Source organism: Syngnathoides biaculeatus, chromosome 4 (assembly GCF_019802595.1).
Source record: "Syngnathoides biaculeatus isolate LvHL_M chromosome 4, ASM1980259v1, whole genome shotgun sequence".
NCBI lineage: Eukaryota > Metazoa > Chordata > Actinopteri > Syngnathiformes > Syngnathidae > Syngnathoides > Syngnathoides biaculeatus.
This window is the reverse complement of record NC_084643.1, coordinates 34,710,352-35,254,393: the sequence shown is the minus strand read 5'-3', so window position 1 is coordinate 35,254,393 and position 544,042 is coordinate 34,710,352. Positions and strand designations below refer to the sequence as shown.

General features: G+C 41.0%; 5 protein-coding genes, 5 long non-coding RNA genes and 2 pseudogenes across 15 annotated transcripts in view; 6 read left to right on the top strand and 6 right to left on the bottom strand.

Annotated features, from left to right (window-relative positions):
- Positions 1–140,257: 140,257 nt before the first annotated feature.
- On the bottom strand, positions 140,258–143,502 carry LOC133500007 (uncharacterized). The gene is made up of 3 exons (XR_009794817.1): positions 143,288–143,502; positions 141,497–141,571; positions 140,258–140,929 (listed from the first exon to the last, which is right to left on the bottom strand). It is a non-coding gene; the product is annotated as an uncharacterized LOC133500007 (long non-coding RNA).
- A 12,531-nt stretch (positions 143,503–156,033) lies between these two features.
- On the top strand, positions 156,034–177,254 carry LOC133500006 (uncharacterized). Of its 2 annotated transcripts, none has more exons than XR_009794815.1 (4): positions 156,034–156,161; positions 157,286–157,324; positions 157,464–157,563; positions 175,086–177,254. It is a non-coding gene; the product is annotated as an uncharacterized LOC133500006 (long non-coding RNA). The 2 variants fall into 2 exon arrangements; XR_009794816.1 differs by having other exon boundaries at positions 157,286–157,328.
- Positions 164,022–166,006, bottom strand: LOC133500005 (uncharacterized). Its single transcript, XR_009794814.1, has 2 exons — positions 165,925–166,006; positions 164,022–165,084 (listed from the first exon to the last, which is right to left on the bottom strand). It is a non-coding gene; the product is annotated as an uncharacterized LOC133500005 (long non-coding RNA).
- A 15,676-nt stretch (positions 177,255–192,930) lies between the features above and the next one.
- LOC133499161 (uncharacterized) lies at positions 192,931–206,804 on the top strand. The gene is made up of 4 exons (XR_009794570.1): positions 192,931–193,040; positions 206,244–206,353; positions 206,490–206,577; positions 206,668–206,804. It is a non-coding gene; the product is annotated as an uncharacterized LOC133499161 (long non-coding RNA).
- On the bottom strand, positions 205,217–205,335 carry LOC133500124 (5S ribosomal RNA; annotated as a pseudogene).
- A 9,547-nt stretch (positions 206,805–216,351) lies between the features above and the next one.
- On the bottom strand, positions 216,352–223,207 carry LOC133499632 (uncharacterized). The gene is made up of 3 exons (XR_009794708.1): positions 223,083–223,207; positions 220,308–220,449; positions 216,352–217,578 (listed from the first exon to the last, which is right to left on the bottom strand). It is a non-coding gene; the product is annotated as an uncharacterized LOC133499632 (long non-coding RNA).
- cnot6l (CCR4-NOT transcription complex, subunit 6-like) lies at positions 223,134–236,390 on the top strand. The gene is made up of 12 exons (XM_061817857.1): positions 223,134–223,274; positions 225,334–225,455; positions 227,479–227,665; positions 228,715–228,800; positions 228,892–228,981; positions 229,877–229,945; positions 230,026–230,183; positions 231,489–231,643; positions 231,732–231,883; positions 232,848–233,054; positions 233,683–233,900; positions 235,875–236,390. The coding sequence occupies exons 2-12, from the start codon at positions 225,344–225,346 to the stop codon at positions 236,139–236,141; spliced, it is 1,701 nt and encodes a 566-aa protein (XP_061673841.1). The 5' UTR covers positions 223,134–223,274; positions 225,334–225,343; the 3' UTR covers positions 236,142–236,390.
- Positions 236,391–239,149: 2,759 nt separating this feature from the next.
- Positions 239,150–251,863, top strand: mrpl1 (mitochondrial ribosomal protein L1). Of its 2 annotated transcripts, none has more exons than XM_061818433.1 (9): positions 239,150–239,475; positions 240,311–240,410; positions 242,893–243,163; positions 243,387–243,470; positions 245,525–245,596; positions 247,495–247,606; positions 247,675–247,775; positions 247,858–247,939; positions 251,099–251,858. In XM_061818433.1, exons 1-9 carry the CDS (start codon positions 239,445–239,447, stop codon positions 251,203–251,205), a joined length of 960 nt encoding a protein of 319 aa, XP_061674417.1. In that variant the 5' UTR covers positions 239,150–239,444; the 3' UTR covers positions 251,206–251,858. The 2 variants fall into 2 exon arrangements, with proteins under 2 accessions (XP_061674417.1, XP_061674418.1); XM_061818434.1 differs by lacking the exon at positions 239,150–239,475 and adding an exon at positions 239,509–239,615 and having other exon boundaries at positions 251,099–251,863.
- Positions 251,864–252,338: 475 nt separating this feature from the next.
- Positions 252,339–463,590, top strand: fras1 (Fraser extracellular matrix complex subunit 1). 3 transcript variants are annotated; one of them, XM_061816626.1, is made up of 74 exons: positions 252,339–252,904; positions 255,986–256,017; positions 310,392–310,499; positions 313,740–313,832; positions 313,909–314,068; positions 316,911–317,044; positions 317,361–317,444; positions 317,521–317,622; positions 322,492–322,683; positions 328,950–329,039; positions 332,819–332,966; positions 340,321–340,464; positions 344,529–344,678; positions 358,022–358,165; positions 363,503–363,643; positions 364,377–364,517; positions 364,613–364,786; positions 371,383–371,523; positions 374,934–375,080; positions 378,227–378,388; positions 379,182–379,328; positions 380,207–380,353; positions 381,810–381,950; positions 382,357–382,497; positions 382,567–382,707; positions 387,253–387,544; positions 387,777–387,861; positions 391,038–391,361; positions 393,257–393,416; positions 394,094–394,269; positions 398,912–399,028; positions 400,168–400,282; positions 400,362–400,499; positions 401,603–401,635; positions 403,111–403,242; positions 403,682–403,810; positions 405,181–405,434; positions 405,683–405,834; positions 413,637–413,799; positions 414,270–414,402; positions 417,695–417,879; positions 418,837–418,990; positions 421,290–421,556; positions 422,586–422,774; positions 422,844–422,963; positions 423,725–423,904; positions 427,820–427,944; positions 429,138–429,278; positions 430,013–430,240; positions 431,234–431,347; positions 431,911–432,061; positions 432,584–432,743; positions 435,055–435,223; positions 436,158–436,404; positions 437,067–437,411; positions 438,085–438,245; positions 438,332–438,479; positions 440,050–440,255; positions 442,867–443,023; positions 443,863–444,063; positions 445,076–445,263; positions 446,549–446,824; positions 449,000–449,232; positions 450,007–450,167; positions 450,548–450,762; positions 453,254–453,404; positions 453,483–453,590; positions 453,676–453,835; positions 457,507–457,623; positions 457,700–457,866; positions 458,109–458,314; positions 458,393–458,539; positions 459,448–459,801; positions 460,522–463,590. In XM_061816626.1, the coding sequence occupies exons 1-74, from the start codon at positions 252,835–252,837 to the stop codon at positions 460,741–460,743; spliced, it is 12,030 nt and encodes a 4,009-aa protein (XP_061672610.1). In that variant the 5' UTR covers positions 252,339–252,834; the 3' UTR covers positions 460,744–463,590. The 3 variants fall into 3 exon arrangements, with proteins under 3 accessions (XP_061672610.1, XP_061672609.1, XP_061672611.1); XM_061816625.1 differs by having other exon boundaries at positions 417,692–417,879; XM_061816627.1 differs by lacking the exon at positions 401,603–401,635 and having other exon boundaries at positions 417,692–417,879.
- Positions 463,591–469,622: 6,032 nt separating this feature from the next.
- On the top strand, positions 469,623–526,603 carry bmp2k (BMP2 inducible kinase). Of its 2 annotated transcripts, XM_061816628.1 has the most exons (16): positions 469,624–470,939; positions 493,010–493,128; positions 495,438–495,543; positions 495,630–495,772; positions 498,147–498,268; positions 499,328–499,409; positions 507,465–507,597; positions 507,892–507,995; positions 508,062–508,141; positions 509,594–509,742; positions 513,213–513,379; positions 513,447–513,605; positions 516,846–517,024; positions 518,904–519,058; positions 520,489–520,602; positions 525,197–526,603. In XM_061816628.1, the coding sequence occupies exons 1-16, from the start codon at positions 470,795–470,797 to the stop codon at positions 526,489–526,491; spliced, it is 3,252 nt and encodes a 1,083-aa protein (XP_061672612.1). In that variant the 5' UTR covers positions 469,624–470,794; the 3' UTR covers positions 526,492–526,603. The 2 variants fall into 2 exon arrangements, with proteins under 2 accessions (XP_061672613.1, XP_061672612.1); XM_061816629.1 differs by lacking the exon at positions 520,489–520,602 and having other exon boundaries at positions 469,623–470,939.
- A 7,916-nt stretch (positions 526,604–534,519) lies between these two features.
- On the bottom strand, positions 534,520–534,638 carry LOC133500095 (5S ribosomal RNA; annotated as a pseudogene).
- Positions 534,639–537,986: 3,348 nt separating this feature from the next.
- The window catches only part of paqr3a (progestin and adipoQ receptor family member IIIa), a 10,083-nt gene continuing 4,027 nt past the window's right edge, over positions 537,987–544,042 (bottom strand). The window contains 6 exon segments of the mRNA XM_061816631.1: positions 537,987–538,240; positions 539,721–539,811; positions 540,303–540,500; positions 542,354–542,403; positions 542,406–542,508; positions 542,661–542,823. Coding sequence (XP_061672615.1) covers positions 538,089–538,240; positions 539,721–539,811; positions 540,303–540,500; positions 542,354–542,403; positions 542,406–542,508; positions 542,661–542,823 — 757 coding nt within the window. The 3' untranslated portion in view covers positions 537,987–538,088.

Sequence of the window (544,042 nt, the reverse complement as noted above, 5' to 3'; positions counted from 1 at the left end):
TCCCAGCTATCTTCGGGCAGGAGGTGGGATACACCCTCACCTGATTGTCAGTCAACAGCAGGGCACATAGAGACAACCAACCAGTCGTGTTCACAATCACACCAAAGGGCAATTTAGAGTCTCTAATTAATGCACATTTTTGGGGTGTGGGAGGAAACCAAAGTTCCCGGAGAAAACCCACACAGGCACAGGGTGAACACACAAACGCCACACAGGTGGGGCCGTAATGGGAACCACAGTCCTCAGAACTGTGAGGCTGATGCTCTAACCAGTCGCGCGGCAGTACACCCGCACATACTGTAAAATTGTTCTGTGGTCCGACGAGTTCACAATTCAAATTTTGGGGGAAATTTTGGACGTCGTGTTCTCTGGAGGAACAGAACCATCCGGACTGAATTGATGCAAAGTTTAAAAGCCGGTATCTGTAATAGTATTGGGCCGTGTTAGTGCCAATGGCATCGGTAATTTACACAGCTACGAAGGCACCATTAATGCTACAAGGTACATACAGGTTTTGGAGGAATATATGCTGCCATCCAAGCAACGTCTTTTTCATGGATACCCTTGCTTATTTCAGCAAATTTCACCAAAACCACATACTCTATGTACTCTATGTATTACAACAGAGTGGCTTCATAGTAAAAGAGTCCAGGTACAAGATTGGCCACCCCACAGTCCAGACCTGTCTCCCATTGAAAATGTATCCCTGGTTATGAAGAATAATATACGACAACTGAGACCCCGAAAGCTCTACATCAAGCAAGAATGGCAAAGAATTCCACCTACAAAGCTGTAACAATTACTGTCCTGTACTGTAATGTTTATTGAATATCATTTAAAAAAAAGGTGATGTAACACTGTGGTAAACATGACCAATGTTCCTTCTAAGCTACACGCATACGCATTTGCACACTGCTCACGTGGTCTCTGCGCACACACATTCTGCGTTGCGCACAAAACAAAAACAAAATAAAGATCCAACATGCAATAAAAGTATAACTATGCAGTTTGTGCCATTTAGCAGGGTGATTCAATGAGTGCGTACCAATATTATTACCAATAATTCAGTTTTACACCAAGAAAAACAGGCGGGGATGTCATTGTGAATAAAATAAATAAATAAATGAAATAAAGTTTGAAGCAGCTGTTCAAATTTATATTTCGCTTTATAGTTGGCTTGGTTTGGTTAGCAATGTTTGTGTGTGTGTGTGTGGTTAAAAGAACATAAGTTTGTTGCCATTTTCTTTGTAAGCTTGGAAAAACTCAAATAAAAATGTTGTTACAAGTGTTTTGATAAGAATGTGAATGCTGGAATCTGAATCTTTTAATGAGCCATTTTACTTCAATGGATGACACTGAGCTGAGGGAAAAAATTGAAAAATTTAGAGGGAACGTCAAACATGTTCCAGCTTTTTGGGAATGTGTTGCTGCCATAAAATTTTAAGTTAATCAATATTTGCTGAAAGCAAAGTTTATCAGTTTGAACATTAAATATAGTATATTATATATATGATATTTATATTATAATATATTGGCTTTTTGGTATAAATCCACCAATTATTGAGATGAATAAAACATTTTAATCAGCCACTTTTAGAGGTAAACCACACCTGTATGAATGCGGCAAAGATTTGTGCCTCCGTGTGTTTGCAAACTTGGCTGTCGTCTCCTCGTGCACACGTTTGTATTCCACTTCACAATTTGAGTAGCAATTTCATTTAATTGAATGTGTTTTTGCTCTTCTTTTTTTTAAGGGGGGGGCGTCCACATGGGCATCTGCGTATGTGATTTACGGGATCTTATCAAATACAGATTGCAGCCTTTCATTTGCACGCCCTGCAAATTCAACACACTACATTAACTGGAAAAATGACTGCCACTGAGGATGCCAAGCATGTGTGTGTGTGTGTGTGTGCGTGTGTGTGTGTGGGGGGGGTACAAGTTGATTTTTTAAGTGTGGGTATGAGTGAAGGATGACTAGCTGATAAAAGTAAGAATTGCACTTGAGTGCAAGTTAAAGCATTAATGGTGAAACAAGCGTCTCGCTTGTTGCCATTCTACTTACTTTTTTTTCCGCCAAAGCAAGAAAAAAAAAGTTGATTGGACATAGTTGGGCTTGCCTCCACACACAGCTTGAGCTCTGGTATCAGTCCTCTTGAAAGGGGTTGGACTCTCTTGCATTTTGCAGTTGCCCACAGTGAGAGGCGCTGAGCAGCGGGGAGGGGGGGGGTGGATACTTACGGCCCCCGGCTGTGCGTGCATGGACGTTAACCCTGGTAGCCTCACTCCACCTTCGGATGGGGGATGACTGTTGTTTGTGCCTGTGCACCAAACAGCAGTTCAGAGTACTTATCCTTTTCGGAGTGGGGGGGTACTGGAGAGCAGGGGACTCCATCGTTTTGCTAGGGGACATCACTGCTCACGTGGGCAATAACAGTGAGACCTTGAAGGGTGTGATTAGGAGGAACCCTGATCAGAACGCAAGCATTGTTATTGGACTTCTGTGCTCATCACAGATTGTCCATAATGAGCACCATGTTCAAGCACAAGAGTGTCCATATGTTCACTTGGCACCAGGACACCCTAGGTCTCAGCTTGATAATTGACTTTGAGGTTGTGTCCTTGGACTTGCAGCTGGCTGTCTTGGACATTCGGGTAAAGAGTGGGCGGCGCTGTAAAGTGATTGACACTTTGTGGTATATTGGCTCTGATGAGGTGAGGGAAGATACTGGTTTCAATTCCCACCTGCGGCAGAACTTCAACCTTGTCTCAGAGGAGGTGGGGTGCATTGAGTCCACCATATTCAGCGCATCCATTGCTAACGCAAACAACCGGAGCTGTGACCATAAGGTGCTTGGTGCCTGTTGTCGTGCAACCTGCAAACACATTGGTGGACACGATTGATGAGGGATGCTGTCAAGTTGAAGAAGGAGTCCTCTTGGGTACTTTGGACCTGTTGGACTGCTGAGACAGCTGATGGGTACCAGCTGGCCAAGTTTAATGCTGCTATTGTGGGATGCAAAACTTGGGGAGTGGGAGGATTCGGTGAGCCCAAGTAGAAAGATTTCCAGAAGGCTTTAAGGAAATTCTGGTCCACCATCTGGCATCTCAGAAGGGGGAAGTAGTGCACCGTTATCACTGTGTATACTGAGGATGAGGCAGTGCGTTCGCCAGAGTGTTGCCCAAGACCGTCTGAGATATCAGCCAAAGATCGAGCAGTACATTCATCGGCCGGCCGTCGATGCAGAGGACTACAGGTGCAGCCTCTTAGTGATCAAACCGCCATAGCCGACAGTATCACCGGCTACAAACCCAACACTGAGTTGGGCCTCTACCCACCTACAGTAACCGAATCCGAAAGACAACTCCCGCGGCGCGTGAGATTGACGTTATTGCAACTCCGTTCGGGCTGGTGTCACATGCTCAACAACTATCGGCATCGACTTGACAACAACAAAGTCGATAAATGCCCATTGTGTGGCGTTGCCCCCCACGATATGCATCATCTCTTCAACTGGGGTCAAACTGACCACGCTGATGGTTAAACATCTGTGGACTGCCCCGGCCATGTGGCCCACTTTCTGGACCTTAATACGAAATAACGACCCTCGTATTTGACTACAACAACAACAACATGAGGCAGTGCTGATCTTGACTTAGGATGCTGTGCTTCATTAGGGAGAATACTTTACAGACCTCCCCTATTTTACCAACATACCTTTCCATGAGGAAGCAGTGTCTGGGGTCTCTGAGCCAGGCTCACCTATCCCTGGGGTTGAGGTCACTGAGGTGGTAAAAAAAACTCTTCAATTACAAGGCCCCATGAGTACATGAGATTTGCCTGGAGTTCCTAAAGTCTCTGGGTGTTGTGGGGCTCTCCTGGTTGACACACATCTGCAACATTGTGTGGACATTGTGAAGAGTCCCTCTGGATTGGTAGACTGGTGTGGTAGTTCAGACTGGAGGGTCTGTTCCATCTGTAGAGGAATCAAACTACTTAGCTTCCCTGCTCAGGTTTATTTAGGGGTGCAGGACAAGAGGATCTGTCTGGAAGTCGAATCTCATGTTCAAGAGGAGGTTTTTGTGCAGGCCCTGGAGCAGTGGACAAACTCTACACCATCAGCAGGCTACTTGAGGGTGCATAGGAGTTTATCCAACCAGTCCACATGTGTTTTGTGAACTTAGAGAAAGCGTTCAACCGTGCCTCAAAGGGGAGTTGTGTGGGAGTACTTTGGGAGTATGGGCTATCCAACCCCCCGATACAGGTTGTTTGTTTTATCCCTGTATGAACAGTGTCAGAGTTCGGTCCACATTGCCGGCACTGAGTCAGATGGGTTTCTGGTAGGATTGGACTCTTCAAAGACTCCCCTTTGTCACAGAGTCTGTTAACATTTATGGACAGCATTTCTAGGCATACCCAAGACATCGAGGGAGCTGGCTTGGTGGCCTCAAGTATTTTTTCTTTTTGTAGATGATGTGGTTCTGTTGGTCCAGCCCAATCTTAAACTTTTACTGGAGCAATTCAAAGCTAAGTGTGAAGCAGTGTGGCTGAAACTCAGCACCTCCAAATCTGAGACCATGGTCCTCAGTCGGAAAATAGTGGTGAATGGTGGTTATCAACCCTAAGTGTTGCATGTTTGTGTTTTTTATTGAAAGATATTTATCAGTGATATTTATGAGATAAAGATTCAATGTGCACATGCTGGAATTAATTTTGTATCGCTGGCAATGGCCACATTACTTTTCAACACACACGCACACAAATATTTGTACATTCTGTATTTACATCTTATTAAATCCCTTGGATCACCTCATAGAAACAAATATACATATATACTTACTAAAGCAGGTCAGAACACAAGGTGAGACGCACTGGCTTATTATTTCAGCAAAAAACAAACAGATGTTCCACCATCCGTTCCTTCTTCTCTGTGAAGAGTTTAGCAAAGCTCCTCTTGATTTGTGATTCTATGTGCATGTGTGATCAAATAGTCCGCACAGTGTCTCTTTTGTCATCTGTTTCAGGGTCAAACCATCACCATGCCAAAGACTTTAGTAACAGACGAGGTAAAGGTTTTACATTCTTCTCAACTGTCAAGTGTAACTACAAGTTAACCAAGTTTCCAGAAATAATATAACAAAATAATTGTTTTTCTTAAATTTCAACAAGAGGTTTACATTCATGATGAGAAAAAAATTGTAAGTCTGGCATTTTTCATAAAATTTTTTTTAAAAAAAAAAGATTAAAACTTTTTTCACATAAAAATATTATTTTTTTCCTTGAAAAATGTCACACACATACATTTATATATACATTACAAATTGCATTAAAAACACAAACATGATGCATCTGTGTTAAAAAATGACACGCCCTCTGTCATCCCCAGTAGTGAGCAGATCAATCCAAATACCGATAGCATCAATGCCAAGTCAGAATTTGTATCAGATTGATACTAACACAAACATACTGATTACAGTACTTTCAGATTCACTTTTGTAGCGCTGCTGTTTCGTCAAACTAGCGACAACCTGGACTCGTCGCTTTTGTCTCAGTGCAAACGAGGCAAACTTAGCTCCTTCTCCCCTGTTTTGTGTTTCGATGTTGTGCTATCGTGTGACTGAGTGCTAAGCAAATGAGCAAGCAAACTGCCAGCTATGGTTGGCCCACTCACCCAGTTAAAGGCACATAGAGACAGACAACAGTCGCACTCAAAATCCCACCTTGGGACAATTTAGAGTCCTCAATGAATGTTGCATGTTTTTGGCATTTAGAAGGAAAACGGAGTGACCGGAGAAAACCCACACAGGCACAGGCGGAACATGCAAACTCCACACTGGCGTGGCTGGGATTTGAAGCCCAGTCTTCAGAACTGTGAGGCCGACGCTCTAACCAGTTGCTAACTACTTAATAATAAAAGATGAAATGTCACAAAAATAACTTTACGGTCATGAAATTTAATCGAGATATATCAATTCAATGTTCTATTGGATCAATAACAAAATATGCAGTGTGGCACAGTATCCTTTCCCAACGAAGTACACTTTAATGGTAAAAAAGGACAACATTTCCATCTGTTCATTCTCTTTCCTGCTTGTCCTATTCAGGCTCGTAGGGTTCTGGAGCCTATCCCAGCTGGCTTCAGCCGAAACACCCTGAACTGGTCACCACTCAGTCATAACTCGCACTCTCGCTCACACTGTGAAAACGATCCGTGCTGCTGCACCGAAGTCAGGCAAACACACCCCCATCAGTCCACCAACAAGCTTTTCTTCAGAGCTACCCAGCATGTTGTGGCACAACGCGGCACTACAATAAAGGCATGCAACTTTAAATCCCGACATGCCAGTAAACTATCAAAAACTACTACAAAATTGATTAAAATCTGCAACATAATGGTTAACTGTACACCTATTGAGTAAAAAAAAAACTATTAAAAAAAAAGTACCATCGGGGGCACTTTAAGAGCACCCTTAGACCCCTGCCTGACAGCGCAATGATGGTCCGGTAATTGCCATTGTGCCGCTGTTGGTCCATGAAAAAAAAAAAAAAAGGTCTGTCTCAAAGCAGCCTAAGTACTTTTCCGGATGCAAGCACCGGAACTGATGGAACCCTCCCCACTCCACGATCGTTTGACTTTGCACACCACCACAATCATCTCCACCATTTTGTGTTGTGTGCTCCACATTTCAACTGTGAATGTTTTTTGAGTTAATTGGAGCATAAATATGCAGGTGGACTTGTTCTGCACAAGGACTTGCTCCGACACGGAAGCACAAAATCTATCTGAACGTCAAGTCATAATTTAATACACAAAATACTTTGACACTGCCGTGAAAAAATGGATCCTCTTCTATTCTACCTACTCTTACAATAAATTTGTAACTTATCGAGAAAAAAAGTAATTTCTTTGAGAAAATAATTTGGATGTTAAAAAAAGCGACATTTGTTAAATAGCTGTATTTTTTCTGGAAAAGAATCCTTCTTTTATAAAAACTGTTTTCAAGTAAAAATTTTTTTTTTTTTTTAAAAAAGCAAATGTCCCACTTTAACAAAAGAGAGTCATATTTATGAAGAGAAAAAGTCATTTTTTCATGGCAAAAAAAGAAGTACTTTGTTGTTGCTGATGTTTGTGTTTGTTGCTATGAGAACACTGCGTGCACATCAGCTTTGAACAAGTGGAGAGCAGTATCTTTAACGGCGCCGGTTCACTGAACGTTCGTCAGCCCGCAATCATGTGGAGTTGAAGGCCCGATTATCTTCATTAAACTTCACAAATGAGTGCATGACTTCATGGCGACAGTCACACTGACATACTACACAAAGGCAAAAACACAACCGCTTAAATGCTTTTATATATAGTATTTTTGTTATGATTAGAAACAGCAAGGTGGTTTGTGGTCTGATTAGAGCCTCTGCTCCACTGTTCTGAAGACTGGGGTTTAAATCCCAGAGTTGCCTGTGTGGTGTTTGCATGTTCTCCCCGTGCCTGCTTGGATTTTCTCCAGGCACTCCGGTTCCATCCACATAATGCTACATTACTTGGAGACTCTAAATTGCCCTGAGGTGTGATTGTGAGTGCGATTGATTGGCTGGCAAACAGTTCAGGGTGTTCTCCACCTCCTGCCCAATGACAGCTGGGATAGGCTCCAGCGCTTTTGTGACCCTTGTGAGGATAATCAGCTCTTAAAATGGATGTATACTGTACATGTTCTCATTATTTCTCTTACTTTCTGTTTTCTTACATGTTCTCACTTTGTTTTTCATCTTTCTTTCTATCGTTTTCTTTTGAAGCTATTCTTTCTTTTTTGCTGTCTTTTTTTCTTGCTTTTTTCCTCACAATTTCTTTTTGTCTGTCTCTGTCTATCGTTCTTTTTGACACCTTTTTCCCCCAGTTCTTTCTTTCATTCTTTCGCTTTTTTTCGATTTTCTTCTCGCTCTCGTTGGGCGCCAAAGTCCCGGCACTCTTCATCCTGGCTTCCAGGTGACTAATGGAATGATACAACAACAATGGCTCATTGTGCTTCATTGAGCCCTTCTCCTCTTCATTGTCGTCCTCTTCCTCTCTTTATTCTCTCTATCTACTGTATCTTTTTTTCCCCTCTGTGGGCTGTAAAGAAGGCCTGATGAATGGACGAGAGAGCCATGAGATGGACGACAAACATGAGAGCGTAATGAAAGAGGGTAAATGTAGAACAAGAAAGAGTGAGCCGGCTGATGATGGATAATGGGATAATGGTGCTAAAAGAAAAAAAATGGGGAAAATTGAGGCGAGAGCTCACTGGATGGAAAAGACGAGGACGGGAAGAAAAAGAACAGGTGAATGGGAAAAGAGGAGCAGGTGAAAGGATGAATAGAAGGTGGTGGCCGCCGGTGTTTAAGTGCGGAATCGATGCTTGATTAATATTAATTCCGTCGGCCCTGGCGAGTGGGCGGGGCCAAAGGCAACGCTTCCTGCTGAGATTGATCGGGGTCACGGCACCAAGGGCACACGAACATTGCGCACGCGTTGGCCCGATTACTCATGCCAGCAATGTGCTGACGTCAGGGATGAACTTTCCACACCTCGCCAGGCAAACATTCAAAAGCACACTTTTGATTTGACATGCACAAGAAATCGTAATTTCCAAGTTTATAATTGGAAAGTTGGGACTTTTTCAAAACGATAATCATTGTAGAGTTTATTGTTAAAGAGGTATCATTTATTATTTATTATTCCTGTAAGATTACATTTTTCACATGGCAGAAATTTGATTTCATTCTCATAAGTTTATGATTTATGATTGGGAATCTTTGAAAAGATGATAAAATATATATTTTTTGTCATTCTTGTTGGTTTGTGAATTTTTCTTTTTTTTCAAAAAATGTTTTAAGACCGTAATATATTTGTGTGGCATTACAACTTTATTTTGATGACTTTCCTTTTTTTTTTATTTTTTAATGACTTTATTTTGTATTCTGATTCTCGTAGAAGTCTCCTCTGGAAAGACAAAGAAAGGACAAGGAGAGGCGGCAGGAACTCATTTCGTTTATGAACATGTCCTTTTTTTCCAATACTGAATGTAAATACTTGATCTTGGTTCAAGATGTCTTCCGGCAGGCGGTGAGTTTTTTTTTTTTTTTTTTTTTTCTGGTAAGGAAATAAAGCGGACTCTTGTGTGTGCACTTTATGGGATGGAGTGCCGCAACGGCTTTTGTGTGTCGATTTGTGCGCCTGTCGCTTGTTTTTATTGTCGCAACAAGTCATCCTCTCTGTGTGCTGTTCTATTTGTTAACTTTATGTCCCCCCCAACCCCGTCTCTTTTTATTGTAATCAATCGGTATCTTCCTTTCAATGCCTTCCACCTTCTCCTCTAGCTCACTTGACTTTGGAGCTCATTTTTAAAAGGGTTTGGTGTCACCTGTTGCTAACCTATAACCTGGCAGATTTGTTGGGAGTTAGGCTAACACAAGACTTGACCTTGAAGCGTTAACTCGTGAAACTTTGGGGTTTTACTTGTTAAACCACGCCCATAGAAATGATAAATAACTCAAAGGAAAATACCTAGTAGTTTATTTTTGAAGGTCACCTGATAAATGGCCCAATTGTCCCGATAATGGCTGTTTCAAAGCGCAAATAGCAGACTTCTTATTTCTTTTCGTTTATGGCTTTTTTGTGGGTATACTGCTGATTGACATGCCTACCAAGTGTCATGATGCTTTGTGGCATTTGGTTCGATCGCTCGAATTTGCAAACATTGCTAGGGCAGTTCATCTTTGTGCAGCCTCTGGAAAACTATTTAAAATGGTCAGTCTGAGTTAAAATGGCAGACTTCTTGTTTCTCTTTGGGTATGACAACTTGAGATTTTTTTTGTGATGTGTGTGTTGATCATAACTATGTCACTATCATACTACTACATACTACACACTATCATAAAATGTTGTGTTGCAATCGCTGGCTAAAATTTCAAATACTATCTGGTAGTTGTCTTTGTCAGCTTTATACAACCTCAGAAAAGAGGCTAAAAGGGCTACTTCAAGCCAAAACGGCAGACTTTCACAGACTGAATGTTGCTTATATTTTTATGTCGGTCTACTTATAATAGATTTATATAAGGGAGTTGCCTAAAAAAATCATGTTGGTAAGAGAAGGAGACTTCAAACCAAAATGGCTGACTTCCCACGTATTTTTCAGGAATGAAATCTTGACACTGTTGTTGGTCTATTTTGACAGACATGTCTTACAAACTTCATGTTACTAAGAGAAGAAGTATTTGGAGTCTGAATTTTTGAAAACTCTCTAAAACACAAAGATATGAATACAGAACATGAGGAAATAGCTGCTTCATAGCAAAATGACAGACTTCCAATTTTTTTCATGGCTTCTTCAGACATTTTTGTGTGGGTCTGCTCCAGATAAACGTGTCTGAAAAAAACTCATGTTGCTAGGTAAAAAATGGTTTAGGGGCTTCCTTTTTCAAAACTCCATGGGGTTAGTTTTAACACAACATCTGGAAGTGCCCCTAAAGTGGACAAAGCAAAATGGCTGACTTTCTGGCTCTTTGGCTTCTTGAGACTTTTTTTTCCCTACTCTTACTAGACATATACCAATCGATTTTCTGCACTGCTTATCCTCATTTGGGTCTTGCTTGTGCTCTGGCCAATCCCAGGTGACTGTGGGTGAGAGGCGAGATACACCCTGAACTGGTCACCAGTCAATTGCAGGGCACATACAGTATAAACAAAAATTCACACAAGCTTCAATTAACCTACCATGCATGTTTTTGAATGCGCGAGGAAGCCGGAGTACCCAGAGAAAATCCACACAGGTATGGGGAGAACATACAAATTTCATTCAGGAAGGCAAGGGCCTGGAATTCACCCACTCCATTGAACTATGTGGTAGATGTGCAAATCAGTCACCCACCCTGCCACTTATTACATATGACTACCAAATTTCATGTTGCTAAGTAAAACCTGCTATTGGGGCTGACTTTATCGAAACTCTCTTGGTGGAGTTCATTGTAGAATCTCTGGAAATTACCCTAAAATGCCTGCTTCAAATCAAAATGGCAGCCTTTCTGTGTTTTGGGACATTATCTTCCTGCTTTGTCTTCCTCTGTGACACTTGCACACACATAACGCGGAATTGTTTGTCTTTGCAGTGGTGAGCTTCACACATACAATTACACACAGAAACACACACAGCTCTAAATTGATAGCGGTGTACTCTCTATCTTGGTGATTTTATTTCTTTATTTATTTTTATCTGTATCATCGAGATTTATGGTGGTGACATGCCACTATTAGTTTCCTCGAAACGCGGTCGCACCAGAACGAGTGTTTGGGATTACATGTTGTTCTTTTTTTTTTCAATCCATCACTACATTGTACAAGTACCACACAAGAATGAAGTTGTGTCGTTTTATGGCTTCAAAACATTTATATAAAAATTAGTTGTTGTTTTAATTCACAATTGATGACACAATTCTTTACATACAAGTTCGTTTTCAAATTTTAATTTCATTGTCATGCATTTAAACAACTAAATTGCACATAAAAACTTCAACATTCAATTCTTGTGTATCATCAGCAACCATAGCGAACACACAGAATATTACATATTAGCATTTAAAAGTGCTTCAGTAAAACATATAAAATCTTTGTGTTCAGGTAACACAGGCAATAGAAAGGCACATTTAAAAATATATAAAGATTCCTTTCCCCGACAGATGTAATGTGCTGGTTGGTGTTTCAGAGAGTGAATGGCTTTTGGAAAAAAACAAAAACACTTTTTTGATCAATCCAGTGCTCTGCAATCTTTTTGACCTGTATCGCCTCCCTGAGGGCAAAAGAGTGAAAAGTTGATGACTGGGGTGGGAAGTGTCTGTACTGATGGTCGTGGGTCCAGTGCGATAACGGGTGCTGGCAACGTTCTGTACCGGTGGAAGAGGGCAGACAATGAATTTTTCTGAAGTTCTTATAACTCTCTGTAGGGCTTTTTAGCAGAACAGCCTGCATACCATGAGGTAATGCAGTATGTTAAAATGCTTTCACCAGCAGAGCAGCACTCTCTCATAGAGGTTGTTTCTTGTTCAAATCCTGACCAAGTGAATACATTGCCAGACCTTCTTAACAATGGCTCTGGTATTTATAGTCCAGGACAGGGTGTCTGTGATGTATATCCCAAGAAATGTATAACTGTGTACTATTTTCACAGTCACAGTGATGAAAATGGGACCTTTGTCAGCTCTGTTTCCTAATGTCCAATATAAGTTCTTTGGTTTTCTCTGTGTTTAAAAAGCAGGTTCTTTGCTGAGCACCACCAAGACACGGTAGGTGGAGTCATGCTCCCCTGAGATGAGTCCCATCACAGTTGTGTCATCTGCAAACATAATGTGGTGATTGGAGGGGTGGATGGATGGGTGTTCAGTCAGAGATGTACAGACAGTACAGAGGAAAGCTCAGCATACAGCCCTGAGGGGAGCCGGTACTGAGAGTGGTGGAGGAAGAGAGGGGAGGGCCAAGTCTGACAGTTTGGGGGCGGTTTGTGAGAAATTCCATAATGCAGAAGCAGAACAGTGTGTGAAGAGTAAAGTGAAGTGGTTTCCTAATCAAAATGTGTAGTATAATGGTATTAATTGCACAGCTGTAATCAATGAAAAGCATCTCGATGTATAAGTTCTTGATTTCTACGTGTTGCAGTGCTGAGTGGAGGGGAAGGTGATGGCCATCCTCTGTTGACTTCTTTTCCCTGTTTGAAACTGAAAGGGTTCAAAGGTTGTGGTTAATCTAGTTTTCATATGCCGTAGTAGGAATCTTTCCAGCCATTTTGTAAAAATGGGAGTGAGACCAATAGGTCAGAAGTCATTAACAGCATGCTTTGTGGGTAAATGGATTTTGCCATCTGAATTGAGGCCGGCGTGGGACAGTGGCTTGTTACAAAGACAGATTGAATATTTTTGTAAACGCGAGGGCAAGCTCAAAAGCACAGGCTTTGAGTACCTTTCCAAGTACTCCATCGGGACCAACCGTCTGCCTTGGATTTGTGGATCTGATGACTTGCCGCACCTGATACCACTGTACAGACAGTACCCCGATGCCAGTGTCAGGAAGAGAAGAATGTGGTGATGTTCTCATCTCTGATGTTCTGGTCTTTTCCTCAAAGCATGTTAAAAAAGCAGATTGCTCCTCTGCCAGTGATGCCTTGGTGTCAGGAATGATGGGTGAGCTGCCCTTGAATTTGGTGATTTGCTCCACTCCCTGCCACATCCTCCTTGTGTTGTTCTTTGTAAAATCCTTCTCAATTTTCCTCTTGTAGGACCGTTTTGTCTCTTTAATGCCCCTTTTCAAGTTATCTCTCACTACTCCATAATGTATAAGGCCCTGTTATCTGATTTGAAAGCCATATCAGGAGCTCCAAGAATGTTACAGGTGTGTCTGGTCGTTCAGGGTTACTGATTAGGATAAACCCACAGGTTTTTCTTGATTGTGATATGTTCTCTGTAACTTGAGCTTGTAGAATGGCATCGTCTGTGTGAATTTCGAAAGGTCACGGTCTTCACAAAAGTCCCAACATGACTCAGCAAAACAGTTTTGGAATTTAGGGATAGCATCTCCAGGCTAGATGTTGACATTTTTGTGGTGTGCTTTATTTATCTCCTAATAAAGGGCATAGGCTCAAGTGTGACTGGTGATCTTCTGCATTGTGTCAGTTTGAAGAAAGGTGTGACACGGGGACAATCTCCACTTATTCTGATGGAATAAACAGAAAAACCTCCTTTGAAATTTCAACTGTCAATGCATAAACAACAAATGTAACAAAACATACCTGATGGAATGAATAGAAAAGCATCTATATAATTCTGACTGTCCACTCAAGCTCCTACACAAAGAAAATACAGATGACATCGGAAACCCGGAAGTCACTTCGGCTTGTAACAGCCTGTGATCTTCAAATGTTAAAAAAATACACATTTTATATGTGACTCTGCTGACACATACCCACTATGTGGCAGGAAAGGATAACGAAAAGATTGAGATGAAAAGATGCAGATATTGGGATGGTTCAGGATTACCAATTGACTGACAGACCAAGATGTGGGAGGAGTACTGCTCTATAAGCCTTCTTGATGTTTGAATACACACAGTAAAGTGTATTTCTTCCTCTGGTGGATCATAACACAGGTTGGGTGAAATTGGGGGGAACAGTCCTTAGACATGCTGGATTAAAGTCTCCACCAATGATAGGTAGTCCTTCAGGGTAAACCCTCTGGTGTTCATTCACACTGTCATGCAGGTGGCTGAGAGCAATGATAGTCTTAGCATCAGGTGGGATGTAGACAGCTGTAATAGCCACATTTGATAGCTCTCTTGGCAGGTAAAAGGGTCTGACTGAGACTGACAAAGACTATTCCCTTTGAGCAATAACTGTCAATAATCTGGCTCTGCGAGCATCAGTCATTATAGGCCAGACACACAAACCTCTACCTCTGCTCTTTCCTGAGAATCTATTGCAGTCCTTCCGGTGTAGCATGTGCCCTGTTAGCTGGACAGCAGTATCGGGGATCACCCGGTGTAGCCATGTCTCTGGCTATGACGGTACAGTAATCTCTAACAGAGTGATTTGCAACAAGCAGCAGCTCCATATCATTCATTTTGTCACGATAGATCTGGTGTTTGAGAGAAAAATGCTCGGTAGAGGTGCTTTGTGGGGTCCTCTTCACAGTTTAGCTAGTAGGCCCACCCAGCACCCCAGCTTCTGCTTTCTCCCTCTATGCTGACGGTACCACCTGGTACTCCCAATAACAATACATGGGAACCATGGATTGTCTCATAATGTCTTCGGGGATGTTTTGCGCCCGTTGGATGTCAGCCGTGAATATCCACCCTAGATTGCTGTCTGTAAGTTATCAGCTCCTGTCAGTAATATGTAAACTCTGCTTGGCAAAACTAAAGGATACAAGCTACGACACACACACAATGGCCATACTGGGGAGCATAGAGCCACTGCAAGACTTCGTGCTGCCATTTTGTCACTACAAATGTTTGATGAATATATATCTACTGTAAGCAGTCATTGATGGTGTATTGGTACGCACGCCTGCCTTTGCTGTAGGCAGCGTGGGATTGATTCCCGCTCAGCTATGGTGTCGATATCTGGTCTGCGACTGACTGGCGTACAGCTCAGGTTGTAGTCAGCGTTTCGCCCGAAGCTAGCTGGGATAGGGTAAGGGTTAGGGCTTTTCCATGACCCTTGTGAGGATAAGCGGCTTGGGTAATGGATGGATGGATTTCTAATGTATAGATTTTTGAGAAATTCTTACTCTCTATAAAATAAGGTAAATTACCCTCCGTCATAAATCCACCCAAGGTGTTTTGGGACTTAAGTTGCATTTATTTGATCCCTTGGGAGAACTGTACATAAGCTCCCACCTTAATTTAATTTATTTAATGAGAGAAACTTGCAATGATGGCAGTTGTGTGCTGTGATTGCTTGATTCTGAACACAGTTACAGTACATCCCCACTTATCAGACGGCGTGTGCACACACAATTATTTTTTTCTCAGTTGTTTATTTCTTATTCTCCTCTCTAAAACAAACTCACTTGAGTTGTACAGGAGAAAGGTTAACTAATTGTAAATAAAGTTTTTTTTTAATGTTATAATATTTATCTTGGTATCATTTGGTTGGTGTTTGTATTTTGTGTCAGAACAAAAACATGACATGTTATTGTCACTTTCTTTGTAATAGTTACAAAATTGACTGTTGTGTTAACTATAATAATAATAATTTTAGTGATGGATGCCCTTTTTTGGCTTGAGAACCTGGCCCCACAATTGTCTGTGCTTGTGCCTACCCTGACAGAAAATCCCTACAAAGACCATTTGTTTTATCAAAACACAATAACTCCATTATCCATGCAAACGCATGATCCTCGTCTCTTCTCTTCTGTCAAGACAAGGATGAGACCTTGACAAAGCTAAAGCGTTAGCATTGCGACTGTCTCTGTGCATTTTTTCCTCCTCCACATAGAGCATACAATATGCTGTTGCTTTAATTCTTTCTCTCACTCTCTCTGTCTGTCTCTCTCTCTCACTCTCTCTCTCTCTCTCTCTCTCTCTCTCTCTCTCTCTCACACACACACACACACACACACACAGTGAGAAGGTGTGTTTGTGTCTTTTCTATTGGATTATGATGGCACCTATTTTTAGGCCAACACACGCACACACAGCCGTACGGACAGAGGAGGGAAGGTTGATCCACTCAAAGGTTGGTTTCCATATCACCATGCAGTCACCTTGAAATCACATCATCCTGCACTGCCAAGCAATACAATACCGCAAGAAATATTGAATATGTTTTTTATGCCCATTTCTGACCTAGAAAATATTGTATTCATAGAAGAAAGAAACCCTCACTAATTGGCTTTACCTTACACTATGTTTTGACATGTATTGTTCTATGATATATTTTGTGAGTTTAAAAAAAGCATCATTAAAATCATTCACTACCAGCCATTTTCAATTTCTCCTTTGCCAGCCATTTTAGAGCATTTTGGGTTTTTTTTTTTCTAAGGGGCATAACGCCAGATAGAATCAGAATCACAATCATCTTTCTTGCAAATTATGTCAAAAACAAATAATTTGTCTGTATGAGAAACATTTTCTCAGTAAATGCTTTGAGAGATCACTACATAAAAACATACTTCAAAGAGTCACTTAGCCTCTCCCATTGAATAGGCACACAGCACCCTTAGAAAGGGCCCCCTTTGAAAAAAGGTGGCACTGATAGTTTTCTTTCCAGAAGGGTTACTGTATTTGTTTACAGGTGTGTGTCAGAATTTTTTTTATTATTATTATTTGGCATTCTATACATGTTTGCTTGAATACAAATTGTTGTGTCCCTGGCTGGTGTCTATGTTTTATATGTCATATAGAATCCTGGGATTTCACTGCTGGATAAAGGATGTCATTCTTACTTTTTTCATTAAACTTAAGTTCGTCCATGCCAAAATATGACACCAAAAAAAGGCTTTATGAAAATGTCAACAGATAGAGCGCAGCGCTCCAACAAGGCTCAAAGCTAAAGCCTGATGGTGGCAGTGTTTTCCTTGAGATAACATCCAGAAAACATCCAGATTATGAGTATGTACTGAAAAAAAAACAAGGATGTGACAAAAATCAATCTTAAAAATATACTTTTTCTCAAAAAATGACCGTGGTTCATTGACTTCACTGAAAAATCAAGTGCAATCAACTAGTGTTTTGTGATTCACAAATGTTCTGTGGTTATCCAATTGGAAGTATGTCAAAGATGGTTTGAGATGGTCATTTTTAATATCACTTTTGGTCACATTCTTGTTGTCTTTTTTTCCTGTACTTGCTCGTAACCTGTACATATTCTGGATGTTATCTCAGGGAAAGCACTGCCAACATCAGGCTTTATCGTCGAACCTTGGTGGAGTGCTGCGCACCATCTGGGGATTTTCTCATAAAGCCCATTTTGGTGTAACTTTTTGGCATGCAGAATCTTAAATTCAATAAGAATAACAAGATGACGTATTTTATCCAGCAGTGAAATCCCAGGATTCTACATGACATATATAACATAGACACTAGCTAGGGACACGCTTATTTCTATTTAAGCAACATGTACAGAATACCCAATAATAATATTTCTTACTGAGAAAAAGAAAATATTATTTTCAAGAAACTAAACCTCATTCTTTGTAGTGTCATTTTTTTCCAATATTTTATATATCCATATACATAGACACATAGATTAACAAAATATTTCTCAAAAGTCTGGTGTAGCAGAGAAATATGTTTGAATAGTACAGGACATGTATGAGGGCAGCAGAAGAGTGGTGAGGTGTGCTGTAGGTGTGACAGAAGAATTTAAGGTGGAGGTGGGACAACATCAGGGACCGGCTCTGAGCCCCGTCCTGTTTGCTGTGGTTATGGATAGGCTGACAGGTGAGGTTAGACTGGAATCCCCTTGGACCATGATGCATGCAGATGATATTGTGATCTGCAGGGAAAGCAGGGACCAGGTGTAGGAACAATTGGGAAAATGGAGGCATGCACTGGATAGGAGAGGAATGACGATTCGTCCGTGTATGAGAGCGATGGAGGTGGATGAGTGAGTCTGCAAGAAGAATAGCGAGGGTGGACGATTTCAAATACTTGGGGTCAACAATCCAGAGCGATGGTGAGTGTGGTAAGGAAGTGAAGAAGCGGGTCCAAGTAGGTTGGAGCTGCTGGTGGAATGTGTTTGGTGTCCTATGCGACAGAAGAGTCTCCGCTAGGATGAAGGGCAAAGTTTCTAAAACAGTGGTCAGGCCGGCCATGATTAGAGACTGTGGCTCTGAAGAAACAACAGGAAGCAGAACTCGAGGTAGCAGAAATGAAATTGCTGAGGTTCTCGCTTGGTGTGAACAGGTTGGATAGGACTAGAAATGAGCTCATTAGAGGAACAGCCAAAGTTGGATGCTTTGGAGACAAAGTGAGCTAGAGCAGACTTCGATGGTTTGGACATGCCCTGAGACGAGAGAGTGAGTATATTGGTAGAAGGGTGCTGAGGATGGAGCTGCCAGGCAAAAGAGCAAGAGGAAGACCAAAGAAAAGGTTGATGGACGTTGTGTGAGGGAAGATATGAGGGCAGTTGGTGATAGAGAGGAGGATGCAGGAGATAGGTGCACATGGAAAAAGATGACACGCTGTGGCAACCCCTAACGGGACAAGCTGAAAGGAAAAGAAGAAGAATTAGAGACTCTAAATTGCCCCTCGGTGTGATTGTGAGTGCTTCTGGAAGTGCACAGCTGAAAGTGCATTAGATACCTTACGCGGGCATCAGCATATCTGGAGCTTGATCGTAACTCAAATTTTGGCTTCCAACGCAACGTAGAAACATCAACAAAGTGATGTCTCTCAACCTGATAAACTATCAATTGGGGCATGCATAAATCAAGATGAGTCACTGATGAGGGAGTAGGGAATTCATTGAATATTTTCAGTTGTCCCATCACTAAGTTAGAACAATAACATCACACGTCATGTAGATTTTATATCTAGATTTAATGAGTTAGATTGCTGCATTTCGTCCAACTTTCAAGGTGGTTTCGTATCAGCTGCTCTATTCTGTTGAATCTCCTTGGAAGCAAAACTATTAAGGTCTTAGATAGCTGAGTTCTCACAATTATACATATGGATGGCATTGTTTCCACTATTCCATAAAATATACGCCGCCTTTGTCATTGCAGGGCCATGGATGGCAACAGGGAAGCGTCGTCAGCATTTGCGGGAGATGGCGTGATGAATGAGAGTGATTAATGCCTTCAACGATGGCGGCCCAAAAAAAAGAAAAAAAGAGGGGCCTCTTTTGTTCCTGTTAATTATTCAGGCGGCCCCTTGAATAACGATAATGTCATCAATTCTTTATCTGTGTCGTAGAAGAGTGAAAAAATGTACAAATGCAAGGTGAGTGAGCGGGCAAGAAACTTTGAAAGAAGCTCTCATACATTTTAAGGAAGGCTTGTTCATGTCTCTGGCAAGTAGTTTGTGAGTTGGATTTTGAGGGTTACTGCTCTAGGATTAGGATCAAATTTATAGATTAGGGTTTTTTTTGGTATTACAGTATAGGGTTAGTTAGCATTGAGTTACTGTGTACGAAAGGGGATTAGGTTTTTGGGAAATAAATTATTGGTATTGAGTCAGGTTTATGAAATCCAGCCATCTGAGAAAATCTGAAACCTTTAAGATACAGTAATGCTCAAGAATTCACTATAATATTGTTCTCAGTCATAAAAATTGAAAATCAGAAAATAGAATGACCAAATCACAAAGATCTACCTGCTGCAAAGATGCAAAACATATATCTATTTGAAAGTATATTGAGGATTCTTTATGTGTAAATAAATGTATGTTTGTGTCCCTTGCATATCTGAATGAGCCAATATTGAACAACACAACATAATTAACTATGAACATTTTTTGTAACTATTTGAGTTCACATTGATGATCACTAAACACCATACAAATGAAACACGTCAGCAGATTTGTCCAATTGCAGTGAGAAACACTCACAATCTCCGATGTCCTTCCACATTTGCTCGTTAAGTTCGGTACTCATTGACAGCTGCAGATCTTTTAATGAAGATTATATTTCTTCCTTACAGTATTTTTAAAGATCAGAACAATGAGTCAGCTGCTTCAATGAAAGCCTCTTTTACCAAGTCTCCATGTTGGAAGGACTTCTTGTAATTAACGATGATGCGACTAACCCGGAACGATGCTTCGGTGGCGGCTTTCGATGTCGAATTATGTTGTGTGAAAAGTGACTGCTAACCGGCCAATTTGGATTTTAGTTCGTTCACTTTTCTCATTCTCAGTCTGCTTTTCGGCGGAAAGTCGGTGTCGTATTTTCCATGAACAGTTCGAAAATTCTGCTTCACATTTCACTTGTTTCGTATTACAATAGTACACTGGCAGTTGAAGCAAACACACTTTGAAAATGACATTGTGAAAAAAAAAGCCTCCCATTCTGTATTAAAGTGATACGTTTTTGTCTTCCTCTTTGCTCCAGCATCCATGGTGCATTGTGAGCTAAAGGTCAGAAAGCATACGGCTGATGTCTTTTTTTTTTGTTTTTTTTTTTTAATGTGGCACACCATCGACCAAAACTGCATAACTCACGATCAACGCATGGAGCACAACCTGCTGTAGAGGTACACACACCTGACTTTGGTGCAGGCAGGGTGGTTTCAGTTGCAACTCAGTGCCCTGCAACTGACTGGCAACTAGTTCAGGTTGTAGTCTGCCTTTCACCCAAAGTTAGCTGGGATGGGCTCTGGTTCTTTCATGACCCTTGTGAGGATAAGCAGCATGGAAAATGGATTGTTTATTATCAGTCTTTGGACATGTTTTCAACACTTACTTTCAAACATATTTAATCAACCTATCTAGAAACAAAACACAAAAGTAACTTTAGGGTGACTTAGACGTTCCAAGATATTGTACATAACCCAGGTATGAACTCAAGTCACATGACTTAGACTCAAGTCAGAGTCGGGTCATGAATTTGACGACTTTCGACTTCACAATATGTTAAAAGACTTGCAACACAACGTGGTCTAAAACAGCAATGACTTGTGACTTTACTTGGACTTGAACTCATGAAAAGACTTGCTGCTTTGACTAGAGGATTGAGAAACCAACACTTTGTATCGTTCTGTTTATATACATAGTTTCAAGTGTAACTTAATGCTTTACTACAGTAATTTAGATTACAGTTCTGTGAAAATGTATCTGCCCCCTCCTGATTTCTGTTTTTTTTTTTATATATCTATCACACACAAAGGTTTCAAATCATCAAACTAATTTCAATATCGCTTAGAGACAACCCAAGGAAATACAAAATGCAGTTTTCAAATGACAATTCAATTTTCTAATGCGCAAAAAAAAAAAAAATCCAAACGTTTCTGAGGCTGTCTGAATAAGTAATTGCCCCCCTTACATTACATGTTACTGTGTCTAACCACAAATTTGGGAAAGGTGGGTCTGTAAAAGGTAATAAAGCCATTTCCAAAGCTTTGGGACTCCAACAAACCACTGTCAGAGCCATTCCCCATGAATGGAGAAAACTGGGAAGGGTGGGAAACCTTCCAAGGAGTGGACGACCAAATAAAATTACTCCAAGAGTGTGATGACCAGTCATGCAGGAGGTCACAAAAGAACCTTGAACAACATCTAAAGACCTGCAGGCCTCGACTGCCCTCAGTTAATGTCAGTGTTCATGACTCTACCATAAGAAAAACAATAGCCAAAAATTGGAGAAACATCCAAAACAAGTCAAAGCTTTTACTTTTTGGAATGTGTGCTGGCCCTTACATTTGGAGTAAAAATGGCAAACCCTTTCATAAAAAGAAAATGATGCCAACAGTGAAGTATAGTGGTGGTGTTGTGGTCTGGGGCTGCTCTTCTGCCTCACGACCATGACAACTTGCTGTGACTGATAGAACAATGAATTCTGTTGTGTATCAGGAAATCTTGAGGGAGGACGTTCTAGTTTTCGTAAACAGGTACAAACCACTTGCTTATCTGTTTTGTTTTGATGAAAAAATATGGATTTTAAAATGTCCCAAAGTATTAATGCAGCATACAATATATACACATTAATTAAAATTACTATTACATAAATGAGAATATATTTAGTTTTGTTCATAAAAATTACACGGTAGGACTCTAAATTCAAAGTGTGGGTCTTGGAATTTGATTCCGGACTTGACTCTCTCAACTTGGGACTTGACTCGGCACTTGAGGGCAAAGACTTGAGACTTCATTGTGACCTGCAAAGAAGTGACCGGGTCCAATCGCTCATGTATCCTGTACGTACGACCTTTATGTGCTTGACTGGTAGTGAAGAACATCTGGCATTCTGTTGTTCTGATCAATAAATGAGAAGTGTGTCATATTAACATGAGCGGTTGAAGTGAGGACAATGAATAGATTGTTGTCAGAAGGAAAGTCAGCCCCAAATGACGATTGATTTTGGCACGGTGGCCTGACGTCTTTGTTTAGTGTCACTCTACTTTTGGATTTCCTCACATCCTGTCTTGGCTCCGAACTGGTCCACGGATCACAAGCTGGCAGGCAAGTGGAAAGAAGGATCTGAAAATTGAGAAGATAGTTGGCTGGTTCTGCCTTTCTCCCAAAACTTTTGATTTCAGCTGTGAGTGAACTAAAATGTAGGCTCAAGGCAGTTTGAATAAAGAACGCAAACAATGACGAGTGACACTTTTTCATTTATTTATTTTTAGTTCCCTGGACTTGTGGCAAAGTACGTACAGTATGAAAATCATTTTCAGTTCACATGAAAGCTCTTTAGGAGATCTTAATCTCTTTAGCTCTTTAGGTTGTCAATCCGTTAATTTCTTCATCAGTTAACTAGTTTGTCTGTTAGGCATTTGGTTTATTTATTAGGCAATAATTATTTTTAGCTTGGTTATTCTGTATTTTTGTGACTTCATTAGTTAGTAAAATAGTTTATTATAATTCATTATACATTCATGAATTATGATCTGTCATTTATTGACATCATCTCTTTTCAAATCTCACCTAAAATCAATTAATGATATTTACATGGTGGTGCAGCTGTAGAGTGTTGGCCTCACAATTCTGAGGACCGGGGTTCAAATTCCATCCCCGCCTGTGGGGAGTTTGCATCTTCTCCCCGTTCCGGTATGGGTTTTCTATGGTTACTCCAGTTTCCTCCCACATCCCCAAAACATGTATTAATTTGAGACTCTAAATTGCCCTTAGGTGTGATTGTGAGTGTACCCCGCCTCCTACCCGATGACAGCCGGGATTAGCTCCAGCACTACCATGAACCTTGTGAAGATAAGCCACGCAGAAAATGGATATATATAGTATCGGCACTGTGAGTAACTGTTTAGCACATCTGCCTCACAGTTCTGGGGACCCGGGTTCGATCCCGGCAAAGTTAATTGAAAACTCCAAATTACCAGTAGCTGTGAATGTTTGTGCTTCTGGTTGTCTACATGTGACCTTCAATTAGCTGGCAAGCAGTTGAGGGTGAACCCTGCCTCTTCCCCGGAGTTAATTGGGATAGGCTACAGCACAACCCCAGTGTGGAGAAGCAGTCTGGAAAAGGCCTGTCTCAACTTAGGACTTGAATCAGGACTTGAAGACAAAGACTTGAGATTTACTTACTACCAATGACTTGGTCCAACCTCAAGTACAAGAACCACCTGCAATGTGGCACCTTTGTTTGGTCTTCATTCTGTACACATGAAACGATAAAACCGAATGTTTCTTCAAAAATAAATTGCTGTCCTTTGTACAGTTTAGTTTAGTGAAGAAAGGCATTTATTTTTCTCCAAATACCCCCCCCCCAAAAAAAAAAAAGCTAATACTAATGTGCGCGCTGAAGCTTAAAGTAATTTTCCTGAAATAACGTCATAAAAAGTTGTCCCAAACAAGTGATATGCTTAATCCTCGGAGTGCCTCTTAAGTGCCTTATCATAGATTAGAGCAATTAAAACTCAACAAGTCTTACATTCCCTAAGGCTTGATAATTATGTTTTACAACAAATTACTATAGTGTGTGCATGTGTGTGTATGCATGTGTACGTGCATTTGCATGTGTGTGTGTGTGTGTGTGTGTGTGTGTGTGTAGGACTTGAGACCTCACAAAAAAAAAAAGAAAACCCAGGGCTGATTATTATTATTACCTTTATATTTTTTCATGAGCAGAATACTATAAATTTTTGATTGGGATAATTTAGAACAGTGGTCCCTGACCTTTTTTTCTGTCACAGACTGGTCCATACAAGTGAATTTAGGGGGGATGCTGCAACACGCTACCAAATGGCCCATGGCCTGCAGCCCAGGTGGTCCCATGGTCAGGGAGGATATTTTTGGTCTGCTGACTCCCACGATGTGGACCTGCAACAAATTAATAAACGTTGTTCTGGTTATTCAGCCTGGTGACTTTATTTTGTTCATCAGCAGAACTAATAGTCATTGGCACTTCTGAGTACATTCAAACTTCACAGCTCGCTGGGTCACTCATCCCAAACCTCTCCTTCACAGCCAAAATTGTTGAGAAAAGTGTTTTTTCACCAGCTCAGCTACTTCTTGAAGTTAAATTGACTTTTTGACAAATCTCAATCAGGTTTCTGACCTCAGCACGCTACAGAAATGATATAATGTTGAATTGGCAAAGGTGACAGTTCTTGTTTTCTTGGATCTCAGTGCAGCTTTTTGAAACACGAGATGTTAATGTACTGTTGAACATGTTGGGTACTTTGGGAAGATTCAACGGAACAGTCCATAAACGCTTCAGGTCCTTCTTGGAAAAGAGTTATTTAATGACCACTCGAAGTTTTCAATATGATCAAAAATAATTATATATATGGTCCCTCAAGCGTTAATTCTTGAACTCCTTTCTTCACTCTACATAAAGTATGCTACGCTTGGTTCAAATTACACAGAACTTTAATGTTAACTATCATTGCTATGCAGCTGACACAGTTTTATCTAGCATCTATTTATCTAGTCTCCTAATGTCTACAGTTCCATTGAGATGTATCACTGTCTTGAATAAATAACAGCATCAACCAAAGTTTCCTTAAATTTAAGCAAAACAAAACATGTGTAATTATTTTTGGCACACACATACACACACAAAAAGAGCTTTGCTTTTCATAAATACCTGGAGTCATTCTATTTAAAAACTTCAAACAATGTCCGAAACCTCGGTGTGTTGTTGGATTCTGATCTGAATTTCAGCAGTCGTATCAAATCAATCACTGATACAGCCTTCTACCAACTCGAAAACATAGCCAGAGTGAATTGTTCCATGTTCCAAACAGACCAGGAGCGCCTCATCCATGCTTTTATCTCTAATAGACTTGACCACTGTAATGGTTTTCTGGTTGGACTCCCTCGAAAAAAAGCATGAAAAGTTGCATCTCATTCACAATACTGCAGCTTGCATTCTGACCAGAACTAACAGTTCTGAGGTTACAGTATTACCCCAATTCTAAAGTATATGCACTGGATCACAGTCAGCTATAGAATGTATGTAAGTTCTGTGGTCTATAAATCATTGAACGGTATAAATCCTGAATAAATTGAAGAAATTGTAATGAACTATAAACCCATTAAGGGTCTGAGATCTACCGACGAAGGTCAGGTAGTGGAGCCCAGAGTTCAAATCAAAGATGGCGAACCAGCATTTAGCTGATTTGCTGCACACAAATGGAATAAACTCCCAATATGTGTGAAGTCAGCCCCAATTGTGAATGTTTTTAAGGTCCAGGTTAAAAACTAGTCTTTCTTTTCTCATCTCATTATAATTCCACATTTTACGGAATGTTCCTTTTATTATGTAATCTTTCTTGGACTGCTTATTCTTTTAGTAATATTATTATTATTATAGTAGTAATAGTAATTTTAGTCAGCTGTATTTTATTTTGGTGGCACGGTGGAGTAACTGGAAAGTGTTGCCTTCAAGTTCTGAGCTCCTGGGTTTAATCCCAGTCCCACCTGTGTGGAGTTTGCATGTTCTCCCTGTGCATGTGTGGGTTTTCTCTGGGCACTCCAGTTTCCTCCCAGATCTCAATGACATGCAACATTCATTGGAGACTCTAAATTGCCCCTAGGTGTGATTGTGAGTGCGGCTGTTTGTCTCCATGTGCCCTGTGATTGGCTGGCAACCAGTTCAGGGTGTACCCCGCCTCCTGCCCGTTGATACCTGGGATAGGCTCCTGCACTCCCATGACCCTTGTGAGGATAGGTGGCAAAGAAAACGGATGGATTTTATTTTCTTACTGTTTTTAGATTTCTTTTGCTCTTCATTTTTAAATGATTTGAATGCTGTAAAGCACATTGTGTATGAAATGTGTGTATAAATAAACTTGCCTTTCCTTGAATTGCCTTGTATACTAATTTATCTATTATTTATATGTTTATGTTGTGTTTTTGTATTTGTTTAGTATTTTTTGTAATAATAATTTTATACTGTATTTAAAAATATTTCTGTATTTTTTATAGTTTTCTATTTTTAATTTTAATATTTATTCATTTTGACATAATTTTGTTGTGATATTTCTATACATTAAAAAAATAACCATCTTTGTGTTTTCATGTTTGGGTTTTTTGTGTATGGCCGAAATAAAGGTGTCTGCAAAAGAGGCTTGAAAGAGTGTACGTCGACCCGATGAACTGAGAATACGCCAGTGCTGACCACAAGAAATGGAGAGCCGTCAAGGTTAAGATGAAGGAGGACTGAAGAGAAGAGCAATAGATGATGAAAAATGAAAAAAATCCAAAATGATCAACTGTAGAAGTCACAAGACTGAATTCACTCAAGTTTCCTTTACGACGCCTGTAACAAGACCTGCAGGTCTCAGATAGGACTCTGTCATCACCAGAGCAAGCTAGCAAGACTCCATTGTTGTTCAAAACAAAAGGATGCCAACAGGTATTGTTGTGCTTTTGTTGTGATCTTTTCGCATTTTGTCCAAATCATTTTGTATTTTTAATATATACACTTTTGTTGTAATATTTTTTATTTATTGTTCAAATATTTGTCTACTATTTCAAATGTTTTCTTTTGAAGAAGTTGCATTTTTTTTCAACATTTTTTTTGTGCACAGTGTGATTGGTCCTTCTCGAGGTCATGTGATGTGACCACACGTGCTCTTAAGTGATCGAGCATAAAGGTCGTAATGGAGCATATTTCTTCCCAAGGCCGTCTAAGTCTAAAAATAAAAGCACTCAATGCACCGCATGGAGTCGTTTTGGATAAAAGTGTCTGCTAAATAGCATTTAGCATATTGTATAGGTGCCATTAGCGCCTTGCATGCCATCTATCTGTCTGTTGAGCACCATTTACGGAGTAAGTCGTCAGGCGGATGACGTTTGGACACTCAGCAGTTCGTAAGATGGGTCAAGGGTGAAATGGCTCCGAATGGGACATGGCAAGCTTTATGCTAGTCGCGTTCTGCTTCCCCCCTTTAATTTCTCAACTCAGTGGGAAAGTTCAAAATCCAACAAAAATCAAGGAGACGAAGGGTCTCTGGTATTTACTACACCACAAAAAGGCACCCTATATCCATGAAGAGAATGAGGGTATGGCTCAACAAAAGGGATACTATAAAGCACAACATATTTGTATTTTTCCATTGTTTCGGGCATATTTGTTTGTGATATTTTTATACTTTTTGTGTAGTATTTTTCCTATTTTTCCACGTAAGCTTTGTTGCTATATTTTCGTAATTTTTATGATATACACATTTAAGTAACTTTTTTAAATCATATTTTCAGCCAACCATTCATCAATTTACTCCCACTTATCAAATAACCAATTATTTGCGATATTGAAGGACCCCCCCCCACTTTTTTTATACTGTATATACACCCATATGACTGTACTGTACAAAATTTTTATGGTATTTTTCTTTGTCTGAAAATCCCAATACAGTAGAAATTATTGTCAATAAATGTTTTCGTTTTCTTAAATGTTAGAAATTGTCATGTCTTACCCAAACCTACCACGTCACTGTGCAACACTGGATGGATGTTATTACAGTGTAATACTTTTTTGTGCAATTTTTTTAATCATGACCGTGGCAATTGAAGATGTAGAAACACTTTCAGGTGTTTCAGTCAAGTGACCAAAAGCACTGAAAGCATTATCGTTCATACTTACCACCTTTTTTAATATATAACGAGATGACAATTCAAAAACACAGAGTCCCCCCCAAGCCTCCAGGGCAGCTCACCACACAATCACACATGCACGCGCACAACGGTATCAAAAGATAAAATAATCAGTTGAATTTCACGTCTGAAGATGACATTAAATCTCCTTGTTTGATGTCTGCCTGGCAGGAAGAAGATGGAAAAAAAAATGAATGTCTAGGAGGTGCTCCTTCAAAGTTTTGGATTTAAAAAAAAGGGTTATTTGATTGTATAAGTAAGATTTTGCAATACATATGATGAAAACGAGAGAGAAAGAAAGAGAAAGAGAGAATTAATGAAAGAATGAGTGAAGAAAGAACATAAATAGATGTTTGCAGGCATCTTAATCAGGTACACCTTTTTATGCCTTCTAAGACAAAATGCTAAAAGTCACCGACGCTACTTCAATCTGGAAACCAGGTCAGATTTTAACTTAAATTTTGGTTACAGTATACAGTTGTATTTTTTTTGGTAATATTTTTGGGTTTTTATCTCTGCATTATTTTTTCATAAAACAGTTTTGTATATTTTGTCTAATATTTTATTTTATTTTTTTTACAAATTTTTGATTTATTATCTTGTATTTTCTCCAAAATTTGTGTTGTAAAAATATTGTCCGTATAATAGCTATTTTTGGGTTGGGGTTGAAAGATTTTTATTATTTTTTATGAATTTTGTAGTTTTTCTCCTATTTTTGTGAGTGGGGTTGTTGTTTTTTGGAATATTAACTTCTGTAAAAACATTTGTGGTCAGGTGTTATGCACTGGTGTCATTTGGAGTTCCTTAAGGTTCAATTAATTTTTTCCTCCTAAACTCGACTTTGAGGAAGATTTCCTTCCGCTGCTATGCTTGAAAGACTACTGCTGTGGACTTCATCAGTCGATTGATGGACTTTAATTGACAGTGAGACCTGTAAAGGCACGATTGGTAGGAATAGGCCCACCAATCAGAATGGTGTTTTGTTTTTGGATTTCTGTGCTCATTGTTTATAACAAAGACCATGTTCAAGTATACGGGTGCCCACACGAGCACTTGGGACTAGGACATGTTATACCGCAGTTCGATAATCGACTTTGTCGATATTTGGTTCACATAGCTGACAATAAAATCCGATTTGTTTCTGGTGAAGGTTGGACTTCACCAGAAACAAGGTTGGTGTAGAGTAGTATGCATCTCTGCTTTTTGCAGACAATTTGGTTCAGTTGGCTTCGTCAAGGCGGGATCTCCAAATCTCACTGGAGTGGTTCCCAGGAGAGTGTGAAGTACTTGGGATGAAAATCAGAACCTCCAAATCTGAAACCATGGTCCTCAGTACAAAAAAAGGTTGGAGTGCCTTCTCTAGGTCGGGGATGAGATCCTGCCCCAAGTGGAGGAGGTCAAGTATCGTAGTGTGTTGTTCATAAGTGAGGGAAGAATGGAATGGGATATTGACAAGCATATCGGTGCAGCGTCTGCAGTGATATGGAATTTGAATTTTGGTATGTTGTGGTGAAGAAGCAGCTGAGCCAAAAGACAAATCCATCAATTTACTGGTCAATCTATGTTCCTACTGTCACAGGTGGTCACGAGCTGTGGGTCATAACCGAAATAACAAGACTTTTGATAAAACTGCCCAAAAACAGTTGCCTCCGGGCACTCCCTAAGACATAAATTGAGAAGCTCGGTCATCTAATGAGGGCTCAGAGTAGAGCCACTGCTCCTGTGCATTAAGAGGAGCCAGATTAGGTGGCATCTGATTAGAGTGCTTCCCTGGTGTGGTGTTCCACTCACGTCCCACAGGAAGGAGACCCAGCATGACCCGGGACACGCTGGAGAGACTCTGTCTCCCAGCTGACCTGTAAACGCCTATGGAAGAGTTAGATGAAGTGGTCCCAGAGAAGGTAAAATACAAGTCTACAGCTAGAGACCCAACCTCAGATAAACGGATGAAAATGGATGAATGCCAAGCTTGATGACAGTCATATTTACAATATCTACCACTTCAGAACAACAATTTTTACCATCTCCCGAAGACTTGAAAGCTTGGATTGTCAAGATTTGTTCAACTTAAATGAGAAGAAACCATGAAAAAGTGATCGTGTTTGGTCCCTGTGGCACACTTCGTGAAGCTGTCTGTCTCCAACTTGAATTTAAAGCCCAAGTGTCATCCCTATAAACATTCTAAAATAGATATTGTAATGAAAAATACAAATAACATTATTCACTTCAATGTCTATGCGAAAAAATAAATGTGAGTGGAGAGCGCTTCATCCATACGCAAAGTTGCAGAAGAGGTATTCTACGATATCCAAGCGGTTGCCAAATTGGCTGCATCCTCGGTCCGTGACGTCACCCGGACATTCGCAAATGACAACATACGGTGCACTCTAACTATGGGAGACAAAAGCATCCCTTTTGACATGGAAGCTCTTTTCGAAAAGGAGAACACCACACAACCGAGGGATTTATGACGGAGTCGAGCCGTGCTGCTTTTAGGGGGTTGTTCATAGCCGCCACATTACACATTGAACACCGTCGAGCCGGGGCTCATTACTGCGCGCACGCGGCTGAGTGAGGCATTCTTGGCTGGGTTCTTCAGATTCGCCGCCGTACGCACAGCAGCCAAACGCTGTCCGTCACGCACATCGACATATTTTGTACACGGATCTTTTGTTATGTTATGAGAGACCGATTACGTGGTCCGCCCCAAACTATTATTTTTTTAGTAGCTGTATACAAACCTACCTGTTTTTTAGAACCCAAAAAGCTCTCGTCCTTTGCACCCGTGCAATTCATTTTTCACAATGAACCGGGTCTCTTGCAAACTTATGAAGGGTAAATCCATTCTCCCGAGTGTTCAAGCAATGTCCAGCAATGCAATGAGCCCGCATTTTGGCTAACACGAAGGAACAACGAGCTACCTTCCCAGAGGTAAAACTAATGGAAACAAACGAATCCACTAGGCGGCGCCTCTGTCCTTCGCGTCCCTTCCTGCTTCTTCTCGAAAACAAATCCCTGAGAGGATTTTCATGGCAGGAGTTACAAAAAGCTGTTTACGTCAGAATCATGTTTTGTGGTGAAAAAACGCATGGGCCCATATTGGCTGACGATTTTTCTTTACTAACATACTAAAAAATCATCAATTTCATGACAGTAGCCCTTTAAATTGGCCAGTGGTTTTAAATCTGTGCGGTCATCAAGTGCATCTTTACTCTCCTCAGGGGACCGCCATTTCTTTCAACACTCCTAGTTTTTCTTACATTTTTTTCAAATTTTTTAAATTTTTGTATCTAATATTCTATTGTATATTTATTTTACATGAATGTATTCATTTCCAATATCTGTCACTTTGGGATTATCTTATTTTTCTCACTTAAATAAACTGTTTTTGACTTTATCTTTTCCCCAGTAATTATTTTTTGATCAAATACATTTACATTTTCATCCAAGTATTTGTGCATTCTCTCATATATTTCTGTTTTTCTGTGTGTATATGTATTATCTCTAATGTATATTTTGGTCACTATTGTCTTTGTTCCGGTCAACCACTTGAGGTACAAACGCTGCCTTACGCCACAAAATTCTTCTTCCATCCATTTCAACGCTATCAGCGTCAATTGACTGTCACTTTCTCTTGTGGGAGAATAAATCATCCAATTAACACTCAGCTAATGGGCACGTGTGTAATTAGAGCTGTCAGCACTCTATCGTAGCCCCAACCTCCCCCTACCTCCTCATTCCCCTTCAATACTACTCCCCCACAACTCTGTTATTCCAATATGTGGAGTCAACTTCTCTTTCACAGCAACTAATTTTGTCCCGCTGATTTCTATCCCGCCGGGACATGTTGACACACACGCACACATGCACACTTTCCCAACATCTCCCCACCCGACTAATGCTTTGTGAGATTAGCAAAAAGGAAGAAGTGACAGGGGAATAAGGCATTTAATGACTGCCAATTGTGAACATAACCACGTTAGCATGTCAACGACAGCTGTTTTAGTGCAAAATCAAGTCAGGACACTTGGGCGCCTTACATTTCACGATTACACTCACAGAGACACACACACGCACAGACACACACACGCACAAACTGATTATCATCAGAGGAAGGAAAAAAATTGAAGCTTCGGGCAAGAAAAAGCAATTAACTGCGTAGACAGTCCTTAGAAGATATTCGTTGCAGTTTTTTTTTTCAATATTTTTGTTGCAATTTATTTAGTGTTGAAGTGACATTTATGTTTTTGTTTTTCCAAAATTGATTTATTTTCCATGTAATTTTCTGGAGAACTTGCCAATATTTTTAATTTGCTGTATATATTGGTGTTGCAATAAGACCATTCATATCAGAATATCTGTCCTAAAAAGCAACATGGTTTCATTGAAATAGATTTTAGTGGACACCTGAATAAAAATTGTCGCAGACAGGAATATTGTTAAGTCTGAAAAAAAATGCATCTCCATACAAAACAGCACATATTCTAATAGAAAATACACCTGGCTATAATTAAACAGTATTGCCTGAAAATGGCTTCTGCGTGGCAATTGATAAGTTGGATCACGTAAGAGGTATGAAAACCCCTTTTTTGCACAAATTGCACAAAACCACACTTAGAAAGGTTTACATCAGGTACTTTTATTTATTTATTTATTTAAATTAAATTTTCCCCCATTAGTTCTCGCAAGACTGTTTCATCCAATTCCTCCATTTTAATAGCCAGACTCTTACAAGTGCAATAATGTAATCGGTGTTCTGCATTGTATGAAACAAAAATGTACATACAATGTGTAATTTTTTTCAAGTTATCATTTTGTTTGTAATAATTTAATTGTGATTAATGTGTTAAATTCGAGCCGTATTGTTTTTCCAATGTTTTTTTTTTGTGTAACACACCCATCTATCCATTTCCTGTACCGCTTATCCAGACAAGGGTTGGAAGCAAGCTGGAGTCCATCCCAGCGATCTTCGGGAGAGAGGCGGCATGCAGCCTGTACTGGTCACCAACCATTCACAGGGCACATACAAACAAACTATCATTCACACTCACATTCAACAACACCCAGAAATTGAGCCAGCTTCTCTGGGCCCGAGCTCATCTCAGATGGATGGATGCAAAGTGGAAAATTCTTTTGGGAAACTGTGGATATCGTGTCCTCTGGACCAAAGAGGAAAAAGAAACATCTAGACTGTTATGGATACAAAGTTTAAAAGCCAGGATCTTATGTCTTGTTGGTGAAAAGAGTATCTGTTCGAATGATGAGACTAAAATTTGAAATTGAGGGTGTTATGTATAATGTGGTTAGCGGCTATGCCCCACAGCTGGGATGTGACCTAGAGTTTAAAGAGAAATTCTTGAAGGAACTAGGTGAAGTAGTTCTGAGCATCCCAGACACAGAGAGAGTTGTGATTGGTGCAGATTGTAATGGACATATTGGTGAAGGAAACAGGGGCGATGAAGAAGTGATGGGTAAGTACGACATCCAGGAAAGGAACTTTGAGGGACAGATGGTGGTGGACTTGGCAAAAAGGATGGAGATGGCTGTAGTGAACACTTATTTCCAGAAGAGGGAGGAACGTATAGTGACCTACAAGAGCGGAGATAGAAGCACGCAAGTGGATTATATTTTGTGCAGACGATGTAATCTGAAGGAGATTACTGACTGTAAAGTAGTGGTAAGGGAGAGTGTAGCTCGACAGCATAGGATGGTGGTGTGTAAGATGAGTCTGGTGGTGAGTAGGAAGATTAAGAAGACAAAGGTAGAGCAGAGAACCATGTGGTGGAAGCTGAGAAAGGAAGAATGTTGTGCGGCCTTTCGGAAAGAGGTGAGACAGGCTCTCGATGGACAGCAGAAGCTCCCGGAAGACTGGACTACGACAGCCAAGGTAATCAGAGAGACAGGCAGGAGAGTACTTGGTGTGTCTTCTGGTAGGAAAACGGAGAAGGAGACTTGGTGATGGAACCCCAAAATAGAGGAAGTCATACAAGGAAAGATATTAGCAAAGAGGAAGTGGGACACTGAGAGTACTGAGGAGAAGCCAAAGAAGTACATTGAGATGCGACGTCGGGCAAAGATAGAGGTAGCAAAGGCTAAACATGAGGCATATGATGACATGTACACCAGGATCAACACAAAAGAAGGAGAAAAGGATCTCTACAAGTTGGCCAGACACAGGGATAGAGATGGGAAGGATGTGCCACAAGTAAAGGTGATTAAGGGTAGCAATGGAAATATGTTGAGTGGTGCCAGTAGTGTGCTAAATAGATGAAAAGAATACTTTGAGAAGTTGATGAATGAAGAAAATGAGAGAGAAGAAAGAGTTGAAGAGGCAAGTGTGAAGGACCAAGAAGTGGCAATGATTAGTAAAGGGGAAGTCAGAAAGGCACTACAAAGGATGAAAAATGGAAAGGCAGTTGGTCATACCAGTGGAGGTATGGAAACAATTTGGAGACATGGCTGTGGAGTTTTTGACCAACTTATTCAACAGAATACTAGCGGGCAAAAAAATGCCTGAAGAATGGAGGAAAAGTGTTCTAGTTCCCATTTTTAAGAACAAAGGGGATGTTCAGAGCTGTGGGAACTATTGAGGAATAAAGTTGATGAGCCACACAATGAAGTTATGGGAAAGAGTAGTGGAGGCTAGACTAGGGACGGAAGTAAGCATCTGCGAGCAACAGTATGGTTTCATGCCTAGAAAGAGTACCACAGGTGCATGATTTGCCTTGAGGATGCTTGTGGAAAAGTACAGAGAAGGTCAAAAGGAGCTACATTGTGTCTTTGTAGACCTAGAGAAAGCCTATGACAGAGTACCAAGAGAGGAACTTTGGTACTGTATGCACAGGTCTGGTGGGGCGGAGACATATGTTAGAACAGTACATCACATGTATGAGGGCATCTGGAGAAAGCCTATGAGGGTGTACCAAGAGAGGAACTGCGGTACTGCTTGCGTAATTCTGGTGTGGCAGAGAAATACGTTAGAATAGTACAGTACAGTATGAGGGAAGCAGAACAATCGTGAGGTGTGCCTTAGGAGTGACAAAAGAATTTAAGGTGGAGGTGGGACTGCATCAGGGATCAGCTCTGAGCCCCTTCCTGTTTGGAGTGGTAATGGATAGGCTAACAGACGAGGTTAGACTGGAATCCTCTTGGACCTTGATGTTCGCTGATGATATTGTGATATGCAGTGAAAGCAGGGAGCAGGCGGAGGAACAAGTAGAAAGATGGAGACATGCACTGGAAAGGAGAGGAATGAAGATTAGCCAAAGTAAAATAGAATATATGTGCGTGAATGAGAGGGGTGGAGGGGGAAGGGTGAGGCTACAGGGAGAAGAGATACCACAGGTGGACAACTTCAAATGTTTAATATTTATCAACAATCCAGAGCAATGGTGAGTGTGGAAAGGAAGTGAAGAAACGGGTCCAAGCAGGTTAGAACAGCTCGTGGAAGGTGTCTGGTGTGTTATGTGACAGAAGAGTCTCTGCTACGATGAAGGGCAAAGTTCATAAAACAGTGGTGAAACCGGCCATGATGTACGGATTAGAGACAGTGGCACTGAAGAAACAACAGGAAGCAAAACTGGAGGTAGCAGAAATGAAGATCTTGAGGTTCTCGCTCAGAGTGAACAGGTTGGATAGGATTAGAAATGAGCTGATTTGAGGGACAGCCAAAATTGTATGTTTTGGAGACAAGGTTCGAGAGAGCAGACTTCGATGGTTTGGACATATTCAGAGGCGAGAGCGTATATTGGAAGAAGGGTGCTGAGGATGGAGCTGCCAGCCAAAAGAGTAAGAGGAAGACCAAAGAGAAGGTTGATGGATGTTGTGAGGGAAGACATGAGGGCAATTGCGGTTACAGAGGAAGATGCACAAGATGAAAGCTCAAACGGAAAAAGATGACACGCTGTGGCGACCCCTAACGGGACAGGCCAAAAGGAAAAGAAGAAAAAGATGTTTAATGTTTGTATTTTCCTCCTAATGTCAGGCCCTGTGGATCAGTGGTTAGAGCACTGCTTTGGTGAACCAGGGGTTGTGTGTTCGTATCCCACTAGGACCTCCACTCCCCAAGAAGGGGTGTGTCAGGAAGGGCATCCAGCGTAAAGATTGTGCCAAACATATGTGCATTCATCTGAGATGACACGTTGTGGCGACCCCGAAAGGGAAAAGCTGAAAGAAACAACTTTATTTTCCTCATAATGGTTCTTTTTTTCTTAAAGCCCAAGTAATGTGTCTGTAAACATTCTAAAATAGATGTTGTCATGAAAAATACATATATAACATTATTCACTTCAATGTCTATACGAAAAAATAAATGCGTGCGAAGAGCATGTCATCCATCTGCAAAGTTGCGGAAGTCTCACTCGACATCCAAGTGGTAGGCATATTGCCTGCAATGTCATCAGCAAATGTCACACTGGGACATTCACCATTAAAAACACGTAGTGGCACCTGTTATGGGAGAGGAAGAGCCGAGATTTTCAGATTTTTACGATGCCCCTTCTGACACGGAAGCTCTTTTCGAAGAAGAGAACATCTCACAATCGAGTGAAGTGACTGGGGCAATATTACTCTATTGTTTCGAGCCATATTTAGATGATATGCGGATCACTTCTAACTAACAAAAGATTCCCCGACAGTATGTATGACAGTATGTAGTGTGCCCAGCCGCGAGCGACGACAACGCCGTAAAGCAGCCCGGCCCAGCACTGCGACAAGCCACCCCCTAAGAAGGCAGGGTTACTTCAAGTTAGAACCCAACACTCAGCCAATCCAGTTACGCTTTCGTCGTGTGTGACGTCACGTGTCTAAGAAAGCATAACTGGATTGGCTGGTTGTTAGATGGTGAATTTCAGACAGCGAATTGTAGCCAGTTGAATAGGAGACTGAAAACATTGGGTTTGAATTTTAAAGGTTGAATTTTTTTATATGGCGAATTTTTTAAAATTGAAAATTTAAACTGAAATACAGCTATTGGAAATGTGATCATTGTGGAATAACAATTTAACAACATAAAATTTTCAGTGGCATTTTTAATTCAAATCCTGGTGGCACATATTTACTTCCATACTTTTAGCGCCGTTGACATTTCAGACACGTGGATTCTAGTGGTGCCATGATGCAAAAACACATCCACTGGCTAATGGTTAGCTGATAATCAACAGAGGACCTGATAAAAACAATGAGCCAAGGGGGAGAAAACTCAATTAAGGTCATAATGAAAAGCCCACCTTTTTTTTTTTTTGAATTCTCTTCACACTAAATGCTAGAAATGAGTTGAAGGAGCTTCTAATCAATCCAAAACACTTCACACAAATCAAGAAAACCCCATAAATCCTATTCAGAGGTTTCTAGACATCTGCCAACACCAGAGAAACACCTAATGTGGAAAAAACATGTGTAAGGATGTGTTTGTTTTAAACTTTGCTGATTGTCATTTATTTTATAGAAAAAAATACTCAAAGCGTCCATTTTGTTCAAATGTTTCCAACATTATTGTGTTAACAAGTGTGGTGTGATATACGCTTTTAAGGAGCCTGTCAGTGAGTCAGTGAGTTGAATCAAGAAAACTGCACTGTTCTTGATTTTTGAAGGTGTTTCACCTTCAATCCACAAGGCTTATTCAGGTCTAAATTTTCAGAATCAGAATTAGAATCCTCTTTATTCCCAAGAATGTCAAAACACACAAGGAATTTGTCAGTCAAGTATGGCAGCCATTTTCAGAGTAAATACTTTGTGATATAAAAATATAAAACACACTATGGAGAGTTACTTACCCTCTGGCAATTTAATGGCAAAAAGGAAGAAGTTGTTGAAAGGTCTGCTGGCTTTAGTTTGCATTGTTTGGTCACACTTACCTGAGAAGGAGCTGGAAAAGGTGGTGATCCGGATGTGGAAGGAATTGTGTATGCTCTTGTTTTATTTCTGGCAGCGTGCAAGTCCTCAAGGGTGAGAAGGGGTTAACGACAGGCAGGTTATGCTTCTTCAGAAGCCAGAGAAAGGACATCTTCTGCTGGGCCTCTTTGAGAATGGTCTTGACGTTGGTCTCATACTTCAGGTCCCGAGAGACTGTAATTCCCAAGAACTTGAGTGTCTTGACGGTTGACATAGGGCAGTTAGACAGAGAGAGAAGCCGGTGTTCTGAAAGATTTTTACTGAAGTCCACGATCATATCTACAGTCTTGATGTTCAGCTCCAGGTTGTGCCATGTGCATCAAAGCTCCATCTGCTCCACTTCCTGTCAATATCCAGACTCGTCACCATCTTTGATGAGGCCAATGACTGACTGCGGTGTTGTCTTCAGACTTCTTGCGTTTGATAGCCGTGTGCATTGAGGTGCAGTTGTTTATGTCGTGAAAGAAGCGCAACGGAGAAAGGACACATCCTAGTGCTAATGGTGCATGTGGATGAGGCGGGTTGCACAGCCTTACCTGCTGTGTCCTCCCTGTCAGATAACTATAAATCCACTGGCAGATGGCAGGTGAGACGCTGAGCTGGAGAAGCTTGGAGGAGAGGAGTTCACGGACGATAGTGTTGAACGCAGAGCTGACATTCATGAACTTGATCATCACATAAATCTCCACACCATCGAGGTGTTCTAGGAAGAAGTGCACACCATTGTGCATGCAAAGAGACTGACAGAAATGTCGTATAAATGCTGCTAACCCAATGCAGAGCCAAAGGGACGAGTGGATAGACTGATCCTATTTTCCAAGTTTTTGAATAAAAATTTATTACAGCTGAGTCTAAGGTTTGAAACCATTTAATTGCGTGTTTAAATGGAATAACTGAAAATAAATAATTTATTTGAGGTTTATTGGAGGTAAGATTTTCATTTTTATTGTAGCTATTCCTCACAGTAATGATATAGGTTATTCCAGAATCTCAAGTGGGATAAGATTTTTCCAGAAGTGTTGCGTAACTTAGACTAGACTGGGAGATTTGATTAAATATTGATACCTAAATATTTAATATTACTGATAGGAATAGGGTAATCTAGTAGGTGATGAGGGCGGCACAGTGGATCAGCTGGTAAAGTGCCTACTGAGTGCCTTGCAGTTCTGAGGACCCAGGTTCGATTCCGGCCCCGCTTGTGTGGAGTTTGCTTTTTGTACCCGTGCCTGCGTAGGTTTCCTCCGGGCACTCCGGTCTCCTCCCACATCCTAAAAACATGCAACATTAATTGAATTCTCTAAATTGCCCCGAGGTGTGATTGTGAGTGCGGCTGTTTTTTCTCCATGAGCCCCGCAACTGGCTGGCAACCAGTTCAGGGTGTACCCTGCCTCCTGCCTGTTGACAGCTGGGATAGGCTCCAGGACTTCCCGTGACCCTCGTGAGGGTAAATGGCAAAGAAAATGGATGGATGGATGGTATGTGATGCTGAGTGAAGAAAGTCTTACACCAAACAAGCCATCTTCATCAAACTAGTAAAGCGAGGCTTGAAGTATCACCTGTCTTATGTGTGTAAAAATGCCCTGACATCGAAAGATAGCCTCATTCAATTGGAAAAGTGGACCTAATGGGCTCTGGTACAGTACGAGTGAATGACTGATTGGTTTGCAGGAAGGATGTTCAACAGACCACAGTGGGCAGTGGTGGTAGCATCATGCTTTGGGGGTGTTTTCTGAACATGGGACAGGACGACTGCACTGTATTAAGGAGAGGATGACCGCGGCCATGTATTGTGAGATTTTGGGGAACAACCTCTTTTGCTCAATCAGAGCATTGAAGATGGGTTTGGGCTGGGTCTGTCAACATGCCAGTGACCCGAAGCAAACAGCCAGGAAAACCAAGGAGCGAGCTGAAACTCTGTGTTTCTCAGTGACAGCCCTGGAACCTGTCTGATCGAGAGAAGATCTGTGTGGAGGAGTGGGCCAAAATCTCTCCTGCAGCGTGTGCAAAGCTGGTGAACAACTACAGGAAACATTTGACCAAATATTAACATTTTCTCAGGTGTTCAAATACTTATTTGCAGTTGTATCACACAATAAAATCGTTAAAAAAATCATACATTGTGATTTTCTGGATTTTTCTTTTTAGATCATCTCTCTCACAGTGGACATGCACCTAACGATGAAAATTTAAGACCCCTCCATGATTTCCAAGTGGGAGAACTTGCAATATAGCAGGGTGTTCAAATACTTATTGTCTTCACTGTAGCTGGGATAGGCTCCAGCACTCCTGCGACTTTCGTGAAGAGAAGCGACTTAACTTTAGTCATAGTCAATTTTTGACCTCTTTAAAGTTGACCGTTTGATTTTTGGCAAAATCATTTGTTTGTGAATCTATGTCATGGCTTGAGAAGTGCAAGATCCAAGAGCAGGCAGAGGCAGGTATAATAAGATGAACAATGTATTCAACAAAGATTGTGTAAGTGGTCCTGGATGTGTTGGCAGACGCGGGCGTGGACAGTTGTCAGGCAGTGGAGAGGACTGACAGGCGGCTTGGTGGCAGGAATGATTGTGATCCGGAACATAGGGGAACACACTTGGAACAGGGAGAGCCAAGCATTAATAACAGAGCAAGAAGTAATGTGGTACCACTACGAAAGGCTGCAATACTTCAGCGTTGGTCTCTGGAAATAGGCAGGCTTAAATAGTGGAGGTGATGAGAGCTGAAGGACTGATGGTGAGGTGTGAGGACTTGGGGGTGTGGCTTCATGACAGGGGCGGGTGGGTGAATTGTTTCACAACCCCCACACCCCCCACCCCCACCCTTCCCCAGATTGGCAATTTTTCAATTCCCCCCATTTCAACTTTCAAAGCTCGCAGCCCCTGTTGGAGGAAATTTCAAGTTGGGCCAGAAAAAAGTCCATCTCCAAAACAGGGGGTGCGCCCAAAAATGTTTGAAACACACTCCTCTATGCTTTTCCACTCATCTCAGAAGCAGCTCATTTTTGTTAGGTTTATTTTATCTTTTAATTTTTTTTTAACCTGTCTGTTGCATTGTCTTGCAGAATGGTCAATGTGAATGATGTTTTATGATGGAAGCTTTTTGCTGTGTTTGTTTACGCCAGAGTTTGAAATATTTCACTTCATTGACTGGTTTATGTTCACTGGAATAGGTTTGTGCAAAAACTGCTTTTGCATGTTGGTCAGCTAAAAAAAAAAAAAATACCATACCGTTTTCATTTGTGTTAAAATTTACTTTTCTTCCGGACCACTTCCCTAATTTTACATTGATTCAATTGAAGCCTTGTGCTCTCTCCAGACTGCCTTGGCAGTTTATATGTCTGCACTGACCGTAGTGGTCTTGTCTCAAAATAAACATTGTGCGATCGCATTTTAGTGTGTGGCGAGCTGGGCCTCATTGTTTTGACAAACATTGAAAATGTTTTATTCATCGAGTCGACTCACTTAAGCAAAACAAAAAGTTATGAGAGCAATTGCTTGTGACATTCGCGCATGACAACGTAGGGCATGTGTGGAAGAAAATAATACCACCCCAAACCAAGTGATACAGTTCTGGGCTAGATTGGAGAGAATAATGTCATTAAAAAAAGTTTAATTTTCTTGAATAATAAAGTCAAAAGGTTGCTAATCAGGCGGCACGTTGGAGGACTGGTTAGCACGATGAAACGATGACATCATCAACAAACGTTATGGTGACTGGTAGATTCTAAGACTACTGATGCCCAATCTTCAGTACCTAAGATACCAAGTTTGTGAGAGCTTTGCTTTCACACTGACAAGTGGTTTACACAACTGCATGCGTCCGTCTTTATTTATTTGGCAAAGTATTTTGGCAAGGTTGATTTTTTTTTTATTGTTACTTTTAATTACTATGTACTATTTCCCAAGCAGCCTTGGTGTAGTCTTTTGTTTTATTCAATACTTCACTGTAATGATATTTCTTTTGTTTTCTAATTATTGTAATTGCTGTAATTTATTTTTCATTTCAGCCTTCGTCTTTTTAGCTTGCAATTTTATGAACAACTAGACAAATAATTTCTCTTTGCACAAGCATTTTATATTCTGTTCGTCATCCATGGTTTTATTTGTTATTGTTTTTAATTTGCAGAGTACATTGTAAGATGTAATCAACATTTTCATGAATGAGTCATGAATGAGTCATATGCCATCACTTACATCACTTCCTCCCAATTTTGCTCTGTGATGTCATTGTTTAGTGCCTCTAGGCTGTCACTGACTTATCTCTTCTAAAGTTAACAGTTGTGCAATGTTTTTGGTTGGATCTGAAAAAATAGAAAACTGGTCAATGATCACTTGATGTTTATCATTAATATCCCACTCTTAAGACCAAAGAATAGGTTGATGGATGTTGTGAGGGAGGTCATGAGGACAGTGGGTGTGAAGGGAGGAGGATGCACGAGATAGGCTTGGATGGAAAAAGATGACACGCTGTGGCGACCCCTAACGGGACAAGCCGAGAGAAAAAGAAGACTTAAGTATATTAGAAAATCTGCACTTTTTTAAACTTTTACTTAGGTACAAGAGTTGAATGAGAATGTAGTCCTCTTTATAGCAATCTTATTAATTTAATTATTGCTATCCAAGTATCTATATTCTGATGTAAGTGTAGATCAAGTGTATATTTCCCACTTTTATAAATCAAAGTGAGAATTCCATTTTACACTTCTTTCCATTTTTGTATATCAGAGTTATACTAAAAGACTTTTCTTACTTGTACTTTTTTAGTCAGCATTGCGCTAAAGTTATGCATGCTGCTGAGGCTGTTTTGAGTCTACTTTGATTGACAGGCTAGAACAGAAGAGCATGAATTTATGAATTAATTATTTTTTCGTAAGGAGACTCACTAATCAACCAATACGTCCTCTCATGTTCTACAGCAACAAGATACACCAAAATGAAAGACTTATTAAGATTAAAACTCAAAAGGCCCTCTCTTTTTTTTTCCTATTTTGCAAAGCAAGAGCAAAGAAAACCAAATTTATTTTTATAGTACATTTCATACACAAGGTAACAATGCGCTTTACATGATTAATAGCATTCAAATAAATAAATAAAAACATTTTTTAAAATACAAATTAAATCAGCTTTTAGTGGAAGAAATATCACTGAATTGGGAAAGTACACTCAAATGCATCAGAAAAAAAAAAGATTGGATTTGAAAACACTTACACTTGGGACTGACAGCACCTCTGGTGGCAACGTACTCAATTTTTTTTGCAGCATAATATCTAAATGCTGCTTCCCCATGTTTGCTGAGGACTCTGCACTCCATGATTAGACCAGAGTCAGTCGATTTCAGAGGCTTACTGGGTTTGTATTCCATTAACATTTATTTCATGTATTCAGGACCTCAACAGTTTAATGATTTATAGACCAGTAGCAGAACTTTAAAATCTATTCTAAAACTGACTGGAAGCAAGCGCAATGACTTTAGAATTGGACTTATATGCTCTGACCTCTTTGTTCTGGTCACAACCAGCGCTGCAGCATTCTGAACGAGCTGCAGCAGTTTCATGCTCTTTTTGGGGAGCCCAGTCAGAAGACAAGTCTATTTGAGATAAAAGCTTCTCCTCGAGCTCCTCTGGGTTTCCTTGACACGTGCAAGTCTTCGCACTGGATATATTCTTCACATGGTAAAAGACAGTTTTAGTATTTGATTGAATATGACTGTTGAAGGTCTGAATATGATTGTTGAAGGTCAGGTCGGAATCTATCAGAACACCCAGGTATTAGACTTGGTCTTTGCTTTTTAAAGATAGTGAGTCAAGGTATTTACGAACAGCAATCCTTTTTCCTTTTTTTCCAAAACATTTATCTCAGTTTTGCTGTGGTTTGGTTGAAGAAAATTTTAAATCATCCAGTTATTTTTGGGCCTGCTTTAGTTCACAATATTTTAATGATACATAATTGGTGGTGTCGTGGTACACACACCTGACTTTGTTGTGGGTAATATGGGAGCAATTCCACTCAGTGATGGTGCCTATATGTGCCCTGTGACTGACATGCGACCAGTTCTAGATGTAGTCCGCCTTTTGCCTGAAGTTAGCTCGGATGGGCTCCAGCAGTCCCATATATATATATATATATGAATTAATCCAAAATAGCTCACCTTTCCTCCAACATTGATATTCACATTATATTTGAACAAAAATCAAAATTACAACTGAATATGCTTGCAAGAGTTTATTTGAAAAAGTATCCGAACATTCATTAATTAATTCATTTGTCCTCACTGGTGTTGCTTGCTGGACTGTGTTATCTCTGAGTGAAAGCCTGGGTGCACCCAGAACTGGTTGCCAGCCAATTGCCAGGCACATACAAACAACCATTGGCATACACAGTCACACCTACAGTGTATTTGCAGTTTAGAGTCTTTCTTCGGGGAACAGGAGTAATTTGAGAAAACCAATGCAGGCATGGGGAGAACATGCAAACTCCACATAACTGGGGCTGGGATTTGAATCCCGGTCCTCAGAACTGTGAGGCAGATGTGTTAACCAGTCGCCTACTGTTTTTCTCAATTAGTGTTATTTTAAACATGTTTTAACATGTTTACATTTGTATATTTATCATAGAGTGCATTAGTTTAAACAACGCACACTGCTGTGTTCACCTTGTGCCTCGATCAGACTGTAAGATTTTAGCTCCATTATTGGCTTATTTGAGTCAATCCCAAGGCTTTTATTTAAAAAAGAAAAACATTTGACTAGTTACTCACTTAAGCCATTCACAGACGGATCTTTCAGCCTTCTGGTCAATTGGAAGTCCAGTGTCTTGCCCAAGACCAGCAGCATTAAAATAGGAGACATTAACGGGCCTTTTAACTTTTTATTTATCACCCCAAAGCATCTGTAAACGACAATTATTTCAACTCCACGTACCCACTTCGTGCATCATGAAATTTTTGGATCTAATGTTGTTGGAGTCAAGTTGTAAAAGTGGACATCTTAATTTTGTATTAAACGTGTGTTTGTGCTCGCTTCTGTAGACCCTTGAGGTGAATGTTAAACGAGAGACGTACAATTATATACAATATTAAGTATATTAAGTAGTGTCATGGTTTGATCATATTTAGTTTTGTTTCCTGTTTTTCCTGTGTCCAATGTTATTGCTGTTTTGTGTGCTCATTTAGTAATTATGGTGTCCACCACCACTTTGTGTTAACCAATCAGCTCCTTCCTGGCAGTTGTGTCTTGTCTCGGTATTCCTCGTTGTTTCGTCAATTTGTTTCTATTTGGTTCCCTACTTTCCTTCAGCGTGTGTTGCTGCATTTGTTTCATTTGTTATGCGGTTTGTTGTCTGTTGCTGTAAACCATGTATCCTAAATCATGTTAACCCTTTTAAAACCACATGCATTATCTATGGAAAACAGCCAACACCTTGCTACTTCATGCAATTTCATTTTTCTATAGACAAACAAGAGCAGATGTTTTAAGAAAACTTAACTTTTGAGCACCTTTAGCACGGAGTCACGGTAATTTGAAATACACGTGCCTCATTGTCACCGGTGAGCCCTGTGGTTTGAAAGGGTGTTGTTTTGATGAGGTCATCCCTCGTTACTTTGTTACTTGTTACCTTGGTTTTTGGAATTTGTTAATTTATAATTTTGGGCCTCGATGATGCATGTTTATCTCTGTTTTTAGAATTCGAGATCATTTAGAGATTCTTCTTCTCCTGCTTTGCTTCCCTGCAATTTGGTCATCCACTTCCTTGCCTCCAACGCTGTGGCAGCCTGAACTTGACATCTAAGGGGTCCCTGCACCACCTTTCCATTTGGGGGTTCATGGCTCTGAAATTCTTAAAGACCTCAAGTACAAACCATTTAAAAAATAATAACTACTGGGCAGCACAATGGAGCAATGGTTAGAGCATTGGCCTCACAGTTTTGAGGACCGGGGTTCAGGATGCCCCTCTCCCCTCTCCCACCCAATGATAGCTGGGATAGGCTCCAGCACTCCTACAACCCTTGTGAGGATAAGCTGCTCAAAATATTGATGGATGGATATCAATTATTGGTACCAGCTTGGAGAAGCAACAAGTTATCGTAACGTGAATATTACTTCGAGCTCTCCTTGAAGAGTGGACAGCCCAAATTGACCTCCCTGGTACACCAATGTACAACAGCAAACCATTTTTTTCTTTTTCTTTTTCTTTTTCTACAACACAAAAACATTGCTGTAATCTAAACTAGCACCTATTCCTTCGTGATTGTTGTTGTTGCAGTAATGATAACGTTTATATCCCGTAGCTTTGACACGTTTTCCGGTCCCACTTAACCGTACTGCATGATTGGACAACATTAACCCAGAGATCGTAAAAGACGGGCGGGCTACTGGCATATCATAATATAACATGTAGTGTTGTCAGTGTAATGACCGAGACACGGCAGGATTTTATGGGAGTAGTCTGACATAGTGCCATTGTGAGAGACCCCATTTGTCTTGTAGTCTGTTCCAGGGATTATATCTGTGTTTTGGGAATGGAGGAAGAATACCTATGCAAGCATGGTGAAAACCTGGAAATGACACACATGAGGTCAGAGCCCAGATTCGAACCCTCAAACTCAAAACTGGTCATCGCGCTGCCTTTCAATATACAGTATATTGAGGGGAAATATTGATCTGATTAACAAGTAAATTCAGTTATGATCTTGGTCACGGAACATTAAACGGGTTAGTTAAGGTATCACTGTTGCGTAAAATGCAATCATAACAATTAGTTGTTTTAACCAACTTTGTATGTGTTGTATTTAATGTAATGTTCCCAATCATTGAAGTTTAGAGCTCATCGTCATCCTGTCGTGGTAAGCAAATATTTCATTAAAAAAATAAAATCAGCATGTACGTTTGAAGTCACCGAGGAAATCATGTCACATCAACACTTCAGAGCAGGACTATGTTTTAAATTACTTTTTCCCTTCACTGATTTGCAAGCCTGCTGGCTCATTACACATCCATTCCAAAATGTTCTTTGAGATCAAATATACCGCATGGTGCAATTTTTTCAATTGGAAAAAAGAAAGTTTGGTGTCTGAATTTCAAAATGGTACGTGTAATGGATGACACTGCCACATTGATTGCTGGTCGATAAGGACATAGACCTCGTTCCCCCCTGAGCCCCTCAAATCTGCTGATGGACGAACGAATACGTTGCCCTGTTTCTTATTGCGTCGCACCTTGACGACACTGCTGTCATGGCAAGTGCCGCTCTGGCTTTTGTTCTTAGTTGTGCTCTGTAATTAGATATTTTGTGTGTGTGTGTGTGTGTGTGTGTGTGCACATAATTTTCAACACATCACAAGTACATTTCCACAGGTGGGGGACTGTCGTGATTTTACTAAAGAGAAACTTGGCAGTCAATTTCAGGACTTCGGACTTGTTTGGCTAAAACGTCAACTCATGAAAGATGAGAGAATTTATGACATTTTTAGGCTTGACCTCATCTTTTTAGTTGGAGATCAACATTTGCAAGACAGCGTGTTATTTATGATGTTTTTTAGAGCTGTGTTTGCAACTTGTAAGTAAGATACGCAACAACTTTCTAACCTCATCTGACACAATAAAACCCACAAACCTGATCAAACATGAACACATTTTCATGTCAGTTACACATTTAAATGGAGAGTTTGCAGTTTTAAAAATAAATGTGGCCATGGAGACTCTCAAACAAAACCAATCATGAAAGTGCGATAGTGTGATAAATAGTCACAGAATGATATCCAGCTTTAACATAATAACAGCCCTGGCAACACCGAGCTCGAACATTAGCAAAGGCTGCTACGTTGGACATGTGAATCACAGTATTTGTGATGCAGTGTTGCGAAACACTAAGTGTCAGTAAATTTAAAAGCAGAAATGTCTCTCTGTGAGGTTGCGAGGGTGTGCACGTCATCTTCTCTGGGTGTGCCTGCCAGTGCACGTCAAATGATTGGTACCATGTTGGCATAAATGTTAAAAGCACTGTTATTCACTACTTAAGTAAAAGTACAGATACTTGTTCCCCCTACCCCCACCCCCCAAAAAAAATCCACTGGTTTAACGCATTGCTGTAAGATAAAAAACTACATAAAACGTGGTCCCCATTGAAGATCATCAAATCACAAATCTATGAATAGTTTGTGATTGTGTGATAAAAGAAGTCTTAAAATCATTTTATTTTCATCCCATAAAATACTACCAGCAAGTTGTTTATTGAATTATAGCATCTCTTTAATTGAGAAAACAAACAAAGAATTGTCAGCATAATCACATCAAAATAGGTGTCCTCATATGTGTAGTAGGCAGAAGTTCCACCCACGCACATTTACCCAATCTCAGATACAACCAGCAGCCGCTGTGTTTTTTAAGATTGAATTCTGAAGTATTTGTGATAATCTTTAACTTTTCATTGCTCAGTGACTCTTCACACTGTGTTATATGGTTTTATGTCTCAAAAGTATTTGTTGTCATAGTAGAGCAGCTCCAACTACTAGAGGTCAAATTCCTTGTGTGTTTTTGACATGGAAAAATGATTATCCTTACTCTGAGGGCGCAGAGCCTTTTCTCAACAAGTCAACAAAGGTCTAAACAGTCAGAATTGCTCCTAAAAAATAAGGAAACTGGTCATTGCTAAGTAGAAAGAGCTGTGCTTTTTTTGGCGATTGGCAATCTTCATAGATGTATTAGTGTTTTTAACCACACTGGAAAAAAAAAGTAGGTATAACAATTTTCAGGGTGGAACGTATTTATTGCTTTTCCTTCCATTTCAATGGGAAGCATTACCTTGGTTTCATAATGTTGCCGGTTCCAAACTAGGAAATGGAACGAAACTGAATTTGTAACCGTAGGTTCCACTGTATGTGCTGTATTAGTACAGCTCACTAACGTAAGTTAGTTACCTAACCTACCAACTCAGCCCTTTGCATTTTAACCTAAGGACACTGACCTTCATCAGAGAAGTGTACCACTTCTTCCAGAACACTGTCACAATTTCGATGTCCAAATAACTTCGTCTTCCAAGAATGGCTGAAAATTAAATTACCAGGAATATATCTTTTTCATGTAATTCCACTTCCATTCATTGTTCTGTTGGCACATGAAGTCATCATTTAGCCGAACTCCTTTCCTCTCTCTTGCCTCGTATTCCTATCTTGGGAACTCCAAAAACTCCCATATACAAATCAGTCCATTATTCAGTTAATTTGGTGTGTGTGCGTGTGTGTGTGTGAGGGGGGAGGGGGGGAAAGCAAACAACTATGTGTAGGAAATTCCCAACTGACTAACTGAATCACATTTTATTTGGTTTGCATTGACAAAAGAGATTATGGTTACTGTTCCTTTGGGAACCAGAGAAAACTAATTCATCGAGCCACATTTTTATTCAGATGAGCACCACCATTTACATGGAGTGTATTGGTCACATGTAACAGCACAATTTGTTCTCTGCGTTGAATCCATCCCAGAGGAGCAGCCATCATGTAGCACCAGGGGACCGAATATGACATCAAGTGAACAAGCTGGAAAATGAACCTGAAATGTTAAGTTTTATTTTTATTTTTTTTTTTTTTAGTTTGCGTCACAATCAGAGTTTCTGGCTTTGAATCTTTCAATCTTTCTTGGGACAGTTGCTGGTACTAGCATTGGATTTGTCCAGCTCCTGCAGCTTCATCCCACATTCCCAAAACATTTTAGCTGGGCAACATGGTGGTCCATGAATGTTCCGTACAGAATTTGAATGTTGTCTAGGTTTTCTCCAAGTAGCCTGGCATCTAATACTGATCTCGTTAATATCAAAACCAAAAGCTAAGTAGAGCTGCAATGTTGGGTGTTTAAAAACTTCAGCGTCCTGTAACACAACCTTGAATATTTGGTAAAGTTGTCGACATGCGGGTAGGGAATACTGTATTTGTACTTAATTACTGCATGTGACGAGGAAAAGGCAAGGATTGGAATGTATCAACTAAGTCTAATTTGGTGAATTGGCGAGGAAGTATTGCCACCACCAGTGAAAATATAAGAGAATTTTTATACCTTGGGAGGAAGTCTTGGAGTCATGATTTGTTGCAAGTTCTTTTTTTAATTTTTTCTTTGCATCATAATTCTTGACAGAATTTTCATGTTTTTGTCTCAATGGGTTTAAAATGAAACAAACACGATGTGCTTTAACTGTAGAACAGGACCGTTGGCTGCTCTGCTGTTCCATGAGTGATGATGTTACTGCAATGTGATTGATGTTACTTCCAACAATAACAACAAAAGGTCTTGAGAAATCATTCAAAATGCTTTTAAATGCTTCCACTATTTGGAGCTCTGCTTTTGAAAGGGCAAGCAGTGGATGTGTTAAGACCGCTTGAAACTGTTTGGAATTGTGATTGGAAAAAAATGAGTCATATAGATGCTCCAATAAAAGGGAAGAAAAAAATGTGGGTTCCGAAGGGAGATAAACCATACTCGATTGCTGAGGTTTTTTTTTCAAGTCGTCTGTTTGTCGCCCCTGCTGCTCTTTACCCGCATTTCGCATTTTCCTGGCACCCGCAGTCACCCCTCGCCAACCCCCTCTACCAGAGTCCAATTTCACTTCAAAGGGCAAACACTTCCTGGGTGTCTCTGTCAGACCTCGGACAATGAGAAAAGCATCAAGATGTAAACAGTCCGCGATTAATCGAGTGTGGTCTCGTCAGCGCTGCGTCAGTCAGGAAAGGAAAGAGAGGTTGTGGCAAAAAAAAAAAAAAGAAAAAAGTATCTGACGAATTCCATTTGAATCGCTGGCTTCTCCACCCCCCTGCGGGAGGAACAACCGAGGCGGCGAGCGTTCGCCTAAGTGCGTCCCCCGCCTGCCTTTTGTGCCAGGCTAATAAGAAAAAGTTGGCTTCAAAGGGTTTGGGCGGCGCATCGAGGAAAACGGCCAGAGGGACGGGAGACGGAACGATGTGGGCTCCGGCTTCTAATGCGTGAAATTACACCTGACTCCTCGCGGAGGAGCTACCGCTGTCACTTTTTTTTTTTTTTTTTTTTTTTTTGCACTTTGCACCATTTTTTTAAGCTCATCCGCAACAAGAGGCCTATTGAATATAAGTTCTGCCTATTACAGGCGTTGTCAAACTTTTTGGGTACAGGCAAATTTTTCCTCATGACCCTTTCATAGTACCAATTATATGTATCTCTAAATGCCATTGTAATTAAAAAGTTGATTAATGTCGGCATAAAGAGTCATAAGGTTCTCATTACAATTTTTTAGGGGGTAACAATTGTAATGTTATGGACATGAACTCAAGTTAAAATGTTCCAATCTTTATAAGAAAAAAAAGATTTTGTGTAGGTTAAAAGAAGTAATCTTTCAAGCATACAGAGAAACCCCTCATACTTTAGCAGAAAGCCGTGAAAATCCAAAGTCATGTTTTTTACGGTAAAATTTGTTATGCTGTTATGAGAATAAAGTTTCATCTTTTTTCAAGAAAAAAACGATGAATACTACTTCAATTAAAAAGATGTATTTTTGCTGAAATAAAAAGCCATATTTAAATGAAAAAAAGCTGCATATTTGCAATTCAGAATTCTGAATATCCCCATTCAAAGCTTTTGGGGTGGATCTATGTTATAATTAACTATTTTGGGGCGCTCTGGCCAAATCTATAAAAGTATTGATCATACTCTGCATAACTACATACTCTGGTGCCATATTGTGGAACCCCAGTCTGGTGGCCATCCAGGCCACCAAACGCAAGGCATCCGGGTGGACAGGTCAGGAGGATGACCCGGACGCCAAGCACTAGGGTCCCCACTGGGCGATTCGGGCGGACGACCTCTGTGAGGAACCAAACGGCGAAGCAGGAACCAGACCGAGGCAGGCAACTGCTCCGGACGAGAACCTCCCACGCCGTGGTTGCGAGACGACCAGGGACTGGTCGCCACCGAGGCTTGGTCAGGAGGAAGCCGTGGATTGGAGCCATCTGGAGCGACAAGGATGATGGAGAGAAGGACCAGAGCCATGACCGCCACCATCACAGCCATCCCGAAGTCTCTCCAACTCCAGGATGGCTCTTCAGAACTCCCCAGCTCCTGTCACTGTCGAGACAAGGGCGTGGGACAGCCGCGGACCGGTCGCCGCTGGTACTCCTGGACAGGAATGTGAGGCGGCTGGGGAACCGTCGCCACCCCCTGGAAAGGAACGTGAGAAGGCAGCAACGACATCACGACCTCCTCCTCCTCCTGGACGGGAACGTGAGAAGGCAGCGGGGCCATCGCCACCTCCTGGAGGGCAACGTGAAGCGGCTGGGGAACCGTCGCCACCTCCTGGACAGGAACATGAGAAGGCGGCATCACCACCTCTTCCTCCTGGATGGGAACGTGAGGTGGCTGGGGAACCGTTGCCACCTCCTGGACAGGAATGTAAGAAGGCGGCGTCAGTGCCACCTCCTCTTGGACAGCAACGTGAGAAGGTGGTGGCACCATCGCCACCTCCTGGACGGGAACATATGGACGTGCCGGTCGCCGTCGGAGCAGGAACAGGGGACGACCACGGGCCGGTCGCCGACGAAGCAGGAACGTGGAGCGACAAAGGACCGGTCGCCGACAGACCAGGAACGGGAAGCGACCGCGGACCGGTCGCCGACAGAGCAGGAACGGGGAGCGACCGCGGACCGGTCGCCGACAGAGCAGGAACGGGGAGCGACCGTGGACCGGTCGCCGACGAAGATGGAACGGGGAGCGACCGCGTGCTGGTCGCCAACAAAGCAGGAACGGGGAGCGACCGGGGGCCGGTTGCCGACGAAGCAGGAACGGGGAGCGACCGCAGGCCGGTCGCCACTGGTACTCTAGGGCACGGACGAGAAGCGGCTGCGGAGACGTCGCCACATCCTGGACAGCAACGTGAGGCGGCATCGGGTCGGTCCCCACTGCCACGTGAGCTTGCAGTGCATTCGTTGAAACAGCAACGTGGGCGTGGCGCGGTGGCGGAACCGTTTCCAGGGCGACGTGAACGAGAGTAGGCAGAGAGTGAGTCGAAACTGACACGTGGGCGTGTCTCGGGAGCAGGTCAGTTCCAACTGCCGCGTGAGCTCTGCTCGGAACAGCCAAAACTTCGACGTGGGAATGGCGAGGAGGCGGATCCGTTTCCACAGCTACGTGGGCTTGGCGAGGTGGCGGGTCCGTCCCCACTGCAACGTGCACTTGGCGAGGCGGCGGGTCCGTCCCCACTGCAACGTGAATCTGCGTCAGCAACGAGTCCGTCACCATTGCGACGTCAGCGTAGCTCGGCTGGTTCGCCAGTCCTTGCCGGACCTGGGCTGGGAGAGCCGCCAATTCGGCGCTCTGCCGCTCTATCTCTGCCCCCACTTCACTCTGGGCTGGAAGCTTCGCCACCAGGTTCGGGTCTCCCAGTTTCACCTTTGCCGGCGAGGAGTGGGAGGACGAGGACGGTGTCTTTGTTGCCGCGCTGCTGTGAAATTGCAATTGATTTCAATGCAGAAAATTTATTAGATGAGGGAAGCAACTTCATTTAGTTATGCCGTAGCCATGTCTAAAAGAAAAAAAATGTATGTGTATGAAGGCAATCACAACCCTACTTGGGTGGGTGTCATTTACTTTCAGGGTTCCACAATATTGCAAATTATTTTTACAGCCCCTCCAGGGGTTCAAGGATGCCAGTTTGATAACTGCCACCTTAATATATATGTATTTGTGTAGTCTTATTAAGAGTTCCAATTCGCGCTAAGAGCGAGTGCTCGATGGCAAGTTAATTAACTCTCTGTTCCGCTCTCCCCTGGCTATCGGCGTATTGCTTAGCCTTTCATGTTGCTAGCCAAAGATAGCAGGTGAGAGGAAGATGGAGGTAAAGCGGGGGGGGGGGATAATAAAAAAGACAGAAAGAAAGAAAGAAAGGAAAAAATGGAGGGGCAGGGAAGGGAGTCGGGATGCTAAATTGGATCGGGACGGGGAAAGGCACTGAGAGGCGTTTTATGGTCGACTACAGGATGTCGTCAAGTTTCTTCATTTTGGCTTTTTCTATTCATTGTTTCCTCACCTGCTCAGCGAGACGTAACAAACGTGGGTGGAAGGAAGATGAGTGTTGTAGGTGAAAGAGTCTAATGAAAAGAAGGAACGCTCGAGACATTTTTTTTTATGTCTATTGAGCCATTCGTAATTCTTGCTGTGGCACTACTGCAACTGCACGTCCTTTGGCACTGGGCAGGCGGCTCCAAATGTTTGGAGTCTTGAACACGGGTGAAATGGTGCATCATTTCATTAGTTTACATGGCAAAAATTGCAATTGGCATGGGATCATGTTCCCCTTCTGAACCCACAAAACCCCAATACCCAAGTGTACACTGGGAATATAATATCAGGCACTTAAATTGTGCTGCTTAAATTCTCTTTTTTTTTTTTTTTTTAGCCTTTAAAGATAGTTTTGTAGATAGTTCTGGGGATACAAATGTGTCTGGAATGCAACTCTGAAGTTGTTCAGAGTAAACTAAAAATTGTCCCCAAACAACAATTTTACCAACAAAGACCTTCACTGGCAGCCATTTTCAAAGAAGTTCCCTATGTTGTAAGCCGTTTCAGAGCATCTTTCGTGACTAACATAATATTGAGTTCGATGACAATAGAGGCACCAAACCTACCAGTACAAAGAAAAAAGTAAACCGTATTTACTTGCCGTAACTATGGCAAGCCTGTGGTGAAAACAGTGAAGAAGTGGACCAATGAAGCTAAGATGGAACTTCAAGACTGTTTAGACAAATTGGATTGTCTTCGAAACTTCATTTGCCAGCTTGAATGAATATACACACGCGACTGCATCCATCAGCTTCTGTGAAAATGTATCGTGGACGTTTTGCACTTTCAATAATAAGCTGTGGTCCACTGCCAAACTTTACCAACTCAACCAGGCTAAAGGGGATGCCCGTCTGAGTGGGAACAGACCCCTGTAAAATCAGCCCAAAATCATCTGACAAAAGAATCAACATAAAGATAAATTAACCTGGGAAATCAGCTTGTATCTAATGACATTGCGTCAGTTTGACGAGGATTAAAATCATTAATCGGCTACAAGTGATCATCTCCCCAACCACCAAATAAAGGACTGGCTAACAACTTTACCTTCTACTGCAAATTTGAAAACAAAGACCCCACACCGACCCAGCCACACAACCAATGACCACTTGGTCCCCTTCCTGGTTGAATCTGTATGGACGAGCTATACCGGGTTTTCACTGAGATTTTCAATAAATCTTTAAAACTGTGGAAAGTCCCATCCTGACTCAAACGCTCCACCATCATCCCAGTTCCCTATGTCACTTTGCTAGTAACATAATTAGCATACATTCCGGGAAATGGATATGGTGATTTCTACGTATTTATTTTGAAGACAGTCAGGCATTTTAAGAGCTTGTGAGCCACATTAAATGGCATGGTGGGGCACATTTGGCCTGGAGACCTTGAATTTGACCCATGGTCTAGAGGCAACTGTGTGTGTGTGTGTTTTTTTTTTTTGTTTTTTTTTTTTTTTTTGTGGGCATCCTGTTGGAGGCCCCAAAATCACATTAATATTCACCAAGATACTCCAAAGATGCTCACAAGAAGACAGGCTGTTAGAGACGCAAATCCAAGGTGACAAAAACATCAGCTCCTTGGTTGAGGTAATTATGAGGAGAAGGGGATTCTCCCAAAGGGCAGAAGCAGCATTTTCCGGCTTTCTTACCTAGGATGACGGCTTAATTACTGACACTGCATTATTCACAGGGATATCGTCTTGATTGTTGACGGGTACAAAATTTAATCACAGCCTCGTGGTGAGCGGTTGAAAAAAATAATCTGGTGAAGGTAGCAGTTAAAGAAATGAGAAGAAAATGGCCACTGGGAAATATTCCAATCAGCCTAATGGCTAAAACTCTAAATCCATGTTCTTCTATTAGCCAATGCAACAATTATGTTTGAGCTCCGTTAATTATGCTGAGTAACAAGTAAAAAAAAAATCCTCAAAACATGCATAAATGGGTATTGGGTGACGCGTCCACGTTAGGGGTCTTGAACATAACTTCTCCAAAACTCAGTCTGTCGCACACCCTGCAAAATAATTCAAACAATCAATAAGAAATTTGTTGAACCTGTCAAGTGCATCAATCAATTTTCCGCACTTCTTATCCTCACTAGGGTCACGGGTATTCTTAAGGATATCCCAGCTATCTTCAGGCAAGCGGTGGGGTACAGCCTGAACTGGTTGCCAGCAAAGCCCAGGGCACATAGCAACAAACAACCATTCACACTCACATTTATGGGCAATTGGAAGTGTTCAAACAGCCTACCATGCATGTTTTGGGGATGTGGGAGGTAAGGCACCTGGAGAAAACCCACACAGGCACGACGAGGACATGCAAACTCCATGTACATGGAGCACTTTCTGTATTGTTAGAGACCAGCGTAGTTTGCCTTAACCTGACAGACTCCACACCCATTCTAAAAGGCTCACTAATCACCTGTGTCCCGGCTCACTCACTGTCAACTGTCAAGGACATTTCAAAAAAGAGTGATGGCGACTTCTCTGTTAGGGTGAAGGTCATCTGCCCTCATCAAGTCGGGTGTCCTCCAGAACAAAGGCCATTTATTTCCAAACTTCACTCTCTGTTCACTACAAAAATTGGCCAGCCAGTGGTTAAGTAAAATAAACTCCTAAACCTCTCATTGTTGCTTTTTACAGGCAAGGGGCCAGAGACAATTACATGATACTGACACATCTTTCTAGTAAGTTTATAAGTCATGGCTATGTCCCTCTTTATAATCTCTGATTGTCTCATCCCTTCACCATTGGTCCTGACCTGCTTCACTATATCCAACTAGTGTTGTTAGCCCCAGGTAAGGTCAGCTCTCTAACATTAGCTTCAATGCTAGGTGTTCTGACCCAGGAATACTCATTACAGCGAGTGGGTTTTAAAATTGATGATACAAGTGATGGAGTCACCATTGACTAATGTGTGGAAACCGGAAGACTGAATAGGAATGCCTACAGCTAAAGGAGTGAATCTGTTATGCATCAGAACAGGATGACAGTGGTTAGCTTGCTCCTTGGCGCTAATGATAATATGGCTAGTAGGTCGGCTACAAACTAAACTATCAGATGTGGCCGCTTCATCTACAGCTGCCAAACTATTATGTTCGAGTGGGCAGACACATACCACTTAACGGGAAAAGCCTCTCAAGGAGAAGGCTGCAAGTGGTAACGAGTCCTTACTCACGTTTATTTGGTCATAGTTTTGGCAGAAAGATCTGTGGGCTTGCCGAAGAGACTCCTTGGTGTCCAGCAGTGGTGGAGCTGGACTGTGCAGCCTTGAAAATAGCGCTACTCCACTCTTCAAAGGTTAACACCGTATCAATAAGTAAAAATGACGGTAAAAGTAAAATCTTAAAATGGAAGTAGATGAAAGGAAAGCATTAAGAGTTCACATCTCAGCCGCACACAGGGTTGCATGACTGGAACAGCAACTGGAGCGGCATCAGATGTCACTTCCTTACAAAACTGCAATTCTATGGTAAAGGGGCAAACAATAAAGTCTCAATGACCAAAACCTTAAAGTGAACAGGAAGGTGACCAATTTTGATATCAAATAAATTGGCCCCGTTTACCAATTAACATGAAATTCAATAGCTATGTTCAGGATAATATAATGGATCAGGATGACTTCATCCTTGATGTGAAGAGGTTGGAGAGGATTACAAATGAGGTCATCAGAGGGATGGCCAGTGTTAGATGTTCTGGAGACAGCTGGAGAGACCATACTTTGATGGTTTGGATTCATCCAAAGGTGAGAGAGTGAATATATTTGCGGAAGAATGATGAGCTTTGCTGCAAGAGTGCAAGAGGAAGACCAAAGAGAAGGTTGATAGAAGTAGTTGGGGAAGACATGAGGGCAGTTGGTGTGTGAGGGTGAGACACGGTGGCAACCTGTGACAGGACAGGCTGAAAGGAAAAGAATAAGAAAAAGACTTCAAGAATTCAGTTTATACAGTAATGTGAATTTTAGGTGATATGGCCTAGCCTTACCCAAAGAAACCAGTGTCTTTTGTTGACATGAAAGAAAAAGAAAAATCTCTCAAGAATCCATTATACCTAAATTGAACAGGAAGTCAGCCATTGAAATGATTGACTTACTCTTTAGAATTCCATATAGGGCCCAGCATCAATTTTACCAATTAAGATGGTGATCTGTATCGTTTTTGGACATAGCAAAAAAAGTCTCGGACCCATGTCGAAAATTGACTAGGAAGCTGTCAAATTTAAAATGGATCATCTACCACTGAGTGCACGGTTAGAACATCTCACAGTTCTGAGGATTAGGTTTCAAATTCCAGGCCCGCCTGTTTGGATTTTTCATGTTCTCTCCATTTACTCCAGGCACTCTGGTTTTCTCCCACAGTCCATGAACATTCCTGGTAGGTTAGTTAGAGACTACATTGCCTGTAGGTGTGAATGTGAATGTGTTTGTTTATATCTACCCTGCAATTGACTGGCGACTAGTTCAGGGTGTACCTCACCTTGTTTGGGTATTCTGAAGATAGGTGGGATAGGCTTCAGCACTCTTGCAACCCTTGTGAGGATCAGCAGCTTAGAAAATGGATGGATGGACTATCTAGCACCCTGCAGTATGTTAAAAAAAATACACCCTGACATCAGTTTCACCAACCTTCAGCGAATGTAAAAGCTTTGTTCAGGATTATAGGCCACACGAATCCATTCCAGAAGAAGTCAGCTATTTTGAGAATTTTTAATGGATGCTTCAACAATTTCTTAGTGTTGTACCTGAATGGATGTACCGTATTCTTAGAAATTGGAAAAGCAAGAATTATAGTTATGGGAGTGACTCCAGCCTGGTGTTGAATGATGAGCACATGGGTGTTTGCTCGTGGGTTTGATCCCTCGAGGCTTTCCGCACACATCAAGGCCTTCACGGTCTCGGCTCGATGAACAGGTCATGACAGCCCATTAGCTCGCATGCCATTGATCCATTTGTGAGTCTGTGTGTGTATGTCTGTACACACTTTATCCAATCAATGGTCATGTTTTATTGGCAGAGTCATTACTCATTTCATTGAGTGCAACCCAAATGAGTCAAAATGGACAAAAAAAGAGCAAATGTAATCAAGTGGAAATGTCTCGTATAAGTTCAAAGGCTTGTAACATATATGTCAAACGTTTTCTTGTGCATTGGTGACGGTCCCAATACTGTACTTCAGTACTTGTACTGGTAAAAATTACGGCTACACAATATTTTGGTCAATCTTCATGATCATGATGTGCGCTTGAGCAAGTAGGGGCAAAAGAACTCGGGTACCCACCATCCCCTGTACACATCAGTCTACTAATTATATTCGTACTATGATTAGTGGTGGGGGCGGGACGGTGTCTCAGCTGGTAAACCGTTGGCCTCACAGTTCTGAGGACCCGGGTTCAATCCCAGGCTCGCCTGTGTGGAGTTTGCAAGTTCTCCTCGTGCCTGGGTGGGGTTTCTCCAGGCACTCCAGTTTCCTCCCACATTCCAAAATACGCAACATTAATTGGACACCCTAAATTGCCCTTGGGTGTGACTGTGAGTGCGGCTGTTTGTCTTGATGTGCCCTGCGATTGACTGGCAACCAGTTCGGGGTGTACCCAGCCTCGTGCCCGTTGACACCTGGGATAGGCTCCAGGACTCGCTGCGACCCTTGTGACGATAAGCGGCAAAGGAAATGGATGGATGGATGGATGGATGGATGAATAGTGGTGGCAAAAAATTCTCCAAATATGAGTTAAAACCTTCTTGGTTCTTGTCTCACTCAGCTGTTTATTGTAAAACCGTCACGTAAAACAATGAAATACATGTCTGCTAACCAAATAGGGAGTAAACGGTGTTACGAAAAGGTAGAAATACTAACAAGATTAGCACCAATGTTACATTTTTACAGTACACACACAACACACGGAGAAGCCCAGAGATGTGGTGAAATCCCCACATACTTCAGACAACATCCAAGGAGAGCTTGGTTTCATGTTTTTATTCTATTAATATGGTTTGCTAGCAGGCAACATAACTCACCAGCTAATGCTACCATGTCCTCATGCTGACATTCTGTTGATTTAAAGTCTAGTTGAAATCACTAACTGGCGGACTGCGATCTGCGTCCAGAATCCGAAGCCAGAAGTTGGCCCATATGGACCCACACCGGAGGCAAAAAAAGAAAGTTGTTGATTCAAGACTTAGGTGTCACTATTATTTTATTCAGCGACACAACACAATGTCCAGGCTTGATGGTAGTGACAAACCGTACCGATCAATAACATTGGATTTCAGCTACACTGAAGCTAATCAAATCTGCATCTCGGGCTGTAACTACTGACAGACAAGAAAGAGAAATGTAGCAGAGGAGAGGGACTAGGAGTGGGAGTTGAGTAGACGTATCAGAAATGACACCGAAAAATCTGGAACAAATAGCGTTCTGGAAAGGCAGGTCGTTTTCGTATCCACCTGTCAAGAGGAAATTTTCACTTGGAGCACTTATCAAAAGTGCATGTACCTGGAACCCCACTATCAAGAAAAACATGAATGTTTTGAACAAACATCACCTTTAAAATGGTTCAATTGTTGAGACTTGTCAAATTAAAAGATTTTTTTTATTATTCTTATTTCACTGTTGTGTCAAGATCCCACAACAAACTTTTTAATTTTTCTGAAGTACTTTATTTGAACATGTATTCTCTTTTCCTTTACTTGGTCTTATTCTGAAATGCAGGCCTACTTTTATTCAGTAAATAAGAGAACGTTACACAGATAGGCTAATATGTTTCATTACTCACCCAGGCAAAATTTGTTAGATACAGTGCTTTGTGAAAGTATTCGGCCCCCTTAAACTTTTCAACCTTTCGCCACATTTCAGGCTTCAAACATAAAGATGTAATTTTTTTTTTTTTTTAATCAAGAATCAACAACAAGTGGGACACAATCGTGACGTGGGACAAAATTTATCGGATATTTTTTTAACAAATAAAAACCTGAATATTGGGGTGTGCAATATTATTCGGCCCCGTTGCATTAATACGTTGTAGCGCCACCTTTTGCTGCAATTACTGCTGCAAGTCGCTTGGGGTATGTCTCTATCGGTTTTGTACACCGAGAGACTGAAATTCTTGCCCATTCTTCTTTGGAAAACAGCTCAAGCTCATTGAAGTTGTATGGAGAGCGTTTGTGAACAGCAGTCTTCAGCTATGCTCACAGATTCTCTATATTGGATTCAAGTCTGGACTTTTACTTGGCCATTCTAACACCTGGATATGTTTATTTGTGAACAATTTCATTGTAGATTTGGCTTTATGTTTTGGATCATTGTCCTGTTGGAAGATAAATCTTCCCCAGTCTCAGGTCTTTCCCAGACTCCGACAGGTTTTCTTCCAGAATGGTCCAGTATTTGGCTCCATTCATCTTCCCATCAATTTGAACCATCTTCCCTCTTCCTGCTGAAGAAAACCATGAGGCTGCCACTACCATGTTTGACAGTGGGGATGGTGTGTTCAGGGTGATGAGCTGTGTTGCTTCTACTCCAAACATATCGTTTTGCATTGTGGCCAAGAAATTCAATTCAAGTTTCATCTGACCAGAGCATATTCTTCCACATATTTGGTGTGTCTCCCAGGTGGCTTGTGGGAAATTTTAAACAAGACTTTTTATGGATATCTTTGAGAACTGGCTTTCTTCTTGCCACTCTTCCGTAAAGGCGAGATTTGTGCAGAGTACGACTGATTATTGTCCTGTGGACAGACACTCTCACCTCAGCTGTAGATCTCTGCAGTTCATCGAGAGTGATCATGGGCCTCTTGGCTGCATCTCTGATCACTCTTCTCCTTGTTGGAGGTAAAGTTTAGAGGGACGGCCGGGACGTGGTAGACTTTCAGTGGTCTGACACTCCTTCCATTTCAATATGATTGCTTGCACATGTTTAAAACTTGTGAAATCTTTTTGTATCCAAATCCAGCTTTAAACTTCCCCACAACAGTATCTCGGACCTGTCTGATGTGTTCTTTGGTCTTCATGATGCTCTCTGCACTTTAAACAGAACCCTGAGACTAACACATAGCATTTATACGGAAACTTGATTACACAGGGGTGGATTCTATTTATCATCATCAGTCAACATTGGATCATTTAGAGATCCTCACTGAACTTCTGGAGTGAGCTTGCTGCACTGAAAGTAAAGGGGACGAATAATATTCCACACCCCACTTTTTTAATTAAAAAAGTATGAAATATCCAATAAACTTCACTCCACTTCATGATTGTGTCCCATTTGTTGTTATACATTTTATATATTTATGTTTGAAGCCTGAAATGTGGTGAAAGGTTGAAAAGTTCAAGCGAGTCCGAATATTTTCACAAGCACTATATGTAGAATTCATTAAAGAAAGTATGAAGGATCAGGAAGAAACAAAATAATTGTGTTTTTAATCAGGTTCACATTACATTGAGGCATTTCAGAAATGAAATCATCTAACAAAACATAATAGATAAAATAATGAGATGGTAATTGTTCAATCATTAGTCATATTTTAATAAAGCAAAAAAAATACATTTCACAAATTCAGCAGGGTATGCAAACTTATGACTGAAAACGTACATATCATCAGTTATACATATTTGTTCAGTACTGTTACTTGACCAAAAAAAAGCCAAATATTTTTGTCTGAAAAACAACAATTTCACTGGCTACTTAAATATTTTCCAGCATAAACAGACAATAGATTATCTTCCTGACCTTTCTTTTCAGGAGATTTCTCTACTTACGAAATTAATCCATTCCGGAAGTCACACTGTTGCCTGTTTGGACTCCCCGCCTGTGTATTAACCTTGGATCGAAACAAACAAAAAAAAAAAAGTCGTGCATTCAGGGTCCAACCTTGTGATCTGTTCCTGACAAACTTTTTCCCCATGATTTTAAATCAAAGTTTTTTTCATGGAAAAACACATGAAAAGAATAATTGTGATCTGTTCCTGACAAACTTTTTCCCCGTGATTTTTTTTTATTGTAAAAAAAAAAAAAATCCAAGTTTTTTTCATGGAAAAACACATGAGAAGAATAAAGTACAATATTGTATTCAGATAATTGTATTCATTTACTGGTTTTGTTTTGCTATAATTTGAAATCATTTATGGCATCGTACTGTCCATATTTCTAAACATTAAAATGGCCGGACTTGTTACTTTAAATATATTTTCACAGATTGCATCTATTTATCATATATTTATGTATAATTGTATCATTTCTTTAACAAACACGAACTATTACTTTTGCATGTGTCATTTTCTGTGTGTTTAAATTTAGATTTTGTGTGTGTGTATGTTTTTGCAAGTGGGTCGGGGTTGGTGCATAGTGTGTGTGAGGGGGTCACTACTTTCCTGTCAACTTGTCCATAATGAGGAGGAAGTTTGCTTACAATTCCACTTTTTACTCCTTTTATTTCATCTCTTCTATTGCTACACACACACACACACACACACACACACACACACACACACACACTCACAGGCACGCACGTGCAGTATTTGCGTGGTTTGATCAAACCCGTCATTGACGACAGTGCCAGCCGAAAAGCTTTGCTGCCTTCACCGTAAATAAAAGTAAAAACGGCAAGAGGGGATGAATAAAATATGAGTGCGCTAATGAATAAATAAAAGCGTGACTGTATTAGTAACGGAAGCGCGACATCGCCGCCATCGCCCACACTCGGCGTACTGATGAAAAGACGGCAGGCGAGCAGACGGGCCCTCCGCCTTTACATCTACTGAGCAATGTTCCTCCTCCCGCGCCTCGCTGCCTCCACCTTTGCGCATGTTGCCGAACAGAACAAGTCAAATAAACCTCCACCTTTACAAGGCCACAAAAGTTGCAAAAGAAAACACATTTTGGAGAGTTATGGGCTTTGAAGGTGGAATGAAAGCTTACAAATCAATTTTTTCAGCTGAAAAAAACATGCACTTTATTTTTTACATGAAACCCCAAATTTTACATGACAAAAAAATCATGGATTTTTCACAAAAAACTAATCACTTTTTTACAATAAAGTAACCTTTTCCCACAACCAAATCACTTATTTCTCTTTTTTTAATTGCAACTTTGGAAAATAAGCAATAAATAAACAAAATGAAAATTTCATGAGAAAAATCAAAAGAAAAAAGCCTAATTGAAATCCCATCATTCATCCATTTTCTGAGTCGGTTATCCCCACAAGGGCTACAGGAGTACTAGAGCCTATCCCAGCTTGGAAAAAAACCCTTTTTTAACTATAAAAAAAAAATCTCCAAATTTTTTTCACAATGATTATACCTTATTTACTTGTTTTTTTTTTTTTTTAACAAATCACCACATTCTCATCTATTGGGCATTTTAGTGTCTTCAGTTTTCTTACCATACATGTTTTTGGAATATGGGAGGAAACTGGAGTACCTTGAGAAAACCCACACAGGGACAGGGGAGAACAGGCAAACAAACGAGGTCAGATTTTAACCCGGGTCTTCAGAACTGTAAGCCAGATGCGCTAAGCAGTTGCTCACTGTCACACCCTCCTAATAGTTAAAAAAACAAGTTAAGAATGTAAGGTAATTGAAAGTCGTACCTTGGCATGAAAAGATTTTCATGGGAAGAATTGTTGCTTGTGTCATTCCTCTGTTGTAAGTCCCCATAAAATGTGGACAAATAGCACAGTAAAGTGGCTCTGACAGTGTTTTCGGGTCTGTGTTTGTGTGTTTTTGTTTCCAATGTCAAAGATAAAGGCCAGCACGCTAAAATGTGTGGTCCATCGATGTGGCAAAAAGTGTGTGGGTGTGAAGGAACATCCATCCATCACACTGTGCATGCATGTAGCATACAAACATTCAGACTGTACTATGTACATCTTTTTGGAGGTTTTTTATTCCCCCATCCAGTCTAATGACCATGTTATAACCTTCCCTGTTGTCCAAAGCTCCGTATGCTCCCTGAACTTCTATTTACTGTGTATCCCCATGGCGGGCACCTGATGAGGAAACCTCAGAAAAACTGGATATTTTTTTTTTATCTTGGAGGAACAAACAACATGCATGACACAACATACATGACAAGAAGTTGTTGACATGGAGCACATGGTACACAACATGTGGGCATTCGTTACGTGGACTTATAGTAGAACATGTTTATCAAGAACACTAATGACGGAATTTGCATGAAATAAGCCATGTTCGCAAAGTCCAAGCTTGAAGCAGAACACACTGGCATGGACATTATGCATGACATAAACATTAACATAAACACATAACATAGTGACAGTGAACATGAATGACAAAACACAGACACAACACAACTCCCATGTAACATGTGAACGTTGGAAATCGTGACCTACATAAAAGGCAAGACAATGTTTTATATTGAACTGGCTACATATCAGTGGAATGGTTGACAAGACTTAAAAAAATACAAACATGGAGTTGGGTGTTAAGATGTTACTCAGGACAAAGAGAAAAAAGTTGTATTTGAGTCAAATGTATGCCATGTTCAGGAATTCAAATAAAACACATTTTTATCACAATTGCAAGAGTGAATTGACTTCAAGTATTAGTTGTGGGTATTGGCAAATGGGCACACATACTCACAATCACACAGATCTTCTCTAGATCAGACAGGTTTTTGGGCTGTCGCTGAGAAACACGGAGTTTCAGCACATTCCAAAGATTTTCTATTGGGTTTAGGTCTAGAGACTGGCTAGGCCACGCCAGAACCTTGATATGCTTCTGAAGGAGCCACTGATTGGTTTTCCCGGCTGTTTGCTTCGGGTCATAATCATGTTGAAAGACCCAGCCACGACCCATCTTCAATGCTCTGACTGAGGGAAAGAGGTTGTTATCCAAAATCTCACAATACATGGCCGCGGTCATCCTCTCCTTAACACAGTGCAGTCATCCTGTCTCATGTGCAGAAAATCACCCCCAAAGCATCATACTACTGCCCCCATGCTTCACAGTAGGGATGGTGTTCTTGGGATGGAACTCATCATTCGTCTTCCTCCAAACACAGTTAGTGTAATTATGACCAAAAGGTTCAATTTTGGTCTCATCTGACCACAAAACATTCTCCCGTGGCTCCTCTGTATCATCCAAATGGTCATTGGCAAACTTAAGACGGGCCGTGAGATGTGCTGGTTTAAGCAGGGGAACCTTCCGTGCCATGCATGATTTCAAACCATGACGTCTTAGTGTAATACCAACAGTCACCTTGGAAATGGTGGTCCCAGCTCTTTTCAGGTCATTCACCAAGTCCTGTCGTGTAGTCCTGGGCTGATTCCTCACCTTTCTAAGGATCACTGAGACCCCACGAGGTGATATCTTGCATGGGGCTCCAGTCCAATTGAGTTTGACCGTCATGTTTAGCTTCTTCCATTTTCTAATGATTGCTCCAACAGTGAACCTTTTTTCACCATGCTGCTTGGCCATTTCTCCGTAGCCCTTTCCAGCCGCGTGGAGTTGTACAGTTTTGTCTCTGGTGTCTTTGGACAGCTTTTTCGTCTTGGCCATGTTACAAGTTTGAGTCTCACTGATTGTATGGGGTGGACAGGTGTCTTTATGTAGCTAACGATCTCACACAGGTGCGTCTGATTCAGAATAATGTATGGACTGGAGGTAGAATTTTATAGGCAGACTAACAGGCCTTTGAGGGTCAGAATTGTAACCCATAGACAGGTGTTCAAATACTTATTTGCAGCGTTATCACAAAGATAAATCGTTAAAAAAATCATACATTGTGATTTCTGGATTTTTCTTATTGAGATTATCTCTCTCACAGTGGAGATGCACCTACGATGAAAATTTCAGATCCCTCCATGATTTCTAAGTGGGAGAACTTGCAATATAGTCCGGTGTTCAAATACTTATTTTCTTCACTGTGGACCATCCCTCACATGGAACGTAATCTGAAACCCATGACAGACACGCATGATACAACTGTATTAACACAGAACATAAAACATGCGGACTTTGTAAAATAATGATCCAATCTTTACCTTAGCACCACCTTATTCAGAGCCGCTTATCCTCACAACCTACTTTAGCACCAGCACAACACTAAACAAAACCTAGCAATGAGTGACAAATAATGAAGAGTAAAAAATGTAATGGAAAATAATGAACATGTGAAGGGAGGCAGTAGTAGGCTAGTAATGGGAGGGCTACTAAATGCCACCAGCGGCTCATTTGAATGCTAATGGTATATTTACTGCTGCCACGCTGCACATCACATTAGCGAGCGCCACAAACTCACTTTACAGCCCCCAGCATCAAACTTGACAAAATACATTTTTATTTTGTTTGCTGAATGTCAACACTGAAAGTAACTCCAACTAATGCTCTTTGTATTCACATAGCACCGTTTGTCTATTCACTGAGAGACTTAATGTAAACATATCCATGTTGGCAGACTTCGGGTGTAACAGAATACATCTAACAGCGATACATAATCAGGATACAACACAACCAGTACAAAGAATCATGTCATCATATGACAGTTGTTTTTTTTCTTTTTATTTTGAAGGTTTACATTTTGTTTTTGTTTTTGGCGGGTAGTTGATTGTTGTTGACTTGAGCTCTTGCCCATTTTCAAACTAGTGGTCTGAGTAAGCTTTGCAGGAGTTTATCAACACAATTACTGGATAAATGGTCCCAGACTGGACTTCATACTAACTCAGAGAGAATGGACAGGGACTAGATGGTTTTCACTGGAGGATGTTTTCGTTTTCAAGAGTGAAAAAATTTTATGCAGATGACATCATTTAACATAGTCATTGTCAAAAATAAAATTATGCCAGCATGCGGACGTGCGTAAATTTTTTGTTTGTTTTTTCTTTTTCACTCAAAGCAAAGTTGTGAGAAAAGGTTCTAAAACATTGTTATGAGGCTAATAAATTTGATTTCCCCTGCAGGATGGTTAGTGTCAGTATATCCATTCACATAAACACCTGATGTAAACATGTTTATTTACATGCAGTGTAAGCACCTGCCTGTACATGTACAGTACATACACACTCACACATACTCACAATCACACTTAAGGAAAATTTAGAGTGTTCAATTAATGTTGCATGTTTTTGGGATGTGGGAGGAAACCGGAGTGCCTGAAGGAAATCCACGCAAGCCATGGTGAGAACATGCAAACTCCACAGAGGGGGGTCCGGGACTGAATCCGGGACCTCAGAACTTTGAGGCCAATGCTTTTCAGCTGAACCACCATGCCCTACCATTTCTTTTGTAATATTATAAACATTATTATTTATTTATTTGGGCGGCACGGTGGTAGAGCTGGTAAAGTGTTGGCCTCACAGTTCTGAGGTCCCGGGTTCAATCCCGGACCCCCCTGTGTGGAGTTTGCACGTTCTCCCTGTGCCTGCGTGGGTTTTCTCTGGGCACTCCGGTTTCCTCCCACATTCCAAAAACATAAAACATTAATTGGAAACTCTGAATTGCCCGTAGGTGTGATTGTGACTGCGACTGTTGCCTGTCTCCATGTGCCCTGCGATTGGCTGGCAACCAGTTCAGGGTGTACCCTGCCTCCTGCCTGTTGACAGCTGAGATAGGCTCCAGCACTCCCCGCGACCCTCGTGAGGATAAGCGGTGAAGAAAAAGGATGGATGAATAAAAAACTGTAATGCCATTGTTAATTGTGCTCAAATCCGCGGATGCAGTTATTAAGTGTCTTTGTCGGTAGGGTTTGTTCAGGCTTAGGGTGGAAGTGTTCATGTTGGAGTTGTGTTAGGGTCACGGAGGGGGTCTTACTCTTTTTTGTATCTTTGGCGAATAGGATTGGGGATGAAGGTACAGGATTTATTTATTTGAATTTGATTTGGTTTATTTCCAAATCTTTTGTCTTGTCATAGCATATGTGAATTTGCTTTGCTCAAAATTGTTTGTTAGGTTTCAGCATCTATCTATCGCCATGTTCAGTAAATGGAATTAGGGTTAGGGTTAGGGTTTGGACTTCAGAATCCCAATTGATGGCATCAACCAAGTCAAACACACACACACACACACACACACGCAGACACGCATACACACACTCTAGGAAATGGTCTAACCCAGTGGTTCGCAAACTTTTTTTGTACCAAAAAAAAAAAAACATTCAATTTGAAATTTGCATTTTAGATTAGAGTCACCACTCTGTGCCTTCATGCAGGCTGAGTCAAATAAAAAAAAAATATTTTCAGGATAAAAAAAAATAGCTTGACTTTAATGGCCTAGGTTAACCAACATTTACTGCCAAGCTTGTTGTGTACCTGGAAAGAATTTTGGGACAGTAGAAAAGAAGGTTTGCTGTGTCTCAAACAGCATCTCCAGACAGTACAATATATTTCTTTTAAAGTTTTGAGGCTTTCATCATTTTATTAGCTGCAGTAAGTTAGGATTGGAGGTGATGTATTGGAAGATGAACGTTACTGTGTCTCTTGCTTTAGTCATAATGTCATTAATCCTCAGATATGGAGAATGCCTCCATCCCTTCTTTAATGCCACACACAGTCATGCGTGTTGTGTTTTTTTCCACATTATTTTTGGTGTTATTAAGAGGTGGGTTGTGTCACTGAAGCCCCAGCTACCAAACCCACTGCCCGCCACTGGTAAAAAATACATAGATGGAAACAAACAATCGTCAGCCGGAATATAGAGAAATGAGCTCCACAGACACATTCAATATGTCACCAGCTAATTCAGCATTTATTAAGGATACACTACTAACGCTCAATGCTCCAATCCATCAAGGTGACTGAAGATGGTGGCACTCATGATGTCACCACGGGAGACTTTTTGGGCCACTTTTAAAGGGGACGCAATAATCCGCTTCAATTGAGGAGGATTCAAGTCCGCTGCAGTGACGCACACGCCAGTGGAGAGATCCAATTTTAAATACGCTGGGAGTAAACCGGTCCACTAATGTACCAAACGAGGTCCAGCCTGCCTCCTTGCAGAGTGAGCAGACAAATACATGAAGTCTGCCGGTGTGGGTTGGATCAGACTTATTTAATTCATAAATATGTGAGCAGCGGATATTGCACGCTCAGAGTAATTGTAGAAAGCAGCTCATTGAACGCATCATCATTATCATCATCATTATAAGCTCATTTTTTATTTTTTTAATCACCCCACTGGAAAGCTATGGTGGTGGGAGAAGGGCACATGCACAAATGATCGCTCACGGGTAAGGCAAGAACTATGAGGTCCGCGGATATATTCAAGCCACCTCCATATTGTTATCAGAAGCTCATCCATCCAGCCATTCATTTTCTGAGCCGCTTATCCTCATGAGGGTCGCGGGACCACTGGAGCCAATACGAGCTTTCATCGGGCAAGGTGCAGGCTACACCCTGTACTGGTTGCCAGACAATCGCAAGGCACATGTAGACAGACAAAAATCCGTACTCAGAATCACACCTAAGGGCAATTTAGAGTCTGCAATTAATGTTGCATGTTTTGGGAATGTGGGAGGAAATCAGAGTGGAGAAAACCCACGTAGTATAAAAGCCATAGCTGGGGTGAGGATTTGAACCCCTGGAGGTCAGAACGTTGAGGCCAACGCTCTACAGCTGCACCACAGCACCGCCACTCAGCAGCTCATCTTGTATTTAATCCATGTTGTCTTTTGCCACACCGCGGTTAAGTGAAAAAGCTCCAGTCAGCAAGAATGGCTAGGGAAGGACAGGACAAGATAGGACAGGACAAGGACTTCGGAAGAAGTAGCGGGACAAGTGTTGTGAACCCGGCTGTACTATTGAAGTGTGCTGGGAGGGACTGTAAATTCTATAGTCTATAGGACAAGAGTGTTAGTGAGGGGATTCCTAAGCAATTCAGTTCCACACTCAACAAAAAAATCCAAGGGGTGTGTTCCTGTGGACACATGCAAGGGAATTAACAGTGTTTCACATGCTCAACTACTGACAAAAGTGTCCTGTAATTTCTTGCCAAAAAGTGAGCCCGGCCAAGCCTGTAAAGCGTCTAACTCAAGAGAGCAACTCACGTGATGCGGAAGAGGTGGATGAATCGAGGCGAGATGGAAGGATGGATGGAAGGATGGAGGAAGGGAAGAGGAGGAGGAGGGCGGAGGAGAGTTAACAAGATGCTCCAGATGGAAGACCAGCGTTGCCGAGGAAGTCATTAAGCGGCCATTTTATGTGCGTCTGCCGGGCTAGCGAAGACTCTAATTGCGTGTGAGAAGAGATGCCAAAGTACATTTAGATCAAAGATGGAGGACACCAGAGAGCCTGTAGTCACCTCCTCCTCCTCTTCTTCCTCATCGCACATTTTGGCTGGCTTGCTTGGCTACTCTTCCTCCTGTGTGGTCACCCCCCCCACACTTCCCCCCCAACCCTCCTTCCCCTTCCTCCTCGCCCACCCGAAGATCTTTCTCACTTTTCCTCTCCGTTCTTAATTTGTCGCACTTTTTAGTTTTGCTATTTCCAAGATTGGAAGTAGCAAAACGAGGAGGCAGAGAGCCTCCTCGTCTTCCTTCTTCCTCCCCTCGGTAATGGTGCACCGTGGAAATGTTTTTTCTGTATTGTTACACATCATATAATCATGGAAAATGGCTGTTTGAGAGAGAAAATGCTTTTAAAAACGACCTTACGTCTTGGTTGCACAAATCATCTGCTTCAGGTTGAAAGCATGTATTCAAATTCTTCAGAGTGCCCGTAGGTTTTTGTTATAATTTTACAAGGCAAGAAAAAAAAGGAGAAAAGTCATTATGTGAAAAAAGATCATAATTGTGTGTGGAAAAAGAAGAAATACAGAGGTGAATTTTACATTTAAAAAATATGTAATTTGTGTGAAAAACTAGTATTTTTCAGTATTTTTAACAAGGGAAACATTGTTTTACTTGAAATTCAGATAATTTTACATGATAAAAATTATTTTCTGTGAAATAATATGTTCTTTTTAACTGTGAGAATGTTATTTTACGTGGAAAAAATAATTAGGGGTGAAAAAGTCTTGATTTTACACTCAAATTATGATATCATTAGTCAACGTTACATGGAAATAATGTAGTTTATCTAAAAGATAATACATATATAATGCTAGTTTTTTGGGGGAGGTGTCATTGTTTTTCACTGTTCAGTTTATCCCCACCAAATTAGTGTTTTACTTGAGAGAGTTAAATAGTTTTACATGAAAGAGAATGTTCTGTATGGCAGAGTTTTCATTCTCCAGTTTTTATAGCCAAAAGAAAAGATTTGATTTCCCCAATTGCTTTCATTTTGCTCAAAGGGAAAGCATAAAGTGGCATATAAATAAGAAAAGTCATATTTATATTGATTTACATTTATTTTATTTTATATTGAAGATTTGTGTAATTTCTGTGGAATTAATGTAATTTTACAATTTAAATGAAGAATAAGTCATTGTTTTACTCGAAAGGAGAAGGTTATTTTAGATCAAAATGTTATTTTACGGGCGGTACGTCAGTGAAACTGGTTAGAACGTTGGCCTCACAGTTTTGATGACAGGGGTTCGAATCCCGGTCCTGCCTGTGTGGCGCTTACATGTTATCCCCGTGCCATATCCAAAAAACATGCAACATTAATTGGATCCTCTAAATTGCCCCTAGGTGTGATTGTGAGTGCAACTGTTGACTGTCTCCATGTGCCCTGCAATACATACTTTTCACGTGACGTCATGAGTCACATGACTTTTGTTTACCACGCCCAGTAGACCGCAAAACTACAATACAACTTGCGTGTTTTAGTGATCTTTTTGTGAATATTGGCTTGCTCATAAGCGTCTTAAGGCCTTTTCATCGTGGTGTTTCATTGTGTGGCTTATGGTTCCAAGAACGGACAGAAAAAGGGGTCTGACACTGCAGGCATTGTTTACCTTTTGCTGGGCTTTCAGCTAATTTACTGTGGTATCCTCCACACTTGTTACCTATTTTTACAGAGGTCTTTGGGCTGTCAGTATGCCTACTAGCAGCCGCAGTGAAACTTTGCTTTTCATGTTTGCGGTGGATAACGTGAACCTTGTGGTTGTCGCTAGTCATAGCCTTTAGTTGCACATTTGATAACTCATGGGAGCTGGCTATGTCCATCCCTTTTTTTTAAGCATGCCTGCTCCGGCGCACACTCGGTAAGTTGGTGGCAAAAAGTATGTGGTCTCTGACCATCTCATCGCTGTTTGTGTAGTTATAGTCTTTAAGCAACAGCTTGAGTTCTGTCACTAAGTGCTCAAAAGACTCACAGTTACCTTGTGCCTTCCTGTGAAACTTATACCTACCAAATATGGGGTTTGCTTTCGAAGTGAGCTAATCAGAGAATTGTTCATAATAGGTTTTAAGCAACTTATCTTTATCCCCGGTCAGTGTCCACATACTACTGAAATCCCGTCCTTTGTCGCCGATCCACAGCAAGAGGAAACTGCACTTTTCCTCTTCCCCTCTGATTTTAACCGGTCTCGTGAACATGAGTTTAGCGTGTTGCTTGAATCTCTGGCATGCATCTGGTAAATTGGATAAGTTGGAACAGTGAACGCCTCCTCCTCGTCTTTGTTTGTTTTTTTCCCCCATTTTTGTTTTCTTTCCCGTGAGTCCGTAGTTATACTTCCGTCAGTCTCACACCATGTTATGATCTTGCTGTTGTGTTATTGAATAACGTAGATATGTCCAACTGTACTTTTTAACGTGGGTGATATTTATTTCGCTTTTTCTCGCGCCAACCCCCCTAGCTCTCCAGTTTCACATGTGGCTTCTTCTTTCTTTATTCCTCACGCCAGCACAAGTGCCTCAATCACTTCTGGTTACAGTGTTTGTTTGTCAAAGGACTTTCAAGATGAAAGCTCAAACGATAACCGTTGCTAAAACATTACAGTATACATTTATTGCTTCCTAGCCATGATACGTAGACACGATCTTGCCGTCTAAAACAAACAAATACGTGGCCGGCGTGATGTCAGTGAAAAGTATTTTTTGGCTGGTGACCAGTTCAGGGTGTACCCCGCCTCCTGCCCGTTCACAGCTGGGATAGGCTTCAGCACTCCCCGCGACCCATGCGAGGATATGGTTTGCTTTCCTCAACCACTTTCCATTTTCTCAAATGGACAAAATAATATGTTAATTTGAGAGAAGAAATTCTTTTAAAAAATGACCCTCAAGAGGTTCCTACTCCATTTTTGGGGATAACCTACAATTTTGTTGTAATTTTCCCAGGTGAGGGGGAAAAAATATGCAAGGAAAGTCATTTTTATGAAGAAAAAAATGGTAAATGTATTTATGTGGTAAATATAATACAGCAGGAGGCGCCAAAGTGGTGCAGCTGTAAACTGTTAGCCTCAGAGTTCTGACGACCGGGTTTCGAATCCTGGCTCCACCTATGTGGAGTTTGCATGTTCTCCCCGTGCCTGTATGGGTTTTCTCTGGTTTTCTCCCACATCCCAAAAATATGCAACATTAATTGGACACTCTAAATTGGCCCTAGGTGTGACTGTGAGTGTGACTGGTTTCTATCTCCATGTGCCCTGCGATTGGCTGGAAACCAGTTCAGGGTGTAACCTGTCTCCTGCCTGATGACAGCTGGAATTGGCTCCAACACTCCTGCGGACCTCATGAGGATAAGCAGCTCAGTAAATGGATAGATGGATAATACAGAAGATCTGTGAAAATCTATGATGAATAGACACTCATTACAATTGTCGCAATCTTTTTTTATTCTAGAAAAAAAATGGAAATAACCAGAGGACTGGGTCTAAATATCACAAATTAACAATAACATAAAATAATAACAAGCTGTGGTTTTCAGAAATACTCGGGCAACTCCGCCAGGCTAAAGAGATTGCATATCCCAGCGGGGACAGGGCCCACTACAATCACACTAGAAATCAGCAGACTAAAGAAATTAAAATTCTAAAATAGACTATGCAGTTAAAGTGGAAAAACAGTTCAGCGCAAATAATTCCATATTAGTTTGACACGGGCTACAATCGCTCACGAACTCCAAGCGACATTCATCTTCTTCTTCTTCTTCTTTTTCTTTCGGCTTGTCCCGTTAGGGGTCGCCACAGCGTGTCGTCTTTTTCCAACTAAGCCTATCTCGTGCATCTTCCTCTCTCACACCCACTGTCCTCATGTCCTTCCTCACAACATCCATCAACCTTTTCTTTGGTCTTCCTCTCGCTCTTTTGCCAGGCAGGTCCATCCTCAGCACCCTTCCACCAATATACTCACCCTCTCACCTCTGAACATGTCCAACATGTCCATCTAAGTCTTTTCTCTCTAACCTTGTCTCCAAAACATCCAACTTTGGCTGTCTCTCTAATGAGCTCATTTCTAATCCTATCCAACCTGCTCACTCCGAGCGAGAACCTCAACATCTTCATTTCTGCTACCTCCAGTTCTGCTTCCTGTTGTTTCTTCTGTGCCACCGTCTCTAATCCGTACATCATGGCAGGCCTCACCACTGTTTTGTAAACTTTGCCCCTCATCCTAGAAGAGACTCTTCTGTCACATAACACACCAGACACCTTCCACCAGCTGTTCCAACTTGCCTGGACCCGTTTCTTCACTTCCTTACCACACTCACCATTGCTCTGGATTGTTGACCCTAAATATTTGAAGTCGTCCAACCTCGCTATCTCTTCTTCCTGGAGCTTCACTCTTCCTCCTCCAGCCCTCACATTCATGCACATATATTCTGTTTTACTTTGGCTCTCTGCTTATTTTTTTTGTATAGACATTGAAGTGAGTAATAGTATATGTAATTTTCATAACAATATCAATTATACAATGTATATAGGTATGTCAGTCGACCTTTAAGTCCCTCCCTTGCCTGATGCTGGCTGCTCATTGGTCTTTCTGTTTTACTTCGGCATATCTTCATTCCTCTCCTTTCAAGTGCGTGCCTTCATCTTTCTAATTGTTCCTCCGCCTGCTTCCTGCTTTCACTGCAGATCACAACATCATCTGCGAACATCATGGTCCAAGGGGATTCCAGTCTAACCTCGTCTGCCAGCCTATACATTACTACCGCAAACAGGAAGGGGCTCAGCACGGAATACAGACGCAGTCCCACCTCCACCTTAAATTATTTTGACACACCTATGAGACACCTCACCACTGTTCTGCTGCCCTCATACATGTGATGTACTGTTCTAACATATGTCTCCGCCCCACCAGACCTGTGCATACAGTACCAAAGTTCCTCTCTTGGTACTCTGTCATAGGCTTTCTCTAGGTCTACAAAGACACAATGTAGCTCCTTTTGACCTTCTCTGTACTTTTCCACAAGCATCCTCAAGGCAAATCATGCACCTGTGGTACTCTTTCAAGGCATGAAACCGTACTGTTGCTCGCAGATGCTTACTTCCGTCCCTAGTCTAGCCTCCACTACTCTTTCCCATAACTTCATTGTGTGTCTCATCATCTTTATTCCTCTATAGTTTCCACAGCTCTGAACTTAGTCTTTGTTCTTAAATATGGGGACTAGCACACTTTTCCACCATTCTTCTGGTATCTTCTCTCCTGCTAGTATTCTATTGAATAAGTTGGTCAAAAACTCCACAGCCACCTCTCCATATTGCTTCCATACCTCCACTGGTATGTCATCAGGACCAACTGTTTTTCCATTTTTCATTCTGTTCAGTGCCTTACTAACTTCCCCCTTACTAATCATTGCCACTTCCTGGGCATTCATACTTGCCTCTTCTCCTCGACCTTCTCTCCCATTCTCTTCATTCATTAACTTCTCAAAGTACTCTTTCCATCTACCGAGCACACTACTGGCACCAGTCAACATATTTCCATCGCTATCCTTAATCACCTTTACTTGCTGCACATCCTTCCCATCTCTATCCCTGTGTCTGGCCAACCTGTAGAGATATTTTTCTTCTTCTTTCTTCTTTCTACTACAAGCAACGTTCACCACCGATAGAAAACAGGAGCGGTGAGCCGACGACCTAAATAGCTTTTACTGCAGATTCGAAATAGACACTTCCACACTACGCACCCAACAAACTGCACCACCATCCACTCCACCTTCCTTTCCACCGTTTAATATCCATGAATGGGTCGTTAGAGAGATCTTCAAACAAAAAAAGATCAACAAAGCACCGGGCCCAGACCTTGTGTCCCCATCCTGCCTCAAAGTCTACGCAGACCTGGGGCAAAAATATAAACTGGGCAAAAATCTTCAACAGGTCTATAGAACTGTGTAGTCTTCAAATGCGCCACCATTATACCGGTCCCTCAAAAAGCAGCAGTTTCAGGTCTTAATGACTACAGGCCTGCTGCCTTGACATCTGTGATCATGAAGTCCTTTGAATGCCTTGTGCTGAACCACCTCAAGAGGGTCACAGGTCTCTAACTGCACCCACTGCAGTTTGTTTGGCGAGCTAACAGGTCTGCGGATGATGCTGTCAACATGGGTCTGCACTTCATCCTTCGACATCTTGACACCGAGGGTACCTATGCAAGGATCCTGTTCGTGGACTTCAGGTCTGCGTTCAAGGCCATCATTCCTGAACTCCTCTCCTCCAACTTCTCCAGCTCAGCATCTCACCTGCCATCTCCTGTTAGATTTACATCTTCCTGATGTGCAGGACACAGCAGCTGAGCCTGGGGGACACCACCTCATCCCCGTGCACTATCAGCACCAGGGGACCCTAAGGTTGTGTCCTCTCCCCTCTGCTTTTGTCACTCTACACGAACGACTGCACCTCGTGGCATCTGACTGTCAAACTCCTGAAGTTCACAGATGACACCACGGTCATCAACCTCATCAAAGACAGTGACGAGTGTGCGTATCGATAGGAAGTGGCGAGACTAGAGCTTTGGCGTGGTCAACACAACCTGGGATTCAACACTCTAAAGCAGTGGTTCCCAAAGTGGGGTCCACGGACCCCCAGGGGGTGAAAAGCGTCTTTGCAGGGGGTCCGTGGTGTGAAGACGAAAAAACGAAATCGTCTGGAAGCTGCTCATGATGTGAGAATTGCCCTTTCCAGTGTTAAACCATGTTTTGATTTATTGTGCAAAAATAAAAAGTAAGAGCACGTGAGCCACTAAAATTGAGTATTTCTTTGTACAGAATGGCATAGCTGTGTCCAGCACTACATTATTGGCGAAAGTTGAGGTTGGGGGTCCGGGAGCTTTTTGAACGACTCCCTGGGGGTCCAGGCCCAGGTTGACTTTGGGAACCACTACTCTAAAGACTGTGGAGATGATTGTGGACTTCAGGAGGCATCCTTCACCACAGCTGCCCTTGACGCTGTCCAACTGCTTTGTTTCAATCGTCAAGACCTTCAAGTTCTTGGGAATTAGAGTCTCAGAGAACCTGAAGTAGGGGACAAACATCACCTCCATCCTTCAAAAAGCCCAGCAAAGGATATACTTCTTGTGGCTGCTGAGGAAGTAAGGCCTGTCACAAGAGTTGCTGAGACAGTTCTACACAGCGGTCATACAATCAGTACTGTGTACCTCCATCACAGTCTGATTTGGGGCCACCACAAAAAGTGCAAACACAGCCTGCAACGGACAATCAAAACTGCTGAATGGATTGTTGGCACCACGCTACCTGCTATTGAGGACTTGCACGCAACGCGAAATAGGTCCAGAGCAGGCAAAGTGCTACAGATCAATGAAAGTCAAAAGTAGCAGGCATTCGAACAGTTTTTTCCCTCTGGCAACTAAGTCATTAAATTTTCAGCAAACCTTGTGCCATGTTAGGACACTCACTCACATCCTGCTGGTCCATTCAGTATTAGTAATATATATATATATATAATATATATATATATATATATATATAATATATATATATATTATATATATATATATATATATATATATATACACACACACACACACACACACATATATATATATATATATATATATATATATATATATGTATATTTTTTTAAATATATATATATATATATTTTGTAGACCATACAATTCGTCACTTTAAACTGCTCCCTTTGCACAATTGACATTGTTAACACACTTATATGTATAGATTTTACATCTTCCGCGTCTTATAAGGGATAGTTCCTAAAAACAGAAATGCCTCTTGTTCTTGTTGCTATGTTGTTCCTTGTTCTTTGTTCTGGATATTGTACCAGGTGAAGACTATTTTACTTTTATTGCACTTTCAATATTTGCTTAAATATGACCTTATACAATTAATCAACAGATAAAGTGTTGCCCATTTGCTAATCAGACAAGGATGTGTTGTGGAGCCGGTGGTTGTCCTTGATCTATGTACGCAGAAAACTGGCCGGTGTCAACCTCCTATCCCAGGCGTTGCCGAGGAGACGAACGACACCAGATAAAGAGCGGAAAGTTACCATCCCAGCCCTGGATGAGACTGCAGTGTGTGTGTGTGGGGCGGGGGGGGGGGGGGTGTTCATTTTTACCATGGACCCATACGTATAAAAACCTTGTGTTACTGGGCAGCTCTTGTCTTCTTGTTTGGCTATCCTGTCAGAGGACACACGTCTCGTGTGCGGCAGATACATAGATAAGACCCGGACATCCGTACTGCATATTCCTTTGTAATAAATCCATTTGCTGTTAACTTTTTCTAATCATTGTTCATATCTTCCTCGATTCGTGAACACGCGTAGGGTCCAAACTCGCAAATCCCTACACAGGGCAGCACCGACTGCTAGAGAATAATTCCTTGTGTGTTTTTACATACTTGGCCATTAAAGCTGATTCTGATTCAAAATCTGTGGCGAATTGGGTCAAAACATTGCAACAAAGCGGGAGATCACAAACAGAGGTTTCCACGATAAATGAAGGATAGCTTGGCCCAAAAAATTTGTAAATAGGTGAATCCTTGAATGCTGAACCGCGATTATATGCTGTATTGCATGAGGAAGAAAGTTTTGTGTGACTTCATATGTGAAGAAATTATTTTTTTAATGTTTAGGCTTTATTCATGTTTTCATATATCATATCATATTTGTATAAATAAATGATAGACATATTTAATTGTTGTCTTATGACACCAACCATCGCAAAAACAAAATTTTGGTTTGGCTTCAAACCATCATGGGATCAACTGGTAGTTATGCTCGTAAGCGCAGGAAATCTACCAATCTTTCTTACCATCCTCAATTTGCACATTGTTGGAAGTGTTTGTTGCATTTTGTCATAATTTTCTGGGACCGGAAGGCTATTTTGTTAATTTTAGCTGACGCTCTCTGATCCAGGGTGAATTTAGTGACTTACAAGCGGACCGGTCGACTGCCAACCGATCGGTCGGCCCGCTTAATTCTCATGACACAGCCTTTCTTGTGAAAACGTACAAGTCGCCTCAGGAATGCGGGCCTCAGACTTTAACACTAATCCCCCGAATACCATCAAAGAGCCAACGCGATTGTTAGCATAATCCCCGGAGGTCCTTAATAGGCCAAAGTGAATGGTACGGGAGGATTAGGAGTCCGTGACGGCCAATATAGTCTACAATTAGCCCCTTAACAGCCTGGGCGATGGCCGGATTACTCGGGTGTCAGCACATGACTGACATGTTGGTGATTGGCTGACGGACTGCGAGAAGTAGAGGGGCGACGGAGTGAGAAATTGGAGAGAATGAACGTTTTCTTTTTTTCCCTGTAGTCGTTCAGTGAAGACATTTAAAGATTACTTAACCAAGAGGCTCTAAAGTCTTCTCGTTGTCATCATGGGTTAGTGTAAATTAAGATTCAAATCCAAGCCGTACATTTGAAATCCATTTTAGCCAAGTGACATCGCTGTAAAGCCTATGTTTGGTAGCGCTAAGCACTTAGCAACCACGGGATTATGAAGATACGCGATGGTCTATTTTGACTTTGTAGCCGCCATTCTTGGGAGTACCGGTGACTCATTGTTATACCATTACTTAAGTTTAAGTTTATGGAAGTGTAATGTTAAAAAAAGATAATGATAAAAAAAATTATATGCATGAAAAAAGGAACTGAATTTTAGGTTTATACATTAAGAACTCACTTTTGTGTGAAAGGGTTTAGATTTGTGAGAAATGTTGTAGTTTTATGTCAGATTGTGTCATTCAATCGGGCAGGAGGCAAGTTACACTCTAAACTGGTTGCCAGTCAATCGCAGGACACATAGAAAAAAAAAAGCATTCACACTCACATTCACACCTGCAGGCAAAATTGTCTTCCCAATTAATACATGTTTTGGAGATGTGGGACAAAACAGGAGTTCTTGCAGAAACAACACATAGGCAGGGAAAGAACATGCAAACTCCACACCAGTTTAGCCCAGATTTGAACCAAGGTCCTCAGAAATGTGAAGCAGACACGCTAACCAGTTGTTCACTGTGCCCCCTGGGTTCTTTCCAAGTTACAAAACTTTTATTGTGGACACTGTAAGTGAGAATAATTTTCCAGGGATTATTATTATTTCATGTAAAATTGACAAAAAATTGTATGTAGAAAATTCAGATGATTTAAGGTGAAACATTTTTGTGCAAGAAAATTTTACTTGGCAAAAGTTTAAATTTTAAATAAAAATATGACAAAAAATTACAGAAAATGGTGTGATTTCACGTGAAAAAAATAAAAAACTGAGATAATTATTTTTATTTAGAAAGAAAAATACACTACTTCTCAAAATTAAAAAGGGCAATATTTGGTTAAAAATTAATATTACATGAGAGAAATCATTTTCAGAAGGGTATGATTTTAATTGTGAAAAGTTGTAGTTTTACATGGAATGGTGAATTTTTTTTGAAATTTCATAATTTCACGTGAAAAAAACATTTTAAAAAGTACATTTTAATGAAAAAATGGAGTTGAAAAATAATGCAACTAATAGATGAAAGTCGTAAAATTCTGGAAAAAAAACACATCTGCTTAAAAAAATTATTTTGTGTAAAACACATTTTGTTGAAGTCACTGATGGTGTAGTGGTACACATGCCTCCTTTGGGTGCGGGCTGCGTGGGATCGATTCCTGCTCTGGGATTGTATTGATAATTGCCCTGTGACTGACTGTCAACCAGGGCAGGGTCTACCTGTTGATAGCTGGGCTGCCTCCAGTACTCCTGTGGCTAAGTGGCTAAGAAGATAGATGGATGGATGGATGGATGGATGGATGGACATTTTGTTGAAAAAAGTTTACATTTCTTGTGAAAATGAGGTAACAATTTATTTGTGAGAAGTAATTTTACATGAAAGGATGTTATTTTGTATATTTTTGTACAATAAATTTTATGTTCCCTAAAGGGGAAAAAAATATTTTTGGTAAAAAAAACTAAATAATAATAATTTCAGGTGAATAATGTAATGTTACATAAGACAGGTAATTTGTGTGATGGGGTTCACGCCCTTTCATCCATGAAAAATAATTTTACATGGAAAAGTGTAATTTCACAAAAGAAAGTTGATAATGTTAAATGTGCAATGTAATTTTACATTAAAAAATATATGCAAAGTTAAATGTTTTAATTTTGGAGTGGACTAAGGTAACTTGGAGTGAAAAAAAATTTAAATGTGAAAAATTTCCACTTGTAAACATTTGTTATTGTTCAGTTTTAAAATTGTGATTTTTGTGTGATATATGCTGCCTCTCACATCACAAAATTAGTTTTACATTGCTATTTTCAAAAAGTTTTGTCTGAAATATTTATCATTGTGTGTCACTGTGCTACCGCTTCCTGGTCAGCCTTTGACTACGTCCTACTACAGTACCAACAGACTGTGGGTGCCCCTTAATGTGTGGACAACGTAATTTCACACTTCAATACAACTATTAACTTTTATTAGTCTGTCTAATGTCAATAGAAGTAAAGCTTTGTTGTTATATACCTGTATTGTTTGTACTTGCTTGAATCCATGTTTCAGCAATGGGACCTCCTGCGCCTTGTCTTCTGTTTGATGGCACTGATGTTCAGCCGAGCTGATTTTTTTTTACGTTTATTTATTTTTTGTACAGCTGCGAAATGTCAGCGCAGCAGAGTTGGCTCAGCTTCACTTGTCTGACTCGTCGTTTGCGCCCATGCCAAGTTACACTTCACACAGTATGAAAACCAACATCACTTTTTAAAAGCTAACATTGAATCCAGTGCTAATGCTATGAGGCAAAACTGATAGCTGAAATGTTTCATCGGCGGTAGTCTGCATTTGTTTGTCTCTGGGTGCAAACATGCTGCAGTATAGTAAATATTACACGAAGAGTTACAAATCAAAATACTTCATCATTCATTTAGCTGGTCTGTGGTTAGCATCTAGAAGCTAATTTAGCTTAACAAATATTCATAGATAAACTAAAATTCAATTGTTGATACAATTCTGAGCCTTTTTTTTAACCTCCCAAAAAAACTCCATATTCCACAGTATGATCCTGATCCAAATTAGCATGCTTTCATCACCAAAACTCATTGATATACCATGTTGACAGTCTTACCAAGCAAACACTAAACAACTATCACACAAGATCTAAATCAGAGTTCAAAAACTCCTTGATATACCAGGCTGAGAGTTCTACGAAGCCAAATGTGTAACAACTATTACACAAGGGCAGCACGGTGAGATGATTTGTTGGCACATCTGCCACACAATTCTATGGACTGGGCTTCAAATCCCAGCACCACCTGTGTGGAGTTTGGATCTTCTCCCTGTGCCTGCACAGATTTCCAAAACATGCCTGGTAGGTTTACTGAAGACTCTAATTTGCCTGTATGTGTGAATGTGAGTGTGAATTGTTGTTAGTTCATATGTGTCCTGCGATTTGATGACGACCAGTACCGGGTGTGCCCCGCCTCTCGCCTGAAGATAGATGGGGTACGCTGCAGTACACCCAGGACTATAGTTCAGAGAGGCAGTATAGAAAATGGATTGATGGATGGATGGGATCACACAAGACCAAAATCAGTGATTTAGTCACTGAAAACTCCTCTATATGCCAGCCTCTGAGTCCTATTATGCCAAATACAGAACCAGTAACACTAGTAACACAAGTCAAATCAGAGTGATTTAATCACCCAAAAGTTCCCGCTATACCAGGCTGAATAGCCTTTCAAGACAAACACAAGATTGGACTCACATCGTCCAAATCAGAGTGATTTAAAATAAAAACTCCGTGATAAACCAGGCTAAGAGCCCTATGAAGCCAAATGCACAACAATTTCAAGATCCTTATCATTGTGCTTTAATCATCAAAACAAATTGTCAAAATACCATGTTGAGAGACCTCTCAACCCAAACGCACAAGACCACTCTCATAAGATCCAAAACGTTTTTTTAATGCTGAGTGTCTGATTGAGCCAAATACAGTACATTAAACTAGTCAAATGAAATCCAAATTAGTGCTTTCATTACCAACAGTCCCATCAAGCCAAATGCACAACACAAGTCACACAAAATCCAAATCATTGCTTAAATCATGTATAATTCCTTGATATACCAGGCTCGGAGTCTGATCGAGCCAAATACACAAAACCAGTTAAACAAGGTCCAAAGAATGCTATTCATATCCAACTATCTTACCCTGTCAAGGCAAAGGGGATGGAGTAAAAACAGGAGGTAGAACACTACCAATATAAAAGCATTGACTAGTCGTTAGGTGAAGTGTGTACTGCACTATCCATGAGTTTCATTGACAATTCCTGCGTTTTTTGGGAGCATAGACATCTTTACAAAGCAGACACTTTTTGTCTAAATAGATAAGGAGTTAAGTCATTGGCTGCCAACATTTTCTACTGCGTACGTCATTCACTGCCCTGAAAAGAAAACGTTGATAAAAATCAAGGACAAAAAGATGCAGTTGTTAACAAAACAATCAGAAGAACAAGAAGCAAGGCGAGAAAAGGTACAGGAAGACACATTTGGGTCATCCAAGCAATTGGAGGAGCAAATGACAAATGGAATGAGCCACCACTTTAAATCTCCGACACATCTTCCTGCCCCATTGGAGCCATCCACACCTCAGCACTTCCCCTCCACGACTAAGACAACCACACAATCTGCAGTAGATGTTGGCTCCCCCTCTCCAAGCCTGAATGCAATGTTAGGTCTGATGGATAGGATGAAGACTATTGTCAATGTTGGACGCCAGGCCACAGCCTCCTCCTCCCATCCCCCTTGGCTGACACCACCGTCCACTAAGATCCAAAAGGTTCCTCCTCCATCCATGAAGAATCTTATCTATAAATCTGACTGATATTTGTTGGGTCTTTCCCAGAGTAACTCTGACCCCTATGGAGATCAGGCATTTTTCAAATTAAAATGTGAATCTGTCAAACCATTGTCTCCTGTTATCGATGTGAGATTAGCGCTTTTTAATATTAGGTCACTAGGTAACAAATCAGTGTTGATTAATGACATAATTACAACCTATGATCTGGATTTTTTTTTTTATATTAAATGAAATGTTGTTCACAGAAAGTATCTGTAATAGCATTTTAAATGAGGCAACACAAGCAAATTTTTATTTTATGAACCAGTGTTGAACAGGGGGAAAAAATTGCTGATGTTTTTAAGTTATTTCAGTGTAAAGAAATCATGGGTGATTTTATCTCTTTGAATATCTGTGTTTTTTTCAATTAAATGTGACCCAGAGGTTATAGTTTTAATAATTTGTTGACCTCCCAGATACAATGGAAAATTATGGAGGATTTTTCAGACTTTTCAGTTAGTTGTACTGGCTACAACTATTTGATTATAATGGGGGTTATTCATGTTGACAATAATGTGGAAAAAACATCCAAAGAACTTTTTGCCATACTAGAATAATTTGTTCTCTCTCAACATATTAAGAGTCCAACTGACACGCAAGGTCACATCTTAGACATCGTTATCTCAAAGGATGTTGAAATTTTATCAATTGACATCAAGAACATGACTATTTCTGACCATTTTTGTGTTCAGAGTCTTCCAAACATTCAGACAACTGCTTTGTTTTTTTAGGAAAAGGTACATAAATGAGAGTACTGCCACCAAGTTTATGGAGACTGTAGCTGAGCCACCGGTGGATCAGCTGTTAAAGCGTTGACCTCACAGTTCTGAGGTCCCGGGTTCAATCCCGGACCCAACTATGTGGAGTTTGCATGTTTGCATGTTCTCCCTATGCCCGTGGGTTTCCTCCGGGCACTCCAGTTTCCTCCCACATTCCAAAAAAAAACATTGCAACATTAATTGGACACTCTGAATTGCCCCTATCTGTTATTATGAGTGCGGCCGTTTATCTCAATGTGCCCTGCAATTGGCTGGCAACCAGTTCAGGGTGTACCCTGCCTCCTACCCATTGACAGCTGGGATAGGGTCCAGCACTTCCCGTGACCCTCGTGAGGATAAGCGGCAAATAATATAGATCGATGGATAGCTGTGCCACAGAGTGTGAATGCTGGGACAGTTGAACTTTTGGACAATTTCACCTCGGAAATCCCAAATACCATGAATGCTGTTGCTCCTTTTAAAACTAAGACCATCCTGACGTGACCTAGAACACCATGGAGGAACACATTGATGGTCAAGAGCTCTCTATCAAAGTGTAGGCAAGCAGAACACAAGTGGAGAAAAACTAAACTTCAAATTGACTATGACCTTTACAGACAGTGTCTTTGTAATTTTAATTAAGAGTTACTTACTGGACAGCAACACCTTTCGGAAATCATCACTAAGAATGTCAACAATACTCACACTGTTTGCTGTGGTTGACAAGTTCACAAGCCCCCCAAATCAGATAGCTCCATAACTCATAACAGCCAATAAATGCATGTTATTTTAGTGAAAAAATATAATCCATCAGGTCAAATATCATCATAAATGAGCAAATCATTAAAAGATTCTACATCTGAAGCCAACAAGGGAAAACTCTATCAGCTTGTCAGAATTTTATACTGTAGACCAAAAAAAAAAAAAAAACCTGTTGCTTAAGTTTGGTGATTTTCCTAAAGCTCTTAAAGTAGCTTCTTCTAGAAAATGAGCACTGAATGATTCCATGCAAGCAAGCTACAGACGCATCTTGAAAGTTATTTTTAATCAACTCATCAATTTCTTGAATTTAAATGGACCTTTTGACTAATTTCAATCAGGTCACAGTACAGAATCTGTTCTTATCAAAGTGCTATATGTTATAAGGTTTAACACTGACTCAGAAAAGGTGTCAATTTTGGCCTTGCTGTATCAAAATGCAGCTTTTATACAGTAGATTATACTATATTGCTGAACAAGTTGGAAACGTGGGTCAGACTAAATGGAACGGTCCTTAAATGGTTTATGTCCTACCTCGAGGAAAGGAGCGACCTTGTAACCATTGGAAGAGCTCAATTTCAACAAATGGCAATGACCTAAGGGGTCTCTCAAAGGTCAATTCTTGGACCCCTCCTGTTCATCCTATATATGCTACCCTTCTCAAATTTTTCAAAAGTTTAATATTGACAATTGTAGCTATGGAGATGAGACACACTTATATTTAGCAGTGTCTCCAAATGACTGAAGTTCAATTGACGTATTGTGCCACTGTCTAAATCTGATAAATAACTGGATGTGCCAAAACTGAGACAATTGTTTTTGCAAAAATGAAAAGAGAATTGTTTTTAGTAAACCTGGACTCTCTATCTTTAAAAACCAAAGACCAAGTCCGAAACCTTGGTGTTCTGATTGATTCCGACCTGACTTTCAACAATCATATCAAATCAATCACAAAAACTGCCTTCTACAATCTGAAGAACATATCTGGAGTGAAGGCTTGTATGTGTCAAGCAGACCAGGAAAAGCTAATCCATGCTTTTATCTCAAGTAGACTTGACTATTTTAATGGTCTTCTGACTGGACTCCCACCAAAGAGTATTAAACAGTTGCAGCTCATTCAGACTGCTGCAGCTCGCGTTCTGACCAAAACAAAGCGGTCAGAGCATATAACTCCAATCCTAAAGTCCTTGCACTGGCTTCCAGTCAGCTTTAGAATAGATTTTAAAGGTCTGCTACTGGTCTATAAATCACTAAATGATTCAGGTCCTAAGTACATGAAAGAAATGCTTACGGAATACAAAACTAGTAGCGCTCTGAGATCGACTGACTCAGGTCAAATGGTGGGGCGCAGAGTCCAAGGCAAAAATGATGAAGCAGCATTTAGCAATCATGCTACACACAAATGAAAAAAGTTGCCAACAGAGGTGATGGCAGCCCAAAGTGTGAATGTTTTTAAATCCAGGTTGAAAACTTTTTTTTTCGCGTGCTTTTAACAGTATTTCCATTTTTAGTGATATTTCTTGCACTGTACGCTGTTTTTAACTCTACTTTTATTTATTTTTCAATATGTTGTATATATTTTGGTGTCATTTTTACTGCTTTACCCCCATTTTAAATTGTATTCAAATCATTTTAATCATGTTAAGGACATTGAGTTACCTCGTGTAGGAAATACGCTGTATAAATAAATTTGCTTTGCTTTGCTAATAGTATTAAACATAATTTATTTAAACACAAATTTGGGTTAAAAGCTAAAAAAAATATAATTGTACACAACTTTTGAGGCATTCAAGGTTCATGGGCTTCACTGTAAATAAAAACATTATAAGCCTCATTAGTATAAAGATGTGTAGTCTTCTTGGGAATGTCCTAAATTATGAGCTTCACCGTGGAGAAAAACATGCCAAGATTAAACAACATCATTTGGCATATTTTCCACCGACCCTCTGGCGCCCTCTCCAGGCCCCCAGAGGATGCCCGGAGGGGGGCCATGGTAATCTTCAGAGCTAGCGAGCCAGCATTAACACCTGCTGTCTCTCTTTTTTTCCAGTTTTTTTTATTTATTTTTGTCTGCCTTCAACGAGCCCATTATTCTCTCTAGGCCAATTAAAAGTCTTCTCTGTCTGTTGTTTCCTGCTCCTGTAAAAGTTCGGACCAATGACAGATGGTGGAATGTAAAAAGACAGTTCACGATAAAGCTTAGAGGTGCCGTGCAATGATAAGACGACTGGCCAAATTGTAAAGGTGTACCTAATAAAACCTCCGCAGGGCGCAACACGCTTGACATAAAATATACTGTAGTTTGAGGCCGTAATCATGCCTCCAAATGAATTCCACTGACGCAGGTGAGCTCCCACACAACAACAGGATTATTTCCATTCGCCTTACCGAGAGACAGACAGACCATATCAATGGAGCACAGCTAGCATCCCTTGGGGGTATTTGAAAAGGGATATCGGTTTTCGTGTTCGACCCACTTAAAGCTCGCGTTCTCCTGAGCCACGGGAAAACAACGAGCGGAAACGAGGTTTATTTCTGTCGCTGCTTGCATGGCAGGATATTAAACAGTGTAACAAATGTCATGTGTCATCTTATGGATGCATGGACGGATAGATAGACAGACTGCCGATGGATCACTCTCGTCACGTAGAGTAGGAGTTACATGGAATGATCTATTGACATAGTCAGGTGAGCATGGGTGACATGACCCACATCTAAAATTAATTATTTTTATGATATTTATTTTTTTCCTTTTCTGAAAAGGAATAAAACCTCTTCGGGTAGAAGATGGAATGAGATGAATTAAGCTGAACTAACTAAGCTCCTGACCACGCTATCATGTAAAAAAATAAAAAATCTAGACTAATTACAGACTAATTGACCAGTCGATTAATTGGCTAACTCACTGAATGTCCATAACCAACAGACTAGCTAACTGACCAATTTACTGGCTGATCACTAAGTACTTAAAGGTCAAGTGTCATGAAATGGATGATTTTTAGTATGTTATTAATGAAAAAACGGCAGCCAGTATGGGCCTATCCATTTTTTCACAACAAAACATGATTTTGACATATATGGCTTTTTGTAACTCCCCCCATAAAAATCCTTTCTAAGCATTTTTTTTTCAAGAAGAAGCAGGAAGTGATGTATGGGGCAGTTATTAGTTTTACCTGTGGGAAGGTAGCTCATTGTTCCTTGGTGTTAGCCAAAATGCCGGCTCGTTGCATTGCTCGAACACTCGGGAGGATGGATTTACCCCTCATAAGTTTCCAAGACACCCGGTTCATCATGAAAAATGGATTGCACAGGTGCAAAGGATGAGACCTTTGTGGGTCCCAAAAGACTTGTAGGTGTGTATACAGATGCTAAAAAAAATAATAGTTTGGGGCAGACCACGTAATTTGTCTCTCATAATGTAACAAAAGATCTGCGTACGTATGACAGGGGTGCTAAATGTGTCAATGTGCACGTCGGACCGCTCCCATGTTGGCTCGCCGGCGAAGAACAACGCTGCCGGCAATGGTGCACTCAGCTGCGTGCTACGACAACACCATGAAGTTGCCCAGTTCGGGGCCGTGATAAGCCAGCTCGGCAGCGAAAATGAGCCACCCTGGCCAGCGGCCTTGTCGGCCGTGGTGGCTTGTTGCGGCGCTGGGCCGCGATGGCTCATCTCGGCTGTGGAAGTGGATCGGACAGGGAGGCGATTTGGCCGTGATCGCATATCATCTGAATATGGCTCAAAACAATTGCGCCAGTAACTTCACTCGGTTGTGTGATGTTCTCTTCTTTGAAAAGAGCTTCTGTGTCATAAGGGGCATGTTCGTCTCCCATAGGAGGGTTCATGGCATGTTTTCAATGGCGAATGTCCGGGGTGACGTCACGGACAGGAGATGCAACCAATATGGCGACCACTTGGATGTCGAATGACACTTCCGCAACTTTGGATGACGCGCTCTCCGCTCATATTTATTTTGTTCGTGTGGACATTGAAATGAATAATGTTATGTGTATTTTTCATTACAACATCTATTTTCGAATGTTCATAGGCAGGTCACTTGGGCTTTAAGGATAGAGATCAAAATGTGTTGACTGGTGCAAGTAGTGTCCTAAATAGATGGAAAGAATACTTTGAGAAGTTGATGAATGAAGAAAATGAGAGAGAAGGAAGAGTAGCAGAGGCAAGTGTAAAAAAAACAGAAAATAGCACTGATTAGTCAGGGGAAACTTAAAAAGGCACTAAAGAGGATGAAAAAAGGAAAAGAAGTTAGTCCTGATAACATCCTTGTGGAAGTATGGAAGCAATTTGGAGAGGTAGCTGTGGAGATTTTGACCAACTTGTTCAACCGAATACTAGCTGTCGAGAAGATACCTGAAGAATGAAAGTCTGCTAGTTGCAGCAGAACAATAGTGAGGTGTGCCGTAAGCGTGAAAGAAGAATTTAAGTTGGAGGTGGGACTGCATCAGGGATCACGACTGAGCCCCTTCCTGTTTGCAGTGGTTATCAATAGGCTGACACATGAGGTTAGACTGGAATCCCCTTGGACTATGATGTTCACAGATGATATTGTGATCTGCAGTGAAAGCAGGGAGCAGGTGGAGGAACTATTAGAAAGATGGAGGCGTGCACTGGACAGGACAGGAATGAAGATAAGATGAAGTAAAACAGAATATATATGCATGAATGACAGGAATGGAAGGGGAAGAGTTATGCTCCAGGGAGAAGAGATAACGAGGGTAGATGACTTCAAATACTTAGGGTCAGCAACCCAGAGCAATGGTGAGTATGGTAAGGTAGTGAAGAAATGGGACCGAGGAGGTTGGAACAGCTGGTGAAAGGTGTTTGGTGTGTTGAGAGAGTGAATATTTTGGTAGAAGGGTGCTGAGGATGGAGCTGCCAGGGAAGACCATAGAAAAGGTTGATGAATGTTCAGAGGGAAGACATGTGGGCAGTGGGTGTTCGAGAGGAAGAAGTAGGAGATAGGCTTGGATGGAAAAAGATGATGCGCGGGACAAGCTGAAAAGTAAAGAAGATAATTGTGTTTTTGTTCTTTGAAGTGTTGGGTATGAAAGAAGAAAAATCACAAGATCACGAAGTCGAACACAAAGCTCCGCCGAGGCCTGAAAATGTATTTTTGGGTGTAAAATGTTTGAGGTTCTTGCTGCATCTAAAACTTTCTGGTGGTCACCTCAGTCTCTGAAATATTTATCATAAAAACTCCTAATGTCTATTTCATCACAACAATTTCACTACCGTGGTGCTTTGAGTTGAGTTTGCTGGTATGGTGGTAACTTAAATACTTGTATGTCAAACAATCCTTCCCCATTCAAATGAATGAAAATGCCTTTAAAATGTTGCAGCCTTTCAAAAGAAGCTTTAAATATATGTAATTGTTTTTTTTTTAATTCAGAAACATACGCCTATTGAATATTATACCTCATAAAAACATCTATTAATGACATAATTTAAATTAAAAAAATAATAAATGACACTTGACCTTAAACCAACAGACTAACTGACAGTCAACAACTTCCTGACCGGCTGGCCAACTAATAGTAAATGAACAAAGTGACCGAAATGACTGGCTGGACAGCCAAACAACTGGGTAAGTACTCAAACTAACTGACTGACTAATGGATTTATGAACCAAACAGCTTACCAACTAATGAACTAGCTGACTAACTGACAAATTAATCAACCAACACGCAAACCAACCAACCAACTTAATGACTGACCACCTACTTTACTGAATCACTCAGCTACAGATTGACTAACGTATCAACAGATTAACTGACCAACTGATCAATCACCTAACTAACCAACTGACTAACTACCAAACAGACTGAGTCATTAAAAAGGAGAAATACTTTGGTTTGCATTAACAATGTACCCAATAGGTCATGTAATATGTAATCTATTTTGACAATGTGATGTTAAATCCTCTCTCATTTAATAGTGTTTTAAGAAGATTTTTATCGACAATTACGAATTATCAGGGACGCTGCAATTTTCGCGAGTCACGTGACCTACGTGGGCGTATGTGACACGTTGCATGGTGTTCCAAACGCTCGATTACATGGGACACCATTATGCACAGCGGTGATTTCTCGAATTTATCCTCATCTGATGAAGAAATAGCAGTATCGGTTGATCAGGAAGACAGAGGAATACTTCCATACAGAGTGGCGGAGCCGTGAGCACTGAGTCAGGAGCTCGCTTATTTATTATTTACTTATTTTCTTCACTGTATCTAACTGATAACCTAACTGACCCATCAGGCAATTAACTGACTGACTGGAAAAGTAATTAGTTTACATACTAGCAATTCAGGGGGTGCAGATACATTAAATTAGTAAAAGAGGAAATTCTTGCTTCCTGGCTGCCTTGCATGTTCCAGCTGTTACTTAGCCTCACAAAATTACATTTACATAACTAACAATTATGTTTAATGACATTATGAGCCACAGCTACTCACTATAGAATGTAGTTTAACAAGTATTTAAGTACATCTTGTAAAACTCTCTCCTTCTCAGTAGATTCTCTTTTCCGGTCACCTTCACTGCAAGCAGACACCGCCGAGGCCGAACAGAAGATGGAAGCCAATCAGCGATAAAGGGAAAACAGATGGCAACCAGTGAAACGCAAAAGGCAAAGGAAACAAACAATATCTGCGACAGAAGGTCAGCAGCCGGCTGCTTAAGTCAAACGCTGCCGCCACCACACGTCTGCCTCCATGACTCGCCTCGCTAAAGCCATTCATTAGATAAAAGTAAACAAGATTGAAGTCCTTTCTGGCAGGCTAACTGGCCACTGCACCTATCTACTATACTTGAAGACAAGGGCTGCCAGTAGTGGTGTATTACAGGGCTTGTATGAGGTTTTACACTCATGAATTACACTTACACCTTTTATACAAAATGTAAAAAGGCACATTATCACTTGGCTAATCGTTCCCTCGGGAAGAATAGAGAGACTGTCGGAGCTGCAGCTGTCGCTTTCCTTTATATGCATATACCCTACGTACTATGGGTGTGTGTGTGCCTATATAAGTCATACAGTTCATTATCTACTGCGTTACAACTGTCTCGGCGTATTCCGATTCCCTTAAAGTCTAAATCCAGTTTAATTTGATGATCAATATAACCGTGCGAAAAGGTCTTTGCTTTTATGTTGGATGAAAATCCCTGTCTGCCAAAAAATAAAATAAAAAAACATGTACACAATATGCAATGCAAAATTTTCTTGGCATACTGGATTTAATGTATTGGATGGCACTCAAACACAGTGTATGCAGACACAAACAGGGCTGGCCATGAATCTACTGCTAGCCTCGACCTGGTCAGGAGTGCTACATCTGTAAAATGTCTTTATTAAATATTACATATATTAAAACTGCTCCCCTAACCTGATTTTCCTTTCGCTGCCATAAATGTTATCATTCCATCTTTTTCCTAATGCGCTTAACCTCACTAGGGTTGCAGATGTGCTGGGGTCTATCTCAGATGAGTTTGGATAGGCAGGGTAGACCCTGAACTGGTCACCAGCCCATTGTAAGGCACCTAAAACAAACCACACCTGTGGACAATCTTCACATTACCAAGCATGGATGTTTTCGGAATGTGAGAGGAAACCTGAGAAAACCCACTAAGGTACGAGGAGCCGATGGAAACTCCACACAGGGTCTAAGAACTGTGAGGCAGATGCGTCCACCGTCCGTTCACCGGAGTGATGGCCACGCCAATTCTTTTTAGTGTACTCAATCATTCCAATCAGTTCCTTAAATTTTTTTCAAAAGATCCATTCACTAAATTGTTTGGTTCTTTTTCAGAAAATAATGAAAAAATGCTTCCTCATTCTGTTAATGACCCATCCCTGAGGTTCACATTCACTCAACATGTTCACCGAAGCATCATACATGGGCTATTGTTGTAGTGTATGTTAAAGTAAATGACTAAATGACGTTGCAGGCAATATGGCTGCTACTGGGATATTGAGTAAGAACTTTGCGCATGAAGAACATGCTCTCTGCTTATTTTTTTTGTATAAACATTGAAGTGAGTAATAGTATATGTAATTTTCATAACAATATCAATTATACAATGTATATAGGTATGTCAGTCGACCTTTAAGTCCCTCCCTTGCCTGATGCTGGCTGCTCATTGGTCTTTCTGTTTTACTTCGGCATATCTTCATTCCTCTCCTTTCCAGTGCTTGTCTCTATCTTTCTAACTGTTCCTCCACCTGTTCCCTGCTTTCACTGCAGATCACAATATCACCTGCGAACATCTTGCCCCAAGGAGAATCCAGTCTAACCTCGTCTGTCAGCCTATCCATTACTACCGCAAACAGGAAGGGGTTCAGCGTGGAACCCTGATGCAGTCCCACCTCCTCCTTAAATTCTTCTGACACACCAATGGCACATCTCACCACTGTTTTGCTGCCCTCATACATGTCCTGTACTCTTCTAACATATTTCTCCGTCACACCAGACTTGTGCATGCAGTACACAGTTCCTCTCTTGGTACTCTGTCATAGGCTTTCTCTAGTTCTACAAAGATACAATGTAGCTCCTTCTGACTTTCTCTGTACTTTTCCACGAGGATCCTCAAGGCAAATAGTGCATCTGTTGCTGCATGTTTGGGTAAGCACCTTTAATTTTCTATTTTCTACTCTATGTGAAGCACTACATCAAACAAAGCTCTTGAGATCTTGCTCTTGAGGGGAGGCTGGCTTGATGGATTTGCACCTTTGCATGCATTCACAACTGCAAATAGCTTTTCTTTTTTTTTTATCTTGGCTTATTTTATCTTGGGTTTTTTTCTTTTGTATTTGACAAAAGACTTGAGACTTATTGTTCTAATCTGGGACATTGGCTATCAGATTTCTTGCCATTTCATGTGTAAATGGGTGTTGGCAATTAAAAGTCTGTGAGTCCTTGAAGATATACAATAATTAAAATTGTGTATTCGATATTAATAAGAAGTCTTCTATCAATGTCAATTAATGTGTTACTAGTATTATTTTTTCATGTATTTCTTGTGTGGGGAGGGTTCTTTTAAGACCATTGTCATTGTGTTCTAATTAGTCTCGACAAGCATGCTGTGTTACAAGCACTTTGAGGATATTTCCACCAATTGAATGGCTTATGAAAATGGTTATACTAAAAGGTTAATCTCCTATCTGACTTTTATTGATCATTTATTTACTGCAAACTGAACTAGTGGTTGGGTTCACTTCACATAGAGTATATTCTCTAAGTAGAGCGAGCAACACAAGATCTGTGAAGACTTTCTATCTCCTCTGTGATTGGGAAACGATTGTCTTGTTCTTATTGTCTTCCTATCCCGTTCACGGAGTGAACACAAAAACACAAGCGCTTTAACTGCCACAGCGAGCAATGCTTTGTTTGTGTTACAGGAGCGGCGCAGAGTTGCGTCTCTCACATGATATATGCATCGCGCTCAATAACCCGTTTCATCTTCAGGTGATTGTATACAGATATGCTTGCCTTCCATGCCCCACGCACAGGCTGGCACTACTGTATTACCCATTTCAGACACCGCTACTGCTCAACTGTCATTCAGTCTCTTTGTATCAAGACATTATTCCACATATGGTTGCTCGGGAACAGCCTCAACGCTAGCATTCAATGCATCTGGGCCTGACAGGTATGGCCCAATGGGCAGAAAATCTTGATGCGCTGCTTCTTGAAACTCCTTGAAAACAACTTTCACTTGATGCGCTGTCTGTTTCGTAATCAGAATAGCTGCCTCTTCCCTCAACCATTTCCTTGTGCCTGTGTATGAGGCCATGACGTTTTGGATCCTTGGTTGGAGGAATTTTACTGGTCACTTTATGAAAAATCATAAAATAGCTCAAAATTAAACTGCGGGTTTTTTGGCGGGGTGATTTTTTTTCATCGGATACCAATTTATTAAGTACAGCGCATAAGGCATCATAAGTGAAAAAAAGAAATTTTGATATTGCTTCACATAAGTAAAAGACACGAAGAAAAACAAAACACTTATGATGCACACAGCGCTAAATAACATCAATGGAACGTGTGAGGGTTGTCGACCCGAATCGAGGAACAATTATTACACACACAGAGCTAATAGTCATAAGGTGACAAATAATTGATAAAGTGTGTGAAGGCTGTCCACCACACAGAGAAGTATACATATTTAACATAACTATACCAACTCACCCTTTTAATCTCTTGACAGTTACTTCCCTCAACTAATCAGATTTTGAGTTGTCTTATTCGTGTTTTAGTTATATCACCATGATTGGTGTGTGCATTGTGGCTTTACCTAGTGAATTTAGGCTCTTGGAACTTTTAATTAATCAGATTTCAGACCGATGTTGCCAGATGAAGTCATTTGTTGCCTAACATTTCCTTTAACCAACCAGATGTCGGGTTGGTAACAGTTGGCGAGGGCTAGTTAATGGCATCTACAACTTGCAGCGTTAAGCTGCTCTTTTACAGAGCCAAACCACTTAAAAGAAGTGAAGAATTGTACTCTACATTTGCTACACACATTACAATGTTGTTGTACCCACTGTTAAAGTGGCTCTGATCTATTTAAAGCTAAAGGGGGAAATGTGAGCATTAATCTCCAATTTCCCTTCATTGATACAACTGATTCTATTTGTGTGTAGAATGCTGTTAATGTACTATATATCATCGCGTGTTTTTGTTCATAGTAAATGTTATTTTGTAAAGAATGTGTGGGTACAGTTGTGGTAGATGTAGCCATGTACAGTTCATGTTGCCTAAATACTTGAGTAATGTCATTTTGTCTGATTGCGAGTCATTTTTCCCACTACCTTTAATGTGCTTGCTGCCTTTGACACTGTATCTATCATTAGGAAGAGCAGACATAAGTTAAACTCAGTGTCCCAGTTCTCGTGTTATTGACAGCCTGTGCTCGAAACCTGCTCGGAAATAAATGGCTGATTTTTCGCCACGGGCCTGCGGACTGTGGCATGTAATGATGACATAGCTCTCCCCTAATGGAGCTTTAGCCCGGACTTACTGTTTGCTGTCTGATTTACTCATCAATTCATCGACCACTTGGCTTGATGGATGCCTGAAAGCTTGACTCCTTCTCGTAGTCATCATTCCTGATTCTCACTTTCCCATTTGTGTTTTTTCCTCCTTTTAATTCCTTTAAGGGAGCAGGGGTTGGCCTAGCATCCTGGCGGAAAAAAAACGACAGCACAGATCGAACGCTCTTGCCCTCCCCTGTCAAGCTGCAGCTTGTAAATCTCCCGCTACGGCATCTGGCAGCTGCCAAAGACGTACGTGGCCGATCACACCCAGCATAGTGGATGCTCTCACGCTAAACAGGTTCCAAATGGAATTGAACCTTGAACCTTTCAGAGGTTGGATGGAGGGGAGATAGCCTGGTAGATTGTAAATCTGACAAGTAATGGCTCATCCCGGGCCCAGCCGCATCCCATCACAGCCCCCCTCCACCCGCCTTCACTGCCTTACCCTACCTCGCTGCATCTCGCCAGGAATAAGGGTGTAAATCGCAGCGCCCCAGCAAAGCAGGAATTGAGTCAGAAGGCACTTTAACTGATGTGGCTGTAAAAACCCGCCAAAATAATAATAATGAAAATAATTTAAAAAAGGACAGCGAGACTGGAGAGGAGGGAGGAGATGAGGACAAGCCGATTTTGTGATGCAGTTTTGTCACTGTTTCCACTGAATACATTTGCTCATTGATCCCAAAATATTACATTCCAGTTACATGATTTTTATGCTTTTCCTCTGCTGCTTAAGCCCTGAAATCTCTGACGCTATAAAAACAAGTGTCCATTTTTATCATCATTTACAGTATTACACCACAAGTAAAGCAATATTGTATCACAAACAGCTGGAATTCGATCCTGCAACCGTCGAAAAAAGCTGTTGGACGATCTTGAGAATTTTCAAATTGTTAAATGTATTTATAAACATGCATGCCTGATTTCTCACAGAAAAAGTATCTTAAACGTTGCTCATTACATCCTTTTCTCCACTTCCTGAACATACTGCGTTTAGTTTCGCAGAAAGGAAATAGTTATCTAGATAAGAAATAAGGTGCATGTACTTAAAGGTCAAGTGTCGTCAAACGGATGATTTTTGGTATATTATTAATGAAAAACCCACAGCCAATATGGTCCCATGTGATTTTCATCACAAAACATGATTTTGACGTATACAGCTTTTTGTAACTCCCGCCATGAAAATCCTCTCAGGGATTTGTTTTCGAGAAGAAGCAGGAAGTGTCATACAAGACAGCGGCACCCCCTCGTGGACTTGTTTGTTTCCATTAGTTTTACCTCCAGGAAGGTAGCTCGTTGTTCCTTCGTGTTAGCCAAAATGTCGGCTCATTGCATTGGTGGACATTGCTTGAACACTCGGGAGAATGGAATTACCCTTCATAAGTTTGAAAGAGACCTGGTTCGTTGTGAAAAATGGATTGCACACGTGCAGAGGACGAGAGCTTCATGGGTTCCAAATAACATGAAGGTGTGTATACAGCTCAAAAAAAAAAATAGTTTGGGGCGGTCCACGTAATCGGTCTCTCTCATAACGTAACAAAAGATCCGCGTTTGAAATGTCTCGATAGTGTTCATCGCGTACTGCAGCGACTTTGAACATACCCCTAAAAGCAACATAGCTCGGCTCCACCTCCTCCTTATATGCCACCATAGGCACCGAAACTCAGCCACACCGGCTGAGGCGCTGCGTTCGGCAGTCACAGCTTCTGCGAAGGCTGCGCGTCGAGCTTTGCGATGGGGGCGGCTCTGAAGAACCCAGCCCAGAATGCGTCACTCAGTCGCTTGCGCGCATAAAGCGCCCCGGCTTGACTGCGAGCACCCCACTATAGCAGCATCGCTCGGCTCTGTCATAAGCCACACCGGCCGGCTGCGATGAGCCACGATGGCTCATCTCCGCCGCGGGAGTGGATTGGACGGGATGCGGTTTGGCCGTGATCGGATATCATCTGAATATGGCTCGAAACAATAGTGTAATATTGCCCCGGTAACTTCACTCGGTTGTGTGGTGTTGTCCTTTTCGAAAAGAACTTCGGTGTCAGAAGGGGCGTCGGAAAAATGACAATATCTCTGTTGTTCGGCTTCCGTAGTAGCAGGCACTGCGCGTTTTCAACGGCGGGAGTGACGATGACGTCAAGGACAGATGACGCGACTAATATGGCGACCACTTGGATGTCGAAAGACACTCAATTGTGCAACTTTGTGCATGGATGACGCGCTCTCTGCTCACTTTTTTTTTTTCCCGTATAGACATTGAAGTGAATACTGTTATATGTATTTTTCATTACAATATCTATTTAAGAATGTTTATAGGGATGACAGCTGGGCTTTAAGTTACCACTATAGTCAGAAAACAAACTCATCTCAAGCCACCACGATAGTGAAATTCTTGTCATTAAATAGACATTAGGAGTTTTTATAACAAAGATTTTAGAGACTGAGGAGGCCACAACAAAATTTTATATGCAGTAAGAACCTTAAACATTTTATACAGAAAAATACATTTCCAGGCCTCGGCGGAGCTTTGTGTTCAACTTAGTGATCTTGTGATTTTTCTTCTTTCATACCAAACACTTCAAAGAATAAAAACGCAATTATCTTCTTCTTTACTTTTCAGCGTGTCCCGCGCATCATCTTTTTCCATCCAAGCCTATCTCCTACAGCTTCCTTTCTAACACCCACTGCCCACATGTCTTCCCTCACAACATCCATCAACCTTTTCTATGGTCTTCCTCCCGCTCTCTTCCCATATACTCACTCTCTCATAATACACCAAACACCTTTCACCAGTTGTTCCAACCTGCTTGGTACCGATTCTTCACTACCTCACCACACTCACCATTGCTCTGGATTGCTGACCCTAAGAATTTGAAGTCATCCACCCTCGCTATCTCTTCTCCCTGGAGCCGAACTCTTCACCCTCCATTCCTGTCATTCATGCATATATATTCTGTTTTACTTCAGCTTATCTTCATTCCTGTCCTGTCCAGTGCATGCCTCCATCTTTCTAATAGTTCCTCCACCTGTAGCAAAAAAACGATTAACCGGTTTTAAAATCGGTACCATTGTGGTGTTTACATAATTCTCCCGCTGGACCTCGAGTTGGGGTGCGGGGTTCCGCACGGACTGTTTTTGTTGTTGCTCTTCCGGAGTGACGAGTTCCCGCCATTATGCGAGTAGTGTTTTGATGTCTGCCAATAAAATTTTGTTCCTGTGTCCGACACGCCACCTCCGACTCCTTTTCTCCGGTGCTACACCATCGATCGTTATTTTACTCCGCGGTAATGGTGTAGTTTGTATACAATATTGACAAACAAGCTTGTTGAATGTGGCTTTCAACAACGCACTCGTGTAAGTTAAATTTTTGTTCTTTTTTTTGTTAAAATGTTTTAATGTTAACATTCTTGAAAAAAGTGGAAATCATATTGGAAAAAATAGCGCAATGTGGAATAACTGTGGAAATTATTGGAAAATTTAACCGATTTCGAAAGTCCGATTACGGTTTCGGTTTTAAACAATCAAAAACCGGTTATAACCAATTAATTGTAACCGTTTGCGATCCCTAGATCACAATATCATCTGTGAACATCATAGTCCAAGGGGCTTCCCGTCTAACCTCATCTGTCAGCCTATCGATTACCACTGCAAACAGGAAGGGGCTCAGACCTGATCCCTGATGCAGTCCCACCTCCAACTTAAATTTTTCTTTGATGCTTACGGCACACCTCACCATTCTTCTGCTGGAACTAGAAGACTTTCTTTCTTCAGGCATCTTCCCACCAGCTATTATTCTGTTGAACAAGTTGCCTATAAACATTCTAAAATACATATTGTAATGGAAAAATACATATAAGAGTATTCACTTCAATGTTTACGCGAAAAAAATAAATGTGAGGGGAGACCGCGTCATCGATGAGCAAAGTTGCGGAAGTCTCTCAACATCAACATCCAAATGGTAGCCAGATTGCCTTCAATGTCATCAGCAGACATGACACAGGGACATTCACAATTGAAAACTCGTAGTGCAACCTGTTATGGGAGAGGAACAACAGATATTTTCAGATTTTTCCGACGCCCCTTCTGACACGGAAGCTCTTTTCAAAGAAGAGAACATCTCACAATCATGTGAACTGACCAGAGCAATATTACCCTATCATTTCGAGCCATATTTACTGTAGATGATATGCGGATCTCTTCTAACTAACAACAGACTCCCCGACTCCCCTCGCAAGCCAGAGAGTGACCAGCTGACTGACGATGAGTGACTGGAGGCTGGCCGGCCGGTCGCTCGCTCACTCCGTTTTTTTTTCCATTTTATTTTTTGCTCACGGCTGGCCGGCCGGTCGCTTGCTCACTGAAAGAAGGGTTACACCCCCCCCCAACTATTATTATTTTTTTTAGTAGCTCTATACACACCTATCTGTCATTTGGAACTCGCGAAGCTCTCGTCCTTTGCACCTGTGAAATCCATTTTTCACGACGAACCAGGTCTTTTGGAAAAGTATGAAGAGTGAATCCATCCTCTCAAGTGTTTGAGCAATATCCAGCAATACAACAAGCCGGCATTTTGGCGAACACGAAGGAACAAAGAGCTACCTTCCCGCAGATAAAACTGGTATAAACACACAAGGCCACCTGAGTGCACTCCTGCTGATAACGTCATTTCCTGCTTCTTCTCCAAAACAAATCCCTCGAGAGGATTTTCATGGTGGGAGTTACAAAAAGTCATACATGTCAAAATCATGTTATGTGGTAAAAAAATTGATAGGTCCATTCTGACTGCCTCTTTTTAAAATTAAAAACATAGTAAAAATCATGCTTTTGGTGTCCATGGACCTTTAATCACCCTTACCTGCTGACCTGTAGAGATCCTTTTCTCCTTCTTGTCTAACCTGGTGTACATGTCATCATATGGCTCTTGTTTAGCCTACGCCACCTCGACCTTTGCCCTGTGTTGCATCACAATATATTCCATTTGCCTCTCCTCAGTACTCTTAGTGTCCCACTTCTTCTTCGCAAACCGCTTTCTTTAAATAACTTCCTGTATTTTGGGGTTCCACCACCAAGTCTCCTTCTCCCCTTTCCTACCAGAAGACACACCAAGAACTCTCCTGCCGGTCTCTGTGATCACCTTGGATGTAGCAGTCCAGTCTTTTGGGACCTCCTCCTGTCCACCGAGAGTCTGTCTCACCTCTTTCCTAAAGGGCACACAACATTCCTCCTTTCTCATCTTCCACCACATGGTTCTCTGCTCCACCTTTGTCTTCTTAATCTTCCTACCCACCACTAGAGTCATCCTACACGCCACCAACCTATTCTGTCAAGCTACCACTACCTTACAGTCAGTAACCTCCTTCAGATGACATCATCTGTGCAAAATATACATATATATATATATATATATATATATATATATATATGTAATATATATCTACCTGTGTTCTTCTACCTCTGTTCTTGTAGGTCACCCTATGTTCCTGCCTCTTTTGCCAAAAACTGTTCACTACTGCCATTTCCATCCTTTTTGCAAAGCCCCAAAGCAAGTCTACATATATGGTGACGTAAACTGACATTCATAAACTACTTCCTCTGGTCTCACACACTCACTCATGCATGCACACGCACATGCGCACAAGCACACACACACACACACAAGCACACATTGAAATAAAGAAACTTCATAACAAAGAAGGACCACCAGGGAGCATTCAACTAAATCAATTCATGTAATGAATGAGTCAACTGGAAGCTGTTTTCTTGTGTGTTGTCTTTCACGTGTGCATGCGTGTGTGTGCGTGTGGAGAAAGGTGTGTGTGTGTGTGGGGGGGGGGGGGGTCAGCGTGTGAACACCAAGCAGCATCATTTCATAAATATTGAACAGTTATCTTAATGCTTTCATTGCAGGCCGAGCTCACAATGGCCAGGCTCTGTCCTTTTGACTCTTTGTTGGGGGATGCTGGCCTCTAAATCTCATCTGCGTACATTAAAGCTTGCTGGCCACTGCTTGGAATTAATGACTGGGATTCAGTGAAACGCGTGTGCGTGTGTGTGTGCGATTTGAAAAAAGTGAGGAAGTCGTAGACGACCATGCGAGACGACTGCAGCAAGAAAATTTTTTTTAAAAACGGTGAATATATGCAAATGTGACGGATGTGTTTGGGTGTAATTTCTCTTCCACCCCCACGCGAGGCGAATTCCTGATGAAAAGTGTGAAAGCGTCTGCACCGGAACGCTTTTCCTACGCTTCCCGTCACCACCCCCCTCGCGTTTATTGCTCTAAACATAAAAAATAGGAAGCTCTGCATGCTCTCATTTGACTCCAAAGTCTCCAGGAAACCATAGTTTAAATTTTAAGGTTTTCATAATTATTGGCTTTACAACATCTCATTTTTAAAGAGGACAAATGATGGCCATCTAACTTTTTAAAACATTTTCTAACCCTGTGCCTTGCCAGATGAGAGCTGGGATAGGCTCCAGCACTCCCGTGAGGATAAGCAGCTCTGACAATGGATGGATGGATATATACATACAGGGAGTCCTCGGGTTAAGACGGTCTCGACCTAAGACGTTTCGACTTTACAAGACCCGTCCCCTGTCTCCCATTTTGTCCGGCTAATGCTTGTCCGTGTTTGTACGCCGGGAGTATCTTTGCATTTTTCACCCTCCTTTTTAGACATGATGGCCCCAAAGAAGAAAGCTGTGTATTTTACCAAAGCTTCTGCAGCCAAAAGAAAATTAATTACCATGGAAACGAAGCTCAAGTTCATAAAAAAGATTGGCGAAAGAAGAGACACCAACACCACTAAGGTTTCAGTGGGTTGACCATGGTGACAATTATTAAAGACAAAGCCCATATCTTAGAGCTTGTGGAGGATTCCATTGCTATGTCCAATACAATGATCACAAAAAAACGTTCTTTGATATTTGTCGAGATGGAGAGGATTGAGGACCAGGTTCCTTCGCAATAGCGCAGCGCAGCCTCCCCTTCTTCTTCTTCTCTGTCCACCTCTCGGCAGTAATGCTAAGTACGTCATCTTGTTTATTTCAATGTACAAAGTATTTTGATGTAAATTCTGACTTTAATGGTGGAATCCGACTTAAGTCTAAATTTGAGTTAAGTCGCTACTCTAGGAACGGACCTCAGTCGTACACCGAGGACCCCCTGTGTTGGAGTAATGCAGCACAACTGTCAGCTCAAGGACTATGCGTTGTTGTTGTCACATATTGTGAACAAGGAGATTAAATAAAAACAAAAAAAAAAGAAGCTAAGACATCACTTACCAATCATTCTCTCAGCTTTTGAACACCTGGCTCTGATCGTGAATCATGAAGATCCATGCAGCAAGGTCAGCTACTGCACATATCCTTCCCCATCCCCTCTTCATCCACGTAGGCTCCCACCAGTGAGTAGGACTTGTCTATATTCCTCTGCAATGGACAATGTCATTGACACCAGCATCCTGCTCCCCTACCTGACTGTTCCCGTTATTGTCATCAGATCAGATTATTTTAATACGCAGCCGCTCAAGTGAACTCTAAAAAAAATGATTCAAACTCATTCACTGCCAGCCCCCCAACTTAAAATGTGTATTGGTCTTCTTAAGACATCACTGGGCGTGAATGAGATTTATTTAAATGTACAGAAATGCCCTCACACATGGGCAAGGACAGCCACAGTTGCCCATGCACTTTAAGATGAAACAGACAAAAAAAAAAAAGAAATGAAAAAGAAATGAAAACACTGCCAAAGAGTTGCTGTTGGACAGTGGTCCCCAATCTTTTATGCACTGCGGACCGGTTTCGAGTAGGCATTATATATATATATATATATATATATAGGCGGCAAAGAAAATGGAGAGATGGATATATATAAACATATACAGTATATATATAAATATATCCATCATCCCTCCATCCATTTTCTTTGCCGCCTATCCTCACAAGGGTTGCAGGGAGTGCTGGAGCGTATCCCAGCTGTCAACTGGGATGAGGCGGGGTACACCCTGAACTGGTTACCAGTCAATCGCAGACAACGAGACAAACAGCTGCGCTCACAATCACACCTAGGGGCAATTAAGGGTGTCCAATTAATGTTGCGTGTTTTGGAATGTGGGAGGAAACTGGAGTGCCTGGAGAAAACCCACGCAGGCACAGGGAGAACATGCAAGCTCCACACAGGCGGGTCCAGGATTGAACCATGGACCTCAGAATTGTGAGGCCAACACCAGCTCATTCACCATGCTGCCTATATATATATATATATATAATATATATATATATATATATACACACACACATACATACAGACACACACACACAGCAAAAACAAATTCATACAATTGTCTTAAGTGATGTAAAGAACAGCGGCGACCCCTGGTGGACTCATTTGTTTCCATTAGTTTTACCGCCAGGAAGGTAGCTCGCTGTCCCTTCGTGTTAGCCAAAATGCCTGCTCATTGCATTGCTGGACATTGCTTGAACACTCGGGAGAATGGAATTACTCTTCATTAAGTTTGAAAGAGACCCGGTTCGTTGTGAAAAAATGGATTGCACGGGTGCAGAGGACGAGAGCTTCGTGGGTTACAAATCACAGGTAGGTACTAAAAAAAAATAATAGTTTGGGCCAGACCACGTAATTGGTCTCTCATAACGTAACAAAAGATCCGAGTTTGAAATATGTCGATGTGCACGTTGGACGGCGTCGGTCTGCTGCACGGACGGCGGCGAATTTGATGAACCCAGTCAACAATGTCTCACTTAGCCTCGTGTGCGCAGTAATGCGCCCCAGCTCGATAGTGTTCATCGCGTACTGCGGTGGCTGTGAACAACCCTCTAAAACCAGCACCCCTCGGCCCCATTATATGCCACCACGGCACCGAAAATCAGCCACACCGGTCACACCGAGCCTGAGGGGTCGAAACAATAGTGTAATAACTTCACTCGTGTGTGTGGTGTTGTCCTTTTCGAAAAGAGCTTCGTTGTCAGAAGGGACGTGTTCACCTCCCATAGTTAGGGTGCACCGCGTGTTTTCATTGGCGAATGTCCGGGTGATGTCACGGAAAGAGGATGCAGCCAATATGGCGACCACTTGGATATCGTAAAATGACACTTCTGCAACTTTGCGCATGGATGATACATTCTCCGCTCACATTTATTTTTTCGTATAGACATTGAAGTGAATAATGTTATTTGTATTTTTCATTACAATATCTATTTTACAATGTTTATAGGGATGACACTTTGGGTTTAAAGTAACTGTGCCTCGATTCTGCTTGTTGTGGTCGCCGAACGTGGGATGTTTTCAACCTTTTTTACTCCAGCCTTGCTGCAAATGTCCTTTGTTGCCAGCGAAAACAGTTCTCCCCCAGTACTAGAGGGCTTCTTAGCTTTAGCAGTGCGATCCACAAGCAGGAATGATGCTTTTAGCACAGACATATTTGTGCAAGTAGTGGCCTTTGTTTCTGTCCTTCATGTTCCAGATTTCTTCTTTCAAAATATTCTCAGGGCTTTTCTTTCAATACTGGGTGTTTAGTCTCCATGTGGCGGCAGAGTTTTGATGGATTCATGGCTTCATTAGCAAGTCAGTCACCGCATTTTACAAAGAATGGGTGTGGGGCTTTTGAATCGCCTGCTGCAATGAACCCGTAAGATTGATAGGAATCTTGGTATTTTCTTTTAAACGCAGCTTTGGATTTGCAGGCAGTCTGTAACCCCTCTGTTGTCTCATCGATGTCTTGCATACCCTTTCCAAAGAAACTCTCCAGTGAACTGTTTCTGGTTCTAGGGCTAGCTTGGAATACTGATACAAGAAAAAAGGGTCAAGTGAGAAAATGAGGAGAGGGTGGAAGTGGTTGTCTTTCAAAATAAGACACCTGGAAGAAAAACAATTGAATTATTTATTATTCATTCTTTGTAGCACGGTTCAAAATAGTCTACGGACCAGTACCAGTCCAGTGGTTTGGGACCACAGGTGGAGTGCTGTGCAACTCACACACAGATGCTCACACGAAGACTCAAGCATCTAATATCGTCCACTAGGCCGTATTGTCTTTTTTGAATTATACATGACACATTGAAAGTACAACATGAGAGAAGAAGGCTAAAACTATCATTTAAGCGATTTACTATTTTCTTAATTGCCTTCTTTATCTGAAATGTTTGTTTACTATAGCTGCCATGACACCATGGGAGATGGTTTCGATGCTAGCTGCCCAGAAAAACATGGTACGTCATGGTGAAATTTTTGGCATTACGAGAGATGTTGCTCATGTCACTGTCAAAATATTATGTGTTCCATATTTGTAAAAAAACCTAAATAAATACCCTGGCAGTATACTCAGGTACAACACTGTCATAATGTGCTGTGCCCAGCTTGAAACCTGAATTTGTTGCTTTTGTTTCTCACTGCAATCCACGCACTCAATCAAACATTTTGTAATCAGTCACATAGTGGCAATAGTAATAACAGCACTGAGCTGCACTGCCCAACTCATGCTGCATTTGTCCAATATTCCCTTAACTCACCGCGGGCCAGGCCTAGGCTGAAGAAATAACTGCACCGACGAGAGGAGAAATAAAGAAAAGGGAAAAGAACAAGTTTCTTGTGTGTTTTGTGCGGTTCTGTAAATGTAGCAATCAGCTCACATTGATTTCCCAGCATCCCCGTGTGGTTTGGTGCAAGCCAAATTAATGGCAGATTACAAAAAGCCTTTAAACTTTGCTTGCCTTCTCCCCACTTCACTCCCATCCAAACTTTCCATTTTCCCCTTTTTTTTTGTTCCTACCTTGCTGACATTATCAGTACTCCCTGAAACACCTCATTCATTTACCTGTGTAATGGCTCCATTTGTACTTACAGCAAATGCACCATTATTGTTGTGATGGTTTGAGAAGCGCAACTCTGCGACACACCTCTAGTCGCACAGTCTGCAAGGACTCTCTTTGTTGTTTTAGCCGGTTGGGATTGGGCTAGGTGTTATGGTTTAAAGCAGGGGTGTGAAACCAGATCTGGTGCATCAGGGGGTCCCATCCGACCCATAGGGAATAAGAACCATTCAATGTCATTTTACAATGAAAGCAATTTTGTTGCTAATTTTATCAACTGGTGGGTGCACTGACAGCACTTAAATGACATTGAAGCACCTGTGAAGGCCAAACGATGCCACTTTTCAGGAACGCACAATGATAAAATGGTGAGGCATGATCACGTTACAATTCTCTGAAAATGAACATCTCCTGTTGAAATGTTTTAGGGCATTGATTACAAAATTTCAGCCAAAAGCTTCATTTAAAAAGAGGTAGGTTTGTTGGAAGCTTTTAGCATTCTTTTTTTTTTTTGATGCATTGCTATAACGTAGCTTTATGTATACATTTAAAAAGGATGCATTGCTGAATGGTGCATTCTCACTGATTCATAATCCAGTTGAAATAATGTTTGATTAAAAATTTTAGACAGCTCATGATTTGCAACTAAATTTGAATAATAATAATGAATAAATGGAAAGGTTTTCTGAAACTACTTGTAATTATTTGCACCCGAAAACAATGTGAAAATTTTTGAATAGTTGTTATTTATGGACATATGTGTCACGATACGGGGCTCAAGGGTGGACCCAAATGCACGACTCCAGAGACAGTACAGAGGAAACCTTTATTCGGTCCGAGGTCTGAGATCAGGTAGACAGTCCAAACAATCCGAAGTACCAGTACGGATGGGCTTACGAGGGTGGTCAGTGGACAGGCGTGGGTCGGTGCACGGAGATCAGAAGTCAGGAAAGCAGGAGTGCGGGAACGAGGCATCAAGAGCAACGATCTAGCGGAGTATTTGTCGTCCCCCGGGTCCTATATGTACTGGGTCTAATCAGTGGTCATGAGGCGCAGGTGTGCACCTTCTGATTAGCTGGCCACGCCCAGCCTGGGCTGGAATCCAGGAGCATGACAATATGTTGCGCTCACTTGGGATCAAATTGGGGTCAATGTGGTCCACGAACTAAAATGTGTTTGACATTCCTGGTTTATAGGATTGATTTAGGTTAGGAGATTGGGGTTGGGCTAAGGTCTTGATGTAGGATTTTACCTAGTCAGGCTAATGTTAGCAGCTGGTATTAGGATTGGGGTTTCACTTTTATTTGCGTGTATGGGGTCGGCATGGTGATGGATTATGGATTAGACCTTCTCTTTCATTCAATAGCCAGTTTCAGATTTGATTTTAGTTTGTTTGGTTGGAGGATTAGACTTTTAACTTTGGGTCATATTTCTCGAGGGACTTTGGGTTTTGATCAGGGTTAAGGGTTTGGATTAAGGTAAGGGTCTTAAACTTTTTTGTACTTGTAGTTATTTGAGATTGCGTTAGACGTTTAGGGTTTTGCTTTTGCTCAGGGTGAGGGATTGTTGGGTTGCGTTGGGGTGATATACGTTATGTTTTAGAGTTTATTTTATGGTTAGAGAGCTAAAATATGGGTTGAGAAATTAATCTCAGGTAAGAGATCTCAGTCTCTTTAGAGTTTGACTCGGTTAGGATTTGTTTCAGGTTTTAAGGGTTAAGATATGGTTAGAAGGTTGGTTTTAGGTTTGGGTGAGTTGGGTTATCTCGAAGCTTCAAAGGCATCTGTGGCTACACAAGAACATAACCAGCAGTAGATTGTGAGTGAAAACTGTAGCGTGTTTTGACTATCATGAAAAGTGTAATGTATTGTTATTTATATTTTAATTATTGAGATTCCCTCCTTTTCATTCGACATCTGGGCAGTCAAAATGGGCAAGCCAAGATATGGCACAGAAGACGGGCCTATTAACAAATCCTAAAAAAATGTATTCAAAACATTTGCTTACCGAATCGTTCAGTTATTTTTTCACTGAATTTGTGAAGTGCTTCTGTCATGATCCTGCTGCTCCAGCCCGGGCTGTGCGGGTGTCCGTGCGGTTGCGCTGCGCCTCATGCGGGCTGATTATCCTGTGTATTTATACGACCCCAATGACGACTGGTCCCGGCCAGATCGTTGAGCTTCATGTCCTGTTCGGGTACTCCCGTATCACTGATCGACAACCCGTGTGTACCGACCTTCGCCTGTTCGCCGACCAACCCCGTAAGCCTGACTCCTTTGACACTTCTGCCTGCTTTGATCGTTCTCCTGTGTACAGACTCCTGCCTGCCCGCTCACCTGCTCGCCTCGCCCGACGTCCCAACTACCGCTGCTGCACCTGACTGCCTGCCTGATCCCCGACCACGGAATAATAAACGTTTCTCCCCGAACTACCTTGCATCGTCCGAGTCCTGCATTTGGGTCCTACTCCCATTCCAATGGGTCGTGACAGCTTCCTCATTCAGATAATAATTCAGCTCTAAGGTTCACATTCACACAATACGTTTACCGAAGGACTATGCATTGGTGTTGTCACAAATTGTAAAATGGTAAAGGTAGCTGGCAACAACAAAGAAAACACAACAACAACAAAACTTAAGATACATTATCCCCTACCTATTTTTCACAGCAGGTTCTCGAAGACCTTTGTTTGTGACTTGTAAACATGTGAGGTGAGCTCGAGATGTAGCTGCGGTCCACCGTGGTGGAGATTGTCACCAACACCATCACCCGTGTCAGGCCCCCCATCCTCTGCAATTTTTTTTTTCCTTACTTTTTTGTTTCCTATTCCCTGTCTGTTGGTGGGCAGGGTCTCCTGTTGTACACCTGATAGTAATGATGATCAGTAGGTCATTTAGGTGCAACAGAAGCAGAAGGAGTGGACTAGATTATTGAATCACATTCCTGTCTTCCATTGTCCCTCCTGGTTGCAATTGATTGTGTATTTGAATACTGGCTAGTGTACAGAAGTCTCCATTGTATTGGTTTTCATGTCTGTCCCAAGACTTGAGTCACTCTTAATTTGTTGCTGGTTAGAGTCCCTTTGGTTTTCATCTTTCCCCTTGGTGCCATCCTTCTGCTGTAACTCCCTCCATCTGTTTGATGTAGAACAAGATTATTGGTCCTTGTCTCATGCTGTCTTTTTTTATCAGCATTCCCTATGGTTTGTACTTTTACTGCTTCTGTTCGCGTGTTACCCACATTTGTACTCCTTCCTCCTCGTATGTAAAAATTCTACCTTTGTTCATAAAGTGAGTGTAGGCCACCCAGACACGTGACTGCTTTTTGGGTTGTTATTCTCTCAATGGAACCTAACATCCTGGGCTTTGTGCTCAACCAAAATAATGTTATTGTCATCTGATTAGTGAAGACCATCTTTCACTGTCTTGAGTGGCGAAGTATAAATCTAATGTATTATTTGCTGAACATTCAAAAGGGAGTGACAGAACACGATAGAAGTTCTGTTTCCACTTCCAGTTCACTCACTCACGGCGGCGGAAAAGCTCAAAGAACAAATCATTTAATACACTGATCCGGTTCAGTTAGTTAAATTAAAAAAAAAAAAAATCATTCTTTTTAACAAAATGGTCACAAACGAAAGAACACTGTTAGCACAGGTGAGTCTATCAATTGTTTTCTAATTACTTATATATATTTGATTCATACAGTTGCATAAACCTTGTCATGATGAACCACCACTTAGCAGGTAGATGAGGATTAGTTTTAGAATTGTGAACAAACTACAGCCGAGCACAGTTGCAACTAGGCAGGTGGTTGATTATTATTAGAAATACGAACCAACTACAGCACAACACAGTTGCAACAAAGCAAGTGTTTTTCCCCAAAATACAGTTGCTTGAATTCAACAATATTGTATTGCAATATTAGACATTTGCAGGATTGTGGTTATGGTGCCCATGCTTGTTCCTGTCTTGTTAAGTAATGCTTACGTCCATCGACATTGTTTTTGAAGTCCCAGTTTTTGATTTGGTGACAAATTCCTTTTTGAAACCAACAGTAGTTACTTTGTTAAAAGTTTGCTGGCCACATCATCAGTAGTGTGCAATGAGAACTTTGGATTTTTCAGCCACTGGGGTGTGGGACTCCATATCGTGTATTAGCTGGTTCGGCTCGGGGACAAGCGTCACTCTCTTTTGTGTCATAAGCTTTTAATGTCCATAGCATGTGTCGTAACTCAGCAGTTGCAATCAACAAAGTTATCTGTTCATGAATCTTATGAGAAACTACATGAGAGGGTCAGAATATTAGAAGATGTAGAACACTCAGTAAATACCCCAATGGCAACTAAACATTATTTCCTGAGTGAAGGCAAACTTTAAACACTGCTCATTAGACTGGGTCTGTAATGTTGTGGCTGGGGAGTGCAATTGCAGACGTCAAAACCCACGTATGCGTATCTGTGTGCGCGCATGTGTGTATTTGTGTGATTGTAGCACCGGGTTAAAAAAAAAAAGCGAGTGAGTCGTTATAGCGCTCTGCTTTTTTCCATGGAAAATCTGGCAATGATGGCGCCCCACCATGTGATTGTAAAAAGCGTGGTACCATCGAGTGCAATTACTTCCCTTTCGCCGCCACTGATTACACCTCACCGTTTATCCACAACCTCCACAATGCTGCAATCTTGTACATGTCAAAATTACATTTCTCCTTTTTCTCCCCCGCTTCCCTGAGGCTTTTATGTTGGCAAACATCACTCAAAGCTTTGTGCTAATTCGGTTTGAAAAGAATCGGTGTGCTATGGAATCTAGCCCCGCTTTTATAAACATCTTTTCGAGCCTATGTATTTTGTGGCAGTGGCAGCGCAGAGTGCTTTTGCGGTGAAGCATTTTTAGGAACTTCTTGTGCAGGGATTCGGTTATGAATCCTTATGACAGGGTTGTGGCGAGGCAAGGCCACACGCACACAAACAAATAAACATACCTACATAAACACACCCAGTTTCCTGTATTTTCCCTTTGCATTGTTTCTTATCCACCTAGAGTGTAGACACCTTACACAGTTTCTGCTGACAGAGCAACAAAAACAATAGCTGGAGCTTCTCTGCAATAGCATTGAACGTGTGTGTGCGCCTGTGTGCATGTGTGCGCGTGTGTTTGCGTGTGTCGTGGATACATATCCCTGCTTTATCAGCCACAATCTGGAAACAAAAAGTTTGGTCGCCGTTGGATGTAAATCTGACTGTTTTCCATTTTACATCTGGCAGAAAGTTAGGAAAGTGCTTTTCCTTAAACACACACATACAATCATCACAGCACGCTGTACATTTAACGTTCCATCCACAATCAACTATCTCATCCCCTAAAACCAAAAATGTAGTATTAAAGGTCTAATCCAGACAACCTATATTTTATTTATACATCACACAAACATAGCTAATTTTTCATAACAAATATATAAAAAAAATACTCAACACTACAGAAATGAAATAAATTAGCGCCAAAGTGCACATTTTCTTTGTAATCAGATTGCCTCCGATGTCTGTTTCAAACCGAGGCTCTGTTGAAGCTGCTTCCATGTGACGTCACGCCAAGACAACCCCAGTACAGAAATGGCTTCCTACACAGACAATCATACACGCTGCGAGTGGGATCTAGAGGAGATAGACAGTAGTGATGAAGACATTTTTTATGGAATGCTCTGTGAAGGAACAGGAACTGAAGAGGAGGCATTTCCTAATTCTTCCCACGTTCGAAAAACATCCCATGCAGGTGTAATTCAACCATATGTGTTTGAACAGGAGTTGACAAATGCAACACAAGGACAGGAATCGGCGAGACATGACGAAGTTGACGTGGAACTTCGCACCCAAAACACAGACTGGTAGGTGCCTCAAGAAACCTTGTTGACGAAATAATCTGATTCAAACACGTTTAAACGTCTGATGTTGCTTGCACACAACAGTGAGTTGTTTGTTGTTGTTGTACTAGCGACTGAGTCGGCGTAAAACAAAAATTGAAACCTTCAGTATCGTTCTACGTTTAAAGTTTCAGCCCATATCTTAAATAATGCACCTAACACTTTAGCGCACACACTACCATAGTCGAATTTCAGGAAGACCTCAGCGTCAACAGTACGCTAATTTTATACAGTGTCCAAATTTTGTCACCTCCTAACATCACATGGATACGGATATTAGCTGACATATATATATATATATCTGTAACGGTATTGTACTTACATTTAAAACAAGGTAAATCCTTGTCAATACTGAACAATTTGACACGTATGTACTTATTTGCTACCGAAGCCAAGTGAACGCTGGACCTGGTTTTCAAAGCAGTCCTCCGTGAAATGCTTGTAACGTATTCCTGTCCACTTTGATTTGTAAGTCCAATGCGCCTGCTTTGTCTTCACAAACCTGGCCCATAACCTGCCTATCCATTCATGTTTCGGCCATTCATGTAAGCTGACTTGGTCAGCGTTTGACGCAGAACAGCCGTATGCAACACACTTCCTCACTATCTTTGCTTCCTTTTTCACTCTCCGGCTAAATGTTGGCGTAACGTGACGTCACATTCCGGAGAGTACCGTAACTTCCCGAAACAAAGTGACAATTCAAAAAAATTCTGGAGACTGACTTTGACGCTAATTTATTTCATTTCTGTTGTGTTGAGAGTATTTTAAATATTTTTTTGTATGTTAGACAAATAAAATACATTTCCTCTGGATTAGACCACTAAGACGGATCGGTGCCTGCTGGTAGGGCATCCAAACTGACAGAGAGTGAAACAAAGAGGATGAATAAGCACAGTATGTGGAAAACATTAACGAGGACACAGTGGAGCAACTGGTTAGAGTGTTGGCCTAACAGTTCTGAAGTCCAGGGTTCAAATCCCAACTCCGCCTGTGTGGAGTTTGGATGTTCTGTGTGGCTGCGTGGGTTTTCTCCCGGCACTCCGGTTTCCTCCCACATCCCATCCCATGCATTAATTGAACACTCTAAATTGCCCCTAGGTGTGATTGTGAGTGCGACTGTTGTCTGTCTCTATGTGCCCTGCGATTGGCTGGCAACCAGATCAGGATGTACCCTGCCTCCTGCCCGATGACAGTTAGTATAGGCTTCAGCACTCCCGTGACCCTTGTGAGGATTAGCGAACCTATAATGCCATTGTTAATTGTGCTAAAATCCAGGGATGCAGTTATCAAGTGTCTTAGTCGGTAGGGTTTGTTGAGGCTTTGGGTGGAAGTGTTCATGTTAGAGTTGTGTTAGGGTCACGGAGGGGGTCTCACTCTTTTTAGTATCGTTGGCGATTAGGATTGGGGATGAAGGTACAGTATTGAGGTTTAGCTTCCTGATGGGTGGGTAAGGTAAGGGTTGAATAAGAATTGGCTTTTCATTGTAGTAGTGGGTGCCTCTTTGTGACCCCAGAACTGTTACGGTACGTTCCAAAATCAGACGAGTTCAGTTGCTTGAATAGTGCGCTTGAATAACAAAGTGAGCAGTGATACACAATCACCTTGTTATACATTGTTGCACCAGAATGTGTTATTTGAGTGTTTTAGGTGATGTTTTTTAGTTAAAGCTGTGTGTATCCACATCTATGTCGCTAATCTTAGCCACTAGAAATGGCACCTTTTGTCTTTCAAAATAAGAGCATAAGCGAGCATAAGCAAAGAGAAGTGTTATATACTGTAGCTGTGTAAGTGTTGCTAACTTAATGGTATTCTTTATCATTTGTAAGTGTCTTTATGTATTAGGTATGGGTCTACATCCAGCCATCCATCCAGTTTCCGTACCGCTTACCCTCACTATGGCCGCGGGAATGCTGGAGCCCATCCCAGCTGACTCTTAGCATGAGGCAGTGTACGCCCTGAACTGGTCGCCAGCCAATCACCAGGCACAGTTTTTGGCATGTTTTTGGGATGTGGGAGGAAACCGAAGGAAACCCACAGAGACACAGGAAGAAACCCAAATGACTGAAATAAAAGCACCTGATGTAGCTCTAGCCTCGAGTTGAACCCGGGTCCTTAGAATTGTGAGGTAGATGTGTTAATGGGTCATCTACCCTGCAACTTATTCCAAGATCTTGACATTAAAAAAATGTGGAAAACAAACAAAAATGAAATAAATTAATAGTAAACCAACAAACACACACACACCTACACGCTTACACACACACACACTGGCGCCAATGTAAAGTGTGAAAACTCAATTTACATGTATATTTTCTTCTTTGTGTTTAGATCTAAAAAGAAAATTGGTCTTATTCCCCTCTTCATGTATTTATTTGTTTTGAATTCATGTCAGTGCTCAGGTTTTGTTTTATACAACAATTCATTTTAATTTATGGATATTACATTTTGATTCTGTTTTGTTGTTGTTGCTTTAAAGGAAAAACGTACAGTATTTTGTCTTTCATAGTACTGCATGATCGCATGTCGCCTGACTGACCTCAATATGACCTTTGGCCTTCAAACCATTGGGAGCTAGGTTTGAGTTGGGTTGGACATTTTATGGTCGCCATCATTGTTATTCGTCAGCTCAGTTCCAAATAGGTTTTGAAGTCAATGGTACTGATGGTATCTCAACTCCCATATGCAGTCATGATATTTTTTATGGTAAACATGATCAGCATTCACGATTGTCAGCCCAAATTGTTTTTAGAACTTTCAGCCATATGTCAAAAGTCTTGTTTGAGAATTCCGAAAGCCATCCTTTGTCGATACCGCTTATTCTGAACTGGTCGCCAGCCAATCACAGTACACATACTGTATAAACAAACAACCATTCACATTCTTTCTGGAATGCGGACAGAAACTGGAGTACCCAGAGAAAACCCACACATGCTCGTGGAACACATGCAAACTCCATGACAGCCAGGCCAGATTTGAACCAGGCCCTCAGAACTGGGAAGCAGATGTGCTAAACAGTTGGCCACCATGCCTCTTATTACGAAATCTTGTTGGAGAAAAATGTCGAAAACAAACGAACAACAAGAATTCAGAAGGATATAAGATTTTCTGGGGGGATTAGGAGAATTTTTCTTGATGTTAATGTTGTTAATATTGTGATGTATTTAAGGTCAGTATGCGTGTTACACTCTTGGATTTTGTTCGTGTCTGTTTGGTGTATATATAATGTATCATATCATATTTTCTGTGCCTGTAATAAGTCACGTAACGGTCATCAAAGCAGTCATGCATATTTTTGGTATTATTTCAGAGGGCATCTATCCTTTAACCTCGTCCGTGTGTATTAATTCACGGCTTTTCTATGACTCAACTTTTTTCCATTTGCAACTGTCTTTCCCCCCACTTTTTCTGTTATTGATTCTGCACTGTAATTTTCCACACTTCCTGTCATCTCTCATCTCTTCAGCCCTCAGAGAGGTTTTTTTTCCCATCATTCGAAGAAAAGTACAATAAAAGAAACTGAAAAAAATATCACACCTCGCTAGAATGCTGTTTTTTTTCCCCGAGTCCTTTTCCCCCTGCAGTCGTCTGTCTTCCCAAACAATATTACAAAAGCAATTCTACAGCAGTCAATAGGCAGTGGGATTGGCTCTCATCCACCTTGTCCCACGGGGATGGCCGTATCATCAATACAGATTTATACCATAACTAGGCAACTAACATACACAAGTGTCAACGCTGGTAAAAAATAAATAAATAAATAAACAAATAAATGGAAAATAATTAAATAAAAAAGATACATGAAGTGAATTGGATCCATTTTAATAACTGACAGAAGAGTGTGGAATACAAGTGGAGGTGGACAAAAGAGAACACTCACTTTTCCAGAGAGACGACTTGGAGACGCAATCAGTGTGTCAGTCTTTTCAATCAGCATCATATCAGGATGGACAGCATCCTATTTTTTCACAATCCCGCAAGAGAAATGAGGGGAGTCTGGGCCAGGGATAAGCTCAATTTGAATTGAATATTAATAACCAAGAATGTTTTCAGTTGTGTGGTAATGGCTAGATCCAATTTTAACGCTATCGTGTTGTATAGAAATACAGCACAGTGTTACTTTGACTTACAAATTTAATTCCGTCCCCATACATGTAACTCAAATCCATTAGACCTCAAATCACCCATCCCTATTGAAAAGAATGGAAATACCATTAATCCTTTCCAGCCTTCCTAAAAATAGCAACACATTTTTGTCACTTGTTTTTGACAATTCATAAAAGTACAGTAATAGAACAGTGTTGTACCACATAAAGAGTTATAACATAATTAAATAGAAATATATTTTTCCAGTTAATTTTTGTTAGTTGTCCTTCTTTGCCTTAATTTTCATTCTCTCTACTGTTTATTTTACTAATTATTTTACTCAGGTGGTGTTACAGACTTTATCAATTAGCTCTGCTAGTTGATACACTTGTAATACACTGGTACTGCTTTGCCAAGTTGTCTACATGCACACCTCTTTCGTTTTTCCATTATATATATATATATATATATATACTACAAATAGTTTTAATTCAATGGAATTTATGGTGGGGCGATGTTCATAGCCCCCATCTTATCAGAATCACAATCAGCTTTATTGGCCAAGTATTCAAACAACACACAAGGAATATATCCCCGGTAGTTGCAGCCTCCCCAGTACGACATACATGTTGAGTACGACAGCAGACAAGACAGTCAATTGACAGGGAACATATTTTTTAAACCCACATTTGCGCAAAGGATGCAGAGTCTTTAAGCATTTAGAGGACTGAGAATGCCCAGTAGAGTGATTGTTCAGTGCAATGACAATTGCATTGTGCAAAGGCTGTTAAGACTTCCAGGCATGTATGCAGTTTAAGGTGATAGGTTACAAGGTTATTCTGAGTTCTAAGGCATATTAAGAGTGGATATGTCCCAATAATCGTGTCTAAATGATGTCGGAGGTGATAATCTCCAGTATTTAATATGTTTATCTATCTGAACTGGTTGCCAGCCAAACACAGGGCACATAGAAACAAACAACCAGTCACACTCACAATCACACCTAAGGGCAATTTAGAGTCTCCAAATAATGCAAGTTTTTGGGATGTTAGAGGAAAATGGAGTGCCCGGAGAAAACCCCTGCAGGCACATGAAGAACATGCAAAGTCCACAAAGACGAGGATGGACTTTGAACCCCGGTCACCAAAACCGTAAACCATGTGAGTGTGAGTGTGTGTGTATACATATGTTTTGATATTTACAGTATATATATAAACCATATATACTGTATTATACAGACACACGTTTTTAGAAACCAGTGGGTAAAAACTCATGTATGTCTTTTGACTGTTGGAAGTTGTACTCTCACTTTTTTGTCCGAGTTGAGTTCGGTATTCGCAGATTGGCATGGGAAAGAAGTGGGAGGTCACAGTGCTTGCATTCACATGCATCTGAAGAGGTTTTATTTATCATATTAGTACATAAACTTACAGATAAATATTTTTTTTATTTTGTTTATTTTAAGCATAGTTCATCATTTATATGTACAGGATGTTTATTAAGAAATAAACAATTTTTTAACATTCATATATGAAAGAGTTTTTTTTAATCATTGTTGCAATATTTTTATTTCGGTATCTTTTGTTATTTGTGATTACTTCAAATACAACATATGCTCAGTTTCATGAGAATAAACATCCTAGTCTGAGTGGCCATTTCTGCTCCCTTTATTGAAGCTTTAATATATGTTGAGATTATCGGAGCCCACCTCCCATAGAATATCCAAAATTGTGATGTGCCTGATTTTTTTTTTTATCTTTATCTGTGGTGTCTTCACCAGATAAAGCATCTTTTAAGATTTGAAAATCAGGGCTTGAGTTTGTCCTTTAGGCTCCTTGGATTAATGCACAGACATGGTTTTCACTGAAAGGGATTGCATGTTTTGGGCCGCACAGATCGCACTGGTATAACTATTTACGACATTCATTCGACATGATTGATTTAGATTGTTTAAAAAAACATCTGTTGCTTATTGTTTACAAACATTTTGAAACGGTCAATAGAACCAGATAAGTTTGAAACTGCTACCAGTTACTTTTAGTGTCAAAAGAACCCCAGCGCTGGCCTCACTGTCAGTGTTCTGTCAAGCTGCAAAGTCCGTTCTGCTTTCTTGACTTTAATTCCCACAAAAAGTTATCTTAGATCTTGGCAAGAACCTGGTGCCTGTTCCAAGTAAAACTTGCTTGAATCCAAGATGAACCTTTGTATGACCTTCTTGTACAACAGCAACATTTTTCGCTCCGTTTTTTTTTTTCTTTTTTTTTTATGTGAGCAGTTTGCTGAGAGTGTTTGATAACAAACAGCACGAGAGGAGGTGCCCAGCTGTGATGATGGCCTCCAATTTTGATTTAAACACACACACAGGGGAAGACTGGAGCAGTCTGGAAGCAGTGGTTTCTCCGTACCTTGGGGGTCCAGCCTGTAAAGCCTTGGGGAGTCGGGATGGAATGTGATCGGGCCTCTGAACAATATCATGTTGTCTGAATGGGTCATTTAAAGCCATCGCTAAATTGCTTTTACAAACATACACACACACATACACTGTGCAATCGTGAAATATAGAATAGCGTCCACTAACCAAAACAAGAGGACACAGTTCGAGGGAAACAACAGAAACATAGACGTTCAAAATATGTCAAAACTGACCTGTACAGTGTGTGCAGTGTGTGCAGATTACAGACACTAAAGAGTTTTTTTTAACATCTATTGCAAATTAAAATAATAGCACTCAGCAAAGTCTCTCCAATGGAAGTGTATTCCACTTTCCTACCTACCTACCTATTTCTCAATCTTTCCCAATTACCCAACTTCCTAGTAACCTATCACCTACCCAGGAGTCAACGTACCTCTACCAATTTACTAATTCACCTACCTACCTACTTACCTTCATACATGAAATATCTACCTATTTACCTACCTACTGACTTTTGCTGCAAGTTGTGGCAACCAGCAGCACAAGTCAATAGTTGTACGGTCAATCAGTAACAGTATAGGACACTTATTTTGTCGTCAGTCAGAAGAAAAAGCAGTTCACAGTTGATCTATAAATAGAATCTGGATATTGCCAATTTGACCCACTGTGTTGCAAAACTTAAAACTAACAGCAAGGTAACTTTGAGGTCAAACGACAAACCGTCCTGTAAACTTCATTCAGACACTCAGCGTGAGTCACTTTCATCTCGCTTCTCCTTCTTTGCTGATGATGGATGTCCGGGACGCCTTCTCCGCCTGTAGACAATTTCCTGAGCACAGCTGTATGCACGGCTTTTAAACTCATAAGAAAATTGACTGCAGACGCATGATGAATGAGGACACTCTTTACGCCAGGAAATAGAGAAAATAACGGCTGCGTCAAAAAAATGTGATGACTTTCGCTCATTAAAAATCTATTTCTATCTTCTAACCCACTACAAAAAAAGAAGAAGAAAAGAAAAAGAAATTCAATCTAATGTCTTTTCAAAGAGGTGAAAATATTAAAAGACATGGATTAGTCATGCCTCCGATTGGTTGGCGTCCAGTTCCGGGTGCACCCCGCCTCTTGCCCAGGGTCACCTAATATAGGCATGGACAATGTATGAATAGATAAATTAGTCATGCAATTCTTCCCATTAACAAAGTGTCGTACACTGTGACAACTCCTAAAGTCCACCCCTATGAAGCTTTGAAAATTTGCAACTCAACCACATTTTCATACTACACTCTCTCCAAATTTTGGATTATGAATCAAATATTTTTTTTTACCTCAAACTTTGACCCACAACACCCCATAAAAACAATGTGTTATAAGTGTTTTTGAGACTTTTGCTAATTTCTTAAAAATACATTTGATTTACGAGCTTAATTTGCTTCACCATGCTGATAACTCAAAACACTCATATCACAAATCAACTTTCCCTATTAAAATGAATGAAAATACCATTAATCCGTCCTTGTCATGATCCTGCCGCTCGAGCTGTGCGGGTGTCCGCGCAGGTGCGCTGATTGGAAGGTGTACACCTGCGCCTCATGCAGCCTGATCATGCTATGAATTTATATGACCGCGATGACAACTGGCCGGCGCCAGTTCGTTCTGATCTTCATGTCCCATTCGTGTGCTCCGGTATCCCTGATTGAACCTGTGTGTACCGACCTTCGTCCGTTCTCCGACCAACCTTGTAAGCCTGACTCCTTCGATACTTCTGCCTGCTTTGATTGTTCCCCGGTGCGCCGACTCCTGCTTCGCCCGTCGTCCGAACTACCGCTGCTGCACCGGACTGCCTGCTCGATCCCCTACCTCTGCATATAATAAACGTGTCTCTTCTTGAACTACCTTGCGTCTTCCGAGTTCCTGCATTTGGGTCCTACTCTCGTTCCGATGGGACGTGACAGTCCTACTCTTACAAAAAACAAACCCTCTTGTAGATCCGCCTTAACCGTAGGAGATTATGTTTTTCTAATACAGTGGTACCTCTACTTGTAGAATTAATCCATTCTGGAAGTCATTTCGTAACGTGAATTTTCATGAATAGATTTAAAATACATCCTGTAAAGAATAATAAAAATTCTATTCATTTACTTTTGCCATTGGGCAACTATGCAAAGAGAAAGAGAGACACGCAAAAGGGATCATGGGGGGACGGAGGAGGAGGCAAACGTTTGACAGCCGAGAGAAAACATTCGTACAAATGTATACATGCACACAACTTAATTCTACTAAAGTTTCTTGAGGCCGATGGGGAAGAAAATAGATAAACTTGCAAAAAATACACGTGAAAAATTCACAAAAAAGTTGTCCTTTCCAATATGCGCCATCTTGTTACAGCATATGACCATGCTAGCTTGAAAAAGTGACAAAGTGTTCAAGGGAAATGAAAAGCATCATGGGTAAAGATTGATGTCTCTCATAGCCAATGAGATGCCAGGAAGATGCTACGGCGATAGCCGATGGAAGAGCAGCTCTTTCGCCACACAAACCAAGAAACAGGATGTTTATGCTCGGTGGATTTGGGGGCTGCGAATTTTTTTATTTCGTATACTGAATTTTCCTTTGTAACTAGAGACAATATTATTCTGAAGAGGCATTTCGTAACACGAAATTTTTATTTCTAGATACGCTCATAAGTACCAGTACCACAATACATTAAAACATTTGTCTGGCAAACCCGCACTTAGTCCTGTGAAAATTAATCATTTTCAAAGTTACTAAAAATGTAAGATACCAATCTCCCTTCCAGAAAGTTAGTAGAGTACCATACAACTTATGTTGTATTAGATTGGCTAACCTATGCTTATATAATAGAAACTATATGTTACTTAATACAAAACACCTATAGTAATGAAAACAAATGAGTGCATTATGAACCGTAATATAGAAAAAAATGTTTCATTGTTTCTTGTGACTTACTGTAATATTACACTTTCTAAGTTGACTTTATGTTTGTATGACATCTAGTCATGTTGAAATCTTGTTGAAAATTTAATATGTTTGGTATTTGGTTGTGTTTTGACCTTGTATAACGACTTATTACCTACTTTCTCTTCAGCTTTCAATCTCCAACACACATACATACACAAAATTGTCTTCACCCCAAGAGGGACATTTATTCTGATTACGCAGAGGCCTGTAGATCGAAGAATGCAGTAATCAGAAAACCGACATATATCACTGCTGTAACCAATCACTGTTCCCATGTTCCTGCTCCCGGTGGCGCGAAAAATTACACATTCAAAAAAAAAAAAAAGAATTCCAAACACATAAGTGAGTGATTTTTGTCCACAAATATACTTGGAGTGTCCATACTATTATTTACAGGGTTGGTGTCATGTTGAAAAAAAATGACAGATGCATCGTTGGTGTAAATTAAAGGTAAAAAAAAAAATGTGGCTGGGGACTGTGAAGCTATTTTTTTCCCAGTGATGATAAAGGGTGCAGTGGATTTGGAGAGACAGCAAATACAGTATTACCAGAACGTGTGTGAATGAAGTACCACACATAAAAACATGGGGACCGACACAGAAACACACCATGAAATTTATACTTGTGACATAAATAAGTTACATGACATTTACTAGAGTACTTTCTGTTATGTTTGTATGTTGTGCTTGTACTCTATGTTGACTGTGAAATTTCATTCCAATTTCACAGTGAAATTAGCATGTCAGCCAATGACCTGGCATTGTCTTTTTGCAAAGAAATACTTTTGGCAAAAGTCAGAGACTGCAGTAGTGGCTGGTCAATAAAGGCACTAGCAGCGCCGCCCTACCGGTCACATGAGTAACTACCTTGAATATGAAAAAATGTAAGTAATTAAAATTAAATATACGAAAAACATTACAAATTATATGGGACAGCACCTTAGAGCAACTGGAGCGTTGGCCTCACAGTTCTGAGGAGCGGGGTTAAAATTCCGGCCCCGCCTGTTTGGAGTTTGCATGTTCTCCCCCGTGTCTGCGTGGGTTTTCTCCGGGCACTCCGGTTTCCTCCCACATCCCCAAAACATGCATTTATTGGAGACTCTAAATTGCCCCTAGGTGTGACTGTGAGTGCAACTGATATCTGTCTCAATGTGCCCTGCAGTTGGCTGGCAACCAGTTCAGGGTGTACCCCACCTCCTGCCTGAAGATAGCTGGGATAGGCTCCAGGACTCCTGTGATCCTTGTGAGGATAAGCGGCTCAGAAACTGGAAGGATGAATGGACAAATTATATGTATATGTAGTTTTAGTTGAACAGAAAAAATGTCTCATGAACACAGGTTAATAATCTTATATGCATTAGTGAAAATTTGCTCTCATAAACTCTCTCTCTCATTCACACTACACAAACTCTCATAAACACTAGCGAAATACTCATATAAACAAGTGAAACTCTTGGCATTGTATATACGGCTCAAACGCTCTCATAAAAATTACTCAAACCTTCTCATAAACACTACTCAAATACTCTCGTACATGTAAGTTTTGCTCTCATAAACACTAGTCAAACACGATCATGGACACTACTCCAACCCTCTCTTAATCACTTCTCAAATGCTCTAATTTGCTCAAGTGAAAGTTTGCTCTTATATAGAAACTACTCCAACACTCTGATAAACACCAGTCAAATCCTCTAATCAGCTTGAGTGAAAGTTTTTCTCGAAAAAATATTACTCAAACTCTCTCAATGTCATGATCCTGCTGCTCCAGCCCGGACCGTGCGGGTGCCCGCGCGGTTGCGCTGATTGGGAGGCGAACACCTGCGCCTTATCCGGGCTGATTATCCGGTGTATTTATAAGACCCCGATGACGACTGGTCGGGGCCAGTTCATTGAGCTTCATGTCCCGTTCGAGTACTCCCGTATCCCTGATCGACAACCCGCGTGTACCGTCCTTCGGCTGTTCTCCAACCAACCCCGTAAGCCTGACTCCTTTGACACTTCTGCCTGCTTTGATCGTTCTCCTTTGTACCGACTCCTGCCTGCCCGCTCACCTGCTCTCTTCGCACGACGTCCCAACTACCGCTGCTGCACCTGACTGCCTGCCTGATCCCCGACCACGAAATAATAAACGTTTCTCCCCAAACTACCTTGCATCGTCCGAGTCCTGCATTTGGGTCCTACTCCCGTTCTGATGGGTCGTGACACTCAAAAACACTACTTAAATGCACTCATAAAACTATACTATACTATACTAAAATTATACTATACTATCCTATAATTAAAAGAAATAACGCTACACACGAAAGACAGATGTGCAGTTAGCACTGATAAACAAATCATGCCCAGCAACATTTGATGAACAATTCAAAATAGGCAAGAACTCAGAATTCATTTGCTAACCAATGTACTTCATGAATCACTGATATTTGTGAGGACATTTTCGATGGATCATGGCAATCATTTATGCTGCATTCTTTCATTCATTTCATTCTTTCTTTCACAAGACTCCACCACATGCACTAAATAAAGCAGTCCTTTGAATTTGCTTAATTTGAATATGTAGTACATTGGTTGTACCAGTCTTTAGGGGGGCGTATCTAATGGTTCATGTGACATTAGTGTGTCTGAGACACTGTGGATGCTGGAGATGACACCAAACACACCGGGAACGGTGGATGAATCATGCTCATGTGTATGAAAATTTTAAATTCAGTTATGAAACAAGAGTCAAAGCTAATGCTGACATGAATTCAAAAGATTTATTATAAATACCATACATACAACATTTACGCGTAAACCTTAATCTCATAAGGCTGAGGGTAGGTTACTGTACGAACACCTTTGTTGTGAGTTAATACATGGTATTTACTTTGAGGATAATCATAGTCAGCCGCATGTGCTCCCAGCACCCCTGAGAGAGCAGAGTCGCTATGATTAGAAAAGGGGAAGACCCACCGCGTCGGTTCCTCCACCTGTTTTGGCCACACTCTGGTAGTGGGCAGCTGTCCTCTGCTTCACATCCACCTTTAAGTCTGATCACTTCTTTTGTAGTTCAGCGTGTGCGCTCTGCGGGACCCCACAGCATTGACACCCATGCACACTCTGTCTCATTCACTCCGCTTTCGCTTGTTGTTCACGCCAGGGGGCAGCGTGCCGAAGAGGATTTTCTCACAGACCTCCACTTCATTGGACAGTGTCTCAACTTCATATCCAGAATTTTTTCCCATTACCTTGCTCATTTTGATGAGTAAGGTATTGCCTTCCATGCCTTGTTCAACTTCGCTATGATCAGAATTGGGATCACAGGGTCCCAAGGTCTTTTTCTAGAAAGTAGTTTACCAATAGGCTCTGAGAAATAGCAAGCAGCGAGACAAATGCTCTGTTTTGTTTCCCCTGTCTGCTTTTTTTCAATGTCAGGGTGTGTTTCTTCATGGACAAGAACATGTATGAGGCGTCAAAAACACTGCTGTATAGCCAAGAAAGTAACTCTCTGGGATCCATTTCATTCTATTCCATTTTCCAAGCCGCTTATGTTCACAGGGTTCACGGTAGTGCTGTAGACTATCCCAACTAACTTCGGGCAAAAGGCTGACTACACCCTGAACTGGTCAGCAGTCAGTCGCAGGGCAAACATCGACACCATCACTGAGCGGGAATGTACCCCACACTGCCTGCACCAAAGTCATGGATTATTCACTGTATGTAACCATGTTGGGGAAACATTAGGTAAACATTGCTTGGAAGCTTAAAGGGCAAGTGTCATGCCTTTAACATTCTAAAATAAATATTGTAATGAATAATACATATAACATAATTCACTTCAATGTCCATACAAAAAAATAAATATGAGTGGAGAGCGCATCAACCATGTGCAAAGTTGCGAAGGTCTCATTCGACATCCAAGTAGTAGCCATATTGCCTGCATCCTCTGTTCATTACGTCACATCGCGACATTCGCCATTTAAAACACGCTGTGCCCCATACTATGGAACACGGAAGCTCTTTTCAAAGAAGAGAACATCTCACAATCGAGTGAAGTGACCTGGTCAATATTACCCTATCGTTTCGAGCCGTATTTAGATGATATGCAGAACACTTCTAACTAACAACAGACTCCCAGACAGTATGTAAAACCCAGCCCGGCCGAAGCCGTGCCCCTCGTCCGAAGCTGTACTCGGTGCCAACTGGTACATCGACACATTTAGCACCCCTGACTTACGTGTGCGGCTCTTTTGTTACAGTCTGAGAGGATTACGTCCTGCCACCCCACCCCAAACTTTTAATTTTTTCGTAGCTGTATACATACCTACCTGTCATTTGGAACCCACAAAGCTCTCGTCCTTTGCACCCATGCGATCCAATTTTCACGACGAACCGGGTCGTTTTTAAAAGTATGAAGAATGAATCCATCCTCCAGAGTGTTCGAACAATACAACGAGCCGGCATTTTGGCTAACACGAAGTAACAAAGAGCTACCTTCCAGCAGGTAAAACTAGCAGAAACATACGAGACCGCTTGAGTGGACATCTGCAACTAACGTCACTTCCTGTTTCTTCTCGAAAACAAATCCCCCAAAAGGATTTTCATGGCGGGACTGACAAAAAGTGTCAAAATCATGTTGTGTGGTGAAAAAACAGATGGCTCCATTCCAGCTGCCTTATTGCATTATTTCATGACAGTGGCGGTTGACAAAAAGAGGAGAAATAAAATGTTCCTTAGGAACGCAATGTCGAAGAGGATCGTCTCAATGCTGTGGCCATTTCCGTACTGAGAAGAATCTTGTCAAAAATACCCCAACTTTAACCAATGAGTCATTGCAAAAGTTGCTCTCTCAAGGAAAGAAGGGCAGCCTTTTTGTACAAAAAAAATACAACACCGTATGATGAGTGAACAAATTACATCATAATCTGTTAACCACGTAAAATATTTTTCTTTTGTAATCCTTCTCACTTCTATGTTTGTGAAATAATGCTACAACTCAAATGTCTGCCAATTTGTACAATTGAAGGATTATTGGTTTTCTCGATAATTTGAAGTCTTTTTTTTTTAAATTGTGATTTTTACATTTTTTTCTTAAATCTTCAGTATTTATCCTTTGCCATTTAAAATTGCTGCTCTTTAAAAGTATTTTAACAAAAGGAAAAGGAAAGAATTTCTGTGTGACTGTTGTTTTTCCCATCCAAATTGTTAATTAAACATGAAAATTAGATCTTTTTTGTGGTTCTTTTTTTTTGTACTTGGTGTTACACACGGCGGCACGGTGGATCAGCTGGTAAAGTGTTAGCCTCACAGTTCTGAGGTCCCAGGTTGAATCCCGGACCCGCCTGTGTGGAGTTTGCATGTTCTCCCTGTGCCTGCGTGGGTTTCCTCCGGGCTCTCTGGTTTCCTCCCACATCCCAAAAACATACAACATTAACTGGACACTCTAAATTGCCCCTAGGTTTGATTGTGAGTACGGCTGTTTGTCGCAAAGTGCCCTGCAATTGGCTAGCAACCAGTTCAGGGTGTACCCCGCCTCCTGCCCGTTGACAGCTGAGATAGGTTCCAGCACTCCCCGTAACTTTCGTGAGGATAAGCGGCAAAGAATATGGATGGATGGATGGATGGTATTACACACACAGCACGGTGTATGATTGGTTACCACATCTGGCTGGATGAATGGCATTGTGCAGCTTCTAGTCGTAACAATGAATAACACATCAGTAGCCTACATGGGTTGAATGAAAACACAATTTATTCGGTACATAAATTTGGTGGAGTTGAACGTGGTGGATAAGTATTTGTCTGGCAAAAGGGCACCGGGTCACTTTTTGGGATCAAATTTAAGAAAAATTACGAGAAACCTTTTTCTTCATCAGTCTCAAAAACGGTGTGAAGGCTGCTAAATTTTAAATATGAGAAGTTCCAATAACAGAGTCACGACTCACCTAACTCAGAGACACAGCACAGCAAGAAGAGAAATTTTAGATGTATAGTGAAGAAAATATGTATTTGAACACCCTGCTATATTGCAATTTCTCCCACTTAGAAATCATGGAGGGGTCTGAAATTTTCATCGTTAGTGCATGTCCACTCTGAGAGAGAGAATCTAAAAGGAAAAATCCAGAAATCACAATGTATGATTTTTTATTTTATTTATTTATGAGATGCAGCTGCAAATAACTATTTGAACACCTGTCTATCAGCTAGAATTCTGACCCTCAAAGACCTGTTAGTCCGCCTTTAAAAGTCCACCTCCACTCCATGAATTATCCTGAATCAGATGCACCTGTGTGAGGTCATTAGCTGCATAAAGACACCTGTCCATCCCATCCAATCAGTAAGACTCAAACTTGGAACATGGCCAAGACCAAATAGCTGTCCAAAGACACCAGAGACAAAATTGTACAACTCCACATGGCTGGAAAGGGCTACTTCGAAATGGCGAAGCACTTTGGTGAAAAAAGGTTCACTGTTGGAGCAATCATTAGAAAATGGAAGAAGCTAAACATGACGGTCAATCTGAATCAGAGTGGAACCACATGCAAGGTATCGCCTCGTGGGGCCTCAACGATCCTTAGAAAGGTGAGGAATCCCCCCAGGACTACACGGCAGGACTTGGTCAATAAACCTGAAAAGAGCTGGGACCACCATTTCCAAGATAACTGTTGGTAATACACTAAGACGTCGTGGTTTGAAATGATGCATGGCATGGAAGGTTCCCCTGCTTAAACTAGCAAATGTTAAGGCCTGTTTTAAGTTTGCCAAGTACCATTTGGATGATACAGTCATGGGAGAAGGTTTTGTGGTCAGATGAGACCAAAATGGAACGTTTTGGTCATAATTCCACTAACCGTGTTTGGAGGAAGACGAATGATGAGTTCAATCCCAAGAACACCATTCCTACTGTGAAGCATGGGGATGGTAGCATCATCATTTGGGAATGTTTTTTCTCCACATGGGACAAGACGATTGCACTGTATGAAGGAGTGGATGACCGTGGCCATGAATTGTGAGATTTTGGCGAACAACCTCTTTTTCTCAGTCAGAGCATTGAAGATGGGTTGTGGCTTGGTCTTTCAACATGACAATGACCCGAAGCACACAGCCAGGAAAACCAAGGAGTGAGTCCATAAGAAGCATATCAAGGTTCTGGTGTGGCCTAGCCAGTCTCCAGACCTAAACCCAATAGAAAATCTTTGGAGGGAGCTGAAACTCCGTGATTCTCAATGACAGCCCAGAAAGCTGTCTGATCTACAGAAGATCTGTGTGGAGGAGTGGGCCGAAATTGCTCCTGCAGTGTGTGCAAACCTGGTGAACAACAAAAGGAAACGTTTCACCTCTGAAATTGCAAAGAAAGGCTACATATACTGTAATATTGACATTGATTTTCTCTGGTGTTCAAATACTTATTTGCAGCTGTATCAGACAAATAAATCGTAAAAAATACACATATTGTGATTTCTGTATTTTTCTTTTCAGATTATCATATCCTCTCATAGTGGACATGCACCTACGATGAAAATTTCAGACCTCCCATGATTTCTAAATGGGAGAACTTGCAATTTAGCAGGGTGTTCAAATACTTATTTTCTTCACTGTAATTTAATACAATGTCCATTAGAACAGCAATAAATACAAGGAAAGAAAGGGAAAAACTGAATAAAATAAAGAAAGAAAAGCAGCTATATGAAAATGGGAACGAGGACGTGTACATGGCTGCTGGTTAGGATAAATGTGTATTGGCGTTTAATGCATTTAGTCTGCGCGAGAGGAACAAAGTGCTTTACAGCTGATGTCATGTGGAAAGAAAAAGTTTTCACACACGCTTCACATCAAAATTACTGTGATGAGAGGAACTGTGTGTATGTGTGTGTGCCTGTAATTGTTCTTCACCTCTACTTGAGTGTCTTTGTGTCTCGTCAGCATTCGAGCAAAGGGAAACACAATTGCCCGTTGTCCTGTTGGCTAACAGGATTAGCTTCCGAGCTTGACCCACAGCCAGCGCCCAGGAAGTGAGACAAAATGACAGCTTCGGACGACTGTCATTAGAAACTCCTTCACCATTTCATAGTATTGTCCTCACACTTCCTGGTTGCTGGCCATTTTGTTTGTGTTCAGAAATCCTTTCATTCTCCTGAGGAAATAATGGAAGGACAAATTAGCTTGTCAAATCTCGCAGGTTGAACATAACCAAATCATGGGTACTTGTTGGCATATATTTTGTTAGCATTTTTTCGCACGTTTGTAATAATGGAACCACATGCTGTACGAGTTTTGTTGATCTTCCGTAGGGCTAGTACATGACTTATATAACGTCCATTTTTGTTTTTTTTTAGTATTGGTAGCTCGTGACAACAGCATTTAAATACTCTATACCTTGAAATAAGACAGGTATTGACTTGCCCATGCCTACTCAGATTGCCATCTTGCTACATTTTGAGTGTAGCAGCTGTTAGCTCTATCTCCTGTTCTTCGGTCCTTATGGCATTTTTAGCTTTGCACAGTGTGTAATAAGACATTCCAATGACCTTTAAAGTAGCTTTTTTTTCCTTTCCTCCAAAGGTGTGTGTATTTATTAGGTGTGCGGCGAGGTTATAAGGCAAGCTGTGGCATCAACACACCGTAAAGCACTTTACAAATCACTTTAAAGATGACATCTTCTCTCTTTAATTGGCTCCAGAGTCTCCTTGCCCGTCGTTCATATTTCAGACGCTGCGCTGAAACTCGCAGTGATGAATCTTCTTTATGGCAAAGAAGGGTGAGCAAGCAGGACTTTGACTGGGTGAGAGAATGTCTCAGCTGTAAGGGTGGTGAGCAGTGAGCTCGCATACAGATACAGTGGAAGTGGAAACTCGTGTAAAAGGAACAAACTGAAGGAAAACAAATCCACATGGGCTTGGTCCTACAGCCGTGCGACAAATGTCCACCTGACTAAGCAATTTGAGGATTGTTTTTTTCTCTCTTCAGCTTTAGGTTTTATGAGGTTATCACAGGCCATGGTGAACATTTGGGAAAACAGTAACGATTTAGAACCTGTCCTAGCTATCATCGGGCAGGAGACAGGGTACACCCTTAACTGCTTGCCAGCCAATCGCAGGACAAATAGAGACAGACAACCAGTCATACTAAAAATTATACTTAGGGGCAATTTGGGGTCTTCAATTGACCCCTCCGTACAGGGCTCTTAACCACGCCTCCTGAAGTGACGTCATGCCACGGGCGCTGACGTAAGACAAACAGTAAAAATGGCAAATACAATACAATACAATACATTCTTAACTGAGACAGACTCCATGCTTCTGATTTCATTCAAATCAACGATATATTATTGATTCTAAATACAATACATTCTTAACTGAGAGAGACGCCATGCTTCTGATTTCATTCAATCATTCACACGTAGCAATGTTATGCTAGCGGAGAACATCTCATTCATTTATACGAGACGTGTATTAAAAATCAAATTTAGGGCATATCTTTGTGTAAACACAGTCTGGTTAAGCTTCGGCCGCGAACCAGCAAGAAAGCGACACATTTGTGCAGTCCGATCATCGCTAAATATCGCTCAACAAAGAATAAGTGTGTCAATCGTTCACACGTAGCAATGTTATGCTAGCGGAGAACGTCTCATTCATTTATCCAAGACGTGTATTAAAAATCTAATTTAGGGCATATCTTCGTGCAAACACAGTCTGGTTAACTTTCGGCCGCGAGCCAGCAAGAAATCGATATGTTTGTGCAGTCCGATCATCGCTAAATATCGCTCAACAAAGAATAAGTGTGTCAATCGTTCACACGTAGCAATGTTATGCTAGCGGAGAACGTCTCATTCATTTATACGAGAAATCTATTGAAAATCAAATATAGGGCATACCTTCGTGCAAACATATGTGTTCCGGTTGATATTAGATGGATTTAGTTGATGATGCGGTCTTCCACAAAGTTTGATCCATCTAAGGCATTTTTCGTACTGGGTCTTCGGTTTTGGAAAGGGTACGAATCGAACTCCACCAACTAGCCTTTCAGGATACCTGTCGTCACTATTACAAAGTCCGTGACTACACCTGTTAACCATATTTTTTGTTAAATAACCCAAATACGCGATAAAATGCTAACTAACCCTATACTGGATATATATATATATATATATATATATATATATAGATACAGATACTGTATCTATATATCTATAAATCTATATCTATCTATCTATCTATATATATATATATATATATATATATATATACTACAATGAGAAAATGGCGGGAGCAAAAACGGGCTTTGGTCTATGCAGATCTCTGGCCTCTGATTGGTCAGTGATGCGGATTGCGCAATATCCACAGAGGGGTCAATTAACCTGTCATGCATGTTTTGGGGATGTGGGAGGAAACCGGAGTGCCCAGAGAAAACCCACACAGGCATGGGTAGAACATGCAAACTCGACACAGGTCGGGCCGGGATTTGAACCCAGGTCCTCAGAACTGTGAGTCCAAAGATTTACAGCTACCCCACCGTACCGCCCAATTACTTTATTCTCAGAAAAATATAACCGTCAGGAATATAGTAAACCTGATAAAAAAAAAAAAAAAAAATGCTGATAAAATGTATTTTTTACCAGTAAGTTATACTGTTCCTCCTTGAACAAATGGAAATGTAGTTTTTAAAAAACATAAAATATATTGTATTTGTTATTTTCAGAATAAAATTTTCTTTCAAATAATTTTCTTCGATAAATGAGTTTTTTTTCCCTGAAATAAATTTTCCCCTCCAAAATTGTGACTTTTTGTTCATGAAAAAAAAATTGATGACTTCTCAATTCTCAAAACATAACTCTTGGGACTACAATTTTTTGTTTTTGTTTTTCTCAAGTACAAACAGTGTCATACTAATATGACTAGTCAGGAGAAAACCTGTATTTTATCTCAGCCAAATTTTTCTTTTTCATTTCAAAAATACATGGTGACTGTATTATCTTTTGAAAATATAGTCATGATATTAATATACTATATGTTGGGACTATAATAGTTTTTCTTTCCAATAAATTTGACTTAATTTCATTAAGATTGTAAATTCTTTTCTCCATAAAATGTTACTTTTTTTTCCTGAACAAGAACAACTTTTTATCTGGAAGAAATATAAATTTTGAAATTTAGATGTTTTTCTTTTCTTGTCTTCTGCTTACGATTTCAATGAAATACCACTGTACTGTATTCGCATATGTTTTTTTCTGGCGTAAATATATTTTTTCTCTGAAAAAAATTCACCCATTTTCACAGCAGAGAAATATGACTTTATCCCCCAAATAAATGTTTTCCTTCCTTGAAAAAAAATAAGACTTTGATCATGAAGATAAGTAACAACTAACGAATTTGAAAGAATCTGAGTTTAATCCCCTAAGATTCTGACTTTATTTGAACCATTTGCTTGCTTTCCAGCAATTGGATGAAGCATTAACACAAGTGCAAAGTTGTTCACCTCAAAAGATCTTTGATTTTAGCTGCCATTTCTATTTCGTGCATCCATTTTATGTCATTCTGCGACTTCATTTTCATTTTTCCCCTTTGCCTTTTCACCAGGCCTCCGCTGACCGAATGATGCCAGTAAAAACAACAACAACTGTGAGATGGGCTTGAAAGTTCAATTAAAACGCCGACCTCTGGGCTTTTCATTTGCTGTGAGCGTGTATATGTGTCTGTTAGTGTGTGTGTTTCAAGAGCAGCTTTTTATCTGGCATGAGCGTGTTTGAGTGTTTTTCCTCATTATCAGCGTAAAAAGAAAAAGTCCACAGGTAATTACGACAACTGCTGTCCTTGTCGTTAGTTACCTTTCTGCAAGGCGCTTGTTTGTTTATTCTCTTTAATTGGTTTCCTCCTGCAGGGAAAATTGTTTCCACCTTATAATTTATTTGCAAAATTAAAACGTAATAAAGTCAAGCACCCCTGAGGTTGTGCAATTTGTGATTTAAGCATAATTTAGGGGTAAAATGTACTTTTGAATTTGAACTGTTCGCCTGTTTGTATTTTGGTGGCAAAAGGGGGCCCCAAATTATATAAAGGCTTGGTGCATTTCCTTCATTCGATAATGTATTATCCTGAAAAAAATACATTTCATATTTATATATCGACTTCTTATCCCAACCAGAAAAAAATGTCTTTTTGCTCATATTTTTAGTTCTTCCTCAAGACAAAGACTTTTGCATTAATCTCCAAAATGATGTCTACATGGGTGGCCACCTCTGGGGCCCGCTCTCTATTATTGTCTTGTTCTTTTCAATTTTTGTTCAGCTTTTGTGGGCGGCTCGACTGATTAGAGTGTCTGCCACGCAGTTCTGGGACTGGGGTTCAAATCTCAGTTTCCATGTTCTCCCCGTGCTTCCGTGGGTTTTCTCTGGGCACTCTGGTTTCCTCCCGCATCCCAAAATCACGCATTCATCGGAGACTCTAAATTGCCTTTACGTGTGATTCTACATGTGGATGGTTGTTTGTTTTGATGTGCCCTGCGATTGGCCAGTGACCAGTTCAGGCTGTACCCCACCTCCTGATACTGCCCAAAGATAGCTGGTGTGTGCTCCAAAAAGACTTGAGGCCTCTTTATACTTGCGTGGGCGGCGAAGGCGCTGACAGCACTGCGACTTTCCCGCGCGTCATTTGCCTTTATACTCGAGCGCAACACACGTGCACAGTTTTGAAAATGTGCTGCAGTTCTTCCCCAAGTCAGAGGTGTCGCTAAGGCTGGTATTGACCAGGATGCCACAGGGTCGCGTTTCCTCAGGACTTTTTGGTGATTTCTGGTAGCCGTTTTTACTTTCCTTTCTGTAACAAGGAACAAAGTAAAAACAATGTCCACCAAGGAACAGTGTCTACTTGAACAAATGGACCTAAATGAGCAGATTATACATTTACCGTAATTCCCGGCCTACAGAGGGCACCTTGTTATAAGCCTCGGTACACAGAAAGAGTTTAACGCTCGTGCGGCGCTAGTGTTAGTGTGGGGCTAGCATTAGCACAGCGCTACCGTTAAATTCTTTAAAATCGTTCAGTGTACCGTGGCTTATAACCAGGTGCACTAACGCTAGCGCCGCATCATCGCATAAACCGCAGGGTTGAAAGCGTGTGAAAAAAGTTGGGGCTTTTAGGCCGGAAATTATGGTAATTTGGTTGTAAAATTGATCAGTAAGGCAGTGGCGTGGGTAGTATGTGGAGATGTGAGCAACGGAGACTAAATCATCACAGCATGTGACTAAAACGGACCAATCACAAGAGATTGCCGCAGCTTTCTCTGCCCAGCAACTTTTTTGATGTGTGCGCAACAAGTTATGCAGAGGTACCCCGTGGGGCAATGCATAGGTCACATGATGCAAGGACAAACTTTGAAGAAAATTTCTCTCAGGTCTTTAATTTTTTTTAAGTATTAAGTATTGGCAAAAAATATAAAGAAAAAGGGCGGTACAGTGGAGCGCAACTGGTGAGAGCATTGGCCTCACAGTCCTGAGGAACGGAGTTCAAATCTTGGCCCCATCTGTGTGGAGTTTGCATATTCTCCCCATGCCTGCATGGGTTTTCTCCGACCATTCTGGTTTCCTGCCACAACCCAAAAACATGCATTAATTGGAGACTCTAAATTGCCCCTAGGAGTGATTGTGAGTGCGGCTGCTTGTCTCCATGTGCCCTGCAATTGCCTGGCATCCAGTTCAGGGTGTACCCTGCCTCCTACCCGTTGATAACTGGGATAGGCTCCAGGGCTCCCGCGACCCTTGTGAGGATAAGTGGCTCGGAAAATGGATGGATGAATAATAAGAAAAAGAACAGTTTGTGTATTCTGAAAAAATATTCTGTGCATTTGTAATACAGTATGCTATGGTAGTGGCTGGCTCCCTTTTCATGGCTGGCTCCCTTTTCATGACTTAATAAAGTAAGATGGTGATGTAGTACCTGGCGTAGTACTGCTGTATGGTTAATTTAAGCGTGGGCCTTTATTTTACACCTTGCACCTCATATATCAAAGTCATATGTGGCTAACAAGGTTACCAGTGTAAACAAACACGCAAAGACGATAAAAGTCATGAGGTGTTTTGTGGGTTTATGTAATTGGAAGCGTGCTCTCAGGTTTTCTTATCAACGTATGGGAAGTGGAAAAAAACAGGTAATTGCATACAAACACCTCCCTCATGGTTTATTATTTCCTACTTCAAAAGCATTTAGCAGTTTAAAATTCGACCCCTACTACATGCAAGTGCAGGAATTGTGCAACAATAATTGTGGCAAAATTAAAATCAGAGTTCTACTTTTTCTGTCTTAAAGGTGACGCATATTCGAGTGTTCCTTTCAGTTGTGTGTTTTCCAGTATTGTCTATATTTTTGTGTATTTTGTTTGCCTTTGGGGACATTTGCTAAACATTACAGTCTACCATGGACATTCTTTTTCCAGCTTTCGCAAATCCACCCTGTTTTTTCAACGAGTTACTCACTGGGGAGTGTCGGGGAGAGGTCTGCTGTCTATGGCACATTACCCAAGTGGACCTCAGCAATTTACTTAGTTAACACATTTCACTTGTGTAGTCGGATTCATGACCCTTGTACTGCTTTTCCTGTCCCTGTCCTGTCCTACCTGGTCCTGTCTGTCCCTCACAGTGTGTAGTGGTACACTCCCAAGCAATATCTATATTTAATATTGCTTTGTTGTAGATAAGTAATGATTTATCCATCTGTCCATTTTCAGAGCCGCTTATCCTCACAAAGGTCAAATACTTGGGGTCAAGAATACAGAGCAATGGAGAGTGTGGTAAAGAAGTGAAGAAATGGGTCCAAGCGGGGTGGAACAGTTGGCGGAAGGTGTCTGGCGTTGTATGTGACAGAAGAACCTCCACTAGGATGAAGGGCAAAGTCTATCAAAACAGTGATGAGGCCTGCCATGATGTACGGATTAGACAGGGTGGCACTGAAGAAACAACAGGAAGCAGAACTGGAGGTAGCAGAAATAAAGATCCTGAGGTTCTCGCTTGGAGTTAGCACGTTGGATCGGAATAGAAATGAGCTCATTGGAGGGACAGCCAAAGTTGGATGTTTTGGAGACATGATTCGAGAGAGCAGACTTCGATAGGTTGGACATGTTCAGAGGCGTGAGAGTGAGTATATTGGTAGAAGGGTGCTGAGGATGGAGTTGCCAGGCAAAAGAGCGAGCAGAAGAAAAAAGAAAAGGTTGATGGATGTGGTGAAGGAGGACATGAAGACTGTGGGTGATAGAGAGAGAGATGCACAAGATAGGTTTAGATGGAAAAAGATGACACGCTACGGCGACCCCTAACGGGACAATCTAAAAAGAGAAGAAGAAGAAGATCCTCACAAGGGTCGTGGGAGTCTGGCACCATACAAACAACCATTCACACTCACAATCACACCAAAGGGATAAAATGCTGTGAGAATAAATACTTTGCTTGTTTTTCTTACACGACTGTGTCCAGTTCTTTTGTTGATTTTATTGTTTTGTCCAGTGTAGTTCTTACCTCAAGCAGAATGCAGGTTTTGCATCCCTTTTATACTGGAAGGGTTTTACTGTGTCACAGCAGATTTAGAGTCTCCAATTAATGCATGTTTTAGGGATGTGGGAGGAAACCAGAGTGCCCAGGGAAAACCCACACAGACAGGGCTGGGATTTAAACCCCGATCCTCAGAACAGTGAGGTACTTTAAGCAGGTGCCCACCGTGCTGCCCATGTTGTAATTTATCTCCAAAATACTATCAATACATGTTGTCTTTGTAGGATTTTTTGCTCATAATACTGCAACATTTTTTTGGTCTTAAAAGTATATTTTTTTTTAAAAAAAAAAATAATAATAATTAGCTTTCTCAAATAATGCAATGCTTTCCCCCATGAAATACTGCACCAGTTTTCTCTGGAAAAAAATGCTACTTTTTCCCATATTGCTCAGTTTTTAACTTTTTGTCAACAACAAATTCTACTTTTTGCCTGAAACCACAACTTTATTTTTACCCAGAAAATATTTCAATATACATATTTAAACATTAGAATGTAGAAATTAAGAAGGGAAAGAAAAATATGATTAAAAGGACATAATGCACTTTTTTTGTGTCTTTTTTGCATGCAGTTTATTTATTTTTTTTTACCCTATTTTGCACCATTGTTCTGAGCATCGGTCAATCCAATGACTGCTGGTGTGCTTACATAACTGCAATGAATGACTTTCAATGATTGGAAGGCACTCAAGTGCTTGTTGTAAGAAGACTTTCTTAAGATACAAGCACAAGGAAGAAGATGCGAGCGTCCTCGGGGAGGGTGAAGGCTCTCTTTTAGGCTGCTGTCTGAAGATTGTGAATCCCCAACACTCAATCTGGATGTTTATCTTTTCCCCTGAGGATGTGTACTACCAAACAAGCCATTTTATATATCAAGGTAAGCAGACGGGGAAGATGGAGCTGTTGAAAGGCCAGCAGGAAGATGGAAAAATGAAACAAACATGCTTGTTTAGCATGTGGAGATTGAGTAGACTCACAAATAAGTCTCAAAAAGCCAGAAGAGACCAAAAACAAAACAAAACAGGAGGTCTTTAATTTTATAGACATTTTGTTCGCTTCCTGTGGCCTTTCAAAGACGGTCTTGCCTGAGAAAGTTTTTGAAGATTGAGTTCCTGAAGCCAGTTTCACTTAAGAACATACAATTTCAGAGACGTGTCTATTATAAGACGATACGGTGACTGACGGGTTAGTGCGTCTTTCTCACAGTTCTGAGGATCCGAGTTCACATGCGGATTCGTCTGTGTGGAGTTTGCATGTTCTTCCAGTGCCTGCATCCGTTTTCTCCGGGTACTCTGGTTTCCTCCCACATACCCTCCAAAGACACACGCATATAAGGTGAATTAATCAGAATCATATTTATTCACCAAATATGTGATAAACATATAAGGTAGCTGGAGCTACACTGCAATTTTGTTTTAAAGCAGCCATTTTAGTGTCTTGTTTGTCAATTCCAGTAGTCCCTCAAAAGAGTGACTTGCTCCAAAGAATTTTTCTAAATTCAGCACCCAATTCCTGATTCGCTCAGAAACGTGCTTTGCTAAGCAGGTTGGCCATATTGAGATGCACATGGGAAGTCTCAAGAAGACATGCCCGAAAAGACACAGCAAGTCCGCCAAGTTGGTTCGAATCTGCCATTTTACAGTAATCTCCTCCAAGTGTCTAACCCCTCACCCATCCATGTCAAACTGAAAATGAAAGAATTTCTTTTCCTTTTGCTTCCCTATACGATAAAACAAAAATGGCTTCACAGGAGGAGAGCCTGTATCAAATTGGCCCCTTCATAAATGAGAGGAAATGTCAGCTGAATGACTTTAGTCAGAGCATTTTGGAACAAGTCGTTTCCTCCCCCTTTCTGGAGCAGCTGGTCAGCAAATATTACCTTGAATAGCGGTGAAGGCCTCGCAGATTAAATCTCGCTCCACTCAACTGGATTGAAGCGCTCGCCCCCAAAATCCTATAAAAGATGTTTTAGATTTATTAGCTGCCACGTATGTGAGAGAGTTTGTTCTCTCTGAGGAGACAATACAAGAACAAGAACATTCTGCTTAACGGCCCTGTAACCTTTTTGTTGGCCTATTCGCAGAACAATAATATACTGGGTTTGCCGCATTTTAACAAACCATCAATCTTGTAAGACAGCGACAAAGTTTTAAAGTGGCACTAACATAGCCCCGAAAATGGCACGTGGACTCAACACACCACAGAAAAGAGAAATGTTGACACGCCAGCCAAATTTGAATGAATGAAAATATTGCTATGTACTGTATATAAAATCAGGTTTTTAAAAACTTGAATGGAAGGTCCACCTCTCAGCTCCCAGACGCTGTGGACATGTCGATTGGATGCGACAAGCGGAATGTGACAATTTGAGGTGGTGAGGAGGTCTAACTTCAAATTTTAATGGTTATTCTGGACTATAATCATTAAAATAAGCACACAAGTCAACTTAAGCTTGTTGTTGGTGATGTAATGTTACTGCTGAAAACCGTACCTGATGATAGCCATGATCTCACAGGGCTGATTTTTAGCCCCGCCTACAAAATCAGTACAATTCAAATGACGAAAAAGATGCTTCAGCTGTAATGTATTTCAACAATTCACCACTATATTGTCGTAAATCTCAGTATGTTTTTTCAGCACTTATCTTCAAACATATTTAATGTATGTAAAACAAACAAAACACAGATATCTGTTTAGAGCCCCATTGATTTACAGAGAAAGAGGAGAAATTATACCAAGCATTATGCTGAGCGTATACAAATAATGCAGTAGACAACGTCTTCCTGCTGCTTGCAGTGGTTGTTAGCTAATTGCTAAATGGATATTGGCTGTTAGCCGGCTACCAGCTACTAATCTCTCATTGTTTGTTAACTGGATGGTGAAAGATTGCAAGGTACCAGCTAACTAGTTCTAGCTGGTTCACATCTGGATGTGAATGTTTTGGGGACTACTTGCTAACTACTATCTAGGCGGTTGCTAAGTGGATATTGAACGGTTACTGAGTGATCACTTTTGCTTTGTGTTAAATGCCACGTTTACACGTCCAGAGTTCTTATCTGGAAATCTTTTAGGTGTCATATTCCCTACTTCCTCTCACGCTCTTGACGTCAGCACCAGATGTAGCACTCGGCATCGAAACGATGGCGCCTGAAATGTTGTCCCTGTCGGCGGCCTCCATTCTTTATTCTGTTGTCTGCTTGTCATTTTGTAGCTGTCACTCAGCCCCTCTCTGGCCATCCATCACTCCTAACAGGCTGCTTGACAGGCTGCAAAAAGTGGACTTATTTTCCCTTTTTTTCCTTCCTTTCTTTCCCCAGCCAGTCAGCTAGTCATCCGAGGCTAATTAAATACCAGCTCACTCTCTCCAAGACTTCACTCCGCTCATCTTCCTTTTCCAAAAGGGAGAGCTTTTTTTCTTTCTTTTTTTTTCCTATTTCCTCTGTCGCCCAGGGTGTCGAACTGGAAGATTAACACCCCACTGTAAAGATCACACACACAAAGTAACAGTAGCCAACGGCAACACTCCTCAATCAAATGTTCAATGCGTCCACTTCAGGAACATTTCTTAAAGGAACAAACATTGTAACTTGTAAACATTTTGTCAAGAAAGAGTTATTACATTAAAACAAAGTAACAACAGCCACCATTCAAATGTTAAGTGTCTACTTACCAGCTCTATTCTTGACGGTATTGCAACACTCCCATGTTGGGAAACAGTAGGCGTATAGGAAAAAAGGAACATCAACCTGCTCTATTCTTTAGTTCTCTATGCTTTTTAGAAAAAGTTGTTTTCTTGGAAAAAAAGAAAGGTGGGCTCCTGTTTTGACTTTGTCGGGAAACTCGGTTCGTTGTTAGAAAGTAGGATCCTGTCTTGAAGGTGTTGAGACTCTCGCTGCTTTGTCAGGAAATTTATTCCATTAAAGTAACAATAATCATATCCATTCTTGACTCTTAACATTGTTGCGACTGTGCTTTGTCAGAAATCAGTCCACCTATTAAAACAAAGTAACGATATTTGGCTACCTTTTTGATGTAGTACCAACAATTTGTGCTTTGTCGGTAAATTTTATTTTTAAAAAAATGACAACAGTCGGATGGCAAAGATGATCACAATTTTCAGGGTGTCTCAATAATCAGCAACCTTACTTAACAACTCTGAGTAGTCGTAACTTTGGTTGAATAAAAACTTTGACATGATTGAGATGCGTCACAGCTCGTCTTTGTTGCTCCTCTCCTTCGAACAATGAGTACCTGCTTAAGGCAATCATGCAAAACCCAAACGAACGAGTTCATCTGCAAGGCTGGAAGTAAATGTGATCTGACAGCTAAACGATGCAAAGGCCCTGACAAAGTGTGTCCAACAGGCTGACAATGTGCTGTTCCGCTTGTTGCACACTGCAGTCAAGAGTGGGCGGGTGAAAAATTCTACCATTTAATTTGTCCACCACGACCGAGATGAAGGGAAGGCTAGAAGGAAGATGAGAGGTCGAGCAGTCATCACAGTCTGCTCGTTTTTTCTCCTGCTTTTCATGTTAATACCACTTGATACTGATTTGGTCTTTCTCCAAGTGTTGTTTTCTTTGCTTTTGGCTCAGAGCATGTGTCTGTTTGGGAGACTGTGTTCTTTGGTTGCAGATGGACGATTACAGCAGTATTATGTCGTGGCTGGGTTGGCGCACATCAAACAAACACAAAAGCAAACTTAAAGCTGCAGGCACCATCGGTGTGCCCTTGCGCCCAGTTTTTATGGCAAATCCTTAAAATAACCAAACTTTTGTCCCCACGTTAGATGGCGTAGGCTTAAAAAGCTTCATGATTTAGCATGTCCCATCTGTCTAGGATACCTGCTCCCCATTTGGGGCTCATTCGTGAAAATTCCCTAGTCAGAGTTTGTTATGTCACAACTGTTATTGTTATTTGTTTTTAAAGCTACAAACAAGACTCATTCATAAGCTAAGAAGAAAGGTAACAAACTGTGATACTAAGAAAAATGTTTATTGGGAACTGGGTGGTTTATCAAAACAAAGTAATGACAATAGGCTACGTTCTTGGCAGTGTTGTGACTCTTCATGCTTTGCCAGGAAAGAATCATTACTTTGTTGAATTAAAAAGAAACCAAAAATGTTTGTTTTTCATTCTCAGTGGCATTGCAAAGTAACAAGAATGGAGCCCGTTATTGAAGCCGTTGCGACCCTTTGTGCTTTGCCAGCAAATCAGTCATTTCTTTCTTTTAACACACCTACTATGTTCTTTTTGTTCCTGATGGTATTGCAACTCCCTGTACTGTCAGTTTTTATAAAACAGTAACAAGTGTCAATTATTGGCAAATATGTCCAAGATTAATAATCGCATTGTGAAAAAAATCTCACTTCTTTTAACTTTGGGAAAATAATAACTGATAATATTGAGAGGTCTCATAGCTTTTCTAAATAGAACAACGAGGAGTTTTTTTTTTTTTCAGCTAGACATTCAAAACCCAAATGTTTGTGTTTTGTTTAGTATTTTTCCAAATAGTGCCCAGACAAGGCCTTGCACAATGAGCTACATTATTTTGTGATCACATATAGTGGCAAGATAAAATCTTATTACATTTCTTTTGTAATTTTCCATCTCCCTTTTATATTTGATCATTGCGCGATACCTTTATAATAATAAAAAAAAGACACAAACACTTTTCTATTCCCCTGTAGAATCCATTAGTAAACAAGTCCGAAGGATGACTGTCTTCTAAAAGGCAGGGCGTGTGGTCGGTGAGTGTGTGTTTTTGTGTGTGAGTGGGGGGAAGCTAGAACATTGGGAGGTTGTGTTGGGTCAAGAGCGCAATCTATCCAGAAGATGAAAAGCAAACGGCAATTGCATGGCACAAATATGCGTCTCATCCTCGGGAATTGGCCACCGCCTCACCAGGATCCTCCTCATATTTTTTCTTCTCCTTTCCTTTGCAAGCGGGAGACATATTGAGGAGAAAGAGCGAGGGTGGGACATTTAAATTTCATTGGACAGGACGTGACATTGCCGGATAAGTTGATGTCACAACTCTCTGGGGCAAAGCCCAGGAAGGGCAAAATAAGAAGGAAAGAAAGAAAAAAGGCAAAGTGTGAGGGATGAATGAAATGGGAAAAAATAGATGGGTCAGCATAGAACAAATATCCATGGTGAGGAAACAAGAGGACAGGATGTTACTGTGAGTGGATCAGAGGGGATTTACACAGCAAGTGAAGAGAGAAACCCGAGGTGGACAACAAGGAAGACCAACATGTGAGACAAGAGCTGTCCTAGAAAAATGCAAGGTCAGACTTGAGGAAGCTCAGAGCTTCAGCACGTACGCAAGGCTTGTGAAGAAGAAAGACAAGGTCCAGGTAAATGGTAAACTCTGACAGTGGAGGTCATCGAATAGGCAACCTTCACTCGGAATATCAACATCTGTGTCACGGTATGGGAGATCACCAAGGTAAAAGCAAGATCAGAAATATGGAAGTCTCCCAATTAGAAACAAAGTCTGGTTCAAGAGATATAGAAAACTTGTTTCCAGAATTTCAGACCCAATGAGTCCAAAGGCTAGAAAAAAAACACACAGATAAAAAACAATGCAATGCATGAGAATGATTTCTGGAGACGGAACATGGCAGCGCCTCATGCATAGACCAGAAAGAGCAACGACTGCACTATAAGTTTTCACTTTCACAAGCCTTGTTTTTTTTTTTTTTCTGTCTTCACTAGCTTTGGTACAAGCCGCCACCAACAATGAGCCATTTGAGAACCTCCCCAACAATTAAATCAACGCTAAGTCGTCGATCATGAAGAATTCCAGCTCCCGGACTCAAAAAGGAAGAAGGCAGATTCATCCACTTCGACTGAAGATTTACTTGCTTGACTAGAAATACAAGCCAGTATCCTCCAGTCAATTGACAAGAGCTCAACGAGCTCAAAAACAGCTTGAAGTTTACACAGCAGTAGGTCAAGGAGCTAAGATTAGATAATGCTGTGCTTCGATAAAACCTGTCAACAACAGCAGAATTGAAAACTCTCACAATGGCAATATAAAACCATGAAAGAAACCATGCTGGACATACAATCAAGAAGCCTGTCCAACAACCTCTGATGTCTGCGCTCATGATACAACAAGATAAAGTCGACACGATTACCTTTTACCTTGTTCATCAGTTAGAAGGCCCCCGATCCAGGAAACCAAGCACAGCCAATCAAATATGTCCATGAAAATAAAAGGTTGTGAGCTCAAAGGAACATTTTTTGGAATGAACGACCAAACAGGAAATCAATAAGAGGTGTAAAACCAACCCATTCGACACTGAACACATTTTACTTAATATACTATGCACACAGTGGGCTTCTCTTTATCTAACATATGCATGCAATGCACTAAAAATGTGGCCTCCTCTGGGTGGCCAGTTTTGGGTGTCTCACAGTGGGGCCAGTGGTCTGTCCACTGGGCCACTCTTGGTGGGCTCCTCAGCCTTATCCTGTTTCTTGAGCGGGTTGGGTGGGGTCTTTAGAAGTTATTTTCTAACCAGAATTAGTGATTCTGTGTGTGTGTGCGACGCTATGGGATAGAGCTAACGTTGCCTTATCTCTTATCCCAACAATACTTACTACTAAACAGCTAATAATAACTAATAACCGTTTGAAAGCCTGCTAGTTTTGATTTGGATTGATCAATAGCGCCAACTCGACGGAAGGAGCTGGAAAAGCTAGTGGCCAAAATGTGGAGGGTCCAAAAGGATCCTGCTTGCCGTGGTCTAGTTTGAGTGGCGTCCAAGTCTTCAGGGGTGGGTAGAGTGGTGCCGAATATCCGTTCCGCGGTTTTGGCTGTCCGTTGCAGTTGGAGTTTGTCCTTTTTTGTCTGATTTGACGAATTAAGTCAAATTTGATAATTTCCCGTGTCACACTAGAAGAGTTCTTACGCCACACTAATGTGTCATGTATACTGGTTGGGAATCACACTTTTGGATTGAAAGTAATACATCTTCAACACCCAAGAAGAATCCAGTTGCATCCATTCCATTTTTGTGGATTACAGTAACCTGAACACCAGAGAATCTACTCAGATGTCGTAGATTAACACAACCACTTTTCAAGACTATGACACCACGATGGGCAATGTGGGGAGGTCACATTGTCAGTCACTGCTAGAAAAACATCTCCGTCACAGCGATGGAAACCAGCATGTTGCAGACAAGGTCAGACACAGTGAAGAGCAGGAATGACAAGAGAAAAGTGCTTCAAGTGGAAGATTGTTATGAAGAGGCAAGCAATGCAAGTCCAACATCTGATAAAGAGCAAGTGAGGAGAGTGTCGGCTGAGTGGAGCTGATGACAAGAGCTGAGAATGTCCTGATCCTCTGGAGCCACTTGAAGGCATTAAAGGCTGAGCACACTAAAGTCGATAGGAGAGAAAGTCACATTTGAAAGGGATTGAGTGACCACACGCGAAAGCCAAAAGTCTTATCTGCACACACGTTGAAAAAAAAACCTTTTTATCAACTTTTACACACAAGCGCAGATGAAGGATTAGCTGTAAAAGTACTCCAAGCTCTTGAAATTAGTTGTAATAAAAGTACACGACAACACAAGCAACATTTATTGGTTTTATAAAATCAGCGTTGCTCACTCGCTCTGGCACTTAATTGTGCATTACAACGTCATTTTGATAGATAAGACAGAGAGAAAAGCAAAAGCAAAATGTCTGGCAATAATAGTCACAGTTAGTTGGGGAACCTGGGTGAACACAGCAAAAAGGAATAGCAGCCACCCAAGTTGAAACCTGGTTGGAGAACATCTTTGGATAAACTCAGACAAGGCGATGAAAAAGCAACAACAAACTTCGTTGAAAGCTGACAAGGAAACATTAGAATAGAAAATCATACACGAACAAAGAAATGAAACAAATTTAGAATTTAGTTGGGACCAGAGTCCTTTCTTTTTTAGGGGGGAGTGGTTCACTTCTCCATTTAAAAAAACGACTATTTCAACAACAGGTTTTTCCTCGTTTTTGAGACGGATTGAATGGCTAGCTACAATTTGACAATTTGAATTTGGGTAATTGCTCACAGCAACATACTGGAAAAAAAGAAAAGAACTATGAGCTTCTTCATTTTTGGAATGATGAACTTTCAAAAAAAATTTTGAATTGTACTGTAAACTATGAACTGTACTAGTTTATTTATCGGAACAGAGACCTGAACTTTGACGTAGTTCACATAGGAAATTCACGTTTCAACCCTGCCCTCTGTTGTCTTAACACTCACCCCCTGCACCTTTGTTTTTTTCCTTCAGCCTTTAGAGTTTGAATTTCTTGTGACACCACCTCTCCACTCAACAGAGGTGGCGCATCCATTGAGGCAAGGTTGAGAATAACACGGCACTTGTTTCCTAGGTTCAAGTGGACAATGAAGTATGTACTTGAACACAACACTTTTCTTCTCTTGCTTGACATTTGTCTGCTCACTTTAACATTTACCTTGAATGGACCTGAATCAGGGAGAATTGTGGTTGGCGGCTGCTTTGGGAGATAACGGGTACGATGAGAGAAGGAACGGTTCATCGGTAACTGTCATAATGTTTTAGAATCTTCACATTACCATTACAATAAGCTGTAATGATTAGTAATACCATCATAGCATTTTGGAAAATAGTAGCTTTTGGATTTTCCTACGCAAACTAAGAAAGAACATGACACAGAGGACATCAGAAGCAAATGTTATAATCGTACAAAATATGGTGTAAGGCAGCCAATTCATACAAATACTGTTTTTGTAGAATTTCGGTCAGAAAATTGTAATATTTGAGGAATTTCTGTACAATATATTGGTAATTTTTTTTGTCAATATAAATGTTCAACTTTTCTAATATTTGGTATTATTTTCTGTACTCTTGTATTAGATTCAAATATTTTTCAAATTTCGGCAAAATTTTCCGTTATGCTGTTTTTTTTTTTTTGTCATTTAATATTGTTTGTTGACGTTTTTACATTTGTAGTTGTCTTCTATTTTGTTATTTATTCATCCTTGTCCAGCAGACTGTATTTTGATTATTTTTATTATTTTGTGATATAACGAATTTTTTGGTCAAATATTTTCTCCTATTGTGTCACGGTTCGGGTTTGTGGATGCAATGAAGGCAATGTGAAGACATGGAAGACCTAAGTGCAGGAAAGCAGGGAGGCAAGGCAGCAGTCTAGGAATTGCAACAAAATGGAATTTAATTGAAAAAAAAAAAGGTAAACTAAACAAGGTCCCACAACTAATAACTTGTGATGGCGAGATGAAGCCTCATGGAGGTTCGAAACATTTCAATCGGTTTGAGAAAGGGTTAATGTCTTGAAGATTCATGTGCATGTCCGTCTGCTGGTCAGGTGCATAATTGCAGGCATAATGTATCTTCATGTGTGATGCATTGAAATCTGACATCTTGGGAATGCCCATGTACGACCAAAAAAAAAATTGTATGAGCAAAAAATTAATTTATAAGTGTATGATAAAATATAAATAAAAAAATATTCCCCTCCTCGATGATCCGAGGAGCTAAGGTGTCTGGGGCTTCACCCATGGATCACCCATGGCAAAAAAGTCTTAAGTGAGGGGCCAGACAAAATACAACTCTAAAACCCCTATGACGAGTGAAAATGTTGGATCTTGGTTTAACTTGCCCGGACACGTGTCACTGGGGACCCCTTCTGGAGCCAGACCTGGAGGTGGGGCTCGAAGGCGAGTGCCCGGTGGTCCTGCCTGCACCCATGGGCCTTGGCCGGGCACAGCCCAAAAAGGGTAACGTGGGTCCCGCTTCCCATGGGCTCACCAACTGTAAGAGCGGCCATGGGGGGCGGGTGCAATGTGAGCTGGGCGGTGACGAATGCCCGGCTACAGAAACTAGCTCTAGGGACATGGAATGTCACCACTTTGGCAGGGAAGGAGCCTAAATTGGTGAATGAGGTTGAGAGGTTCGGCCTCTATGCATCGCTTGGGCTCTGGCACCACTCCCCTTGAGAGAGGTTGGACTCTGTTCCACTCTGGAGTTGCCCACAGTGTGAGATGCCAAGCAGGTGTGGGTATACTCATTGCCACCCGGTTCGGGGCCTGTACGTTGGGGTTTACCCCAGTGTATGAGAGAGTAGCCTGCCTCCGTCTTCAGGTAGGGGGACGGGTCCTGACTGTTGTTTGTGCTTATGCACCAAACAGCAGTTCAGAGTAGTCACACTTTTTGGAGTCCTGAGAGGGAGTGCTAGAGAGCGCTCCGTCTGGGGACTCCATCATTCTGCTGGGGGATTTCAATGCTCACATGGGCATTGACAGTGAGACCTGGAATGGTGTGATATTGGGAAGAACGCCCCCCCAATCAGAAACCGAGTGATATTATGTTATTGGACTTCTGTGCTCATCACAGATTGTCCATAACGAACACCATGTTCAGGCATAAGGCTGTCCACATATGCACCTGCCACCAGGACACCCAAGGCCACAATTCGATGATCGACTTTGTAGTCATGTCATCGGACATGTCATTGGACCACATGCCTCAGACACTTGGGTGAAGAGAGTTGCGGAACTGTAAACTGATCACCACCTGGTGATGAGTTGGCTCCAATAGTGGGGGAAGATGCTGGTCCGGCATGGCGGACCCAAACGTATTAAGAGGGTCTGCTGGGAACGGCTGGCATATTCCCCTGTCCGATGGAATTTCAACTCTTACCTCCGAAAGAACTTTGCAACTTTCCAAGTGAACGATGTTCCATGCCTCGATTGCTGAGGCAGCCAACTGGAGCAGTGGCCGTAAGGTGGTCGGTGCCTGTCATAGCGGCAATTCCAGAACACTTTGGTGGACACCAACAGTGAGGGATGCTGTCAAGCTGAAGGAAGAGTCCTATCGGGCATTTTTAGCCTGCAGGACTCCGCCCTATGGGGGCACAAACCAGTGCAATCTGTAGGCCGGTCCCAAGCCCGGATAAATGCAGAGGGTTGCGTCAGGAAGGGCATCTGGCGTAAAAACTGTGCCAAACAAATATGAGCGTTCATCTAAAGAATCCCACACCGGATCGGTCGTGGCCCGGGTTAACAATGCCCGCCCCCGGCACTGCTAACCTGCAGGGCGTCGGTTGAAATTCAGCTACTGTGGGTCGAAGACAAAGAAGAGGAGGAAACCGGATCCATCGTCAGAAGAAAACGAGGTTTGCACAGAGCCTACAACTGAGTGTAGGGACTTTGAATGTTGGGACTATGACAGGAAAAGCTCAGGAGTTAGTTGACATGATGATTAGGAGAAAGGTTGATATTCTGTGCATCCAAGAGAGCAGGTGGAAAGGTAGTAAGACTAGAAGTTTGGGAGCAGGGTTTAAATTATTCTACCACAGAGTAGATGGGAAGAGAAATGGAGTAGGGGTTATTTTAAAGGAAGAGCTGGCTAAGAATGTCTTGGAGGTGAAAAGAGTATCAGATCGAGTGATGAGACTAAAATTTGAAATTGAGGGTGTTATGTATAATGTGGTTAGCGGCTATGCCCCACAGGTAGGATGTGACCTAGAGTTAAAAGAGAAATTCTGGAAAGAACTAGATGTAGTAGTTCTGAGCATCCCAGACAGCACAAGAGTTGTGATTGATGCAAATTGTAATGGACATATTGGTAAAGGAAACAGGGGCGATGAAGAAGTGATGGGTAAGTACGGCATCCAGGAAAGGAACTTTGAGGGACAGATGGTGGTGGACTTTGCAAAAAGGATGGAGATGGCTGTAGTGAACACTTATTTCCAGAAGAGGGAGGAACATATAGTGACCTACAAGAGCGGAGGTAGAAGCACGCAAGTGGATTATATTTTGTGCAGACGATGTAATCTGAAGGAGGTTACTGACTGTAAAGTAGTGGTAGGGTAGAGTGTAGCTCGACAGCATGGGACGGTGGTGTGTAGGATGACTCTGTTGGTGTGTAGGAAGATTAAGAAGACAAAGGTAGAGCAGAGAACCATGTGGTGGAAGCTGAGAAAGGAAGAATGTTGTGCGGCCTTTCGGAAAGAGGTGAGACAGGCTCTCGATGGACAGCAGAAGCTCACAGAAGACTGGACAATGACAGCTAAGGTAATCAGAGAGACAGGCAGGAGAGTACTTGGTGTGTCTTTTGGTAGGAAAGGGGAGAAGGAGACTTGGTGGTGGAAACCCAAAATACAAGGAGTCATACAAGGAAAGAGATTAGTGAAGAAGAACTGGGATACTGAGAGGACTGAGGAGAGGCGAAAGGAGTACATCGAGATGCGACGTAGGGCAAATAGAGGTGGCAAAGGCTAAACAAGAGGCATATGAAGACATGTACACCAGGTTGGACACGAAAGAAGGAGAAAAGGATCTCTACAGGTTGGCCAGACAGAGGGATAGAGATGGGAAAGATGTGCAGAAGGTTAGGGTGATTAAGGATTGAGATGGAAATGTGTTGACTGGTGCCAGTAGTGTGCTAAATAGATGGAAAGAATACTTTGAGAAGTTGATGAATGAAGAAAATGAGAGAGAAGGAAGAGTTGAAGAGGCAAGAGTGAAGGACCAGGAAGTGGCAATGATTACTAAGGGGGAAGTCAGAAAGGCACTACAGAGGATGAAAAATGGAAAGGCAGTTGGTCCTGATGACATACCGAGTGGTGGTCCCCCTTTTGTAGAAGGGGGGAACGGAGGGTGTGTTCAAAATATAGGCTGATCACACGCAGCCTCCCTGGTAAGGTCTATTCAGGGGTGCTGGAGATGAAGGTCCACCGTGGAAGAGTGGACCAGCTCTACACGCTTGGCAGGATTCTCGAGGGTGCATGGGCCTTCGCCCAACCACTCTACATGTGTTTTGTGGATTGGAGAAGGCGTTCGACCGTGTCCCTCAGGGAGTCTTGTGGTGGGTTCTTTGGGAGTATGGGGTACCGAATCCCCTGATATGGGCTGTTTGGTCCCTTAACAACCGGACTCGTTTCCGGTGAGTGTTGGACTCTGCCAAGGCTGCCCTTTGTCACCAATTTTGTTCACAACTTTTATGGACAGAATTTCTAGGCGCAGCCGAGGCGTAGAGGGTGTCCGGTCTTGTGGCCTTAGCATCATGTCTCTGCTCTTTGCAGATGACGTGGTTCTGTTGGCTTCATCAAGCATTGATCTCCAACGCTCAATGGAGCAGTTCGCAGCCGAGTGTGAAGCGGCTGGGGTGAGAATCAGCACCTCCAAATCAGAGACATGGTCCTCAGTTGGAAAAGAGTGGTGTGCCCTCTCCTGGTCGGGGACGATATCCTTCCCCAAGTGTAGGAGTTCAAGCATCTTGGGGTCTTGTTCACACGTGAGGGAAGAATGGAGCTGGAGATGGACAGACGATCGGTGCAGTGTCTGCAATGATGTGGACTGTGTATCAGTCCGTAGTGGTAAAGAGGGAGCTAAGTCGAAAGCCGAAGTTCTCAATTTACGATCTACATTCCTACCCTCACCTATGGGCATGAGCTGTGGGTCGTGACCAAAAGAACAAGATCTCACATACAAGCAGCCGAAATGAGCTTCCTCCACAGGGGGTCCGGGCTCTCCCTTAGCGATAGGGTGAGAAGCTCGGTCAGAACTTCAGTGTTGAGCCGCTGCTCCTCTACATTGAGAGGAGCCAGATGAGGTGGCTGGGGCATCTGATCCGGATGCCTCCTGGACACCTCCCTGGTGAGGTGTTCCGAGCATATCCCACCAGAAAGAGACCCCGGGGATGACCCAGGACACGCTGGAGAGACTATGTCGCTCGACTGGCCTGGGAACACCTCGGGATCCCTCCGGAAGAGCTGGAACAAGTGCCCGGGGAAAAAGAAGTCGGGGTATCCCTGCTGAAGCTACTTCCCCCGCGACCCGACCTGGAGAAGCAGTAGAAAATGGGTTGATGGATCAAAAAAATCTTCTGAACATTTTCTTGTCCATAAATAATTCCAGTATTATGTGACATGGTTAGTTTCATCAGATTTGTATGTCACCTTGCATAGGCTTGTGCAGGCGAAGGACACTGACGATGCATGCTTGTGTAACTTGGACGATGATTTTTACTCTTTCTCTAAAAACTCTTCAAGCTAACGTTAACCAAAGTCTCCAAACTACCAAGACACTATCCGGCCTGTCAAATGACTGCAACGCTCCACAAAATCCACATTTTAATGTCTTAGCCTGTCAAAGATTGAGACTAATTCTGAACCACTTCCCATATCTGTCACGTGTTATAGCCAGGGAGCGAGGCTTCGGCTGTCATCGCCACTCCCCTCAACTAATCATGCCTCGATACACGCTTCACGGAAATGCGCAATCATTACTTAGCCCACATTTTGCCGATTCACTACTAACAAAGTATATTTTAAATAAACCTAAACTAGAAACTAGACAAGATGTTTCACAGAAAACCAATGGCTTGGACAAACATGAATAGACAATCGAGTTTGGGAGTTAAATACACAGAGACTGACGAGGAACACCTGAACTGGACAAGTTTGGCTGGGGGGAGCTGACTGGTCGACAGAAAGGAGGATGGGAAATATGAACAGATGGATACAATTATCAAAATGAGCGCGCGAGACATGGAAAAACATGGAGAGGAAAACATGAAACAAAACCAACCCAACCAAAACGTACGTCATAACATACTTTTTTTCTTCTTGTAGTTTTTTTCTTTTCTGATGTTTTTATTTTTATTTTTTTTGTTCAATGTGTACTTTTTAAAACTAATATTTAATTATAATTTCTGAATAAATACAAATATTATTAAATGCAAGGCTGTTTGGGGAAGTTTATTCTGTTGTTTTATTTCATAACAATGAGTTATTATTAAAACTGTCGCGATGCATTTATTTATTTTTTATGTGAATCAAAATATTTAATGTAGTTGCTTAAAAGTGGCCAATAAAATGACAATTGTTGGATTTTTTTTTAAATGATTGAATATGCTTTTAAAAGATGTACACTATGCTTTCAAATGTTGAAATATATATAATTTAAATCCATTTGTTTGGCATTAATACCCCCAGAAAGGAATTAAAAGTACAAGATTAAAATGTATCACATGAGCAGATTTAGCATTGGCCTAGCTTGAAGCAAAATCTCACCTTGTGATCACAAACAAACAATTGTTTTCACAAATTCCGTGTGTATTTCTGACATAGGCCCACTTGGCAAAAAAAAAAAAAAAAAAAAAAAAAAGACGATTCTGATTCTAATCTACACTGCAGAGGGAGTACCAGCCAAACCACATGCTGCTTCACCAAGGACATGAATATTATTTGCTTCCATGTAGCAAGCAACTGGAGCCTCTCAAAAAACCTAAGCCCCTGGAATTAGCTATGACAGATCGGCAGTACCGGCACAAACACATGAGCAGATGCAAGGGGGAGGACAGAGGGACAGGGAAGTTGGGGTGGGGGGATGGCGGGGGACTGCAGGACAGATGGAAGGACGTTGATGGATCCCGACAGCCAGTGAGCCAGGATACGCCAGCGCTTTGGCCTCCAGCCTGAATCAACAGAGCGAGCTGACGGCTATATCTGCCGGCCTTTATTAACATGGAGAGGTGTGAACACACACACACGCACACGCAAACACACAAACTCGTCGTTGTTATGTGGCGGCCAAGGCGGGAGAAAGTTTGTTTGGCAGCAGGCGTGTATGAGCTCCGGGATTCCAGGTGCATCATTCATTTTATCTCCCAGCAGATTATTTAAAAGACAACCTGCAGCATTCACGACACACACACACACACACACACACACACACACACTCACACGACTGATTGTGAAGGCACAAATGTTAATGATGTAAACAGCTCAAAGCCAGGACTCACTGGTGTTTCGATTCTCGTTGGATGAAGTCAACTTGAATGAAACAAAAGTGAGCACATCATGTGACCCACGACAACCAGCTAAGCACTGTTGGATGTTTGAGAAATCAAAAGAAGTTGTTGAAAAATTCTTTGAAATTATACATTTTCATCTAAAATTGATCAAATTCAGATGATTTCTAAATCAAATACATTGAAAATTTGAAGATAATGCTGAGAAAATGAATACAAATTGGCAATTATTTTCACAAATGCTTAAGGTTTTTGAAAAGTTTGATTGGATTTGTTTGATGCAAAATTAATTCAATCAGGAGAGGACACTGACAGGGAAAAAAATGTCCTGAAAAATATTACTAACAAAGAAAAGTTAAAATGTATACTTTTTTGCCATTTTAATAAATGCCCAGAAAAAAATATTTAGTATGTATTTGTATGTATATGTATCTTGTATTACCAAAGAGTGCTAAATTACACTTGATAATAAATATATTTATTTGAAAATTTATTTTTAAAATACTTCAAACTTGTATTCATTTTTATGCTTTTAATTACACAAATTCCAATTTATTTAGTACCACACACTGATAAATTTAAGTTTTAGCAAATGCAGTATTTTAATGCAAATCGATAACAGAATCACTTTGCTTGAATTTGTTCATCTTTCTCCAATTTTGTTAGATATTTCAATATATTTTTTATTATTTTTGTACCATATGCACTGATACAGAAACATATTGCATTCACCTGGATAAAAAAAAAAATCCTGCTTTTCTGACAGTTAGGAGGTTTTTTCCTATAATTCAGTAATTTTTTCCAACTTGCTTTTCTGACAATTTTTTTCCCCACTTGTCTTTCAGAATTTTTTTTTCTGCGTTTTTGGGACACATCGAACTCACGTGAGTAAGTGACTCTTTGCACACTCCGTAATAAACACTTTGACCGACTTTATTTTGATATGGGTTTAAGACACTGGGATATTTTCCTCTCTTTGAGACACGTAGGTGGGATTGTTATTCATTTGTCGACTTTACGCAGGCTCCTGTGGACTCCCATTCCCTCAGCGTGGGATATGTCCTGTCCACAGGACTGCTCTCAGGTGGACCTCTGGTCCCAGTTTCCATCCTCGATTGATTGGGTGAGAACCTTCGCCTCCACGTAGCGGGCACAGCCGATTTTGGCACATTTCTGTCAATCTTTTTGCATGCACAAAGGTGGGAATACATTTGCATGAAAAAAAAAATTGGGGAAAAAAAATCATTAAAACAGGCTAAAAAAAAATTTACACAAATAATCAGAAAAATCGAAAAAAAGAGAAGGAAAGAGAAGGAAATATTCATATAGAGCAAAGCCCTCCAAAAAATTCCTCAGAAAAATTAGATTTTTTTTTAATCTGAGTGATCTAAATACGGTTTTATACACTGAGAAATTCAGTAACTTGTTGAAATTATTTAGGTATTATTATTATCATTATTATTTTTTTACAAATCACACTTAAAATCTAATTTAAAAATCATCTAATTTAAAAATAATTGATTTAAATTTAAATGTATTGAGAACCAGATGCACTGATAAGTGCAAGAAGTTGAAAAATATCTTCTTTAAAAATGAGAAAAAATATTTTTAAATAGGGTAAGGTTTATCTGACCTATGACGTTTTTCCTTTTATTCAAAGGAGAGTTTGTGTTTGTGTGAGCCTGTGCATGTGCGTGCACATGCGTGTGTGTGCACGCGTGTGTGCGCGTGTGACATGACAGCTGGTTGACACAGTGGGTACTCTGGTGGGGTTTTCAGAGCCGATATCACCTGTCACAATGTTTAATTAACACCTAAGTGCATGTGTATGGATGTGCATGTATGGGTGTGTGTGGATGTGTGTGTGTGTGTGCTCATAAGTACATCATTACATGTAAATATCTTGTAATGTGTTTTCACATCTCCATATGGTTAACTTTTGGGGTTTTTGTATGTATTTGTATCAGCAGTGTACGTACATGGACAGATTTAATGTGCTTTAATTATGTTTGTCCATGTGTGTCTGCGTGTGTGTGTCCATGCTTGTGTGTGTGTGTCAATGACAGCTGAGGTCACTCCTGCGGGTTTTTAATCTGGACTCACATTGAGTAGTTGGAAGGTTTTATCGGCGCTTCCGTCGGCTACCCAGAGGTTTGCCAGCTGCACCCAGGATGCTCTTCCTGTCAATGGCATGCACACACGCACACACATGCACTTGAGCAATCTGGATCACATATTTGGAGTCAATCTTCATCTTCGTAGCATTCAACATATACCCATTTCATCAACTGACATGAGATTTAGTCGATGTCTAGCATGAGCCGACCAAAAAAGTCTCAAGAACCCTTACCTGAAAAGAGAAAGGTTGTCTGCTATTTTGTTTTGAAGCAACCATTTTAAAGTCAATTTTGTAATTTTCAAAGGGCCCTACAAAGAGGAACTGCTCCTGTTTGAAAATGGAGTCCCCATAGGATGCTTCACAAAGCAACAGGACACTTGGTCAGCATGTTTATCACAAAAAAGTTGCAAGAAGTCATGGCGGAAACATCGTTTGAATTTTGGTTTCAACAAGAGTTGGACCCCAAAACACACAACCACAATTAAAAGATTCAACAAGACTTTTACTTGACAGGGAGCATAAACAACAATGAAGAAAAAAAAAAAACAATGACAAAAGTGATGACTACCATGGAAATGAACAAAGGTAAACAAAGTGGCTGGCAAAAAAAAAAAAAAAAGACAAATAGCAAAACAAACTGAACTAAAAGGGCTACAAAAAGGGAAACAAATAATCTCAAGTACTATGGCGTACAGGAAGTAACAAGCTTACAGGATAAGAAAAACAAACAAGAGAACCAAGTCTTGTAATTACACAAATTACAGACGGGGAGAGGAAACAGAAGGGAACAAAAGAAACAGAACCTAACTAAACTAGTCAACAACAAAAAAACTGAAATGAAAAGAATCTAACTATAGACAAAAGAAAAAGACACACAAAAGAACTTATGAGTGACCAAGGTTTGCTGAAGGGAAGCACAGGAATACTAAAAGCACAAAAGTAGCAATAGTCCAGCGTCTGTCCCCTGTTTGTTGCACGCTTAAAAGCTCATCTAATTGCAATGCAGCACAGGTTTACACAGGAGGCTCCGCTTTTCCAAGAACAGCATTTGGGGAAAAAAAAAAAAAAAAAAAAACAATCTGGCAGGATCACAGGCTTTATAACAAAGAAAACAAAAACTATTTCAGAGGCACTCTGCCCTTTTCCCCGAGTTCTTCAAAGACAAATTCCTCCAAATAGTTTCAAAATATTCAGCCCTCAAAGGCAGCTTCATAAAAAAACCTCAATTTGGCCATTTCCAGCGGTCCTTCAAAAAAAAAAAAAAAATCCAAAATTTGATAGATGGATATCTCTATCAGGCGGCACGGTGATTCACCTGGTAAAGCATTGGGCTCACAGTTCTGAGGTCCCGGTTCAATCCCGGACCCGCCTGTGTGGAGTTTGCATGTTCTCCCCCTGCCTGTGTGCCGCCATTCGCATTTGTACTCACATGGGCACTCTGCTTTCCTCCCACATTCCAAAAACATGCCACGATAATAGGACACTCTAAATTGCCCCTAGGTGTGATTGTGAATGCAGCTGTTTGTCTTCATGTGCCCTACGATTGGCTGGCAACCAGTTCAGGGTGTACCCCACCTCCTGCCCGTTGACAGCTGGGATATGCTCCAGCACTCCCCACAACATTTGTGAGGATAAGCGGCGAAGAAAATGGATGGATGGATGTCACTATCATTAGTAGACCCAGAAAAAAGGACCCACAAAAAAGGCACCGGAAGTCAGCAATTTTGTTTTGAAGAGGCCATTTTGTTGTCCTTAAAAGGTAAACTCCAATTTGAGAGAATTTGTCCGATTGCTACCGAATTTGGTGCTTTACTAGACAGATAAAACACTCTAAATTGTTGTTCTGTTGTAATTGCTGCCCCTATCCACACCCCTGCCTCCCCCCACTACCCCAACTCATGGCATTGATTTCTCCCGGAAGTGTTATTTTCTGTTTATTTTGCTCATTTAGGTGGCCCGCTCGCATCTGAGCTGAAATCTGCGGGGACGCTGATTGCGCCGGCACTCTCCCTACCAGGATAATGACGGTGGCTTAATCAAGTCGATGCGGAAACAAACAATGACGGCCGTTAGCGGCAGCAGTTCAGAACGAAACTCGGTCACGCTCCACCAGCCCAACGCTCGCCTCTGAGCGTGCTCAGTCGATGTGTTTGGGTAGAGGCTCAATTGAATAATGGAGCTGATTTCTCCTCCACAGGTCTGACCTACACAAGGTGTTTTACTAAACGCCGGCTGGGAAACGTATTGTCACCGGGCAAAGATTCATTTGTAACCTGTGCCGGGGAGGCCGCCGTTTATTGACATTTGTTTGCTAGTGTGAAGGATGACACACCCAAAAGAAGTACTTGACATTTGAACTGAGTTCCACAAAACTTTCCCAACAGCTGCAGCGGAATGAACATGGAAACTATTCTTGAGGAAAAAAGGAAAAACATGAATCTATTTGGAATAAGTATCTCGAAAAAAAACAAATAAACCTCCCAAAACAAAAACATAAAAGCAAAATAAAATGTCCACAAATATTTGGCAAGAATACAAAAATATTTCAAAAATGGGCAAAATAATGCCCATGTTTCATAAAATAAATGCCAATTTCAGAATGTCATATCAAACTTGAAAACATTTATATTAGAGAGCCAAATAAATGAACTTACCAAATATTTGCCAAAAATGTTACACAAAGCATAAGAAAATAACAACAAAATGAAATGAAAGAAAATGTGAAATAATTGACCCAAAATATTCATTAAAAATAATTTAATTCTAAGTAATACCAATATTGTATAAAAATGTCAGATAAGACAATTCAATAAAAAAATATCCTTAGAAAAAAAAACATGAACGTAGTACAAAAAAATACATTAAAAAATTAAATAAAATGTTTATTAATGATGACACAAAGAATGTAAACTTAAAACTATAATTTTAGGAACACAATATAAAACATCCATGACTAAACATCCATTTTCTGAGCTGCTTATCCTTAAAAGTGTCGTGGGCGTGGTGGATGGATAGAAAAAATTTATTGTGCAATACGGGTCTAAATCCAAATATTACGGGATCTAATTTGAAAAGCCTTGCTATGTAGTTCTAGAAACTAGTTCATAGTTACGTGTGTGTCACTAGTTCTATTGTGTGTGTGTGTGGTGTGTGTGTGTGTGTGGTGTGTGTGTGTGTGTGCGTGCATGTGTGTGTGTGTGTGTGTGTGTACGTGTGCAAGCGTGTATGCGTGTGGGCTTGTGTGTGCGTGTGGCAGGATTAATGTGTCACTGTCACGCGGCGGTGGATGATTAAGTAGTAAAACGGCAGGAGAATGAAAGAAGAAAAATAGCAGTGTGTCAGATAAAAAAGAGGACAGATGAAAAAGAGAATACTTTGCCATCAGAGAAAAATAATCGCATGAAAGATTAATGTTGTACGTGGGACCACCGCACAGAAAAGTGGGCTAAATAACCCACCACCAACACTTCAACATGAATAAAAAAAAAAAAAAATGCTGACAAAGTGCCACTCCACCTGAGACCTTCTTAAATGTGCTCTTTTTTTTTTGAGAAGAAAGCTTTTTAAGTTTGCACTTTGGAGATGGATAACGAAGCTGTGGAGAAATACCACACTGGCATTCGCATTTGTACTAGCATAGACATCTTTTAATACTCTTATTTATGACTTTGAATTCGCTCACAATCACATGACTTGCCAGTTGAGTGTGAAAACATATACTGTATGGCACAAAAATAGAAAAATATTAAATCTGAATAATAAAATCTAATAATAAAAAATACACATGTAAAAAAACATACATACATCTATTTTTTGAGCCACTTATCCTCATGAGGGTCACGGGAGTCTCGGAGCCTATCCCAACTGTCAACGGGCAGGAGGCAGGGTATACACCGAACTGGTTGCCAGCCAACCGCAGGGCACATGAAGACAGACCAACAGTCACACACACATCACACCTCGGGGAAATTTAGAGTGTCCAATTAACGTTGCACGTTTTTGGGATATGGGAGGAAACCGGAGTACCCGGAGAAAATCTACGCAGGCACGGGGAGAACATACAAACTCCACCCAAGGCGAGGCCGGGATTTGAACCCCAGTCCCAGAACTGCGAGGCCAATGCTTTATAGCTGTCACACCACAACGTGCGTATATATACATATTTACAATAAAAATATATGAGTTAAAATTTCATTAAAGTACACAAGTATTAGACAAAAACATTAACACTAAAATAGAATAGCCCTTTTTTTTTTTAAACAACTCTCCTTTAAATACTATGTTGACTCAACATCAGTTGTGTTTACATGCTTTCGTTGTGAGTTGAATGAGATCAGGTGTCTTTTGTCTCTCCCGGCGTGTCTGTCATCTCCCTAATGAATCCTTGCTATCACTTTGACCTACATTGTTACAACAAATGTCCCTTTTCAAGCGTTTGCCGCATAAACGAAGTACTTTGGACCTCACATACATCTCTGAGGAGCATCAACGCTATCTTGGCCCTCATACCTCTTCATTCTGTCTTCATTACGTGTCCATTACGCGTGTTAAATGCTAATGAATGCCATCAGCTTATTTTAGAAATAGCTGCTTTGTCGGCGGCTGTAATTGATTTCCCAGTGTGCTAATTGATGCTGGGTAAACCGTGCTGATTGAATGTTAAACAAAGCACAAAAGAAGAAGAAAAAAACAAGAGAGCGATAGTGACAACTTTTTCTTCAGTCTACTAAGAGCAACAGTTTACCCTTCACTGATGATGATGAGTATTGAGCAACATTAAGTTGACTTGCTATGGGTGTTCACACAAAATATTAGGTACACTTGCAACTCCCACTATTTTGCTCAGGGCCAAAATGATCTATCCATCCATGTTCTTGGCTGCTTATCCTCACAAGCGTCGTGGGAGTGCTGCAGCCTATCCCAGCTATCTCTGGGACGGAGGCAGGATACACCCTGAACTGGGTGGCAGCCAATAGCAGGTCACATAGAGACAAACAGTCGCACTCACAAACACACCTAGGGGCAATTTAGAGTGTCTAATTAATGTTGCATGTTTTTGGGATGTGGGAGGAAAACCAGAGTGCTCAGAGAGAACCCACGCAGGCACGAGGAGAGCTCCACACAGGTGGGGCCGGGATTGAACCCTGGACCTCAGAACTGTGAGGTCAACGTTTTAACCAGGTGCCCCAATGAAAGATACAAAACATATCAAAAAATGAGCAAACATTAGAAAAAACTGTACACATTGGAGAAATACATAAACATATTGGGGAGAAAATGCATGATATAATAAATAAAGGAAAAGCTAAAACTACTAAAAATTAGATTACAACAAGATTACAACAAATATAGATGACTGAAAGTTTAGGCTGGAATACTAGGAGGTGGATGTAAAATATTAGATGAAATTAAAGCTAAAGTTACAAAAGCATGAAAAAAAGAGTATTTTAAGCATAAAAATACACGTATTGTACAGCTTTTAATAAATAGAAAAAACAAATATTTTCAAAAAAATCTGCAAAAATAGAAATATAAAACACTTGGAAAAACATTTGTTGAAAAAAAGATAAGACCCAATTGTTATACAGACGTAGTTAGCCTTCTAGTCACTTTTAATTTACTGCCAAGGTCATAAAAAAACTTAACTTATTTCCACGGTGACTGGCCGGTCATGTTCCTCAAAAATTAAATTGAGGCGATTTGTTGCATTTATTTTCCAGAAAACATTTGAAAATGACTTGACACAAATGAAAAAGAAAATGAATGAAAATGATGCAATCGTGGTCTTAGGCCAACAACATTACATATATTATCATATAGTAATAGGTGTTGCTTTCGCTTGAGACACGAAAAAAAAAACAAGTAATAAAAGTATAAGGAGCAAATAGGTTTCCAAAATGTAATCCGCAGTTGTGTAAATTAACAAATGCCAAACCATAAATATGCAGGGTTTCAACACTGAGGTGAAAAATATCATATCCCTCGTCTGCCTTCTGTGAGTTTTCATTGTCCAGTAACAAGTCTTGTCTTCTTCCTTCCATGCCGATAGTCATTTCAAACATCATATTAGTGTTGTGTTCAAGACCACACTCGAAGAGACTAAGACTTGGCCAAGACCAGAACTCACCAAGACCAAAATAAGATCAACAAGACCAAGACGAAATAAAGACCATAAAAATCGATTTTAAAAAAACCGTGGCCATTAAACATGAAAAGTTAAAGAGCATTCTCACTTTGATTTTAAATTTCTTTTAAAAACATTTGACAGTTTAAGGTGGAATTACAACTTTTTTTCCAGAAATACACATCTTAGAGAAACAAAAATAGATTCACTGGTATGATTTACAGTATAGTCAATGATGCTGTAGTAGTACACACACCTGACTTTGGTGCGGGCAGCGTGGTATCGATTCCCGCTCAGTGATGTTGTCGATATCTGCCCTGCGACTGACTGGCGACCAGCTCGGAGTGTAGTCTACCTTTCGTCCGAAGCTTGCTGGGCGAGGCTCTGGCTCTCCCATAACCCTTGTGAGGATAAGTGGCTTTGATAATGGATTGGTGGACTTACAGTATGTTCTATCAACATTCGCTTACAAGTGTTTGTATTTTATTTGGAGAGGCTGGCTAAAGGTCGACATTGGCGCAAAACTTACACACCATAGAGTGTTTTCTTTTGCATGTTGTTATCACATGCATAAAGTTAAACAATAGCAATCAGCATCTTTATCGGTCAGGCCAGAATATCTTGAGTGCAGCTCGTGTGAGACTGAGACAAAACCAAGACCTTCAAAATCTCGAGACCAGTTCTGGTCTTGAGTGTTGCAACAACAGGTTTTACTATACATCTACCCATCCATCCATCCATCCATGCATCCATTTTCTGCCACTTCTTTGGGTCAGGGGTGAAGTAGCTTCAGCAGGAATACCCAGACTTCCCTTTCCCTATCCACTTCTTCCAACTCATCCGGAGCGATCCCGAGGCGTTCCCAGCCAAGAGACACTCTCTCCAGCGTGTCCTGGGTCGTACCCGGGGTCTCTATCCGGACCAGGTGAGGGACCAGACAAAGTACGACTCTAAAACCCCTATGACGAGTGCAAAAATTGGATCTCAGTTTCCCTTGCCCGGACGCGGGTCACTGGGCCCCCCTCTGGAGCTAAGCCTGGAGGTGCGGCTCGAAGGCGAGCGCCTGGTGGCCGGGCCTGCCCCCAATGAGGCTCAGCCTGTCATGAACGGGGCTCAAGGGTGGACCGAAATGCACGACTCCAGAGACAAGCAGACAGTACAGAGGAAACCTTTCTTCGGTCCAAGGTCAGGGATCAGGCAGACAGTCCAAACAAGCAGAAGTAATAGTACGGCAGGCTTACAAGGGTGGTCAGTGGACAGGTGTGGGTCGGTACACAGAGAGCAGAAGTCAGGCAAACGGGAGTGCTGGAACGAGGCATCAAGGACGACGATCTGGCGGAGGACAAGTCGTCCCCCGAGTCCTATGTATACTGGGAGGCATCAGCCGGGACAAGGTGCAGGTGTGCGCTGACTAATTGGCTGGCCACGCCCAGCCTGGGCAGGAAGCCAGGAGCTTGACACAGCCGGGCACAGCCCGAAAGGGTAACATGGGTCCCCCTTCCAATGGGCTCACTACCTGTGAGAGGGGCCATAAAGTCGGGTGCGATATGAGCTGGCCAGTGGCCAAAAGCGGGGACCTTGGCGATACGATCCCTGGCTCCAGAAACAATGTTGCACTCACTAAATGTAAATGTTTCTTAAAGTTACAAGCATAAACATTGTAATGAAATCCTCCACGAGTGGCCGAAAGCCCTCAAATTGCCGTTGACAAGGTGGGAAAGCGCATTTGGATGTACGTATCCGTTTCAGTCCTACACACTATATTACACTGCATTACATTACAGTGTAGTGTATACGTGTTATGTACTTAAAAGTGCTCTTGTTGGTGTCACTTACAATGACATGAAGGAGAGTTCAATAATTCATGAGCGTGTTTGCTCTTGTGGGGATGACTCGTGCTTGCTTCCTTACACACTAATGACAAGAAGACCACCACAGACACTTTATGCGTGCGAGTGTGTTTGTGTGTGTCATTTAGCGTTCTTCACATTTCCCACAAGGCTGTGCGTGAGTAGCCGAGCGGCAGCTCCCCGGGGACCACCACGCCGGTACTTCCATTGTTGCTGCAGTGATATATTGCTAGGAAAGCCACGGAAGGCAGAAGCAACTTATTTAGACGTCAAATTAGGGCCTACGCACACACACACATGCACACATACATTTACTCACATACTAACAAAGTGAAAGGAGATTATGTTTGCATTCTTTTCTTTGTGGGGACACGCCCAAATGTCCCCACAAAGAAAAAGTATCCTCAGTAAAGGTAGAGCCACACTAGAATAGGGCGACAAGAGCAGGCTAACACACTTTAAACCTTGAGCGTGAATGAAATGCTATTATATTAACGTGAACAGCTTCACATTATTAATATTTACAGTCCTAATTTTAATACTTCCACCAAGCATGAAAGAGCAAAACATACTTTTTTGTTACACATGCGGCCTTGGCGAAGGTCAGAGCTTTGCCATTTGATGTATATTTCATGACAAGCACGTGGAGGCAATGTGAGGGTGTCCCCCCTGTCCCTCGCTTAATTGGCTGTGATGCATAACACCAATAAGCCTTGTTACGCTATTAAAAATTAATACTCGCCGACATAGCGGGCAAAGTTTACATATCAAAATGTGAGGTGTTAAAAGCGATAAACACAAGTAATAAGACGTGAGTGAGTCAGCACTGTCTGCATGTGTGTGTGTGTGTGTGTGTGTGTGTGTGTGTGTGTGTGTCTGTGTGTGTGTGTCTGTGTGTGTGTGTGTGTATTGTCTTTCTATTTTTGTTCAGCGGGCTCCTTGATTCGCCACCTTTTATTGCAGGAACACTTTTCTGTGGGTTTGTCCAGCATATTTGCTATTTTAAATGGACATTGAACAACCAAAATGCAATATATTAGTGTTTTTAATCTGTATATTGATCTTTGTCTAATGTTTTGTCTTTTGTTTCTAATTTAAACTAATATTGAATGTATTTTCCTAATAAAAGGTCCAAATTCAAAATGGAATGGAATGTGCTGGGTCGCTTTAAAGTCAAAATGGACTCCCTCAGGGCTTGACATTAACTCCTGCCAACCCGCCAAAGACGGATGAATTTCCGTAATGTTTGGTAACACTGCCACTCACACTGGCCACTTGGCAAGTGGAAATTATGTGTGTGTGTCTATGTGTGTGGGACAGGGGGGCAGTGATACCCTCAAGCTCTGGTCCTCAACCACAGAGGCCTGGAAGACAGTTCTGCACAGGATCTTAGCTGTTCCCAGTATTGCACTTTTCTGGACAGAGATGGCAGGTATGGTTCCTGGTATGTGCTGGAGTCAACCTCCCAACTTTGGAATCACTGCCCAGTGGCCTGATCACTACTGGGTTCACTAATACCTTCACCATCCACATTATCTCTGGTTCTTCCTTCAGTCCTTGGTATTTCTCCATCTTTTTGTGGTCCTTTTTTTCGAATGTTGCTATCACTCGAGATTGCTACATTTAACATGATTGCTGTCTTGTGATGTTTCTCCATCATCACTATATCAGGCTGGTTGACCACTACTAGTTTCTGGATCTGGAAGTCCCACAGGATGAGAATCGGAATCGGAATCGTCTCCATTTGCCAAGTATGCCACAAACGTACAGCTATATACAGCCAGTAATCGGGCAGTGATGGAACTTTTTTTTGTTGACAATTGTGCAAAGGATGGACAGTCCTCTAGCATTTAGAGCAGTTAGAGTGCCAAATAGAGCAATACAGTTGTCCAGTGTAATAGCCATTGGTCAAAGGGCGCCCAGAGTTCAAGGAATGTATGTAGTTTAGAGTGACCAATCTTGTGATAATCTGAGACAATGTCCATTGAGCAAGTGTTGTAGTGTCTACCTTAAGTGGTATCTGCCATCTTGATTCTGGGACCTCCAGTCCATATTTGGAACAGTTGTGATCCCTGCTACATTGTTATGCTGCTCCATATATACCTTGGCTGCTTGCTGATCTTCCGGCCCGTTGTGATATGCTGCACTGTGTCTGGGGTTTGTTTGCATAGCCTGCATCTGGGTCCCTGCCTGATGTTGCACAGACCCCAGCCACCATTGAACTTCTGTTTAGGGCTTGTTCTTGTGCTGTCATAGTTCGTGTCACTTTGCTCTCTTTCAGTTCAGACTATACCAGCCACTAGTATGTTTTCTCTACGTCAGTCGTAAACTGGATGTACTGCATATATTATACTGTTGGGTGGCACGGTAGAGCCGCTGTAAAGAGGACTCACAGTTCTGGGGACCTGGGTTCAATCCCTGCCCCGCCTGTGAGGAGTCTGCATGTCCTCCCCTTGCTTAAGTGGGTTTTACTGTCGTTTCCTGTTGTTTGTCTCCATGTGGCCTGTGATTGGCTGGCAACCAGTTCAGGGTGTACCCCGCCTCCTGCCTGGTGACAGCTGTGATAAGCTCCAGTACTCTTGTGATCCTCATGAGGATAAGCGGCTTAGAAAACGGATAGATGGATGGATTCAGTGCACTCAAAAAAAAACTCTTTGGCCCAGCACTTATATATTAGAGGTGCAATGATGCATTGAATTTTGTTTTTACCCCTCATATTTGAATTTCAAGATGGCTTCTACATACTTAAAATGAAAAATGGACCCAGCACACTGAGAATTTATGATGCCCCCTCCCCACACACACACACACACATGCACACTTAGTGCTCAAAATGGGCTCTTCAAACTCTAAATTATATTTCTCATAAAATGTCTGGGGTTTTAAATAAAAAATGGACGCTGCACTGTTGGAATTCAAAATTGTCCTTGTATACTCAAAATTCAGTTTGGATCCCATGCAATTAAAGTTCAAATTTAACCATGCACACTCGAAATTCAAGATGGAGTCCATCTACACACTCCACATACAAAATGTTGAAAATTTTAAATACACCCCGCACAGTTAAAATTGTATTTGAATCCTACACGCCCAAAACATGTCATGATCCTGGATTCCAGCCAGGGCTGGGCGTGGCCGTCTAATCGGAAGGGTCACACCTGCGTCTCATGACCTCCGATTAGACCCAGTACATATAGGACCCGGGGGACGACAGAGACTCTGCTAGATCGTTGCCTCTCATGCCTCGTTCCCGCACTACCGTACTCCTGACGTCTACCTCCCGTGTACCGACCAACGCCTGTCTCCCGACCTACCCCGTAAGCCTGCCGTTACTGATCTTGCTGCTTGTTTGGACTGACTCCCTGGTAACCGACATTGGAACGAATAAAGGCTTATTCCGCGCTGCTTACCTCTCACCTGAGTCGTGCATTTGGGTCCACCCCCGAGTCTTGTCCGTGACAGAACGATCTAGCCAAGAACATGGACCCAGCCGACTCTGAAGCCATTCGCCGTGCGCTGCAAGTGCAGGGCAAACGCCTGGGTGAGCAAGAGGCTGCTCTCCAGGGTATGACTCACCAGATCCAGGAGCTCTGCACCCAGCTGCAACCGTGGCTAGCCTCCCAAGCTAGCGCGGCCGCTCCTGTGCCACCATCACTCCGCTCTCTCGACCAGAGCGGTTCTCAGGCGACTCCGGTAACGTCAAGCCCTTCCTGGCGCAGTGCGATCTCCACTTTGAGCTGCAAGCTTCCGCTTTTCCCACGGACCGCTCCCGGATCGCCTTCGTCATTTCCCACATGACAGGGAGGGCGGAGGCATGGGCCACCGCCGAGTGGAGCCGTAACTCGGAGACCTGCCGCTCATGGGCGAGCTTCGTCTGCGCGCTCACCCAGGTGTTCCAGTATGCGGCTCCGGAACGTCAGGCGGCGTCGTCACTCATGACAATTCGCCAGGGGCGTCGCCGCGTGTCCGACTACGCCGTTGAGTTCCGGATTCGGGCTGCCGAGAGCCGCTGGAATGAGGAAGCCCTCCATGACGCGTTTTACGAGGGACTGTCCCCACAGATCCGTGGTCACCTCGTGGCCATGGATCTTCCGCCTTCGCTTAACTCCCTCATCGCATTGGCCCTCAAGGTGGACCAGCGCCTCACCGTGCAGAGACAGATGGAGGGCCTGAGGGAGAGTCGCAGTCCGGTTGTTTCCGCTTCCCGGCCACCCGTGTTGTCAGCTTCACCGGAAGCCATGCAAGTGGAGGGGCTTGGCAGCTCAGCGGAGGAGCGCTTACGTCGGCGACGAGAGGGACGCTGTTTTTACTGCGGGCGTTTGGGACACTTGATTGCCCGACTCGACCAGGGCATTCTGACATCAGGATCGCTACTCTGGTGAGTGTGCGGTACACCGCGACGGGGTCAGGGAGGTCCCTTCTTCACCTCACCTTGGGAACGGACTCCCGTTCATGCTCTGTGACGGCTTTCATAGATTCTGGGTCGGAAGCAAACCTGATAAATCCCCGCGTGGTCGAGGAGCTGGGGGCGGCAACCTTCCCCACGCAACGGTTTCGTCACGCCTATGCCGCCAACGGCAAGTTCCTTTGTCGGGTTACACATCGTACTCAGACGCTACGTATGAGCTTTCCGGACCCTCACTCGGAGCGAATTAGCTTTCATGTCTTCGACGCACGTAGTAGCGACATCATCTTGGGCAGTCCGTGGCTCAAAGAACATAATCTGCACATAGATTGGACCACGGGTCAGATCAAGACTTGGGGTGAGGACTGTCTCAGTCGTTGTTTTGCTGTCCGGAGAGACAGGGGTATTCAAGTCGCGCCGGTTCGGCTAACAGGACCTGGTACCGCCCTGGACCTGACCGCAGTGCCCTCCTGCTATCATGACCTACGGGAGGTCTTCTCTGAATCTAAGGCAAAGTCTCTACCGCCACATCGGTCATACGACTGCGCGATTGACCTCCTGCCAGGCACCTTTCCTACCAGAGGGAAGCTGTTCTCTTTAACAGGACCAGAGCATCAAGCCATGAGGGACTACATCGAGGACTCGCTGGCAGCCGGATTCATTCGCCCCTCATCTTCACCAGCCGGTGCGGGGTTTTTTTTTTTTTTTTTTGTCAAGAAGGACTCCATGCTGCGACCCTGCATCGACTACCGAGGACTGAATGACATCACAGTCAAGAACAGGTACCCTTTGCCGCTTATCTCTACAGCATTCGAACTCCTCCAGGGAGCCCGGATCTTCACCAAGCTCGACTTGCGCAGCGCTTACCATCTGGTGCGGATTCGGGAAGGGGATGAGTGGAAGACGGCGTTCAACACCCCCACAGGGCACTATGAGTATCTTGTGATGCCCTTTGGTCTGACAAACGCTCCGGCCGTCTTTCAGAACTTCATTAACGACGTGCTCCGGGAGTTCCTGAACAGATCTGTCTTTGTTTACCTGGATGACATTCTCATCTTTTCAGCAGACCTAGCCTCTCACATTCAACAAGTCCGAGAGGTGCTCCGGCGTCTGCAGCAGCACCAATTATACGTGAATATGGATAAGTGTGAGTTCCATCAGGCATCCGTGTCCTTCCTGGGCTTCGTCCTGGCTGAGGAGAGATACGGATGGATCCCGGGAAGGTCGACGCGGTGCTGCGGTGGCCTACCCCCACCAACAGGAGGGACGTGGAGAGGTTCTTGGGATTTGCCAATTTCTACAGGAAATTGATAAGGAACTTCAGTTCCGTGGCCGCTCCTCTGCATTCGCTCACTTCGCCAAATACCACCTTCGACTGGTCCGGGACCTGCCAGGAGGCCTTCGGCAGGCTCAAGGCAAGTTTCACTACTGCGCCTGTTCTCAATATTCCGGATCCCGATAACCAGTTTGTGGTGGAGGTGGATGCATCGAATTCAGGAATCGGTGCAGTCTTGTCGCAGAGGAGTCCCAGGGATGGAAGGATTCACCCGTGCGCGTTCCTGTCTAGAAAGTTGACCCCGGTAGAGAGGAACTACGATGTGGGAGATAAGGAACTGCTGGCGGTCAAGAGCGCGTTGGAGGAGTGGCGCCACTGGCTGGAGGGCTCGCAAGTACCGTTCGTTGTCTTCACGGACCATAAGAACCTTGAATACCTGAAGTCCGCGAAGAGGTTGAACGCCCGTCAGGCCAGGTGGGCTCTATTTTTCACCCGCTTCCACTTTAAGCTGTTTTACCGCCCAGGCTCCAAAAACGGCAAGCCGGATGCACTCTAGCGGATCCACGAGGGAGGGCGCACTGATTCAGACGCCGCTACTATCCTGCCACCGGGGTGCTTCGTGTCCGGGTTCACCTGGTCGATCGAGTCGCGGCTGAAGGAGGCCATGGAAGAGCGGATTGTCCGTTGGGCCGTCTTTTCGTCATTCCATCTCTGCGGGGAGACGTCATCAACTGGGCCCATACCAACAAGACGGTCTGCCACCCGGGTATGGCGAAGACACGGTCAGTGGTCGAACAAAGGTTCTGGTGGCCTAACCTCAGCAAGGATGTAAGGGAGTTCGTCAACGCCTGCCCGGTGTGTGCTGCCAATAAAACTTCCCGCCTACGGCCCGTTGGTGAGTTGCAACCCCTGTCCATCCCCTTTCGTCCGTGGTCACACATCGCGATGGACTTCGTTACCGGCCTGCCGCCTTCACAAGGGAACACAGTGGTGCTGTCCATAGTGGACAGTTTCTCCAAGATGGTCCACTTCGTGCCGCTCCCGAAGATCCCGTCGGCCAAGCAGACAGCCCAGTTGGTATTAGACGAGGTCGTCCGTTACCACGGTCTACCCCAGGACATCGTTTCGGACAGGGGTCCGCAATTCAGCGCCCGTTTCTGGAAGGAGTTCTGCAACCTCATCGGCGCTTCAGCAAGTTGGACATCGGGTCATCACCCAGAGTCTAATGGCCAGACTGAGAGGATTAACCAGGAATTAGAAACCGGTCTTCGATGTCTGGTATCCAGGGACCAGAGCACGTGGAGCCAGCACATCAAGTGGGTGGAGTATGCCCACAATTCCCTACCCTCCGCTTCAACAGGTATGGCTCCACTCCATGTCGTGCATGGGTATCCTCCGTCCCTGTTTCCTCCACTGGTCACAGAATCCACAGTTCCGTCGGCCCTGGCCGTGGTGCGACGCTGCAAACGGACCTGGGAAGCAGCTCGGAGGACACTGCTGCGCATGAGCAGCGCCTACAAGGCCGCAGCAGACCGCAAGAGGAGGGCCGCACCAGAGCTCAGAGTGGGACAGCGAGTGTGGCTCTCCACCAAAGATCTCCCGCTGCGGACGGAATCCCGCAAACTTGCTCCCAGGTTTGTTGGCCCGTTCCCTGTTTCCAAGGTTATTAACCCGGTCGCTGTCTCGTTGAAACTGCCCAGGTCGATGAGGGTGCACCCTAGGTTCCACGTCAGCAGACTTCGCCCGAATCGTACGTCGTCGCTGGCTCCTCCGCTCAAGTCCCCCCCGCCCCCCCGCATGGTCGACGGTAGGTTGGTGTACACCGTGCGCGGGTTGCTGTCTTCCCGCCGCAGAGGGAGGGGGGTCCAGTACCTGGTGGACTGGGAGGGATATGGCCCGGAGGAGCGCTCTTGGATCCCCTCCCGCTTCGTCGTGGACCGCTCCCTCATCAGGGACTTTCACGCGGCTCACCCTGATGCGCCTGGGCCGTCCAGAGCCGGCCGTTGAGGGGGGGGGGGGGTACTGTCATGATCCTGGATTCCAGTCAGGGCTGGGCGTGGCCAGCTGATCTGAAGGTGCACACCTGCGCCTCATGACCTTTGATTTAGACCCAGTACATATAGGACCCGGGGGACGACAATTACTCTGCTCGATCGTTGCCTCTCATGCCTCGTTCCCGCACTACCGTACTCCTGACGTCTACCTCCCGTGTACCGACCAACGCCTGTCTCCCGACCTACCCCGTAAGCCTGCCGTTACTGATCTTGCTGCTTGTTTGGACTGACTCCCTGGTAACCGACATTGGAACAAATAAAGGCTTATTCCACACTGCTTACCTCTCACCTGAGTCGTGCATTTGGGTCCACCCCCGAGTCTCGTCCGTGACAAAACATAGCTCACATGAAATTTAAAATTGACCCTTCACTCTGAAAAAAAATCAAATGGACCCAAGCAGTTGAAATCAACATTCAAAATTTAAATTTCACATTGCTCTGTTCCAGTGGAAATTCAAAATGGAGAACACATACACACTTCTTTGCTACCTGAAAAGTGGATGTGATAGTGACATTGAAACCAGAACACAAAAAGATAGTTCATCACAAAAAGCACACATCATCATGTGGACAAGGATCTCACACACACACACACACACACACACACACACACACACACACACAACCACGCACACGCACCCACACACAACCAGAGTGTGACCTATGAGAGCGCAGCAGAACAAAACACTTTCCTGTAATAACCTCAGCTACATCTAATCCTATTTCCTTCACAGGTCTGTCCGTGCATGTGTGTGTGCGTGCAACAGTGTGCATTAAGGTGAGAAAAAAAAATTTGCGTGTGTGTGTTTGTCCACAGCGTAATTCTTCTTCTGCCGACTCAGCGAAGGCCCAACACACCTGCTCAGCTGCAACTTTAACACACGCAAATCCACACACACACACACACACACGCACGCACGCAGACACACGAGCCATCAGAGACCCTGCTGGACATTTGGATGGAATTGAAAGTAGTATGAAAACCGGAAACAGATGCTCAGTACCTGTCTTTGTTTTTTTATTCGTTTGTTTGTTTTCATGTTACTGTGTTATTTTATTTATTTGAAGAATTCCCACAGCGAGTAGCGTTTGTGTTGAGCGGCAAAACTAATAGAGCACCGGAAACATCAAGCGCAGAGTGACGCATTAGAAAAGTTACTTTTCTCAAAACTTAGCCAAACTTATTTATTCATACAGATGCTGTATACTGATTTATCTCGTTATTATTTAATTCCAACGCCAAACGTCCATATAACCTTTCTAAAAATTGCTTGTGATTCATTTCTGATGTCATTGTCTTGGTTTTGATGTTTTTAGATGACACTGATGATAATGCAACATTAAGTGTTTTTAATTTTTAATAACAATGAACATTTCCAGATGAATATAGGAATGCTATTTTTTTAACGTTATAATGGGTTTCTGAAGTCGGGACAATTACAAGTTTGATGTTCACTTCATGATGTACTCAAAAGGAAAATTAATGAATCATGAAGAATGAACAAAATTATCAAAAACTGAAATTTGAAATGTGCAGTTGAAAATCAAAATGGAAAGTTATTACACATTAATAATAATTCAGTTCAAAATAGAGCTTGAAAAGACTTGAAATTCAAAACCGACCCGTGTGGGCCCGTATATGTGAAATTGAAAATGGGAAATTTCCCAGACGGTTGGTCCAAAATAGAGCTCGTACATTCCAAATTGTCACGTCCCATCGGAACGGGAGTAGGACCCAAATGCAGGACTCGGATGATGCAAGGTAGTGCGGGGAGAAACGTTTATTATATGCCGAGGTCGGGGATCGAGCAGGCAGTCCGGTGCAGCAGCGGTAGTTGGGACATCGGGCGAAGAGAGCAGGTGAGCGGGCAGGCAGGAGTCGGTACACGGGAGAACGATCAAAGCAGGCAGAAGTATCAAAGGAGTCAGGCTTACAAGGTTGGTCGGAGAACAGGCGAAGGTCGGTACACACGGGTTGTCGATCAGGGATACCGGAGAACGGGACATGAAGCTCAACGAACTGGCCCAGACCAGTCGTTATCGGGGTCATATAAATATGCCGGATAATCAGCCCGCATGAGGCGCAGGTGTGCGCCTCCCAATCAGCGCAACTGCACTGGCACCCGCACAGCCAGGGCTGGAGCGGCAGGATCATGACACAAATTAGAAATGGCCGCTGTATATTTCCATTGATTCTCTTCCAGTTTTGCGGCGTCAGGTTACACTCCCCAGGCACTTGGTCCGGTTCCTTTAGGATCATCCTGAGGTTTTTCAAGGCCAACATGGAGACAGACCACGTTCTGGAACATCCACACTTGAAAATCATTTCATTTCAAGAGTTTGTGGACACAGATAGTACAATTGAAAATTGAAATTGAAAGTTCACACATCCATCCATTATCCAAGCTGCTCATCCTCACAAGCCTCTGCCAGCTAACATTGGGTGAAAGGTGGGCTACACCCTGAACTGCTTGCCAGTCAGTAACAGGGCATATATCGACACTCACTGAACGGGAATCGATCCCATGGTGCCTGCACCGAATTCAGGCGTGTGTACCACTACACTATCAGTGACTCTCTTTTGCTCCACCTGTTATTTTGTATTCATTATCGTTCAGGGCTAAAAGAAAAATGGATGAAGGAGCATGTAGTTCATTGTCCAAGATTATTTTTGTAGTCTTTGCAGAAATAAATTATATCGTGCTAGCTGAGCATAACAGTCAGAAGACCTGGTATACTGTATTCTGCCCCATGCTAGCATTCACGCTACATCCACACCGCCGGGGACACATTTACACACAGAATGTGCATCTGTCAGATAATCTACTAGAGAATAAACAAAAGCATAAACACACATCTTTCAAAATGGAGTATTTTTGTTTGATTTATGAGTGCGTGAGTATGGGTGTCTGTGTGTTTTATTGTGCTGTCATGGCTAAATGACACAAATAAATAGCACAGGAAAGGGATATTTGTGTGTGCTGTATCCAATTGCCAAAGATTTTGTTTAAAAAAAAAAAGATGTCTGCATCTGTTCTTCCTCTTTGCTATGGCTTTGGTTTCCATTAAAGTGGGTTTTAAAATCACCAATCGGCATGTATTCTTCCATTTCGCCACACCACGCCAAATCACCAATTAATATTGATTTAGATGAAAAAGTGTACGTATGGCAATGAGAAATGTGTTGGTGTTCGCCGGAATTGCTTATTAGAAGCAGATAAAGTTGAAGATGAAGGGAGGAATACAAATAAAGAGAAGAGGATGGCAATCCAAAAAAAGAAAAATTTTGGAAGTTGATCAATCGTTTCCTGTTGGGAGAAATGCCCCATTTTTCAATTCCTTGTTCAGTAATCTGTACTGCCCAATGGTAAAAAATATCACACACGGACATATACCAGGAACAAGAGAACACTTTTGCCGTTGAGTTGAGACATTCTGTCTCACTTAAATGGACAACTATTAATCTCTCGCTCTCTCTCTCTCTCTCTCTCTCTCTCTCTCTCTCTCCCTCCCTCTTCCTCACGCACAGGCAAACACATCTGTACTATAGTGCTTGTGCATGTTGTGCATGTGCACACAGAAAGTATAAACCAGGGGCGTGTGTGGGATTGGTTTGGTGCTCCGCCCTTTTACCCTTGATGCCCAAAGTTTCCTTTTGTCATCTATGGAAGTAAATATGGGCCACTAGGATTTGAATTTGAAATGTAAAGTGATTACATTTTCAATAGTTGTATTTCAGTGTAACTTTTCAATGTTAACAATTCTACTGGCTACAATTCGCTATCTGAAATTCAACTGGCTACAATTCACCATCTGTGCCATCAGGCAAGGTTACTTCAGGTCAGAACCAAACACCCAGCCAGTCCTAGTTACGCTTTCTGAGTATGTGACCTCACGTACCAGTTGATCACCTCTTTTCGCCAGTGAGTCAAAGTCTGGTGCTCGTTTTGTTGTGGCAGTTCTTAGAACACATCTGATGTGTTCATCACTCTGCTGGGATCTGTAGGATTTGTTGATGTTCATCACACTAAAAGTCTGTTCACAGACTTATGCAGAACCAAATAGTACCGGCATCCCCTGCGCTATCTTCTGGATTTTTGTTTGCATTTAATTAAGCATAAACGTAATCAAGTTTGAGAGTTGAATATCTCTTTGAAGGCAGTATCACGTAGATCAATCAGTTCCATCTGCAGCTCTGTGGTGCTGTTTCAACGTCTTGTATGGCAGTTTGTCAGATAAAGGTGTTTTGCTGAGCCTGCAAGCTTGATTTTAACCGCTGAGCCGTAGCCATCAGTTCCTGGGTTGATTGGCTGTTAGCATAATCAGCATGCTTGGAAGAAAAGTGATATCTGATGTTATATTCCTCTAGAACCGCAAAGTTGTTTTTTTTTTTTTTTTAACAAATTAGACATACAGCCTTTGACCGGACTTCAGTAAATAAGTATTTTTTAAACACTCAGCACTCACTGTTGACTTTTTTTTTTTTATCTTTGGTTCATTCATGGTTGAAGAAGACTTCAGAGTAGTAGCAGAACAGCCAAAGTCCAGTTAATGTTTAGCTGTACTTACTGCGCTACCTTTTGGAACCACTGGACATTACAAGATTAGGTTAAATGAATTTAGTCATTATTTTGATATGATATGGGCAATTTTGGATCATTTTTGGCAGGATGGATTGAAATGATCAATGGGCTGGTTGTGGCCCGCCAGTGTTTTGCCCACCCTTGGTCGAGATATTTGAGCGCATGTAAATTTACGAGAGTCCAATTACGTTCTTGTTTGTGGTTGGCCATGGCCGTGTGGGTGGGGTGTCACACCTTGTGAGAACAACAATTGATCAAGGGGACAAGTTGATAGAGTACAGAAAAGGGGGAAAGGGTGTGTAGTGCACCGAGGCGTCAAGCCCATGTACTTTCCCCCCTATTACTTTGGTTACCAGGTCCCCAACTGGTGGGGTGTCATGCATTGCAACTGGGGAGACTAGTTCGTGGTGATGGTCACGGTGCAATGATGACCCACCTCCACCCAGGCCAACCGGCTCCCGGTTCCTAAGCAGGATGTGCAATTGTATGTAGTGCATTAAAGAGTCACGGAAGGAAGCCATGGTGGACCAGAGAACAGGCCAGAGTGTGTGAACACCTAGCCGAGCGTCCTCCCAAGCCCAACACTGCCCTCCCCGCACTGCTGAGTGAGATTCATGTTTATTAGACATTAAAGTGAGGTTAAGTTTCACCAGAATGGGAGGCGCTGTAACAGACCAAGGAAACAAGACACCACTGCACCATTTCCTCTGCTGCTCCTCATACACACAAGCAATTTCATAGCCATTAAAACTGTTATAATCCTTTTTAAACATGCTATGACACCCATTCCAAGTTACACTTGAATGCACCATATGCCTTGGCTCACACGGGAACAATGAGACTGATCATCTGTTAGTCTGAAAGCAATGACAATTGAGTACAGGGAGTTAAGACGGTCTCAACCTAAAACGTTTCAACTTCACGACACCTGAGTCTTGTCCACCATGATGGCCCCAGCACCATAGAGTTTCTGCTTAGCTAATGCATATTGCGTCGGGAGTTTATTTACCCTTTTCGCCCACCTTTTTACACATTATGGCCCAAAAGAAGAAAGCTGGCATTTTTTGTTTTGTTTTGTTTTTTAGCAATGCAGGTCCAGCCAAAAGAAAAGCAATGACCGTGGAAATGAAGTTCAACATCATTAAAAAAACAAAAAAAAAACGAAGAAAGGACATAAGACTTGGGCTTCAGTCGGACGAGTGTGGCAATTATTAAATTATTATTATTAAAAGGAGAATCCAGTGCTATGCATGAACAATGTATCCAATAGGTCATGTAATATGTACTCTATTTTGACAATATGATGTTAAATCCTCTCTCATTTAATAAGGTTTTGAGAAGATTTTTATCGACAATTACGAATTTTCAGGGGCGCTGCCATTTTGCCTATGCGCAGGACGTAAGTGCGTGAACAATGGCCCCCGGAGCTCCGGGCCGGCGGATGCGGATGGTTCTTTGGACGGGAATGACGAGGAGTCTGAGAAGCTTCGGCATTCGGTGGAGGCCTTTAGCCGAGCTTCGACGTCCGGAGGAGGCTGTTAGCCAAAAAAAATCTTCTCAAAACACTATTAAATGAGAGAGGATTTAACATCAGATTGTCAAAATGGAGTACATGTTACATTACCTATTGAATACATTGTTCATGTGAAGCACTGGATTTCCCCTTTAAGGACAAAGCCCATATTTTAGCGCATGTGAAGGGTTTCGCCGCTATGAGGGATACAGTGATCACGAAACAACCTTTTTTGGGAAGAAAAATAAAACAAAGCAATCGAATCGTTGTCGAGGTGGAAAGATTACTTACGTTATGGATCGAGGTTCCGAATCAACGTAGGCTTAATATCAGCCTCATGTTCCTTAAGGGAAAAGGCACAGTGTATTTTCCTAACTTTGAAAGCGCAGAAAGGAGAGGACGAGGAGGAATTTAACGCTAGCAACGGCTACCTGCACTTGCTTCCTTAGCAATAGCTGAGCGCAGCCTCCCTTCATTCTTCACCATCCCATCCTCCCTTCCCTAATAGTACGTGAACCACCCTATATTTTTCACTTTAATGTATTTTAGTTTTTTAGATGAAGATCCAACACCTCCATCAATTTCTGAGCCCCTTATCCTCACGAGGGTCACGGGAATGCTGAAGCCAATCCCAGCGGTCATCGTAAATTTTGACTTTAAGGGTGAAGTCCAACTTCAGTCAAAATTCGGGTTAAGTCGCTACTGTGGGAACAGATTTCTGTTGTAGACTGAGGACTCCCTGTACTGTATTTTCCAGCTGACAAGCCAATATTTTTTCCCCCAATGGGAACCCTCTGGCATATTTAACGATGAGGCGATATATATATATTTTTTTCTTTTTGTCACAAGCAGTTATCCATTTAAACGTACAACAAACACATTTTCAAATGGAATGGTTAAAATATGGGTATTCCCTATAATGCACTTGGGTTTAGGCACAGGTAGGAGAAAAATATACCTCAATTGAGTGTAGAAGAAGAAGATGAAGATATTGCGAGTGTGGGTAGAAAAAGAATACTTCAAGTTTTTGATGGCTTCATAGCAAGCATGACACACACAAGCACAAAATATATATTTTTAGTTTAATTAAACTTGAAACGAAACTGACATTAAGAGTGACTGATTGACTGAAGTTATGTGTGATGGAGTCTTTCTGAGGCTCTTCAACTCCGACACTGAAGATGACGACTTTACTGGTTTGCGAGAACAAGAGGAGGAATAAAAACAATGCTGTTATGTTTGAGCCATTTACCTGCTGTGTTACAGTCACTGTTTGGAAACAAGATACGTAAATAAACATTTACAGAGTCTTTCTGTGTGAATATAATTTTTTCACAACGTACTATTAGGTACGGTATTCATCCCCAACATAGGGTTCGGCACCTCAGGTGTATGAAAAAAACACACTTTCAACCGGTGATCACTGTCATTCGGAAAATGTGGTAACTCTTTTACATGTTTTTGTAGACAATGTATGACAAATGAAAAAGTCATGTTCACGTTAGGAGGGATAATGTGGAGTGAGTTGATGATAGTGAAAAGTCGACCGGCAAGCAGATGTCTGTGAGACCCTCCGGTCCAGACCTTCTGAATCAAAACTTAGCATTTGGATACATTATGTATAATGTCATATCTTGAAAAAAAAAAAGTAATCAAAACATCAAACATCGAACAGTTTGACAGAAGCATTGTGAGAGCTGTGAAGAAACACTCAAAAATAACAAGGACATCACTGCAAACCTCCATAGGACAGGGGTGATCGTATCACAATCCACACTTAGAAAAGTACTTTGAGAGAAGAAATATACTGGCATTACCACATAATGGAGACCACTCATCAGGAAAAAGAATCAGAAGGCCAGGGTGGATTTTCCAAAGAGGTACAGATATAAGCCACAAACGTTTTGGAAGAATTTTTTTCATGGCCCGATGAGACCAGGATTAATCTCTATGAAAGAGATGGAAAATATAGAAAAGGAATGGATCTATTTATGATCCAAATCGCACATGATACATGGCGGAGGAAGTGTCATGACTTGGGCTTGCATGGCTGCTTCTGGAACAGGCTAACTGATCTTTATTGATGATGTAAATCATGATGGTAGCAGCAGAATTCATTCTGAAGTTTACAACATCATTTTGTCTTGGAAATTACAGAAAAAGGCATCCAAACTAATCAGGAGAAACTTCATCATGTAACAAGACAACACAAAAAAAGAGACTTTATCAGGAGGAAAAAGTGGAAGGTTTTGAACTGGCCAAGTCCCTCACCGGACCTTAAACCAAAAGAACATTAATTTAACCTTCTGAAGAGGAGACTGAAGGGGGTAAAAAAAAACATTACTCCTTGCAGTAAAGGCCTGGAAAAGCCTTTCAAATAAAGAATGCAACAATCTGGTAAGCTCAATGGATCACTTGCTTGACAGAGTTATTGCACGTGAGTAAATGCTATGCATTCATTCATTCATTCATTCATTCATTCATTCATTCATTCATTCATTTGTTCGTTCATTCATTCGTTCATTCATTCATCTTCAGTTCCACTTATACTCACACTTTAAGTTAAATCAATCATGTCTTTGCCAAAATTGTGTCACTGATGGTGGAGTGGTACACTTGCCTAATTTTGGCGTGGGTTCAGTTTCCAATCAGTGATGGTGCAAATGGTTGTGCCTGTCTATATTTGCCCGACAACTGACTGGCGACCAGTTCAGGTTGGTGACCAGTCTGCCTTTTGCCTCAAGTAAGGTGGCATAGGCTCCTTTTGTTTCATTCATCATCTGATCTAAAACCCAAATGTCTTTGGCATACAACAAAAACAAAGGAGTTGGTCTTTTTTTTCCAGTACTTTTGGAGGGGACTCTTCATACACATACTCTAAATGTGGACAGATACAGTAGTACACGTGCATACACACAGCGTACGTACAGATATGTACAATACATAGATACATACATACTATACATACGTAGATACACACACGTATGGTTATCCATTTTCCACACTTTCGAAAGTGTCGAGATTTTAACTGAAGGTTTAATGCCCCACCAGAGCCAACAAATGGCAGTTTGGTATCCACAAGTGCCAATTATGCGTAATACCTCAACAAGGTCACATGACAATCACACATAATGATTGACAGCTATGTGAACCATAACCTTGTTTATTTTTTACGACTTCGACTCAGAAAACTCTATTTTTGAAGCATCCTGCTAGTATCCGTTTTAACCGCTGCCTTGTCATTATTTTTGTTATGCTTTGTGACTGAAAAAAATCCAGATTAGTTGATCAACATTCACGACAGGCGATGTTTTTATTGCGCACTCGGCAGGGGTGTGCGTACATGCGTGCGTGTGTGTGTGTGAATTTGCGTTCTTCGCACCCAATTTTGATGATAAAAGAGGCAATTTGTCGACTCGTCTGGGTGGTTTTGTGCACTGTTTACCTTACTGACGCTTCTACAGCATTTAATGGAGCAGCCCGTGAGGCAAATTGGCAATTGCTATTAATAATAAGTGCATTTGTGATTTTTACTGGAACAAATAACGAGTCAACGTCTCTGGAGTTGCTTCTTCAATACTTTATTTCCCCTATCATTTGTTTTATTCATTCTCACAAATATTTTCTCATTTTCTCCTCATCTTTCGCTCCAGGGTCATTTTTTTTACGTGTGGAGTTTACATGTTTTCCCTCGTGCCTACGTGGGTTTTATCTGGGTACTGCAGTTTCCTCCCACATCCCAAAAACATGCAACATTAATCGGATCTTCTTAATTGTCCCTAAGTGTGATTGTGAGTGCAGCTGTTGTCTGTCTCCATGTGCCCTGTGACTGACTGGCAACCAGCTCAGGGTGTACCCCGCCTCCAGCCCGTTCACAGCTGGGATAGGCTCCAGCACTCCCGCTGACTCTTATGAGGATAAGTGGCTAAGAAAATAGATGGATGGATGGATGGATGGATGATGGATGGATGGATGGATGGATGGATGGATGGATGGATGGATGGATGGATGGAGGATGGATGGATGGATGGATGATGGATGGATGGATGGATGGATGGATGGATGGATGGATGACTCCATTATCAATGTTGTCGTTACTTTTTCACTCAATTATTTAGTCAGGAGATCAGTTACTTTTCCACTCTGTCACTCAGTCAATTAGTCAGAAAGTTTCTCAATTTACTTTTACAGTCATTCATGTTTGTTTTTGACGTAGTCAGTCAGTCATTTAAGTTAGTTTTCCAGTCAGTTGTCTAGCTAGGTAGTTAGTTAGGTAGTAATTATTCATCTACTAAGTCAGTCAATCAGCAAGTTCGTTGGTTATCTAGTGACTTGGCCAGTCCGGTAGTTATAAATGACCCAGTTAATTAGTGTGACAACCTTTCAGTTAGTTAGTTAGTTTGTGTACATCACAAATTCCCTTTTATTCTTGTGATGAGACTCAGAATCATCTTTATTTTGCCAAGTATGTCAAAAACGCAAAGAATTTGTCTGGTAGTTGGAGCCCCTGGACTAAAACAACATAGTCAAGCCAACTGATAGTTTTGAGACATAAAGACTTTGTGGGAACAGTCAATGAGTAGTAAAAGGTTGCTAGCAATCTGGAAATGACAGTACATTTTTTTTACATCTGTGCAAAATGCTGCAGAATAATCTAGCAATTACATTAGAGCAGTTTAATGACGAATAGAGCAATAGTCTGATGCATCGACCCTTGTGCAAAGGCTGGAGAGACTTCAAGAAATGTAATGTTGTTTAAAGGGAGTAGTAGTCCATTGCACAAATGTTGCATATACTACTCAGTCTATTTTGGAAGTGGTGGAGATAGAAGTCGGTCTTATGTTTGGCCAGTATTGGTCCACAGCAGATGTGCAGATGGTGCAGTGTGCTGAGACCGCTACAGTGAGTGCGCGAGTAATATATGATATATCGTAATTGGCCCAGAAAATATGTGACAACAAACTCAAAGCAAAAAATAATGCCAGCATGTTGCAGTCGAATTTTAAATTAGCTGTTTAAGAAGTTAATTGCAAGAGGGAAGAAGCTGCTGGAAAGTCTGCTAGTTTGGGTATGCAGTGTTCAGGAGCACAAGTCGCCAAGGGTGTAGTGGTGCACGCACCTGACTTTGGTGCAGGCAGCGTGGGTTCAGTTCCTGCTCAGTGACGGTGTCGATGTGGGCCCTGCGACTGACGAGCAAATAGTTTAGGGTGTGGTCTGCTTTTCACCTGAGGTTAGCTGAGATAGACTCCAGCATTCCTGCGACCATTGTGAGGATAAGTGCCTTGGAAAATGAATGGATGATGGATGGATGTTCAGTAGCGCCTACCTGATGGAAGGAGCCAGAAGAGCGAGTGACCCGGATTTTACCTGCTCTTGTCTGAGTTCAGGCAGCATGCAAGTCCTCAAGGGTGGCACCGACAATCTTTTGATTGTGTGTTGCAGTCGAAGTTTGTCGTTTTTTGGATGTCTTTCCCTTTAGCTTTGGTGCGGCTACTCCATCCGAGTAAATAATTGGATGTTTGTGATTATCAGGCAGGTCCCTCGTTTAAGCACCTGCATGGAATCAGCTGACATGCTAGTTGGGAGACCTTTTGTACTGCATTCCGTTTTTCTCTCTGCAATGTCTCCTGTTCCTTGTTCGAAAGACAAGTATATACGTGTTTCAGCGCGTATCTTGAGTGAAAATCAGTACATACCCAACCTGCGTGTATTGCTCCTAATTGTAAATATTATTTGCTGAGGCGGCACGTTGGATCAGCTGGTAAAGCATGGGCCTCACAGTTCTGAGGTCCCGGGTTTAGTCCCGGACCTGCCTGTGTGGCATTTGCATGATCTCTCCGTGGCTGCGTGGGTTTTCTCCGGGCACTCTGATTTCCTTCCAAATCCCCAAAACATGCAACATTAATTGGACACTCCAAATTGCCCCGAGGTGTGATTGTGAGAGCGGCTGTTTGTCTCGATGTTCCCTACGATTGGCTGGCAACCAGTTCAGGGTGTACCCCGCCTCCTGCCCGTTGACAGCTGGGATAGGCTCCAGCGCTCCCGTGACCCTTGAGAGGATAAGCGGCTAAGAAAAAGGATGGATTATTTGCTGCTTTAAGTCAACATTTCCTGTGCAATGTATGTGTACACAGCGTATATGTGAAATAATTGTTACACATGCATCTCCTTATTCTCATCTTCATCCCCCTCCTCTTCTTCATCTTTTTCTTCTCTCAATGTCACCGAAAAACATTTTTTTCTCCTCTTGCTGCTAATTCAATTAGCGAGATGCCATCGCCACAATTAAACTTTTCAATTCGCACTGCACAACACTTCTTTTCTGCTCTTTTTTTTTCTTTCTTCTGTGTGCAGGAAATGAAAAAAGACGATAAGACATCCTTGTCGTACATATAGGAAATATTTCTCAAGTATTCATACAACGGAAATAAAACTTTGGTTCCCCTCACGCGAAGATTACTATTTTTTTTCCCAATTTCCAGGTTACACATTGATGTTGGAAAATGTTCAGAAGTGATGCATCTCGGTCTTCATCTGGCATTTGAAAAGGAGCGTGTTGACTTCAATATTCACTGTTCCTCATCTGATGATCAATAATTATTTTTAGTCAAATATTTGAGATTTTTTTTAACTGATTTTATTATTTATGTTTTCACTTTTAATTTTGTGCCAATGTTTTCCATTTAATTATATGGAATATCATCACTTTTAATTTGCTCATTTATTTTAAAATAACTTTGATTGTAGCTTTTTATATCATAATTTTTACATTATTTTAATTTGTGCTTAATTTATTTTTGTTTAATATTGATGATAGTGCTATTGAGGTTGTATTTTGTTGTTGTTGTTTAATTAAACACCAGCCTGGGGAGAACGAGTAGAGCATGTACCTCACAGTTCTGAGGACCAGTGTTCAAATCCCGGCCATGTTCTTCCTGTGTGTGTTTTTGTGCGTGTGTGTGTGGGTGTGCGTGCATGTGTGGGTGTGCATGTGTGTGTGTGTGGGTGTTTTTTTTGGGGCACTCCGGTTTTCCTCCCATATCCTAAAAACATGCAAGGTTGATCTGATTGAATATGAGTTATCATTTCAATAAATAATTCCACTCTAATAATATTTGCTATTATTTTTTGTTTTAATTTTGCATTTGTAGTTTAATATTGATGTTCTTTTAAAGTACATTAAATATTTTTGTGATATATTTTAAAATGGAACTATGTGACTCATCTATATCTTAATATTATGGTGAGTTTTGAAATAAGATTTAAGATTTTTATTTTAAAATTAACAGATATTATTGCTTTTTAAATATTTTTGCAATTAATTATATTTAATATTTATATATCCTTTCTTTCTCTTCCATCATGTTTGTAATTTTGTAATTAACATTTAATACATATACGTATATTTTTTTAAAAAGACTAAATATCTCCTGTGTGGGTGGAGCCCTGAACTTGTCAACTCAAGTAACAATTTCCCACATTGATATTCTGTGTATCACACATACTGTACCATATAATTAAAAAAAATGTCTGAAAGCAGGAGGCAGGTGCACACAGCTGACAAGGATCTAGATTTTTCACCACAAATTGATGATGATGAAGATGATTCCTGGATTAACGAGTACAAGCCAACCGAGAAGAGAAAGTGGGAGGGCAGCAGCAACGTGCAAGACGCTCGCTGCTTTGTCCAAAGATGGGGGGGGGGGTGGATGAAGAAGAAGCGCTAATTAAAATGTTTGATGGGAACGATTATGAGACTCTTTTCAGGAGACGCTGAGCTAAGATGTCAGATAGTCAAAGCCAGGAGCAATTAACAAAGTTGCTCGAGTTATGCGAGTTTCCTCTTATGGTGAGTCATCAAACTTCGTCGCCATCCTCCACCTGCATGCATTGACAAAATGTCTTTTTGTAATTTAATTTATTATCTTCAATACATCTAGGATACAGTATGTGCTTCAGTTCAGGAGCAATCAGACAAAATCTCTTGGAAAAAGTTGTTGTTCTGAAGGACAAATGGAAATAACCAAAATGAGTCCGTGACGGCTGATTCAAACCAAAATCGTTGACTTCCTTTGTTTTTTTCGGGCATGCCATCTGCACACGTCCTGGTCGGTCTCCTTATGATAGACAGGTCTACCAAATTTCATGTTAGAAATGCCCCCACACAGAAAACCAATATAGCAGACGTTCTTTGTCTCTTCAAGTATGGCATGTTGAGGCTTATTTTTGTGGGCCTACTCATCATAGATCTTCCAATTTTTCTGTTAATATGGCATCCTGGTTTTGGGGGAAGAATTAAAAAAAAAAAAAAGGACGACGCCAAAACAACTCCAAAATGGTCACTTCATGTGAAACCGGTGCACTTTCTGGGTTTTGTAGGGGGCAGAGGTTCTACAGTGTTTTGTGGATCAACTCCAAATACATTTTCAAAAACATTCAAACCAGGATCTTCCGAAGAACCACCAGAAACGGCCAAAGTGAGCCGAAAATGGAAACTTCAAAACAAAATGGCTGACTTCCCTTGTCTTTTCGAGCATGACTCCTAGAGATGTTTTTGTGCGAACGTAAATGATGGGTTAATCTTTAAGAAGTAAAACATTAAACTTCTTTGACTGACTGATCTTCATGATCATCATCATCACTTCTAATTAATTTCCACTTTTCTTCCCATCTGACTGATTGGTTCATTTGCAGATCATCTCTGCAGCCTCCGTTTTCATTAGCCGCATGCTGAGTGATGATCGCACACGCGCATGCGGCGAACCAACCAACACTCATGTTTATTACTTTTATTTGACTTTTTACTGGCCGACTCGTTTCACGCTGGAGTCAAGATTTAAGACGACGATTATGAGAAGGTGCTCCTGTGAATATGTTTCTCTGATGCCGGAGGGAGCCAATCAGAGCGTCCAATCATTCAGCCACCGAGCCGAGTGACGGGTCGGGATGAGGAGCACCGGTGCGTCAACTGTGATGTCATTAAGCAAGTCGGCAATATTTCACTTCATGTCTCACCAATGACATCACTTGGTTGGCTCTTTGCACTGTGTGAGTTGTCCAACACACCCATGCCGCAGACACGTGACCTTTTTGGGAATCAGTGATGAGCATATGGCGGCTAACGGGTTAGCGGCCAGCTCGCTAAGGTGAAGAAGCTAACTTTACAAGCTATGCCTTAAGTCAGGCCTTGTTCTTCTCAAATTTTGAGGGAATGTTTGATTTTTTTTTTCAGAGAGGAAATGGAGGTGTTTTAGAAAAGCAGAGGGGATTTTTTCCAATTGAAAGAAAAAAGAAAAAGTGCTGCTAAAATGCAATATTTTGCGTTCACTTTTCAATTGTGTTTTTTTCTATTTCCTGTGATGATGACAATTTTAGCAACACTCAAAAAAGTAAAAGTGATTGTTTTTGGGTCTTTTTTTTCAACTTAAGTTCAGAAAAACAATCACCAACAGGTCAGTCAAGGTGATGTCTTGATAATTTTTTAAAAAGTTTATTTGTCTCATTTTGTTTTTATATTTTTCAACCTAAAGCCTGAAAATATCTACTTATTGTTAAAAAATGATGTTTTTGGAGGGGTTCTCAATCGAAAGACAAAATAACTATTTTCAGATGTTTTTAATCTACAAAAAAGAAAAAAGCTTTTATTATTTTGGTAGTCAAAAAAATGACATAGGCATTCATTTTCAACCAACAATGAAAGAAATCCAATTTTTTTTAAAAAACTTTGGATGGTCAAAAATACATAGGTGATTTTTTTTTTTTTTTATAATAACCCAAACAAAATGCGTTCTTTTTAAACATGAGTCAAAAAAAGGAGAGGGAAAAAAAACATTTTAACTTCTGATCATCAAAAAGAGGAGATCTGATTTAAACAACATAAAAATTGCTTTTTTATTTTATAAGAGATTATTTTTGTATAATTTTTTAATTTAATAAAGAAAGCTAGGTAATCATCAAATGGAAGTCAAAACTTGAGTTACAGCATAAATGTATGTCTGTGTGCGTGTGTGTGCATTTGTGCATGTGCATGCGTGGGTGTGTGTATGCGTGTGTGTGTGTGTGTGTGTGTGTGTGCGTGTGTGTGTGTGTGATCTCATGCCCAATGTTTGCATGCATTGGTTAGGGCAGCAGGAAAAAGAGCAAAGATGGCATCAAAATGCATGAAAATAGTCAGCAATCTGACACTCACACGACAATCACAGTCGTCTCACACAGGCAGGCGTGAGTGTGTGCTTGTGTGTGTGCGTGCGTGTATAAGACTGTGCGTGAGCCATTCAGCGGTTTGTCATCATGTCAACACACAGCCGAAGACGCCTGTCCAAATCAATGCGGAGGTCACCATGCTGATTTAACATCTGCTGCCTGTCCTCCTACGTTGGCTATTTTCTCCATACACAGGATGAAAGTGTCATGTCGAATTTCTTGGGCTTTATTTCATTTGCCCAGTTTCCATACAATGAAGACAGATGTGGGGGGGCCTGAGGGTCTACTTGAGTTCTCAGGGGACCTGAAAAGTTGATCCATTCAAGAAAATGGAAGCATAGACAACATCAAAGAAACATTAGATCTCACATAGGAATGTACTTTTTTGTTATGAAGGGTGATGGCCTCGATTGAGCAGGTGATTTTTTTTTTCAAATGAAAATCATAAAAGCAGAGATATATCAATGAAAAATGCTGTTACATGACAAGATTTATAGTTATATAGCAATTCCTGTCTTATATGCTCTTTTTCTGAAAGACAAAATGGCACAGCACTTCTGGTTTGGGGAGTTTCTGGGGAAGCGATAGCTGGGTCGACTCACAATTTACACAAAAGTCATTCCACTAACGTTTTTGTACATTATGATTTCCTATGTATATTTTTTATGGCAGTGACTAACAATTATTTGAGTACACTATCTCTTGGTTATCTTTACCACGAAGCAGATACATTTGTTTTCCATGTCTTTATTCAACACTTCAATTTGAAAATGAGAAAATATAAATTAGTTATTATTCAGGTACAGGTACTTATTTGGTTCTAACATGTCAGACTATGATTAAATATGCCAAAAATTTGCCAAAAATATTGATAATTGTTTTTCAAAGTCTTCATATCCTTCTTTACCTTTCGGCTTGTCCCATTAGGGGTTGCCACAGCGTGTCATCTTTTTCCATCTAAGCCTATCTCATGCATCTTCTCTTTGGTGTTCCTCTCGCTTTTTTGCCTGGCAGCAACATCCTCCGCACCCTTCTGTCAATACACTCACTCTTTCATCTCTGGACATGTCCAAACCATCGAAGTCTGCTCTCTGTAACCTTGTCTCCAAAACATCCAAATTTGGCTGTCCCTCTAAGGATCTCATTTCTAACCCTATCCAACCTGTTCACTCCGAGCGAGAACCTCAACGTCTTCATTTCTGCCACCTCCAGTTCTGCTTTGTGATGTCTCTTCAGTGTTTCAAAGTAAAAGCAGTTATTTGTAAATGTCTTATTTTGGATAAACAAATAAAAAGATAATCTGTGTCCATAAAGGACTTCAAAAATGTAAGAATATTTATTGTTGAGAGGCTGTAATTGATGGGATTTAGGCAATTTTTTGGCTCTACTAAACTAATTGATTAGCAAAACAATTTTCAATTAATTGGACATTCAATTTGTTGTTTATTATTCATTGCATATCTACATACTATTACGTATTGTCACATGTACACAAATAGCCAAGGAAAAGAGGCAGTTTACATTCAGAGTTGTTCTGAGATAATGGTTAACTTTAAAAGGTTATAATATTCAGTTTGCTACAAAATGGAGTTTAGTTGAAGATAAGTTCTGAATCGGAATCTGATTTATTTGCCAAATATGTAAACAACACACAAAGAATTTATCACTGAAAGACAATATACCATGCCACCCCCAATATTTAACAACATAAAAATAAGAAAAATGCAATTTGAATCCAGCATACTGTTTGTCATCAGGGTCATAAATCAAACAAGAGTTAATCTGAATCAGACCAAGTTCTGGATTTGAGCTGTCCTATCATTGCTCTGTTCCCTTGGATTTGGATTATTTACGATCAAGATCCAATTGTCTTCGCTATTAAGATCGTAGATGGGTACCCATAGCTTGGTATGCCTCCGAGTGCTCTCGTTTTGTATGTTTTGTAGATCCACTCTCATTGAACGTGTGTTTAAACAGCCTTTAAATGCGCGCACACGCTGGTTCATCACTCAGGGGGTTCACGACTGCTGTCCTTCCTAAAGCAAATCTCTGTTTTTTTATGTATTTAAAATTCCTTGCTCTTTTTTCCACCCTCTCCCATGTAATTACCACCAGGCACTCGTGGGCCTCTCCAAAAAGTCAATTTCCTGTGCACGCATGGAGGAAGTTGTTTCATTAATGACATCCTCAAAGCGCCTTGGTTTTGGTCTCAAAGTGATAGGACGCTCGTCTGTGGCCAGGCTGCTGATTACACTCTGACACGTAGCTGACAAAGACGCCGAGTGACAAGCGCCCTTTTGAAATGGTCCGCTAGCGTCAAATTATTTCTCTCGGAATACTCAGCGAGGGGAGTGCGGCGTGGGAAAAAAAAATGTCACATGAAAGCCAAGGGATCGTTACCCTAAGTGTACTCTTTTAACTCCGTCGTGTTGAAAACATTTTGGTAGGACAATTATATGAAAGCACCTTGGAGGTAAGTGACTTCAACTTTGAATTTAGCTGAGAGACCCTTTTTCACTTTGTAAGAGGAAATTTGGTACACTTCTGTCATAATGCAACAACAACAGAAAAAAATCTCAAGAAGCAAGGAGACGCTGAAAAGGTACTTTCGGCTTTTTCAGGGTGTCTTTAAAGTACAAACTCCTTTTTGAAAACTCAGCTCGTGGAGCCAGTATAATTTGACAACATGTAATTTGGTAGAAATCATGAGGACATCCACAAAAACCCTTCACAAAAGCCGTGCCTGAAAAGACCCAAGAAGTCAAACATTTTAGTTCTGTGAAGTGATTGTTTGAATATTAGTTTGGTAATTTGAACCATTTTCAGCGGCAATGGAACAATGAACTCCTGCTAATGCATGTTTGAAAATTCAGCCTGTGGAGTCAGTTTAAATTATTAGTGTAGGATTTTTAGGCATCTCTGTCATGCGGAGACCCACAAACAGTCTCACGAAGTCTTGCCCAAAAAGACATTTTGTGTTTAAAGTGACCACTGTACTGTAATTATAGCTGTTTGTAAGGGTCAAAATCCAGATAAACTCCCTCTTGAGAGTGTTTTGAATATCTGACCCGCTTGAAGAATGACTTAGCATAACAAAATTTGGCAGGTATGTCTGCTCTCTCATGACTAGATCAACAAAAAAGGTTTTTAAGAAGCCATGCTCAAAAGGTTCCAGGAAGGCTTGCATTTTAGGGTAATTTGAGACATTTTCACAACACCTTTGAAGATGAACTGCTTGAGTTTTTGAATATTGAGCAACATGAAATTTAGCTGCATATCATGAGGAGACCCTTGAATTCTTGAATAGTCTCAAGCAGCTTTGTCCACCATAGAGGAAGTCAGGAACTATGGTTTAGAGCGAAGATTTTAGGGTCACTTTGAGCATTTCCAGGGCACTTTCAAAGATGACGTCCTCCTAGTGAGTTTTTAAAAATTCCGGCTGACACCTGTTTTATTAAAAGGGAAATCCACTGGTTTGCATTAACAATGTACCAATAGGTCATGTAATATGTACCCTATTTTGATAACGTGAAGTGATGTTAAATCCTCTGTCATTTAAGAGTGTTTTGAGAAGATTTTTATCGACAATTACAAATTTTCAGGGGCGCTGCCATTTTCGTAAGTCAGATGGCCTATGTGGACGGATGTGATGTGTACCGTGCTGCAACAAAGGCTCGATTACATGGGACACCATTTACGCCCAGCGCTAATTTCTCGGATTTGTCCTGATCTGAATAAGAAATAGCAGTATCAGTTGATCGGGAAGACGGAGGAATACTTCCATACACAGACATGAGAGGCTTGGTCGCTCGGTTGATAGGAAGAGCGAGAAATACTTCCATACACACCTGTGAGCGGTGCCACTCACGTCGCCGCGGGCCACGTAACTAGTTAGCATGCTGGAGTCTCGTTCATTATCGGAATAAACCAGGACCTGCCGCGGAACCGGCTGCGGGAGGGTGCAATGTGAGACTGAGCTCTCCAACAGCAGCCCTTTCCCGAGCTCGCGCATGCGCGGGACGGAGGGTGTACGCATGTGGGTTTCAAGCCAGAGGTGTCAGAATAGCTACCACAAAGATAACTGGTTTGTGGCGGCCAAGCGTTCAGAGCGACGTCGCTTTTTGATCATTCGATGTCAGCTCTTCCTCCACAATGTGGAGGAAGAAGACATGAGTGACACATGTTATGCGGAGGACAGACATCCCCAAGCCAGCTACACAGCCGTGAGTGGCTCACGGCTGTGTATGGAAGTATTCCTCCATCTTCCCGATCAACCGATACGGCTATTTCTTCATCAGACGAGGATAAATCCGAGAAATCAGCGCTGGCCATAAATGGTGTCTCATGTAATCAAGCACGGTACACGTCACATCCGCGCACATAGGTCAGGTGACTCACAAAAATGGCAGCGCCCCTGAAAATTCGTAATTGTCCATAAAAATCTTCTCAAAATACTATTAAATGAGAGAGGACTTAACATCACATCACATTGTCAAAATAGAGTACATATTACATGACCCATTGGATACATTGTTAGTGCAAACCAGTGGATTTCCACTTTAAGTAGTAAACTATCAAATTGCATCAAGAAGCCATACTCAAAATGACACAGCAAGTCTGACTTCACGGACTGAAGCCACATTACAGGCATTTTGATCATTTCCAGTGGAATTACCATTAAAATTACAATTTATGAGAATGTAGCTGGTTATTTGGGTCAAAATAACTTCAAGTGATGAGAATGTAAACTGAGGATAATAAGATAATATGACCTAGTCATGCGATGTTAAAGTGACTTTGAATTGATTGATTTTCATTAATGAGACTTCTTTTGTCTGTGAAGTTTGGATGATGCATTCAAGGTCAAGGACGTTTTCTTTCAGCGGACACACACACACATATACACACTACAAACCTACAGTGCATTCTCATGCAGGCAGATGCGGGCATAGCACTTCGCAGTATGGCTGGCACCGTCAGACCATGTGCTGGGTTGTTAATCACACCTATGTGCATTAGCACCTCGCTCTGTCACACACACACACACACACACACTTGCTTATAGTGGAAGTGAGAGACTTTTTTTCTGAAGCAATGCACCCCTTCCGACAACCCAAGAGTAGGCGCCCCCTTTATAAAATGCACACAACCTTAAACATAACCAAAATGTGACGAAAAGTTAAATTTGGATTAAACTAAACAGAAAAAGCGCAATAAAGAACAAAACAAGACTTGATTGTGGTGGCGCAGGAACCCTGGGACAAATACACCAACAAAAAGCTCACAGATAACACGCACACCGAACGAACTGGGAACTAAGACACAACACCATCCATCCATTTTCTTAGCTGCTTATCCTCACAATGGTCGTGGGAGTCCTGGAGCCTATTCCAGTTGTCAACGGGCAGCAGGGAGGGTACACCCTGAACTGGTTGCCAGCAAATTGCAGGGCACACAGAGACAACAGACAATAGCTGCACTCACAATCACACCTAGGAGAAATTTAGAATCTCCATTGAATGCATATCTTTTGGGATGTGGGAGGAAACGGGAGTGCCCGGAGAAAACCGATCCACGCACGGGGGCGAACATGCATACTCCACACTGGGAGGGCTGGGATCAAATCTGGGTCCTCAGAACTATGAGGCCAACGCTGCTCTGTGGGCAGTGGGCTGGCCACGCCCCTGACATTGCAAGTCTTTGTCCAACTAATTATCTGGCATGGACTTGAAAAACAACTGTTTACCATCAGGCCGCATGAAAGGAGGGGTAGACACACAAAATAAATGAGAATCCCATGCCCTAAACTTGTTCAGCCACGCAGACCTTTCAAAATTACAAGAGGTTGTGCACTCTCCCAAACCCTGCACACACTTTAAAGTCAAAATATTTTCGTCCTTGCCAGACAGTTTAGGCACATCTCTTTTCTAGGATTTGATGATTTTGTTGATTAGCCTTTTCCATTTTTCCATGCATTTCCTTCGAGATCCCATTACAGTGCGCACACTCCCTCTTCCCTGGACACACTATAACAATGAAAAAAATGCAAACATGTCAAAATAATTCACAATGCAAATAATGTAACAAAATAATTGACGTGGTTTAGCGTGAAAGGGCACATCAAAAGATGGGTTTGTTTGCACCACACTTGGGGACCTCTAATATAGCATTATAAAAGAATCTATGCACCCACTTTCCCCTGCCACACCCTGGGAAAAAATGCCTGTTTACCACCTAAAAAAAAAAAAAAAAAAAAAAGCGCATTCAATCATGACAACATGAAATCAATTACACTGAAAAACCGAATCAAAGAAATGAGTGTGCGCATCACTCTTTGAGACTAATGTGGCATGACACTCCTAAATTGACCTGTTTTGGTTATGGAAGTGAACCCGGCCTTTATCTAACATGATATATTATATATACAGTCCGTATAAATACAAGGACTAAACATGAGAGGACATTTTTAGATTCAATTTCATACAGCGACAACGGCTTTCATTTACATTTACACTCGCGATTGGTCACACACACGCGCGCATGTTTTACTGTACTTTTCACTCACATACTCCCAAAGCCCTCTACTGCCATCCAGTGGACAAAATAGATAAGGGTCACCATTTGACTGGCAGCTTGAAATGATCCTCTTTCATGTGGACAAAATAATATGGACTCGTGTCGACTAAATGATTAATAATCAATTGGAATTTTTGTTTATTAATGGGTCTGATTTGTCCCAATACTTATGTACTTATGTCTGTCTAGCTGGAAGTGAATTTGGGTTTGCACGCTCCACTACCTGGGTAAATGTCACACTTGAGTGTATGCGTGTGTAGACTGGCATGCAGAGAGAGTGCAGCAGCGGAAAACAAAGCAGAAACACACACAGAGAGACACGTACAGTACACAAAAAGACGCAAGTGGATATGGATGTGTGTGTGCACGACAGGGGAATGACTGATGAGGCAAGAAAAAAAATCTGGCATGTGTTTGCGTGTCAGTTTGTAATGTGGATTTCATATTAGAATATTTACGTTCTCCTCACAGGAGATAATGGAAACATAAATAACCCCAAGTTTTTTAAAGGTGCATCACATTATCCCCTGTATGTGACCTAAAAAAAAAAAAAAAACCTAATTATACAGACCCTTTCTAAAAAGAGTATTGGTCAACATCAGGGAGGAGGTTACCAACAACAAGTGGCCACAGCTAATAAAATGAGCACACGAGACATGGAAAGTAGTCGAAGGAGTCTGGCGGTTAGCAGTGTGCAGTGTCCAAGCATATCAATGGAAGGACGAAATGTGGCAGGAGATGATGCAACTGCAAAAGAGAGGACTGTGGTTTTCAACAGATTATCAAACAGACAAGAATCAAGAGTCTAGTCGAGATCCACAAAGAGTGCAATGAGGCAGCAGTCACAGTTTCAAAAACCACCACATTCAGACACTAACAGGATACCACAACTGTCGGCTTTCTCTGTTCAAATCAACGCAAGAAGTGTCTCAACTGGGCCACAGACAGGAAAGACTGGACTGTTGGCCAGAGGTCCAAGTCCTCTTTTCCAATGAAAGTAAAGAGTCCTTTTTCATTTGAGGAAAAAAAGGTCCAAGGCTTCGGAGGAAGATGGGTCAAGAACACAAAACGCAAGCTGCTTAAGTTCGAGTGTCAAATATCCACAGTCATGATTTGGGGTGCCATGTCCAGATGTTGGTAAACTGTGATTATCGTAATTTTCGGCCTACAAGGTGCGACTTTTTTCACAGGATTTCAACCCTGTAGTTTATCCGGTGATGGGTCGCTAACGTTACGCTAGCGTTAAACTCTCTCTGTGTACTGAAGTATGTCTTGTGCCCATATTTAGTCATGACTGCATAATTTCCTCATGTCCTCAGTGGAGTTCTGCTCTGTAGCCAGATGTGTCCTTGAGTGATATCTGCATCTCTACATGTGGGCTAACCTTGCTGAACTGCATACTGGACACTTTGTAATAACCCATTGCCAGCTAGAACTGGTTGAGCCAGAAACCCTTTGTCGAAGTGGAAAGCCCCGATGTTATGCCACAGGTTTAATACCACCCATGGTACGCTCTTCTGACAAGATAAAGGATTTGTGCTCTCTCTGTACCTTCTCTACAGCCATTGTCTGTAACTCATAAGTCCCCGGAATAGTCTGTAAGTAAAAAACTTCGAAGAAACTGTTCATTGTCTCCAGCCTTTATTTGGATGACCAACATTCTCACTACCCGAAATTAAACGAACATGCAGAGGAAAAAAAAAAAGCCTCCTCCAACATTACCAAGGCTTATAAACAGGTGCGTTCTGTAGGTCGGGCATTACGGTATATATTTTGATTGATTTAATGTGACACCGCCTCCTCAATGTAAATGCTTGATCTCAGATTGTAAAGCGATCATTTTCATGGGTCTTTACAGCACGTATACACTACATGTCAATTAGATCAGCAAGACGAAGTTAGTATAGTTCCACATTCTGCCACAATATGCCGGAGAGCTCGGAGCTCTATTCGAAAAAATGCAGCATAATTAAGAGCAGGGAGCACTTCTCACAGAGCAAAAAATACAAATAAAATAAGCCTCTTGTATGCTATGTTGCTCTCCATGTGCGTCAAAGTATGAGTTGTCATTGAGCTAGCAAATTTATATGGTATAAGCGAACATTTTGGTGTTTACATGTGCAACATTAATGTTTTCCATATCACTTTTACACTAAACGTCAAGCGTGAGTAACAAACAGCTTGAAGCAAGAACGCGAAAACTGACTCAGCAGGTCTGCTTTTTGCTTCCTTAAAGTAATGTGGTATGGAAGTCTCCCATCTCTTCCCATTGAGAGATGTGCTCAGGAATATTTAGAAAAGTGTCCCTAATATATTTTAAGTATGTTTTATATGTTTAAATGTGTTTGAAGTGTACGGGAGAGGTAAAACATTGTTTTTAAATTGTCTTTGTTATATGGTCTCTCTATTTTGTGAATTTTCAGCGCAGGTGGGTGTAGAAACAATGTAAAGGTATAATTAATGATTATATCAGACCACCATTTCACAATCCTGCTCTAATTGAATGTTGGAATGCAAGATAGATACCAAACCTGAACGCCATGAATTATTAAAATGTTACTTATCATTCATGAGAAAAAAGATCAACATAAGACAGACACGTGTAGAGGAAGAGGAACACCAGACAAAAAAGGAAGCCCAGGCGGGAAAAGCGAGCGAAAAGCGAGGTGCTGAAGCGTTCATGCAGAACTCATCTCCTGACATTGTTGACAGCCTGTGACCTGTATCGCGCGCGCACACACACACACACAGTCGTGTTTGGTCACAAGCAGCATACAAATGTTGGAAAAAAAAAAAAAAACGCCTGGGTACAGACACAATAAGTATTTAGTACAACAAACCTCCAGGCACACAGGCTCCTGTTGTAATTTTATACCGCACTCTCTTCACTTTGCTGCACTTTCCTCTCAGTATTCTCTCAATTAAAATTGTGAAGTAAATTAAGACATTTTCTTTTTTCACTCACCAATCCATTTTCTGAGCCGCTTATCCTCACGAAGGTCACAGGAGTGCTGGAGCCTATCCCAGCTGTCATCAAACAGGAGGTGGGGTACACCCTGAAGTGGTTGCCAGCCAATTGCAGTGCACATGGAGCCAGACAACAGTCACACTCAAAATCACACCTAGGGGTAATTTATAGTGTCCAATTAATGTTGCATTTTTTGGGATGTGGGAGGAAACCAGAGTGTCCCGAGAAAACCCACACAAGCATGGAGAGATCATGCAAACTCCACACAGGTGGGCTCAGGATTTGAACCCCGGTCCTCAGAACACTTTACAGCTGAGACTTCGTGACAAAACATATGTTATATGATATACCTTTTTTTTAAAAAAGTAATGCATTTTCTTAAAATAAAATGTTTTATTACCAGAAAAACGTTTTAATTGTATTTAGCATTTTTATGCATGGTGGCTCAGCTGGAAAGCATTGGCCTCATAGTTCTGAGCTCCCGGGTTCAATCCCACCCCGCGCCTTTGTGGAGTTTGCATGTTCTCCTCATGCCTGCGTGGGTTTTCTCTGGGCACTCAGCTTTCCTCCCACATCCCCAAAAATGCAACATTAACTGAACACTCTAAATTGCTTCTCGGTGTGATTGTGAGTGTTGCTTTTTGTCTCTATGTACCCTGCGATTGGCCGGCCACCAGTTCAGGGTATATCCCGTCTCCTGCCCGCTGACAGCTGGGATAGGCTCAAGCACTCCCGAGACGCTCGAGAGGATAAGCGGCTAAGAAAATGGATTTTTATACATTTTAATTCAGTTCAGAAAAAAAAGGTTTTCCTCTTAAAATGGATGATTTTCTGTTATTGCAAAGGCATCGTCCCATGAGTCTGCAAGTTATTAATCAGGAAAAAAAACATATTTGGTAAAAAAAAAAAAAAAAAAAAGAAAAGAAAAAACTTCCTCTTGGTGGGGTTCAGTGCTTATATTGTTCCAGAACATAAAATACTGTAGGTCTTGAAAGATGAGTCAACATGTTTTTAGAACAGCTGGCAATATGGAGAACTGCTTTCAAAATGGCTGGCAGTGAATGAGTCCAACACCGTGGGACAAGTAGGCATTCAACAGCTGCATCCTCAGTCAAGCCCTTAGGTGTGTTTCTGCCTTACTCCTCAGCCTGTGTGATGACGTGATGCTAGCCTGCATGGGGGGGAAGAAGACTCAAAAGACCATAAAGAGCACCAAGATCTTCAAGATCTCAGCTTTGTTTACGGCAGCCTGCAGCTTCTCTTTCATGTGTGATAATGAGTCGTAGTTACGTTATCTGGGGGAAAGAGGGGGGAGGTCAAGGGTGCTTACAGGGGGTGCACAGGTGCACTTGAAGTGACTGGAGGTCAGAAGTAATTATGAGTTTAAATGAGTGGAAGGGTCCACGTGGGACTTTTCCTCCTCAAGTCAACAAATCAGCCAACCATGGAAGACTTCTTCATAGTTATATGTTGAGAATAATACATGGAAACGAACACAGGCCTAAAACAATGGCTGATATTTGCTATTTTTCGCAATATTAATTTTAAGGCGGATGGCCGGATGGATTCCTATTGATAATTAATTAATATGGCGCCATGGTGAAGCAGGTGGAAAGCTTTGGCCTCACAGTTCTGAGGACACAGGTTCAATCCCGGCCCTCCCTATGTGGAGTTTGCATGTTCTGCCCGTGCCTGCGTGGGTTTTCTCCGGGCGCTCTGGTTTCCTCCCACATCCCAAAAAATGCAACATTAATTGTACACTCTAAATTGCCCCTTGGTGTGATTGGGAGTGTTGCTGTTTGTCTCTATGTGCCCTGCGATTGGCTGGCAACCAGTTCAGGGTGTACCCCGCCTCCTGCCCGTTGATACCTGGGATAGGCTCCTGCACTCCCGAGAACCTTGTGAGGATAAGCGGCTAAGAAAATGGATGGATGGGTTTTGACGTGATAAAGTGGCAATGAATGTTTTGTGTACAAAACTTATTGTTGCATTTAAGTTGCCTTAACATGTCAGTCACAAGTCCAAGAATCTTTTCTTTTCCTTTGAGTAAACTTAAAATGGCCTTTTTCCAGCACACCACAAGAATGAAGTTTTCCCCTTCAAAAAGTAAACAAAGAGATTGCAAGTTGAATACGAGTGACAAGCTTCTGTTACGTCTTAGCGTTTAGTCCATTTTCCATAAGTCGACACTTCACTTTCCATCAAGTTGTTTTGTGTTGTGGCTCGCAAATAAAAACAACCTCACACACACACACACACACACACACACACGCACACACACACGCACACACATAGTGACTTCATTGACAGTCATCCTATTTTGTACGTTCTTGTGTTGTTCATCAGATGCTCTGCAGTAGCATGTGAATTCAACAACACTTTCACTGAATACAAATAAAGACCACCATTGTGACTTTATTCTGGACACAGTGACCCTATTTTTTAGAAAATATAGAACAAAAAAGACATTTTCTCATTTTTACTCTTCAGGAAAAAATGTGATGCTATTCTAAAATGGGAAAATGGGGGGGGGGGTTTCAAACATTTTCATAAGTCAAATTAATTCATGATTAATGAGAAAAATGTTTCTTAAAATCTAATGATGTAATTTATTTCTTAAGAAAATACATTAACCTTTAAAAAATATCCAGCCTATTTTAAAAGTCCATGCCTAACATACATGACATTCATCCATCCATTTATTTTCTGGGCAACTTATCCTCACAAGTGTTGGGAAAGTCCCAGAGGCTATTTGGGGTATTGGAGATTGGAGAACACATAGAAACATACAAGCATTCACAATCACATCGAGGGGAAATTTAGAGTTTCCAATTCATGCGTCTTTTTGGGATGAAAAAAATTTGCTTGTGAGAACAACTCACTTTTTCAAGAAAAAAACATTCCATTAACTAATTAAGACATTTAAGACAATTAGAATTAAGACATTTTGATGCAATCTAATGAGAAAAAAAATGATCTCCTTTTTAAGACAAATGTAATTTTTTGAGAAACCTTGTCCCTTTTTTTCCCCAGATAATTTTTTTATAGATTCTTTTTTAGATTTTTGGGGGGAAAATTCTGTTTTTTTTTCAATCAAATCACCGACCAGAAAAAAAACTAAACAAAACAAAAAATATATATATAAGAAGCATGCCTTAGCTCAGAGAATGTCAACATAAACAAAACAAAAGAACATATTTTTAAAGTTAAAAAAAAAACTATTTTTTGAACATACCCCTGCAATTAATGGGAGTTCACTGTAGTTGGAATTTTTTTGTAGGCCAAAGTCATCAGGTTATGCACAAAAAAAAAGTAGACCAATGTTGCATCTTGATAAGAATAAGTTTAAGACAAATACAAATAATTTTTAGTCCCCTAAAATCAATTCATTTTTGGTTTTTTTCTTTATTGACTCGGCCACCACCTCTTCTGACATTCTCTTTTCACCAATTGGTGGACTTGAGCTGACCACTGGCATCTGGTTTCAAACACAACTCGTCACAAACTATACCTGCCTGCTTTGAAACGTGGACTGGACAGCCAATCACGGGTGTCAAACGAAAGACAAACAGCAACAAAAGAGACATTTAAAACAAACGTAGAAAATTTTAAGTATGCAAAGCCGCATGTGATAAGACTGGGGATGATCCACTTTGACAACTTTGCGCTATGATCAAAGCTTGTTTGTGCACCAAAACACACCAAGAAAAGAGGAAGTCAGTGTTTTGTGGGCAAAAACAAAGATTGTGTCAGTGAAAAGAAAACAAAAAAGGAAATAAGTAGTTGGTTCTGTGTCTGTTTTGTGTGTGTGTTTATAATTAAGCAAATAACTTTGAAGGGGAGTGACACCATGCGGCAAAAGGCGATGATCTGCTCTCATGCTGGCTATTATGGGCGCTTTGTTTTGGAGTCTAATTGGGCGAGTGCTCGCCTGTGCTCTAAGTCCAAGAATAGTAATACACTTCATATGCAATCAAAATATTACATATACAGTTCTGAGGACCAAGGATCAAATCCGGACCCACCTGTGTGGGGTTTGGATGTTCTCCCCGTGCCTGCGTGGGTTTTCTCGGGGCACAACAGTTTCCTCCCACATCCCAAAAACATGCATTAATTGGAGACTCCAAAATTGCCCCTAGGGGTGATTGTACCATCTTTTCAGTTTGGGTTGGGTTGGTTTTGTTTTTCCTGTGTTCCATGTCTTGTGTGCTGATTTTGTCAGTTTTGTCCACCTGTTCGTGTTTGCACTCCTTCCTTTTGAGGACCAATCAGCTCCCTCCAGCCATGACTGTCTTGCTAAGAAGTTTCTCGTTGTCTCGTCAAGATCTGTGTATTTATTTCCATGAGTGTGAATGATTGTTTGTTTTTCTGTGTCCTCTGATTGGATGGATAGTTTCAAGGGAAAAAGTTGAAATCTTTCTTTAAAAGACAAACAAACGTAAAAAAGCTGAATTTCTCTCCCCCCCCCCCCCCCCCCAAAAAAAAAAAAAATCATGTTGTTGTTGTATCCATGCATTCATTCATTTTCAGCACCGCTTAGCCTTGTTAGAGTGATGGGGTGCTGGAGCCTATCCCAGCTGACCAACTGACGAATGGCGGATCTGACCTTGAAGTGGTCACTTGTCAGTCGCACGCCACATATAAACAAAGCACTAGCACTTGGGTTTACACCTACGAGGATTTACCTACCATGTATATTTTGGGAGGAAACCGGAACACATGGAGAACTGTGAAGCAGACGCTCTAATGAGTCGTCTACTGTATTGCCCCTTGAAATTACGTTTTATTAAAAAATATATTTTCTAAAAAACAAAATGACTTTCTTTTTTTTGCTGAAAAAATTTATTTTGTTGTCTCTTGTTTTTTAATTGGACGACCTTTTTCCCACAGAATATTGATAGTTTCTCTTTAAAAGAAAAAAAAAATCACTCTCCCAAAACAATATTGTTTTTCCTTGAAAACATATTCTTCTTCATTTCCTTTCAGCTTGTCCCATTAGGGGCCGCCACAGCGTGTCATCTTAGATGAATGCATATTTGTTCGGCACAGTTTTTACGCCAGATGCCCTTCCTGACGCAATCCCACTGCATTTAGCTGGGGAGAGAAGCTTCCAGCACCTGGTATTCCTAGGCGGCCTCCCATCCAAGTACTAACCAGGGCCAAACCCGGTTAGTTTTCAAGATCTGACGAGATCGCGCGTTCTCAGGGTAGCATGACCGTAAGCTGTTGTCCTTGAATACATACAACTATATCAAAATGTGAATTAAAAAGATATTTGTAAAACTGCACAGATATTCCTTGAAAATGTTAATTTTTTTCCCCTCATAGTATTACATTAAATTTTTGGAAAAAAAAAAACATTCATCAACAATGTACCAACATTTTTTTAAAACAGTACTTTTTTAACAGTCCCTTTTTCTTTGAAAAACAAAAAAACTGAGAAAACAAACTCAATAAAAGTGTTTATTGTCTAGGTTGATGAGGTCTTTAATTGTTTTTTTTTTTTTTTTGCTGACTTTTTGTGAGCTAATGCGTGCGTTTTTTATGTTTTGTTTTCCACGGATGTGACAGGCAGTCTGTCGGGATTAGCCTCAATGGCCGACCATTAGCCTCGCTGGCTAATTGGCTAGAGTGTCCCAACACACATGCGCACGCAGAAAGGGTTGCAATTCGGTGTGCTTGCGTGGTACAACAACACTGATTATCATTCTGTCACTGACAGAGGTGTGGTAGGAAGTAACAATGTATATAATACATAGTCACATTATGCTTAGAGATATACTTATTCATCGCAATCAACTTTTTGTTGCCATGTCAAAAAATTTGAATTTGTCTCTGGTAGTTGAACCGCTCTAGTGCGTCAAAAGATAGTCAATTGACAGACAATATTTTTGAGACATACAGGCATTGCAATGAACAGTCACTAAGCAATAAAAGGTTTCTAGTAATTTGACAACTGTGCAAAAGGATACAGAGTCCTCTAGCAATTATAGAAGTTTCAATGACTAGTAGAGCAATACACCATTGAAATGACCATTGTGGAAAGGGCGCTGAGACTTCAAGTTAAGTATCCAGTTTAAAGTGAGTCGTTTTCGACAATCTGCGACAATGTCGATTGTGCAAATGTTACAGATACTCCTCAGTCAATTGTGCAAGTGGTGGAGATGGTGCTCAGGCACATGAGTAGCCAGTATTGGTCAACAACAGATGTGCACATTGGGCCACGTGGTGAAGCTACTAAAGTGAGTACACATAAATACTTTATCATAATAATTTGCTCAGAAGAAATGTGACAGCAAACTCAAAACAAAAAATGTGCAGCATGCTGCAGTTGAATTGTAAGTTAGCTGTTGTTGTTTTTTTATGTGGTCTTTTCAGGGCAGTGGGTTGATCTCAACTGGACTATTCTGTTGGTTTCATGAGAAGTTTCACTGAACAGGCTTCCTCAACAACCGGGACTCCATAGGTAGTGTTTGTGTGGAAAATTTAACTACTTATGCTCCAACTTTCCATACTACACTTCAACTAGACTTCTGCTCTGACTTTCCACTTGCAGACTTGGCCCTTACTTCAGTATGGGATCATTCTTGGAAGAGATACAAAAAATGGGGAGAGCCATCAAGCAGCCTGCCTGAGTGGAGTAAAACAAACTCACAGTCAAGGAGGCTGTGCTGATTGTGTTAAGCAAAATTATTGCGTTTCTCTTTCCTCTTTCAAATCATCTGCCTTTCCTATCCAGGCATTGCACATTTTTGCCTTCAACATTGTGCTGTTTCTGTTGGAGGTGCAGTTAGACAGTTAAATCTTGAACTGGAGTTTACCAGTTTGTGTTGTGCCACCGTCTGCTCAGTGATAGCCTGGTTTCTCCAATATACAATATGTATTGGTATCTGTGCGTTCCTCACTGATGATTGATTTTCTGCATGTGTGATGTTCGGTCTTGGGAGTTCCATCCTTTGTCTCAGGGTGTTATTAGTTTTGAAGTGTACAGGAATTTTGTGTAAATTGGAAATCCTTCTTTCTCAGACAAACCTCACACATACGAATGACAATAGTGTCTTTATACTTTTTCTTTCTCATTCACATTGCTTCTATGCCTTCTGGAATCAGATATTACAGTACTTAAGTAGTGTTCAACGTACATCTACCATACTTTCTGATGACTTTTTACTATCACAGTATTCATCCATGAATCTGTCCATCCATCCATTTCCTACACCACTTATCGTCACTAGGGCCGTGAGTATGCTTCAGCCTATTCCAGCTAACTGTGGGCAGGAGGCAGAGTACACCCTGAACTGGGTGCCAGCCAATTACAGTGAATATATAGACAAACAACACTTCACCGTTGTTTTATTAATTTACATTTCATTGGATTCAGTTGAGCGGCGGCACGGTGGTGGAACTGGCTAGAGTGTTGGCCTCACAGTTCTGAGGACCAAGGATCAAATCCGGACCCACCTGTGTGGGGTTTGGATGTTCTCCCTGTGCCTGTGTGGGTTTTCTCCAGGCACTCCAGTTTCCTCCCACATCCCATAATCATCAACTAATTGGAGACACAAAATTGCCCCTAGGTGCGTATGTGAGTGGAACTGTTGTTTGTCTCTGTGTGTCCTGTGATTGGCTAGCAAATGTACGCCGTCTCCTGCCCGATGATAGCTGGGATAGGCTCCAGCACTCCCACGACCCGTGTGAGGATAAGCAGGTTAGATAATGGATTGCTAGATTATACTTTCCTGTGGTCTAGCATCTTTTTTTTAAATTGAACTCAACTTGAACAGTTGCGTGAGGCATGTGCAACAAAATCAACATCAAGTGATTTGAGCGTGATACATGTTGGTGTCGTTTGGGGAAATGTCATCCCATTTTGACCTATTAGACGTTATTCCTCCCACTGCTCATCTACCAGGAGACGTCGCTATCATTTATCCTCGCGTGGAGATGTCACGTGGGTGGCGAGAAGAAACCAGACGCCTCATTGACTAGAAACAGGCAACGTAGGTACAGTACAAAGTCTCTTGGAGGCATAGCCTACATCCAAAAAAAAGCCCACCATTTTTATTTACTTTTGAATTCTGACCTATTTTTTGCCTTTTGCAGGTGTCACGTTCTGACAAACTCCTCCTAGAAATCCAATTGCCTTCCAACTTTAGGGGTCTGAACTTGAGATTTTTAAGATGGAAAGTTATTAACTTTTCATTCCACATCATGGTGTTGCTGTGGCAACGCGGATAACTTTTATCATTCATCATGATAACAACAGCTGTTTTAATTGGACCATAAGGGCTCATCGCTTTTCAAAATGTCGCAAATTTGAGAAGAATCCAGGCCAGAAGACATAGACAAACAAGTATTTATTCATAGTTACAGCACATCATCACACAACAAATGTTCTTTGCTGATATTGCTGGTGTATGGACAGTGCCGAACTTCCCTAATTAGGGATTATTTTTGAGGGTCTAAACATGCACAAAAACTCAAGAAGTTTTGCACACACATCGAACCTGGCCAAAAAAAAAGTTTATATAGTATTATATAGTGCAATGCGGTGTGTTTTTTTTGGGGGGGGGGACACATTATTTTGCCAGGGTCACCACGGTGCAATAGGGTGCCAGTGGAAATTTGGCTACCATGAGTACAAGATGATCAAGAGGCGTAAAGCCGTTCTACAACAGAAATAGCATAGTTGTTTGTCGCTATGTGCTATCCAATTGGCTAGCAACCAGTTCAGGTTGTACCCTGCCTCCTGCTCAGTGACAGCAGAGATAGGCTCCAGACTCCCTGCGGCACTTGTGAGGATAAGCGGCTAAGGAAATGGATGGATAGATCTTCCACTGGATGCACTTATTTTGGTACGTAGTGATGGTGCTCCGTGTATCAAGACTAACCTCCCATTATGTTTTATGGACGGGAGTCTCAACGCTTGTAAGAAGCTGCAAAGCTATCTGCAAAACCATACAGCACCAGAAGTCACATTAATGGTAAGAAATACTGTATTTATTATTGGTTAGCTTCAATATAGCGGCACTGTTGAAAAATAAATTTATTGAGTCATTATATTTTAAAATAGTTGGAGTTGCTTAAATATGTATGCTTCTTCTTACTCTACTACAGACATATGTTGCAAATGTAGGAATGACACGAAACAAAAAGCAATTAAGCCCATAAAACAAAAGAAAAAGAAAATGCTATGAGGAAAAAAATATTGCATTCCTAAAAAAGAACAGCAAAAGAAAAAATGCTGCAAGATGAAAATGCTGCATTCACAGAAAACAACTGCAAAGGAAAATTCTCTAAGCATAAAAAAAAAAAATGTACCCTGCGACTGACTGTTGACCACTCCAGGGTGTAGCCCGTTTTTCACCCAGTCTGCTGCGATAGGCTCTAGCGCCCCCTGGCCCTAACCAGAAAATTGTACATGAATGAATGGATTAAAAAAAACTGCAAGCAAGAAATGCTGCTTGTTCAGGCCACACAACGGTAGTTTTCCAGGCTACGAGGAAGTCCAACCTCCAGGACGGGTCAGTCTTGTCAGACTAGGGGGAGTCTTTAATAGATAAAAAGCTGGGATAGGCTTCAGCACACCAGTGTGTCATGCTCCTGGGTTCCTGCCCAGGCTGGGCGTGGCCAGCCAATTAGTCTTAGCACACCTGCACCTTGTTCCAGCTAATGCCTCCGAGTATATATAGGACTTGGGGGACGACTTGTCCTTCGCCACAGATCGTCATCCTTGATACTTCGTTCCCTCACTCCCGTTCACCTGACTTCTACTCTCCGTGTACCGACCTACGCCTGTCCTTCGACCCCGCTCTTGAGCCTGCCGCACGATTACCTCTGCCTTGTTTGGACTGTCTGCCTGATCCCTGACCTTGGACCGAATAAAGGTTTCCTCTATACTCTCTGCTTATCTCTTGAGTCGTCCATTTGTGTCCACCCTCGTGCCCCGTTCGTGACAGAACAATCTGGCCATAACATGGACCCAGCCGACTCTGAACCCATCCGCCGTTCGCTGCAAGTCCAGGGCAAACGCCTGGTCGAGCAGGAGGCTGCTCTCCAGGTGACTAATCAACGTATCCATGAGCTCTGTGCCCGGCTGGAACCGTGGCTAGCTTCTTGAGCTAGCACGGCTGCTACGCCGACGACGGCCATTCCGCCTGTTACGGAGCCCCCCCGTGCCGGCATAACTCCGTTCTCCCGACCAGAACGGTTCTCAGGCGACTCCGGCAACGTCAAGCCCTTCCTGGTGCAGTGCGATCTCCATTTTGAACTGCAAGCGTCCGCTTTTCCCACAGACCGCTCCTGTATCGCCTTTGTCATTTCCCACATGACGGGGAGGGTGGAGGCGTGGGCCACTGCAGAGTGGAGTCGCAACTCGGAGATCTGCCGTTCATGGACGAGGTTCGTCTGCGCGCTCACCCAGGTATTCCAGTACACGGCTCCGGAACGCCAGGTGGCGTCCTCGCTCATGACAATTCGTCAAGGCCATCGCCGCGTGTCCAACTACGCCATTGAATTCCGGATCCGGGCTGCCGAGAGCCGGTGGAACAAGGAGGCCCTCCATGACGCCTTCAACCAGGGACTTTCCCCACAGATCCGTGGCCACTTCGTTGCCATGGATCTTCCGCCTTCGCTGGATGCCCTCATCGCACTGGCCCTCAAGGTGGATCAGCGCCTGACCGTGCAGGGTCAGATGGACGGTCTGAGGGAGGAGGAGACGGAGAGGCTCAGCCCGGTCGCTTCCCGGCCACCCACGTTGCCCTCTACGTCGGAACCCATGCAAGTGGGGGGCTCGGCAGCCCAGCGGAGGAGCGCTTACGTCGGCGACAAGAGTTTATGGTGGAGGTTGACGCATCTAATTCGGGAATCGGAGCCATCTTGTCTCAGAGGAGTCCCAGGGATGGACGGATCCACCCGTGCGCGTTCCTCTCTAGGAAGCTGACCCCGGCAGAGAGGAACTATGACATGGGAGATCGGGAACTGCTGACGGTCAAGACCGCGTTGGAGGAGTGGCGGCACTGGCTGGAGGGCTCGCGAGTACCGTTCGTGGTCTTCACTGACCATAAGAACCTAGAATACCTGAAGTCCGCGAAGCGGTTGAACGCCCGCCAGGCCAGGTGGGCCCTGTTCTTCACCCGCTTCCGCTTTACTCTGTCCTTCCGCCCAGGCTCCAAGAACGGCAAGCCAGACGCACTCTCACGGATCCACGAGGGAGGACTCAGAGGCTGCTACTATCCTGCCAGAGGCGTGCTTCGTGTCCGGCTTCACTTGGGCCGTCGTGTCGTGGGTGAAGGAGGCCCTGGGAGAGGCTCCGCCGCCCGCGGATTGTCCGTTGAACCGTCTTTTCGTCGTTCATTCTCTGCGGGGAGACGTTGTCAACTGGGCTCATACCAACAAGACGGTCTGCCATCCGGGTATGGCGAAGACCCGTTCAATGGTCGAACAGAGGTTCTGGTGGCCCAACCTTAGCAAGGACGTGAACAACTTCGTCAATGCCTGCCCGGTATGTGCGGCCAATAAGTCGTCTTGCCTACGACCTGTAGGCGAGTTGCGTCCGCTGTCCATCCCCTTCCGCCGGTGGTCACACATTGCGCTGGACTTCGTTACCGGCCTGCCGCCCTCCCAAGGGAACACAGTTGTGCTGTCAGTAGTGGACCGTTTCTCCAAGATGCTCCACTTTGTGCCGCTTCCGAAGATCCCGTCAGCCAAGCAGACAGCCCAGATTGTGTTGGACGAGGTCATCCGTTACCACGGGCTACCCTGGGACATCGTGTCGGACAGGGGTCCGCAATTCAGCACCCGCTTCTGGAAGGAATTCTGCAACTTCATCGGTGCTTCAGCTCGTCTGACATCAGATCATCACCCGGAGTCTAATGGCCAGACGGAAAGGATAAATCAGGAGTTGGAGACAGGTCTTCGATGTCTGGCATCCAAGGACCACAGCACGTGGAGCCAGCACATCAAGTCGGTGGAGTATGCCCACAATTTTCAACCCTCCGCTTCAACAGGTATGGCTCCACTCCATGTCGTGCATGGCTATCCTCCGTCCCCGTTTCCTCCACTAGCCAGAGACTGCAAACAGACCTGGGAAGCAGCTCGGAGGACACTGCTGCGCATGAGCAGCGCCTACAAGTCCGCAGCGGACCGCAAGAGAAGGGCCGCACCGGAGCTCAGGCTGGGATAGCGAGTGTGGCTCTCCACCAAAGATCTCCCGTTGCAGACGTAATCCCGCAAACTGGCTCCCAGGTTCGTTGGCCCGTTCCCGATTTCCAAGATCATTAACCCGGTCGCCATCTCGCTGAAACTGCCGAGGTCGATGAGGGTGAACCCTACGTTCCACGTCAGCAGACTTCGCCCGAATCGCACTTCGTCGCTGGTTCCTCCGGCCCAACCCCCCCGCATGGTGGACGGTGGGCCGGTGTATACTGTGCGCCGGCTGGTGTCTTCCCGCCGCAGAGGAAGGGGGGTCCAGTACCTGGTAGACTGGGAGGGATATGGCCCGGAGGAGCACTCCTGGATCCCTTCCCCCTTCGTCGTGGACCGCTCCCTCATCAGGGACTTTCACGCGGCTCATCCTGATGCTCCTGGGCCGTCCAGAGCCGGCCGTTGGGGGGGGGGGTACTGTCATGCTCCTGGCTTCCTGCCCAGGCTAGGCGTGGCCAGCCAATTAGTCTGAGCACACCTGCACCTGGTTCCAGCTAATGCCTCCCAGTATATATATAGGACTTGGGGATGACTTGTCCTTCGCCAAATCGTCATCCTTGATGCTTCGTTCCCGCACTCCCGTTCGCCTGACTTCTACTCTCCATGTACCGACCTACGCCTGTCCCTTGAGCCTGCCGCACGATTACCTCTGCCTTGTTTGGACTGCCTGCCTGATCCCTGACCTTGGACCGAATAAAGGTTTCCTCTATACTCTCTGCTTATCTCTTGAGTCATGCATTTGACCCAAATGAGGATAAACAGAAAATTTAATGAATGGTTGGATGGATACGCCAGAGCCTTGAAGTGTGATTAAAGTGCCTATGTGCTGGCCATGTTGGGTTAGTCGATATTCCATGTCCATTGTCCAAGCTGCTTATCCTTACAAAGGTTGTGAGGGATCCAGAGCCTATCCCACCCTTAGAAGGAAATGGAAGGACACTGAAATGAAGCTGTAACTTGATAATTTCTCAATTGATTTTAATGATGCTTACTGTTCTGTCAACGCCAAAGGATATGCTAGCAATATGCAACATACGGTGTTCAACTGCATGCAGCACAACATGTCAACATCATCGGTCTTTTGATTTTCTGACTCTCCACACACGTAGAATGAGCTGACGACTTTGGCCTCCCTATTTTAGTCTCTGTCGGCATGGAGCTCAAAATAGGTGTGTTGTATCTACCTCGACATACGACTGGTGCCTCACAGGTTGCAACCCTTAGTTGCTTGACTTCCGTTGTCTGGCATGAATTTACAGAATTTCTCTTGCAGTTGTTTTGGGATTTGTGTGCATTTTGTTGTTTGTAGCATTTTTCTGTTGCAGGTGTTTTCTGATTGCAACATTTTAAATCTTGTAGCGTTTTTCTTTTGCAAGTGATTTGTGCATGTTTTTCCTGTTATGCAACATCTTGTCATGATCCTGCCGCTCCAGCACGAGCTGTGCGGGTGCCTGCGCTGGTGCGCTGATTGGGGCGCACACCTGCGTCTCATGCTGGCTGATTAGTCTGTGTATTTATATCACCCCGATGACGATTGGTCCCCGCCAGTTCGTTGATCTTCATGTCCCGTTCGGGTGCTCCGGTATCCCTGATCGAACCTGTGTGTACCGACCTTCGGCCATTCTCCGACCAACTTTGTAAGCCTGATTCCTTTGTTACTTCTGCCTGCTTTGATTGTTCTCCTGTGTACCGACTCCTGCCTGCCCGCTCACCTGCTCTCTTCGCCCGACGTCCCAACTACCGTTGCTGCACCCGACTGCCTGCTCGATCCCCTACCTCTGCATATAATAAACGTTTCTCCTTGAACTACCTTGCATCTTCCGAGTCCTGCATTTGGGTCCTACTCTCGTTCCGATGGGACGTGACAGAACGAACTGGCCAACACAGGACCCAGCAGGAAAGACCCGGCGTCGCCGGGACCGACGCAAGGTAGACCGTCTGCCGGAGGACCAAGCCTGTCCGATCCGGGTAGGCTCCCTGACGTCCTCCGCTTCCGTGTCTTATGCTCCGCCAGCGAGGTATGTATACGTCCCGAACACGACCCGTCCGGCTCCTCATATTCTTCTGGACTCTGACTTTTCGGAATATGAGGAGGACCGTGATTTGTATGACCGGCTGCCGGAGTACAACTCCGATTATTCTGATTATGAATCTGCTCGTCCGATCTTTCATCCCAGTCAGTTTGTTTCACCTCCCCGCGTTCCCAGCACCCGAGCATCTTCGGCAACGGCGAAACCGGCAGACCCGCCGCTGGTGGCGAAGCTTCCAGCCCAGAGGGAGGAGGAGCCGCCAAATCATGAGGCGTTCTGCCGCGTAATGCGGGCGCAATTAGAGCGGCAGAGCGCCGAATTGGCGGCTCTCACGTCCCAGGTCCGGCAAGGATTGGCGAACCAGCCGAGCTACGCTGACGTCACAACTGCGACGGACTCGCTGCTGAAGCAGGTTCACGTGGGAGTTGGAACTGACCCGCTCCCGAGACACGCCCACATGTCAGTTTCGACTGACTCTCTGCCTACTCTCGTTCACGTTGCCGTGGAAACCGACTCGCCCCCTCACCAAGCGCACGTCGCAGTGGGATCGGACTCGCCACCTCACCAAGCACACGTAGCTGTGGAAACTGACCCGCCTCCTCGCCATTCCCACGTCGAGGTTTTGGCTGTTCCGAGCAGAGTTCACGCGGCATTTGGAACGGACCCGCTCCCGAGACACGCCCACGTGTCAGTTTCGGCTGTCTCTCTGCCGACTCTCGTTCACGTTGCCCTGCCGTCTCTCGTTCACGTTGCCCTGGAAACGGATTCGCCACCGCGCCACGCCCACGTTGCTGTTTCAACGGATGCACTGCAAGCTCACGTGGCAGTGGGGACCGACCCGATGCCGCCTCACGTTGCTGTCCAGGAGGTGGCGACGTCTCCACAGCCGCTTCTCGTCCGTGCTCTGGAGTACCAGTGGCGACCGGCCCGCGGACGCTCCACACTCCTGCTCTGTCGGCGACGGGCACGCCCATACGTTCCCGTCACGGAGGTGGCGACGGTGACACTGACGCTGCCTTCTCACATTCCTGTCCAGGAGGTGGCGACAGTTCCCCAGCCGCCTCACGTTGCCGCCCAGGAGGAGGTGGAGTTGGTGATGCTGCCGCCGCCTTCTCACGTTCCTGTCCAGGAGGTGGCGACAGTTCCCCAGCCGCCTCACGTTGCTGTCCAGGAGGTGGCGATGGCGATGGTGTCGCCGCCTTCTCACGTTGCTGTCCAGAAGGTGGCGATGGCGATGGTGTTGCCGCCTTCTCACGCTGCTGTCCAGGAGGTGGCGATAGCGATGGTGTCGCCGCCTTCTCACGTTCCTGTCCAGGAGGAGCTGGGGAGTGCTGTGGAGCCACCCTGGAGCTGGAGAGACTTCAGGATGGTGGCGGTCATGGCTCTGGTCCTGCGCTCCATCATCCTCTTCGCTCCTGAGGGCGCCCAGCCGCTTCAGGACCTGGCCTCGTTGGTGACCAATCCACGGTTGCCTCCCGACCAAGCCTCGGTGGCGACCAGTCGCTGGTCGTCTCGCAACCACGGTGTGGGAGGTTATCGTCCAGAACAGTTGCCTTCCTCGGCCTGGTTCCTGCTTCGTCGTTTGGTTCCTCACATAGGTCGTCCACCCGAATCGCTCCGTGGGGACCCTGGTGCTTGGCATCCGGGTCGTCCTCCTGACCTGTCCACCCGGACGCCTTGCGTTTGGTGGCCTGGATGGCCACTTAAAAGTATGATGCGTCTCAGGGAAATACATTTTAAAATATGCATTTTTCAATGCACTATTCGGCAAAAACATTTTGACCCGTCCTAGAGATTTTTCCCAATGGCTACCATATTTGAAGTACACAAGAACAAAAGTAATAGATGTATATATAAGTTGTGTTATTGAAACAAGTCCAAGATTTACAAAGTCAGTTTCTTTTTAGAAAAACTGTGTAATTATGTGAAATGAGTTTAAAGATGCAACTGACAAAATATAGAAAATGATTTGGCATGCATCACGTATAAACACTATTCTCGCCTGTAGGACATATTCTTGCCAAGACAGCAGTCCAAGCCCACCACGCAAGCACACATGCACACACACACATATACACATGCACACAAACACACACGTACACACTAATACACACACATATACGCGGAAGGGGACAAATGAGTCACAGTATGGGCGTGGGTGTTGAGTTTAGGTGTGAACATGCAATTGACAGGCGTGTGCTCCTTCTGTTTTCTCTTCACTATGAATAAAACATGGCCAACTTGAAGCACTCGGGAGGATTCAGAGAGCATGCGTATACTGGGTGATATAATGAGGCATATTTATACATTTTTACACTTCCTATTATATTTTAGTGACGCCGGGACAAAAATTCTTTTAGGGCTGACACTGATCGCTGATGTGTGCAGTGGTCCAATTAAAAGGACAATTCCAACCACTGTGGGAGTGTTTACATTTCAGGCTCATAGATATAGGAGACAGATGGGGGGAAATATTTTTACAAACTAATTTTTTACTATTTTTCTTCATCTTCCAAATGAAAGTCATAACTTTACTGCTAAAAAGTGGCATTTTGCAATTTAGTTGTAATCTTATGGACAAAAAGATGCATTTTTTTTAAACAAGTCAGAATTTTACCATGTCTATACTGTATATGGAAGATATATATCCATCCATCCACCGCTTATCCTCACAAGGGTTTGCGGGCATACTGAAGCCTATCCCAGTTATCTTCGGGCAAGAGGCAGGGGACATCCTGAACTGGTCTCCGTCCAATCGCAGGACGCATACAAACGAAAAAGAATCACGTTTATTGTCATGAACATGCATGGATTCACACAAAAATTGTTCTCTGCATTTTACCTATCAGTGAACACACACACATACACACCAGAGCATGAGGGCAGCAGTTCAGAGTATCAGTGACTTGCTCAAGGACGCCACAGCCGTGAGATGTTGGCAAATGGCCCGGTCTGGGTTTTCAATCTAGGTCCCTCGGGGTGGCAGGTGATGATCTTAACCATTGGGCAACAGCTGCCTAAACATATAACCATTTGCACTCACATTCACACTTACAGGCGAGTTAGCATCAACCTATCATGGATGTTTTGGGGAGGAAGCTGGAGTGCTGAGAGAAAACTCGCACAGCCACGGGCAGAACAAGCTGAGATTTGAATCCCAGTCGTCAGAAATGTGAGGCATATGTGCTCACTGGTTGTCCACTGTTCCGCCGTCTCTCAAGCAGTAAGTGTTACCCCTATGAAAAAAAAAGTGGTCCTGTATTTTTAAAGTCATCTTTGGAAAAAAAAACTTGTTTTTTGTGATGCAAATTGTGATTTTACAAGCAAAAAAAGTTGCATTTTAAAAGAACAATTCTACTGCCCAAGTTTCATTTTTTAAAAGCATTGTCATCTTGTGAATGAAAAACCAATCATTTTCAAGAAAAAAAGCGTCTTACAAATTGGCTTTCACCCCAGAAAAAAGATCAGAATCTTTAAAGAATCCTCATATTTTTTCAATAAATAATTTAATACTACCATAAAAGTTTGCATTTTTCCAAAATAAAAGTTGTAATCTTGCAAGAGTGTTCACTATTTTCCTTTGACATATTGTTGTAATCTTACAAACAAAAATTGCACTTTGAGAAGCTAATTGGAATCGTACAAATAAAAAGTTGCATTTTAGTAAAAAAAAAAATTACAAACAAAAAGTGGTATATGTTAATAAATATAATTTTAGGTTAAAAAAAACACATAGTTCGAGAAAAAAGTCGTAATCTTTCAAAAATATATATATCAAAAGAAAGTTGTCATCTGAACAAAAAGGGGAATTTTTCATGAAACAAGTTGTAATTTAACAAACAAAAAGTTCTACTTTTCAAGATCATTTTTACAAACAAAATGTCCCATTTTTTTTAATTAAAAGAATCTTACCGAATGATTACACTTTTTAAAAAAGATACAGGTATAACCTAGCAAGAATTGTTGTTTATTTACATGATATTACAAAAAATGTGCATCTACCCCCTGCCAAAAAGGTGAATCATAAAATGTACTTTTTTCCCCCAAGGAAAATAGTGTCAAATCTAAATCTAAATAATTTAAAGGGTCTATTTTGAGAAACAATTCATTATTTTCCAAATAAAAATTTGTATTTTGAAAAAAAATAGTGCTGTGAAAAAAGCAAAATTTTGTGTGGAACAAACACAAACGTAATGTGAAAAATGTGCAAAAAAGTACAAGTTACAAAAATTTAATTTTGCAAATAAAAAGGTTGTATAAACTCATATTTTTAACCTTCTAAAAATAGTAGTTTTAAGAGAAAATTGCTCATGTTTTTTGAGAATTGTAAAAGAAAAAGAGAAACATCGTTCATTGAAGATGTTGGAATCTTATTCATAAAAAGGTCATGAGAAGAATCTTATTTATAAACTCTTACACCTTAATAATAAATGTTTTTGATCTGATACGGGTCTTTGATATTTGTTGTGATCTAGTTTAAAAGACAACAGGGAATGTTTGATGAACTCATTTGATCGTTATTTCCTGGAAATTGTCTTTTAAAAAAATTCAGACGAACACGAAATAGATCGACTTGTTTATCATGATGAGAGGCACCTCTGGGCCTGACACAAGTCTTAATTGAGTCAACTGCAAAGGAGATGATCCACTAAATCTCTCGCTTTTTTTTTTTTTTTTAAATAGAGTCAACACACTACATTTACCATCCTTGTATTGCATTTACATGACATTTAAGGTGTTGCATGTGCACTGGCGGTGACAAATGTGCCGACAATTTCGACGCTGTGAACTGGGATCGCCATTAAGGTCGACAGCGGCCTGACATTTAAGTCAAAGGCGGGATGCAGTAAATCGTCTGGAAGAAAGACGCTAAAAGAGGGGAAGAAAGATGAAGTGCTTGCAAAAATAGTGCACTAAAATGCATCACATAACGCCAGACAAGTGTGCGTGTACGTGCTTGTGTGAGTGTAAGTGTGTGCGCGCGTGTGTGTACGTGTGTGTGAGGCTGCTGCTGCCAGGGAGACGCAGGTGCTGTGTTTGGGGCACCGCACCCCTTGGAGACTGTTCAAACCACCCAGGACCAAAAGAACATTTGAAAAAAACGTGACAACCTTTTCTCTCTATTTTTATGACTAGTCACTACCCTCCCAGCACTTTTCACTTCGCCCAATTCAATTCCTTTATTACCAAAAAAAAAAAGTACTTTTTATCCCCTCCCTGCCAAGCCAAAACTGCGTACTGGTAGCATCATCTCGTGGCCAATTTATGTACGGCAGATAGTTCTACACTGCGGCCACGAGGTTATAACGTCCACCCATCCATTTTCGTTTGACGCTTTTCCTCACCAGGGTCGCGGGAGTGCTGGAGCCTATCCCAGCTGTCAACGGGCAGGAGGCGGGGTACACCCTGAACTGGTTGCCAGCCCATCGCAGGGCACACAGAGACAAAAAAAACCACACTCACAATCACACCTAGGGGCGATTGAGGGTGTTCAATTAATGTTGCGTGTTTTTGGGAAACCAGAGTGCCCAGAGAAAACCCACGCAGGCACGGGGAGAACATGCAAACTCCACACAGGCGGGGCCGGGATTGAACCCTAGACCTCAGAACTGTGTGGCCAACGCTTTCCAACTGATCCACTGTACCACCTACTACTTTGCAATAAAAGTAAATGTTGTTACCCATTTGGGCCACTCAAGGGCGCAGTGACAACCATTTACATGACTTGCCCCTTAGATGACATTCTGACATTGGCAACTAGAGTATTCAGGATTTCATTCTGATTTTGACGGACATGCGAAGGCTGTAAGATCCCATGTTTCAGGAGCACAGTCATCTTACTTCTCATGAAATGCTGTGCCACCTTTGCACTTTGAAGAATACAATTCTGAATTCATCAATGCATGCTGTAAAAATATTTCAAGGCATTGAATATTGCATAATGTCAGTCACCAGCTTTACTTACATAGATGTTTTGTTAGGGCTCTGTTGTTGTTGTTGTGTTGTTCCATCCATCCATTTTCTGAGCCGCTTATCCTCATTAGGGTCGCGGGAGTGCTGGAGCCAATCCCAGCTGGCATCGGGCAGGAGGCAGGGTACACTCTGAACTGGTTGCCAGCCAACCACAGGGCACATGGAGACAGAGAACAGTCACACTCACAATCACACCTAGGGGCAATTTAGAGTCTCCGATCAATGCATGACTTTGGGATGTGGGAGGAAACCGGAGTGCCTGTAGAAAACTTACACAAGCACTGCAAGAACATGCAAACTCCACACAGGCAACGCCGGGATTTGAACCCCAGTCCTCAGAAATGTGAGGCTAACGCTCTACAGCTGCGTCACCGTGCCGTTTGAACATTTTATTGTAAAAAGACAGCACATTCAACCTACTAGACAAATGATTGCTGCAGGTATTTTTACACCATCCCAGATTGCTTCATACTACTGCTGGTAGGCTAACATAATGAAATTCGATGCCAAGCTGCGGGAGCGAAAAGTCGCTTCCCGTCCATTGTCAACACAGCATGAGTCAGTAATCATCCATTCTACGGCAGCAAAAAGGCTATATGCTCAATAAGTATCATTATGTCAAAAGAAGGACAAGAATAAATTCACCGGAAAAAGACGTAGAACCCATGCAAATTGCTAAGCTATCGTCAAATGTAGTCACAAAACCGAAATAAAGTGATTAGGCGATACAGTACACTTATCAAAATAATAGCAAAATAGTAGTTAAGTGTCTGTAAAGAAAACTACTTCTAGTGACTTAGGACACCATCTGGAACCAGAAATTAATCTGTATGTCACCATATAGGACACCCGAGAAGCTGCAGCTGTCTGCCATTACTAGCTTGACGCACAGAATTCATTAAAATAACAAATACTGAATCCACAACATATCTACAAATATAGAGTAACAATTATGTTGTGCATTTGAACATAAATACAGATTTTTTTTTTGCTCATCCAACTACACATTACACTGCAATAACCTTTCTGCAGAAATGTTCTTAAAATAATGGAAAGATTTTGATTGGTTGGTAGGTTTGCATTCATGGCAGTGAATGTAGTTTTATTTATGATTGGCATAGTAATATCTTCCTACGTTTCCTATTTCAGCTTTGGTTACATTTTTCAGTTTCAGTCAAGAATTTTCCTTTCATAGCATCGCTCATTAGAATGCATACATTGAAAAAGTAGACACATAACTGCCCTCTCTTTCTGTTTGGTAATCACTTTAGTTTGTATTGTGCGGTATGTTTATTGTTACTCCTCAATATATATGCAGCAAAATTGCTTTTCAAGACGACATTCATTTTGTGAACCGCCTATCCTCACTTGGGCGACTGTCATAAAAAAATAAATACAAAAACATAAAGACATTATACATACACGCTCTTTGCTGTTCTGAATGAACGACGATGTATGGAGCTCAGTTGTTAGAGCACTGGTTTGGTAAACCAGGGGTTGTGGGTTCGTATCCCACTGGGGCCTCCACTCCCTGAGAAGGGTTGCGTCAGGAAGGGCATCCGGCGTAAAAATTGTGCCAAACATATATGTGCATTCATCTGAGATGACACGCTGTGGCGACCCCGAAAGGGACAACCCGAAAGAAACTTACTATTCATAATGATTTCTAGATCTCAATGGTTGTTAGAAATGAACGGCTCATATACAGATCCACATCGACCTGGAAGTCGCACTTATAGATGAAAAATATCCGATTCATAATATTCTTTGAATTCCAATTGTTTTTAAGAAATTTCAGATTCCTCATATGATTTGCAACAAGAAAATAATCAGTCAATATTTTCAAATGTAGTTGGAATTGCAAAAAATAATAATAAAAATGGAATCATCATTATTTTGAGTTTATTAAGCCACAAATATCCAGATCGCATTCTACCTAGGCAGATGAAACAAAGACCAAGGTTCAGCATGTTGAAAAAAGGTGACCAGCTGTCTGTGTAGTTAAAGAATCAAAGGGATTTTTTTTTCTTTCCGCAGATATTTTTTTCCAATATATATTAGATAATGTATTCAGTGATGAGATTCAACCAGCAGCACGGTGGATCAGCTAGTAAAGTGTTGGTCTCACAGTTCTGAGGACCCGCCTCTGTGTAGTTTTCATGCTCTCCCCGTGCCTGCCTGGGTTTTCTCCGAGCACTGCGGTTTCCTCCCACATCCCAAAAACATGCAACATTAATTGGACTCTCTAAATTGCCCATAGGTGTGATTGTGAGAGGGCTGTTTGTCTCTATGTACCCTGCGATTGGCTGACAACCAATTCAGGGTGTACCCCGCCTCCTGCCCATTGACAGCTGGGATAGGCTCCAGCACTCGCCGCGACCCTCGTGAGGATAAGAAGCAAACGAAAATGGATGTGTTGATATCCGGATCTGTCCCACTTGAGATCAGATTATGGAGTGAATGTGGCTGATGAGGTAAAATCAGTGTGACCCCCTTGGAAGATTAAGATCCAGTAGGGGAGCGAGCATCTTCTCCAGGCTGTAGGTTCAGATTTACAAAATATGACATTTTGTTTAATGAAACATCCAATGTGATTTGATTCCCCATTCTCTTCTTTAGTACACGTGTTGATATTCAAATTATTGACATTTTTTAAAACGCGTATATTTGTGATTACAGTGCTCAAAACGATGTTAGAAATAGTTGTCTGTGCCAGTACTGTTCAGTTTTGTCCCACTGTTACCGAAATAGGATTTGTTTTAATCACCTCAGCCAGCAAGTGCGCACGCGCACAAAGGAGCGGAAGTGGAGCAGAAGTGACGTCTGTTGTTCGCCCTCCTGGTTCCGAGACGTTCAGGGTCTGCTGTGGACTGACAGACGGAGGGACGTGCCCCCACCGACAGCAGATGTCGATCATTCACCCCGTCTTAAACTCGGCTAACACCACCCACGAATGAAGGTAATAGCACTCTGCGCGTTGCCGCTTCACGGCGCCATGTTTTTGATGCCGTACAGCGGTGCTTACATATGTGCAGCACTGAGTAGTCACACGTTTGGCCTGTAAAATTGTCAGTGGAACGCGTTCATGGCTGACTGACTTCGCCTTACAACTTTGACGCTCTCCCTTGAGAACTGTCTGGTTAGTCCCACGTATTTCACTGTGAGCGGTGTTTTCCGATCAGGTAAATAAAAACTGTCTTGTTCGCCTGGAGGGCGTGGCCATACCTGCCTTGCCAGGTGAGTGACAGCTGGTTGTCACGTGTGCAGGACACTAAGTTTGGATCGTCTTGCGCGTGCGAATATCCGTGCCTCCGTGCCTCAGCTGTTGCCGCAGTTGACAGACTCGCTGCATAGTTTCCATTTGGTCTTTTTTTTTATGTTATGCTGCCTCTTTTTTTAAGTATTTTCTCAAGGGCTAATAATTGTGTGTGTGTGTGTGTGTGTGTGTGTGTGTGTGTGTGTGTGTGTGTGTGTGTGTGTGTGTGTGTGTGTGAGAGAGAGAGAGAGAGAGAGAGAGAGAGAAAGGGGATATTTTTGAGTGTGTGCTTGCATGTGTGTCAGTGTCAACAAGTTATGTAAGACAGACTTCCTGCAAACTTGTCACCTCGAGCTAACCTCGTGGCTGCGGTGCCTACGTGAGGCCCTTTATGACTGTAATTCAGTTACATGTCGTAACTTTATTGCTCTTATGAAAACATGAGAAATATGACTTGGAGGTGGAAATAATGTGTTATCTGATTGGTTCACAGCGTATGACCTAAGACTGTTTACGACAGGACGAATGGGACTCCCATTTGTGACTGTGGTGTTGACAAAAAAGTGAAATAATACAATTGGTTGTTCACACGACTGTGATTTCTTTATTCTTGAGTTGGCTTAGAAATAAAGAAAAATGAAACAATAAGTTTGTTTATTGATGCAAATTTTCAATTATTTAGTAGGCTACTAACTGGTTCACATATGATGACATATCTGCACGAACTGGGGCAGACCATTTTTGATAGTGGAGTTGGTTAACAAAAGTAAAAGGACAGAGGAAAAAACAATACAAAACACAGAATTTGTTTTTCTCGGTTAAATTGTTAGTTACTGTGATTGGCTGGCAAACATTTCAGGTTGTACCCCACCTCTCGCTCAGAGTCAGGTGGCATAGGATCCAATACGCGTGAGACCCAAGTGAGGATTAGCGCTATGGAAAATGTATGGATCAATGGAATTAGCAGACTACTAACAGGTTTACACATTTTGACATAAGTTGGGATTTTTGATTGGGAAGTTGTCTCACAAAAGTAAAAAAAAAAAAAAATCATATAGCGACATATTTGTGTAGTTTCATCCAATTCTTCGCTCGCAGGCTACTACCTGGTGTATGATGGATGACGTACAAGATTTCAACAGGGAGAATATGATCTACCATTTTTTCTTATAGAGGAGTTGGCCTACTCATTGTTAGCAGGATAACTGAAGATAGCAAAATACTAAAAATATACGTATTTTTGTCTTTGTTAATTTCTCGCTTGTCTGCTACTTTCTGGTTCGTGTAAAACAATTCAGAGTAGACAGGTGTGAAGTCAGTTAGTTTTTGCAAGATCCTCTTGATAGCTTCTCGGGGGACTATTCATTGAGTCATCCATTCTCAGTACCGCTTACCCTCACTAGGGTGCGCTAGGGGGTGTTGGAGGCTATCGCAGCAATATTCTGGCGAGAGGCCGGGCATACCCTGAACTGATTGACAGCCAAACGTAGGGGACATTTATAAACAAACAAACATTCACATTCCCACCTATGGGCAATTTAAAGTCTTCAATTTAGCTACCACGCATGTATTTTGGATGTGGGGGGGGAACCAGAGTGCCCAGAAAAAAACCCACACAAGCACAGGGAGAACATGCAAATCCCACACAGGTGAGACCGGATTTGAACCTGGATATTCAGAACTGAGAGACAGATGTGCTTACAGGCCATCTGCTGGGGGAATGTTCATACAGCTATGACAATCGATTTTTGTTTTTTTGCAGATTAAGCGGTATGCCAAAGGAAAAATATGATCCTCCGGATCCTCGCCGATGTTTTACCATCATGTCAGCCGAGGAGGCAGCCAATGGCAAGAAGTCTCAGTGGGCTGAGTTGGAGATATCTGGTCAGCTTTAACTATTGAAGTGTACTAACCAAACTAGAGAATTGTGTCTAACTAAAGTCCAGTAGCTTAATACTAAAATTAAAACACGATAGAGTGGCTTAAACTACTTTTCTTTTTTTTTTTTTTTTACCACAACGAGGAGCAAAACATACAAACAGAGCATACAACAGTACTTACAGCCTTATAAAGTGGTTATAAAATGTCTAAAATGCCCCTGTTAAATGCCAGGTTCTTGTGATGGAAAAAAATTGCGTCCAAGATAAATTATTTCAAAACTTTCCTCACACTTAAAGTGAGCTACAACTCAATTGAAATAAATATTTTTGAGGGGGGCTGGGGGGGGGGGGTAAAGCATAACAACTGTGACAACGTGGTTGTTGAAGTGTGCTAACTCTTTTCTAACTGGCATGTAGCTGTGTTCAGAATGAACCAATCACATTCATACTCATGTTAAATGGGCGACAGTACACACCTGCCACCATCGAAAGTTTCTGTCATTAACCCCAAATACAGATCAGTTTTTCTAGTAGTCTTTGACCAACATTATTTTTACTTTTTAGCACAAGCTTTAAAGGCCAAGTGTCACAAAATGGATGATTTTTAGTCTGTTATTAATGAAAAAACGGCAGCCGGTATGAACCCATCTATATGGACCCAGACATTTTTTTCACCACAAAACATGATTTTGACATATATGGCGTTTTGTAACTCCCGCCATGAAAATCTTCTCGAGGGATTTGTTTTCGAGAAGAAGGAGGAAGTGATGTAGGGGGGCAGGAGCGCCCCCCAGCGGACTCGTTTGTTTGTACTAGATTTACCTGTGGGAAGGTAGCGCGTTGTTCCTTTGTGCTAGCCAAAATGCCGGCTTGTTGCATTACTCGATATATATATATTGCTCGAACACTCGGGAGGATGGATTTACCCTTCATAAGTTTCCAAGGTTCTGGTTCGTCGTGAAAAATGGATTGCACAGGTGCAAAGGACGAGAGCTTCGTGGGTCCCAAACGACAGGTAGGAGTGTATACAGCTACTAAAAAAAAACAATACTTTGGGGCAGACCACGTAAACCATCCCTCATAATGTAAGAAAAGATCTGCGTACATATAACAGGGGTGCTAAATGTGTCGATGTGCGTGTCGGACGGCTGCCACGTCGGCTCGCTAGCGAAGGTTTCTGCGTTGGACTCGGGGACGGCGGCGGCTATGAACAACGCTGCTGGCAATGGCGCACTCAGCTGCGTGCGGCGTAAAGTGGCCCGGCTCAGCGCCGTGATAGGCCATCTTGGCGGCGAAAATGAGCCACCCTGGCCAATAAGGCTGGTCCCGGCTTGTCGGCCGGGTTCGCTCATCGCGGCGGTGGGCCGTGATGGCTCCTCTCCGCCGCGGAAGTGGATCAGGCGGGGAGGCGGTTTGGCCGTGATCGCATATCATCTGAATATGGCTCGAAACTACAAGGTAATATTGCCCCGGTAACTTCACTCGGTTGTGTGATGTTTTTTTTTTCGAAAAGAGCTTCCGTGTCAGAAGGGGTGTGTTCATCTCCCATAGTAGGGTCAAAAGCATGTTTTCAATGGTGAATGTCCGGGGTGACGTCATGCAGCCAATATGGCGACCACTTGGATGTCGAATGACACTTCTGCAACTTTGCGCATGGATAATGCGCTCTCCGCACATATTTTCTTTTTTCGTAGACATTGAAGTGAATAATGTTATATGGATTTTTCCTTACAATATCTATTTTAGAATATTTATAGGGATGACACTTGACCTTTAAGGTTTTGCACCAGGAATTACAGCTATTTTGCTAGATAGCTAATATATACTGTGTATGTATATATATATATATATATTATATATATATATATATATATATATATATATATATACATAGGGCAGCAGTGATTACAAAAATCCCTAACATGAAAAACATATTGGATATGTATCTTTCCAAATGAAGTAGTTCTTCAACAGAAACTATGAGAAGATATCAAAAAGCTTCATTTAATAATTAATTTGTATGGTAGGGCGAGTGCGTAGTCTGAGCAGCTCGCTGTGGACACTGACCCACCTGACGGCGCTCCACATCAACGACAACAACCTGACACGTATCCCGCCCGACATCGCCAAGCTGCCCCGTCTGGTCTATCTAAACCTGTCATCCAATAAACTCCGCAGCCTGCCCGCAGAGCTGGGTAACATGGTAACTCTCAGGTAGGGTCCCTAAAGTGGCCAATTTTGACTAATTTTGGATATTTTCTCACTGATGCAAAAATTCAGCCACCTGGAGGCAGTTTCACTTGGTAGCATGGAGTGTTTTAACATAAGTAGACCCCTAAAAATTCTGAAAGAGCATTGCCAAAACAGAAAGAGTAGTTGGGTTTAAATAGCAGGGTTTTTTTGTTTTTTTTTTTGTCATCATAAGGGTGTCCTTTAAAGATAAAATCGTATGTGGGAGTTTTTCAACATTCTGCCTTCCAAAGCCAGTTTCACTGAGCTTCATGAAATTTGATAAGTAAAAGTCTCAAGAAGTAATGCTAGAAAAAAAACAAAGGAAATCTACTGTTTTGGAGTGAAGGTTTTAGGGTCATTTTGATTGTTTTCAGTGGTCTTTTAAATAAAATGTAACCCTCAGAGCCAGTTCATCTTGGCAACATGACATTTGGAAGATGTTGATCATGAGAAGACTCACAAAAAGTTCTCAAGAACCCACATCCTTGAAAAGACAGTCTGCCATTTTGGCTTAAAACAGCCATTTTTTCTCTGCTTTCTTTCAATTTCCAGTGGCCTTTCAAAAGCAAACTCCTCCCGGACGATATTTTTAGAAATTCAGCTCCTGAAGTCCAATTCATTTAGCAAGATGAAATTTGGTAGATATGTCTACCATGAGTAGTAGATGCACAAAAAAATCTGAAGCAGCACCTGAAAAGACTGAAGAAAACTAACATCTTTCTTTGATGCAGCCATGTTAGGATTATGTTGGCCTATTCCAGGCATACCTGTACCTCAAGTTTGGTGAAGAATATATTTTTTTTAGAGGGGGGGCACAGTCACGTTCAATAACAACATGAAATTTGGTATACATGTTTATCATGAGTTGATGGACAAAAAAGTGTCACAAAATAATGTCCAAATAGACACTGTCAGGCTGACATTTCGGTTTGAAGCAGCAATTTTCAACATCACCACATATCCTTCAAAGGTTAATTCCTCTACAAGATGATAGCAGAAACACAAACTTTTTTTTTCATTTTGTTTTTCAGGGAATTGCTTTTAAACAACAATCTTTTACGAGTTCTGCCTTATGAACTTGGGAAGCTTTTCCAGTTACAAACGTTAGGACTGAAAGGTTAGTTATTCAGTCTGCTGTTTCTCAAAGTGATACTTTGTGTCCGTGTAACAGTGACTGCAATATCTTTTGACTGTCTTTGTTTTTGCAGGAAACCCTTTGTCACAAGACATCCTCAACTTATACCAGGAGCCTGACGGAACGCGGAAGCTTTTGAACTACATGCTTGACAATCTGGCAGGTAAAATCCCATTAATTAGTTAATAGGAGTGTGAGAAAGATTAATAGGAGTCTGGGGAGGTTCATACAGCTGTAAAATATGTGTAGCCATCCATCAATTTTCTTAGCCGCTTTCCTCACAAGGGTCGCGGGGAGTGCAGGAGCCTATCCCAGCTGTCAACGGGCAGGAGGCGGGGTAGAACCTGAACTAGTTGCCAGCCAATTGCAGGGCACATGGAGACAGACAACAGTCACACTCACAATCACACCTAGGGGCAATTTACAATCTCCAATCAATGAATGTTTTTGGGTGGTGGCAGGAAACCCACGTACTGCAGCCACGGCGAGAACATGCAAACTATACACAGGCAAGGCCGGGATTTCGAACCTACAGCTGTGACACCGTGCGGCGTAAAATCTGTATAAATAATCCAAAAATATATGGTCACTACTTCATAGATTTCCCTGTTGGTGTGGTGCTCCGGTACCTAACCCCCATTATAAACGAGGGATGACTCTTATCACTTTTTTAGATAAACAGTGAAGACCCGCAACTTTGTCAAGAACTAGGCCGACTGTCATTACTTTGTTTTAATAAACCAAGTTCCTGGAAATGTTAAAAAAAAAAAATACCAATAATTTTAAGATGATGCGTGACTATCGGTAGGATTTATTTGAGCTTTGGATGAAAAGTGAAGACTGGCAAGAGCGTCAAGAACAAAGCCGAACGTCGTTACTTTGTTTTAATGAATAAAAAAATATGTCTGTCAGTCTTGAAAAATTGAATGGAATTGTATTTTATGATTTTGGTGTCGTTAAATTCTTATTTATAAAGTGGTGATCATTCTTGCGCTTTTGACGTGCTTTAATGTTTGCAGAACTCGACTTAGCCTGCCTAATCACTGTTGTGTTTGCAGTGCATCCAGAGCAGCTCCCCCAAAGACCGTGGATCACCTTACAAGAACGAGATCAAACGATCCCTACAGGTTAGCTGTGCGCTGCTCAAAACTGGATTTTTTTTTTTTTTTACTGTCATGATGACGCCTTCGTCCTTTTCTTGTTGTAGCTGCCTTCACTGTCATGTCCTACAATGTGCTGTGCGACAAGTACGCCACGCGGCAGCTGTACGGCTACTGCCCCTCTTGGGCTCTCAGCTGGGAGTACCGCAAGAAGGGAATCATGGAGGAGATCAACAGCTGCGACGCCGACATTGTCAGCTTGCAGGTGAGACACTTGGCAAGACGGTTGCGGGGCAGAATAGCAGCACTTATAGAAACTTGTAAACAGTCTGTCAAATAAATTCTTCCCCAACATCTTGGCTGTCGGGAGAATCTTTGTCAAGGAAGCCCTCATAGACCTTACCACAAATAATCCCAACTATCCTGTGCCCCCTTGAATGCTATGTGAATTATTTATTTTGGAAACATTTCCACCTAAAAGACGCAAGTTCAAGAACCATTGAATTCAAGTCTCGACTCTTAACGAAGACCATCTTAATTTATGCAGAGACAAATTCTTCACTGACAGTGTCGTGTCTGTAGAGCGTGTTCCCTCCGTTTGTGCAGGGTGCCCTATTCACTTGATAAAATGCATGGCAATATCGGGCCCAGAGTTGCAAAATTTGGATATAAAAATTGGATGTGGAAACAGTGCAGGAGTTCTACAGGTACTTCAGTGTAAAGTCATATTTTTTGATTTGTCATAGTAAAGCTATCTGTGTAGTTGCATTACTCCCCTCCTTTCCAAAAATGGTATCTAAAAATAAACCAAAAAGGATGAAGCTGCCAGAGCAAAATTGTGATCTTTACAATGAAAAATTTTAATTTGCGAGAAAGAACTCAAGTTGTTTTTGAGAAAATAGTCATTAGTATAAAATCACGTGAAAAAAACTAATGTAATATTAGAAACAAGTTTGAAGGGGTCTACTGAAGTTCTCACCTTCAGAAATGTAAAAAGACATGAGAAATAAGTTAGTTACAATAGTAAAAGCATCTTTTTTCAAGAACTAGCACTCCTGCAACTCTTGTGAGGATAAGCAGCTTAGATATTGGATGAATGTAATATTACCAAAAAAAATTTAGAAACAAAAACGAGTTTCAAGAAAAATCGTTTGCTTAAACATAACTGTAAAGTTACAATAAAGTTGTACGTTTTTAAATAAAAGTTGGAATATTTAAAATAATTATAAAATATGAACCTATAAGAACTGAAGTTGTGATATTAAGAAATACAAGTCGAAATGTAGGAAAAAATGTAAATTTCTATGCTTCTGAGAGAAAAGTCATTAAGCTAGAAGAGTATGAAGACAGCTTTGTGAGACGAAGTCATAATATTTCATGAACAGAGTCAAAATGTTATGGGAGTTTTGATAAAAGTAAGACAAAAAGTTGGAATATAACGAATAAAATTCTTCCTAACCATCTTCTGGAGTAGTGTTTTCAAGAAAAAAAGTCATAAAGTTATGAGAATGATAGGAGGGCGACATTTGCTACCAATCTAAACCTGAAGGTAATTCTGTTGCATGTCTAGGAGGTGGAGACAGAGCAGTATTACGCTTTCTTCCTGGAGACGCTGAAGTCACGAGGCTACGATGGCTACTTTTGCCCTAAGTCCCGAGCCAAGCTCGTGTCGGAGCAGGAAAGGAAGCATGTGGACGGCTGTGCGGTCTTCTTTAAGACGGACAAGTGAGCATCCCCCCACCCCACGTCATCACCCCCCAGATTTTAGCGTGTTTGATTGTTTTTGTTTAGTTGAAATGAGTGGTGTGCGCAGGTTTACCTTGGTCCAGAAACACACGGTGGAGTTCAACCAGGTGGCCATGGCCAACTCTGAGGGCTCCGAAGTGATGCTCAACAGGGTGATGACCAAGGACAACATTGGTGTAGCGGTGCTGCTTGAGGTCCACAAGGACCTGTTCTCCGGTGGTAAGGAGGACTGTTGTCACTTTTTTTAGTCAACACTGGCATCAACAGCTTAGGTTAGAGCAAAAAAATTAAAACTAAAAGTACATGACCACTTTTTTGGAAGTACAGCAAGATGCATAACAGTGTCAAGAATGAAGTGACCGTTGTTGCTTAACTGAGAGGCTGACCACCAAGATTTCAAGTAGACTATTTACACTTAATGGACAAACCCCAATTCAATATAGAGTTGGGACGTAAGAATGTAAAAAATGCAATCATTCACAAATCCTTTTCAACCTATACTCAATTAAATATACCACAAAAAAGGTGCTTATTGATCAATCTGATTGCCTCCCCCCCACCCCCCATTATGTTCTTTGACATGTAATTTACACATCTGTGAAGGCACCATTAATGCTAAAAGGTACATACAGGCAACATATGCTGCCATCCAAACACCATCTTTTTCAGGGATGTTCCCGCTTATTCCAATAAGACAATCCCAAGCCACATTCTGCACTTGGAAAAAGATGACACGCTGTGGCGGCCCATAATTGGGAGAAGCCAAAAGGAAAAGAAGATAACAGTAAATGAGTGCCAGTACTAGACTGACCTGCCAGGACTCCAAACCTGTCTTCTGAAAATGTGTGGCTCTTTATGAAGTGGAAAATATGACCGACCGTTATTTTGTTTTAGTAAACCAAGTACTGACATTCAGAAATTGAACTTTTTAGGCAGATCATTGGCAAAAATTGTGTATTTCATCTTTTGGGTGAAGAGCTACGACTGAACTTCAGAATTAAGAATGATGCTAACTTGGTTTTATTGAACAGAGTTGCTGATAACCTTCAAACATCTCTGTTCTGGAGATGATGAAGAGGAAAGTTACACACCATCATCATGAAAAAGCCAACCATTCTTACTTTGATTTTAATGCACCAAGTTGCTGACTTTGGATGAAGAGTTTGATGTACTCTGCTTTCAGGCGTGAAGACGGTTCCTGAGAGGCCACTGGTGCTGGTGGCCAACGCCCACATGCACTGGGACCCCGAGTACTCAGACGTGAAGCTAATCCAGACGGTCATGTTCCTGTCTGAGCTCAAGAGCATCGCAGAGAGGGCGGCAGGCGAGTCGGGCGCATCTTCCATCCCCATTGTGTTGTGCGCCGACCTCAACTCGCTCCCCGACTCAGGTACAACACCGTTATGGTGAATCGAGCCTTGTTTCTGAGCTACTGAAAGAAGTCAGTTAAGTAAAGATTTATTGATTTTAAGTTTTTTTTTTTTTTTTTCAAGTTGACAGTCCAGAAATTGCACAATATAAGTGTTGAAGTTGATGATGATGATGATGATGATGTCTTACTTTTATAAAACATAAATCATCAGTCTGCTTTCATAGAGGACTGCAGAAATTAGAGAATATATAGTGCTGAGAGACTGAAATTCAGATGATTTAAATGATAATTATGAAAGTAGTTGTTGATTAATTATTGATTGGATGTTCAATAATTGATTCATATTTGTCCCGGTAGTCGCATGTTTTCCAGAAAAGATTGTAAAGTTTTAAGAGTAATAACATACATTTGAGAGGGGAAAAAAGTCATACCAGTTACCAGAATACTCTGATAAAAATTTTGGGGGGGAACAAGACCTAAACTTACAAAGAGTAGAGTTTTATTTTTTGAAAGAGGATTTGTAAAATTAATAAAATGAAAATTTTTCCATTTGTATTTTGAAATGTAAATTGTAGTTACACATCTGATACAACACTTTTGGCTTTAAACTATGTGTGCAAGTTGCCAATGTACGTTGGTGGTGCAGGCGTGGTGGAGTACTTAAGCAACGGCGGAGTGGCCGACAACCACAAAGATTTTAAGGAGCTGCGATACAACGAGTGCCTCAGCAACTTCAGCTGCAGCAACGGCGGCAACAGCAACAGTAGCAGCAACAGCAGTGGCAGCGTCACGCACAGCTTCCAGCTCAAGAGCGCCTATGACAGCCACGTGATGCCTTACACCAACTACACGTACGACTTCAAGGTAATGCACTCGCACTTAGTTCCTAGAAAGACACAATTCATGTACATGGTGTACCATTTGGAATTGAACATGCAGTAAATATAAACAAAAATTTAAGTGGAAATGTAGAATGTAGGTCCTGCTACATTCAAGGATGACTTGTTTCCTTTTGCCAGGGATGAGAATTTTTCGCCGATCGGCGGATTTCCGACTTTTTCCAGACCAAAATGACCATTCTCGAGATAAGCGCAAATCTGTTGAGAAAATTTCGGGGGGTGTGCGCCTGCCTCTCGCTGGTGGGCTCCGAGCTGCAAGTTCAGCTTAGTGCTAACACAAGCATGACTATCATATACCTTTCTTACTTGCTCGGTAGTGTAAATATTTGCATTTTGCGACATAAACATTAAAACTTGTTTGCGGCAGATTACTCGATTGGACAACAGAGTTATACAGTTAAACAATCCAATCGTGTTAGTGGTTAATCGAGTTTCACCATTATCAACATCATGTACATGTGTTCTCAGTTCTCAGAAATCGCAGTGTAACTTGTTAGTTAGCCAAATAATGGCGCGTGGGACTTAGATAGCGCGAAATGAGCGAAGGTGTGTTCAAAGTTTTACGATGATGATAAAAAAAGTGTAACCGTACAGATAGGACCGAAAACGGTATCAACATGTCTAACCGAACAGATACAAAAAGTGGACATTCCCGGCAAAGTGCTGTGCACTCTGTGTTCTGATAGGAGCAAAAAATATCCAGGAGGAAACTAAACCCCCCCGCATTGACAGACATTTTCAGTGTTTTTCCAAATTGGTCATTCTCATCCCTGTTTTGCTTTTTGCAACACTTATTCCAAAAGAGGTTCAAAGTTAGACATATTTCAAAGTAGTCATAGTTTACCAGGAAGTCATAAAAATACTGAATTCATATTTTTGAAATTTTTACAATGAATTAGTACCATTATGTTTCTATTGGTCAATATTTATTTTAATAACCAAAGCAGCAACATGAATATGACGATGATGATGATAATAATAATAACTAATTAATTAATTAGATAACTAAGATGGTTAATTAACTGAAACATTGAAAGACTAAGACCAAAAAATTAAATCAATTTTTAAATACATTAATTAAAATTACTCTGTGATTGTTTTCATATTTTTAAGATTTAAATTATATTATGAACATAGCTTAACTTCTTTTTACACTTCTGGCAGTTTTACTTGTAAGATGTTTTATTTTTATTAACCTTTTAAATGTATCACGTTTAGCAATGATGATTATAATTTTAAAAATATACGGCTACCTAAGTTAGTCAAAATTGAAAAATATGTCATAATATGAACTAAAAAAAAGTTCAATTAAAAGTTGCATGTTTTACCTGACTTACTTTTTTTGGTATTTGGGTCTTTATGGTGCCTCATGAAACGTGACGAATGAATTCCTGGTGTCCTCGCATTCCTGAGTTCATTTTTCTGCTAAGAGGCATGAAATCGGGCTATATGAATGTTTTTGAGCTTATCTCCGTCACTAGCAAAGATCTCTGCCTACTGTAGCGTTGCACTCCTGAGTCAGCGCTGTCGTCATAACTAACACGTGCTCTCACAGGTGAGTCTTCTCCACAAAGACAACCAATCAGAGGAAAGGATGTGTCCATTCTTCATTCTCTTCGCTTGACTTTGAAACTGGCCAACCTTTGGGAAGCCAGCACGTGATGCGTGATTAATTGCAATTAATCACAATTCAAGTGTCATTAATCAAATGAAAAAAACAAATTTATTGACAACCCTGATAGAAATGTAATATATGAATAAGTGGAACACAGTGCTAAATAAACAATTACTAACCCATGCTCATTACTTAACATTTAGAATATTTGCTTAAAACTTTTTTTTTTAATGACCCTGGAACTGATTATTTGGACTTCAATTATTTCATGTGGGGGTAAAAAATGCAATGTGCCCTCATTATTCCTTATTGTTTGGTTTTCAGGGTGTGATTGACTACATCTTCTTCTCATGTACGCACATGAGCACGCTGGGCGTGCTGGGCCCGCTGGACGCCCACTGGTTGTCCGACAACAACATGACAGGCTGCCCGCACCCCCACGTGCCCTCGGACCACTTCTCCCTGCTGGCACAGTTGGAGCTGCGACCCCCGCCGCCGCTGCCACCCACATGCCTCTCCTCTCCCTCCTCCTCGTCCACATCATCACCGCACCAGGTCAACGGCCTCCACCTACCACCTGTCCACAGGTAGTGCTGCCAAAAGAAGTAGAAGAAGAGTCCCCTTATTTTTTAACATGCCCGCCCCCTCCTCACCGAAAGGACCCTGTACAGTTCATATCAAATCGTCATCTTTTGGAAGTATTTGCCAGATGTTGCACACTGAAAATGTTTTAGTTCTATTTTTCTCCCCTTCACAAAAGTTCAAAACCAAATGTTGCCACAGTGACCTCAATAACATTTTTTTTAAAACATAGTTTATTGAATAAACACTGAAATAATGTTTTGTCTTCACTGCGTGACAGAAAATGTACTTTTACAGACACAAAATCCTAGTTTTTAGACTTTACTATTTTAGAATAAAACACTAAAGTCAGTGACAAAAGCGTCGTCTACCGTGATGTTCATAATAGTACAAAAACAACATTACAAGTCATAAAAAAAACACTAATGTTAGAGTAAAAATATGCAATAACCTTGTGAAATACATGGTGGATATAAAAATTCTACACACCTCTGGTCAAATGCTGGGAATTTTTTATATCAAGAAATAGGGCCAAGATAAATCTTTTCAAAATGTTTTTCATTATTAATCTGACCTATAACCTGTACAACTCCATTGAGGTGAAGCCTGAACTTTATATCAATTTTAATCAGAAACACTTTAAATGTGTGTGCTAACTCTCATTTAGCATAAGTTTGAATGTGTTTGGATAATACTGAACACAGCCACATACCAACTTTAAAACGAAGTAGCTGTAACTAAATAAATGATTGTAATTTTCTCTCAGTCACTCAAGTAAATAATATAAACACAACCACATCCCCAGTTTCTAACTAAGTAACTGTTGCTGACTGTAAAAAGTAACTACTGTTTGTAAAAGCGTAACTCAGTAACTAAAGTAAATTAGGAACAAATGTCAGGAAAGGCCTACTTGAACATCTGAATTTGATTTGGGGTTAATCAGTCACTTCAAATAATGGCAGGTGTGTGCCGACTTTTCTTTAACATGAGTTTCAATTTTATACACATTTATAACAAGGTGTCCACATTTGTGAAACCACAATTCAGTTTATTTTTACTTTCCCCTTTTTGAGATTTCAACTGAGGTTATAGGTCACATTGTAAGTGGAAAATATTTTGTAATGATTTATTTGGTCTCTGTTTTTATTTCCCAAAAACCTGGCATTTGAACAGTGGTGTGTAGACATTTTATAGCCACTGTAAAAAAAAGTTACGGGAATCAAGATATTTTTCAAGAAAAAACTCGCAAAGTTAAGATGTTTGTATTTATTGTGAGAGGTCATTAAGTTACATGATGAAGTTCTATTTTTTTTTAGAATAAAGTCACAATGTAATGAGAATAAAATCTTTAAAAATGCGCAGTGACTTAAAAATGAAATTGCATTACAAATTGTAATATTACAGGAGTGGATTTTGTTTTTTCAAAAGTTCAATGTTACAAGGTAAAAAGGTGAAATACAAAAATGTTTTTTTTCACCATTTTTTTTTTTACTGGAACACAAAGCTATGAAAACAAAGTTGTAATATTACAAGAAAAAGATGGAAAATCCTTATTTTTTCAAATCCCATTCTTAATGCGAGAATGTTATTAATTCATATTTACTGTGGCCCTAATATTCTTTAGTTCTCTTATTTCATGCCAGTCCCTGAATATGACATTGCAAGTTGTATTGATGTCACGTTAGGCTCAATATGAAGAATAACGATGCATTCAAACGCAGAACTTCGGTTGGTGTATTTCAAGGCCCATATTTTGAAAATAGAAAAACAATAGTAATATCAATAGAAGCATCACTGCCACTTTGACAATGCCCGATTTTGGGGAGTATCTTGTGTTTTTCCATGCAATTTCTCCAACAGGACACTGATGATGCTCACATTTTACTATCTTGCTGGAAAACAATTAAATGCAATGAACACAATTTTACAGCAAGTATTTTTAATAAATAGAAAATGTGAAAAAAAATTTGACTGCGCAGTCAATAAATTGTCTGTTTGTATTTGATTTCTCCATAATTAAATAGTCATTATATTATTGATGTAGTAAGTAGGTGGGTGGTACCAATGATCTTCTAATTGGTTAAGCCCCATTTCCCCAACTCGCAGACAAACACAAAACCTCTTGAACCCTCTTGAAGACGGCATCTTCCTCACGTGACCAAACTCTAGTGATGAGCAAGAGAAGCCCCATGAACAGCGAATTGTGGTGATAGATTCAAAATTTCAAGGCTTCAGTAGTAGTGACATTTATTGATCAACTTAAGCGTTGGCAATTTCAGACATACATGACAGCCATAAAACTTCAGAAAAGTCTCTGATCATTGAAATGTTTTGTTCATTCATACCAAACAATGATTAATCACAATAAAATATGAAGATGCTCACACCGGTACTCTAAAACACGCTCCATGCGGCATGGTGGCAGACAGGTTGGAGCATCTACCTTACAGCTCTGAGCATTGGGGTTCAAGTCTCGGCCCAGCCTCTGTGGGTTTTGTCCGGGCACTCAGGTTTCCTCCCACATTCCAAAAACATGCATTTGTTGGAGACTCTAAATTGGCCTTAGGTGCAATTGTGAGTGCAAATACTAATTTGTTACTATGTGCCTTTGATTGTCTGGCAACCAGTTCAAGGTGTACTCGGCCTTCTGCCTGAAGACAGCTGGGATAGGCACTCCCATGATTCTCGTGAGGATAAGCGCCTCAGGCATGGGTATCAAATGTAAATTATATTAAACATTAAAAGTAATGAATGATTTATTTAAAGCATTGTGATTTATTTAAAAAAAACTGTACTAAAAGTCCCAAACAGGATGAGAGACTCTTCTCTCTTTGCAAATGATCATTGTGTGTATTCAGAAACGTTTTTTTTTCCGTGTGTGTGCGTGTGCGTGTGCGTGTGGTGCTTTTCATGAAAACCCATAGGTAATGGTTTGTCATTTGTGTATCTATGGTTGACTTGCCAAAATATATTCAATATTCAAGGGTTGCGTCAGGAAGGGCATCCGGCGTAAAAATTGTGCCAAACATGTGCGTTCATCTGAGATGACACGCTGTGGTGACCCCGAAAGGGACAAGCTGAAAGAAACTTACTATTCAATATATATCACGTGTATTTTTTTTTATCGTTACGTGTATTTTAATGGTAGATGGTTCTGATATTACAACAATTTCGTCGGGAAATTTGCCGTTACCCAATGACGTAGAATAAAAATTACTTACTTGGTCTACGCCTTGGCGTTACCTCTTGAAAGGAAACTTCTTGCTTTAACTTGTTTTCACCCGGACCGGATCATCCCTGGCGTCCGCCAAGATGGCGACATGCACGCATACGGTTTGGAAAGGTTAGCAATGATTTTTATTCACTTCCTCGTTTTAATTTGAATGTGATTGCTAGTGGCATTGATGTATTTTAACATCTTAAATTAGAACTTTTTGAGCTAATAGACGATATGGTTGTTCGTGAAAAACGCTAGCTCGCTTGGTATTTACTTCATTTTTACAACGTGTATATTGTTGATGATTGCACTATCCATTGTAATAACGCATATTGGTACCTTTTTGGTGCATTCGTTATTATTAATGCTAAATGTTCGCCGCAGCCTCATTTCCAAACCTGTTTCCCTCGGACGATGTCGCAGTCGTTCACAAACTATTTTTTTTCGGAGATAACATTTTCAGCGTCCCCAACCCCGCTCCAAATTGTTTCCATCCATCCTTCCATTTTCTTCACTGCTTATCCTCACGAGGGTGTCGGAGAGTGCTGGAGCCTATCCCAGCTGTCAACGGGCAAGGGGGGGGGGAGGGGTTACACCCTGAACTTGTTGCCAGCCAATCGCAGGGCACATAGAGAAAAAGATCCGCACTCACAATCACATCTACGGGCAATTTACAGTGTCCAATTAATGTTGCATGTTTTTGGAAACCCAGGCAGGCACAGGGAGACCATGCAAACTCCACACAGGCGGGTCTTGGATTGAACCCAGGACCTCAGAATTGTGAGGCCTGTACCAGCTGATCCACCGTGCCGCCCCAAACTGTTTCCACCTGACAATTGTTTTTAACCAGTTAAATTGTGTAATCCAGCTGTCCATAGGGGGTTTCCAAAGAATGTTGTGTTCAGCGTGTCTGCTGTGTTCTTTCCCTATGAATATTTTTTTTTTCTATTTTTCCCCCCAGCTGTTGTAGGGTGTCGCCGGCATCTCCTAAGTGGTGGTGTTCGGCCCTTCCCTGCTTTTCCCTCCAGCAACATTCCCTTCAGAGCTTTTGCTGCCGTTAAGTGAGTTTGCATTTTGTCCCCTTTTCACTATTAGAAAGCATATGTAAATGCCTATCACACAGGGGACACATTCCAGACCCAACTGTGATGGGTGAAAATCTATTAGGCGTTCAAAAAAAAAAAAAAACCTTGTGGTTCCGATTTCCCGACCGACTCTAAAAATTCCCGCTGACCCAAACATTTTTACACCACGTAATAAATATGTGAGGGTCGCGATTTTCCACAGCCACGCACGCTGCAGCTAAAGCACAGAGTTAAGTTGGGTGTTTGATATGGCGTTGGGTCGCTATCAAAACAACGAGAGCTCTAACTACTGAGAAATTGGTGTCATGGGCACATTTAAAAAAGTGGGAGGGCGCACACAATTAAAATGCTCAACGCCATTGTTTGACAGCGGCCGGCAATGTGGCCATGTGCCTCTTCTTCACGTGCACTGCTGCACCCTGATTATGGTGTGTAAAGTATTTAAGCCTTGTTTTTCATGCCACTTGTTGCCTGTTCGTTGTGTGTATATGCATGTGTGTTCAGAAGCGTTAGCTAGCGTAAGTACCTCGTCCCATGTCATAGCGTTACTGAGAAATATCAAGTCAAGTTACATTTTCATGTTTTACCTTGTCCGATTTTTGACATTGTTTTTTGGAGCAAACCTTCATGAAATTTAATATAATTATGCACGTGAGAGCCTGAATTAACGAGAACTGCCGAGAAAATGACGGCACCATGTGCTGAACATGGAGTAAATTATTTTCATTTATCTATTTTAAAAATATTTATTTATTAAAAAAAAACCTCGACCTAGTTCTGAAATGTAGAAAATCGGAACCACATTTTTCTTAAAATATTTAATCATCCATTTTCTTAGCTGCTTTATTATTATTATTTAATATTATTGTGGTATTTAATGCCATAATCCTAATTTATGTTATATGTCATTCATGTTATACCTAATACTATTACGTAACAACTACATATTCGGGTATAAAAACTCAGTAAGTTATTTTAAGGTCTTGAGATTCCATCCCTAATCACACTTGCAACTTTATATCTGTGGGCATGACTGGTGGATTACACCTGTAACTTTATAGCTGCGGAGATGACTGACCACACCTGTACATTTTTCAAATGTGAGTGACTGTAAATAATTATATAATTGGTATATTTTTAATTTTATAAGTGGTAATTCTAAAAGGTGAAAGTGTATTGGTACAAGTATTCCTCAATCACTCTCAGTATGGCTTGAACCGGACAATTTCCTGATCTTTCTAGACTATTGCAGTTACGTTAGATAGCACTGTGCTGAGAGTTTGAGGGGATTGCATGAAGGAAGAGCAGACCAGGAAAGGATTTACAATGCTTGCTGCAAATTTCAAGTCCAAAGTATGTAATGGTGCTGGATGTGTTGCTTTTGACCCATCGTGTCTGTGGATCTTCAAAAGCTTGAATTACGTTTTTATACACACGGAACAGCAAGACATGCAAACTGTCTTTGGCTCTTTTTGCTCTTAATTATGCTGCATTTATTCTAGTAAAGCTCAGTGCTGCCTGGCATTTTGTAGCACAATGTGGTACTTAACTAATAGTGCAACTCTAGATTCAGAAAAAAGCAAATCTTAAAAAATTTATAAATTGTAATTTCTCATGTATAAAGCACATTTTTTTCATAAGCAATTGGCAAGTCAATAGTGTGCATATATATATGTATATAATATATAAGGGAAAATTTAAAAAAAAATCACGTTTTACAAATGTATGCCACCAACAAGAGTTATGAAAAAAGCTGTACATTGTCATTCCAAAATTCCACTGTCACCTAGAGGTTATAAGAAAGGTGGACACTTTCATTCTAATGTGCCACTGGCACCAAGTGATTATAAAAAAAGGTGTAGCCTACTCTTGGATTGCAATATGACGTATGACTGCGTTATATGTACAGCTGTGCTCATCGGTTTACATACCACAGAATAATTTGTGAAGTATATATATTTTATCATTGTTAACGGAATATCAACTATCATTAATTTCTTTGTTTTGTTTGATAATAATACTTTCCCAAAATGCTTGTCCATTTAATTTGAATCCCATTCAAATAAAAGCATATTTCACTTGGTTTATTTAAAGAATTGTTAAAAATCCCGTTTGGGTAATCGAATTTATGAGCACAAGTGTTTTTTTTTTTTTTTTTTTTTTTTTTTTTTTCCAAATTTACCAAATAAATGTAGGACTATGAATTTCAAAATAAGTTCAAGTACATTTAAAAAAATATTGCATGTGTACTTAATCTGCGAATAATTCTTTAAGAAACACTAATGAAATAGAAATACTTCATTTTAGTCATATGGTACGAGCAAAATCATGCATTTTAAAAATGCAGTTTACATAGGTAGAAAGAACTTCCAGAATATTGAGATTAACTTTGGGGCTGCATTTTATACATTGGTGCATATTATAACAAGAAATTAGGGTACTGTTTTCATGTTCTCAGGGCACGGAAAAAGGGGAAGAAGGAAGAGGTGGCAACTCCAGAGGTGAAGAAAGAGAAGATGGTGGTGAACGACTCGGCGAGGCACAAGCCCTTTGGAAAGACGGCGTGGGCGCCTGTGGATGACGTTTACATTCTGAGGTACTACCCCAGGACCATCTATAGTGCTGCTGAAGCCCTGGCCCTGCTCAAGAGTTTCCAGGTTTTGGACTTCACCCCTTGTGACCAGCCCGTTTATGTGGACCTCAAGCTTGACATGAAATTGGAAAAGAAGGTGAGTGAGCTCGACTCTTACTTTGGTCCTTTGGTCCTTTACTCCAGAAGTCAATTCAATCGTTCATGTGGTCCAACTGCATCAGCGTCTTCCATAGCTTCATTTCCTGGAACTCTTACTTATACTCAAAAGATTCCAAATAAGTATGTCCAATCCAATGTTTCGTAAAACACTCAAAAGTATTTTTATCTATTTTTTATTTATTTTTTTTTGGTCCTTTCAGAAAAAGATTGACCCTTTCGTGAGCACAGTGCATCTTCCACACCCTTTCAAGACAGATGCGAATAAAGTTTTGGTTTTTACTGAGGTAAGCACTTTTTCTTTACACATTATACACTGGTACCTTAACTTTCAACTGCTGTAACGTACACATCTTTTGATATAGAAGATGTCGCTTTGCGAATGTATTTGTTTGGCTGTTTGTTTTATGTGCCAAAGTTTGAGTTACACGCAAACGTCAGATACGCTGCGGCTTAGTTGGAGTGAAGAAAAAAAAAAGCGCCCTGAAGTACTTGCATGCTGGGAAGGAGAGCAACAGTCTCTTTTTATTGAACTGTATAAGCAGTCGAGGACAGAAATAAAAAAATGAGAGCATCCGTGGAGTATGTTGTTTAGCCTTTTTGAGTAGTGTACCTGATGCCCAAGAGTGAAGTTGTGGTGGGCTCGTCAGAGCGATACTGGCCCTGTATATTCATGATACGTGTGTTAAGCTTTAGCAATTATTTCATATTTAGCGTCTTTTTACTGCGTTGTCTTGTCCCCCTAAGCAGTTTTTAAATGATTTCTATTACTAAAGGAGAGAAAAATCCTTACCTACATGGCCCTGTTGGAAAAAGTGAGGCTGAGAGATGGATGCATGACATCCCCCAGCCTTACCCCAGTTAGAAAAGAACTGTGGTTTATCATAGATGAGTTGAATTTCTTTAGCCGCACCCAGCCCTGATACAGCCATCAAGAAATCACTTAAATAGGACCTGATCCTCAAAAGGTAGACATCATGTCCAGGTCTCAAGAAATCCAGTAACAGTTAAAAATTAAACTATTGTGGAAAGATTATGAAGCTATTTAAAAAGCTTGGGGATTCCAGCGAACCTTAGTGAGAGCCATTATCTGCAAACTGTGAAAATATCGAAGCGTGGTAAACCTTCCTAGGTGTGACCCACTAACCAAAATTACACCAAGATCACAACAACGACTCATGGAAGTGGTCACAACAAAACCAATCCAAAGAACTACAACATTGCAAATAAATGGAGATGATTTTCTACTTCAGGACCTGGAAAACTTGCTATGATAAATGGAACCATGAAATGTGGTGTCTACCAAAATAATCTTAAAGGAAAATGTCTGGTCGTCTCTAAAACCTAAATTTTTGCAGCAGGACAGTGGTCCAAAACACATCAGCAAGTCCACCACTGAATAGCTGAAGAAAAACAAAAAGGAAGCGTGGCCTTGTCAAATTCCTGACCCAGATCCTATTTTATGCTGTAGTGTGACCTTAAAAAGGCGATTCATACAATGTGGCTGAATTACAATTGTGCAAACGTGAGTTGGCCAAAACTACTCTACAGCCCTGTTGGACACTCATTGGAAATTATCACGAATCCCCCAAAAAAACAAGAAGGGGATGAAAACTCTTACACCACCGTAGAATAACTAAAATTTGCAATTTATTTATATAGTTTGTGTTAGTGGCTGTGTGATCTGACACGTCTGGGTTTACTGAGCAGGGATATGGGATGCTATGCTAGGGCAGGGCAAATTAATTTCACTTAAAACCATTTCATTCTTTTTTCTTGTATAACAGACTTAGATCTAGGAAGCACACTAATTCCTTAAAGCTCATGAAAGGGACTTTCGTACGATGAGTACTGTACGTCAACAATTTCACCATGACAAGCACACAAGTGTTGTAAGTTTGGATAAAATCTGAAACTTTCAGTTATTTTCAAGCTTTTTTTTTTTTTAAATATATCTATTTACAGTAACTTTGTTTTTGTGTTTTAGGCGAGTAAAAAAAAATAAATAAATATAAAACCAGGCAGTAATATGGGTCCAATGGCCTAAAAAATGTGCTTCAATGTAATGGACAACACCCTGCCCGCCCTTGTTAGTCCCTCCTATCGAGGTCCACTGTACAAAAAAAGTGCTACTTTTCTCTATTCAAAACAAATAAGTGCTTTTTTTCTTTGTTTTGTTTTTGTGGGATGAAACAGATTAATGTAATTTCAATTCATTTGATAAAGTAAACAGTCGTGAGCTCGATCACGAAACCAATTAACTTGTAAGTCAAGGTACAACTGTAGTAGCCAGTTGTAATGTCAAGTCCTTGCTTCCAACAAGATTTTTTTTTTGTTCCAGGATGCTCATCAAAAGAAAGTGGCTCAAGAGTGTGGTGCTTCATTTGTGGGAGGGTCCGAGCTCATTCCACAGGTAACTTTTTAATCCACTTCACAGAATAAAATCCTAAAAAATTGACTTTTAAATTGCTTTTATATACCTGTGTCCGTGCATGACTACCCATCAAATGGGAATTAACAAGAGCCAGTCGTTTTTTGTGGATGAGCTGCCTGCATTAGATAGATTTGGACAAGCAATGGTAAGCCCAAGTAGTACGTAATTCTAAAAATCACAAAAAAAATTGAATTGCAACAAAAATACAATAGTTGAGAAACATGAATTTACAAATACACATATATTGGTGAAAAAAATGTGAAAAAGTTGGCATGGGGTGGCATGGTGGAGACTGGTTAGCACATCTGCTTCACCACGGTTCAAATCCCAGCCCCAACTGTCTGGAGTTTGCATGTTCTCCTCATGCCTGCCTGGGTTTTCTGTGGGCCCTGTGGTTTCCTTCCACATCCCAAAACATGCATGGTATGTTGAGGTACGGAAGGTTCCAGGTAGCAGAGAGCGCACCCAAAGTGAATCTCCCAACGCTCGCTGTATTGATATGGTCTGCTTTTTGTAGTGTTTGTGCGACCAAGTGTAATGCAATTACATGTCTGCTTATAACGATATTTAGAGGTGTACCTTGAATGGATGTGTATCAAAAGCGTATGCATTGTTGTGTAACCATGCAGTCAATAATTTCTAACAATAAGCAGTACAGAAATTGGTAGAACAGATGGAAAGTAGTACGGGGCTAAATTGAAAGGAATGAAACTATTGGAGAATATCACAGAAATCTTTTCCTGTGGCTGATCCCATTAGGTCTCACAACTGTGTGTCATCCTTTTCCATGTGAGCCAAACCCCTGCATCCTCCTGTCAAAAACCAACAGCCTTAATGTCTTCCATCATTTCCGGTATCAACCTCCCCTTTGATGTTCCTTTACCTCAGTTACCTGGGAGGTCCATTCCCATCACCTTTCTCGCAATATTCTCACTATCTCTCATCTGAATATGCCCCTCTCATTCATGCACATACTAAATATTCTTTCTTATTTTGGCTAATCTTCATTCCTCTCCTTTGCAGTGCATGCTTCCACCTTTCTAACTGTTCCTCCACGTACTCCTGATTTCACTGCAGGTCACAATGTTATTTGCGAACATCATGGTCAATGCGCATTCCTGACTAACCTCACCTGTCAGCCTATTCATCTCCACTGCAAACAGGAAGGGCTGATCCCTGTTATAATCCCACCCCTCTGTCACACCTATAGCACCCCTCACAACTGTTGCTGCTTTGTCCAATACTTTTCTAACATACTTCCCTGCCACTTCAGACTTCTACAAGCAGTACCACAGTTCCCTTCTGGGGTACGCAGTCATAGGCTTCTTCTAGATTTGTCATAGGCTTTCTCTAGATCTCCGAAGACAGAATGTAGCTCCTTCTCCTTCACCCTCAAGGCAAATCAATGATTTTTCCCCTAAACCTAATGACTGGTTGGACAGTCTTCAATAGCAACAACTGAAATCAAGCATTTTTTTTTTTTATAACCGGCAATGATTCTTTCACGTCTGTGGAGATATTTTGACCTTCTTATTTAATTTTAGCAAAATTGGAGAGTTTTCAAGCCTGAATGGACTTTTTGAGGTTATGCCGCTGCTTTCATTGAGATTCAAGTCTGGATTTTGAATAGGCCACTCTAAAACCATTTTTTTTTTCTACAATAATATTAGAAAAACACGTTTTTTAATACAGATATGAGTTAATTTTACATTATTAACACAAATGCACAAATAAAAAAAATATAGACAAAACAAGCAATTGCAAAAAATATTAGCGTCAACTAAATAAGAAATACACATTGCAAAAAAAAAATAAAAATCACACACCCCCAAACCTAACAATTGAATGATAACATGCATCTTTATTATCTTGTTCAGATCTTAGATGACGAAGTGGTGGCTGACTTCTACGTGGCTGTACCTGAAATTCTGCAGAAACTCACGCCGCTGAAAAACAAACTGCGGAAGAAATTTCCCAAGAGCAAGAGAGGTGTGCTGGAACTTCATTTTGACAACTTTTTCAACTTTGTCACATGGGTGCTGGCTTTTTCTCTTCAGGGTCTGTCAGTGTCAACATTCCCAAAATGCTGTCGCTGTTCCGGATGGGCCATGAGTACGCGGTGGATAGCGAGCGCTATGTCAGGACGCAGGTGGCCACGGTACTCTGACGCCAACTTTGACTCGGAGCTATTGTCGTGCTCAAGTAGACAGAGCTTCATTATCCCTTCAACTTTCCCACAGCTGGACTTTCCCACTGAACAAATTCTCGCCAACCTGCAAGCTATACTCATCGACGTGTGCTCCCATCGGCCTGCCGACATGGGTAAAAAAAAACAAAAAAACAAGAAATAATCATGCAGTCTCTTCCTTATTGTTGTCATGCACATAGACTTTAACTGAGGCAAGGGATGGGAGTTCAGTTCTTTAGATGTTGTCCTGAGTTCCTTTGTGGTCTCCAGGATGAGTCATTGCTGTTGTCTCGTGGTAATTTTGGTAAGACGGCGACTCTTGAAATCTTTACCACATTTGTATTGTGTTCTCCATGTGAGGATAATATCTCCCTATAGTTTGCTGGAATCCTAAAGCTTTAGGCCTGGCTTTTGGAACCCTTTCCAGATTGTTTCCAAATTCCATTGTCCCCAATGTCCACACGATGTTGCAGAGGTATGTCAATCATGATAGGCCTACAACATCCAGAGCCTTTAGGGACTCCAGGCAGATCTCATCCACCCCGGGGCCTTGTCACCGAGGAGCTTTTTCACCACCTTGGTGACCTCAACCCCAGAGAAAAGAGAGCCCCCGTCAGAGAACCCAGACTCTGCTTTCCCACGAGAAGGCATGTTTGTGGAATTGAGGAGGTCTTTGAAGTATTTTCCCCACCGACTCACAACGCCCTGAGTCAACGTCACAGTCACCCCATCCTCACTATACACAGTGTTGATAATCTGCTCCCCCCTCCTGATACACCAGATGATTGACCATACCAGAGTTCCACCAAAGCTCCAATCCACTGGGCCAGCCGGTACCCATCAGCTGCCTCAGGAGTCTCACAGGCCAAAAATGTCCGCTAGGACTCCTTCAGCAGCTTGGTGCTATCCCTCACTGTTGGTGTCCACCAACGGATTTGGGGATTGCTGCCACCTCACCGACTAGTTTACGGCCACAGTTCCGGCCTGTCGCCTCAGCAAGAGACGCACAGAACATGCTCCACTCGGACTATATATATTCTGTCTCACCCGGAACATGAGAAACATTCTGTCGGAGCTGGGAGTTGAAACTCCTTCTGACAGGGGATTCTGCCAGATTATTCCCAACATACATTTGGGCCTACCGTGTCAGACCGACATCTTGCCCCACCATCTGAGAGAATCAGTTGACAGCCCCGCCCCTCTCTTCACCCAAGACATTCGGTGGCAAACCCGATGACACACGGTTGATCATGGAACTGCGGCCTAGGGTTTCTTGGTGCCAAGTCCATATGTGGATACGCTTATACTTGAACACGGTGTTCGTTATGGACACGACGTGATGGACATAGAAATCTAGCTGGGGTTCTGATCTGGGGAGGTTCCCAATCACGCCCTTCCAGGTCTCACTGATGTTGCCCAGGACGCATCCCCCTACCAAAGTCTATGAGAAGCTACCCTGTCGTCCATCGGGGTGAACGCCAATGTGCAAGCACTGAGTGGGGGGCAATAAGTATACCCACACCTACTCGACGCCTTTCAGCCCAAGTCGTGTATGTATCTAGTCGGAACTTCTCAACCTCATACACCAGCTCAGGCTCTTTCTCTGCCAGAGAGGTGACATTCCATGTCCCCAGAGCCAGCTTCTGCATCCGGGGATCAGATCGCCAAGATCCCTGCCTTTGGTCACCACCCGGCTTGTACTGCACATGACCCCAATGGCCCCTCCCCCAAGTGGTAAGCTTATGGACATTGCTCTTGGGCTGTGCCCAGCCGAACCCCAGCGGCATTTTACTCCTAGGATCATTGGGACACACAGACCCCCTTCAGCAGGAGGTGATTGATTGATGTTAACTGCTTTTATTTTTTACTCTCATGGAATTTCTTTGGATTGGGTCCTTTTGTTGCATCTTTTAAAAAAAAATCAGTCCGACTTTATTTTGATCATGATTGTCCACTGTTAGTTCATGATTTAATGAGGGATGATAATTTCAGGTGGCAAGGTGGCGCAGCTGTAGAGCCTTGGCCTCACAGTTCTGTGAACCGGTGTGACGGTTTGAGCGCTCCCCATAGTGAAAAGTCTCCTTGATTAATGCGCATGCATTACTAACAGGAGAATTACAGTCTTAAATGACCCGAGGGGGGGTGAGACAAACATCAACTCCATCCTCAAAAAAGCCCAGCAAAGGATGTACTTCTTGCGGCATCTGAGGAAGTACAGTCTGTCACCCGAGCTGCTGAGACAGTTCTACACAGCGGTCATCCAATCAGTACTGTGTACCTCCATCACAGTCTGGTTTTGGGCCGCCACAAAAAAGGACAAACTCCGACTGCAAGGGACAATCAAAACGGCTGAACGGAATATCGGCACCGCTCTACCCACTATTGAGGACTTACACCCAACACGAACTAGGTCCAGAGCAGGCAGGATCCTTTCGGATCCCCCACATCCTGGCCACCAGCTCTTCCAGCTCCTTCCGTCGGGAAACCGCTACAGATCAATGAAAGTCAAAACTACCAGGCATTCAAACAGTTTTTTCCCTCTGGCAATCAAGTCATTGAATTCTTGATCAGTGGACGGACTGTTTTTCTGCCTTGTGCCATGTTAGGACACTCACTCACATCCTGCTGGTCCAATCAGTATTACTCATATATATGTTTTGTAGACTGCACGATTCCTCACTTTAAACTGCTCCCTTTGCACAATTGACAACACACTTATTTGTATAGATTTTACATCTTGCACGCCTTATAATGAATAGTCCCTATAAACAGAAATGTCTCTTGTTCTTTGTTCTTGTTGCTCTGTTGTTCCTTGTTCTGAATGTCGTACCAGGGCAGCACTGACTGCTGGAGAAAAATTCCTTGTGTGTTTTTACACACTTGGCTATTAAATCTGATTCTGATTTGGAATTGGAGACTCTAAATTGCCCCTAGGTAAGATTGTGACTGGGACTATTTGCAACCAGTTCAGGGTGCACCCCACTTCCTGCTCAAAGATAGCTGGGATGAACTCCAGCCCTCTCGCCACCCTGAGTATAAGCAGCTCAGAAAATGGATGGACATTCCTTTGATTATCTTAAAGGGAGGAAACTATGCAAACAAAAGAATAGTTTTTAAGGCAGGTATATGAATAGTTTCGGCAGTACAATATAGTACTAAAATATTAAATGTGATGGTGCTGATTGTGAGTTCTATGAGTTTTCAGAATCAAAGGTGAGTGTTTTTTTTTGTTTTTTTTTAATAGAACCTACTACTATTAATGATCTTTTTCCTTTTTCAATAAACTTTTTCAGGGCCCTTGATCGAGCGTGCCATCCTGGCCAGTCATACCAGTGAAGCTCTGTGGTTCAACAGTGAAGAAATGCTACCAAAAACACCTGAAGACAACAAAGCCCAATGACAGTCCCCCGTGTATATATGGACTTAATAAACGTCTTGTGTTTTGACTCCTTGGAAAGTAGGGACCCCATGTTCATTGCACGTATGACCACCCGGTGGCAGTATTGCCCCACGAAGCTTTTGCCGTTTTCATTCCACCTGTTGCTGCTTCTGGAGTAAGCAACCGCCCCACCCCCCACCCCCAACACACGTACATCTCTTAAAAGTACAAAACATTGAAAAACATAGGCAGCACTACTGCACAAATGAGATCTAAAATTTTAGTATATTTTTGTGTGTCTGGAACAGGTTATGGTAACTTGAGCTGTAAGACTAAATATGCAAAATGGGGTTGGCTGCTCTTACCCCACGCTTATATTTATAAAGTTTCACAGATTGCAGAAAGTATTTTTTTTTATCAACCTAATGGATGACCTTACACAAGATTTGTTGATATGTAAATTGAGTTTGTGTATAAACATCTTTGTTTAGAGAAAAAAAAACAGGCTAATTTTTGTAGTTTACAAATTTGACATCAATAAGTTCTTCAGGTTCCCCCCAACGAGTCACTCGATTTCAATGTTAAAGGTTTAACGAGGAGGCTCTGCTACAGGGCAGCAAACGAGATTCAAAGTAGCTCCCTTTAGTGGTTACAATGGGAATAATGGACGGGGCGTTTACCCCACCCCAACACTGCTTTCTTTAGTTCTGAAGATTTAAGGTATTGCAACGTGCAAGATTTTTCAAAAATATATACTTTTTTTTAACGTATATTTAATTTTAAGGGTCCATTAAAATGAAACCTTATTCATTTACAGTCACCAGTTTTATTTTAATGTAATGATCTTTTCATTTTTAATATTGATCCAGAATTCTAATTTTAATTCTTATAATATACGTGACATCTAAACAGAACATGTTTGCATCAATACAGTTAGTTCAATAGTCTTTAAAAATATTTTGACAAATTTTTCACAATGACGATTATCGTATTTTTATTGCAGTACTTGTTACAATTTGAGACTGCTTTAAAACAACGTTTTCTGTTGTGTGGTCAATGTTTAAAATTTGTATATTTACAGACCACGAAGATTACATTTTCAGTTAAAAAAAAAACACGATTATTCTTATTTTTCTTTTTTGTACACCGTAGTTATGACATGTTCGAGTTTGTTCTGTGCCGGTGTACCTAATGAAGTGACCGATGAGTGCTTTCTTTCTTTTCTGACTTCACTTTCTGGATAGAACAGCTGATAGAGTAGCATTTCGAACATAAAGTGGAATGTGGTCCCTTGGGGGGTTGTGACGAAGAAGAAGAGTAGGACCTGCAAACACTCGTCATGTGCATGAGCTTCCCATTTTTCTCCCCCCAAGGAGTGCGTGTCAGGGAGGGGCGGAGCTGCACTTCCCCACTTCCATCCAGGCTACCGGACCTCGCCTGTCTTCCTCACCGGAGCGCGGACGCTGTGGTCGGGGGAAACATTCCGCAACCTACCGGGGGACTTGCTTCCCTTGCAGCTTCTTACGGGACGAGCGTGAACGTTGGTGCCGTGGTGGAAACAAGCCCCGGAAGACCCCTTTCACCTCCACAACCACCACCACTACGACTACCTGGACTGCATTTGGAATCCAAGCCGGTTTGGCCGCGACCATGGCGGCGGCTCGTTGGATGGTGTTTGGCGCCTTGGCTGCAGCCCTGAACACCCCCCGGGTGACACATGGTGGGTATTTTTGTCAGCAGTTGGTGTTTGTTAAGTGGGTCAGTGGTGACCAGGAGTTCTCCTGGGGAGACTTTACCGGCATTTTCGGGCACCTTGGGGGAGGTAACTCGCTAACTTTGCACCTGCTTGCTTTTGTCATGGAAAAGTAGCTGTATATTTTTGATGGATTGTGCTCATCGAAGACTTATCTGGAAACCGACACGAGAACGTTTGTTCACTTTTGCGAGTGAAATATGGTTCCATAAGACTCTAGTGCAAACTTGGTGGAACTATAAATAAACAAATACGAATACAAATTGTAAAAATATTTGATCAAAAGTACTCACGTGAGAAGACAACTTTTTTTAAATATTGCAAAATATATATTTGCGGAAAAAATATACTAGACAAAAAATGAAAAAAAATCTCAATTTATTAGAACATAGAGATCTCTTTTATTATTTAAATATTTCCTCCAAGGCAAATAATGATAATCAATTTAATAAATTCCGCGTGGAACATAATATAATTCTGGTACAGTAATTACACTATTTCATTCATTTACTTGTGGCCAGGTTCAGACTGTGGTGTTAGACAATAATTTTTAAAAGCATTTTCCTGTATCGTAGGGAGTGTCAGTTGTAAACATTACATCTGCTCACTCTCAATATGAAAATAAAAATAGTATATTTTTGCTTTATTAAGCCACCAAAAATGAAAAAAGAGCTAAGTCCACTTTTCTTTTTTTTTTTTTTTTAATTTTGCAGGGCAGTGATCAAAAGTTTTATGATGGCAAAATCTGGGGGATTTACAGTATAACTTTGTGAACATTGCTCCTTTTGGATACTTGTTTTTAAAGAAATTCGGGTGTTCCTCAGCATTTGGCATTTAAGAAAAACAAACAATAGAAAAATGTTAGTGCACTAGTGGTCTAAGTCCAAACATTTGTCAAATCTGGCACTGTGTAAAATGTTTAAGTATACAATTTTTGACGACCTTTTATTGTAATCGTTGATAAAAAATGATAAAACTAAATTAAAATAAAATTAGTTACCTGTTGAGGACAGCTTTCTAATTGAGCTGTTCTTGGGGTAAACTGTTGCCATCGTAAAGCAGAACTAAAAAAAAGACAAAGCTAAACGTTAAAAAAGTGGACATCTTATAATTAATAAAAAAAATCATGTATTACCATCTACATCCCAATACTTTTGCTCATTTAGTACTGTAAGGTAAGTCTTTTTTTTTTTTTTTTTTTTTTTTTGCATTTGCTAAAGTGGAACAAACCCAATTTGCCAACATCAAAGTTTCAAAGTTGATCAATGTACAACAGGCTTTCGTGTTCAACCCAACTGTGTCCAGATTTGATCCAAATGGCACCTTTGTAAATTTCTCATGTTAAAAATGTCTATTGGGTTTGTCATTTATTTTTTTTATGCTGAAGTACCTGGAATGCTAAAATCAAGTTGAATCCAGATTTGATTCCAAATATCACATTTAGCAACACTGTAAATCTTGCATGTTCACGCATGTACAACGTGGACACTCATGCTCGTACCTGTACATATATTCCCTTTCAAATGTTGTCATGTTAACTTAATTTGCTACTATTTATGCAAAATCAGCAGTCGCTATGTCAAACTAAGTTGAATCCACATTTGATGAATTTGTAAGTGTAACATTGTCGGGGCTGTGTAATATGTTCAAACATCTTTAATTCCGTCAAGTCATGTCCAAGTTGTATCTCCTTTCCTGTGTAGGCAGCTTCAGTACCAGTAATATCAAATCAAATTTAATCCAGATTTGCTGTCACATCTGGCAGCACTGTAAATCTAATCTGTTCACGCACAATACACCCTGTCAATTTAAATCATGTTTACCACTATGTTGTTTGCTATCGTTTAAGAATTCTTTGTAGTTGTAATGTCGAACCAAATTTAATCCAGATTTGACCCAGATGTAAATTCAAATATACCACCATTCCCATTTCTATCCATATTAAACCGTGTCCAATGTGAACGTCAATTACTATGTGTATGCAGGGTCTAATAACCAACAAGGTTAATTCCAAATGGCCACCGTTTAAATTTAACAAAGAAAGTTCCTGCATATTCAAATGCTTACAATTACTGTCAAATCTCATCAGATTCATGTAATTTGCCACTTGTATGTAAACTCAGTATCTGAATTCTGAGTTTTTTTTTTATCCGGATTAGATCCTGAAGTTGTAGTTTAACATCGACAATCCCCTTTTGACATGTTTACTTACTTTTAGCTGTTAACCTAATAAAATGCCTCAAAATTGGAATAATCCAGAATAGATCCAGGTTCAACCAACTGAAATTTGACACCGGCAATCGTAGAGTATATGCAGTCACATTGCAATTCTCTTCTAATCCAGTTTTCATATAATTTATTTCAAACAGGCACAGTTAGTAACTTTTATAGGAAACCAATGTTAATACCGATTGGACTCATATCTCACGTTAGTGTCAGTGCCAATGTAACAGGGACAATCCAATTTTAATACAATTTGTTAAATTGAGGCAGGGTCAGTAGCTCTATTGTGGAACCAAATTCAACCCAGATTTAATTCAGAGATCACGATTTTGATCCAAAGTAAATGTAAAATAATGTGTGTGTTTGTGTATGGATATAGAATATATGTGGTAAATATGTGTAACTCTAATAGCTCATCAGACTGTTAAATAAAACCACAAAATAATGTGATATGTGAAATCCAGATTTAATTTTATTAATAACCAAAGATCAGTTTAACATGGCCAGTACCTTTTAACAGACCCTCATATTTCTCTGTAATCCCATCAAATCAGTCGAGAATTTCTTGTATTTGTGTTTGATTTTAATCTTATAAAAATGTCTTGAAATGAAATCCTAATCCTACAAACTCTTATGGGATGCGGAGGTGTGATGGTGGGCGGTGACGATGCTGACGATGTGAGCTCACATCTGTGTGCAGGAAATATGACCTGTGTGATAATCCCAATCCTGCATGTACATAATCCCTGCGCATGGAAACATGACCCAGAAATGCACTGATGCTAAAGTTCGCTCTCTTTCTTCTGTGTGTGTGTGTGCGTGCAGGCGTGTGCGTCTACGAGGGATCGGTTCATGTGGTAGGTTCATCCTCTTTATTCTTATTTTCCTGCTTTTTCCGTATTGAGACGGGAATATCTCAGTTTAATAAACAGACACATCGATGGTTTATTTGGTCATGAATTATTTATGAGGGAGCATTGTTTTAATATGGGGTCAGGAAGTAGATGCCTGTGCAGGTTGAGCTCATTGGATGAGTATGTATATTGCATGCAACACACACACACATACTTCGTACATGATCGCACGGGCCCAAACCTCATCAGCCTTCTGCTGTTTGTGCTGCTCTGATTGGTCAGGAATCAGGAAGTTCATCTTATGTGTTTCTCTTTTAATTCAAATCATCATATTACGATGATCTGATAGACTAACTTGACATTATTTTTCTTGTAGCATTTTCATCCCTGTTGCAGTATCCCTGTAGATACTTTTCACGTGACGTCACGAGTCACATGACTTTGTTTACGACCCCATACTGCACAGCAAACCTACAATACAACTCCTTTTTTTAGTGATCTTTTTTTTGTGAATATTGGCTTGCTTATAAACGTGTTACGGCCTTTTCATCATGGTATTTCATTTTGTGGCTTGTGGTTGTAAGAACAGACAGAAAAAGGGGTCTGACACTTCAGGCATTGTTTACCTTTTGTCGGCTAATCAGCTAATTTACTGCAGTATCCTCCACACTTGTTACCTATTTTTACAGAGGTCTTTGGGCTGTCAGTATGCCTACTAGCACCTGCAGTGAAACTTTGCTTTCCATGTTTGCGCTGGATAACGTGAACCTCGTGGCTGTCGCTAGTCATAGCTTTTAGCTGCACTTTTGCTAATTGGTGGGAGCGGGCTATGTCGATCGCTTTTTGGAGCGTGAGCGCCGGCCCCTGGCTGAGTAACTTTTCGCGCACATTCAGTGAGTTGGTAGCGAAAACTATGTGGTCTCTGACCATCTCTTCGCTGTTTGTGTAGTTACAGTCTTTAACCAACAGCTTGAGTTCTGTCACAAAGCATCAAATGACTCACAGTTACCTTGCGCCTTCCTGTGAAACTTATATCTAGCAAATATGGGGTTTGCTTTCGGAGTGAGATAATCAAAGAGTTTTTCGTAATACGTTTTTAGCAACTTATCTTCGTCTCTGGTCAGTGTCCACGTATGACCGACATCCCGCCCTTTATCGCCGATCCACAGCAGGAGGAAACTGCACTTTTCCTCTTCAGCTCTGTTTTTAAGCGGTCCTGTAAACATGAGTTCGGCGTAGTTCTTGAATCTCCGCCACGTATCTGGTAAATTCGATGAGTCCCAGTCCATCCTTGGGCTTGGAACACCGAACATACGCCTCCATCGTGGTCATTTCATCGTCGTCTACGTTCGACGCCCCCCCAATCCCCACCCCCACCCCCGTGCGCCCCCTGTGAGTCCGTAGTTATACTACCGTCACTCTGACACCATGTTATGATCTTGCTGTCGTGTTATTGAATCACCTACACGTGAGTCCAACTGTACTTTTTACCGTATTTATTTTGTTTCTCCCCCACTAACCTCTCGAGCTCACTTCCTTATCGTCTTGTCTCGTCGCGCCCCGCTGACGTCGACACAATCCCTATCAAACCAAACTTAATATATACGAGAAGTACTTTACCTCAATCTTCTTTCTTTATTCCTCACTCCAGCACAAGTGCCTCAATCACCTCTGGTTACAATGTTCGTTTGCCAAAGGACAAGGAGATAAAAGATCCTCGCCATGATATGTAAACACGATCTTGCCATCCAAAAAAGAATACTTTTTTTCTGAACAGATATCAGGGTCAAGATACTTTTGGTAGCTGCCCGTCAAATGTCATATGATTGAGGGTTGGGGATCGAAAACTGATTGGAACCGGGACTAACGTTCCAGTTCTCCCGGAATCATTCAAATGTAAACACTTTGGCTTCCAGTTTTGATGTCTAGTCCGCCGACCTTGAAAAAGAAGCGGCAAAGAATGAGCAAGAGATGCTTGTGCTCTACAACGGAAAACAAAGATGTCTTAACTTTTTTAAAATGAATGACACGTCGCCTCATTGGAACACTAAGAGTAAGATTCTATTGTGCAAAGGAGGCTTTCACCACACGTAGCGTCTGAAGCGCGCCCAGCCTCAGGCTTCATGAAGTCAATTCTGGGTTAGGGGAAACTAAAATATGTCCAAGCTAACAGTGAGACAGCTAACAAGGTAAACGGTTGCTTACACTTTTGTACTGTGGGTTTTTAGCATTTATTTTAGTCTGCAATCCAACATTGGAGCTGATGACAGGGAAAAAAAGCCTGATATTGAGCAAAAACTTCAACGTAGCAACTTTACATCGCAAGGAATTCACACGAGCATCTCACACCATTACAAAAACAAATCTTGTGTCTCATCACCGGGTAGGGAAAGGAATTTATATTTGATAACGTTTGGTTCCATCCATTAACGAAATAAAAAATCACCAGTGCCATGTGAAGTTACTTTTTGTGCCAAAATGCAGAGTTCCAGTTCATACCTTTCAAAATAAAAGGCTCCGCACTTGAAACAGGAAGTCAATTTAAAACGTATACACCATTTGAGGTGATATCATAATCCAAAATGACAATTTTAACAATGCTATATTTAACTTTTAGCTGAAACATTTATTGATAAATATTAAGTCAATCGAGTGATTTCCACACACATTGCATTTTAGTTTATAGCAGGGGTCAGGAACCTTTTCGATTGAGAGAGCCATAAATGCCAAACATTTAAAAATGTAATTTCAAAAGAGCCATACAATACTTTAAAAACTAAATACAGGTGTATTTGCGCATTTATGTGGAACCAGCATTTAGAGTACAATACAGTCTCTGAATTCTTTCCACTAACATTGTGATTTTGGTAACCAATGATGACAAAAGTACTTCTTACGATGAATGCGACTTCAGGTGCTTCCTGGTTTTGCTAATGGCTTGATAGTTTGTTTCATACATCGTCAGATTAAGTGTCACGCAGGCGTTGAGATTTCCATGCGTGAATCGTGAACGTAATTCAATTTGATTTGCCATCATGCTGGTAGAACGGTGAACACTTCTTGCCGACAAAGGCGTGTCTTTTATTTGTTTGATTAGACCCTTCTGCACCCCTGGACATTTTCTACCACGCAAAAACTACGGCAACCCAATAGGCTAAACTGTCTCTACGTCATTTGCGTTGCCTCCCACGCCTAACTACGGCAAGCCCACTAGGACAAACCTTCTCTGCACGACAGAAATCACATGTACAGTATGTCGTTATGAGGGCTCTGTGAGCCATATGCAACCACCAAAAGTGCCAGGTATGGCTCGCGAGCCATAGGTTCCCGACCCCTGGTTTATAGGTTTGCTATTGATACTGGTTACAAAGAACCCTGAGTTAAATATTCAGAATTTGGACAACCCTTTATCTTAACCATGCACTTTTTTTGACCCACCTTCCTAAAAGAATGGGAATCACAAATCGTTTGGAACCAAAAGCAGCGACGGCAATCACTCAAGTTCAAACAATGCTTAACCCTACATATGAGTATTTTATTTTTAAAGTCATCCCTCAATGTTAGGTCAGTTCCATGTCACTACTTCACATATCACATTCCAGAGCAAGACTTTTTTTTTTTTTTTCAAAACTATCCATGTCAACAATTAAAATATTGACCAAATGTTGGTCATTGTCAAGTTGTGGTGTTTGACATTTTGATGGGTCATAATTTTATTTGTCTTTCTTGTAATATGGCTTTTTCTTCTGGAAACAGCAGAGAAATTTGCACTTGTAGAAAATCACCACTTTTGTCTTGCAAAACAACTAGTAATCTGATCATAAAGACTGTCTAAAGACAGTTTCCGAGGGGGGAAAAACAGCAATCCCGGCCCCCTCTTTCCCGTGTAATTAACGGCGGAAATGGCAGGACGTGACATACAGTACCTGCGTGTGGATGCTTCGCAACTCTTTTTCAAGGCGATCATTTGTCGCAGCCAACATGTTCAGTCAGTGTTTATAGTAGAAGACGGTGTTTTGTCTTTTGGGGGGGTGGGTGGTGAGGGTGCAGTTGGGATGTCCTGGCATGCTGCAACACGGTCCAAACGGCCATTGTAGGGTTCAAAGAGAAGAAAAATTCTTTTTTTCCCCTGCGGCGGTCCTGAGAGTGCAGATGGGAACAAGAAAAAAAATGGACATGAAAGTAAGAGAAGATCACAGGTTGGTGTGGAATATTGAAAAGAGGAAAGGCAGATGTTCCAAACAGTCAGTACTTTGCATTCAGATGGATACGCTGACATTTGCACAAAATGTCACCCACTTTGTGATGAATGCTGATGGAAGCTGAGACAAGTGCTCCAAAGTTCAGAAAAGACAACCTGAAAATGCCGGATCATTAGTAATGTTATCTTTGAAGACACTATAACCTGAATTTAGAAATATCCAACCGTCCATTTGCTGAAAACGTGCATAGACTGAGAAGTATATAGTACTGAATTGCGGAGAGTGTTGAATAGTTTTTCACTATTGCGCTGGTGGACAGACTATGCTCTCCATCTTATCTGTCTGCATTGTGATGTTAAGTTGTCATTATTACTAATTGTACATTAATTTTCATCACATTACCTTATCACTCGCTTTGTCACTTTTCATTGTGTAATGTTGCACTACGTTAAAACAACATAATGCAATGACACACTACCTTACAAAACATTTCATCATAAATTATTAATCATTTTCTTTCTAGACTGTTGGCACCATTCAAATGTAATGTTTATGTGTTCGTCATTTGTTAGCGACAAAAGATATCACATTTAATCAGTTATTAACATTTTAGTTCTCCAGATTTTCATTTTTTTTTAAAGAGATGGCATGGGCAGAGCATGCAAACTACACAGGCTAGGCCGCATTTGAACCCGGGTTCTTAGAACTGTGAGGCAGATCTATATTGGAGTTAAAGAGAAAAATCCAGCACGGGAGAAGGATCCAATGACCTTGAAGACAGGTAACTGGCAGGTTCACAGGGGGTTGCCATGACTTTGCCATCAGGCCTGTTATTCTTTTTTCTTTCTTTTTTTTTGGGGCACATGCATCACATTCGTGCACACGTGCAACATTTACAAGGTGGCGGCCGTAAAAAGTGATGAAGCGACGGGCGCTGCATTGCCATTAAAGTCTGAGTGGGGCTTTTATGAGAACATTTTCACTTTTCCTCTGCATTGGTTTCAGACACAGCGTCCCGTGTCCTTAGTTCTCCAGCCAGACTGTAAAAGTGTCACATTATCTGATTAAACATGTTGATTGATCAACAATTATATATATTTTTTTTTTGTAATTTCCTTTTTTGTACTTAGTCAAAAGTGTGTAATACTTAGCAACATGACATTTGGTAGCCGTGACTATTGTACTGAATTTGACTTTTTTTTTTTTTAAATCTAGCCTCCTGCAGCCAGATCCACTTAACATCATGAAATTAGTCAGGCTTGTCTACCATGAGTAGACCCACAAAAAGGTTTTCAGAAGCCATATCTAAAATGACAGAAGAAGTCAGTAATCTTGGTTTCAAGTAATCCCCCCCTCCCCCCTCGAATCGAATTATGTAAGGTTGGACATCGTTTGAATTTGAGCAATTCTGGTCCCGTTTCCTGTTCTTCTCTCAAATCCGTTTCCAAATGATTCTCGATTCAAATTATTAAAGGGGGGCTGGGTCAAAAAAGTTTGCATAGTTTTAACAAAATTATGACCATCGACCCTCACCTATGGGCACGAGCTGTGGATCGTGACCGAAAGAACAAGATACAAGTTGGCAAAATGAGTTTACTCCACAGGGTGTCCGGGCTCTCCCTTAGAGACTGGGTGAGAAGCTCAGTCATTCAGGAGGGGCTCAGTGTCAAGCCGCTGCTCCTCCGCATTGAGAGGAACCAGATGAGGTGGCTGGCGCATCTGATCCGGATGCCTACTGGACGCCTCCCTGGTGAGGTGTTCCGGGCATACCCCACTGGAAAGAGACCCCGGGTACCACCCATGACACGGTGGAGAGACTATGTCTCTCGGCTGGGCTGAGAAGGCCTCGGGATTCCTCCGGAAGAGCTGAAAGAAGTGGCTGGTGAAAGGGAAGTGTAGGTATCCCTGCTGAAGCTACTTCCCTTGCGACCTGACCTGGAGAAGCAGTACAAAATGAATGGATGGAGGGCCATCCATTTTCTTAGCAGCCCGTAGCATAGGCAAAAATAGACATATGACTCGGGGTTCTTTGATAATCAGTATCAATATCAAACCTATGAACTAAAACGCAACGTGTCTGGAAATCACCTAATTGACTGAATATTCTCAGCTAAAAGGAGAACTCCCTTTTTGGTTTGAAGAGACCATTTTAGTGTCATTTTGGGACCATTTCAGGGGTCATTAAGTCCTGAAAATTGCTACCAAATTTGTACAACATACAGTGTATGTGACAAATGGATAACACTAGATTGTTCAAATTATGTTTTTGTCATTGCATTCTTACGGAGCATGGCCACAAAATGGGATGATTCCACCCCAAAAAGCAAGAGTCATAACCAAGCTCCACGAGATCAGATCTTGACCAACTGTGTCAGGTAGGAACACAAAATTTGGCTGGCATGTCGATGAAACTAAAGGCATGGGAAACTGGATTAGTGGTGAGGAAGATCAGTGGAAGATGAGATGTGGGAAAACTGGTAGGAAAATAACCCACAAAGTCAAAAGTCTTCATTTGGGTTGGTCCTCACGGGCCAGATTATCAATTCTGGAGAGGTCTGATGAGAATCTACTTTGGATGCTAATTTAAAGACAGTTTTTTTTTATGTTGGAACAAGAACCATATTGATTTTGACTACAGTATGTGATCTAAGGTGCTTGAGAGAGGTTGAGACAGATCTGTCTACTAGTCACAATTCTCAACTGTTCTTGAAACTTCCAAGAATTGTCCTTTAATATTGGAGCAAAATCACTGCTGACTTTGAAGGTTAGCTGTTCCAAAATTTTAATGATAGCCGACATCAGAGAAAATAATCATAGGCGTGCCTCTTCACATAGCGACCTATCGCTTCACATTCCCATAAATTCTTTGGTCAATCTTAGAACAAGAACTCCATTGATTTTGACTTTGCTTTAATTACACAAATGCCTTAAGAATATGAATGACCTGACTTACAAGTTTCCAGACATATGCATTTTTTGATTGAACTTGCAATGACAATTTGCCATACGAGTGCTCTCTAGTTGCTTCACACCAAGCAGAGTTTTGGCAGCTTGTGAACAATTTTCAAAAACAGTCTTCACCCTTTTAATGCTAATCACAGCTGGGGTTTACTGTAAAACTAAACATAAAAAACAATATTTACATGTATTTGAAACTGCATAACTTTGCCTTAGATAGGTCTTACTGTATGTTAATGTTAACAAACAATGCAAAACGCCATAGACAGTCTATCACCTAGCAACAGTGTCGCGGTGTTATAATCCTTTAAGCAACGGATATTTGAACAAAAACAGTGGAGCAATGTATACAAACCCTATCTCCAATGAAGTTTGAATCATGTTAAACATCGATGAATACAGAATCATGTTCAACCTGCATACACTACAATGACAAAATATTAAATTTTCAAACTTGATTTTTTTTTTGTAAATATTTACATATTATTAAAGTTGAGACAGGAGAAACTGTGCTGCATTACCTTTCCTTTTAACAACAGTCAATAATTGTTGGAGAACTGAGGATACTAATTGTTGAGACTTTGTAGTGGTATTTGCACAATTGCAATGGTAGACTGGTAGGTCTGGACAGCTGACAGGCCGGTCTTGTACTCTGACTTGCAAAAAGGAGCAGGGATCTCCCTGATAAAGACAATGCTTGGATGGCAGGATGTGTTGCTCCAAAACCTGTACCTACCGCAGGGGGCTCAGGACCCCACCCCACTCACTTAAAAGGTCGGGTCAGGCTCAGGAGGCCACCCGAGTGCGACCCAGTGGACAGGACAATACGCACAGTGAGGGGCCCAGGCTGGTTCACCGACCCCACCGAGGCGCCCCAAAACCATTCACCCGGAGAAGGTCACAGTGGCCCAAAGCCGCTCCAATAAAAAAAAGAACATCAACGACAAAAAATAATATAGATTGGAAAACTTGATCACACCTACATTATAATTGTTATTATCAGATAGCATTCTACCTAGGCAGATGAAACAAAGACCAAAGTTCAGGATTTTGAAGAAAGGTGACGAGCTGTCTGTGGAGTTACAGCAGATATTTTTTTCTAATGCAATGTATTCAATGATGAGATTTAACCAGCTGGTAAAGCATTGGCCTCACAGTTCTGAGGTCCTAGGTTCAATCCCAGACCCGCCTGTTTGGAGTTTGCATGTTCTCCCCGTGCCTGTGTGCCTGCGGTTTCCCCACATCCCAAGAACATGCAACATTAATTGGACACTCTAAATTGCCTCTAGGTGTGATTGTGAGTGCGGCTGTTTGTCTCGTTGTGCCCTGTGAGTGGCTAGCAACCAGTTCAGGGGTACCCCGCCTCCTGACCATTGACAGCTGAGATAGTCTCCAGCACTCCACACACCCCTCGTGAGGATAAGCATCTAAGAAAATGGATGGATGGATGGATTTAACCAGTGAATAATATTGATAGCATTTATTTTTCCAGTTGATCAAAATTGTTTTCTTAGCGATAGCTAATGGAACGATTGATTTTTGAATATTTATTTGGGAGGTTGATTATGACTGATTACGTATCAATCATATTAAAGATAATAAAGTTTCCCCAAGTATGCACGAGCTTGGGGAAAGTGGAATTCTGTAGTTCAACATACATAGTTTCTGCATAACAAAAGTGCAAGAACATTGATTTGCTGTGCATTCCCATAATGGATGAAAATTGGGGTCTGGGGTATTTTTAGTGTGTTGCGTGCATATGTTAGCTGAAGAGAAGCCCATTTTATGCATAGTGGCATGAGTAAAGGTCTTCTATGGAGCACTTAATATTGTATAAACTCCAAACTCCCGCCATGAAAATCCTCTCGAGGGATTTGTTTTCAAGAAGAAGCAGGAAGTGATGTAATGGACAGCGGCGCCCCCTAGTGGAGTCGTTTGTTTCCATTAGTTTTACCTCCGGGAAGGTAGCTCGTTGTTCCTTCATGTTAGCTAAAATGCCGGCTCATTGCATTGTTGTACATTGCTTGAACACTCGGGAGAATGGAATTACCCTTCATAAGTTTGAAAGAGACCCTGTTCGTTATGAAAAATGGATTGAACGAGTGCAGAGGACGAGAGCTTCGTGGGTTCCAAATAACAGGTAGGTGTGTATACAGCTACTAAAAAAAATAATAGTTTGGGGCGGGATCACGTAATCGGTCTCTCTCATAACGTAACAAAAGATCCGCGTATGAAATGTGTCGATGTGCGTGTCGCCCAGCCAACAATGTCTCACTCAGCCTCGTCTCGATAGTTTTCATCGCGTACTGCGGTGGCTATGAACAACCCTCTAAAAGCAACACGCCTCGGTTCCATTATATGTCACCACGGCACCGAAAATCAGCCACACCGGCGCCGCGTTTGGCGATCACAGCTTCTGGGAAGGCTGCGTGTCAGGCTTTGTGAAGGGGGCGGCTCTAAAGAACCCAGTTGAGAATGCGTTACTCAGTCGCGTGCACGCATAAAGCACCCCGGATCGACTGTGTTCATCCAGTACTGCGGCGTCTGTGAACACCCCCCTAAAGCAGCACCGCTCGGCTCTGTCATAAGCTACACCGGCCGGCTGCGACGAGCCGCGATGGCTCATCTCCGCTGCGGAAGTGGATCTGACAGGGATGCAGTTTGGCCGCGATCGCATATCATCTGAATATGGCTTGAAAAATAGTGTAATATTGCCCTGAGGAGTCGAAACAATTGTGTAATATTGCCCCGGTAACTTCACTCGGTTGTGTGGTGTTGTCCTTTTCGAGAAGAGCTTCGGCGTCAGAAGGGGTGTCGGAAAAATCAGAATATATCTGTTGTTCGGCTTCCATAGTAGCAGGCGCTGCGCATTTTCAACGGCGGAAGTGACGATGACGTCAAGGACAGAGGACGCAACTAATATGGCGACCACTTGGATGTCGAAGGACACTCAATTGCGCAACTTTGCGCATGGATGACACACGATCCGTTCACATTTGTCTTTTCGTATAGACATTGAAGTGAATATTGTTGTATGTATTTTTCCTTACAATATCTATTTTAGAATGTTTATAGGGATGACAGTCCCACTTTAACTTGTTGTTGTGATCATGTGACCTCTGCATGCCATACAGGTGTTGTTGGATAAAAGTGCTAGGCTGGTAAAATTGGAGATATTAGATGCAGTCTGATCTGATATTTGTTTTTTTTTTGCCTTTCACGGATGTTCCTTATAAACCTACTTCTTTCACGTATACCCGTATGTCTGTATTATACTTCCCACAGGGGGTCAAAGCGTGCAATTCTAAAGGAGCAATACAATGTCCATTAAATTTGAGCAAAAATGTGGCATGAACTGTTGAATTCTTTCGTCATATGCCTTTGTCGATTAGGATTGATAATGGTGTGACATCCTAGTTCTTGGTCATCTGTGGCTGTGAAGACCTACGCATGAGTGACAGTCTCTTTGGCAGAGGTCTCACAAGAAGGATGGCGCTGGTCTGCTGGAATTGCTGCGTCCTTTCTATGGGCTTGCTTCTTCGCAGCAGCCTCCATCACCTTTGGGTCACCCGTTTTCAGTTGCCAAGTCAGGGCCCCTCTCCACTTTGAGCGGTCATCTGCCAGGTCTCTGGGTTCATGTTGGTTCGTGGCCTCCAGGTCTCTCTTGACGATGCTTCGGTGGTTGTCCTGTAGCTCTCGTCACCCCAGCAACCACTTCACCGTACAGGATGTCTTTGGGGATGCGGCCGCATTGCATTCCGGGGATGTGGCAGTCTCCATGTTTTTATAAAGTATAATTGTGTGGGGTGAGGTACTGGAATAGATTATTGCCATTCCCATTAATTTCAATGGGGATAGATGCTTTGAGATGGAAGTATTTTGAGTTATGAGCATGGTCACAGAGTGAATAGAACTTCTATGTCAAACAGACTTTTACTTTTTGGATGTTTTTTGTCAACATGAACTTTCGGCAAGACGACACATTCTGCAATGTGCTCCTTTGAGAGCTACATTGCGAAGAAGCAACCCCCCCCCATCCCAAAATAAAAAAATAAAATAAAGTGGTCGAGGACAAACATGCATACACACACACACACACACTCAAATGGATCATCTAAGGACCAGCGACTCGCCACGTGAATTATTAAGCGACTCGAGGCTGTGAAGTGCTGCTCTCTTTCGAAACGCTTTTAAAGCTTGGCGAACATCCTCCTCGCTTGAGATGTTCACTTCCTCCTCGTCCTCGGTTTGATTTTGACATTCACACGACTAACATGACAATTTTACATACCGCAGATACTTTATAACAATCCCCACTTCATACAAAACAGGATGGATAGTGGTGTAACGCGCATGCTGGGCCACAAGTTGGCAATGATACAAAATGAATTTTCTTTTGGAATACTTCTTGTACTGTATATGTAAGTTGTGTGGCCATCTATGTTTTAACCCCTCACTCATGGGTACTCTACTAAAATTGAAAATGATCAAGAAAAGTTTGTGTTGCAAATGTCCTGAAGGTCATGCAGTGTCTTAATTTCTGTCATTTATACAGTATTTAGGGTTATTTACATCTGATTGAGGTATATACTGCAGTCAAAGCCAAAACCTTTTGTTATTATTTTTGAGTAACAGAACTAGAAGTATTTATGATTGCTGATAGGTACGTTTACATACCCTGGCAGTGGCGTGAAAAGCTCTGCACATGACGCCTCTGCTGATTCCCAGGTCACCCCCTCTCAGTTTTGTTGACGGTGTGTGTCTGTGTGTGTGTGTGTGGGGAGGGAGGGGCAGCAGCAGAGCAAAAGGGTGTGTGTGGGTGCGATCGATGCGCACCGGCCCTTGGTGCTCAATAAAGACAGGCGTATGGGGAGATTGGGGTTTGGATGCCCACCTCCGAATGGATTCCCGGGGCCATCGCCCCCTCCCTCCTACTCCCTTCCATGCTACTGTCCTCTTACAGTTTGTGAAGTATCTTTTCAATATGACTGATGACAGAAAAAGGACCATCTCATTATTTTTTGATGTTTTGTTGAATGATTCTGCTTTTCTAAAATCCCCTAGAGTTTAATTTGGCTCCCATTCCATCATAATGTTTTGCGGATCCCTCTATTTTTCTTTGAATAATTGTTCATACAAATTCCAGCATAATATGTTTGGAGCACAACTGTGTAATATTCTCTCATTTATTAAATAAAAGTAGGGCAACATTCCAAAATAAGGAAACCTAAATAGAAATTGAGAATTGTACAGTACATGACAAACATTTACCTGTAACTTCATATTGTTATTTAGGTAATGTGGCTAGCAAAAATGATCTAGTATCTAGTATAGGAGGTTGGTTATATCTTGAACTGGTTGCCAGCCAAACGCAGGCCACATCGAGACAAACACCCATTCACACTCACAATCACACCTTGGGACAATTTAGAGTCTTCAGTTAATGTATGTTTTTTTTGGCATGTATGAGAAAACCAGAGTGCACAGAGAAAACTCGCATTGTCACTGGAGAACATGCAAACTCCACACAGGCGGGACCACGATGTAAACCACTGGTCCTCAGAACTGTGAGGCAGACACTCTAACCAGTCGCCCACCTTGTTGTATTTTTGGCTTCAATCACAGCGGACAAATCATTACATCTTTTTAAAATTCATTTTAAGTTATTTTCTTCAGCTTGTACATCCTAAAAAAAAGCGTTTGCATGAAACTCTTCAGAAGCTCTTTTGTTACGTGTCTGTCAGGGACCCGCTGTCATGCCAATGCTCCCTGGACTGGAACTAAGCCCCCTGCCATTCTGCCTCCATTTAGGGGTCCACGTTGAGGCGTTCTTGGCAAGTGCCCAGCTTGTGGGTGGATGAATAACTCTCCACTGCCATATTCCTCACCCTGCTGGCCATTTCTTCTCTTTTGTGTGTCCCACTTCATTCACACTACTCAAGCTTCTTATCTGGCATCCCCCCGCCCCTCCTCACACATACCCACACCACCACCACCTGCAGCAGGCCCCCGGGCCTTGTTTTAGTCTCCCTTGCTCCACTTCTTCCCCTTCTTCCTTGGCGCCTGCAGGCTATGTCTGGGCTACAAGTGTTTCAGTGCACATCCTCCTGCTGTTCTTTTCTTCCCCCTGTAGGGGTTCCGTCCTCAATTGTGGGAGAACATCCTCAAGGAGACACGTTTTCTTAATTTATTCCCTTTTTTGCGTGTGAGAGAGAGTTTAAAGGGGCTCTAACCCAGTGATTCTCAACCTGTGTGCCAGGGCATATTAGTGTGCCATGAGTGCACTTCAGGTGCGCTGTGGGAAATTATAAAATTGTATCTATTTTCGTCCCCAGAATTTTTCATTATGTTTATCATATAAGACATAATGCATATTTGTTCATCTATTTATCTCAGTGAGGCGTAGTTACTGACAGAACAAATATAGAACAAATAAATGCTCTTCTGTTAGATGGCAGGAAGTACATATGGTAATTAATCTATTCTACACACCCACAGCGTCTGTGACCTGAGTGATGGGTCTTATTATTCAATTTTTCAACATCATTTTTATATACTTGGTGATTTATTTTATTCAATGAAATTTGGCAGGCTTGTTAACATAACCTCTCTGGCGTGTGTCAAATTTATATTCCATTTCTTGGGCCAACTTGTTTTGTAAAGCAGTTTAATTGAAGACTCAAAGTTGCCCATAGCTGTGTCTGTGTTGTCTGTCTTGATCTGCCCTGCGATTGGCTGGCAACCAGTTTAGGGTGTACCCTGCTTCCTGCCCACTGAGAGCTGGGATAGGCTCCAGCACTCCCGAGACCCTCGTGAGGATAAGTGGCTCAGAAAATGGATGGATGGATGGAGGGAGGGAGGGAGAGAGGGAGGGAGGGACATTCAGCCAAACATGGACTTCCAAGGTTTTCAAGATGTGAGCTATCACTCAGTGAATATTTTATTTTATTGTTATTTTTTTTTACCTTGTGGCCAAAAATATGAGATAAGACTGTTAGATGGTGGCTGCGAACTCTGGAATGGATTATTGGCATTTCCATCCGTTTCAATAAGGACAGATGATTTAAAATAAGACCCTTTTGCGTTAGAAGCCTGGTTTTTCAATTCCAGCCCGGAACTCATGTGACGCGGTTCAAAGTCCCTCGACCGCCTCTTGTGCTGTTTTCGCAGAGAACACTAGCCATGACGGATGTTGGCCTCGGGGCCCGCGCCCATGTCGGAAGCTCCTGGCTCGGGGCTGCTGATGTCTTCATTCAGTGAGCGCTGGAGAATTTGGCTTGCCTCAGCAAATAAAGACAGAAGAAGCTTTCTCCTGTCTCAAAGTGTGCCACCATAGCCACTGCAGCTGCAGAAACGTTGTCTTGTTGGCTTCCTGGTGCCGATCAAAAACAGCGGATACACAAAGTATTTAAACCTCCTTAAAGTTTTTCACGCTTTGTTATATTGCAGACATTTGCTGAAATTATTTAAGTTCAAAGGAATTGTTGACATTTTTGCAGGTTTGTAGGCCAAAAAAGTGCAGTGCATTATTACTACAAATAAAGCCTTGTACATCAGGAGGCTTGTGAGGATAAGTGGCTCAGAAAGTGGATGGATGATGGATGGACATTTCCATCGAGTCTTGTAGTCTGGTGTTCGGTTTGAGTAGGGTTCAAAGTTCATCCAACCGGATCACTTTTGTTTTCATTTGAACTCTTTATTGTCTTTTTGGTTACTGACGTGTCAGCCATGAAAAACGACCTTTGGTGCTAGGCTGTGGCCATTCTGTTGTCTTAAACCAGCAGAACAAGACCAGTGTGTATTGACCCGTGAATCACCATGGCAACCGCCGCCTCGCTCAGCTGCTCTCCAACACAACTGACCCCTCACTTGCCAACTTCAGAGTAACACTGCCAACAATCTAAGTGACAGCTAAAAATTGGGGTTTTAAAGCAGGTTTAGCGTTTCAAATTATCGTTTCAAGTTTAAGGTTTCAAAAATGGTTTCAGGGATTATATGAGGGTTTTAAACCATGCTTATGATTTCACATGAGAGTTTCAAGCTTGGTTTAGGGTTTTAAAGAAGGAATTTTGGTTTCAGGCCAGGGGTAGGGTTTCAAGATAGGCTTAGAGTTTCAAATGAGGTAGTGTTTGAAGTTGGGGATCAGGTTTCAGTTTGGGTTTTAAGACTGGATTTGGGTTTCAAGCAAACATTATTGTTTCAAATAGTCATTGAAATTAGGGTTTCAAGTCAAGGTTTGAAGCATAGGTTAAGGTTTTTGGATTGAAATACAGAAACAGGGTTTGCAATAAGCCTGTGATTGGCTGGCAACCAGCTCAGGGTGTTTACCGCCTCCTGCCCAAAAATAGCTGGGATAGGCTCCAGCACTCCCATGACCCCTGTGAGGATAAGCATCTTAGAAAATGGATGGATGGCTGGATCGTTTACAATAAGAGGTTCAGGTTTTCTGGCCAGGGCTAGGGTTTTAAATTGTGCTTAAATACAGTATTACAGAACGTAGGGGTTTCAAGCCTCAGTTCTGGTTTTTATATAAGATTTTGTATTTAGGCTTAGGGTTTCAAACTAAGTTTTCAAGTTTAAGGTAAGGTTTATGGAGTTGGATTTTTAATTACAGTTTCAGGTTTGGGTCATAATTCAGTGTTTCAAATTAAGGTTCCAACCACATCATTAAATCAGAGTTATAATTTGAAGCCAAGTTCGGGGCATTAAATTATTGTTTCAAGGCCTGGTTAGTGTTTCAAGTCAAGGAAGTGTTCAAGGCCATCATTAAACCATTGCTCTGTATTGTGTATAAAATACAAAACATAACCAACTTCATAGAGTAGTTTGTGTTTGTGTGTGTGTCTTGGTGTCTGTGTGTGCGTGTATGTGTGTGGGACATTTAGCACCTCATCTTTATAAGCCAACAGGTGGATGATAAGCAGTTTCCTTCCTGAAGCAGGAGTGTTGTCATTTGTCTCGCAGCCAGAGCGTGAAATGAATGTCCCAACACGTGTGTGTGTGTTCGTGTGTGTGTGTGTTAACTAGAATCAAAACGTCCAACAATTTTCACACCGTTACTTTACTCTCCGTTCTTATCGCCCTTGTTATGTACGTCATCAACGCCGCTGAGGTCACCAACTACGCTAACGTCCCTAACAGAGACGCTCTAGCGGTCCTGTTGTTCCCATGGTGACACTGGCAGATGACAACCATAGACTTACTGATCAGGTTGTGACCCCCACAGTGGGCATACACTGACTGTATTGTGTGGTGTTCATTGAAAATTTCAGTGTCTGACATTTATAAAAATTAATTTTAGGTTGAAAAATAATTGGGCGGCATGGTGTATCACCTGGAAAGTATTGCTTCACAGGTCTGAGGACCTGGGTTCAATCCCAGCCCTCCCTGTGTGGAGTTTGCATGTTCTCCCCGTGCCTGCGTGCGTTTCCTCCCACATCCCAAAAACATGCAACATTCATTGGACACTCTAAATTGCACCTAGGTGTGATTGTGAGTGGGACTGTTGTCTGTTTCCATGTGCTCTGCGTTTGGCTGGCAACCAGTTCTGGGTGTACCCCACCTCCTGCCTGTTGACAGCTGGGATAGGCTCCAGCACTCCCACGAACCTTGTGAGGATAAGCGGCTAAGAAAATGGATGGATGAAAAACAATTCATGAGTTGAAATGACTGAAATTGTCTTAAATGTTTCACAAAACATGCACATTAAAGATTCTGAAAATGTCCAAATGTCTTTCCTTGAGGTTTACCCCAAACGTTTAAGGACTACATTTTCCTTAATATTGATAAAACCATGTTTTGTTTGGGTTGATTGATTTGTCTTTGATGTTTATGGATAAAATGGCATGTTTGGCTCAGTGATGACTAAATTGTCTCTGTTTCCAAAATACAAAAATTGGGCAAATTGAGGACTCTGAATTAGGTTTGCTAAAGCATAAACGTTAAGTTGTCTTTCATCCATGGTGAATGCCAGAGTTGATACTGTAGCTCAGTAGAGACAGCAGGTCATCCAGTGAATGAAGGGTCATTGGTTTGAATCCCGGCTTCAACTGTCCACATGTCAACGTGTCCTTGGGCAAGCCACGAAACCCTAATTTGCTCCCAGCGGGATTGGCAGCACCTTGCATGGCAGCAGTCGCCCATTTGGTGTTTGGAATGTGAGGCTTTGTAAAGTGGCCTGAGCACTGTGATAGTGTAGATAAAGCGCCATACATTTACAAGTACTGTATTTATTCTGGTGTACAGCTAAATTATCATGAGGTAATTGCTTCTTTTACAGGCAAAGTGGTAAAAGCGGTTATTGCTTCTGGCAGAAGCAGTTTATCAGCGTTACAGTGGTTGCACTGGGACACGTCTGTTGGCATCATGGGTGAAGCGAGTCATGACAGATGTTTCATCCAAGCCATAGAAAAACACTGCTGTGGTCTTGCAAAGTCCTCAACCTTTCACTCCATCAGCACGCCAGGATTACGCGAAGTATAACAATGGTTGAAATAGCCCCAGATGCTATTTCAGTCTTATCGGGTGGATTGCCATGGCACCAACAGGCCTGGGTGGCACGATGGTGGCAGGCAGTTTATTTATGCCCACGCTTGGGCATCCCTCATGGTGATGCGCTCTGTGTTTGGATGTTAGCACACAAAAAATAAACACAATAGTGGAAAAAAAAAAACTCTTCACAGCACAAACAATGGAACAACCCTGGGTGAGGCAATATCATACATCAATTTGCAATAGGTAGCGTCCTGTGTACAAACTGTTGTTAATCTTTACAAATTGTACTTTGAATTCAGAAAAGGTAGGGTTGAGGACTCAGGCCGTCTATAAAAATATTTTGGTTTCCAGTAACAAAAGTGGGAAAAAAATGAGTAGGTATGCAGTTAGAATTTTTTTTTCCAAAGGTCCATTCCATGATATTCTGCAAATATTTTGGCCCATATACTACCAATAAATATCCATCCATCCATTTTCTTTGCCGCTTATCCTCACAAGGGTCGCGGAGAGTTCTGGAGCCTATCCCAGCTGTCAACAGGCAGGAGGCAGGGTATGCCCTGAACTGGTTCCCACCCATATTTGCAGGCCACATGGAGACAAACAGCCGCACTCACAATCACACCTAGGGGCAATTTAGAGTATCCAATGAATGCATGTTTTTGGGATGTGGGAGGAAACCGGAGTGCCTAGAGAAAACCCACGTCAGCACGGGGAGAACAGGCAAAAACTCCACACAGGCGGGTCAGGGACCTCAGAACTGTAAGGCCAACGCTTTCCAGCTGATCCACCGTGTCGCCACCAATAATTATATTCAGTGTATTAATGTAGCTTACGTTTTAGCTATAAATTATACAAATATTTATTTCTTCACATTTTCAACTCCGCAATAATGATTTAAAATCACTTATGTGCAATCTGGATAATGTATGTGGATTCTTCTTTGGACACTGAATTTGTGAATGAGACGCTGGCTCGGTCGACCTCTTCCAGGACTTTGTCAAAAAGGTGGTGGTTTCCCAGATCCCAGATTTTTTTTTTCATGGGAAGGAAAAGTCTTGACTGTTCCTTGGCAGCTGCCATTACAGTAACAAATGCATCCATTTTGGGTCGTTCACCAGTGGCACTTTTCCTTAAATGAACAATCATTATGTGCGACTGGTACTGTCTGGTTATGGCATCAGTTTACCATGTGAAATTATATTTATGGTGAAGCAAGATAACACCAGCTATTGCTCTCAAATTAATATGGCAACATTTTAAACGAATTTCGTTAATTAAAATCCTTATTTGTGAAAATATACAAACTTAGACTGTGGACTACGTTATCATCTGTTTGTTTTGGTGCGATAATAAACGAGCCTTGTACACGCAAATTAGTGAAACACATTGTACTGCAGATACTTTCCCATACAAGCACAGGCAGATCCATTGCGCTGTACAATGAACGGCCGTTTGTTCGCATACCTATTTACTAAATACATGCCGTTTGCATAATTTTAAAATGAGACCGATAACGTATATACATTCAGGATATCGAAGCCTTTACTATTTTTCGGTTTATGGGTAACTAAACCAAACAACAACTTCACAAATGCTTACCAGTCTTTGTTTCCAGTACGAGGCATATCCTGCTCCCTGCGTCTGACTGGTTGCACGGCACCGTCTTCTGCATTCAAACATGTATGCTATCTAACTGGCTCAAATTGATAACCTTTATGAAGCTTGTATTCTTCACTGTCTTCATGAGACCCTTCAGAATAGTGATCATCGCTCAAAATATTGGAAAATTCTTCAGCGTTCTCTCAATGTATTCCAATGCTCACCATTGTTGACACCGGCAGTGACGTCACGCTCCTGCTTGGCTGTTTCTGTTTTGTTTTTGTCTTTTTTCGGTGAGTCCAGCAACGTGCAATCATTTTTTGCCAATAATGGAAAAATAACGGAATTCAAATTCGAATTCTGCATAAAAAATTGTATAATATTAGCAAAAACATGCACTGAGGCCATGCCATACACTTTAAAGAAGGGCTCACCTTTCTCAACCTATTACTCACAATGTATTTGTTGTTTAAAATAAGCGAGAAAGCAAACGGCACGCCGTCTGCCATGATAGCCGATACCGTGAGGCAAACAGCGAGAAAATCACTTCCTGATTGGTGAATTTTTGAGACAGGACCCAGATTACTTCCCTTGTACAGATTTACGTCCCAAAAAATGCCAACGTCAGCAATTTTATGTGCTTTTGAATATTTACGGTCGGGTGGATTACGGGAAACCTAAATATTTTTATGGATGGCCTCAGTGTCTTTCATTTTTACAAAACGGTTACATTAGTTATTTCGACAACAAACTTGTCTTCCCAAAGCATATGTCGGGACTCCGGATTCTCGTTGCCGTTTTAAAAAACATGGACATTAAATTCAATGTGTGTATATATATATATATATATATTATATATATATATATATATATATATATATATATATATATATTTATGAAGAGTTTGTTTTCAAAACGCGACATAGGCATTTTTTTCAGATTTACGAAACTCGCGCCAAAATTATCCAGCTCCGAATGGTATTTATCGGGATACTCTGATTTTTGGTGAAAGTGCGACATATCGTTCTATATCAGCCAAGGAAGATCGCTTTTTATTTCAAAATGCGACATATCGAGATCTAATTTAGAGCAAAATGCGACATAATTTCGTTCAATCAGCGTGCGCTGCTGAAACAAGCAGCATCCAATCAGAATTCGTCTAGAGGGAAGTTCCGGTATCTTCCACATCATCATCCAAAATGGCTGCGCCCACGTTTGAGAGAGATGCTAATGCCGAGTTTGGTTTTATGTACGAGACACCGGAGAGAATGAAGCTGGGAAGGAAAAGAAACCCAGCGGAAACTGGGTCAGAAAAGAAGAAGTGCTTGCTATGATAGTAGACCCTATTTTTTCTCTTTGTGAAGTTGACCTATTGTTTCCTTTTTAGCACATTTGGATTTTCTTTTACATGAATTCGATTTTTAAATCAGTAATGTTTCTTTTCTACTTATGAATTGAAAGAAAATAAAGACTTTTGATCTTTGTAGATTGTTTTTGTTTACACTGAAAAATATCCAGTACAGTCAGTAGCAAACCTTTTCATTGTTTTGCCATGTGATACATTTTACCATGTTTTTTTATTTGGGTCCTTGGCATGCATTTTTGTCGATTTTATGTTTACAGTATTTCTTGCTTTCAAGCTGAACTAAGTCTTGTATTTTGTTTATCAATGTTTAATAATATCGAATAAATGAATCAGTGATTGTGCTGGTTTACTTGCAGGCTGTCCCATTGTGAGGGTGCTTTTCCTATTTAATTTTAATTCTTTATGAAATTTTTGCAATTTAATACTTCAGTTCTCATCCAAGTACCATTGTATCTGAATGTAATAAACATACTGTTTTGTCTATGATTGTGTAATGCTTGAATAGTAATTTTGTTGTTCAAAATATTTCACCAATGATCATTAATGAATGAATAAATTTTTATATTTCTATGCAATCTTTTTTTTTCTCGCCATTTTTTATAAGGAAAGTTATCAGCTATGACTTAAGAAAAGTTGACATTAAAAGGAAATCAACACCCTTGGAGTAGACTCAATTTCTGTCTATGACCATTATGAATACTGTTATTATTACTACAGACTTATATCCTATTCTGCAGTGTTCTTTCCCCCGACAGCGACAGCTATAAATAAAATCAAAAGAAAGCAGACTCAATGAGTCAGATTTCAAACAGTGAATTTGTGAGTTTGAAACTGATTTAATTTTAGAGATGTGTGTATGAGATCGACTACCTATTTTTTTTCTGCTGATATCCCTCGCAACCCATATTAACCTTGGTAGACTGGTTTGAAGCAGTTTACTTTCTTAATGATCTCACATCAACTTATAAACAAAATTAATCAACTGAGTGACACAATGCCTGCAGTTGTCGGATTGCAGAATCGCATACAGATACACAAAATTACAATGATGTAAACTCAGCCTTTCCAAGACCTCATACTGAACAAACAAACAGTTTCTAAATAACTGAAAAACAGCTTTTTAAAAGAAATTCCCATTTTTTCATCTCCCTTTTCAACGTCTGACATTAGTGAGCGAATTGTGAAAATTGTGACTGGTGACCGACCCTTATTTCTGATACCTCACTCTCTAAATGTGGTGGTCATGGTCTTAAATATTATTTTAAAATGCTTGAAATGTTGAAAGGCAAATAGTTTTCATGATTGCCTATCAAAAGCAACTGATTTTTTTAAAAAAAATACAGCTGCTCCTGAAGGTTTAAGTCGAAATTTGGATATGTCTCACTTTGCCAAGAATAGAATGTATGGATATGTCTCATTTTGGAGAAAAAATGAAATTTGTCATCAAAAAAACTCGGTGAATATTACAGCCAATATTTTTTTGTAGTATGGTGTTTAGTTACTTTTTAGCATCTCTTTCCATCCCCCAATAGTTAGAAACATAAATTGAGTTTATTGTTTTCACTTCAATACCAAGCCCTTTTCTCAAAATGAAAAAAACGGATATGTCTCATTTTGAAAACAAACTCTTCATATATATATATATATAATTTATTGGGGGAGGATCTGTGCTATAAAGCAACACTTCTCACAGATAAATGGTCTTATCTATGTTTGAAAATAGGGTTAGACAAATGTCATTTTATTGAATTGGGTTAAGTGAAGTCAAATCAATGTTCTTTATCAATAAAATCTACATCCACAAATGTTTAACTTGTGCATAACTATCGCTACAGCAGATCGAATTGTATTGAATGGTATCGCTCTCATACTTAATCATATAATCATATAGTTGCGCCCTTAAAGATTTCGTTTTTGACTCGTAATCTGTTTTTCTAGATACGTAGTGAATCATGCTCATGCTCATGCTAGAGATATTAAGTTCGTTAACAACTGGTGATTTTCTTTGATGTTTATGCAAACACATACACGAGGTTCGTTGATGATGGTATTGTCTTTGATGTGAACAAAATCACTTATGCTATACAGTATATGATTCACCAGTAATTGATTTGTCTTTGATGGTTACGTTGGAATTTGTATTTGATGTTACCAGAACACTGCAGGCTCGTGGATGACTTGAGATTGTCTGTGAAAAAGAAAAACATACATTAGGTTTCATTCATCAATGACTCAAAATTGTTTTGATGTTTACAACACTGCGTTAACATCCAGTTTACATTGAAGCTGACTTCTTGAGCGTGTGCCTGTGTGTCAAGTGTGTGTCAAAATTTGAATCAAATCCAAAGTTAGATGGTGACAACTAGCAGGTAGCATGGTAAAGTTGCATAAAGCTTGTTTTTGTCCTCATTATGTTACACGCATAAAGTGCAGCCACATTGTCAGGGTCGTGCTCACGTAAGTGTTTTTTTTTCCCCCCTCACCACTTTCCTGTGGTTTGAGGAAAGAGCCTCATGTTCTGGTGCTAATACACCGAAGATGAATAAGGCATGCGCTGGTCTTACACGTCCTAACATGCAGCCGAGAGTCTCGATGTATGCTCCACTGAATGGAGTTCTTCATGGGTGTCAACTTCTCCCCAGGCAAGCTGCTTCACAGTGCCAGGACAAAGGATGTCCGGAAATTTTGCATTTGTATTCTGGGTCCTCGGAAATAATAAGCCGAACAAACCAAAGGTACAACAAAGGTACCAGTCTCAGGTCAAAATATCAGGTACACAATTCCATAGAATTTTTTAAAATCTCTTTTGTTTTTTACTTTTATTTTTGTTTTTTTTGTGTTCATTTTGTCGTTTTGGTATATCTTAATTTAAATAATATCCAATAAAAATAATTGCAAACTAATTTATTGCATTCAGTGATTATTTATATTTCCATCCATTTTCTTCGCCACTTATCCTCACAAGAGTCGCAGGGAGTGCTAGAGCTTATCCCAGCTGTCAACGGGGAGGAGGCGGGTTACACCCTCAACTGGTTGCCAGCCAATCGCAGGGCACATGTAGACAAACAACCACACTAACAATGACACCGAGGGACAATTTAGAGTGTCCAATTAATGTTGCATTTTTTTGGGATGTGGGAGGGAACTGGAGTGCCCGGAGAAAACCCACACAGGCATAGGGAGTATTTGCAAACTGCACACAGGTGGGTCTGGGATCGAACCCGGGTCCTCAGAACTGTGAGGCCAACGCTTTCCAGCTCCTGCACCATGCCGCCCTTATTTATATTTAATAATTCTAATTTAGAACTGTTAAGTGGATGTGCTAACCAGTCACCCTCTGTGCTTCCCACGAAAAAACATTTTGTTAAATCAATATTTTCGTCTAAGTGTATTTATTACCATCTCAAAATTGTCATAAATATCTTATTTTATTCCATTTAAATTTGAATAATATTTGATAACTGTAAGATATAGTCTGCAGCTGTCATTTTGAACGAAAACTAAAACTTTAAATAATTTGCCCTAAAAGTATTGCATTGGGCAGGACTGTGGGTCAGATGGTAAAGCGTTGGGCTCGCAGTTCTGAGGTCCCAGGTTCAATCCCGGACCCGCCTGTGTGGAGTTTGCATGTTCTTCCCGTGGCTGCGTGGGTTTTCTCCAGGCACTCCGGTTTCCTCCCACATTCAAAAAAAACATGCAACATTAATTGGAGACTCTAAATTGCCCCAAGGTGTGATTGTGAGTGCGACTGTTTGTCTCCATGTGCCCTGCGATTGGCTGGCAACCAGTTCAGGGTGTACCCTGCCTCCTGAGCGTTGTCAGCTGGGATAGGTTCCAGCACTTCCCACGACCCTCGTGAGGATAAGCGGTGAAGAAAATGGATGGATGGATTTTCCATTGTTGTATTTTCCCGGTGTGCCAGAGTTCTAAGATGCAAAGGAAGTACGTGTGTGTTTGCCCGCCAATGACCGCTTTCTCCCACCATAACGCAGTTAGTATTCCCATCGTTCCCGTGCTGCAATAACAAGTGTTTGCCTCCATGCAACATCTGGAACAGGCCCCCTCTTGGGTGGGTTCCACTGCAATTTGTGAGCGGAAGTGCCATTAAAAACAAGGTGACTTGCACTGTCATTAGGGTAACATGGCCCTTTGGCTTCTCTGGCATGCGTGTGTGGGAAAGAAAAAAAAATAAGTGTTGGAATGCTGCTGGGAATGAACGAGTTTATCATGCAGCCCTTGTCTCCGATCCATTAGATTTTTCAAGGGTGTTTAATAAAGTGAAGTGAGGTGACTTACAGACAACGAGGGGAATCGGCCGTTGTTTCCTTAGCAACCGGCGGCACACATGGGATTTAAGATGTTGCTCCGCCTCCCAAAAATCGCTTTGGGCTCATAAAATAGTGCAAATGAGGGGAAAATAGATGAAAGAGGATTTTTTGGGTTTTTTTTTTACTTTGGAAAAAGGAAAAATGCAAGAGCGACGATCAGAGCATGGAGGATGTCGGGGTTGGTGGGGGGAGTTTAAGGAGAACTTTTGAAGTCTCTAATGTAGATGAAACATCGTTCAGATGGTTCCAGTTGCCACCAAGGAGGAACTTGTTGATGCAGGCCACCTGTGGCATCCCACCTTTAAGGCTTCAATATGGTGGCGTGTGGCCCTGCAGTCGAGATTGAAATAGGAAGGGAGAGAAGTGATTGTCCTCTACGCAGTACGGACTTATATTTACTTCTCCAGAATCAAGTACTTGGCTTTATTGTTAGAACACATGGACAAACTTACTTAATCTGTCATCCAAAGGTGCTGTATTACAATTTGAAATAGCAACGTAACAATTTGTCTGCCGTCTGTGTGACTTGGAGGCAACGATTCAGCAGAAGAAGTTAAGTGTCTGCCTATATAGTTGGAAAAAAAGGACAGGGTAACTATATTTGGTTGCTATACAGGCAGCAATAGAAAAAGAATGAAGAAGAAAGTAAAGTAATATTTCCGCGAGTATATATGGAACAATATTTTATCTCCAAAAAGTCATCTCTACTCCTCTTGTACGAAGAAGTGGGATGTGCTGACTCCAATTGTTGATTTTTTTGTCACTGCTGTCAAGGTTGAATTAGAAAATAGCAATCACCCCCCCCACCCCTCCACCTCACCCTCACCTCCATTCCTTCCATGGGGCTCGGGGCGTGGGCAACATTTTACCAGCAAAATTTTCCACATGTACAGGGTTGTTAGAGTTCCTATATGTTGTATTTAGTCATACCTGTTTGACGAGTGAATTATTTCTGATATTACAGATTTATTATCTTTTAATTTTATTTGGCTGTCCGTAAATCACGTCCCGGCTCGGGCTCGCACAGCTTAACCCTCATTAATCATGCCGTCTCCTCGGGGTGTCAGTCGCCGACTGCGTACTAAGCAGAAAGTTAGCAAACACGTGGCCAATTCGCACAGGGGTCTGTGTTCATGAGGCTGAGGTGCACGTCACCGAGTTCTCGCGCTCAGTCTCGACACTGAATTTAAAACTCCCATAAAAGACAAGTTGACCTCTGCCAGGATTGGTCTCAATGCTCCCTGCAAGCAACAAAAGACCACACGAGGGGGACAGGTGAACTCTTGGCTTTTATGGAGCGTGACCGTGGATACACACCGGGGAGGAAGGTTCATGTTTTCTTTTCACTGGTTTATGGTCTTGACGGATTAAGATGTTCACGCCACAGTCTGGAGCCTTTTTGGGGGTGGAGGGTGGGAGGTGCGGGGGAGTTTAGAACGTATTGTGCCATGAGCCAAGGAGGCACTAGCCTTCCAAGTTAGTCAACCTTGCAAGTAAACATGAACATTTTACTGACATTATTCTAGGGCAAGAAGGACATTTTAGCTTTGTTTGTCACCTAAATGGGCTGCATTAAACTTCTAAATAAAGAGGAGAGAAAACATGCTTATTCTCCTTACCACTAAAGTGATATATTTTACCAGAAAAAAGTCAAGTGTCTGCCTTTGTTGTAAGAAAATGAGATTTCACCATGATTCACAATCTGAACAGGTTGCAGTGGAGGTCAAAATAGGAGGAGGGTAAAGTGATTGTCCTTGACTCAAGTAGACAGCATCAATTTACCAGTCAAAGTGGAGTGTCTGACTTTATTGTGAGAAAGGAACATTCGATCTTCAAATGTTCCCAATTGGGTTGTAGTGCACCTTAGTATTATTCTCTTTTGCACTCCAGCTGAAAAAAAAAAAAACAACCAACATTTTATACATTTACTGTTTTTGAGAAGAGATGTCAAAACAGCCTGCAGACACATCAGCCGGAAGACATGACCGGTCTAATCCAGACAAAGTTAAAGAGGACGCTTAGTTGGCCAGATACTTCATGTCGAAGCTGCGAGTCAGTCATTGCTTCCATGCTCAGTTGGTGATGTTAACTCATATAATAATCCAGAAATAGAACACATAGTGCTACTCGATCTGCATTTTTGAGCAATTCTGACTTGAGACCCCAAAAACCCTGGATTAAACATTGCACATTGTACTTGGGAAGGATCTACGGTGCCTGCTGGGATGAGCATTATACAAGTGTGATTTTATTTTATTTGTTTCATTTTTTTTTTTTTTTTTGGTGGTGGTGGTGGGGGACTTTCAGTAAAAGCGTGCTATATTGTCACTACATTGTGAAGCAACTGAGGCATAATAGAGGGTGCGATTAATTCACGTCCGCCTAATTGGGCAGTTGTAGAAATCGAAGGGATTTTGGAGAACTTTAGCTTGGAAAAAAAAGAGCATGTATCATTATAAATTTGATGAATTAGCAAAGATGTGGTACTTTCTACGACTACTATGACAAAGAGCTTTACTAAGGGCACAATATGGATGTCATTACCAGGAAGAGACTACTATTAAGTCACGCATGGCTAAATGGGCTGTGGGGTAGGACTGTAAACAGAATCACAAAGTGAGCAATGTCTGTGGACTCCATGTCATGATGTGGTACTTGTTATGTTAGGCATGCTAAATCCGACTTGATTTTTATTTCAAATCCGTAAGTACTTTGATCCTAAGGCAACTGAGGGATAATGATTTCACTACAAGCAAAAGGTGCTACTCATGTAGACTCGACTTGATGGGCTGCATTGAGAATGGAAATCACGAGTAATTAGCAGAAGAGTTTTGGTCGGTGCCTCTTTTGAATTAAAAACCCCTTCAACAGTTGAAATATGCTGTGTACAAAATCTTCTGTCCTTGGACATGGTGAAGCAGCATGTGGCCAAGTTTTTCTTGAATAATAAAAATGTAACAGAACCTTGAGTGTAATTACCTTGTTGTACTGCATTCTGTCTGTTCTTTATAGATAATTATTTAGTGTATGCCTTTGTCTTTGGATTTAGTGAAGCAACATATGGGTCTTTACCCAAGATTGTTTTTGGGGAGGCATTATGACTTCATTTGTTGCTTGAATGGGCTGCTGCAGAGATTGAAAAAAGGAAGAGAGCAAAGTGACTGCAATCCATCTGAATTAGAGGCAACATTTCAGGTTTCAACGGAACAGAAGTACTTTCCTCTATAGTTAAAAAACAAAGACAATGCTGACTTCATTTGGCACCGAAAAAGGCTCCAGTAACAACAGAAAATGGGCGACATCAAAGTGGTTGCCCTCTTTGTGAGTACTTCTTTTTTTCAAAAAGTTAGTTCCTGCCTCCCTTGTATGAGGCAACCTGACATGTTTGTTGACTTAATGGGCTGCTGTCGAGGTTGAAATAGAAAAGAAAGCAAATCGATTGCCCCCAAAGTGAGTAAATGGACAAAATTTTACAAGAAAAAGTTGCCACAGCATCTAAAGTTTTTTTTATTTCATCTTTTTATTGTTTCAATCACAACATGATCACAAACCTGATGTACCTTCCATTATTGTAAGATAATGGGCATAGAAGGGTAACATTGCCAAATATAATCAAAAGTACTGTTTCTTGAGAACAATATGACCAAAGTAAAAGTACAAAGTAGCCCTCCAAATTATTACTTGGGCAAGAGAAAGAGAAAATTGTAAAAAAAAAAAAACTTAAGTACTGAGTAACTCATGAGTGAAGTTCAGATTTATTTTTTTAAATCAAGAGTGTAAACATAAAATAAAAAATGACTAAACAAAATATGAATATACAAATTCAGATATTGCAGAACAATATCAATCTAAACAATAAAGAGTATAATTACAGGGAGTCCTTGGTCTACCACTGAGATCCGTTCCCAGAGTAGCGACTTAACTTGTATTTTGACTTAAGTCAGATTTCACCGTGAAAGTCAAAATTTACGATGACCGCTGGGATTGGCTTCAGCATTCCCGTGGCCCTCGTGAGTATAAGCAGCTCAGAAATGGTGGGTGTTGGTACTGCATATTAAAAACTATAATACATTAATATTAAAAATACAAGACACTTCACTTACTATTAGAAAAGGGAGGCTGGGATCGTGTAGAATGAAGTCAGGCTCCGGTCAGTTATTGCTAAGGAAGCAAGTGTAACTAGCCGTTGCTGGTGGCAAATTCCACCTCAGCGTCCTCTCCTTTCTCCACTTTCAAAGTTAGGAAAATACACCATGCCTTTTCCCTTAATGAACATGAGGCTGACATTAAGCCTACGTTGATTCGGAACCTCGATCCATAACGTAAGTAATCTTTCCATCTCGGCAACGATCGTAGAACGTTTTCTTCACAAACAAAGTTGCTTTGTGGTCACTGTATCCCTCATAGGGACGAAACCCTTCAGGTGTGCTAAAATATGGGCTTTGTCTTAAATAATAATCGCCATGGTCATCCGACTGAAGCCCAAGTCTTAATGTCCGTCATGTCCTTCGGTGTTAATCTTTTCTCAGATTTTTTTTTTCTTTTTTTTTATGATGTTAAACTTCGGTTCCTCGGTAAAAAAAAAAAAAAAAAAAAAAAAAAACAACAACAACCCAGCTTTGTTCTTTTGGGACATAATGTGTAAAAAGGTGGGCAAAAAGGGCAAATAAATTCCTAGCACACAAACACAGATGAGCAATGTGGATTGGCTAAGCAGAAACTCTATGGTGCTGGGGCCATAATGGCGGACAAGACTCAGGTGTCGTAATGTCAAAACGTTTTAGGTCGAAACCGTTCTGAACTGAGAACTCCCTGAATAAAATATTTGCACAATAACATTACAACATATTCAGCTGTAAGAAATGTTCTTATATTGTTTCTACTTGTCAACACAGCCGCTTCACACTTGGCTGCAAACCGTTCCAGTAAGAGTTTGAGATGCGACTTGATGAAGCCAACAAAACGACATCATCTGCAAAACGCAGAGATGCAATATGGAGTCCACCAAACCAGACCCCCTCTATAACTCGGCTGCGCCAAGAAATTCTGTCCATAAGGTTATGATCGGAATCGGACAAGTAAGATTTGTTAAAAATTTTACTTGAGTGAATATTGCACTTTCCTACCCACTAGCCAGATGGTAACTGCATTTGCTGCCTATTCAAGCAGGCAGAGATTCCCGAAAAGGGAAGAGGGTAAAGTGGTTTGATGTTGAGTACACAGTACTGTATTTGCTGCTATGTCAAATGCCAGTGAATCCTTGCATGCAACATTCTTCTGTACTATTTTTTCTGCTTTTATCTTTATCCACTCATTACCCACCACGTCATCCTCCATTTTCAAAAGCTGCGGAGTTCAAACAGTTCCCCCATGAAGTTGGGCGCACGCCGGTGTAGGATTTTCCCTGCTTTCATCTCTTCTGTTCCAAGGCCGTCGTGTTCGTTTATGGCCTCAAATTATTCCGTACACAATTTAAAAAAAAGAGATAACTGCTGCCTCCCTGTACTCCCTACACCACCTGAGAGCTCCTTTTTCCCCCTGACCACTGCTTTTCTTTCAAGAGACGAAGCTTGATGATGATGATGATGATGATGACGATAAAATTGTGGAAACAATCACTTGTCACGTGCCATCGGTGCGGGGCTGGACCCAAATCCAGGACTCCAGGACAAGAACATGACGTTAGGCTCCGTTTTATTCAAAGCTGGTCATACACGATGTAAGCAGTCCGAGAAGGCAGAAGTACAGAAATGCTAAGCAAAGACTAGGAGACAAACTATGAACTAGGACTTGACTATGGAACATAAACTAAGACAGGACTAAACTAAGGTGGCACAGAAACACTGTGACGAGGATAGCTCAACACTACACTATATTCAGTGTGGAGATTCCTACTGTCAGTGAATGCAACTCACCAACTCAGGGCACAAAAAACTGGCTAATGCCAGTGACCAAAATTCCAACTTAAATACACCATCAAATTACAGTCCCAATGTGAAACAGCTGTGATCGGTGACAGGTGTCACCGGCCAGGGCAGTGGCCACACACCTCTTGGCCGTGGTCCAGCCTGGCTCATGGCAGCACTGGTTTGGCAGATTGCGAACAAATAAAGACGAACCAAACAGAATGTCTTTTCTATCCATCCATTTTCTTAGCCGCTTATCCTCACAAAGGTCGCAGGAGTGCTGGAGCCTATCCCAACTGTCATCGGGCAGAAGGCAGGGTACACCCTGCACTGGTTGCCAGCCAATTGCAGGGCACATGGAGACAGACAACAGTCGCACTCACAATCATACCTTAGAAGCAATTTAGAGCGTCCGATTAAAGTTGCATGTTTTTGGGATGTGGGAGGAAACCGGACTGCCAGGAAAAAAAACCCATGCAGGTATGGGGAGAACATGCAAACTCCACACAGGAGAGGCCAGGATTTAAACCCAAGTCCTCAGAATTGTGAGGCAAATGTGCTAACCGGTTATATACCGCCTGAATAACTTCATTATAACGTGATTACCCTCCTTATTTTACTTAAAAGTATTATGTGGAATAAAAAAATTAATTTGAAAAAAATGTAAACTAATTACACAATAATAATAATAATATTGACCTAGTGTAGAGTAAAATATGATTGCAAATATTGGTTAAATTGATTTAAAATGGATTCAGCTTTATTATTCAGTTAAATGTTACAATTCAATTAGAAATGTGACAAAATATTTTGATTAAATACAAAAGTAATAAAAAATCAAATAACTCCCTAAATATAAAGAAGCGTGAAAACTAATTCCAATAAAATTTACGCACTGATAAAGTTTTATTGATTAACATTAGTTAGCAAATAAAAGTTTCTTTCTGCTTGTCCCTTTCGGGGTCGCCACAGCGTGTCATCTCAGATGAACGCACATATATGTTTGGCACATTTTTTATGCCGGATGCCCTTCCTGACGCAACCCTCCTCTGGGAGTGGAGGCCCCAGTGGGATACGAACCCACAACCCTTGGTTTACCAAATTTGTGCTCCAACCACTGAGTTACAGGGCCTTGATTAACATTAGTTAGCAAATAAAATGTTGAAATTGAGAACAAAACCATAAAACAAGAAAAAACACACATTTAGATTGGAAATTAAAAAAAATAAACGAGAATAGATAAGAAATAAATACCCAATTGAAAATTATTAAATAAAAGATTGAACATTTTTAAATATCAGTAGCACAATTACAACCACTCATTCAATAGTTATAGAACAGAAAGCACAGGAAAAAATTTAATGTCTCATAATGGTATATTTTGGGTAAACAATAGCAGAAATGTCAAATTATTAAACACATTCCCATTGGTTTGTTCTCTGAATGAAATTGTTGAGCGCTGGTGTTTTCCTCAAAGTGCAACATCCATGTACTCTGCCCGCAATCTCTCTTTGAATAAAATAAAAAAAAAATAATAATAAATTCATTTTAGCCCTTGATGGCTGGTATAAATAATGGACCTTTCTGACCTGTCAATCAGTGTATAATAGCCAATCAGATAGCCACATAGCCTTAACCCCTGGCTTGACACGCCCCTCTCGCCGTCTTGTCCCACAAGCAATGCTGGTTGTCAGTAGCGTACGCTTGGAAAAATTAATGTTATGAAGAAAATGGACCTTTGATGCGCTTGGGGAACGTGCAATTCTGATGAAAGATATCCTGCTAGGTTACAAGGGGCCCACTCGATTCATTTTCCAAAGCCTGAAACACAGTTGACGAAGTGTCTACGATGGATTAAAGCTCTCGGAAGACCGCATGTACAACTAAATGTGGACAATATCAACAAACACAAGGCTGTATGTTCGAAGGTAAGTGAGGAAGAAGTATCTTCTCTGAGTTTGATTGAATTAGTTGAAATTGTTGAGACCTCTCTGTAGAACTCTCTTGGACAAGTCTGACGCATTTGGCAAAAAACATACCCCAATATTATCTGGAAAACACGATAGAGAATCAACTTCAAACATGTTCTGTTCAATCGCCATATTGAAAGCTTGTGGGACATGGCTAAGGGGGCGGAGCTTAAGATCACCATCGGAAAGGTCCATATAAGCTAACCTGAGCTGACCACATTGTTATGCATGAACTTCAGACACCGGAGTGTTACTGTATAAATCATAGTTTCCTCTTGGCCACACTTTGCGTTTAGTCACCTTTCTAGAAATAAATGTCATATTGCTTGACATTACAAATAACAACCTAATCGTAGAAATGATCAAATTAGCGGACCATAATATTATGCCTGAATTCTGAATTCTGTACGTCACATGCTACAGAGTTTCTAGTTTCCCTGTAGTCGGAGAACGGCGAGGCATCGTCTCATGTACTTGCGTCTTCCAGTGCTAAAGAAAAAAGAAGCTATTTCCTTTATGGGGTCTGCAAATAGTCGTGACAGAGTATCAAGTTGTTGAAATGTGGACAATTGCCTTTTGACTCCGTGTTGCCGTCTTCATATTCCATTCCAAAGTCAAAATAGCTCGCGGCGCTGCTTTGCCTGCAGCTGTTTTTCGACGCTAAAATAATCTGGCGCGGTTAGCGGAGCGTCACTAAATATGGGCTCCGCTGTCATGGAGTCACAGGAGCAACTGCTCTCAATAGACACGGGATACAGAGCAAGACTTAAATACTTAAAAACATATATCACATATTTTGAATAAGCCCTTCCCATGTCACTGTTTTGTGTGAAAGGGACATACGTGGAAAGGGGGTGGGATGACTTGGACCCAACAATTTCATAGATTCTGGGGTAGGGGGGATATCAGAGCAGGACGCTGTGTCAGCAGCCCCTTTCACAATGTCTGTGAAGGATGGATTTTTCTTTTCTCACAGACGGGGGGGACAAAATGGATCTGACAAGCTCATGGTGTCGATACCGCTGTTCACGGTGCCGTATGAACGCATCCTTTACCCAATGTGCATGTTGTCTGTGTGAAAGGCACCAGCATAGAACGCCAGAGACAAAGAATAGTCAACAGATTTGAGTTCTTTGGAAAGAGGTGAAGAGCAGGGATGTGATTTCAGACTGAGATGCGATGTCATTTGTCCCTTTCATGCAGAGAGTCCAAGTTGTTGTTTTCCCATTTCACTTTTGTGCATAAAAGGCACCAGCACCAAAAGGGTGGGCAGAATTGACCGAAGAATTGTGTGTCCTCAGTACAATATCAGAGCAAGATTCAGTGCCAGTAGGGCCTTTCGCACTATGAGTCAAAGTTTTTTTTACCTGTATTTGTTGTTTTATGTGTGAAAGTCATACATTTTTCATAAAATTTTCCCATTTGGGGAGGACAGTGGAGTATCAAAAAAATAGTATCAGTAAGTCCACTTCTGGGTCTGTTTCACGACCTCGTCCCACCTGTGCTTAAGGCCATTACATCCCAACCCCCTGGCCCCCAAATGCCTTGACACCCCACCATTCTTCGCGGGCACTAATGCATTCTCATTTGTTCCTGCCATGTAATAGAAGCCCTTCCTCCTCTTCATCATTGTTTACTCACTCAGCACTTCTCTGATTTACTGCAGGCTCACTCACAGTGGTGTTGTGTTACTCACACTCACACATACACACACACATGCACACGCACACGCAGTCTTTACTTTTTTGTCATCAACGTGTTAATTATTTTGCTGTTTCTACCTTTTCATATAAATAATGGTTAATTGTTTTTTTTTGCGCAGAGTAAAAAAATAATTGAATTTCCATGGTGATTTATGAATTTTCTAAATTGATTTTTTATATTTCCTATATATTTTCAATTTTATATAAGTAATCATTTTATTAAACAATACAATTAACTTCTGACAGCATTATAAAATTAATATAAAAATTGAAAAAAAAAGAAAAAATGCTTTAAAATTCTACAAAAATAAAATTGGGTTTTTGTGAAGTACCTAAATAACAAAATATAAGGCAAATTAAAAAATGTGCATTCAATTGAAATTGGTTAACTTCAGCCAGTATGATACATAAAAATGAAAAAATTGATATTTGTTTTTAACTTATGAAGAATAAAATGAGTTAAAGCAAACTAATAAACTAATTCATAAACAAAACTAATCAATTTAATTGAATTTAAGGTTGTTAACTCTGCCCCGTATAATAATGTCAAAATACAAACATGAAAATATGAAAAAATACAACAAAAATAAAATTGAGTTAAAATGAATGAAATGATTCCATCCATTTTCCAAGCTGCTTTTTCTCGTAAGGGTTCCAGGAGTGCTGGAGCCTATCCCAGCTAACTTTGGGCGAAAGGCAGACTACACCCTAAACTGGTCGCCGGTCAATCGCAGGGCACATATAAATACCATCACTGAGTTGGAATTAGTGCCACACTGCCAGCAAACTAAATTAATACATTCAATAAAGTTCAGTTTTGTTTTGTTTTTTTCAAACGATATATTTTTAAAATATACTTTTATACTGGAGCGAAACAGTGGAGTAGCTGTAAAGCATTGGCCTCACAGTTCTTAGGATCCAGAACATGCAAACTCCACGCAGCCTCCCGCTGTGTGGAGTTTGCATGTTTTCACCATGCCTGAGTGGGTTTTCTCTGGGCACTCCAGTTTCCTCACAGATCCCAAAAACATGCAACATTAAAGGTCAAGTGTCACCCCTATAAACATTCTAAAATAGATATTGTTATGAAAAATACATATGACATTATTCACTTCAATGTCTATATGAAAAAATAAATATGAGCGGAGAGCGCATCATCCATGCGCAAAGTTGCGAAATTGTCATTCGACGACATCCAAGTGGACAACCATATTGGCTGCATCCCCTGTCCCCGGACATTCGCCATTGAAAACACGCGGTGGACCCTACTATGCGAGACGAACACGCCCCTTCTGACACGGAATCACTTTTCGAAGAGAAGCTCACACAAGTGAAGTTACCGGGGCAATATTACTCAAGCCATATTCAGATGATATGCAATCACGGTCAAACCGCCTCCCCGTCCGATCCACTTCTGCGGCGGAGATGAGCCATCGTGGCCCGGCGCCGCGACGAGCCAGGCTGGGGTGGCTCATTTTCAGCGCCGAGGTGGCTTATCATGGCGCGGAGCCGGGCCGCTTTATGGCGTTGTCATTGCACGGGGCTGAGTGCGGCATTGTCGGCAGCGTTGTTCAGAGCCACCGCAGTCCGCGAGCCCGATGCGCAGCCTTCGCCAAAGCCGTGACCTTCAGACGCGGCGCCTTGGCCGGGGTGGCTCATTTTCGGCGTAGAGGTGGCTTATCATGGAGCCGAGCCGAGCTGCTTTACGGCGTTGTCATCCCATGCGGCTGAGTGCGTTATTGTCAGCATCGTTATTCAGATCCGTCGCTGTCCGCGAGGTGGCGCAGCAGCCTTCGCCGGCAAGCTCTACGCCATCCGATGCGCACATCAACACATTTAGCACGCCTATCATACGTACGCGGATCTTTTGTTATGTTATGAGAGACTGATTACGTGTTCCGCCCCAAACTATTATTTGTTTTTAGTAGCTGTATACACACCTACCTGTCATTTGGAACCCACGAAGCTCTCGTCCTTTGCACCCTAGCAATCCATTTTTCACAATGAACCGGGTCTCTTGCAAACTTATGAAGGGTAAATGCATCTTCCCGAGTGTTCAAGCAATGTCCACCAATGCAACGAGCCGGCATTTTGGCTAACACGAAGGAACAATGAGCTACTTTCCCGGAGGTAAAACTAATGGAAATAAACGAGTGCTCTTGAGGGCGCTCCTGCCATGTACGTCACTTCCAATTTCTTCTCGAAAACAAATCTCTCAAGAAGATTTTCACGGCGGGAGTTACAAAAAGCTGTATCCATCAAAATCGTGTTTTATGGCTGCCGTTTTTTCATTAATAACATAATAAAAATCATGTATTTCATGACAGTGAAATACAAGGTGAGCACCCTTTTGTAAGACCTTCTCTCTGCCAAGTAAGACGCCGAGTTGCGGGACCTGAGCAATAAATTTACATTTACTTTCTATAAGTGGCAAGACCTAGAGTCAAGTAGGTGAAAAATGTGGCAAATATGTCCAGAGAGGATTAAGAATTAAAATGAATAGCCGTCATGTACCCAAACAGAGGAGCATTAAGGTGGAGGAAGATGAAGGAAATTATTACATTATAAATATTGTCTCTCAAGTTTTCTTCATTTTAGCTTGAACTAATTAAACACTTTCAAAACTTGTAGTAGTACAAAATATTTCTCTAAGATGCTGGTCTAAGAGGATAAATGCACAGCCATAAAGCTAATCTATTAATCTGTCACAAAATGCTATCTGTTTATTTGCAAGTGCACAAAAGCTCTTAAGTGGGAAGTTCCGACTGCGATCTTATATTAAAACTGCATATAATGCAAGAAACGCCATTATGAACTCAAAAGAACGTTTTGAACAAACATCCACCCATCCATTTTCATAGCTGCTTATCCTCACATGGGTCATGGAAGCTTTCAACGTGCAGGAGGTGGGGTACTCCCTGAACTGGTTGCAAGCCAATCGCAGGTGACATGGAAACAGACAACAGTCGCACTCACAATCACACCTAGGGGCAATTTAGAGTCTTCAATTAATGTTGCATTTTTTTGGTATGTGGGAGGAAACCGGAGTGCCCGAGAAAACCCACATAGACACGGGGAGAACATGTAAACTCCACACAGGGGGAGGCCGGGATTTGAACCTCAAATAATACCCTCTAAAACAGTTCAGGTAAGATTTGTTTGAGAAAATTGTTCGAGACTTTTCTGTTGGGTCAAGATGCCAAACAGAAAAGCTGAAAGTCCAACTTTATTTTTCTTTACTTCAGAACTTGATTTGTACACGTATAGGAAGCTTTTTATTTGCTGGGTTTAATTGTGAAATGCAGCCCTACTTTGAATTTGTAAATGAGAGAACATAACATAGTTGTGGTCATGTGTTTGATTACCAGGGCATCATTATTATTCTGCTCTAGTAATATTTATATAGGTGCCAAAAAAATTATACTATCATTTATCTTGGCTTTTGTTATTCTGTAAACTTTGTTCTAAGGGCGCACGGTGTTCGACTGGTTCGCACATATGGCTCACAGTTGTGAGGACCGGGGTTCAAATCCCGGCCTTGCCTGTGTGGTGTTTGCATGTTCTCCCTGTGCCTGCTTGGGATTTCTTCGGGTACTCCCGTTTCCTCACACATCCCCAAAAACATAACATGGTATATATGGCAGGGTATATATGAAGAGTTCAGATGCAAAAGCAGATATATCCATTTTGTTGTTTCTGTAGAGTCTTTGATTTATCTACAGAAACAACAAAAATGGATATATCTGCTTTTGCGTCTGAACTCTTCATATATATATATATATATATATATATATATATAATAATGTGTGTGTGTGTGTGTGTGTGTGGTGTGTGTGTGTGTGTGTGTGTATGTCTGTGTGTGTGTGTGTACAATCAGTGCAATACAATAAATACTAAAAACATTTGACAAAGTTAAATTGGATAAAATTAAATGTGCCATGAAAGTTGCATGGAAACATAGTGACACACAAAGTGTTCAAACTGCTTCTTCTCTGTGCCTTTGCGTTGACATATGACGACTGTAAATTGCTCCCAGAGGATTAATGACTGTAAAGCTATGGTCTTTACAGTGAGAGGTTATCGAGTTCCATTTTTTATTTCTTCTTCCTCCCGAGAACCTTGCGAGTGCTCTCCACCGGCTGTCAGCTAGTTAATCGGGTCTAGCTGCAGTGTAAAAGGTTATCTTGACCAAAGCTGTACACGCTTCATCTGAGTTCAAATGCGGCTTTAGAATATCTACTCTATCATCTCATTGGAGTTGTGACCGAAAAAAGTATTTTATTCAGCTTTAAATTCTACACAGACTGTGTGCGAGCTTTTATAATTACATCAATAAGATTTACCTTGCAACATAACACCGGTTCCACCTATTTCGCAACCAGTCAATCTACGTATTTAACAACCAAATTTAACAGTCTACCAAATTACATAGCAACCTCCCAATTAGGGCTGCATGATAATGGGGGAAAAATACGCTGCAATAGATATTGGTGTGTGAAAAAGATCCAGAATAACACTATGACATGAAATTTAGCACACATTTCTGTTTTTTCCTCGGAAGAATAACTATGTTCAGTAAAGCACAAAGGTAGATCGCATCATTTATATAAAGTCCACTTGTATTTAAATCCACTACAGTATTGAAGAATAGTCGAGCCAGACATGAAGTTTAAGTCATTTCTCTTTATGCCCTTTTACAGGATAGAGTGTTAGCAAAATTCCCAACACTATTAATGGTTTTTAATGTTTTTCAACTTATGTCATAACATGTGCATTCATATTTCTATACATGAGTACATTATTTTGAGCGATATTGTTACACCTGAAGTTTGTTTCTTCCGCAATGCCCTGGTTAGCCCCTCCGGCCCTTGAGTGTCATCTCTTTGTGACATGCATTTGTTTGTCACTTTCTGAAGAGAGATACATTAACTGCAGGGGTATAATAGTTTCCCATGTCCTGAGTGATACTTATCATCCAAAAATTTATAGGTATATAACACTCTGGGCTGCACCATGTTTAGTGTTTGTTGGAGTATAATTGACTGCAACATCAGCGCTCATGTTAGTAGCATTCCCAACTATGTCCCTCTGATAGTCACTAATTAAAATTACAGTTAATTGACTGCATATCAATAAACAACATTGGCAGGAACCTGCGCACATGTACATGGTGCACGATGATGACAACCAACCAGCACACCAACCAATCTAGACTTGTCCAGTGTCTATTTCAACTAATTTAGGCCCATCCTGCCTTGGTGGAGCGCTACTGCAAGTGCCATTCTAGTTAAAAGTAGACCTCCCCTCGGGGCCAAATACCGGATGCGGTACGTATTTAGACCGTCATCAAAAACACGTTGAAACATCATCGCTCACTTTGTACAGTCGACCCCTAGGAAGGAAGGATCGTGTTTCATGTCGTGTATACTGTAGTGTGTGCATGTGCATGCACACACACTCGTCTGCACTCTCAAAATATTTGAATTTCTGTGTATTTAATCCTCTTAGCGTTCTCCCGTGAAGACTTCCCACCCCCTTTCAGCTCCACATACATCCTTAGCGTTAGCTTCTGGCAGACGCTCACTGCTGGGTTTTTATGTAAATACGGCGTCCGTTCCTAAATGCCTCGTCCTCAATTGCCCAGAGTGTGTTGGAGCTTATGTACGGTGTTGATCCACTGGGTGGTAGATTGATTATCGTGCCGCTAATGACTATGTACAGTATGTTCACCTCACACAATGAATAGTGCTTCCATTTTGAGAATAAAGGAAGGTAGGTTGAAAAGAATGAGGATGGTAGGAAGTTGGGCGATAAGACAGATTTAAGGTGGGAAGATATAGTAAGAAGTCTTGCAAATATAGGAAGGAGGGAGGTGGAGAAATAAAGCATACAAAGGGGTAGATTAAGAAGCAGTGTGGATTGAAGCAAAGTAGGGAGGGAAATCAGATTTACACACAGGTAACAAGTTGACTCATTCATTCACTGAATTTCCCATGTGGCCAACATTTTCTCAGATAGACCTTGGGAAGTATGTGTTTTGTGAATAAATACTGAATGAAAGAGTAGACTGATTTCACCAGCAAAAAAATAAAATTTCTAGCTTTTACTGTTCTTAATTAATCAACAGTAAAACATAGGTTGGTTTCACGAAAACACCCATTTTTGAACATAAAGTGGTGAAAACAAGGTTTTTGGGAAAAGAAACATTTCAAGCAGAACAGTGACTTTGATGCCTCAAACTATTACCAACATAAAGAAGTCTGAGAAAGTGCTTTTGAAGGTAAAATTATAATTTACAAAAACTGGTGCCCGGAGAGAAAAGTTAAATTTGTTCTATGTCCACATTCTTAACTCAAAACATGTGTCCCTGTGGAAATGAATGGAAATCCCTTTAATCTGTTCAGTCCCCCCAGAAACCCAACAAATTTGTCTGAAAAATAGCCCTCTAATATCGACCTGATTTCGACAAGGTCAACAAAATTCGAGTGGTCGATCGTGATCAATGCACTGATTTAGAAGCTTAGCTATGGTGTTTTTTTCAGTCCATAAAAAAAAAAGACATCAGCCTGTCATCCATACTGCTGCTTACTCCTACGTCTCACACATGCATAAACAACAGCGGTAAAAGGTAACTGCAGCAGCCCAAACGGCATGAAATATGTCAGATTTAACGAACTAATCAGTGAGTTACCACCAATTTTTATAACTTGATGTTTTCTCTTAAACTTAAGAAAGGGTATACAATGATTGGGAGAGCTGGACCAAGTAAGAACAGAAAAACAAATTCATATGGAATGCGAGGAGAAGTATTTTACTGATGAACATTTGGAAATGTACTTGAGTCTGGCTGTAAGAAGCTACTGTCTGGTTGATGCACTTCAGTGCAAACTCGGGTAATGACAAAAAATGTGCATTGTTAATTATGTTGTGTTGTGCAAGACTCGCTCATGTGGTGATGCAAGGTACATCAACATACGTAAGTGGAGAGCCAATCATAGCACCATGAATTTGTCTTGGTCACCTCACAATATTTCTGACAGACGAGTGCAAAGAATAGCTAGTAGAGTTGTCCAAGAGCCAAGACCACATGAGGAGAACTTTGAAAAAGACTTGTCACTGTTGTCACAAGGAAAACACTGAGTAATGTACTCCGCCGCCGTGGCCTGTATGCATGCTCACCTGGCAAAACCCCATTCTGGGGAAAAAAAAAAAAAAAAAAAAAAAAACGTCAAAGCTCGTTTTCTGAATATGAGGTACAATAGGGAGGGAGAATAGACTCTGGTGTAATGAAAGCAAAATTTAAATGTTTTTATGCCAAACTTCACAGCATGTCTAGAGGAGAAATGGCGCTGCACATCACCCTAAAATACACAATTCCAACAGTGAAGTTCTGCAGTGGGAACATCATGATGTAGAGGTGCTTTTCAGCAAATGGTATTGCTAAACTTCACATTATTGAAGGGAGGATGAATGGGCAAATATACAGAGATATTCTTGACACAAATCTACTTCCATTTATGAAGATGATGAAAATGAAACGAGGCTAGACATTTCAACAGGATATTCATTCAAAATATACTGTCAAGAAAACTCGAAATTGGTTTCAAATTTAAAAAAAAAAAGCTGGTAGAAGGTAACCTAACTTGAATCCAATTGAAAATATATGGAAGGAACTGAAACTCAAGGTCGATATAAGAAGTCCATGGAACCTTCAAGACTTGAAGACTGCTCATGTGGAGGAATGGGCCAAAATCACACCCAAGCAATGCATTCAATGGGTTTCTCCATATAGGAGGCATCTTGACGCTGTCATATAAAACAAAGGATATGTAAGTATCAAATAAATATCAGTTGCTCTGTTACATACTTTTACCCTGTGACACTTCACATTATTACACACAACTCAATTTCTGAGCTCATTTGTTCTACTTTCTTTGTATGTATGGATTACTTGGCGTGTTCTCAACACCTGCTGAAAAATTCACGTCAATACCACCTTTGGAAATATGGTTTAGAAAAATGATGACGTGTTAAATACTTATTTCAGCCGCTGTAGCTATTCTAGTTCATAAACTTCCATGGCAGTGAATGACTTTAAAAAAAGGGTTGTTGTAAGAGTGATAACGAGCGAAGTTGACAAAGAAGTTAGGGTACAGGACGGAAGTTGGAAAGGAGACATATGCGAGGGAACGAAAGAAATGGGTAATTATGACGGAAACTATGGACTAAAGAAGTTGAGAGTGGTAAAGAAATTTGGGAAATAAGTTGTGATGAAAGGCAATAACGATGAAAAGAAAGGAACCCAAGTAAGATGGAACTGTTAGGACGTCATTAATTGTCGAGTTGAGGGAAGGGTGGCGTAGTAGGAAGTTGTGAAAGACATTTTCCTGTGCAGACTTGCACGACCCAGCAGCAGCAGGCCCGTACATTATTAAAGAGCAAGCGAGGGCGGTCGCGGGGCCGCTTTAATGCACCTTGTGCTAGCAAAGTTGACAACAAAAAGCGCCACTTGAAAGGATCCCTATGCATATGCATTATGAAGCCTTTGTTTTGTGATCCTAAAAGCTAAACGCTCCCAACTGTTTTTCGATAAGTCCCTCTGGGGCTGGGGGTGTCAGATTTGTGAGGGTATGAGCCCCTAACTAGTCAAAACACGACATAATGTCATTAAAATGGCTGCAAACCAGTCTTGACACATGGTAAATACTATTTTGAGTCAACGCCTCAGTAAGTGCAGAGAAATAAAGCCATGTTCAGGAACATTATTTTTTTTCAGAAAAAGTCATAAATATACTAAAATGAATGTTTTAAAAGAATAATAGCACTCATATGAATACAAAATGTAATTTTTAAAATAATAATGTTATCTTACAGAACGTTTTTCATTTTCCCAGAAAAAAAACTTCAGAAAACGTAAAAATGTCTTTTATTTGACTTCTTTCTTTACATTTTACTTTAAATCTTGTATTTTTTTAAATAAAGAAATGTATTTTTAAACATAAAACTAAGGATTCTTTTAGATTGGTTACGACTTATATATGCCTCCAATTGTATTGGATCTGTAGTATTTCGTTGCTATCTTTATCCCAAAATGTATTTAGACTTTCTTTTCTGGATTGTCTGTCTTGATTCTCTTGTTATTAACACAGCCCCGCTTTTCCCTTATAAAATGATTACATACAGTACAGTGCTGCATGTGTATTTGTGTCCTGGTAAATGGGTTAGTGCGGACCAGAATAATCTCCGTGGCTCCCAGTGAAGCCTGTTGGTATGAATACATTTTGATAGGACCAAGGCAGATGTTTCTCTCCGATAGCGTCTGAATTAATCATCTTGCAGTCTATTTATGAGGCGAGCACTTTTTATTCCCCTCTTTATGATCACAAAGATTCTTCGTCTAAGGTGACCTCCAGCGATTGTTATGTGATCCCGAACATTGATGCTGAAGTTTTAGCCTTCCATCCTGCCTGGTTGGGTTGGCAGGAAGAGGAAGGCTACATGATGGGATGAAAGTTAGCCTTTAGGAAATGGAAGCATTGTGGATTTTATTACTCTGCAAAGAGCATAAGGTGAGATTTGTTCAAGTGCAACTAGTTTCTTGGTTAGACAAACTGCCAATCACACTGAAGAAAAGGAAATGAGGTAGGAAAAGAGTGTTTTTTTCTTAAGTCAATGGAGGCAGTGGAAATTTTACCACTTGGCAAACACCATGGGGTGAAATTCATTCAGCCCGAGTTTCTTACATCATCAGGCTGCCAGGAGCAGGTAGCAAACAGGAAGTGGGAAAAAATTGTTAGGGTAAAGGAACAGCGATTATTTCTTTTTCCACTTCAGCAACAACAGACATTGGGATTTTTTCAGGTTCCGACTAGTTTCCTGCTTAGTTGGGCTGCAAAACCCATCCAGAACAAAAGGAAAACAGGAAGAGAGATTAGTTGGTCTGCAGGTGATGGAAGCATCGTGGATTTTTCTATATGGTTAAATTCATTCATTCATTCAATTCATTCAGCCCCAATAGTTTCCTTTCTCAACGAACAGCATGCTAGGAATGGGAATAAACTGAAAGAGAGCAAAATTTGTCTTAAAACAATGTAAGAATAGGGTCTTACCACTTGCCGAATAGCCGATGGTGGAATTCATTTAGACATAACTAATTTCCTTACTAGATAGGCTGCCAGAAAAAAGAAAATAAACATAAAGAGACTAACACTTTGCCTCAAGATAACAGAAGCATGGTGGATCTCAACACTGATGCAGGCCAACTAGTTACCTATCAAGACCTGCCAGGAACATAACATGAACATAAAAAAGAGACTGAAAGTTTGTCATAACATAATATAGGCTTAGCGAATTTTACAGCTTGGCAGCCACGCAACAAAGAGCCCAACTTCATGGCCAACTTTCAAGACAGACTTCCTTAGGAACAGATAGTAAACAGGAACTTTGAGGCCAATCTTTTTGCTGCCAGGATTTTGGAAGTTCTGGAAACATCATGAGGGCTGATTTACACGAGCATGAAGCTGGTGATGTTTTCTAATTCAGACCCATTCAGCCATTTGTTTTGAATGCATCAGTGAATGTTCTTTTCACTGTTGTTCCCATGAGAAACAAGCATGAAATCATACGCATTGATGGAGTGACCAAGCCACAGTAAATGAGCACTTTAGGGCTGAATTTAAGTTTGACAACTTTTGTCAGGAGCGAAAAGCCTGAATGTTGGATTTGTCTTTTTTGTTCATCCTCAAAAAGAGCGGGACCGTCCCATCTGGTGCGTTTGCAAATGTGAGGCTAATTGGTGCCATTCGCAGACGGTGTTCACTTGCAGATCACGGTTGAAATGATGCTGAAAGGATACTAGAACACATCCAACATTTCTATTTATTCTCACCAAGGACAATAAAAAAAATCCGTATCAAACGTGAGGTTCCACATTTTGTTTTTCATGGCTCGCATACGTTTACTTTTGCATTTTTATTTGATTTCTGTTTCTGGTATCCTTCATTGGTATATTAATTATTTAAGGAGTTTCTCTAAATTCAATGTGGCTGTTAGTACTTGGCAACTAATGGGCTTTGGTATGCATTCAGGCTCAGCTACCTTCCTGCCGCGATGGGCTGCTAACAAATTGTAATGGAAAACAAATTTGGAGGAGACCCAGGTTCGTCTGAACCCTAATTAAGAATTGTGGATTTTAGTACTTTGCAACCATCAGACGGTGACTTCATCACAGCCAACTAATTTTTTGTCGAGAAGGGCTGCCAACCAAACTTATTCTTAGACGATTTAAAAAAAGTCTACTCAGGAGCTTTAATCAGCTAAACTTGATCAATTGGTGTTAGGGTGGACAATATGACAAATAAGAATTCCTGTGTATTTTTTTCAATTTTGGAATAACGATAATTTGACAATATAAAAAACTGACCAAATCACTTCTTGCTTCCCAAACCTTTGTTGATAGACACGTTTTCAGAACAGCAGCTCTTGTTTGTTTTTAAAGTGCTTCATACATCGACAAAATATTGCACAAGAATATTGTATGGCAATACTTAAATAATTATTTACAGTTATGTCCAGGCTGTATACGAGGGCATTCATCTAAGACAAGAAGAGTTCCAAGGAGGAAACCACTGCTGACCAAAAAGAACACAAATTCTCCTCTTACTTTTCCAAAAAACAAACACATATATATATATATATATATATATATATATATATATTGAAATAAAAACAGCAGAATAAATCCCCAGACTTTTCTTCCGATTAAACCCCAGCCCATCTTATTTTCAGACTATTTTATGGAGTGACGAGACTAAGTTTGAACTTTTTGGAAGGTGTGTGTCTTGTTGCATCGAGCATATACGTAACACATTTACGAAAAAGGCACATCATGCCAACAGTCAAAGATGGTGGTGGTAGTTTGATGATCTGGGGCTGCTTTGGAAATTCAGGACCTGAACAACTTGATGAAAAAATGAATTTTGCGTGTTACCATAAAATTCTGAAACAGAATGTTCAGCCTTCAGTTTTTAATCTCAAGATGAAGCGGATATTAGTTCTACAGCAGGACAATGATCCAAAATATAGCAGCAAGTCAACCTCTAAATATCTGTAAAATAGCAGTTTTGGAGTGGCTTAGTCAAAGTCTGCACTTGAATTTGAAATTGTTTTCCCTAAACGGCCACTAATGATCAAACCCTCCAATGTTGCTGAAATAAAACAATTCTGCAAGGAATAGAGGAACAAAATATCTCCACAGAGATGTGAAAGACTCGGAAAATATTTAATTGTTACTGCTGAGGGTGGGCAAACTAGTTGTTAGGTTTAGGGGGCAGTTAATTTTTCCACACACAGATGTTTTCTTTTCCTTAAAGAGACTCTTAGAAGATATCTCTTTTTTTTCTAAATACAGTACATGAAATATGTTTAAAGTGGTTATTTTTTCCAAGTAAGTTGGGTTTGGGTGGCAAACAGTTTAGAGTCAACCCCCCGCCTCTCACCCAAAGATAGCTGTCAGAGGCTCCACTACGCCCCATTCTAAATTGGTGTACTTGTTAACATTTAGTAGCTGAGTTTACATAGAGGTTGTTTTGGGTTTTTTTTTTTTCGTTATTTTGATTGAAATCATTTTGACTGAAGATATCCGGTCACTGTTAATACGACGTGATCTATTATGATCGGGGATATCAATGAGGTGCAGCACTTTAATCGGAACAGCGATGAGACATGCAGATGTCATTGTAAACATCACATTTATCAAGACGGAAGCTCGTTGCCCGTTCAACACAATGGGCCAAACAAGCCAAGGCAATTTTATTTGGATAGTTCATTTCAACAACAAGATGATGAGTGTTTTACAAAGAAATCAAAACATAAATACACATATGATTTTATATTAACACAAAAAAGAGCTAAGAACAATAAATAAAATTGCTAGTTAAAATATGTTTACATTTATAAAAGTAAGACTGCAGATTTGGATCTTTATTCAAAAGCAGCTGAGAACAGGTGTGTCTTCAGCCTGGATTTAAATTCACTGTTTCAGCAGATTGAATGCTTTTTGGGAGTTTGTTCCAGACTTGTGGGGCAAATATGCAGAATGCAGCTTATCCATATCTGGTTCTGACTCTGAGAACTAAAAAAAAAAACAAACATCCAAATGACCCAGGTTGTCTGGGGGGTTCATACTGGGTCAGGAGGTCACTGATGTATTTTGGTCCTACACCATTCAGAGCTTTATTGACCAGCATCAAAACTTTGAAGTCTATCCTCGGACGGACAAGCAGACAGTGTAGAGACCTCAGAGCTGGACTGATGTGGTCCACTTTTTTGGTCTTAGTGAGGACTCGAGCAGCGGAGTTCTGAATGAGCTGCAGTTGTCTAATTGATTTTTTTGGATAAACCTGTAAAAATGCTTTTACAATTATCAAGCCTACTAAAAATGAATGCGTGAACTGTTTTTCCACGGCCTGCTGAGACATCAAGTTTTCTCATCTTTATATATTCTTATTGTGATAGTACGCTTACTTTGTTATTGCTGTGATGTTTTTTCGAAATGTAGGTCTGGGTACATCACTACACCCAGATTTTTGGCCAGGTTGGCAGTTTTAAGGGGTTAGATTGCTATGGTGACCTGTAATCTTTTCTGTTTGGCTCCAAAAACAATTACCTCAGTTTTGTTTTTGTTTAACTGGAGAAACTCATTAATCTTCTTAATGCATTTACCAAGAGGCAGTACAGGGCCACGGTCTCTTGGTGACATTACAATATATATTTGTGTGTCATCTGCATAGCTATGGTAATTTATTATTTTGTTTTTTATAATTTGTTCCAGTGGGTCAAGTAGATGACAAAAGAGGTCCCAAAATGGAACCTGGGGGAACTCCACGTCATTCTTATCTGTTCAGATGTGAAGTTACCTATAGACAGAAAGTACTTCCTATTCTCCAGTTATGTTTTGAACCAGTTCGATACAGTTCTAGAAAGACCTGCCCAGTTCTCCAGTCCTTTGAGTAGCATATTGTGGTCAACTGTATCAAATGCGGCACTGATATCCAGTAAAACCAAGACTGACAACCAAGATTTTTCCATCGTTTGTATTCAGACATATGTCATTGAACACTTTAATCAGAGCAGTCTCAGGGCTGTGTTGCTGTCTAAAACCTGTCTGGGTGGCGTCGCAGCAGTCATTTTGGGTTGAAAAAATTTTTTAGCTTTGAAAAAACACTTTACCAATGATCTTACTTCAGAATGGAAGATTTGAGCTTGTAGTTGTTCATTTGTCTTGTTGAGGTTGTTGAGGCATCATGTGGCTCATTGTCTGTTTTATAAATAATTTCATTTTTGTCATCACAAGAGCATAAGATGCGCTCTGTGTGTATGAAAATCTTGTACACGAGTACATTCCGTGCTTTTTCTCATTTGTTCGACTTGGAGAAGAATTACTGTATATGGATTATTAAGGCCCCGTCACACCATGACGTTCTGGTCAGCGTTCTATAGCGTTTGAGGAAACGTTGGTAGTCGCCCATGGTCGCCGGGATAGCGCCGGAAGAGCGTTGTTTGAACGCTAGTGAACGTCAATGATCGCTGGGAATCGGCGGAGAATGCCCGTCCGGAAAAAAAGTTTTGAACATACACAAAAGTTCTCACCGAGACCAGCGTTCATCAATGTTTAATTTTAAACACTATAAAACGCTGACCAGAACGTCATGGTGTGACGGGGCCTTTACCCATGATTCTCGGTATTCTAGTAACTGAATATTTGCATGGTTATGATGTTGAGGCAACTCAGTGTTTAATATAACTCTTTAATCTGGAAAAACTTTACATTTTGTACTATTGCTCTGTCCAGATAAGGTCCTTGTCTTTCGATTTTGGTGAAGTAGTATGTAGCTCATTGATGAAGCCGTTTGTCATGAGCCACGCCGCTGCTCTGGGCGGTGACACCTGCCACCGCTCACTGCTGTTTTGCATTGGGACTGTAATTAGACAGGCATTTAAAGTGGGACTGTCATCCATATAAACATTCTAAAATAGATATTGTAATGAAAAACACATATAACAGTATTCACTTCAATGTCTTTATGAAAAAAAAAGTGAGCGGACAGCGCGTCATCCATGCACAAAGTTGCGCAATTGAGTGTCCCTCGACATCCAAGTGTTCACCATAATAGTCGCGTCCTCTGTCCTTGACGTCATGGTCACTTCCGCTGTTGAAAACGCGTAGTGCCTGCTACTATGGAAGCTAAACAACAGAGATATTCGGATTTTTCTGACCCCCCTTCTGACACCGAAGCTCATTTCGAAAAGGACAACACCACACAACCGAGTTAAGTTACCGGGGAAATATTACACTATTGTTTAGAGCCCTCAGGGCAATATTACTCTATTGTTTCGAGCCATATTCAGATAATACGCGAACGCGGCCAAACCCCATTCCTGTCCGATCCACTTCCGCGGCGGAGATGAGCCATCGCGGCTCGTCGCAGCCGGTCGGTGTGGCTTATGACAGAGCCGAGCGGTGCTGCTTTAGGGGGGTGATCACAGTCAAGCCTGGGCGCTTTATCCGCGCACGCGACTGAGTAACGCATTCTCGGCTGGGTTCTTCAGAGCCACCCCGTTGCAAAGCCGGATGGGCAGCCTTCACAGAAGCTGTGACCGCCAAAGGCGGCGCCTGAGCCGGTGTGGGTGATTTTCGGCGCCGTGGTATATAAGGAGGAGGTGGAGCCGAGCCATGCTGCTTTTAGGGGTATGTTCAAAGCCGCCGCAGTATGCGATGAACACTCTCGAGACGGGGCTGAGTGAGACGTTGGCTGGGCGACGCGCACATCGACACATTTCATACGCAGATCTTTTGTTACGTTATGAGAGAGACCGATTACGTGGTCCGCCCCAAACTATTATTTTTTTTTAGTAGCTGTATGCGCACATCAACACATTTCATACGTGGATCTTTTGCTACGTTATGAGAGAGACCGATTACGTGGTCCGCCCCAAACTATTTTTTCTAATAGCTGTATACACACCTATCTGTTATTTGGAACCCACGAAGCTCTCATCCTCTGCACCCGTGCATTTCATTTTTCACAACGAACAGGGTCTCTTTCAAACTTATGCAGGGTAATTGAATTCTCCCCAGTGTTTCATCTATGTCCAGCAATACAATGAGCCGGCATTTTGGCTAACACGAAGGAACATCGAGCTACCTTCCCGGAGGTAAAGCTCATGGAAACAAATGAGTCCACGAGGGGGCGCCGCTATCCTTTACGTCACTTCCTGCTTCTTCTCGAAAACAAATCCCTGAGAGGACTTTCATGGCGGCAGTTACAAAAAGCTCTATACGTCAAAATCATGTTTTGTGGCGAAAAAACACATGGGACCATGTTGGCTCTAGGTTTTTCATTAATAATCTACCAAAAACCATCCATTTCATGACAGGCCCACTTTAAAGGCCCACTGTCATGAAATGCATGATTTTTAGTATGTTACTAATGGAAAAATGGCAGCCGGTATGGACCCAGTTATTTTTTTCACCACAAAACGTGATTTTGACGTATATGGCTTGAGTTGTTGGTTTACCCCATAGTCATCGGACCTTGGTGCATGTCTTTTGAATCCTACCTAGCCTAGCATTTCTGTACCTCTGTCTTGTTGGACTACTACACCGTGTGTGACCCAGTTTCCAGAATAAACTAAATTGAACATTATGCCTCTGCCTTGAAGTCCTGCATTTGGGTCCGCCCCCGTACCTGAGGTTCGTGACACCATTTTGTTGTCATTTTAAATAAATGCGATAAATATGTTTATCAGGAGGCAGCTCAATGTTTATTACAAATGCTGTCATTTAGTCCTTCAACACTGCAATGTATAAGAAGCAGAATATGGCTCATAATCCATCAATCGTTTTTCCAAGCCGCTTATCCTCACAAGTGTTGTGGGAGCGCTGGAGCCTATCTTAGCTAACTTTGGCTGAAAGGCGGACTACACCATGAATTGCTCGCCACACAATGGCATGGCACATATCGACACCATCACTGAGTGGGAATCGACCCATTTATTCTTGTAACGCTAAACCATTGTATGTTTGTTGAGCTGTACTATTTTCCATTGAAATTGTAGACATGCACAGACTCATCTGAGCTTCTGGTTTTCTAAATCTAGTGGGAGACAGAAATGATCCTCAGAGGGGGGATTGAAACGAACCCTGGACAACATTTAATCAACGCTGCCTGGGTGCAGGTCCCTGGAGGAGACAATCTAATTGGGTGTTGGCTGCACATGTCCTTTAACACTGGTGCTCTATTGCTCTCCTGGTGTGGGGGTCAAGTAATAGCATTTTGGTGGTCCATGTTTGCGGTCACCATTGGGGTCAATTCCATTTTGCACTAGGGAGAGGAATTGGAATGCAGTCCTCTGGAGACTTCTTCCCAAATGGATTGACTTTCTCAGCCGGTCACCTACCATTCACCACGACGCTAATTTGAGACCACTGAACCGTAGCAGGAAAATTATTTGTGAATGCCAAGTGTTTTATTAACCTTGGACCTCATCATGCAATTAGACTGCTTCTGTTTCTTTCTTTGCTTATTCACGAAGGGTTCATTCATCAGATACCTCCATGCACTTATAATGTAATTCAATAAATTCTAAATGATTAAACAGTTTGTGCATCTTGGTTTAAGCTTTAATTCAATGAACCTTCTTCTGGTGTGCACACCTTGGCCACAAGGTGCAGTGTTATAAATGCATACCCATAAACAAAAACAGTCACTACTGTTCAGTTAGCTTTAGTAATACAGTATTAGTCATTTTTCACAGAGGATAAAGAACATATCCTTGTGAGTATATGTATATGTATTATTTGTTTATATCTGTTGATCTGTATTCAAATATACATTGCTCAAAGGGGTATACCTCCCGGTACTATAATGCTAATTTCATAGCACGTCTATGGCATTTCGCATCAAACTACAAGATCTTCATAAGCCAAAGTAACAGAATGTGGTGTTTTCTTAAATATTTATTTTTAGTTATTATTTTTCTTTGTTTGGTGTAGAGTTTTTCAGGAAACAAAAAATACCGAAAAGCCTCATTTTTGAAGAATCGTTCACCAACTCGTGCTCCGACCTCAAATTTTTGCCCCCACCTCAAGACAAAAAAAAAATCTGATGAATGACGGCTTGCTTTTCAAAATCTTTAAAGTCTGGTTACTGATACGTCCAGATACCACTGTACATTCAAATACAGTGTTGAAAATAGATGGTTAAAACTCCAGAAACACTAGCTGTGAACAAGCGGTTACGACTGCAGCTCATTCTTGGCGATCTGATTTGATTCTCCGAAGGCATCATTAATGGGCCGGTAGAGGGGAAACTAATGTGATGATATGTTCTATTTATGTACAAGCCAACATGGGTTTAATTGCATGTTTGAGGGTGAACATCTGTGCACACACGTGTTCTGTGCCACGGTCAAATGTACATAAAGTTCCAAATGAGGGATGCGTTAGGCCGTCTCAGCGGTATCCCAAAGCTCTGTTCATGGCCAAGTTGGCCCTTTGATTAATTTTATCCTTTAACATGTAGAGTCAAGACAATTACTCATGCAATAGGACGGCGTCCGTCACAAAAGTTCACGGGCGGAATTATGGTTTTCTTGAGGGGTGTTATTGATCGAGCGGCTAACTCAGAATTGAAGATTGTAAAGTGATTTATGTATTGTTGTGCTTATTCATGCTGTAAGATATAGATTCTCTATGTTTGACTCCAAGCTATTTGAACATGCATCACCAGCTTAACAGTGATGAGCTATTGACATGTGGCAGGATGAAGGCACCAGGCTTTTCTAAACGTTTTTCCTTTAATTTATTAATAAATAGTTGAATGAAGTAATTCTGGTACATTTTATTTTTAAATTTTACATCAAAAGTTTAAATATAGCTTCCCATGCCCTTCAAGTCTCTTAATAAGGTCTCAGATATTCTGTGCTGCTCATTTTTTTATGATATTTTAATTAGCTACATTATATGGATGATATACACACTCACTGGCCACATCTTTAGGTATAACAGAACAGACAAAATGCGAAAGGCAATATTTTCTTTTTTTATTTCTGAATATAAATACAAATTAATTTCTTCTACATTTTACGTTTTATCATAAAAATATCAAAATACTGTATGTTTTATTTTTTTCACTAAAGCGTTTTCAATAATGTTTCAAATGGTACAAAATTCAGACAATTTTAGAAAATTGTCACAACCTGAAAATATTATGTTGTCACTGTTGGATGGAAATGTCCAAATATGGTCAAGTTCATATTTTTTGGACAAAAAAATCCCCATAGTGTCCATTATTTATGCACATTATTATCTAATTTAAAGTTTTCAAAAAATGTTTGAAAATAAATATATTAACTCTTGAGCTGTCTGTAAAGTGTTGTAAAATTCCACCTTTTCCCCTTGGAAGCCATACAACATTATATCACCTCAAGATTGAAAGTCTGCATGTTTTTTTAGACAATAAATGAAAGTAGCTAGTTTATATACAGTTGTGTTCAAATGTTGTGTTGTGTTCAAATGGATTGTTGTTGTGCTTCAGTGCAAAAGGGACTGGTCAGCTGCAAAGGTAACTGAATGGAGATTAACTTCCTACCTCTTATCCTATTTTGACAGAAGACCGATGAAAATATTGACCTATCAGTTCATAAAAAAATTAGAAATTAGAAATCTTCTGAACAGCTTTCCATTCTAATGATGTATATCAAGGAGTGTTTTTAAACATAAGATATAGCAGCTGAAAGTGACATTTTCCCGTATTGCAACAGCCTTCTCCTCTTTTTTTTCTCGGTCAGGATAAGTCAACGTGGCAACCACAGTCATGTCAGGAGTGTACATGCTATGACAACGTGGTCATCTGCGCACCCATCCGTTGTGCCAACCCACAGTGCGACTTCCAGCGGGTAAGATGACCAATCCCGGCACATTCTCTTTCAAATATACATAAGATCCTAAAAAGGGAAAAATGTGAAACGTATTTAAAGATAAAATAATGTAGAAATGACACTGTACAACACATCACCTGGCTTTCGGAAGTGATATTGTTGTCACTTAATGTAAAAACCCCAATACGAGTGAAGTTGGGACATAGTGTAAAATGTGCAAACAAGACAATACATTGATGTCCAAATCCTTTTCAACGTATATTAACTTGAATACACGACAAATTCAAACTGATGGACCTTTTTTTTGTGCAAATATCCACTCCTTTTTAATTTGATGCAACATGTTTCGCAAAAGTCAAAACAGGGGCATGTCCACCACTGTGCTACATCATTTTTCTTTATCATAACGCTCAATTAGCATTTGGAAACTGAGGACACTAACTGTTGATCCGTTGTAGGTGGAGTTTATAACACGTCTTGCGCAATGCACAAATTCTGTTCACTGTTCCATTGTCTAGTTTATAATCTACCATACATTGCCAATGGAAGAGTACTCGCAGGCCATCCTAGAACTGGCACTCTTTTACTACGAAGCCACACTGTTGTGACACATCCAGTGGCTTGAAATTGTCTTACTGAAATATGTAGAGATGCTCCTGAAAAAGAACCAAGCCCATAATCCAAGTGTCATTTTGTAGCCCAGTGCCTGATCACCTTGGCTGTAGTAGCCAAGTCTTCCACGAGCTCCTCCCGTCCATCAAGAGCCTGTCTCTTCTCTTTCCGAAGGGCCCCACAACATTATTCCTTTCTCAGCTTTCCACCGCATGGTTCTCTGCTCTACCTTTGTCTTCTTAATCTTCCTACCCACCACCAGAGTCATCCTACACACCACCATCCTATGCTGTCAAGCTACACTCTTTCCTCCCACAACTTTACAGTCAGTAACCTCCTTCACATTACATTGTCTACACAAAATATAATCCACCTGTGTGGTTCTACCACCACTCGTGTTGGTCAATCTATGTTCCTCCCTCTTCTGGAAAAAAGTGTCCACTCCTGCCATTTCCATCCTTTTTAAAAAGTCCACTACCATCTATCACTCAAAGTTCCTTTCCTGGATGCCACTTCTTCATCGCCCCTGTTTCCTACACCAACGTGTCCATTATAATCTGCACCAATCACAACTCTCTCTGTGTCTGGAATGCCCAGAACTACTTCATCTAGTTCTTTCCAGAATTTCACTTTCAACTCCAGGTCACATTCTACCTGTGGAGCATAGCTACTAATCACATTGTGTATCTCAAATTTCAGCCTCATCACTCGATCTGACGCCCTTTTCTCCGCCTAGAAATTGAGCTAACTATTCCTTTAAAATAACCCCTTCTCCTCCCATTTACACCATGGTAAAATAATTGAAACACTACCCCGAAACTTATAGCCTAACTGGCTTTCCACCTTCTTTCTTGGATACACAATATATCAACTTTTCTCCTAATCTATATCTCAACCAACTCCCAAATGTTTCCTGTCATAGTCCCAACATTCAAAGTCCCCGCACTCAGTTGTACGCTCTGTGCTTTCTTCTTCTCTTTCTGGTGAAGAATCCACTTTCCATCTCTCCTATGTCTTCGACCCACAGTAGTTGAATTTCCACCGATGCTCTGCAGTTAATGATGCCGGGGACGGACGTTGTTAACCCAGGCCACGACCAATCCGGTTTGGGATTCTTTAGATGAACGTGCATATTTGTTTGGCAAAGTTTTAAGACGGACGGCCTTCTTGACGCAACCCTCTGCATTTATTGGGGATTGGGATCGCCCTTCAGGTTGCACTTGCTTGTGCCCTCCATAGTATGTCAGGTTTTATGATGAGACCATGTAGCGGTCTGTTTACCTGTGCTGAAATGCAATCATGTTTTTCTGTCTGGCTCATACATTTATTTCCTTACATAATTCTCTCGTTACTCCATCTGCTGCCCCATTAAAATGACATTTCCTCCCTTTTTTAATAATATCCTTCCTCGATTTCAGATTATTACTATCATTTGAATATTTCCCAGCATTAGTCTGTGCTGTCTCATTCACATTCAATTCAGTTCTGTAATGGGATAAAGTCACTGTGACAAATGCAGAAGAATACAATACAAATACAACTTAGACACAATGTAGCACAACACAATAATAAAATGACAAAAATTATGAATAAATAATGTCTTATTTCTATTTGAAAATATGGCTCTTTACGAACATAAAACTAGTCGGTGACATCGAAACATGCCTGCAGTGCCTCCTCTTTGTCTTCAAACCAAAATGTCACAGTCCTGATGTTAAGTTTTTGTGTTTTATGTTCATGAAGATGGGCCAAGGACCAATTTAAATCTTTGGTTTTAAGGGTTAAGGATTTAAGGCTGAAACCAAGACCTGGGTCAAAGCCTAGAAAGCAACAAAAATCGTGACAGGGAGTGTGGTTTTCACAAGTACCAAGGCCAGTGGTTTTCAAACTGAGGGGCATCATGACAAGGGTAGGGGGGAATTTTTTCAAGCCCCCACCCCCTCGTTTTCAAATTTCAGCGCTTCCATCCCTCCCCCGCTTTTACAATTTTCAACTGAAACTAATACTCAAGGGGCTAGTCCAGGATGCGGAACAAGTCCTATATCAGGATCAAGACTTAAACCTTTTTTGGGGACGAAACAATCCATGTCAGCCCCTGTCTTGATGGTGCCCTAGGTAGCATTCCCTCCAGTTTGAAAACCACTGGCTTAGATCAGACCAACATCAGTAACTAGACAAGTATCGAAGGAGCTAGGACCAGAATCAAGGTCTAGTCCAGTCCAAGGCCTAGAAATAGATTAAAATCTAGGTAAGGAGCAGGACCTCACTTACGACTATGGCCATGACCAGGACCCAGCAATATAGACCTGGACGTATAACATGGTTGAGGCCCAGACCGTGCCTAGAAATGTATCAAGAATCTAGATTAGGTGGAATGCCTGAACAAGAACGAAGACTTTGACCAGTACCTAAATGTCTAGACTAGTCTACACTGCCTCTCGCCCTGAAAATACCTGGAACTGGCTCCAACAAGTACTCCACTCTAGTGAGGATAAGTGGTATGAAAAATGAATGAATTTCTAACCAAAATAATATGACTTTCTGTTGGAGGGCACTCTCGTTTTATGTTGTTTTGACACAAATTCTACAGACGTAAACATTAGTCAAAAATGTAATGGACCAATTAATGTTGTTTGTTGTCCAAAGGGCGAGCGCTTGAGGATCCCTGCCAATCAATGCTGCCCAGAGTGCATCTCGTCTGTCAATGACTCGTGCAATTACCAGAGTGTCACTTACGCTGTAAGACCCAACAATATTTGATGTTAAATCTGCAAGTTTTTAGATATTCCTGTGTTATTTCTTCTGATTCTCTCAGCATGACAGTCAGTGGAGTCCTTCGCCTTGTAAACTATGTGAGTGCTCCAGAGGAGTGGTGTCCTGTGCCCCTCACCGCTGCCCCACCCTCAGTTGCCCCGACAACCACACCCCCTTCACCCCAGCTGGAGAATGTTGCCCGAAATGCTCTCGCACCGGAGGTAAGTGGACCCGGTTAGCAGGCAGAAACTGGCTTTGTGGTAAATTGGGAAGTTGTGATGGAACATAAAGGGCAGACTTTCTGTTAGTTAGTGTTTTAAAGTGTTGTTTAAAATAAATGATAACTTTTTCGTGATTTCTGCGATTTGCTGGCAACCAGTCCAGGGTGTACCCTGCCTCCTGCCCGTTGACAGCTCAGATAGAGCTCGTGCACGTGATGTCACAGCGGCGTACTGCCGGTCAAACCTAGCTGTTCTGCAGTGCAAATTGCCGGAGACCTGTTGGGTGTTGGTTGTCATAATAGACGACACAGTTCCTCATAGATATCATTCTATAGAATACCAGCTGAAAAGACCAGAAAAGATTGATGGGTTGCCGGTCAAACAAAGCTGCTCAGGCGTCACCTGAACTGGAGCACATTTTTCCAAATGTCCGAGACCTATTGTGCCTTCTGTTGTCACAGTAGACGAGACAGTTCTTTAAAGAAATCATTCTATGGAATACCAACTGAAAAGACTGAAGACTGAAAAAGATTGATGGATTTTGGCGATTAAACGGGGTGAATGGTGCCCAATGAAATGCACACGCCTGTGTAGTGATCATTTCAAATAGAAATTATTGTTCTCAATCTCAAATAACCAAGAAGTATTTTTAATGCCAAGTTGACTAATTTGAGAACAATGCGTGTTTTTAAAAAAAAGTCTGTCGCAGAGAGGTTTACGGATCGAGGTTAACATGTACGCTTCCATGTACAGAGGAGATAAATCCCTGTCCTAAATTTTTTTCCCAATCATAGTTAATGAATGTGAGTTTGTGTAAAACTGGAAGTCATTTATTGAACTATTGGTATTTGTATTTGTATTGAAAAAATCTGAGTCAGTCTATCACTATGTGGGATTTATTCCCGAATGAGAACAAATCAAGCAATGAAGTATTTGTATATTTGTAAACTTTTATTATCACCTTCTAAATCTTTAACAGTATCGGCCAAACTCTGGATGTCGTGCTATAAGACATATCTTCGTTTCGTCTCAACGGAATTAACTTGCAACAATCCTTTGTTTGACCGGCGATATGGCAAATCACGTGATTTTATGACGAAGGTGCATGAGCTCTATAGGCTCCACAGCACTCCATGCAACCCTTGTGAGGATAAGCGGCTAAGAAAATGGATGAATGGATGGTGGTTCTTCTCATAATAGACCAGCCTGCCAAGTTTCATGTTCTTACACAATAATACTGACAAAAGTGCTCCCACTGAGTACCAGTATATTCATTATTAGTGTTTTACAACGTTAGTTACATTCCTTTGTTCGGCCCAAGTGCTTGTGTGTCTGTTGAAATCACAGCTCAGAAATTGTACGTAAGAGTACCTTTATTTCCTCACACCACTTTGTGTCAAGTTGAGCTATTATATGCTAATGCCAAAAACGACGAGAAAGCTGATTTGGACAAATTTCATACGCTCACGGGAGTGAATGAAATTGCAATTAAAGGATTTCAAAAACACAATCATGCCAACAACTATAACAATGGATATTTAACTTTCTTTCAGACTTCCATCCATCATTTGCAAGTGAATCAACTTTGCTTATCTTTGTTCAAAAGAATCCTCAACATTGTAGCTCTTTGTTCAGTGCATTTGTGATACTTTTTCCCTTTAAAGAACGAGAACATTTTAATGACTTGTTTACTCATTCATAAGCAGTTTCCTTCTCAATGGATGCTTCAGTCTAAAATAGTTGACTTCCTGTATTTTTACGGGCATTTTTTTTTTGCGTCACAGACATGCTAGACATCCCTAACAATTCTATGTTGCCACGTGACATTGGCATCTTGATCTCTAAAAAAAGGGCAAAATTATACTAAAAGGATCACTTCAAACCAAATTGAAATCAAATCAAATCTCTTTCCTCGTATGATTTCCTGTGCTTTGACACCACCAAGTCTTTCTCCCCTTTCCAACCAAAAGATACACGAAGTACTCTCCTGCCCGTCTCTCTGATCACCTTAGCTAGTCCAGTTTTCTAGGAGCTCCTCCTGTCCTCTTTTCTAAAGGCCACACAATATTCTTCGTCTCTCTGCTTCCACCACATTTTTCTCTGCTCTACCTTTGTCTTCTTGTTCTTTCTCCCCACCACCAGAATCATCCTACATACTACCATCCTATGCTGTCGAGCTACACTCTCCCCTACCACTACTTTACAGTCAGTAACCTCCTTCAGATTACATCGTCGGCTCAAAATGTAATCCACCTGCATGCTTCTACCGCCGCTCTTGTAGGTTCCTGCCTCTTCTGGAAAAAACTGTTCACTGCTGCCATTTCCATCCTCTTTGAAAAGTCCACCATGGAAATGAAATATTTTGTTTTACACTAATACAAAAGCATGCATGCGCACAGGAATTATCTGGATCGGCAGGGAAGTTTGCTACTTACTGTGCGAGGTGCAACAGCAGAGAGTGAAAGAGAATATGACATGAGGTGGTCACAATATAGTAATTTTATACATCTCAAGTGCAACAACCCATGACATTTCATTTACTATAGCTAATGTCTGTATGTGCCTACTTCGGGGCTCAGTTTTCACATAACTCAAAGGACCCTGGAAATGGACAAAAACTCCCCATAATGGCAACTTTTAAGCAAAATGACAGACATCCTGTGTCTTTTTGCTGCTGGGCATCATATACTTTTTATGGGTACTCATGACAGACAAACTGTACTTACATTTTTCTCATGACTATGTTGTTGTGTGTGTGTGTGTGTGTGTGTGTGTGTGCGTGTGTGTGTGTGTGTGTGTGTGTGTGTGTGTGTGTGTGTGTGTGTGTGTGTGTGTGTGTCAGAGTCATGCTCCTGGCAGGGTACTGCGTACAGGGACGGCGAGGATTGGCATCCCAGCCAGTGTTCCAGATGCGTTTGCCACAGTGGGGACGTCCGATGCTCGGTAGCCGAGTGCCCGCAAGTAGCCTGCAAACCTGTGAGTCTAGACCGCAACCTCCCATAGCCTCTTTCACTCTTTCATGTCCATTAGAAGGACAGACTACAAAACCTTTATTGTCATTGTCGTCGCAAAATTGGGGGCGCATCTGCAATTTATGGTACAGAAGCAACTTGTACGACAAAATAGTAGAGCAATACTGTAAACACTATAAAACTACAATTGGGCAAAATGCTACATTTAGACAAGGCTAAAACTAAATATGGGGTGACTAAATAACAATAAGGTACAGTCAATTAATTAGTACGAGGTAAAAGCCTTTCAAAGCAATTATTTGACATATACTTTCCTTCAGAATGAGAACTTGGTGATCCAGCCTGGTCACTGCTGTCCTCAGTGTGTCTCCAACCCGTGCTTGTCTGCTGGGAAGGAGTATCAGGTAAAGTCACTCCATTTGGTACATCTCATGATATTCAATCGGACTATCTAATGTGTGTGCGTCTGTGTGTCGACAGCACGGTGAGCAGTGGCAAAAGGACACCTGCACCACGTGTGTGTGTGAGCGTGGTCAGTCCAGATGCCACACACACATCTGCTCTCCTGTCACCTGCGATAAGGTGAATGTGCACACACGGATTGCAAAAACAAACCCCTAAAAAACAACACGTACACATTGAGGTGTGAGTCGAAACACGAGGTTAGGTGGTGAAAAGCCGACAATTGTTTGTCCCCCAAAGTACATCGATCAACATATCTACACTAATGCACACTCACATGTACACACACAAGCGTGTGCATCTCACCTTAGTGGCACTGTGGGCAGAACATGCTAGACACTGACTGACCAGAATGGGATATACAGCAAACAGAACATGTTACAGTGACTGGTTTGTGTTCGACAGCTACAAGAACATGCTAGTCTAGGTGGTTCCTGATACAACAGTTGCCAGTATGCATTAGGCAGTTACCATCCCTGCTACAAATTTTCTATAGAACACTTCTAAAGAATTTCTGAAGAACTATAGAACTTTAGGACCCAAGTCCTATAGAATTTCTATAGAAATTCCATTGTCCTATAGACATTCTATAGAAAATCTCAGCCAAAGTTCTATAGAACAGGTTGTTCTGTACAAATTCTATAGAATTCTATAGATTTCTATAGTATTTCTATGAAATTTTTTTTTTAGCAGGGATAACATGCTAAACAAGACAAGAAGATGCTAAACAATAGCTGTAATGTGCTAGATAGTTAGCACGGCACGCTGCACCAGTGACTGGAATGCTGAATCATTCACATCAAACTACTTCACTCACTCACTCACTCACTCACTTTTCAATTTTTTTTACATAACTAGGTGATAATACACATGAATGTCCTACACAATTACAACAAAGAGCTAGACAGTAACAATTAGATACCAACATTTTTATAGTTACCGGATTGTGCTAGATATTTACCGGTATTTGCTAGACAGAAACCTGAACGTGCTAGATATCTATCAGAACATCTACTAGAATATGTTGCACTCGACAGTTACAGGAATGTGGTTGACAATCGGTACTAACACATGCAAGACAGTTACTGGAATGTGCTAGCATTGAGCAGAATACGGTAGACAGCTATCGAAACTTACTAGATGGTTGCAGTAATATTTCTGGACTATTATTAGGACATGCTAGACAGTAACCAGAATGTGTTAAAGAGTTACAGGGACATGTTAGACAGCTTTCGCAAAACCAAATAACTAAATGATGTGGTTTTGAAAAAATGGGCAATGGGAATATGCTAGACGGGTATCGGAACATACTACACAGTTACTTGAATGTGCTAGGCAGTAACCAAAACAGTTACAGCAGTTACCAAAACATGACAGACAGTTACAGCTTAACCAATTAACTAAATTGTTTTTGACAAACTAGGCGATTTCAAACATCTCATACAAATTGTACAGTGGTACCACTACTTACAAAATTAATTCGTTCCCGAAGATATTGTAATGTGATTTTTTTTTTTTTTTTTTCAGAAGGAGATGCGCTTTTTACATGTAAATTGCCTAATCTGTTCAAAGCCGCACCCCCCCCCCCCCCGAAAAAGACGCATTCAAAGTACATATTGTAAAGAATAATAAAAAATTATGTTGATTTACCTTTAGCGTAGGGGGACTATGCAGAGAGAAGGGTGAGTGACAGGCAAAAGGCATCATGGGGGATGGAGGTGGAGGAGGTAAATGTTTGAGAGATGAGAGAAAACATAACTACGACTAAACAACTTAATTCTGCTAAAGTTTCTTGGGGTGCAATAAAGAAATGAAAAACTCACAAAAGTTCTACTAAAACAATTGACCCCTCCGTACAGGGCACTTAACCACGCCTCCTGAAGTGACGTCACGCCACGTGCGCTGACGTAAGACAAACAGTAAAAATGGCAAATACAATACAATACATTCTGAACTGAGACAGACTCCATGCTTCTGATTTCATTCAAATCAACGATATATTATAGATTCTAAATACAATACATTCTTAACTGAGAGAGACGCCATGCTTCTGATTTCATTCAATCATTCACACGGAGTAATGTTATGCTAGCGGAGAACGTCTCATTCATTTATACGAGACGTGAATTAAAAATCAAATTTAGGGCATATCTTCGTGCAAACACAGTCTGGTTAACTTTCGGCCGCGAGCCAGCAAGAAATCGATATGTTTGTGCAGTCCGATCATCGCTAAATATCGCTCAACAAAGAATAAGTGTGTCAATCGTTCACACATAGCAATGTTATGCTAGCGGAGAACTTCGAATTCATTTATACGAGACATGTATTGAAAATCAAATATAGGGCATACCTTCATGCAAACATGTGTTCCGGTTGATATGAGATGGATTTAGTTGATGATGCGGTCTTCCACAAAGTTTGACCCATCGAAGGCATTTTTCGTACTGGGTCTTCGGTTTCGGAAAGGGTACGAATCGAACTCCACCAACTAGCCTTTCAGGATACCTGTCGTCACTATTACAAAGTCCGTGACTACACTTCTTAACCATATTTTTTGTTAAATAACCCAAATACGCGATAAAACGCTAACTAAACCTATACTGGACCATGTAATGTTGTCTGAGAAAATGGCGGGAGCAAAAACGGGCTTTGGTTTATGCAGATCTCTGGCCTCTGATTGGTCAGTGATGCGGATTGCGTGAAGGGATAATTACGGGTAAAGCTTGAGGCCTCTCCTAGCCAATGTGATGCCAAAAAAATGCTGGACCGTAGCCAATGGGAGAGCAGCTCTATTGCAACATTTTCAAATCAAGATACAGGATGTTTACGTTCAATGGAATTTGGGGGCTGCGAATAGCAGCACCTATTTTTGCCTTTCGTATCCTGAATTTTCCTTCGTAACAAGAGACAATATCTCTCGAGGGAGGCGTTTCGTAACCAGAATTTTTTGTTACGAGAGACGTTCGTACCACTCTAATTGGTTTCAACAAACTGGGGGATGATAGACCACAATGTGCTAGACAGCTACAGAACTGCACACATGTATTGACACATTAACATGTTCTGTCTCACTCACTCACTCACTCTCTCTCTCTCCACACACACACACACACACACACACACACCACACACACACACACACACACACACACGCACACGGATTGACATTTGGCAGCGACCAGATCCTCATACATTTGAATGCAGACAGAGACTGCTAAGATTGCAGTGCAAGACCTCGCAGAATTGTTTCTCTCTAACACACATGCATAGACTTACACACACGCACTAGTTGACGTTTAATTCACAGTTGCAAGCAATTTTGTCTGTATCAGGATCTGGTTAGTCAAAGAGATACACACTGACGTAAATATAATAAAAAGATGGAATTACACCAGAGAGGCAGTTATACATTTTGTCACATACCGACTGACATGGTAATATCCAGGTTGGATTTTATTCATTCAGAATTCCTAATTTTATTAATTGTATTGAAACTGTGGTGTCCAGACCACGAGTTTGTAAGTCAATGTGGGTTTGCAAAAATATCAAAACATTCCCTCAGTTAGTTAGTTAGCCAGGTAGAAAATTGATTGATCAATTAGTAAGTTCGTCAGATGGCGAGTTGGGGAATGAATTATTAAATGGTGAGTCAGTTATTTAGTTAATTAGCTGGTTACTTGTTGTTAATGTATCATCAAGCATGTCATTTTTGTAATGGTTTAGGATTCCACTTGACGTTATCAATATATATTGTACTTGTAAGTGGCAAGGCAAGGTAGAATATACACATTTACTGTCAGTTGATGTGTCTTGAAAGAAGCATTTGATTGTCCTTAAATGTGTATAGTCCAAAGCAACAATGAAGAAACCCTGTATTAGAAGTCGGCGCCGGTCTTTAATCATGTCGTCTTTCACGTGGAACACGTGTGAAAATATCCTCCGGGATGATGGAGATCAGAGGCGAGAGTGGGCCACTAACAAGCCTCCTCGCTGGCCTGCAGTCTGGCTGGCAGGGTGGCATTAATCAAAATTCCAAACGTGGTCGCTTGCCGAGCATCGACTTCAATTTCACTTTCTTCTTTCCGGCACTGTGACATCTGCAATTGTCATCCATAAAAGTGTGTGACGCGTCTGAGAGAACATGTTCTTATATAGCCTCTGTATTTCACTGTCTCATCACTGCTCCACTAAACTTTAGGGATGGGAAGAAAAGAAAAAAGATTCTTTGTTGTGTCATCACAATCATTAAAAAAATGTGTAACTGATGTTAATGACTTGATGTACGCTTATGGGAGGAAGTCATCGTATTGCAGCATGAGTGAATTATATCCAATTTGAAATGAACCGTGTTGTAATTGTATCATATCATGAATGTCATGTTGAAACTGGAGTGAATCAAACAGCATCAAAGTCAGAGTGAATCATGTACTATAAACGCCAATGGGGAAATGGAGGAACCCATAATTATTGCGGTGTCCCACTATCCAGAACTTTGGGTTCATAGAAAATATAATGAGATGTCTCTGGGGGGGGCTTTTAAACTCCTATTCATGAATTACTTTAAACTCTGAAATGCTGCCATGGAAATAGTATGTAGTACTTGTTTGTGTTTGTAATACTAGTGGTAGTACATCCGTATTTTTTTTGTTTTTGTTTGTTTTTTGCTACTGCGTCACCACCTCCTCCTTAAAATAAGCAGCTGGGGCTTATGTGAAATAGCTTCCTGACTTCCTTCTGTGCCTTTTCATTACCACTTCTTCCAAATATGAAATGGCCGCACACCTGTTGCCCTCGTTGTTGGCCTTTGAGGTGGTGGTGGGGGGAGCACAGTCCCAGGATTCCTTACTTTTATCAATGTCTACTCTTCAATTTTTGGGAAGTGGAGTTTTTTCATATGAATCATATAGTTTCTAGCGTACATACAGTAGTATCGCAACTTGAGTGTTTATGTTTCGACTGTATACTTAAATGGGGATTTGATTCCCGCAGGGTGAGACCAAAGTGCGGCGCACCGGCCAGTGCTGCCACGAGTGCGCCGCCGCTAGAGGAAGCTGCCTCTACCAGGGTCTAGTGCGTTACCACGGTGACATGTGGAACGCCAGCGCCTGCGAGTTCTGCATGTGTAACCGCGGACAAGTGCTCTGCCACAGGGCCGAGTGCGGACGCCTCCACTGCCCACAGGTACCTTGTATTTTTCTACCTTTTTTATTGGTACTGCTAACATTTTTGTTGCTTTTATCATACCCGCTTGGATTTTTACTCTCCAATGAATGTCGATTAGATGAATTAAGTAAAATTTTATAATTTCCCCGTTGGACACCTGAAGAGCACTCACAGCACACTGATGGGTGAGAATCACTCCTCTGAAGTCCGGTCTTATAAAAAAAAATCATACGCCATATTTCCTGCACCACGTCGGAATACTAATCTGGAGCACTGCGTCCTCAGTTGCAGATTGATCTTACGTTATGCGTACTTGCTTATTTTTCTGGGATGTGGGATGCACATTAAACGGGATCCTTGTAAAGGTACTGAAAAGAATTGGAAAGTTTGTTCTCTCTCTGAGGACATTAAGAAATACATTTAGCAAACTGAATTTCAGAGTTCCTTGATAAGGTCCTTGTTTTTTTTTTAAGGTGTTCTCAGTTGTGTAGGTTGTGAGCAGAGTTGAAGGTGGTGTGCTTTGTCAGCATAAAGGCTGCATGTACTTGCGATTTGGTCAACTGTAATGAGAAAAGCGCTTTAAAAGCACTTTCTGACCTCCATCTAATATTTTTGGAGAACTGCATAAATGTGCACATTACCTCTCTATGCAAGTCCATCAACTATTGAACATATTTGATCTCACCGAACAAACCTTTGAAATACAATTAACATTCATTTGACAGCATGTGACCTACACAAACTTTATTTTATTAAGTTAAGGGCATATTTATCATATACTGAATAGCAAATATGCAGACTTCCGCTAAAGCTTAACATTTCCTAAAGGTCTCAGATATCACCAACTTTTTGGGGGCTGGTTCTATTGTCTCTGTGGTGCCTCAGTTAAGGTAAAATATGAATTAAAATTATCCACGCATGCTTGAGTTAGAGATGTGTTTTGGCCGAGAGGCCAGAAATCCGGTTGTTTGAATTTCGCCACTTTGAGAGGAACCAGGTGACGTGTCTGGAACATCCGATTCGGATGCCTCCCAGAAGTCTCCCTAGTGAGGTGTTCTGGCCACATCCCCCTGGGAGGAGTCCCCGGGGACACCCCAGGATATGCTGGAGGGACTACGTCTCTCGGATTGCCTGAGAACACCTCGGGATCCTCTCTGAAGAGCTGGAGGAAGTGGCTGGGCTTCAGATAAGCAGGAGAAGATTGGTATGGATGGATGGATGGATCCACCAGCCATTTGAGGAAAGAAGACACATGAAACCCATCTGCTCTCTAAACCAATCAGAGATAGTGAAGGGAAGGTGCTTAACTCCCGCCCCTCTCTAGCCGTGTGGATGCCTGTTTGCGTTTGCTCGTGTTTGTGTTCATGTGTCTGTATATTTTTCAAATGCTAGCATACTCAAAGCGACAGTGAGCAGGCAGCTGCACAGTTACAGAAAGTTGAGCGGCATAAATGGAATTAGTTCCAAAGCCTTATGCCACCATTTTCGATGATCTGTTGAATTTGTATGAACTCACAACAAGGATAACAACTTAAAACCTAAGAGTGACGACATCCATTTTAAACACAACCACCCACCATCTTCTGCTAGGAAGAGAAAACACGGTGGGGCATTTTCTTTTTTCCGTTTTGCAATTGTGAAATCGTTTTCCCAACAATGGAAATACAAATGTGACAGCGTATTTGGCTGCTCACTATTGTGACTGATGTAGCCATTAAACACGATGACAAAGCAGCATTTAAAAAAAAGCTTCGCCCTTTTGAAAAATGGTACAACTCTTTAATCAAAGCACGTTGCTTTGAACTGCTTGTGCTATTATTAATGTTATACTTTGCACAGTTTCTGAACCAACAAGAAAGTTGATTGGCTGTAGATTGCCTTTTGAGGGATTAATATGTGTAATCTATTCATCTGTGCCAAATGTTTGTTTGTTCAAGTGCAATTTTTGCAAAGAGAGTTCGAGTGCGGTGTATTCAGATCTTTTATTGCTCTCAGGTATTTATTTGTTGTTGGACATTACAGTGCCAATGTGAAATATATTGTTGGAGTTACTCTTCCTCTCCACCACCAGAATCATTTAACACGCCAGCAACTGATGCTGTCCAGCCACACTCTCCCCTGCCACTACTTTAGTCAGTAACCTTGTTCAGATTACATCGTCTGCACAAAATGGAATCCCCCTGCACACTTCTATGCTCTCGCCTCTTCTGGCAAAAAAGTGTTTACTACAGCCATTTCCTTCCTGTTTCCAAAGTCTGCCGTCATCTGTCCACTACAATCTGCACCAATCACGACTCTCTCTGTCTGGGATGCTCATAACTAACAAACTAACACCTTCTGGAGTATCCTGATAACTGTCTAGCAAAATCAGATATCTTTGTCCTAGATTTCAGTGAGTAAAATTTTATAGCATGTTTCAATAGCTGCCCGGCCCATTATGGAAACCAACTGTCAAGCACATTTCAGTAACTGTCCAGAACATTCTGTTGACTGTTTGGCACATTCTAAAAACTGTGAAGCACATTTTGGTAGCTTAGTACATTCCATTAAATGTGTTGCAAATTCTGCTAGCTGTCTTTGCAGATTCTGGTGATTGTTTTAACACATTCTACTAACTGACTATCATGCTTTCATTAACTGTTCGGCATATGCATTTAACAATAATATTATTGTTTAACCAGGTACAGTGCCTTGTGAAAGTGTTCGTCCCCCTTGAACTTTTCAACCTTTTGACATATTTCAGGTTTCAAACATAAAGATAGAAAATTACATTGTTTTGTCAAGAATCAACAACAAGTGGGACACAATCGCGAAGAGGAACAAAATTTATTGGATATTTTGTACTTTTTAAACAAATAAAAACCTGAAAAGAGGGGCGTGCAATATTATTCGGCCCCTTGCATTAATACTTTGTAGCACCACTTTTTGCTGAAATTACAGCTGCAAGTGGCATTGGGGTATGTACCTATCAGTTTTGCACATCGAGAGAGTGAAATTCTTGCCCATTCTTCCTTCCAAAACAGCTCGAACTCAGTGAGGTTGGATGGAGAGTGTTTGTAAACAGCAGGCTTCAGCTCTGCCTTGACCATTGATTTGACTTGGCCATTCTAACACCTGGATACATTTGTTTGTGAACCATTCCATTGTAGATTTGGCTTTATGTTTTGGATCATTGTCCTGTTGGAAGATAAATCTCCGTCCCAGTCTCAGGTCTTTTGCAGACTCCAACAGGTTTTCTTCCAGAATGGGCCTGTATTTGGCTCCATTCATCTTCCCATCAATTCAAACCATCTTCCCTCTTCCTGCTGAAGAAAACCATGATGCTGCCACCACCATGTTTGACAGTGGGAATGGTGTGTTCAGGGTGATGAGCTGTGTTGCTTTTACACCAAACATATCGTTTTGCATTGTGGCCAAAAAGTTTGATTTTGGTTTCATCTGACCAGAGCACCTTCTTCCACATGTTTAGTGTGTCTCGTGGCAAACTTTAAACAAGACTTTTTATGGATATCTTTGTGGCCAGATTTGTGCAGTGTTTGACTGATTGTTGTCCTATGGACAGACTCTCCCACCTCAGATGTAGATCTCTGCAGTTCATCCAGACTGATCATGGCCCTCTTGGCTGCATCTCTGATCAGTCTTCTCCCCTTGTTCGAGGTGAGAGTTTAGAGGGACGACCGGGTCTTGGTTGATTTGCGGTGGTCTGATACTCCTTCCATTTGCATATGATTGCTTTTCCAGTGCTCCTTGAGAGGTTTAAAGGTTGAGAAATCTTTTTGTTTCCAAATCCGGCTTTAAACTTCCCCACAACAGTATCTCGGACCTGCCTGGTGTGTTCCTTGGTCTTCACGATGCTCTCTGCACTCTAAACAGAACCCTGAGACTATCACAGAGCAGGTGCATTTATATGGAGACTTGATTACACACAGGTGGATTCTATTTATCATCATCAGTCAACATTGGATCATTCAAAGATCCTCACTGAACTTCTGGAGTGAGTTTGCTGCACTGAAAGTAAAGGGGCTGAATAATATTTCACGCCCCATTTTTTTAGTTTTTTATTTGTTAAAAAAGTATAAAATATCCAATAAATTCCATTCCCCTTCACCATTGTGTCCCACTTGTTGTTGATTCTTGACAAAAAACGTTTAATTTTGTATCTTTATGTTTAAAACCTGAAATGTTTCAAAAGGTTACAAATTTCAAGGGGGCCAAATACTTTCACAAGGCACTGTAAGGTAATTGACTTCAGTTTTTCATTACATTTCCGACCTGAAAGCATTTTAGGGTTCAGTGTCTTGCCCAAGGCCACTTTGACAGCAGCTCGTCGGAGCCAGGATTTAAACCCTTTTGTGTGTGAATGACTATTCTCAATCTATGTTTATCATGGATTGCTTTGTTACTTATTGGTTGGTATGAGTATTTGTTAGTTTACTCATTTCTCATACACATTTACATCCCATATGTTGAATAATGTCACATGTCATTTTTGATGTCAGAAATGTGTCACACATGTTATCCATTGGTCTGTGAGCTTAGTCCTAGCCAAGTTATGTGACAAGCGTTACAGAGTAGCTGCAGTCGGAAGACAGACGGGGAATCATTTGCGCTTAAACACTTGGCCACTTCCACTTCAGCTAATTAACTCGCCCAAAGTGACACAAATGGAAAGACTGGATTAAACCGGTGTGTGTTTGTGTGTCTGTGCCCGTGTGTGTCCGCGGGCGAGTGTGAGCATGTTAGGTGGGCAGTATAGGAGGAAATCAGCCACACTTTCATTCAAAAAGCTCATTAGGTAGCACAAAATCATTTTATCCACAAGTATGCTGTGCTTTTACTGTTTTTCTCCTTTTTGTGGCTGCATCACCAACAGTTGCAAAAGGAGATGTTTGCCGTCATTAAAGCGGCCAAGCAAGCAAAGAAAACAAGTGGATTTAGACCATTTAGGAAAGGTGCTAATTAGTGCTGCCAAAAGCAAGAAAGTTTGAAGTCAAAGCTTCCGATGTTTTTGTACGTCTAGAAAGGTGATTTTTTTTTTTTTTTTTTTTTACCCTCGCTTTGCACACAGTAAAATTTCAGAAATAAAAAGATGACTTTTTTGAAAAGAGTAATGTGTGCCATGGTGGAGGAAGTGGTTAGAATATTGGCCTCACAGTTCTGAGGACCAGGGTTCAAATCCTGCCCCCACCTGTGTGGAGTTTGCATGCTCTCCCCGTGCCTGCATGGGTTTTCTCCGGGCACTCCGGTTTCCTCCCACATCCCAAAAACACTCTAAATTGCCCCTAGGTGTTTATTGTGAGTGCCACTGTTGTCTATCTCCATTTGCCCTGCAATTGGCTGGCAACGAGTTCAGGGTGTACCTTGCCTCCTACGCAATGACAACTGGGATAGGCACCAGAACTCCCGCAATCCTTTTGAGGATAAGCGGTAAAGAAAATGGATGGATGGATAGAAAGAGTAATGGCTTCACAAAACGTTGATTTTAGGTGTCACGAAATGCTGATTTTGAGCATTTTGTCCATGACAATACAATTATGAAAACCTCTTCATTTTATGATATCACTGTCTGGTGATTTCCTTAAAGAAGACAGTTTGTACTCTGCATTTTTTTCCCATTGTTTAATATTCGCATAACTAATAAAGCAAGGCATCACTAAGTTTTATTGACGGGGTAGAAGCACAGGATATGCTCTAAGGTACCAAGCAACCACAAATTCAACAAACAGAGACTAACTGAGAAATAATTTTCAGTCCATCCAACCATGAATTTTCCAAGCCACTTATCCTCACAAGGATCACGGTAGTGCTAGAGCCTGAACAGTTTGCCAGCCAATCGCAGGGCATGTGGAGACAGACAACAGTCGCACAAAAAAACAGACACATTTGGGTTATTTTATTGCTAAATATTCAGGTGTAATTTGTGAATAAGTCACAAGTCCTTTTTTTGTATTTTCAGAATAGGTGATGATTTTAAAAAGTAACATTTTTGCACTTTCTGATGTTAAGATTAAGATTTGTCTCCCTTCGTGTGATTATCCGTCCATCCATCCATTCTCCACCACTTATCCCCACATACTCATGAACTTTTAACTACCTATCTTTGCTATTCAAAGAATTGTTCTCATTAATTACTGCCATTAATCATGCTCTGGTAATTACAGCTGTGTAATCTCAATAACATTGCAATGAAATGACCTGTGGAAGGTGACTGTATGAAAGGTCAAGTTTATGAGTCCATTACTTGCTAATTTTCATACTTTCATGAACCTTTGTCTTTTTTTTAGGGATCAGAGCTCGTTCACCCTTCAGGAATGTGCTGTCCACAGTGTTCCTTGCATAAAATGCCCTGTTTGTACCAAGGACAACCCTACAAGGTAGAAGGATATATATACACACACACACACACACACACACACACACACACACACACACGACTCTACGAATGATTTGTTAAGAGACATAGTACGGAGTCTTTTCTCACAACTGTCAAACACATTCTTGTAACTTTCTAGCACATACCAGAAACTTCCTAGCATTAAAACGCTAGTTAGAACGTATAGGAAACTTTGTAACACATGTCAGTGATGGTCTAGCTCATTTAAGTAACTGTTTAGTACAATTCACTAACTTTCTGTTTAGCACATTTGAGTAATTGTCCATCATGTTCCGTAACTTTCTAGCATGTGCCATTAAACCGTTAAGCACATGCTGGAAACTGTCGAGCAATAACTGTACAGCACATTGTGGTAACTTCATAGCACTCTCCAGCAACTGTGTAGTATGTTTTGGGAACTCTTCAGCATTTTGCAATAACTTTATAGCACATTCCAGTTGACTATCAAGCACATTCTTGTAATTTTCCATCACGTTCCAGTTAACTATCAAACACATGGCTAGCAAAGTCAGGTAACTTTCTTGCACTAACTGTACATGGAAACTGTCTTACGTCAAGTTTTATAGCAGATTACACTGACTCAGGAGATGTTTTTGAACCTTTTTAGCACAATTTTGTGACTGTCTAGCACACCGGTGTCAAACTCGAAGTCCGGGGTCCATATCCGACCCTGCATATAGTTTTATGTGGCCCATGAAACCACATGACTTGCATCAATTTACTTGATTTTTGCTCAAATCTGTAGCAAAATTTCTAACCATCATGTGAGATAATAACTCTGAGATATTGCAATCTTTATTTATTTATTTGTTTGCTACAAAATTCTTTTTCACAATAACTTTAACAATAGTTGAAGAAATTATTATCTTTGACTTCTGGTTTGAAAAGTAGCTACATTAATTGTTAAATACAATATGTGAAATATTGAGTATTTCAAAGATATAATGACCATCTAAGGGACACTGTACCAGCAACATGGCCTACGATAAAAATTTGTTTGACAACGTGGTCTACCATGTTTCCATAACTCTCTAGCACATTTTGCTAACTATGTACCATATTCTGGGAAGGGTTCTGCAAACTGTTTACCACGTATTTTCTTTTGTATACTTTTTTATCAAGAAAATATATGAAAAGTGACCATTTTTAAACTTCACCTGCACATTACTTTACCTCATAGAATGAACTGGAAGGGTTCTATAAATTCAAAATAAGTATTTAATCTTCAGTTAGTCTTCTATGGCATGACTTGGAGCCTTCTTTCTTCCAAAATTAAATAGATTATCATGTCCCTTATAACTGTGAGGTACGATGTGCAAGAAGTCAGAATGCAAAGCTGTCCATTTTCTCCAAAACTTTAACTTAGCTCGGCCAACTTCACGGAAAAAGGGGAGCCAAGGCCCGAAGCGAAGATAGCTGTTCTCTTCTTTCCAGTGCTTTCTTGTTCCAACGTTACCCTCGAGGAATCCATCCTGCTTCTATAAACAAATAGTAGTTCATCCTCCGGCTCACTTCAGTGCTCACACGTCCATCCGCAGGCCTGACAAGACACTCCGGATCTGTTCGTTTTTTTGTGTTTGCGGCTTTGAGGGTTTTTTTTTTCTTTGTCGAGTGCTGGCATGCTTTTATTAGGGCCTTCTAAAATTGGGATGGTCTGTCCTCAGGATATCTTTCATAGCTGAGGCTTCTAATGCACCGTGTTGCTAAACCAATGAAACTATATTAGTTTGTTAATTTGTCTGTTTTCGAGCCATATATTAATTTAGCATATTCCAATAATAGTAATACTTCCACTTAGCAAATTTAGTCTAGCACAGCAATGTAATGGTATAGCATTTTCTAGTAACTTTTAAAATGACTGTCTTGGATGTTGCGGTAACTGCGTGCACTGACTGACTGGCGTTTGTTCAACTGTCATGTGAGTTCCATGGGCTGTAGTCCTTAGTACCACAGATACTGTTTCATCACATTCCATTAATTACCAAGCAGACGTGAGAGTAAGTCAGGTCAGATCTCAAGTCATAACCTTCAAGTCTCAAACAAGTCCCAAGTCACTATGAGCAGGTGGGGGGGATCAAGCAAGTCAAATTGGGTCACCAAAAAATTCAAGTCGAGTATAATCATTACTTGGTTTAAACAAGTTGTAAGTCAACCCATGCAATCTTGATTCAGTCGCAACTCTATTGGAGTGGTAATCAATTTTTCACAATTAGTTTTCCCCTATAAATCGTGATATTGACAAAGGTATACACACCCTATAAAAGTTACAGTACGTGACCAACAACTGAGATTATGACTGATTGAATTTGTTGCATTGAATGGTTTTGAAGTTGTATTCATCCATCCATTTTCTTAGCTGCTTTATCCTCACCAGGGTCGCGGGGAGTGCTGGAGCCTATCCCACCTGTCAACGGGCAGGAGGCGGGGTATACCCTGAATTGGTTGCCAGACAATCACAGGGCACATAGAGACAAACAGCCACACTCATAATCACACCTAGGGGCAATTTAGAGTGTCCAATTAATGTTGCACATTTTTGGAATGTGGGAGGAAACCGGAGTCCCCGGAGAAAACCCACGCACGTACGGGGAGAACATGCAAACTCCACACAGGTGGGTCTGGAATCAAACCCAGGACCTCAGAACTCTGTGGCCAATGTTTTCCAGCTGAGCCACCATTGTATTTTATTAATTTAATAAATTACTGAATTAATACTTACTTAATTTAATTGAACTTGATTTCTGAACAAGCTATGGTGTGTACTTTGTAACTCCTATGGGTATGAGGAGAACACAGTTAAGCAAAAGCCAAGACTGTTTTCTGTTGGTCAAACATAATTAGACGTGTACCCTAATGGGGTAATTGTGAATGAAAGTGATTCAGAATGACAATGACAATTTAAATGGAAAAAGAAATGTGAACAAAATCTGTGTTCCTCCTGTGTCCTCTACTTTAATTATATTACCCAATCCAATTCTAAATATATTTAGAACCACTGATTCTGGACATTGGACATCATTATAAGAAGTGTTGTGTTTCATCTGCTGTGGTCCATGTCCATTGTCCAAGCTGCTTATCCACACAAGGGTCGCGGGAGTGCCAGAGCCTATCTCGGCTAACATTGCGCGAAAAGCGGACTACTGGTTAACAGGCAGTCACAGGGGCATATGCTGTGGTCTCAATTATAAAAATGTAGTTGACTCAGTAGATGACATTTTAATGGTGAGATTTCAATAAAAATGTTGAGTAGTTTGAAAATTACATTCACACGTAGCTACATGCAATTCAGACTTTAGTTACTAATTGTGGAACACACTTTTGTCACTGTCATTGTTTTCGATTTCTTTTTTTTTAATTACCACTTTCTGCGGTTGGTATTACAGTATATTTTAGGGGCTCTTTCTGCTCTAAAGTGCATGAAAAAGAATCATATGCTATGAACTGAAACAAAAATTGGGTCAAATAACATAAAGGCTCCACTCCAGTTACTTAGCTGTACCAAAAAATTCACAATCTCGTTTTTATCTTTAATTGTCCCAAACCAATCTCTGAAACTTAATGTTTGACCAGCTAGCTAAACTGTGACATTAGCGTAGCTGTCTTTGTGACTTTTGTAGTGATGGATGAAGTTTGTCATTCTTGTGTCTTTAACACGCAAGTTGCAAGCCATGAAGGTTGCCATCCTCTTTTAAAATATAGTTCTCCCTGTATAAGTGTATTTTTATTTATAAACATCTCCTTTATCTGTCATCACCTCAGAACTTGGCTCGCTGGACCAATGACAACTGCCGCGAGTGCAAGTGCCACGATTCCCTCGTGACTTGCTACCTGCCGTCTTGCCCAGCATGCAGGCCAGGCACCTTGGTTGTCGCCCATGAGGGACAGTGCTGCCCCCAATGTCATCAAGGTGAATTGCACGTGGGTTTTTTTGTGTGTGTATATGTGTGTGTGTGCATGTATCTCAAAGGATTGTCTGTCAAGTTGACTTTGGCAGCTAAAGGTCTCTCGTCTCCTCTCCGCGGACTTTTTGTTATGCAAATCAGAAGCCTTGATGAATAACAATGAGGCTTTAAAAGAGGTTGGAGCCGTTATAGATAGTTGTGCCAAATGAAAATCCAGAGGAACTTTCCAGCATGCGTCCTGGGATTAGGTTGACTTTACATATTTGCTGTTTGCGCAGTAAATGTGCTGATTTCCTGCATCGACAACAAGGCCCGAGCAAGTTGTTTGAAGGCAATGCCGTAGGTTTAGGAGGCATTCGCGTGTAGTAAAAATAATCATTGGAAAGATTTTTGAGTTGTGGAAAAAAACATCAGTAGCCTCGTTTTTTTGTTTACCTGACTTTTGTTGCTAAAGGTTCTTGAAGGGGGGGAAAAAAGAATCATTTCCTTTCTCAATGGAGGAAAATGTTGGTGCAAGTGTAAAATAACATTTTTTTTTAATTTCATTCCAATGTTGGTGCGCTTAGTTGTTAGTTAGCGCTTTCCAGGAACTACTTTGATTTTCACCAGTAACAGTGGTGACTACCACATTTTGATAACTGTCTAGCATAGTCTCGTATTCTCACAATAACACCTAGGCGGATTGTGATCTTTGGAGAAAATAATTGCCCAATTTTGATTGGATTTCGGCGGCTGGTAAAAGCGTTGGCCTCACAGTTCTGGGCACACGGGTTCGATCCCGGCCCCACCTGCGTGGAGTTCACATGTTCTCCCCGTGCCTGGGTGGGTTTTCTCCGGGCACCCCGGTTTCCTCCCACATCCCAAAAATATGCAACATTAATTGGATACTCTAAATTGCCCCTAGATGTGATTGTGGGTATGGCTGTTTGTCTCCATGTGCACTGCGATTGGCTGGCAACCAGTTCAGGGTGTACCCCGCCTCCTGCCCGTTGACAGCTGGGATAGGCTCCGGCACTCCCCGCGACTCTTGTGAGGATTAGCGGCAAAGAAAATAGAAGGATGGATGATTGAATTTCTCAAAATGGAAGGGAAAAATGCACAGTTAAACAAAAATATGGATGAACATAGGATAAGCAGGAAAGTTTTTTTGTTTCCTTTGAGCGCAACAAACAGCAAGCCACTCTCTGCCTTTTCTATCATCTATCACATTTGAAAGCTTCAAATCTTCAGCAACATTTCACCTCACTCCACGCTAAGATCCACCTGGAATTTCCAAAAGGGACTGAATTTAGCAGTCACAAGTAAGCCACTTTAAAGGATTAGACAGAAAAGCAGACCGGCTTTTTTTTTTAATAATGAAGCATCTTCTTCTTCTTCTTCTTCTTTTCCTTTCGGCTTGTCCCGTTAGGGGTCGCCACAGCGTGTCATCTTTTGCCATCTTAGCCTATCTCCTGCATCTTCCTCTCTAACCCCAACTGCCCTCATGTCTTCCCTCACCACATCCATAAACCTTCTCTTTGGTCTTCCTCTCGCTCTTTTGCCTGGGAGCTCCATCCTCAGCATCCTTCTACCAATATACTCACTCTCTCGCCTCTGAACATGTCCAAACCATCGAAGTCTGCTCTCTCGAATCTTGTCTCCAAAACATCCAGCTTTGGCTGTCCCTCTAATGAGCTCATTTCTAATCCTATCCAACCTGGTCACTCCGAGCGAGAACCTCAACATCTTCATTTCTGCCACCTCCAGTTCACCTTCCTGTTGTTTCTTCAGTGCCACCGTCTCTAATCCGTACATCATGGCCGGCCTCACCACTGTTTTGTAAACTTTGCCCTTCATCCTAGCAGACACTCTTCTGTCACATAACACACCAGACACCTTTCGCCAGCTGTTCCAACCTGCTTGGACCCGTTTCTTCACTTCCTGACCACACTCTCCATTGCTCTGTATTGTTGACCCCAAGTATTTGAAGTCGTCCACCCTCGCTATCTCTTCTCCCTGTAGCCTCACTCTTCCCCCTCCACTTTTCTCATTCACGCACATATATTCTGTTTTACTTCGGCTAATCTTCATTCCTCTCCTTTCCAGTGCATGTCTCCATCTTTCCAATTGTTCCTCTGCATGCTCCCTGCTTTCACTGCATATGACAATATCATCTGCGAACATCATGGTCCAAGGGGATTCCAGTCTAACCTCATCTGTCAGCCTATCCATTACCACTGCAAACAGGAAGGGGCTCAGAGCTGATCCCTGATGCAGTCCCACCTTCACCTTAAATTTTACTGTCACACCTAAGGCACACCTCACCATTGTTCTGCTGCCATCATACATGTCCTGTACTATTTTAACATACTTCTCTGCCACACCAGACTTACGAATGCAGTACCACAGTTCCTCTCTTGGTACTCTGTCATAGGCTTTCTCTAGATCCACAAAGACACAATGTAGCTCCTGCTGACCTTCTCTGTACTTTTCCACGAGCATCCTCAAGGCAAATAATGCATGTGTGGTACTCTTTCTAGGCATGAAACCATACTGTTGCTCGCAGATACTTACTTCTGTCCTGAGTCTAGCCTCCACTACTCTTTCCCATAACTTCATTGTGTGGCTCATCAACTTTATTCCTCTATAGTTCCCACAGCTCTGAACATCCCCTTTGTTCTTAAAAATGGGAACTAGAACACTTTTCCTCCATTCTTCAGGCATCTTTTCGCCCGCTAGTATTCTGTTGAATAAGTTGGTCAAAAACTCCACAGCCATCTCTCCAAATTGCTTCCATACCTCTACCGGTATGTCATCAGGACCAACTGCCTTTCCAGTTTTCATCCTTTGTAGTGCCTTTCTGACTTCCCCCTTAGTAATCATTTCCACTTCCTGGTCCTTCACTCTTGCCTCTTCAACTCTTCCTTCTCTCTCATTTTCTTCATTCATCAACTTCTCAAAGTATTCTTTCCATCTATTTAGTACACTACCGGGACCAGTCAACACATTTCCATCTCTATCCTTAATCACCCTGACCTGCTGCACATCCTTCCCATCTCTATCCCTCTGTCTGGCCAACCTGTAGAGATCCTTTTCTCCTTCTTTCGTGTCCAACCTGGTGTACATGTCTTCATATGCCTCTTGTTTAGCCTTTGCCACCTCTACCTTTGCCCTACGTCGCATCTCGATGTACTCCTTTCGCCTCTCCTCAGTCCTCTCAGTATCCCACTTCTTCTTCGCTAATCTCTTTCCTTGTATGACTCCCTGTATTTTGGGGTTCCACCACCAAGTCTCCTTCTCCCCTTTCCTACCAGATGACACACCAAGTACTCTCCTGCCTGTCTCTCTGATCACCTTGGCTGTCGTCGTCCAGTCTTCCGGGAGCTTCGGTTGTCCATCGAGAGCCTGTCTCACCTCTTTCCGGAAGGCCGCACAACATTCTTCCTTTTTCAGCTTCCACCACATGGTTCTCTGCTCTACCTTTGTCTTCTTAATCTTCCTACCCACCACCAGAATCATCCTACATACTACCATCCTATGCTGTCGAGCTACACTCTCCCCTACCACTACTTTACAGTCAGTAACCTCCTTCAGATTACATCGTCTGCACAAAATATAATCTACCTGCGTGGTTCTACCTCCGCTCTTGTAGGTCACTATATGTTCCTCCCTCTTCTGGAAATAAGTGTTCACTACAGCCATCTCCATCCTTTTTGCAAAGTCCACCACCATCTGCCCTTCAAAGTTCCTTTCCTGGATGCCGTACTTACCCATCACTTCTTCATCGCCCCTGTTTCCTTTACCAATATGTCCATTACAATCTGCACCAATCACAACTCTCTCGCTGTCTGGGATGCTCAGAACTACTTCATCTAGTTCCTTCCAGAATTTCTCTTTCAACTCTAGGTCACATCCTCCCTGTGGTGCATAGCCGCTAACCACATTATACATAACACCCTCAATTTCAAATTTTAGTCTCATCACTCGATCTGATACTCTTTTCACCTCCAAGACATTCTTAGCCAGCTCTTCCTTTAAAATAACCCCTACTCCATTTCTCTTCCCATCTACTCCGTGGTAGAATAATTTAAACCCTGCTCCAAAACTTCTAGACTTACTACCTTTCCACCTGCTCTCTTGGATGCACAGAATATCAACCTTTCTCCTAATCATCATGTCAACCAACTCCTGTGCTTTTCCTGTCATAGTCCCAACATTCAAAGTCCCTACACTCAGTTGTAGGCTCTGTGCATTCCTCTTTTTCTTCTGACGCTGGATCCGGTTTCCTCCTCTTCTTTGTCTTCGACCCACAGTAGCTGAATTTCCACCGACGCCCTGCAGGTTAGCAGTGCCGGGGGCGGGCGTTGTTAACCCGGGCCACGACCGATCCGGTATGGGATTCTTTAGATGAACGCTCATATTTGTTTGGCACAGTTTTTACGCCGGATGCCCTTCCTGACGCAACCCTCTGCATTTATCCGGGCTTGGGACCGGCCTACAGATTGCACTGGTTTGTGCCCCCATAGGGCTGCAATAATGAAGCATCCAGAGACTAAAGCTTGCATCATATAAAGTGGCTTGGAACATTGGAAGGGCCAAAAAGGCATACATTGAAGAATTATTGATTAAAAAATGCCTCAGTGACGTCGCTGAAATCTTGTGTCCTGAAAACAACATCTTAAAAAAATGGTATCAGACAAGAACTGTGCTGCCACACTGTTGAACAGAGAATATCGGACATGAGCATGACTACTGATCCATAGTTGCACTCAGACCTCCAATCATGTGAGTATTTTAGCGATCGACCAAGGCAGTTATGGCTGATCTCAACCGCATAATCCCCTCCCCCCCCAAAAAAAGGCGTCAGCCTATCGTCCATCTTGTTGCTTGATTCAGATGTGGTCAATACGTCGATCGCGCAGATAGATTGAGTGACGTGGGTTGACCAATCCTGGCCTCTTCTGAAACATGTGCACATACAGTATAGGCGTGCTCTAGCAAAATGGTTTCCTATTTACCATCTGTCTCCTGCTTTCTTCGGGGCAGTCGCTGCGATGGCCCCCACATCGTTGCCAGCCTGTTGGTAGATCGTGAGAGACCAGGTGCTTGAAAAGTAGATCTTGGGGCAAAAAAGTGTGGGCACCCCTGGTCTACAACTTTCTGCTAACACATTCAGCCACTCTGTAGCATGATCTTGTAACTGTCTAATACCTAGTGTTGGTCTAGTATGTTCCTGTAATAATAAAAACAATAAGAACTCCCTGCGATTGGCTGTTGTTGAGTCCAGGGTGTATTTTGCCTCTTTCCTGTGACTCTGGTGAGGATAAGAGGAATGAAGAATGTCAACAGCATGAGTGGTGACACATTTCTTTTAAAAGCAGCTGCACAACTAGCTGTTGTAGTCTACATTTTTTGTCTAAATTTAAGTTAAAGCAAAATCATGGGCAGTCGTTTCTGATCTTTGGTGCAGTAGCAACAAATATGCTACGCTAACGATCGTAAAATGCGAAGCTCCCCAAGGAGGTCAGAGAGCTCAGGTTGGGGGCGCACATTACCGTAATAAATATAAATGTGTAACATAAGACATCGAATACCATATCAAAATGTATATGTATACCTTTTTTCCCACTCTATGTACCTTTTTGACTGTACAATGTGTCTATTTTTCATCTATACCTAAATATAATCCGCTCTAGTAACTTTTTGAAAATATTTTTGGAAAACTTTGCGCATTATTTTTGAGAAATTACGGTACATTCCGATAACTGCATAGGACATTTTGATAACTGTCTAGCTCGTTACAGTAACGGCCAGTCCCAGTAATTTTCTAGCATGTTATTTTAACCGTTAAGCAACGTTTAATTGTCTCACAGATTCTGGTAACTACATAGCACATTCTGGTACCTATCAACTGTATTTAGATAATTTTCTACCACGTTCCCACATTCCGACTGCTTAGCTTGTTACAGTAACGGCATTGCCACACGTAGACAAAACTGTACTGTTAGTATAAAGATTATTTGAATATAGGAACAGATGATTTCTACCTTTATTTCCACTCGGAGGGAGAAAGCAATAAATCACAACCACACTAGAACGTCTGCATAATTACCCTGGCTTATTTGGTTTTATGAGCTATTAATGCTTTTGAAATGTTGCTCTTCAACAGTTAAACGCAGCCTCATTACGGCAAATAAACAATGTGGGTAAATCTTTCCAATGTTGTGCCTATTGTTGTTGGAGCAAAACCCTTCGCGAAACCGCTGACAATTTATTTAAGTGATTTATTTGCTAGTTTAGGAGTAATCCTCATTGGTCATTAATGGACCTATTACGTGTTACACTGCATGTGTTGTTCACTTGAACCAGGAAATTCTTAAAAGAAGCGAAATGCTGTATGCGCTTTTAAATACTCGTCATTCAAACATTTATGTCAAGTATGAATTATCACATGATATGTAAGTCATGTTTTCCAGAGGTTGCATATGGAACATGATGTTCACAAATGAGTCACATATGTTTGGTCATGCATGGATTGCGAGCACGTCATCATTTGCATGCATGCGTCACCTAAATTTTCATGCTTGAGTGCAAATGAACATTAACACAGAGTGGTAAAGGTTTGAAGATAAAGTTAGGGATTCAACCAAAGGAGATTAGGGTTTTTATTTTGCCTTGAGGTTTCAAGTCTGTGTTATTTCAAATTAAGGTTTGAATCCTAGGTTAGGGTTTCAATTAGGGCTCAAAGTGAAGGTTATGATTTCAAATTTGGGTTTAAAACAAGTTGCCAAAAAGGGATCAAAGACACGATGTGTGTTTCAAAGCTTACTGATGGTTCATATATGGATTAGGCTTTCGAGTTGTGGTTTAGTGCTAAATTTAGGGTTTAACAAGCATGGTATAAGAGCTCAAACATGGGTTTAGTTGGCATTGCTGGTCGGTTTGTTCATACATTTTTTAGCATTGTCGGTTGGTTGGGTGATTATGCAGTTGAATTTATGCCTACTTAATGTCAGTTGGTTGGTTGGTTTGTTGATTCGCTCGTTTAAGTGTGATTAAGGTAGGTTGGTGCATTTCTTACATTGATTGGTTCAAGGATTTAAGGGATTTTATTGTCATACCAACACACATTCACACGATACGGCATGAAATTCAATACTCGAGGTCCCAGAATAGCTCAGTAAGTTTCAAGACTTGTGAATTAAAAATGGAATCAGACATATTAAAAAAACATGATAACAACCTTGCAATACGTTTCGCCCATTGCGAAATGTGCAAAGGCGCAAGTGCTGCAAGGATGTGAATGCAGCAGAAATACAAGCGCAAAGGTGTGAATTGCACAAATTTACGTGGTCATTTTTACGTTTATTTCTTTTCAAGTTCCGTGTGATGCAGACTGTCAGTCATGTTCCGGGACTCCTGATCACTGTGACAGCTGCAAGGACTCGAAGGCCGTCCTCTATCTTGGTCGCTGTTTGTCTGTCTGTCCCGACGGATTCTTTCCCGATGGAGTAGAATGTGCAGGTATTTTGTCTTAATGTACTTCTTTTTTTTTTAATTTACATTCATTTAATTTGTATTTTCCTCTCATAATTCCACAAAATAATTCACTCAGAATCATTTCACATTGTAATTTAAAAAAACTAATTATTAACTACTTCTATCAAAATGTAAAAGCAACCCAATACATTTGAACTCAGATGCATTTTACATTTTCTCAGATTTTTTTCAAACATTCTTACCTCTCATACAAATCATCCAAATTGTTTACAATTCTTTTTTTTCCCGTTGAAACACCTCAGAAAATACCTCATGGTGAAAAAGTGAATCCAATTTCCATGTAATTCTTGTCAATTTGTGAAAAAAAAGTTACATACAATATCTAATTTTAATTATTTTAGTCATTGAAATTGGATAAAGGAAAAAGATCTTAAAAAAATCCAAATAAAATGCAACAAACCCAATTAGAAAATAAACATACATCTTTTGAGAGTCTAAATTCCTGTTAATTTATATGCACATATCTACAGTATATTTGAGCCATTTAATGTCAGTACATTTGCAGTTAAAAAAAGGCCATGTACTGTACATACATTATGAATATGCATAAATGTATATTTAAAATTATCATTTAGGCTGGCATCTATCATGCTTGGCAGAGGCCGTACCAATCAATTATTCATTGAACATTACGTAGGGCTGAATTGCAGTTCAACCAGCAACGTATGCAACATTTGACACCACCATTTAAAAGGGAAATTGTAGGATGACGTGTGCAGAGTTCCGGTGTGTGTGTGCGTGTGTATGTATATGTACATACAGTATATATTAACTGTCGTACAAGTGTAAAAAAAATGTTTAGCACACTCCCAATGCTACGCTTACATTGCCTGGAGTTAAATTGCATTTTAATTATACAAAGGGTCCTAAATGACCTTTATGACAGACATTTAAAAACTTAAAGATGAAGTAAGTGTTTTTTTTATTGACTTTCTTTATACCTTCTTCCAGTCAGCTCTTCTCCTCTTGCCAAGTTTTCATGTTTTATGTGAATCCTGTCTCCATAAGGACCCTTGAAAAAAAAATCCTGTGCTCAAAATAATATTTTCTAGCACTCAACTCCTGAATTGGCTTAGGGTGGGGGTCAGGGGGTTGTGGACACCTTAAACTAGGACATTTTTGCCAGGCTATACACATGGTGGCAAAATTGTTGATCTATTTAAGTACTACATGAAAGCCCTCCAGCATTTGGGTTATGATAACAGTTGAAGTTGTACCTTTTATTCCTCTTTTTTATTTTTAAAAGCACACCAACACCTCTTTATTCACACCACTGGCACAGCTGCTACCAAAATGGGGGGGGTTGAACTGCACGTTAAGAACGTAAAATAAAAATTGAGATTCAGCTCTGCACTAAACCATGGTCACGGAAGTTAAGCAGATAATTTTATTGCATTTATATTTTAATGTTAACAATGTTTTCCTATTAACATTGTTTCGCGTATGACCATGTCGTGGCAAAGTGTGTGGCAAAATCAGTTTCCGGAAACGAGACGCAAAATGTCACCGCTAAAGTTGAGTACACGCCAAGAGCGTTTGCGATTAAATCATCTTATTACTGCTAACATTAGCGGCTCGTTCTCTCATTTGCTACGGCCTTTCTTGTCTGATAGTTTTTACGACGCTGCTATCTATGGCCCAATGTGTAATAAAAGTCAAGAGTGCTGGTCAATGAGGTGCAAAAAATAAATGTCCAAAAAAGATACTGTATATATGTGTGTGTGTGTGTGTGTGGTGTGTGTGTGTGTGTGTGTGTGTGTGCTTTGTATCAGTGTGTGTGCGTGTGTGTGTGTGTGTGTCTGTGTGTGTGTGTGTGTGTGGACATGCACTTAAAAACATAAACTATTTTGCTACCATTTATAGCCCGGCAAAAATGTCCCAATTTAAGGTGTCCAGAACTCGCTGGCCTCCCCCCAACCTCACTCAGTAGTTGAGTGCTACAAAATATTATTTTGAGCTCAGTTTTTAAAGGGATTCTTTTTTAAAGGGCCATATGGAGACAGAATTCCCATAAAACATTGACAGAAGGGGGCAAGAGAAGATGGGAGCAACTGAAACCTTGGCAAGACGAGAAGAGCAGACTGGAACGATGGAAAAAGAACGTCGATGATAACTATTTCAAAATAATTTAACTCCTGGCAACGTAAGCAACGTAATGTGTGCAGTATTAATCGTCAAGCGTAAAGCACAATCGATGCATATATGAGCTAGGCAAAGTGCAAACTTCTTTTACACTTGGAAAACAGTTAAGATTTAAAAAAAATGAGGTGTGACTCACTTGTGAGGTATATCTGGTTGAGTGACGTGTGACTATTGTTTACTTTTCATAAAGATGCAAAAATTTAAGAAAATGTTTTGACTTTGTCACAATGGCGTATTTCATGCGGAATTTTAAGGGAGAAAAAGAAACCAATTAAATATGGATGATATTAATGACAACTAAGAATGTTCCCAAAAATCTGAATGTGAGATGCATTTGACTGATTGAAGACAGTGTCTTATAGACAGTCATTTTCATTTTTAATAACGCAAACATTTGCAGAAATGTTTTTTTTTTCACCTTGTCGGGACACTGTATTTTGTTTTGTTTTTTTGGACATTGAAATTCCATTCGATGTTCGAGCAACCTTGTTATTCACATATTCTACAGTGGTAGTTCATCTCAGGGCATCTCAATGCTTTTTTAAAAAAAATGTTTTAAGCTTTTCTGATGTAAGCAGCGTCTCGTTTTCTCACCAAAGTTGTTGCAGAGTAAATGTCAGCTCTGAAATACTGTTACTGCACTTCGGGTGGTGTTGGGGAGCGGAGGGGGTGGGTGCGGGGAGAAATTTGGATCAATAAAAAGGTGAACTTTGTTGACTATTAAATTCAAAAAATGCTGTGGACTGTTGCTGGTGCAGGCAAACCTGTTAAAAAGACAATTTAAATACGTCGTAAAAGTCAGAATTCGAGATGCACAAGTTTTCATCATCGCCTGGTACACTTCCAGATAAAATAAAATAAAAGTTTTCCCATAGGAAATCATGGAAGTATTAATAACCTGAAAAGTGTTGCCGGTTTAGGTCACATTTAACAAGGCCAACGGCTATCCATGCCAGTATAAAAAGATGTTAAATGCTGTTGGGCATAAATTAAACCATTTTCTTTTTTTTAAAAAAAAAAAATCAATGTAACCTTTACTTTATCCAGAAAAGGGAATTTAGAACAGACTCTCATTGCAGTGCTAAATTGACAAAATATCAATTAAACGCTTGCCTTGAAAGCGAAACGTGTAAAGTGGCATATCTTAACATAATTATTATTATTTGCTTTAGCATTATTAGGAGCATTTTTCCAAACAATTTTAAAATTAAAAAAAATATAAATATTTTTTGTTGCTTGTATTTGTTTTGAGTCACTGATGTTGTAGTGGTACACTCGACTGACTTTGGTACATGCAGGTCAGTTCACACTCAGTGACCGTGTCAATGCGTCCCCTGCGACTGACTGGCAACCAGCTCAGAGTGTAGTCTGCCTTTTGCCCCAAGTTGGCTGCGATATTCTCCATCACTGCCGCAAGCCATGGGAGGATAAGCAGCTTGAAAAATAGATGGTTGGATTTGTTTTTATTTCTTTTATTAGTTATCATTATTATTATTTTAGAAACAATTACAAACTATAAAAAGATACAGTCATAATAATAATAAAACTGCATGATAAGTATAATGGGCGGCACAGTGGACGTCTGGTTAGAGTGTCTGCCTCACAGTTCTGAGGACCAGGGTATTACTCCTGCTTCCTCCCACATCCCCAAAACAGGCAGGGATTCTAGATTGGAGGAAACCCGAGTGCCTAGAGAAAACCCACACAGGCACGGGAAAAACATGCAAACTCTACACAGGCGGGGCTGGGATCTGAAACCCAGTCCTCAGAACTGTGAGGCCAACGCTCTACTGCTGCACCACTGTGCCGCCTTTTGTTATTATTACACACAATAAAAGTATTTCTTTTCATGTCAGTGAGCTCTCTTCCCATTTTCGAATCGCCAGCATGCCCGTCATCTTGCGCGATCTGCAGCAGCAGGTGGTCCTGCCAGTCGTGCGTCCCCCAGCTGCCCCTGCTGAGCGCCGAGGGTGACCGGTGCATGGCGACCTGTCCCGCCGGCACTTACCAGGACAACCTCCGAAGACAATGCAGACGTGAGTCCTGTTTTTTTTTTTATTTGTAATTTTTAATTTACCCTGGCTCTGCACTCGTCTAGTATTTGTGCCGTTTTTCCTGACTTTCCTTTGATTTTTAAATCATGATGCTATTTTTTCTTCAGTCACAGTTCCACTTCCTTTCTACAAAAAGTGAGGCAGTCCTTTGTTAGATGAATCACGTAAAGTTGTTTATTTTCCATTGTTTGCTTTTGATTCGTGCGTCGGGGTCCCCGACGTCATTTTTTGATCTTCACGTTTATTTATTTGGGAAATAACACATGAAGTATTTATGCCCACACTTTAAAAACAACCATCATAAGAAAAAGGACAATTCTTTCTCTTTCTTTTCCAGTAAGCTTTGTGAACTCTTTCTATTCCAATGAACTTTAATGTAAATACTTTTACTGGAAACGAGGTTTTATATTCTTTATACTCTTTCAATTTCACCAAGCTTTAACGCTGACTGTTGATCTTGGCATGAAGCTTTAATGAGGACCCTTCAATTTGATTCAGACTGAATGCATTCACTCATCTTCTGCCTATCACAGCTATCTTTGGGTGAGAGGGAGTGTACACCCTGAACTGGTCGCCAGCCAATTGCAGAGATTTAATGCAGACTTCTCATTTTAGTGAGCTTTAATATCGACTCTTTAATGTAGACTGCATTACATTCTCCCTATTTGCAGGGGATAGGACTGGGTGTATAATTGACACCCATTAGATTTGCGTTGAAAGAAAAAATAAAGTATATAAAATCAAATCAAATACAATTCGTTTAGAAGCGGGATAAATCACCAGCAAGCATTTTAGAGATTGATTTCTTTCAGTTTCACTGACCTTTATTACTATTTTTTTTCCAATTTTGTGGAGTTCAATGCAGAAGGCTTTGATTTCAATAAACTTTGATATGGATTTTGCCATTTCAGCGAGTAGCTTTGATATATTTATTTTTGTTGATGATTTTGCACCAGTTAGCACATCAGCCTCACAGTTCTGAGGGCCTGGATTCAAACCTGGCTTCGTCTATGTTGAGTGTGCATTTTGTCCCCGTGCCTGCGTAGGTTTTCTCTGGGTACTCTGGTTTCCTCCACATCCTTCCACAACCACAAAACATAAACATAAATTAACACAAGACACTACATTAACCAAAGGTGTGAGAATGAGTGTGAATTATTGTTTGTTTCAATGTGCCCTGCGATTGGCTGGCAACCTTTTTGAGATGTACACTACCTCCTGCCTGAAGTTAGCCGGGATAGGCTCCAGCACTCCCACGACCCCACGACCCGCGTGAAGATATGCGGCTCAGAAAAGGAATGGATGATTTGGTGGATTTAAATACATTCATGTACTCTAACCCATAATGCCCTACAAATGTGTGAAATCGTACATGGTGGTGGCAATTATCCACTTGGCCGGGTTTTGTGTGAAAGGTCCAGGCCGAGAAATGAGAATGTTTAATAATGCAGTCCAATTTAACGTTGGATGACTTAGCATTAGGCATTAGATATTGTTGCTTGATTTCCCGCACTAATCCTCAGGGAACGCAAATGTAAAATTGCAGCCCCACGTGATGGATCTGCTTTATAACCTTGGCAGAAGGAGGCAGCAAAGAGGCGTGAGACTCGTTTGTTCTGGTGCCGTCCACAAGGCCATTAATCAGGATATCTGCCTTGGAGGTCCGCTCATACCCTCAAGCCAGGACCGATAAGTAAAAACCAGCCAAAGGAGGATGAGCCCCTGTGGGCGTTCTAATATGTTAACACGTTCTTAACGGCTTTGGCTACTGTGACTGTGGAAATAAAGACGAGAGAGGCGACTCCAGCGGCCTGTTTCATACGTTAATGAGTATTGCGGAGAGGACCTCCCACCGACGACAACAAGAGACAGCCGCCACGTTTTCCTGTGTGGCTCAGTGTGCAGACGCCTCGCGCTGCCGTCGTCCCGCATCGTGCATTTGCGATGCCGATGCTGCGGCGCAATTCCCTGTTCGTGCATTAATCCTGCATTAATCGAGCTGCCTTTAATGCACCTCAAATTGTACAAAGGGCAAATGAGCGCGCTGGCCAGAACTCTCACGCCAGTCGTGTATCCAACTAACATCCAACACCATCTGTTTGAATTTGGTGCCTTTCAAGTTACGGGAGATTTAATGTGGACTCGTGCAATTTCAGGGAGTTTTCTTTTAATCTCAGCAATCTGCACTGCAGACTGTTTCCCCATCTATGATTTTGGATGCAGACTCTTTCCAATTTCAGTGAGTTTTAATGTAGACTCCATTGTAGTCAGTGTTAATGCAGAATTGATCCATCTATGTGAGCTTTAATGTGAACTTTTGATTTCAGACAATTTAAATGATGAAATTTCCAATGTAATTGTTTTTGGCTTTTTTTGTTGTCATTTCTGAGTTTAATGTGGATTCTTATTATTTGAGTGAATTTAGAGGTGGACTGTTTCAATTTCAGTCAGCTTTCCTTCAATCTGGCTGAGATGCAATGCAAACTTTTAGTTTCTCTGAACTTTAATGCAACCACTTTTTATTTCAGTAAGCTTTAATGCTCCAATATTTGGGAAACTTTAATGTTAATTTTTAAAATTTCAGTCAGCTTTTTCTCATGTTTGTCAACTTTTACATAAAAAAAACCTTTTTGGATTTTGGTGAGCTTTCATGTAGATTAAACAATTTCAGGGAGTTTTACTGCAGATTGCTAAAATTTTAGTTATTGTGTACGCCTTCAATTTCAGAGGTGTTAAAGCTAGATGTTTCTGTTTCACCATTTTGAAACGCTATTTAATTTCAATATTTTCGCCGATCTTTAATATGGACTTTTCAATTTCAAAGTGGACTCTTTCAATGTCAGTGAGCTTTAATAGAGACTCTTTCCTGTTTAAATGAGCTTTTATTCCAAATCTTTCACTTTCCAATTACAGTGAGCTTTGAAACAGTCACATTAAACCTCTCTGAAATGAAGTCAGAAGTAAAGCTCAGTGAAACGGAAATAATCGGCATTCATTTTGATGAACTTAAATGTGCCTGTAAGAAGCCCGGAATGATGTGAGCTGAATCAAAACTGCCTAGGTCTCAATCAGGACTGTGGTTGAACAATTTTGGTAAATAACCATGAAGTTCCAAGGCTCCAATTTTGATATAGCATTTCGTGTTTGGGGTAAGGTTATCTTCAGCATGATTCACTCAACTCAAGAAATAAGTTCTAGTATGACAAACATGCCGTTGGATGCAGCCAACAACTAAGCAACTCTTTCCTGTTGGCCAGCCCCAAATGTTATGATGAATTGATATGATTAACATCTTTATTTTCCTATTAAATTGTCAAAAGAAAAACCTTGCAACAAATTGACTATTAATTTTACTTCATGTCTTGTAAAAATCTAATACTGTATATTGACGCTCTTGCCAGGACACTCACTGCTCTAATCTGAGGAAGGACATGAATTAAAACATTTTCATTACCAAATATAAAATAAGTTAAAATGGTAAACTATAGTAAATGTTGATTGATCTTCTTCTTTTTTGGCTTTTCCTGTTAGGGGGTGCAAAAGCATGTCATCATTTTCCATGTCAGCTTATCTCCTGCATCCTCCTCTCTAACAGCAGCTCTCTTGCCTGCCAGCTCCATCCTCATCACTCTTCTACCACTGCCACTATCTATCACGATCTCTCCTCAGGACATCTCCAAATTATCAAAGTCTGCTCTCTCTAACGTTGTCTCCAAAACATCTCATCTTAGCTCTCCCTCTGATGAGCTCATTGATCTACTTTTATCCAACGTTGTCACTCCTAGAGCGAGCCTCAAAATCTTCATTTCCGCCACCTCTTGCTTCCTGTTGTCTCTTCAGTGCCACCGCCTCTAATCTGTACATCATGGCTGGCCTCATCACCGTTTTATCACCTTTTCACTTCATCATAGCAGAGATTCTTCTCCAGACTCCTTCTGCCAGCTGTTCCAACCTATTGGACCTGTCCCTTCACTTCCTTACCATACTCACATTACTCTAGATTGTTGACCCCAAGTATTTCAAGTTGTTCACCCTCGCTAATCTCTTCTCCCTGGAGCCTCACAGTTCACCCTCCACCCATCTCATTAATGCACATATCTTCTGTTTTACTAATGGTAATCTTCAGTCCTCTCTTTTCCACTGCATCCCTCCATCTTTCTAGTTGTTCCTCCACCTGCTCTCTGCTTTCACTGGAGATCACAATATCATATGCAAGCATCATAGTCCAAGGGGATTCCAGTCTCTAACCTCACCTGTCAGCCTATCCATCAACACTGCATACAGGAAAGGGCTCAGAGCGGATCCCTGATGCACTCCCATCTCCACCTTAAATTTACCCGTAACACAGCACACCTCACCATGTCATGGTCTACATTTTGGTTGGGTTGGTTTTCCGTCGTGTGTTCCCCTGTTCCATGTTTTCAATGTTTCCTGTGCTCATGTTGTTAGATGCGTCCACCTGTTCCCCTTTCCCCTCTACCTTGTGTCGACCATTTAGCTCCCCCCAGCCACTTGTGTCTTGTTCAGGTGTTCCTCGTTGTCTCGTCAATCTCTGTGTACTTTTCTCCCTGGTTTCTTTCATTTCTTGTCGGTCAATTGTTTGTGCATGTCTGTGTTTATATTTAATCATGTCAGTCCCATCAGCTGTCTGTGCCACATTAGTCCCCAGTTGCGTTTTTTCTAGTTCTAGGTTTAGGTAAGGATTTCTTTGTTACTTTAGTTAGTCTCCTTTTTTCCATGTGTTTTGTTTGCCTTCTTTTGGGATTGAATACCATTTTATTTAGACTCTTGGACTTCTGCCTTGCCTGCCTTCCCTGCACTTGAGTCCTCCTTGTTTTTTGCCTTGGCTTCCCTGACCTCATAAGCCACATCGTGACGCAGTACATTCCCTTATACATCTCCTGTATAATTCGAACATATTTCTCCACCACACCAGACTTCCGCATGCAGTACCACAGTTACACAATGTAGCTCCTTCTGACCTTCTCTGTACTTTTCAATTAGCATCCTCAAGGCAAATAATGCATCTGTGGTACTCTTTCGATGCATGAAACCATGCTGTTGCTTGCAGATACTTACTTCTATCCTGAGTCTAGCCTCCACTACTCTTTCCCATAACATCATTGTGTGGCTCATCATCTTTATTCCTCTATAGTTTCCACAGCTCTGAACATCGCCGTTGTTCTAAAAAAATGGAGACTTGCACACTTTTCCGACATTCTTCAGGCATCTTCTCTCCAGCTAGTATTCTGTTGAATAAGTTGGTCAAAATCTCCACAGCCACCTCTCCAAATTGCGTCCATACCTCCACAGGTATGTCATCAGGATCAATTGCCTTCTGTCTTTCATCCTCTTTAATGGTTTTCTAACTTCCCCCTTACTAATCATTGCCACTTCCTGGTCCCCACCACTTGCCTCTTTAACTCTTCCTTCTCCCTCATTTTCTTCATTTATCAACTCCTCAAAGTATTCTTTCTATCTGAGAGCACCAGTCAACACATTTCCATCTCTGTCCTAAATAAACATAACCTGTTTCAGATCCTTTCCATCGCTATCCCTCTCTTTGGCCAATGTTTACAGAACCTTATCTCCTTCTTTCATATCCAGCCTGGCATATATGTCATCATGTGCCTCTTGTTTGGCCTTTGCCACCTCTACCTTTGACCTACATCGCATTTCAATGTATTCCTCTCTCCTCTCCTCAGTCCTCTCACTGTCCAACCTTTTCTTTGGTAACCCCTTTCCTTGTATGAGTTCCTGTACACCAAGTCTCCTTCATCCTTTTCCAACCAGAAGATACACAAAGTACTCTCATACCTGGCTCTCTGATTACCAGGGGTGTAGTCTTCCAGTCTTCTAGAAGCTCTTTCTGTACACAGAGAGCGTGACTCACCTCGTCACAAAAATCCACACAACACTCTTTCCTTTCTCAGCTAACATCACATGGTTCCCTGCTCTGACTTTCTCTTCTTAATCTTCCTCCCCACCACCAGAGTCATTTTAGACATCATCATCATCCTATGCTGTCTAGCTACACTCTCCTCTACAACCACTTTACACATTACATCTTTAATCTCCTTCAGATTCCACCGTCTGTATAGGATGAAATCCACCTGTGTACTATTAGTTCTGTTTTTGGAGGTCACCCTTTGTTCTTATCTTTTCTGGGAAAAAAGTGCTCACTACAGCCTTTTCCATTCTTTTTGCAAAGTCTACCACCATCTGTCCCTTAAAGTTACTTTCCTGGATACTTACCAATTACTTCTATATCACACCCACTTCCTTCCTCAGCATATCCATTACAATATGCTCCAATCATAACTCTCTGCACCTGGGATGCTCAGAAATACTTCATCTGGTTCCTTCCAGAATTCCTTTTTTAACTGTCGGTGAAATCCTACCTGTGGTGCATACCCACGAATCGCATAATTAATAACACGCTCACTTTCAAGTTTCAGCCTCGTCACCTGATCAAATTCACATTTAATTGACAAGACATTCTTAGCTAACTCTTCCTTTACAATAAGCCCTACTCCATTTCTCTTCCCATCTACACCACGGGACAATAGTTCAAACCCTGACCCTAAATATCTCACCTTAGTGCCCTTTCACAAACTATCCTTTTGTCAAAATTAAACTAAAGTGTAGTGAACTAATGTGAATTGAAGGAGTCATTGATCATCAACATTTCAAACGTAGGTTGCGTTAATGTGCTTTGATTAGGCGCCAATTGAGTCTTATCTTCCCCGACAGATGAGCCGATAAGCTTATTGAGAAGCAGCTGGACGGCGGGTCTCCCGAGTCTGCTCTCGGTGACAAATTGAAATGGTTTACAAAGCAGAGGGGGGAAAAAACACTAACATACAGAGCAAAATGAGAGCACTCATCTTAACTTTTATCAGAATGGGCTTTTCAAGTAGGGGATTGTGATTCGCCGACATGGCTAACGTAGGGAATATTTGCTTTCTTCGTACGTCTTGTTTCCATTCGCCATTGGTGATTTGGCAAATGGATAGCACAAACACTGGGTTTATGATCTTGTCTTGTCATGTGTGTGAGAGAGAGACTGTTTGTGAGTGTGAGAGAAAGCTTCTGGAAAGATTCCCAGCAAATTGCATCTTATCTTGGCACAGGAGTAGAGCCACCCAGAAGAATATGACTTTCTAATAGAGAAGGCCCCCCATGGTGCTTTTGTGTTGCTTTACCTTTGGCTCACACTTTACTGCTGATGCATGTAAACAATGTTGGCATGTTAATGACACTGAGGAGGCGTTGCCTTAGGGAAGCTTTTGTTCTTCGGACAAGTGCTTTATTGATGTCCCCGTGGCCAGGTAGATGAGTAACACATTTAGTTAGTGTCATTTTGACCAGTCTACCCAACGGTATTTAGGAGCCTGGAATAGAAAGACTGCACATATACCCCATAGTAAAATAAACGGGAGTAACATAAATGTTGGCATCCATATCTGTAGTAAGTAGACCCACATACTGTAAAGTCTGAAAAGGGTATGCTGAGAAATGAACAATAAGTCTGCCATTTACGTTTAAAGTAGCCATTTTGAGATTTTTTTTTCCAATTCCAAGGGTCCTTTAATGACACTCTTCTAGAGTGTGTGAAAATTAAGCCCCCAAAGTTGGTTTTACTAAGCAACATGAAATGTGGCACACATGTCTAGCAGTAATAGACCCATGAAAACATCTCCACAAACAAAACCAGAAAAGGTGTAGGAAGTCTGCCATTGTAGTTTGAAACTAAGTCGGGTCAATTTAGCCATTTCCATTAGCCATTGTTTTTACAAAAATAATTGCCTCCTGGACAAATTTTTAAAATTCAACCCTGGGGGGGAATTTGAATTATACACAAAAGAATGCAGTACTCCTAGAGCAGGGGTGCTCAGACTTTATTACCCCAAGATCTACTTTTGAAGCAGCCAGCCTCACGCGAGCTACCAAACGTGGGGGTGGGTTGGTGGAGGGGGGAGGTGATTGATGCTCCCAAACAGTTTTAAGGTTAATGTTATGTTGCCTCCTATATTTAAAATACAGAATAACCTTTTTGTCAACTGTATTGTCTGTGCTTTCATCCTGGATCAGGCGGCGCCAGGGTGGAATTCTAACATTACATACCATCTCATCCTGCACTTTCTACTTTGGCTTCAGACCAGACCTTTCTCACTCGAAACAAAGAGAAAATCCCATCCAGTTTCACCACTTTTTCTTCAATTATGCTCATACTCTGACAGTCATTGCATCTTAAAACAACAGAATTTCTTTTTTAACTTTTGCCATTATTATCAAGAGTAAATATAAGCAGTATGTTTTGCTCGTCTTTGCTCTACGTTGCCCAGACTGTGTTGCTAACTAAAGCAGCGGTGGTGGGCGGAGCACAAGGACGCTGTCATTTTAAACCACATTGATGGGCTGCGTAACTACTGTAACATTCGGAATTATGAGTGTACCCCTTGAAGAGCGGAGGGGGGGCGGTGTAAGGTAAATTAGGAAAAAGAGTGTGTGGATGAGCAGCAGGTCTTTGTTAGAGAAAGTTCCGTGTGCTCCCTAAAAGAAACCTGTGGCTTCTCCTTTTCATTTTTTTACAGTACATATGTGAATTGTGTCATTGGATGTAGCAACCAGTCATCTCTCACTCATTGAATCACATTCCAAAATGCCATAAAGTGAATAGCTGTATATTTTACTTTCAATTTGCGTTGGATTTTTTTTTTTTGTGTGTGCAACGTTGAATATCTGTGCAAAGGGACCACATCAGCAGTGGGTAATTGTGCACACGTGTGGCTTTGAGGGAACATTGACGTCTTTTTTTTTTTTTTTTTTTTTTTTTGGCACGCCATCCCGCAAACGACCTAAACTGCCTGTCAGTCGATCGCGATCGATGCATTGAGCACCCCTGTCCTCGAGAGTTCAACCAAATTTAGACCACTGTTCACAGAAAAATGGAATTGTGAAGAAAATCATTTTAATCACTGCAGGTGGACGGAGCATGGTGGTTCGATGATTTTAAAAAAATTTTTGCCTCATCTCCTGACATGACTAACCGACTGTACTTTCCTGGTGGTAACACATGTACATAACACAAGTGAGAAGGAAGCAAACTGGAGATGACACACATTTAAGTCCAATAGATGCAACATATAAAACACATCCGAACTTGTAAACCACTGTGTGTTGGCCACAATGACACAAAAGTGGGTACATGAACCCTCACGAGTGGTTTACTTCAATGGAAGAACCTCTCTTATAATTTTGTTTTGGCAAATTGGTGATATGAATGTGTTGTTATGTTTTTGTTAAGATTCCATAAATGAGAAAAGGACTGTATCAACTACTTTGTTGTTTTTTTTTTTGTAGTGACAGTTGACAAGTAACTGGAGGCCCCCACTCACTTTGATTTTTTTTTTTCAGTTTTTTTCTGGTTATACAAGTTGTTCTAATTTGAAAAGCAGTTATTTAATTTTCTTTGCAAAGAAATCTGACAATTTGACATGGAGACAGCATCTCGAAAGTCAGGCCAGGAGGTGGTTTCTAACACGAGATAGGATTCCAGTTGGAATTTATAAACAGTCCTACCTCTACGTTTAACGGTTGTTTTTTCTGCTGTTGGAGTCACTCTTGAATAATGTAATTCGGTTCAAGTATTGCGATTAAGTATTGATGGCACAGGAACATTGAAACAAGTTATACTCACAAATATTCTATTACATGAGTCAGTTCCATTTCCTTTTCTCTGAATACCAACAAACTTAATCACTGTTATCTTACTGTTTTGCAATTATAACCCCAAAAAGGCAAAGAAAAAGCTAAACAGACTTTTATCTGTCTTTTATGTTGGAGCCCATCCCACACAAAAATCGAAAAAAAAAACCAAATAAATAAGTAGAATGATAATTTGTGTGTACATTTTGGTGAGTTTTCACTTATTTTCGAGATTGCATCAATTAAAACCAGTGATTCTATCACAAAAACGAAACATCTCCATGATTAATATTATTGCAGTTTGATTCTCATCCTCTTTGCAAAGCTGCTTTGTCTGCTCTTGCTTTAATAGTGCAATCTTTGATGTTATTAAGAGATCCAGCTTTGGTTGGTAGGACTTGAATAAGTGGCTCGGAAAATGGATGGTTGGACGGAAGGCACTAGTTGTGGTAGTAGTCGGTTGTGGTGGTAGAGGTCTAATCACATGCCCTTGCCTTGTCCAGGATAATTTGGCAGAGGAGCTTTGGGCCGACTCAGATTAAACACACTGATAATGTTTTAAATTCCAGCTGCACAGGAAAAATAAATTGCTTTCTCTGCAAAGGGGGAAGGTAAAGGACGCGTAATCCCCCCTTGTGGGCCGCCACTGACGTCCGGTGGGGAGTGTATACGCACACTGAGTCATTTTTGACAATTTAGTGTTGCACATCTGTTTAGAGTAACTGGTATGAACTTGGGTTGATTTGAGTGACTTCCTATGGAAACGTTTTCCAAAGTGCAAGCCCTGGAGTAAGTGCAAAGTGGCAACGCAGAATGGTCAACTTCCGGTTCAGTTTTGGACAGAGGTGCTTCAGACTTTATGGTGTGTCTTCTAATAGACATGTTGATCAATTTTTGCGTCGCTCAACGAAACTAAGTGTGGGATGCAAAGAGAACGTCATGTAAAGCCATTAGAATGTGAGGTGAGAGCATCATGAAAAGAGAAGATGAGTACTCTAAGAATCGAAAGAAGCGCTCACACGAAAATAGCATGACCCCGGATAAATGCAGAGGATTGCTTCATGAAGGACATCTAGTTTAAAAGTTTGCCAAACAAATATCAGCATTCATCCAAAGAATTCCATACCCGATCATTCGTGGCCTGGGAAAACAATGTCCGGTTCCAGCACCATAAACCTGCAGGGCACTGGTGAAGATTCAGCCACTGTGGGTCAGACGAAGGAGAGTTGGAAAGCGGGTTCTTTGATAAAATGACAAGTAGAAAGCACAGAGCTTCCAGAACTCACTCTAGGGTTTTTGAATGCAGGGACGATACCAGGAAAACCTTGGGAGTTGGTTGACATGATGATTAGGAGAAAGGGGGATATGGTGTGTCCAGGAGAAGTGGTGACAAGTTCAGGGTGTGTCCAAAGGGATGGATGGATGAATGGGACTGCGAGGAAAGAGAGGGAGAGGAAGACCAAAGAGAAGCTTGATAAAAGACATAAGGGTAGACATGAAGGAAGTTGGTGCTAGAGAGGAGGATGCAGGAGGTTGCCTTGCATGGAAAAGGGTGACGGACTGTGGTGATCCCTAACATGGCAAGCCAAAGCAAAAATGAGAAGAATAGAACAGCGCAAAACTATCAAGGGATGAAAACATGAGGAAAAAACGGAGAATATCATGAAAGGGCATCCTGGTGATATGAAATAAGAATATTATTAGTATAAAACTGAGTATGTTGGGAAAGGACAGCATTGTGGCAGTATTACAGATAATATGAGATTGGAGCATTATAAATCGATGATGTCATGAGAATATGAGATGAACTTTTACTAAAAAAAGAATATCATGATGTCATGAGAAAGTCATGAGGTCAGAAATCATTGGAACTCCATATGGATATGAAAGGACAAAATTGTGCCCATATTATGAGATGGCAAATCCTTGCTAAGAGCATAATGAGAAAAGAACTTTATGACAAAGTCATGAGATTGCATCATGCATAGAGAACATCATGAGAATAAGAAAAGGAGCCCATGGGAACATCAGGAAAATAGCATTGTGAGGATATCATAACACGAGCACATTATGAGAAGGGAATATGATATAGTTACATATATCACAGCTCCTGTGTGGATGTGAAGGCGCCCTGAGGAAATGAGGATGAGAAGAAGAGTATAGCCGCAGAGGAAGATTAAAAATTGAAGAGGGGAACCAACAAATTAAAAGAGCCAGTAAAGAGAAGAAAGTGAGACTTTGCCATGCACAGCCAAGAGAAATCCTGTCGATCGGGAGGGAGAGCCCCACTGGGAGGCTCAAAGAGAAAGGAGGAATAATGTGGGATGAGAGAGAAAAAAAATGTCATCAGAAGATAGCGTTGTTGGATAAGAACTTCAATGAATGCATCACAGTTTCATGGGAGTAGCATGAGAAGAGAATGCCATGAGAATATCATGGGATGAGAATTTTATCATGTGTACCGCTAAGAACTAATTACTAGAAGTGCATCACAAGGAGATGTGATTATGACAAAATGCCAACATGCAAAGACGTGACTCTGAGAAAAAATATACAAGACATGATTACGAGTGCGTCACAGGAAGACATGATTATGGGAAAAGACAAGCAATAGAAAACGTCTTTCTTTCAGAAAATAGCATGAGAAGGCAGGATTATGAGGAAAGGGCGTCATGACAACGGATCAGGAAGGAAAACCATGATAAGATACTACCCTAAGGCCATCATAAAAGAATATGAGGAGGCCAAAGTGCATCATGAGAAAAACGAGGATTGAAGAAGTGAAGTCAGAAAATAACCAGTTGCACGAGAATGACACGTTGTAATGGCCCCTGTACACGAGTCAAAATGAGGTTATGCTTGCTAATAAAAAAAAAAAAAAAAATGCGTATCATTAATTAAAGGGGGCACATTGTGTGTATGTATGTTTAATTAATCCAAGATGGCATTTGGAGCAAGATGAGGAAAAGTTGAATCCTCCTCGTCTTCATCACTAATTCATCCTTTGGAGTGTCTTTGGAGCCAAACTGGTGAGGACAAAAGTAAGCTCATCCAAAACAAACCGCCTCACTTCTATCAGGTTAACTCACGTAAACGATCGCGTACTCTTAATACGTGACATTTTTAAAATGGCCCCCGCTTCCTGCTCACAAATACGCTTGATGGACACGTGTTTCTTCATCTGATGTTGCTGCTCTCTCGGAACGGCTTCTCATCATGGTTGTTTTTATTTGATTTTCAATTCAATAGAAATAGCATCTGCAAATTCATTTCTTGGAGTAGTAATTGGTGGAAAATGATGATGGAAGTCTCACAGAGGAAATAACAGAAAAATACACTTTTTTTTCCATCTCATATCACCACAATATTGTCCTTTCACGATATTCTCGTTATCACAATACTTTCTCACCATCATGTCTTTTCATGCCTTCTAATGATTCTCATTCTCATTTTTCAATTCTTGCCTCATAATAACTTGTTTTCACGATCGTACAATAATTGTTAAATCTACTTTACAAATGTCCGCTTAACATTCCTGAGTTGAAGTGTTTGGCCCCAAAGTATTCTATTGAGTAAATGTCACGTAACTACTGATTCATTTTATTTTCCACCAGGTTGTTCCGAGTCGTGTTCCGAATGCGTTGGGCCGAGCCCGCGGGAATGCACGTCGTGTTCGGACCCGGCTGCCTTGCTTCAAGACAGCGAGTGCGTTCCCGACTGCGGCACCGCTTTTTACAGTCAAGATGGCGTCTGTCACGGTAAATGGCACTCACTTCCTTATCTGTATGCGTGGTACTTCCTGCTAATGGACGCTAACACGTGGCAATTAAAAGACGGTGACAGGAAGTTGATGACATGACTGTGAGCCACAGCTTTCAAAATGTTTACCAGGAATTAGATTCTACCGAGTGTGATAGAAGGCAAAACAGTAGTTGGTGTTTTACTTCCACCAATGATTTTTTATTTGAATTAAATATGTTTTCCCTGTGTCTGTGTGGGTTTCCTCCGGCCACTCCGCTTTCCTCCCATATCCCGAAAACATGCAATATTAAGTGGACACTCTAAATTGCTCCTAGGTGTGATTGTGAGTGCGACTGTTGTCTGTCTCTGTGTGTCCTCCGATTGGCTGGCGACCAGTTCCGGGTGTACCCCGTCTCTTGCCCAAAGATAGCTGAGATAGACTCCAGCACACACACGACCCTTGTGAGGATAAGCAGCTCAAAAAAATTGATGGATAATAATTATTAAAGATAGCTTTGTAAACCATTTCAATTTGTCACCGAGAGCAGACTCGGGAGACCCGCCGTCCAGCTGCTTCTCAATAAGCTTATCGGCTCATCTGTCGGGGAAGATAAGACTCAATTGGCGCCTAATCAAAGCACATTAACGCAACCTACGTTTGAAATGTTGATGATCAATGACTCCTTCAATTCACATTAGTTCACTACACTTTAGTTTAATTTTGACAAAAGGATAGTTTGTGAAAGGGCACTAAGGTGAGATATTTAGGGTCAGGGTTTGAACTATTGTCCCGTGGTGTAGATGGGAAGAGAAATGGAGTAGGGCTTATTGTAAAGGAAGAGTTAGCTAAGAATGTCTTGTCAATTAAATGTGAATTTGATCAGGTGACGAGGCTGAAACTTGAAAGTGAGCGTGTTATTAATTATGCGATTCGTGGGTATGCACCACAGGTCAGTTGGTATGATTGGTTCATTTGTATGTTAGGTTGTTTCTCAAATAGTTAGTCCTTTAATTGGTTAGTAAGTCATTTTGTAAGTTTGGTTAAATACGTAGTTAAACACTTTAATCCTTGGTCAGTCCATCCTTCTGTCAGTTCATGAGTCAGGCCATCACTTGGTAAATTAGGTACTTGGTTAATCAATCATTCAGTCACTTGGCCAGGTCAGTCTGTTATTCGCTCAGCCAGTCTGAAGTTGGTTAAGTTAGTTAGTAGGTAGTTGTTTGCTTAATGTAGATATTCATTTAAAAAAACTAATTTTCCAATCAGCCAGTCCATTAGTTATTTAGCATGTTAGGTTAGTCAGTAGTAAATCAATTGTTAGGTTCCAGCAGGTTTTTTATTCAGTCGAAAAATCTTGTTTGGCAGTGAGTCATTTAGTCTGTTAGTATATTACAAAGTTGGTGAATAAGTGAATGAGTTTGTTAGTCATTCCGCAAGTTGATTAGCTAGTTAGTTGGTAATTTAAGTGGTACTTTGTAAGTTACAATGTTTTTTTAGTCGAAAAGTTAGAACATTTTTCATTCCATTATTTCGTAAGGAAATTCATACAATGCAGTAGTTATTTATTCAGTTGAAATAATAAGTAGTTTTCAGTAAGTCATTCAATTAGTTTCTCAGTCAGATAGTCAGTTAATCAGCTGATAAGCTAGGTAGGTAGTAATATTGTATGTTTGTTTGCTATGGGAGTTTGTCAGTTTGCAAGTTAGGTAGTGGAAAATTTAAAATTGTCAGTGTGTCACTCGGTTCAATAGTTGGTCAATCAGTAAGTTAATTGATTAGTCAGTTTTAGTTGGTAAGATACAAAAGATAGGTGAATGTTTTTGAAGTAGTTGATCAATCAGAGTCAGTCAGTCGAGCGAGTTAATTAGTCAGTTGGTAAGTCATGGCAGCTCTTAAGTTCAAAAATTTGAAAAAAAAAAACATTGCCAGCTATTCAGTTGTTTAGCAAGTTAGTCAGTTGGTAAGTCCGATATTTTTGTTAGTTATTCAAATACTCGGCATATTTCTGTAAGGCAAGATTGTTTTGCTCTGGTTGTTTTTGCTGTTTTTTTAAAAATATCAATTTAGTACCTCTTACATTGCAGGTTGTTCAGGCTCCTGCAGCCAAAGATGCTTGTTAAAGAAGTCTCAAAAATTGTTATGCTTTGCATTTAGAATGTCGCACACTGTGGGTGTGCAGACGTCCACCCCAAAGGTCAGAGTCACAAGTCATTTGAGCAGTCGCTGCTAAAATGTCTCAATCTGCTACCAGCTGAAGGACTCTTGACTCTTCATGACTTGTTCGGAGGCTGCATCCATTTCATCTCTTATCATATTCAAACTTAGAGTCCACATTTATTTTCTCACCTTTTACCCCTCAGGACAAATGACTTTTTCAACAGAAAATGCACTTTTGGAAAAACTGACCAAGGTGAACTTAGTCAGAGGAAAGGTGGGGGGATGATCCATTATTCCAAAATATGCAGAGTTAATCATGTCATCGAGATGAGCCAATTGCCCACTCAATGCCTTTAATCACAAAATCCTCCATAATGAATTTGCCCGAGATATGCTTTTGAGTTTTGATAGCGGTGATGGTGTTGATATATGCCCTGCGAATGACTGACGAGCAGTTCAGGGTGTAGTCTGCCTTTCGCTCAAAGTTAGCTGGGATAGACTCCTGCAACCCCATGCCCCTTGTGAGGATAAGTTGCTTGGATGATAGAAGGATGGATGGCAGTTAGTCAATTAGTCAAGAAGTTTGCCATAAATGTACAATTTATTTCGCCGAGATGATCTGAGGAATTTGATGGCAGTTAGTCAGTCGGTTAAATTGCTGAAATGTGCATGTAAGGTTTCTTTGAGTTCAACTTTTATGTTGTGATCTCAGTTAAAAATCTGAAAATGAGGAAAAACGGGTGGTGGTCGTCACCAGTGCTCGAGAGAGGACCTTAATTCAAGGGTGGCCAGTTAGGTTAACATACCTTTAATATGTATGTCTTGCAAGCAGCAACAAAGCATTATGTAACCTAGCAAGCTAGTGCTAGGCCTAATGGTTGTATGTGAACATCCTAGCATTCTGTTGAGTCATGCTGTAAAGCATCATTAGAGGTCAAGTGTCATCACTATAAACATTCTAAAATAGATATTGTAATGAAAAATACGTATAACGTGACGTCACCCCGGACATTCGCCATTGAAAACATGCAGTGGAAACTACTATGGGAGACGTACACGCCCCTTCTGACACGGAAGCTCTTTTCGAAGAAGAGAACATCGCACAACCGAGTGAAGTTACCGGGGCAATATTACCCTATTGTTTCGAGCCATATTCAGTTGATATGCGATCACGGCCAAACCGCCTCCCCATCCGATCCACTTCCGCGGTGGAGATGAGCCATTAAGCTTCGTGGGTTGCAAATGACAGGTAGGTGTGTATACAGCTACTAAAAAAAAATAATAGTTTGGGGTTGACCACGTAATCGGTCTCTCATAACGTAACAAAAGATCCGCATACGTATGACAGGCGTGCTAAATGTGTTGATGTGCGCATCGGACGGCGTCGGGCTCGCCGGCGAAAGCTGCTGCCTCGCATGGCCAGCGAAGGCTGCGCGTCGGGCTCGCAGACGACGGCGGCTCTTAACAACGGCGTAAAGCAGCCCGGCTTGGCGCCATGATAAGCCACGTCGGCACCGAAAATGAGCCACCCCGGCCAGCTGTGACAAGCCACCCCAGCTTTACAAGGCTGGCAGCGACGAGCCACACCGGCCCCGTTCTTCAGAGCCGCCACCGTCCGTGACCCTGACGTGCAGCCTGTGCCGAAGCCATGACCGGGTGGGTGGCTCATTGCGCCGAGGTGGCTTATCACGAAGCCGAGCCGGGCTGCTCTACGGCATTGTCGTTGGACGCGGCTGAGTGCGCCATTGTCGGCAGCTATGTTCAGAGCCATCGCCGTCTGCGAGCCCGACGCACAGCCTTCCCTGGCGATGTGAGGCAGCATCTTTCGCCGGCGAGCCCGATGCCGTCCGACGCGCGCATCGACACATTTAGCACGCCTGTCATGCGTATGCGGATCTTTTGTTACGTTATGAGAGACTGATTACGTGGTCCACCCCAAACTATTATTTTTTTAGTAGCTGTATACACACATACCTTTCATTTGGAACCCACGAAGCTCTCGTCCTTTGCACCGTGCAATCCATTTTTCACGACGAACCAGGTCTCTTGCAAACTTATGAAGGGTAAATCCATCCTCCCGAGTGTTCAAGCAATGTCCACCAATGCAACGAGCCGGCATTTTGGCTAACATGAAGGAACAACGAGCTACCTTCCCGGAGGTAAAACTAATAGAAACAAACGAGACCACGTGAGTGCAGTCCCGCCATGTACGTCAATTCCTGCTTCTTCTCCAAAACCAATCCCTCGAGAGGATTTTCATGGCAAGAGTTACAAAAAGCTGTACACGTCAAAATCATTTTTTTGTGGTGAAGAAACGCATAGGTCCATGTCGGCTGCTGTTTTTTCATTAATAACATAATAAAAATCATGCATTTCATGACAGTGGCACTTTAAATATTAGTTTGTGTATATGAATAAATGTTGACAACAGCTTGCAAGTATTGTATGTTGACAACAGCAAGGCCAGACACAATACGCAATGCACAGCCTTAAGAGTGTGTATATCATTAATGCTGGGTCTTGTTGGTTTTTTGAAAATCTACTGCTCTTCCTGGTAACTTGTTTGACATGTAGCGATCAAAAATATACTGAAAACGTGGATTAATATGGTTAGTTACATTGGACTGCTATTATTTTGAACACTACTGTACAAAAAAATCAAACATGCTATCTTTTTCATTTTGATGTGGATTATGTCACATTGCAAGACATTTTGTCATTTCCAACCATTAATATGTTGGGCATGATCTGGCAAATCACCCACAATTGCTAACCAGGCCAATATCGGGGCTAAAATGCCATTGTCTCATCTCAATAGTAGTTAGTTAGTCTGTGAGTTTGCCAAAATGAACATAATCTACGTAAATTATTTTGCAAAGATCAGCCGTTGAGTTTTGATTTGACCTTCATCTTTAATTAGCTGCTTTGTTTTTTTAGTTGCCTTCTAGTTTAAATTGAGAAGGGAACTGTCCATGTGCAGATAAATGACTCATATTCGTCATGTATGACTCGTATTCTTAATATACTTCAACTTTCAGTATTTATCAGTGTGTAGCTTCATACGTCATGTATCACTTTTCCAATTACCCTTAGGAAAAATGAGCGATCACGCAGCTGAAATTACTGCATTGCATATCAGGCGGAGGCAGATAAAGTTCTTTGTATTTAACGCGCATGTCTTTCACAACTTTGGCAGCTTGCCATTCGTCCTGCGACTCCTGCTTTCCCGACAAGCCCGATTGCGCAACCTGTCCGCCGGGCAGCGCTTTGCATCGTGGGAAATGCGTGTCAACGTGCCCCGCTCAACATTACAGCGACCACAGCAGCAGATGCAGAGGTAACGCTTTGGATAAAAGTGTTAGCTTGCTTGAGTTTTTTTTTTTTTTTTTAATATTTGCCTGAATTAAACTATAAAAATGACAAGCTGGATGACTTTTTTTTAACAACAATTATAAAATGTTGTTTTACACCTGTGTTTAGATCAGTACGTCATAAACTCATTCACTAGGTAGAGACACTGACTCAAATTTTTGGCTTTCAAAAGGTCTGAATATTTGCGTAATTAACACTACAACATTTTTTTTAATCGGGTTGACTGAACTAAGAATCCATCCATCCATGCATCCATTTTCTAGACCGCTTATCCTCACTGGGGTCACAGGTGGGGTACACCCTCAACCGGTCTCCAGAATATGCAACTTTTCACACGTTTTTATTACACTTTATTTATTATTATTAATATTATTATAAAGTACTTAACTAATTGTATATGTAAAGTTGTAAGTTTAATTAGAAATTTATTTTAACAAATGAGTTTTATTTTAAGGGGTGTTAACTATTTGATCATTGTTGTATTTAATGTATTATCATTATTACATATTTTGTATTTAATTGTGATTTACATTTTGTGAAATTATTATTGATCCTAATTATTCAAATAGTTGCCCAAAAAATACACCTGAGACAATGAATTAAACAATTTTTTTGTACAGACACTCAGACGCCTGTCGTATTATTAGCGTGCACTTTTTTTTCTTAAAAAACGTAATATATTATTGATGTGCCTTCAGGCTGCCACAGCTCATGTGCGTCATGCTGGGGTCCGTCGGCCTCTCACTGCACATCCTGCGCTCAGGACCTCCTCCTCCACCAGGGGCAGTGTGTGGAGGTGTGTGGCGATGGCCTGTACCCAGACGCACACACTTGTCATAGTAAGCATATACACAGCATACATATATATCTATATATATATATATATAATTATGATATTTTGTGATGTATTGTGCTGTACTTTGTACACGAGCAGACTGTCACCCGTCGTGCCGCTCGTGCGTGGGCCCTCTGGCCTCAGACTGCCTGCGCTGCGTCAAAGCCACTGAAGTGTTGGCCCCGCAGTGGCGTGATTTTCTTCCACCGCGTGGCGTCTGCATGGCAGACTGTCCTGCCCACACCTACGCCGACTACCAGCACATCTGCACAGGTAACGAAGAACCACCCGAACATCTGTGCTAGAAGAATTCAGTCACATAATTTGAGTCTGTAGTCAATTATTTATTCAGTCGTTAGTGGGCAGAAACATGCACCAACATTGTCTTGTGGTGAGATGTTGTACTCTGATCACTGCCCTCATTCATGAATTGCAAGAAAATTTTTGAATTAAGTGAGCTGCAACGAGGTTTGTTTACTGCCACGCAATGTGCCACCTTTAATGTAATCTAATCTGTAAAAGTAGAAATTTTGATACCCCTCTTATACTGGATGTCATTCTGTGTGTGTGCATATGTTTCAGCATGTGTGCCTGTCTTTGTGCATTTGATAAGTAAAAGAAAATTGGGGTTGTTTGTGTCTGAAGTTGTTGTTCGTGTGCGTGCGTGCGTGTGTGTGTAATGGGCTCATTTAAAATGTGGTTGTATTTCCCTATCTCTCCCACACATGCCCAACCACACAGTCTCAGAGCTCCTTGTCAAAGGGAGAGAAAAATGTTAGGAAGTGATGTCTTTTGTTTGTCCACTCAGTGACGGTGTGAAATTGCATCCAGTTAGCGTCCGTCTCAGTCTTTGAGGTCATCCAGCGTTCAGCAGCACATTTTTTGGCAGCTGATGTTTTTGTTAATACCCACTTTGACTCATTGATATTTGTTTTGTGTCTCGGCCCAGAGGTGGTCCGAAATCAATAACAGTTTTAGAGGATTACAGTGGAGCCTTGTAAATTCAAGGTTTTTGCTTTTGATGTTCATGAAGACATTTACATTGGGTTAAATTGTGTTGCTTGCACAAATATGGAAGTTGGGTTCACCAAAGGCTCCATCCATCCATTTTCTGAGCTGCTTATCCTCACAAGGGTCGCAGGAGTGCTGCAGCCTAAACCAGCTGTCATTGGGCACGAGGCAGGGTGCACCCTGAACTGTTTGCCAGCCAATCACAGGGAACATGGAGACAGACAACAGTCACAATCACGCTTAGGGGCAATTTAGAATCTCCATTGAATGCATGTTTTTTGGCGAAGTTCGAGGAAACCAGAGTACTCGGAGAAAACCCACGCAGACACGGGGACAACATGCAAACTCCACATGGGATGTTTATAAAACATGTATGTGTCATGAGTTAAAGAGAGCTGGACCCAAGAGCAGGCAGAGGCAGATGTAATGTGATGAACAATTTATTGACAAAAGGTTATGGAGATTGTCCAGGATGTGTCAGCAGGGAGTGGAATGAACAGGTGGCTTGGTGGAAAAAATGGTGTGGGACAGGAACACAGGGGAGCACTAGGAACAAGGAGAGAAAAGAGTTAACGAGGGAACGAATAGTTGTGAGACTTACTAAGTAGACAGACTCTTGTACTTCTAGGGCATTCTGCAATACTTTGGCGTCAATCTATGGAAACGGGCAGCCTTAAATACTGGTGGTGACGATGATGGCTGATTGAGAACAGGTGCTGGGAGAGAGGAGGAGGGGAGAAAGAGGGAAGGTACACACGCATACTCCCGGGCAGTACACGACAGTACACTCCGCTCAGCGGACGCCTCCTGGCATCCTGCCAGGCTTCCCAGGATGCGCACAGTCGAAGTCGTCCAGGAGAGCGCAATCAAGGATGACCTTCCCGGATATCCAAGAAAGGTCCTCCGGCCTGTACCTCGCACACTCAACAACATGCTGGAACCCCCTGCCCCTCGGCCTCACATGAAGCATGCGTGACACCGTGAAGGCCAGATGGTCATCGATGATCGATGACTATATTTGTATTTTCCAAATTCTGCTCAGTTTAAATGTTACAGTGAAGAAAATGAGTATTTGAACACCCTGCTATATTGCCAGTTCTCCCACTTCAGCCCATCATGGAGGGGTCTGAATTTTTCATCGTGAGTGCATGCCCACTTTGAGAGAGATAATCTAAACAGAAAAATCCAGAAATCACAATGTATGATTTTTTTTTTAATAATTTATTTGTGTGGCACAGCTGCAAATAAGTATTTGAACACCTGAGAAAACCAATGTTAATATTTGGTACAGGAGCCTTTGTTTGCAATTACAGAGGTCAAGCATTTCCTGTAGTTGTTCACCAGGTTTGCACACACTGCAGGAGGGATTTTGGCCCACTCCTCCACACAGATCTTCTCTACATCAGACAGGTTTTTGGGCTGTCGCTGAGAAACATGGAGTTTCAGCTCCCTCCAAACATTTTCTATTGGGTTTAGGTCTGGAGACTGGCGAGGCTACGCCAGCACCTTGATATATTTCTTACGGAGCCACTCCTTGGTTTTCTTGGCTGTGTGCTTCGGGGTATTGCCATGTTGAAAGACCCAGCCATGACCCATCTTCAATGCTCTGACTGAGGGAAAGAGGTTGTTACCCAAAATCTCACAAAACATGGCCGCGCTCATCCTCTCCTTAATACAGTGCAGTCGTCCTGTCCCATGTGGAGAAAAACACCCCCAAAGCATGACGCTACCACCCCCATGGTTCACAGTAGGGATGGCTTTCATGGGATGGAACTCATCATTCGTCTTCCGCCAAACACAGTTAGTGGAATTATGACCAAAAAGCTCCATTTTGGTCTCATCTGACCACAAAACATTCTCCCATGACTCCTCTCTACCATCCAAATGATCATTGGCAAACTTAAGACGGGCCTTGACATGTGCTGGTTTAAGCAGGGGAACCTTCCGTGTCATGCATGATTTCAAACCATGACTCCCAACAGTCACCTTGGAAACGGTGGTCCCGGCTCTTGTCCTGTCGTTTAGACCTGGGCTGATTCCTCACCTTTGTAAGGATCATTGAGACCCCACGAGGTGATATCTTCCATGGGGCTCCACTCCGGTTGAGATTGAGCGTCATGTTTAGCTTTTTCCATTTTCTAATGATTGCTCCAACAGTGGACCTTTTTTCAACATGCTGCATGGCAATTTCTCCGTAGCCCTTTCCAGCCATGTGGAGTTCTACAATTTTGTCTCTGGTGTCTTTAGACAGCTCTTTGTTTTTGGCCATGCTACAAGTTTGAGTCTTCTTGATTGTACGGGATGGACAGGTGTCTCTATGCAGCTAACGACTTCACAGAGGTGCATCTGATTCAGGATCATACATGGTGTGGAGGTGGACTTTTGAAGGCGGACTAACAGGTCTTTGAGGGTCAGAATTCTATCTGATAGACAAGTGTATCAGCTGTATCACACAAATAAATCATTATTTAAAAAATCATACATTGTGATTTCTGGATTTTTCTTTTTAGATTATCTCACTCATAGTGGACAAGCAACCAACCATAAAAATGTCAGACCCCTCCATGATTTCTCAGTGGGAGAACTTGCAATATAGCAGGGTGTTTAAATACTTGTTTTCTTCACTGTAATTTCTGTTGAATGTTCACAGAAAACGTACACAGTTTAATGAGAGACATGCTACATTGTTTCTATTTTTCCAAAAGGTGTGTTCATTGTGCATAAAAGAAGATGTGTATAGTGTTCCACCAAATTTCTTGCCACCAAACGATTTCCGACAAAAATGGCTCAAAAGGGCAATTTAGGTTTTTGTTATTGTTGTTGTTGTGTTTTTTTCAGTCAATGAAACAAGGAGGACAAACCATAATGTTGTGAGGCAAGCAAAGACTGCTGCTATTGCACATTTAAAAGGATAAAGCTCGGTGGGGCCACGAACGATGAGGTGGCGTGCTCCTTGGGGCGCTAAATAGTCAGTGAGTGCGATTGGTTGGTTCTTTATATGTGCCCCGTGAATGGCTGGCGATCCGTTCAGAGTGTACCCAGCCTCATGTTACAGTTGTACTCTGTGATGGTTGTAGCTGAGTCTCTGTTTGGGTGGTGGATGTTTTCTTTGTCAGAACTTTCTGGCAGTGAACACGGCCGTGCACTGTGAGGATGATTGCAAATTGATGGGTAGCATTTGGTTTTGCTCGCCTTCATTCGTCTAAGCGACCTTGTGGGACAAACGCAGTGCCAGTGTGGCCTCAACTTGAATTGCTGTTGGTTTTGTTGTTTTTATTTTTTTTGTACAAGGACATAAAAAGTCATTTCACTAAGATCAATGGAAGCTACTCAGCCCAAATGATGCCCTTCAGATGTGCTGTCATTAATAATTTGTGAAAACAAAGATAATGAGAAAAAAATAATTATGGGGGGAAAAAAACAAGTTGGACTCTTAAAGACTAAATTGACTTTGATTTTTGTGAAACATTTATTTTAGGCTAACTGAAAACTCATTTGAAAAACATTTGGTTTTCAAAAACATTATCTTAGTTTACCAGACTCAGAATGTCATTATTGATAATGTCTTTATGAATTCTGTTGTCTTTTATAGAAGGGGGTCTGTGTGTGCGCGTGTGTTCTTGTTGGATGATGGTCCTTAAACAAGCGCACTAGACTCTGAGACAACAACATTTAAATCCCACATGTATACACACACATTCATGCACCCATTCTCTTTGATGTTTGGCAAAAACACGTGGGTTTCTTTGAAATTTACAAAAATGTAGGTTTGATTGAAGATTCTAAATGGCCTTTGATATTTACAAAAACTTTGGTTGTTACCCTGAACGGTGTTAATGACAAATTCAATGAAGACCAGTTTGGCTTCTTTAAGTTACTTGTCTTTGATGTTTTCAGAAAAGCGTGCATTTTTGTGTGTAAATGTGTGAGCGCGTCTTTGGATTCATTCCCGGCATAAAAAGTATAAATCAGGGCTGCCCGCCTTAATACTGAACTCAATGCATCATTGGGATGGTTGCTGCAAAATCAGCCTCATCGACTGGTAAAATTTGTTCCGAATCAGCACAAAAGTGAGTAATGAAGCTCATTCTGTGCAAGAGTGTGACTCTTATAATGTTCTGCATAAAGTAAGGGAGTGCTCATATTAATCAATATGCACTCCAACTTTATGCATCGCACTTTACTTTAGTAGATGAAGAATCAAAAAGTTGTGTTTATGATCTGGAAATGTTCCTCTATGGGGTCTCTTTGTCTTGCCATTTACAAACCTGTCACGTCCCATCGGAAACGAGAGTAGGACCCAAATGCAGGAACTCGGAAGACGCAAGGTAGTTCAAGAAGAGACTCGTTTATTGTATGCAGAGGTCGGGGATCGAGCAGGCAGTCCGGTGCAGCAGCGGTAGTTGGGACGTCGAGCGACGAGAACAGATGAGCGGACAGGCAGGACTCGGTACACGGGGAAACAATCAACGCAGGCAGAAGTCTCAAAGGAGTCAGGCTTACAAGGTTGGTCGGAGAACGGACGAAGGTCGGTACACACAGGATCAATCAGGGTTACGAGAGTGCTGGAACGGGACATGAAGCTCAACGAACTGGCGGAGGACCAGTCGTCACCGGGTCCTATCTATACAGGGGATGGTCAGCCCGCATGAGGAGCAGGTCTGCGCCTCCCAATCAGCGCAGCCGCGCGGGCAGCCGCGCGGGTACCCGCACAGCTCATGCTGAAGCGGCAGGATCATGACAAACCGTGTCGTAGGGTAATTGACAACTAAATGCTATTTGAAGTGAATAAATGTACATTAATTGAAAATTAAAGTGTATTGGATTTTTACAAAACACAATGGGTTCACTGAAGATTTTTTTTTGTTTTAAAAAAATGTACATTAGGGTAATTTCAACCAAATGCTTTTTGATGAGCATAAAAGTCTGCCTCAGTTTTGTTAAAAACTAATGTGTTTTTGATGTTTCAAAAATGCGTCTTTGGTTCATGGAAGTCAAAATTATTTTTGTGTGGGACTAACAAGTGGATTAATATTACAGAAATTTACAAATCTGCATTAACTGGTGGCTCCAAACTGTCGTTGACATTTGCAATATGGAAGTTTGTTGATCAAATTTTCTATGATGTTTACACAAAACGCTAAAAATTTCAACATCATCGAAGACTTGTTTTTCCTTGTCTTTCATATTTCATGTATCCAGGGTTGATTGAATACATTATCTTTGATGTGGGGAGCACAGTGAAGGACTGGTTAGCACAGGTTCAAATCCAGGCTTCCTGTGTGGAGTTTGCATGTTTCTCCAGTCTCGTTTCCTCCCATATTTAAAAAACATGCTTTCTAGGTTGATTGAAGACTTTTATGTAGGCATCCATTTTCTGAGCCGGCTATCCTCACAAAGGTCACGGGAGTGACAGAGCTTATCCCAGCTATTCTCGGGCAGGAGGCAGGGTACACCCTGAACTGGTTGCCAGCCAATTGCAAGGCTCATAGAGAATCACAATCGCAATCACACCTTGGGGTAATTTGGAGTCTCAATATAATACATTCCTACGGATGTGGGAGGAAACCAGAGTGTCCGTGGAAAACCCACACAGGCACTGGGAGAACATGCACACTATGTTACATCTTTTAACTCTGGTCTTCAGAACTGTAAGCTCAATGTTCTGACCAGTTGCTCACCGTGCCACTCACCAAAAACAACCATGTCTACATGTGCCCTACGATTGGCTGGCAACCAATTCAGGGTGTACCCATCTCCCTCCCAAAGTCAGCTGAAGACTAATTTGTACAAAAACAGGATTTAAGTTCCCTGAATAGTACATTGTCTACAATTTTTATGAATTTTTTTTCTTACAGAATGTCACCCGTCCTGCTTGAGGTGCACAGAATCTTCTGCGGACAGCTGTACATCGTGTCCTATGGCGTCCAGCCTCCACGAGGGACGATGTGTCCACACATGCCCTCAAGGATTCTTTGTACAGGATGGCCATTGTCAAGGTAATTAACCTTTTAACTGACAGTCTCAAGGCTGGATTTTGGCTTTACATCAGGATTAGTATTTAAATTAGGCTCATGGCATCAGATTATTAAGGTTACTAGCCTAGTTTCAGGTTGCAAATTTAGGATAGGGTTACAAGATAATCCGAGGGCTTCACATTCAGGCTTTAAAGTTTGGCTTTTAAACTAAAATTACAGCTTCAAAATACGGTTTTAAAACAGAGTTAGGATTTTAAATTAGAGTTTCAAACAAAGCGCATAAAGAATCACGAGCATCACCAAAACAATCAAAGGAACAAATCAGGGATGAGATGACGTAGCACTTGGAATCTCTGACATCCCTCTCCACCTCATTGGAGAAAAGGACAACACAGTATTTACTATCATCTAGTCTAAATGCTCTATTAGATGTAATGGTAAGGATGCTGGAAGCCAGGACACAACATGCCAATATATTCCTTACATTGCCTCTCCCATGAAACCGCCATGCACTCAGATGTGAAGAGCCCCTTCTGCACTCACAAAGAATGTTATCTCCAAATCTGATTTATATAGTATGTGCAGTGTCACAGCTCCAAATCAGACACAAACAACATTCTTCTCTAGAGTAAATCAGACTCCTTTGTAGAGCAGGCATTTTTCATCCCTGTAATTACAAGGGAAAGAAAAGAAGTTGGGGAAAGAAATATGTGAAAATGAAAGAAAAGCTACAAGCTTTATAAGGATAATATGTTAACCTATCAAACTTTTGTATAAAGTTATCTTTGCAAGACTAGTTCTATTCAATATCAGGTCACTTGGTACAATGTTGATTAATCAGTGATGAAAGTCCTACGGATTTTCCCTCCACAACAATACGTAACGATTGCCGACAGGAATGTTCGTTTACAAAAGGTTTGTTGCCGCGAACGCCGATTATGTTGAACTAAACTTCCATCATTTTCAAAACATTACGAGTATAATAATAAGTATAATATAGTTTGTTTATTCCTTGATAGGCCAATGCATTTTATTTTTAGTCACATAACGTTTGTCAGATTGAGAATTTTTATTGATGAAAATTTTTAAATATCGTTTGATATCATGTTCTACTAATATCAGTTGATATTGGAAAGGATCATTTCTAACTTTTAAATTTTAGTTTTCTATTTTAGTTCTGTATTTCTTCATTTAATTTTTAATTTACACTTATGTTTTATTAATCCAGTAAATTATTTTAAGGATTTCCCTAATCACACCCGCAACTTAATCTGCGACCATGACTGACCACACCCATACATTTTTCAAATGTGAGTGACTGTGTGTGTGTGTGTGTATAAGATAGTGAGCAATGTGGTCGAGTGTATCAGTACAACGCGACGTCACAAGTTTTTTTTATGGTTAACCGAAAGTAGGTGTAATACTATTTTAAATGAGGCAACACCACCAAAGTTTCATTTTATGAACAGATGTCGAACAGGAAACAAAATGGTAGTGCCATCCACCCATTTTCTACCACTTTTCTGGGTAAGGTTGCGGCGGGAGTAGCTTCAGCAGAGATACGCAAACTTACCTTTCCCCAGCCACTTCATCTAGCACTTCCGGAGGGATCCCAAAGCATTCCCAGGCCAGCTAAGAGACGTAGTCTCTCCAGCGTGTCCTGGGTCATACCCAGGGTCTCTTTCCTGTGGGACATGCTCAGCACACCTCACCAGGGAGGCGTCCGGGAGGCATCCAGATCAGATGCCCCAGCCGCCTCATCTTGTTCCTTTCAATGCGGAGGAGCAGCGACTCGACACTGAGCCCCTCCCGGATGACTGAGCTTCTTCCCCTATTTCCGAGGGGAAGCCCGGACACCCTGTGGTAGAAATTCATTTTGGCCGCTTGTATCAAATTATGTTTGGATTCAAAGGTAGAGTATCACATTACAGCTTCAAGATAGCTTTTAGGTTTCAAATGGTTATGATTAGGGTTTAAAACGGGTTTAAAAACAGGATTATGGTTTCATATTAAGGTTGCAACCCATTTTTAGGATTTAAATGATCGTGATTGTGGTTTCAAATTGGGGTTTCATGTTAGCATAAGAGTTTCAATTTGGCAGGATTAGTGTTTCAAATTAGGGTAACACTGATACATGGTTTCTATTGTTAATCTGCTAGAAAAGAACATAAACAAGCATGTTGTCGTTTGTAAGAGAAATGCTAGCCTGGACAGTCCCAGCCAAAGACCAAACGAACTCAGATTGTTTCCTGGGACAGCAAAGTAAATGATTGCTTTATAGCTTTTTTTAGTATCAACTCCTTCAGTGGTTGACAAGTTGAATTGGAGATACACGCACACACATATATACACACGCACGCACGCACACACATATATACACACGCACGCACACCCACGCACGCACACACACGCACACACACATAATGTATTTGTGTCTGACACAGGAACATTTCACTGCAAGCGTTTTCTGCTGTTGACCTGAGCAAATATTAAATTCATCCATCCATTTTCTGAACCACTTACCGTCATGATTGGTCACAGGGGTGCTGGAGCTTATCTCAGCTGTCATCAGCCGCAAGGCGGGGTACATCCTGAACTGGTTCCCAGCCAATTGCGGGGCACAAAGAGACAGACAACACTTGCACTCACAATCACACCGAGGGACAATTAAGCATCTCCAGTGAATGCATGTTTTGGGGACGGGGGAGGAAACCGGAGTGCCCTGAGACAACCCACACAGGCACGGCAAGAACGTGCAAACTCCACACAGATGGGGCCAGTATTTGAACTCCAGTCCTCAGAACTGTGAAGCCAACACAAAATTAGAGTTTGAAGCCTTGGATACGGGTTCACATTTGGCATTCAAGCCAGGATAGGGGTTTTAAAATTGCTTTGAAGCCTAGGACAAGATTTCAAACAATTGTTCAGGTTTCAAATTAGGGTTTTAATGCTTTGATTTAAATTGTGTGTTCGTAGAGTGTTGGGGTTTGAAGTAGTGTCAAATCAAGGTTTCAAATTGGTGTTTTCTGCCTGGGTTTTCCTTTGTTTTAGGTTTCTAACTTGGGTTTCAAACAAGGGTTTGGCTGTCATAGAAAATTTGAAGCTGAGATGCGGGTTTTAAATTACGGTTTCAAGACAAGGTTTGGTTTTCAAATTAGTGGGTGAAGGATAAGGGTTTTAATTTAGGATTTGAAGCCAAGCTTAGTGTTCATATTTCAATTTCACATTATCTTTTGAAGTTTCTGTCTCAGACGGTGAGGGTTTGAAGTTTCTTTTTTCAATTGAGGGTTAAAAGTTTGTTTCCAATCAGTTTATAAAGCTTGGATTTAGGTTTCAACGCAGCGTTTCAAGCCTAGGGGAGGGTTTCCCATGTTTTACCAGATTTTTTTTTTCCTGTTGTTTTTACTACCTTGGTTCCTAAATTCCACTAGCCTGCCACCCATCCTGTCAGACGTGCTCAGGCGCCTCCCAGGCCGACTGCACCTCGTGCCCCCCTCTAGCGGACCTGAACGCTGGCCACTGCCGGACTGGCTGCCAGGACGGGCGCTTCCTCTATACATCCACGGCCCAGTGCCTCGGTAAGAAAGATGTTTCCTACAATATATGCTAGACTGATTGGCGACTAAGTATAAACAACTGCATACTTTTGTCTTAAAGTCGCTAACTTAATGCTATTGCTGACAGATAATGGAAAAGGGCATAGAATGCCAGCAAAATGACCATCTGTTTGATGATGTTACAACCCTTTAAGCAACAGATACAAACAAAACAACGTCTACAATCATTATAACAATAATCTGAGAAATATATTCTTTATCTTCTGCAAACAAAAAATTTTGCATTATAAAGTGTGTCTTATTGAAATAATCTTCGATACATTTTTTTTCAAACTGATTCTGTTTCTTCTTTCATACTCATCGATACCAAGTACCAGCACCACTAGCACTTTTGATAAACAAAATTGAAATTAACAGAATGACAGATAAATGTGAAAAAAAAGAAAATATATATATATATGTCTTTATCAAGCACATGATAATTTGCTGACGTATCAAACTACAGCAGTGTAGCACCACTTACTGGCCAGGAGGACTTGATGTCAATTTTTTTCCCCCTTTCTTATCAGTGACTGGTGTCAGTAGCCTTTACGAGTACCCGGTAACTTGAATTAAGGCCGGCATCCACCTTAAACGATACCTGATATTTGTACTTCCCCATGCCTAATATTTCCCTGGAGGTGACCAAACCGCACACACCAGTAAGGATAAGCGGTACATCACTTGTCCTTTGAAACAAAGTAAAATGTGTTTAATTCTTTGCATTCCATTTAATTACGTCATAATAATTGCACATTGTTATACAATATTACATCATTGAAATTTTATAACGCAAGCTGAAGTGGATTAAAGGCATTTACATTCATTTTACTGCGGAAAGATGATTTGATATTTGAATTGGAAAGAATTTTTTTTTTGGGGGGGGCGATACTACGAATCTGAATTTTTAGGTCAGTAACTTATATTTACAGCTTATGTTCATTTGATTTTGAAGGGGAAATAATGAGGTCTAAATTTTGAATAATACAAATTCCAACACTTCGTTTGAATGCCTTCAAAAACATGTTAATAAAAACAAATTTTTAGATTTGCAGCATGCTAAAACTTTGTTTTCATCTTAGACAATATTTGTTTAACAGGTAGAAAACGTTTAATGAAAATTTAAACAAATAAACAGCTCCCCAAAGTTTGATATTATAAATAAAATTTTTAAAAAGTCCAGTATAACGTAAATGTTAATCTTGCACTCATTTTTTGGTTTAAGTAAAAAAAATAGCTTACATGCGTCAAAATGGCAAAGATGATAATATAACAGATATAATATGGGAGTGAGAGCACGTGTTTTTATCACTTCAGAAAACAATCATGAGTTCAGTGAACCTGAAAATATCATGTTTGTGCAATCACCTGCTGCTCTTGTTGTTTTTGCACTTGCTGGGAGAAGAAATTAGTTTTTAACTATCAGGACGGCAATCTGAAGATTGAAAACAATCAGACGAGACTCGCAGTTGCCCCCCGACCGTCACGCAGACTTTTAATAACACTCTGTGATGACATGCGCTCTTCTCTCTCGGCGCACCTGCAAAAATGTGCAAATGCAAACTCGCGCGTACGCACCAAGAAATCGGGTGTAAGTTGACAAAAGATTCCCGGTGGGGTCATACTAGTACAGGAGTGAGTATTTCTGCACCGCTGCCACCTTTATACACTAGCGGCGCGTATGCACACACCCACAGACACTTTTTTATCTTTTCATCACATTGACTACTTGTGGTTTATTTTAAACATAGTGACTTGTGTGTTGATTCTCCATAGTTGATTTTCCTTCTTCTCAATTTAACTCCTGTATTTACTATATACATAGATCCATCCATCCATTTTTGTTCAAGGTTCAAATTTGCTTTTGAACCCAAAGTTAGTGTTACAAATTAGAGTTAGGGTTTCAAATTGGTGTTGAAAATAGGGTAAGACTTCAGGTTTCATGACTGAGGTACAGTTTCAAATTAGGCTTTCAATTTCAATTTGTTCGATTTTAAAGACAGGATTGGATTCTGAAACTGCGGTTATAATTTAGGTTGGGGAAATTTCAATTCATTCAGGGATTCAGATTTAATTTTCAAGCGGGTTAGGGTCTCTAATTTAGGTTTTAAGACAGGGTTAAGGTTTGAAACTTGGGATAGGGATTCAAATTTGGTCTTCCCGACAGCCTTAAAATTTCAAATTAACGTTTCCACAAAGGATGAGGCTTTCAAATTCAATTTTAAGATAAATTTGGAGTTTCACTTTAGAATTTGGTGGCCACATTAGGGTTTCAAGCCAAGGGTTTGATAGTCGGTTAATTATTTCTAGACATTGTGAGGATTATAAATTACAGCAGGATTTCAAATACATTTTTCAGGGTAGGTTTAGGGTTTGAAACTTGGTTATAGTTTCAAATTTGGATTTCAAGACTGATTTAAGCTTTTATATCAGGGTTTAAAGCCAGGGTGAAGACTTGAAATTTGGTCTCAAAATGGGGTCTGAAATTAGGTTTTAAATTTCAAATTAGCATTTCAACACAGACTTATGATTTCAAAGTAATGTTTCGAGCTTGGAGCAGGGTCTCAAATTAGGCATTGAAGTTAAAGTTGGGGTTTCAAACTAGGTTTAGGATTTCAAGGCTCTGCAAGAACTTTAAACTAGGGTTAGACTTTCAAATTAAGGTTTTAAGACTGGATTAAGGTGTCAAATTCACGTTCCAAGAAAAGGTTGGGGTTTAAATTAGTCTGGAGAAAATAAACATTTCTAAATGGAAAACAATGTATTTTATTCTCATTAGACTATTAATTTTTTTATTTCCACTTTTTATTTCTTATTTTGTCTCACAAAATTCGAGGTATTCCTGGAAAAAAATGAAAGTAAAATGATTATTGTATAAAAGGAAAATTAATCCTCCTAACATTCATTTTTTTTCTCACAAATTACATGGTTATGATTTTTTTTCTCAAAAAATAGGATTTTATTATCTGAAGAAAAAAAATGCAATGTGTTATGTACAATGTTTTCATTGAAAAGACTCAAATTGTTGATGTTTTTTTTCAATCCACATTTGTACTCAAAATGAGGTAATTAGACTTCTGACCAGTGATAATATTTTGATCAACTTGACTGATGTGATTTGTTGTCAGAGTGCAGCCCCGATTGCCAACGCTGCACAGCGGACGTACAAACGGGCGTCGGCAGCATTTGCCTGTTATGCAGAGGACCTGGCGCTGGCGCCTTGTTGCTAGGCGACCACTGCGTCCCCCGCTGTCCTCGGGACCACTATGGCTGGCGCGGAGCCTGCATGAGTAATGACACCTTATTTTTATTCTTTTCTAGTGATTTTCCTTACTCCTTAGTCCAAACTGTGTCACTGGTCACATTTTTGTTTTTAACGTTTGAAATGTCAGTGGTGATGAACCCTGGTGGTTTGGGGGGAAGTTGGATTTTGTTCTTGTCAAAATACGACACGGAAACAGGAGAAAATAGACAAAATAGACTTACAAAGTGCTTTATCTACACCATCACAATTCCCAAAGTACTTTACAAAGCTTTACATTCACCCATTCATACAAATTCATACACCAATGGGTGGCTGCTACCATGACTGCCATGCCCACTTGGAGCAAATTAGGGTTCAGTGTCTTGCCCAAGACGCTTCGACATTCAGAAAGTCCTACCCGGGCTTTGTCTGGTCCCTCACCTCGGACCTTTTTATCGTGGGTGACTGAAGCCCCAGACCACTAAGATTCTACGTTTATCGGGACACACAAACCCCTCCACCACGATAAAGCGATGATGCCCCAAGGGGAGGAGGGTTGGGGTTATTAATATAATAAGTAGAAATATAAAAATGCAATTTTATGTTAATTTAAGTACTACTTCTTTGTCAGGAGAAAAAAAATATGCCTCCTTAAAAGGTGTTTTTTCCTTGAAAGAAAATAAAACTTTGTTTTGGGAAAAAGAGCAATTTTATTTCAATTCAATGATTACTTTTATTTTGAAAGAAGATTACTAAAAAAAAAAAAAAAAAAAAAAAACTTCCTCAGATTGGAAAAACGTACCCTTTCTTCCACGGGTAACAAAACCTTTTTTCCACAGGATGTCACCCATCATGTGAAGCGTGCAGTGGGGAGGGGCCTCTCGCTTGTACTTCCTGTCACGCCCCTCGCGTTCTGCTGCCTTCCGGGGTCTGCGCCCCCCGGTGCCCGCTGGGTTACTATGACAACGGCCACAGAGTCTGTGAAGGTAAGTCCAAACAACCATGCATGTATGTAATATAACAAAAACAAATGTATTCAGACGCAGGAATTTCTGGCACGTCTTAGACTCCTTTACACAAGACAAAATTTTGTTTTCCCGTTTGTCTCAGATAAAATGGGATTTTATTCTCATGAAGTTAGTTTTTGTTTAAAAATATACCATGATCTAAAATATACTATTTTATTTACATATAATCACTTTAGTTGTTAAAAAATATAACTTTACCCCCCGGAAAAAAGATGGATTTTTGGTAGAATTACGTCAACAAAATAGCGTTCAGCTGTAATTTTTTGCAAAAGAAAAAATGACTCAGTTCGCAATAGATTACGTTTTTTTTCTGAAAGAAGTACAATTTTCTTAAAAGTATTATTTTTTTTTCTGAAGAATTTCTTTTTGTAAAAAATATTCTAAAAAATATATTAGAATTTTGTATTTTTCTTATTCTTGTGATTTTTTTTCTTGTAATACAAATTGTACTTTATTCTCATAGGATTCCGAATTTTTCTTTCTCATATCCAATGTCGGTCTCACATGATTACTAACATATTTATTCTCTGAACAAATCTGAATTCCTGAATTTGTAAGGTTAACATTTAAAAAAAATCTTTACAGTACTATTCTTGATATTGTGATGTTTTCATTTGTTTTGTGTTCACAAAAGTTGTGAAATGTTGAAAAAATTATCCTCATAGAATGACTTTTTTCAAGAAAAAATAAAAGGTTTATTCTTGGACAAAATACTGTACGATAATGTATTTATTACTGTTATTTAATCTGTTACAAGTTTAGTCTTCTTTGTTCTCGAGACTTCTGAGCTCACATTTTTTTTCATGTAGTGAAAGTGCTGTTATTGTCGTACACAGAATGCACTCACCAGTGCCTGACATGTGACGGTGCGGGAACCTGCACTTCCTGCCGCGACCCCACCAAGGTGCTTCTGTTTGGCGAGTGCCAGTACGAAAGCTGCGCCCAACAGTATTACCTCAATGCCACCACACACACCTGCACAGGTAATGATGACAAACAATCACAAATGCCCAACATTTCCCAAAAGGTCCTGCATGAATTTCCCAAGGAACTAGCCAAATTTCACCATAATACTGTTATCTCGTGTTATATTTTTGCCTACTTTGTCCAAGAATGAATGTGGTTGGATTGCAGCCACACTTCTGTCAGACTGCTACAGGCCAGATGTGGCTGCACACGTAACTTAACACCATGAGGGCGGGACTTTGAAGTGAATAAATTATATGTGCAAAGCATCTGTCAGTATAATGAAAAGTGTGACGTAAGTGTAATACCTTATTATTATCAATATCAATCATTAATTAATTTTCGGTACTGCTTATCCTCACGTGAATCGCGGGCTTGCTGGAGCCTATCCCAGCTGCCTCTGGCCGAGACATTATAAACATGACTGTATTGCTGAGGGTTTTGGAAAAGGTCAGGTACTACGGTATTGTCTTTCATGGGGATTACCATTTATGTTTATGTTTTTAATCTTTAAAAAATTAATCCGCAACTTTTTGAACTTCCAAAATCTTCAGTGCACTTCAATGGGAATATTTGAAAATCCATCCATCCATTTTCTGTACCGCTTTTCGTCACTTTAGTCAGGCGAGAAGCTGGGTACTGGCGGCCAGCCAGTCGCAGGGCACATATAAACAGCCAAAGACATTCACACTCACATTCACACCTATGGACAATTTAGACCCTTCAATCAATTTACCACACATGATTTTGGGATCTGCGAGGAAACCGGAGTACTCAGATAAATCCACACGGGCACGGCGGAAACTCCACACAGGTGTGGCCAGATCTGAACCTCAGAACGGTGAGGCAGTTGTATTCACCTCTCAGCCATCAAAATATTTAAAGTGTTGTTTTTTTTAAAATGGGCAGCACGGTGGATCAGCTGGAAAGCGTTGGCCTCACAGTTCTGAGGTCCCGGGTTCAATCCCGGCACCACCCTGTGTGGAGTTGGCATGTTCTCCCCTTGCCTGCGTTGGTTTTCTCCAGGTTTTCCTGTTTCTTCCCACATCCCAAAAATGTGCAACATTAATTGGACACTCTAAATTGCCCCTAGGTGTGATTGTGAGTGCGGCTGTTTGTCTCGATGTGCCCTGCGATTGGCTGGCAACTAGTTCAGGGTGTACCACGCCTCCTGCCCGTTGACAGCTAGGATAGCCTCTAGCACTCCCCGCGACCATTGTGAGAATAAGCGGCTAAGAAGATGGATGGATGAATTTTTAATATTCACATATATGAAAAGTGCCACATGTTTCTAAGAGGCAAAATATTTCTAATGCCATGTTTAATTTTTGTTTTAAAAAAGTTAATTTCCTTTTTTTTAGCCATCCATTCATGCATTTTCTGTACTGCTATTTCTTTTTAAAATCAAGTACTCTTGAAATAAATATTGGGAATTGTTTTCCCATTGAACTTGACCCAAATTTGATTGTGCAGAGTGCGATTGGAGCTGCAACTCGTGCCGAGGCCCCCTGCATACCGACTGCCTCCAGTGCATGGACGGATACGTGCTACGAGACGGGGTCTGCGCCCAAGGATGTCCGGTGGGATCCTACCGCGATGGAGACAGATGCCTTGGTTAGTTCACAAGTGCACTTGGCAGAGTGCTAGTTTTTTCTTTCTTTTTTTCCTCTACAAAAATACAAGTTCATTGCTAGCAAAAAAAAAAAAAGTGTTTCAAATTGGATTTCTAAATTTTATGATGGCAAAAAAGACAACAACAAAAAAGTAATGCAAGTCCTTTGTAAAACCAAAGTTTATTTTCATGACTTGAGTGTAAAAATGTTCCTGATATTCTTTAATCGACTTCAAAATTGTGCTGCAAAACAACAAATACGAAAACTAGTGGAACAAATGTGTTTACATGATTTTAGTTATATCTTTGCAATTATTGCAAATGTATCTATTTTTCCCGCAGTTGCATTCCACATTGTTGATCTTTCCTGCCACATTATAACAATTGAGTGACACTTGCTGTTCGCAGACTGCGATGACACCTGCGTGGAGTGTCGTGGTCCCGGGCAGTGCCTGCGATGCCAGCCCCCTTACGCCACTCTGCGTGGCCAGTGCGTGCTCCAGTGCGGCAGGAACTACTTTCTGGATGCTGACGCACAATCCTGCCAACGTAAGACTTTGTCCTACACAGATTACGGACAAGACATATATTTGAAGTGATTGATATCTTGGTTTTCAGCGTGCTCCACCGATTGCGTTCTTTGCGATGGAGTCGGACGTTGCCGAGCTTGTGGACTACAGAGTTATCTCATGGAGGGATACTGCACCCCCGACTGTGGGCATGGTTACTACCCTCGGCAAAAAAGCCGAACCTGCCATGGTAACAACACAGTGTGTGTGTGTGTGTGTGTGTGTGTGTGCGTTTGTGTGTGTGTGTGTGTATATATATATATATATATATATATATATATTATATATATATATATATATATATATATATATATATATATACACATATACACATATATATATACACACAACTATGCCAGCAAGAGGCAAGTTTGTCTTTGAAGGGTCCCTGGGGTCGGATTTTCAAGAACTCTGTTAGAATTTGAAAAGGCCCACATTACCCCAAAATCTTTTCTGACATGTGTTGTTGAGACTTTTTTGAGGGTCTACTCATGATTGACGTGCATACCAAAATTCATTATGCTAACATACGCAAAAAAGTCTTCAAGGGCTGAATTTTCAAAAAGTCTTGAGGAGGAGTTCATCTTTGAAAAAAACTGCATTAGTGATACATCTCAGTCATGTAATGTCATGTAAAATGACAATATTTCCATCAACACCTTTCTTTAAAGAAGAAAGAAAGGAGTCTTTGTGCATTGAAGCTAATGTTTTCTAAAGGGCGTGGGCTGACAATTTTTCACCATTTTTTGATCAGACGGTGAAAGATTGTATATTTCTCCCGCAGACTTACATTGCGTAACATCATAAATCATCCCACATACGAAGTCCCCCCACGGCATCTCTCAGCCGTAAAGGTAAAATATTGCACCATGAAAGAAAAAATTGATGAAAAAATGACATCACTCTTACTATTATTATATCAATACTACTATTGTTTTATTTTTTTGATCTGTCTGCAAGTACCCCAAATTTGTCCAGACTTTACAATCATTTTCCTTCATGGGAAATCATGAGTTGCACCTGAAGCAGTGTATGCAAATTTAATCAAGTCGCTATCATGAATTACCCATACGACCTCGACATGTCACATCAAAAATAAATAAAAAGGTTGATGGACAGCTCAGCTCAGGCATGCAGTGTGTGTAGTGTCCAATAATAAACTATCATCACTGTCAGCAAGAAAATCAAATTGCACATCACCTTACTCATAAAATGTGCACGATGGGCAGTGGATCAGGAGTACTTAGCCACCACCCACCCGAAACAATAAAAAGAAATATTATATATATAATGTAAATATTAGAAGGACTGAGAGCTGAAGATGCAATGATGGATTCCCCGTCGTTGTCATGTAATAGAATAAATCAAATGAGAGATTGCTAAATACACAAATTAAAGTGCATCAGTGACATTGATGAGATGGCGGGAGGGAACAGCCCTATCTGGTGCTAGCCGCTATTGGAAGACTGGAATTTGTTTTGTGTGTGTGTACATATATGTACAGTGCTGTGAAAAGGTATTTGTCCCCTCCTGATTTTTTTCCCCATAGCTATCACACACAAAGGTTTCAAATCAAACCAATTTTAACATAACACAGAAACAACCAAGGAAATACAAAATGCAGTTTTCAAATGGCACTTCAATTTATTAAGGCACAAAAACAATCCAAACCTCTGGCCTGGTGTGAAAATGTAATTGCCTCTTGAACCTAATAAGCGGTTGTGCCACCCTTGGCAGCAAAAACTGATATCAAGGGTTATCTGTAATTGGTGATGAGTCTTATGCATCACTCTGGAGGAATTTTGTCCCATTCTTCTTGGCAGAATTATTTTAACTCTGCCATATTGGAGGGTTTTCTAGCGTGTGCTGCCCTTTTAAGGTCACACCGCTGCATTTCAATTGAGATTTAAAAATCCGGACTATGACTTGGCCACTCTAAAACCTTTTTTTTTTAGCCATCCGGACTTGCTAATGTGTTTCGGGTCATTGTCCTGCTGCATGATAAGCGCGCTTGAGTTTGAGGGCACGAACTGATGGCTGGATGTTTCCTTCAGGATTTTCTGGTACACAACAGAATTCATTGTTCCATCAATCACAGCAAGTTGTCCTGGTCCTGTGGCAGCAAAGCAGCCCCAGAACATCACACTGCCAACACGATGCTTCACTGATGACACGTTCTTTTTTAATGCTGTGCCATTTTTACGCCAGATGTAACGATCTGCACACCTTCCAAACGTTCATTTTTTTTTTTTGTCTTTTCAGTCCACAGAATGTTTCTTAAGTTTTGAGGATCATCAAATGTTTTGGAGAAAATGTGAGATTGTTTGTTGACAGCAGTGATTTTCACCTGGGAATGGAATGATTGACAGCTCCCTTTTGACCAATCAGTGTGCGTCATTTTCTGAACTCCGCCTATGCTATCCACAGCCGCCATCTTTTACCCACAAAGAGCACGTGTGGTTAAATTAGGTCTGACTATCATTACTTTAAGCCTCTGAATTGCGAGTGTATAGTCCTGCTTATATCCGATTCAGAAATATGGTGCTTCGATGTGGCTGAGGAACGTGTAATGGGGACAAGCGCTATCCAGAGAGATTACTGTGAGGATATATGGGTGCGCTTTCCCACCCAAAAGCATAATTTAGATAAATGAAAACTGTGGATTAGGGCTTGTGTCCGACCTCACGACCAGCTTAACATATCGAAGATAAATCAGCACAAAGCCATCTTTTCCAAGGTAAGCTATTCAATTAGTCATTTTGAATCAACATGTTTAGGTAGTGTAAAAATGCAAACTTACGTTGCCTTGCATGAAGAATAGGCAGGGTTAGGGTTAAATCTTGGAAAGATAGATAGATAAAAATAGAAATCTTATTGCATTCAATGTCCAACATTAGTTTATGAGAGGGTTGATTCTTTCCCATGGACGGCCAACACATTGCAGAAACTTTAACTGGCGTTACCGTTTGGGAAACCTTGATATTATGAATATATCCCTGTTGAAAGTAATTCAGGCCTTTCTGTACACTCTATCGATATTTCTGATACCACGGGCAGAAAGGAAAGAGAAATACTATAGGGAATTCACTCTAATGAATGACTCATAACATGCTTCGGCCGCCCTGCGTCCGCCATTTTGATCGGTATCTTGGGGTGCATTACAACAGTATCTAAGTTGGTGTGGCTTAGACGCCCTGCGCGGATCTGTGAATTCTCCCATGGATGCCATTTTTCCCCAATGTCATGAACACTGACCTTAACTGAGGCCAGTGAAGTCTGCAGGTCTTTAGATGTTGTTTGATTTTGTGACCTCCTTGATGAGTCGTCATCACACTCTTGGAGGAATTTTACTTGGTCGTCCACTTCTGGGAAAGTTTGCCACTGTTCCCAGTTTTCTCCATTTGAGGATAATGGCTCTGACAGTGGTTTCCTGGAGCCCCAAAGTTTGGAAATTGATTTGTAACCTTTCCCAACCTCATCTTTCCCAAATTTGTGGTTAGTCACAGTGCCTAGAGGAGAGAGAACAGTCGAAACATAGAGTAATTGACATATTCTGTGAAGTGTGATGAAAGCCATTTCTAAAACGTTGGGATTCCAGTGAAGCATAGGGAGAGCCATTGTTCTCACATGGAGAAATCTTGTAACAGTAGTGAACCTTCCAAGGAGTAGCTGGCCTCCATAGATGACCTCAAGAGGACAGAAGCGACCCATCCAGGAGGCCACAAAGCCACTCAGAACAACTTTTAAACAAATGCAGCCCTCCCTTACCTCAGTTAATGTCTGCATTCACGACACAACAATAAGGCTGAAACTGGGAAAAATGGCATTCATGGCAGAGTTCTAAAGCCAAAACCACTGCTTACCAAAAAGAACATACACTCCCAAGACTTTGAGAATTTTATATGGACTGATGCGATGATGAGGTGAAAGATGAGCTCTAGCATTTCAGAAAAAGAACATCATACCAACAGAAAAAGATACACGTATTGAAAATGACAATGTTTTGAAAATTCAGCCCATGCACCCTGTTTTACTTAGTAACAGGATGTCTGTTATGTATGTCTATCATGAGTAGACCCCAAAAAGATCTAAAAAAAAAAAATACCTGAAAGACAGGAAGTCTGGCAATTGGCTTTGAAGCTGCCACTTGAGGGTTTCTAACAAGGGTTCTTCAAAGACTCCTCTGAAGTTTCTTGAAATTGTGACCCCACATTACATTTCATTTGGCTGTATGAAATTCAGTAGATGTCTGTCATGGGTATGGTGGGGGACTGGTTAACACATCTGCCTCACAGTTTTGAGGACCGATGTTCAAATCCAGCCTTGCCTTTGTGTAGTTCACGGGTTCTCCCCCTGCCTGCTTGGGTTTTCTTCAGGTACTTCTGTTACCTCCCACATCCAAAAAAACCCCATGGATGGTAGGTTAACTGAAGACTCTAAATTGCCCATAGGTGTCAACTCTTGTGCATACAGTTGTTTGTCTATATATGTGCCCTGCGATTGGTTGTACCCTGGCTGTCGCCCAAAGTTAGCTGGGATAGACCGAAGAAAAAAATGCAAAAGAACCCTGCCAAAAAAGACACATCAGCCATTCTTTAAAAACAAAATACTACTTCTATAGATTTTTATCCCGATTTTACCAAATTTTTAACCACATATAATTGACAGGTATCTGACACTAAATTGTAGAAAACCTGGTGAATGCTGTTTGGTATTTATTTTGTTCCTCCTCAAGCAAATGGCAGCCCCCCCACCCTCCACATCAACGGTTCCCTGCAAGTTCCTCTCGGTGGTTCAGTCCCCCTCACCCCGACTCTTGTGCAAGTGAACGACCCCGACAGCACGCTCGATGATCTCGTCGTCCAGCTCGTTCGGCGACCCACTAACGGCCGTCTGGTCGTCTTCGACGGGGGGCTGGAGGACAAGGACAAGGCGGGGGGACAAGAGCTGAGCGACCAAGACACCTTCTCATTGGCCCAGTTGGGAAGCGCTCAAGTACATTTTCAGCACCGCAAGGACAAAGCAAGGTGAGGCAATTCCAGGTTGTTTTGAATGGTAACCAAGCAAAGCTACTACTTGAAAAAACTAATGTATTTTCTTCCTCACTACAACTCATGATTTATTTATCACTAGGACTGGTGAATTTGTGTATTTTCTTCCTCATATGAACCAGTGAATGTGTTTTCTTGTTAACTTGACCTCGGTAATTAATCTATTTTCTGACTGATGAATTTATGACTTTTCTTTCATCCTCTCTAGGACTGGCGAATTCACTCTTCAAGTAGCTGACCCTCAGCTTTCGTCTCAAGCACAAACAATTCAAGTTCAGGCCCTCTCAATGCAGGTGAGGCACACATGCATACGCATTAACACGCACTTTTTGTGTATTTAGTTGTTGATGTAAACAAACAAAAAAATCCCAGGATTAATAAATGGGAAGTTTTCATTAAAATTGATCATTTCCCTCTTTTACACAGGCATTTACAGTATATCATACTGTACCCCAAAAACAAAAAAATAAATCTAAACTCTATCTCCACTTTGACTTTTTTCAAAAAATGTAAACTTCCTTGGGTTCCCATTGAAATACAGAAAGGAAATTGAGCCTCTTTGGGAACAGCATTCCCATGAGTATGTGTTGCGTCCATTTTTTCGCTTATTTTTACACTCTGTGGAGGATTGTTAGTGCTTCTTGCACCTCACATCACAAGTGCCGAAACAACCTTCACTGTACCACTGGAGGAAAGTTATGCACCATTTTTAAATGGATATTTTCACCACTTTGACAACCACAACAAAAAAAGGCAAAGGTTGCACAGTCAATACATGCATTGAGGAAAGAAATTGGCTCGTGATGAGGGTCAACTTTTAATGGAGTGTTCCTTGGGCCAAAGCCAAAATATGTATAAATAGAAAAAAACAGAAACAAGCAAAATATGCTTTGTTCACTTATACAGTAGTGCTGCCGCCTACAACATTAACAAGGCTGATTAAGAAGAAAGGCTTGTTTGAAATCTCCAGCAGAAAATCTGCCATCAGCCATTTTTGTAAGAACCAGACTGAAAGGATGTCAGCTTCTGATAACCTTGAGTTCCAGGAACTACATAAGGTTCGTCAACCGTACACTTGGACCTTTTGTAGAACACTCATGTGTACCAAAACACCTATGATCTAAATTGGGTTCAGTAGATAATTTCCCTTATAGCCATTTTCCAAGATGGCTCCCCCACATTCGCAGCCATTTCAGAGCATTTTGACTAATATTATAAGACTTACTGAATATTGTGTGCCGTAACAAAATCAGCACTGAAGTTACTCTTCTTTCAATTAAAAATGAAATCTTTCTAATCTTTCAAATTATTATGCTGATTTTACCAAACACACATTTTTTTTTACCAAAAAGCAGAAAAACAAGGTTTTTATGGAAAAAAGAAAAGCAGATGAAGGTTGAGCAGTTACTTCATCGTGACTTTGACACCAATATGTTTTGGTTTTGTGACACCTGAAACTGTCAAACAACAAAAGCCCCTTTGGGGGCGCTGACTTGCTCAGGTTGGACGTCAGGGGCTTTTCTACATGGTGTTTGGCGTTTTCTCCATGAATTGACAAGATAAACTTTTGCTTCCTTTAGCCCCTTTTCAAACTTAGTCATTTGCACTTGAATATAGAGTGGTTATGTCGTTTGTGTTTGTTTTTGTATTGTTTTTTTTTTTGTTTTGATTGTTCAAGATAAATCCAAATCAAATCAAATTGTCATCTTTCCTTAATATCTCCACAGAGACTTTGTAGAGACACAACACAAACTGTTTGTGATTCCAGTTGACGTATACAAACATCTATGATAGTAAATGAGTTAAAATATGTAATTTTTTTTTTTTTGGGTGGGGGGTAACAAGCTTAAACGTTGACTGTATAAATGACTCCGCATGCGTCCATATTAGGAGAGTGTTGTATAAACCCGAAAGTGCACAAAATATCAGTTTTCCTGTAGCGCATTTAAAGACCTCACAGCTTGAAAGCCAAGAAAAACAAACATCCCGGCAAGCCAGCAACACACACACGAAGGATTTTTTTCAACCCCATCAGGGTTGATGACTGCTTTTTCCAAACATCAACCCATCCTACCCTCACTCACCTGAAGCTCTCTGAGACAAGGTCAAGCCTCCTGCATTCAGTGTTTGTTTGCCTCAGGGGGGATTTACTTGTTTGCGTTTTCTGACTTGGCATATCTTTTTGAACACACACATTGACACACTCTTTGTTTTGCTGCAGTGGGAAGACAAGTCGGCATTTGGGTGGTCGCCTCGGGGCTCGGTTGTCTGTCTGGTGGAGATAATTGCTCCAAAGTGAAGAAATTTGTCACCAGACCTTCACTGTGCTGCAGCTTTGCTTAGTAGCTCAGTTAGACATTTTTGTTGTGTCGGTTTGTGTGTCATCATCATTCTCTGTGGCGCCAGCTTGTTGTTCTCTGCGTGAACCCTTTACTCAAGCTGTCATCGCTGCCACCCGCTGGAACTCAGTCAGGATTCGAGGAACTTTTACGCCACAGTAAAAATGACTTAAAAACATTTGGGGTAACTGCTTGCAAATCATCAGGAACATTACATGGAAACACCAAGAAACAAGAAGAAGCACTATGAAGAATTATATCAGAAAATACACTAGGTGACACCAGGAAAACCCTAAGAAAAGTGCAGAAAGAAATAAAAAATAAGAAAATACTCGGAAGTGCAAAAAAGGCAGAAAAAGGCTTTGAAAAAAAAGACATAAATTACCAAGAAATAAAGAACTAGAATTGGGGAAAACAGAATGAATAAGCAGCAGGAAAATGCTGAAGCACTTTAAGAAAAATCACCTGTTTTAAACACAAGCCAAAAACATTGGGAAAAAAATGTTAATACAGAGGAAAAACGAGCTAAGATCCTTTACCATGCTATAAGAAAGAAAACCAACATCAGAGAGCGGGGGATAGCTAAGAAAGGTTCAGTCAAAATAACAAGGTCCACTCCACACTGAGCAACGTGGCCAACACGATTTAATTTTCAGTGCAGTATGTGGTGTTTGGCAACTAGACACTGTTTTTGCTGTAATTGCAAATTTTCGTTGCAGCTAAACAATGTTGCAACATAAAGAGTCTATCATTCAATCAATTCTCTGGACCACTTATCTTCATTTGGCGGGCAGGCTGGAGACGATCCCAAAAGATAGTAAAAAAATGCACAAGATTTCACAAAAACAAAAACATGTACCGCTATTAAGAAACATTAGTAAGGCGGTGATGAACTCAACAGAGGAACCTCGGGAGAACGGACTAAAAGAGTCGGGGAGGTCAGCCGATAAAGCCAATTGTCTGTTACATTCAAGCACTTTTTTTGAGGCCATATGCATCCATATTACTGTTCAGTAAAAATATGTCAAGGAAAACATGAGAAAAGAACGATAGGAATCACCAGGATAACCAGTAAATGTGTCCTTGTTTGTCCAATTATTTTCCTCTAATGTCCTGTTTGTCACTTGCAGCCTCCGAGAGTGCTGGTGTTGTCCCCCCTGTCCGTGAAGGCCCCAGGCGAGGCTCAGACCATCACCAAGTCCACTCTTCTGGTAGACGATCCCGACAACCCCGCGGACGTCCTGGTGATGGTTCTGGAGCCTCCTCATCATGGCTTGCTGACACGTCTCCACGGCGACCGATCGCTGAACCGCTTCAAGCTTGAGGAACTTTCTCGGGAGCGCGTGCAATACATACACGACGGGTCGCGGGAGCCACAGGACCACATGGTGCTGCAAATCAACGACGGGCACAGCTACCAGAATGTTCTACTTCAAGTGCACATCAACCACAAGGTGGGAATGGTTCACTATGAAGGCTTGACACCCTGACCTTGGCTTGAAGCCCTAAACCAGGCTTCCAATACCAACTTTAAAACTTAACCATGTCCTGAAAGTCCTTACTGTCTTAAAACCTTAACCGTGCCTTGAAACCTTAACATATGCTTCAAACCATAATTTGAATTTGAAAGTTGGAGTTTGCTTGGAATTTTTTAACCGTTTAAACCCTGAATTGAAACTCTCACCCACGCTTCAGACCTTACCTTGGTCTACAAACCTTAAGCCTGGTTTGAAACCCTAAATTGACCACCGCTTTCACATTGGTGAGGAACCAATTCCAACTGTCTCAGAGAAGCCTTTGAAGAGCTTAGCCCAGTGGTAGGATGCCTCTCTTAAGGACAAAGAGCAAGTAGAGCAGCTCAAAAAGGAGGTGGCCAGTGGCCTGGAAAGAATCGACAGATCCCTGCTTCCTGGGAAGTTTAAGATCTGGTGCTTGCTGTACAGGTTACTTCCATGACTCCTTTGTCCACTAACCCTCTATGGGATCCCACTCTCAAAGGTAGAAAAGCAGGAGAAACTGATCAGTTTGTTTGTGAGGAAGTGGCTCGGCATTCCCAGCTGCCTCAGCGGCATTGGGCTCTACGGTAAAGGGGTGTTACACCTGGCCATTTCTAGCCTAGCAGTGGAGTAAAAGTGCGCCAAAGTAAGACTGGAAATGATGGTACTGGATTCCAGCCATCCGCTTTTCGCCCAGACTGGCCCCATCCTGACCACTGGGAGTAAGTGGACACCGGTGGCTGCAACTGAACAGGCAAAGGGAACGCTCAGACATAAGGACATCGTTAGCCGAGTGCAGGAGGGAAGGAGTGGCCTTGGGCTCGGGCTCAGTACACGCGTATGGAGCAAGGCTACTACTGCTGAGCGGCGCAAGCTGGTGGTCCATGAGGTACGTCAAGAAGAGACAGCACAAAGGTGCGCCCAAGCTGTTTCACAGGCAAAGCAAGGGCAGTGGTTGGCCTGGGAAGGAGTGGAGGCAAGAAAGATTACCTGGAAAGAGCTTTGGGAGATGGAGGCATTCAGGGCAAGCTTTACCATCAGAGCTGTGTAAGATGTCTTGCCTTCTCCCACGAACCTAAACCAGTGGTATGAAAAAGATCTCAAGTGCCTGTGCGGTGGAAAAGGCCAGCCAGTAGCTGTGGATAAAGAGGAAAGACCCAATTGGGCCTTCAGGAGAATTGATGCCACCTAGGGGGTGAACCTGGGACGCTGGCATTCACTGCTGAACCCCCTCGAGAGTGTAGTAGGCCTATCAGCGAAACACTTGATGACAGAAGGAAGCCCACTTGATAACCCGTAGGGTGCCATCACTTATTTGAACATGCCACAGAGCCTCATCGAAGCCAATTATGCATTAATAGTGGGATATTAACATCTAGTCCTCTCTAATACATCAGAACCATGTCTTCAAAGGCTTATTTGAAACAGAAACCCTGGTCTGAAGACCTAATCCTGTCTTAAAACTCAAATTTGAAACCCTAACCTTCAGCCTTATGTTGGAACCCTAAACTCAAACTAACTAACTCTAATTTTTCTTGGAACATATTAAAAACTAGCCAGATTTGCATCCACAGCTTTGTTCTGATTGATTAAAAGGTGTTCCTGCTCATTTGCTTCATGAACATTCCAGGTGACAACTTGTCAACGCATGCCATATGCTAGGCTACACTGACTTGCACACAAACAGAAGGTTCGACTTTATATTTTTTTTTTCTAACTCTAGCCATCTGGATCATTTCAAAAGTTCTGGATAAAAAAGAACTACAACAACCAAAACTCCTAACAAGAAGATACTTAATGTGTCAAAAACATTTTAAAGTACCAGAATGTGTCGTGCTGTGGGCTTGTTTAAGGCGGACGACTCGCTTGAGCTGCAGTTTGTCCCCACAACTTGGGTGAAGGGGGGCGGCATGGTGAGAATCAGCAGCAGACACCTGCAGGCCCACTACAAAGGGGTCAGCGCAGACAACGTCGTGTACACCATCCTGAACTCTGACGGACAGCCCAAATACGGTAAAATCAATCAAAAATAGGATACATTGGGGCGGGGGATGATTTAATATAATGCAAATATGCTACATTTTAGATGTTTAAAACATCTATCTTTCAGAATCATTTTAACATTTAGACATTTATCTTGTGCTTGAAACTGATCTAGGAATGGCATAAATAACAGATGGATTAAATGTGATGTGAATGGGCTTCATCAGAGGCGTCTTCATGAAATATGATGTAAATATGCAAAATTAGAGGTGTTATGTTACGGTTCAAATCGATCCAGGAACATTTTTGCTATGTTTGAGAAACAAACTACAGGATTAAATATGATAAAAATATGACATTTCCCTAGTACAGATATTAAATATTATGCAAATATGGGATATTAGAAATACTATTATCATATTAATAAATACTGTATATATAATTATTAATATGATATGTATGTATGCATTGTAGTATTAATATATTATTATATGATTATTATTGAATGTTAACCCTGTTGTTGTTTTCTTTCACCAAAAATGTTCATGGGTCAATGTGACCTGATCTTTAGCCTTTTAAAGAAGTGTATTGCAATCATAATTTTAAAACAATATGTCTTAAAAGAAGAAAGCAACAAAAATTATGTATAAGCATAACTGTACTATGTAAACCTTAATATGAACAAGAGGCACCATTTCTCCATTCAGGCGAAGTGGTTCTGGTTCCCATGCCAGCTGATGGTCCGCCCGAAGGCTGGAACCCGACGACGGACGAGCGAGGCTTCACCGCCACCACGTCGTTCACCCAACAGGATGTGGACGATGGTACCGTGTGGTACCATCACTTTGGCAGCGGGACCCCAGCCGACTCCTTCCGGTTCCAGGTCGGTCAACATGGCGGAGATGTGGTCCCGCTACATTGCAATTTTTTTGTCGAAAATATCTACTTGTCTATTGTCCCACCTGACTCTAGGCAGGAATCTGGGTATGCCCTGTATTGGTTCCCAGCCAATCATAGGACATATTTTAACAAACAATCATTCACAGTCACATTCACGACTATGGCCAATCTTGAGTCTCCAAATAACCAGTCCTGCGTATTTTGGGGATGTGGGAGGAAACTGGAGGACGCGCAGAACATCTCCGTAGGAGGAGAACATGCAAACTCTACACAGGTGGGGCTGGGATTTGAACCCCACTCCTCAGAACTGTTGGGCAGATATGTTTACCATTTGTCCCCTGTGCCGCCTCACTCCTAATTGAAAACCTAAATTTGGATTAAAATGTGCTAAAAAGTAAATGTGAAAAAGTCACGTGTCATGAACATCCAACTTTGGCTGTCCCTCTAATGAGCTCATTTCTAATCCTGTCCATCCTGCTCACTCCTAGGAATGCACCGTACTGGTTGCCATACAATCGCAATGCACAAAAAACAATAATTCACACTCAGATTCATACCTATTGGCAATTTAGAGCTTTCAATTAACCTGTAATTTATCTGTAAGCCTTGTGACTTTTGCCCTTTTCGAAAATGTTGATACTTTGGGAAATTTTTCAGGTAACATGACTGGTGAAGGGTAGACAAAACGTACTAATGAACAACTACAAACCAATTACCATTTTACCAAAACCGAATGGTTGCATGAAAACCAGGACAAAATTTCCGCTTGGTAAAAAACTGAATTGGATCAAAATAATGGCATCAAAAACCGAGGTTCGATTGTACATACGTTAGGTGTTACAAACATCGAGGGGTATTTGCAGCATACAGCATTTACGGGTATTAGTTCTGAACAGTATTTTTCCATCCATCTTATACTTGCAATTCTTGTGTTCAAATATGTTTACATTGCGATTATTAAGCAAAGCTCCTACCTTCTGCAATCTATCCATGTGATAAAGACGCGTTCACAGTATTCTTGGCAGAATCCTGGCACCCCTCACCCTTTCAGCGCTATCCTGCCAAAAAGACTTCACAGCTTTATCGAATCAAGCATCTGCCAATACTTATTTTTGGCTCTGTCTATCATTGCACATTATTTTTTAATTACTCACTGTTGCTATTCAAAAGACAAATCTCAAGTGTCTCTTCGATTTGACCGTGTGAAATTCCTGGAGGCCTCGCCGGTGTTTCAAACAAAAGGTGAATAAATCAAGTGTTTTTTTTTTTTTTTTTTTTTTTTTTGTGAATGAGTCAGAAATTCAATTTGGTAGTCAATAAGTAGGCCCCCATCCAATCCAATCAATTCAGCCTGTGCTTAGATGATCATGTCCAACACCATCGGTGAGAGCTATTTAGGTGTTCTAATTAGCTCAGTGCATCACCTATGAGTTTCATTTCAGTCATATTTTCAAAAATGTTCGTGCACAACTCTCTGGAGCGATTGGTTTGAATGATTCTTAATTTAAAAAATACCTTAAAGGGCTACTGACACATAAAGCATGATTTTTAACATGTTTTTAATGAAAAAACGGCAGCCGGAATGGACACATCCATTTTTTCACCACACTACATGATGTTGTCATATATGGATTTTTCATCTCCCGCCATGAAAATCCTCTCGAGACATTCGTTTTGGAGAAGAAGCAGGAAGTGAAATTTTTTCAAGAAGCCCACACTTGCGGTTTCGTTTGTTTATACCTGTTTTACCAGAGCAAAAGTAGCTGTTTTTTCCTTTCACAATATCTATTTTACAATGTATATAGGGATGTCAATGGCACTTTAAGGATCTTTTCAGAAGAGGTCATTCATATTATTTTCTGTTTGTTTTCTATTTTTCAATGTTCACGTCAGTAAAAAAAGAGTCAGTAAAAAAAAAAAAAACATTTTCTGCCATTATGTAATCATATGAGTGTATATTGACAAGCCTCAGGACAGAACTCATTGAGACTTTTAATTTGGAATATGACTGATATGAGTGTGGTTTGGTGCACCTCTATATTTACAGGCGTAGCTTGGACAATCACCCTAAAGGGACACTGTAGTTTTTTTAGTTGTTTATGGGCCAAAATTAATGTCTGTCTGTATTTATGTTTTTTCTTAGGTGTATTACGACCTCCGCTAATTATGTGATCTATTTTTGTAAGCAATAAATTTAACATTTATTTAGACAAAAGAGTGGTAACCCACTAGGGGAGCGCCATGGCAACCTGCCATTTTGAAACTACATCCCCCGTAAGGGACCACCAAACGTGGACGAACTATACTGTTAGATTGAAATACATAATGCAGGACCACAGATATGCACTGGAGACAGTTATGCCATCAACGAGAAAGCAAAAAAGGCAACTTAAGCAGCAGAGCATTGAAAACAGGATAAACGTAGGGCTAGCCTGCACCAGGTGGAAAGGAGCTCATGAGAGAAAAGGATTTCAAAACAGTCACTGATGCTGCCAGCTTTCTTGTCAACATGTAAGTGTTCGGAAATGTATCGCCAGGCCCTGTTGCATTTCCTTTTTGGACTCTACGAGGCTCTTGTTTACAACTGATGGTGTTCTTGGTTCCGGTTTTGCCTCGCTGATTGCAAAGGGAAAATCAGCAACAGTTCTGCTTGGCGGGGACAAGAAAGGGAATTCCAAGTTTCAGATTACGTCAGATGCTATTGATGTCATCTGTAAAAAAAAAAAATAATAATAACTAACTTTGACAATATCATCACAATATGCACCTTATATTTTCATCACGGTAATTAAAAAAAAATCTGCATCCTGTTGTTTTTTTGACATGCAACAAAACAGAATGTGTCATCATGTGATAGCTGTCTGTATTTACATCATAATTAGGTACATTAGGAAGATTTTCTAATCAGTTTGATGCTGAATTATTTACCCCGAACGAGCTTCAAATAAGCTTTCCAGTGACATCAAGATCAATGTAATAGGTTAAGAAATAACAAAGTCATTAAACTTTGAAGTTTGGAAATTAGGGGCAAATAACAGCTCTTGGGAAATTGGTATATATAATATATTTTTGACTGAATAAAATGCCCATATCCTTGTTAATTCTTTAGCTATTCTCACAAAAGTTAAGGATAATGATGACCGGCCCATCAGCAGCCTATTCCAAAGCTATTTTCCATGATGCATCACAAAATATCACTAATGAACCCTTAATTAGCAAAAGCAATTAGTAAAGTCAGTGGATGAAAATGGCTACATAACCATGTTATTACCAAAATGATGGGGTTTTAATTTCACATAATGATCATTGGCCCATCACCAATCTGTTCCCGTGCTATTTTCATTAAGCCTTAATTAGCAAAAGTAACCCCCATTTCAGGAATTTTACACCACGTACAGTGTTTTCTTGTTATTCGCTGGGGTTACATTCCTTACACCCCCACAAATAACTAACATCTGTGAATAATGGATGCAGTATTAATATACCCATGCATGAGATGTACCATATTTTTGCAACCATAAAATGCATGTAAAAGTCTTACATTTTCTCTAAAATGGACAAAATTCCTTATGTGCACAACTGTTGTGTGAGTTGTCCAATGAAGTACACTTGGAACACATTGGTTACACTGTTAGCATGTATGCTAGCACATGTTTTAACATGTATGTAAACTACCACATGGTGGCGCTCATGAGACAGAGAGAAAAAATTGCTTTTTACATCTGTAAGTAGAAGAAGCTTACATTCCCCCCACACGCTGCCTGTGTAGGCAGGTCATTACTGATGATGTGTCACATCGGAACTAAAATTATCACACCACAGCAAACATAATAGCATAACTAGCAAATAATAAAACAAAGAAAAAAGAAGGATTCAAGGGTAATTCATACAAAATGTACACTTTAAACATCCTCCCAAGATGCTTTGCGGCACTAAGGACCACCTTGTCCATTTTACCCAAAAATAACGAGTTTGATGGAGATGAGTATGCCTGCGCCACTTCTGAAAATTCTGAATTGAGTCATCAGAACCAATATGACAGCGACCGATTCGCTGATACTAACACTAACATGCCTGTCATAGTATTGTATCAGAATCATTCTGCCCTCTTCAAGGGTTTTTTGAGATACAACACTACTATTGTTTCGATACTTTCTTAAAAAACTGAGGCAGAGTGAACTGTTTGTTTGGATGTTATAGACAATTTCAATGCCAAATGGGAGTAATTTCTAGTCAAACCCCTCTGAGAATATTTGAAAATACAACCTGATAAGCGGATCGTAAAATAGATGGATGGATTGGACAGGAAGTTTGCTTTTTTACTTTGAAGAGGACATTTTAGGATTTCCAGGGTTCCTTCAAAGTTGATTGATCTGAGAGATTTTTAAGAGCAGCCCCGAAGCCACTTTCAATGAGTCATAGGCATGTTTTTCGTATGACGACCTGCTCTAAAAAGTCTCAAGAGCCTGAAAAGTCAAAAAGAAAAGCAAAAAAAGACCCTTTTGTTTAGGTTGTGAGTTTGAAGTTGTCATTAAAGGGTAGTTTTGAGTACTTTGAGGAGAAACTGTGTGTAAGGTATTTTTGGAAGCTATTTCATTTAGTAAAGTATGTTTTTATATCTTCAGGTGTCCGCACAGGCAGCTGCCGTCACGCAAAGTGAAGCACAGACGTTCACCATCGGAGTCTTACCGCAAATCCCCGGATTCCCTCAGCTTGACCCAGACTGTGATCTCCAAGTCACAGTGAGGCGGAACAAAACACTTCTTTTCTCGTCAAATGTCATTCAATAGGCTCTCGAACTCACGCAGTTTGAAGGCTTGCCCACATTGAGGAAGCCACTAAGTGGAAAATTTACATTTGATCGGGCTCTCATAAATGACCAGAAAATTGTGCCATCGGTACCTCCTGGATTTTTTTCTTTTAATACAGCTCCAATTTTTCCAATTTAGCTTAGCCACATAAAATTCGATAGGCATGTATTATGCTAATAGACCCACAAAAAAACCTAGGACTCATTCTCATTTTATAGTCATTTTGGACATTTCGATGAATCCTTCAAAGAACCTGTATGAGAGATTCCAACAGCCTGCCAAATTTGAACGATTAACAGTTTGGAAGGAAAGTATTCAACCCCGTTAGACGTTTCACTCTTTATTACATTGCAGCCATTCGCTAAAATTATAACTATTTAGGTTATTTTTTTTCTCATTAATGTACACACCACACCTCATATTGACAAAAAGATGGAATTTTTTTCCATCAATGACAGAGTCATTTAAGGATGATAAAAATTTAGCCAACAACGCATGTTTGACTTAGCAACGTGTAATTTGGTAGACCAACAAAAAAGTATTCAGAAAGCATACTGATACGGCGAATTAAGGTGAAAGCCACCATTTTGCCTTTGAAGTGATTCTTCAGACAGATCCTCCTTGAGAGTTTTGAACAGTCAGCCCCAAAATGTCTATTTCGCAAATTTGGTAGACGTGTCTGTCATCAGTAGAACCAAAAAAAGTTCTTTAGAAGCAATGCCCGAAACGACACAGGAAGTTAGCAAATTTGGTTTGAAGTGATCATTTTGAGTGTATTTCCAGGAGCCCTTCAAAGACTAACTTGTCCCACAGAGTTTTTGAAAAATAAGCCCACAAAGTCAGTTTCACTCATCAATATGAAACTTGGAATGCATATCTGTCATGAGTCAACCCACAAAAATGTCTCAATTAGCCATGCCGTAGTGGACTGACTCTGCCAGACAATAATATCTTCTCTCTCTTCTCAGGAATGGCTTATTGCGATACTTTTAGCTTATCTAATATTTAACCTTGGACAACAGACTGGTGTGCAACGCTGAATTTATCCCTTTGTGCGTCTGCGGACACAGGCTCTCGAGGATCGTGTGACACAGATAACACGCTCAGCTCTTTCGTTCATGGACTCTGAGACTCCCAGTGATCGTCTCGTCTACAACATCACCAAACCACTACCGGCTGAACAAGGTCTCACAAACATACACACAACCTCACTTCCCTTACATATCTTTACAAAATAATGTCATTTGTTACCTCTGGTCACCAGGCACCATCGAGCACCGTGACAGGCCGTACATGGCGGTCAAACATTTCACGCAGGCGGACGTGGACAAAGGCAAGATTGTCTATCGGCCCCCTCAGGCCCCCTCTCACCTGCAGGAGCTCTACCAGTACTCCTTCATTGGTAGGATCCTACGCACATTTGCTATTTTATAATATTAATAATGGGTGAATGATGTTCGATGTGCAGTTTTTTTTTATCTATTGTGACAGTTATAAATCAGTATGAGAGATTTTTAAAAAACTGACATTACTATCTTTGCTGAGTTTTTTTTTTTATTTAGTTCCTGTAATGGGTCTCATTCTGTTTTTTTGGATGTTACATAACCTTGCGAATATTCATTTTCATCTGTATTAGTAGCAGTATTTCCCTTCTGCGTTTTAATCAGCATATTGCGAGCCTCCCTTCTATCTGCCTCTTGCTCTGTCAACAACTGCCTCTGATATGCTTATGTTAAGCTACTAAAGTCGAGGACATTTTTAATCCATCCAACCATCCTCGTCCACTTGTCTGAGGTCTGGTCGTGGGGGCAGTAACTTTAGCAGGGAAGCCCAGACTTCCCTCTCCCCAGCAACTTCCTCCAGCTCTTCCGAGGGGATCCTGAAGCATTCCCAAGCAAATCGAGAAACATAGTCCCCGGGTCTCCCCCTGGTGGGACAGGTCCGGATCACCTCACCAGGAAGGCGTCCAGGAGGTGTTCGAATCAGATGTCTGAGCCACCTCATCTGGTTCCTCTCAATGCAGAGGAGCAGCAGCTTTACCCTGAGCCCTTCCTACTTCACTTTTGGGCGAGAGATGGGATACACCCCGAACTGGTCACCAGCCAATCGCAGGCCGAATACTGTATACACAACCATACACACTCGCGCTCACACCCACGGGCAATTTAGAGTCTTCTGTTCACCTACCATGCGTGGTTTGGGAATGTGGAAGGAAACTTGAGCACCTGGAGAAAACCCACACAAGCAAGGGGGGAACATGCTAATCTCTCCTCCCCCTAACTTGTTCAAGTGCATGAATTATTTACTAATCCAATTCATTCATCATACACAAAATAAAACGACTAGATTAAGATTTGATGTCTACAATGACCTGAGTGAGGATAGGCGGCTTGGAAAATGGTCATGGACAATGTATTTCAAGATCAGTTTAAAATATTACAAATATTAACAGAATATTTTTTCAGCAGTGTTTGAGTTGACCGCTCCGTCTTTGATTTCCCGTAGGTCTGCCGGAGTCTTTGAGTGTCTATTTTACAGGTAAATACTTTCTTCATCTCCATGACCTCCATTTTCTCTCTACACTATTTCACGTTTCTTCTTTTGTGTTGTCTTCATCTCCAGAGCTTTCTGAGCTTCTACCACTTTAACTCTGCCTCCTCTTGCCCATCACCTCAGCTGCTCTGCTGTATTTTTCTCACTTTGCCACTTTCGGATTTTCTCATCTGGTGTTTCTTCCTTTACTCAAGGCTTCTTCTCTGACTGAGAGGGAGGGAAAAAAAACTGAATTGAGCTTTTAAATTGCCATTTTCACTCCTTGCCACTGGAATCTTTTGAAAATCCGGTTTTATTTAGCAACACGACATTCGGTAGGCCTGACAATCGTCAGTAGGCCCACCAAAAAGAAACCATGTCTGAAAAGACAGGAAGGTGGACATTTGGGTTTAAAGTGGCCATTTTAGGCCCATTAAGAATCGTATAGGCCCATTACCTACAGAATAACAATATGTCATTTGTCAATGTGTCAATTGTTGGTAAATCCACAAAAGAGTCTTATGAATCAATGCCTGGAAAGACACAAGTCGGGCTCTTTTGGTTTGAATCCTAATGCTATTTCCAGGGATTATTTGAACATTTAAAAATTCAGCCCCCAAACCCAGATCCCGACCAATGCCTTAAAATACTCATATTCGTGCGTACATTAATTGTTTATTGCAATAAATGAGTAGTCCCACACCTAGTGAAAGAATCCCAGGGGTCTGTGTCTACGGACACATCCAACTGAATTCAAACCATTGTGCATGCAAAAAAACTGACAGACTGACGAGTTGTTGTCAAGTGGACCCCTGATCCTGGTTTCTGTCCTCGATTGATTGAGTTGAGGTCCATCGCCTCCATGTTGCGAACATAGCAATTATCGGACATTTCTCCAGAGTCTGAAGCTAATTCCACTTCACAAAGTGAAATATAGTGTCTGCCATTAGGAGACTAACAAAGAAGTCTGAAGAAGCTATGCCTTAAAAAACAGGAAGTTGACATTTTAGCCGTTCCTAGGGATTCCTTCAAAAAGTTTAAAAATTCAGTTTTTGGATTCAGTTTTTATTGGCCGCATGAAATTAGGTAGTCCTGTCTATCATAAGCACTTACAAGTTACAAAGTTTTAAGAAGTCATGCCAGAAGAAACACAGGAAGTCGAACATCTATTTTAAAGTGGCCATTTTTTGGGTTGTTTTTTTCATTTCCAGGGGTTTTTCAAAGTAAACTTGGCCGAGGAATTTTGTCTGATTGTGATCAATACAAATGGATGACACTAAACGGTGAATGATTGTCATTTCTGTCATTGTTATTGGGCGGAGAACGTCAGCAAAGTTTGATAACGCTACATAAAACACAACGCTTAATTAAATCACAGCCATAACGGCACAGCTTGAGCAAACATTTTGTATGTGATGAAGGTTAATAAATTTTTTGCTGCCATGCAATTGATATGTGTGTGCCCATGTGCCCGTGTCTAGTGTCTGACGGCGAGAATACGACTCCCGAGTTAGACTTTGCCATCCTGCTGCTGTCCAATCACCAGCAGCCGCCAATGTTCCAGGTTTTAGATCCCTTTGTGGAAGTCAGCATGGGTGGGGAGGCCACCGTGGGTAAGGAGCACCCCACACCATGAACAATAACTTGAAAGTTTTATTAAAACTTAATGAAACATTTAGTTTAAGAATAATAAATGATTTGTTTATGTTTAAGAAGGTTTCTTATGTACTGATTTTGAAATCAAATGTACAAAAGAATCTTATTGATTGATTTACGTTTGTTTGCTTCTCTCTTGTCTTTATAATTTTGAAAAACGTTTTTTAAAAAAAATTAAAAACTAGTTTCATCAGCATGGTGTTGTTCAACAACAGTATATTAAATATTTAGTAAGAACTTTGACAGTTGGGAATATGTACTGCATTCTTTACATTGGCGCTTTTTTAACTCTTGGTATTTCCCAGTATTTTTTACAGTAATATAGAACATTATTGCCGCAATAGTGTTGCGACGTTCCATAGTGTTCTGTCCGTTGCTTCATGCCATTGTTTGCAGGCGGCCAGCAGCTGGCAGTGAGCGATGCCGACACATCCCCTGATGAGCTGGAATTCGAGCTAGTGGAGGCTCCGGTCCACGGCGAGCTGCTGAAAATCCAGAGTGGCGCCCGAGTCAGGATGACTAACGGTAAGAGTTTGCTTCGCCCGTGTTGACCTAAACCACGAAAAGTACACACATTGTGTGCTCACACTACTTACAAGAAGTTCAAGTATTTGGCTTTCAGGGGGAAATTTCTGCATTACAAAGCATCTTAGTGCCGAGGAACTATGTTGAAGTTAGTTTAGGTGATTAATTTCGACAATACTACTGCTTTCCCGCTATCTTGTGGCATCTTGGTGGCAAAGGACTGTTGGAGTTGAAGAGCTTTATTTAAACGAAATTTGTGCTTTTCCACCATTTGGTTCCATCTTGGTACCATTGAATTATGTTAAACTGACTTGAGGAGTTTCATTTAGCCAAAAGTAGTCCTTTACACTCGTCTTGGTGGCAAGTAGGCTTGTCACAATAATAACTATATCCAATTATCGTTCAACCAAAAAAGAATGGACATATGGTTTGCCTAGACTTCATAAATTGTTTATGTTTTGGTGAGCCAGATTGTGGACGGACAGCTGTTTAGCTGCTAGTGAGCTCATGAAAGAATTGGTACACTTTTTCCGGTGTTGACTCTGTCCAATACTCCACAGCCTTCCTCCTCATGCAAGCATGTAGATTCCCACATCAGACAGTTAACTGTTTATTGTGTTCGCTGGCTCGTGCGCTAACATGCTACTGAGTTAATAAGCTAAACAGCTCACTTCACCACGGCAGTATCGTTTAAAATCCCACCGCTTCGCTCCAAGGTGTTACGTGTGTTAGTCCCCAATTAACGCAAAGATTGGAAAGTTTAACCTCAGTGGCACCCGTTATTTCGCCAGCAGATGACAACAGCAAACATCAACGTGTGTTTGATTGATACGTCGTCATCAGCGGACTAACTAGTCATGTAGCTCGAGGCCAGAAGAGATTTTCAGAGGCATAAAAAAAGCATCATGATAAATTTAAAGAAATGGTCTTTAAATGTTTTTTTTTTTTTTTTTAATCATGACAGGCCTAATAGCAAGCAATGATGTTGAACTGAGTTGAGGAGCATCATTTAGAAAGAAGCAGTGCTTTGCTACCACCTTGTTGCATATTGGTGACAAAAAAAGAACTAAAGTATGGTGGAGTTGAGAAGCCTAATTTAGACAAAAGTAGTGCTTTGGCAGCAATCATTGCGTATTAATGCCAAGGAATTATGTTGAAATTAGTTGCACTGCATAATTTTGACAAAAGTAATGCTTTAATACCATCTTTTGGCATATATAGGCAATTGCAGACTTTTTGGATGGGCATCAATTACTTACTATGCCTAAAAAAAAATCAACTTTAGTGTAAAGAGGTATTTGTACAGTACTTGTTTACTTCCCACCACTGCAAGCAGGACGTGCTCACCCCCACTTTGTCCCCTCAATCAGGCGACAGCTTCACTTTCTCCGACATCACCCATAACGGCATCCTCTACCGCCATGCCAGCCTTTCCCACCGCGATGACACCTTCACCATCTCGGTCAGCGATGGCATTTCCATGGCAACCGTCGCTGTCCAAGTGGCCGTGCTGGGCAGCAGAGCCGGTGGAGATGGGCCCCAGCGGGACCCCGCCGCCGCCCTTTCCCTGGAGGTGGGCAAGAGGAGCAGCACGGTCATCAGCCGCTCCCATCTGGCCTACACAGTGAGTCATTACTTGAAAACTAATCCTGTGAATATATTAACATCCTATATTCTGCCTAATGAATTATCCAAATTGTACTTGTTTCATCACACAAATTTGGCTTAAAATGTATTTTTATGTAATGTGTTAGAATGTTTTACATCAAAATATGAATAATGATGAAAATTAAATGAAATATGTATTTTCAAATCAAATGAAAACTGTTAGTCAGCATTTAAGTGATTTCTTCACCTTTTAATTATTTGTAGGACGACTCATCGCCGGATGAGCAGATCCACATCCAACTGGTGTCGGTGCCGATGTACGGCATCTTGACGAGGACCCAAGACCAGAGGGAGCCACAGCAACTGAGGGAATATTCCACTTTTTCTATGGACGACATCAACCGCGGGGGCATCAGGTGGGCTTCAAATAGGAACATACAGTAGTACGTATTGTACAATGATATCGAGATGGAGTAAATGATAGTGAAGGATAAAATTCACTCCAATTACCATGCAATGTGATACAATAAGATTCATTTAATTTGTGATGCATTACAATACAGTGCAGTAGTATTGATTCGTTTGTCTCCAATTATGTTATGATACTAATGACTCCAATTACAATTCTGCACACACCAGTTATAATACAATGAGAATCACACAAATGATTCTATACATTCCAGAGACATTAAGATTCACTCCAACTACAATACAATGCTCCATTGGTGATGTCATTTGATGAATTCCAATTACAACTCACTTTCCAATTGTGAAATAATATGATTCACTATAGTAATATGATGTGATTTACTCCCACAAAATTATTATTCACTCCAATTCCTATAAAATACAATTGCGTAATGCTACAACTATGATACAATATTATTCACTCCATTGATGATATGACTACAATTACAAGTCACACTGTATGAAAATAAATTAATGTATTCATTTTCCATTCGCCTTATCCTCACGAAAGTCGTGGGGGTTAGCCTGCTTCCCTGCTTTGAGGCACAGTTTAAAATGGACGGTCTCTCGGGAAGATTTCCGGTCAACTACGCTCACCACTACCGACTTGGACATTAAAGATGTATCATCCAATGAAATAAAAAATAAAAAAAAAAGATCAACATGTATCATATTTTCTCGAAAATAATGTGCAAATTTTTCCAAAAATATTTTCAAAAAGTTAATACAGCGCATTATATTTAGGTATGGATTAAAAATGAAAAATACAATCACATTGTTTATGTGTATACAGGTACATAGTGGTAAAAAAATAAAAAAAGCTATACATATACATTTCAATATGATATTTGGTGTCTTATGTTACACATTTATATCTATTGCGGTAATGTGCGCCCCCAATCTGAACTCTATGACCTCCTCGGAGAGCTTGCATTTTACGATCGTAAGCGTAGCATGCTTGTTGCTATACTGCACCAAAGATCAGAAACGAGTGCCCGTGAGTTTGTTTTAACTTAAACCAAGACTAAAAATGTCGACTACAACGGCTAGTTGTGCAGCTGCTTTTAAAAGAAATGTGTCATCACTCGTGCCGAGACGCCGCCAACCCGGAAGTAGCGTGGCAGTCCGAAACAACGCTAGCTCGCCTCAATGGCTTCAGGTGGGTATACTGTGGAAACAACATAAGCTCAAACTACGTAATACGAGTGTCATGGACACATTCAAAAATAATGGGAGAGCGCACACAATTGAAATTGTCACTTTTTCTTTTAATGTGTGCATTACCCTTGTTTCTACGTAGTTTGAGCTCACGTTGTTTTGATAGCCACCTGACACCATAGCTTTCCTATGGTGTCATGCACTGTGGAACCAAAATTTGGGATTAAAAAAATGTTTCCCTACAAACGCGATGGATGGCACAGAGGGTTAGGGTTGTTGACATCTGTGGGAGCAAAATAGGATCACGATTCATGAATTCAGGATGCACCAGAACTGGACCAAGTCACCAAAGGTAGCTACGATGGATATTTTTCAGTATTTTGAAGTCTTGGCCAAGTAATGTAGAGGATAAACTGTACTATACACAAACATTTTATGCACAAATATTTAATGCAAAAAATCAGTCAAACAGTGTTAAAATTTTATTTAAGACTGTAATATGTTTTATCAACAGTATAAATAAAATGTGATGCCATCATAGAGCATTTATTTTAGTTGGTTGAGGACTTCTGTTCAGGACAAGCGTGTCCTGAGCACATGAGCACATGCATAATGATTATTAATGATTGTTGTACAGACAGTTTTTGAAAAACAATACAAGTACAAACCTAACAAAATATAGATACAGATAATTCCCAATATTTTGAGCATATGGGTAGCAGTAAATTGGTGGTGCGAATTGTACATTGGTAGAAGGGTTTTCCAGATTTTTTAGGTCAACATTGGGGGTGTGCACTATACTTCAGGACGCATTATACTCGAGAAATTATGGTGCATGTTACCAGGCGTTGGCAAACGTTTTGGCTCAGTGGCCACATTGACTTTTAAAATTTGTCCGCTGGGCCAGGTCACAACCACATGCTGATATATGAAAAATAAACAACAACAACAACAAGATTATGCAACTGTTGAACTAGCAAAGCTCTGTGTGATTTTAGGCGGGGCGAAGCACTTACTTACATGGCATCAGCTATGCAGCGTGTTAAACTCGTTCACAGTCAACAGAGAAGTTGAAAGTTCTCAATTTTCATTGTAAATATTATTTAAGATAACTTTTGTAAATCCTTCAGTGAGACAGTCATTAACCTTCATGACCGATTTATGATCGCACACATTAGGTTGACCCACAATGCACTGCACCCTGAACACAGCATTAACACTGTATTATTTACTGTATGTGTATGTTAAAAAAGTAACAGCAAAAAATGTACTTTTTACAAAGGTGGTGGAAATGTTCACAAAAGAAGCAGAGTAGAAACAGAACTTTCAAAGTCAACTCAATGTATCACTGGACCTTACTCCCGGTGGAACCAGTGGACATTACAGCACAATCTGGTGGAACCAATTCTGTACCAAATCTTTAGCGGGTCGTATTGAAATGGTCTGCAGCCCGGATATGGCCGTTCGGCTGTAGTTTTCTATCATGTTACGCTGCAATTATGTTAAAGTTATGATTCCATATGATTCTTAAATGATGTGATTTGATTCACTCCAATTACGATTCACCATGAATTGAATCAAATCCTATCCAATTACAAACAGTATGATTTACCATAATACTGATATGATACAATTCATTCCCACTAATCACGATATGATATGATCCACTCCAATTATGAAGTAATACGATCAACGCCAATAGCGATATTCATTCTCACGATGATGCGATTCACATTACAATATGAAATGGTTCACTCCAATTGCAATTTTGATATGACTCACTCAATTACGATGCAATACATTTTGCTTCATTTATATATAGAAGAGGCACGGTGGGTCAGCTGGTAAAGCGTTGGCCTCACAGTTCTGAGGTCCTGGGTTCGATCCCAGACCCACCTGTGTGGAGTTTGCGTGTTCTCCCCATGCCTGTGTGGGTTTTCTCCGGGCACTCCGGTTTCCTCCCACATCGCCAAAAACATGCAACATTAATTGGACACTCTAAATTGCCCCTAGGTGTGATTGTGAGTGTGGCTGTTAGTCTCCATGTGCCCTGTGATTGGCTGGCAATCAGTTCAGGGTGTACCCCGCCCCCTGCCCGTTGACAGCTGGGATAGACTCCAGCACTCCTTGTGACCCTTGTGAGGATAAGTAGCGAAGAAAAAGAATGGATGACTGGTTTAGAGCATCTGCCTCACAGTTCGGGGTTCAACTCGGAGTCTCTCTCTCAAATTGGAGACTCTCAATTTCCCTTAAGTGTGATTGTGAGTGTGAGCAGTTGTTTGTTTCTATGTGCCCTGTGATTGGCTGGCAACCAGTTCAGAGTGTCCCCCGCCTCCTGCCTGGAGATAGCTTGGATTGGCTCCAGTACTCCTGCCACCCTTGTGAAGCTAACCGTCTTAAGATAATGGATGGATGGATAGATGGATATAGAAAATGATTTATTCCAATTAGGGCAGGTTTCACTTTAATTACAATGATACAAGGCAATCGAATTACAATATGGAATGAGTCATTCCACACAAATTAAAAGAAAAAAAAAAAGGAACACCAAAGGACTTTGTTGCGATCAACAGGATTAGTTGATGATGCCTTGAGGCAAGATCGTGTGTTTTTACCAAAGAAAAAGTTGTCCGATCTGTCTGGATATAAAAAGTTAGGTGAACTTCATCAAAATAAAAGCTTTGCGAGTTCAGCCAGTGGCGGTCTACGCATCAGCGAAACGAAAGCCCACAGATTGTGTTTGTTTTCTTTCATCTGACGCTTTTTCATCTTCTCGTGAGACCATTGCTTGTGAACAATGAAAAGTAATCTCCCATTTCTGATCACTGACTGTTTACATACACATCAATAGTTTGAGCCTACCTTACAAGCCTGCAGGACATCCTCGTGAGACGACATCAACAACAATTGCATGAGTTTGGATGCGTGGCTCATAAAAACAAAAGTAGCTAATTGTTTTATGAGTATTAACATTGGATTAGAGAAAATAGCACCGGTATGGATTTAACGCTCTTGTTGCTTTGAAGGCATTCAAACGTTGTGTTGTCGTTAAGACACAATTAATCAGATTACAGGAGTACAATTGAAAACACAACTGTGAATCAGTGAGTGGATCAGTTTGTAGAGTTTAACCTTTTATGTTCCAGCCAAGTCAGTTAAATAGTCATACACAACGACATACACAATCAATGCAAGTCACAAAAATTACCTTGAGGTACAATATGATCCAAATTCATACTTTCTCCATTTACGATGAAGTCACAATAGAATTTACACCAATTACAATCAGATTAAATTTGCAACAATTACGTGGTAACATGATTAACTAGGATTGTGATGAGATGTGCTACAAGCCGTTTTAATATACTTGTGGAATGAATTGCTCAATTAAAGTGCAATATGAGTCATGCCAGTTGTGGCATGATCCATGTTGATATGAGTCACTCCATTTACAATACTATTTAATCCAAATACGATTAGAGGAGGGTATCGTAACCAAATATCAGATTCAAGTAAGAGTGTGTTCCTTGATAATAATATCATTTAAGACAATATAAAAACTAGTCCTCGGAATTATTTGAATAAGAACTAGATTTTTTTTTTAAATCGGAGCATAATTTTCAAATAAATCAAAAATAACTAGGATATGCATGTGAGAATTCAGATACTCTTAAACCCCTTTGCGATAAGTGAAAATCTGCTACATAGAAGTACTGATATTAATGGTTTTTTTTAAAACTTGAAATTGTTTTAGGGTCCTCAAACAGTTTAAAACAATATGGACACATTTAGACAGAATATATTGAGAGAGTCCAGCAACGCTTGTTTGGATAAGCGGCTAAGAAAATGGATGGATATTGATGGACAGAGCTCGACCAATGGATAAAAAATGGCAAGAATATCAAAATTAATACCACATGTAGTACACAAAAAATAAGGTTTGCATCCTAAAGAAACTCCCTGTACTATCAATTGCATTAAGTGGTTTAAAAAATAATAATAATACACGTCATCTATCCATCTTCAAGGGTCACAGGAATGCTGGAGCTCATTCCAGATGCATAATAATTTAAAAAAAAAAAGCAAAGTGAAACGTGGTTTTAGAGGGCTTTACTAATTATATTGCTGAACAATATCACTTAATCTAACACATAAAGAGAAAAATATTTATAAAATAACATTAAGGCAAATTCTTTTTTTTTCCACTTAGTAAACAGCAGAATAGGCTCACGAGGCAGAAATTACTAAAACAGGAAGGAGGCTGCCGTGTATATAAAAAATGTACACACCCCAGTTGAAATGGCAGATTGTTGTGATTGAAAAGAATTTATCCCAGGCTAAATTGTTTTCAAATGTTTTCCACCATTAATGTGGCCTACAATTTGTATCTGTTTAAGAGGGGAGATGAAAATACGGTAAATGAATAATATTTATAATGTTGTTTGTGACTCACTTTGATCTTTAGTTGCATAATATGATTGGGTACTTGGAAAGATGACACTGTCACAGGCAAAACATGTATCCATCCATTTTCTGAGCTACTTATCCTCACGAGGGTCGCGGGATTGCTACAGCCTATCCCAGCAGTCATCAGGCAGGAGGCGGGGTAACCCTGACGGTTAATCAGCCAGTCACAGGGCACATCGAAAAAACCATTCACACTCACAATCACATCAATTTAGAGACTTTAATGAATGCATGTTTTTGGGATGTGAGAAGATGCTGGAGTGGCCGGACAAAAACCCACGGAGGCCCGGGGAGAACATGCGAACTCCACACACGTGGGGCTGGGATTTGAACCCTCGTCCTCAGAACTATGAGGCTGTTGCTCCACCCTGCCACCACATGGAAAACAATCAAATATTTTATCTTCATAAGGAGAGCTGTGCTGCATTTTTTTTCTCCTTCGCAGTTGAACAGAGTTGAAAGCGGCGTGTGCGTACACACAACAGAGGCAGTGGGTTACATGGACATAAAAAAGTAGTGACACTAGCAATAAAAGGAGACAGGTTAATTGTATTGACAATACAAAAATAAAAAAAAACAACCTTAGGTGCCAGTGTGAGAGAATGAGCGAATTGTCTCCAAAACAGGCCAGATCATTTCCAGACAGAAGAAAATGTGTAAAATATTTTTGCTGAAAACGTAGTAACAACCCGCCTTGTGACTCAGTGCCAACTACTCCAAAGTCAGCTGGGATAGCCTCCTGCCCCCCGTGACCCAGAGCAGGCTAAGCAATATAGAAATGGATGGATTGGTTGCTAACAGCCAAATAAAAACTAAGTGGTGATTTTGAACAATTTTGCAATAATAATGCAAGCAAAGTCTTGATAAACACCAATTGGTAATGTACTACTAAGTGCAAAGATTCCCTGCTTAATTTGCCTGTCATTTTTGTTTCACATATTACAAAAATATGCATAGATTTTAATAACTTTAATTCAATTTGTCTTTGCTTTTGTCTGTATTGTGTATGTATGTGTATTACGCCTTTCTAGATGTCTGAACCTGGTTTAAGACAAACATATGAAGAGACTGTACAGTATGTGCAATGTTCAAAACCCATACTCCTTTCAAGAGGATTGTATAGGAAAACAAGCTATTATTAAAATAAAGCGCAGCAATTGCAGTCGTAATTTATCCGTGTTCTGTTTGGGACTATGATTATAAATAGGTTAATTAGATGGGAAAAGATGACACACTGTGCGGACCCCTAATGGGACAAACCAAAAGGAAAAGAAAAAGAAGTTTGTGTTGCGAGTAAATAATATCCAAAGCAGTCTGAAGAATCACAAATGATGCTTTTATATTGTAGGGATAAAATTATTTTTAAACATACAGTATGCCAATCCTATGGTTGTGGTAATGCTTGAAATCAAATGATTTTCCTAAAAGGGGTAAGGAATCTTCATTATCAGAACTGGGCACTCTAAGTCAAATAAATGATCAAATAAGACGAAAGGTTTTTTTTCTTTAACTGACCCGTTTTGTCTGCTATTGCTTGTTATGGTCAAACTTCTTATATTTTGCAAAGACCTCAAGTCACTGCCAGTCTTGACGTCATACAAAACTATGGTATGCCATTGTCATGCTGTACCTTTTCAAAAAAGGCTGCAACCAAATTGTGCTGGTGCAACTTTGTCATTTGGTCGTGCGAGTGTTAGCCAGTGGAAAAGTTAGTGTAGATGTCTGCAGTCATCAAAATCAATTCAGCATTAGCCAACAGTTGTACCTTGGTGGTCTTGTTTGTCCAGAAGAGTTTGTTTATCATTGTTGAAATTGTCCCCCTGATATGACAATATACAGTGATCCCTCGCTTCACCACGGTTCACTTTAAGATGCCTCACTATTACACCGATCCGTGTGTGTGTGCGTGCATGTGTGTACATTTTTTTTTTTTTGTGCGGACTTATTTTTCCCCACATCATAGGAATCCACGTTGTGTTCTCTTTCCTGATTTGCTGGGGAAACCCCGCATCGTGTTCTGAGTCCCGAGATTTAAAGGAATTCTACCTTGAATTTCATCCATAACGTGTTGAAACAATAAGTTATGATAAGAATGTCAGTGATGTTCCCCTCAATGTCATCTTAGGTACATCACGTCATTGGAGATGGGCAACCAACCCGTTACAGATATCTTCCACTTTGTCGTCTATGACGGCGACAACAATCGCCTTGACAACCAGATGTGCACCATCACCATCACCGCCAATGCCAGACAGCCACCTGCTGTCACCGTGCGCAGTGGAATTAAGGTGAGCAAGCACATTTCAAAACTTGTTTTACGACCATTTTTTTTACCAATTCTTTTGGCTGTGTTACAGCTTGTTGCAGTTGTTGCCTCAAGCAATTCATTTCTTTTTTTAAACACCGTTAAATGTACGGCCAGGATGGTGGAGCAACTGGTTTGAGCTTTTACCTCAGTTCTGAGTACCGGGGTTCAAATCCCAGCCCCGCCTATGTGGAGTTTACATGTTCTGCATGTGTTTTTTTGTGCTGGCACTCCAGTTTCCTCCCACATCCCAAAAACATGCAACATTAATTGGAGATTCAAAATTGCCCCTAGGTGTGATTAAGACTACAGCTTTCTCTATCTGCTCTGCAATTGGCTGGCAATCAATTCCCCCGCTTCCTGCCCGATGATAGCTGGAATAGGATAAGCGTCTCAGAAAATGTACGGATGGATGTTAAATATACTTTTTTTCAACTGTGGTTTCTGGTGTAGGTCCAGGAGGGTGGTCGTGTACAGCTGTCAACCAATCACATCATCATATCTGACCTAGACACGCCCGGGAAGAACCTACTGGTCTGGCTCGTCAGCCCCCCCAAGTACGGATTCATTGAAAACACCAAGCAAGGTGAGGCTTCCCTTAATTCTCCACACCTTGATCTCAGTTGTGCTGTCATCCATTATTGTGAAATGATTCACTCCAATTACATTATGATCAACTCCAAAAATGATATGATTCACTAGAATTAGATATCCATCCATTTTCTATCACGCGAGGGTCGCAGGAGTGCTCGAGCCTATCCCAGCTGTCATCCAGCAGGAGGCAGGGTACACCGTCGCACTCACAATCACACCTAGGGGCAATTTAGAGTCTCCAATGAATGCATGTTTTTGGGATGTGGGGGAAAACCGGAGTGTCCGGGAAAAAAACCCACACAGGCACGGGGAGAACATGCAAACTCCATCCAGGCGGGGCTGGGATTTCAACCGCATCAGGAACATATTGAAAACAAAATTTGAACTAGTTCATTTTCAAAACTAGTGAGGCTCGTTATGCCCCTGGTAGGGGTGAACAGGTCCTAGGTGAGATACCAGACAAAGTATGGTTCATAGAGCCCTGATGATTATAAATATAAATGGAACTAGGTTTCCCTTGCCTGAACATGGGTCTCCTTCCACCTACAACAGAACTGTGCCCATGGCCTGGGTCATCACACTCCTCAGCTTCCCTGGAAGTTCTCTTCAGGAATTCTGGAGAATGAGGGTCTGTCAAGGAAAGTCGACTCTTGCATTCAGGAGGAGCAGTGTGGTTTTCGTTGTGGCTGTGGGACAGTGAAACTGTTTTACATCCTCAGCAGGTTCTTTCAGTGTTCATGGGAGTTAGCCATGTGTTTTGTGGCCTTGGAAAAGGTGTTCAACTGTGTCCCTGAAAGCAGTTCTGTGGTGGGTGCTCTGTTATTATGCGGTACTAGAACTCTTGATATGGGCAGTTCAGTCCCTTTACGACCAGGATCAGAGTTTCGTCTGCATTGCCGGCATCATGTCAGATTCATTTCCAGTGAGAATCGGACTCCTTCAAGGCTGCCCTTTGTCCCTGATTCTGTTGAATACCTCAATGGACAGGATTTCTCAATGTAGCTGAGATGTTGAGGGTGGTCCAGTTGGGTGACATCAGCATTAGGTCTCTGCTTTTAGCAGATCATTTGATGGTTGGGGAAAGGGAAGTCTGGGCTTCCCTGCTTCAGGTGCTGCCCTAACATCCCAACTTCAGATAAGTTGAAGAAAATTGATGGATGAATGTCAAATCCTTCCCCTCGTTCTCAGTGGTTGAGTCTGTGCTAGAAAATACATTGCCATTTGTATTTGAAGTAGGTATTTTTGGCTCATTTGGTCATTTTAAATGATCCTTCCAATGTTTTGAAAATTCATCCCCTATAGCCATTTTTTCAAAGAATGAAATGTGGTAGGCATGTCTACCACCGAAAAAGTCTCAATAAGCTAATCACGAAAAGACACAAGATATCTATATTTTAGATAGATAGATATTTTGCTATTAAGTAGCCATTTTAGAGAGAAGTTGATCATTTTCAGGCGTTGTTCAAATTTTTTTTTAAAGTTCAACCTCCCAAAGCCAGTTTAAGTTAGCAACATAAAATTTGTGAGACGTGTCTATCAAGAAGCTACTCCTGAAAACACACACAAAGTCTTGCATTTTGCTTTGAAGCAGCATTTGAGGGAGAATTTAGTTTTTCCACTGTGTGGTCAGTGCATGGCAGCAAAGTTTGCCTTGGTATTATTCAATCATTCCACTTTACAATACGTTAGATCTCCAGTTTCCCCCTATCCCTGTTGGCTTCCGTTAACGCCACTGTGGTCCTGATTGAGATTCAGGTCAGCTTCCTCTTCCGATATGAGACTCGCTCACCTTCTCAGAGTCAAATGATGATGGAAATGTGACATGACGAGTTGCCAATGAACGTCATCTTGTGTCAAAACAAGTCACCGACACCTCGCCGATTTTGCTTTTCCGCCAAGTGAAGTATGAAGGTTGCCATCATTCCAGCTGTCAGATGCCTAGATCGATTCTGGGACGGGAGTATCTGATAAATGTGTGCTTACTCAGCAGCCTGTTATCTCTTACCTTAGCCGGCCCAAGGCATAAACTAACAGCAGAGGGCCCCGAACAATCAACAGAGCCTGGAGTACTATTTTTATTATTTTTTTTTTAATTTAGAGTAGTATTGAGAAAGAACAGTGTCACCTTGTTTATGGTACCTCCATTTGTTTACATCATTATTTGTGTATTATATTTTGTGAGTCCTAATGCACATTTTTTTTCCACCAAGGTTCTTATATTATTATTATTACACTCTTTCACAGTAAATTTCCTCAATGTTCATGATAAAATTCTCAACATAAAAACATTATACCTATGTGGCTCGTCTTTCAACATTTGTAGACCGATTTAAAGCTTTCCAACTGTCAGATGACGAAAGTACTGGTATGGGCTGAGTGAAATGGGCAAATTATGGCTGTTTTCTGTTAGTGTTTTATTTACAGGTTTGTTTTGGCAGCTAGCAAATAAATTGTGTCGTAAATATAGAAGGTTAATGTTCAATTTACTGCCAGCAAGCCAGCCAATCTAGACAGACATCAGTTTTCTTCTACATTTGTCGACTGAGTCAAGCCACTCCAACTTTCACAATTTTCTTTTCCGGATTTCAATTAATTCCAAAGCATTTTAGTTCAGAGTCAGCTTTTCAGCATTCACACACCATTTTTACAGATATTGCATTTTTTGAAGTCATCTTTAATTAGATCTAAATTATTGTATTTGTTGTTACCCTTTTTTGTTGTTCTTGCACTTCACCATATTTTGCACATTGTTTTTTTTTTTTCGAGCCAAAAATAATGCACAGTGAACAAGTTTACATTTGTTAGTTGTTGTAGGTCCTAGATGATAGTCGGTATCACACTTAGTGCGATATTGCTCAGAATGTTGTGTTAACCTCTGTCTGCTCTTGTAAAGGGTAGTTTCATTTTTCATTTTTATTCATTTCTAAAATCAGCACCCCTTTATAAGGTTTATAATTGTCTATAGATGCCACGAGAAACTCATTTTCTGTTGGAGATGGCTTTTTCCAGACTAATAGAAGTTCCTCGCTTCAGTTCAATGCAGTTTCTTGGCCCCAAGTTGCGACAAAATGGAGCAAACCGGTACATCTTATGAGACAGGGCTCTTTCCGTTTTAGATAATAACAAATAATGGATGATAAGTTACCCAAAACGTTCACAAATATCTGTGAATTTGGGAATGGCTAATTGTGAATATGCCCAGAAATACTTGACTCATGAGATTCCTTTAACAGGATATTCAACAACTTACTAGCAGTCCCCCTGTGTACGATTTTGCTTAGCAGGTGGATCAGTGGGAGGTTCGGAGGCTGTCACGCCTGAGATACCGTTCTCCGTGGAGGACCTGATGTCGGACCACATTTTCTATGTGCAGCGCAGAGGCCAGCCAGCACAACAAGACACCTTCAGCTTCTATGTCAGCGATGGAAATAGCCAGACAGAGGCCTTCAATGTCAACATCGACATCCAGGTGAGGCTGGCCGTAAAGTTTAGTTTAAGACATGCTCATATTCAATCTGTATTTAGAGTTTGACTCCACTGTGTTCTTATCTGGCACGGCTGGAAAGCATTGGCCTCACAGTTCTGTGGACCCGAGTTAAATCCCGGCCCCGCCTGTGTGGAGTTTGCATGTTCTCCCCCTGCCTGCGTGGGTTTTCTCTGGGCACGCCGGCTTCCTCCAACATTCCAAAAACATGCATTAATTGGACACTCTAAATTGCCCCTAGGTGTGATTGTGAGTGCCACTTATTTTCTGTATCTATGTGCCCTGCGATTGGCTGGCAACCAGCTCAGGGTGGACCCTGCCTCCTGCCCATTGACTGCTGGGATAGGCTCCAGCACTTATCTTATCATATCTTCCACTCAAAAACTCATCTCAAGTCCAAAGCAATGCATCTTCAAAAATATGCTCGTCATTACAATGGTTTAAAAAGCAGAATTTCACAGAAAGGTGGGCGAGAGCCTCATCAATGATTACTGGTTGGAAAAATGGGGTGACAAATACATTTGTCCGTTGGAGTAAAAAAGTTGAAAAAATATTATTGTCCACGGCATGAATGACTTGAGGAAATCTCAAAACTCCCCCCATTTTTTTTTTTTTTACACGTGTACCAAATGTATGGCCCCATTATGGTACTTTTTTATACAAAATCTGTTTAGTGGGATGGAATGTGCCTGTGAACCATACACTACAGGGTATGTTCAATTCCCTGGTATCCCAAATGAAGTTAGATGGAGCCACTCAGTGATTTCAGTGGTGACAAATGTTTACGCCTTGGCGCGGGTGCCTTCATTCATTCACGTTGTCAAGTGTGACCTTACCGCTTGACGTGCGAATGATCACAGGCCGTCGGCCCTGCTGATGAACGCGACGTCCGAGCCGTCCAGATGAATTAATGTGGTCCCCTCTCTCACTCTCACTCGACAGGGTAAGCAGCAGAGTGAGCCTCTGGTATCAGTGAGCAGCATCCATGTGGAGGAAAACTCCGGAGTTGTGGTCACCAATGCATCGCTCAGCGTCCTGGACCAGGACACGCCGCAGAATGAGATTCTGTTCACCGTCATACGGAAGCCATCCTATGGTCAGCGCCACAACATATTGGATGCTGATGGGGTTCCAATAATTGCTATTGCTATGGCATGTTGAAATTGGTGAATTTTTCCAAAATAGGCGTTTTCGACCGCCCGTGAAGCTTGTTTCACATGAGATTTGGTAGGCATGTCTACCATGAATAGAGAGACCAAAAAAAAGCCTCAGGAAACCATGCCAGAAAAGACCCTGAAGTTTGATCATTTTACAGTGGTTGTTTACTCCGATTAGATTTATAGTTTTGATTTAGAATGAGAGTTTCTGAATTTTGACCCCTGCACCCAGTTTTTCGAAGCAATATGGAATTTGATAGTCATGTCTACCCTGAATAGAACCACACAAAAAGACTCATCAATCCATTTGGTAAAAGACCCAGAAATGCTGCCATTTGGATGTGAAACAGCGATTTTAAAATCATTTTCAGTGGTTGGTTGAGTTTTTGAAAACATATCCCCTGCCAATTTTACTTAGCATTGCAAATTTGGCAAGTTTCGATGCTGTGTCATGAGTGCGACTCCAAAAAAAGAAGTCCTACAAAGCCATGACATTTTGATTTAAAACAGCTGTTTCAAGATCCTTTTCCATTCGCTTTTGAAAATTAAGGCTCAGTTTCCCTTCACAACGTGGAATGTCAAATGTCTATCATAACAAAATCGAGCCCATGCCCAAAAAGACAGAGGGATTCTACCATTTTGGTATGAACATGCTATTTTCAGGTCTCTGGCTATTTACAATCACAAATACTGATTGATTTTGTTAGGCCTTGATACAGGATTGTGCTATGCATTTAGCACTGACAGATAAAATATTTGATGTTGGACTTGGGTGACATGGTGGACGACTAGCCCATCTGCCTCACAGTTCTGAGGACGTGGGTTCAAATCTTGGCCCCCCTGGGTGGAGTTTGCATGTTTTCTGTGGTACTCCCATTTCCGCTCATATTACAAAAACATACATGGTAGGGTAACTGAAGACTCTAAATTGTGCATACGTGTGAATATGAGTTTGAATGATTGTTTATTTGTGCCCTGTGATTGGCTGCCTACCAGTTCATGATGTACCTCGCTTCTCACCCAGAGTCAGCTGGGATAGGTTCAAGCACACTCGCGACACTAGTGAGGATAAGCAATACGGAAAATAGATTGATGGCTTGATGGATCGATGTTGGACCCGTACCTTTACTTGTATAAACATACACACACACACCTCAGTGTGCTGTGAATCTTCAACAATGTGGATGGTAAATGACTGGGGTACCGCAAAGCAAGAAACATACAGAGAATTTAATATAACGCATCCGTTGCAAGTTGACTGCAGCCATTTCTCAAACACACACACACAGAAATGCACAAGCACACACAAATACACACCCCCACACACTCAAATTAGCTGCCCTCTAAACACTATATTTTCACAGCAAAATTGTCCCTTCAATCCCGCCTGCCACAGCAGGACTGGGGAAAACAAAGTGCTCACCCAAAATAAAGAAAAACACAGCAATACAAGTCGGAACGAAGTGCATCTGCGTCTTTTCACATAGAAAACAACAAAAAAGGACATTGCATCAATTTTCACACAGAGACACGGAATTTTGAAGTCAGATACACAGGTATATCTTAAATGATATTGTTGTAGGAGAGTTCATTGCATTTCAGCAATACAAGTCAAAAGCTGAAACCGTTAACTTATACTGATTCATTCAGCACAAGAAAATGCATTTTGGAAGGAGAATTCATACCTCATTTCCATGTTAAAATATTCTCGATGGTTTATTGTGTAACATTCTGATTTCTTGGAAATGGTAAAATGTGTTAGTCCATTAGCTGTAAGCTAAGACCATCAAAATATATCATCATGAAACATTATTTTGACAATAATATATGACATCATGGAATGGCCAGCATGGTGACCGACTGATTAGCTCATTTGTCTCACAGTTCTGAGGACCAGGGTTCAAATCCTGAGCCTGCCTGTGTGGAGTTTGCGCATTCTCCCAGTGCCTGCGTTGCTTTTCTCCCACATCCCGAAAACATGCATGGTAGCATAGGTTAATTGAGGACACTACATTGCCTGTAGCTGTGAATGTAAGAGTGAATGGTTGTTGGTTTATCTGTCACCTATGATTGGCTGGCGACCAGTTCAGGGTGTATCCCGCCTCTCGCCTGAAGATACCTGGCCCGCCCACAACCCTAGTCAGGATAAGCGGTAGAGAAAATGAATGGATCATGAATTATTTTTCTAATAGCAACAAGTGAAAGTTATGCCAAAAACCTTTCTTTTTACCCCTTCAGGGAAACTCCGCCGGCGTCAGTTCTACTCACAACCACTGGAGAGTGGCCGCATCCTCTCTCAGGGATCTACCTTCACCTACCAGGATGTCCTGGATCGCCTGCTGGTCTACACACCCGAGATGGTCAGCGGAGGCGTAGACGAGTTGGTGTTCAGCGTCACCGATGGCATCCACACGCAATCCACCGGCCGGCTGCGCTTCACCATGGACATCACCCGCAGTGAGGGGCCACGCATGACCGTCAACAGAGGTCTGCAGCTGCCAGCTGGTGAGGCGACCCTGAGAAACTTTGAAAATAATAATGCCTGGCAGGAGATTTGGTGGATTTATCGATCATATCAACCATTCACAAAACGTCTCAAGGACTCCTGCCTGAAATTTAACTACAGGTTGGTCATTTTGGTTTGAATTGGCCATTTTGTGAGGACATACTCAAGGACTAACAACTTGGGAAGTTAGAAAAAATTAGTACCTGACATTAGATTCACCGATTATGAAATGTGAGACCCACGTCTGCCAGAGCACATATGAAAATGTCCCAAAGACACAAACCCCAAATGCAAAAAGGAATTGGACAACTTTGGTTCAAGCAGACATTATTGGAATCGTTCCTTGAAAGGTTTGGAAAAATTAGCCCCTGGCACTCATTTCACCAATGAGCATGAAATTGGGTGGATGTGTCTATCTTCTCAAGATGCACAAAAAAGTCTTAAGGACCCATGCTCGAAATTGAACAAGAAGTCAACCATTTCGCTATGAAGAAGGGATTTGACAGATAAATTTCAGAGTGCAAACCCTGAAAAGTAAGTAGTGAGCCCCCGTTTTGCCCCAATTTCTCTGATCGAGATATTTTGTGGGCATGTCTTTCTTACCAGAATACAGGAAAGTCTAGAGGAACCATGCAAAAAATCCAACAGGAAGTCAGCCATTATGTATGAAGCAATTGTTTTGAGCCATTTTCACGCACCGTACCCTGGAAAATTGTAGGGGGAAAAAAAACATCAGCTTTACCGATTGATACCAAATTGAGCAGACATTGATAATAACAGGGCACAAAAAAGCCTCACTAATCCATGGCTGAATTTCAATAGGAAGTCAGCCATTTAGGTTCAAAGCAGCCATTTTGGTGGCAGAATTCTGATAAACTCCTGCTAGGGTATTCTCCCAAATTCAGGTGACCCATGCTAAATCTTGAAGCTTTTGCTTTACACCATCTTAGGTGGGCGTAGCATGTCATTCAGTCTGGATGATAATTTCAAGGAGTCACCATCAAAAGTGTTTATTCAATTTCCTGCAGGTTCTTCGTCCAAGATCACTGAGCAGAACTTAAAGGCGACTGACATGGATTCTGACAGTCTGAAGCTGCGATACATCATGACAAAAGACCCTCCGAGCGGCAAAGTCCAGCTGAGTAGTGCCAGAGGCTTTGAGAAAGTTTCTGTCAAGGGACCTGTACGTAGTTTCACACAAGAGGATGTCAACAAAGGTGAGTTAAAAAGCTTGATGGATTTTTTTTTTAGAATTACTATCAACATTTTGATGTTTTGTGTTGCAGGTCTTGTACGGTACAACCACGAGAAAGGTGAGAAGGGAGGCAGCCAGTCATTTAAGTTCAACCTGGTGGATCCAGAAGGCAACAAACTCATCGACCAGTCCTTCTTTGTCAGTGTGCTCGGTAAGTTCAGATTTCCTCTTTTCTCCCCTCTAGTTGCTGGAAGTGATTGCTGCTTATAGTTAGTTCTGTGCTGACATTCTTCCTTTGGTGCTTGTGTCATATCACTTCCTGTCACATCGCCTCACTGTGGCTTTTTAACTGCGTCTTGCGTCTTTGTTGGCACGCATCTTCTCTGCTTATGTGCAGCTTGTATTAGTCCACATTTATCTTCTCCCTCTGACTTCTTTCCTATTAACTCAAACTCAGTAGGGCCTCCCAGTGGGGGATCGTTTGAAAATTCATTCCAAAAGCCAATATACTGCAGGAATCTGCAAAAAAGTCTCAAGAAGCCATCCCCGAAACAACACAGAAAGTCAGCCGTTTTTCTTTACACCTGCCATTTCCTGGTCATTTTGGCAAGTTTAGCCAATCACCTCCTCCCCCCCAAAAAAATGTCTTGGCAATGTTGTCCAGATTTATTTGATTTCATTTTAGCATCATAAAATTTGGTTGGTATGTTAACACAGGTAGACCCACAAAAAGTCTCAATAACCCATTTCAGAAAAGACAGGAAGTCTGCAACTTTGGTTTGAAGGAGTCATTTTTCAATCATTTGCTTTTTCCAGCTGACCTTTAAATTGTTGGAAACTATCCCTCCAAAGACAGTTTGACTTTGTAGCATACCATTTGGAAGGCATGTCTATTATGAGGATGCAAGTTATGTTCATGACAATAAAGATAATTCTTTGTCATTTTCCTCCTCTTTCCATCCCACCACACAGAGGACCGACTGCCACCATCGGTGGTGGTCAATAAAGGCCTGGTCCTGGATGAGAACTCAGTGAAGAAACTGACCACGCTCCAGCTGTCAGCCAGTGACCAGGACAGCGAACCTGGCGAGCTGCTCTACCGCATCACCAAGCAGAGCAGCCTCGGACACCTGGAGCATACCGCCAACCCTGGTAGGTTCAATAGTCATCCATAAATAAAAAAATGTGAAAAATTTAACATTGCATTTAAATTTGACTTCCTCTTCCCTGGTTTTATTGAGTCTGACATTTAAATTTATCATTTTTAAAAAAAATTAAATTTAAAGTCCTCTGATTTTTGGAGATTTAGATTAGATTAGATTAGATTAGATTAGATTACATTAGATTACATTAGATTACATTAGATTTCTTCAAAAAATATTTCTTCAAAAAGGGTTATTGTGGATTAATGGACATTTCCAAATAAAAATGGAAATGCACTTCTATTCCTATCACAAGGCTGATTTTAATAGTTAGTTCTCCTGCCAGAAAGTATACAGGCTGTGTCCTGGTGGTTGAAATAAACCTAAAATAAAAACTGAAAGTAAATACAAAGTGCAAGATGTCATTATAAAATTGCCTGGTGGGAGAATCCTTTATATTTTAAGTTCTTCACTTAAGTAATTGCATTCAAAAACTGAATTCAGAGATCTCCTCTTCGGCCAATCAACGCCCATCTGGAAAGTCAAATCTTCTAACCAGCTACAGTATTTTAACCTTCAGACCACCTTTTCCTAACTTTTGTGGAATCCATCATGCGGTCAAAAAGCGATAAGAAGGGTCTTCCTTTTGAAAATAGGAAAAGGTATTTGATGTGACTAAATTGTCTTTCTTCCCCCACACCCCCCAACAGATAATTGTCCAGGAATTGAACTCCATGCCTGACGCTTGAGTGACACCTAGGGGTAGAAATAGCACACATCACTTCCTGATACAGACAGTACTGTTTCAAATCAGTTGAGTGGGTTGACATTCTTCTGCTGGGGGACTTCAATGCTCATGAGGGCATTGACAGTGGAACATGTAAGGGCATGATCAGGAGGAATGCCCCCCATCACAATCCAGGTGATGTTCTGTTATTGGACTTCTGTGCTCACCACAGATTCTCGATATCAAAAACCATGTTCAAGCACAAGGGTGTCCATATGTGCACTAAGCAAGAGGACAGTCTAGGTCCGCATTCATCGATTGACTTTGTGATCGTGTCACTGGACTCGCAGCTGCATTTCTTGGACACCCTGTTGAAGAGTGGGGCGGAGGTGGCTACTTACCACCATCTGGTGGTGAGTTGGCTCCAATGGTGGAGAAACATGCCTGTCCAACATGGCAAGCCCAAACGTATTGTGATGGTCTGCTGGAATTGTCGATCAGAATTCCCTGTCAGATGAAGTTTCACTTCCCACCTCCAGCAGAACTTCACCCACATTTCGATGGAGGCGTGGCACATTGAGTCCGAGTGGCCCATGTTCCACTCCTCTATTGCCAAGGCAGATGACAGGAGGTGTGGGCGTAAGGTAGTCGGTGCCTGTCGTGGCAGCAATCCCCGAACCCATTGGTGGACACCAGCGCTGAAGGATGCCATCAAGCTGAAGAAAGAGTCCATAGGCCTGTTCGGCCTGTGGGACTCTTAAGGGGTACTGGCCAAGCAGAATCCAGCTTGGGTCACTGAGGAAAAAACCCTGGCATGGGAGGAGCTCAGTGAGGCCATGGAAAATGACTTTCGGATGGCTTTGAGGAAATTCTAGTCCACCATCCGACGTCTCGGGAGAGGGAAGCGCTGCACCATCAATACTGTGTATTATAGTGGGGATGGTGCACTGATGACTTCGACTCGGGATCTTGTGATACAGTGGAGAGAATACTTCAAAGACCTCCTCAATTTCACCGAAGCGCCTTCCCATGAGGAAGCAGAGTCTGGTTGTCTCCTCAGTGGCAAGCTCTGCGAGATTTGCCCGGGGTTCTTAAATGCTCTGGATCTTGTAGGGCTGTCCTGGTGGTCACGTCTCTGCAACTGTGCATGGATATCAGTGACAGTGCCTCTGGATTGGCAGACTGGGGTGGTGGTCCCCCTTATTAAGAAGTGGGTCCAGAGATTGTGTTCCAACAACAGGAGGGTCTCACTTCTCAGCCTTTCAGGTGGTCAGGTCTACTCATGGATGTTGGAGAGGAGGATCCAACGGCAAGTCGAAATTCAGATTCAGGAAGAGCAATGTTGTTTCTTTTCATCCTGGCTGTGGAACAGTGGCCAAGCTCTTCACCCTCGGTAGGGTCCTTGAGGGTGCATGGGAGTTAACCTAACCAGTCTTCATGTGTTTTGTGGACTTGAACAAGGCATTCGACTGTGTCCCTCGGGGAGTCCTGAGAGGAGTGCTTAAGGAGTATATGTTACTGAAACCCTTGATAGAGGCTGTTTGGATTTAAATTCAGTCCCTGGTTGCAAATATTTCAGCCCACCAAAAGCCATCATACTATTCACAATCATCCAGCCATCCATTTTCTGAGCCGCTTATCCTCACGAGGGTCACGCGAATGCTAGAGCCTCTATTTACAATCATTGAAGTTTTTATTTTAAGTCCAACAATAGTTCCCGGCATTTTAGGTAGCGATGACAACCAGCATCACAGAACTCAACATGCACCTCAGCTTCTCTGATCCTATCGTATTAAAAACCATTAGGAATCCGCTGTTCGTTTATTATTCAAAATAATGAGTCCTTATTTAAATCAAAAAAATTTCAGAAAATTTTTTTCAAAGCTGAAAATTAACTTTGAAAACAAATGATGCGGAATTCAACTTGGACCTCGGCTATTTCGATCTTCTCGAGTTGTTCTCCTATTTTCAAGCTCAACAGTTTTAACATCAACATCGCTTTCATTTCTTTCTTTTCTCAGTGTCTCTATGGTACAATCCAACAATAAGTAATATGGAATACCTCTCAGCTCCCTAAAAGCTAATTTCAGCATCCGGCTGCAGCTCATTAGTGCCGAGAAAAAAACTCGTAATACTTTTTTCATATCCTCTGGGGACTAAATTGCACGGTGATGCAGCATCATTACAATCAGAATCAGAGGCGATTATGCTCTAAAATTGTCTCGTTAATAAGAACATCTTCATCTCAGTCGGAGAGGAGTTTAAGTCCTCGTTAGGATGATGAAGTACAAGGACAGAGGGAAATTGCAGAGGGTGATGTGAAGTTGGCGCTAAAATATACCAGGAGAAAAACAAATTGATTCAAAAGTATGCAGAGCATTTTGACCCACAGAATATTGGGTTCAGCAAAAATACTATAGACGCAATCAAACTATCAAGGGAAACAGTATACGTTTTTTTCACATGTTTCTGACATGTTCTCTTCTTTAATATCCAGCAGCAGAACACCCATTGGTTTCTCCAAAATCACCCGATGACCAAAACCTGGAGAAAACACGTCAATGTCAGGCAGAAGAGTGACTTTGACATGAATATCTTTTGTTTTTATGACACTTTCTAACTAAAACAACAAAAACAAGACTGATGAAGAGCTTTTAATGGCAAAGTAAGAAACGCACCTTGACCAATCCTGACTGACCACATGGCTCAAGATGAACATCAATGGCTTTTTTTTTCCCTTTTTGTGTTCACCATTCCCGCCATGACCTAGGTGGTCTTTTCTCAGGATTTCAGCACACTCCTTCTACTACCTCCTGTGACACTTACCCTGTTTATATCATATACTACATACAGTATACTGTACATAGTCTGTACAAGTCTCAGTATTGACATTTCTCTCCTCCATAACGAATGTGACACCCTAAATTGTTGGGTTTCTCTTGACGAATGATTGAGGTAAAGCATGATGAATTAGCTTTAAAAGAGATGAACGCAGAAAGTGGACATTTTTCTTGTACTGTGATTGGCTGGCTACCAATTCAGAGTTAGCTGGGAAAGACGTCAACACGCCCACGATTCTAGTGAGGATAAGTGGCATAGAAAATGGATAGTCATACTTGGATCCGGGTTGAGATGCGTCCGAATCAGGTTCTAAACCGGATGAGCGGGAATTGTTTAATTTTTGTTTCCGTCTTGCAGGCGTGCGAGTCGACAGTTTTTCGCAGGCCGACCTGGCGTCTCGCAGCGTCCAGTACGTTCACACCAGCCAAGAAGAGAAGCACGCTGACCAGTTCTCCTTCACTGTGTCTGATGGCACCAACGAGGTGAGCTCCAAAAAATGATTACAAACCAGTCAATAAAAATCCCCTCTCCACCATCACCCCACAACGACAAAAAAAAAAAAACCCTGCCATTAAAAAGTTATTACACTTAGAATGTTAGATAGCTATCAGATTTGGAAATTTACAAGGTACATATATTTTTCTTGTAAGCCTTAAGAGGTAGTTAAAAAAAGAGTCTGGACAATTTAAAGGTACTGATAGGTTTTAAAAAGACTTTACCATTTTTTTAAACTAAAATGTGCTGAAATATTTATATTTTAAAAAACTAAAAAGTACAGAGGAAATTTACAAGCTGTGAAGATTTAACTGGTTTTTAATTATTAAAAAGGAGAAAATGAAAAGTGCAAAAATGAAGACCGCTACGTGGTGGAATAAATTAAACATTATTCGTTAAATGTGTGATAATGTGGGGTCGGTTGTATGATTAGTATATTAATTTGGTGCCACTATTATTCAAGGTCAAAATTTCACCTTTTTTTTTTTTAAATAACAAAGAACAACGGGTTTTTTTTTTGTTTGTTTTGCTTTTTTTAAAGTAAGGTGCTCCAGCCGGCACTGTAATGTGACGCTATGTTCAGCATCAACTCGGTTTTTGGTTTCAACATGTCTCAGGTTATTTTTCATATATTCGACTGGCGACCGCAAGTTACCACACCAGAGTACCCAATCCCAGAACGTTATGTGCATAGAACCTCAGTATTGGTATTTATTTTTGTCCATTGTTTTAATTCTAAAAACACAAATTAAAAGGTAATACATTTTTAAAAATGCAAAAACATGTCCATCAAAAAGTCCTATGGAGAATTTTACAAGGTATCGCATGGAAAATAAAATAGTATAACAATGTTTTTTTGGGAGGGGGTAATTCAAGGTTAGTGATTTTAGACAATTGTACGTAGAAAACTGCAAAAAATAAATTCTAAGTTTTTTTTTTTTAACCAGGAATTTTCAAATAATATTATGAGGTAATAAATTAAAAATACAAAAATGAAGTCCACTAAAAAGTATTGAATTTTCAGGTATTTTTTTCATCAAAGGTTAATAAAAACAGTAAAAATAAATAAGGCTATTAAAAAATAATAAATCGAATTTTACGAGGTCTAAAATGCTAAAAAGCGTTTTTTTTTTTTTTACTGTCGATTGTTGGCTATATTTTTCACTGTTGTGCTCTCCAGGTGGCGCAGACATTCTACATCACCATCAAACCCGTTGATGACTCGCTACCCCTTGTCCACATTCCTGGTATGCGCGTTCAAGAGGGTGTGAGGAAAACCATCACTGAGTTTGAGCTCAAGGCCACTGACGCAGACACGGAGGTTGGTACCCTTACCTTCGACTTTTTCTGACATGCGTGAATGTTAATGTTGGGAACATTACTTTCTCGCTGCTGTTTGCAATTTGTTGCAATTACAAACTACCCTGTTGAAAATGTAATAGTAATGGAACTATTTCAATGACTTTGTCAAACTAATGTAAGAAATTACATTTGATTGCATTTTGCTTACTAATCTTCATTTTAGAATTAATGCATCAACAGGACCCTTGGAAAAAGTAAAAACTAAAACTAAAAAGTGGATTAAAACCATACATAGATCAGTACTTTGGATGACTACGTACCTGTTCTTTACAAAAATAATAAATTGATAACGCAAACATACAATATGAAAAATATTCATTGTATTATATGCGTCAAGCTTTTGAAAACCATCATACTATACCATGTTGACCTAATGACAAAAGGAAATATCATTCCCTTCCTGTTCTCTTATGTTTCAAATTATTTGATACTACCTTTAGGGGTCTGGGGGGGGACTGATTAGATCTCAATTAGTTACATTTGTCAATGTCCCTTTCATCCTGTTTGCAATAATTTCAACCTTGTGAAAAACTCATTTAGGCAGTAAATACGTCTGAATTAGCTACAATTGCAAAGGGTCATAAAACTTATAAATCACTCTTTTCCTGTTACTTTGGTTTGAATATCTGACAGCCTGTGGGGCAGCAAACCAGTCAGGTCTGAATCAGCCCCATTCTCTCCTCCGTCCGCCAGGCCGAGTCCATCGTGTTCACGGTGGTGCAACCACCGCGTCACGGCGCCATTGAGCGCACGGGTAATGGGCAGCACTATCGGCCCACTGCCACCTTCACCATGGAGGACATCTACCAGAACCGTGTCAGCTACAACCACGACGGTTCCAACTCGCTGCAGGACAGGTTCACCTTCACGCTGGCCGACGGCACCAACCTGCTTTTCATGGTGGAGGACGGCGGAAAGGAGGCCAGTATTCCTGTGTGTTTGTGTGTGTGTGTGTGTGTGTGTGTGTGTGTGCGTGCGCGTGTGTGTGTTCGTGTGTGTGTGTATTGAGTTGGGGATTCAATTCAATTAACAAATGACCAAAAATGGAGTTCATAAATTTACTAAAGATTTAATTAAAATCAAATTTTGACAAAAAAATCAAAAATATGGATTGTGAATAAACATTCAATTTTAAAAACTTAATGAAAAATAATGTCAAATTAAATGCTATATATATATCAAAAAGTACATTAAAAATCCATGAAATAAAAAAAAAATATTTGACTTAATGAACTAATTAATAGTTAATTAAAAGTAAATGAATGGATGGATGGATGTAAGTTTTGTAATCGTTCATTAAAAAGCAATTTGATTTTTGTTTTGTTTTACTTTCAATTTGAATGTTTAAAATCCATCCATCCATTTTTTGAGCCGCTTATCCTCAGAAGGATCTCGGTTGTACTTGAGCCAATCCCAGCTGTCATCAGGAGCACCAGGCAGGAGGCGGGGTACACGCTGAACTGGTTGACAGCCAATTACAGGGCACATGAAGACACACAACAATCGCACTCACAATTACACCTACGGGCAATTTAGAGTGTCCAGAGTAAATCCACGCAGGCACGAGGAAAACGTACAAACACTACACTTGGGGATGCTGGGATTTGAACCCTGGTCATCAGAAGTGTGAGTGCTGTGCTACCGTGCCACCTAAGAAGAACATTATAATGAGAAAAATGTCATGAAAAAAGTAAGCCAGGGCATGTTTTTTATGGCGTCTTTGTAATCCTCCACAGTGGAATCAGGAGGCCATGTTTAACTTTGAGAGCCTCTTACAGTATGTTGCCAAGGGATTCAACCGAATTGATATACTTGATCGTATCACATGAATATGATGTTGCACATGTTTTTAGATTGTGAATTGATAAATTTGATAGGATCATAATATGAGTGTTCTCTTGCACTTGTTTTTAGATTGTGACGGCCGCCCCACAGAAGTTCAAGATTGAAATTCTTCCCGTGGATGACGGGACTCCACGAATCGTCACCAACCTTGGACTGCAGTGGCTCGAGTACATGGATGGCAAGGTCAGAAGAGAGAGTTGAAACTCCAGAATACAGAAAATCAACACTTGATGTTTTGTGGTTTTATTTAAACCCTTGAAACCCTAACAAAATAGGTTTTGAAGACGGTTTCAAACCCTTCTCTAAACTCGAGCTTAACTTCACAGCCTAACCCTTGTTTAAAACTCTAATTTATAAACAGAATCCTTGATTAAAAGTCACTGTGTTTTGAATTCCTAACCTTTGTTTGTAACTCCAACCATGACTGTTGTTAGAAACCCTACTATGAAACCTTTATACTTATTAGAAACCCTCGCACCAACACAACCCAAATTTCTAGAGAAACCCCAACTTTGATTTGAAACTCCAATTTCAACCCCACCTTGAAACCATATCGCTGGCTCGAAACCCAAATTTGAAATGTTTGTCACCGTCAGTGAGTTGAATTCATGTCTTTACCTATCAGTATCATAAGATCACAATGATTGTACCGGCACACCCCCAGTTATTGTAAGCACTTTGCCGTTTCATTGACATACTTTAACCAATTTGATCATTTCATTGCTTTCAATATTTTCCATCTGAAGGCGACCAATCTGATCACTAAAAAGGAACTCCTGACTGTGGACCCGGACACAGATGATGAGCAGTTGGTGTACGAGGTCACCAGCGAGCCCAAGCACGGCTTCTTGGAGAGCAAAATGGCGTCAGGTGGCCGTGTCAGCTCATTCACGCAAGGTGGTGACCAATCTCCTTTCCTCTCGCTCATTTGAAATTCACCTGGTAGAATTGGTAGTTTAAGAACTTTTCACAGGTCACAGCTTCAAGGTCGAGTATGAAAGTCAAGGTCACAGCAAGACCAAATACATGAAACACAAAACCACAAAAATTTCTGTCATTTTCTAGCTGATCTTTTTCATTCATGCTGGACACCGAGTCGTACGATAGCCGTTTCGATAATTTGTTTATGGCACGGTTTGACCTTGACCTTGATGAGATAGCCTCGGTCAAATTTCTCTGAATCAAGGATAAAAAGTTAAATTGCAACAAACAATATGGAGTCATATCTTTTTTAAGGTCTTGTCAAGCGTGTCCTAATCATGTAGAATTTCATCCATACGCTCTAACATGATGATGTCATAACTTACAAATGATTTGTTTTGTTTTGCTCGAAAACGACACCACACGAAATGGCTTGATCTTCAAAGGAGTAGCAATGTGACATAAACTTGAGGAATGTAAACTTGTTTAACCCCTCAGCTGACATCAACCTGGGACTGATTCATTATGTGCTGCGTGAGGAGAGCACACAGGAAACCATGGACAACTTCCATTTCCTTGTCAAGGACGGCAAACCCAACGTGGTCAGCGACAACGTCTTCCACATCCAGTGGTCGCTCATCAGCTTTGACCACAAAAGGTTTGCATCAGACCTGTACTGTCTACAGTGAACTGTGCTTTTTTTATTTTTTTCAAACCAACTTTATTGTAACAAACTGTATTTCTTAACACCTGATCTCACACTCGCTATGACATTTTCTAGAAATATAAAATCTGAAGATTTTATATATATATATATATATATATATATATATATATATATTGAAAAATATAATAGAATAATTATTTGCAATTTAAATGAACTTTATTTAACTATTGAAATATAAAATGTATTTAAATCATACATCATTTCAAAATTAAAAGACGGCTGTAACTTAATGTAATTGCAAAAAAATTTAATTTGGTACCTGGGCCCATGAGGCCCTGGTGAGCACAGCTCCTAAAGGCAACATGGGTCCCCATTTCCCATGAGCTGACCACCTGTGCAGAAATCTGAGTGGGGGCTGAAGACAGGGACTTTGGTATTCTGATTCCCAGACAGAAGATGGCCCTTGGAATGTGCCATGTCACTTCTCTGGTAGCCTGAGCTGGTGTGTGAGATTGCGAAATTACGACTAGATGTAGTCGGGCTCACCTCAATATGTAGCTTGGGTTCTAGTACCAGTCTTAATGAGAGGTGTTGGTCTATCTTACAATCTCAAGTTGCCCACATTAAGAGGGGGCAAGGAGATGTCGGCATACTTATTGTCACTTGCATTTTGCCTGTAGGTAGGGGGTTCCCCCCATTGGAAGAGAGAGTACCCTCCCTTCGCCTTCGGGTGGGGGGAAGGGTTCTTTCTGACTGTTGTTGGTGCATATGCACCAAACAATATCACACCGTACCCACCAATTTGGAGTCCTTGAAGGGGGTACTCGAGAACGCCACTGAAGGTGACTCTCTTGTTCCGCTGGGGGACGTCAGTACTCACATGGGCAAGGACAGCATGATTAAAAAGTTCATTGATGGGCTGGATGGCTTTGAATATTATGGGGTTGTCCTGGTTGACATTGCGTGGAAATCAGAGACAGTGTTTCTGGATTGGCAGACCAGTGTTGTGGCGGGGTACCAGTGGGTGTGTTCCAACTATAGAGTGGTCACACTCGTCATCATCCCTGGTAAAATCTCTTCAGGGGTTATGGTGAGAAGAGTCAATCAGAAAGTTGAATCTCATATTCAGGAGGAGCAGTCGAGCATTTCATTTGGCTGTGGAACAGTGGACCAGCTCGACACTATTGGCAGGGTCCTAATGGTGCAGGGAAATTTTCCCAATGAGTCTACATGGGCTTTGTGGACCTGTAGAAGGCATTCCACAGTGTCCCTCGTTTATGGACAGAATTTTGAGGTGAAGCCAAGGCGTGGAAGGGTTCAGGTTTGGTGACCTCAATATTAGATCTATGCTTTTCGCAGATGATGTGGTTCTGATGGCTTCATCATGCCGCAATCTACAAATCTTGCTGACCATTAGCTGGTTTGGATGAGAATCAGCAACTGCAAATCTGAGACCATGGTCCTCAGTTGGAAAAGGGAGGTGTGCCCTTGCTGGCTTGGCAATGACTTCCTGCTCCAAGTGAAAGAGTTTAACTATCTCAAAGTCTTGTTCATAAGTGATGGAAGAATAGAACGGGAGATAAACAGGCGGATCGGTGCAGCATCTATAATAATGTGAACTTCGTCCCTTCCCTCACCTCGAGCTTGTGACCGAAATAGCAAGATTGCGGCTAGAAGTAACTAAAATTAGTTTCCTCTGTAGGGTTTGGTAATATTATTAATTATTATTATTATTATTCATCCATTCTTTTCCTGAGTCGCTTATCCTCACAATGGTCTTTAATTGCATTTTCCTGAGTCGCTTATCCTCAATGGTCTTTAATTGCATTTTCCTGAGTCGCTTATCCTCACAATGGTCTTTAATTGCATTTTTGCACTTCCCTTTCTTCACGGCTTCAACACTTTTTTTTTCCTGTGCCATGTCACATTGTTACACACAATTTAATTTCTGATTTTATTTGTTCAAATTAATTTTTTTTTTTTTGATTGTTCCCGACATCTGGTGAAAATTTCACACCAATCGCACCTTTGGGAATATAATTAGTGTGAAAAATGGGGACTTGTTGAATACTTATTTCAGCCGCTGTATGTAGCATTTTGTCCAACAGGGCTTCGTGCTGCCTAACACATGGTACTACAGTTGAAGGTACCAAAGTAAACAAAATTTGGTCTTGTCTGTGTACTGTAAAAGCACCCTTGAAAATATGACGGGTTCGATTCTTACAAGGAATTCACTGTTTATACTTATAACCCCAAAGTCTCGCAAAAAACACAAAAGACTGACAAGACTTTGTGGTGACAGTTACAACGTGTCGGAGAAGGCGGGCACAGTTGCGGTGACGGTGAAGAGGACTGGCAACCTCAACCAATACGCCATTGTGCTGTGCCGCACCGAGCAAGGCAGCGCCACTTCCAGTGGCGGTGTGGGATCACGCCCCGGGCAGCAAGATTACGTGGAATACGCCGGACAGGTAAACAGGACACACTTTTTTTTTTTTTTTTTTACTTTTACGAGCTTATTTTTTGGTATTGTGTTTTATGGTTTTAATGAAATATTATTTTGTTGTTATTGTATTTAATCTTATTGTATTTGTACTTTAACAGGAATGTTCTTTTACTGTAGGTGTTAGTTTTATTCCCATTTGATTCCTACTTATTTTATCTACCGTTTTTGTGTCTTTAAAGCCCCATTTTTATTTCATTCTCTTTTTATGGCTTCTGGTTGTATGTTATGTTACAGTCAATATTTTATATTATTTTGTCATGTCAGATTTTGTTTATTTTATTTCAACTTTTAATAGCTGTTTTAATGTGTATTATATGTTTATTTCTACTTGTTTACTTTTTGTTAATTTGTATGTTTACTTTCATTGGTTCATTTTATATTTATTTTTATTTATTTGTACTTCTACTAACTTGTTTTTTAAAATCATTTATACTTCTGGCATATTTTATTTTATTCATATTTCTATTGATTTTGTTTTAAGTTCATTTTTAAATATACTCTTTGTTTGTCTTCATAAACATCTACTTCTTCTCTTAAAATTTATTTTTATTTATTTTTATCTATCTGTTACTTTCACTATCTCATTTCTTTTTTCTAGATGCATGGCTTTTTAAATTTTATTTCACCTCTGCTTTTGTTTTGTTGTTTTATTTTAATTCGGCTGGTGACTTTTATGTAAACTTTTACTCAATTCTATTCTATATCGTGGTAGCTGCGCAATTTTTTAAAATTTTTTGTTTCACTAGCCCCTTTCATAATTGATGTAGACTAGTTCATATTCTATTGGTCCATTTTAGTTTTCACTTTGGTGCGTTTCAGTTATACTCTATTGACACTTTTGATTTCCCCTTATGGTCACTTTTACTCGTGTAATTTCGATTTTGATTGTGCACTTTCAGGTCCAGTTTGACGAGCGTGAGGACGTGAAGGTTTGCACGGTGGTGCTGAATGACGACTTTGTGTTCGAGGGCATCGAGAGCTTCCACGTGGAGCTCAGCATGCCTGTGTATGCCCTGCTGGGCACAAACACACGTGCCCTCGTCAACGTCAACGACACTGAGGATGAGCCCACGCTGGAATTTGACCGCAAGACCTTTCATGTCAACGAAAGCGCTGGTGTCGTACGCGTACCCGTCGAGAGAAAAGGTGTGAAGCAATTCTAATCAGCAGCATTTTGTGTAACGATAATTGTATATATCCAACATACTGTATTCTGTGAACCATTTAAGGAGTTCTGAATGTTAACAAAAAAGCCGAAATACTTAGGAACAATGTACTCTATGTTACAACTAGACAGGGCTCCATGAGTACAAAACATATCATGTAAGGTAGTATTCCCACAGTAATTGTAATGTTCAGTTTTTACCTTCAGATATGAAAAAAATGTAGCGAGAATCAGTATATGTTAAATTATGGTCAGTATTTTTATAAATACTCAAGTATGCTTGCTCTTTGGTAATGTATGAATTATTGAACGCTAAAGAGGTCATATGCCCAAATAACATTCACCCCTGGTGCAACATTTAAAGAAACATAGTTAAGACACAAAAAAAAGCTGCAGAGGAAAGATAAACACGCACAGGCTCTATTAACATTCATATTATTTCAACTATATGTATCTAGTATTAGTAGACTGACTTAAAAGAGCATTTTTTGGCGCGAGGCACGCTGCGAAATCTTCTGATAGTGACTTGCTATGTTTTAACGATGACATCATTGTGGGAGATTGCTGTCAGAGGATTTCCCAGCATGCAATAATTTAAAAATATTATTGTTGCTGTTAAAGTTGTGTATCCTCTTGTGCCAAGGCGACACGTCCAGCATGGTGTCAGCGCTCTGCCACACTGTGTCCAAGTCAGCCCGGGGCAGCAGCTTTCATGCGCTGGAGTCGGGCTCCGACTACAAAAGTCGTGGCGCTGAGCCCGTGAACCGCGTGGTGCTCGGGGCCGGCATCACCATGAGCACATGCGATGTGACGCTAATCGACGACAGTGAGTACGAGTTGTCTGAGGAGCTGGAGTTGGTGCTGTCGGAGCCATCGGACAACGCACGCATCGGACGCATCGCCGTGGCCGAGGTGGTCATCGACGGTCCCAATGACGCCTCCTCTGTCACACTCGGCAACGATACCTTCATCTTCGGCGAAGACGCTGGTACCCTTATTTATTTTAGCTTGTAATGTCATAAAAAATGTATTTTTTTTTCATCTGTTTATTCATTTTATTGTTATTCATTGGAATAACACTTGTGGTTCAGCACCTGGGGAATCACTGATTCGCAGAGTTGTTTCTGTTCAATTTAAAAAAAAATTTAACGTGATATAATTTACAATAAAAAAAAATGTATTCCTCTTTTTTTTTTTAACTTTCTTTTTTGGGCTTCACTGGCTTCAGATTTTTGTACATTCAGGTTCTGGCCCAATCCATATTTACAGTCCTTGTATCATTATATATGTAGACACGTATTTTTAAATTTACTTTGCCATCCAACTCAGGCAATGGATGTCAAATTTATTTATTTATTTGTTTTGTCCTTTGTTTGATGGTAAATGATTGTAAAATGTGATCTGTTTTGTGTATTTTATTTTTATATATTTATGTATAAAATAAATATTTATATATAAAATATATTATATATTTTTTAAATTATTATTATTCATATTGTTCCTAATTTAGATAATTTTCCCAAAATAAAATATTGACGCTTAATATTCTGAATTTTAAAAATCTGACAAAATTGAAAACAAATTTAATCCAAAGCAAACCAAAATGAAGAACTTTAAAATGAATGTGCATTTGTACAATTATCATGTTTTCTTGTGTCCAGGCACCATTGAAATTCCAGTGCTGCGCCATGGGAGCGACCTGTCCTCCGTGACGTCGGTTTGGTGTGCCACCCGACCCGCCGACCCCCCCTCGGCCAGTCCAGGCGTGGATTATATCCCCAGCTCAAAGAAGGTGGAGTTCAAGCCTGGGAGAACCGAAGAGGTCAGAATTGGACGCGCTCCATTTCTTCTCAGAAGTTGGCCAAACGTCTCCCTTCACAAATAATTTTTGCATTTTTCTCTTTCCAGTCGTGCAGTCTAACTATCATGGATGACGTCCAGAATCCATCCATTGAGGGCCCTGAGTCCTTCGTGGTCTTCTTGAGTTCCCCACAAGGAGCCGTACTCCAGGAGCCATACGAGGCTAACGTTGTCATCACCGACACTTTCCAGGACAGTATGTCAACACTGCATTTTCCTTAATAATAACAGTGATTTTTAAAATATTATTATTATTGTTGTTATTATTATTATTATATTATAATAATATTTAAATAAGTTTTGTCATGGTGGCACGGTGGAGCAACTAGTTAGAGTGTCTGACTCACAGTTCTGAGGACCGAGGTTGAAATTCCGGCTTCGCTTGTGTGGAGCATGTTCTCCCCGTGCCAGTGTGGATTTCTTCAGTCACTCCGGTTTCCTCATACATTCCAAAAACAAAATTAATTGGACACTCTAAATTGACCCGAGGTGTGATTGTGAGTGCGGCTGTTTGTCTCGATGTGCCCTGCGATTGCCTGGCAACCAGTTCAGGGTGTACCCCACCTTCTGCCCATTGACAGCTGGGATAGGCTCAAGCACTCCCCGCGACCCCTGTGAGGATAAACGGCAAAGAAAATGGATGGATGGATGTAAGTTTTGTAATTGTTCATTAAAAAACAATTTGATTTTTGTTTAGTTTTACTTACAATTTGAATGTTTAAAATCCATCCATCCATTTTTTGAGCTGCTTAACCTCACAAGGGTCGCAGGGGTTCGGGAGCCTATCCCAGCTATCCTCAGGCAGGAGGGCGTGGTACATCCTAAACTGCTAGCAAGCCAAACCCAGGGCACATGTTTAAAATTAATAGGTTTATTTGTTCATGCTTTGGAGTTTGTGACTTATGTGACCAAAAACATTGTAATTCAATAGTAAGTAAATTTCTTTCGGCTTGTCCCTTTCGCGGTCACCACCGCGTGTCATCTCAGATGAACGTGCATATATGTTTGGCACATTTTTTTTTTTTTACGCCGGATGCCCTTCCTGACGCAACCCTTCTCAGGGAGTGGAAGCCCCAGTGGGATACGAACCCACAACCCCTGGTTTACCAAACCTCGATTTTTTGTAATTCAATAACATTTTAAAATATTGCTCATTTAATTTTAATTAAATTAAAATTTTACTTCTGCAATTGAAATAATACAAGTGATTTATTGTTTAAATACATTTGATAAAAACATATATAACTTGTTAATTTCATTTTTAATATTTACTATTAACATTTTCATTCTTAATATTTGAATCATTTTTTTCATTTTAATAGTTTTTTAAAATGTTTTAATGTCTAAATGTTTCAATATTTTTAAAATATTGTTGATAGTTTTATTATTCATTTTCCTTTAAGTTTTAAAATATTAAATGTAATACATTACAATTCTCATTTAAATAATTAAAATGATATTGCAAAATGTAAATGTTAGTTATAATAACTAATAATAATTTAATTCAAATAATGTGTATATTTTTCAATAACTTTTTTTAATCATATCATATACTTATATAATATTTGGGTGTTCAAAAAACCTATTATTTTTCCATTCAGCGATTTCTATGAGACAACGGTGACAAAAACCACAGCTGCAGAAGGCAGAGGCTTTACTACGGCTATAACACTTTTGCACGATTGTCTACGTCGACACAGCAACACTGTCACACTGGCTATCACAACAACAACAGGTGCAGAAATAAAGTTTTGTGAACCTGTCAGTTCCCAGCATGCAGTTTGAGAAGACCGGCTACACGGTGAAGGAGAGCGATGGCACCTTGCAACTGCCCGTTGTGCGCACGGGCGACCTGTCGTTCACATCGTCGGCACGCTGCTTCACGCGGACCATGTCGGCCGCCGTCATGGACGACTTCCGGGAGCGCCCCAACGTGGACGAATCGCGTGTTACTTTCCTGCGAGGGGAGAAGGTACGATTCCGCCCCAAAAAACGAATCCTAAAACTCTTGTTTGGACACAATTAAAGTTAAATAACATGTACAACTGAGATAAACTGCTTGCACGACGCCAAATACAGGTAGCTGTATCGGACCAAAAGTATTCTGACATAAAAAAATAGTACAGCTCAAGTGTTTTTGTTTGTGTGTGCTGGTAAACAAAAATGAGAAAAATGCAACAGTCCTCATTGGCCAGTACACAAAAAGCCGACAGTCAGCCAATCAATTACTGTCTCCCAACAAGTTAAAAAATGCCGAGAGGGTTCTGTGTTTGCGAGCCATTGTGTGGGAGTCAGCAGAATTTTCAAACTGCCGACGCCTTGTGGGCAAAATTAGTGCTACAGTTTCTTTTGCTATGCAAAATCGGCATTTGAGGCACACGAGGGTCAGTGTGACCAGTAGATGGAAAGCATGAGATGACTTAGCACAGGTGCATGCCGCACGGAACCCCGGCTTGGAGCGCCCAAACCCGGGTACAGGATACACTGTTCGTCTGAGAGCACTCCGGAAATTAGTTTGAGTAGAATAAAAATCTACCAAATGGAAAAGGAAAACCACTTACTAAGTACAACAAAAAGGTCCACTTTTTGAGTATTGTGGCAACATAATGAAAAACAGTGCTGGCTGGAAACATATTGTTTACAATGGAATAAATCAAATACAATACAAATACAGTACAAAAAACATCAACATGACACAATGAGAGACCCCAACTTGGGTCCCCGCGTTTCGCTCCCCAATCTTGGTGGCCTTGCCCATCATTTGCACAGTTGGTGCTTGACATGGGCTGTTACCTTCTTGGTGGTAGTTGTCTCCTGTGTTGGGCACTGATATTGGTTGGGGCCCCCATGCTTTATAGGGATGATGATGATGATGATGATGATGATGGTGGTGGTGGTGGTGGGGATGCTGGAGTGCGGTGGGTTTATCTATTTGAGGGAGGATTGGGGGTAGGGGGTGGTGCTCCGGTTCATATGCCCCATCCCTTGGGGGCTAGTCTGGGCACACAAGTTGTGTTGGAGGATAGCCCTGGGTCCTGGGGATTGGGTGGCGTTTCCCTGACTGAAATTTGAAGGACCTCTGATTGAGCCTTAAAAAGAAAGTACAGCTTTTCTATGGCTTTTGGCTTGCATTTGCTGAATTTACTTTAGTTACTTAAAGGTACAGTCGCTTGGTTACTTAAAGGTCAAGGGTCATGAAATGGATGATTTTTGGTATATTATTAATGAAAAACCCACAGCTAATATGGTCCCATGTGTTTTTTTCACCGCAAAATTTTTTTAAGATTTTTTCATATACAGCTTTTTGTAACTCCCGCCATGAAAATCCTCTCGAGGGATTTGTTTACGAGAAGAAGCAGGAAGTTACGTACAGGACAGAGGCGCCCGTAATTGACACGTTTGTTTCCATTAGTTTTACCTCCGGGAAGGTAGCTCGTTGTTCCTTCATGTTAGCGAAAATGCAGGCTCATTGCATTGCTGGACGTTGCTTGAACACTCGGGAGAATGGATTTAGCCTTCATAAGTTTGCAAGAGACCCGGTTCGTTGTGAAAAATGGATTTCACGGGTGGAGAAGACGAGAGCTTCGTGGGTTCCAAATAACAGGTCGGCAGTAATGCGCCCCGGCTCGTCGGTGTTCAACAAGTACTGCGGCGGCTGGCTTTGGACATACCCCTAAAAGCAGCATGGCTCGGCTCCACCTCCTCCTTATATGCCACCACGACACCAAAAATCAGCCACACCGGTGGGGGCGCCGCATTCGGCGGTCACTGCTTCTGCGAAGGCTGCTCGTCGCCGTGATGGCTCATCTCCGCCGCGGAAGTGGATCGGACAGGGATGAGTTTTGGCCATGATCGCATATCATCTAAATATGGCTCGAAACAATAGTGTAATATTGCCCCGGTAACTTCACTCAGTTGTGTGGTGTTTTCCTTTTCGAAAAGAGCTTCCGTGTCAGACGGGCCGCGTTTGTCTCCTATGGTTAGGGTGCACCACGTGTTTTCATTGGCGAATGTCCGGGTGACGTCACGGACGGAGGACGCAGCCAATATGGCGACCACTTGGATATCGTAGAATGACACTTCTGCAACTTTGCGCATGGATGACGCGCTCTCCGCTCACATTTATTTTTTCGTATAGACATTGAAGTGAATAATGTTATATGTATTTTTCATTACAATATCTATTTTAGAATGTTTATAGGGATGACACCCGGGCTTTAAACATATTCAAGATTAATCAGTTTATTTGTTTGTTTGTTTGTTACTTACAGTACTTACAGTTACAGATAGTTAGTTACCTGCTTAGTTTGAAAGTGATTGGATTTGAATTTAGTCATATCCCCAGTTAGTTTTGTGTGTGCAGACTTGTGCAACCCCATTATTTCTTTCTTTTTTCTTTTATTTCCCCCTTTCAAAACATTCAAATGAGCTGTACAGGTTGTAGTTCATATTAACAGCAGAGAAAGTTTTGAAATGATTTGCTGTATCCTTGTCCCTTATTTTACATGACAAAAACCTGATAATTGAACCGGGATGTGTTTTAGATCCACTTCATGTATGCATTTTGTATATATTATTTGCAGGTGAAGAACTGCACTGTTCACGTGAATGACGACTCAGTGTTTGAGCCCGAAGAAGAGTTCCAGGTTCACCTCGGGACACCAACAGGAGACCACTGGAGCGGCGCCATGATCGGTGAAAGGGACGTTGTCACCATCACGATTACCAACGATGAAGATGGTAAGCGTAAGAACCTCCAAAGTCATGTTTTGTCCAGAAAAGACACATCAAAAAGAGCACAAAACTTCAAAGTAACAACTGCATGATGTCACATAAAACATCAACTCAGCGAGCTTTCAAGGATTAACTAACCTTTTTGATGGGGGGTTGGTACTTTTTTTATCCATCCATCCATTTTCTGATTTAAATATTTAAATCATATATTTTATAGATGGAAAAAAAATTTAATGTTATAATCATTATTATTTTCTTTTTTAATTATGCATTCAAGTTTCCTTTTAAGTATAAGTCAAACTTTAAAAATAATTTACTCTTTAAAATATTTTAAGTAACTAAACTTAAATATTACTTTTAGCGGCTGAAATAAGTACTTAACACGTCGGCAATTTTGCTCATTAAATATATTTCTGACGGTGTTATTGACAAGAAAATTTCAGCAGCTGTTTGGAACAACCCAAGTGATACATACGTCCAAAAAAAGTAAAACAAATAAGATGAGAAATTAAGATTCGTATAATAATCTGAAATATATATTCACATAACTAATGGTGTTTTTAGTTTTAATTATAGATTGTAAAACATTTTTGTAAGAATGGTATAGTAATTATTTTATTATCTATGTATTATAAAATATAATAATAATAATAATTATTATTATTATTACAGTCAGCCACATTGTCTTTGTTTTTATTTTTGTAATTAATTAATTTTTGTACTTAATTTAATTTAAAAAAATAATGTTCAACGTTAAAATGTTAGATTGAAATCATTAAAACTCCAGACAAATCCTCGGCCTTTAGTACAATATGAACAAGCCTGTCTTTATTTACCTCTTTAAGCTCCCACCATCGAGCTGGAGCAGGCGTCCTATCAGGTCCGAGAGCCTCCCGGTCCAGACGGCGTGGAGGTCCTCAATGTCAAAGTGATCCGCCGCGGGGATCTGGATCGAACCTCCAAGATCCGCTGCAGCACGCGAGATGGCTCGGCCCAGTCCGGAGTGGACTACAATCCCAAGAGCCGGGTCCTCAAATTCACCCCCGGTACATTTTATTAAAAAAAGAAAAAGTAATGCACAGTAATGGTTGAATGTACTAAAAGCTTTCTTAAAGGGCAACTGACACGTAAAGCATATTTTCAGTATGTTTTTAATTAAAAAAAAAAACAAGTCAGCCGGAACGGACCCATCCGTTTTTTCATGTTGTCGTATATGGATTTTTGCATCTCCCGCCATGAAAATACTCTCGAGGCATTTGTGTTGGAGAAGAACCAGGAAGTGACTTTTTTGCAGTAGCGGGGTTTTTATGTGTTTATATTCGTTTATACCTATTGTAGCAGTGAAAAATTACTTGTTGTTTTCATCATGTTAGCCAAAATGCTGGTTCATTGTATTGCTGGATTTTGCCCAAACACTCGGGAGGAGGGATTCGCTCTTCACACTTTTACGTTTTTATCGCCGGCGGGCTCGGCATTGTTCATCGGGGAGGTGGTTTGGCCGCGTACAGGAGAAGAAAAAGGAGCTCTCCCCCCTGCCGGCCACTGGTGTGTGGGCACCCCTGAAGTAGTTACTTCCCCCGCCATGGGTCCTCCTGAGTACGCTACATACCGTCATACATACTAGAGTCTGTTGTTAGTTAGAAGTGATCCACATATCATCTAAATAGGGCTCGAAACGATGGGGTAATATTGCCCCGGTCACTTCACTCGATTGTGAGATGTTCTCATCTTCGAAAAGAGCTTCCGTGTCAGAAGGGGCGTCGGAAAAATCAGAAAGTCTCTGTTGTTCCTCTCCCATAGCAGGTGCCACTACATGTTTTCAATGGCGACTGTCCCAGTCTGACATCTGCAAATGACGTTGCAGGCAATATGGCCACCACTGGGATGTCGAGTGAGACTTCTGCAACTTTGCGCATTAATCACACACTCTCCATTCATTTTTTTTTCATATGGACATTGAAGTGAATAATACTATATGTAGTTTTCATAACAATAACTATCTCTTTTAAAATGTATATATGGCTGTCAGTTGACCTTTAATATGTTGGATTCCTGCAGGGATGGACCACGTCCTTTTCAAGGTGGAGATCGTGTCCAATGAGGACAGGGAGTGGCACGAGTCCTTCTCATTGGTCCTCGGCCCTGACGACCCGGTGGAGGCGGTGCTGGGCGAGATCACCATGGCGACCGTCACCATTTTGGACCAGGAAGCTGCTGGGAGTCTCATCCTTCCAGCCCCGCCCATCGTAAGGAACCCTTTGTCATGTCATCAGAGTGATGGATATTTTTGTGATGTCATATCTTCACTAGGGGAACACGGAGACTGCAATAAATCTGCGATGTATTGTACTAAGAAAATATCATTTTTAAATATAGTTTCAACCCTCCCACATACTTTAAAAGCATTTTGAACCTTACTGGGGACTATCATAGAAATCACTCAATTAGAATAAAAGTTCTTCAAGTAAGAGGCAGAGTGTGTCGCTTCAAGGTGCTTGTCACGGCCAGTTGAAGTTTACAATAAAACTTACATGTAAAACAAAAAATTATTTGATTTTGTATATTTCATCAACTGAACTTTCGACTAAACTATATAATTTAGTCCTAACCAATGGCCAGCATAAAAATACCGTGAAAGAATACAAAAACAGAGTTTTTAGTCCTTAATAGCACATTTACTGTACTTTTGTGAAAAACAACAAAGTGAACCGTACAAAAAAAATGTACTGTGCTTGAAGTAAAAAAAAAAAATTCTATATGAATAGGTTTTTAAAATGAATAGGTTTTTAAAAAGTACTGCAATGGATTTTAAAAGAAGTTTAAATGCGATGTTGTAGCTACAAGAGTCATTCTAAAATGTTTGGCTTTATTTCATGTTTTAAAAAAACAATAAGCAAATCAGTGATTGTTTCCTGTGGTACTTAAGACTGCAAACTTCTCATGGTACTTGGACCACACATTGACAATCATTAGGTTCGTTGAAAGAAAATCAGCTGTCTTAATGCAAGCCAAGAATGTAAAATGCCATAGAAGGGATAACCAAAACCAGCACAGATGTTTGGGTAGTTATAAATCTTCAAACAACTGCTACTTTAACACTCATTGGGCAGCAAAATATGGAAACAGCATTCTAGTAAAATTTTCAACCAAACCATGTAATTTCATCTGAAAATTTGAAGACATCTTAAAGCTAATCTATAATGTGAAATTCCAAAGATACACTAATATAAATAAGGATTGATGTTGCCATAATTAAAAACCTTGAAACAACTGTTACCTTACCATACACAGCACATAAATGCAGCAATATACAGAAGCATATATTCTTTCGGTACTGTGGGAACAATACTGTCTGTACTTGCTCTTTATTATGCTGCATCTCTTCCAGTAACACCTTAGTGCTGCCTGGCATGTTGCGGCACAGTGTGGTACTACATTGAAGATGCACACTCTTAATTTGGACTTTCCTGTATACAGTAAAAAAGACATTTGAAAAAATTTGACCCTGTTGATACCCGCCATGGTCCTCAGGTTGTCTCCCTGGCCGACTATGACCACGTCCATGAGGTGACCAAGGAGGGTAGCAAGAAGACGCCCTCCCCAGGTTACCCACTGGTGTGCGTTACGCCATGCGATCCACACTACCCCAAGTACCCAGTGATGAAGGAGCGCTGTGAGGAGGCAGGAATTAACCAAACACAAGTACACTTTTCTTGGGAGGTGGCCTCGCCCACCGACACCAACGGGGCGCGCTCACCCTTCGAGACGGTGACCGACACCACGCCATTCACGGGCGTCAACCACATGGTGAGACAGATTTATTAAAGCAGTTTAGTTCTCAACATTCTTTTGTATTATGTGGGAATGGAACAGAGTCATAGAATTGATTGATTGAATTTCAAGGTGTTTCATTCATTTATTCAGCTTCTTTACCATTTATCCCCACTGGGGTTGGAGGGGTGCTGGAAACTATCCCAGCTGACTCTGAGCAAGAAAGAGTCAAGGAACACCGTGAACTGGTCCCCAGCCAATCGCGGGGCACATGTAAACAAATAACTAGTTGCACTCACATTCAAACCTACGGGCAATTAAGTCTTCACTTAACCTGCTGTGCATGTTTTTGGGAAGTGGGAGGAAACCCCGGAGTAACCGGAAAAAATCCATGCAGGCACGGATGAACATGCAAATGCCACATAGCTTGAGTCCTCAGAACTGAGAAGTGGACATCAGTCAAATATGTCTCATTAAGATAGTGTAACGAAGCACTTGTGAATGACGAGTTGAAAGATATATGTTGTGTTTTTTTTCAACAATGTGTGACCAGTCCAGAAATCCTAGGGATAACTTCCATCCCATTTCCAATCTCTGCTTCCCGTCTAAAATATTCAAACATGGAGTTGCCCACCAATGCAAATCCAACTTGTCCTCCTTTCACTTATTTGAGCAATTTCAATTTGGCTTCCGATCAAAACACAGCATCGAAACGTCCCTTCTCACAATCTCCAATGAACTCCTCCTCCTCTTCTGAGACTGGAAACCTTGCCATCCTTATCCTCCTTTCCCTTACTGCCCTCTCCTTGTTCAAATCATCTCTTTCTGACCGGCCACAATTTATTCATACAAACAACTGCACTTGACCTCCTGCCCTTCAGTCCCAAGCCATTCACCAGGGCTCGGTGCTTGGTCCTCTTCTGTTTATCTTTTACATACACATGGAAACTTGGACTGTTCAAATAGCAGGGTTACATTTTTGGGAGTTGATTTTAACTCCCATTGTGTCATTTTAAAGGTGTTTGGTTGTTAAATGGTGTCAGGAGTAAGGGTTACAGCTTGGAGTTAATCACACCCTGTTATCCTAACACTCCAGAGTTTATGAATTTGGCTCTGCCAAATCCTATTGTCATATAAAATAATAAGACCAAGATAAATCGTTTCAAAATGAAAGCTGTTTTTTTTTTCAGCTAGATCTCGGGCCTTAGTCAAGGTAGAGATAATTATGGAACTCTAATTAAAATCTATTAGGTTTTAATAGATTCTAATTAGACTAAATAAAGTTCAGACCTTCTAATAATAAGTAGGTCTGAACTTTATTTGAGGTTAATCCCAGACACCATTTGTAACTACCTACATGTTACAAAATAACCAACTGTAACTAAGTTACTCTAACAAAGTAACTATAACTAAGCAACTATTAAAAAAAAGACCTGATTGTAAATTTAAATTAATAAAGTAAATTAAATGCATAAATATCTGGAAAATCACACAAGAACATCTGAACTTTCTGGAGTGTTAATCAGGGGCACTGTAAAATGGTGGCGGGTGTGTGCTGACTCCACTTTGATTAATATTGAGCGCAGCCACATTGACTATTTGTAACTAAGAAACTATACATAACTGCATCTAGGTAACTGGTAACTATGGAACAATGTAAAAGTAACTAAATGATTCTAAATGTAACTAAGGCTGCAATTGGCCAGTTCATGGTGTACCCGACCTCTCACCCGTAGATAGCTAAAATAAGCTCCCGCAGAGCCGTGACTCTAATGAGAATAAGCGGTACAGAAAATGGATAGATGGGGCTAAGAAACTAAGACATCAAAGTACATAAAAGGCAGAAAGTGCCTAATAAAACATCTGAACATTATTTGGGGTAAATCAGAGGCACTTAAACAAGTGCCAGGTGCTGACTCCCATTCAACATGAGTTTGAACATGAGAAATATTATGTATACTGGTAAATATCAAACACCCAGATAAACAGTTTTAAGCGGGTGTGCACACTTGTACAAACACATCATCTCATTTATTTTTACTTGCCCATTGAATTTGAGTTTGAATTGAGTTGCACACATTATAGATACATGATTGGTGGAAAAAGTTGGCATTGTCAGTAAACAGGAATGTGTACTGTACACTTTTTTTTAACCACATATTGGTCCAGCACTACTACTGTACAGTAAATATACTGTGCTTGTGTTCTCAGGTTCTGGACAGCATCTACTTCAGCCGGCGCTTCCATGTCCGCTGCGTGGCACAAGCTCGTGACAAGGCAGGTCACCTGGGAACGCCGCTCCGCAGCAACATCGCCACCGTGGGAACTGAAGGCTCCATCTGCCATACGCCCGTCACCACTGGGACCGCACGAGGATTCCAGGCGCAGTCGTTCATCGCCACACTCAAATACTTGGACGTCAAACATAAAGAACACCCCAATCGGTGAGAGAGAAGTTTACGTTTTGTATCCGATTCTTTTTGTACAAAATTATTTATTTTACTTTATTTTATTTAAAAAATAAAATTAATTCATAAAAACACATTTAAATAATGTTACTGTATGAAAAATTTTCCATTTTTATTATTCACAAAGCTCTACTAGAATTTGCTTAAATATTTTTTAAATGTTGAAATATGCATGTACTTTCTTATTTATAAATTTTTATTTCAATAAATTCTTTACAAAAACAATTGTTTCTTTTTGAAAATTATTTAATAAAACAACATTTCAAAACATTTTAGTTTAAATTGTCCGTTTTACTTGACTGCCAATGATTCAAGTATTTAATGAAATATTTCAAATGTACTTTTTATTTTACAATTTTTTATTATGAAAAATAATTGTATAATTAGTTGCTTTACTTTTTCTATTTTATTTTCATCCATCCATCCATTATCCAAGTCGCATATAGTCACAAGGAGTGTCAGAGCCTATACCAGCTAGGAGGCGGGTTACACCTGAGCTGGTTCCCACCCAATCCCAGGGACACATAAGCAAACAACCACTCACACAAAATATTCACACCTCCGGGCAATTTAGAGTCTTCAATAAATGCATGTTTTTTGGGATGTGGGAAGAAACCGGACTGCCCAGACAAAACCCACATACAAACTCCATATTCAGGCTCTCCTGATCATGTCAGTGCTCGCAAAGCCAATCTTTACCCACCCCTGTTGTGAAACCATTCAAGCGTACAATGTATTTCTCACTTTTAGGATCCACATCTCAGTGCAGATCCCCCACCAGGACGGCATGCTCCCCCTTGTGTCCACCATGCCGCTTCACAACCTCCACTTCTTGCTCTCCGAGTCCATCTACCGTCAGCAGCACGTCTGCTCTAACCTGGTCACGCTCAAAGACCTGAAGGGCCTCTCGGGTAAATCAAACCGCCACCTCTCCCCAAGCAAATGTACTGTCACTCAAGCAAAATCACTACATAGTTTCCAAGTCCTTGATCAAATTCCAATATGACGTTGGTCCAGTGTTCCACTGCATTAATTTTCTATATTCAATTCTGCAACTGACTTGAACATGCCACTCAAGTTTGCAGAGGCTTTATTATGAGAGTAAGTCACATGTGGGCAAGTCATTAGTCCTGAATAAGTGTGGCAAAAATCAAGCAAGTGATAAGTCGAGTCATAACTCCAAATAGCTTGTCTTGCAAAAAAAAAAAATGTACACCCACTTTAAAAATTACATTTTTTTACGTAAACAGGCAACACTTTAGTCTTGTTCATTCCCAACTTCTACCTGCAGAGACGGGTTTCCTGGACGATGTGTCCTACGACAGTATCTCCCTGGGTCCGGGCTTCGACCGGCCGTACCAATTCAACCCCAACGTCCGTGAGGCCAGAACCATCCAGTTGTACAAGCACCTAAATCTCAAGAGCTGCATCTGGACATTCGATGCCTACTATGACATGACTGAGCTCATTGACGTCTGTAGTGGCTCAGTCACCGCCGACTTTCAGGTAAGTATCACTTTTGCATGAGGTGGGAGCACCGGGCCTCGCGCATGGCAAAATTGCATTGCTTGCTTTGGAAGACTTGCCAGATGGGCTTTAGATTGACACCCTCCAAATTCGTGTGAATTTCATCAATGGGAGGTAACACCGCCACGCCCACGAGCCACTTTGGCTGGTTGAGTTCATCCACCCATCCATATATCCATCCATCCATCCAGCCATTTTCTTCCGCTTTTCCGGGTCGGGACGCATGGGAAGTAGCTTCAGCGGGGATACCTAGACTTCCCTTTCCCCAGCCACTTCTTCCAGCTCTTCCGGAGGGATCCCATGGCGTTCCCAAGCCAGCTGAGAGACATAATCTCTCTAGCATGTCCTGGGTTGTCCCCGGGGTGTCTTTCCGGCGGGACATGCCCGGAACACCTCACCGGGGAGGCATCCGGGAGACATCCAAATCAGATGCCCCAGCCACCTCATCTGGCTCCTCTTAATGCAGAGGAGCAGCGACTTGACACTGAGCCCCTCCCGGGTGACTAAGCTTCTCACCCTACCTCTAAGGCTGCGAAGGAAACTCATTTCGGCCGCTTGTATCCGGGATCTTGTACTTTCGGTCATGACCCACAGCTCGTGCTCATAGATGAGGGTAGGAACGTAGATCGACTGATAAATTGAGAGCTTGAGAGCCTTTCAACTTAGCTCCCTCTTTACCACAACGGACCGATGCAAAGTCCGCATAACTGCAGACGCTGCACCGATCAGTCTGTCAATCTCCCGCTCCATTCTTCCCTCACTTGTGAACAACACCCCAAGATACTTGAACTCATCCACTTGGGGATGGATCTTATCCCAGACCTGTAGAGGGCTCGCCACCCTTTTCCGAATGAGGACCATGGTCTCACATTTGTAGGTGCTGATTCTCATCCCAGCCACTTCACACTCGGCTCTGAACAACTCCAGTGAGAGTTGGAGATCACGGCTTGATGAAGCCAACAGAACCACATCATTTGCAAAGAGCAGAGATGGAATGCTGAGGCTACCAAACCGGACACACTCTACGCCTCGACTGCGCATAGAGATTCTGTTCATAAAAGTTATGAACAAAATCGGTGACGAAAGGGCAGTCCTTGGCGGAGTCCAACTCTCACGGACTTATTTCCGGCAATCTGCACCAAACTCTGACAGCGGTCGTACAGGGACCGAAGAGCCCGTATCAGGGGGTTGGGTACCCTATACTCCTGAAGAACCCCCAAGACTCCCCGACGGACATCGTCGAACGCCTTCTCCAAGTCCACAAAACACATGTAGACTGGTTGGGCGAACTCCCATGTTCCTTCGAGGATCCTGTCGAGCGTGTAAAGCTGGTCCACTGTTCCACAACAAGACAAAAACCACATTGCTCCTCCTGAATCCGAGATTCGACTTCTCGATGGATCCTCATCTCCAGTACACCAAAGGTCTATTTTGGGACGCTGAGGAGTGTGACCCCCCTATTGTTGGAACACACCATCCGGTCACCCTTCTTAAAAAAAGGGGACCACCACCCCAGGCTGCCAATCCAGAGGCACTCTCCCCGATGTCCACACGTTGTTGCAGAGGCGTGTCAACGAGGACAGCCCCATAACATCCAGAGCCTTTAGGAACTCTGGGCGAATCTCATCCACTCTAGGAGATTTTTAACCACCTCGGTGAGCTCAACCCCAGAGATCAAAGAGCCCGGCTCCGAGATCACCCAGACTCAGCTTCCTCATTGGAAGGCGTGTTGTTGGAATTGAGGAGGTCTTCGAAGTATTCTCCCCACCAACTCACAACAACCCGAGTTGAAGTCAGCAGTGCCCCATCCCCACTACACACAGTGTTGACGGTGCACTGCTTCCCCCTCCTGAGATGCCGGACGGTGGACATGAATTTCCTCAAAGCCGTCCTGAAGTCGTTGTTGAGTGACAAGGAACTCTGGAAAATGACTAGCAATGGTGGCTGATGAGGAAGAAAGTTAATTAATCTCAAACCAAACTTGCCAGCCATTTTTTTCTGAAAACTGATATGTTGCAGTATAATGAAACATTAAATATTAAATAAAAATTGAAAAAGGGTCACTTTTGAAGACTGGAAAGCAAAGCAATTATTTATTTAGCGTCAGAGTCAGTAGACCATTACAGTAGTCAAGTTTTCTTGAGATAAAAGCATGGTTAGCTTTTCCTGGTCAGGTTGGTGCATGCCAGCCTCCACTCTAGATATGTTCTTCAGTTGGTGGAAGGCTGTTTTAGTAGTAATTGATTTCATATGACTGTTGAAACTCAGGTTGGAATCTATCAGTTCACCAAAGCTTTAGTTTTGAAAAATAAAATTCTGAGGAACTCAAACAGATACAATATGTCTATTCCATAATCTACTCTTCAAAGCCCACAGAATCTGAATTATACTTTGTAGTAGGAATCTGTGTGCTACCTAAAATGAAATAATGACATGGAAACAGTGGCCCTTAACCTTGCTGTTCTTTCAGGTTCGGGACTCGGCTCAGTCCTTCCTCACAGTTCAGGTTCCGCTCTATGTGTCCTACATCTATGTGACGGCGCCACGAGGTTGGGCTTCTCTGGAGCATCATACCGAGATGGAGTTCTCCTTCTTCTATGATACCGTGCTTTGGAGGACAGGTTGGATGGTTTTAGTTTGTTTTAGTCCAACCAAATTGGTTGTTGTGTTCTATTGAGTTGATCTTTGATATTTTGCAGGCATCCAGACTGACAGCGTTCTCTCTGCCAGACTGCAGATCATAAGGATCTACATCCGCGAGGATGGACGGCTGGTCATCGAGTTTAAAACGCATGCTAAATTTAGAGGTAAGTGATAAAACTTGGGGGTCTTGCCTTTTTCTGCGTCAGTTGTATGCGTGCTACTTAGTTTCTCCCTCCCCCATCTCTCTAGGCCAGTTTGTCCCAGAACACCACACTTTGCCTGGACACAAGTCCCACCTGCTAGCGCCGGACCACCTTGGGGGCATCGAGTTCGACATCCAGTTGCTGTGGAGTGCCCAGACCTTTGACTCACCCTACCAGCTATGGAGAGCCACAAGCTCTTACAGCAGGTCAGCTTCCTGATTCCTACAGTATCTAGTCAAGGGAGGTTGGATACACAATTTATGGCAAAACACGAGAAGACTTTGGACAAGATTTTTTACTGGGTCTCTGGGGCACATAAATGGTGAGAAGTCCTGTCATTGACCCTTCCCAACGATGTTAAAAAGCTCACTGAGGGTGTGCATGTTATGTGATCAATTACAGTATAAGTTTTAAATTGATTCACTTGTCATTTTATAATCTCAAAAGGGATCTTAGGGACTTTATATAGAATTATCTCGACTTCACACTTTTGAGTTGAAGCTAAACATTAATTTCCTAATTCTTTGATGATAAATATTAGTTGTCTCACTCTATATAATTGTAATAGATTTGAAAAGCAGGACAAAGTGGTTAAAATTGACCCCTCCGTACAGGGCACTTAACCACGCCTCCTGAAGTTACGTCACCCCACGCTTGCTAACCTCAGAAAAACAATTAGCAAAAAATGGCTGCGCAGGAAGAAAAGACGAGTGTCACGGCCCATCGGAACGAGAGTAGGACCCAAATGCAGGACTCGGACGATGCAAGGTAGTTCAAGAAGAAACGTTTATTATATGCCGAGGTCGGGGGTCGAGCAGGCAGTCCGGTGCAGCAGCGGTAGTTGGGACGTCGGGCGAAGAGAGCAGGTGAGCGGCCAGGCAGGAGTCAGTACACAGGAGAACAATCAAAGCAGGCAGAAGTAACGACAGGAGTCAGGCTTACAAGGTTGGTCGGAGAACAGGCGAAGGTCGGTACACACAGGTTGTCGATCAGGGATATGAGTGTGCTGGAACGGGACATGAAGCTCAACGAACTGGCAGCGGCCAGTTGTCATCGGGGTCATATAAATACATAGCATAATCAGGCTGCATGAGGCGCAGGTGTGGACCTCCCAATCAGAGCAACCGCGGACACCCGCACAGGAGCGGCAGGATCATGACAACGAGAGCGAAATTGTCCGATTTACCAGCTGATTTTTCACTCGCATTCTTACCGAATAGTGAAATATCGTTGAAGAGCAGACAGCAGGGCTTCAAGTATTTCAGCGAGGGGTATTTCAATGGTATTTCCATGCATATCGACGGAGAAACCATCGATATTAGCGCAAGATTTTTCCGGAGGCAGAGGAAGACCGAGAAGCCACATAATATAATATATTATAACCCAAAGATGAATTCGTCATTGACAGTTTCCTATATTCGTGTTACCTATCAGACATGTGTGCAGAATCTGTTTGTGTATCTGTATAGCCATTTGAAAAGGAGGAAAAGAAGAAGTCGAGACTTGATTTAAGAGTTGTTTCTCTCGTTTTCTTTGTGTAACGTCACGCGCTCCCCTCAATAATTATTCTTGAATTAGTGCCGAACCTACGTAAGTCCCGACCGAGTACGACAATCACTACTTTAGTGTCCTCAAACATCCTTCCTTCAGTTTTGGTGTCTCGGTGCACGTCGAAGGCTTTTAGGACTCGCTAGTCCGGTTTAGCTTAGCTCGCTACCCGCCAACAAAGAGACACGTTTGTGCAGTCAGGTCCTCCCAAAGTATCGCTCAACACAGATCAAGTGCGTCAATCATTCACACGTAGCTATGTTATACAAGCGAAGAACTGCTAATTCATTTATATGAGACATGTATTGAAAATCAAATATAGGGCTTACCTTCGTGCAAACGTAGTCCGGTTTAGCTTAGCTTGCTCGCCGGCAACAAAGAGACACGTTTGTGCAGTCAGATCATCGCAAAATATCGCTCAACACAGATCAAGTGTGTCAATCATTCACACGTAACTATGTTATGTAAGCTAAGAACTGCTAATTCATTTATATGAGACATGTATTGAAAATCAAATATAGGGCTTACCTTCGTGCAAACATATCTGTTCCGATTGATTTTAGATAGATTCAGTTGATCATGCCGTCTTCCACAAAGTTTGATCCATCGAAGACACTTTTTATACTCGGTCTTCTGTTCTGGTTGATTTTAGATGGATTCAGTTGATCATGCCGTCTTCCACAAAGTTTGATCCATCGAAGACATTTTTCATACTCGGTCTTCGGTTTTGGAAAGGGTACGAATTGAACTCCACCAACTAGTCTATCAGGATTCCTGTCGTCACTATTACAAAGTCCGTGACTACACCTCTTAACAATATCTATTGTTAAGGAACCCAAATACGTGATAAAACGGTAACAAAAGCTATACTGGACCATGCGACTTTGTCAGAGGTAATGGCGGACGCCAACATTTATGCAGATCTCTGGCCTCTGATTGGTCAGCGACGCGGATAACGCAATTTCTATGGAGGGGTCAATTGCATGAGAGGGGTGCGAGTGTGTGACTCGCTCAGCATGGCAAACAAGGTGTGATTAGCGACTCATGCTGAGTAGCTGCGAGAATTCATGTGAATTGCTAAACACATTGACCAACAACACTTCAAACGTAAATTGCGGTAATAAATATGGATGCTTCAATTTGGCGCCAGGCCATGGAGTCTTGTCTTCATCAATGCGCCACTCCCCACAGCTGGGACTACCCGTGAGCCTGACTGGAGTGATTAAACAGTAGCTTGAAGCATTTTACGAAGCAGGGTTAAACTAAACCACTAACGCTGTCCACACACAGCAAAATGAGTGCTCACTTTTACTTTTTTCAGTAAGGGCTTCTGAGTTTTGATGCAAGTAATTTTGATCTGTGGCCAGTATTTGCTCTGCCACATCCTGTTTTGATTAGCCATTAGCAAGGTAGGGAACAGGCAGCGTGTACTCTGCTTGCCCCTAGAAAATTGGAATTAGTGCCGTCCGAAAAGTCACCCATTGAATAAGTTCAAAGTTAAATTCATTCCTGTATGATTGGAATCTTTAATTCCTGCAAGGTGGGAGACATCATTTGTGAGGTAACACATGATTTCATATTATGTGTGTGGGGACATCACACACATAGGGGCACATAGAATAAAAGGTGGAAGGGCATGTGCCCTCAATACGCTCCCTATTCCCCCACATCTGTTTCAAAACATAATGATCCAGGGACTGCGGAAATGGTAAGCATCCCATCTTTGACACTTTTCATCATAGAAATATGTTGGTTGCACTGTTGGAAAGCTCAGCCCTAAAATATCAAGTGAGAGGTGACAATCCCAATGTCATAGATGTAGGCAGGCAGGTCCAACCCTCATTAAGAGCACCACTAGAAATTCCATGACACCGCTTTTATGATAATCCCCTTCTAATCATAACAATCCCTAAACGGTTGGAACAATGGAAAAATAATCCTCGATATTTACCAACATCACAGAAGTATGTGTATTGCATTGCCGGACTTCCTAAATGTTGAAAAACTAAATTCAGACACTTCCTAACATCGTAAAAAGATGTGGATTGTACCATTGAAAAAACTCACTGCTAGAAATGTTAGTGGAGAAAGGAAAGTTGGTGTCTTTTAGAAAATCAGATCAAATGTTATTCACAATCGTAACGATCAGTGTACATCCATAACATTTAAATCCCATCTCTGATGGATCTTGACACCGATAGACATGGGTTGGGCTGTCGGAACACATAGCTCAACAGATGTTGGGTTAGAAGTAAAAAGTACAAGATCTCTGTTTGATAGTAATTTGCAACTGCAATGATGCATATTCAACCAAAATTGCACCGTACAGGAAGGATTATTCCGGAGAGTATACCGTCTTCCTGATCCCATGCACTGTCCAGCCCACTCAACCATGGATTGATCCCGGGGACAAACCCCTGTCCTGCACGGCCCATGCGCCAGAAAAGTATGTTGAAGGAGAACCATACATAGATTCTTGGAGTTTTTACTCATGGTTTTCCATATTTTCCTGCTTCCATCAGGTTTCTAGTTCCTATCGCTTTCCAGCAAACCAACCGTCCAGTCCCGGTGGTCTACTCGTTGAACACAGAGTTCCAGCTGTGTAACAACGAGAAGGTTTTCATGATGGACCCGGCCAGTACTGACGTCTCCATGGCCGAGATGGACTACAAGGGGGCCTTTTCCATGGGTACAGTACACCTAGAAAATAATTAGAAGACGCATACATTTTGACTCTACCCAAAACCATTAACTCATTGACAGAAAATTATTTGATGAAAGTGGAGTTAATTGGTCCTTCTGAACAATGCAAAAGAAAAAAAATCAAGAATCAATTTCCAAATAAAACTTTCAATTTGTGTATAATGGTGTGAATTAAAAGGTCAAGTTCATATGATACATTTGGTGTTATAATCCTCCTGGTCCCTGCAGGACAGATTCTGTACGGTCGTGTGCTTTGGAACCCGGACCAGAATCTGAATGCGGCCTACAAACTCCAGCTAGAGAAAGTATATCTGTGCACCGGCAGAGACGGCTATGTCCCTTTCTTCGACCCGACGGGCACCCTGTACAACGAGGGTCCGCAGTATGGTTGCATCCAGCCCAACAAGCACCTCAAGCATCGCTTCCTGCTCCTGGTAGCAACAGAACCCTGCATTGGACCTTCTAGAAATCTCTGGCTTCTATGTTCCTGACTGCAATCTCTCACACGACAGGATCGCAAGCAGCCAGATGTGTGTGACAAATACTTTCACGACGTCCCCTTCGAGGCCAGCTTCGCTTCAGACCTCCTGGAGTTGAACTCTGTGGCCGCCATGCCAGGCGTGGATGGCTTTACCATGAAAGTCGACGCTCTGTACAAGGTCTGTAGAGCTGTTGGTCGTTCCGTATTGTGGTGACACAAGACGGAAAGAAAGTAAAAAGGAACTGGGAACCACCTTTTAAATATAAATTGGGATTTTAGATCCTCGGATGTTGAGTCATATTGGATGACTTTCTGATTTCCTTAGTGCCAAAACAACCAAGTTACCACTGAGTTTTAAGCAGAACAAGACATTCACAAACTTGAGCTTTTGGAAACACGATTGACATTACTGCCTATTTTCTGACATGTGTTGGAATCAAACAAGCCCAGTTACTCCCAACAAGTGCCCGGTCTGCCCAATTTGAAATCCTATGGGCCACCAAAACCATAAATCCAAACTCTGATCAACTTAGTGTTCCATAAATTTGTGCAAAACAGTGTGTGTCTTTGTGAATTACAGTCAAACAGCTATTGTGGGTAACAAAATCAGCCGATTATCAGGGCTCCGGTTTTTAATTCAGAAGGTCTGGACTGGAGTGGCATGATTGAGGTATTTTAATGATGATAATAATAATGCTTTACACTTGTGTACCACTTTTCTAGACACTCAAATATGCTTTACAATTTCCTACATTGCTTCTGAACTCCTCTGTCACACTTTGATGGTGGTATAAACTACTTGTGTTAGGGTAGTATGTCGGAAACATGGCTGGCGTTCTGCGCTTTACGACCCCTCCGACCTCCACCAAACATCCAACTACATTTATTCCTAAGCCATGTGGGTTTAGTGTTTGGTCCAGGGACATAACGATGACGTGCTCGGGTCAGGTACGAGCCAACGACGCTCCGGGTGCAGGATATCTTCTTATCCTCGGTGCTATACCAGGCAAAAATGTATGCGGGTATAGTATTGAAATCATAATTTTGGTATCGTGACACGACTAACACACCCTAGTCTGTTGTTAGGTGGAGGCGGGACACCAGTGGTACCTGCAGGTGATCTACGTGATCAGTCCGGAGTCACGGTCCAGCCTGAGGATTGAGCGCTCGCTCACTTACCGGCTGCGCCGCCCCAAGCGGGACTTGGTGGACCACAGCGGGCGGCTGGTCTTGGATGAGTCGCTCATCTACGACAACGAGGGCGACCAGGTGAAGAATGGCACCAACATGAAGGCCCTGCGCCTGGAGAGCGGGCCCAGCGGAACCTTCCACGCTCAGGTGGGCCGCTCTGTTGGTGGAGGGGTGGCGACCGTGGCCCTCCTGCTCCTGGTCGGGCTGGCAACCTGTGTCCTGTTCCGACGATGTCACCGTCAGGCGAAAGTGAGTCATGATTAGCAGACGAGAGAATCAGAAAATCTGCATTTTTTTTTTCTTGCAAAATTGCAAAACGTTGCTTTTCATAGCAGAATTAGAAACGTTTTGTTTATTTTGTCAGTGAAATGTACTTTCACAGCTAAAATTTTGCTCGGTACGCCAACATGAAACAAGAATGGTAATAATAAAAATACGTATTCTATCATAAATACACTATGAAGAAAAAAATAAATGTGCGATAATATTATGTATAATTTTAAGAGTATAGATTATAATTTATAATTAAAAAAAATTCTTGCTATTAAAAAATAATCCATTAAAATGTCTTTTTTTCCCCCCTAAAACTTTGGCTTGTTTTTTGTAAAATTTTAAATAAATTATTCTTAAAATAAAATACTAATTTTTCATGTAATATTCAAACAAAATCTTAGAATTACAAAAATATTTTCTCATGAAATTATAACTTTTTTTCTCGCAACATTTTTCATTTTGTGCTCAAATTAATTTTTTCATGTATCGCGTGCGTGTCCATTGTCGAAAACAGAAAACATAAATACATTTTCCCATCAATTTTGTGTACTGCTTATCCTCACTGGACATTCTGGGTGCATTCTCATCAAATTACAATTCATTTCTTCATAAAAATTTAATATTTTTTGCAGAAATGACTGCTTCTTTATGGTCGTAAAATGATGACTTTTTGTTTAAAAAAAAAAAAAACCTCAGGCACCAGGCAAGAAGTCATCCGAGGAATACCCACTGGACACCAAGGTGGAGGTGTGCCTGGATAAGTGCATGGAGAAGAACTTCAGCAGCAAGCACTGCACCGTCACCAATGTTAACGTGTTCACCCGTAATCAGGAGGCCGCCGGCAACAAGGCCAAGGTCAAGCAGGTCAACCTGCAGGTCAGACTCCACAACAACCTCAACGATGGCACAGAGGTCTGAAACCACATGTATTTTTTTAAAGCTATTTTCTTACAGGAATGACATACTTGCTAATGTATTTTTGTACCACTTTGAAAAGGGAAAATGTGCGACATGTTTTGGTTTGGTTTTTGTGCTCATTCAACTGGGCTACCTCACACATCCGCAAAGCATTCAAAAGATGACGCCATTGTCGTTTATGGACCTGTTGGCCGGGTCCATGCTAAGATGGCTATTTTCTTTTTCTTTCTTTTTTTTAACGTCCTTTGTAGTCTAACTTAATGCATTTTTTTCCTTTCAATCGTGTTGACAGAGGTCATTTCATTACATTTCAGCACCCTCGGTGGCTGGCATTGTGAGATTATAATTAAATTTTTGAATGTAAAATCATTTTTGGGGGGTAAAAAAAATTAATTTATTTCTCAGAAAAAAATCCATCCAATGTCTTTCAACTTAAAACTCGTGCTCCCTAGAGAATGTCAATATTGCAACATCATTTTTGTTATAAAATTACAACTTATTTTCACATGGAAATATTTGTAAAAAATATTCTAAAAATCTACAATTGGCTGGCGACCAATCAAGGGTGTACCCCACCCCTCCCCCAAAGAAGCCCACAACCCTAGTGAGTATAGAAAAATGATGAAGTTGTAATTTTTTTCTTAACCTTATGCTATTTCTGTATACTATTTACTGTTTAGTTTGTGATATATAAAACTTTGAAATATCCTCTTTGATGTACAAACCCCAATTCCGGTGAAAAAAATGTAAATTAAAAACAGAATACAATGATTTGCTGATGCTTTTCAACCTACAGTACAATTGAATACACCACAAAGAAGATATTTATTGTTCAAACTGATGAGTGTTGCATTTTTTTTTTTTTTTTTTTTTTGCAAATACAGAATTCTCTCATTTTGAATTTGACAGGAGCACATTTCAAAAACTTGTCATTGTTAACTTGCACATCGATTAAGCCACAATTAATGCTGAAAGGTGCAGTACATTGACGTTTTGTACCACCATATGCTGCCATCCAAGCAACCTCTTTTTCGGGAACATTCGTCAAGAAAATTTCCAGCGTGGCTTTATTGTAAAAGAAGTAGCAAGTACTAGACTGGGCTTCCAGGAGTCCAGACGTGTCTCCCAATGAAAATATGTGGCACGTTATGGAAGTGAATGACTGGTTAGAGCGTCTGCCTCACAGTTCTGAGGTCCCGGGTTCAAATCTTGGCCCCCCCCCTGTGTTGAGTTTGGATGTTCTTCCCGTGCCTGCTTGGGTTATATCCGGGTACTCTTGTTTCTTCAAAACATACATTAACTGGAGACTAAATTGCCCTTAGGTGTGATTTTGAGTGCAACCGGTTGTTCGTTTCTTTGTGCCCTGCGATTGGCTGGCAACCAGTTCAGGGTGTACCCAACCCCTCGCCCGAAGATAGCTGGGGTAGGCTCCAGCGCTTTTTTGACCCTCGTGAGGATAAGCATTTCAGATAATGGATGGATAGCTAATGAAGAACAACATATGACAAGAGAGACCTCAGACTTTAGCAACCAAAGTTGTAAGCTTACAAAGCTTCAGCAATTAGTGTACTCAGTTCCCTTTCTAGCTTTTTTGGAAGGTGTTACAGTTATTAAATTCAAAATGAATTAATTTACAAAAAAAAATAATAACAAATTAAGTTTTGCCAGTTTGAACAATAAATATCATGTCTTTGTAGTGTATTCAACTGACTACGTGAAGGTTGAAAAGGATTCGTAAATCATTGTATTGTTTTTATTTGCATTTTATCGGACTTGGGGTTTCTTGTTGTTAGTACATGCTTGCTGCAAAAAAATTCTCCAGGCAATTACAATTTGCACGTAGAATTACAAATGTTTTTTTGTTTTTTTTGGGGTGGGCAGGGGAGTTGGGAAATTTGCCCATGAAATTTTAATTTCTCCTCAGAGAATTATGATTATTAATGACTACTTTTCTAAGGTTGGAGCACCACCAGTTGATTTTGACACACACTTGACAGCCTGTCGCTGTTAATCGGATCAAATTTTTTGTTCTTTCTAATTGTACAAAAAAAAAATCTTTCTTCGTGTGGACATCAAAGCACAAACTTTGTGATTGCGTCGTCAGATTCTACTGTATCAAGTCATGTCACTGTCAAATAATATTATCTCACGTATACTATGTCATATCGTATATATTATTAGGCATCAAGTACCTTATATGCTGCTTATTAAGTATCGATGAGATTCAAGTGCAATTATAACATCAATCTTTGTGCTATAACAAATAATTATTTATTACAGTATTATTTTGGATTACACTTGTATGGTGATGGGAAATATGTTTGATATCAACATTGTATTCAAGGTAAAGTCCAGGTTTATATTTATGATAAATCTGCATTGCGACGCGATGTGTGTTCCATCAAAAATTAAAACTATTTTTTTCTTTTCAGGGTTATTGTTATTATTATTATTTTTAATTTTAGCAGAATAATGCTTGAAAATGCATTATTAGTCACCATTGGCACAATCAGTATTTCTCTGTCAAATTATTTTTATCAAGCTAAATCATGATTCATCAAATATGAGAAAATTGGATCGGACAGGACAGACACAAATTAAACTTTCTCATAAATTAAAAAAAAAGTTTCTCATGAAATTCCTACCTGTTGTCATTTAATACTAGAATAACAATAGTAATAGTAAAATGGCTAGTTATTTCATAAAATTTGGACATTTTTCACAAAATTATAAAATCTTTTTGAAATGTACTTTTTCTCTTGTAAAGGTACGTCTTTTTATTGGCTATTTCACACTTTTACCTTTTAAAAAGAAATGGAAATTTGTTTCCAGTCATATGAATGTTTTCATAAATGTTGTCATGTTGTTAAGGAGCAATTTTTCCATGGGAAAATGTAACTACTTTTCTCATTAAAAATTAAAAATTTTTTTGGGAAAGATGCAACTTTGTTATAAAATGACATTTTTGGCGATAACATTTCTTCTTATAAGAAGATACCACATTTTTTTTCTATATAAATTATAATTTTGTTCTTGATGAAACTCCAACAATTGAGAAGGTTTTGGATAATTTTCCTTTAAAATTTCCAATTTATTCTTATGAAATATGTTGTCTAAAAACACGTATATTTTACTTGAAACATATTTTGGCAAAAAAATTACAAATATGTTCTTGTAAAAGTCCACCTTTTTTCCCAAATTGCAATTTAATTAAATTCTAATAATATTTTTAAAATGGTCATATATATATATATATATATATATATATATATATATATATATATATATATATATATATATATATATATATATATATATAAAATTTTCTTCATGAAACTCTTTTCTTGTCATGAAATTTTACCCTATTTCTCTTCTCCAGTTTTTTTCTTTTGAAAAAGTTGTACGTTTTCCCCTCATAAAATGTATGCTCATAAAAATATTGTTCCTCATTACATTACAGCTTGTTTTAATGACAAACATTTTCTCATAAAGTTCTATCATTCGTTACAACTACAATTATTTTCATATATATATATATATATATACACACAGACCCCTCCACCACAATAAAGTGATGGCACAAGGAGGGGCATTTTCCTTATTAATTAAAAAATATATGAAATGTCAGCTGTTGTGAAAATAAATTCAAAAATGGATTTGCTCTACCATGTAAGTGGGCAGGACAGTGTTGATATAAAACATATTTTTCTGTTATTTGAAGCCTTATAACACACACTCTGTACAGCGACATTCATTTTTATTCCTAGTTTGGACACCGCTGCCGATACTTGAACAAGTGCCGTTCAGTATTTGAAAATCAGTCATCCAAAGTGTTTTTTTTTTATTTTTCTCATGTGATCTAAACTAATGAAAAGTGTCTCGCCTTACTAACGATCGAGTGTGTGAATTGGGTTTGTGTGTGTCTGTGTGTGTGCATGCCTGTTCTTCCTCCCAAAGATATATTGGAAACTATTTGCCCTCACCATGTTTTGATACAGTACTGTATATGTGTGTGTATAAATATTATATACACACAGGGAATTCTAAAAATATGTATACACACTTTAAACAATGATATTTGTAAATTCTTTTACATGTTAAAAATGATTTGAATTATAATAAACATCAAGTTTCCAATTATTTAAAGTGTGTATACATTTTTTGGGACACCCTGTATAGAAATGTGCTAATCTTGGTACTGCTGTCTGAGTTAAGTGGGTGAGACCCTAACCGGCACTGCAAAGACAACCAAACTTTCTTGGTCTAACATCATGTCTTCTTTTTTTTTTTTTTGTCCTTGTGCCTGGGGCTGGAGGTGGGTAGGCTCGAGTTTGAGGAATTTCACATGGATTTTTGGTGCTATGATTATTTTGCTGATGACGCCACTGATACGACGCCTGTATTTGGTGCCTTTTTTTAGTCAATAAAGAAACTGTACAAGCCATCAGTGTGCTGCCTCGCCTTGCGTGTTCAGACGTGTTTGTCCTGAAAAACACAATAATTGCAGAAAAAAAATTAGCTCATCAAATTAAAGGAAATTAAAACTTGAAATTGCCGTGAAATGTTTTTCCTCATAAAATGTTCACTTTTTATTTCAAAAAACGGGAGCTATTTTATTGAAGAAATATTTCATTTTAATCCTATAATATTTCACCTTTCTTGTGAAAGAAGAATTTATCTTTTTCTTCCTCTCTTCCCTCTTTCTCTCTCCTCTCTAATGTTATTGTATACTGTATGTTTTCTAATGGTCACTGTATCTGATTATGATTTTTCTCAGTTGATAATACAATTTCATCTGTTTCAAAATGAAAGAATTTGAAGAATTGAAAGAATTTAACCTTTTTGTCAAAGGTTTTTTCTTATGATAAGATTAAAATCCTCCAAAGTCTACTATATAATGTAGAATTTTAACACATTTTAATAAAATTACTTTTTTTTTCTCAGAAAATGTCCACTTTTTCCTCATACCATTGAAGCATTTTTCCTGCAAGATTAAAAATAATACTGTAAAAATTCATTATTTTGACTGTATAAATCCAATTAAGATTACATTCTGCAAAATTACCTTTCTACTTGTAATATTTCTACTTTATAAACATCAAACATTTATCTCATGAACTACAACCAACCCTAAATTACATTTTTCATAAAATCAATTTTTCTCGAAATTATTTTGGGTGGAAATTACATCCCTGTTCAAAGGAAACATTTTAAATCCTAGAATTTGAACCGTTTTCTTCTAAATATTACATTTTTTTTTCTGCCGTAATTTTTTTTCCATAAAATTACAGTTTTACACAACCACAAAGTTGATCATGGAACTTTGACTGAGGGTGTCCCGGTGTCAAGTCCACATGCTGACACCCTTAATGCTTGAACATGGTGTTCTTTCTGGACAATCCGTGATGAGAACCCAAGTCCAGTAAGAGAGAGTCAGCTTGTGTTGACGGGGCTCCTCGCCAAGGTCCCTACCTTTGGCCACCGACTAGCTCACACTGCCCCCAACCCCTATGGCCCCTCCCACAGGTGGTGACCCCATGGGAATGGGGACCCACGCTACCCTTTCGCGCTGTGCTCGGCCGATCCCCGTGGGTGCAGCCCCGGACATCAGGCGCTTGCCTCTGAGCCCCACCTAGGGGGGGGTTACCTGCATCAGGGCAAGGAAAACCTGAATCTATTAATTTATAGGGGCACTAATGGTGCAGTGGTACATGGGCCTAATTTTGGTGCTGTCAGTGTGGGATTGATTCCCGCTCAGTGATGGTATCAATATCTGCCCTGCAACTGGCTGGCGACCAGTTCAGCGTGTAGTCCGTTTTTCACCCGGAGCTAGCTGGGTTCGGCTCTGGCTCTCCCGTAACCCTTGTGAGGATAAGCGGCTTGCATGATCAATGGGTGGGTTGTTGCGGTTTATGGAGTCGTACTTTGCCTGATCCCTCACATGGTACTTTTGGCAGTTGGCAACCCCACCATGTGTGTGACAACTTAACTCCTCGGATCATTGGGACACACAGACCCCTCCACCACAATAAAGTGATGGCACAAGGAGGGGCATTTTCCTTATTAATTAAAAAATAATTTGAATGAATTTGAAAATCATCAACTGGTTTTCTTATGGTACAGTTTGACTGTAACATGTGATTTCTCATAAAATCTAAGCTTTTACTTTTGTATACTTGCAACTTTCCCCTATGATAGCATTTTTTAAGTTAAATCTTCTCACAATGTTTTTTTCAATAACACAATTTTAGCAAAATGTAAAATATATGTATTTTAATTTTAGGGGTGGGACTTTGACGTATGACATTAATTAGTTTGAAAATGAATGCATTTGAACCACATTTGGTGTGCCAAATAACATTGAACGCTTGTTTGTGCACAATTTCCTGGTTTCACTGACGCAGACGTCGGCCTCGGCTACTAAAATGGAGGAATTGGATGAAACGGTTGCTTGGACTGATGGGATGCAAATAATGATAATAATCATAATAAAATAGATGAAACCCTTGATAAGCATGATTTTATGCAAATTCTGCAAAAGAGGACAAAGCACTTCAACCCTCTTACATGTGATCCAACTTTTCACCTGCCTAACAGAAACCTATAATACTGTGCAGAAAAAAACCCACAAAAAAACTGTCCAAAAACGGCACTTTAACTTAGTGTTTATTTTTGGCCAATGACATTTTCTCTCTCTCTCTCTCTCTCTCTCTCTCTCTCTCTCTCTCTCTCTTTTTTGGTATTAAAATGCATTTAAATGTTGTTTGACTTAGTTGTCCTCTGAAAGCTATTTTTATTTTATGTTTCATTTTCGGACATATATTGTTGCGTAATTTCAAAATGCGATTAATCAAGATCAATTATTGCAAATTAATTTAAGATGAATTATGGCCTGATTAATAATTAATTTATGATTAAGATTAGATTATTATATTAAATTAGATGGTATTACATTAATTAGAGATTATATTCGATTTTTTTTATTACCTCGGGACAAGCCGAAAGAAGCTTATTCACTTTTTTATTCAGTACCTAAAGAATATTCGTGCTGCGCTATCGCTCAGACACGCAGCAGTATCCAGTACAGTATGTTGACGTTGCAGTGTAGACGCACGTAATGACCCACAGGTGTCAGCATTTCCCTGCCAGGAAGCCATGGCAATAAGTGTGTCAGAGAGGAGACCCCCACCCCCCAATCCCGCCCCTTGTCTCTCTTTTTTTTTTCACGCCTTTTTGTCCAGGATGGGGACGTGTGCTCAGATGGCAGTTGACGTAAATCATGTGACCTGTATAAGCCCCGCCCCCTCTTACGCAATGTCACACGTGCGCTCCCCTCGTCGTCTCTCACCTGCGCGTTATAAGAATTCCCCCAGAGTTTGTGGACAGGACGCCCTGCTCGGATCTTACTGGTTCCAGGACAGGCGCCGTTGGACTAAGATTGGTTGCCGGTTACTTCCAGCTGGGTAATGAAGTGTGGTTTAAGTGTAGCGACGTTAATGTGTTTCCCACCAACACTAATCCTAACCTTAGCCCATCCTGAATCGCTTTAAGACGCAAATACACAAACAAACAAACAAAAACAAGCCATCAGAAACTTCGAAAAAGGAGCCAATCATGTTGCAGTGGGGCGTGTCCTCCCTGGAACTCGTGGGAATCCAAACACTTCCTACCTCTTTTGGTTCATTTGGAGTTTTCTTTTTCTTTGCAGCTCGGTTAAGAAGTTTGAAAGGAAGAATGGTCAACAAATAATGTGTGACGCTTAATCAGGCGCATCATATTGACTTTGGAGTTATCACCGTCAAAAAAAATAAAAATAACAGTGGTTAACGCCTTCTTATAGTTGCATTATGGTTGAAACTGGAAAAGAATTGCGGAAGAAGCTTCCGGTACGCATATCTCCTATGCTGAAGACGCTTGTATTGTTTTAATGTCATATTAACAATGGTAGTACAGTAGACTTACTGTTAAAACTTGCATGACAATACTATCCCATCTATCTCCGAGAAGGAGGCGGGGTACACCCTGGACTGGTTGTCATCCAATACCAGGGCACGTAGAGAGAAACAACCAGTCGCACTCAAAATCACACCGAGGAGCAATTTAGAGTGTCCAACTAATGTTGCATGTTTTTGGGTATGTGGGAGGAAACTGGAGTGCCCGGAAAAATACTCACGCAGACACAGGGAATTCCACATCGGTGTGGCCGGGATTGAACCCCGGCAGCTGTAAAGCGTTGGCCTCACAGTTATGAGGACTGCGGGTTCAAATCCTGGCCTCCCCCTGTTTGGAGTTTGCATGTTCTACACGTGCCTACGTGGGTTTCCTCCCACATCCCAAAAACATGCAACATTAATTGGACACTCTAAATTGCCCCGAGCTGTGATTGTGAGTGCGACTGTTGTCTGTCTCGATGTGCCCGAGAATTGGCTGGCAACCAGGGTGTACCCCGCCCCCTGCCCCATGAAAGCTGGGATAGGCTCCAGCACTCATGCGACCCTTGTGAGGATAAGCGATTCAGAAAATGGATGGATGGGTGGAAAATGTTTTCCACAAAATTGTACAACTTTCCTCATAAAATGGCATCTTTTTTGGATCTAAGTTCAAATTTTGCATCTGTTGGAAATGAACTTTTTTCTTCACATCTTACAACTTGTAAAACTATTTTTTCTCATAAAACGAAAACGGAAAATTTTCATGGTAAAATTCCAACCACCACTAGTCAGCACAAATGATCAAAACATGCACCATAAAATATTTGCTTTTTTTACATCACACGTGATTTTTTTTTGCAAGATGACAACATGCCAAATGTCGCATTTTTTCTTTATTCAATTGTATCTTTTTCATTTTCTCATAAAATTATTCCCCCCCCCTGTAAAATTATTTCCACAATTATGCCTTTCTTGGTGATGTTTGTTCATAACCACTTTTTTTCCTTGAAAAAATGTTTTAGTGTATACATCAAACATGAGTTCATGTAATTATATACAGTACACACTTTTTTTCCCTCATACAACAACTTTTTCTTGTAAGAGAAAATGTTTGTACTTTTCATTCTTGGTAAGATGCCACTTTCCGTCTCTCAAAATTGAAACTCTTTTCAAGTAAGTGTTGTGATAGCCGAATCATAACTTCATTCTCTAAAAATTAAAAGTTTTGGGGGACAATATTGTTTTCCGTATATATTTTTGTTCTGCCATTCATCATTCCGCTCTTCCTTAACTAGCCATAACAACTGAGAAGAAGGAGGCGTGGTTACGCCAAATTGGGTTGTCTCTCATTGGCTAACCCCACCAGCCGCCAACTCCCCCATCACTTTACTGCGGGCCTTCTACCATTCCGCTCCGCTCTCTCGGACTGCGGTCTTCTTCGGATTCATGACAACTTTATCCGCCGCGAGTGAAAATGGGAGCGGGGAGCAAGCGACGAGCAGGTGACGCCGCGGAGGAGCCAGTCACACGTCACTACGCCTGAGGCTTCGCTGCCGAGAGGAGAAGCCCCGTCGTGGCTAACTTTGACTCGCCTCACCTGAGCTGGTGTGGTGGTGGTGGTGGCGGCGGAAGGATCTGCCTGCCCTGCGCCTCCCGAAGCCCGTTAGCTCGCTACCTAGCTGCTGGCTAGCGTCTCATCGCGACGTGGAAAGCTCCGCGACGCCGCCGCCACCGCTTCGTAGGACGACCTGGTTGGATGGACCCCAGCCACTAGAAGCTTTAGTTGCATATATTTTCGCTAGTTTTTCTTTTTTTCCTCGCTGTTTTCTCTCTTTTTTAAGCGTCCCTACGAGTTAGCCACTAGTGTCACGTTAGCTAACCAGCCTGCCGTGCCCATCAAGGTGGACGCTGTCACCCACACGACTTGGCTGGGAGTGTCGGGTTCGGGTGGCGGTCCCCTACCCGATGTCGAAAGCCATAAACTGCTCCGCGGCGGGGCAGAGAAGACCGGAAATAAGTAGATAGGACTACACCTCAGCGAGAGTACCCCCTCCACCCCCCCAACAGTTTCGAGTGAGCGCCATTGTTGACTGGACTCATTAAAAAAAAGGAAAAAAAGGATGAAGAAGTTTTCCAGAATGCCAAAGTCCGAGAGCGTTGGCGGTGGCCTCGGGGGAGCGTCCTGCTCCGGGCTCAGCAGTTACTTCGGAAAAGTGTTCGCCGTCGGCCGGTATCAAGTCACTGTGGAGGAGCTCGTAGCTGAAGGTTGGTTCGCTAAGACACACGCCAGTCTGCCATACACAGACATCGAGCTAGAGTAACTTTGGGAAAGTACCCCACCCACCCTCGGCAGCAGCTGTAGTTTTCTCCACTGAGGGGGGCCGGGGGTTGCACCCATAATAAGATTGACCAAGCCACTCTTGTGTCAACAAACACTTTAAGGTTGTAGTTTTGTGTCACTACTTCGATATATTGGAAACATGGCGCTTTAAATCCACTTTTGTGTCGTAATCCATCTGAAAATCACATTAAAATATTTTTCTAGTTCTAAAGGTTGTAGAAACAGCCAACCGGGAAGGCAAAAGAGAATCAAGTAGCTGTACAGAGTAGTTTGAGAGTAAAGTTAATACTGCGAACAGTTGTCATTTTTACTCTTAATAGTTCCTTCTTTGAATGAAAATACAGTGGTAATATAAGTTTTCAAGCGTTAAGTTTTGAAAAGGTTTCAATTTATTATTGCTTATAGACACTGAAATTGCACATGCCTCCCTCCATATAGAAACCACAACATTCAATCATCAACAACCATAGGAAAACACAAAGAATAGGACATAACATTTAAAAGCGCTTTGGTAAAAATGGATAAAAGTGCAATCGTCTTTGTGTTCAAGTAACCCAAGCAATAGAAAGCACATTGACAGAAAAAAGATTTCTTTCCCTGACATGTAACGTGGTGGTGACTATAATGTAAATATTTTGGTGGTTCAGATAGTGAATGCCTTTTGGGGAGAAAAAGAAAACTGTTGATGAATCTAGGTGTGCAATCTAATTGACCTATACAGGGAGTTCTTGGTTAAAGACGATCTCAACCTAAAATGTTTCAACTTTATGACACCTCAGTCTTGTCCGCCATTATTGCCTCAGGACAGCATAGTGTTTTTTCTTAGTTCATGCATATGGCTTGTTTGTGTGTGTGCTGGGAGTTTATTTGGCCATTTCGACCACCTTTTTACACATTATACTTCTTTTTCTTTCGTCTTGTCCCGTTAGGGGTCGCTCCCATCTTTCACTGCAGATCACAATATCATCTGCGAAGCTTAACATCTTAAAAAAAAAAAAAAAAAAAAAACGGAGAAAGGATTAAAACTGACAGACATAGAAACTTGGGCTTCAGTCAGATGACCGTGGCGATTATTATCAAGGACAAAGCCTGTATTTTAGCGCATGTCAAGGGTTTCGTCCCATTGAGGGATACAGTTATCACGAAGCAGCTGTTTTTGTGAAGCAAAAACAAAGCAACGTTCTTTGATCGTTGCCGAGATGGAAGGATTACTTGCGCTATGGATTGAGGTTCCGAATCAACGTAGGCTTAATATCACCATCATGTTCATTAAGGGAAAAGGCACGGCATATTTTCCTAACTTTGAAAAGCGCATAAAGGAGAGGGCGCCGAGGAGGCATTTACTGCTAGCAACGGCTACCTGTACTTGCTTGCTAAGCAATAGCTGAGCGCAGCCTGACGTCATTCTTCACCATCCCAGCCTCCCTTCCCTAATGGTAACTGAAGCATCTTATATTTTTTACTTTAATATAGTTTAGTTTTTCATATGAAGTACCAGCACCCATCCGTTTCTGAGCTGCTTATCCTCATGAGGGTCACGGGAATGCTGAAGCCAATCCCAGCGGTCATCGTAAATTTTAACGGTGAAATCCGACTTTAGTCAAAATTCAACTTAACTCGATACTTAAGTCGTAGACTGGAGACACCCTGTAAATACTTGTACTATCTGCAAAAGTTGTAATAAAGAAAAATAGTTTTAAGATCTTGGTGGGGAAAAAAAGTTGAAATTTTTACACTTAAAAAAAAAAAAAGGCACAAATTCTAACATAAATGTTTAAAAATAGGTAAATCAAGAACTAAATTGCATTATTATAATAAAATACTCATAAATAAAGTATGGGTGAGCAGTAAAATACCACCAATAATCAATAATCAGTTTACGCAAAAACAGATGACTGTTACCCCCCCCCCCCATCTGTTGACTTGGCTTTTTTGGGAGTTTTTTTTTGTAGAATGTCATCATAAGATGAGGGGGAAACACTTTTGCATGTATAAATTCAGTGGTAAAAGTGTTAGCTTAGCATATTTGCCTCAGAACCATGTTTTTGTCACATGCCTCAGAATGTCCCAACATAACCTTGTAAACCTGTGGCTTGATCACATGGCAAACCTGTTCCTGTTCACTTCCTGGACTAAATTATTCTCCTATTGTGCTGTGTGGCCATTGGCGTGACTGGTTTGACCACTTGGCCTGCCAAATCTTACCCGGCGACCATTCTTTTGGTCACAAGACCTGCATAGGACCTATGCTTGGTGGTAAATCTATTTAACAGCAGAAGTGCAACAATTTCAATTTGTACGATTTTTGTCGAATTTCAACACATGTATCCTAACAGGAAGTGCTTAAAAATGCAGTGATGCAACGTCGTAAAGATATAAAAAGAAGTCATGCAATGTGTCTGTCATGGGACTGAGTGGCAGGTGGAAGTGACAGCCTGTCACCCACAGCTTCTCTTTTTCATGAGTGGAGGCCTGTGTTTAGTTTTTTTTTTTTTTTTTTTTTTTTTTTTAAACACTGTGAGATTAGCTTTGTGTGGCTACTTTAGCCTAGAATGTGGTAAACAGTCGTTTGTCACATAGCTGTCTGTATTGCAGTGAGTGTCAGTGCTAACGTTACTGTTGCTATTTGTATGGCCCAAATTCACTTACTGATAAAAAATCAGTTTATTTAAATCAGGATGTTTTGTTCTGTTTAGCATTAGATTAGCGTCTTTAACAATCAACTCGCTCATTTTACTGAATAACCTCAGTGTTTGACACTGATCAATACTTTTGGTTTATTGCTAAAGTTACATAGCTAAAAAGTATGTAGTAAATTGTATGAGGAAAATGTTCTAATTTTACTTCGTGCTTTAATGCTGTTAGCTATTATGACCATAAAATCCATCCATTAATTTTACGTTCTACTTATCCTCACGAGTGTGGTGGGCGTGCTGGAGCCTATCCCAGCTATCGTCGAGCGAAAGAAGGCTTATTTCTGCCAAACAAACAAACAAACAAACAAAAAAAATGCTTAGTAATAGTGAAATGGCTATGACATGGGATGAGGCAGTTACACTAACTGATGCTCGAGAACACACATGCACATAAGTACACACAGCACCTTGGAAACAAGTGGCATGCAAGACATGACTTAAATGCACAATGTAATCGCCATGCATGAGGAAATGGCACATGGCCATGTCGCTGACTGCCGCGGCTGCTGTCAAACACCCGACATAACTGTGCTTCCCCGTATACGCGCGTGGAGCCACGCCCTCACATCTTACGTGGTGTAAAAATGTTAGGGTTGGTGGGGAAATCGGAACCACAAGCTTGTTTTTTTTTCTTCTTTTTTTTTTTTTTATAAACTCAACTATTTCGTATGTGAGACTCCAACTTTGACCTCAGAATTGGCCGCTGTTTGCAATCTAATTTAAGTGACAGTGACATTTAAGTCTAGTTCACTGATCCATGCATCCATCCATTTTCTAAGCCGCTAATTCTGACAAGGGGCACGGTAGTGTTGGAGCCTATTCCAGGTATCATTGGCCAGGAGTCGGGGTACACCTTGAACTGGTTGCAAGCCAATCACAGGGCACATGCAGACAACAGCCACACTCACAATCATTTGAGTCTCCAATAAGTGCATGTTTTTGGGATGTGGGAGGAAACTGGAGTGCCCAGAGAAAACCCAAGCAGGCACTGCGAGAACATGCAAACTCCATACAGGTGGGGCTGGAATCTGAACCCCGATCCTCAGAACTGTGATGCCAATGCTCTAACCACTTGTGTCACCATGCTGGCTAGTTCCCTAATCAAATAAGAAAAGATGACCTCACACAGCGTCTTCATTTGGGCTTTCCGTGCATAGGCATAAACAATATATTAGCCAGACGCGCATCACCGTAACTACTCAGCGGCCATGTTGGGAAGGTCGTCTTCACAATGACTGCAACTGTTCGTGACTTTTTTTTTTTCGTTTGTTTTTGCTATTTTAGTTAGTACTTAATTATTTCACTGTATCATTCTTATTCTTACACAAGTATTTTTTGAGAAGACTACTTGAGTCACATTGTCAAATATCAGTACCCTTTCGTGGTGTAATATTTGGCTTCTCTGCTATTGACGTCAGCTATTGGTACTCTTAAGGAACGTTTTTGCTTATCAGATCAGCCAGTGTTGTACTTGTTGCACTGGTCTTTTGCATTTTAGTGTAGAGGTACTGCGGGTCGCAGCCCTGGTTATGATCCCACCAGAGTAGAACTCGGGACAAGAGCTGATCAGCTAGCAGATCTATTAATTACAAACCTGCACACAATTTTCTTAGTAGTATACGGATGTCAATAAAAATGGAAAAATACTGTACCGAATGTTTTCCTGGAGGATTTGTTTTGAATTAGCCTTTGATGTTCATAATAGCGAAAAATGAAGTGAAACAGACAATGATTTCAGTCAATTCTTTTCCTGAATGAAAGTACTTAAAGATAATGATGTTATTTATTTGGCACAGGAGCAGGCATCTGGTGGAGGTCGAGATGGGCATAGCTCAAGTTGGAGGCCCAAAATTCTAACAACCTGAACTTGAGCGTTGTAAATCAATGTTTTCTCAGTGAAAAAAAATGATGATTTTTGCCGGATTGTACGCTTCAGTCTTCCAGATAGCATAATGTATGTTAAAACCAAAAACAATATCTGCAGGGACCCGTTGGATCCACCCAGACCCCTCACTACAATGTTTTTTTTGTTTTGTTTTTCCCCCTGGGCACCATTTTCATGCCTTTTGGTGTTTGGATGTCTGAATTTTACAAGAGAAAGTTGGGATTTTATGAGGGGGGAGAGGGGGGTTGGAAAATAAAAGTTTTAATATTATGACAGAACAATTGACATTTTGCTTTTTGTGTGATTTAATGATTTAAAAAGTTATACTCTGAGAAATGTAATGTGAGAAAAAGAGCAATTTAGAATTAGGGAGAATAGCATTAATCATTTTATGATCTAAGTGGTAATTTTACACCAATTCTTTGAATTTTGTGAAAATAAATACATTTTACAAGAATGAAGTGACATCACAGATTTTTACACTGATCCCTTTTTAATCTATTTTTTTTTTCTTGTAGCATTCCCCCTGCATTATGTACTTGATGGTATAGCATATCTTCTACTGTGTGCTCGTTGCTCACTCACGCTGCTGATTTCAGTGCACTAAAAGATATCATGTGATGTTTTTAGATTTTACTCAGTCATTACCCGTTTGTCTGTTTAATGAAAATCACAAGATTCCCCTACAGCACTTTTCCTTTGACAGATTGGCAACTTTGTCTCCCGTTTTCGTTCAGTTACCAACCTTTGACTGGTTGCTGCAGTTAGCCACCAGTGTTATGTCAGGAGGACAAGTACAGAGTGTCCTATGTATTTTTTCTCTAAATAAAATGAGAATCTATTCTGTTTCATTAAGAAAAAGCTGGTGCACAAGCAAAAATACACAATTTATATTAATGAAGTAGGGAAATTGAGGAAAAAAGTGGCAATTATAAAAGTATAACTAAGTAATTTCAAGTGTTAATCCTGTTATAAATTTAATAGAGTAACTTTTACTGGGAAAGTAATTTTGAGGAAAATATTTTGAAAAAGTTATGTGGCCTAATTTACATTTTGCAAGATGCTAAATAGAAAAACATTATTATGATAAAGTTGTAATTTTTATGTTTTAATTTTAGAAAAAGTTTTACAAAAAATGCTGCAAGGGAAAAGTAGACAGACAACTAGAATATTGGCCAAAAGGTTTAAATTCTATAATTTATAAATAAATTTATCATAAAAATATCTTTTTGATAATACAATTGTAATATGGGAAAATGGGATTTTGAAAAAAGTAAATTTTTCATGAAAAGTAATAATTGTCCAAAGATGGTGCATTATGAGACAAGGTTTGTAATTTAAGGGTATTGGGGCTTCAAGCCAAAAAAGACATTTTTGCAACCCATGAAACAAAACTAATTTCATGACAAAACTTTTTCCTAAGAGCTGCAATTAGACAATTGTCAAATAAGAAACAGTCTACAATTTACACTACAATTAAAGTGCAAAATGAAATGAGTAACCATAGAAGCAAAACGTAATCCGACAGCAGCATTAGCTGGACAAAGTGTGTGAGTGTGTGTGCGTGTATGCGTGCACACTTATGTGCACGTTAATGTTGATATTGTATAAAACCGGTTATGGCTGTCTGTTCCTGTGCGCTGCAGAAACGTTGCGAATGGCCAAGATTATCATACTGTACGCCTGATGAATGGTCACATTGTGCCTCTTTTGTTGTCTCATAGAATGGTGGTGCGAAAAGAAGGAAAAAAAAAAAAACAGTCTATGTTCTCGTGACAGGCGTCATCGCCCTCTTTTGTGTTCGCTCATTGAGTCCAAGCCAGTCATGATTTGCCCATCGGAAGAGGGAACAGGGCCAAAGGCTAGCGCTAACGGTCTATGCAAAATAGAGGTGTGCTGTCGGCAATTTAGATTGGTGAAGCTACCATTAACTGTGGGTAAATTGGGATATGCTCTCCAAGAGTGTGCTGTACACTCTGGACTGTTTGGAAATTCAAAGCATTGTTACAATGCACTGTTTGGTTATTCTGAGCGCTATGGCTTAGTTTGTAAATTCAAAGAAAGGGAGAGCACTCTGCCTCTCAGGACACTGCACTCTTAGGCCGCCTTGTTGGGGGGAATTTTTTTAACAAAAAAAAAAAAAACATGGATTGACCCCTTCAAACACCTAAAATAGGTAATAACATCCATCCATCCATTTTCTAATGTTTATCCTGAGAACAGTCGCGGGAATGCTATCCCAGCTGTCAGCGGGAAGGAGGTGCAGTAGGAGGAGTAGTTGCCAGCCAATTGACCCCTCCGTACAGGGCACTTAACCACGCCTCCTGAAATGACGTCACGCCACGTGCGTCTACGTCAGACAAACAATTACCAAAAAGGGCGGCGCAGCAAGAAAAGAATAGAGCGAAACTGTCCGATTTACCGGCTGATTTCTCACTCGCATTCTTAGCTAACAGTGAAATATCGTTGAAAAGCAGACAGCAGGGCTTCAAGTATTTCAGCGAGGAGTATTTCAATGGTATTTACATGGATATTGACGGAGAAACCATTGATATTAGCGCGAGATCTTTTCAGAGTCAGAGGAAGACCGAGAAGCCACATAATTCTTCTTTTCCTTTCGGCTTGTCCCATTAGGGGTCGCCACAGCGTGTCATCTTTTGCCATCTTAGCCTATCTCCTGCATCTTCCTCTCTAACCCCAACTGCCTTCATGTCTTCCCTCACCACATCCATAAACCTTCTCTTTGGTCTTCCTCTCGCTCTTTTGCCTGGGAGCTCCATCCTCAGCATCCTTCTACCAATATACTCACTCTGTCGCCTCTGAACATGTCCAAACCATCGAAGTCTGCTCTCTCGAATCTTGTCTCCAAAACATCCAACTTTGGCTGTCCCTCTAATGAGCTCATTTTTAATCCTATCCATCCTGCTCAGTCCAAGCGAGAACCTTAACATCTTCATTTCTGCCACCTCCAGTTCTGCTTCCTGTTGTTTCTTCAGTGCCACCGTCTCTAATCCGTACATCATGGCCGGCCTCACCAGTGTTTTGTAAACTTTGACCTTCATCCGAGCAGAGACTCTTCTGTCACTTAACACACCAGACACCTTTCGCCAGCTGTTCCAACCTGCTTGGTACCCTGTCATAGGCTTTCTACAGATCCACAAAGACACAATGTAGCTCCTTCTGACCTTCTCTGTACTTTTCCAGCTTCTACCTCCGCTCTTGTAGGTCACTATATGTTCCTCCCTCTTCTGGAAATAAGTGTTCACTACAGCCATCTCCATCCTTTTTGCCATCTGTCCCTCAAAGTTCCTTTCCTGGATGCCGTACTTACCCATCACTTCTTCATCGCCCCTGTTTCCTTTACCAATATGTCCATTACAATCTGCACCAATCACAACTCTCTCGCTGTCTTTGATGCTCAGAACTACTTCTCTAGTTCCTTCCAGAATTTATCTTTCAACTCTAGGTCACATCCTACCTGTGGAGCATAGCCGCTAACCACATTATACATAACACCCTCAATTTCAAATTTTAGTCTCATCACTCGATCTGATACTCTTTTCACCTCCAAGACATTCTTAGCCAGCTCTTCCTTTAAAATAACCCCTACTCCATTTCTCTTCCCATCTACTCCGTGGTAGAATAATTTAAACCCTGCTCCCAAACTTCTAGCCTTACTACCTTTCCACCTGCTCTCTTGGATACACAGAATATCAACCTTTCTCCTAATCATCATGTCAACCAACTCCTGAGCTTTTCCTGTCATAGTCCCTACACTCAGTTGTAGGCTCTGTGCATTCCTCTTTTTCTTCTGACGCTGGATCCGGTTTCCTCCTCTTCTTTGTCTTCGACCCACAGTAGCTGAATTTCCACCGACGCCCTGCGGGTTAGCAGTGCCGGGGGCGGGCGTTGTTAACCCGGGCCACGACCGATCCGGTATGGGATTCTTTAGATGAACGCTCATATTTGTTTGGCACAGTTTTTACGCCGGATGCCCTTCCTGACGCAACCCTCTGAATTTGTCCAGGCTTGGGACCGGCCTACAGATTGCACTGGTTTGTGCCCCCGTAGGGCTGCATTGAGAAGCCACATAATATAATATATTATAACCCAAAGACGAATTCGTCATTGACAGTTTCCCATTTTCGTGTTACATATCACACTTGTGTGCAGAATCTGTATATGTATCTGTATAGCAGTTTGTGAACCGCCGTATGAAGGAAAAGAAGGCGAGGCTTGATTTACGAGTTGTTTCTCTCGTTTTCTTTGTGTAACGTCACGCGCTCCCCTCAATAATTATTCTTGAATTAGTGCCGAACTTACGTAAGTCCTGACAGAGTACGACAATCACTACTTTAGTGTCCTCAAACATCCTTCCTTCAGTCTTGGTGTCTCTGTGCACGTTGAAGGCTTTTAGGACTGCTAGTCCAGTTTAGCTTAACTCATTAGCTGCGAACAAAGGGACACGTTTGTGCAGTCAGATCGTCACAAAATATCGCTCAACACAGATCAAGTGTGTCAATCATTCACACGTAGCTATGTTATGCAAGCGAAGAACTGCTAATTCATTTATATGAGACATGTATTGAAAATCAAATATAGGGCTTACCTTCGTGCAAACCTATTTGTTCCGGTTGATGGATTCAGTTGATCATGCGGTCTTCCACAAAGTTTTATCCATCAAAGACATTTTTCGTACTCTGTCTTCTGTTCTGGTTGATTTTAGATGGATTCAATTGATGATGCGGTCTTCCACAAAGTTTGATCCATCAAAAACATTTTTCATACTGGGTCTTCGGTTTTGGAAAGGGTACGAATTGAACTCCACCAACTAGCCTTTCAGGATACCTGTCGTCACTATTATAAAGTCCGTGACTACGCCTCTTAACCATATCTATTGTTAAAGAACCCAAATACGCGATAAAATGCTACCAAAAGCTATACTGGGCCATACAATGTTGTCTGAGAAAACTGGGGGTCCCAAAAAGGGGCGTGGTTTATGCAGATCTCTGGCCTCTGATTGGTCAGCGACGCGGATGACGCAATTTCTACGGAGGGGTCAATTGAGGGCACATGGATATTCTCTGCTGAACCTTGTCATTTAATTGAAGAAACGCTTCACTTAGTACCACAAGGACAGGAATGGTCAAGTGTGGCTGAGAGTATGCCGAAGATGTCTGAAAATATTTTATATATACACAGTCACTCACATTTGAAAAATGTACGGGTGTGGTCAGTCATGTCCGCAGATAAATTTGCGGTAATTAGGGATGGAATTTCAAGACCTTAAAATAACTTACTGAGTTGTTATACCAGAATATGTAGTTGTTGCCTATTGCCATAATCATAATTTGACATTTCACTGAGACGGATATTTTTAAAGAGGTCAATAGACATTCACTTTCAAAACTAAGTATTCATATAATCAAGTCATTTTATTTCATCATGATGTATTGTTATAATCTAGTGTAATTTACGGTGCTATCTATTGTCAATCCATTGGTGAAAGCAAGCAGTAGATGATCCATATCTTCCTTAAGCATGTAGAGGGGAAAAGTCTTCAACTTCAAGATAAATGACCGTTCGCGATGACCGTTAAATCAAGTCAAAGTGAATCACAATCTCATATTTATTATAGTTAGATACTAAAAAAATTCCCGTGTTATATCCGAGAAATGTTTTCAATGTAACTGAATAACCTTTGACCTGGCTCATGATGTTGATTACTTTCGACTTAAATGTGCTGGCAGTACGTGAAGCAGCTCGGAATATGCTCAGTATGGTTAACTTGCATTCCCTGTTTCCGCGTGAATACTGATTGTTTTGGGTCAGGCTTCTTTTGTTACCAACGTTCATGAAATAAACACATAAATTAATGTCAAGACCAACATTCCCTCTAATTTTTTACGTGTCTGAGCAAACAGACTAAGCCCGTGAGTGCCCCCTTTGTCCACTGTGAGAAACAGATGTATGTACTCAGATCAGTGTCATCTATTGACGTTACAAGGCTCATTCAAAGATTCAGATTACAGCATTTACATTCCCATCAAAACATTTCTAAGAACAATTTGGTGTTTTTTGCAAATTTACAATGAAAATGTCAACAAACGAAAAAAAATACATTGCTAACTAAACCAAGCCAACTATGAGCTATAAATTCGTAAGGTCGCTTGCAACTTTGTTTTATTTTATTTAACCCACAATGATATCCCTGTCTGTTTTTCGTGGTGTAATACTGAATTATTGCTTGCAGAATATCTTTAGCAATGCATGTTAAAAGCTAAATGATGCTCCCAAGCGTGGGCGCGATCGCACTCGAAAATCTGCATAGTCGAGCACGAAAAATCATGCGCATAGTTTTAGATTTGTTTTAGTAGAAGTAAATAGATATTGAAAGACGTCGCTTATTTTGTGTAGTCTTGACATTAATTTACGTGTTTATTTCATAAACGTCGGTAACAAAACAAGCCTGATCCTAAACAATCAGTATTCACCCGGAAACAGGAAATGCAAGTTAACCGTACTGAGCATGTTCGGAAGATATGCCAAAAGCACATGTTCCGAGCTTTGTCACGTACTGAGAGCGCATTTACGTCGAAAGTCATCGTCATGAGGAAAATATTTAAATTGAATGTCTATTGACCTCTTTAAAAATGTCTTTGTCTGTGCAGTGTCAAGTTATGATTATGGTATTAAGTAACAACTACATACTCGGGTATAACAACTCAATAAGTTATTTTAAGGCCTTGAGATTCCATCCCTGATCACACCCGCAACTTTAAATCTGCTGGCATGACTGACCACATCAGTAAATTTTTCAAATATGAGTGACTCCATTTCAAGTGAGTATTGACATTATGTCACTGTTTATGTGAGTGTTCATCCGAGATGATACTGTGGCAACCCCTAACGGGACAAGCCGAACGAAATATATACATACATTACTGTTTTCCTTAAACCCAATTGCAACTGTTAATAACAAAAATCCTACATTTCAGTTTTCTGGTGTAATTGAACTTAGAAGCAAGTGGAACCATAAGCCTCTGTGAGTTGTGACATATACTGTTACACATTCACTTGTTTCGTCCTTAGGTGTTAAAAAAAAAAAGAAAACAAACGAATTAAATGTTTGGCTCTCCCATAAAGTATGAAACCCCCTCGAAAGGTCACCATTGGAAAATGGGAAAAAAAACAAATGTTATGTAGTGTGCTTTGATTGTGGCTTTTGGTAAAATGTCAACGATTGTGTTGTATAGTAGTTTTGAACCAGGTTAAGATACCAAACACTCCATATTGAAGGCATGTATCTGGGTGAATTTTTCTCAATTAATAATACTTGCAACCATCATTCAGCAAAAGATTCTGTACATTGACTGTACTCTTTTTAAGAATTCATTTTGCCTGGGGATAGATGGAGCAGATGAAACTGATCTTAATCCTTAAAATCCGTAAATCTGTGGGATAATCATCACAAACATTTAGATACAGTCAAGCACTGCTGGCACTAAGAGTGGCGCAAGGCATACTGGGAGGAGATTAATAATGTTTAAAGTGCATATTTTGTGTTCAATTATTTCGTGGGTCACTTTTTTTTTTAAATTATTATTATTTGCTAGTTATGCTATTCTGTTTGCTGTGGTGTGATAATTTTAGTTTCGATGTGACATGACTGTTTACATCGTCGGTAATGACCTGCCTACGTAGGCAGTGTATAGGGCAATGTAAGATTCTTATGGTTACTAGTGTGAAATGCAATTTTTCCTCACTGCCTTGTTAGCGCTATCATATGGTAGCTTACATACATGTTAAAATGAGCTGGCATGCATGCTGACAATGTAACCAGTGTGTATTACCGTAATTTCCTGACTATAAGCCTTGACTTTTGTGACACGCTTTCAATCCTGCGATTCATGCAATGATTCAGCTAATTTATGGATATTTTTTTTTCTAACAGCCCCCCTCAGCATATTTGTGGTTTAGCATTTGCAGATTCACCCGTTTTTTTTTCATTTTTTTTTTTTTTTCTGGGTGGAACCTATCACTCATTATTCGTGGAATTCATATGTATTTTTTTTTTACCGATAGCGCACTTAGTTTTTTTTTTTTTTTTTTTTTTTGGATGATCTGCTTTCTATTTTTTTGGGGGGGTGTGGAGGAAAAAAACTCAAATGTTTGGTTATTTTTTTTTTTTTTAAATGGAAATTCAAATCTGCTTCATTTATTCATGCATTTTTATAATTTGAAGTGTAGAAGTAGCAGTTTGAGAGGTAGCTGCTTCCATCTTTTCTCCATCTTTTCCATCTTTGTGGAATTTGGCACCCGGTTGACGGGACGCGTCCAATACTGAGGGACACAGGGCGGTCCACCGGTACCTCTAAAGTGTCCCACCAACACCCCCAAAGTGTCCCACCAACTGGCCCCTTGTCAGTTCCGTGAGGCGCCAATGCCAAACCCCTACTCCCCATGCCTGTCACCACATGTTTGTAGCCATTTTTTGTCCAGCTTTTCTGTAGGTATTATCACCCAAAAATGTTCCATTAAAAAGCTCTTGACACAAAACAACAAGAATTGTCTGGAACCCTTCATTCTATTTTATTTATTTTTTTTTTAATTCTTGCTGCATTGTACTCAAGTCAAAGTGGCCGTTCCAACCAGATTCAGCATTTTGACAGACTGTCATTTTCTGCAAATCTTTTCACGTTGCAAGTTGAAGTGAACTGTCATGTTAGCTGGCTAATGCTACTGTCAACTTTGTATATCATTGTCAAATTTGAGGCTTGGGGCCAGTTGCGGCCTGCCACATCATTTTATATGGCCCGCAGAAGCAAATGGTGTGCATCTACTTTTCTTGCTCAGTCTGTTCCAAAATTGGAAATAGTCTTCACTTTAATGTTGGGATTGTAATAATTTTTAGCAAACTAATTATTGAAATAAAAAAGTTTAATTGTTTTCCTTGATTTCAAAATTAGAAATGCATCATTTTTTTAATGTATACTGTTTTTGATATGATAAGGCAATTATAGACTTAGGTGGTTTGACAGTCATAACTTCCCTCTCGGGAATCTTAACTACAGTGTGACCTGTGACAAAAATCAGTTTGACACCACTGGACTGTATATAAAATAAAAAGTGTGCTTGGGTTGTGCAACTGGCTATTTGTGTAAAATAGATGTATGCTGTCATTGTATTAATTGGCTAAAGCTAATTCTGACCATGTATATACGGTAGAGGTAAGTTGGGTTCATAGTGGCTGGCTAAACCTACACTACACTGGTGACCTACAGCAGTGGTTTCCAACCTTTATTGAGCCAAGGTACATATCTTTCATTTGAAAATTCTCATGGCATAGCAACAAACAAAAATGTCACAAAAAAAGTGGATACACAAGTCAATTATGCACTTTGTGCCATCAAATAGAAGAGCATTTATGTTTTGTCTCTTTATATGCCACTGACATAGATGAACAAAAATACATTATCTGTTGTGGATAAATATTTTGGCTAAATAAGTGAAATTTCATAATTTGCTACAGTAAACCAGAAGCCCACTTGTGGCACACTAATGTGCCATGGAACACTGGTAGGGAATCACTGACCTTTAGTATTCGCCTGTTGTTTTGTGGTTTACGGCAGATTTTTAGTTTTACTTCTGAATATTTTGGAGGTGTGTTGTGTATACACTGCTGTATTAGTTAGATATTTTTTTTGTTACTAGTTAAAGATTGATAATGTAGAAAACATTGCTAATTTTCATATTTGAATTTCTCACAACAAAACTGCAAGCAGTAAGACGTATGATTTGAGATGGCCTTGATAGTCTCCCCCCCTAAAGTGCAGAATGTGTCATCTGCTTGTTGAAGACAGTTCCCCCACCCCTCCACCGAACAATTCCCCTCACCCTGTCTATTTATACAGGGCTGGAACTTTTTGCTGCTGATTCATCCGGACTGTCACTGTAGTGGTCAGATGTACTTGTCAAGGCTTGAAGGCACAACTATTGGGCAGGCAGCCTGAAGTGGGTCATGGGGTTAGTTGGCGTCCTGAAGACGCCAAACAATTTCTTGGATTCTAATGGACTCGAGAAAATGTGGGATAATTTTCAAGTGATTTGGGTGGTGGGCATACTGTTTTGAATTGTTTTTTTTTTTAATGTATCACATAACTCCACATCCCAATACAGTAATAAGGTGGCTTTTTTTTGTGGCAAAATTAACAACAAAAAGCCAAATAGGTATCTGTTATAATTATTTAAAATGTATAACCCATCTTGAAAAAAAAATCCAATTACATGTGAAACTTTTTTGTAATTGTTTTTCTATCTGAATTTTGTTTTGTATTTGTATTCATTTAGTAATCTTTTATAATCCATCTAAGGCATTTTTTTTTTTTTTTATTACAGAGCATCTCAGTTCATGACCGTCATAGTAGTGCTTAAAATTAAATACAAATAACTAGGATTAGGGATCGAGAACAGATTTGGAATTGGGAGTGTTTCGGTACTCCCAAAATTGTTCAGATTTTAAAAAATCTAGGTTCCCAATTTTGATGTCTAGTATGCCAAACCTTGAGAAAACAACCGAAGAAGCCTAAAAAAGCAACAAAGAACGCGCATGATGTGCTTGTACCCAACACCGGTGAACAAACGTGTCTCTTTGTTAGAATTGATGCATTGGCTTGGTGCTACATCTGAAATAAGATGATATTGTGCAAAGGAGGGTTTCACAATGTGTAGCGTCTGACTGGCACCAAGCCTCAGCCTATACACTATGCGGAGCTTCAGTGAAGTCAACTCTCAATCATTTAGATGAGTGAAACAATAAAATGTCTATGGCAACATAGAGAATGGCAACAAGACAAACAGTTGGTTAGATTTTTGTACTTTAAAAAATATATATATTTTAGTCTTCAAAACAACATAGGACCCGATGACAGGGAAGAAAAAGCTTAACATTGAGCTAACACCTCACTGTAGCAACTTTACATCATAATGAATTAAGACATTCACATAAACATAGTCTCGCAGTATCACACTTACCTTTTGCCTCATTGATAGTTAGGGAAAGGAATCTGTGTTTTATAGCATTTGGTAACATTCCTTATAAAAAATAAATCACTGGAGCCGTGGGAAGTTACCTTTTGTGCTCAAATGGAGAGTTCCAGTTCCTACCCTTCAGAATAAATGGCTAGAACCTTAAAACAGGAAGTCAAGTTAAAACTTGCCCATACAAACCATTTTACATGACAAAATGGTGCAGAACATTTAAAAGGCTACATTTAACTTTTAGCGGAGATGTTAATAAATATTAAAACACTAATTCATATATTTTTTTTAAATAATACAATAAGAGTAACCCACAAGATACCCCTACACCATTTTACAATTAACATGCTTGCGCTAACATCTCTCCTTAACTTTTGTAGCCACAGTCTGTGTTGAGCCACTTTTTAGGCACAGATTATCCCGTATCATAGCAAATCTCTCGAGGATTTGCTAAATCTTGTTGATCCTAAAGTCGTTGCGGTAATTAGCAGGAAGTCGCTGCCGACTAAAAAGACCTCCAAGGTTGGAAATCTGGTCCTGAGGTGAAACTCTGTGATCTGACGCGCAGCTGTTCAGTTGTTATTTACTATTAAGGAAATACACATACTGTACATTCTGGGAATAAAATCTGTTTAAAGTTCATATATTTTGACTATTTACACCTCCAAAGTGTGACTTTATAACATGGACTTATATAAAAGTGACAATTTCATAAAATTCTCCCAACCCCTCGGGGTGAATATTCACAAACGAACTGTATTAGAACTGTCAATAACTCTAAGGTAAATAAAACAGATGAGAGAAATTGTCAATAGTTATATATGCAGCGTGCATATACAATACGTTCCTCGTTTTGGAGACTGTTGGTAGCGGGTGTGTGGATGACTGTAATAGGGCAGTCCAAATTTCTATCCTACACAAGATGGAGCGCCGGCCAGAGTGCTACTTCACAGCCAGGATGCAGCATTGGATTGGTGAAGGCAAAATATGAGAGAATAAGAAAGCAGGTTGCCGGTGTAATTCAATTTAATCCAACACTATCCAATAAAGGTCCATTTATCCGTTCAGTTTTCAAGAGCATCCAATATTGCCCACACAAACTTTATGTGTAACTTTAGTAAGGGATTTAAAGTGACTGCAGTATCTTGTATGTCTATGGTCACAACAGTTCCGTGGTGGTTGTGTGGTCGGAAGAGAAAAGGGAAAATTACTAACTGAAGTTATTAACGTGCTCATCACTATTTGTCACTTCAAACTGCTCCATTCGCACAATTGTCATTGCAGCCACTCACCTCTCATGGATGCACACTCTGTAAAGGAACACATCTCTTGCTCCTAACTGGGATTTCGTCAATCTAAATGAGTGTTGAGCATTGTAATGATGCTGCAGTTTCACCGCCTTTGAGGATGTGGGGAGTGTCTGCCTGCCGGCCGCCGTGTGTTCCTTCCTCTCTCTCCCTATGGACATCGATCACTGGTGACATACAGCTGAGGCCCAGAGACATTAAACGAAAAGCATGACTTATGAGATGGTAAAAAAGAACAGCATGAACTCCTCCCCTTCCCGTTTTTGAACCATGGGATATTTGGACAAGTTTCATCTTCTGACAAAGACCAGTAAAGATTTATGGACATTCCGCCACCCTGTGCTGTGCCTTTGTGAGTGTGTCCCCAATGACGCCGTAATCCCTCTGGACTTTGATCTTGACTGAGGAGACCACATCAGGGAGTTATTGGAGAAAACAAAAGGCAGTGGGATACACTTCTGTGTCAATGAAAAATGGTGGACTGACGTCATGGAGCCAAGATTGAGTCACTTTTTTTTCTACTCTCCTCTGGAGTTCACCTCTTCCATTCTCTGTGGTGTTCACATTCCTGCTCATGGTAATGCCGTGCTGCTAATGCTCTCTGAACAATAAAATTGGGAGACTCACCCATTATTATGCTTTGGGACTTGAACAAACCTAAACTCAACCCTGACCTCCCTAAATACAAAACCAATTCCAACAAAGCTCGGAAGTAGTGTTAAATAAAAAACAATAGCAAGAATAAGAAGTTCAAACTATAGTTGAATACAAATATTTTATGTTCAAAGTGATAAATCTTGTTTTTAGCAAATAAACATTAACTAGGAATTTTATGGCTGCTACCCTGAAGCTGAAACTAGGTCATGTATACCACTGTTACATCACCTTTTATTTTAGCAACATTTAATAAACCTTTGGTAACTGAGGACACTAATTGTTGAAGCTTTGTAGGGGGAATTCTTACTCGACGTGCAGCTTCAGATGTTCGGGGTCTCCGTTCTCATATTTTTTGCTTCATGATGCGCCACATATTTTAAGGGGGAGACAGGACTGCAATGCAAACAGGCAACTCATGTACCCGTACCCTTTGACTACAAACCCATGCTGTTGTAGCAGGTGCAGAATGTGGTTTGGCATTTTCTTGGCGAAATAAGCATGCTCATGAAAAGGACATTGCTTGGATGGCAACATAAATTTCTCCAAAACCGGTATGTACAGTACCTTTCAGAATTAATTGTGCCTTTATAGGTGTGCAAGTTACCTATGCCATTGCCACTAACACAGCCCGATGCAATCAAAGACTGCCTTTTGAACTAACATCCATAACACTTCTTTTCCTCTAACCTGAAGGACACAATGTCCATAATTTCCAAAATCAATTTGAAATGTGGACTCGTCAGACCACAGGACACTTTTCCACTTTGCTTTTGATAAATGGCTTTTGCTTTGCATCGTGGTTTTAAGTTGCACTTACAGATGTAGCACCAAACTGTATTTACTGACATTGGGGGCCATATTTGGAATGGTGAAGGCCAACCATTCAACCAGACATTTTTTGACTCAATAACATATGCAAATTATTAATAATAATAATTATTATTATTAATAATCATTATTTTGATAACAGCAGACCTGGCACTGGCATACACTTTTTCATTTTCAAGTTTTAAACCATCCATCTATCCATTCATCCATCAATTTTCTTAGCCGCTTATCCTCACGAGGGTCAAGGGAGTGGTGGAGCCATTAAAGGTGTCATTGGGCAGCAGGGTCCACCAGTCACTCACATTTGAAAAATGCACGGGTGTGGTCAACCAGTCATGCCCGTAGATAAAATTGCGGGTGTGATTTAGGGATGGAATCTCAAGACCTTAAAATAACTTAATGAGTTGTTATACTAGAGTATGTAGTTGCTACTTAATATAATTTATTAATACTGCACAGACAGACATTTTTAAAGAGGTCATTAGACATTCAATTTCAAAACTAAGTATTAAGATAATCAAATCTTTTTGTTTCATCATGATGTAGTGTTATAATCTGGCATAATTTACAGCCATCTATTGTCAATCCATTGATGAAAGATAGCAGTAGATGATCTATATCTTCCTAAAGCATGCAGAGGGGAAAAGTTTTCAACTTCAAGATAACACTGTACCACAGGACAAAATGACCGTTCGCATTTAGATATTTGGACCGACTAGTCTAATGTTAGAACTTAGATCAAGTCAAAGTAAATCACATATTTCACATATCTCCTATTTATTATAGATACTGAAACATTACTTGTGTTATATCCCAGAAATGTTTCCAATGAAACTGAATTTCTTTTTGACATGGCTCATGATATTGATGACATTTGACGTAAATGTGCTCGTAGTATTTGAAGCAGCTCGGAACATGTGCTTTTGGCATCACTTCGGAACATGCTCAGTACGGTTAACTTGCATTTCCTGTTTCCGGGTGAATACTCATTGTTTAGGATTAGGCTTCTTTTGTTACCAATGTTTATGAAATAAACACGTAAATTGATGTCAAGACCAACCTTCCCTCTAAATTTGTACGTGTCCGAGCAAACAGACCAAGGCCATTAGGGTCCCTTCGACCACTGTGAGCAACATCAGATGTATGGACTGTGGTCAGATCAGTGTCATCCATTGAAATTACATGGCTCATTCAAAGATTCAGATTACAGCATTTACATTCCCATCAGAACATTTCTAAGAACAATTTGATGTTTTTGCAAACTTACAATGAAAATGTCAACAAACAAATATCATTGCTCACTAAACCAAGCCAACTATGAACTATAAATTTGAAAGGTCGCTTGCAACTTTAATTTTTTTTAACCCACAATGATATCCCTGTCTGTTTTTTGTGGTATAAAACGGAATTATTGCTTGCAACAGTTTTAAGGTTAATGTTATATTGCCTCCTATATTTAAAATACAGAATTAGCTTTTTTTGCACTGTATTATCTGTGCTTTCATCCTTGATCAGGCTGTGCCAAGGTGGAATTTTACCATTACACACCATCTTATTCTGTACTTTCTACTTTGGGTTCAGACCAGAACTTTTTTCACTCAAAAAAGAGAATCTCGTCCAGTTTCACCACTTTTTCTTCTATTATTCACATACCCCGACATTCATTAAAGGAACAGCACCTTTTTTTTTTTTCTTTTTTTTTTTTTTTTTTTACTTTTACCATTATAATCGGAAGTAAACATTTGCAGCATATCTAACTCTCTTTGCTCTACATTGCCCAGACTGTGTGGGTGGACGATGTTTGTAATTATGAGTTGTGCCCCTTTAGGAGCCGAAGGGGGGTGGAGTCAGGTAAACTAGCAGGAGACCATGTGCTTCCTTGTTTTTTCCAAAAAAAAAAAAAAAAGTCAGGTGTGGTTCACTGCGCTGGATTGGTTTTCATGTGCGCTGAGAATGTTCGTGTATTTCTCCTCGTAACAAATTTTACACGTGTGATTTCTTTCGACTGTGCAGATTTGCGAGTGCGATGGCGTGCGGGCGCAATCGCGCTCCTCAAATCACAGTGACTGATGCACTGAACTTTTTTGCTTGCTAATCCCAGGGCACATGGAGACAGACAACAATTACACTCAAAATCACACTTAGGGACAATTTAGAGTCTCCAATTAATGCATGTTTTTGGGCTGTGGTAGGAGAAAACACACACAGACATAGGGAGGACATGCAAACACCACACAGGCAGGGCTGGGACTTCAACCCCGGTCCTCAGAACTGTGAGTCCAACGCTCTACAGGTGTGACACAAGGAGGCCGCATGAAATTGATTTTTTTTTTTTCCACAAAGCTGCGGGCCAGTGAAAATTTGAACATGAGCCGCAATTAGCCCCAAGGCCTTACATTGGACATGGCTGATTTAAATCTTTGAATTTAGTGAATGGTGATGAAATGGCAATGTTCTCAAAAAACATCTTGCTTTGGAAAATACTTTGTCGTCTAGAGAACCCAGTTTTATTCTTAAAATGACATTGGGTATTTGCCGCCACGCTTGGAATGGAAGCGTTCTGTGCAGTCTTAACTTATCAATTGCAACACGCAGGTGTTGCAGTGGAGAAGATCCGGTCAATTTTCAAAATAAATGACATTGACACACAATTAGCAATACAACACAAATTATATGAATTGGTCATGCTTTCTCTGAGGCCCGGAAACAAACGCCTCACAGCCCGGTAAAGGTCTACGGAGCAGTGGTTGGGGACCACTCCTCTAGGTTAGATGGATATCTATGAATTTGTGTTCAATAGAATTAGCTTCTGGTAAGCAATGTATAATTGATTGCTTCGAGATGTTGTGATGCGGTTGAGGTTGTAGGTGCTATCTTAACCCTTAAAACCTGATCCTCCTAACATAACCTAATAATTTTCATTTATTTGTTTTTTTTACAAGGCTATTTTTTTCCCCTCTCTACCCAAAAGCCTAACTCACAATCAAAACCATAAAGCCTAATTCCCTTGACTAACCCTCTCACCAGGTCAAGGTTGATTTACTTTCAAAGGCGTTTTCACTATGTTCCCGTTGGTTTTCAGACAAGACAAAAACAGAATGTTTTTGATGTAAAAGACAGGCTGTGATTTCTAGATGTTTGAATCTTCAAAATATTTGCCACAACACTCAAGGTGCACAAAATTAAGTTAGCCGTAGTAAAACGGGATGCAGTCATCTAAATCTGAGAGTACATAACTGACTATAGCGTAATTTGTTCATAATGGGACAGGAATTATATTTATTCCAAGATATGTCAAACTCTCCACCGACAGGCTCTTCTAAAGCCAAGCTATCTTTAGTTGCCCATTGTGGCATACCTGTTTATGATGCTTAATGCTAAATTTGTGTATGAGGGAGATTGTGTGACCCTACACTTAAGTGTTATTTGAATAATGGACTTTTTCATGTGTTGGTATGTGGTGGGTTAGCCTGTATATATCTAACCACAGATTTTGTGTGTCAGTAAGTAAAAGAGAGTGTCTGTCTGAGACCTAATGTGTGTGTGTGTGTGTGGTGTGTGTGTGTTTTGTTCATTTGCAGGAGGTTTTTCTGTGGTATTCCTGGCTCGTACACACAGCGGTGTTCGCTGCGCCCTTAAGCGGATGTACGTCAACAACGTGCCCGACCTAAATGTCCACAAGCGGGAGATTACCATCATGGTGAGACTCACAGCTTCACTTCCATTGATTAGTAGAATAATAAGTCAAGGTATGATGTCATGTTCTTGTTGAGAGAACTTCTCACAGATTTCCACCAAATTATATATGAAATTTAATCACGTTTGTTACGTTATAAAGCAGCCGCTTCTTAATCAATATGACATCAGTCTTTCTTTTATGGCTATAACAGCTTTTACTCTTCTGAAAAGGATTGTCACAAGGTTCGTGTGTGTGTGTGTGTGTGTGTGTGTGTGTGTGTGTGTGTGTGTGTGTGTTAGTATATTATTGGGCGCAGGCTTGGTAGGAGATACGGTAGCTTAAAAGACTGTCGTGCTCATGAGGCAATGAGGAACAATTGCACTTTTACTTTTGTAAGTAGAAGAGCAAGCTTACCTTCCTACACAATGACCGGTATAGGCAAGTCATTAGTCTATGTCATGCACAATCACGGTGTCATATTAAAACTGAAATTATCACACAACAGCAAACAGAATAACATAACTAGCAAATAATAAAACAAACAAAACAATAACTGAAGAAATAGACACAAAACATACTCTTTAAAGGCTAATTGCATCCCTAGTGCTAAAAGGTGTGATGTTGAATTGAGAGGGGAGAAATAAAAAAGACAAATGGTGAAAGTTTGGTAGCATTTCATAGAGAAATGCAAGGTGAGCAATCCTTTATTGTAACACGGAGCTTTCTTTCCACTGAGTATGATGCTGCCTTGTGGGGTTAGGGAGTTAGAAATCAGACTACTTTATGAAAATGATGTGCAATTTTTTTTCCCTAAAATATTTTCAAAAAGTCAAGAGTGCATTATATTTAGGTATGGATGAAAAATAAAAAAATAGAATCACATTGTATAGTCAAATACAGGTACATGGAGTGGTTTAAAAAAAGGTATACATATACATTTCGGTATGATATTTGATGTCACATTTATATAAATTACAATAAAGAAACTTACTTTTAATGTGTGCCAACAACCTGAACTCTTAGCTCCTTGTACTACGTAGTATGATTGTAATGGGCACATTTAAAAACAAAACAGGATAGCGCACACAATTGAAATCCTCACTTGTGCCCATTACTCTCATTTCTACATAGTTTGAGCTCTCGTTTTCATTGTGACCTGACTCTATGAAGAGCTGCGACAGATTGTAGCCAGACAGGGACAAGAGGTTGGGCTGTTAGCACGGTGGACCTTCCCCTCAAAGTGCTGACAATAATGAGGAATAAAGGGAACAATGACTCTTGGGATTCAAAAAATGTTTCCTCACAAACGCCATGGATGGCACAAAGGATGACATGTTGTGGGAGCAAGATGGGATCACTGTTCATGAATGCAGGAGACACCAGAACTGGACCAAGTCATCAATGATGAGTTTGATGGTGATGCACCAAAGATAGCTATGATGGATATTTTTTAGATTGGAGATGAGTCAGATGCTTCTTTTTGAAGGCTTGGCCAAGGATGTATATTGTCGTGGATAAACTGCACAATGCACAAATATTTTGTGCATGAATATTTAATGCAAAAAATGTGTGTGTTAAATACTGTAGTTTATTTATCTGAGTCTGTAATGTGTTTTCAACACTATTAATAAAATGTCATTCAGCATTTTTTTAGTTGGTTTAGGGATTCTGTTCTGACAATTGCAGGGACCAGGACAAGCGTATCCTGTTGCCTGTCCCAAGATAGATATAGATATATATCTATATATATTACTGTTGCATCAGTACACGGACAAAGAATATTATTAATGATGACATTTTGTAAAAAAAATACAAGTACAACAAATACAAACCTAGCAAAATAGAAATCGATAATTCCTAATATTTTGAGCATACGGATAGCAGCAAATTAGTGGTGCGCATTGTACATTGGTAGAAGGGTTTTCCTGGTTTTTTTTTTTTCAGGTCAACTTTGAGGGTGCGCATTATACTTCTCAACGCATTATACTTGAGAAATTACAGTACTGTCAAATGTGTGGCTTTTTTTAACAATGACACTACAACGCAATACATAGTGTGCTTTATGCTCTGTATATAGTCAATGTTTCATCTTGATTTTTTTAATATAGTACGGTATGTTCATCAAATAGTTTCACTTTTTAATGCATTTGAATTTAATCTTTTAGAGCTGTTTGTTTTGAAAAGAAATACAATTTTTATTTTATTTATGGACACACAGCATAAATTATCCAGTTGTGGCCTTAATCTTTTAGATGCTTACGGACATGAAGTTGGAAAATAAGTGGTCCCGAATGCTTTTGGGGTTATTATTATCTTTATACCCCATGCAGAAGGAGCTGTCAGGCCACAAGAACATCGTGGGCTACTTGGACTCTGCTGTCAACACCGTGTCGGACAGCGTGTGGGAGGTCCTCATCCTCATGGAGTACTGCAAAGGCACTTTGCGTCCACAAAATGATGACAGCGTGAACTGTTCCGGGGTGAGGGCTTAACTGTGTTGTTTTGGTGGCGTTGTGTTGTAGCGGGCCAGGTGGTGAAGCAAATGAACCTGCGTCTGAATGTGGGCTTCAGCGAGGCCGAGGTCCTCCACATCTTTTGTGACACGTGTGAGGCTGTGGCACGGCTGCACCAGTGCAAGACTCCCGTCATCCACCGGGACCTGAAGGTAAGCGGCCATAATCTGGTGCAGTTATTTATTACAACTACAGATGGCGGGTGAGGTATGTTAGTGATATACTTAAGACTAGTGCTAGACAATACACTGAGGAGTTTGACTCAATCAATATTTTGTTAATGTCGATATAGACAATGGGGCTCATCAGTTTTATGTTTTTTAGTCCGTGATGGCTGTTGTTACACCTAGACAACATAGAGGACATGGTAGTGAATAGCAACCAAGAAATAGTCCTAAAAAGAGCATGTACTGTAACGTCATTTGGAAACAATTGTAGTCTGCAAAATGTGTATGGATGATGTTGCAGTGTATGTAGTCAGGCATATGTGTAAAATCACTGGAAGATGAAGCCGTTTGTATGTATTAATGTATATGTCACACTAAAGTTTTGTTCCTGTAACATGCAGAAAACGGGGCTTTGAGCCATGAAGCAATCATGGTGGCAGTTGTAGAGCTCGTTTTTCTCTTCACTCTGTGAATGAGGCAGGAAGATGATAAGATGGTAGTTTGCTGGTAACAGATGAGATAGTCCTTTGAGGCGTGGTAATATTAGCTTTTAGAAGCTACCTTTATTATGTGAGCAATCAGACAAATACTTTAGTCAAAAATTTACAAGGTAGGCTTTTATTTATGGAGGGTTTTTTTTTTGTAAGTGTATCAGGGAGGGGTTTAATGGGTGAGGTGTTTATTGATAAATGGATGAGGGAGGTATTCATAAATGTATGAGGGAACTGAATTTAATGGAAACATAAATTTGCTTTGTCAGCATAAGACTTTCTAGATCATTCCAGCGCATCTATTTCTTCTTCTGCACCCCTGGTTCACTTCCTGCTTCCTTTTGGCAGCTCATGTTCTTATTTCCTTCCTTTGATGCTGAAACACCCAACGACCCTCCCACATGCTCCTCATTCTCCTCTCACAAACACACTTCAATGGCTAAGTGGCACATCTTTGAACCCTTCAGCTGTCCTACATCTGCAGATTAGATTTGAAAATGGCCACGAGCTAAATGACTGTGGATGGTTTGTGGAAGGGTTTTTTTTTTTTTTTTTTTTTGAAACTGAACTGGTTCAGGAGATTTTGTCTTGATTTCCGAATTTTGAACCACGAATTCTAGACTGTTTGATGCTAAATTGGCTACATTTTCTCTTTTTGTCATGCCCTAGCATGGTGATGTGATAATTTGCACTAAAACATGAAACTACTACAATAAGGAGCCCTCTCTACTTGGCGTCATGCAATTCGGAAGGCCTGTCCATCATGAATAGATTCACAAGAGCCTCAAAAAGACGCAAGATCTCTGCCATTTTAGTTTGAAGTGGCCATTTTAGGGAAAATTTTTGTTGGTTCCACAAAGACAAGCTACTCCAAGAAATTTAGAAAATTCTCAAAGCCAGCTTCATTTAGCAACATGAATTTATAAAGGTCTGTCATGAGTAGACCCACAAAAAAGCCTTAAGCAACAAAGTTGGAATAGACACAGGAAGTCAACCATTTTGCTTTGAAGCTGCCATTTTGGGGTAAGGTTTGGCTCTTTCTAGGGTTTCTACAAAGAAGAACTCATCCACGAGTATTTTGAAATTCAACCACTGAAGCTTGTTTTACTTGGCAACATAAAATTTGGAAGGCATGTCCATAATGAGTAGCCACACCAATAAAGTCACAAGAAGTCTGACGTTTTGGTTTGAAGCAGCCATTTTAGTGTCACGATTGGCTCGTTCTAGGGTTTCTATAAAGTTGAACTGCTCTAACAGTGCTTTTTTTGTTTGTTTTTTAGTTTAGCCCTCGTTAATAACAAAAATAAGCATTTTTATCAAGTGTGGACTAACAAAACCTCTCGAATCATGTCTGAAAAGATGCAAAAAGTATCCATTTTAGGGTTGTTTCTAGGTGAACTTCAAATCTGAATGCCTCCCAGAGCCGATGTATTCTAAATAGGCCTTTTTGCAAAGTTCACTTGAAATGAGTTCACTATTCTACCAATCTCATTTTACATTTTATGTTAGTACAGCATTATCTTAAATGTCACTGGCCAGAGCATGAGAATCAGAATCAGCTTTAATAGCCAAGTGTGTAAAAACCCACAAGGATTTTTTTTTTAACATATATCTATATATTAGTAATACTGATTGGACCAGCAGGACGTGAGGGAGTGTCCTAACATGGCACAAGGCAGAAAAATGAGTAGGTTCGCTGATCAAGAATTTAGTGACTTAATTGCCAGAGTGGAAAAAAATGCTCAAATGCCTGCTACTTTTGACTTTCATTGATCATTCATTGATTCATTATGTACACCCACATAATCTCATTCTATATAGATGCTTGCATACTCCATATTATAACCAACATTGGTATTCCTTGGCAGGTGGAGAACATCCTGCTAAATGACCAGGGCAGCTACGTGCTCTGTGACTTTGGCAGCGCCACCCACAAAGTTCTGCAACCGCACAAAGATGGTGTGACCGCTGTGGAGGACGAGATAAAGAAGTAAGTTCAATAAAGCTTAGAAAGCTACTGCAGTGAAGTATTTGTGGTAGTTTGAAAATGATTTCAAAGATGTCATTGAAGTTTGTCACAGGATTTCAGGATTTTTGAAAATTATGCAGAAAGACAGAAAACTGTCAAACGTATCACAATGACTTTCTAGCATGTTCCAGTAATTGCCTACCCTGATTTAGTAACCGTGAAAAAAGCAAGAGGCTTACAGTAAATGGGAGGCCAACTCGCTAGCTTACTAGAATGCGCCTTTTATGTGCACATGCACAGTGACACGTCAGAAAAGGCCAGGATTGGTCAGACCGACTGTTAGAAAATAGACGCGATCGACGTATTGGGCAAACCTGAATCAAGCAACGGGATGGATGATAGGCTGACGTGTTTCCCCCCAACCCGTCATGCGGTCACGCGATCAACTAAAACTTCCTTCGATTGCAGTTGACACCTTGAGCACCCCTGCTGTTCAGAATATGTACAGAACAACATACCATTACATCTCCTTCAGCCATGGACATTCTAATGCTTTGTACCCACCTGACATGTTTTGGGCATTTCATGCAATGTACCTACATAGAAAGTCAATGCAGTTTGGTTGGTTAGATGCGAATCATGTGGATGATTTGGGCACATGCAAATTTGCCTGAAGGCTCGAAGCTGGGATTACCTGAACCCGTCCGGGAAGTAATATTGTTGGCGCCTCGTGAAGGGGAAGCCCCTCCTTCTTTTGCTGAGTTTACCGCGCTGATGAAACGCATGCACTTTCAATGTGTCTAAACGTGTTACGCCAGCAAACACAAGCTCAGGTCCGCGAGGCGAAGCGATTATTCACATCTGGTGGGTATGTAGCATAAGAAGTCCAATTAACCCTTAAACACTAAACTTATTACACAAAAGTGTACATTTCTGGTGCTCTCTTTATCTAGTCAGCCATTTTTTCTATAGTTACTGTACAACCATGACATTTTTAAGAGAGCTATGTCCAGTAATTAGTAAGCTGGGTTATTAAAACCTCTTCATATCACTCAGCGTCTCCTACTTTTAAACCCACAGATACACGACTCTCTCGTACCGGGCGCCAGAGATGATTAATGTGTATGCAGGGAAAGCCATCACCACTAAGGCTGATATATGGGTAAGTGTTTGTGTGAGTCTGTTGTTGTAGAGCTGGTTTATCCCACCTGTGCGCCTCTTGCCGCTACTCTGCCCTGACAGGTTACACCTCTTACTCTTCGCGGCCTCAGCCTACCCTTGTTTACCTTAACTTCCCTCTGTCATTAAAAAAAAACATCTCTGACAAAAACAATGTCCCGGCACCATTTTCTCTCTTTTGAGGTAATGAGGCCCAGCTGAGCACTTTGCTTGACGTGAAGGTGAGAGAGTTTGGACTCCAGCCATTGTAAGGAGTGAGGGTTCAACTCATACTGTGACTAATTTATTACAGTGATGCCTTAATTGATGAGTTCAATTTCTTCTGTGACCAAGGTCGTAAGTCAGTTTGCTCGTATGTGATATCAGTTTTCCCCATTGGAATTAAAATGTTTGTTCCAGCCACCCAAAAAACACAATTTTTAATAAAGTACCATAGCAGTGTACATTATGAAACAAAAGAAAAGTTGAATTATGTACATACTGTATTTATAGTGTGTTGAATGTGTGCCCTCAAGAAGCATGCACAGTAGTACGACAGCAGACAGAAGAAAAGATGGACAATTGAGAATGCTTTTGAGACATCAGGACACTTTTTTTTTTTTTAAACAACTGTGGAAAGGTTGCGGAGTCCTCTAGCATTTAGGGCAGCTAGAATCCCCATTAAACCCTCTGTTAACCAAGCAGGGTTCCTGGTTATCTGAAATTGTACAACACTGGTCAATAATGGCAAATGCCAAGTCAGTAAATTGGAAAAGGGGCCCTAATGTACCATGTACAAAAATGCAACATGGGTCAACAGAGGGTTAGAGCAGTAGTCCAGTGGAATGACCATTGTACAAAGGAAGTCAGAACTTCAAGGAATGTATGCAGTTTAAAGTGACTAATCATGCGATAATCTGGGCCAATGTCCAGTGCAATGTGCAAATTGCACAGTCGATTTTGCAAGTTAGGCAGACGCTACTCTGGTATGAGAGGCTGGTATTGGTTGACAGATGTGTAGATGTTTCTCCAAAGCATGCATGTACGTTTCAGCATGAATGGTGCCTTCAAAGATCTGTAAAGTTACCCATGCCATTGGCACAAACACAGCCCCATACCATCACAGACGCTGGGTTTTGAGCTTTCCGTCCAGAACAATCTGGATGGTTCTTTTCCTCTTTGGCCCAGAGGACACGATATCCACAATTTCAAAAACAAATTGAAATGTGGACTTGTTGGACCACAGAACACTTTTCCACTTTGCATCAGTTCATCTTAGATGAGCTCAGGCCCAGAAAAGACAGTGGTGACAGTTTCTGGGTGTTGCTGATGAATGGCTTTCACTTTGCAAACGAGAGTTTTAAGTTTCACTTACAGATGTAATGCCACAGTGTTTTTATTGATATTGACTTTCTCAAGTTTTCCTGAGCCCATGTGGTGATCTTTATATAGTGTCAATTTTTGATGCAGTACCGCCTGAGGGATTGAAGGTCATGGGCATTCAATGTTGGTTTTCGGCCATGCCGCTTACATGCAGTTATTTCTCCAGATTCTCTGAACCTTTTGACCTTATAGACTGTAGATGATGAAAGGGAGGGAGTGTTTGTCAACCAAAATACCTGGAATGATGGTATTAAAGGCTGAACTAAAGTCTATGAGAATGATCCTGACGTAGTTCCCTTGGCGTTCCATGTGGCTCAGTGCAGTGTGGAGAGCTATTGTGATAGCATCCTCGGTGGACTGGTTTCCTCTGTAGTCAAACGGGTAGGGGTCGATTGAGGGAGGAAGTGAGCTCCTTATGTGGCGTGCAACAAGCCTCTCAAAGCACTTCATGATCACAGGTGTGAGTGCAAAAGTCCTGTAATCATTTAGACTGTCAATGGCTGCTTTCTTTGGGATTGGGATGATTGTTGCAGATTTCAGGAAGGAGGGAATGGTTGATTGTTGCAGGGATCTTTTGAAGATTTTTGTGAAAACACACATCTGATCAGCACAGGCCTTTAGTACCACCTGTCACAGCTTTTTTTTTTGGCTCGTGTTGCAGCCATAAAACTCAGTTTATGATTTGCTAAAAGCAAAATGTATCAGTTTGAACATTATTTTGTTTCTTTGTAGTGTATTCAATTAAATATAGGATAAACCTGATTTGCTAGTCATATATTCTGCTTTTATTTGTTTAGCCCAACGTCCCAACTTCATGGGAATTTGGTTTGTAAGACAAGGCAACTGTTCAGCAGCAACCACCCCCACCACCGCCTCCCTACTTCCTTTCAGCCGCCCCACCAGCACGTTCACTTCCTGTTCTATGTTTGGAGCGTGTGTCAACACGTACATTTGTTTATCAACTTGTTCAGTGCACAATAAGATATTTCCTCAAAGGCACCAGAAACCCTGAAGGGAGCTGGCTGATTCCAATGTGGTTTATCTCTAAACTGCAGTGTTAGCACATTTCAATGCATCATTTATAAGAAGCCTGCAGACTTGTTTGTTTGAATGGCCATATTGCTTTGGGTGTAAACTTGGCGCCTGGGTCCTTAGCTGAGTAACTAGGCAAATTAAATATATTTATAGAATGCATTTCATTCAGCTAGCTATCCTCTACTGAGAGAGGCAATAACTGTCCCCCGGCAATCAATCCAACCATTTTCTGAACCGCTTATCCTCACAAGGGTCCCATGAGTGCTTGAGCGTATCCCAGCTTTCATCGGGGAGGGGGTGGGGTACTCCCCGAACTGGTTGCCAGCCAATTGTAGGACACAGAGACAGACAACAGTCAGACTCTCAGTCACATCAAGGACCAATTTAGAGTCTTCAATAAATACATGTTTTTGGGATGTGGGAGAAAACCCACACCATGAATGAACCCTAGACCTCAGAACTACGAGCCCAAAGCTCTAACCAGTTGCTCTACCCTGCCGCCCCTGCAGTAATGTTCTTGGCATAATTTTGAAAATATGTAAATTCAGACAAATTTGCCAAACGTGTTCTGGAAGGGAATTTCTATAGGTTGGCAGCTCATGAGAACATGAGATTAATGTAAATTTCAGATAAATATAACGCAAGTGAATTTAAATGGCTGCCTTTCAATGAATTTATTTAATAAGGAAACAAAAATCTTAAATTGGAAATTAAAAAAAAATAACTTCGCTACTTGTCATGAATTTTTGGTTAAAATGTATGTAAAGTCTTCAAAGCACCTTGTGCTTATATTGTAGTTTTTTTTATGCTGAATTTGAATTTGAAATCCGTTATGAAGGAAACATTTCTATTTTTCAATTATCTACAAAATTGCTGAATTTGCCGGAATTACCTGAGCACACAGCGGAGAATCCTGAAAAGGGACGTGACATCAGAACGAGACATAAACATTGCTGCTGTCCGACTCCAATGTGAGAACGATGAGGAATTTTCTGGTAATTCGAGCGCTGAACATGATTCTTAAGAGTCCCATGAAGACTGAAGAATACGAGCTTTATAAAGCTGTTCAAGGTTATCAATTTGAGCCAGTTAGACAGAACACTCGTTCAAATGCAGACTAAATAGCTTTCAATGAAGATGCCGAGCCAGCAGTCAGACCCATGGAGGGTGAGCATTTAGTTAGGGTTCCCGGTTTGTATACGATATTATCCTGTTTTTCTAGTTGAGAATGGTCAAACGATTCGCTGTAATAAAACATATTTTTCACAACACAGAACGACACAATCTGCTTTCATTCAACCATGTCAACAGTGTTCAAATTTTTCAGTTAATAAATGATCAACATACCTTTGCACCTTGTCTTTTAACAAAAGTTCTGCGCAGTTTTGGGTTAGGTTTCTGGGGGGGAGATTCTGAGCTTGTCAGACTGTGTCCAGGTTCAGCGGCTGATCCAATTTCTCATTTGGTCCCTTTAGTACCACTGACCTGTTCAGGTGTCGGAGGTGCTAGGATGATGGGCACTGATCCAGGTTTTAACATTTAAAACCCATCTCAGATATGAGTCCACCAGTGAAAGAGTCCAGGGTGAAATATTCACTGTATATGAGAGAATACAGACTGGGTTTGGAAAAATTGACCTTTCCGACCTGTCAATCACTTGTACAATAATAGTCAATCAGATAGCCGCATTGTCTTAACCGCTGGTTTGACACGTCCCTCTCGCCGTATTGTCCCACAAGCAATGCTGGTTGTCAGTAGCGTGCGCTTGGAAAAGTTAATGTTATGAAGAAAATGGTCCTCAGATGCGCTTGGGGAACGTGCACTTCTGATGAAAGATATACTGCTTGGTTACAAGAGGCCCGGTTGATTCATTCCATCCATTCATCCAAAGCCTAAAATGCAGTTGACGAAGTGTCTACGATGGATGAAGGCTTGCAGAAGACCGCATGTACAACAAAATGTAAAGAATATCAGCAAACACAAGGCTGTATGTTAGAGGGGAAGTAAGGGAGAAGTAACTTCTCTGAGTTCGATTGAATTGTTATCAGTGCTTATACATTGCAGGAGAACAACTTTCACTTTGTTAGTGTATCACTAACCTGCTGAATGAAGTCTGTAATGTTTTATGCCGAAGAGTTGGGTTAGTGATTCCCGATGTCACACAAGAGAAATGTCTATTTGCCTATTTGGACCACATCAGACTTTTAAGACAGAGCACTGAGTTCAATTACGAGCCAAGTCAAATGAATACATCCGCTCACTAATAAAGACTATAATGATATTACTCGTAATCTTTCCAAGTAAAAAGTACTCACCCTGCTTTAGATGAGCATTATGATTCCACTATTTTATCCTGTTGGATTTCAATATAAACTTTGTGAAGTGTCAAACTTTTTTGCAACGATAGCCAACATTTCGCTGTAACTCTGACATTGCGTCCTGCTCCATCCCAAATCTTAATTCCGTTTACATATCCGTGCATGAAAGAGTTGAGAACTCTCTGCAGAACTCTCTTGGACAAGTCTGATGCATTTGGCAAAAAACATACCCCAATACTATCTGGAATACGTCAGAGGTAAACCACACGAAAAGGGGTGTTTGTCAGGTACGGGAAACTAGGTCAAAGTTCGCTAACTTTATTCATAAATACTTCTATTTTTCGGTAAAAACATAGAACAAGATAATGAATTTTATGGTAGGGTTAGGGTATATTTTTGTCTAGATAACTTTCACTTGAAAATTGACGTTAGGTCCACTTCAATTTTAACTGATCACACCCGAGCGTTGACTGCCAGTACTATTCAACAAAGAAATCCTTTAGACTGAATCACTCCCCAGAAAATCAAATCGGACAAAAGATTGAAAGAGCTCAGACAAAACGACACGATCCAACGAAATTCTGGAACAATAGGGAAATAATGTACTGTAATTTCTTTAAAATAATGCGCACATTTTTCCAAAAATATTTTCATAGAGTTAATAGAGTGCTTTACATTTAGGTATGGATGAAAAATGAAAAATACAATCACATTGTATAGTTGTATAGAGGTACATGGAGTGGTTTAAAAAAAAAAAAAAGTATACATATGCATTTCGATATGATATTCGATGTCTTATGTTACACATTATTTATTACGGTAATGTGCACCCCCAACCTGAACTCTATGACCTCCTTGGGGAGCTTGCATTTTATGATTGTTAGGGTAGCATGTTTGTTGCTACTGCACCAAAGATCAGGAACGACTGCCCGTGAGTTTGTTTCAACTTAAACCAAGACTAAAAAATGTCGACTACAACGGCTAGTTGTGCAGCTGCTTTTAAAAGAAATGTCATCACTCGTGCTGATGACGCCGCCAACACGGAAGTACCTCAATGGCTGGTGGGCTCAAAAAGCTCAAATTATGTAATACAAGAGTCATGGGCACGTTAAAAATTAAATGGGAGAGTGCACACAATTGAAATGGTCGCTTTTTTTTTTTAATTTGCCTATTACCCTCGTTTCTACGTAGTTTGAGCTCACATTGTTTTGATAGCCACCTGACACCATAGGAAACGTATGACGTCAGGTGGGCAAGAGGCTGCACTGTGGAACCAAAACTCTTGGGATTCAAAAAATGCTTCCCTACATACGCCATGGATGGGAGCAAAACAGGATCACTGTTCATGAATTCAGGAGGCACCAGAACCGGACCAAGTCACCAAAGGTAGCTATGATGTATATTTTTCAGATTGGAGATGAGCCAGATGTTGCTTTTGAAGTCTTGGCCAAGGATGTGTAATGTAGAGGATAAACTTCACTATGCGCAAATGTTTTGTGCAAAAAATATTTAAGTCAAATAGTGTTAAATATTTAAGACTGTAATATGTGTTTTCAACAGTATTAATAAAATGTTATGCCATTATTGAGCATTTATTGTGGTTGGTTGAGGGATTCTGTTCTGACAATTACAGGGACCAGGACAAAAGCGTGTGCTGTGGCCTGTAACGAGATTATATTATGGCACAATGATTATTGTTATCAATGATTGTTGTACAGACAGTTTTTTTGTAAAACAATACAAGTACAAACCTAACAAAATATAAATACTGATCATTCCCAATATTTTGAGCATATTAGTAGCGACAAATAAGTAGTGCTCATTGTACATTGGTAGAAAGGTTTTCCCGATTTATTTATTTATTTATTTTTAGGGTCAACTTTGGGGTGCGCATTATACTTCAGGATGCATTATAATTATACTCGAGAAATTACGGTAATTGAAGAGTTATAAAATCAATTCCAACGAACCATCGGGAGAGCCATTATCCTCACATGGCAAAAACTTGGAACAACCCTGGCGTACCCGACCTACAAAGATTACCCTAAGAGAACAGCACTGACTCATTCAGGATGGCACAAAGCAACTCACTACTTCGAGAGAACTGCAGTCCTCCCTTGCCTCAGTTACGATTTGTGTTCATGACCAATATTACCACAAACCCTTGAGTTGCAGTAATATTACTGAGTCACAGTACAAAAACAACATCCCAGCTGACTTGGAGCGAAATGCAGACTCCACCTTCAACTGGTCCCCGGTCAGTCGCAGGGCACATATTGACATGGACAACCATTCGCACCCACATTCACCCCATCATTGAGTGGGAACTGAACCCACGCTGCCCATATTAAAATCAGACAAGTGTATCGCTATACCATCAGTGACCAAGAAAAGCGTTATCTTAAATGTACTCATTACCTGATAAGTATGCCACACAAGTTACAGAATGTAATTTATATGAACCAATAACTTATTTGTGTAGTTGAGGCCATATTAAAGCAGCAACTTAGTGCAGACTTGACACGACAGCACAGTACAGTTAGTACTAAAATGTAGCACACCGTTCTCAGTAAACTTCTCTAATTTTAACTGATGGGCTGATCCCAACTGTGATCCATCAAGGCAACTTTGTGCGTGTGTGGGTGTGTGTGTGTCCGCGTGCGTGTATGTAAATGTGAAAGTGAGTGGAGTTTTGATATTGGAGCATACAAATTCTCTCACACACACACACACACACACACACACACACACCACACACACACCATTACTCCAACCATTGTAATTTGGATGGCAAGAGCGTGAAAATGACAATCTTACGCATCTATTTTACCAGCAAGCTGTGGGCGGACACACACACCCGCATAGGCCAAACAAATTTTAAAATCACAACCAGGAAAAAAAAAAGTTGTAAATGTGACCAGTCTGGTGTATATAATATGCTTAGTCATGATAAAAAAAATTGTACGACAAAAATACTGGTGGATGATCTGAAAAAGTTGTTTGCACCGATGCTACCACAGTGCAAAAGTTTGTTTGGAGCCCTGCTCTAGTTTTTAAAAGTCAGCTCCCAAAGCCCATTTCATGTAGCAACATGAAATTTAGTAAGCATGTATCCCTCATAAGTAGACATACAAAAATAAAGTTGCAAGAAGCCAATGTGAAAAAGATCCAGGAAGTCTGGGATTTTGTTTTGAAGCAGGTATTTTGGTGACAGGTTGTCAGTTTCCAGGTGTCCAGACCAAATATACGTATTTTCTTGTGGCTGTCATGGCATTAAAAAAAAAAAAAAAAAGTTTCTAACCATCAAATATTTGTCTCTGCAGGCATTGGGATGCTTGTTGTACAAGCTGTGTTTCTTCGCGCTTCCATTTGGGGAAAGTCAAGTTGCCATATGCGACGGAACTTTTATCGTTCCTGACAACTCCAAGTTCTCCCTCAAATTGCATTGCTTAATCCGTAAGTGCTTCAGTATTCCCTCACATATATTTGGCCATTCACTGAGTATGGGCTGACTCTGTTTTCTTGAGCTGATCTGCACACTCAGCCTTATTTTATGTGTGACTGTGTGATTGTTCCAACACGTAATCTGTACACAAGTTGGGCCTGTTTAAACCAGTCATGACTGTCTGCTAGCTCGTTTTCCACGGTCCTTCTCCTCATTGTAGTTAAACAATGGCTCCAGCAAGTGGCCTCGTACGGAAGCGCATCACACAGTTCTTCAATACAGCATTGTAAATGTCTTTTATGCAGGATATATGCTCGAACCAGATCAGGACAAGAGACCAGATATCTACCAAGTGTCCTATTTTGCCTTTAAGTTTGCAGGAAGAGACTGTCCTGTGCCAAATATCTTTGTAAGTAAACGACAAACTTTACATTGTTTAGATTTTTGGACAGTGACAGAATTATTTTCTGTTTAGAGTTCTCCCATCCCCACATCGTTACCCGAACCTCTGACTGCCACCGAGGTAGCTGCTAAGAAGAGTATGACTAAAGCAAGGTATCTTTTTTCCATGTCATAAAATGCTCAAGTATTAGAGACAACATATTAAGAATTTTAAAAATTACACTCTTATTAAGACAAAAAACTTAAATGTGAAATGTAGCAGACAAAAGAATTAAAGTAAATGGACAAATTTTTAAAAAAGGGAGCATTTTCCAGAAAATACACAATTATTTAACATACAAAACTTAAGACTAGTATTAGACGAAATAATACATAAATAGCCCCCAAAAAAGCACATTATGGAAAAATATTCAATAAAACGTTTACAAAGATTGAGGGGGAAAAAGGGGGGAAAAAAAGATGAAAAATACACACGTAGTAAAAGGTTAAAGTATTAAATGGAAAAATACACATTTGGGGGGGACTAAAGCAAAATATACACAACTATCAGAAACTAAACGAGTAAAAAAACATGGAAATGTCAAACCAAAAATGAAAAAATTGGGGGGGATAAATATATAGATATTTTTTAAGATGAAATTGTACAATTATTGAGAAAAAGAAAAAATGACATAAAACACCCACATATTGAGGGGAAAAAATTGCAAACAAAAAAAAATAAACCAAGAACATTATTAGATAAAAAAAAATACACATTCTGGAAAGTATGCATAAATGCTGAAAAAAAAAAAAAAGAAAAAAATATAGTAAATATTAGACACTCTATATTAAAAATTTTTTTTTTGAGGGACGAGAAAAAATATTAGATGAGAAATACCCAAACAATTAAACAAATGTTCCATGTGCTCATTTAATATACTGTAATTCCGGGCTACAGAGCGCATCCCGGTTATAAGCCTCACCCAGTACATTTGAAAAGGAAATCCCATCCCATGCCACCACCACCGCGCTAACAAGGCCTGTTAAAAAAAACAAAACATACTGGTAAAAATCACTGAGACACAGCAGTAACACGCTAGCGCACCGTGAACAGGGCCAGACCGGTAAAAGTCACTTCCTCAGCACATATATTCCACCGGTCTCACTCTTACCTTTTCCGCTAGAGGGCCCCCTTGCGGATGCACAAATTAGCTCCATCACTTCATAAACCGCAGGGTTGAAAGCATGTGAAAAAAGTCGCGGCTTATAGGCCGGAAATTACGGTATATTAAAATCATTATTACAAAATCGTGGGTAGGCTGGCAGATACTTAATTCACTGTAATTGGCTGGCAACCAGTTCAGTGTGTACCCCGTTTCGTTCCCGACGACAGCTGGGTTAGGCTCCAGCACTTCCGTGACCCTGGTAAGGATAAACTGCTCAGAAAATGGATGGATGGATACTTAATTCATCCCATGAGGAAAATTGGATAAAACATAGCCCATGATTAAGTTTGTGATCTTTGCGATTTTTGTTTGGGGTTCCTTAAACCTGCAGATACTTTGGTTATATCATTTAAAATTACAGCATCACCTTTGATCCTTTTTTGTTTTTTTATTTAAACAGAATACGAGACTCTGTGGGCCCAACAGAAACCTCCATTGCCCCACGACAGAGGCCTAAAGCGGCGAACAGTAATGTCCTGCCGCTTGCCACCGTCACGCCTGTCAAGATGACTATGGTGCCTTCTGGGCCTGTTAGCAATGGTCAGAAAGGTGCGTCAATAACATTTTCAACTCAAATACAAACAAAACTGAAAGAAACCAGGTTAGTGATACCTGCTGGTGTTAAAGGGTACATTACGTACTCAAGGTCATTCTGATCTCCACTGTTGCCCTATTTTGGCATACTGTATTAAAAAGACCAGGCTGTACAGAGATGTCAAATTTAGATTTATTTACATACAAAAAAAAAAATCTCCTCAGTCACCCTGTATGGTTCAATCATGACATGTCTTTCCCATCATTTGGCAGCATTCTGTTATGTTTTTTTTTTTGTATATGGAGACAAGAAAATCATAATGTAAGGATGAAAACCTCATGGGCCTTATTCATTTTCTTAGTCTCAGCAGAAATTTAGCATATGAGTAAAATCATCGTTAGATTCATGTACCTGCTCATTTTCTTCATACAACCATGGGTATGTTAAAGAACAGTATCCAAAATTAACTTTTATACTCAAGAATTTTTTTTACTAGCCAAAATATTAAATCATTTTACATAGGGATGTACAAAATATGGAAAAAATGTTGCCACTGTGATATTGGCATGTGGAATATGTGTATCCAGTATGTATCCAGCCCTGCATTTTTCTTTCATAAAATATTATGTTGGATACAACCTGAGAGAATTCACAGTAATTTTAAACAACGGCAATAAGAAAAACATTTTATCTAAAATCCTTAAAGTCTGGCATCCTGCTCCTGTCACAGTCCTTGTGCCTGAGCATATTATTGCCTTCTTGGGATCAAACTCCCTGGGACTTGTGCCTTCTGTTTAGTTTGTCATCAATAAACACTTTCAACGGATTTCAAGCAGTTTAGGGGGTGAAACAGGCTATTGTTTGATTTAATTTGGTTTCAAAGAATTTGGATTTTGCTTAGTAATACTGGTGATTGTTGCGTTATGAGATTAAATGTTTTTATCTTGTACTGTGAAACAGTTTTATGTTTTTGTTGTAGGGCTGTTTCTTTGTTTTTTAAACCTGTTTTAAAGCATCTGTACTGAAAACTAAGAAAGCTAAAGAGTAGTTCAACATTTTAACCGTTACCAACACTACTTATCAGTAAAAACACTAACCACAAGAGGAAATTACCATACTAAGGACATAAAATACATATACTATATATAAGAATACCTTTCACTCAACAGTGCACTAAATGTAGAAAAATATAAAACTGGTTTGAAGGCCCGAGTACTTTGGGAGTCAGAGGATACAATTAACTGCTTTTAATTGTAAACATCATTCTCTGACAAACTTCCCGTTTTTCAAATGAAATGTCTACATTTTAATTTAAAACGTGTTCGAGGCTGTTCAGAAAACAAAATCATCCTACAATATGATACCACCAAGTTGAGGAAAAGAAGCCGTGTCTTTTAAGAGTGTTCCTACATTTCACTTCACTTGAATTTTTAGACTCGAACAAACAAATCACTGTTAGTAGGCAGTATGCAATTTCTCATGTTAATTATGAAAAATAACAATAAATGGTTAAATTATTGAACAGAGAGTTTCTTAATGGAGAGTTTTGTTACTGTGAGCATAGAATGATTATTGCTGCAGCAATAATAGTGCTTTGGAGGTACATTATACAAACGTAAAGACTGGTTTGACAGGGAAAGAAATGCACGGCAAAATGTGATTTGATGCAATCTTTTTTCACAAAAAACCTGTGGGAAGATGCACAGAAACTACTAAAACATATTGAGGAGCATTTAGCCAGGAAGAAAAGGGAGGTTTTTCCAAATACCACTACCACTAGGTGTGCAGGAATCACTGAATCAATTACTCCAGAATGGAAAAAGGTAGAAATACTTTTTTTTGTTTTTGTTTGTTTGTTTGTTTGTTTGAAAGATGGATGTTTAATCTTTCATTTGATGGGTGCCATGTATATAAAGCCATACAACACAGTAATCTCTGTCCCTTGAAATATTGTTCAAAATTGTCTAAAATGGCTGGGAGCGAAGGGTGGTTCTCTTTTGAATAATGGCTGTGATGGAATGAGTCAAAATAGAACAGCGCCTGGTCAATCTTTTTAAATCTTTCTGAAGATAAGACAGCATTAATTAAACTATCAAACCAACATGCTAGTTGATCAGCCATGGCATTTCTCACAAATTTAGACAGCATTTGTCCTAGAAGATTTAAAAAAAAAAAAAAAGTCTTACAAAGTCGCCCCCTTCTTCGTATACTCACAATGCTCAGAATTTGATGACGCAGCCGGAGGTGGCTGAGATCATAAGCACCTGTGAAAACAGTTTTATCCGGCTCATCTTTGACTTCCACTGCTCGAAAAAGGAATGTTTTTTTTTTTTATAATTTAAAGGACTTCATATACAATCTGAAACGAATGCAATAGGATAAATAATCACCAGCTCGTTTTTTTCCCCGCATCACCTGGTTATCTGTTCATAAAAGGGTTTTACATTCCAGTCCACCCCGTAATAAGTCAAATCCATGGTACACCCTATTTGAATACATCCTCGGCAGGTTTTTGTAACATTTAGGGCCTTTTTTTTTTTTTTTTTTTAAAAAGTCTTATAAGACACTTTTAAAATATAATGAGCAACTGCAATGGATAACAGAAAAATATTGTTCAAACCCAATTCCAATGACGTTGGGATGTTATGTTGAACATAAATGAACAGATTAAAAGGATCCTCCAAATCATGGTCAACTTCTATTTAATAGACCATCAGTTGATCAATCATGGCACTCCCCTGTTCCCAATTAGCCTGTTAGCATTACTCAACTTTCTCATCTTTATGCCACTTTTCACAGATTTTTCGGAACGTTTTACACCTATTGAGTTCTAAATTAATGATTTCCTAAAAACAATAGTTTATCAGTTTGAACATTAAATATAATGTCTATGTAGTGTATTAACTTAAATGTAATTTGAACATGAAATGCAATTGATTGTATTGTTTTAATTGTAATATTTTGTGGGGGATCACTTTGTTTGTATTCATCTGACCACTTCACATAAATTTTGAAATGTCAAACCTAAATATTTAAAATAATAACTTGGTTATAAAATACAAAAGTACCATGAAATAACAGGTCCATTTGAAAGTAATGGAAAATATTTTGGCAAAAAACATTACGCAAAAAAGTACAAAATACTGTAGAGTAAAATAGCAAAAGTAGCATTTAGTGTGAAGTACGTCCAAAAATCCTGTTTGAGTAAAATACTGAAACTTCAGAACAAAGACAAAAATTTTAGGAAAAAGACAATTCTTCAATGAAAATACAAAAATATAAAAAAACATGAAAAGAAAAATATTGTATTGTGAAAAATAAACTATTTGAAATACCAAATCTTCCACAAAAAATAAAATCCACATATTAGGTTAAAATAGATTACATTACAAAGATAATTGTTTAAAAAAAAAAAAAAAAAAAAAAAACTTAAATACTCATAGAATAAATATTCTGTAACTAATAGTCTGATTTGTGTGGCTAGCTCCCACACCTGGTTCGGGACAGCCTTCCGTGCAGCCACAGCCTGGCAATCAGCAGAACAGAGTCCTGCAGCAGCTCCAGCCAGGCGACCTCCGCCTTCAGCAGCTTCACCACCAACAAGCACTGCAGCAGCAACACATCAACGCACAGCAACTCCAATACCTCCAGGTAACACAAGGTGCACCCTGGCTCTGTGGCTTCTTTTTCTTAAACGTTTTTTTTTAAAACCCATCAGTACCAACAGGCTGTGCAGCAATCCATCCAGCTGCAGCAGCAGCAGGCCTTGCTCCAGCAACAGCAGCAGATGATGATGCAGCAGCAACCAATGTATCAGCAGAGAGTCGCTCACACAACTCAGGCCAACCAGGCCGCTCAAGCCCAGTATGCCGCCATGGTGAGTTTGTCATTTCTTCCCAGCAAAATACACTGGCTGGTTTCGCTTTGCATAAAATCTAGACATCAGAGGCCAGACTGTGCCTTTTACACACAGCCCATCATATTGTCATGACTTTGACTGTGCACTTTGACTCAGCCATCAGGTAGTTACTTGACAGTTGGCAAATAACCTTGCTAATATTATGGGGGTAAATAAAGAAATATTAAAGGAAAAACATTTAAAGTATTAGTCAAAAGCAAGAGAGTTGCATGATAGCTGTTTTTTTCCCCCACCCATACCAATTACTGGTAACTCAATACAAATAACTAGCTTGTAGCTAACTTATAGTTTATGACTCTGGGACTACACACAATACTTTCCAGGCCAACAACTCCCAAACCAATGGAACGTTGGAGTGGCGACCCCCAATTTATGGATATTCTAAGAGTATCAGATCGAGTGTTGAGACTAAAATTTGAAATTGAGGGTGTTATGTATAATGTGGTTAGCGGCTATGCCCCACAGGTAGGATGTGACCTAGAGTTGAAAGAGAAATTCTGGAAAGAACTAGATGTAGTAGTTCTGAGCATCCCAGACACAGAGAGCGTTGTGATTGGTGCAGATTGTAATGGACATATTGGTGAAGGAAACAGGGGCGATGAAGAAGTGATGGGTAAGTACGACATCCAGGAAAGGAACTTTGAGGGACAGATGGTGGTGGACTTTGCAAAAAGGATGGAGATGGCTGTAGTGAACACTTATTTCCAGAAGAGGGAGGAACATATAGTGACCTACAAGAGCGGAGATAGAAGCACGCAGGTGGATTATATTTTGTGCAGACGATGTAATCTGAAGGAGATTACTGACTGTAAAGTAGTGGTAGGGGAGAGTGTAGCTCGACAGCATAGGATGGTGGTGTGTAGGATGACTCTGGTGGTGAGTAGGAAGATTAAGAAGACAAAGGTAGAGCAGAGAACCATGTGATGGAAGGTGAGAAAGGAAGAATGTTGTGCGGCCTTTCAGAAAGAGGTGAGAGAGGCTCTTGATGGACAGCAGAAGCTCCCGGAAGACTGGACTACGACAGCCAAGGTAATCAGAGAGACAGGCAGGAGAGTACTTGGTGTGTTTTCTGGTAGGAAAGGGGTGAAGGAGACCTGGTGGTGGAACACCAAAATGCAGGGAGTCATACAAGGAAAGCGATGAGCGAAGAAGAAGAAGTGGGACACTGAGAGGACTGAGGAGAGGCGAAAGGAGTACATTGAGATGTGACGTAGGGCAAAGGTAGAGGTGGCAAAGGCTAAACAAGAGGCAAATGAAGACATGGACACCAGGTTAGACACGAAATAAGGAGAAAAGGATCTCTACAGGTTGGCCAGACAGAGGGATGGAGATGGGAAGGATGTGCAGCAGGTAAGGGTGATTAAGGATAGAGATGGAAATGTGTTAACTGGTGCCAGTAGTGTGCTAAATAGATGGAAAGAATACTTTGAGAAGTTGATTAATGAAGAAAATGAGAGAGAAGAAAGAGTTGAAGAGGCAAGTGTGAAGGACCAAGAAGTGACAATGATTAGTAAGGGGGGAGTGAGAAAGGCACTACAAAGGATGAAAAATGGAAAGGCAGTTGGTCCTGATGACATACCGGTGGAGGTATGGAAGCAATTTGGAGAGATGGCTGTGGAGTTTTTGACCAACTTATTCAACAGAATACTACCGGGCGAAAAGATGCCTGAGGAATGGAGGATACGTGTACTAGTTCCCCTTTTTAAGAATAAAGGCGATGTTCAGAGCTGTGGGGAATTGTAGAGGAATAAAGTTGATGAGACACACAATGAAGTTATGGGAAAGAGTAGTGGAGGCTAGACTCAGGACAGAAGTAAGTATCTGTGAGCAACAGTATGGTTTCATGCCTAGAAAGAGTACCACACATACATTATTTGCCTTGAGGATGCTAGTGGAAAAGTACAGAGAAGGTCAGAAAGAGCTACATTGTGTCTTTGTGAATCTAGAGAAAGCCTATGACAGAGTACCAAGAGAGGAACTGTGGTACTGCATGCGTAAGTCTGGTGTGGCAGAGAAGTATGTTAAAATAGTACAGGACATGTATGATGGCAGCAGAACAATGGTGAGGTGTGCCTTAGGTGTGACAGAAAACTTTAAGGTGGAAGTGGGACTGCTTCAGGGATCAGGTCTGAGCCCCTTCCCGTTTGCAGTGGTAATGGATAGGCTGACAGATGAGGTTAGACTGGAACCCCCTTGGACCATAATGTTCGCAGATGATATTGTGATTTGCAGTGAAAGCAGGGAGCATGCAGAGGAACAATTAGAAAGATGTAGACGTGCACTGGAAAGGAGAGGAATGAAGATTAGCCGAAGTAAAACAGAATATATGTGCGTGAATGAGAAAGGGGGAGGAGGAAGTGTGAGGCTACAGGGAGAAAAGATAGCGAGGGTGGAGGACTTCAAATATTTAGGGTCAACAATCCAGCGTAATGGTGAGTGTGGTAAGGAAGTGAAGAAACGGGTCCAAGCAGGTTGGAACAGCTGGCGGAAGGTGTCCGGTGTGTTATGTGACAGAAGAGTCTCTGCTCGGATGAAGGTCAAAGTTTACAAAACACTGGTGAGGCCATGATGTACGGATTAGAGACGGTGCCACTGAAGAAACAACAGGAAGCAGCACTGGAGGTGGCAGAAATGAAGATGTTGAGGTTCTCGCTCAGAGTGAGCAGGTTGGATAGGATTAGAAATGAGCTCATTAGAGGGACAGCCAAAGTTGGATGTTTTGGAGACAAGATTAGAGAGAGCAGACTTCGATGGTTTGGACATGTTCAGAGGCGAGAGCGTATATTGGTAGAAGGGTGATGAGGATGGAGCTTCCAGGCAAAAGAGCAAGAGGAAGACCAATGAGAAGGTTTATGGATGTGGTGAGGGAAGACATGAGGGCAGTTGGGGTTAGAGAGGAAGATGCAGGAGATAGGCTAAAATGGAAAAATGACACGCTGTGGTGACCCCTAACTTGACAAGCTGAAAGGAAAAGAAGAAGAATTAAAATGATTACATAGTATCCATAATCCAATTGAGAAAAATGTGAGCTGACTGTGTTTGACTTTGGCCCCTTCGCCACCCAGTCTTTTGCACACCCACCTTCCCAAATCCAGAATTAGTCTCTAACAGCATTCCACCATCTTGTCGCTCATCGTTGTGCCTCATCAAATCATTGCCACCATACCCCTTTCTATCCCACCCCCCTTCATCCCACAGCTGCAGCAGTACCAACAGGCTTTTGTTCAGCAACAGCAGCAACAACAACAACCCGCATACATGTCCTCCCCTGTGGAGTTCCAGGTACCTCTGGGCTCCTACAATGTGACCACACCCACTGCTGGGACAGCCCACTTGGGGGCGCCCTCGCCCGCAGAGACATCCTTCTCCAATCCCAGGTAACGCCTTCACAATGTTAGAAATTATCATTGGCAGTGTGAAAAATATTAGATTGACTCATGGGAGTCTCACAAATCAAAATATTGGGCACAATAGAAGAACAAAAGTGCTCAAAATTTTGGATTGGAAAATAAACAAATGCTGTAAAAAAACAAATACAAAATATTATGGAAAAAATCCAATATGGGGAGAAAATAAAATGGGGGGAAAATTAATTACAATGAAAACATCCAAATATCAAACAAAAAATACATTACAATATTAAGAAAAAGTATAAACACAAGGAAAAAAAAATATTGGAGAAATGTAAAACAGTATCACAATGAAACACTATCAAAAGTGTATAGTGGATCATAGTTTATGGTATATTATAGTGATGTACCAGAACCAAAATCTAAAGATAAGGACAAGTAAAATTGCATTTATGAATGAAAACAATGCTTCTTCTTTTCCTTTCAGCTTGTCCCAATTAAGGGTCGCCACAGCGTGTCATCTTATTCCATCTCAGCCTATCTCGTGCATCTTCCTCACTAACACCCACAGTCTTCATATCCTCCCTCACAACAACCATCATCAACCTTCTCTTTGCTTTCCCTCTCACTCTTTTGCCTGGTAGCTCCATCCTCAGCACCCTTCTACCAGTATACTCACTCTCTCGCCTCTGGACGTGTCCAAACCATCGAAGTCTGCTCTCTTGAACTTTGTCTCTAAAACATCCAACTTTGGCTGTCCCTCTAATGACCTCATTTCTTGTTTTCCTTTCAGCTTGTCCCGTTAGGGGTCACTACAGTGCGTCATCTTAGATGAACGGATATGAAAACAATGCTATTTAATAAATTAGCAATAGTTTTTCAAAAAATAAAGTACAAAATAAAAATGTTCACTTAGTTTTGGCATTTCAACAGTGCACTGATAGGGCTGGGCCATACAGGAACTCTTATTACAGCCGGCTCTGACATTAATGGTGGCCAGGAGCCATTACACGTCTGTGTCAGCCCACCACTTACTGTACATAACATACAAAAGGTTGGCCCACTCGGGCCGATTAGACTGGAAACCTTCGCCAAAGCTATGCCATGATTCTGGCCTCACTGAGCATGCTTTAAACTGTTTGTTATGGTGCAATGCTTTGGGACATTTTAGCCATGAATGCATCTGTTTTTTATTATTTACTATTTACTATTATTTTAATAGTATTTTGATACATATTTATCTTTGGCATGGTGGCACAACTGTAAAGCATTAGCCTCACAGTTCTGAGGTCCTGGGTTCAATCTCGGCTCCACCTGTGTGGAGTTTGCATGTACTCTCTGTGCCTGCGTGGTTTTTACTCCCACATCCCAAAAACATGCATTCGCTGGAGACTCTAAATGCGACTGTTCTGTTTCCATATGGCCTGTGATTGGGTGGCAACCAGTTCAGGGTGTACCCCGCCTCCTCTCCGATGACAGCTAAGATAGGCTCCAGCACTCCCATGACCCTTGTGAGGATAAGTGGCTAAGAAAATTGATAGATGGATATTTATTTCTGGTTGTTTTAAGGTTATTGTTGTGTGTGTGTGTGTGTGTGTGTGTGTATTTTATTTTTTCAATTAACGTTGGGTTTTGGTAGATCAATAAATACATTTTGAAATCCAAAATGATACATTATACTATACAAAGATCATACCAAAAAATGCTACAAGATATTAGAAATATACAAATATTTTAGACAGAAAAATTTAAATTTGAATAAAACTCAGAAAGATAAATATCAAGCAGAAATATACAAAAGACATAAATATTCAACAATACAAAATGGAGGAAAAATAATAATAGAAATGTTAGTAAATTAAGTAAGTAAGTCACTGTCTGGCTCCACCCGGTCTCCCTTGTGTAGGACACCCATGCTGGCCTCAGACAGCATCACTCCTCCCTCCCAGAGCATCAGTCACCCCCCCGACATGTCTCGCTGGAACCCGTTTGGCGAGGACAACTTCTCGAAGTTGACCGAGGAGGAGCTGATCGACCGAGAGTTTGACATGCTCAGAGCAAGTAAGTGACTCTTTTTAGGAAGGTTTGGTCACTCCACAAAATGAAAACCACAAATGTAACTTCAAACTTCACTAATAGGCCTTACGCAAATGCACAACACTTGTTCACTAAAGGTTTGAGTCTGCCAGGCTCTTAAGAGTCCGAATCCTGTCAAGCAACTTGACTCATTTAATGCCAGACGTGTTTCTGAAATTGGTGTGGGGATTTTGGGGTGCCAGCCATTTTTGACCATTTTGACTGATTTTTGAAGGTCTACAGAAAATTGAGTTCTGTAACTATAAAAAAAAAAAAAAAAAAACATGGAACCTACAAAGAGACTTAACCCTCTTAGTTCATCAGAAGAAAAAAACACATTTGTACTTTTTCCATTCTTTAGTAAACAGCAGTTGAACATTGGTAAGTTTCTTCAAAGTACTCTTTCCCATGGAAAAAAATGAGAGCTTTTGGTAAAAGGATGCATTTGAAGCATAACTTTCTCTTTATTTTTTTACATTTGTGATACCTCAAATATGTAAGCACTGCTTTCCTACCATATAACATAACAAAAAAGGGTACGTTGCAAAATAAGTTTATTGCAAGAAAAACACTGAACTGTTGAAGGATCTTTGAACTTTGTGGGTGTTCACGTTGACCCTTCTTAAATTCTTTTTTGTGTGCGTGTGTGTGTGTGGGGGGGGGGGTAAATCTCAATCTCACTGTGCTTTCCTTGCTGCCGCAGACCAATTCGACATTTTCTCTGGGCTCTTTTTTTTTTTTTTTTTTTTTTGCTTGTAGGCTTGAGATATTCAAGCTAGTGCTTGCTCGGTTGTCCGTCAAGCCTACTTGCATGGTAATCACTGTACAGTCCCTGAGTTTGGTGCTGTACATCATCAGGTTTCCTCAAGAGTCCAGTACATCGCCAGCATTGTTTTCCTACAATGGAAAAAGTCTCAAAAATGTTTTGAGCTCTGTAACTGTGAGCGATTTCCACACATTGCATCTGCTATGTGGCAGACTACTGGCTTGTGCTTCTAAAAACCTGTGAGGAAACCTTTTGTTTCTTGAACAATACTTTCAAGAAGCTCATCTGTCAGGAACAGCTCAAGGAAGCCTGCCGGCTGATCCGAGTCTAAGTCCGCAGCGGCACCCAGGAGCCTAAGGGTTGCCCTGAATGGTTTCCCTCCAGTAGCCGTGCAGCTGCAGTGTGAAGTGGAGAAAAAAAATGTGCTGAGGAAACTCCACGCTGTGTCAACTCTGACTTGGAGAAGAACTGCAGCACATTTTCTAAACTGCATGTGTGGGTTGCTCTGAAGTATAAAGGCAAACTATGCACGGGAGACCTGCAGTGATCTCAGCATGGTCACCGGATGCGCGAGTATAAAAAGTCCTTAAGAGTACATCAAGCTGCTTAGTAAGGTACCAATATTTATTTTCCCTGTGATTCCATGCAGAGAATCCTGTGGAGAGAACGGCCAGCATGGAGGGCGACCGACTCCTACTCTCTTCCGCCAAGTCTCTTCCGACCGAGGACTTGTTCGGCTCGGTGCCATTTGTGGCCAGCACAGGCAAGTCTTAAGGAGTCTCTGCCACAAGGACAAAAAAAAAAAAAAAATTCTCAGCCTCCTCAGAACCTGATCAACTCCCCCCCGATTAACCAAGGGAACTCGGGATATTCTTTCTTTGGCTTTATATTTTCCTCGCTTGTCTTCCCTCTGAGTTGACTCACTTGTGCCTCCTCTGGGGATTGTGGAAAAAGCACTTCATGTACATTTTTTTTTTAATGGCTATTACCACAAGCTTGGCGGTGACTGCTTTGATTGTAATGAATGAACCTAATAGGTCAACAGGAAGAGATGGTTTTTCCAAAGGGTGGGGGGCACCTATGAATGTAGCCCGCACCATTCAAACCAGGAATGCATTTGGCAAGCATGGTCATTGCCAATGATTCCACATTTTGATAACCGCTTGATTGACAACAAAGACAGGTTTCATCGGACCTCAGGATAATTGGGTTGATCCTGGCAAAGTTTAATTGCTGCAAGTTCTACATCATCTATCAAGTAAAATATCGCTCACAACATAAATTGCTATACATATGTCTTACTAAGTTCATAGGTTTGTGGCCAATTTGCGAATGAACTTGCCAATGCATGTTCTTTTTTTTTTTTTTTTTTTGACGTGACAAAATGTAGTAGGTTATTATGAATAGTTTCATTGCGTAATTTATAGTAAGTCAACCTGCTTGATATACCAGGCCGAGAGTCCAATAAGGCGCTTGCTATAATTTGTACCTTTTTTTTTTTTTTTTTTTTTTTTTTAAGAAACAAAATATACCAGCACACTAAAACCCGCGCAATTACTTAACTTAGCCGTCACACCTCATTGCTAACAAACTCTGGAACTTGTACATCATCTAGGGTAGCTCGATGTGAAATATTTATCCAACTGAGGCAACCACCACCTGTAATGACAAAATCCTCCAGCTCTCTTCCAAACTTAGTAAAAAAAAAAAAAAAAATAGTTGAAAGGCTGACTAACGTCCTCAGCTCTTCCCTCCATGCTGGCCACAATGTGACTGACTATTTCTCGGTGAGCGGCAGCAATAATAGCGTGTGTGCCTCTTACTGCTTTCAATATGAATTGCGACTTTTTTTTTTTTTTTGAACAACAATTTGTAATCATTACAATAATTTTTGTGCCGATTCTGCGATGCAATAGAATCCTGTCAGCACTTGAACATCAGTGTGGGAATGTTTTCTTCTATAATTTAGAATGAAGAATTTTTTTTTCACAAGCTGGTGTGACAAAATGGACCATTTGGTTTATATTTTAGTAATTGTTTTTGTGTGCCATCAGTATACCAGTTCTTTCTATATTCTTACTATACCAAGGCTAATGCTGTATTTAACTTTCGTCTGAATATATTTCCGGGGTCATTAAGAAGACTGTGCTTAGGTGTTCAGAAATCCTTGCCTTTTGGGGTTATATATTATATATATATCTGATTGGAAATATATAATTTGATCATAAAGTAAGAATTCTGTCAATTACGTGTTAATTGTCAATTAATCGTGTCTTAATACGAAAGCAAAGGGTTTGGGCGCACGGGTTAGTTCAATTTTAAAAACAAGTTTCCCATTCTACTCTTAGTTTGGCATTCTAAAGCTTTTTTACATTTATAGCAATCTTATACTGTACTTGGCATTTTAGGCCATGAAAAAAGAAAATTTTGTTTGGTACAGTAATATGGATCCATATGGCCTAAAAAAAAAAAAAGTGCTTCAATAGAAATGACAATTTGTCATAACAGATGACACCCTCCCTGCCCCCCACCTGTCGCTATTTGTCCGTTGAAGCGAGGTTCCACTGCACTATTTGTATTCATTTGATTTATTTATGTCAGGTAGTGAACTCATGAGTTTGATTGCGTCCAGATGCAATTTATTCAACAAATTCTCAATTCTAAAACAATCTATGAATGGATAATCCCCATTTCGAGTTGCTAACTAACATTCCGTTTGTCACAAAGTATTGGATGCTGATGTAAATAGCTGCAGCTACGATACTTTGCGGTATGTACAGGAAGAAGTCATTAGTCTCAAGCTCTTTTGTCAAATTATTAAAAAATATTTATATATCTTGCCGGAAAATAATTTAAATTAACGTGCTAAGTTAAAAAAAAAAAGTGCGGGGTGTAAAATGCTAAGTTGTCTATTGGCCGTTGTTGCCTCTTTTTTTTTTTAGTGCATTTTTGATTCTTTCTTGCTATAAAGTGCCTTTAAGCTACATTTTCTTCAGTGCTAATGGCAACTCGTATAGTCATTAAATTTAACTGAAGAATCTTGGTATGTATGTGTGTGTGTGTGTATGTATATATATATATATATATTTTTTTTTTTTTTCTTTTTTTTTTTTTTTTAAGTCCGAACTGGCTGATGGCACATTAACGCTAGATTGAAATTGTTGTTGTCAAGTGTTGTGTATACAAGCCAAAAGGGCTGTATGAACGTTAGGGCTGTGCTATTCCGCTTTGCTAGCGCTGTGCTTGCCACCGTTGCTAATTAGCTTTTTTTTTTTTTTTTTTTTTTTTTTCATACAAAGGTAAGTCTGATCATTTCCTTACCCAGCTGCCTGCTTTTTTTTTTTTTTTAATTCTCTATCATTTGCTTCTTGCATGCGTACGACAGCCACGCTCAGAAACATCTTGTTCAGGTGTACTGGTGGAAGATTCTAGAAGAACGAGCCATGAAAACATGTTAGATTAATCCACACCGCTGTTTACATTTGTCTTTCTTTTCTTTTTGTCTCAGGGTTTTTTTTTTTTTTGCTTTTGGCCCTTTTTTAGAATCAAAAAAAAAGCTAAATGTTTTTTTTAAAACATACTGGAACTGGTACTTGGTCTGTGGAATGGAATAAATGTATTGTTTTTGTGTGCATTATAGCCCTTGTACAATAATACTGTGAGTGTGGCTGTATTTCTTATAGAATGTTACTGAGAAATAAAAACATTGGAAAAAATGAAGGACACAAAAAGATTTTTTTTTTTTTTTTTTTTTTTTTTAATGTTCCACCACTACATACCCAAACAAGCAAGATGTTCCTGACGCTTGGCTGTTGTTCGGTCACTCCAGTAGAAAGTCAGGGCTAAAAAAATAAATGAAAATTACGCCAAGATCAAAACGCTAATCCACATCCATCCAGGCTGAAGAATCCTCATGTCCGTTACCCATCTGCAAACGTTTGTTTAAATTGGTCTACCTAGTTTTTGCATCATCTCACTAATGAACAAATGAAAAAAAGCAGGGATGAAAGTTAAATGTGTGCTTATTGCCTGAGGAATGTTCATGTCAATCATGCTCTCCTCTGCCAAGGCTGAAAAAAATCCTTGCTTTTGCATGTGCTCCTGTCAACAAAGTTTTGGAAATCATTTAGTTTTTGTATAAAATGACTAAGTCTCTATCAAAACAGCAAAAAAAATAAAAATAAAAAAATTCGGAACTCCGCCAGGGCTGAACCAAACTTGACATGTCCACCAACTATCTAGAAAGTATTGTGGAAAAACAGTCTTGTAGCGTTTGTACACTGTATGTACCTGGTAATGAAGGAGAAGGCAGGGATCAAGATAATCATAAAAAGGCCTCTGCCACCGCCAAATGATCCCAAGCACGTGTTTTAAAAGTCAAGAAGATCAAAGCCGTACTATCGCCATCTGCTGATTGTGCTCGTTTTTTTTAATATATATTTATTTCTTTATTTTCTTGGTAGAGTGGTAACACTGAAATTCTTGTATGCACGAGCCAACAACATTTGGTGGGCATCCGTGACCTTTTTTTTCTTTTTTTTCTAAATGTTATCCTGCTAACGAACAAACAAGCGATCAAAACAAGAAAAATCCTGCTGACCTTTGCCTCGGTCAAACAAGTCTAGATTTGTAAGGGCGTCAAATTTTCATATCCAACAGCCTTCATAGGTTTGTGGAAATTGGTTTTGAACAATCAGTGATCAAAATGATACCATTTGAACCTTTGGACCTGGTGGAGGTAAGATTTCTTCTCTGTAGCTTCTTTTCCAAGATATTTGTAAAAATTCATTTTTTGCACTTAACATTAACGTGAATGATCACAGAGTGTTGTTTCAAATGTCACTGTAGCGTTAATTGGCTAAAAAGACATTTGCTTGTCTTCTTTTTAGTAAAGTGCAACATTATGGGTTTGTCTTTTGAGGAAATTCAGTAGTTTGTCTTAACTTTTATGACACGAGCAACGCGGACAAGTTTCCAGCGCCTTACTTTCCTCTGTCGTTTCCACACGTCAAAAGCTCATCATTATGCATGATGTCCACGAGCCTGAGGTTGGAGTTGCATTGTATTTGCATTCCTTTCTGTACCATACTGGAAAATCCAAAAAGATGGACTGTTAGACCCTGACTAAATGTAGTTTGTCAATTCCTCAGTTTTCGCCTCTCATCATAGTTGTTTTGCAATGTTTCTATCTGTTGCTAAAATATTTTTAACTGAGTGCTGATTTTTGCAAGTCACTCAGGCTTTTTGGGTCTCGGAGATCTATTTCCTAATTCCCCTCCATTCTTAGAGATGTTGACTTTTGTTTAAAAAAGGGTGAGATTAATCTTCTCTATCTTGAACTTGTGTCAATTTGGCAGGTTCCGACGCGGCGGCGAGTGATCTGACGACACCTGAAGTCACCGTCCCTGTTCCTGCCTCCCTAGACTATCAGCCCCCTCTTACAGTACCCAAAGAGCACAAGTCCATCAGGAGTAGCAACGGCCATGCAGGGGACGACTCGGACAGCGACTTCGAGTCCGACCCGCCTTCGCCTAAAAGCAGCGAGGAGGAAGAGGAAGAACCAGAAGAGCCTGATGAGGACGAAGGCCCGATCAGTGAACATGGTGACGACACTGAGCCAGAAAATCTGGGCCAACGACCGCTCTTGATGGAGTCTGAAGAAGATGGCGAGGACGAAGACAAGCGTAGCTCTGACTCTGACGACAAGATGAAGAATATTGCAAAGAAAGAAGGTACAGCCAGGCGTCAAGGCCAGTCCTTTCCTGTTCTGGTGGACCCTCAGGAGTCCCCCGCCTCAATGGACGTCTTTGGTGCCGTTCCCTTCCTTGGCAAAGAGTCCCCTGTTGGAGATATCTTTGCCAAAGCACCTTTCCGACAAGTGAGCCTTGAACAGCCACCTGGCGACGATTTCGATGTTTTCACCAAAGCGCCGTTCAGCCGGAATCTCTCCAAGAACGCCAGTGGCCGGACGCCGCCAGTTTCTCCCGATCTTGTGGATGTCTTCGGCTTCGGCCCTTTCCAGCCGGGCGTCCCGTTTCCGACCACATCAAAGAGCGCCGAGGACATTTTTTTTCCGATTGCCGAGGACTCGCCACGGCAACAGAGGTTGAAACAGCGGAGCCTCCAGAAGTTGTCATCGCGCCAGAGGAAAAGCAAGCAGGAAGCCACCGGGACGGGCGGCGGCAAGCGGCACCATGGCACCCCCACAGCTGGACGGAAAACTGCTAAACCTGCTTTTCGCACCCCGGAGCGAGTCCGTAGACACAAAAAGGTGAACCGGCGCGACTCGCAGAGCAGTAATGAGTTCCTAAGTGACTCTAAAGAGAACATCAGTCTTGACATCACCATTGCAGAGGGGAAGGACAGTGCCGATGGTGCCCAACTCCAAAAGGATGACATTTTGGACCCCTTCGGAAGCAAACCCTTCCACCCCCAGGACGGAGGACGAAACGGAGGCAACTACCCAGGGGGCCTCCCTGAAAGCAAGAGTGACCTGGGTACCTCCTGGGCAGTGGGTCTTCATGGGGACTGTAACGCTAAAGACGATTTCGGGGCAGTGCCTTTTACGGAGGTGGTGGTCCCTGGTGGACCTCAGCAACAGCCAGTGGAACTGGACCCATTTGGTGCAGCACCGTTTCCATCCAAGCAGTGACACTCTCTCGTATGTCTTCCATTACAACTGGTCGCTGTAGTCTGAGATTCTTGTTTAGACATGGAATTGATGCTGCCTGACTCTTTAAGAACACATAAATCCTGCAGAACCACGTTGGAGTCTGCTTAGCTGTTTTATGCTGCATCGTTATGGCTGAGAAATTAGCAACATGACACAGTGATTTCTAATGTGCGACCACTCAAAAACTGTTTTTATTTAGAAACTGGCACCATAGATTTCTGCTCGGAGGATGCTAGACCCTTAACAAAGATCGTAAAACCACAGACGCAATATTTTTGGGGTGGCTCCTTCGTTGCTGTCAAGAAATCTGACAAACTGTGATTTCTAACATACGAACATTCATGGCCCATTTTTTTTTCCTTTTTTTTTTTTTTTTTCCTTAACCATTGAGCAAGCAGTACCATAACATAAATCCAGACCGGCAAGCCAAGTCCAGGGCGAATCACCAAAACCAGTGACTCGGCTTTTTTACAGAGCCGGTGCCTTTCATTATGCTTGAGAAACGTTAGCAAGCTAACAGACTGATTTGTAAGATGCGACCACTCACATATGTTCTGAGTGAAAGATTGGAGCAGGTCCAAGTCCTGGGTTGCTTTTAATGCCGGAATTAGTAGCACAGATGTTGTTGGGGTGCTTCGCTATGTTATGCTTGAGAAACGTGATCCGGCAAACTGATTTCTATTGCATGACAGTTCCACTTGTACAGTGTGTTTTATTTAACAAGTAGCACGGCAACACACTGACTGAAGGATGCTGGAAGTCCTGGGCGGATTTCTAAAACCACTGAATTAGTTTCAGGCAGTGCTCTTCGTTACCCTTGAGAAACTCTGTACGACTGTTCTGCTGGGGACTCCGCACCTATTGTCAAGATATTTTGGGACGCTTTAGGTAGAGGTCCCTGCAGGTAGGGTAGACCTGGGTCCTGGGTTGCGGTTAAGAAATCTTAGCAAACCGAAAACTGTGATTTGTAACGTTCAGCTGTTCCACGAGTGCTGGTCTGAGCAACCGGTGTGTTTTTATTTAATAGAGAACACTTGGACTTGAGACCATAAGATGGGCAAGCCCGCATTCCTCAGAAACAAGATTGTTTTGGACCTGTTTGGGCAGAGGCATGCATGTTTCCTACCCAGACAGACAGCACCAGTGGGATGTTCTTGAGGCGGTGTTCTTCACTTCACTTGAGAAATCTTAGTAACCCTCCCAACTGTGATTTCTAATGGGCAAGTGTTCCAATCAAAACCTGTTTTTGTTTTTTAGCAAGCAGTAGTTGACCATGAGCAACAATTCAATGTTTTGAGCTGCCCTTTTCAAACCACTGAATGATGTTTTTTGGGGCTGGTGCCTTTTGCGATACTCGAGAGACAGTAAGAACCTTCTAACTGTGATTTGTAACGTTTGACTGTTCCACTAGTACTGCCCTGCTCTATTTAGGCAATAGCATCACAAAGCCGTGCTGGAAAATATTCTTTTGGTCCCATTTGGGTGAGGATGTCCAGGCCTATTTGAGAACAAGGCAGACCTGGGGGATCACTTGGGAAAAGTCCTGTGTACCACCTGTAGGGAAATCTTGAAGTCCTGGGCCCCACCATTGGGAAGTCCTGGATAGGTCTTGACAGGAAATGTAAAACCGAGGGATTGGTTTCTGTGCTGTCGTTGTGAAAGTCACCCGTAGGAACTTCCTGGATGGCTCGTAACAGGTAACAAAAACCAAGGATGGATTTTGACGTTATTCCCATTGTCAGCCGTGGAAAGTCCGAGATGGTTCTTCACAAGGCAAAAGTAAAACCATGAGCAGATTTTGGGGTGCTTAACAGAACTGGCAAAAGAGATCATGCCTGCGGCCAGACTGAGGGAATTTTGTTACGGAATTGCCACAGACGGTTCTAAACAAGAAGTGACTCACCTCCTATGTAAGTCTTCCTGAGCCTTTTTTTGGCTAGGGGGGGGGGGGGGCAGAATCAGCAGGCACTGCCAATACCCCTTAAATTCTATTGAAGGATTCTGGAGTCTGCATGTTTTGAGCTGTTTTCATCCTGAAGAAGCAAACTTCTCTGAACTGTGATTTCTAACGTGTGACCGTTACACTTTTTTTTTTTAAATAACAGTAGGACCTTGACTTAGGAGTGCCCCAATTTGCAAACTTTTCTAGGTACAAGCTGTTGCCTGGGCATTTTTTCTTTTTCTTTTTTTGTTTTGTATTGTTGCAAGCCAAAATTTGACTTATGAGCAAGTTCCACATCCAAAATTGCTCAGATAAACTGGGTCACAACATCAATCAAGGTACTGTAATCCCCTAACATCTAGGCAAGGAGAACCACCCTTCAATGACTAATTCAACTTGTAAGTCAAGGTACCGCACTGTAGTTCGCACCGCAAAGCCTTACTAGACTGGAGCGCCTTAGCTTCACAGGACCTCTGGAAACTATTTGAACCACTTCTCTTTTTTTTTTTTTTTTTTTTTTTTTTTTTTTTTTTAAACTCATTTTCTCTTCTCTTTCTATGCATGTCACTAATGTGGACCAGATGGGATTTTTTTTTCCTTTTGTTCCTCCCCGTGTTTTTTTTTTTTTTTTTTTTTTTTTTCTGGAACCACTCGTTTCTTTTCACAAGTGCTCTCTCTTGATTGGAAGACACAATCTGATATTTTTTAGGCTGAAGTATATATATTTTTTTTGAATGTTTTGGAAAATGCGTGACTTGAAATATATTATTTGAAAAATGAATAGTGTTTTATTTGCACAAACAACACAACACAACTAATTTTTGTTTTATTTGGAGAGAAGAATAATTTAATACAAAAAAAAGTTCATCTACATGAAATTTGTATAATTTCACATTGCGGCTCTTACAAAAACAATGTAGCACATACTAATTCCGAATGGTTACTATAATTACACAAACCAGGAACATTGCACGTGGCCCTAGAAGAACTGGAGAAGTTATTTTACAGTCCAATACCATAATAGTCCAGTCTAGGATGTGCTAGTATGGGATAACTAAGTCGTGTATGGTCTAATCTCAGCTATTCCAGTCCTACATCGAATAGTTTGATCCAAAGGTGTCAACCTCAATTCCAGGGGTCCACATGTGGCTTGTGAAAGCAAATGTTTCTATTTCCATGTCTTCACAAAGTTGCTCACAAAATTTACAATTTTCATATTTAATAACTTTTTTTTGGTTACCAAAACCATTTTTACAGTAAATTGAATAAACTATAATCCATGAGTTCTGCTTTCAAAACTATCCATGAATTTATTTGTGAGATGAAACTTTTATATAATTATCCTGATGACATGGTGGAAGACTGGTTAAGCATATCTGCCTCACAATTCTGTTCAAATCCCGGCCCTGCCTGTGTGGAGGGTTTGCATGTTCGCCCTGGGCCTGCGTGGGTTTTCTCCGGGTTCTCTGGTTTTCCGCCACATCCCAAAAACATGCATGGTTGGCTAATTGAAGATTGAACTGCCCATAATTTGAATGTGAGTTGTCAGTTCTTTCTATGTACCCTGCGATTGGTTGGCTGCGAGTACAGGAAGTAAACCACCTGCTGCCCAAAGTTAGCTGGGCTAGACACTCCAACGAACCCTGTGATGATAAGCTGCTTGGAAAATGGATGAATAGTTATGTCATAATAGCCTTTCCAAAACTACAATGTGGCCTGTGACTGAAATCATTTTGATAGGCATTGTGTAGTCCATCAGTCTACGACAGGGGTGCTCAATGGCGATCAATCAGGCTATAAAATTCAGCACGTCGCTTGCTTTATGTGTGTCCAATACGGCGATCGCGATCTATTGGTCAGTTGCAAAGGTAGTGTCAGCAGATTGCATAGCATTAAAACATAGACATGACTATCATCTGCACTACAATATTTGTCACGTGACAGTTTCTTTGACCTTTTCTGACATGTCAATCTGAACGTGCACTAAATGTTTTCGAGAAGAAGCAGGAAGTGACGTAAAGGACAGAAGCGCAACCAAGTGGACTCGTTTGTTTCCGTTAGTTTTACCTCCGGGAAGGGAGCTCGTTGTTCCTTCGTGTTAGCCAAAATGCCGGCTCGTTGCATTGCTTGAACCCTCGGGAGGATGGATTTAGCCTTCATAAGTTTGCAAGAGACCCGGTTCGTTGCGAAAAATGGATTGCATGGGTGCAGAGGACGAGAGCTTCATGGGTTCCAAATAACAGGTAGGTGTTTATACAGCTACTAAAAACAAAATAAGATTGGGGCGGACCACGTAATCGGTCTCTCATAACGTAACAAAAGATCCGCGTATGAAATGTGTCGATGTGTGCGTCGGACGGCGTCGAGCTGTTGCATCGTTCGCCAGCGAAGCCTGTGCTTCGGGCTCGCGGACGGCGGCGGCTCTGAAGAACGCATCCGACAATGCCTCAGCTGCGTGCGCGCAGTAAAGTCCCCGGCTTGACGGTGTTCATCGCGTACTGCAACGGCTATGAACAACCCCCTAAAGCAGCACAGCTCGGCGCCAAAAATGAGCCACACCAGCCGGCTGCGATGAGCCGCGATGGCTCATCTCCGCCGCAGAAGTGGATCGGACGGGGAGGCGGTTTGGCCGTGATCGCATATCATCTGAATACGGCTAGAAACCAGAGTGCAATATTGCCCCGGTAACTTCACGCGGTTGTGTGGTGTTCTCCTTTTCGAAAAGAGCTTCCATGTCAGACGGGGCGCGTTTGTCTCCCATAGTTAGGGTGCACCGTGTGTTTTCATTGGCGAATGTCCAGGTGACGTCACGGAAAGAGGACGCAGCGAGTATGGCGACCACTTGGATATCGTAGAATGACACTTCTGCAACTTTGCGCATGGATGACTTGCTCTCCGCTCACATTTATTTATTGGTATAGACAAAGTGAATAATGTTATGTATTTTTCATTACAATATCTATTTTAGAATGTTTATAGGGATGACACTTGACCTTTAATGTCATGTTCCACGTTTGGTGCCAGGAGGGCATGATTGCGTCTGCTCCCTCTCCCCTCTTTGTCCCCAGCACTTGTCATCAATTACCTCCGGTGTACACATGTCAGCCTTCCTGTTTCCTGAGATGCTCGCCAAAGTATTGCAGACTCTCCTAGCGGTACAAAGGCACACTTATTCTTAGTCTCGCAACTCCTCCTTCCCTTTGTAATTCTCGTGCCCCTTTTCTCCCAGTGCGCTGTTGTGTTCCTGACACATCATTCCAGCCACCTGCTCAGTTCTCTGCCTGCGAACACGTCCGGGATTACCGCGATTACCTTTTCATCACCTCAGATCGACCTCTGTCTGCTCTTGGGTCCAGCGCTTCTCTGTGCGTGACACTTGGGGATAAAAAAACGAGTGGGGGATTTTACACAAGGATGGGAAGCTTGTCACATGTGATTGACTATATTGTCGTCTAGTATTGTCATAGACTAGCTGAGCTTAGTTCAATCCCATTTTGTAAAGCACATTTAAAAACAGAGTTCACCAAAGTGGTGAGTATGAGAGAATATAGAACACTGCTTACAAAAACACAAACACTACACTACCAGCTCTCATACAGGAAAAAAAGAGAGGCAGGGAGAACAACAGCGTTTTCTCACATACTCACAGTATGGTTGACGCTTTTGTGGTCTACAAACCCAATGTCAGTGAAGTTAGGATGTTGTGTTCAACAAAAACCGAACACTAAAATGATTGACAAGCTATGTCATAGCTGCCCTCCCCCTCTCTGTGGCAGGCATTTTCTCTACTCGGTGCCTTAGCAGAGCTCAGAACATTATTTACAGGGTTCGTGCGGGTCAGGGAACTTCTGGAATATCATGGGAAGAGACGTTGCCTTTTCCAGGTCTTGGAAAATCTGGTAAATGAAAAATATTTGGCTTTGGGTCAGGGAACGTAATGGGATTTTGTTGTTGCTGCTCGAAATATTTAATTAAAACAATAAACCTGTCAAGCAAGGATAACTCTTGCGCATTTCCGGTTTCTCGAAATTTCTCGCAGTGACATCATTTTGTCCAGTTCATCCAAGCGTGGAGGTAGTTCGCACCTGAGCTCAGTGAAACAAACGAAGCTTCCAGTTGCAGATATGCCGGGAAAGTGTCAATTCAACAACACGTGGTTAGAAAAGGAGTTGTACCGCGGGTCGCTGGCACCTTGTGACATTCATACAGCAAAATGTTCTTCTCCATGCGGTAAACTCATTAACCTAGCTGATGTGGGAGAAGCTGCGTTGCGAAGTCATATGAAGTCGGCCAAACATCACAACAATGTCAAGGAAGCTGAAGGATAAGACTGAGAATTTGACAATTTCAAACTTCTTCTGTGGGAGAGCTGACTCCGGAGAAAATTAATTTTCCAATGCAACCGGCGCTACTGCAACTGTTCCCAGTCGGCTGGAAACTTCAGTGGCAGACTACTGTATTTTAATTTTAAGGGTCACCCCAACAAGTAGTTTTGCTGCTGTTGCACGTGCTACCATCGACAGAATGAGAATACTAAAGGAGTATAGAGATCATGCACGTGACGTCCCTGTTTACAAGGTGGTATTGCTAGTCAAACAAAGCTTATAGAAGTAAATATGTGCCCCCAGGATTTGAATTAAAAATGCCACTGAAAAGTTTAGGTTGTAAAATTCACATTTCAATAGCTGTATTTCTTTTTAACTTTTCAATCTTAAAAAATTCACCATGTAAAAAAATTCAACCTTTCAAATTCAAACGCGATATTTTCAGTCTCCTGAGATTCAACTGGCTACAGTTCGCTGTCTGAAATTCACTGTCTAAATTCAGTGTGAAGAAGGCAGGGTTACTTCAGGTCAGAACCAACTCAGGCCATTCCAGACGTGACTTCACGCCGCATACTTTGCCGTCACAAGACGAGACTTATTTCATTCAATTCTACAGGACACGACATCTATGACCCATCCGGCAACAAAGTATTTGTATGTGTCCCGACTTTTATACGCTTTCAAACTCTTCTGTGTAAATTTCGTAATATTAACAAATGTCTTCCCACGTTTTGGAGAACATGAACACCTAAGCATACATGCATATCCAGTCTTTGCTATGATTTTGATGGGTGGGAAGGGTAACAGCAAACAAAGACTTTTTTTACTTTTGGCCCAATTCATAATTATACAGAGCTGGGCATGGCTTTGTGGTGAAGGCGCTAGCCTTTCAGCCATAGGGCACGTGAAGAGTGGCTTCAACCCCATTCTCTGACTGTATGTAACGTCAATTTTGGAGCACAAGTTATCGTATATCGATGAAAATACAAGTTCAACATGTAATTATAGTTTATATTTTTAATAACCATAAATTTCACAGTCATTCTGATGCGCCCCCTACATTGAAAAGCTTTGGCACTTATTATTTAAGTGAAAACACACGATCATATAGCTGAAATATTGCTGTCTACCACAATCAGTCAATCCAATATTAGTCATGAAATTTTGTATTTTATACTTGGAAAGTCATGGAATTTTGATTCTCTGGAAGTGTACAAACCCTGTATTTAGGAGACTCCACAGTCCGCTTCTCGACTGTTTCGGCTTCTGGCATGTGGAAGGCAGTACAGATGCACAAAAGCAAGGACCAACAGAGGGAGAAACTTTTTTTTTTAGGGAGCCATCACCTTCCTGAACTCTCATTTGTCTTCAGAGTTCTGCTTTTAGTCATTATTGAAGGCACACTGATTTTCGACACTGTCCAATACAAAAAAATGCATTCCATTTTACATTTTTATTTGTATGTATTTTTTACCTTGTACTTTTGTATGCACTGAAACAGGACAACCTCTGCTATCTCGATGTACCATGTATAATGACAATTAGTGCCGTTCTATTCTTCTAAACTATTCTATTTATGGGCTGGGCATTCTTTCGGTCTTTGTAGCTGCCATTGCTCCATAATCATCTTCTTTTCCTTTCAGCTGGTCCCATTATGGGTCACCACATATTTGTTTGGCGCAGTTTTTACGCCGGATGCCCTTCCTGACACAACCCCTCTGCATTTTGGCCAGGGAGAGAAGCTTCCAGCACCTGGTATTCCCAGGCGGTCTCCCATCCAAGTACTAACCAGGGCCAAACCCGCTTAGCTTACGAGATCTGACAAGATCGGGCGTCCTCAGGGTAGCATGGCCGTAAGCCTGCTCCATAATGATAATGCATAAATACATTTATGACTTGACATATTCAAGGCTCTTATTACCTCATATATATTTCACTTGGAATTTTTTGAGGAGCAAAACATGGCATATTTAGTTATGTAATAACGGAAAATTCCTCTTATTGTTCATAGATGTTATAAAAAGTATATAAACTTTATGGATAGGTATGAAGCCATTGAACAATTTGAGGGGTGGAAATTAAAACAATATTCATGTGACCTCCTTGGGCCTCTTCAACCTAAGTGTTAAAGTTTAGTCCCTAATTCACGAGGGTTTTGAACACACTACAAAGACAAGACAATTCATGTTCAAACTGATAAACTTTGTTTGAGCAAATAATCATTAACTTGGATTTTATGGCTGAAACATGTTCCAAAAAAGCTGTGACGGGGGGGGGGGGGGCAGAACAAGCACCTGTTTGGAACATCCCACAGCTGAACAAACTCATTAGGAAACGGTGGGTGCCATGATTGGCTAAAAATTGATTTAGTGACAAGGAAAGATGGGGTGAGGTTCACCTCTTGGTGAACAAGTCCATGAAAAAACAAAATAGTCAAACAATTTAAGGACAATGTACAATTGTAAGGAATTTAGTGATTTCATCAACTGTTGTCCATAATATGATATTATGGACACTATTAAATGTATGATCCTATACCGTTAGATCAAAAGGTTCAGCAAATCTGCAGAAACCACAACACAAAAACCAACATTGAATGTCCATGATCTTCGATCCCTCAGGCGGCACTGCATCAAAAACCAATACTGTGTAAAGATATCACCACATGGGCCCATGAACGCTTCAGAAAACCAATGTCAGTACATACAGTTCAGCGCTACATCTGTCAGTGCCACTTAAAACTCTACTATGCAAACCAAAAGCCATTCGTGAACAACACCCAGAAACCCCGCCAGCTTCTTTGGGCCCGAGCTCATCGCAAATGGTGCTGTGACAAGTCCACATTTCAAATTGGTTTTGGAAATTGTGGACATCATGTCCTCCGGGTCAAAGAAGAAAAGAACAATCCAGACAGTTATGGGCGCAAAGTTCAAAAGCCAGCATCTGTGATGGCATGGGGCTGTGTGCGTGCCAATAGGATGGATAACTTAGACATCTGTGAAGGAACCATTAATGCTGAAAGGTACATTAAAGGTTTTGGAGAAAATGTGCTGCCATCCAAGCAACGTCTTTTTCATGGACGTCCCTGCTTATTTCAAGCAAGACAATGCCAAACCACTTTTTGCATGTTACAACAATGTGGTGTGAAAGTAAATGAGTGTATTATAGACTGGCCTCCCTACAGTCCAGACCTGTCTCCCATTGAAAATGTATGCCAGGTTATGAAGCGTAATACAGGACAACTGAAGCTCTGAAAGCTGTGCATCAAGAAAGAATGGTAAAGAATTCCACCGACAAACCTTCAACAATTAGTGTTTACTCAATGTTAAAAGACATTGTGATGGTAAATATGACAGTGTCCCTGCTTTTGTGGAACATGTTGCTGGTATAAAATTGTAAGTTAATGATTTGCTAATAAAGAAGTATCAGTTTGAACATTAAATATCTTGTCTTTGTAGTGTATTCAAATAAATATAGGCTGAACATGACTTGCAAATCAATGTATTGGTTAACACAGCAACTTCATTGAAATTGGATTTGTAGTTTACATTTTAATACATCATAGTAATAGAATGTCTAGTACATTCTTGAGTCTCTTTGTGTACTCTAGTTTAATACATTAATAATATAGTCCAACATAAGCATATTAATCCTCGAGCCAAGTTTAGGCAAGGAGGGGGTGATTTTATCATATATGGTTGAGTCTAGGGCAGTGCAAAATATTGTTTGAGCATCATCATGGAGACGTACGCGTGTGCAATTGTCACTACTGCAAGATCTCCTACAATGTTGGTAGATTCATTAAGAACTACAAATAATGGTTGTTTCTACATGCACTGTAATTCTCTGGTGACCAGTTGAGGGTGTACCTTGCCTCTTGCCCAGAGTTAGCTAGGATAGTCTCCAGCACGCCCCTGACCCTAGTGAGGATAAGCGGTACAGAAAATGGATAGATGGGGAGGACCTATTTGTGTATAAGATAATGTATTCTGCTCTTCAGAGTCAAACGACTATTAGGCAGGCATGCTGTAGCTGCGTGACTGCACGAGGTGCGGTCAGGGACACTTCACACAATGGAATGAATACGTTCCTTGAGCGTAGTACAAGATATAAGAGTAAAAACCGAGACTGGAAAACTTTGTATCTGAATACTTTTGTTAAAACATGATATAATTGAACTGCGATAACGTGGAAGTTACTTTGTTTTGTGATACAGGAGTCGATAAATTGAAATATTTAAATTTATTCTGCCAGAGCTGCTGGGAATCCCAACGATATCAATGTCATTTCACCACCGATCCTGTCTGGCTATGTTGCATGTGAACTGACTGACTGGCAACACTGGAGAAATGAAAGTATTTCGGGGGTAACGGCCTGTCAGCAACATCCAATTGAGGCGGGGGCGGGGTGGACAACAACTATGAACAAGTTCATTTTTCTACAGGTGTACATGGTCCAAAATTTTGAATCATTAACTGAAGTGGTTTGATTTTAGAATTGTATACTGAACTTTGAACTATTTTGCATAGAAAATCCACTTTCCCACCACTGATCCTAAAATATTTCACACTGCAATATAGCGCAGGTTTTAAAAAACAAACAAAAAAAATTTCACCAATGCTGTACAACCCCTAGTTGAGTATTATTGTTTAGTAGTCTTAGTTGCCACAAGCATGTTATAGTAAAGTTGTAGTCTAGGACAGGGTTGAAAGTCAAGTATGAGACAGTGTTGTCTGTCTCTTTTATCTAGCACTATATTATATAATACAGCAATAGTCTCCTCTCCTCTAGCATGAGGTAAAATAGACTAGTCCAGTGATTTTCAAACCGGGGGGCATGCCCCCCCATATACAGTGGTACCTCTACTTACGAGATTAATCCGTTACAGAAGTCGTTTCATAACCTGAATCTTTCGGAAGTAGAAGTGCATTTTACATGTAAATAGCATAAAGATGGAAAAGCTCAGCTCTCGTATCATCAAGTCAGAAAGAAGTGATTGATTTATACAGTAAACACTTGTCACGTAGGGTCTGGCTGGACCTGCGTTATAGCAGAGAGTAACCATGTTAGAACGACTAAATAAGGCAACTAAGAATACGTGTCTGGAAATAAAATTATTTATGGCCTCATAAGACGCCCTGGAAATGAAATATGACACCGGCGACGACATCTGAGAACGGGCTCAAGTTTAAAGTATAACATTATGAGTCAGTCAACCTCCTGTTGTTTAATATTGTCATAGTCAACACCGTGTAGGGTCGTGTTGTTGTACATTCTTACGATGTTCACAAAGAGTGTCACATAGTTGGCTAGGAGTGCACGTTGGCGTCGAGGTCCACAGGGCAAGGCCGGCCGTGTCTGTAGGCCATGATGAAACAGGACGACTGGTGCCACCAGTAGAACATGAGAAGCAGGAGCACGTGCCACAGCTGATGGCTCGAGCCCACGTAGTTCAGTTGGCCTAAAACAGCACATCATTTACGCCACAAACATTTGGGCCACACTCACCATTTTTTCCTCCATTTTCCATCCAAAAACCATTTTTTAAAAATACAACTTGGAAGTTTATGTACTGTATGTTATTGGAAGGTGAAGAGGGTACAAATTACGGTTAAGGTAAGAAAATACAAGTCTCCAGATTTGCTGATTTTTTTGGGTAAGAATTACATCTGAAAGTGAAGCTAAATTTAAAAACATTAATTTTACTTTTGGAACTAAAAAATACATAACATTTTAAATGGAATAATGTCACATTTTAGGTTTAGAAGGAAAAATTTATTTTGTTCCTAGATGAAGTCTTCATAAGAAAAAGGATCAAATCGGATCCATACTTTTCTTTAAACAATGGATTTTGTTGTTACTTTTGTTTCAACTAATAAAAAAGATGAAATATTTTTATGGAAGAGACATAAAAAAATGACTTTTGCTTTTTATTTGAAAGCAGCAATCTGAAATTTCATGTATTCAACTATTTAAATTATGTAATAACAAAAGTTTAAATATTACGAATGATTACCTTATCATATATTAACAACAACAAACCTCAACCTTTTTTTTTTTTTTTTTAAAAAAAGAACCGCACAGCATGGTGAGGCTGGTCTGAGCGTTGACCCTCACAGTTCTGAGGACCAGGGTTCAAATCCCAGACCCGCCTGTGTGGCGTTTGCATGTTCTCTCCGTGCCTGTGTAGCTTTTCTACTATGCATGTGCCTTCATTAGGTCTGTCCAGGTGGCGTCGTGAATTAATCAAATCCGAGCCACCGTCGCATCGGAGGTGACTTTGAATTTTTTTGTTTTTTTTAAACACCCAAATAACACTCTCCTTCAAAATGGGGAGCAGCGGTAATTATTCACATTAAAGTCTATACAGTGGCTTGGATTATTCCTTGAAAGCATTATGTTTGATTTTGACTTGTATATTTTCCTCAAAAACATCCACCGAGTTTTACATTTTTATGAACATACATACATAATGCAAAGTGAAAAGGGGCAGCACCGTGGATCAGCCGGTAAAGCGTTGGCCTCACAGTTTTGAGGACCAGGGTTCGATCCCGGCACCACCTGTATGGAGTTTGCATGTTCTCCCCCTGCCTACGTGTTTTTTCTCCGGGCACTCCGGTTTCTACCCACATCCCAAAAATATGCAACATATATTGGACACTCAAAATTGCCCCTAGGTGTGATTGTGAGTGGGACTGTTGTCTGTCTCCGTGTGCCCTGCGATTGGCTGGCAACCAGTGCAGGGTGTCCTGCCCAATGATGGCCAAAATAGCCTCTAGGACTCCCCTAAACCTTTGTGAGGATAAGCAGCTCAGAAAATGGATGGATGGGAAAAAATTTGAAGATTAATGCTTGTCTTCGCAGAGACTAGCAGATTTCCTCAACTGATCATTATGAATTGTTTGTGGATGATTTTGCATTTGAACATTGACATGACTGACCTGGGAAATATCGTTCGGGCACTTTTGAGACATAGAAGAGCAGCGCCAATGCCGCCATCAAATACATAACCAACACACGGGGGATAAATGCCTGCAGACAGAGACCGGCATTAAGTAAAAAAAAAAAAAAGACATGTCCAGTCAGATCACATGATTTTATTTGAGCACCCTGCGATTTTGTAAGTTCTCCTACTTTGGTCTTACCCATGTTACTCGTTATGTGGGGTGGACAGGTGTCTTTATGCAGCTAACAATCTCAAACAGTTGCTTCTAATTTAGAATGAGTGAAGTTTGACTTTTTAGCGGTGGACTAACAGGTCTTTGAGAGCCAGAATTTTTGCTGATTGGCAGGTGTTCAAATACTTATTTACAACAGTAACATACAAAATTTTTTTTCAAATCATATATTGTGATTTTTTTTTTTTTAAGATTCTCTCACAGAGGACATGCACCTAAAATGAAGATGTCAGACCCCTCCAGGATTTCAAAGTGGGAGAGCTTGCAAAATATCTCTGAAAATGCTCTGTTGCAAAAAAAGGTGGTGCTTACATCCTTGAATAATAATAAAATGCACATCCGTACTTGCACGAGTTCCGAGGAGAATCCGCCAGCATCAAAGACCCAGTGCACAACAGGTATCAAGCCGCACGATGCCAGCGCGCAGAAAGCTAGTGAGCGAGGGCGGCGCCACTGCTTGCTCAGGTAGTTGGGGTGGATGTGTGCCAGGAACACTGCCAGGATCATGGCCAACACTGTCACCAGGTAGACCTGACGCCAGTACTGACACACAAAAACATTTACTTTCAGAGGGGTTCATGACTTAAAACATAAATAAATAACTGAATTTAAGAAATTACATAAATTTGTTCCCTCATTTAACTTCTTCGCCTTTCGGCTTGTCCCGTTAGGAGCCGCCACAGCATTTTTTTTTTTTTAGATATTTTTTCCATTCAGTTTTTTTTTTCATTTTCAGTATTTTATTTGTTGACAGGATGTTATTTCATTCAGTTGTTTTTTTCGGCCATTTCTTATGTATGTTTTAAGGCTGCTTAACCCCAAAATACTATTACAAGCTTTTCTTAGACAGACATGAACATTTTCTAATTTCTCTCATTTAAACTCTCAAAAGTTCAAACTTTTTTTAGATTAAGAAAAAAAACTACACTACTGTATGGATGTTTCCAAAACCCACCATCTTGTGTGTCATGGAGGTCAGCAAACACAGGTGATAGGTGAAGTGGGAAGTTCTTTTTCAATTGTTAATTTATACAATTGGTCTAAGAGTGGTGGTGACGTCATTGGAAACCTATTCATTCTAGAGTGAAACCAAAACCTGTTTGAAGCCAAAATATTTATTTCACAAATATCTGAACATCCCTCCATCCATTATCCTACTTTATCCGGGATAAGCATTTTCTTATAAAAATTAAAGATTTTAGAAATGACAATTTGAATAATTAATTTATGAGGTTGGACACAAAAAATTAACAGCGACTCAAGCGTATTTGACAGTTTCTCCGGCTGGTTGGCTCTGCTGTACCATCCGGTCCGCAGTGCAAAAAAGTTTGGGACCACGGCTGTACAGTACAGAATTCGTTCAGTTTGCCTAGTTTATATAATTGCTTGATGCTTGCAGTGTGGCTCATTTGTGCTGATGAGGATGAAACGGACACAAGGGTTGAGAAAGAGGAGGAGCTTGGGGGTGCTCGTCTGGCAGTGGAATTCAGGGAGGCCGCGAAGGCCTGCCCTAAATACGGGACTGCCGCTGTGCAATAACAACTTTCTCCCTACCTGCGAGGGGTTGTGAAGATGCACCAAAACGCCACGGGGCCCAGTGTACCTAGTTGACAATGATCTGGTCCCTTAGCCAATCGGGAAGCAGAACACAGTGCAGGGATTCCCTTAGCGAATCAGGATACAGAATAGAATGCACATTCATATGCGGTTTAAAAAAAAAAAAGGGGGGGGGGGAGCACGGTACTGTAAAAAACTTACACGCAAAAAAATTGTAATTGTGAGGCTGCATAAAGTGAACAATCTATTGAAAAAAATAAAAGGACATTTTGTAATTGATTGAATGGCCAAATCTTTGCAAGTTTTTATCATTACTTTAAGTCATAAAACATGCCATTAATGGAGACACTTAAATTTTCTACTTTATTATAAACACAAATAACAAAAAATAGCCTAACATTCACAAAGAGGGGGCTGTTTTTTTTTTTATTGGAAAATAAATTCCCCCCGCACTGTTTTTCTTAAAACAACCAAGCGGCCAAATTTAGTTTATCATTAAAATAAAAACAAAAAGTCCGATTTTTAATATATTGTATGCATATTATGGCTGCAAAAATTAATCAAAGTGGTGGCAACCAATTTCACTGATTCGCTGTGGCGCAATCATTACACCAGTGTTGCCAGTTGCCAGGAAAAACTGAGCTACGTCACTGATTCCTTTATTTTACAAGTAACTCGGTCACTCTGGTTGTTTCATTTTCAAAGTAACCAAGACAAAACTGAACTGAAATGAGGTTAAAATGCTGTTTCACCTGAGTTCAGTATTGGATAGTTTGTCTTCCCATACAACAATCCAGTATTTTTTTCATGTATAAAAATAGCCACCTCTGGTAACATACATTGTTGCAGTAGAATGCGTAGAAGACTGCAGGCACGTAGCAGCCCAGATCCCAACCGACACACCGGCATAGTCCAGCGCCATCCAGCGCCGACTCGTCTTCTCCGAGCGGTGGCAGCAGAACACGTGGTAGCCCGCAGAGCAAAGCAGACATAGCTGGACACATGTTAAGGGTTCATTTGTACTTTCGGTGCCATCATAGACTACAAAACAACGTAGTTAAAATTTTCAGCGAGTAACGGAGAATAGTGTCCCTCCAAAATAATTCACTGATTGGTGAATTTAAAAATAGTGACAGAACAATGTACCTGGAAGCAGAAAAGTCCAACTGAGTAGATGACATAATCCTCGCGTGATGCTCCCAGCTGGGGCAGAACTTGCGCCATGTGGTACACGGCCAGGAAAAAGAAAAGCAGGAAGCCCACCAGGTGAGTCCAGATGTTGACCGTCTCATTGGACAGGATGAACAGACTGACGGACAGACACAAAACACACACGTCAACAAACCACCACGGCCACTCTGTTGTGCTCAGAGAACTAACTGCCTAAGAAAGTATGTAGCTGTCTAATTTGCTGACTACGGAAAATCTGCTGATGAACTAACAAGCTAATCGATTCATTACTTGGGCTCCAACAAATTTTTAATAAGTGATTTATCTGTCGGCGGCACAGTGACTCAGTTGGAAAGCATTGGCCCCACAGTTCTGAGGTCCCAGGTTCAATCCCAGACCCGCCTATGTGGAGTCCAGTGGAATAATCTCACATTTTAGGTTTATAAGGAAAAATGAATTTTGCACCTAGAAGATGAAGTGTTTTTTTTAGATACTTTATTCCCTGTTCGTAAGAAAAATGATCAAATCGGATCTATGCTTTTCTTTAAACAGTGATGAATCTCAAAATATTGAGTCTTTTGTTTCAACTGATAAAAAAATATATTTTTCTGGGAGAGAAATAAAAAAAAATTGCTTTTGCTTTTCATTAGAAAGCAGCAATCTGAAATTTCATGTACTCAACTAGTGAACTAATGTAATAACAAAATTTTAAATATTATGAATGATTACCTTAACTTGATATCATACATTAACAACAAATCTCAGACAATTAAGAAGACTTTTGAGGTATTTATTTATTTATTTAAACACACAGCATAGTGGAGCAACTGGTTTGAGCGTTGGCCTCACAGTTCTGAGGACCAGGGTTAAAATCCCGGCCCCACCTTTGTGACGTTTGCATATTCTCCATATGCCTGTGTGGGTTTTCTCCGGGCACTCCGGTTTCCTCCCACATACCAAAAACATGCGACACTCTAAATTGTCCCTAGGTGTGATTGTGAGTGGGACTGTTGTCTGTCTCCATGTGCCCTGCGATTGGCTGGCAACCAACCAGTTCAGGGTGTACCCCGCCTCCTGCCCATTGACAGCTGCGATAGGCTCCAGCACTCCCGCGACCCTCGTGAGGATAAGCGGTAAAGAAAATGGATGGATGGGACATTTGTCCATGCTTCTATTCAAGAACAGGACATTATTTCAAAGGGAGAATTGTGAAGATTTTGTCGAATATGCACTCACCTTAATTGATTATAATACAATTACTGCTTTGGTGCGTACCGCCAGAAACTAGTCGAAAAAGTTACCTAACCTGGTGACAAACTATGAGTATGAAGCTATATAACTGTCAATTTAACTAAATG

Coding starts and splice junctions, on each gene's coding strand:
- cnot6l (XM_061817857.1), top strand. CDS start 225,344: ATGCCAAAGGAAAAATATGATCCTCCGGATCCTCGCCGATGTTTTACC. Junction 225,456..227,478: donor GGCTGAGTTGGAGATATCTG/GTCAGCTTTAAC, acceptor TTTGTATGGTAG/GGCGAGTGCGTAGTCTGAGC. Junction 231,884..232,847: donor CAAGGACCTGTTCTCCGGTG/GTAAGGAGGACT, acceptor CTCTGCTTTCAG/GCGTGAAGACGGTTCCTGAG.
- mrpl1 (XM_061818433.1), top strand. CDS start 239,445: ATGGCGACATGCACGCATACGGTTTGGAAAG. Junction 243,164..243,386: donor ACATGAAATTGGAAAAGAAG/GTGAGTGAGCTC, acceptor TGGTCCTTTCAG/AAAAAGATTGACCCTTTCGT. Junction 247,940..251,098: donor CCATCGGCCTGCCGACATGG/GTAAAAAAAAAC, acceptor AAACTTTTTCAG/GGCCCTTGATCGAGCGTGCC.
- fras1 (XM_061816625.1), top strand. CDS start 252,835: ATGGCGGCGGCTCGTTGGATGGTGTTTGGCGCCTTGGCTGCAGCCCTG. Junction 387,862..391,037: donor TTCAGGCCCTCTCAATGCAG/GTGAGGCACACA, acceptor TGTCACTTGCAG/CCTCCGAGAGTGCTGGTGTT. Junction 405,435..405,682: donor GCTCCCATCTGGCCTACACA/GTGAGTCATTAC, acceptor AATTATTTGTAG/GACGACTCATCGCCGGATGA.
- bmp2k (XM_061816628.1), top strand. CDS start 470,795: ATGAAGAAGTTTTCCAGAATGCCAAAGTCCGAGAGCGTTGGCGGTGGC. Junction 517,025..518,903: donor ACATCCTTCTCCAATCCCAG/GTAACGCCTTCA, acceptor TCCCTTGTGTAG/GACACCCATGCTGGCCTCAG. Junction 520,603..525,196: donor GCCATTTGTGGCCAGCACAG/GCAAGTCTTAAG, acceptor TCAATTTGGCAG/GTTCCGACGCGGCGGCGAGT.